At 40.5% G+C, this 576,716-nt stretch overlaps 1 protein-coding gene across 3 annotated transcripts; it reads right to left on the minus strand.

Moving 5' to 3' along the window:
• Nucleotides 1–99,162: 99,162 nt before the first annotated feature.
• Nucleotides 99,163–477,425, minus strand: CADM2 (cell adhesion molecule 2). Of its 3 annotated transcripts, XM_028726901.2 has the most exons (11): nucleotides 476,767–477,425; nucleotides 292,380–292,406; nucleotides 259,318–259,467; nucleotides 215,112–215,264; nucleotides 209,150–209,287; nucleotides 199,522–199,692; nucleotides 182,153–182,243; nucleotides 157,924–158,102; nucleotides 144,431–144,547; nucleotides 104,322–104,447; nucleotides 99,163–101,347 (listed from the first exon to the last, which is right to left on the minus strand). In XM_028726901.2, exons 1-11 carry the CDS (start codon nucleotides 476,825–476,827, stop codon nucleotides 101,229–101,231), a joined length of 1,332 nt encoding a protein of 443 aa, XP_028582734.2. In that variant the 5' UTR covers nucleotides 476,828–477,425; the 3' UTR covers nucleotides 99,163–101,228. The 3 variants fall into 3 exon arrangements, with proteins under 3 accessions (XP_028582734.2, XP_028582736.1, XP_028582735.2); XM_028726903.2 differs by lacking the exon at nucleotides 144,431–144,547; XM_028726902.2 differs by lacking the exon at nucleotides 292,380–292,406 and having other exon boundaries at nucleotides 476,767–477,424.
• Between the last annotated feature and the right edge of the window lie 99,291 nt (nucleotides 477,426–576,716).

Raw genomic sequence — 576,716 nt, forward strand, 5'->3', positions numbered from 1 at the left:
CCTGGTAACTCACTTGGTGCAAGGAGCAGAGTCTTAATAGGTCTCTGCTTAGCTCTATTAGGCATTGAAACGGACAAGCAAAATATCCCAACAAAATAGCAGTGCTTTTCTTATCAACATGCCACTGAAGCACTTTAATCATTGCAAAAAATACCTCTGACAGTTGTCTATTTAAACCATTTGGGGTTTGCTTAAAGCTGAAATCTGTTTTCTTACTGATTTGTTTTCTGCTAATGCATGTGCTGTTTTGTTACCAGAGAGCCCTTTCCCTGTGCTGGAAGGCATTGGAGCATTTGCTTTCACAAGAATAACAGCAATAATAATAAAAGAATTTATGGACTCCGCTAACGGATATTGAGAAGTCAGACAAGTAAATCTTTCACTGTCAAATATGCGGAAGCCTATCTCACTAGTTAAGAAGTGTGGGTATGTTTTTGTTTCTACAAGCAAACATTAACTCCCCACCCCCACCACTTTAGAAGGGATTGTGCTGGAATGTCTATTAGATGAAACAGAAAGCTGCACACATAGAGAAGCTGATAGGAAGGTACAGCAGAAAGTTTATATGGCAGCAGCAACATCTATCAATCTAATAATAATAATAATAATAATAATAATAATAATAATAATAATAATAATAATAATTTATTATTTATACCCCACCCATCTGGCTGAGTTTCCCCAGCCACTCTGGGCAGCTTCCAATAGAGTGTAAAAAACAATACAGCATTAAATATTAAAAACTTTCCTAAACAGGGCTGCCTTCAGATGTCTTTTAAACATAAGATAGCTGCTTATTTCCTTCACATCTGATGGGAGGGCGTTCCACAGGGCAGGCACTAATACTGAGAAGGCCCTCTGTCTGGTTCCCTGTAACCTCATTTCTCGCAATGAGGGAACCGCCAGAAAGCCCTCAGCGCTGGACCTCAGTGTCCGGGCTAAACGATGGAGGTGGAGACGCTCCTTCAGGTATACAGGACCGAGGCCGTTTAGGGCTTTAAAGGTCAGCACCAACACTTTGAATTGTGCTCAGAAACGTACTGGGAGCCAATGCAGATCTCTCAGGACCGGTGTTATGTGGTCCCGGTGGCCACTCCCAGTCACCAGTCTAGCTACTGCATTCTGGATTAATTGCAGTTTCCAGATCACCTTCAAAGGCTCCCAAACTTCACCCCACCCCACCCCATAGGCCACTTGAAAATTGCTGAGAGACTTGGCAGGCCACTTAATGATATTTCTGCCTCTTGTACCAATTATAATGTGCTGTGCTACATGCCGTATGATTTTTAATTGTACTTTTTTGGCTTCTTTTATTTCTCATATTATATTTTATTACAATTTGAGATACATGCTGACTCTGCTTCCCTTTTCTTAGTCTTTCTTGCTGCTAATCCTCTGCACTCATTTCAAATGTTTCCTACCTGCCCAACACCACTTCCAGTCTGTCCTGGTTACCTTCTGGGTAGACCACCAAGTTCACAGACACTGATTCCTGATCCTCCCAGACACTTGGCAGACAACCTATCTGAAGCTCATAGTTTCATTAAGACAATGCACTTCAGGCTTTTGATTAAAGACCTTTATAGAGTTCTTTGTTTGATCACACAACAGTCTGCTCTTCTGCCTGACTTCCTGTCCCATCCTTTCTGTTTCCTTTACAGGCCCTGAGTTTCTACACTTAGTTCTGTTGTTCATGAGACAGTGGTCCGTGGACCACATTTCGAGAACTCTAGATCTAAATCACATTATGCCATATACAAGATAAGCAAAAAGCAGTTCAGGCAGCAGTATACAAATCACCATTTTGGACAGTATGGGCTCATACCCTGTGAAGGCAATTGACCAGATTTTTAAAGTCTGCTGGACTAACTTGATCAGCTCCATATTTCTGAGACCTTTTCCATATACACCCTAGCCCCCAGAAACAGACTATTTGCTTGGAATGTATTGTGTACATGTGCACAAGAATCCAAAGTCTGTCACCCTCTAACAAGCACCCCTCTCTTCTTTCCCCCCTCTTTCCCCTTGTTTATCTTGTTAAGTAATGCTAATTTAGCTTGGAGTGCTTGACAGGAACTGCCTTCTTCCTGTGAGACCAGGTGTAAAGATTACCTGATTTCTCAGTGATTAAAGGATACCTAATTTCAGTCTGCAGTGGCATCGTAATTTCTTTTTTGACATCATTGACTACTACAAGTCTACCCTCCCAGGGAGAGGACTAGACCACATCCAGAAATGGGTTTGACCCTTTATAGTGTTGCCCCAGCAACTGGTGCACAAATCTGGTGAGAATCCTAGAGCACTGGAGACACCTTCTTTGGTAGGGATAGCATTCTTCAGAGTACAAGCTGAGGCCTCGGGAGGAAAGGTAACTTATATACAGGGCTGTCTTAAGCATATGCGGCGCCGGGGTGCAAAGATCCACCCGGCACACACACACCCCAGGTTGCCCAATCCCAGGCACGCAGGAGGATGGAGCCGGCTGCCCACCTCAGTGTCTCGCTGGCTTGGTTGCCCCCGAACTCACGGCGCCCGCAGCTGAAGAGCCCACTGCGGCATTCCGACCGATGGGTGGGCTCTTCCCCGGACTCAACTCTCGGGCCCTGGACTCTCAGCCTGGCATCCCTGAGAATCTGGCGTCCGGGTGCCCCACACCCCTAGCACCTATGGGTAAGACGGCCCTGCTTATATATATAAGGTTAAGAATGTATGGAATTTCATGATAACTGCTAGAAAGGTTGTGCAGGATATTTCATTGCTGTTGTTGAATTAAGAACCTGACTAGCTCGCAAAGGCTGGAATTTGGAGGAAGCATTGCTGTCAAGAAGCCAACTGTCCTGAGTTTCAGAATTATGTGTTATCGCATCATCCAAGTCAAAGGCACTTAGCATACCCTTAATTAAAAGCGTATGACACCCCTCTTTGTAAGCAACAAATTTGCTCTTGACTCTTGCTGGTGAACCTCTGGGTTCTAAGAAGATCCCACAAGCTTGAAGTCTGCTCACCCCTGCCACAGCGAACATTTTTGCTATTTAATTCACAACTTAGGCTTTCTTTATAAGCTTCACTTTTCCAAACATAGAAACCTAGGGGATTCCCCCCTCCCCCATCTACACTTATAGGAGAATCGGCTTACTGCTTCTGAGACTCCAGCCAATAACGGAACATTTGTACCAGCCCTCTTTAATTCTCATTGCCTGGTCAAATATTACTGCTTCTTCATTATCTCTTCTTCTGGGGGAAACCTAAGCACGCTCTCACAGGAATTAATTATGAAGCAGTTAAGCCTGGTTAAAGCCTCTATTTGCTGCATTTACAAAATTCATAATACTGCGGATCTCTCCCTCACAATGAAAAGGAAGTAAGTTGTAGGGCATCGTTCTATTCATTGTCAAAATGTCCATGTACCACCAGCTGACTCATTCTCCTCTTTATAGATTTACCACCTAGGTTTCTTTCTTCATGGAGGGCATTATTTTCAAAGCTGAGCTCAAATAGGGTTGCACTTTTCTGTAAAATTAAACATATGCACAGCTGGCCATGCGATTAGAGCCTAAACTTTGCTCACTGCTTAGTTATGCAGTAGACAGAACAGTATTCTATCTTCATTCAAAGATATTTATGGACCCTTTCTAGATGTAGTAGGATAAAAGATGGTGACAGCAAGATGTATCACATCCAGTTCTGGGTGCCACTTATACAGGAATGATAATGATGAAAAACCTCAGAAGGGATTCAGAAGGGAGTGGCTAATACAAGTCCTTTAAATGGATCATATGAATGCTGAATGAGCTGGGCCTATTTAGGTCAAATAAAAGAAGGTTGAGAGGGCATACAGAACATTTTTCAAATATTTCAAAGGATTTTCAAATGCCCCTATTCCTATTTGAAAAGGGAAGGACAAGGGAACAAGGAAGAAATAAGGATTGTTCAACATTTGAAGGACATGACAAAACGATTTTGTTCTTCATGAAGGTAGTTAGAGGTAAGCATTAGGGGAGAAACGTCTAAATCGTTTGTAAGTACTGTCTAAGGAAATTGTAGATGTTTTGTTCTTGGACATATGCAAACCAAGGTTTCATAGGCAGCTGTTGAAATGCTACTTTGAATATATTCGCCTTAGGGGTAAGATGTCCAATTCAATTACTTGCAACACTTGTGACTGTAAGGGCCGGTTCAAATTACAATTATATTCATGGGGTGATGGGATAAATAGAAAACCAGCGGAGGGACAAAAAAAAAAAAAAAGGCAACCAGTACAATTTGGAGTGTAGATAATGTAGCTTAAAGATGTGAGAAACCCCTCTTAAACTAACAAAAAATCTCTTTCAGTTCCCCTAGAAAATTGGCAGGGATTTTGCTCAAGAGGACCTTTCCAATTTGTCTCAAAGTGCCCTTTACAAAAAATATATTGAAGACTCAAGGTATTACCATCTTGAATTGCTACTGGGCATCTGATTCGGTGCAGCTGGGACCAGATTGCTCACATGGTCATGAGGGACCCCTAGGGAAGATGAATGAATGTGATTGCCTTTCCTTCCTGTCTGCCTGGAGTGTTTGTATATCAGCCTCCTCTTGGCCTCTGTGCCCCCGGCCCTGCCTGAGTGTCTCTTCTCCCCACCGTTGCAAAGTCTCTCCATCTGATATCTGTCCCACCACCCTGCTTTGCTTTGTGCTCCTCCAAATATCTTTTCAGTAGCTGCATCATGCCACATTCAGAATGGCAAAATGGGAGGAAAGACGTGATGCTCCCCTATTCTTCTTTGGAGCCCTCTCGATGTAGTAGATTCCACATTCAATTTGATCCTTAATGCACAGCCTACTTTCCCCCTGCCTTACATCCTCTCCAGCATGGTATAGTGGTTAAGAGCGGTGGACTCGTAATCTGGTGAACTGGGTTCGCTTCCCTGCTCCTCCACATGCAGCTGTTGGGTGACCTTGGGCTAGTCATACTTCTCTGAAGTCTCTCAGCCTCACTCACCTCACAGAGTGTTTGTTGTGGGGGAGGAAGGGAAAGGAGATTGTTAGCCGCTTTGAGACTCCTTAAGGGGAGTGAAAGGCGGGGTATCAAGTCCAAACTCCTTCTCTTCCTCCTCTTCTTCTTCCTTATGATACACTTTGCATTTGGACCTGATCCCTAGGGAAAGATGGAGAGGGTTAAATGCATTCTGAGAGGAGGTATAAATGCCTCTCTAGGCACCCAGACACTCTTTTTGTCCACCCACCTATTCCAATAGGTGGAACTAGGCTGGAATGTAAGGAGTCACCAAGCATGTGCTGTGGGTGCAACACACCTCTCTCCTCTTGCTCCCATGCTGTGTCGTTGTCAGGGCAGGATGCTGTTCTGCTACCTCTTGCCTCCCCTGCTCAGTCCACACATATCTGGAAGCAAAGGACTGTAGAGCTCTATTCACATGTTAATCAGGTGTGGGGAATTCCCATGTTGCGGTAGACCATAATTCATGGCGGTGATAATGTCAATTCACTTTGGATGGGCATCAGCATCAAAATATTCAACTTACTCTCCAACTGTGTTGATCTGAGGCAGGTTTCCTTAACATTCAGCCCCATTATTTGAAATTGGAAGAGTCAGATACAAAACTAGATGCAAAGAATGTGGTAGGAAGGACATCATTCAAGTCATTTTGTACCTGGCCATGGTTTTGCACATTTTTATTATTTCCTTTTTTCATTTCTTTTAATGAATTGTCAAACTGTGAGACTTTACTTTTCAATCCACTGCCAAGGACTTCCGAATAGAAGAGGACACCATGATTTATAGATATGTTATCCAATTCCTGAACAAAGCTGCATTCTGTGAGGAACTTAAAATGGTATGGGAAGTTGTCTTAGCACTTTTGATGCTTGCAGAGTTCAGCTGTGAGCCAATTTCAATATATTTCTTTTTTCTGGGAGAAGGTTAGATAGAGCACATGAGTTTCCATCAATATATTTCTCCTGTAGCACTCATATTACAATTTGAAGTAGTATTTTCCTGTCCTTCTGCTCACAAACTATAAAAACATGAATCCTAGCGATGCAGCTCATAGAAAGAAGGTGGGAGTCAGAGTCACATAGGTGACCTCCTGACACTGTCTGCTACAGCTGGGTAGGGCTGGGGTGGAGTAGCAGTGAGGTCAGGGCTGAGTGGATACACTGGTGGAAGTACCTGATTGGTTCTGCCAGCGCCTCCACCCATCTTCAACATCTCTACCTCATTGCTCCACCCTAGCACCATCCAGATAAGCTGTAGTGATGCCCCTACTGGAAAGGAGGCTCCCCAGTTCTGCCACACCATCCTGGCCAACTGACTTCTGTTGCTTATTAACAGTATGGGGGCTGTGTGGTTTTTGGGTTTTGTATGTAGTTCTTAGTCTGCTTTTGTAACTGCCCTGCAAATAAAGTTTTCCTAAAAGAAAGGATGTGAATCCCTTAAATAAATGAAGGAATCTTTGTGCACTCATATGCATGAAACAGAAGAGGGACAGGCAGGAAAGGGGGATCTGTACTCTCCTACAAGTGTGGCTATACTCATAGTAGGATGGACTGTGTCTTTATAGTTTCTATTAAATATAATACTGTTTATTATTAAAATACGATTGCAATCATTTAGTCCATTATAAAGATGATGAAATTAGTTTTTTTAAAAGCACTTGAATACATGGAATATATTTATATTAAGTATGCTTCATGTAGATGAACCTGGGATATCACAACAGGCATTACAAATCATAAGAAATGTAGAGGAAACACAATATATGGAGCCACAATTTAATTAAGAGAGCTAAAGAAATTACCCTTCCACTCTGATGTATGTAACGTGTTTCTCACTTGCAATATTTAGCAATAAAATAACAAGGCAGCACAGATAAACTAAAGCAGAATGAAAGGGAGAGGAAAAAGGCAGCCACATACTTAGGTATTTTTCAAAAACCAATTAATGTCCAAAAAAAAAAATGCAAGCCAATAAAAAGCAAATAAGTCAACAAATTCAGTGCTCAATACCTGTTTCATAATATGAATGCTGTGAGGGAAGGACTTTGGGTTTGGTTTGGTTTTATAAATGATGATTTCAGGCTGATTAGCATGAAACTGATTTATGGCTATGAAATGAAGGATAAATAAAACAGATTGCTTCCACCATGAAAATAAGGAAGGCCTGAAAGGTTGTAATCTGTTGAAAACAATTCAGATAAGGTGGGGAGAACCCTTGAATGCTTGTATTTCATTGTAAACTGTGAAGCTTGGCTGTCAATTGAAATGGGAGAGAAAAGAAAATAACCAACTAGAAATATTTATTTTCCCTTAAACTGAGAATCAATGGAGCTTCATCAGACATCTTTTCTTCCATGCACACTTGGTTTTATAAACTACCACTGTAATATCTTTTAAAACTCTCTGCGCAAGAACCCCATTTTTAGACATGAAATATTTAGATGTGATGGTTAAAAACGTGGTTGCACTTGCTATGCTGATTAAATTCTCAGTTATAATTGGGATTCAAATATCTCTGCGGTGTTCCGTAGAACCTAAGTTCTGAAGGGCACCAGCACTCTATTCGTATCAAGGGTCAAAAAGTCACAGTTTTTTCAGGATGTGCATATAATACATACTCCTGCTGGCAGTGCTGCATATCCTGGGGCAGGAATGGAGCAGGGCCAGGCAATGTGGCTGGTGGTCTCCAGTCTGCAGGTCCCCTGAACTCATCACTACCTCATGCCAGTGAACAGAGGGCCACCACTAGGAGTGTGCCACTGTCACTTCACCCTCCCACATGCTGCTGCTGACACCCATGTTAGAGACATTGCGCCGGCAGCAGACTGAGATACGTTCAGTTCTCTTGGTACTCCCTCCTTAACACACTTACTGACAAAGCTTTACAATTCCTATTATGTGCTAGGAATATTCAAGCTATATTTTTTGAGGCTGTCTATTGCCAGCTGGCTGTTAAAATGTTTGCATCAGAGGTGTTCAGCAGTTGTTTTCACTGGAATGTTTAAAAAGAAAAATAAATTTCCCCACTACCTAGAAAGCAGCAGATCTCAAGAACAGAATTTCAGAGAAGAAGCCTCTTTTCCCTGCCATTTTCTTATCCCTTTCTGGACATTTTTACAAGTTTGGAGGTGGAATCAAAGAGTAAAAAGGTAAAAGGCAAAGAACCCCTGGACGGTTAAGTCCAGTCAAAGGTGACTCTGGGGTTGCGGCGCTCATCTCACTTTCAGGCCAAGGGAGCAGGCGTTTGTCCACAGACAGCTTTCCGGGTCATGTGGCCATCATGACTAAACCGCTTCTGGTGCAATCGGACACCGTGACAGAAAGTGTAGAGATGTAAGGAGCCAAAAACAATTTAAAAATTTCCCAGTTTTGGTTTCCTTTGGAGAGTTGAACAGAATGTCTGGCCAGCTTCTCTGCTTATTCAAACCAGCTCAGTCAGGATGCTTACAAACTGCCATCTGTGTTGATCCTCCTTGTAGTCAGCATACAGTTGCTGAATTGAACTGAATTGAATTTATTGAATTTATATCCCACATTTTTCTCCAAGGAGCTGGGGTTCCCAACCATATGTTTCTCTTGTAATATTATTGTACTCCCTGAGGACCATTTGTATACAGGAGAATCAAGAGAGACTTACTGCAACCCACCCCATGTTCTGGTTCTCTCCTAAAATATCATCAATAGTTGTTGTTTTTTCAACAAAGGATTTTGTTTTCCCAGCAATACTCTGAAACTGGAAGCGAGCCTGATGTGTGAAAAATTCCCTACAGAGGTATGTTCAGGAAAGCATTGGTGGTTGTTAAGCATCCTTGCCTCCCACCCATGCTTGAAACTACCTCTTTGTGCCCATCCTCTCTGTTGCCTTGGCAAAGGTAACATCTAGTTCTGACTTGGGAAAGAGGGATTTAGCCCACTAAGAAAACCACAGGTAGTAGTGATGTATGGAAGTGAAAGCTGGAGCATAAAGAAGACTGATCACCGAAGAATTGATGCTTTTGAATTATGGTGCTGGAGGAGACTCTTGAGAATCCCATGGACTGCAAGAAGATCAAACCTATCCATTCTTAAGGAAATCAGCCCTGAGTGCTCACTGGAAGGACAGATCCTGAAGCTGAGGCTCCAATAGTTTGGCCACCTCATGAGAAGAGAAGACTCCCTGGAAAAGACCCTGATGTTGGGAAAGATGGAAGGCACAAGGAGAAGGGGACGCCAGAGGACAAGATGGTTGGATAGTGTTCTCAAAGCTACCAGCATGAGTTTGACCAAACTGCGGGAGGCACTGGAAGCTAGAAGTGCCGGGCGTGCTCTGGTCCATGGGGTCACGAAGAGTCGGACACGACTAAACGACTAAACAACAACAACAATAGGTGGAGAGGCCAGATGCAGTACAGAACAAGGTACATGGACAGTTTAATAGAGAGTTTAGGCAGGTTCTCTCATTCCTGCAACATTAACAACTTGCACTCTCCAAAAGTCCCCTTTTTACACAGGTGTTAATTCTGGTCATCCAAGGCGCAATGTCCCTCTATTTATTATTTTCAATGTCACCTTCAAGGACTTCACCACATTGCCTGTGGTGTATTTTGCACTCATGTAAGGTGATACTTGGGTACAAAATGTAAAATGTGACTAAGGAGATTGAGTTTGTAGAGGAATACAAGGGACTTGGAGTGAAAACAGGGGCTATAAACAGCTTGCACTTGACAGTTGTGTCTATGAAGTCTTTCTCAGCTGGAATTGGAGAAGGAGAACAACATCCTTCCTCATCTAACGGCTTTGTGCTTGTCACTAAACAAATATTGGCCAAAGGATGTGGTATAAGATGCATCACCCAAAACTCCATGGATAGCATTTTCTATGTGGGATTGCCTTAATGAGAATTTGAGAGGGGATTCCATCTAGCTATGTCAGATATTGCAGCATCCATGATCCTTGCTCATGCCAGCAATTGCTGACTTCAGGAAATGACAAGCTGTTTGGTGATGTTTCTGCACACTTGTGATAACTGAAGCTCTTTTGCAATTCTACTATGGTAAGGAATCACATCTTATAAACTTCAGTTTTGAATAGCTGAGTGCAATTCAAGTGCAACAGCATTTGTTTCCCATTGTAATTGTTCAGACAATGTCATATAGTATTTGCTCACACCTTAGCAACCTCCACACTATTATTTTTAAAATGCAGATTTAATTCATGTGAGCATTTATTGCAATATAACTTCAATGAAATGTCTAGATGTCTTGAAAAAATGTACAGAAGCATTATATAGGGGGGAAAGAAAAAGAAAAAAACTTGCCAACATTATGGGCAATTTATTTGCAGTGATACAGGAAAATTCAGGCATGCCTAAAATATTCTGAACTCCTAGTTATCCAAGGTCAATTTGCATCCCTTGTTTAGTTTCCTGACATTACAGGGCTGACACAAGACATTTTTCAGCTTCAACTTTTCAGAAGCGGAAATCCATATGGCACCCACCCCCCTCATTACTGACAATTTGTTGCTCTTTAGTGACACCCAAATTTATTTTGCTTTAAGGTCTGGTGAGATCTGGAGCACTAATCAAATGAAAGACAGAATACTGCTGCCAATGCTACATATGGGGATTTATCTTCTACTCCAGTGGAAATCCCAAGAGGGGATGCCATCTCTTTTTGGGGGGGTCTGCTGGTTTTATCCCATCCACCACTGATTTGGGCATCTCAGTTTACAAGGAAAAATCATTTTTAAAATGAGAGCTGGAGAGGACATTAAAAGTGTATGCTTTAGGCTTCTAGCCAGAGGTCCAGGCCCTGGACTAGTAAGGTAGGGACAATAATCTAATCTCTCGAATACCAACCTTTATTTCAACAGCTCCTAAGAAGCAGCTCAATGAACCTGATCCTGAAAAATAATCCACAAAGTCTGCTCTGCTACACAAAAGGGGTAAAAGGCCAAAGTCTTTTGACTTCCAGCTGAAGCTCTGAATATGAATATTGGCTTGTTTGTCTGGATGATGCAAGTAGTGGCATTACATGATAGTTAGCCATTACACATTGCTACCTCCAAATTCTTACAATGTAGACAGCATATTTCTGCCAGAGAATGGTAATGGTATTGGTCTAGAGGACTTGAAGTTGGGTTTGTAGAACATCTGCTATTCCTTTGGTATGGTGACAGCCATGGGCTAGACACTGAGCTGCCTGCCTCCATGAGATTTGGTAGGCTTAATAAGTTGTGGCTTGTTGATTCATGCAGCTCTTTGTGTTTGCTTCCTATTTGTCTCCTACTTCCACTACAGGCGCAAAGCCCATCTCCTTCCTATTCATCTACACATAGGCCATTGGCAAGTGTTGCCCCCATCACCTACCGCTGGAATCCTGGATTCTACCCCAAAGGCTCCTGTATTCCATTGCCCCTTGATCACTGCATTCATATTTTAATATAGCTAGTGTTTGTTACATCTTGCAATTTAAATGTCAGGAACATAGTTTAGCATAGTTCCAGTAGGTGGAGTAATGCTAAAGCAAATACTAATTCAAATGCTTAATTTCGCTTTCTTTTTCTCTACTGTTAATATTTTATGATAAAAAACTTCTTGAATTCACTACTCTTAATAAGTAAAGTTCAAAGAGAAGATGTCACAGCTTACCATTAGGGTGCAGCCTCAGAAAATGAATTCTCATTGACAAACCTATGTACACTTACTTGAGAGTAAGCTTCACTGAAGTATTTATTTCTAAGTAAGCATCCTTCAGACTGCACTGTGAAGCACACACACACTTTAAACTTGTTACATTTGCTTTTTTTAACCTCAGCACTAATCTGGTGAAAAAGTAATCAAGGTTCACCTTTTATCAAAGTAATTCATTTAAGTTTTTTTTAAAGTATAGATTTTGGATATATTTTTTAAAATCTTTACTATATCAAAATACAGTGCTTTTTTCTGGGGGGGGCATGGGGGTACACATACCCCTAAACATTTTGTGAATTTAAGTTTGGCCTCATTGAGGGGCAGTAGTTCAATATGAGCAGGAAAATGAGAGTACCCCTAAAAAAAGCACTGTCAAAATCTCAGTAATTTCCTCCACACCCAGTGAATTCTTACTGTGTTGAAGATCTGGGGAGGGGGGTATGTATATTAGTAAAATATGCATAAGGATAATATGAATATTACACAACAACAAACTACTGAAACAGTATTACTGTTACTACTACTACTACAGTGGTACCTCGGGTTACAAACACCTTGGGTTACAAACACTTTGGTTACAGACTCCGCTAACCCGAAAGTAGTACCTCGGGTTAAGAACTTTACCTCAGGATGAGAATAGAAATTGTGGGCTGGCGGTGCGGCAGCAGCAGGAGGCCCCATTAGCTAAAGTGGTACCTCAGGTTAAGAACATTTGCAGGTTAAGAACGGACCTCCGGAACGAATTAAGTACGTAACCAGAAGTACCACTGTACTACTACTACACCTTTAATCAGAAGATCACAGGGTGGTTTATAATACAAAAACACAAAAATGCATACAATAGTAACGAACAGAATCAATACCCCAGTTTAACAGGTCGCAGATTGTTTAATTAGCCCAAGGCCTGGGTGAAGAGGAATGTTTTTGTATGCTGCCTAAAGATATGTAATAAAAAGGCACCAAGCGAGCCTCCCTGGGGAGAGCATTCCACAAATGGGACACATATTACTCTTCACACTTGTTTTAGAAACCCAGACTGCATATTATTAACAAATATTATTTATCCCCTTCCTTGCAACCATGACCTCAATCCACATGCAGAAACAGGATTTTCCGTGTGACAAAGAATGCTGCAAAAGGGAGAAGCTTCTATCCAGCCCATAGTGCTCCACCCATTCAAGACCACCAACAAACAGATGGTTAGTACCTGCAAGGAGAGGAAGTAGCAGCAATATGTGGCAGCCACTAGCACTACTGAGTATCTGCTAAGGGGTGGTGATGCCAGCTTTAACAGCAGGCTTGGTTACCCCAAGACAACTCTTTCTGGTCATTCAGCAACTACATGCATGTACTGTGTAGCCTCAGCCTCCTCTGCTATGAAGTGACACCCACTTGCCTGCTTAGATCCAGGCATGGCCAAACTTGGCCCTCCAGCTGTTTTGGGACTACAATTCCCATCATCCCTGACCACTGGTCCTGTTAGCTAGGGATGATGGGAGTTGTAGTCCCTAAACAGCTGGAGGGCCAAGTTTGGCCATGCCTGGAACTGGAGTCAGTCACATTCTTCAGTGACCCCACCACCCCTCAATACCATCACTGTGATCAGCAAAGGGAATGTTTTCATAACAAGTATGTAGCCCACAGTTGAACACAAACTGCAAAATTATTGGTGCAATGTGCGGCAAAATTATTTCCACATCATTATTTATCCATAGCAGGAAAATGGAAGATGGCTATGGTCATGGGTAAATAAGAGGCAAGAAAGATAGTACTTGAAAGTGTTGTTTTTAACGTACGTTTTCTCTGTTTCCCAAACCACATAAACTGATCTATAGAAGTTCTTCATTATGGCACCTGTAGTGTGATCCTCTACAGGTTTACTCAGAAGTAAATCCCATTTAGCTTTGCTGGACTTACTCCCATATAAGCACGTATAAGATTGTGGCCTAGTTGTATAAATATTTAAAATTTTGTTTTAAAGCAGAAGTGATTACTTATACCTTCGGGATTTTATTTTGGCTTTAATCCTCTTTACATGTTTCATTGAAAATTATGATATGCAAAGACCCATGTGCACTTCCTTTCCAATAAATTTACATATTGCTGGATGATGATTATTACTGGCGTGCTGAATGCTCTATCTTCTGTAGGGAAAATGGTACATAGAGACCAAAGTATATTTAAGAAACCATAAATGACCATCAAACCTGCAATCGGAGAAAGTCCAGACCAATTTTTACTTCACTGAAAAATCCAAACCAAATCTAAGCCTATGAGGAAAAATAAAGGAATGAAAGTGAATTTGAAATGTACCACAATCATTCTATAAAAGAGAAGATGTAAGATTAATGGAGTCAAGGATTGGAATGATCTCCAGAGACCAAGCTCATAATCTTTGACATGTTTTGACACATGTATAGCAGAGGAAAATGAATTTTAAGGATGAGTAAGAAAGGAACACTTTTCAGAGCTGGTGCTTAATTAGTCCCTCATCCTGGAAGTTGCTCAACACCTCTTGATATATACATAGTAATCTGAAATTGAATGAATTTCAGTGGGAGTTTGATGGTGTATTCATTAGCATGGAAGAAGCACTCAGCACCCGACAGAATCCAACCATTTGGTAATTAAAGTAATGGTACAGTCAGAGTTAGAGAAAGGCTGCATGGGATGCTATAAAATAGATTGCAGTTCCCACAACAGATATGAGATGTACTCTCTGTCCTTCTTCACAGCATCCCATTAACTTCCAAAGGACATTCAGTCCAGTGAGGACAGAGGGACGGTTAAAGACATCACAATTGTGACGATGACTTGTTTGTGACAAGCAGAAAAAAGAACAGGCTGAGGGGTGGCTGCAAGAGGCTGCCAGTAAGGAATGAGAGTTGACTATCATCTTGTCAAGCTAAGCAGCCTGAGGCTTTCTGGGAGCTAGGCTGTCACCTGGTCCTTGTGTCATGAGATCCCTCTTGAAAATAGTAGGCCTCCTTGTTTTCAAGTAGAATTATCAGCAATTTAGCCTTGCTTCAATCCACTCCACTGTGACAGGTCACTGTTCTTTCCTCTCTCTGGTTTCTGAATGGACTTCTCCTTCCAGTTAACAAATCTGCGTACACCACTCCTTGAGGTTACTCACTGGGGATGTTCATATGTTACACTCAAAGAGGGTACAATCTATGCTTCTGTGTATACAAAAGGTTGAGCTGCACACTCATAAAGTTATTTCCATGTAATGTTCTATGAGTCAATAGTCTACATATCTGAGTACAGTGGTACCTCGGGTTACATACGCTTCAGGTTACATATGCTTCAGGTTACAGACTCTGCTAACCCAGAAATAGTACCTCGGGTTAAGAACTTTACCTCAGGATGAGAACAGAAATTGTGCTCTGGCGGCGCGGCGGCAGCAGGAGGCCCCATTAGCTAAAGTGGTGCTTCAGGTTAAGAACAGTTTCAGGTTAAGAACAGACCTCCGGAACGAATTAAGTACTTAACCCGAGGTACCACTGTACACAATAGTTGAGCTGTAGGCATTAAGTGTACCCTCTTTCGCACAAACATTGTACATGTAATGATACAGCTAATGCCTGTGTTTAGTATAATGTGTGAACAAGTCCGCTGTGTTCCTCCTTCACAAAACTTCCCCACTCATTTAGCTCTGCTAAACCCCCTAGCCATTTCTCTCTGCTCACTTGCCAAGCCTGTCTGAAGCAGCTGGTTTCTCCAATGTATCCCTCTGTCAGCATCTTCCTCATGCCTCAATAAAACATCCTCAAGTTTTTAAATGTCCTTTGAATAATCCTCTCTCCAGCAGTACAGGGAGTCATTTAATCTGATCTCCAGCCTCGTCCCAATCATTTCCAAATGTTAGGATGCCACCTACAGCATGCTTTTACATTAAGTGCCATGCACAGAACATCTAGCTTAATAAAACGTTCAGTGCTAAACCACCATGACATGTAAAAAATTATGTGCTTCCTGACTTGCACATATTTTGCTGTTGCCAGCTTTTTCAGAGACACCTGCTGTCACTTGGTGGTTTCGGGGAGTGGGGGGAGTTCAGTACAGATGGTTGATTGTTTATAACAATAACTTTCAAGATTTCTAAATTGTGCTGCCAAGATTTTTACCATGGCTCAGCTGCTTCTATAGCTGTGGTGCCAAACATGTTTTTTTCGAGTCTCAGAAGAAGCAAGAACACCAGTTCCTAGCTACAGCCCAGCAAACAAAGTGGTAGGTGGCTTCTGAGACTCCCAGAGGAAGTCAAGAAAACTCCTTTCAATGTTTCTTTGAAGTTATTTAAAGGAGCTGGTCATGTTTGATGGCCACCTAACACAGAGACGGGGAACCTGTGGCCCTTCAGATGTTGAACAACAGCTCCCATCATCCCCAACCATTGGCTATGGTTTCTATCACTGATGGGATACAAAAAAGTCTTGAGGACTACAGGTTCCTCCATCCTTGCCATGGTGGGGAAAGTTTGTCCTTTGAGAACTATGTTGGCACGCTCTTCTTCAACAAATGCTTTTTTTTCTTCTTGCTCATTTTGCACTTTAATTTCATTTATTCAGCAGGATTTACTGTATATAAAGGTAAAGGAATCCCTGACCATTAGGTCCAGTCGTGGCCGACTCTGGGGTTGCGACGCTCATCTCGCTTTATTGGCCGAGGGAGCTGGCGTACAGCTTCCGGGTCATGTGGCCATCATGACTAAGCCGCTTCAGGTGAACCAGAGCAGTGCACGGAAACGCTGTTTACATTCCCGCCGGAGCGGTACCTATTTATCTACTTGCACTTTGACGTGCTTTTGAACTGCTAGGTTGGCAGGAGCAGGGACCGAGCAACGGGAGTTCACCCCATCGCGGGGATTCAAACCACCAACCTTCTGATTGGCAAGTCCTAGGCTGTGTGGTTTAGACCACAGCGCCACCCGCATCCCTTACTGTATATACCTCTTACTAAAAAGCACACCTAAGTGGTTGACATAAAGTACAATAAAAATATTCCTAAGGAATTATCAATAGGATCAGCTGACTTTAAAAATAAGTAGAGACAACAAAATTATCAAAATACAGGTGAGATTAACAGTTTCAAAAACATATATATATAATAGTCACATTTCTAGGTAGGGGTCCTGAAACAAAGGGTTGTAGCCAATATAGTGCTAAGTTAAAGGCATTTTGTGGTACAGGCGACTCCCCACATGTGGGGGTTATGTTCTGGGCCCTGCATGCATAAGTGAAATGTGCCTAAGTGGGAACTTGCTTTCCATTTCTCCCATCCTCCACTTTCATTTGGAAGGGTAGGAGCAGAACAAGGGTGATCTAAGGGATGGCGGAGACCGCCTTCCTCCTCCCTTGCCCTCAAACTTGCCAGGAAGGGCAAGGAAGCTGAGGCCACTGCAAGGAACGGATTCCCACCCACCAGCTGTTGAGTGCGGTAGCTTTTTTTCAAGCCAGCGTCAGGCCCTGCAAGGCTTTTAAAACTTCCCTTCACTTCTTCAGCCTCAAAAGCAAGAGGAGTGTGCTACCCCAGAAAGGGAGGCCATAATCCTTGGCGTGACCCTGTCAAAATTTTCAGCTCTCTGGCAGGAAACTGGAACAGATATAAACCCAATACCTGAGCCAAAATTCACCTACATCTGGAATCAATAAAAGTTGCGGCCATTTCTAAGGCAGATCAATGTCTGCCTGAGTTTGTTCATTACACCTTAGATATAATCACTGCATGGGGAGGTGGCTCTGCGACTGGGACTGCAAGGCATAAGCAGGCTGCCGTCAACTTTTTTTTTTGCAGCAGTGAGTTTCTGCTAGCACAACTGTTACATTGGATACCTGTGTTTCACAACATTAGAACTTGCACAAGAGCCCCTGCCCTAATGCACAGAGAATGTTAGATGCAGCCCAAAGTCCCCCCTAAACACAGCCCCAATAAGCACCATGCAGAAGCAGGCAAAGCCCAATATTAGGATATAGATTAATTTAATGTGCAGCACTTAAAATATATAGCTGACAAAACAAGATGTTCCTACGTTATCTGCTTTGTGATAAAAATAGAGTTGAAAGCCATATTCACTGAAAAGGATCAGCCTACAGAATTCTAGCGCCCGTGTTCATGTTATTCATATTCGAAAGCAATGCTCTTATCACCAGGTCTGTGACTAAACAAAAGACTGGAGGTCAACTTTCTAGAATACCGGCACTTGAATAGCAAAAATCTTTCAGGCGCATTAGCTATTCTTTAAAATATCACTTCTAAGTGCAAATCATATGACTGCTAATAATCTGCATTGTTTCAGATCCATTTTTATCATCACAGAGTGGATCATAGACTAATGCTAAGTACTATTTAGCACACAGCAGAGGAGCCACATTAAAGCTTTCAGCAGTGTGAAGATCAAAAAGAAAATCTAAAGAAAGGAGTGGGAGGAAAAAGCAAACTCTTCCCAAACCTGTCTGTAGAAGTACATAGCAAGGTATACCAAGAAATAAAAATAGGATCCCTACAGAGTTATGTAAATTGCTGTTCTATAAATATGTTCTTGGTATCAAAGGATTTGCTCATTATTAAACTTGTCTTATGTTTACTTGCCTATTGCTAGACTGAGGAGCTGTTAATTGCAGTATGTGTCCTTATCCTTGACCTTCCTGTTAACCACATTTTTAATAGAATGGATTAAGGGGATTGTGCTTTCTATTTTTCCATGAATTAGATTATTGTTAATTCATAATGGGTTTGCATCATCTACAGATTCTACAGGGTGCCTTCATCCACCTCCCTCAGTGTGGGTTAAAACTAAGCTCAAGTAGCTCCTGCAAAACCATCAGGATTTTTTATTTATTTTTTACATAGTCATCAAATGACTGCAAGGAATTGTGAGATATTTGGAATGCAGTGAAATAATCCTCTGCATAATCCATTTTATCTGCTTTTGTTCTCGTCTAGCGATTGATTAAAGTCTTGATCCAATACTCATGTCCAAAAAAGACCCACAGGTATTCAGGGTTTGTTCCCCCCTCCCATCTGTTGAAGGCCAATTCATAGGTTCTCTAATAGCACATTCCTATGTATGTTCCCCATTATACAGAGAGATGATCATGTAAAGCTTTCTTTGTAACAATAAAGCTCCCCAACATTTTCAGGAGAAGGCATACTACTGTAAATCACTGCTTTGTGTGGACGAGGGAGGTATGCACGAAGAATGCCCCACGGTCAGTCCATGTTACTTTCATATAGGATTGGGATTGTTAACTGTCTGGAATCTGAATTCTTGGAAAGCCACTGCCAGTAAGTTTAGATAAAATTGGCCAAAATCAGGGGTGTAGAACTTCTGATCTACAAGCTCAGTCAGGTCAAGCAAGGGCCACAATGTATCTCATGAGGCAATTTCCCACACCCATCTGGCCCAGTCATGTGTGATGTCTGGTGTGGGGCAGAGAGAGACATCATTGGATTGACTGTGTGACAAAGTTCTCCATAGCGAATTTGATTGCCTAGCTGCAGAAAGCAGGCTTGGAAATCACTGCCTATCAATGAGCTGTAATTTCTAAACTCATCTGACCAGCAGTGTTTCAAAGCACCACTCAGGGCTCTTTGCAAGCCCTCTGTCAGGGATGCAGGTGGTTGCTCACGAGTAAACAGCCAGGACTCCGACCTGCCTTTTACAGGTTTTATTAAGTGCACAACTATGTACAGTGCAGGAACCCAAAGTTCATGTCTGTCTCAGTCACTTGCAGATTCCGGGAGTGGGTTCTTCTGGTCCCCCCCCCCCAGCATAAGAACTTAGACGCCCCAAGTCTCTGCCTCCTATCTTTACATTTGACCCCCTTGCGAAAACTAGGCGACAGAAGCTGCATGTCTGTTTCCCTATCAGCCTGGCTGGGAGCGGTGCTAGGGCTCACCGTAACCTCTGTGAGCTTTTGCCTCACTTCGCCGCTCCTTTCCCCCTCCGTTTCGCCGGAAGCGTCACTGACGAAGTGTTACTGCTGAGCAACATTGGAGGCTCCCTGTAGGCTTCTGTCCCCCTCCCCCCTTTCAATGGCAGTACCCTGACACCCTGCATGGTGTTTTGAAGTCCTGACCATCATCGCTTGACGTCTTTGTTGCACCTGTCAAATTTGATCTGTGAGGGCTAGGGAAGAATAAAGATCTGGGCCGCTAGTCAGGCTCCACTCCTCAGGCCTACAGGGATCAATTCTCATGCAAAGGTGGCTTTGTAATCCTTCCAAGGACATCTAATTTGATCATAACTAAATCCTCCCAACACGTAGAAATCTGGAACGGGGTAATACGAGTTCTTCCTTTTTCCTATAATGTGCAAGTATTTCTCATAGTATCCTTCTACAGTCCCATGAATGCCACAGAACAACGTATCCTTTTAATTGATTATTTTTATTACAAGGTAACATTCTCTCAATGGTAAGTCTTGGTCTGATGTCTCATCCATTGTGTGATTTTTTTGCAATGTATTACAACTAATATTCCTTCTGAGGGGGTAAATATTCAGACCCTGTTATCCCAGAATCATTTAAAATCCTTTGTATACTCCATTGCATGGATAACGACGCAAGGACATAAGAAAAGCCCTGATGGATTGGGCAGTGGCCCACCTAGTCTCACAGTGGCCAACCATATGTTCATGAGAACCTTCAGACCTTCAGGCAGCAGCACCCCTTCAGTCTCCAGCAACCATTATTCAGAAGCATTTTGCTTCCAGTTGTGGAGGCCATGTATAGCCATCCTAGCTAGCAGTCCTTGATAGCTTTGTTCTCTATTAATTTGTCTAATCCTTTTTAAAAAGCCATTTGAGTTGATGGTCACCTCAGCTTCTTGTAGGAGTGAAATCCATACTTTAACTATGTGCTGTGTGAATATATACTTTTTAATCTGTCCTCAGTCTTCCAACATTCAGCTTCACGAGTTCAGCCCACGAGTTTGTGTTCTGAGAGGAGAAAAGCTTTACTTGTGGGTGACCTTTGGCCAGTAACTGCCTCTCAGCCTAACCTGCCTCACAGGATAGTTGTGATAATAAAACAGGGAGGCAGAGAACCATGTAAGCCATTGTGCGCTCCTTGGGGAAAGGTGGGGTATAAAAGTTTCTAATAAACAAAACATAATCTCTGTGCATTGGCAAGGTTCCTGGTCAGGTGTAGAAAGCCTATGCGCATAGAAGTTGTCCACACATAGGCTATATTCAACCTGTGGAACCTGAGGGGCAGAATATCCATTCCACCTCGATATTTTTGAGGCTATGTGATTTTTGAAGGTGAAAGCAAGTTTAAACCATTGTGACCTAGTCCTTCCCCTAGGTCTGCACATCTCATTTCCAGACATTTTAAGGGATCATCAAATTGACAGCTGCAGGCCTTATTAATGGGTTAAGAAACACATAATAAAAATGAAATTACATCTTCCCTCTGCACTGCTACTTATCTCATACAATTTTAAGCTCAAACAGGGTCTCTCAAGATTCAAAACAAAACAAATGTTCTTTTAAAACCAGATAAGCTAAATTATTATATATGATGTGGTTCAGCTCTAAATCACTAATAACTCTCAGAGTAGGAGATTAAAGGACAAAAATATAACCTAATTATGAAGGATTTGCAGTGGGGAGCTGAATTATTCCTGTGCTGAAGGCCAGAGAGCCTTGAATAGTTCCTTACACTTAGATGTATTGACCAGCATAATGACCAGAAATGTTAATTAGGACTTACATGTAATCATGTCCCATTTTGGCTGCTGACTGGAAATAAATTGAGTAACACAGACTTTTTAATTGCATGTATTTTGTATGCGAGTAACAGAGAATGGATAATTATGAGTAGGGAAACTTGCGGTTCAAGTCAAAACCTAAATTCTGCAAGGGGGAAAGGCCAAATTCATTGCAAGCAAATTGAATTGTGCAATTATAGCTCTGTTGAGACAATGAACCATGCTCAATAAAAACATGGAGGGGAGGGAACAGGTTCACACTTATTGGCCCACCCCTAACCACCTCATGTTCAGCCAAACTGCTGAACAAAACCTCTGTGTACACAACTTGTAGACTCTGCTCAGAGATTTGGGTGACATGTGGTGGCTATGGGCAGGGCCACTAAGTACAATTCTGCCACAATCCTCCTGAACGTGGTTTATTATCTGATGTGGGGGCCACAATAATGACCCCCACATGATTTCAGATGTAATAATGTTGGTTGAGTTATTCTGGCTGATAAATAGCTAACTGGCTTGTAGAGAAGTCTCAATATTTAGTCCTCTCCCAAGAAGAAGTAGAATAGACCCAACCTAAAATGCATCACAACAACTTAGAGCAGCAGTAGGGAACCTCTGTAAGCCAAAATTGGGCCCATCAGGCTACCCCATTTGGTCCATGATAGTTTTACATTGAATATGCTAAAAGCATTTACTCACCAAAAAGGTTGTAAGTAATAATGAAGCATAAAAACAAATAATCAGAGATAAAGCTCACATGTAAAGTACCTAGGAAAATGAAAAGGGCCTCACCTGTTGCCAAAATGCTACCACTTTTGGTGCTATGCAAACCTCCCTGGAAATATAATTATATAAACTGGGCAGCACCACCAATAAGGGCCCTTTGCCCAATTGCAACCTACTACAGTAAATGATTTGTCCAATAGACACAGTCATGGACAATTTAAAGAAGCCTCCCTGGGATAGCTATTCTATGCTTATTGGTCCTAAATTAATTCTGACTTGGTATTGTGGTTTGACAAGAAGCTGTCAGATGGGGATATGCATCCATTTAGCCCAGTATTTGCTATAGCAGAAGCATCTCTCCAAGGTCTCAGGCAACAAAGGGTTTTTTGCATCAAATGCTGCCTTGCAATGGACATGCATTGTATAGAAACTGGGGTATTCTGTCTGGAACTGGAATAGTCTGTCTGCTCTACCGTTAGGTTATGTTGCCTCTCCTAACAGGGCTTATTGGGGTGTTGGTTGTATGTGACACAGAAGCTCAGCCAAGCTGTTAAGCTCACCACAGAAAACGGCAATTTAGCAGAGTTGTTTTACTCGGCTAACACCAACATACACCACTATGCATACACACACCCTTTACAGATATTACACATAATCTTCTCTCTCTGAACCCAGAGAGGGTTTTTTGCTTCAAAGTCCTTGTGTTAAAGTCCACAGTCAAGTGCTAAGCAGGGCTGTCCGGTGCTGTGGTGCAAAGCTCCCTCCGGCGCACACCCCCCCCCCCCCCGTTTCCCAGAGCTCTCAACCTTTTTTTAGGGAGGACGGCGCTGCCAGCCGGGCTGGAGGAGGCGGGCAGCAACTGGAGGGCATCTCCTCTGGCACCAGGGAAAAGGCTGAGGCTGGACACAGCGCCTTCCGGCTCAGCTGGCCGCTTAGTGTCGCGGTGGCCAAGGCCGATGAAGTCGGGCGAGGGCGGTGAGCTGATGCCGGGAGGCGCTGCATCCAGCCTCTGCCTCTATGGGTAAGACACCCCTATGCTAAGTTCAGTTGCTTCAAAGTCATGCAACTGATAGAGTTCTCTGAGTTCTGAAGTCTGGTAATTTTCCAACTACTTCCTCCAATGATCTCTTCAAAATGTCTTCACTCAAATCCACAGTTCCAACAGACTGAAGGAATTGTTGAATGTTATCTCCTACCACAACCCACACAGTATGCTGTAACCTGAGCCCTTTTACACACAGTTGCTGCTCAGTAACATAGATAAGAGCTATTAGCGGGTGGCGCTGTGGGTAAAAGCCTCAGCGCCTAGGGCTTGCCGATCGAAAGGTCAGCGGTTCGAATCCCCGCGGCGGGGTGCGCTCCCGTTGTTCGGTCCCAGCGCCTGCCAACCTAGCAGTTCGAAAGCACCCCCGGGTGCAAGTAGATAAATAGGGACCGCTTTCTAGCGGGAAGGTAAACGGTGTTTCCTCGCCAGAGCAGCGATGTCACGCTGGCCACGTGACCCGGAAGTGTCTCCGGACAGCGCTGGCCCCCGGCCTATAGAGTGAGATGGGCGCACAACCCCAGAGTCTGGCAAGACTGGCCCGTACGGGCAGGGGTACCTTTACCTTTAACATAGATAAGAGAGTCACAATATGCCTGCAGGTGCATTGTGGGGAGTAAGTCATCAATGCTGACTCAAGGAGAATTAACCTATTAACAGCATCCCTTAATATGGTAGACTAGTATTGATTGTCTTCACAAATTTTTTACAGAATCTATTACAATAGCAAGTGACAAAAACTTTTTTTTAATGCACATGGAATGCAAATGTGCACATTTATTCTGCATACCCTACAAAGAGAATTTTGGATATCATAGGATATCCAAATTATCATAGGAGCTGATATCATAGGAGCTGAAAATGCAAAGAAAAATGTACAAATACAGGTATGTGCAGATTAATTTATGCCTACTACCTGACCACCAGAAGCCATGACGAATCCCCTAATTTGTTCATAGCCAAAAGACATTCAGTCCAAGAAAATAAAATGCACTTTAGTCCCATTTGAACCTAAGCTTCATCACCACTAACTTTAAACCAATGTAAACTTTGCCTTTTTATTATAATTTTTTATTTACAACTTTGTCAGTCACAGATATGCTTCTGCAGTGGGGGTAAGAAAACAGTCTTGATCTTGGAAATGTTAAGACCCATGAAAGAATCCTTGTCGGCAACTTTTGCTCTACCCTTTCCCACACACCAGTTGCTGTCTCTGCAATGTGCATAGCTGCTGCACTTGCAACCATGCCGATATCAAGCTTGCCTGACTTTGAGGTTTCACATAAGGTTTTTCGTACATCCACAGTATGCAAAAATAAAAAAATTGAGAGAATTTCAATTGCTTTTATGAACTGCAACATGTATATTTATAAGCAAGCTTTAAGTTACACTTGTGAAAGGAATACTGAAATAAACTAAGTATGCTACTTGAGTTTGCTGATTTCTTAGCCATCAGCACGGAAGCTGTAAAATGTATCTAGTTGAACTAAGTCCTCAAGGGCAAATTGCACTTTCAAGCTACAGAGATGTAATACCATTGATTTGCACCAGCATAAGAGAGGGTGACATTTGTCCCCAAGAAGCGTTCTCCCCCAAGAAGCTGTTAGTGCTGTAACCTTGCAAAGTGGCTTGTTTTCTCCATAATAAGCATGCCTTTGAAAAGTAAAAATGGAACTCAGGTGAGTAAACAGAGCAAGCTGACTTTGCTCAGCTTCATCAATGAAAGGTAAACCAGAAGTGACTTCATTACATCTACAGAGAATCTGTCACAAAGCAAATGGGCCCATAATTAACTCCTGATTGGCAAGATGCAAAGACCAATGCCTTGCTTATCATGGTGGCAGGTAGTTGTGCTATTTCAGATTCTATGAGTAGGGCTGGCTCTTAGATATGTCCACAGTTCAAATTTGAAAACTATGTTACAAACATTTGCAGAGCAATTCTATGTATGTCTGCTAAGGAAATAGCCCCACTGATGTCACTGGGGCTTACTTCCAGCCCCACTGATGTCACTGGGGCTTACTTCCAGGTAAGTGTGTATAGCAAGAATGGGGGGGCCTTTTTCAGCCCAAAGGTGACATTCCCGTCTGTAAAATCTTCTGAGGGCCACATGTCTGTGATGGGCAGGGGCACAGGCAAAAGGGGACAGAGCAATGAATGTTAGTTTGACCTTTGTATGGTAGACTAGTTTCTACACACTCTCAGACACCCTCTGTGTCCTCCATCTGTGCAATGAAACATTATCAGAGTTCAAAGACCCATTCTATCCAGGCAAAAAAACTCAAGGAAGGTGAAAAGCAGGGCCTGTGAGCTATGTGGCCTGAGGAAAGGAGGTGTGGCTGGGGAGGGGGCAGCCTGGGGAAAGTCCTGAGGGCTCTGATACAGAGGCCTGGGGGGCACATTTGGCCCACAAACCTTAGGTTTCCAATTCCTGGTTGATAAGCTTGTAGCGTTGTTTCTTATTTTCAAAATTGCATCACCCTGCTGCTGACTGAGCCATTCTATACATTCCCATTTTCAGTGGAAGAAGAATAGATACCAAAAGATAAAATAACAGTCTCCTTGCCTCAGGCAAAGAACTATTTCTACATTTTTGACTCACCAGAGCTCTTTTTCTTCCTTGGAGGTCAGGAAAAGGCGAGGAATGAACCAGAGCATTAAGACACTCCAGTCTGTTGTAACTGTTGTGTGAGGGAGACCTGTTGGATTCTCAGTTGTAGATGCTGCTTTTTTTTCATGGGGGTAACTATAGCCAATATCTCATTTTTGCCTAGGATCAAGTCTATAAGTGCCTTGTAAATACCTTAGCACCAAATCCAGACACAAATTAGAGGTTAGGATACAGATTACTTGAAATAACGGTGGGAGCTGTTTGGAAATTGATGTACAGTGATCTTTAGGAACCTACAATTGCTAAATAAAGTGGCTTCAGGTCAGATTTGGCTTTTCCTGTTGAACATCCTAAGAATCATTGAGTTTAGGGCTGACGTCATAGACACGGAGTGTGCTTTTTAAAAAACAAAACAAAAGCAAGAGAACACAAAAACACATATGCTTAAAATTTGGAACTTGTTGGTAAAGGCTTAGGGATTTAATAAGGTCATGTTCTTATTCTAGATCTCCTCCACATGTCAAGGACAGTTTTTGTTTCAGACTTGTGGTAAAAGCAAAATGTATTTTAATGGATTCAAAACAAATCTCTAGTGCCCAAAGAGAATTGAAGAAACATCAATTTGTCTTTTCAGTCTCTTCACAATATTCCCATTTAGGAGACGTGTCATCTGTGAAGAGACCATCTTAGTCCCCAGTTAGTCACTTCAGAAACATTAAAGTGTCTTTCCATTTTCACTCATTACATTTCCTATTGTGTTTTCCAGAGCCTGTGCAATGGATAGCCATTATGGAAATATTGTTTTAGCATCACATCCATTAGGTAACTGTCTCATGTTCTCACAATGGCAAAAGATGAAGGTCTCTTCTATATGTGAAACAAATATTCAGAGTAGATTGGGGATTTCTGATATATATATTTAAAGTCTTGACATATTTGCCTTGGGATACCAGCTTGGGCTTTTGCTAAGAAATACTTGCTCAATGTTTTCCATAGAATGGAACAGAAGTTAGAAATTACCTTGGAATACAGCTGGATACCATTCTGCAGTGAACACTTTGAATACTTGACAGATGGAGAATCAGAAGTCCTCTTTATTTCTCTCGTCTCTCTCTTTTTATTTTTTATGATCTTTAGTTCTTGTGTTTTCTTTTTCTTCTTCTATCCACTTATTTTTGCTAATGTTTGGCTTTATTTTTGAGGTCTTCTGCCCTGGGTTAAGGAGGGTATGCACAGGAAGGTGATGCATGGAAGGTGAAAGACAAGGTGTGAGAGGCAGGAAAGGGAAGATCTCCCAGGGCAGGAGGCTAGGAGAGGAAAGGAAAGTTCCCAGGTGAGAGCTGGGAAGGTCAACCCACTTTTATATGAGACAAGGGTAAAGATCTACCTTTGATAGAGGACTTTGTGTCTCCTCCTCCTCCTCCTTATCCTCCTCCTCTTCCTCTTCCTTCTCTTCCTCCTCCTCCTTCCTCTTTTCTTTTTTTAAAATTTCTTTAATTATTATTATTTTACTAGCATCTTAGTTTGAGAAGAGCCCATCTGGCCATGACTCAGGGATCCCATTTTGTGCAAGAATGAGAACTCCATACCTATTTTGACAGGTGATAGTAAAATTGACAAGGCCACTCCTAGCGTGTTTCAAAAGGATTTTTTTTGTCAAAATTCTGATTGAATATGAATCATAGAATCATAGAGTTGGAAGAGACCACAAGGGCCATCGAGTCCAACCCCCTGCCAAGCAGGAAACACCATCAGAGCACTCCTGACATATGGTTGTCAAGCCTCTGCTTAAAGACCTCCAAAGAAGGAGACTCCACCACACTCCTTGGCAGCAAATTCCACTGTCGAACAGTTCTTACTGTCAGGAAGTTCTTCCTAATGTTTAGGTGGAATCTTCTTTCTTGTAGTTTGGATCCATTGCTCTGTGTCCGCTTCTCTGGAGCAGCAGAAAACAACCTTTCTCCCTCCTCTATATGACATCCTTTTATATATTTGAACATGGCTATCATATCACCCCTTAACCTCCTCTTCTCCAGGCTAAACATGCCCAGCTCCCTTAGCCGTTCCTCATAAGGCATCGTTTCCAGGCTTTTGACCATTTTGGTTGCCCTCTTCTGGACACGTTCCAGTTTGTCAGTGTCCTTCTTGAACTGTGGTGCCCAGAACTGGACACAGTACTCCAGGTGAGGTCTGACCAGAGCAGAATACAGTGGCACTATTACTTCCCTTGATCTAGATGCTATACTCCTATTGATGCAGCCCAGAATTGCATTGGCTTTTTTAGCTGCCGCGTCACACTGTTGGCTCATGTCAAGTTTGTGGTCAACCAAGACTCCTAGATCCTTTTCACATGTACTGCTCTCAAGCCAGGTGTCCCCCATCTTGTATTTGTGCCTCTCATTTTTTTTGCCCAAGTGCAATACTTTACATTTCTCCTTGTTAAAGTTCATCTTGTTTGTTTTGGCCCAGTTCTCTAATCTGTCAAGGTCATTTTGAAGTGTGATCCTGTCCTCTGGGGTGTTAGCCACCCCTCCCAGTTTGGTGTCATCTGCAAATTTGATCAGGATGCCCTTGAGTCCATCATCCAAGTCGTTGATAAAGATGTTGAATAAGACCGGGCCCAAGACAGAACCCTGTGGCACCCCACTAGTCACTCTTCTCCAGGATGAAGAGGAACCATTGATGAGCACCCTTTGGGTTCGGTCAGTCAGCCAGTTACAAATCCACTGAGTGGTAGCATAGTCAAGTCCGCATTTTACCAGCTTCTTTACAAGAATATCATGGGGCACCTTGTCAAATGCCTTGCTGAAATCAAGGTAGGCTACACCCACTGCGTTCCCTTCATCTACCAGGGTTGTAATTCTGTCAAAAAACGAGATCAGGTTAGTCTGACATGACATATTTTTCAGAAATCCATGCTGACTATTGGTGATCACAGCATTCCTTTCTATGGTTGAAGATTGGGTTGCAGTATTACAACCACTATGAATTGCCCTAAAATAATTCTTGGGCCACCTTATGTTATGAACCTCCCTTCCGTTTTGAACCACCTTGAGATCTATGGGTATAGGGCAGTTTAAATAATTAATAATGAAATAACTTAAAGAATCATTAAATACAGGGCCATTAAAAAAAACACCTTGGCTCCAGCTCAGCAATATATTGTGGCAAATTACCAGAGTCACTGCCCCATAAAGAATCTTAGGGTGCATTGGGCACTGGAGGATAAGGATAAAGCTGATATAACTGAATACTCTATTAGACGTGAATGAATTTATTTGTTGTTACAACCATCATGGTCATTTTGACCATCTATTTTAAAGGGCTTCATTGAGTATATTAGACCAGAAATAATATGAATTGATAAAGCGTAGAAACTTTTTGCATGATTGGGCAAGGTGGTGATGTTGGCGGCAGGCAAGTTACTTGCTTCCTTGGACAGAATTTGGGTCTTCCTAAATTTCTCATCCAAAAGTCACAGTCTGTATAATTTATTTATTTCTTCAGCATACTCACATCCTTTCTTTCTTCTACCACAGAACTCAAGGCAGTGTGCATAGAATTCCCAGATAGTCTCCATCCAGGTACTGACCAGACCCAGAATTGTATAGTTCCAGGAAAGTGTCTGCATCTAATGCATCAAACCATGACCTGGTACTGTTGAAACCACTTGGAAAGTAATTTGCTCCAGAGTGGGAACACACAGTCATTTTCTGTCCCAGTCTAGCTCAGCATATGCTAAGCATAAGAGAGTTCTGCAAGTGTCGTTTGCTTGACCAGAAATTGCAGGTGTGAGTTTAATGCACATAAAAATGCAGGTGGATGCTTTGGAAGGGAGAACAGTGTTATGTACTGAAGTTCTCACCCTGGGCCAGCAGGGGGATACTGTAGATAGTTATGCAAATAAAGGATCGAAAGTGACGTTCAGTGATTGGATAGTTTTAGAAAGTTGTTACAGTTGCACTGTACTGGAGCTCTATATAAGCAGGCTGACTGAACCCTTCAGTTCAGTTCTGTCCTGGCCTGTGAATAAACAACAGCTGTTTGAAGAATCACTGTGTCGTCTGATATGTTCACCCACAACTTAACGCTAGCGACGAAGGTGGGATTCGAACCCACACGTGCATAGCACAATGGATTACAGACACACATTTAATAACTAAATAAATCTACATTTGCAGATTGCTTTCACTAGGATACACATTTGAATGTATATTCAAATATTCAACCCCATCTCCACTCTTTCAGAAATAGTTCTGTGTAAATAGCCAAAAAACATGACTAGAGTTGAATCATGGCATTCACCTGAAGCTTCATGGAGATAACTGATGACAACACTAGCTTTCCATCCCCTTATGTATCCAGCACAAACTGCTGCTTCTTCTTAAAGGTCTCCGTAGCCTCATTTCTCAGCTATCCTATTCCAATGATATATTTTGTCTGTAACCTCAGTTCCTCTGACTGCAGCTGCTCAAAGGCCTTCTGGTGTCTTAAATTACTCTGCCTGCCCTCCATTACTACCACTTATGCCTGGAACTCCTTCCCAAAAGATTGTTGTGATACCACTTCTCTCTTCTCTAGCTTTAATGGCTTCATTCCCTCCCCCAACTGAAATGGTGCCTAATCACGCCTAATTTCACCTTTTTATCTGCTACTCTTGCTTTTCTTCCCTTCTGTTGCCTACGACCACATCCCTTGTTTGTAGGAATGCATTCTATATGCTATCCCACTGTAATCAGTGGACTTAATTCTGAGTGAAAAAATTGTTAGGCATCATTAGCCACAAAAGGCAGTTGTGATACAAGTGCTTTCATGACTACTCCACCCACAATGCCTTGTTCTGGGGATCCCCTTGGTCCTTCCTAGTGCAAAGCAAAAGGGGGTGAAGGACCACACTGGTGGTGACACCACTACAGAGTTTGTTGTTGTTTTATTTTTTAAAAAAACAAAGCCAGGAGGGGAAGGGGTGCTGATACCATCATCATCATGAAGAGAAGGAGGGGTGGCAGAAGGGAGAGATGAAGAGGAGTCTTGAGAGCCAGTGTAGTGTAGTGGTTAAGAGCGGTAGACTCGTAATCTGGTGAACCGGGTTCGCGTCTCCACTCCTCCACATGCAACTGCTGGGTGACTTTGGGCTAGTCACACTTCTTTGAAGTCTCTCAGCCCCACTCACCTCACAGAGTGTTTGTTGTGGGGGAGGAATGGAAAGGAGAATGTTAGCCGCTTTGAGACTCCTTCGGGTAGTGATAAAAAAAGTAAAGGCCAGACTCTGGGGTTGTGTGCCCATCTCACTCAAGAGGCCGGGGGCCAGCGCTGTCCGGAGACACTTCCGGATCACATGGCCAGCGTGACATCGCTGCTCTGGCGAGCCAGAGCCGCACACGGAAACGCCGTTTACCTTCCCACTAGAAAGTGGTCCCTATTTATCTACTTGCACCCGGGGGTGCTTTCAAACTGATAGGTTGGCAGGCGCTGGGACCGAACAACGGGAGCGCACCCCGCCGCGGGGATTCGAACCGCGACCTTTCGATCGGCAAGCCCTAGGCGCTGAGGCTTTTACCCACAGCGCCACCCGCGGATAGTGATAAAGTGGGATATCAAATCCAAACTACTACTACTACTACTACTACTACTACTACTACTACTCTTCTTCTTCTTCTTCTTCTTCTTCTTCTTCTTCTTCTTCTTCTTCTTCTTCTTCTTCCTCCTCCTCCTCCTCCTCCTCTTCCTCCTCCTCCTCTTCCTCTTCTTCTTGCTTGGATGGTGGCAGGGGGGCTCAGTCTCTTCCACCAGCCCTGGAAGAAAATAAAAAGAATGTAATTACAGGTCTTCTGGATTAGACCCCAAAGGTCCATCTAGCATTGCACTCTAGTTCCCACCATGGCCAAACAGATGCCTCTGGGAATCTCACATGCAGACATAAAGACAATAGTATTTTCCCACAGTTGCTCCCCAACAACCAGTAACCTGAGGTATGTTGTCTATTATCCTTCAGACAGAACACATTCATCATAGCTTGTAGTCATTCAAAGAAGTCTAACTCTTTTTAAATTTATCAGAACCTATGGACATCACCTCATCTTATGATTGCAATTTTTTTTTTAAAAAAAAAAATGAGATGTGGCAGTGGATGTGCTACACTAGTGTCTCGCTTCAGTAATAGACTGGGTGAAAGCCAATAAACTGAAGCTCAATCCAGATAAGACTGGCGCACTGTAAGTGGGTGGATGGAAGGTGGTCTGCTATTGATGGGGTTGCAATCCCTCTGACGCAGCAGGTACGCATCTTGCAGATACTTCTGGATCCATTGCTGCTACTTGAGGTGTAGGTGGCCTCAGTGGCAGAGAGTGCCTTCCATCAGCTTCAGCTAGTGTCCAAGCTGCACCCTTATTTGGACAGGAATGGCCTACTTTCCGTCGTCTATGCTCTGGGAACCTCTAGGTTAGATTACTGCAATGCGTTATGTGTGGGACTGCCTCTGAAGATCGTTCAGAAACTTCAGCTGGTGTAGAATTCAGTGGCTAGGTTGCACACCAGGGAAAGACAGTTTGATCATATAACTAGCTGCCAATCAGTTTAGTTTGCTACTGTGGTATATATTTTTGTGGTTTTTATTTTGCAAACTGTCCTTGGATGAATGGTAGGATAGCAAGTAAGTATTTCCTTTTGCCTGTCTAGAATTTCCTGCCTCTTGATGATTCAGAGTATTGGTATTATGGGAGCGCGGGGGGAGAAAACCCTCTTTCTATCCACTGTCTCAACACCATGCATAGATCTCCATCACAGGAATAATCAATGTGGTGCTCTCCAGGTGTTCGTGGACTACAATTTCCATCATCCCTGACCATTTGCCATATTGGCTGGGACTGATGAGTGTTCCACATTGACTGGAGGACACCACATTCAACAATATTTGGAGAGCACAACCTCGATCTTTGATACACCTTTAAAAAATGAAGACACCTCAAACATTTCCTCGATGACTTGATCCTAGGGAATGTGGATTTTATAAATTCCACCTGAATAACCTTTAAGGTAAAATAAAAGGGAGATTTATCACAGGAAACAGGTATAAAATTAAAACTTAAAATAGCCATAAGGCACATCAGAGAGGAAAGGCACTGATACTAAATGCAAAGCAGAGAGATGGGGTACAAGGTTACACATCCTTCTTCTTTCCCCCCCTGTGAGGTTTCAGGAAAGTTAGGTTGATAACCTTAAATTGTTTCTCTTTGAAAATGTCAAATTTGAATTGGCTTCCCTGGGATTTGGAGATTTTTCCTGAGATTGTTATTTTTATACTTCAAACATAAATCAGTAATTACATATTCTATGGTAATCAAGCATAAGACGTATCACTTCGGCAACTGTGCAATGACAGCTGACATATGTAAGGTGAAATGACATCATTTTGAGGCAGACAGTTTCACCTTAAAAAAATTGTTATAATATTTAAAGGAATCCATATATTATATTTTTGCCTCTAAGGTTTTAATCTAGCTTCAAGCAAAAAGCTAAAACAAAGCCATGTATCATATCAGTTCAATGATTATTTATTATCTGTCTTATTAATTATTGTTACTATTCTTATTGCTATTCTTATAACATTTAATCCCTCCAAGCAGTTTAAGGTGCATACATAGTTCTCCCCTCCCAGCATTATATCCTCACAACAATCTTTTGAGAAATGCTGAAAAACAGTGAAAGACCCTTGATCACATGGTGAATTTTATGACTGTGTGTGCATTAGTCTCCCAAGTTCAACATTCTAACCACTACACCACATTGTCTCATGAAATGCTTATTGTACACACACACACACACACACACACACACACACATATTTGTAGGCAATACATTTTCATCTTCGGTCCCTCATCACCATAGGTAAATGAAAATAATATTATTTTCTTCAAGAAAAAGCCTGAAGTGAAAACTAAGTTGAAGATATGTTCGCAAGTTTCCTTCCATTGTGTTAATTTCTCAGGTTTGCTTCACTTGTAATAGAAAGAATGCAGTACAGTGCACTCATTTTATATGGCACTCTGCATAGGTAATTCTGATGGGGGAAATGAGTACAAAATATTTGGAAACTAGTTTAAAAGCATGTGGGCATAGACCGATTTATTAGATGTGGATGATCTTTCCCCAGCTAGATTGGAGACTGCTTCAGCTCACATTAAAATAGGTAAAGGACTCCTGACAGTTAAGTCCCGTCATGGACGACTCTGGGGTTGCGGCTCTCATCTCGCTTTACTGGCCGAGGGAGCCAGTGTTTGTCCGCAAACAGTTTTTCCGGGTCATGTGGCCAGCATGACTAAGCCGCTTCTGGTGAAACCGGGCAGCCTGCAGAAACGCCGTTTACTTTCCTGCTGGAGCGGTACCTATTTATCTACTTGCACTTTTTGGTGTGCTTTCAAACTGCTAGGTTGACAGGATCTGGGACCAAGCAACGAGAGCTCACCCCGTTGCGGGGATTACCACTCACATTATCTTTGTTCAAAATAAATAAAGTATAAAATTGTCTTGTCCCGGGCTCCTTTTGAAGTTAGGGTTTTGACATGTTTGCAGTAATGTTGGCTCACTGTGAAGGTCTTCATTAGGTCCTAGATCAGGGTTGGCTAAACTAGTTTGATTCAAGCACCTCACTGATGCTCAGCTACCAAGTGTCACATAACAGAGGTAGATGTGGCCAAAGCATATGCCGCACACCACTTCCGCACATTACAAATTCAGGTCACACAGACAAGCATGAATACAGCATTCTCCTCCCCTCTCCCACATATATTCGCTGAAAACTTATGCAAAAGCATGCGCACACATGGCATTTCCAGGTCTGTCTACTTCAGTGTGGATTGAAGCACAATGCACTGGTCATTCTGGGCAAAGAAAAAGGCAGCATGTCTCACTCTCCAGCAGCAGCCTACAGGGCAGTGTTTCATGGTTGCTTCTCAGTGTTGCCACTTGCTGAGAGGGGGAGAGATGAGATGCAGGGAGCTTAGTCAGGGCTGATCCAATACGTTATGGCACTTGACAGTTTTGCCAGGGAAGAAGGGGGAAGTGAAGATTGACATCAGGAACAGAGGAGGAATAAAGGTCTACATCTGGATCTGCTGCCCATGTGGGGGTCCCAGGTCCTTAGGAACCACAATATGTTCAGGATCATACACATTACAATATAAGACTGCATTACAATGAACATTACAATATAAGTTTGCTGCTACAGAATTAGAAGAAGGTCATGAGGGATCTTTGGCCAATCAAAACTGACAGGCAGGTGTCTGAGGTATTCCTCATTGAGAAAGGTGAAATTGTTTCCTAGGAAATACAGATTTAAATTGATCCAATCATTGAAATAAGATAGTTGCTGGCGGAAGACTTTTTGTTTTCTTCCCAGAGTTAATTAGGAAATGAATAGAGATCCAGGGGTGTATGTTTTCATTTGACAGAAGAAAGTTTCTGGGGACTAATTAGTCTTGCATTTATGTTGTGGTCCAAAAAAAGATTGCTTCTATATGCAGCAACTACTAGGGGGGAGACCCTGTAATCCAAAGGTGCTTTTTCTTATTCCTTTGCAACAGCACCATGCTTATTGCTTAGAGTAAAGCCAAAGTAATAATAAAAAAGTTCTTGAATAGGTGCAGAGTTCCAACTGAAATGAGCTTTTCAGCAAGAATTGGTCATCTCTTGATTATTATAAGCACAGCAAAGAAGGGATCAGCCCATCCCTCCACCATCAGAGCAGGATTTTAAGCTTATGAACTGAGCCAAAATATTAAGTAATAAAGTGATAATTATTGAATGATGTACATACATGTGTGAACCAGTCTTTGAATTTCAAATTCTACTTATGCAAATTTTAGCATTTCTAAGGAAATGTTCTAATTTTCAATGGAAGATCAACAAACTGGCAGTGTTTCTGTGTATATAGGTGATTGAGTAATCATATTTATTTCACTGGGGTTATTATAAAATGAATAGTTTGAGCATTGCAGCATTCAGCATTTGATATACCAAAGCCATTGGGGTCATTTCCTTTGTGACATTTAAAGAATATTTTATTTCACCAGGACATCCAATGTTGCTTAGCTCTGGTTGAAAATGCTGGCTGTAAGTAGAATCTTGGTAAGAAATTTCATATCAATAATATAAGGGCTACCACCATTCCTAGGTGGAGACAAGGGTGCCAAATCTCATTTATATAATATAAGGAATTTGCACAGATATATGTAAATGTTAAGTCCGCAATTGCTGAGCTTTGGGGGGGGGGGGACACCCACAATCTGATAAAAAGGAAAGTGCATCACTACCAAAGATTTCTTTTAGATGCGATGGGGATGGGAGGATGATAGCGGCAAAGGGATCTAATGGGAAAACTGAATTCTGTCAATTTTGTAATAAATACAATTTAACAATGCCTGCCCCCCCCCCCCACATGCACACCCCATATTTGTATTTAATCATAGTGTTGGCCAGCAATACTGGCAAACCAGGCAGCCAGCTGAGATGACAACATTTCAGAGGTGCCTTCCTCAATTTGCAGAGAGCAGCGCTGCCTACTCTTCTGGAAAAGATGCACAGAGGAAGCTTAGCAACTGTTTGGTTGGACTGGTATCTACGTATATCCATGGGAACACTGGAGAAAATTTTGAGCATTTAGCCACCCGGGGCCATAGATATTGTAAAGGAGAAAAGGTAAAAAGAACAGCAGTTATTAAAAATAATAATATAGTATCCCTGCTTACTCTTGATCTATGCTCACTCTGGCTAGTGAGGGCAGCCATCTCCCTGCCCCCCCACCCCACAATTTACCTGGGGATTTCGCTGGTATTGCATCATGATGTAGCATTCTTCTCACTGAACAGTTTCTAAAGAGAAATGTTTCCAGGCTGCCGGGCTGCAACTCTGCTATGCCCTGAAGTAGCTGCAAAAAGTTCTAGTTAAAGAAAAATTAGGACAGAAACTAACAAATCTTCTGCCCCCTCCTGTCATGGCAGTAATTCCCTCAGCCAGCCGGCCAGCCCCCAATGATTAGATTATATGCTTCCACCAAAAGAAATGCCATTTTCAGTTTTCATTTTTATTCCCACCACCACCACCCTGCCAATATTGCTGAAAATGTGATGGCCAAATACTTTGATCCAATGCTAGCTTCCTTTCTTCTTATTTCCACTCCAGCTGGAGACTTTGTAATTCCATCAAATCCTGCATGGATTATATAGTACTCTTGAAAATAACCATTTAGCAGTGACAAGAGTGAGTTGAGAAAGGTAGTCACTCAGTGGAAGAGCATCTGCTGTGCATGCAGAAGGTCCCCGGTATGATCTCTAGCATCCCTAGGTAGGCCAAACTTCTGGAGGGCAATTTCAGCACCATTTTTATCACCAGATGTGAGCCAGTTCATATGGGTACCCAATTACCTGCACATTCTGCAAGTCTGTCTATAGTCATACAGAGTGTAGAATGTACATATTGTGGTGCACAGTAGCTAAGCTGCATTTCTTATAGTGAAATATATGTTCGAAACCATGGCAAAACAGGGTTGCCTCAGAAAAACAATGTTCACTTTTAAGAATAATGCAGACACTTGTCTAAAAATATTTGTTTGCCCACCAGCTCCAGAAAATATTGGTTAATAGATTGTTCTGCAAGCCTTTTTTTTGCTAGTTCTTACTCAGTTTACATGCTTGAATTACAGTTGTGAAAAATTATCGACATCCATAAAAGGCAAATGGCAACTTGCTTTAGTAAAACAGAGAAGGTTGATATGTAAATAAGCTTGTGAAATATTTAAACTATTTTAGAACACCATATTTCTACCACTTATTAATAAGAAATATTCCAAAAATGCATTGCAGAGTGGAACTGAACGTCTCCATGGTAACCACCAATGAAGATTATGGACACTGACATCATGTAATTCAAAGGGAATTGGTAAAAAACACAAGCAACCAGAATTCTAAAAGGATAATAAGTAAAAATAATATGTCGAAACAACATGTATAACCCTGTGAATGTTGGTAATCAGGAAAGAAATGCAGAGATGCAGCCAAAATAATTCTGGATCCAACCAAAGATAAACCCATATAAGTCACGCTGATTCTGATGGGAAAGGGTTAAATCACTGTTTAAATCAATGGTATTTAAAACATGGCTGAATCATGAGAACATTAGAATAGCCTGTTGCATCAGGCTAGTGGCATCCATATGCCAACCAGATGCCTGTGGGAAACTAGCAAGCAGAACATGAGCACAAGAACACTATCCCCTCCTGTGGTTTCCAGCAACTGGTACACAGAAGCATTGCTGCCTCCAGCTGTGGATGTATAACAACAGCCATAGTGGCTAGTAATAATAATAAAAAAAAATAATTTTATTATTTATATCCCACCGATCTAGCAGGGTTTCCCCAGCCACTCTGGGTGGCTTACAACATATATAAAGACATGAGAAAACATCAAACATTAAAAAAAACAGAATATCTTATAGAGACTACAGTGGTACCCCGCAAGACGAATGCCTCACAAGACGGAAAACCCGCAAGACGAAAGGGTTTTCTGTTTTGGAGGCGCTTCGCAAGACGAATTTCCCTATGGGCTTGCATCGCAAGACGAAAGCCCATAGGGAAATGCTGGCGGTCGGGAGCAAAGACTTTCGCCCACAGCCGGCCTTCAGAAGAGGACCTCTTCTGAAGGCCGGCGGGGGGCAAAAGTCTTTGCTCCCCCCCGCCTGCCTTCCCCCCGCCTGCCCCGGGCGATCTTAAAATGCTGGGGGTCGGGAGCGAAGCGTTCGCTGCCGACCCCAGCATTTTAAAATCTCCAAGGGACAGCAGAGAAGTCTCTGTCCCGAGGAGATTTTAAAATGCTGGGGGTCGGGAGGGAAGCGCTGCAGACCCCCAGCATTTTAAAATCTCCCCGTGTCCCGGGAAGGTTTTAAAATGCTGGGGGTCGGGAGCGAAGCGCTGCCGACCCCCAGCATTTTTAAATCTCCCAGGGACACGGGGAGATTTTAAAATGCTGGGGTCGGCAGCGCTTCGCTCCCGACCCCCAGCATTTTAAAACGCTGTTCCGAGGGGGGGGGGCGGGATCACCTGCCCCAGCCTCCCCACTTCGGAACGCTGTTCCGAAGCGGGGAGGGGGGGCGGGAAGACCTGCCCCAGCCGCCCCACTTCGGAACGCTGTTCCGAAGCGGGGAGGGGGGGCGGGATCACCTGCCCCAGCCGCCCCACTTCGGAACGCTGTTCCGAAGCGGGGAGGGGGGGCGGGATCACCTGCCCCAGCCGCCCCACTTCGGAACGCTGTTCCGAAGCGGGGAGGGGGGGCGGGAAGACCTGCCCCAGCCGCCCCACTTCGGAACGCTGTTCCGAAGCGGGGAGGGGGGGCGGGATCACCTGCCCCAGCCGCCCCCCCTCCCCGCTTTTCCGAAGCGGGGAGGGGGGGCGGGAAGACCTGCCCCAGCCGCCCCACTTCGGAACGCTGTTCCGAAGCGGGGAGGGGGGGCGGGGACACCTGCCCCAGCCGCCCCACTTCGGAACGCTGTTCCGAAGCGGGGAGGGGGGGCGGGATCACCTGCCCCAGCCGCCCCACTTCGGAACGCTGTTCCGAAGCGGGGAGGGGGGGCGGGGACACCTGCCCCAGCCGCCCCACTTCGGAACGCTGTTCCGAAGCGGGGAGGGGGGGCGGGAAGACCTGCCCCAGCCGCCCCACTTCGGAACGCTGTTCCGAAGCGGGGAGGGGGGGCGGGAAGACCTGCCCCAGCCGCCCCACTTCGGAACGCTGTTCCGAAGCGGGGCGGGGGGCGGGAACACCTTCTGAAGGCGGGCAGGGGGCGAAAGTCTTTGTCCCCCCTGCCTGCCTTCCCAGGGGCTTTTAAATCGCCCCGGACAGCGGAGAAGTCCTCTGCTGTCCCGGGGCGATTTTAAAATGCCGCCCGCCAGCATTTTAAGATCGCCCGGACAGCGGAGAAGTCCTCCGCTGTCCCAGGGTTTTTTAAAATGCTGGGGGTGGGAAGAAAAGCCCTTGCCCCCCCCCCCCCAGCCTTCAGAAGAGGTCCGGGGACAGACTGTCCCCGGACCTGGTCTGAAGGCGGTTTCCCTAGGAACGCATTAATTGATTTTCAATGCATTCCTATGGGAAACCGTGCATCGCAAGACGAAAAAACCGCAAGACGAAGAGACTTGCGGAACGAATTAATTTCGTCTTGCGAGGCACCACTGTATAAATAAACCAATAAACCAATAGAAAATGAATAAATAAATAAATAAACAATGTTTACAGTTATACCCAAATTAAAATAACCAACAACCCGAACTGAACATTTAACCAACCCCAACCCAACAAAAACAAAAGGGAAGAACCAAAATTAAAAGCATTTAAAGTATTTTAGCCAGTTGCTCCAACCCAAGAGTTGTCCCGGCATTGACAGCCTTCTCCCTGTGAATTTGCCCAGTCCTCTTTTAAAGCCATCCATGTTGTTGGCCATCACTGTCTCCTGGGGGAGTGAGTTCCATTGTTTGACTTTGCACTGCAGATAATGTAGCATCTGTACATGCAGTGCTTTTTTAAAAAGAAAAAAATGCGCCGGTGCTCATCATGAAGTGGTTTAAAGTAGAACTGCAATGATTATGCACTGATACATCATCCATATCTGGAATGCTCTTTTGCATGATTCTAGCTATTCAATTCAATTCACTTCCCTGTTTGCTCCCCCCATTCCTTTTCCCCAAACAGGTAGCATTCCATGGGCCACTGAGAAAACTCAGTTCTCACTTGGCTGTTTTGGGGGATTCCTAAAGTTTTTATACTTCTGTTAACCTTGAGGATCACACAAGCCTGCTGATACCTTCCTCTTGTTGTAGATGGTATCATTTTGTCTACTTAATCAATAACACCCAGAGCCTGAACACTGTAAATATGTGGAATGTTAAATCAATATGTTTACTTGGCCCACAGATTACCTATCTTGAATATGGACTTTTTGCTTTCTCTATTTTTAATTCAAATACAAATTTTCCAACCTATAGGACTTTGGGCAAAAAAATAATCACAATATGTTCCCCTTCTTTTTTTTTATAAATTTTTTTATTAAAGTTTCAAAAGTTTTTTATAACAACAAAACAGAACAAAACAATACAATAAAACTGACAAACAAAAAATATAAAAAACAAGTATAATTTCAACCCTTATTTTCTTATAATTTACTTCCCCGACTTCCTCATACCTCCCCTTTCTGCATTCCAATTTCTAATTTATTATTTAGCAAATCCTTCCCTTATTTTTCACTTAATTTTGACCTTTCTTTTCTTTTTAACTTATCCATTACCGCTAATAACCACATATTTTCTAATCCAGCGTCATTCTAACATTCATTAATCTTACAATATTTCTTTAGATAGTCCTTAAATTTTTTCCAGTCTTCTTCTGCTGTTTCTCTTCCCTGGTTTCGGATTCTGCTCGTCATCTCTGCCAATCCCATGTAGTCTATCACCTTCATCTGCCATTCTTCCAGGGTGGGTAGATCTTGTGTCTTCCAATACTTTGCGATGAGTATTCTTGCTGCTGTTGTGGCGTACATAAAAAATGTTCTGTCCTTCTTTGGCACCATTTGGCCGACAATACCCAAGAGAAAGGCCTCTGGTTTCTTCAGAAAGGTATATTTAAATACCTTTTTCAATTCATTATAAATAATTTCCCAGAACGCCTTAATCTTTGGGCACGTCCACCAAAGGTGAAAGAATGTACCTTCACTCACAATATGTTCCCCTTCATGGATCACTGCCTTGTCGGGGCGAAGGAGCTTGAATAACTCAGAGAAGCTATGAGCTATGCCGTGCAGGGCCACCCAAGTTGGACAGGTTATAGTGGAGAGCTTTGACTAAACGTGATCCACCTGGAGCAGGAACTGGCAAGCCACTCCAGTATCCCTGCCAAGAAAACTCCATGGACAAAAACAACAGGTAATTGATGTTGTTGTTGTTGTTTAGTCGTTTAGTTGTGTCCAACTCTTCATGATCCCATGGACCAGAGCACGCCAGGCCCTCCTGTCTTCCACTGCCTCCCGCACTTTGGTCAAACTCATGCTGGTAGCTTCGAGAACACTGTTCAACCATCTTGTCCTCTGTCGGTAATTGATGTTAGATGTTTTTAATCGTAATTGTTTTTAGAATCTTTTAATCTGTTGTAAAATGTTCATCACCTGGGCTCCTTGGGACATAAACTCAATAACATACAAACAAATAACAATAGTACAGACAACATATTCATGAGGATTTGTTCCTAAAACCTGCGGCACTGTATAGGTCACTACCCTGTACCCTTCAGTTAGAAAACTAATTCTGTGGATCTTTGGCTACTTGAAACTAAATACATGCTGACACCAGAGGTATAAGGAGATTTGGCTTACAAATGAGAGAACAAACCTCTCTGCAACTTGAAAGCCACATAATAAAGTATTCATTAAAATCCAATTTTCCACATGCACACGGCTTTATTACAAATAAATCTAATAGCAATTAGAAGAGAATTGAGATAAATTCTAAGTATTGTGTATTGAGTGCTGGTGCTAAGGTGTGCGTCCCCCCCCCCCCCCATGTTTAGCTACATTTAAAAATCTCTGAGTAAACGGCTACAGTGGATGCACATGCACTTTTTCAGAATTCAAGTTTGCAAATTCAGATTCAACCCGCCCCCCCCCCCATCTTTCATCTAACTTTGTTTTGCTAATCTGTGAGTGTTTACTTAGGTAGAATGTTGTCTCCTCTACAGAATACAAAAGTCCTTGTGGAAAACAAAAATGGCTGCTAATTGTTTCCTTCACTAACCAAACAAGAGACTGTCTCCTATAACTGATTATAAAACTCCACTCTCCAGATAGCTTCTTCCCTTTGCATCTTAAATGAAAATAAATATTTGGAGGGGGGAGAGGGAAGAGTAGAAAACCAACAATGGCAAACAAACTGTTCATACATTTTTCTTGCCTAGATAACATGTAGTGAAAAAGCAGCAGCAGAATAGATACGAAAACAGTAAAATAAAATCTGCAAAGTGTTGAAGGGGGGTTGCTCTCAGGAGCTCCTATTTCCACTTGTGGTGGCAATGTCCACTTTTAGCTATGCTACTTGATGATGTGACTGCTGAAATGTGTTTAATTACTTGCTGCCCAGTAACAAAGGAACTAAGATTATGCTGGCTGTCTAGATTTTTCTGCGTGAAAACACAAAAACACCCTCCAAGGCTCTGACGAAGGTAATACTGTGGTGGCACAATTTGCTCAATAATAGAAAAATGCTACTGGACTGAACATCCCAAACTGATATGACAAAATATGAGTCTTGGCAATGATGGAAAAACTGACATGTCATCTTTGGTAGTGAGAGGCCCCCACCCAGGGGCAGAGGAAGGGGGGCGGGCCACCCCGGGTGTCACCACTGAGGGGGGTGACAAAATGCCGGGTGGCACTCACTGCAGGGCCTGCAGTGCGCCCAAGCCATGTGTCTCTCCTGGGAGAGACGCGGTGGCTTGGGCGCGCACAGGCTCCGGGCTGCCCAAATGGTCCGCCTGCTGCCTCTCCCTCAGCTGTAAAGCAGAAAGGAAACCTGGAAATAGGAAAGAAATTTAAGACACAATTAGCAGTGGCAACCCTCTCCCCATCTATGCCTGCTGTCTTACTTAATTCTTCTCTGTGCATGGCTACAATGTTCAGAAAGTCGATGTTGTATGATTTCCTTTGGTTGTGATTTATATACCACCCGTCATCAAAAGATCTCAGGACGGTTCACAAGATAAAAACATGGGATAAATGCATAAAAAGTTAGAAACAACAAAGCAATAACCCCCTCCCAAAAATGAATTGAAAAGGCTGCAGAATATTAATTAGCCAAAGAACTGGTTGAAGAGGAACATTTTTGCCTGGTGCCTAAAGACAGATAAGGAAGGTGCCAATAGATATTCTCTGCTTTGATATAAAAGATGAAAATTGAGGGGAAAGTACATTGGAGGAATGGACAAATGGGATGCAGACATTGCCAGTTTAACTGACCACAATATAATGCTCCTGACAAACATTTATGAGCAATTAAAGTGTTGGTGCCTGAAAGTTCAACTGATATTGATACGTGTCCCCAAGTCCCCAAGTCATTGAAAATCAGACTGGGCTACACAGCACTGCTAGGAAGGCTCATTGAAGGCATCCTGTTTGGGGCTCCCTCAGTACCTGGAGCTGGCCTTGAAAGGAACGTGAGGCATCACAACTGACATGGCTTAGAGATCCATATGAACAAAGTGGTAGATTTTACAGTTGTCACATTTGTGTATATCACTACCAGGAAGCGACACCTGTAGGCATGGCTGTGCTATCTCAAGATCCCTGCATTGTTGAGATCCCTGCATTGCAGGGGGCTGGACTAGATGGCCCCTGGGGCCAAATCTACAACTCTATGATTCTAAATATCATTCCCCCCCATGCATTCATAGGCATGACTGTTCCAGAGGATTTTCTAGCATCTGAACCAGACCATGCCTCAGAATATATTCAGTTTTCTTTAAAAAAAAACCTCTCCCATCCTCATCTGTCTCTCTCTCACACACATAAATCAATCACCCTTTCTCCTTGGAGAACCAGAAGGAAGAAACATACAGGTATCCTCACAGAATAACCTGCCTTTTATTAACAGCCATGACTCCTCTGAGACACAGCAAAGAAATACTAATTTTACAAGTCCTGTTCTCGCAGCATATGAGGGAATGCATTTCAATCAATCAAGATGTACTGCACAGTCACAGATCTGTTAAGGAAATGAATTTTCCCACCTCTGTCCACTCAAAGCTGTGAAGTGAACTACACATGTGCTAGTTTGGATGCCAACAACATTGTGTGGGTGCTGCATAAGTGGCCTTTCCCTCTAAAATCTTTAAAAACAAGATACACACACCCAAACCTCCCAACCCAAATGCTATCTGCAAATGATAGTTCAGGCTTGCTCCAAACTATTTTACTCTTTGGCTGTCTTTTGCAAGGTCAGTGGTTTTGCTGCCTGTCATGGAAAACTGTTGCTTCTGATGTACTCTTCTTTTGTGTCTGAAACTAAAATAAACCTTACAATACAGTGTAAGTATCTGGCGCTATCTGTCATCTTATGCCGTTTTAGTGCTACCCCCAAATTTCCATCAATCTAAGAAGTGGAAGGATGCAGTACATACAGTATGAAATACTATACCATTACCGTAAAATGCTATTTCATTATTACATTAAAATGTTCTTGCCAGCACTGCAGATCAGGATTATAGCTGAAAATTATGCATATATGTTTTTAATCAGACATTATGAACTAAAATTAAAGTGCTGGAGGCTGATCCACTGCCCCACCAACCTCATTTTACCACTAGCTAATCCTCACCTGCCTGTCTTCATACTTACAACCAATTCAAGGGGTGGCACTGCCTGATAGCTTCTTCCTCCTTGGTCACAGTGTTGCCCTTGTACAACTCAGCAAGGAGAAAACTTGAATATTATATGCTTTGGTTTACTTAGTACTTACCAGTATGATTCCATATCTCTGACATCCAAAGCACTAAGTGGGCTTACACCTTTTACACGTTTCATGGATCTTATATATACCTTTTTCGTTTATGTTTGAGTTTTGCAAATGTTGCTGCTTTATTATTAGATATCCCACTCCTTTCAGTATGATAGATGCTATTATTGCCTTTTCCGTTGTGCAGCAATACATTTTCATCTCTACTGAGGTGTTATAGCTTCAGATTCTATTGCCATACGTGTATCCTTAGTCCAAGTCACAACAACCCTGAAACAATTGGACACTCATCTTGAAAACTGAGAAAGAACTGTCATCACTGCGACTGGTGAAGACAGAAGAGGCCAACACATATCATTCCATTTCTTGAGAGAGAATTATTGGACTTTCCGGAATGATCCTCATTTTATTCTGATGTCCCCAAAGGTCTTCTTAGTTCCACTTTTAATATTAGATTTTTTGCAGTATTCTTGACCAGTGTGCTCCATTACTTCATCAAAATCACAAAGGGAGTCAAGAGGGGAAAAAACATTTCTTAAAAAGATGTCTCTTCCATATAAGATAGAAAATTATTGCTCCTTTCCTTACAACCAACCCGACTTTACAGAGGATTACTGTACTGGACTGTGTAGGTATGACAGGAATAAATAAAAAAGAGGTGGGTGTAGAAAATAAATAAAGTGTCACACAAGCATTATTATGAGCATTCCACAAATCTTATTGGAACTGGAGTAGTTCGTCAGAAGCATTTTCATACATTACCCTGCCTATATACATATTGTTTTATGCCGCTGTACAACTCATTTGTAAATGTTTGCTCATTTTATCAGTTTAATCACTCCAGCAATGAGGATTAGGAAATTAATGGGAATGAAGAGATGAAAGACACTCAGTGGCATGAGTGGGAAAGCCTGCTTCTTCAGGGAGGAGCCTTCTAAATCCCCACCCACTATGTAAAACTGTTGCCCATCATTGCTGTGATTAGCTCTGAGATTTCTCACATACTCATGAAAATAGATCTTAAGTTTCTTATAACAAGACAGTAGGTTTATTAACTGCTGAAAAGGCAAGCATACGGTATGTAAGTCATAGGAAGCAGCTGTACATTGAGAGATCATTTGCTATAAGGCGCTTTGAATTGCTTTGGTAGAAAGCAGAAAATTGGTGAATTATTTAATTAATAAACCCATCTAGTTCAGCAAATAGTCCCCAAGGTCTTAGGCAGAGATATCGCTCAGCTCTGCAACCTGAAAACCTGGATGCTTGGGACTGAACAAGATCTTCCGCCTACAGTGAATGTGCTCAACTACTGATCTATGTATCCTCAAAGGAAGTGAGACTGATAAGCGAGATTGATTGATTGATTGATTGAGTTTATGTATATGCCATCTTAACACAGTGAGCTGTGCCCAAAACACCTGACAACGAACACCCGCTTCTTACCAGATGCAAAACGCAGGGGGTAGAGAAAACAGTTTGCACAACATATCAATGAATTTAAAGACAAAACTCAACAATTTAGCAAACATAGAATACATTCAATATTTTTTTAAAAGAAAGAATCCAGAATTAAACGCAAAAGTTCAAAGCGGAAAAAAGTTAACAGATACAGTGGTACCTCTGGTTAAGTGCTTAATTCGTTCCGGAGGTCTGTACTTAACCTGAAACTGTTCTTAACCTGAAGCACCACTTTAGCTAATGGGGCCTCCTGCTGCCGCCGCACCGCCGGAGCACAATTTCTGTTCTCATCCTGAAGCAAAGTTCTTAACCTGAAGCACTATTTCTGGGTTAGCAGAGTCTGTAACCTGAAGCGTATGTAACCTGAAGTGTATGTAACCTGAGGTACCACTGTAGTTCCAACTGCTGGTGCAGGTCTTGTGCTCAAAGGAGTCTCAGCAGCCAGGCTCAGATACAGTTCAGAGGCGGAATGGTCTTCTCACCTGGTTAGATGAGTTACTGCTGGCTCTGTCACCTTTCATATATAGGAGACTAATAGCAGCAGAAGGAAAATGTTGGGGAGGGCTATGATGGTGAGTCCTCTTCTCCAGCCTCCTGGAAGTTCCAGCCACTGGCGCAGGTCTTATCACTCTTCAACCCTAATTGTGTTTATTCAGATGTGAATTCCACAGAATTCAGTGTGTCTTCTTACTATCTGCTTAGTACGCTCAGGGTTGCAACACTAAGCATAATCTCCATTTTAAGAGCTGTAGCAGTTGCAAGGGACTCGTAGGAGCAGCAAAGAAAATACAAACCGTAAATGCATTGCTGAGGTTAAAAATCACTCTCTTTCTCCTCTGAAGAAATATGAAATTTATAAACTTCAAGGACAAGCAGTAATTACTTGTGCATGCCTACTGCAGTCTCATACTCAACAAACCTCTGAGACTCAGAGGTTATAGATTCAGATGCAATCTGAAATTCTGCAAGATGAATGAATATCAACTAATCTTGCAGCAGCTAGCATTGCTGCTTCAAGAGCAACGTTAATATGCTTGTTCATGAATGACTAAACAGAACATTCTGCATCTCACCATGTGCACTTGGGTGCCCTTAACTTTTGTACTTAAATATATATCCGTATATTCAAACTTTGCACTTTGTTTCCCCAAACGTGGTCACCGATGACATGAAAGGGTCAAAAGTGTCGAATATTTGCCTTCTTAGAATAAAAACAACATGCTGAAGTTTGACAACCAACACTGAAATTGATGTTTTCAATCCCCCACATAAATATGGAAAGCAGGATGCGCTAAGTGAGGAAGACCTACTTTTCCCTGTTCTTCTCCATTGGAGCTGAAGGCAGACCTGCTGGCTGTACTGTTCTGAACTAACTTTTTCTAATCAGTGACTTGCAAAAACACCCAAAGATACATTGCCCCTAGACACACTATAATTGGCTTTATAAAGCACACATATTTACAGGTACAGAGGACAAACTCTGCCAAATAAATATACTATTATACTAATGCACAATAATACAAAAATGTAAAGCTTAAAGGAACTTCCCAGAGGCCCAAATAAACAAGGAGGATGCAGTAATTTCCTCCTAGAGGTTGTCCTGCTGGCATTATTTCTGCATATTCTAACAGGGGGAAACTTCTGAACCTCCATGATAATAATTAAATTTAAAGGGGGTGGAGTTTGAAGGCTGGTTATAGAGCCTGTGGCACTGATTTTTTAAAAATCCTCGAAGTATTATCTTAACTGGTTAGCAATTTTCTAATTTTCAAGAGCCAGTTGCAAGATTTTCAAGAATGTAGCATGAACTATCTGGCAAAAAAACAAAACAAGCAAGTAGCTGTCACATTGTGCTTCCAGTCAAACATCTTATTAAGCTGAAGCATTTGCATTTAATATAATACTTAGCCAGTACATAGAATCTGCTGGAACAAAACTATATTCTTCAGACACCTTTTTGCCTACAACAGTCATGTCTGCACAGGATCTCTTGTCCCCAATATGCCATTCCACTGATAAAATGACAGTGAAGGGGATTACCACAGTTCTGTCCCATAAATAACCTTACCTCATTTTATAGATGGTCATGTCTGCAGAAACAGTTCCTGAGGTTGTTTGCATGCACATCTTCTTTGCCACTTCTCACAATCTTTACATCACTGTGGAAGAGTTAGTGCTGCTCTGCCAAAAGCTGTCCTCTAGTTCTCGAAACTTTTCTTCCCTTGCAAAAGAGGCTTTCTTTATAGCTTACTTTATAGCTGCAAGTTGGGTGGTGTGCATTTCCCATTATATATCTCTCCATCATTCTCCAGCTTCCATGTCTGCCTATGCTTTCAGATATGGAAAAAAAAAACCTCATGGGAGATGTTATCTCATGATGCCTGACCCTGAACTTTAATTCAAGCATGGGAAGCTGGGGAGGTTAGGTATAGAGCACCTGAAATGGGTGCACTGATTTTTTAAAAGTAAAAATACTACAATGTGTTTTTTAAGAACAGCTGTCAGACACGTAGAAGACAGTGTTTCCACTTTTCTGTGCTTATAAGGAAGCCCAGCTGAAGATGTTCTGGGGTTTTCAAGAAAGTTAGTTCACAATAAAGGCTGTTGAGAGCAGACTACCAGAAAGATGATTTGTAGAATGAAATAAAGGGAACTCCCCAAAAACCCTTGGACATCTTGAAAGTAAGATAACCACACACAAAACCCCTGCACCCCACTTATGATAATTTCACCATAATTCTTCTATCCGCTTTAATAATTTTCAAATGCAGTTTCTTTTCCCATTAATCAATGAAGAATGGCCAAAATATATAGCATAACACATACAAATGTTATTGAGATTGATAAGGGAGAGCTGGGGAAGAGGAATAACAATGGGATTTTGGAGATTAGCATATAATGCTAGGGTGTAAACTGAGGCGTTGGGAACCTCCAGCCTCCAGGGCTAAATAGTCCCAGAATTGATCCTAATATGGCCCACAAGGCTGTTTTACCCAAACTACAGAAACACGACATGGCTGCCAATGAACAATTTGTGTGTTCCCAATTGTTCACTGGCAATGGAGCCTTGCTGTTACCACTGATCAGCTGAGGAACTAGGAAGCACAGAGAACCCCTGGCAAAAGCAAGGCTTGAAGTCAGCAATAATCAGCTGACTGGAGGTAACTTTAACCTCCTTCTCTGGGCTTGGATGTTCATTTGTAGCACAGCCTGCAAATGGAAAATGCCGCCTGGTGTCCTAGTGATGCCAAGTGACTGACAGGTGGACAGGGCCCTACCCACCTGACAAACTGGCTGCACGGGTGTGGAGAAACTCAGGATCCAGACCTCTGACCAGATCCAATTCACCTCCTCTGTAATCAATGCATACTGGTCAGGTATGAATGGCCCACAGTGATACTTCCAATAAAAAAATTAGGTGCTGATATTTTATTGTTTAGGAGAGAATAGAATTAGTGACCACTCTTTTAAGAAATTTATCTGACTTACCTAAAGAAGCAATGTTTTATTGTTCATTTATTACTAATATTAAATAGAATCTTTCATTGAAATATAGTAGTATATAGGATTATAGTGCTGAAATTAAGGATTTTCATGCATTTAAATTAAGCAAGTAGATAAACACTGTTCTTTGCTATTAAATACCATTTTCACATTTTGTTTTCTTGTTTTTTCACACTTTCTCGCACTGGCTTTACAAAATTTCACCAGCTCTCACTAGTCAATCTGCAATCTATCTGAGTCTGAAGAACAGATAGAATTAATAGTAGTTAGGAAAAGTCACATTAAGATTTTCATCTCTATAAAGTCAATATTTACTTGTAGGTCCAACTAAATATAAACTAAAATATGATTTCAGAATCTGAAAAAATCAACATTAATTTATTTTCTGCTTTAGTTTTGGTGTGTATATGCAGCAGAGCTATGTTAGTACACTCTGGGGCAAAGTTTCATTTATAAAACATTCTTTAAAATTTACTGCTTCATATATTGCTTTTGAATGTTTAATGTCAGTCCTGTTTTTTTGCAGTAAAAATATTGTGTCTGCATATCTTCTTTGATAGCCTCAGTGTACATTATCTGTCATCTCAAGAGATTCAGATCCAGAATCAAATGACAATTTATGAGTCCATGGTCAAAAAAACTACACTCTGCAAATATGTGATTCACCATCAGCATTGATTTCAGTGCCTCATGTATGCCTAACTCTGTGCTGAATTGTGGTCATAATGTAAAGTGACCAACAGTGCAACTCAGAAGGGGATTGATTCCAAAGGCTGAGCAGTACAACAAAAAAGGCACGGCCTCTGGCTGCTTTAAGATGGATTTTTGCAGGCTGCATAACAACCAGGTGGGCCTGATCAAAAAACCTCACTGAAAGGGCTGGTCTAAATAACTTGGTCCTAAGGCATAAATAACTTGGTCCTAAGGCATAAGGGACGCGGGTGGCGCTGTGGGTAAAAGCCTCAGCGCCTAGGGCTTGCTGATCGAAAGGTCGGCGGTTCGAATCCCCGCGGCGGGGTGCGCTCCCGTTGTTCGGTCCCAGCGCCTGCCAACCTAGCAGTTCAAAAGCACCCCCGGGTGCAAGTAGATAAATAGGGACCGCTTACTAGCAGGAAGGTAAACGGCGTTTCCGTGTGCAGCTCTGGCTCGCCAGAGCAGCTTCTCACGCTGGCCACGTGACCCGGAAGTGTCTCCGGACAGCGCTGGCCCCCGGCCTCTTGAGTGAGATGGGCGCACAACCCTAGAGTCTGTCAAGACTGGCCCGTACGGGCAGGGGTCCCTTTACCTTTTAAGGCATTTATAGCTTTAAATCTTGGGGTTATCAAAGCATTTGCCATTGCAGCACAACATTTAACCAATAAACCCATATTTAAGCTTCAACACCCCCCCCCCACGCGCTCTAGAAAACAATAATGAGAAGGTACTTCATTTACTGTAAATAGATCACTAGCATAGCTTTCAAGCAGTCAAGCAGCTGTAATGTATTTAAAGTAAAGACTTCAGTGTTGTGTGTGTTCTTGGAGGACTCTGGGACTCCTCAGGAGCTGATCAAAAGTTCCTTAGTGAAAAGATCAATTATCCTGAAGAAGGACTTGCTCACTTCCAGTTTTCTCCTACAGTGCCCAAACATCAGTGGAGAGTTTGGTATGTTCTTTTAGGGTGAGCTCTCAGCTCACATCGGTTAGCACACAGCATAAGCCGAGTGTAAGGTTTAACCCACTTCCCAGAATCCCCTGCAACAGGTGTGCAAGGGGGGGTAAGCATACAGTTTGAGGCGGAAAAGCTTTCCTGAAACTAACACTTTTGGAAACCACAGTTGCAGTTCATCTCATGGTGGTCTGGCAGAGCACCCAAATGCTGTGCTTAGTCTAAGGCACAACTCTCATTGGAATGGTAAACCTGTATCGCTTCAGGTGGTGGATTGAATGTTCTTCCATAACCGTCCCTCAAAATTGCCTGAGGGAATTAGTTGGGTAGGGAGAGAGATTCCAGCCTAAACCTCTGTATGATGTTCTACTCTTCTGGGTACAGGGATGTGTTTTGTATGGAAAAGCATTCATTCATGAGAGCTCTCACCTGCAGTCTGAAGGGATACTACCCAACAACTTTAGACACCTCTGGTAAGAACCAGGATAAGAAAATCATGGAAATGAAGGGCCTTGCGCCTGAGAGAGAATGAGGACTAAGAAACATAAACAAAAGGAAGGTTTCAAGCTCGAATTGTGCCAATGATAAAGGAGATTTGCTTCATTAACCTCCAGATGACAGAAACCATGGGTGACAGCAGAAAAAGTAAGTTGAAACAGCTCAAGGAAAGATGACAACATGTCAGAAGCAAGATGAGATGTGACAGGAAAGAACTGAGGAAAATGGGGAGAGGGGGAGGAAACATGGAAGACAGAAGATGCAAATAAGAACTGACAGCAAAAAACTGCTTGGGATTGTAAATGAGCACAGTGGAAAGAGAAGAGGAACACTCATTGAGCTGGAACCACTGAATTATGGAATTAAGCCCCCAGAACTCTTAGCATAGCAATACTGTCTCCCAGTCAATAGATCAGGCCTCAATTTATTACACTGCATACATCTCTCTGCCTTTCTCAGCCTGTCCTTGTAGGATCCTTGTCGTTGACGCTGACTAGAAAATTAACCAACCCCTTTCTCTCCTTGTCTCTTCCTCTCTTTGTTAAATTAGTGAGAAAATGTAAATGTTATTTTCTCTCTCCCTGTCATCTCCTCACTGACTTGGTGAGACACTGGATGCTAATAGTGAGAAGATTTAATTCTTTCATTTTCTGCTCTTGCCTTGGAGGCTGGTGGCCCTTTGCAGGTGCTAATGGACTCTTTCATGCACACAAGTTATCAAGCACCAGTGCAATTACTTTCAGCAGTTTCCTGCCTAGCTTGTGCGAAGTATACGGAGAAATACTACAGTTGAAAGGTTGGTTCGATCTCACAGATAACTGTTGCTTGCTGTCTAAGTTCACTTAGGAAGCTATACTCAACTCATTCCCATTTTGAAGCACTGACAGAACTGAGAATATGCGGGAGAGAGTTCAGTCTCTGGGGTGCACCATAGAAATTAAAAAGGTATGTGCATAAAGGCTTTCTTTAAACCATTATCTGAAAATGTCCCTTCCCTATTATGGACCACATGGACACATACTAACAGAACTTTTGCTAAGCCACTGTAGGTCTCAGTTGATTTCAAGTCACTGACCAATAAAGTAAAATAAATTGTTTTATAGACTATAATTATTTCAAGATATAACCTTATATTTCTTAAAAACAACAACCCAACAATTTATTATACTGCTGACAATCACAGATGAGTCATTGTCCTAGAAAAATCACCAACTTTAACCTGCCAGCTGCCTTTAACAACCCCTTCCTCCAAGGTCCTGCACTCTTTCTGTGCCATGTTAATGATAGTTAATTCTTCCTTACCCCAGTGTCATACGTGTCTCAGGTAGAGAATGAGGATGCTCTTCGGGTTTTTTATTTGCCATGGGGGAGGGAATGCATGGGTTGCATTTGCCCAGACACTGAATACCATAAAACCATCCCACCTTCTTCGTTTGCTAGTACTAAGGAAAAGTGTCTCCTGTTTCATAGTGTCATGAATAAGCTCTTTCTGTGACTTCCTCACCTGAGTAAAATCAAACCTTTCTGTTCCTTTTCTGAGGGAAAGGCGGAGGCATCAGTGTATTCTTCTTACTTTTATAGCTCTGCACAATTTTTTTTAAAAAAACCTGTTTACTCAGAACCTCAGTCCCACTTAGTTCAATTGGACTTGCTCTGCGATGGGATCCCTCTTCACTCACTCTGTTGCCCAGCAAGAGTATCTGCTCAGTAACTCAGAAAAGGCTAAATTATATTTGTACTATACGGTGGTACCTCTGGTTACGTACTTAATTCATTCTGGAGGTCTGTTCTTAACCTGAAACTGTTCTTAACCTGAGGTACCACTTTAGCTAATGGGCCTCCTGCTGCCACCGCACGATTTCTGTTCTCATCCTGAAGCAAAGTTCTTAACCCAAGGTACTATTTCTGGGTTAGCGGAGTTTGTAACCTGAAGCGTATGTAACCCGAGGTACCACTGTATTTCTTTCCCCTTCCAAGCGGCTGGCTGGAATTTCTTCATCAAATCATTTCTTCCCCAATTCTCTTGGTGATTATCTGCTGGTGAGTGAAACCAGGATTTCTTTTTTTCTTATCAGGTAGGAAGAAGCTTTTATTCATTCGTTCATTTATTTATTACTATTATTTTGCATTGCTGGTTGCTGTTCCAGGTTATGGCAGTAATGAGTGAGTCGGCACAAATCAAGCAGTTTCTATCCCCTCTGCCATTTAAGCCTTTATTTTTAATTTTACTTTTTTCAAACCAGGTGTAGTTAGTATTGAGGTAATATGGGCACTCTGCATATGCTCCCAAGTATTCTCTTTAATTCCTGTATGCTTTCAGTCTTAACTCTTTTTCCCCCTCTAGCAGCTATTCCCTTTCATCACCCCGCATCATTTATTATTTACATGGTCACTATAAAAGCAGCATACAAAAATTAAAAGAGAAACAGATGCCCCTGCAGGCTTAACAAACAGGAAGCAGAGGAAATTGGGAGAGGAGGAGGTAGAATCAGGCTGCAGTTCGCCAGCTGGATCTAATGGTGATCAGGGTGGAGTAGAGATTTGAAGAAATGCAGCTGATGGGACTCAGGTAGGAAAATGGGAAAAAGAGAAAATCCACTTTATTAGTTGAGAAAAATAATAAGGATAAGAAGAACTATGGTTAAATGCCTTTCTTTCAAGCTCAAAACTTAGTAATGATTTGAAAAGTTTTGAGGGAAGGATGTTCTAGAGAACTATCGTGCACATTTTGCTTCGTAGTTGTGTCAGGGCTAGTTGCTGCTTTGGAAATAAGGAACAAACAGTGTAAAAGCAGAAACAGAATGGCCCCTTGGTAAATATAAACAATAACAAAAATTGAACTGTAGCTTGAAGTTGACGTTCCAGATGGGTTGTGGCTGTGAAGGAGTTCATGAAATACTAGAAGTTTCAGTTCTAAAATACTGTTCTCAAGTGGCTGTAGCACAGTTCACTGTTCATGGCATTAAATTGTTAAAGGGACCCATCTGACACGTTCTGGATTTTGTACAGTCCTTAAGAGGGAAGATGCTTTTGCTGACATTAGACCCGCTTCCCTATGATAGGTGATTTGGCTTACTGGACAGAACGATCTGGCCTGCTTAATATATTATTTGATTTATCCAAAACCAACCTTGTATAAGGTGGTTTTTGGTTTGGTCATGTTTATGCTTTCATAGGTGAAATGTTGGAGAGCCAGTGTGGTGTAGTGGTTAAGAGCGGTAGTCTCGTTATCTGGGGAACCGGGTTCGTGTCTCCGCTCCTCGACATGCAGCTGCTGGGTGACCTTGGGCCAGTCACACTTCTTTGAAGTCTCTCAGCCCCACTCACCTCACAGAGTGTTTGTTGTGGGGAAGGAAGGGAAAGGAGAATGTTAGCCGCTTTGAGACTCCTTAAAGGGAGTGAAAGGTGGGATATCAAATCCAAACTCTTCTTTTTCTTCTAGTTTTGAAATGGTGCAATCATTGATTGCAGCTTGTGGTTAGCCTAGAGAAATGTTAACCATGACTTGCTAAGCCAAGGCTTGGCTTTGCCAAGTGTGAGCTCACGCTTGAGCTAAGCCAAAGTTTGGTTTAGTGTGACCTGTGGATCAGGCCCTTAATATCTAAAACAGGTGGAGGAAAGGTCATCTTTCGGCTCACCCATGTCACATTTTAAATAACGCCTCCACTCATCCTGCTTTACAGTAAACCAGCTTGTAAAATAGTAATGTATGGTTTGGTTCTGTTCTCTTTATCTTACATTCTATTTGATATAAAAAAGGACATAAAGACAACAATGCTGTCTTTGGCTTAGGATGGTGTTCTAACCTTCTGTCTCAGACTACTGAATTATTTTCTTTTGTGTATTGTAATTGCTTCTTTACTAATACCCCTTTCCCCATTTTCTTAATGAGCATCTGGAGATACTAGTTTCATAGAATCATAGAGTGGGAAGAGACCACAAGGGCCATCAAGTCCAACCCCCTGCCAAGCAGGAAACACCATCAGAGCACTCCTGACATATGGTTGTCAAGCCTCTGCTTAAAGACCTCCAAAGAAGGAGACTCCACCACACTCCTTGGCAGCAAATTCCACTGTCGAACAGCTCTTACTGTCAGGAAGTTCTTCCTAATGTTTAGGTGGAATCTTCTTTCTTGTAGTTTGGATCCATTGCTCCGTGTCCGCTTCTCTGGAGCAGCAGAAAACAACCTTTCTCCCTCCTCTATGTGACATCCTTTTATATATTTGAACATGGCTATCATATCACCCCTTAACCTCCTCTTCTCCAGGCTAAACATGCCCAGCTCCCTTAGCCGTTCCTCATAAGGCATCATTTCCAGGCCTTTGACCATTTTGGTTGCCCTCCTCTGGACACGTTCCAGTTTGTCAGTGTCCTTCTTGAACTGTGGTGCCCAGAACTGGACACAGTACTCCAGGTGAGGTCTGACCAGAGCAGAATACAGTGGCACTATTACTTCCCTTGATCTAGATGCTATACTCCTATTGATGAGGCCCAGAATTGCATTGGCTTTTTTAGCTGCCGCGTCACACTGTTGGCTCATGTCAAGTTTGTGGTCAACCAAGACTCCTAGATCCTTTTCACATGTACTGCTCTCAAGCCAGGTGTCACCCATCTTGTATTTGTGCCTCTCATTTTTTTTGCCCAAGTGCAATACTTTACATTTCTCCCTGTTAAAATTCATCTTGTTTGTTTTGGCCCAGTTCTCTATTCTGTCAAGGTCGTTTTGAAGTGTGATCCTGTCCTCTGGGGTGTTAGCCACCCCTCCCAGTTTGGTGTCATCTGCAAATTTGATCAGGATGCCCTTGAGTCCATCATCCAAGTCGTTGATAAAGATGTTGAATAAGACCGGGCCCAAGACAGAACCCTGTGGCACCCCACTAGTCACTCTTCTCCAGGATGAAGAGGAACCATTGATGAGCACCCTTTGGGTTCGGTCAGTCAGCCAGTTACAAATCCACTGAGTGGTAGCATAGTCAAGACCGCATTTTACCAGCTTCTTTACAAGAATATCATGGGGCACCTTGTCAAATGCCTTGCTGAAATCAAGGTAGACTACATCCACTGCGTTCCCTTCATCTACCAGGCTTGTAATTCTGTCAAAAAACGAGATCAGGTTAGTCTGACATGACTTATTTTTCAGAAATCCATGCTGACTATTGGTGATCACAGCATTCCTTTCTAGGTGCTCACAGACTGTTTGCTTAATGATCTGCTCCAGAATCTTCCCTGGTATTGATGTCAGACTGACTGGGCGGTAATTATTTGGGTCCTCTCTTTTCCCCTTTTTGAAAATAGGGACAACATTTGCCCTCCTCCAGTCTGCCGGGACTTCGCCTGTTCTCCAGGAATTCTCAAAGATGACTGCCAGTGGTTCTGAAATCACATCTGCCAGTTCTTTTAATACTCTTGGATGCAGTTCATCTGGCCCTGGAGACTTGAATACATCTAGACTAGCCAAGTATTCTTGTACTATCTCCTTAGTTATTCTGGGCTGTGTTTCCTCTGCTGAATCATTTGCTCCAAATTCTTCAGGTCGGGCATTGTTTTCTTTATCAGAGAAGACTGAGGCAAAGAAGGCATTGAGGAGTTCAGCCCTTTCTGTGTCCCCTGTTTGCATTTCACCATCTTCTCCTCTGAGTGACCCCACGGTTTCTTTGTTCTTCCTTTTGCTACGAACATACCCATAAAAGCCTTTTTTGTTGCTTTTAACCTCTCTAGCAAGCCTGAGTTCATTTTGTGCTTTAGCTTTTCTGACTTTGTGTCTACACGTGCTGGCTATTTGTTTGAATTCCTCTTTGGTGGTTTCCCCCCTTTTCCACTTTTTGTACACATCCTTTTTTAATCTTAACTCAGTTAAAAGTTCTTTAGATAGCCACCCTGGCTTCTTTAGGCACCTTCCATGTTTCCGTCTCATTGGTATTGCCTGAAGTTGTGCTTTTACTATCTCCCTCTTAACAAACTCCCAGCCATCTTGAACTCCCTTTCCTTTTAGTATTACTGTCCATGGGATCTCACCCAGCACTTCCCTAAGCTTTATGAAGTCGGCTTTCTTAAAGTCGAGAAATTGAGTCCTAGTATGCTTGGCTGCTCCTTTCCGCTGTATAGTAAACTTCAGAAGAGCATGATCACTCGCGCCTAATGATCCTTCCACTTCTACCCCACTAACCAGGTCATCAACATTGGTTAGGACCAGATCTAAAATGGCTGTTCCTCTTGTTGCTTCTCCCACTTTCTGGACAATGAAGTTGTCTGCAAGGGCAGTGAGGAATCTGTTTGACCTTATGCTCTTGGCTGAGTTTGACATCCAACAAATATCCGGGTAATTGAAGTCCCCCATTACTACTATCTCCCTTCCTTTTGCATGCTTGGCCATCTGTTCCAGGAAAGCATCATCTATGTCCTCCGTTTGGCTTGGGGATCTATAGCAAACTCCCACAATGAGGTCACTGTTATTCTTCTCTCCCTTAATTTTGACCCAAATGCTCTCACTTTGGCTTTGAGGTTCTAAATCTTGGATCTCTTCACAGGTATACACATCCCTGACATATAACGCCACTCCTCCTCCTTTCTTGTCTGGTCTGTTTCTTTGAAATAGATTGTATCCCTCCATTATTACATTCCAATCGTGGGATTTATCCCACCAGGTTTCAGTGATTCCTATTATGTCATATTTAGTTTGCTGTACCAGGAGCTCAAGCTCATCTTGTTTATTTCCCATGCTTTGCGCATTAGTGTACAGACATTGAAGTCCATTAATCATTCCCCCGTGTCTCTTATTTAAGGATTTTCTCCTCCCACCACTAGGTCTGCATGCTCTTTGCTCCATTCGGTCTATGACATTTGGATGATCATCTTCATCAATTGATAGACTCCTAGCTTCAGGAGCACTGTCTCCCTCCCCCACATTAGTCAGTTTAAAGCCCTCCTGATGAGGTTTCTGAGATTTTTTGCAAAAACATTCCTCCCAACCGTTGTGAGGTGCAGCCCATCGCTTGCCAGAAGTCCATCTTCAAGAAACTGCATTCCGTGATCTAAGAATCCAAACCGTTCCTGTTTGCACCATTTGCGAAGCCAGTTGTTCACTTCCACTATTTTTCCCTCTCTCCCTGGGCCACGTCGTTCAACTGGGAGGACAGATAAGTGATAAGATACCATGCTAGAAATGCTTTTTTTGGGGGGGGGGTTCTTTTTTAAAAAAGGTAACTTTGGTAGGTTAAATAAAAGCAACAGCCTGGATATTTTAGAGAAATAATAGGCTAAGATAATGAGGTTTCAGAGGCAGCTCATGTGTGTATGATAATGACTTTTTCATGGGGATTTTTTTTTAGTATGCAGTGTCATATTGCGCTACTGCTGCCTGGTATTTTTTAACTATGAAAGCCTTCATTGAGATGACAGATAGTAGGATTCTTTCATGAGACTTGCCCTTGGATTAGAGGTCTCTTATTTGTTCACATTGATGTGATAAATGATAATGGTTCTTGAGGAACTGATACTGTTTATTGTGTTCACTGAGAGTCTTTCCTTTGCAATCACTTTTAAAAGAAAGGCAAACACAAACAGGTATTAAATCACTGCTGTGAAAGTTTCACTTAAAATTTTAAAAGCAGAATGATCTAAAACTCTTCCTTGGTTCTCGGTTCTTGCTTCCCATACATACTTGCTCCCTCTCTTTTTAATCTTTTTCTTAACGACCTCGCTTCTTTACTAAAACAGGTGGGTGCCCACAGCCCAAAACTCAACGCATCAAGCATTCCCATCCTTCTATACACTGATGATATGATCTTGCTTTCACGGACAAGAATTGGCCTAAAACGTTTGTTAAATTCCTGCATTGACTATCTGTCCAGAATGAAATTGTGCATCAACTTTGATAAAAGCAAAATAATGGTTTTTGGGAATTCACGCAAAAGCTATATTTGGGTATTTGGTGGAAAACACATCCACAGGTATTCAAATTCAACTACCTGGGGATCACATTCCATCATAGGCTTCTATGGTCCTCACACCGTGCAATGGCGGTGAATGCCAGTAAGATGTCTATGCAGGCCATAATGTGTTTCTTTATAATAAGAGGTAATTCGCATATCCCCTCTGCCCTCAAGGTCTTCAACGCCAAAGTTATAGCTCAATTGCTCTACGGAATTCCAGTCTGGCTACCAGGGTTTACCTAGCTGGTAGAACAAGTGCAGGCAACTTTCCTTTTTAAGATTTTTGCTGTCCCACGCTGTGTACCCTATGCAGCCTTGTGTCTAGAGGGAGGTCAACACAAGGTAGAGACCACAGTCTGGGTGATATTTCTTACATGCTGGTTAAACATCTGCCTCGCAACAGATAAAGATCCTCTCCTTAGTGAAGTTTTGCTAGATCCCTTTCCTTCCCCAGGGCTACAACGGTTTAACATAAAGGTACAGCAACTTGGGCTGTCAGTGGAATATTTGCGATCACTGTCCCCACCATCTGCCAAAGCTATAATAAAAACTAGGTTGTGGGACATTGAACGCCAGGAACTAACAGCAGCAGCAGCAGCAGAGAAAACATGCTCCCCTCTTAACTTTCAGCTTTCTTGGGCACATGAAATTAACCACAATTATCTTGAATTTTTGCTTAATCCTCAAGAAAGGAGGGCATTTTCACTGGCCAGGTTTAATTCAAATTCTTCAAACCTCCTATGGGGAAGGTTCTCAGGAATGGGGGATGAGAAAGAATTTGCCCATGTGAAGACCATCAGGTGGAAACTCTTACACATATGGTTCTTAGATGTAAACTATATGTTGATCTCCACCAGCAGTTCCTAGATCAACTCTGCATCCCCAAATGGAAACCAGAGTTAGAGGTCATACATTTTCTGGTATTGGGGAATAATCAGGAGCTCACCAAGTTAGTGGCTAAATATCTTTATCTGGTTTTTTTGTCGTTGAAACACTTTGCAGACGTCTGATCTCCCTGGAGACCTAGAGATGTAATGTTAGACTGCTTTGCCTCTTTCATTTGACAAATGTTTGGGTCACTGGGAAGGTGGTAATTCTGTATTGATTTGCTCTGGATGTTTGTAAAAAGGTAAAGGTAAAGGTACCCCAGCCCATACGGGCCAGCCGTGTCCGACTCTAGGGTTGTGCGCCCATCTCACTTAAGAGGCCGGGGGCCAGCGCTGTCCGGAGACACTTCCGGGTCACATGGCCAGCGTGACGAAGCTGCTCTGGATGTTTGTATGTGATGCCAATAAAAGGCTTGATGATGATACCTAGTTTTTGCCTCCTTGGTGACCTCAGAGTCTGCCTGAGGGGCTGACTCTAGATCTGTGATGATACCATTAAAACTGTTAATTATCATGTGTTGTACCTAGTTTGAATCTAATACCTGTGTCCTATCCCTTAGTCTTTATCTTCATTCATGAGATACACACTTTTAGAACAGCAGCACAATGATCATGCACAAGTCCAAAATAATCCAATGGAATACATGACTCACGTCCAGTGCCCTTCTAATAATATGAGCTTTGAGGTTGAGACCATTGTTAAGAATGTTAAGAGTCATTGTTAAGTTGAGAATGAAAGAGAACTGATTTTTGTTGGCATATAGTAACTGTCTTTGTATCGTGGCATTGCAATTTAGCAAATAATATATAATTTGGGAAGGTTTTCTCTTGGTTCTTCTCACCCTGTAGGTGTTACAATTAATTACAGCAGTGTTTTCTGCTTTGCAAGTACTATTATCGTTAATGATGATTGGTGTAGATAATTTTGCTAAGACTCCCAGATCCTAGCTTAGGGCTATCACTTTGATTTTAAAGTGTTGATTATTTCTTATCTAACTTTGAAAATGAGATTAGATACATTTAAACCGATGTTTCTTCTATTGTCTAAGTATGTAGATTTATATGGTAATTTAAAATCTGATAAGCTAGGAGTGGCATAATAAAGCAATCACAGTAGCTGACACATTCCAGAGAATCCAATTCAGTCTTGATTCAAATTGGGTGGGGGGTGGGGAATTACTACTGAATGCTAAAGAACCATGTATCATAGAAAACACTTTAAACTGATGTTATCCCTTGCAAGATACCAAATAGTCAGTTTTGGGTTTTCTGAAAGGTGCAGCTATGCATTTTATATGTCACTGGGCTCATAGCAACTGATAACACATTATAAACCAGGGTTGGCCTTCTAGAACTCTCATCAACCCTCCCTGTTGGCCATGCTGGCTAGGACTGATGCGAGCTATAGGCCCAACAACATCTTAAGGACCACAGGTTCCCAATCCTTATTATAAACCAAATATTATTGTTATGATTTATTATCCCCATTAAATAGAGAGTTCTTAAATAAGAAGAAACCAATGTATACTCATGGAGATAAATAAGTCTCTTCTTTTCAGTCTACCACATTGCAGTTACTGCAAAAATGAACAGCATGCAAGGCACTGGGCAGAGTGTAGAAATGATACCATCCCTGTCTGTAGGGCTTAAAATTGCTATCAAATAGCGCAGGTAGCCATATTGGTCCAAACTATGAGAAATCCAAAAGGATAATGCCTTTCGGCTCCTACAAACAAGTTTGTTGAGCATTCATTCATAGTTTGCCCAAAGCTTTCAAAGAAGTTACCGGTACATGGTGTCCATTTGTTCTGATTTGATTATAGGGAAGTTATAAATTTTCCTGTCAATCAGTTGTTATCCTATACTTTTTTTAAGTACATTTCCTATAACTTTGCAGACTGTAAAAAAGTATTTCTTTTTTAAAGTTAGTTTGTTGTACCAAACTGCTTTAAACCACCAAGCTAAATTTCTGGTATGCCAATGAAACCTTCTCACAAAATAGTGACAGTTATTAGGAGGTGACCTTTATTAGGATCAACCAAAACGTCAGAAAATAGAGATCCCACTTTTGAGTTCTCAATTACTCTTTAGGGCTGCATGTTTAGCAAAATGGTGTGGGGTGAATTGGGCGTGATGTTAAATCCCCAAGTCTGCAATTTGTAGCAAGAAAAGGTATAGGAAGTGTCCAACAGACAATTAGGTGCAAACAGATCTCAAGCTTGCTGGGATAAAGAAACAATGTATTTAGCCTATTATTTAAAAATATAAACTTTAGCGGTTAGTAAGTGGCATTGTTGCTAAATGGCACAAAAGCAGCCAATTATCATACTAAAGGTAAAGGTAAAGGTACCTCTGCCCGTACGGGCCAGTCTTACCAGACTCTAGGGTTGTGTGCTCATCTCACTCTATAGGCCGGGAGCCAGCGCTGTCCGCAGACACTTCCGGGTCACGTGGCCAGCGTGACGAAGCTGCATCTGGCGAGCCAGCGCAGCACACGGAACGCCGTTTACCTTCCCGCTGGTAAGCGGTCCCTATTTATCTACTTGCACCCGGAGGTGCTTGGTCCCAGCGCCTGCCAACCCAGCAGTTCGAAAGCACCCCCGGGTGCAAGTAGATAAATAGGGACCGCTTACCAGCGGGAAGGTAAACGGCGTTCCGTGTGCTGCGCTGGCTCGCCAGATGCAGCTTGTCACGCTGGCCACGTGACCCGGAAGTGTCTCCGGACAGCGCTGGCCCCCGGCCTCTTGAGTGAGATGGGCGCACAACCCCAGAGTCTGTCAAGACTGGCCCGTACGGGCAGGGGTACCTTTACCTTTTACCTTTACCCGGAGGTGCTTTCGAACTGCTAGGTTGGCAGGCGCTGGGACCGAATGACGGGAGCGCACCCCGCCGCGGGGATTTGAACTGCCGACCATGCGATTGGCAAGTCCTAGGCGCTGAGGTTTTACCCACAGCGCCACCCGTAAATAATAATAATAATAATAATAATAATAATAATAATAATAATAATAATTTATTATTTGTACCCCGCCCATCTGGCTGGGTTTCCCCAGCCACTCTGGACGGCTTCCATAGAAACCAAAAAACACTAAAATCACACATTAAAAATTTCCCTGAACAGGGCTGCCTTAAGATGTCTTCTGAATGTCAGGTAGTTGTTTATTTCTTTGACATCTGATGGGAGGGCGTTCCACAGGGCAGGTTATCATACTAACATTACATAAAACGGTGCCTATGACTGGAGGGTGACTCCAAGTAGGTATAGTAAGAATCGTTTTCCCATTTGCACTGCACTGCTCTTCATGCTTGATATTTAAGGACTGCTCATTATTGCAAAGAGTGCATGGGCCAAGTTGTTTGTATCCTTTGGCTTGCCATTCTACAGCACCAAGCTAGTGCTGACTTGGTTGGGAACTCCAGTTCCAGCAGATTGTGAAGCTTGCACATTGTGAGTTGCACCGTGAACTACCTTTATTGAGTTTGTCCATGCAAAGAACTATTTGTCCCTCTCCCTTCTTCCTATGTCATTTCCTTGGTCCCCTCCTTGTCTCCCCCCCCCCCTTTTTCCCACGAGAAGCAATGGCGGTTGATGCATAATAGCTTTTGCTACATATTGCCACAACATAATATTACTAAGATTGAAAAAATTAAAAAAGAATTGGTTTTCTATGCTCTTCTACCTACCAGCATGCCTAGTTTTGCCAGAAAGGAGTGAAGACAAACATGAATAGAGCTTGCACATGGCGAGCCTTATGCCTTTCAACAGCCTCCTCTCTTTTCTCCCGCATATCAGAGATCTCTGTGATTCACTTAGTTATGTAATCCATATTTTATAACTGAATTGTGATCAAACAATATTGTAACCATTGTTCTTGCTGCTTTTACATCTTCACAGCAGACCCTGCAATAACTTTAGACAGCTGAGTTAGATTGTTTTTCTTAAATCTCTTTTCAGGCTGTACATGCTGATTAGTTAAGATAAAGATAAAGAGGTTACAGTCTTGGAAGAAAGCCCCATTTCTCTGTTTGGGCGGAGAGCATGAATTAATAAGACTTCATTCCTCTTAGTTAATGCCTGGTAACTGCTGTAGGAAGGGGAAATTTGGCATGAAGAAAGTTTTTTTTAAAAAAAAAGTGTGTGTGGCTTCCTGAAAACTGTTTTAATTGCTTCAGAAGCAGATCATCCAAAGGCATTCACTCCCCCGCCACAATATATATATACACACACCCTCCTCCTTGCAGTTTTAAAGCATTCCACAGACACAGAAAAATAGTCTTTTAAAGATGGACATAAGATTTGAAATGTCAGTCGGAACATATCCAAGGCTGTCAGCTCCAAACCTGAAAGATAAGTTCTCTTGTTGAAGATAAGAACTAAGGATTGTTGTTTTTTATTCTTCCAAAAAGAACGTTTTGAATTGGGACAAAAATACAGGATACTTACATGGGTGTTCTTGAACAAAGTTCCAGGCTGGAGCCATTAATAATTTTATATTAGTGGATGCTGTTAGAGTTAGTCACATGGTTCAAATGTGTTGCCAAATAATACTACTTAGAAAAGCTGCAGGTGCTCTGAAGTCCAGGACTAAATGTTCTGAAGCAGATTTGCCAACTGCAGGGCTGAATATCCCTCGTTGAATAAGTGCCTGTTACAGATTGTAAAGCTCAGATGTTGTGTTAAAAGAGAAATAGGTTGCACATTAAGGCTGTGCTGAATTCTTGGGGTGGGCTTTTTTCTTTTTTCAAATGTTTGGCCTCCCACAAAACAAGCATTCTCCCCCCCTTTTTTTTGTGGGGCACAAGAGACATTCGCAGAAACATTTGTAAGACCTGGTAGGGTGGATGAAGCTACCTTTTTTTACATTAACAAACTCTTCGCAGCCAGCTTCTAGCCAGACAATTCTTCTTCCTGGAATCATCATGTGACCATGCAGTGTCATGTGGCCCACCTAATCATTCCAGGAAGAGCTCCACGCTGGAAGCTGATTGCAAATTAAGTGTGAGGCTTTCTGTACTGTAAAGAGTAGTTTCTTGCTGCATCCAATTAAGCTACTCCAGTTCTTTTGGCCAGAAGATTGAGAAGACCTATAGCTGAGTCTGTCCTTGATGCCACTGTTGGTAATATATTTTTCATAATTATGAGTATGGGCTAACCGTGCTTTTAGAGTTGAATAATTCGTTTCTTCTTTATACTTTGTGAAACGCATAGGGTGTACCCTCTACTCTGGAGCTATTAGTGCCACCCTTATCGCATTGTTAGCAAAAACCCATTTCAAATTTGACAGCATTCCTCGTATATCTTCAGCAGAAAGATGTTCCCTCAGTATACATTAGCATTTTTTGTACATCTTCATAAACAAAACACTCATTCAGTGTTCCTCTGCTTTCTCCATATGGCCTGAGCAGAGAAAGTTTTGCTTGGCAATTATCTTGTTTTCCGAGTATTTTTCATAAGCGTTTGCCTTGGCATCCATCAGTTTTATGTGTATCTTCTTAGAAAGTAAGATGTCTGCTCAGCATTCATTGACATACAGAACACAGTCTCATTACAGGACAAAGGATGAGCTATGCATAAAGTCAAATATCAAATTAGCATTACAGGAAGTTTTTGCTGTGCTCTGAATATATCATTAGTATAAGTAGTTAACAAAAAGTTCCTCACACAACCAGCAATTGTGATAGGTAATTAAGACTCTTATATTCTGCAGTCACGCACTGAGCTCCATTAATGCACTGTATCCTAGATATGCCCTATTCCAGCATATGAGATATGAAGCTGCCTTATACTGAGTCACTCCATTGGTCATCTCACTCAGTATTATTTGATCTCATTGGCGGCAACTCTCCAGGGGCTCATACAGGGATTGAAATGAAAGGGGTTTTGCAGTTTTGAAAATTGGTAATTAATCACTGAAATTTTAAGAGACCCAGTGTGGTGTAGTGGTTAAGAGTGGTAGACTCGTAATCTGGTGAACCGGGTTCGCGTCTCCACTCCTCCACATGCAGTTGCTGGGTGACCTTGGGCTAGTCACACTTCTCTGAAGTCTCTCAGCCCCACTCACCTCACAGAGTGTTTGTTGTGGGGGAGGAAGGGAAAGGAGATTGTTAGCCGCTTTGAGACTCCTTAGGGTAGTGATAAAGCGGGATATCAAATCCAAACTCTTCTTCTTCTTCTTCTTCTTAAGCGGTTCAATCCATCTTGATTCAAAATGGTGTCCAGTTGTATCCAAACATATATGGAAACCTGCTCAGGAACAGTCAGGCAAATTTTGGTTAGAATATCTTAAGAGGTGTCCAAATGCATTATGAACAAATAACTTTCCAAAATACATGATAGATTATACTGTATCTGGCTTATTTGTAATGAGTAAATCAAACCTCAGTTGTCAAACATAATCCATTCCGGAAGCCCGTTTGGCTTCTGAAACGTTCGACAACCGAGACAAGGCTTCTGATTGGTTGCAAGAGCTTCCTGCACTCAAGCGGAAGCCTCATCGGACATTCAGCTTCCTAAAAACATTTGAAAACCGGAGCATTTACTTCCAGGTTTTTGGAGTTCAGGAGCTGAAACATTCGAAAACAGAGCCGTTCGGGAGCCGAGGTTTGACTGTATATGTTTTTAATGTTTATTATTTAGCAACTTTTTGATTAGTGTGGTTATCTTGGAAGACAATTGTTTTAAAAGGCAGCTTAGAAATATTTGAAATAAAACAAACAGAACAAGCACCTGCCAAGTTTCAAATGGCAGCATATTTACAGCAGCACTATAAATTATCTTCTGATATATGGAATGGTGTTACTGTCTTGGGGGCGAGGGAGAAATTAGAATACACTGCAGTCAGTTCTAGCAGTATGGAATATCCTGTTATCTTTGGATTTAGGACAAGCCCTCCACAAATGACAATATGATCCAACTTTACCATAATGTTTCTTATAGAACTTTGGACTGTTTACAAATATAATGTAACCCTATTATGTGTCAAATACCAATGCCCGAAACCCTTAAAAGGTAATCCTTTGATGTTAACCTAGGACAATTGGAAGATGAAATTGCAGGCTACATTTCTGGGTCAAGATTAGAACCAATATAGGCTGTCTTTTTAATATAAATTGGATCTTTGGCCCAGACATAGGAGCCCCATAACTTAGCGTAGAAACACTAAAAAATATAGTACATCTGCTTGCAATAAGATTTTCAGAGTTATAGCTATAATCTCTATATATATCAATATATCTATAATCTAGTTATAATGAAGTAAATGTTGTATTTGGAAGGATCAGGGGTTTTTACACTTACCAGGTTTAAATTATAGTTTCTGTTACAAAAAAACAAACCAAAAATGGAATCTTGTCAAATTTTCGTGGCTGAGATCTGTTTACCGATACATAATTTAGAGACATAATTTAGAGTTTACGAATTTAATCCGTTCCAGAAGTCCATTCTTAAACCAAAACCATTCTTAAACCGAGGCGTGCTTTCCCTAATGAGGCCTCTTACTGCTGGTGTCCTTCCACCATTCGGATTCTGTTCTTAGACTGAGATAAAGTTTGCAAACTGGGACACAACCTCCGGTTTTGCGGAGTCATAAACTGAATTGTTCATAAACAATACTGTTCTTAAACCGAGGTACCGCTGTATAGTGTCTTGCTAAATGCCACATAATCTGGCAGTATTTAACCCAGATTCCAAATCCACAAATGCCAAAATATCAGTTGGTTTTCACTGATTATTTTAGGGGCTGTTTCTTCTGTATTACACTTGACTCCCACACCTCTGGAGGTCGCATGGCTTCCTCTGATGACGCTCTCATAATGTAGAAACACTGAGAGGAATCAGATGTGGGGAGATATCTAGTGGTAGTCATACTCAGAGTAGACCTACAAAATTAATAACTCTTCTACTGCTTTCAGTGGGTCTACTCTGAGAACGATTTAGTTATACATTAACCCATAGGTACTTCCCACACTACCTTGAAACCTTGCAGTTGGTGACACTCATGTAGCTGCAAAACTGATTCCTCTCAAGTGACCTTGGAATTCTTAAAATACCAGAACACCATGGGATGCAGACCTGCTACAGCATCTCTCACATTGCGGACTTAATGTACAAATGGGCTCTTCATTGTCTTATGTTTCTGCTCCATATAACAAGAACTAAGGGATAAGTATCACTTTGTGGACTTTCAACTTTGGTACGTAGCTTAATATCCTTATTCTCAATTAGGCTTGTTCTAATTGAGAAAATAGAAATTTTCAGATCAAATTATAAATGCGGTATATTCATTAATACATACATACAGGACAAATGTTTGGCAAACTAAACATTTATCCTGTATGTATGTATTAATGAATATAACACGTTTATAATTTGATCTGAACATTTTTGCTTGTTGAGCAGAGATTTTAACATAATTCTCTGGTTTATCTTATGCCAAATTTGATTACATCCCTTGAACATTAGTTTCAGAAGGCTCACTGGTCCAGGAGACGGCTAATTAAATACGTTTGACACTTGTTCAGATAAAATGTGAATTTCATGTTCCGTTTTTTGTATTTTAGGAGCATCCTATGCCCTTTTGTTTATATTTTTGTATACAGCAAGAAGTTCATTTTGTAACATGAACTCAGCACAAGTTTGGGGGGAGAGGAAGGAAGACAACCTTTGCATTATTATTAAGCACCGTTTGGTTTTCTAAGATTAGCACCCTGATCCAAGCAATGCCGACAAACCCTTATACCATTCAGCTGCTTAGAAAGGGCCCTCTGCAATGACACTGTCTGTTATAGCCTCACAGCACAAACACATCTTGTTGGCCAATATTTCTCCCTCAGTTAATGTGAACAACTGCCTCTGAAAAGATCACAGTCATAATAGATGCTCACTAGTAAGTCGGAAGGCATGTTCAGCTATGAATATGCAAACAGAAAACAGCAGGGGACTGCACACAAATATAGCGACTCAGAGGAGAAACTGTGAAATTCAGGATCTGGCAGAGTATCTGATAAACAATGTGACATAAATTTACACTGTAAGAAAGTAGAAAAACTGGAATTTTAATGAATTATACTTTCCCAATCCACTTACACTTACACATTGTCTGGTATTGTGCAGTAATATGCATGGAATATTTTTTACCATGCTGACTATCTAGGTGGCTTCAGATATGTTTTTCTTCTTGAAATTTACCTCTGGCCCATGTCATATTACTGTATTACTGAAATCATTTTCTACAGGACTTCAAGCAATTTGCACGTATGTGTGGTTGTATATGTGATATATAGATATGTATGTGTATGTATTCACCATTATTTATTCAATTAATATTGAAAATAAGTTGCAGTGGCAATGAAAAGCTGTGTTAACTTTTAATTAGCATGTATATGGTGCTTTAGAAAGTCTCAGGAATTTATAGCCCTGTGAAGTAGGGCTACAGATATAAGGTTGAAGTTGACAGGTTGTGAAGAGCTATCCCTAGTAGGTTCATATCTGAAGCAGAATTTGAACTGGTAGCTTCCATGCTTACTTCTCAGTTCTTTGAGGAAACTGAATGCAACAGTTGTTTTCTCATGTGGGTCCCAGGTATCTCAATGGTATTCTAGTAGGACAGAGTCAAGACGTGTAGTTGGGTTTTGTTTCTGAATTATGACACATTTTGGGGGGGGGGGGGACTGAAAGACTAAGAGAACGTATGAGTCAAATATAAGGGTACAGAATATTGAATTGCCCACAACCTCTGGCAACCTTTTGTTTTCTAGGTTAGAGATAGCTCTGCTCAAGTATATGGGCCATCTGTCCATCTATGTATAACATAAGATGCAGATTTTTGTAAGCGACTGCTGTTCCAGAGATTCCATTTCCACAAATGGGAGGGAGTGTTTAGTGGTTCCACTCAACAAAGATGATAAAAATCAGTTTCAAACTGATTCCTAATTTTGATTTAATAATGTGTGCCATAATTTGCAACATTAATTCTGATTGTTCACTCCAGTGTTTTTTAAGTTTAGAAGGGCCATTAGACACTTCCCTTCATTTGTTAGAAATCTCTCATTAAAGCAAGGCATGGTGTCATTATTACTGCCTCTGCAGCCTGCAGTAAGTGTTACAAAGTGCCCTCCACATTTAAAATGTGATGAATTACACCTATCAGGTCAGGTAACATGCTATAACTGCTCTAATTCACTTTGCAGCCTACAAGTCCAATGCCAGTTCAGAATTTCTGCAGAACCCAGTAAATCAAGCAGAAATCTCTGCACAAGATAAAACACTCTAGGGATATAAATCTGGTGAAATGTGTGTCTAAAAAGTGACTTCGTAAAAAAATAACCCCTTCATTCTCAATTTTTGAAATTAAATATATTTTATTTTCAAACAGAATTTATACCTGTTTGGATCAGTGGCGTAGCGTGGGGGGTGCAGGGGGGGCCGGCCACACCGGGCGCAACATCTGGGGTTAGGGCAAATCCACAGGTTAGGGGGCGCAAATCCACGGGTTAGGGGGCGCAAATTACTTGCCTTGCCCCGGGTGCTGACAACCCACGCTACGCCACTGGTTTGGATTCGGGGCTGTAATATGCAATGCAGCTTAATACTCATAACTTTGTAACTAACTGTAACTTAGGGCAATGCCTACTAGTTGCCATTTTGGGGAAGGTGATAAGTTACTAGAGCTATGTGTTCTCACACTTGTAGTCATCAAAGGGAATGATTCTTCCTGGGTTTAATTCAGAAAATATAAGTTACTGTCTTATCTTTACCAATAGATCTAGAAAGAGGCAGTCTGGAAAAGTGAAGCTTTGTGTGTTCCTGCCTTTAGGATTTGAAAGCATTTCAATTTGCCATATTAGGTTTCAGTATTGACGACTGATCTGATGGTTCTAATGTTGACTTTAGAGCCATTCAGGGATGTGAGACCAGGTAGCTTGGTAATTTTAACAGACACTTTCTAAGGACTGTTGGCTGCAGAATGGAATATGGTCCCTGTATACTTAGTGGGCCTTTGGATCCAGTTTTGTTGGATTCCAGCCCATGAGGAAATTCAAGGTAATGAGATAGCAGATCAGGCCATCAAGGATACTTTGGGCCATAAATAAATTGATATTAAATTGCCTTGGTCTTCCCACTGTTGGGATAATCAGGGCCAAAGATGTTTGAAAATGGGTGTCAGGAGCAGGGGTGTGTATTCCTTTTGTCCAAATTTTGGAGAATTTTTGTTTTTTTAATCAGCCGATGGAGGTGAGATAAGTTGGCCTGTTGTGGTTTTGACAGTGCATCTGTGCTCTTTGGAGTACCGTAATTTGTCTAACATATATTGGGAGAACTGATTCTGGCCTTAGTGAACTATGTTCAGTGGAGTAAACTGCTATTACAGGGATGAGGGAATTTCTCCTTTGCACAATGAATGAGTTGGGTGTTGTGATTTCATCAGCAGATAATGCCTTTTAGGATTAAAAAAAAAACCTTTGGGGTTCAGTGCTGGCAGTTTTGTGGACCTTCTTGCAGGTTAACAGAATTTATGACAGACTTTAACTGAGAAGCATAGAAACGGGGAGGAATGGCTGCTGTTACCTAAATGGCTGAACCAGTGAGTACATGCCCTAGGCTCCTGTGAGGTGTCATGAGGCATCTCCAACTGGGAAACTAGTGAATGGCACTGCTGGTGTCTGCTTCTTCTAGTACCTTAGGAACATAAGAGAAGCCCTGTTGGTTCAGGTGAAAGGCCAGTCTAGTCCATCATTGTGTTCATATGGTGACAACAAATATGCCTAAGTAGGAAGTCCACAATTAGGGCATGAATGCAACAGTGCTCTCCCAGCTTGTGATTTCTAGCAACTGGCATTCAGAAGCAGAGGGCCCTCTTGGTAGTAGCGCCTGCCCTGTGGAACGCCCTCCCATCAGATGTCAAAGAAATAAACAACTATCTGACTTTTAGAAGACATCTGAAGGCAGCCCTGTTTAGGGAAATTTTTAACGTCTGATGTGCTACAATATTTATATGTGCTGTAAGCTGCACAGAATGGCTGGGGAAACCCAGCCAGACGGGCGGGGTATAAATAATAAAATTATTATTATTACTGCCTCAGACTGTGGAGGTGAAACATAGCTTTTGTGGCCAGTAGCATTTAATACCTTTGCAAATGAGAACACAGGAGCATCATAAGTTCTTTCACACACTTTCTGGAGTCAAGCCATGCCTATTGCAGTGGAAGAAAGTATTTGCATCAAGGCAGGGAATTCTTTTACATACAGAAATTTCTGTGAAAGTGGTGCAAGAATAAAGGTAACTAATTTGCCTAATCTACTTCCATCCTTTTAAGGCATGGTTCCTCAACCTTGACCCGCCAGATGTTTTTGGCCTACAACGCCCATGAACCCTAGCTAGCAGGACCAGTGGTCAGGGATGATGGGAACTGTAGTCTCAAAACATCTGAAGGGCCAAGGTTGAGGAAGCCTGTTTTAAGGCATATGTATGGGTAAAATTTCAGTGACAACATCAAAGAGCCTACATATTTTATGAGCTAACATTTTTATCTTAAAGTTCAGAAATTTCATAAAGATGCTATTTTTGGCCTGTGCTAACTATTAAAATATTCAAATTTTGTGCACAGTTTGCAACCTTGTACAGCTGAAGCTGTATGGGAGTAAATGAAGGGTGCAGATGCGCTTCATAACAGAGAGATGGTATGAATAATCAGCAGTACACAAAACGCATAGTAGATTTACAGGGTGGGGAGGGTGGGGGGGGGAGTGGGAGAAAGACATTGAATAAAAATGACAACTCCTAATTTTGATGTTTAATGCAATAAAAAAGGTACTTCATTTCTCCCCCAAAAGATGCTTTCTTAAGGGGGAAAAGTTCCTTTGTTGCTAATTATAAATTTAAAGGAACTTTTTCCTGTCAAAAATTGAACCATAATTCTCTGCAGGAGTTCCTAACTATTTAGCATAAATGTCACTCCAGGCTCTTTCTGAATTATTGGTATACTTATTCCCTTGAAAGATTTTTGAAATGACATCTTTTTAAATTCCTTAAATGGTGCCTTTTTTTAAAAAAAGAACTTGCTATTTAAAAATATTTTAATGGAATAAACGTTCCGATAGTTTGAATCTGTTTTCAGTTGAAAACCACAAGTTTGAAAACTATAAATAAACAAAATATTCTATCCTGGCTCCTACCTGGTGACGAATGCAAACTCAGGTGATGATTTTTCCGGAAAGCTTTAATGCTGAGATTAGTGCAATACATATGCAAAAACACTAATTAAACACACAGCAGGCAATACATATATCTGCTCAAAAGCACACTTATGCTAAGGCACAACAAGTTATATGGCTACTCAAGCAATGGTATTGATCTAAGATGTGCTTGCATTTCTCTTATAAAGAAATTGGGTGGGCACAACTTAGCTCAGCAAGCAGTTTTGTTCCTTTGCAAGCCATCTAGCATTCTGCCTTGAAGGCTGGACCTTCTCTACCTCTTCACGTCTCTGCTGGTATCTCCAGGACCTAGGTGAAGAGGAGGTATGGCCATCTGTCATGGATGCTTTAGTTGAGATTCCTGCATTGCAGGGAGCTGGACTAGATGACCCATTGTGTCCCTTCCAACCATGGGCATAGTCAAGAGGGGGCAGCTGCCACCCCTAAATCAATAAAAATAAATAAAAATACATAGCTAACTTAGGTTCTCTCCCCCCGCCCCAAAAAAATCCTGGCTATGCCCATGCTTTCAACTCTATACTTTTATGGGTCTATGATTCTAAGCTGTTACTAAAGTAATGGCCCCTTCTCTATACTTGCTCTGGTTTATTTTTCACATCTACAGTCTGTCTCACTCTTTCTGTTAGAGATTCAGGTGACATAAAGAAGGACTCTCCAGGTTAGCTTGAGGAGGTGTAAGTAGCTCAGGTGAGGTTCTTGGCAAGCAGGGGTTCAGACCCAAATCTCCTATCTACAAGTCACAGGCTGTAACCACTGTGCAAGGCTTTGCCAAGCTGGTGCTCTCTAGATGTTTGGGATGGCAAGTCCCATCAGACCCGACTGATCCCAAACATTTGGAGGGCATCAGGTTGCTGTAGGAAGCTGTACGCTATTCTGTTATCAGTTGCTTTGTAGTTCCGTGAGTCAGATTTAAGTTTGACTTTGCTGATATGGCAAAGGCCTTATTTCCATGCAGTTCCCTTAAACATAGCATCAGGAGGAAGCCTTTCATGTAGGAGAAGCCAGTTTTACAAACCAAGCCAGGAACAGGTGTTTTGCAAAAAAATAAAATAAAACTAAAACCTACTTCAACTTTTTCAATATGTTTGAGAATCATGATCCTGTGAAACATTTTTAATAGAAATACTGTAGGGGAGAGAAACGGCACAGCAGAAAGGCACAAGTTAATCAAAACTCTCAGATGAAAAGTTACTGATCCTAAAAAAAAAAAGTCTAGTAACTTCTAGTTTTTCTCTGATCCATGTGTGACTTTTCTATTTAATTTGCTTAAGCTTGGCAAAGGTGGACAAGGAAGAAAGGTTTTATGAGAGAGATTATTTTACGGCGACACAACCAGATTGAGTCATTTGGAAAGCTTTAGCTTTACACTGTGGAAGTATTTCTGCATTAGATTCAGCTGCAGAGAAGGCAGCTATGTAACTTTTTTTGTCGTCTTTTAATAGAAACGGAACCATTTAGCACAATCTAGAAGACAAGGCACAAGCTGCGCCATCAGCTGTTCCTTGTTCTATGCAGTCCAAAATTCTGTTCTCGCAGTGGCCAGCCAGATACCTATAGAGAAGCCTGCATGCAGGAGAATGAGCGCAGTAGCACTCTCCCGCTTGTGGTCTCCAGCAACTGGTATTCAGAGACACAAAGACACTGATATGGCAGGCAGTACATGGCCATTGTGGCTAGTAGTCACTAATATCCTCCATGAATTGGTCTAATTGGTCTAATCCCCTTTTAAAGCCGTCCACTACCATCTTGTGGTGGGGAATTCCATAGTTTAGTAATGCAGTATGCATTGGTCTGTTCTGAGTGAGCAAATTTTCTACCCACTTGTTTCACACCGTAATTGTATACACTTCTGTCATGCCCCCCCCAACCCCCCCCACCAATAAATCTATAAACATTTCCTAATAGGAGAATTGCTTTAGCCACATGATCATTAAAGGTAAAGGTAAAGTACCCCTGCCCGTACGGGCCAGTCTTGACAGACTCTAGGGTTGTGCGCCCATCTCACTCAAGAGGCCGGGGGCCAGCGCTGTCTGGAGACACTTCCGGGTCACGTGGCCAGCGTGACATCGCTGCTCTGGCAAGCCAGAGCCGCACACGGAAACGCCGTTTACCTTCCCGCTAGTAAGCGGTCCCTATTTATCTATTTGCACCCGGGGGTGCTTTCGAACTGCTAGGTTGGCAGGCGCTGGGACCGAGCGACAGGAGCGCACCCCGCCGCGGGGATTCGAACTGCCGACCTTTCAATCGGCAAGCTCTAGGCGCTGAGGCTTTTACCTACAGTGCCACCCACGTCCCTACATGATCATTAGGGGAATAATTAATGTATTACACTTCTGGGAGTGGAATGAGGAGGCAAATTGTAGAGGTAACTAGCCAAGGGCCACTTTTTCCAATTAAAACAGAAAAATAATTCTCAAGTGATGTTCCAGAGCATACTTGTAGTTCTTGTGAAAAAACCTACCACTAAGTCACATGAGAAATAAAGCAGTTAACACTGAGTGCTTCTCTGCCATCCCACAGAGGAACCAACCCTTCCTGGGTTATTTTTCAACTCAGCTTCTCTGTACAGATGCTCATCATTCTTCGGTGCAGCTCAAATCAGGTGTACAGTGGTACCTCGGGTTACAGACGCTTCGGGTTACAGACACTTCAGGTTACAGACTCGGCTAACCCAGAAATAGTACTTCGGGTTAAGAACTTTGCTTCAGGATGAGAACAGAAATCGCGCAGCAGTGACTTGGTGGCAGCGGGAGGCCCCATTAGCTAAAGTGGTACCTCAGGTTAAGAACAGTTTCAGGTTAAGAACGGACCTCCGGAACGAATTAAGTTCTTAACCTGAGGTACCACTGTACTTGAATTGTTCAATCACTCATGCTGCAGAGGCATTACCTGCTTTCAAAGCAGAAGTGACATGTATGGTGGGGAGGAGCCACTACATTACATTCCTGGCAGGCAGGTTGCTTACTGAAAGGGGGAGGGGATGTCTGTGGGGAGGAAGTGTGCTTTGGGGACCAATCTGCTGGTGTATTTTCACCACTCTGACCTCACTGCCACCTCATCCCTTCCCCTCGCACCCCCAGTAAGCAACAGCAACCTATCTGCTGGGAAGCTATGTTGAACTACTGTCTCATCCGGTGAACTACTTCTGCTTCAAAGGAATCACATCCTCCCTAGCAGTGTTGATTGGTCATTTTGTTCTCTGGCATGAAGCCAGAATTGCACCCCCCCCTCCTGCTACAGCCAATATTTTTTATAGTTTACTCCACCATTCAGATAGTGTATCCACTTTTTCTCCATGTGTTTAGCTTATGTATCAGCATCAGGTGAATTAATTGGATCGAGTTGTAAAACATTTCTTGGACTATAGTACTGCAGACTGTGTTGTATGTGTGCTGCACATTTAACTATCCCTCTCTTATTAAATATAATGCTTCTAGTACCTCTTCTTCTTCCTCCTCCTTCTTCTCCTCCACCTTATTATTGTTATTTCTGCCTCCTTCCTTCTGAAGGAGCCCAGGGCAGCAATTTACAAAATAATGAAACAATTAAAAATGAAAAAAACCAACAACAACAACCCCTGAATGTGGGGTTTTTTAACCAATGGAATGAATTAATTTTGTCTTCTTAAAGTTCAGATAACGCTACTTTGTTACATCTGCAATTTTTCATATTTTATTCGTTGCCTGATAAAATTTAATTAGGTTTTATTACCTTGTGTAGTGATCAAATGCTTCTTTAGGCTTGCATGTTACTGATTAGAAATACAGTGTAAATGAGCCGTTAACTGACGCTAAAGAACTGCTGTGATGAATTTGACCAGAGCTGCACTTACTTTTATTTATTATTATTTATTGAATTTATATACCACCCTGTACCTGAAGGTCTCAGGGCGGTTCACAGAATAAAATCAAAATACAAAACTACAAAATTAATAATCAAAATAAAAACAACCCAATAACCCGCCCCCAAATAAAAAACAACCTCACATTTTAAAGGGCATAGGATGTCAATCAAATCATCTAAAGGCCTGGTTAAAAAGGAACATTTTTGCCTGGCGCCTAAAGGTGTATAATGAAGGCGCCAGGAGAACTTCCCTGGGGAGAGCATTCCACTTACTTGTTTCTCTTTCTTGCCACCTTTTGCTCTTTGTTACTTTGTGCTGGCTTATTATTCCAGTCTAAAGTAAACCAAGAGTCTTGCTTAATATTGTTAAAAATAGTAGACTACTCTTCATTTAGACCTAATGGTGATGGTGATGGTGATGTTGTTGTTGTTGTTTAGTCGTTTAGTCGTGTCCGACTCTTCATGACCCCATGGACCAGAGCACGCCAGGCACTTCTGTCTTCCACTGCCTCCCGCAGTTTGGTCAAACTCATGCTGGTAGCTTCGAGAACACTATCCAACCATCTCTGTCATCTCCTTCTCTTTGTGCCCTCCATCTTTCCCAACATCAGGGTCTTTTCCAGGGAGTCTTCTCTTCTCATGAGGTGGCCAAAGTATTGGAGCCTCAGCTTCAGGATCTGTCCTTCCAGTGAGCACTCAGAGCTGATTTCCTTCAGAATGGATAGGTTTGATCTTCTTGCAGTCCACGGGACTCTCAAGAGTCTCCTCCAGCACCATAATTCAAAAGCATCAATTCTTCAGCGATCAGCCTTCTTTATGGTCCAGCTCTCACTTCCATAGATCACTACTGGGAAAACCATACGGACCTTTGTTGGCAAGGTGATGTCTCTGCTTTTAAAGATGCTGTCTAGGTTTGTCATTGTTTTTCTCCCAAGAAGCAGGCGTCTTTTAATTTCGTGACTGCTGTCACCATCTGCAGTGATCATGGAGCCCAAGAAAGTAAAATCTCTCACTGCCTCCATTTCTTCCCCTTCTATTTGCCAGGAGGTGATGGGCCCAGTGGTCATCACATCTCCATAGCAAGGCAGTGATCCATGAAGGGGGCCAATGGTGATAGCTGGTGCCCATTGGCATTGGTGGGGCAGAAGTCAGGGCGACCTACACTAGGTGGAACCGGAGGCAGTGACAAGCAGAGCAAACTAATGATAATGTAGTCCCCATCATCCTCCCTTCTGAGTTCTACCTGGGCAACCCTGGGACTAAGGATAAGGAAGTTGCCACAGGCATTAAGAAAACTGACTGGTTGTAAGTATGAAGGCAGACAGGGAGAAAAAGACTGAGGTTCCCACAGTGCCCATTGTGAACCAACCTCTGCTTGTAGGCAGCTGGGTTGGCATGTCATGAAAGGACAGCAAATAGTTATTTGATAGATTATTGTTATTTTTACTTGGGGACAGAGGTGCTTGTGGGATTTTCTGCCTCAGGTGCCAAAATAACTTGTGTGCTGTGCCCTTTGACTGGCAAGAGAAGGATCTCAGTTTGCTGCTCTGCCTCAGGCAGTAAAATGGCTAGGGCTGGCCCTGGCAGAGTCAGCGGCCAGTTACTTTGGAAAGGATCAAACAGTTTTAAGCTGGCGGAGGCACACTTTAGAAATCTCTGTATTTTAATCAAAGCATCTGTATGTTTCGAAAGCCCGACCACAGCCATACTCTACTGTCCCCTTAGATAACCGGCTAGCAGTTGAACAGCCATGTGCTGCTACAGTCGACTTACTTTCCCAGTGACCCATGATATCAGCTGCTCCTGCCTGCAGCCCTTACTTCTGCTTTGTTAGACAGCCTGATGAGACTGCCTATTGAAATTCTTCCTTTTCAACATCAAAGAGACGAGCTGTGCTCTCCAGCTTTTTAATAGATTCCGTTATAGTGGAGATCACTGATTCATTTTCACCAGAGATAGCCAGTCATTGTAAAGAGCAATTACATATAATGGGAACCTTGTGGTTCTTAGACACTCTTTTAACAAACACACTGTGCTTACCCAGACAAGGGAATGAGCTAATATATTGGTAGTAGAGCATGGTGCCTTTCTAGATGGCTTTGCTAACTATTTATTAAATTTATAGGAAGTTAATCAGCATGTTAGAAAAGGGTGTACCGGTATATGAGACTCTACTATGTGATGTTTTTTAGAGAATGGCTTTGAATATTTTGTGTCTGTAGGCCCCAAACCTCCTGATGCAGCATCTGTGAAGTCTCATTCTGATTTTGCTACACGAGCTCACTGTCTTACCCTTGTTAAACCCCTTGTCCTTTCTGCCTTTGTTTCTTTGGAATTAAGATGATAATAATAGTAAAATCTATACTACACATGTTAAGAGATATTTCTGAAATTTCCTCTCTCCAAATTGCCCCCTGGAACCTGGGTTTCTATATTACATTTTCCTGATTGTCAAACAGCAGCAGTACATTTGTTTATCTGCCCTTCTTTTGGCACAGATTTTTGGATCTTGAAATCATTGCTGGCTGTGTAGATTTTGCAACTGCTGCAGCTTTCCATAACTTTCATCTTTTGCTTTGACCCCCCCCCTCCCCTGCACCTCCATAAAAATAATGCACACAAGCAATTGTGTGCATTGGAACACTGGGCAATTTTTTTCTAGCATGTGAACATGGGCACAATTGCATCAACAACCTTTTAGCTAATGGAAAGCACTGGTGCACATGAGCTATAGGAAAGTGCCCTCATTTAACCCTGAACGGATTGCTGGTGCTCATCTGTTTTCCCATTTTAAAAAGCTTTCTCGGACTTGCTAGTGCCCATCTATCCGAGGGATCCCTATCCTTAGCCCTCTTTTGATACCTTTGCCTCCTCCGACCCTCCATAGTCATATTTCATAGCTTTTCAACCCATACAGCCAGAGGTGTAAATACTGAAAAAGTTGTCAAGGAAGAGCCAGCATTTCTATTATCCTAGGGGTTCCTTGTATGGCTGAAGGACTGTGAAAAACCTGGGGTTTATGAAGGCTTATTAATGCAACCATATAGCATCCACAGACCTTGAGGACTGCAATATAATGGACCGCATTCCCATATGGTTTTTAAAGAGTAATAGGTATGGAAGAATCCTGATTGGGAACGCAATAGGGACAGAGGGTTAAGACCTCCTTACAAGCCCCAGGCTTGTTCTGGTCTGGATCCAGGTCTCCCCCATGCTTGCTATGGTGTGACACACTAGAGCCACAGTTTGTTTGTCTCCTTGAACATGATGCTTTTCCTGCACTAGGCTCCCATATTCAGTGGCAAGTCATGTAGAGATAAATCGCCATGTTGAGGCACTGAATGATGTGTCTAAAAGCCCTTTCAGCCTCAAAATGGATTAGGGTACTTTCAGCATAAGGAGAAGGAAAAATGGAATCTGTCAGTGTAGTGTTCATCCCATCACTTTTCTGCACCAAGCACATAAGAGAAAGCTTAAACATTAGCTCACAGTCCAGAGAATGAGAATGAGATCCTGCTACACTCTGTGTTGGCAATTCTGCTCCGTTCCAAGCAAAACCCCTTGAGAGACTGAAGCTGCAATCCTAAGCGTCCTTGCTTGGATGCTCTGCTCTAGTTTGACTTAGCTAGGGATGGATAAATCCTTCAGTTTTACTTAAAGCTATTTGTCTACAACAGGATGAGGAACGAACAAGCACAGATGGTCGTTGGATTAGGATCTGGGTTTGCATGTTTTAAATCTTATCTTGTTTGCCTTGACAACTAATTCCAGGGTCCTCACAGATCAGGGCATAAGGACTTTGCACTTCTTTATGAACAGTGAGTTTTCAGATTAGTTGTGCTAAAAGTGCATCATTTTGCCTCTTAATATTGTTGGCTAGTATTTTCTTGCCTAGTAGGTGACAGATGTATGGATTGTTGGTTTCAGTGTTCGTGATCCGCCATTGAGCAGCAGACATTTCCCATCATTATTCTTGTTTGTGCAGCTTCTGAGACATATTTGGATATTGAAGTCCTTGATTTATCTACAGGCTGGAAACCAGATACATATCAAGGACAGCAGGAGGTTTAGAATTTTTTTCCTCAAAGGCTACTTCGTCCCTGTGAAACAAAGAATAACAGTGCCCACATCTAGCACTTTGGTTTCCATAGGAAAAACATCTTCTGCTCTCTTCTGTTGTGCTTAATATTTACTCATTACTTACTATAATTACAAGTGATTACTTGCACCAATACATTTGGATGGTTTTTTTTTAATAACTAGTTCCAATCCATGAAAAAATGATTATACCAGAAAACTGGAAATCTATTGCCATTTTATAGGAATGCCCGCCCACCCAACACTCTCCAGCTAAGCAGATTGATTAGTGTTGATCACTACTTAGATAAAAGTGTGTTTAGGAAAGGGCAATTGGGCTGAATATGACACTTGCTTCGCTTTCCCCTTGGTTTAAGGAATGTCTAGTGATGATTATTTCTTAACTGTGCCAAAGATAGCAGATTCAACTTTCTCTTGTTTTGCCTCCCTTTGCTGCACAACAGCAAAAGAGAAAGTTCACACGTGGAAACTTGCTTTTGCTCATTTATCACTCCTAGATCAAGTCAGATATGGAGCTTCCTGGCCTTTGCCTTTGCACCACTCATTCACCAACAACCTCCCTATCCCTAAATACTGAGTGACCTGCCCAACCAACCATCTCCTTCCCTTATTACATTACATAGTCCATTGATTCTAAGCATTCTGTGACTCATCACTTTTCTTTCGTGGTTGCAATATTTGTGAATGCTCCATAATTCATAAGCCTCAGGGAAGTGCAGTCTTTCCTCAACAAAACTGCTTGAGCCAAGAGCTTTTCTAGTTATGCCCCTTACATCTCTTCCGAGCTAGGTAAGATTGTGCTACTTCATAATTAAAAGCCTGACCCCAGGCCTTCCTGCAAAGAAATTGAGCATCTGATATGGCCACCCATTTAGCCATATACTTTACAAATTAATCCACATGATCTTTAAAATGCAAGCTCCAACCACCATCTTAAGTACTGTCTTTATATTACTTGGCTACATGAATCTAGCATCTACTTGCTCTTGTCCCAAAATGTTATTTCAGGGTTGGAATTCATCTGGAGATTTTTTTAGGGCAAGAAGGATGGGCTTCATGGAGAAATAGCAGACTTAAAGCCATTTCAAATAGGTCATAACTTCTTGGCCTGGCCTACAAAAAGGATAACACCATCAAACACTTCAAGACCATGTTTTAGATAAATATAAGAATAGTGTCTTTGAGAAGGAAACAAGAAAGAAACATTTTCCTAATTCTTTTCTCAAGTGCTTTTCTGATTACATTAGCATAAAGGTTTTAGTTAACAGCTGATGGTGAAGCCAAAGAGAAGGAACATGGTTTACTGATGGTTCATATTGCGCTAATGCTGTTGTTGATGCTTCATTTATCACCTGCCAGGGAGCATAAAAAACCTTGGGGAGAATTATTAGGGGACATCCGTGTCATCAGAAGTGACAGGGCCCTTTCAGTGGTGGCATTACATCTCTGGAATTCTTCCCAGAGATGGGGAGGCCGCTCCTATTGTTCCCTTTGTTTTCTTTTCAGTGATGGCTAAAGACTTTTTTTTTTTACCAGGCCTTTTAGATACCCCAATTTCATTGAAATTTTAACACTGGCTACATATGTATGTTTTGCCTTTCTTTGTTTAATTTTATTTTTTGGATGGGTGTGCAAAACATAAATCCCCCAGAACTTCCCCCCCCCTTTTTCTTTTTGCTAAAGAGCGGTGATCTTAATTAAATTACGTTATTAGTTAGTGAGTTTTACAGATGATTCAGGCCCAGTTTTAAATCATACATTAAATCATACATTTAAATCATACAGTCTATAGGGCAAAAATATATGTTAACATTGTTGTTATTTGATCTTCCTTTTTAATAACACATTGAGAATGAACTTTTCTCTCCTTGTATGTTTATATTGTTCACTATTTGAAATATTCATATATCTTTGATATAATAAAATGCTTTAAAAATCACACATTACATTGCTTTGCATGCTCAAGAATTAAGTCATGGTACTACAAAATAGTGTGAAAATAAAGTCAGCTCCCTTGGATTTAAATGAACAAAGTACTTTATATGAGCTTTGCATCCTGTGACTTCAAGCCTTGCTGGAAATAGATATTGTGATTGACATGCTACCTTAACACTAATTTTTTTAAGTTAAAGTGTCTAATGAAATTAATCATTGTAGCCTGAAGGAGACAGTTCAGAACTTGCTAAGAATCACATTTGTCTGAGCGGATTTTAGAACTTGCTTGGACTAATTTGCAACTGGCAAATATATCACTGTCAGCCAGTTCTGTAAAGTTTGGATTTGTAATCTTTTGAACCATCAATACAACCCAAGCATCACAGTGAAAGACTTGGGGAATAATGGAAACATTGATGCAAAGCATCTAACACCTCAGCAGTGATTCCCTTAATAAGGATGTATTGCTGTGTCTCTCTTTTATCTAATTGTACTTATTTGGAGTCCACCTCAGGAAGTCGGGGAGAAGTAGAGAGTACTACATTAGACCAAAACAAGAATTCTCCAAGGTGAGAAATTGGCAAGAGCTCAAACACCATACATTATTTCTTTTAACAGTTTGAATGCATATTTTCCCCCACTTAACATCTTGAGGGGGTGTAACAAGCGCTTAGGGTCAACTGCTCAAGAAATCCCACCGACTTTAGGAGTCTCCGCCACAGCTTCCCTTTTTTGAAGCAAAGTAAATCTCTAGCCCTTGTTGTCCGAGCTGCCCTTATTCAAGTCTCAAACCCAAAGGTTTCTGTGGGCTAGGAGTAAGGCTTCTGTAGCCTGGCTGCAAATAACACAATCAGAAGCTGCTTAAAGAACCACAAGCACTTGAATAAGCCCCCAGCAACCTGCCTGTTAAAATTTTTCCTTTAAGACTAGCATTTGTATGAAAACATTGTTTTGCAATTCTGCATGTTGCTTTGTTACTAGCTTCTTTCTTTAGTATATTAATTTTGCTTTTATTAGATGCTGCATTGTCAGCTGCCTTGAGCAAAGTTTCTAATTTTAAATTAAATTAAATCAAATTAAGCATTTTAAAATGCAGCACTGTCAGAATGCCTAAATTAACACAGGAGAGTGGAGAAGGGTGTTATTAAGGAAGATAAAACCTGTTTGATGATACTTGTCACACACACCCTTTTTCTGTGTTTTTCTCCCTTCTGTAAAGGGAGGTTTCTATTTACTCTCCCAACTTCTCAGACCACTATATGGAGGGGCAATGTTGTTTCCAAGTAATCCCCTGCACTGAAATTTAAGATATATACAATGTAAAATATACCTAGATTTTTCAGCTGTTGAAAGGCACGACTGGATGTTTGACTTGTTTGTATGTAATTGTGACATTTGGGAGATGTGTTGGGTTGCTGGATATTCTGACAGCTCTCCGCCATGTAGGAGAGGTGCACTACCTACACACTTGGAGGACAATACAATAATGTCCATGCATATAATATCACCCATGCAAAAAACCCAACATTGTGAGCTGGAATAAAATTATTGGAAAGCAAGTGGTTTTTCCTCCCACATGCTTGCTGAAACAGCTTGGAATAAACCCTGAACTAATCACTACACGGATAAATCTGTTCTGAGTATAATTGGACTGGAATTGAAGCTGGACTGGTAAGTAGGTCTTATATAAGCTCCCCAGCCCCCATATTTATACTCTCCTTCCACATTACCCATCAAATTTCACATGCCATATTCAGAGCCTTGCAACTTTCCCAAGACTATTTATATAGAGCTCCCTGCTCAATATTTACTAGAGAAACCCTACTTTGAATCACAGTGTTTTTGTATCTGCAGTCCCATCCCAAGATCTTGATCCTCCATGGTAATAATAGAGGTATCTATTTTTCTAAAGCTGGCATGCAGTTAAAGAACAAGACACATATTTCCTCATGAGCCATTAAGTGTCATGAGCAGTTTGACCCTCATAAATTACAGCAGAATATGCTTTCCAATGCCCCAGAAATCTAGGCAAGAGACTTCTTTTTCCTTACCCTTCTGCAGCTTCTCAGTCCCACCTGCTTTTTGACTCCAGGGCTTGAAACTCCAGGGCCATTGCAAATGTTCTTAGAATACCTGTATGGCTTTTAGAAGAATAGTCTAGGCCCTAAGATCAGTCTGTTGCTGGCAATTGTATGCTTTGGAGCATTTGGTCAACATACTAAAAATGAATGTGCATTTGCAGGCACAGGGCATATATTTAAATTACAACTGCCATAGGTACTATGATTGATTTTTACATAGAAACTTACATGCACTGCTGCCTGGGATTCCTTGTACCCATGTGGTGGTCTTTAGCTATATAAAAGCTAGTTGCATACTTCAGCTGCTGGTTATGTTCAGTTATGACCTAAATGTCACAGAGGCATATCTTCTGGGCTATCTGGTTTTCTGGGCAGGAGATTTTCCTTGTTTGGGTAATTCAGCAGTTCCTTTCGTCTTCTTCCTCTGCCCAATCAATCATTGTTGGGCTAATGAGAACTGACATTTGGTCTAATTAATCTAAACGACTGTTGTTTAGTGGTCATTGGGGATAACAAGTGTCAGGGCCTACGTTCTTATGGGAATTAAAACATTGCACCATAACATTATTTTTAGGGCGAGGGAATTAACTGCTAAATCAATGAAAGAGTAGAACAAGCAGTAGGGGCTAACTATTCTTCTATAGATGGCACAGGCAAAATTGCACAAACAAACTAACACACTATATATACTTCTGAGAGAGAAGGAAACCTCTAATTTGATGGCTTTCTGCTTTCTTGTTTTTTCTTGCTGAGCTTTGCTTAGGAACAACCCTTTTGGGCTACTCTGTTCCTCGTTGTTGCTTCTCATTTTCCTAATCATTGTCATTTCTACAGGCAGGGTCAGCCACTCCTGAGCATTTGGGGTAGTCAATAGTAATGTTTGAGCTCCCAACAAACTGATCGCCGCTTCTCAGTTTGGGCTGCTGCAATTGAAAGAAAGAAAGAAAAAGATGCTGTGTTGGGAACAGGTGGCTCTAAGAGTGCAGTCACCCTTGTCTGGAAACAGCAGCTGTGGTTGCATAGCTGGCAAAAGGGACTAGTGGATCACTATCTGCCTGGGTTTCCCCATGCATGCTTGGTCATCGGACTGGGAAAGGTGGTGAATAGATAAGGTGTTCTATGGGTCAGGGCTCAATAGGCACAGTCTGTCATTATGCATGTGGAAGGCTTGGCTGCCCCTCCCTGTGCCACTGTGTTTGCAATTGCAAGGCTGTGATAATCAGATGACAGGCTGACAGGTGGCATTGTCATCACACAGGCCAACTGGTGAGCATGTGAGGCCCGTAGATATGATCACATGCTTTTCTCATCCACTCTCCATTGAAGGGTGTTTCCCACATCATGAACTCCATAGCTGATGAAGAAGAATGCAGGCTGTCTTCCAAAAGATTAACTCATAGCTTTCATAGGAGGAGTAGAGAGGGACACCTCTGTTTCATCCAGCCATCCTCCAGCCCCTTCTTTCTGGGCTCATTCCTGATGCAGGGCAAGGAGGCAGAGGTGCTGCCATGCCATTTCCCACCACCTCCACCTTAAACACAAACACACACACACCAAACCTGACAGTCCCTACTCACTATGGATTTTCCTAGATTGCCAACTCACTGTGGCAGCCCAGAGCAAAACTGGCAATACTCCTGACTGGAGAGAGAGGACAACTTTGGGCCTGATTCAATCTATGAGGTGAAGATGATCAGAGTCTAACAGAGAAGAATGAGAACTTTCAGGAAGGATTATCCTTGCCCTCTCTCAGCAGAAGTTATTTTGCCCCAAGGACTTAATGAGACCATGAAGACCTTGGAACTGGACCCCCTATCTTGGTGGCAGCCACATCACAAGGCTCTACCAATTGGAGTGGGGGGAACCTCAAGGATCTTCCTATGTAACAGACCTCCTTATTTCATTGTGCCATACGCACAGCTTCTCACTGATATTCTCCACCTCTGGAAAGACCCAGAGAGACCAAGAGTCACTGTACGTGTTAGCTAATAAACTCATGGATTCTCTCAAAAAATCCTTTTCAGTGTTGTCATGAGGCCTCTTTCTTTTTTAATAGTCAGCACTCCAAACATTGTCATGGTTCTTGCCTCTCTTCTGTGAACTCATGCCCCTTTACCAGAGGTGCATTCAGGTTTTGAGCATCTCTCTGAGAGAAGCAGAAAACTGGACTGGGCAGTATAATTCATGGTAGAATGCTGCCAGGGTAATGGCATCTGTGGAGTTGGGGTTGGTCTACAATGGGTAAAGTTCCAATTCTGGTCAAAATAGCACCTCAGAAGGATGCAAATAACAAGTGGGTATTGCAGTCGTTTTGTTCCAAGGGTCCCGCCCCCTGCAATTCCTCACCAGCCTGATTGACCATTCTGAGGCCTCTTGTCCTCCAGCCAACACCTGTCATGCCTAAACTCATGCTGCCACAACTGGGGCTAGATTACCTCAGACAGATGAGTTCTGGACACTGTATATCATAGTTGCAGCCTCAACTTCAAGTCTGTCTCCCAAAACAGATACTTTCCACTCCTGGTATCTTTAGAATGGAGACACAAAAATCAGCCCTGGAGACCAAGGGAGTTTTGTGGCCTTGGTTTTGTTCATGGAAGATTATCTTCAAGTCTTGATTTACCTGTGCCACAGAAGCTTCCTGAGGTCTGAGGAGAGATGGTTTCAATACTGATTTGGGCTCTACACATCTCTGAACCCAAGGAATACATCTACCCCCCTTCCTTTGGATGGCCTTTTAGTGAGATCCCTGCTCAAAGGCAGAAGTGAATGTGAGCACCCCCCTACCTGCTTAGAGAACCATGGCTTTGTGATAGTTTTCTCTACCTGAAACAGAGAATACAGAGTTTAGGCATCACTTCTGTTACAGGAAGAGGTGAGCAATCTCCTTTGGAAGTCAGCGAGCACTTTCAGTGAAATCTCCAACAGTCTTGAGTCTTGTCCAACTACAAGTTTACATTATAGGAGCCATCAGCATGGTATCTTGAACATGGTTCCTTGACAGGCCTTTGCAGCGGCTCCTTCAGCACCTGTAGCAGATTGTCTGCAGCACCCACATGCAGATCAACATTTCTCATGTTACATCATTCTCTCTTCAGTGGTGGCTGAAGCCCTTGTATCTTGGCAGAGGGATGTGGCGAACCTGTGGACCCTGCTGGTTAGCTTCCTGGGCTGATGCTACTACCTTTGTACAGCACTATAATATAGATAAGTTCATCTCAGCTAGATGAGAAGGTTCTTAAGCAGCTATGATGAAGTTTCTAGAGCTACACTTATTGGACATCCTTTACTGTTTGCTCCACTTGACTGTTATCTGAAAAAAGACAGCTGGAGTGAAGTGCTCTTTTGGTCATCAGTAGGGAGAACAGATGGTCATGCCTGCTTGGAGTTGGACCTGAAATTGTGATGTGGGTGCAGCATATCACATTTGTGTGTTAACCCTCCACACTTTAGTTAAGAACTCTTTTTGAACTCTACTTTCCTATTCCTCCATAGGCCTCTTCTCCTTTTATACTCTTGCACCCTTAAACACACATGCACACAATAAATAAAGAATAAATAAATAAATAAATAAATAAATAATAAAATAATGTCCCACACTTAAATCAAGATCTGTGTCTGAGATAATCCACCCTCCCCTGGAAGGAAATGGTTTTGTTCTGAAAAATTGGGCCTGCTTTAACCATTTGCTTCCTGCTCCACTTCTTGCTGAATTTCATCATAAATCCAACTTACCATTTACATAATTTTACTTTATTTATTTATTTATTTATTTTAAAGAAAAAATCTTTAAGTGCAGAATTATAAATGCATCAAATAAAAATGATAACTTCTCTCCTGCAGAATATGAGGAACTAGTTTTCCATGTGAAATTACTCCTCCTCTTCATTATGCAATCATCACTGGAGATAGGATTATTATTATATGATTATTGTTATTGTTATTATAATTGCAGCATAGTGAGATTATACCTTAATGTCAGCATTGACAGCACAGAATACTTGCCAATATCAGTAATCATCCCTAAATCTTCATCTATATACCATGAAGATTTTTATCAGGAGCTATTGGGGCTAAAACCTGGAACCTGCAGATCTAACTGGTGGTGAGCCCCAGGCTGTAGACTGGTGTTTCATCCAGCCAGAGGAACACATTTCAAGGAAGTATATTATTGTCCCTGAGCTGGTAGGGCCATAAAAGCTTCTGGCTAAATCTTGGATTTTGCCTGTGCAACGATCTGCTTGGATATGACTGCCTGATATTCTTGGCTCTCCTTTGCATGCTTCCCTGTGCTGAATTGATCTCAGCCCCATTCCCATATACTTGTGCCTCCTTCTCCCCAATATATGCCCATGTCCCAGTATTATGACCATGTAGCTTGATAATGACTTGGAAACTGTATAAAGGTGTAAAGGTCGCTAGTCGTGTTCCCAAACAAAAACAACTTCACACACTCCTAGGGATGCATTCACTTCATGCTTTGTCATGTCCATCTGATCTCCTCCAGCTGTTTTTGACTACAACTCCCTTAAGCCCCAACTAGCATGAGATGATGGGAGTTGTAGTCCAAAAAGTCTGCAGGAGATCAGATTGGCAAGGGATGGTACAAGGCAGCAAGCCCTCTCAGCGGGGATTGTGTCATCTCCTTTATGTGCTATCTCAAGTCATAGGCTAGCGGTTGATTCGGAGTATGTAGGGATACTAAACTGCAAATTGGCCAAGAGAGGTCTGCAAGGGGGCTCTTGAATTGTTTAGTATGTAAATGCTCAATTCAGAGAGGTTCTGTATCTGTCCTGTTTACTATGCAAACCTGGTGCTCCTATAACTGACCCTTAACATTGGAATGTATAGTTTAAGGAATGAGAAGGCACATTTATAGCCTCCCAGCGTTAGGACTACAAGAGAGGGAGGCAGCAGGGCTGAGTATGCTAGCTCCATCCCCCAGCACGATTTCTGACACCTTCCAGCTCCTGGTGGGCTATTTTTGGTCATATTAGAATGCTGGAAAATGCGCTCCAAACCATGTGGAGAGCTTCCATGAGTGCAGGAGGTTCCCTGCTTCACTAGATCACCCCTCCTGAATGGGAAGTTGACGGGAACAGGAGACCCGAGACAGAGCTAACATGTTTATCCCTCTTGCCTCCCTGACAAAGCTTTATCTTGGTTAACTTCATTTCTTCCAACAGGGGTGCTGTTGGAGCCTGCCCAAGGGTGAATAACAGATCATATGTGCAAGATTTCTTATCAGGGTATTGCCTCCTCTGTTACTTCTGACACCCAACCTGAAACTTGTAATTTAACTGCACATATTAAAAGCAGCTGGAAGTTCAGCCAAGGGAGATCCTGAGAGGGAGTGACATGGATGATACCTGGTATGTACACATAAATCACCACCTTTGATTACATCAGCAACATGTTTGTTTGACTGCTTTATATGGTATACAATAAATCCTTACTATATAAACAAAGATTTACAAAATTTTAGTAGTTACACAAAAGAAGGGGATCCTTATATGCCACATCATAAGGGCCGCATCAGTAGTGGTGTATCACATGCAGTTTATCCAAAATAGTTCTTCAGTATGGAACGCACAGGGAAACACAGCAGTTTTCAGCTGGGAGCAGATCATCCATATATTTGCCAATACAACTTCATCACAAAATTCATGAATTTTTTTTAAAAAAAATGTATTGAATGAATAGACACTTCAGTAATGTCCAACCGATAACTAAAATTGAAATTTTATTTTTTTTCCTTTAATAATACTCAGACATTTCTCTGACAAGACTTTAATGAAAGATGAAGTGCAAATGGGAACCCTGTAGAATGTTTATAAAAATTGTACATGACATTTTTTTTAAGCGCCACTAAGTACACATTGAATACTCTGTAAGTATATAGGCATAGCAACATGCAAGTGTCATGTACCTAATGTTACAATATGCATTTTGTTCACTTAAAATTATGAAAAAGGAGTAAACAAAAAACAAAAGAAAACTGTGCTTCCATTATCAGTGCAACATGCTTAGTTCTCCTGGGACTGGAGTAAGTGTTGAAACGTCAGAAACATTGCCATGATTTCAGGTGTTGGTGTCAATCACACCAAGGTTCTCAGCCCATTTTAGCCACCTTGCAGTTAAGCTACTCACCTGGGGCTAGGCACAATTGTGGCTTTTGGTGAGTTTTTTACCAGATCCTTTTATTCAGGCAGCCCTGGAAGACACAGAGACACAAAACACATTGTGGGCTCATAATTTTTGCATTTGTATCCTTAAGTCTGTGTTCGAATGGTCAAGTCTGCAATCCTAAAATGATAAAATTCGGATCAACCAAATAGGAAATCTGTGAGACTACTTCAGTGAAACAGTTGGAAAATTGGAAGAATATAATATTTTCCTGAATGCACTCATATTTACGCAAGCAAATCCTTTCCTGTGTAAAAAATGAGTATAAAGAAGGAAGAAACAATTATAGGAGTCTTTGAACATCCTCGTTTTTGGTGAAATTATAAAGTGCATTTTGGATTTAAAAGGCTGGAAAGTAATATAGTGCATAGGTCGACTTCTTTGTTTAAAATGAATGTTGCTTTCTTACTGTCTTCCCTAGGGAATGTATAACCACTAACAGAACGTGGGAACCCACTGAATTTGTACCTATACTGTTTCAAGATAAAGCAAACCTTTGGCATGACTATATATATATATATATATATATATATATATATGCATGCATGAAAGTGTGCAATGTACAGAAAATATAATTGTAATATGTATTTACATATTATTGCCAAAAGCTCAGGTACTGGTGGAAAATATATTTTCATATAATATGGTTGGAATATCAACATTTCTAGGCAGGATCAGTATTTGTAAAAATAATGCACCAATTAATATGAAACACAAACACTTTTAATTTAAACCACACTTAATTTTTTTTTTGGGGGGGAAGCCTGCGTTAATGCAAAGTACCAACATAAATATTGTGCTGAGGTAAAAGGACAAGACCTTATGTAAGAGAGATTTCTCTTAGTCCTGAATCCATGTGAAGATGCCTCTTAGTTGGTGTTTGCTAGTCTACTTTTTTCTGCACATGAAATCTTCATCAGAAAAGTTTGCTTCTTTGCTTTATGGCAAATTTAAAGGATCATGAAAAATACATTCTTTATTTGCCTTGGAACCAGAACAATGTGTAGCGTAGGGATTTTTATGCTTTCTGCATCTGCCGTGTAAGAGAACTCTATGTGAAAACTTGTTTCACTGTGTAGATTACTTTACACTGCACTGGAATATCAGTGTTTATTGTTTACTGTACTTTTTCCTTCCTTTCTGTGTTCTATGGATTTTGTTTTGGGAACAGGGCTGACATTTGGTAAGAATAAGCAGGCGTTTTCTTGTCTGTCTCAAGATTTTAAAAAAGTGCCATGCCTGTCAGAGAAAAATAATTAATTATAAGCTCTGTGATAGTGCTTTATCATTTCAATTACTTATAAATGAACTTCACCAATTCTTGCTGTCTAAACAGCCTGCCTGGCAATCCTTGCTTCATGAGTAGATAATCACCTATGGTCTTGTAAAAATATTAAGATGAACGAATATTAGTTGAATCGGCTAGAACCAAAATGCTTTCATCCACTCTGTTTGGCTCCTGCTGTAGCCTCTCACCTAGAAAGCCACTGGAGTTTTTACCTCTGAATAAGAGCTTACCTATGTTAACTTAAGTGCTTAAAACATTATTGGATATTTGTTCATTTACATTTCTTCTTTCTCCAGAAAAGCAAAGAAGGATTTTGAAAGGGGTTTAAGAGAAAGGAACTGAACTAAGCTACTAGCTCATGCTGTCAGATGGATATATAATGAAACTATTTTGGCGTTTTAGAACAATTATATTGGGGCAGGGGACTCAAACTGAAATCAAATGTATTGCTGACAGGTAAGTGATAAATTAATTGTCTGAAGTCCAGTTTAAGAATGACTTCAAGAGACTTGAAAGGAAGAAATTTATATACCATAATCAGGGAAGAGACATGAAAATGAAGCAAATACTGATCTTTTAAGTCAATAAATGAAACTTAAATACCTCTACTGTTAAAAAGTGTTTGAGCCCCTTTTAAGTTAGATGTAACTAGCAAAGCTGATGAGTTTAAGGGTATAAATAAATCCAGCATAGATAAAATTTCAGGAAGCTCCTCACATCATCTTGGTTTATCCTCCTTCTTTGTGACAAGAGCAAAGAGATCATTTGGACAAGACTTTTTAAATAAAAATTAGTTCCTTAAAGACCCTGAGAAAATGTTTGTAATGTTTTTGCTTATTACAGCTATCAGTACTTGCTTTTTTTCTGTTTTGTTTTATATCTTTTGTTATGTAAATACTGTTATTATATTTTAAGGTGTGTGTGTGTGTGTGTATGTATATATATATGTATATATATATATATATACGAAAGCATGTATATATATATGTATATATATATGGAAAGACTTCATTCTCAAGTAATCTGATAATTTATTTCTATACCATACTTGTCAGGGCTCACATAAAGTACAGGTTATGTTCATTATCAAGCAGAATGTGAAAACGTCTCTGGAAGATGCAACTAGCAGCAAAGGAACATAGTTTTGACAAGAAGAGACTCCCATAAATGTCAGTGTCAATGGTTGTGGTGTAGATTCACACTAGAGGTGTGCGGATTGTCCCCCATGTTTTTATATATCCATTGGGAAATCCATTGAGTGTCATGGATTTTTTTAAAAAAACTTTTCAAACAGATGCACATTATATCAGTGCGTGTGCATTTATTAGCTGTGGGTGAGAGTGTACATTTCAGCTCAAATAGAAATGCACATCCTATTGAGAGTAACTGATGTGATCTCCAATGAATATTTGCACAATCTGATGTACCTTCATCATCTCTGTTTTGTTCTCTGCCTAGTTTGCCCAAGTGTTTGAGCATCAAACTGCTAATTATATTTTTGTCTGATGGAAAATTTAATTTTAAAAAGAAAAAAAAATCACCAATATCTGTACTGAAAATTGAATCTGGTGGTTTAACACAACATTGTCAATCTGTGCTAAATATCGACATTAATAGACAGCAAGTCATGTAATGAAGACCATTGTGAAATCATTAGACTAGTCAAAAGCAATACCTATGTGTATATGCAACGATGTGTAAGACTTTACCTTGCTCATGTGTAGATGTGGAGTCAAGGTTTAAAAGGGCAGAAAACTCTGGATGATTAGAGCAGCTCAAGGACATGATAGAAGGGGCAGTTTTTTTAACCCCCAAAACAAAACAGGTTCATTAGCTGGAGGGCAGAATCTAAACAACAAAAGGGGTCCATGTAAGTACATTTATTATGGGAACTAGTTAAAATTGCACAACTGAAAGCGGAATGAATGGCTTGGCCAATAATGATAGTGCTTCGCAGAGAAGGAAAGCTATAGTTGGAGAGGCTCAGGAGCTTTGCAGTGTTCAATTTAACAATATTTCTTGTGTCTGTGATTGTTCTGTGTTATCTCACTACTTTCAATGCATTGCTTTTGGAAGGGTATGATGGAAAAAATGACGAGATGAAAAGGATCAATGATATAAAATTTCATGTTTGGAAAAAAGTTAACTTTATCATTAAAGGCATCCTTCGTGGTTTGATGGAAGCATTTTGTACTCACAATGTAAGATTACCTGACGTTATTGGGAAATAAATAGCAGAAATTCCAGGTGAGGTGCTTCAGTGAAATAGGGGTCAGGAGAATGCAGTTCTCTCTGTGGCTCTCTTTCCATTGCTCAAGCTAAAAATACCAGGGCAAATGGCAATACTTTTCAACATCTTAGCATGCAAGGCTCCCTCAAGGAAGATAAAAAGAGCAACCTTGTACTGTTGGGCTAGAAATAGATTACTGAGCAATGTTCCCAGACAGAGTGCTGGCAGCAGAGCTATTAGCAGAATTGAAGTCTTTGCCCCAAAGGTGTTTGGAAGGAGCCCCATGGGACCCATAGAAGAAGACAAGAGACAAAATAGAGTGGTAGTTGGGTTTCAAGGAAAATACGGCTTACAATAAATTAAATATTATTTGGAAGTGGCTGGGAATATACACATATTTAAAGACAAATGGTCACTATGTGTTTTTATAGACCATTCTTGAATCTGCAAACCCATCTCCTTCCTTGTAAAATAATCAAAATGCATATCATAAATACATGGTTTTCCAATATCCATACAGAGAAAGTACAAGATACTTACATGTGAGTACACTGTAGTCACCTATATTTTTGCATAGTTTTTAGTGTGTACTTTGTGCCACTTAACCCAAAGTATTACTCGGGTTATTTCTGTTTAAAACAGCTTGTTTACAGAACATTTGAGTAGCTGTTTTGTTTTGTTTTTTGTATTTGGTATGTTCATTTAAAAAAAATACCAGTTCTAATGAATGAGAAGCTAACATCCTTGGAGGAATCAAGGAAGGTTTTGAAGAACATTGTAGTGCGCCCATGACAATTCTTTTAACTCCATATTTTTAAGTTTATCAGAATTACCTTAGCTCAACAGAGAGGTAAAGTTAAGAGTTATGTTATCCTTTTGGTAACACTTTATAATAAGTGGCACTAAATTACACTATAACTGATGTTACATGGAAGCACATGTAACCACAAGGTCAAGATCAAAATACCTAATGTACATTTGCGTACATGGTAACTCCAGTGCTTTTACAATCATAAATTAAATTACCTCCTGTCCTTTCTTCTCACTGAGAGATGCTTATAGGTAGGTAGATAATCCTACATCATGAAGAACATATTCAAAAAGTCCACTTTGCTGGTTTATATAGGGGGAAAAACCAACTGTTTTCCTCCTGTATCTTTTATAGGAGGAATCTCAGCACAAGATGATCTGCCTTCCATAAATGTGAACAAAATGGTAGGTGTTCCCGGTTCATTTCTGAGCCTCATATTGTATATATTTCTTAAACCGCTTCTTGGATTTGCTAATAACATCTAAGAATGAAAGAAGATGCACCCATATACTGTGAGATGCCACATTCTATTATTTAAAAATAATAATGATGATAATGATAGCAAAATAAAATAACTAATATTAAAGAGAAAATTGGCAATAACTTGATAACCTTTGACTGATGATGAGAACTGTCATGTTCCACATTTTCCTTAGTTGTTCCCATGGGGCTTTCATCATTCATGCCTGTCAATTACTGTAAATTAAGCAATCATTTCTATTGACCTTTGGTGTCTTGCTCCCAGTGTATTCATCTAAACCAGGGGTTCTCAAACTAAGATCAAATGTATACGAACAGAAAAACCTTATCAGATAATATGACTAGAAATCGGGCATATCTGTAAATCCTATGAATGTGTGTTGCTCTTGTGGCCTTATTCACCAATACTGGATGCCCGACTTATGGAAAAGGTAATCTTCTACCCCTTTATATAGCTGACAACTTATGGTATATAGCAAGCTGGAGGTCAGCCAAGAAGAAAAAATGATACCATGAAACCAGTCGCCTCCCAGCCATTTATACCAAACTAAGACCACCTTGAGAGCAATGATTCTCCCCCCAGCTCTTTGCTCTGATTGGCTTCTCCTTGCTTTTCTCCAATCTCTATTGGTCAAAAAGGCACTGAATAGGGAGCAGAATTAATTGGGATCTGCTCAGGTGCTAGTGCAAAATCCACACAGATCCATGGATACTGGTGCAAAGAATCTTTGTGGCAGCACTGCCAGAATTATAGCTCAGTGTATAAGAGATTTTATATTGGATTGTTGAACCCCGTTGAGTTAAAAACTGTGTAATAAAATTATATTAAGAAAATGTATCGGTATCTGTATTAGTACACTCTGGTACAATATTGCTAGTACTTGTGCTAAAGTCAAAGACAGGGCTAGGACTTTATATTAAAACTATGTTTAGCTTATGGAATGTTTATTTTGTTAGAGAATAGATGGTCACTATTCTGTTTCAAAAGTCCCCCTTTTCTCTCAAAGAAAAAGTTTGAGAACCTCTGATTTAACTGGATGAATGCAGATGATTGAAAGTGATGGCAGGCCCGAATTATCCTCTTATTGTATTAATACTGCATGATGTACTTCCATGTTCCTTTTTGGCCTGTTGTAAAATACATCTCAAGGTGCAAGGTAGAATATATACTCTAAAAATTGACTGCAACAGAGTGCACAAGAAAAAGTTAACAGTCCAATTCCTATCTACTATTGCAAAGTTCCACTGCTTTCCTTTTGCTACACTGACAAGACACTTTGGGATGGTTACATCTAAAGATGCCCCAATGCTTGAAAACTTTCACTTCACAGTGACGAAGAGGTGGGTCATGGAAGCAGCATTTCTATATCATTGAAGCAAAATGGAATTTATAAAGAATGTAAAAATGTGCAAATACAGCACTAATTGACATGTGACTTTAGTAAACATAATCCTAATGCAGCAAGGCTTTTAAGCACAGTTAAGTTCTTTGCTGGCCTTGACATTAGTTCCATAAATCAGTTTCTGAAGTTACAGCTAACTGCTGTGAAAAACACCTTTTCTTCCCAGTAGTAGCAAGCTTAATTCCTTTTGCCAGTTTTGTTTTAAAAAATGTACTCTTTGAACAACTTGACTATGTTGTAAACCTATACTAGTATCAATGTGTCTAGTAGCTCCTACCTGATTCTCTCAAACTACCATACTAGATTAGCATATTATTGCATTTTTTCCCCACAGATGATCTGGAGTGAACGGTAAAAACAAGCATGCAATCACATCAATGCAGACGTATTTCTTTAAAATGTCATACTGTATATGATTTATTATGTTAACACTCAACCACATCATATTATTTATGTTCTGTATACTTTGAAAAAGTGCTGCTTGATTGATGGTCTCTCTTTTTCTCTCTCATAGAAATTAACAAGGTAAATGTTCTTTTTCCAACAAAAACAATTTAAAAACTACTATTGTCCTTAAAAGGTGTATACTCTTCTGATAAATAATCTGACACAACACCTTTGATTTCCATTTACTGTGACACATGATGTCATATTCAAATGCTACCCTCCCTCCTCCCCTCTCCCCCCACGCAAAAAATAAATCCCAGGAGATAATCCTTTACAATAGGCCATTATGCTTTTAGACTTCACCAGTAATAGCATCCATATAGAAATCTTATTTATTTTATTTTAAGGTGCAGCACTTAGGAGATGAACAGCAATCGCTACTGATTTGAATCTTCTGACATGGGACCAGTAAGCGCATCTGGTGATGTTTCACGTTTTTTCTGGAAGAGGAATCGAGCCAATCAGCTTATTTTATGGTAGATTTAGAATTTGTGACTATCTTTTAAAGATGTCATTTTGCCCCACATTTTGAGAACAATCTCAAAAAGAGGTCTTTACTGTGGAGCTAAAAGCATGGCAGATATTCTCTATCATTCACCGTGACATAAGTTTGTACCTCACAAAATGCATAGACAGGAATTTAATATAAAGAATTAGTCCATTTACCGTATACACAAAACATAGAGCTTTTTGTTGTAACACTTTGTTGTTTGTGTTTTGGCAAATCCAACATTGATAAGCAGCTCTGGAACTGCCAAATTATATATTGAAAATTTTAGCAACTTAATCATTAATCATTAATGTGGTTGGAATTTAAAACCTGAGGCTGTGCACTGGTTGTTAGCTTAAAACTACCTTTCCATATAACATTGTGCTTCCATTGTATAACAAAGAAAAAAAAAACCTGGAACTAGAAAAGTTTGCTGCTGAACAGTGCTAGGACATACAGACAAAAGTACTAATACATGTTATCTACTCAGAATATTAATTTAAGTCATATCTAAAGGGATATAATGGACATTAGAAAATGCTTACTTGTGACTGACTTACCTACAGCCCCAAAAGTTAAATATGTATCAAATAATGTTTAATTGGATTTATTATATGCACTATATACAGATACTAAAATGCCTTGCAATTGTGCCCCATGAACATGTCCAATTTGAGAAGGCAGGTGAGCCCACATGAATCAAATAAATTAAATTAAAACCAGAAATTACAGAAATAGATAACGGAAGTCTTTATGATCCTAACTGCAGTAAAAGAGCGGGACAAACATTTTCAAAATGGAGCTACATCATCCATCTCTGTGGATTCTGTATAGACAAACGGCATGATGTGGTTACCACCCAGACGTTGCTTTAGTACCAATGTGCCATTAAAATAAAAGGTCTGTTCATACCCCTTTGCTATCATTTGCAAACACACAAGAAATTATACTAGAATGCTTTCAGTTGGTGTTTCCTAGGGCATAATGTTTCAAAACTAGGCTGCTTTTTGAATTATAGACATATATAAAACATTCTTTGTAAACCTCTAATCTTACTTGTAATGTTTTATGTAAGTACATTGAGGTCCTCACCTTCAGAACAATTGCTATGAAAATGGCCTGGTGCAATACCGGTAAGGACCATGATAAAATAAAACCAAAAAGAAATGCTATATAACATTTTGCTTTTAAAAAATGTAGAAAAACTGAACAGATGATGATTAAAGTTGTTAAGGCTGTATATTCAAGCACTGTATGTTAAGAGAGCAATGGATATGATGATTAGGCAATAAGAAATGTCCTGCATTATGAATGGTACCATAATTAAAGGAAAAGAAATGCTGTCCATGGCTGATTGTTGATATAAACTGGCTACTGAAAGCATTTGTGTACATTAATAAAGGTAGCAAAACATGATGGGGGGAAATTAATTCTGAAAGATGAGAGCCAATTTTCTCCAGCAGTCAGCCTGGTGAGTAATACTCAGAGAACCTAAGTCTGCATCTATATGAAATATTCCTTCTTCTCTTCTGCATTGACTTGGCTGCCTTCTGCATTGATAATGGCTGTATCCGCATCAGGTGCATCTTCGGCTCCTTTAGCTTCATTTGTTAAATATGTTCCTGCGGGAAACAATGTGATTAAAAGAAAAATGTTAGGGGCTTTGATACTTTCCCAATGCGGTTCTCTAATGGATTCTGGTGAGGTTCAGGATGTATGTCATTGCACTACTGTAGAATGAACTTTTACAGCACACATGATATTCCATTTGGGGAAAGAAGCGATTGTGACCCATGGCCTTTCTTTGATGATAAGTACATACAAACAGTAAAAAGAGCATGTTGCACTAAGACCTGTCAAGGACACATTAACAATAAGCTTTGGGGGGGAATTGTCTCAAAATGATTATTTTGCTCCTTTGTTATATAGAAGTTATAATTCAGCCAAGTAGTATACGCTGCAATTTCAAAATTAGCACATCAAAATCTGATTGACTTTTAGTTGGACAATGTTAATTGTGCATAACTTTTTGATTGAAATAAAGAGTTTAAAGACAATCAACACAAAATGCACTGTGCCCTTCAATAGCTACGCTAGGCTTGCCCACTTACTTCATTGCCCACTTACATTGGGAAGAGTAAACCTGAGACGCTATTCCTAATTTTCTGTGCCAATATAAAATGCCTGCATAGCTGCTCCTACCTCCTGCTTTGTTCCTTTAACACTGACGCAATAGAATGCTATTGTAAGGATGTATTTGCTAGTACAGCAAATCTTGGATCTGTGCAGCAACATTCAGTGATGTCTGAAAAGCCAATTTTTACTGAATGGAAAAAGCTTGGTTATTTCAGAGCTGGGATATGCGTGTGGCCCTCCTGTATTAGTTGAACACAGGTGTCATGTTTTCCAGTAGACTGATCAAATGACATACCTTATACATGGTATAAAAATTAAAAGGAAACATTCTTGATTAGCTTGTATGAATTAGCTAAGGAAATGGTCTTGGCCTAGATAGCAAGCAGCTTTATCTCACACAATATTCTGATTATCAGGTGAACAAGGGAACACACTTCAATAGGTGCTTATTGCAAATTACATGAACAGTTCTAATAATGCAGGTTATGATTAAAAGACAGTGGGAAGATGTTGCAGAAAAATGAGAATATAGCAATGACCATATTGTATTTTTTGCACTTTTTTAAAATAAAAAAAAAACCATAATCAAAAAACCAATGTGTGCTAGGACTGGATATATGTGGATAAGATAGGGCAGCCATATGTATATATGCCCAGCCTATTCATATATTTCTGCGTTACTTTTAAATACTTATTTACTGAAAAACATTTCTAAACCATTTAATATTTAAAAATCTCTAAGCAGTAAAGAAATATAGATATAAAACCAACAGCGGTATCATAAAGAAAAACCTGATACCCAACTTAAAATCAACAGTGAAATGGCATTATAAAAAAACAGAAGAAAGGAAGGAACTAAGTAATAGCAGTGTTCCATTTTATGGGTTAGGGGAAGCCTGGACAAAAGGTATATCTTTATAGCATGTCTGAAGGAACGGATGCATAACACTTCACATATGGCAGAGGGAAGGACATTCTACAATTCAGGGACAAGGGTGGAAAATACCCTTTTTCATGTTACCACTCTGTGATATTGTGTAGCGTGCAATGGCAGCTTGAGTAGAATGTCCCCAGATTATCTAAGGGATTTTGCAGGTATATACGGGGGCAAGTGATCTTTCAGATGGCCTGGTCCCACATAGTTCAAGGCTTTATATATTAGTAACAAGACCCAGAACATGGACTAGTAAATGACTGACAAGCAGGGCAGTTTCCTCAGCACAGGTGTAATATCTGCTCACCCAGGGGCTCCACTTACAACCTGGCTGCATTGTTCTACACCAACTGTGGCTTCCATTCCAGTCTCAAGGGAAGTCCCATGTCGAGCTAATTTCAGTAGTCAATTAGGAGGTGGCCAACACATGAATCATAGTGGTCAGACTATCCAATAAAAGGACATAGATGGCATCCCAGCCTAAGTTGATAACTGGTGCTTGTTTCACACAGAGGCATACCTGATCCTTCAGAGGGAGTGCTACTCCCTTTAGAACTGAGAAAGTCCCCAACGCCTGGGAACTGTTCAGCCATAGAGTCTCTGTCTTACTGGGATTCAATTTCAGTTTGTTGGCCCTCATCCAAGCATTGGTTCAAAACAGTCAGCCTTTCCCAATTCAGATGTTAACATGCCCCACCTCTCATAATGGCGTGACATGAGGCAAAGGAGGACATGGGGGAAAGACGCGTAGCCTTCCTCCCTTGCCTTGCCATATCGCGCAGTGCTCAGTTCTTTGAAGCACTTTTGAAGAAAAGAAAGGCAACAGATTCCATTAAGGAAAGAGGATGGGGAAAGGGAGAGGGCTTATTCCAATCACCTGCTTGCTTTTCTTGTAATAAATAGGCCCAACCTGCCCTGCTTTGATGCATAACTAGATGGTGGCTGCCTCGTTGTACCTATTTCCGCCCTAAAACATCCAGGGAGAAAAATCCCCAAAATGCAGATGCCCATTTTGCACCACACTCCCCCGCCCCCAGGCTTAAAAATGACTGGTAGGATGTCAGAATTTAATGGTCAGTATCTTTCCTGTCTTGAGGGTTGAAAAAAAAATGCATTTTTGAGACCCAGCAGTTCACAACTGTCTATCTTATCTGCTTGTCTGCCTATTTATATAGAATTTTTATCTTACAAACTCATTAAATTAAGGTACAGTGGGGGTCTATTGCATGACACAGAATCCCAACTGCCTGATTCCGAGTCAGACAGACACCCTGTGTGACCTTGGGCAGATTGCTAGATGTTATTTTGCCACAGTTAATCCAGCTGTAAAATTGGGTAAAAATCAGGACCTCACTAAAAACACACACACACACACACACAAAAACTTGATGCTGTAACATCAGAGCTGAGTTTTCCTGGGGTCTAGAAGAGTTTCTTAAATAAAAAAAAAAGTGTTGCAGGGTAAAACTAATCACTAGGAAATATTGCTACAAAAGGTGACTGCACTGTGATTAAATCTAGCCTACCTTTATGTCTTGCCAGATATCGACCAAGCAGAATTATAGAACATAGTGTGACAAAAACAACTACAGCAACTATCCCTCCTATAACAGCGTGGTCCGTTGCGTCCTTTTCAGCCATAGCATTGGGGTCTAGGGGAAAAAAATGACAGTATAACATATTATTCTGATATGCTGAAAAATGAAAATATCCAGATGATAAGGTATAAAACAATTGTCTTCCCCCACCCACAAAAAAGTCATTTTAGAAATATTTACAAGAGTTATTTCAGTCCATTCCCTACTAGCTTATCAGTGATACAGCACTGCTTGGATTCCCAGAGACTTAAAGCCCTGAGGACGTCACAGTATGAAAGGGAGAGGGAATCTTAAGCAGACAGTACTAATAGGAAAGATTTCTGGTTTTGTCCTCATCACTTTTCAACTGAAAATCTGGCCATAGCTATTTATAGACGGAAAAACAAGGAATCAAGAATTGGGGAACAGATAGAATCAGCAGAATGGTGTCTGCATAATACATAATTTATAGAGCTGAATCTCAGTGGGAATCCCTTATATATTCTCCTTTTGTCATCCGTATCCTTTTGCAGTAGAGAAAGAGGGAGGGAGGGAGAAAGTGTGGCTGAGCAAGTTCTGCAGGCGAAGCTGAGTCTGCATGAATTTGGTCAGATAAACGTAAATGCATCTTTGAGGAACTTCGTTCATTCTCAAGTGTTAGTTCGTGAATTCAAAGCAGCTATCTGATTAATGCTGAAGTGAGTAAATTCAAATTGTTTTTAACTTTATATATATATATATTAGCCCCTATTGTGTTAAGGTACCGTGTTCCAAACATTAGGAACACCAAAGGATTTAAACTTGTCATTTAGTACACTGCTCATTTATTTTTAGGGGTCTCATCAGAAAGGCAGCCAGGGAAAAAAGCATCACCTAGGGGAGTAATTCCTCAGAAGTTCTGATCGATTAAGTGGTACAGTAACCTCCCGGGTATCGGTTAAAGTAAGTGAAAGAAGGAGATATAGAAAATGATTTGGTCTTAAAGATGAGGCTAGAATAATTTAATTTTACATTAAGATGCCTCAGCTACCAATGAACAGCAGCTCTGCCAAGATCACTATTAGTATGCTCACAATGTATTAAGAGGTTCACATGCAGTGATATATGGACAGTTCCCTTTCAGGAGGTATCTTTTGCAATTCGTTTGAAAATGTACAGTGAGAAAAAAGGGGGAGGGAGCAGCTTTTGAAAAATAACTCTTGTGATTTTGGGGGGAGTGGGGGTGGAGGGTAGAAAGCCCAAACTAAAGGTGGGGGAAATACCATCTCTGAAATGGTGCTCTCCTAAAGTTGTGCATCACAAACAGGCATGTCCATTGCAGATAAGGTGTCAGACCTTCAATCCTAATAGCAGTAGTTGCACAGCTGCTTACCAAGTAAGAAATTTATCAAGTAATAATTTGGCAATCTCTGTAATGCATACATTCATCTTTCCTATTTTATCTTTCCACTTGCATCACGTTGCCACCATGCCTTCAAACCATCTAGGACTATCCGTTTTACACAAAGGATCTATGAAATATTGACCCATTTAACTGCAATCCCAAGCATGCTTCAAAAAGGGCCCACTATGTTCAGTGGGATATGCTCCCATGTAAAGTATGCATAGATTTGTAATGAGAGTATATATATATGCACACTGCAAATGAACACTGAAATGCTTCATACGACAAGGCTGTGAAACATATTTAATTGTTAAGTATCCCATGAATTGATTTGAGCTTGTGAGCTGGCACGCCTTAATAAATTAAATCTTTTGAACTTTGCTTCCTTTGAAAATCTAGGGCACAGTATTAAAGTCTTTGGGAGGATTTCTCAGGGGCCACGGGATTTTGCAAGCAGAGAGGGAGGCCCAAGGCCTGAGAAGGAGGTCGGTCCATGCACCAACTGTTGTAGCCTCATGGTAGCTAATGTCAGACAGGGCTAAAAAGATTCCACGGTAGATCAGGAAAGGCACTGAATCTATTGGAACCAAAAGCCTCCCATATTCCTGGAACTGAGAAGCAATGGGAATAAGAAATGTTTTTAAAAGATGAATAAGGGTCTTTCTCTCCAGCTCTCTTAGGATTGTTCTATAAAGGATTGTTTTTACTGTTATTGTTAAGTTGTGGGCGAACATATCAGACGACACAGTGATTCTTCCAAAGCAGCTCTTTATTTGTTAGCTGGAACAGAACTGAACTGAGGAGCTCAGTCAGCCTGCTTATATAGAGCTCCACTAGAATGCAACAGTAACCATTTTTTGTAACTAGCCAATCACTGAACGTCAGATATCAGATCCTTATAAGAGATTCTTTATATAAGAAGTTAGATATAATAGTAAACTATATCCAATAATAATAATAATAATAATAATAATAATAATAATAATAATAATAATAATAATTTATTACTTATCCCCCACCCATCTGGCTGGGCAGAATATCCCAGCAGAATATTAAAAACATGATCAAACATTAAAAACTTCCCTAAACAGGGCTGCCTTCAGAAGCAATTATGGCAGTTTCTTGATTTGGGTACCATGAGAAACAGGAAGTTAACAGCTTAAAAGCACAGAAATACAAAACTGTAGAGGTGGAAGGGACTCCAAGTGTCCTCTAGCATAACCCCCTGCAACACAGGAACCACGGCTAAAGAACCCTTGACAGATGGCTATCCAAGCTCTGTTTAAAAACCTCCAGTGGAGGAAAGTCCACCACCTCCTGAGGAAATCCATTCCACAGTCAAACAGCTCTTACCATCAGAAAGTTCTTAATCTAAGTCATTTATAAATATGATGAACAACACCAGGCCAACACCAGGACAGAATCCTACAACATCCCACTTGTCGCTTCTTTCTAGGATAACGAGTAACCATTGGAAAGAACTCTTTGGCTTTGGTCAGTCAACCAGATCTACCTAACAGTAACATCATCTTGCCAGCTCCTCCACAAGAAAATCTTGGGGGACTTTGTTGAAAGTCTTACTGAAGTCAGTTCCACGAGGAAAGGAGGCAAAGGAAAGGAAAAAAGGGAGTGTGGCCACACAGCTTGTTCACAGTCTTGTTTATCAGACCATTTTAAAAATCTGAATCAGAGCAACAAATGTATCAGATTCAGTCCCCCTAATCCACTTGAGTTATAGGTAGGGATTTACCTGGAATCACTTTGAATTTTAGTTAAAAAGTTGACACAATACTGCTCAAAAGATGACCATAGATATGTAAAGAAGGGAAGGAAGAGGTGGACACCTGACCTTTGCAGTTCTTCTTTCAACAACAGATCTTTCACAACTTTCTGTCAGATCTCACACTAGGGTATTGAGGGAGTGGAAGGAGCCTTCTCTATAGCACACAGACCCAATTCCCTCATTTCCATCACGTGTTGCTTTGAATTCCAGGTGTTAAAAACAATTACCGTATTTTTCGCTCTATAAGACGCACCAGACCATAAGCCGCACCTAGTTTTTGGAGGAAGAAAACAAGAAAAAAATATTCTGAATCTCAGAAGTCAGAACAACAAGAGGGATTGCTGCGCAGCGAAAGCAGCGATCCCTCTTGCTGTTCTGGCTTCTGGGATAGCTGTGCAGCCTGCATTCGCTCCATAAGATGCACACACATTTCCCCTTACTTTTTAGGAAGGAAAAGTGAGTCGTTTAGAGCAAATAATATGTATCTTTATTCCCTTCAAAAGCCACAGTAAAGTAAAAGAGGGAGATAATAATAATAATAAAAATAATATATATATATATTTTATTTATACCTGCCCTCCCCAGTCAGAACCAGACTCAGGGCAGCTAACACCAATAAAATTACAATAAAATGTAATAAAGAAAGAAAGAACAGTTAATTAAAATACGGGTTAAAATACAATTTAAAATGCAGCCTCATTTTAGTAGTAGCCCATAAATCAAAACCATAAGGGGAGGGAAACATGAAGGTCAGACTGAATCCAAACCAAAGGCCAGGTGGAACCGCTCCGTCTTGCAGGCCCTGCGGAAAGATGTCAAATGCCGCAGGGCCCTGGTCTCTTGTGACAGAGCGTTCCACCAAGTTGGGGCCAGTAGTGAAAAGGCCCTGGCCCTAGTTGAGACCAATCTAACCTCCTTGCGGCTCGGGACCTACAAAGTGTTGTTATTTGTGGACCTCAAGGTCCTCTGTGTGGCATACCAGGGGAGGCGGTCCCGTAGGTACGAGGGTCCTAGGCTGCATAGGGCTTTTAAAGGTCAAAACCAGCACCTTAAACCTGACCCTGTCCTCCACCGGGAGCCAGTGCAGCTGGTAAAGCACTGGATGAATGTGGTCACAAGGCAAGGACCCCGTAAGGAGTCTCGCGGCAGCATTCTACACCTGCTGGAGTTTCTGGGTGAGCTTCAAGGGCAGCCCCGCGTAGAGCGAGTTACAATAATCAAGCCTGGAGGTGACTGTCGCATGGATCACTGTGGCCAGATCAGGGCCATAAAGATAGCACTGACTGTTAACATATAACAGATAGCACTGACTTTCATGCACTCTGAAGAGTCTCCATTTGTTTGTTTTGGCTTGACTGGTGCCTTTCTTACTCTTCTGTTCTCCTTTACTCAGTCCCCAATCCACATCAACAGATCATCAGCAAGAGTAGCAGAAGTGAGATTCTGTTTTCCCACACAAAGATACCTAAGTGAGGTATCACCATATCTGAACCATGTGCCTGAGAACCAAGCACAGAGCTCCAGGAAACAATTGCAAGTGCTACCAACTGCTCCCCCGTCCACCCTGGCCAATAGGGTAGGGAGCAGGCAATGGAGAGTAATTTCCTGTTTACTTCTCAGAAGCAGCACGGTTCCTGCTTCTCCTTGCACACCAGGGAAAGAATTAGCAGATAGGCTTTCCTGTTGAAAAGTAACCCAGCAAAGCTCTCTCTCTCACTGTCTATCTCTCCAGACACAAACCTGCCCCTTAGGCAGTTTGTTCTTTTCACCCCTGACAAACATGAGATGTTCAAGGGTAGAGATACCAGAAATTCAACATGACCAAAATACACAAGTACACGTTTGTATTTTGGATACATGATAAAACAAAATGCAGAGCTTAAAAATTCGAGATTCCAACTGTACAGCTATTTAGGACGTTTTCATTAAGACAAATAACCTATCAGAAATGTGCACCAGTGATCGGGTTTATTAAGGTTTCGCCATCTCAAGGTGAAAACCATATTTACATAAAATACGACAAAACAGGAAGCTATGCCTAGTGTGAAAATATTAACAGAAAAGAAAATAATATATATGTAGAGCTATGCACTATCTTGCAGCACTTACTAACACACACATAATCCCTTGAGTGAACTACAGTGCTGAATTTACTTCCTCTATTATCTTACATAATTACCATTTCTGGCTAAATGCTTCAGGGAAAGTTGCTAAAAATGAAGAGTTTCTCCTCTCAAAACTAGATTACTACCTGGTGGGGGGAAATGGGTGCACATAGCAAGAAAGAATGTGTATTGAGCTAAAAACAAAAATAAAGACTAGCATTTGGGGAGAACTCAAAAGGGAGTAGAAATGTTTGCCCACTTAAAGGAGGCATGGACAGAAAAAAGACTGCACCCCCACTGCCAAGGCACTGAGGACATGATCCCACTCCACCTCAGACTGGTCACAATCAGCACTGCATTGCAAGGGACTCTTTTTCGAACTGTTTGTTCTGTGCATTCATGTGCATATGCGCAACAGCAAATTGTTTTTAAAAATAATGCCCTTTCTAATGCAGCATTCATTTCTTTCACACTAAATTGTGGGGCTGAAATGGCAGTGTCTTCATTGCCTTGGCAACAGGAATATGTTCCCTCTTTTCTCCCATTCCCATTCAAAGTGAGGGCAACAAGAGGCCTTCACTTATCCTTAGTGCTGTCAGCCCAGTTTGTTTGGACAACGTCATGTTCTTATGAAAAAGAATCCCTCTACTGCTTATTTATTGGTTATGGATGGATGTCTCACAGGTTAGGTTCCCCCTATACCCTGATATTACTTATTGTTTATTTTTCCTAATCTTTTGTTATTGAGGCCACCACATGTCTCAGTACAATTTGTATTCTACCTTAGTTTATCCACCAGAAGCTCTGGAGAAGCACAGGACAAAACAGCATGGAGACTAATATATTAAGTAATAATGGCCCATCTAGTGCAGCATCCTGTTCTCACAGCAGCCAACCAATTGCCTATGGGAAGTCCATGAGCAGAGCAAGTGCAAGAGCCCTCTCCCCTCCTGTGGTCTACAGCAACAGTCATGCAGAAGCATTGCTGCCTCTAGCCATGGAAGTAGACCATACTCAACATGTCTATGAGCCATTGATAATGAGAAAGGTAAAAAATAAGAGTAAATTATAATTTATTTAAAATAGTTACTAATCAGACAATGGTGTTTGTATGTATAGTAACTTAATAAACTAGATGGTTAACTTCATTTTGTTATAATTGCTTTATATAAGAATTATCTCACCTTATCATTGAATTATTTAGCAAATACAGTGTAGAGTTTCTGTCACCTTAAGAGGAGAGTTATGCAAGCTTCAGTTCTGTTCATAATCAGACCTGAAGCTGATTCCCTATCCCACTCCTCCTTAGTTAACACTCATCAACTAGGCACTGAGGACTGTACAGTGGTACCTCAGATTAAGAACAGTACTGTTTACGAACAATTCAGTTTACGAACTCCGCAAAACCGGAAGTAGTTTCTCGGTTTGTGAACTTTACCTCAGTCTAAGAACGGAATCCAAATGGTGGAAGGGCGGTGGGAGGCCTCATTAGGGAAAATGTGCCTTGGTTTAAGAATGGTTTTGGTTTAAGAATGGACTTCTGGAACGGATTAAGTTCGTAAACCGAGGTAACACTGTACTTGTCGTCTTCAACCAAGTCCACACTTAATGAAGTGTTTCTGCTACAGTCTTCACCCTGATCCAGCAACCTCTGTTCTTAGCTTTCCCACAAACTCTTCTCTGCAAACCTTGCCAGTTGTATCCAGTGATTTTAGCAAGGGCTCCCTTAGAGAATCATTTCAATTTGGGTGCAGTTTTATAACAACAATCCAGTAGGATAATGCAGAAGTGCCTGATCAATTAGAACTCACCAGTTTTTGATCCATTTTGTATGTATATGAAACTACTTTCTCAGATTTATCCTTAGTTTGATACATGGTAAACTACAGCCAAACTGTCACTCAGGTCCCCTGCTGCCCCCTTCCTGAAACACTATCTCCACAGCTCCCAGTCACAATGGCTTGCAGACAGTTAATTCAGCTATATTCAAATCCCAGTATACATTAAAAAACAAAACAAAACTGCAGGGCTGAGGGGGAAATATTCATTGCCTTGGCAACAGGGATATTTTCTCTCTCTCTTGCCTCCCTTTCAGAGTGAGGGCAGTAAGAGGCCTCCGTTTGCCCTTATTGATGTTGCCCAGTAAATTCTGAATGGAAAAAAGGAACGGATGTGGCACCAGAATATACCTATATGATACACTACTGGGAGGGAGAACTCTCAGGGTGGGCAAAGAGATGTTCCTTCTAATACCATAAAACTGAATGCTAAATCATGGCCCATGGCGGTTATGTGAAATGGTTCAAAACAGCAACATGCTGCAGGTAGTCCAAAGAAAGAGACATGACTTGTGTTTGTGTGTGTGTGTGTGTGTGTGTGTGTGTGTGTGTGTGTGTGTGTGTACACACACACTTGTGTGCATGTACCTTATGACCTGGACACACCATTAACAGGACTCAAAAAAGTATGGGGGGAAAGTGTGAAAACTGAATCTGATTAGAATGATCTCAGATTGTTTAAAACATGTACTGGAAACATCTGAATGCCACCAGAACAGTGAATTCCCTTTGATTTCAAAATATGTTATCTTCGTCTTAGTCTCCTTGAAATGTTAATGGTTTGGGTTCTAGTGAGTTAAAATGGAAGGCTGGGTAATGGAAAAATCTGGCTTCTCTCTTGAAAATGCTTTAAGGCTTTTCCTGGGAAAGCAGTAATGTAAAGGACTTTGGGAAGGGCCCTGAAAGACTAGACTGTATTCTTAATTAAGCTTCTGACTATCCCTGATTTTTATATACTTTAAAGAATATACCAGTGGGGATGGGTGAGTAAAGCAACTTAGAGGCTAATCCTTCCTGTGTAATAGAAACAAGAACAGAATGCTAAAGGTCATTCTCAAGCACATTTAAATATATATTCTCTTCTGCCTGCCTTATCTATTGCTGAATAATTTCTCTTATTAAAAAGGTTGTTGATACACAGTGCCATTGTTCTTTGATTCATGCATAGAAGAAAATGGAAAATTCCCCATGATAATTTAAATATCAGAACACAGTCTTCATCACCTTTCTATCAAGCTGTGGATAAATGCTGTATATTGACTGCCCGTTTATGTTTTGAGCATTGTGGGGGGTTTTGTGTGTGACCTCTGTTGCTTATAGTTCAACAGTCAGCAGTTCAAGGCTTTGTGCTATAACTATTTTGCAGGCTGGTTTAGCAGTAGCTGCTTGGTGACAGGCTATGAAGAGTAGAAGAGATCCCATTGGTGTGTTTTTGTTAAAAAAAAATTTGAATCATTATTATATCCATAGCTTTAAGAGAGAAAACGAGAGACCTGGTGGAGGGAGTTATACAAATTACTATTCTAAGTCCTTTGCTCTACCTATTCCTTTCCCTCACTTCCAGTGTCACAGAAATACATTTTGAAAGAGTCTCTAAAACTTCAACTATCTCATGATCCTCCCCGCACCCAATTACCTCCAAATCTGAGCACAGACTACAGCATTTCTATGTTACGATGCAAGCTGTGATTATCAAGATACAATTTCAGATACTAACAAATCTATTTTAATATTTTAATGTGGTCAACTAATTGCCAGAGATTATTTAAATGAAAAAAAGTTTCTGTAAACTAAAAAAAAATATTTCATTCTATTGATTATGACACTAATTCTAAGTGCAATATTACATTCTGCGTTATTTTTCATAATCCTCAGTGCACTTGTGCACTCACAAATCATAATGACGACCTTCTGATTCTTATTGTGAGCTGCAATACCAATTAATCATGAAAGTTATGATGCCTTTCTGATATGGGGAGGTACATAAAGAAGGGTATCATGATACCTGTAGCAGAGTGATGACATAAGCTGAAGCAAATAGAAAAAAAGCAAACTGATCCTGGAGGTGTGAACTATGCAGTAAAATTTCGTTTCCTCTGGTGACAGAGAGAACCCGAGAGGCCATAAAACACTGGACCTCACTGTGGGCAGAGAGAGAGGTCTATGTTTGGAGGCCTATATGTGTGACAGCAGAAAGTGCCACTGTAGACCCGCTGGTGGCTCTCTCTGGTGGGATAATGAATGAGCATTCAGGGGGTGTTGTTGTTGGAAGCCTTTGGTCCACAGGATCTGAAGATGGCTCATTCCCAGTCACACTTACCAATGTGCTGAAAAATTATACCAGCCCTGGGGCTGACATATCTCCCCTCCCTTCAGATTGAAGTCAATGGGGAGGAAAAAATAAAACTGGTATGGGTGGGGTGCAATTAACATGTGCTAATAGGGTTGTAGGGATGTGGGTGGCGCTGAGAGTTAAACCACAGAGCCTAGGACTTGCCGATCAGAAGGTCGGCGGTTCGAAGCCCTGCCACGGGGTGAGCTCCTGTTGCGCGGTCCCTGCTCCTGCCAACCTAGCAGTTCAAAAGCACGGCAAAGTGCAAGTAGATAAATAGGTACCGCTCCGACGGGAAGGTAAACGGCGTTTCCGTGCACTGCTCTGGTTCGCCAGAAGTAGCTTAGTCATGCTGGCCGCATGACCCGGAAGCTGTATGCCGGCTCCCTCGGCCAGTAAAGAGAGATGAGCGCCGCAACCCCAGAGTCGGCCATGACTGGACCTAATGGTCAGGGGTCCCTTTACCTTAATAGGGTTGTGGATGGCGTGGTGCTTACAATTGCAGATTTCCCCTGCCCAGGAAGGTAAAATTAATCTGCTGGCTTCAATCATTTACTCATTTGCCTGGGATTAAGCTCCATTTAACTCCAAAAACAGTATGGGGAAAAGAATGGAAATTACAGTTGCCATTTTTCATGCCTATCAGAATTAATAGGAATATTTCAAGCTGGTACAGGGCACCTGTAACTTTCAGTGGGGCAAAAAATCCCAAATGGAGAGGAAAAGATAAATTATTTGACACAGCACTTACTTTATACAGTGGTACCTCGGGTTACAGACGCTTCAGGTTTCAGACTCCGCTAACCCAGAAATAGTACCTCAGGTTAAGAACTTTGCTTCAGGATGAGAACAGAAATCGTGCTCCGGCGGTGCGGCGGCAGCAGGAGGCCCCATTAGCTAAAGTGGTGCTTCAGGTTAAGAACAGTTTCAGGTTAAGAACGGACCTCTGGAACGAATTAAGTTCTTAACCCAAGGTACTACTGTATATCTAAAGTGAAAACAACCAGTAGTCTCATCATTTAATTAAAGCATATTTGAAAGTATTTTATGTTTTTAACGAAATTCCCTTCTGGGAACCATAAAGCCTTGTTTTCTTCTTTCTCATTCTTTCTAATTGCCTAAAAGTAAAATACTACTCAATATGCGCTCTTAATCGTTTTTCTTGGGGTTATATGAGCCTGCCAAGTTTGAGGCTATTCTTTGGTTTTCTAAAAGCTGTTAATATGTCTAATAAAAAGCTGGACAGTTGTCGGTTCATGGCTTTTCGTATCCCTTACTGCTTTTCTTTCCAACAAGACTGATAATCCCTGTGTCAACAGACTACTGGGGAACGATATGCACATCAGAATTCTGCCTTACCAGGTTGCATCTATACCACAATGACAGACTCATTCCCCCGTTTCTCTGGAGACAGCAATGAGGGCTCAAATCAAAAGGTCCACTGTAATTACTATGTATATTTCAGATTAAATAAATGTGATAAAAGCTTCCATCTGGCCGTTGATCAAACGTGCAAAGGGAAGCTGATTTCCAATGACATATTACAATATGTCGCTTGTAGCAGCTTCTAATGTCGTCCTGTAAATTACTTACATTTGGGATTACTTGACAAAGGCAGACAGACCTATTACTCACTTCTTAAATGCTGCCCACTGGGGGAAAGTGAGATGTGGTCTAATCTTAGAGCTGTTAGGTGAGCATTACCAAACAATGGCAGTATTTCATTTTACTAAATGACAATTGCTCTGAAATATGTTTACTCAGTTGTGTACCACGCTGTACTTTGAATGATAAAATGTTGCTGTTCATGTTAAAACTAAGACTGACCACTCCCCTAAATCTCATTATTTAGAAACACATTTCTACAAGGTATGAAATGGATAGGTGATGTATGCAAAAATATTCCCAATAATATTAAAGTGTAATGAAATACTATTTAACAAGAAAGGTGCCTTGAATGCAGGTCTTAAATCACGAAACCAAGTGCTCACTGGAGAAGCATCCACCGGAAACATCTGAAGGGTGTTCTCAGGAGGCCAAGGACCACCCAGAGTTGCAAGACATATTTGGCTGATGGGTGGGTTAGAAGTAGGAGGTCAGAGAGTGTTGTGTGGTAGGTATGTACAGTATTTGTTTTGTTGTTTGTCTCATTGAATGTTTCATTTACAGTTGTACCTTGGAAGTCAAACAGCTTAGTTCTCGAACGTTTTGGCTCCCGAACACCTCAAACCCAGAAGTGACTGTTCCGGTTTGCGAACTATTTTTGGAAGCTGAACGTCCGACGGGGCTTCTGTGGCTTCCGATTGGCTGCAGGAGCCTCCTGCAGCCAATCAGAAGCCACACTTTGGTTTCTGAACATTTTGGAAGTCGAACGGACTTCCGGAACCGGTTCCATTCGACTTCCAAGGTACAACTGTACTTGCAAGCTTGGTGAACTATCACTCCAGTGGAGGAGTCGATCAGAGATTCTGTTGAGGCATTTCCTTTCTCAAGCAACAGGAGGAACATATTATTACCTCAACATACTTTCAGCACATCCTAAATACATTTCTATTTCCCCAGGCATTTGCTGGTTATTAATACCAAGTCCTTTAGTAGTGTTGGCTGGTTTTACTGTGATTGTTGTATATGTTGCAATGTGTTGTTTTTATGAACAATGTGTTTATATTACAGTGCACTGCCCTGATACTACCAAGGAAGGGCGGCATAGAAATGTTCAAAATAAATCTGATTCAATGCAGCATTTAAAATCCTATTCTGTATCTGTGGCAGATGCAGCAATGGCTTTCTTTTCCAGCATTGCCCCTGTGAAGTCTCAGTGGACCCTTTTTCAGTTCTACGGAAGGAAGTGCAGTATAGAAATGAAACGAAAAATCAATCAGTAACAACTCCAGCACTTCAGAAAAGCTTACAGATTACCAACTGTGGACAAAAATATTTGGAATATGGTTACTCTTGACTGACACACTAGTTCAAAAAGCCAAGGGAAGTGAGAAGGGTGCAAATGCCTTGCAGTGGACTTTTATATTTAAACCTATGACTTGCCTTTGGTACCATAGGCCATGGTATTTTTAACTGGTTTAATACCTTTCATGGCTTTGCTTGTACACTTGGGCTGCCCAGGTTGTCAGCTATCTAATGTGTGTTTGAGGCATTTTGTGATGCAGAATAACATTCTCACATGCATCTTTCACGTGTCACACTGAAAAAATGCTACTTGTCCTATTCCTACTAAGGTCCATTGAGTTGTATGAGACGTACTTCTGAGCAGACAGGCATACGATTTAACTGTTTCACTTGGCAAGATGAGACTAAGCTAATGCTGCCTCCTGCTGTGATCTGTAACAATGGATTCAAGTTACAAGAAAGGAGATTCTGACTAAACAACAGGAAGAACTTCCTGACATTAAGGTGGTGGACTCTCCTTCACTGGAGACTTTTAAGCAGAGGTTGGATGGCCATCTGTCATGTATGATCTAGTTGAGTTTCCTGCATTGTGGGGGTTAGACTAGATGACCCCAGGGGTCCCTTCCAATGCTGTGATTTTATGCCCCTGCATTGGAAGCCTGTAGGTTATAATGGACTTCATTCAAAAATAGGGGGCCTTTTTGGATATGAGAGAAGAGTCTAGATCCCCCCCAAATTACAATCTTTCTTACAATCGCATTTATATCTTCACCTTGGTAGCATGCTGTGCACTTTTTTTGTAAATAACATGACCTTTACTTAGAAAATGGAAATGTAGTAACCAGGGAAGGACAGTTCAGTAGCAACATAAGAAACCTTAACTGCAAGTGGAATTCCTGTGAAAACTGAGAAACACAATTTCCTACCAGGAGCATGGGATTTGCAGTTTCCTCTATCTCCCAGATTGATTTTTGAAGCACAGAAAACAGTGCAACCTCTGCTTCCTGCTTGTCAGCTCAGTAGCATCTTTTCCAGGTAAGGAGAACCTGGCAGTGCCTCTCATGTTCCCAGTGAACATACTTCACCACTGCTTACGATCTCATTAAAAAGAAAAGAGAAGCTTTCTTTAAGAAATGATAAAATATTTTCCATCAGAGAATGGATTCCAAGGCAAGCCAGGGCAAGAGGAAAGCTCACAAGCGACTATTTAGGACAATTACTAGAAATAATTTGGGATCTATGACTGGTGGACAATACGGCTGTTCAGCCTCCGAGGGATCCAATATGAGACGTAGCTCAGGCAGTTCAAAAAACTGGTCCCAATTGCCAATAGAGAAAGAAATGGTGACTGGGAGTTAGGCTTGCTGACAGCCTGCTTTGGAGAGAATAGAAGATAGGCCAGTGCTCATTACTAAACTCCCTCAAAGTTTTTTATAGAACTAGGTGTTGACCAGTGCTCAGAATGGAAACCTGGTATAATGAACTGAATTTTATTTTTGTACTATAGCTGCATATTTTCAGCTGCTTTATAAATTATAAAAAAACCATAAAGCTGTTTATATTTGCACCATTTTGGTTCTTTAATTATCATATGCATGCATCAAGAAGTCTTTGTATATTGAGCTCAGTTTGGAAATGAAAGTATTAAACAAAAAACTAAGCTACCTAATCAAAATTTAACACTGCAATTGTTAGCAATCAGCAAAGATAATAGCATACAAAATGATCACTTAAAAATAAATATATCTTTATATAGTATTAACTATATAATTGAGCCTGTAAAAAGTACTTTGTTAAATGTCCTTTGTGACCTTCCTAATAACACTACATTAATATAAAACGTGGTGAACAAGATTTTTTTCCCATATCTGTACAGCCAACAGAGCACATCTTTCTTTACTGGGGGAGAAGTAACATCAGTGTGAAATAACCAGCTGTGCATGCAAAATAGAATATCCTTCCAGACACATCCAATAAAGTCTGAAGATGTAAAAGAGCTGATAATTATAATAGTGTGAAAAGTAATGAGCTCTGAGTGTGTGTTTGTGTGATGATGAGCAGAACTGTTGCTGTAAATCAAAAAACCAAACACCATTTTCAACAGAGAGCGCTATTTAGCGTAACATTTTTATAGCAGCATCTACACCTAAATAGTACAGAACCGCCTTCATCCTCATGACACCCTCCAAACAAGCTGCCTCATTTCAGTACTTTTACACCTATGAAAATACTTGAAATCAATTATAGTGAAGTTGATGCTGAGTTGATAGTGGTACTGTTAAATAAAGCCAACCTTTCCCATTGCTGATATTCACAATTTGAAAATGATTCTTGAGAATGTAAAAAAAAAAAATTCAAGGTAATTGTGTCTACATTTATTGAAAGCATAAGTAAATACAGAGAGTTCCCCGCTTTTCACGTAACAGACCTTTGCGTATAAACAGAAAAATAATGTCCATGTTCATAGAATTTCGATGTTTACTGCATTAAAGGCCCAGATTGTTTAGAATAAACTGTGTTAAGTATTTTGTTCTGTTTTGTTCTGTTTTGCTTTATTTTGGGAAAAATAGGTCACAGTCAGAGGAGGAGATTAAAGATATATAAAAGTACTTGCATACCTGGCCTCTGCCTTGAAGCACTTATAATTCAGGTAGGCCAAGAGGTTAGAAGTGGCATGTGAAAGGAGATGAGTGAAAATTGTTTAAGAGTTGGGGGAGGGGAGAGAGAGAATTTTTCTCAATTGCACAGTGGGATTTCTGATGGATAGCTTGTGAAGGCACAGGAGAGCCTTCGAAAAAAAGGCGAGGAAGGAGATTTAGGGGGCTTGGGTATACTTCTTGGCTGCATTTCCTCTGTTATAACATCTAAGCCAATTGACCTCATTTCCTTATTTCTAACCTTACTTCACTTAACAAATTAGTCACTTTACAAGCATAAGAAAAGTTGCATGTAAATTCCTGCCCTTCTAAATGGTGTGTAATTTCTTATTAATGAGGATATATCTTCCTTCCTTCCTTCCTTCCTTCCTTCCTTCCTTCCTTCCTTCCAGTAGTTGAACCTTTCTCTAACATAGAAAGGTTTCCAGAATGGTTAGTATACACTCAGTTAAAATGAGACAGCCCCTGCCTTCAGGCTTGCCTAAAAACACAACACAGCAAGGAGAAATGGAGAAGGGAAGAAGAGGGACGGAAAGCAAAATAAGACAAGAATTCCTAATGGTAAATAGTTGTTCTTACAATATTGCAGAATCAGTTCGTGCCGTTGGATACTTAGTTAAAAATATTGCCTTTTAAGTAATTAGGTAAAGAAATATATATATAAGGACTGTGGACAATTACACATACTTTATATAAGAAGTATTTCTATTTCTAAACTCTCATTGTCATCCTGATCTCCAGCCTGACATCACTGCCGGTGGGGAACTAAAACCCCTAGGAAGGGGCTATATTGCTTGGAGAGGAACAAACGGTATGACAAGGAAGGAGAAATGAAACAGCAGTGTCATTGTGTAGGCAATTGAGTTTTCATGGGTCATCTTGATTCATACTCATGAGGTTTCATGCCATAGGGCTAAAGCAAAGTCACAAGTGTATCTCTGCCAGTCAACTCTTATTTAAATAAGGTGATCTTGTCCTTGAAGGGATGAGCTTGAATCTTTCGGGAAATGCCAAAAGGGTACTTATTTTATTTGAGGCAGCATATGCTTACTGAATGGAAGCCGTTCACTTGCAAGGGATGATTGGTGGCAGATTAAAGGTGCATATACAGTGGTACCTCTAGTTGTGGACATGATTCATTCCAGGGTGCCATTCGCACCCCGGAAAGTCCACAACTAGAGTGGTGCTTCTGCGCATATGCAAAGCGCGCAGAAGGCTTCTGCGCACGCAGCGAAACCCGGAAGTATACACAAGTGTTCGCAAGCCAAAAAGACGTAACATGAACCTAACGCAACATGAGGTATGACTGTATTAGATATGGCACAGAGCTCTATGGGAGTCAGTTAGCTACCTATATGCAACCAATTCCCACTTGGCTGGCGCACAGTAGGGTCAATGCTGGCTGCAGAAAAAATGGGTCTCTTTCTTGGTTTACCACAATGACTCACTCGCTGCTCCTTGCTGTCTTTGGGCACATGCAGACTTTCTGCAGAAATGAGCTACTCAGTGATATGTGTAGAGAGCCCCTTTCATACATTTAACTCAGTATGATGTCAGGGAGCACACCAGAGCGGCACACAATGACAAGGGCGGCATGACTGCCCAGTGTGGTCTCATTGCTCCCACACACTTAACACATAAGGAACATTCTTTGAAAAGGGCTGCTACAGCCTAAAAACATGCACCTTAATACATGTATAGATTTCTTTACTGCACCTTTTTTCTGGAAAGATTTGACATTTTGTGACACTGACAGTCTCAGAGTGTTTTTTCTCATCTTTTATTTCTATTCAGTTCATCAGAATGAACAGCTAGTCAGGCCTGTAATAAAAGCTGCTCGTGCTGATACCTCCAGGAATGTCCAGAAGCTGTGTGTTTGTAGCCATTTCTAGAACAAGACTCATTCATTGGGGGGAAGTAAACTCGCAGTCTAACACTCCAGCAGTTCCAAAGTCGAAGGGCTGTTTCAAATTGTCATTGTTCTTGAACCTGCCCTTCACACCTTGCGGGGCTTACACTGCACACACTGATGATTAAAGGGCATAAAATGTGAATCAACCCTTAATGCAAGGAAGTAACTGGGAACTGGTAGAACCTAGATACAGTGGACCTAAGACATCACATGGGTCCCCATCCTCATTCCTTGTGAGTAGTTTTGTTGTTATGCTAAGTCAGCCACTGGAGCTCGTTTCCCTGCTCCATGAAGGGAGGGGCCCAATGCAACTTGCTCTCATTTAAGTGGACAGAGGTTTGCAGGCAGCATGCATCGTTCACCAAAATAAAACCATAGCAATTGTCCTAATGTCTCATAGTGAGCTTCATGGCAGACTAAAGATTTGAATTCAGGTAAGATAAAAGGTAAAAGGTAAAGGACCCCTGGATGGTTAAGTTCAGTCAAAGGCGACTATGGGGTGCAGCACTCATCTCACTTTTCAGGCCTGCCATTTATCCCCCCCCCCCATCAATACATACGTAAGTAAAGGGTAAAGGGGCCCCTGACCATTAGGTCCAGTCATGACTGACTCTGGGGTTGCGACGCTCATCTCGCTTTATTAGCCGAGGGAGCCGGCGTTTGTCCGCAGACAGCTTCTGGGTCATGTGGCCAGCATGACTAAGCCACTTCTGGCAAACCAGAGCAGCGCATGGAAACGCCGTTTACCTTCCCACTGGAGCGGTACCTATTTATCTACTTGCACTTTGACGTGCTTTCGAACTGCTAGGTTGGCAGGAGCAGGGACTGAGCAACGGGAGCTCATCCCGTCGGGGGGATTCGAACTGCCGACCTTCTGATTGGCAAGTCCTAGGCTCTGTGGTTTAACCCACAGCGCCACCCGCGTCCATACATACAGAATACATACGTACTCTGGCATAAATGGGTGATATTAAATGCTAGTTCTATTCAGAGTAAGCCCTTGAAGTTAATAGGCATGATTCACTTAGGTTTATTACTTTCAATGGGTTTTCTCTTATAAGGCTTAGCCTAGGCAGGGCCAAACTTGGCCCTACAGATGTTTTGGGACTACAATTCCCATCATCCCCAACCACTGGTCCTGTTAGCTAGCGATGATGGGAGTTGTAGTCCCAAAACATCTGGAGCGCCAAGTTTGGCCATGCCTGGCTTAGCTGAACAGAAAGTTAAAACACATAAACAAAAATCTTTGGGGTAAAAATGCAAAGAAGAGAAGAAGAGTTTGGATTTGATATCCCGCTTTATCACTACCCGAAGGAGTCTCAAAGTGGCTAACATTCTCCTTTCCCTTCCTCCCCCACAACAAACACTCTGTGAGGTGAGTGGGGCTGAGATACTTCAGAGAAGTGTGACTAGCCCAAGGTCACCCAGCAGCTGCATGTGGAGGAGTGGAGACACGAACCCGGTTCCCCAGATTACGAACCTACCACTCTTAACCACTACACCACACTGGCTATAAGGAAGTGCTATAGGATAGCTTGCAATTTCAACAGAAGCCCTCAACAGTATTCCATTTTCCCCATCAGAAAAACAGGTTCCCAATGCAAGCAAAGGCCCATCGTTTGCACAGCAATGCCCCAGGCCCTGTAGTTCCCTTATATAATAAACACACAGCGACACAGATAATTTAGGTTAATGGGCAAAAATAGGCCACAACTTTATTGGTTACAGATGTGAGAGGTTTGGCTTAGACATTGGGTGAAACCAGACTATATCCTGACCCCTTCCATCACAAAGGCATACCCAATGCCTAACTGCCACACAAGCCCAATGGCTCGTCGCCAACACCCTCACACCTGCAACCAATCTCAAATGCCCTCCATGATATCAAATGGCCAAATATCATTTCCCATATCAAAAAGGTGAACACCACCATTGTGAAACAAGGCCTCCTGGTCAAAAGTAATGAGGCGAAAGGAAGCCACCCCCCAGCCACACTGCAGTTTAAACATCCTGCCGCCACGCCCCCCCCCCAGATTGGTCAGCCGGGGGTGTGATGCAGCCGGAGTCTTGGTGACATGGGCGGCATCATTCAGCCCCAATCCAGGTCCCGGGGGTCCCGGATGCCAGTCTGCAACACCGCCCCTCAGGGAAAGGAAGTGGATTTCTCACAAGCATTTTTGGCAAAGCAGGACAAGTAAACAGCTTGGGGCTATGCAAGAACAGCCCCGCTCAATTCCACACTCAGGCTTTAGGGAGATAAAGTATTGTTTAAATCTGCCCCCAGGCATGGCTTCTGACAGAGAGAGAGAGAGAGAGAGAGAGAGAGAGAGAGAGAGAGAGAGAGAACGAACCCAGGAGAAGAGATAGGAATCCTCCTGCCCTGACTCCCTCACTCTTTCTATGCTTGGGTGGGGTTTTTTTAACTGTTTCCTCTCCTTAGAGATAGAGAAGGGACCTACTGTTAGTGATTTTTATGACTTTGGAGGGGATTTTTTGGAGGAGGGAATGTTGGCAGGGCTACACCCCACTTGGCCCATGAGGAGCCTCCCCTGAAGGAAGTATAATGCATATTGGGATGCTATAAGCAATGGCACGGGACCAATCAAAATCAAAACCCAAGTATTGTGCTGTAATATATCTTTTTTTTTGCCACAAAATCCAGTATTGATAAAAACAAACCAATAAACAATAAAATAGACACGGTCAGAAGATGTCATTTTAGGGCTTCAGTTAATCAATATTCAAGCTTACCAATGAACTATCCAGCTCATTTCCACTCATTATGAATCATTACTTGAGAAACGGAAAAAAAATATAAAAACTACTAATGATGAAGATTGCTATTATGCAGATTTGTATAGGCAACAACTCCTTTTCAGCTTGCTGGAATAAAGCCAGCCTTCCAATCTCTGCCTGAAGCAAGCAGGAGCTGCTGTTGAAAGGGGATGGAGCATAATATTGCTACTGAAAATTAAATGTGCCTTGTGCTACTATTTATTTCCCTTCTCCCATTTGCTGAAAATGTATTTACCACTCTCACCTTCATTACATAACAGAAGGGTCTTCCAGCAACCTTACATTGAGTGTTGGCTGCCCATTCCCCAATAAACTCTATTTATTAAAAATTGATTTAAATAAAGCGGCGGGGTGAGCTCCCGTCTTTCGGTCCCAGCTCCTGCCCACCTAGCAGTTTGAAAGCACCCTTAAAAGTGCAAGTAGATAAATAGTGGGAAGGTAAACGGCGTTCCGTGTGCTGCGCTGGTGCAGGCTAGCCAGAGCAGCGATGTCACACTGGCCACGTGACCCAGAAGTGTCTGCGGATGGCGCCGGCTCCCGGCCTCTAGAGTGAGATAAGCGCACAACCCTAGAGTCTGTCAAGACTGGCCCGTACAGGCAGGGGTACCTTTACCTTTACCTTTTAGTAAATAATAGGTTTTATCTCATGGTTGTATGAAGGGGAGGCAAATCTCTCTATTTCCCTCTGCTGCCCAGCACTCCCAAAAATGCTTCTCCGAAGAATGAATTGTGTTGCAAGGTTCCCTACATGATTTCAGGTAGTTCCCCCTCTCACCCTGCAGTCTTGTACAATATAACAAGGCTCCCACTCACCTGCCATGAGCCTCAAATAAACTCTGCATAGACCTGGGAGTTAAGATAACCATGACTGACTTAAATTCCAATAATTTCAGTAGGATTAACCACTCAATTCTAAATTTATCTACTCAGAAGTAAGTCCTTTTAAATTCAAGGAGGCTTAGTTTTAGGTAAGTGGGTTTAGGATTGCAGCCTAAATCTCAGTCCTCCCAATATATTTGTCAAATGTTATAAATTAAGAAAACTTTGTTAAGAGTACAACTAACTGAGTATATTGACCTTGATTTTTCAAAGTGATGAACAAATTATTGTTTTGAACTATAGGAGAGAGGCAGATCTTTATTCCACAGAGATGGGTGAATGGGCATTTGCAGGGCAGAGCAAATGTCTTCCCAGGCTGCTGCTTTTTCTCCCAATTACTATCATAAGAAAACAGTTTTGTTTTAAATATGATCAAGTGTAATTGATACAGAAATACCTGTTAGAAATACCTTCCCCAAATATAGAAGAAATAGCTTTGAGAAATGTGACATTATATATTTGTGTGATGGAGACCCACAAAAGTTCACTGAAATGGTGAAATTAATTTGCATAGCTTATTTACAATGTAGCCAAGCTATTAAGAACAAGATGGGTGATGTAGGGAAAGCTCAGCGCAGAAAGCTTCAAGCAATATTTGCAACCAGCAAATTCTGAACTGCTCTGGCAAGGATCCCACATGCGATTTATAGAAGTCTTAAGAGCTTTAAGATGTCTGCAGCCTCTGGGGTCCATTAAAGCAGCTAGAGAACATTCAGGGTGTGGAAATTCCTTGGGCACATCACTTATCTGTCAATGTAAGAGCCTGTACTGGAATTATGACAGTTATGTGCCAGAAGGTAGAGAAATTCTGAGGTACCAACTGTAATGATTTAAATGGCCAGAAGTATTGACAAATAAACTAGATACAACTTCTCAGTGATGGCATCTGAAATATTTTTTTTTTCAATTTACAAACAAATTTTACAGATAGTTTAACTGTTATAGTATTGGGTGCATTTTCAATGGCTTGCTAATTCAAACACTTCTCCCTGTCAAGATAATCAATAGTGAGAAGACGTTTCCTAGACTGGATCACAAACAGTTTCCGTTCTAGACAATCTCTCTCCTCTAAGAGTGCTGGAGAGCTGGAACACACACTAGCCAAAGAAAATTGGTTGTGTGTCTGTGTCTGTTTTTAATAAAAGTTATTATTGAAAAGGCAATGCACTGCTGTGGAGGAGTATCTCACATGAGAAGCCACTCGTAAACCACTTGGAGCTACTTCAAGAGAAGTTCCACTTCCTTGAGAGGAAGGAAGCTCTTTGAAGCTATTGGTCAGCTCCACAAACATTTAAGAGAATTGATATAGTTTAGACACCCTGGAAAACGAAGGCTTTTGTGATCTTCATCTATGTAGGCACTATTTCCAGTGTCACAGAGCTTGTCTACTGCTAGTTATACACCATTTTGCTCTCAATTGTTGAAAGAATGGGAAAATACACACAAGTACTGGTCTGCATCAGCGAGTGCCTGACAGGTAATCCATCAGCAGATTGCTTTGCACCTATATCCATGTTTATTTTTAAAACAAAAGATCCTGCTGCTGTAGGTCAGCAATATTAAAAAACAAACTAACTAAAAACGACAAAATAGTTTCTATTTGCAACTATTTGACAAAATAGTTTCTGTTTGTATTACCTATTTGACTATTTGGTAATACAGTGGGATCAGCAATGCCCACTACAGTATCTTCTTTCAAAAGAGATGGATTATAACTGTTCCAGTTGATAAAAGAACATTGCATTTTGATCACATAGCGCACACAGCAGTAAACAGAATTTCTCTGCTTATTTCTGTTTCTCTCTTTCATGTTGACAATATGCTGAAAGCTAAAGTCCAATTTTCACAATAGTTTCAAAGAACTTAGCATCAGAAACCATTGGGCCATTCTGAAAGGTCAGTGCCCTAATGTGCCCGGAAGTAAAGAAGTACATGCCTCAGTCACACTCAAACAATTAGCAAATTGGTTCCCTAAGACTTTGCTGCCAGCAACCCCAACAATCACGCTGTGCTTCAAGGGATGTATTATACAACCAAAAGTCCCAAAGGCATTGCGAGTCTATAACAACTCTTGGAAAGTATTTGGCAGAGTGTCAGGCAATGGAGAATAGCCAAAGCCAATGGCTATGAAAGACTCATTTCTTTTCATCACTCCAAGCCCGGAAATATTGGGAACAGATGCTTTAAAGCAAAATCAGGAGCTACAGGATCCAAAAATTTCATAGACTTTGGTAACTTGGAGGTCTGTGAAATGGATTGGCAATGCACGAGCATGCTGCTGCGCTCTGAGAAACAAACTACTGGTTTTCAATTGCCCAGAAGGCAGTCACGCATAGAGAGTTCAGATACACTGTCCACTCTTTGGTTGCTTATTCTATAAAGCGCTGGAATATAGATCAAGAAACCAGATCAGGCTCGTAAGACCAATGCAGCCTTCCCAAAGATGTTAAAACTATTGCAAATTGTGGTTAGAAAATGTATGTCTGATGCAAGGAAAGGTAGTTGGCATGGTAAGATTAATAAAGGAACTGAATTAACCTAGTTTTCTTTTATATTATTATTAACTTGCTTCTCATTTTGGTGCGCTAACTTATTGGTTTAAAAGGCACCACTCAAACTGTGCCTTGAATTAAAGTTGAACAATTCAATATGAATAACACATTTAAACTTGATTCTCCAGAATAAAAAAGGAGAGAGCTAAATAATTGAAAACAATCAAATAACTTCTATGTTATTTGAAATAACCCAATAACTTCTTTTTTATTTGAAACACAGAATGCAATGAAACAAATTAATTAATGAGAGTTTTATCCAGGTTAAGTCTGGCAGGTGGCGGGAAGAGCAGACATTCAGGAAGCATTGGCAGAAACCATAAAAGAGTTTCAACACAAAATAGTAGTAGTGAAGTGGTACAGATGCAGATTACCCTCTTAAAACAAAACGTCTTTATAACAGAATCCAGTTACAAAGTGTGTTCTCATGGAGAGCACGAGTTGCGATTGGGGCTGACAAGACACCTTACTGTTGCTAGGCAAATGGTTTGGCCATCCTGTAAGCAGGGGTGGGCTGTTACTGGGGAAATCTAGATGTTGCCATTTGTTGATTGACAGCCCTATTTGTTAAATACAAAGCTCGCAGCGATGAACTTCCTCTTTTCGCTGCTTACTTCAGATCACCCGCCCTCTCTTCCCTAATTTTAGGCTGTTTGCTTGACCTTGCTATGCCTGTCATGGGGTCGTCTGCTTTGGGGCAGGGGCCTGGTAGGAATTTTGTCCATTTGGCTGATTAGTGTGTGCCACTTGGTTTTTGCCTACTGCGTAGCAAATTGTCACAACTTGTAAGGTTTGCGGTTAGGCATTGGTCTTGGAATTGGTTGGTGGAGGGGTATGGATTTGGCTGTGCCCGCCCCTCCAAAATGCTGCTGCTGAAGGGTTTTACCGTTAAAGGAACCCAGGGGCTCCCCATCCTTTTGTCCAAACCCCCCTGTCAAGGGGCTAGGGCCACGCAAGCCCCTGGGAGCATGCTGGGGAGAGGTGAGGCATGGTTCCCAGTCCCGTCTCTCTTCCCAGGTGACTTACCCTTGCTGACTTCGCGGGGGGTGCGAATGTCAGAGCTGTCCCTATGCGGGGTCAGTTAGTGCTTCCAATGCCTAAGCAACCACTCACATTGCTGTAATTTGAATAAAGTTGTGGCCAAAATTATGCCAAAAACCTTAAACACAAATTAAGTGTCAATTGTGTTTTTCTTTGGGGGGGGGGTGTGTCTTGGGGACCTCGACGCACAAAAAGAATAAATGAGTGATAGTGTAGATAACCCCCTTGCTGAGGTTGGTCAGGCTGAGAAACACTGACCTAAGGTCACCCACTAAGCTTTAAACCCAGGTTGTTCTAGTCTTAATCCAACTCTCAAGCTTCTACACCACATTAACAGTTCTATCTTGTACAGGTTTACTCCCATGGGACTCACTCCCTACAAAGTCTTTTTCCGATTGTAGCCTGCAATTAAAGAGTTTAACAAGCCTGCAGTTCAGCCTACGAAAGTCTACAAGTTAGGTTAGGAAGGCCCACGTCAGTAAAACACAAAGAATAAGAACCAGACTGGAAAAGACCACGACAAGAATTAATTAAAATAAATTAAGAGTCCCAAAGAACAATGTTTCTAAGAAATTATAATTATATATGGGAAGGGGAGACACAAGGTGGTAATTATTTAGAGAAGATGAGTCAGAGAGGCTTTAAAAAATTGCAGAAACTTTGACAGAAGTATGAAAAAGACTTAAAACATGTCTAGGGAAGGGAGGGAAGAAAGAGAAGTTTTTACAGGGATGTAAATGAGGGGAGGTTCCTTGATTAAAGGAACAATTAATTCTACACACACCTCCAGATTGATGCTATCCAATTCACAGCAGGGTACGATTACTTGTAATCAAATTTGCAAAAGTTTCATAAATTCCACAAGCTTTTTTTCAGGTGGTAAATTCCACACATGGTGGCTTTGCCTATCACATAGGGGGATCTGCTTGTGTTACATGCAAACAGTAAAAAACGCAACCTCATGAAAAACAGGGAGGCGTGGCTCTCAGCTGGAATACAGTGGTACCTTGGGTTAAGTACTTAATTCGTTCCGGAGGTCTGTTCTTAACCTGAAACTGTTCTTAACCTGAAGCACCACTTTATCTAATGGGGCCTCCTGCTGCTGACGCGCCGCAGGAGTACAATTTCTGTTCTCATCCTGAAGCAAAGTTCTTAACCCAAGGTGCTATTTCTGGGTTAGTGTAGCCTGTAACCTGAAGCATATGTAACCCGAGGTACCACTGTACTCAGAATAAATTATTTGAATAGGAAAATAGCCCAATGACAGAACACATGCTTTATATCAGGGGTCACCAACATGTTTGGACTAGCTAGCACCAGTCACCAAATGTCTGCCCTGGTGAGGGGAGGACATGGCATGGCACAGCTCAACTTGGCTGCTGCGTATATAGTTAGGCTTACCATGGGAAGTTAGTTCTTGATTGTGTAGAACATACAATCTCTCTCTCTCTCTCTCTCTCTCTCTCTCTCTCTCACACACACACACACACACACACACACACACACACTGTTGCTGTGAAAGATAAGGGAGCCTTCAACAGTACAGTACCAGGAAAAATACACAAAGTAACCACACCAAATGCACACACTATGACCAAAACAGAATCGGTAGTTATTCTTAACTATGGTTGGTTAAATTGAGCCAGTTTCACATCACAAGCTGCGCTGATCACTACCCAGTGACTGGGCAACCCAGTTAGATGGATAGCATATAAATAATAAAAAATATTAATTTCAATTAGTCTAAAATGGAAACAAAAACTTCATAACTCCTTCTGCCAGATTCCCCCCCCCCCCCCAACTTCTGTTAACTTCAGGAAACTCATTTAAGGTGTGGACTAGATTTTAAAAAACTGACTTTTAGCTGTAATTTAGTTTTACAATCACATGCAGTGCGACTCAGTCTACCATTGTAGACACACTTACTGGCAAGTAAGTCTTGCTGAACGTAGTTTCTCATTTAGCCCAGGGCTGTCGTCTGTGAACTGGTGGCACTTACTTGGGAGTAAGGATGCATAGGATAGGTCTTCAAGTAAGGCATTTTTAGCCTGTGCGAATGTAATCTGTAGATGTGGCTATTACGATATACTGCATTAAAGTCAACCAACCATGTCCTGGTCTTCCTTTCAGTACTGTACTAATGTTGGTTAACTCTTTTTGTTTTAACTGATTTTCATATTGTATAAACTGGGACCTTGTGGTGAAGGGTGGATAAGAAATCTAAGTATGTAAATTATAACATTTAAAAAGGGAAAATACATGAAGGCAAAAATATTCTCCTTTTAAACTTTAAGTATATGTTCTGGCTGCCAAATTTAGTGAGAATACTGCTGCGTATCACTCTATATTTGGTCTGTTTTGGCAAGTCTGCTGCAAAACTTCCCCTTTTAAAAAGCTGAAATGAAAAAGCATATTTCTGAAGCAGTTTATTAGTATTAGATGAGCATGAGGCTGCTTCATGTGAAGATTATTGTAGGAAGGATGGGCTACTAGAAATCAGCACCAAATACCGTGGAATTGAATAAAGCTGCTAAATCAACAAACACAGAAATACATTGTTTGCTATAATTGACTTTGCTTGTAAACAAGATATTCAAGGTCATACTGTGTCAATGCTGCCACCATCTTTTTGTTCTAAGGGATATTGCAACCAAGATTGTATCAAGGTCATCTTTCACCCAAAAACATAGTGTAATTAGTATTAATGCAGTATTTCATCAAGCTCACCCTGAAAGTTATCAACAGTGTTTCAAGTGGAGTGGCAGCACAGAAAAGGGCAGACCCAGTAATCTTTCTAGCTTCAAAGGCATAACTGATAACTCAAGCTATATTTATGTCTCTCTCTCTCTCTCTCTCTCTCTATATATATATATATATATATATATAGCATAGACTTCCTCTTTTTAACTAACTTCTTTCCTCACGAAATAACTGGAAACATATAATGAACATATAACAAAAATTGTCATATCCTATAACTGTGACAAAAACGAATTACAATTTGGCTTTCCCCCCATGAGCACCCTATTTCACCTGCCACAAACGTGAGCCCACAAATGTGAAAAACAAGGGCTGTGTAAACATTACCATTTACTGTGGCTCCAGTGCACTCCCACTACTGATTTTTGAATCTGTGTACACACAACATTATCCAGGATGCAGAGTTACATGTGAAATAGTATATTCTGACCGATTTCCCCCAAAGCCAGCTTTGATTGGACTTGAAAACTGTAGTAGGAAACCAACCGGGCAATTTGCAAGGGGGAAGATTTCCCTACTTCTTCTGTGCCCACTAGAGTGGACTGACAGCATGCAATGTGGAAACACATCAAAGTGTACTGATGTTTACAGCAAGATGCAACCGCAGCCTGAAGCACATCTTACAAAACAACCTCACTGTGTTTTGATCCATAAATGTGTGCATAGCCAAAACACAATAGAAATAAATGTTAAAATACTAGGGGACTGCCCTAATAGTGTTCCATGCGCCAGAGGCGAGGAGGAGAAAAGAGAAAGAAGAAGAAAAAAATACCTCCCCCCAATCCAGGAACAGCAGAAAAGTGAGGAGGAGGAAGTTCTTTTCTATCTAGCTGAAGGCTGAACTTCAAGGACTCATCTAACTCTTTTATTCTGTTCTATAGGTAGAATTAAAACCCAAGCTAGAGTGATAATATTCAAGGAATATTACTCATATGGAAGGTAAGCAGTTTGAACTACCATAATCAATATTCTGAGCCTGAAATTAATGTTTTGTAACATTTCTCATTTTCTGGGGATAAATCCTGCAGAACTCTATTGGACTTCCTTCTGAGTAATTGTGCACAGAACCTGGGAAACATGTGCTAGACCTAGAGGAATGAATTGATCCAGCCTTTATTTCTTTTATTTTGTGTGAAGTAAAGGTTCACCTAAACCAGAAAAGTTAAGGAAATGCTATTTATCGCCTACATTCCTTGCTCCTTTTCTTCCAGGCTCCACTGAAGCACCTCTCACACCTTCCATCGGCATGTAATGTGTGGAACGGGGACCAGCACTGCACCTGTCTGTGCTCAGTGGAAAGTTTGACAGGGGCCTCTACTTTTGTAGGCTCTTCTATGCAATCAGGGTGAAGAGTCTGACTAAACATCTGGAAGAACTTTCTGACAATAAGAGCTGTTGATAGTGGGACGGACTCCCTTGGGATGTGGTGGGAGGTTTTTAAGCACATGGCCATCTGTCATGGATGCTTTCGCTGAGATTCCTGCATTGCAGGGGGTTGGATTAGGAAGATACCACATGCAGGGAGCCTATACCAGCTGTTTGGGGGCTTGATGATTAGAGAGTGGGATGTCAAAAATAATGGAGAATATCTGCTTGGAGAAGAATTTGGGAACTAGTAAAATTCGTATCTGCTGATGCAAGCATTTCTGGCCTCTGAACAGGGGACGAAAGAAGGCTAACCGACACCCATGGCAGGGCAAACCGCCGGCTGCACACGTGTTGCACTGCTACGTACGACGCATGTGTAGTGTCGCTACATATGACACATGCGTGGCATCGCTACATAGAGTGCATGTGCAGTGCCGCACATGTGCGCGACACCATGCATGCATTGTACATAGTAGTTTGCCGCCAGTGCTGCACGAGCACCGTACAGACGGTGGCGGGATCCTCTCCTCGCGGCTGCAGTGGCGGCAGAGGGATGCTCTGCTTGCAGCTGTAGCGGCGATGGAGGGATTCCATTACCGTCTGTACGGCGCTTGGGCGGCACCGGTGGCAAACCACTATGTACAGCGCATGTGTGGTGTTGCTATGTACAGTGGATGTGTGTGACACCGCGAATGCGTTGTACATAGCGGTTTGCCACTGGCACCGCTCGAACGCCGTACGGACGGTGGCAGAATCCTCTGCTTGCGGCTGCAGCTCTGAATGGAGAATCCTCCACATGCAGCTGCGGTGGCGCGATGGCTGCTTGCACCGCCGCACCCGGGGGCAGCAGGGCGAGCACACCGCAGAATGCCTTCTTGTCACCCCCCCAACATAGCACCCGGGGCACACCGCCCCTCTGCTCCCCTTGCGATGCCACTGCCTCTGAAGATTCTTTCCTTCACCCAGGCTGATGAACTTTACTACTAAAATGGGTTTCTAATTTCCTTTCCATTTTCTTTTTCTTGTGTGGGCAGGTTGAGGGGGGCAAGTGGAACCTCAAAAATCTGCTGGGGTAGATGGGGTGGCCTTGGTAGTTGCTCCTTCCAGCTTCTGCTTAGTTCTTGGTTTGTTTGGACCCTGTTAAGACTCTGATAGATATAGCAAATCCTTCTATCACTGATTCTCGGTTCTATTAGTGGGGAGACAAGGGGAAAACACTTTTAAAAAGATGGACCTAGATGAATAAGGAAAAAGCCAAAGAGCAAAGCTTTAAACAAGCTTAGAAAAATATTAATGCCGCAGGAAATGAGAAATGCAGTATCTCCCATGGAGGTCAAAGCAAGACGCCATATCAGTTTAATTAATTAGCTAACAATGATACAGTTATGAAGTATGCTATAAAATAGCTAGCTGTTTAACATGCTGCTGAACACAACTGATTTAAAGGTTAGACACTGATCACTCTCTTTATTATCGGTTGTACATGTGAGGAACCCTATAACAGCTATCTTAAAGATAACTCCTTCCTTATCTCAGACACCATTCAACAGAACTGGCCTCTCTTCTTTGTGTATGACTTTATACTATTGCTTTGTGCTCTCTTTCTCTCAGTATCTCAGAAGGACTAAGGTACTTTAATAAGATCAGGAAGAATAAAAATTGGAGTCACAAGCAAGATCTGGTGTTGTGGAAAACATTTTAATATCAAAGGGGCCCAGGTAATTCTTTCGATTTAACTTCCTCTAATGAAAGGTACACCCTAGTTAGCTTTTACATATAGTTAAAAACAGATTAAATGATCAGATTCAACTAAACAGTTGCGGGAGTCAGTACAAGTCCTCCCCGCTTCTCCCCCCTGCCCCCCAGTGGCTCAGTGGGTGAGCGTGTATAATGAACCCCTGTAACAGTGTGCAAGGGGATGAGAAGGAGAACATATTGTCTTATGGAAATACTTGCACTTAACTATAATTCTTCCCTAATGCTGTAATCTTATAGCCACCTACCTGAATATAAGCCCCCTTGAACTCAATGGGGCTTACTTCTGAGTAGACATGTATAAGATAGTAGTGCAAAAGGGAAAAATAGATTTACACAATTTCATATTATGGATTGTTGGGATTCTGTATGAGAAATAAAAATATTAACTTCATGTAAACTAAGCTATATTGATAAGATGTTAAACACATCTGCTAATTTACTCTAAATAAAGTTTATATTGAGCTCTTCAAATTATGGTTTACAATTTAAAATATTTTTACAAAAGCCCGGTGCCTGCCCCCCGCCCCCAGCAGTGGCCAGAGTGCATGGGGTCAGAGGCAGCTAAGGTGGTTTTTCCCTGGCAAAAGTCCACCTGCTCAGGGCCTGGTAACGCAGATTGGGACATCTACTGGGTAAGCTTTCCCAGAAGATGTTTAGCATATAGCTTACCTACTCTGTAGGACCACTGGACTCCAGAATGATAGAGTTGAAGGGGACTTTGTAGGCCATGTAGTTAAATCCCATTCTAAATGCAGGAAATCCAGAACTAAAGCATTTCCTATAGATGGGTATCTAGCCTCTGCCTGAAGGCCTCGATTACCCCTCTAGGTAACTGGTTCTGTTGTCAAAGTGTTCTTAACTGTCAAGAAGCTTCTACTAATGATCAAACAAAATCAACTCTCCTGTAACTTAAGTCCATTATATCCTGCAATATCTAGGTATGTTAGGGGTTTCCCAGGTAAAGGTAAGAAAAGGCAAAGGACCCCGGATGGTTAAGTCCAGTCAAAGGTGACTATGGGTGCGGCACTCATCTCGCTTTTCAGGCCAAGGGAGCTGGCGTTTGTCCACAGACAGCTTTCCAGGTCATGTGGCCAGCATGACTAAACCACTTCTGGCGCAACGGAACACTGTGACAGAAACTAGAGCACACGGAAATGCCGTTTACCTTCCCACCATAGTGGTACCTATTTATCTACTTGCACTGGTATGCTTTCGAACTACAGTGGTGCCTCGCAAGACGAAATTAATTCGTTCCGCAAGTTTTTTCTTCTTGCGAGTTTTTCGTCTTGCGAAGCACGGTTTCCCATAGGAATGCATTGAAAATCAATTAATGCGTTCCTAGGGAAACCGCCTTCAGACCAGGTCCGGGGACAGTCTGTCCCCCGACCTCTTCTGAAGGCTGGGGGGGGAACAAGGGCTTCTGAAGGCTGGGGGGGGGCTGGGGGGGAACAAGGGCTTCGCTGCCGACCCCCAGCATTTTAAAATCTCACCGGGACATGGGGAGATTTTAAAATGCTGGGGGTCAGCAGCGAACGCTTCGCTGATCCCGGGACGGCAGGCAGATCTGCACCGCCATCCAGAGCGGGGCGGGACTTAGCCCCGCTCGGGATGGCAGTCCCGGGACGGCAGACAGCTCTGCGCCGGCATCCAGAGCGGGGCGGGACTTAGTGCCCCGCTCGGGATGGCGGCACACATCTGCCTGCAGTCCCGGGATGGCAGACAGCTCTGCGCCGGCATCCAGAGCGGGGCGGGACTTAGCGCCCCGCTCGGGATGGCGGCACAGATCTGCCTGCAGTCCCGGGACGGCAGACAGCTCTGCGCTGGCATCCAGAGCGGGGCGGGACTTAGCGCCCTGCTCGGGATGGTGGCGCAGATCTGCCTGCAGTCCCGGGACTGCAGGCAGCTTTGCGCGGCCATCTGTAGCGGGGCGGGCTTCGCCCCCGGCTCCCGATGGCCGCGCAGAGCTGCGCTGATCCCGGCACGGCAGACAGCTCTGCGCCGCCATCCCGAGCGGGGCGGGACTTCTCTGCTGTCCCGGGGAGATTTTAAAATGCTGGGGGTCGGCAGCGAACGCTTCGCTCCCGCCCGCCAGCATTTTAAGATCGCCCGGGGCAGCGGAGAAGTCTCCGCTGTCCCGGGAAGGCAGGCGGGGGGGGGAGCAAAGACTTTTGCCCCCCGCCGGCCTTCAGAAGAGGTCCAGGACCTCTTCTGAAGGCCGGCTGTGGACGAAAGTCTTTGCTCCCGACCGCCAGCAATTTAAAACAGGTCCCCGGAGATTTCCCTATGGGCTTTCGTCTTGCGAAGCAAGCCCATAGGGAAATTCGTCTTGCGAAGCGCCTCCGAAACAGAAAACCCTTTCGTCTTGCGGGTTTTCCGTCTTGCGAGGCATTCGTCTTGCGGGGTACCACTGTACTAGGTTGGCAGGAGCTGGGACTGAGCAACGGGAGCTCACCCTGTCACGCGGATTCAAACTGCCAACCTTCCGATCAGCAAGCACAAGAGGCTCAGTGGTTTAGACCACAGTGTCACCCGCTCCCTGTAGTTTCCCAGGGTCTACACTAAAAATGGAAGGAGGCTGTACGAACAGCCCATTGTAGCCTGCCACTGTCAAATGTATGCAATTTAAAGAACTGGTATATGTTTAAGGCTGTCTTAGTTGAAGGCACTGGAAATTTGAAAAAGTGCCTCTGTAGCATTCCATTACAATAAAGGTCCATTACTGCGAGCCATTATCAACTCCCATATGAAAACTAGAAAGGAAATCCACAGCAAAAGCCTCTTGAGGCACTCATGTTTCCCTGTCTTTTGGTTCTTCAGTTTTCTTCTGTCTACGCATTTTGGTCCCCGAAATACTTTTGCTGATATGTTTGTTGATCCCTACCCCCACCCCAGGCATAGAAGACAAAATATTTTAAAAGTCTATTTGAAGTTAATGGGTAATATAGAAGCACAAAAGGATATCATGTACAAGGACTGAACATAAGAGCAAATGCACATCTGACCAAGTGAGTAAAAAGCTAGTCTAAGGAAGTATTTCATGAAATACCATTGTTAATGACCCAAGTAGATTTAGTAACTTTTCAAGGTTGCTTTCTGATCGTTATGCAAATGAAAGCATGCCTGGATTGCAAATCTTTAGAGTCAGCTGTAAATTTTACTTTCCTGTGGAATATAGCATGGGCTGTAAGGAACCACTTCAGTGTGAAATGAGTTAATAGTTAAAATGGGAGCTCTAAAGCACAGTAGCTGTCTATTGTGCAAAATATTCATATTGAAATAGTACCTTTTGTGACTATATATGGAATTCTAGAAAGACAAATTTCATGGCTCTTGAAATACAGGGATTGTGATTAATGATAAATTATGACTTAATGCAAATTTAGAGACCTTATATGAAAATGAAAAGAATTCATGAATTTGTATCTTGCTAGAAGTGGTCACACATCTTACACAACTTTTGGGGTGAGGAGAGTTAGATGATGTATTTCCAAGAGTGCTATTCAGTGCTATTAGTTCTACACTGTGACATTCTTTAAGAATTTTTTTTGGGGGGAAAGAAGCCAAACTGGAAATAAAAATTATAGTAGAAAATGCTATGTTTCAAAGGGGGGGGGGATAGCTCCGTGTGTAGATACCATATTGGATCATAAGCATAAAAAGTAAAAATGGTGGTATAACCATAAAGTCCCAGGAAATGTAGGCATAATGTATCGCATATTGGCCATATTCATCATTCCAAGCAATCAGATTTGGAATTATGCAACCCTGTACTGTGATACTTCCTTTAGTTGCGTGAAGTGTGATAAGCCATAAATTGATGATTAGGTACAGATTGCAACCCAACTGTTTTAACTAATGTTTGGAACATGTTTTAATAATGAGTTTCACACACAAAAAGGCATTGCGTGCAGTCTGTTGAGACAGCTGAATTAACTTCCTTTCATTTTCTTTGGGAATTGTTATTTCTTATAGTAGCAAGATCACCACCAGATGGCAAGGAATGCATATGGAAAATTGGCCATAGATACAATGTCAATGTTGTCAAGCAAGAAACAATCATTCGCCTGAACTAAAATCAATTGCATCCACTGGTCTTTATATAGGATTTGTTCTAATAAAAGGCAACAAACACTTTCTAAGATGCTGATAGGCTTAATTCAGGTGAATCTCATAGGCAATGTACAAGCCACAATATTGCCCTGCCAAGGAGAATGACAAGAAAAAAATGTAGATGTTCACAAAAACTAGAACATCACAATCCTTCCAGTCTCATATACCCGTTAGCCTTCCATTTTACATCATCAGCATTGCTCAGCCAAGTCCAATCAAATTCCTGTCCATCCCAACTGTCTCCAGTTAGAAGAACCAATTTTTATTATTATTAAAAAAGCATTTTATGTGTGTTTGCACAAGCAGTTTCCCACCCACTCCTGTTGTCACGAGAGCAGGACACAGGAGCTAACATACAGCTACAGCACACAGATAGTCCTTGTATGACATTAAATGTTTTAATAGGTACCTATATTTATAATATAACAAATATTAAGGAAATATATTTTCCTGAATGAGGGGACAGGGAAAATAAATGGTGGTTGGCTTGTGCATGTTTTGCAACCAACTCTGTATTAAAAGCTACAGCAGCTGATAGGTGAGACAGGGCATGCTGATCTGAGCCATATGGAATTCCAGAGTAATTTTCAAAATACCGTATTTTTCACTCTATAACACGCACCTGACCATAACACGCACATCGTTTTTAGAAGGAAAACAAGGGAAAAAACATTCTGAATGAAACAGTGGATGTATCATTTTTGTGCTTCATGCTGTGGCCACAGACATGTGATCTGATGGTGAATTTGGGGTGACCCAATGCAAAAATCCTGAGAATCCCTGTGGATCCATGCTTTGTAACCACGTTTTTGCACCATTGCAGCCCCAGGCAACAGTGGGTGTGTGCTTTTTTTGGGTGCAGGCTGTAGCCATGGACATGCTATGTGATCTGATGGTGAATTTGGGGTGACCCAATGCAAAGATCCTGAGAATCCCTGTGGATCCATGCTTTGTAACCACATTTTTGCACCAATGCAGCCCCAGGCAACAGTGGGTGTGTGCTTTTTTTGGTGCAGGCTGTAGCCATGGACATGCTATGTGATCTGATGGTGAATTTGGGGTGACCCAATGCAAAGATCCTGAGGATCCATGTGGATCCATGCTTTTTAACCACGTTTTTGCACCATTGCAGCCCCAGGCAACAGTGGGTGCGTGATTTTTTTGGTGCAGGCTGTAGCCATGGACATGCTATGTGATCTGATGGTGAATTTGGGGTGACCCAATGCAAAGATCCTGAGGATCCATGTGGATCCATGCTTTTTAACCACGTTTTTGCACCATTGCAGCCCCAGGCAACAGTGGGTGCGTGATTTTTTTGGTGCAGGCTGTAGCCATGGACATGCTATGTGATCTGATGGTGAATTTGGGGTGACCCAATGCAAAGATCCTGAGGATCCATGTTGATCTATGCTTTGTAACCACATTTTAAGTGGGGAGCGAAGGAAAAACAAAGAAGGGACATGAGAGGGGTGTGCAGAGAAGCAGCTGGCTAAGAATGCTGGAGAGGGATTTAACGGGGGGGGGAGGAAAGAAAGGCAAAAGTTCCCCCCCAAGCCAGCCATCTCTCTCTCTCTCTCTCTCTCTCTCTCTCTCTCTCTCTCTCTCTCCCTCCCTCCCTCCCCCCTCTCTCTCCCTCCCCCCTCCCTCTCCCTCCCCCACTCTCTCTCCCTCTCCCTCCCCCACTCTCTCTCCCTCTCCCCCAGCAGCACCGGAGCACAGAGAGGAATTAGAAAGAACGACACTCTGCTTGCCTGGAGGGGAGGGGCTTTCCCTGCTCTTTGTTCCGTTTCAGCAATCACAGCAACGAAACAGAGAAGGGTGGGCAGTAAGACCCTGAGGCAGAATGCAGGAAAGCTGCCACTTCCTCTTTTCAGGTTTCCCTTCTCCGTGACTTGCGATTTGACTTTTGCTTGATTTTTTGGCTCCAGGGACCACACATTCGCTCTATAACACGCACAGACATTTCCCCTTCCTTTTTAGGAGAAAAAATCTGCGTGTTATAGAGGAGAAAATACGGTACTTTCAAAAGAAGAGGTGGGTGTGCATGGTGGTTTGTCCTCAGCATACAATGAATACTATATAATGAAGGTAATTAGATGCACCACTGAGAGGAGGGGAATTCCACAGCTCAGAAGCTGCCACAGTGAGTGTGTAGCCACTGAGGGCTGTACAAGATAGTCTGTAGGGAAGAAGGCAGTTTTTCAGGAATTTCATGTCTGGGTTGTTTAGGGTTTAAGCACTGTAGTAGATTGTCTTAGGAAAGACAGAAGAAACCCGGGAACTAAACAAACTACAAAAATACTGTTATAGATAGGGGGCGGAGGCTAAACCCTAGAAATTAACAAATGGTAGGATTTTGATTATTTGGAGCATGAAGGGAGAAATACAAGCTGCAGAGGAATTCCTGAGCTAGCCTATGCAAAATGGCCTGGCCAAGCTAGGGCTATTAAGAAACAATACAGGGCCATTGAGAGCCATTGGCAATGCAAGAGAACTGTCCTCCCCCCTGGCCCTGAGGTGTGAAGAGAGATGGGTTTGGAAGGTTGCCATGGTAACTGGGTGTGAGGTGACAGGAAAAGAGGGTGTTCTGGGAAGAAGGAAGAGAAAAAGACTAGGATACATCTTGGGAAGGCTGGCTGAAGGCTGGCAGGAAGAGATGCTTTGAACTCCATGGCTGCATTGCTGTGGGGGATAAGCCCCTTTTGAAATGACCATGCTGTAAGATCTGGCTTCCCTCCATGCAGTCAGAAGGTGTAAATAGGTACCATATTTCTTAAAGTTATTACAGTCTCCACCGTGTCTCAATTCTCTAAAGGAACACAGACCCTGAGTGACTGCCTGGAACCCCCCTGGGATCTTGCTATCGCTCGACAGTGAGTGAGGGTGGCACCCAACTTTTGTGACAATATATAGAAAGGATTTCCAAAGATACTGAAGTAAAAACAGTGTGCTTACGTTTGTGCATTAAAGCAGCACAATGTCTAATCCAACACTAGTTAAACACCATATTTTGTCTCCACAGATTGCTCAGCCATCTGGTATACAAGTGGGAGAATTATCCACTGGGTCTCCCTGGGTGATCTTGCATACTATTTTTTATGTTCCTCAAATACTTCGAGTAACTGCTCAGTGCTAAAATTATGAGTATATCTACTTGCTAGAAGCAAAGATGGTACTTTCCCATCCATCTGATGAAAACAAACTGTTCCGCCTAGTAACTGATAGTCTTTCCTTTTATAGTTCTAGGTACTTAGTTGTCTCTGCATAGGAATAGATTTTTTTTTCCCCAAGTGAATTTTTATTGTTTTCCTTACATATTCTTTTCCAACATATTGTAATAGCACCATACATTCCCTTTGACTCTGCCGAGTCGTGACCCCCCTCCCTCCCCACAACTGGTATATTTATCCTCTTTCCATCACGCACATCATTCTCATATTAGTACTATTATACATTGGAGGTATTATGTCAATCCTGCTAGTGTCTTGACCTCTTTACAATTCTTCTTTAAATATTCAATAAATTTACTCCAGTTATTTTAGTATCTTTGATCTCCCTGGTCCCGGATCCTCCCTGACAGTTTGGCAAGTTCTGCATATTCTGTCAACTTCGCCTGCCACTCCTGAATCGTTGGTATATCTTGGAATAGATAAACTAAGAAAAGAAGAGGCAGCACATGTAGGAAACAATCCTATGCCTGCGTAAAGTTGCCCTCCATTCAACAGCAGGCCTGCTGTTCTGCCTAAGCCTGGAAGACGGAAAACAAGCCTTTAAAAAAGTGAGCCAGGCTGCTAGGTCATGTGGCTGAGTTGAATAGGCTTGGGACACAGCCTCTATGGTCCACCCCCAGCACACCTTGGAATACACATTTTTGAGGATGCATGCCAGCCTCAGTTAAGTCAGTTTCGGCTCAGCTACCTGAGCTGGGATAAGCAAGTTATGCTGGTGTCTCTTTGGCTGAGCTGGGGCTGGGATTTAACAACAGCTGAGCCTGGCTGAGCTAGGAAACAGCCAGCTGAGACAGAGATCCACTGCATCCTAAACTTCTCATCCCAGGAGATCTGGCCATAAAAATTCCCCCCTTAAGTGTTAAATCTTTATTTCTCTGAATTTCCCCGAAGAAGGACCAGAAAGGCCCAAAATGTGTTGGAAGAGTCAGTATCTCTTTTGTCTATCCCATTGCGCATACTTGGTTTAATAAAATAACCTTTAAGGTTATTGTTTAATAAAAATTCTAGGTTTGTGATTTATTTCCAGCTAATATTCCTAATTCAAGGCAGCTTGATACATATAATAAACAATTATCTATGTACTGTGTACCATTTTCAATAAATAATCATATCCTGCTGAGATAGCTCAGTCAGTAGAGCACGTGTCTCTTAATCTCAAGTTTGTGGGATTGAGCCCCACAATGGGCAAATGATTCCTGCACTGCAAAAGATTGGACCAGATGACCCTCGTAGTCTATTCCAACTCTCTAGTTGTATGATTCTATGAAGTGGCAAGAGTATCAGACTGTGACTGGAGAGACCCAGATTCAAGTCTGCCATCAGCCATACAGCTTAGGGGTCAGCCAGAGTTTCACAGGCCAAATGAAAGCATGGCTGTGAGGAAAAAAGTGACAGGGGAGGGTATGCATGTATGTTGCCCTGAGTTCATTGGAAGAGGAATGGGAGATAAATATATGTAAAACAATATATAAATATACACACACCTATACATGTGTGAGTGTATGTATATTTGTAATATATGTTCCATTCTTACCTATGCAAGTAAATTTTCCCTGGTTGCTTATATTTTTATTAGATTTATATAACAACCTTCACAAGATCTCAGGGTGGTTCACAAGATAAGGGTATTAGGTAAAAGCACAAATAAATAGTTAAAACAAAAATTTAGTTGCAAATTAACGTACAGTATATTAGTGGTTATAGTGACCTATCAGTATGTGCGATTACTTAGGAAATATGAAATGCAAATGGGAAATTTGCTTCAAGTTTATGCATTTAAAGTCAACCACTTTTCTTGGTTGTTTAACTGTGTAATCCTTTAATGTCAGCTCAAAAGTAAGGACCACTGAGTTCAAGGAGGCTTACTCCCATTCAGCAGCCTTGTCAAGTACAACATCCGCACAGCCAAAAAGGTAAGGGATTATTGTGTGGATGAGTTACTAATCTCCACTGGCATCACTAGTCCAGCCATATCATTTTGCACTTCCAATGGAAATGGATGTGCAGAGTGTGTGGGGAAGTGACTGCTATTTCACACCACCACCAGCAGTAGGAAACAGTAATTTCCTAATAAAAGAAACATTACTTTCAAAAGGTTATCTGGATTATCCATTGCAGGAACAGCTACAGATTTCTAGAGCAATAAATCTATGGTCTGGGAAGGCCTTTTACACAGCCACAGAAGGGAACAGAATTATTGCAAAATTAAACTATAAACATGAATGAAATAGTTCTAAATAAATATAAGGTTAAATCCAAACCACTTACACGTTCACAGCATATTAGCAACAGAAAGCAAACTTATCGTTTTAAGAGACAATGTTAATTCAAAATTAAGTATGTTTCCTTCCAACAAAAGTTTAATATGATAATCTTAAATGAAGCAATTACTTATAACAGCAGTTAAAACACCCATCAACATTCATAAATATCATTAGACAAAGATGCACAATGTGCTGTTAAATCATTCACAACTATGTTAATTGCTGACAATTAAACTGGATGTCCCCATGTATATTAAACTGAACATAAATTTGCAATATTCACAATCTCTCTTTATCATCTTGATTATACTTAGTGCGCATATACCTGTGGTTGCCTATTTATATTGTGATTTGCAGGCCAAAACAAAGAAACATACTGTACCTCGTGTGTTGATGGCTGTTGCCGATGGGACTGTGCTTGTTAAGGCTACAGTGGTTGTGACTGTTGCAGTGGTAAGGGAGGGGATGACAGTGGTGGGAAGCAAAATGTTGGAAACATCTGGTGAGTGGAAAAAAATATAAAATAAAATCATATCATGCAAACAGAGAAGCAGCATAACAATGATTCAATTTGTAAATACACATGTGTAGAAAATGTTCAAATTAAAACATGCTTAGCACAGACCAACAAAGGTACGGTAGTGCACTTTGAAATTCTTGACATTAGATCACACTCTCTCTTATTCTATTCAAACAGCAACAGACAGAATTTTAAACAACCAAAAAGGACTTGTTCAAATGATTCATGTTTCCACAAAGTGGGAGAGTGTATCTGTGACAAGAATCCTTCTCTTCACTAAGCCATTTTTAAATGCCTCATACAGTAACAAAGCAAATATAGATGCAACAACATGCTGTGTCAGCGTGGGAAGATGAAAACACAACACTGTCATGCTAAAATAAACACACATGTTAACAAGAGATGGCTGTATGTTAAAACACCTACTTTCAGACAGACTCAATGAAAGAAAACGGGGGTGAATGGCTACTAACTCTAAAAGCTGCTTTATTTGATTTGCTTCTCTTCTTCCACATTTTGTTATAGGAAACAGTCTGCCAAGATCCAGAGCAAAGAACACATCAAAATCTTTACCAACAGCCACTGTGAATAAGGGTTACTCAACATAAAGCAATATTTTAGTCAACTTAATTGCATCATTTGAGGACCAACTGTAGAAACTATTCATAGTAATGTTACCATATGTATGATCCATAAAGGAACCTCACCAATAGAAAAACCGAACAAACATTATCAGTTCTTAGGTTATTTTCCAAATTGAGTAAGTGCACATCTACCCACAAAGCTTAAAGGCCCTGTTGCTAAGTCACATCATAAATTCCCTGTAGCAAAACCTTTTGTGATTTTAATATATAGAGGACAATAAAGAGAGAAGTAGGAGGGAGAGAGAAAAAACACCTCTAAAATCTGCACTGCCTAGAGCACTGAAGATCAATGTTCCTTTGTCTAGGAAGACACTGAAAATAAGAAAGAAAAGGCACAGTGGAAAACAACTTCAAATACTGTGAAGCTCAGTTAAACATCTAGGATGCTACATGACTGAAACCAAGCTTCAGAGGAATATGGTTGCACTCACACAGATACAAACACCATCACTACAGAAGCAGCTAATGGTGGTATCTGTGCAACAAGGGTTTACAAAAAATGGTAATGCAAATCAGAACCACAGCTTTTCAAGTTTCAAGTTCAGGAACAACTTGTATTAGGCAATAGTATGAATAAAATAATACAGAACATATATCCATAGTACAAAAATCCATAATATAAAAAAGACTATGCCAAGGTCCTGATCATTAAAACACAGTTTCCCTTGTGCATCTCTGACAGCTCCAATTTAAATATTATTTTGATTTTCTTAAAATCCAATTTGCCAACATCAATGATGTAAGAGAAAGTTATCTGAGACACTAACTCAAATCCAGCTTAATTTCAGATTAAACCTCTGAATCATTACAACAACTTATAGCAATTTTATCTAACTCCTTTTTCCTGATTTATTTATTTTTTTGCAGCCAGTGCATACAGGGCCACTATGTATGTTATGAAGCTCTTATGAAGGAAACTGAACTATTGTTTGCTTGCACAAAGAAAGGTTTCAGAAAGTGATCCATTGGCTCTCTATATAAGGGGCAGGTTAACAGACAATGAGTGATGTATTCCATCTGAGGTTGACTACAAATAAAAATCTGTCTGCGTATTGCACCTTGTTGTAGCAGCCATCCAAAAGCATAGAAGCATTTCTTAAGGAAACTGTTAAGACTTTGGTTAGATAACTAGCTCTAAAATGCTCTGTTCTCAAGAGTGGATACCATTGGGAGGGGGGCAGAATGGGGGTTTCTAATTAGTTGCCGATTCTATCGAGAAGAACCAATCCCTTAGTTGACGCTTATTTAAGGTCATTGCAAAGCTCAGTTCTGGAAAATAATAGTAGTCAAAAACATATTGACAAGCTGCTTTCCAGAGTTGGTTATCACCCAATTCCACATAGCGCAGAGCAAGAAAACACTCAATAGGCATAGTAGCAATATTATAAAATATTATTTAACTCAGCACAGTTAAGGCTATTGCTTAATTGTTGGCCACTCGGATTCTGTACAAAGAAGAGTAGCTGATATCCCTGATAGTAGGGAGTATAGCTTTCCCCCCAAAAAAATATTCTGCAGAGTTTTCAAAACTTTAATGGGGTTCAAATCAGAGCCCCAGATTTCAATGCCACAGAGCACTTGAGTAAGCACTTTGCTACCAAATATCTTTAGGGCAGATTCAATCAGCTGCTGTCCCTTATTGTAATAGAATTTCATAATACACAATAGAATTACATGTCTGGACAGACTTGCTGAAATTTATTTTTTTTAGCAGCCATCGATAACAGTACAGCAAGGGGGGACTGCCTGATGTTACGTATACCTTTTAGTTTGCCAATCAACCAATCTTACAATGAGAAATGGACCATGTACATTTGTCTTAAGGACCTCATATATGACCACATAAGGGGACATGTGCTGCTCTGCCCCTTCCCAACTACAACTTTACACCAGTGTAACTTCTCTCCAACCACAGTCATGCCAGAAGCAATGCTGAGTCTGGTTTCTTGGCCTGCAGTTGTTCAGTCACGGCCATATGTTACCTTGAAGTGGGGCTTAATATTACCAAGTTACACTACTTTAATAGGCCTATAAAAGAATGATGGATAATTTCCAGTGCTCTCCTCCATTTCAATGTTTATTGGGCATGAACTAGGTGATATAGTAGTCCTTAGTGGTCCTTAGCAAATCAACCCAATTTTAATATGCTCAGAGTGTTAACAAGGTATTGTCGCAGTTTCTGTCTCGGGCATGTAAAACATAACAATGTCGTGCTTATTGATGAAGTCCACTGATATTACGAGTAAAAACAACTACTCCTGTTTTATAGATCCCAGAGTTGCAGGAATATTTCTGGTCTTTTGACACATACTGGTTTCTTATGAGAAGAAGTAATGACTCTAGCCAGGATTTCTAAATTAATGCCTGTTTCGAAATGTAAAGTATGTTAGCTATATAACCTATAAACTAGGCACCTGAGCACCATTTGTTAAGCTTCTTTGCTTCCAGCCTTCACCTAGTTACACTTATTTATATCCTACTGCATTTAATCAGTAGGATTACTGCATGATCCTAAACATGTTTACTTGAAGCAAATCCCACTGAGTTTAGCAATACTTGCTTGGTGGCAGGTAGGCTAAATATTGTAGCCTTGTGCATACATAGCTAAGGCATAGTATTTCAGCCTTTGTCCCAAAGAGTATGATACAACTAGCATGACATTTTGAAAAGGTTCTCATTCAAAATGTAGCTTTTGGTATAATCATGTGGAAAATGGGAAGAGTCCATGAATAGTTACCATGAATTTCTGCAGACAGAGCCATCAGCAACTCCCTACAAATACAGGCCACTTCCCTAGTTTCAGGTGGGATTCAGTCATATTTCAGAAAATTCAGGTTGCACAATTAAAGTTGACCGGGAGGTCTTGAGCAACAAATGCACTTCCTCAAAACAACTGACTTTTTGGTATAAGGAAAGTGATGGCAAAATGCACTAGAAAGCGTGGGATAAAAATTGCTTGATGCAACATCATATAACCTGGCCACAATAAGATCAGAATGAGTGTAAAATAAGAGGCATAGCCTGTAAGAAAGAGTGTTGCTCACCACTATGCATTTTGTATATGATGGGTGTGTGGGTGCCATATAATCTTACGAGAAACATATCTCATACTTTCCATGTATTGTCTCATTGATAATAAACAGAACTCACAACATAAAATACATTTAACTGCTCATACACAATACCAAAAGAATAAGCAACCCGACCATTTAATCATAATCACTATTATGTCAATAGGTTGCTTTATGAAATATCAACCACAGAGAGGATGATTGTTTTAGTCTGATACATGATTTTCTTTAGAAGTATAATATTGCTACAAATATATTGATGTATGGTGATATTGATCATTAAGAGACTTGATCCTAAGTACTGTGAGCAGAGCTGTGGACCCATTTCCTTCCCACTGCAGCCACCCCTTGCCTTCAGCTATTCTTGAAGGTTGGGGACCCTCTTCTTCAGAATATCATTCAGTACAGTGGAGGCGAGAAAGGGAGAACTGGCAGAACTCAAGAGTGTGCCCCTTGCATCAACTTAAGTCTCTTCCTCTTTAGCTAGAGCATTACTGGCGAGAACTCTATTTTATATATCTTGGTGGACTTCCAATACTAGGGTTCTTACTATCAAAAGATAAAATCCAATTATTCAAATTTATGGCTGTTCTTCTATTTGCTCACCCACCCCTCATTCAATTTCTCTGTATATAAAAATGTAAACAGAAGCTGCAGCTGCCTGCCAAAGCAATTCTGCACTTGTGGCATTTCTTTTTTAAAAATCTACCAGCAAAGGAGCGCATGAGTTGGACAATAGCAACTCTAAGCAATATGCAGGGCCTGACCTCACTCAGAATTGAAATGAATCAATTTCCAGATGCTCTTCCCACACATTTTCGATACTGTGTAGCTCATTGACCCATAACACCCAAATATCCTTTGGTGAAAGGAGGCAGTGGTTCACCCAGAGGGCAGTAGCCTACCTGGCCACCATATAAAATACTTGAGGAATATCCCTCCCCCAGATATTCGTCCCCCCCCCCAATTTTACTGAACAAGTGAGGAAATGATTCCTGAACGTTCAAAGCAAAAGAGGCACAGTGACAATATGTAGCTATATGCTTTCTAAAAATGTGAACAACATCAGTAAACTTAAAACAGTAATAGCTTTGTTTCAAATTACATAATCATTTGTCCCTGGATTTAATGTACACAATTGAATAAGGCATTCGTGGCTCCACTTTTAAAATGAATATAATACTAATCAGCTAAAGAAGTTATTGGAAATAAAACCAATTTTTCAAAAGGAGGATGGGACAGAGGGCATTCCTCTCCTTTTACCTCCCCTCCATCCTACTAGTTTCCTGGGTTGGTAGACCTGACTTTAGACAAAGCTCTGTTCAACCTTGGGAGATTTCAGGAAGAGTGAAGGGGCTGCAGGAGGCTTCTTGGACATGACCCTGTCAGCTCTGTCATTACTTTTCTGAAGAATGGGGTTCCACACCAGAGTTTAATGTGGATTTGAAACCTGAGACCCATTGTGGGCATGTGCACAAGTATTTGTTACCAGACCAGCAATAATTGAAGTACAAAGTGTGTGTGTGTGGGTTGATAGATAGATAGATGATAGAGGTAGTGTTTCTCTTTCACTCCTCCACTTCTTTTGTCACTAAGCCATTACTGAGGAACATGTCAGGCTCAGGAGATGAATAGATTCACTCCTTGAGCAAAAGGAACTCCAACTTCCTCAAGGACTTCTTGATCAAATGGGAAGGGCAAGCTCGATCCCATCCATTTTGATCCCTATAGTTGAGTTTGGACTAAGCTAATGGAGAGCAAGCAGCAGGACATGTGCTTAATACCCTCAATTTGTGGAGCTTGAGAAAGGATGCCTGCATGGTCTCTCTGGTGCCAGATCAGCACCCAATGCATAAATTGTTCATCTTCAACACATTAATTCCAATGGGATGCACATTTATATGAATGTGCATTCTGGTGTGATAAATTATTAGTCCACTTGTGCCAGCAACAGGGAACTTTCATTTCAGCCCCCTCACCACCTCAGACTACTAAACATGAATTTCTCAACAAGGGGAGGTAAAGAAGGAGGAGGAGGAGGAGGAGGAGGAGGAGGAGGAGGAATGGGATTTTAAAAAAATGAACATTGTAGTCCTCACCCCACCTCCAAATACCAAATTCGCATTGAAAATCAGATCTCATATTAGTCATAACAGATTTCTGTGGGAGCTACTTTACAACCTGCTCTATATACACACGGCATACATAACTTGATATACGTAAGATTTAGTACTTATATGGAGCCAAAATAGATTATGCATTCTTAAAATAGATTATGAATTGTTTTTGGCAGAGTTCTGTTAAAGTATAAATGCATTTTTTGTGGTAAAAAAATCCCCAAACCATTAAAGCAAGGAGCTGAACATCTGGATTTTCTCGTTTGCCCTTTGCGACATTTTAACCTTTTTTTCACAAAGTTGTCAGCCATAAAATAATATAAACCCAGTACTAATAAAATACAGGTTGTGAATGACTAAAACAGATGAGATTCTTAATACTTAGATGTTTTACCCTTTCCCCAAACTATTATCTCAAATATGTATATTCTCCAATATCAAGCAAATGAGCTAAGCCAGCTCCTCCTCTCCTATTCAGTGCTATGAAGCGGACATCTCCCCACTCTCTTACCTTCTCTAACTCTAAAAAAGACATAGATTCTGGCATTATTTATAGGATGAGAACTGATAATCTCTAGTAAAGCAGAACCTCAACATCTGGAATGGTGAAATCTATCAATATTAGAAAACTGAGGCAACAGTGCATGTCAAAGATGGAAATATTACACATGCAATGCTCCAGTGGTCCAAACGAGAGAGCTTCTAAAAAATGCAATAATCTCAATATTAATTTATGTTTTAGTTAGTTGGAAATAATTTGTGTCTGAAATGCAATGAAAATTTCACTGTTGTGATTTAGCCAATTGTTAAGCAGATATTGGAGGCTTACTCAACAGGGTGCAGGAATGTTGAAATTAAGGCCTCATTTTATTGTCTATCATTAAATTATTCTAATCCAGCAAAATTAGCTTTTTTAATTTGAGATTTAACTCAGTCACTAATTAAATCAATGGGAGAGCTAAAAAGCTGATTTCTCCACACACTGACAATATGTTTACAAGTATAATCAATTGGATACCATAGGCCTGCACTGAGTACTAGTGTGCTTCTAAGCCCAACTCAAGGTGTTTCCCTGTAATACAAAGCCCTAAACAACTCCGGCCTCATATATTTGCAGGGGGTTCCATCCTATATAGACTGGTCAGGTGTTGGATCTGCAGAGGAGGCTCTGCTGGGATTTCCGTCGCCATGTGAAATTTGTCTGGCAGTGATGTAAGAGAGCAGTTTCTGTTTAACATCAGGCCAAGGTGCACAAAAGGGTGCATCTTCCACCAAAAAAGGTGGAAATTGTTTAATTGTACTGAGCTATATGCAACCTCTCCTGGGGCTGCATGGTGGAAGGTGAGCTGTAAATGCCTGTGAATGAAAAAATAGGGAATGCATGATTCCTTGTGTTACAGCCAGGCAATGCATGGCTCCTCACGAAAACACCACTTTTGGTGGCATTGCTCTAGCACACATACTGCTTTAGTTCATACAGAATGATGTTGGTTCAGCAAGTCATGGTTTAGAAGCCTGGGCAATGGTCCTATTCTAAGCATGTGTGGTGCACTTGTTTGGGAGTTGGTGCAGTAAATGGGCATTTTTCTTGTCTCGTCCCTTCTGCCCTGAGTGGCATGAGTGCTGTGGAGTGGCTGTGCCACTCCATCAAGACCTGCCACATACCAGGTCTTACATACACTTTAAAAAAGGGATAAAGGGAACCATCTGTTAACTAAAATTCACACAAGACCAAGTTTGTCTTCATATTAGCAGATATTTACTAATAAAGGAACCCTAACTCCCCAATTCACTGGCTTGGTGGGGCATTAAGATTGAGGTGAGGTATATGTTGGCAGAGAAGAGCTTCACTGATGGAGGGGCACATCTACTACAGAGGTGTCGGCTATACCTGTGGTTGTTTCACTGGTTGTTGACAGAATTAGGCTCGGGGGGGGGGGGGGGAGAGGCCCCAGCTGTGAGATATGGGTGGTCTGGGATGCAAAGTCCCTTCATTCATTGGGTAGGTTCCAGGACTGGACTCCCTTGCTTCACCAGCCAAGAATTGGTGGAACTAGGGTTGCCATATTTCAAAAGGTGAAAATCCAGACACAAAAGTTGTTGAGGTTTTTCCCCAGTACCATATCTATGTACCTGGGAGAAAACACTATTGAATTTAGTTAGGTTGAATAGAGCTGTATTGGCTGCATGCTAAAAGATTTAGCTTGCTATTCATCTGCTGATAGATGTATTGATTTGAGCTACTATAAGAGAATATGAGACAGAATTATTCCATAGTCAGATACTGTGAGAGAAAGTGATTTCCCTATAACTTTATTTTTAGACTGTCCCAATTAAAGCATCACAGTGTTCATGTTGTTTGTATAATTAATATGAATAAACACTATGCTTACTCTTAATCTCTAATTATGATAAACTACACATTTTCATTTAAGTCAAGCCTCTGCTTGCACTAAAGCTGTCTAAATCTCTCCTGAGTTTTGAAGATAACTTTGGAAATTGAGGGAATTAGCAGATAGGGTCCCACTGAGAGAACTGTTCACAGGAAAGGGAATAAAAGACGGATAGGTGACTCTAAAGTACTCGATAATGAAAGCTGGGAGGAAGAAAAACTGCTGTGATTGAAAATAAGTAAGATCATTTTGTGGAAATTGTGTGCAAACATTAAAGCACAAATTAAAGAACAAAATGTAGGACAGATCCTGTTCAACAACGGAGGGCTCTTGTTCCATATTCTGAGATTCACACTGGGGAAAAGTTGCAGAAACTACATTAATTTCACACATGTGTATGACGAATAAATACAATTTCCTCTTTAGTTCTAAAGCGTTTTACTTCTTCCACTCTACCTCAGAAAATACCAGCACATAAGACCAATGAAACTTATGACAATCAACTGATTGTGACAACCACATTTAGATAAGCAACAGAGCCAATACAGAGAGGGATAGGCTTTCCTTTGGATGTGCCAGCTGCTTGTCTTTGACAAAGGATATATAACTGTTCACATTTTAAGTTATTCAGATATTATAATTTGGGTCCTAATAATCTCAATTATTATTAGTTCAAAATAAGTTCTAAATTGTTTAAAGTTTATTTTTGTTGAGGAAACTATACAATGCCATAGTATTTCTCAGTTTTATTACCTACAGCCAGTAGGGTTAACTGGAATACTTAAACCGAAGCACTCGAAGTTGAAGAGATAATGTAGGAAACAGTTTAGCCAGAGGGCTGACACTTGCTAGAAATCTACAGCTGAAACTACCCTATACAGTTTCTGTGAAGAAGGGTCGGTAAGAAGAAGACGACTGTATAGTGGACCTAAATTCAGTAAACATATTTATCGATAGATTTTCATGTTTAGAGAATCCTCCCACAGTATTCCCTCCTTTTACTCTTTGCACCATCTTTACTCAGAGAAATTAAGCAGAAACTTTGTAGCTCCACTTCCCAATTCTCAAGCAAAATTGTGAGCCAAGGAAATAGTGCTTATCAAACTCTGATCAATTTCCCTACTACTTTCACCACTTAGGTGAAACTCTCTCCCACCCATTCACACTTTATAAGATTAGTCAGGCACAACTGATAATCTGTGCAAACTCTGCTTCCCAAATGCAATGTCACGTGACCAACTGGAAAATGATAAGATGTATAGCACCAATTCTGCTTAACCCCAATAGAGGTTCTTGGCAATTTCTTTCCAAAATAGTTTCATTCTGTTGTGCTTGGTCCTCTTAAATTGAACTCACAAAGGGGAAAAGACCATCATAAATTCCCTTACCCAACCATGGCAGTTATTAACTCTGCACTGGAAGAATATATTAAATGCTAGAGACAATTTTTGTGCAAAATGAAGATAAGGAAATATATGCCCTCTATTAAATGGCATAACCCTTTCTTCAATTTTCAAACTGCAAAGTAAGAAAAAAGGGAGGAAGAGTTCTGTCCCACTTGGTGCATCCAATAAAGCTATGCATCTAATCTCAATGCTGAAAAAATAAGAACAGGAAATTGTCTAAGATTATCATTATAATCAAACTATACTGAAGAATCGTTTGATATCAAACACTACTAAACACTGAAACTTTTAAAACTTGGAACATTTGACATTATCTTATTTTAGAAGGCTTACAGTGCTAATAAACTCAAATATATACTTCTGCAATTACCCTCTGTAGTTCCAAATCTATATTTGCAGAAATTTAATTAGGAAGAAACTCCAGTATCCATTTTTACAATAATAAAAATGTCAGCAAGGCCAACTTTCAGCTAGATAATATGAAAGATGTGCAGGCACAGACTACTAAGTAATCAAACTTAACAACAGAATCCTGATAACGATTAATATGCCTGACTCACTTTGAGCTGGATAATCAGATGAACAGGGTGCAAGCAACTGAGCAGTGACCAAATATGGGGGAGCTCATGGGCATTCAGACATCTATATTTCTAAAGCAACTACTAAATGAAAAAGTACGACTTGAAGTAGTTTCAGTTAGCAAAATGTGTGATTTCTGAAAATGCCAACAGCTTTATCATCAAATGCTTATTCACAAGTTGCCTCATTGCTTTTTATTGTTTTAATTAACAAGAATGGTTGGGGACTGCAGGCAGGTTAAGACTTGTATGCTTCAAAGAAACATGGGGTGTAATACATACTGTATCTATGCTCTGCGCTCATAGACTGCATTCAAACATCATAGTAAACCTGGAGTAGCCAACTTGATGTCCTCCACATGTTGTTGGACTATAATTAAGATCATCCTTGACCATTAGCTATACTGATTGAGGTTAATGGGAGTTGAGTCCAACAACACCTGGAGGGAGCCATCTTCGCTATCCCTGAAGTAAACTATAGCTTATGCAAACAAGTCACCAAAAATGCCAGCTTTGTACACATCCCAGTCCCTTCCACTACATTTTCAAATTGGCTTGTTTGTTTTGTTTTGTTCTTTAAAAAACAGTTTACTTCAACCATAGTTTGTTGGTTTGGACAACATGACAAACTGTGGTCAAGCAAAAAAAGTATCTTCTTGTGGCTGCATTGGAATAAGAGGAAAATGAGAGTCTAACTTGTCAGACTGAACTGGGGTTTAGCAAGTCATATGAGGCTGTTGCATCATCACATGGAATCCCTGTCAATATGTGTTGGACATCCTGTGTGGCTGGTACAGGTCATGTCTTGGACTCAATATAAAAGCTTCCCCAAGGGCACTGGCTTAATTTCCTTCTGAAGATGTTTTATATATAGTCACTATCTCTCTGGACTGTCAGGGGCTGCATATCAGTAGTGGATGGGGCCTGGAATAAACAGTTCTTCTGCTTTTTCACCTTTGTTATCTCAGTGTAAAATTCCCTACAGGATTTGAATGATTTTCTCTCAAATTAAGTATACAGAGGATTAATTAAAAACAAAAAGTCAGAAAAATAAGGAAGAAATGAACAGGAGGAAGAATTTCTAATGGGATGGAATAATAGAGAAGTTCAGTAGCAGCTGGAGGACCCATAAAATTAGATCAGAGCCACATGCAGATCCTGGGTTGCAGGTTGCTCACCTATAACTTATATAGAAGAAAGTTAAAGGGAGGTTTAATTTGCTCCTTTATACTGGTCTCCCCAGTGTGGTGAAATGCAGGGAACTGGCAAATATATCTGGTATTTTTCTAACTCCTATGTTGATTGTTGCTGTTTTATGGGGGTTTTTAAACTCCATTTTAATTATTCAGTGTATTTGTGGGGGCTTAATGTTGTGACCACTTTGTGCATCTTTCTTTTTAATTGGAAATAATTATAGAAAATTTACAGTTAAATTAAAAAATGTTCTAAAGGCACAGATTAACATCTCACCCACATAAAGCCAAAATATGATAGCAGACTGCTTCCAAAGTATTAAGAGTTGGTAATGGGGGTGGGGTGGAGGTGAACTAATATTTGTGTTTTATTTATTGAAGTTTTTAAAATTTAAACCTGAGTAATAAGTTACTGAAATTTTAATGAGCCTGTCATTACCTATGGCACTAATCCTACGTAAACTAATGATAAATTTCAAAGCACTTATCTAGCAGCATGAGCAGCATTAATCCATGGGGTGATTTTGATAAAGTACAGTTCAACAACAGAGGAAAAAATGGCTAATTAAAAAGTTGTTTAGAGAAGTACTTATTGCAAATGTGAGCAAACTGCATAATAGTAACATGGATGCCTAGTGAACTCTGCTGCTAGCGGCCTTGAATCGCCAAATGAAAATCTCCAAATGAAATACAAGCATTATTAAATTAACTTAATATTTCAGAACTGTTTGGTTTTTACATGGAGCCACCTTCTTTTTAAATACAACAATTATTATTTTTTGGGGTGGGGATGCATGATTCCAGATCAAGAAAATTAGGAAGTTGTTTCAATGGGTCTACTCTTAATATGCCTAACTGGAGGCATGGTAACTGAATTTCAGGAATTTACATTTCTGCATTTATGATTCCCAGTTGTGTGAAAGCATTGCCTCTTATCTCCTACACTGATGCTTTCTAAATGGAGGGGAGGGTCACGTGTTTCTGGATTCCACCTCATACCTGAAAGTTCATGAGATTTAGGATAAAGCCCCTATCTAATGAGAATTATAGATTTTCAGCTCTGAATCACCACAATAATTTTAAGAGGGCTGCTGTCTTGGCAAAGCTCACCCACCTGCCTTAGCAGGTATAGCCACAGTGATCCCTTCGATTAGAGGAAGTCTAAAGCACAATTTGCAGCCAGCATTGACCAATCTATAAAATACATTTTTGTCATATTTGGCATTTCCCATCTGCAATATTCCTTTCAATTTCTTTCATGGTAGGAGTGCAGTAACATGGAAAATACTTTCAACCTATTGTCAAAAAACAACTACTACATTTTGAGAACTTACAAATTAGAAATATTCCCTGTCACTCATTCACTAGAAAGTAACTTCCATCAAGCACGTATTTCTGGATATTTGGCCTCTGCCAGCTGCCTGACACTTAATGAAATACTGGCTGAGTTAACATTTTTGTGATGAGCCAGGGTCGCTGGTATATTGTGGTTTACCATGAATAAGCAACATGTTTACACATGCATCCTGATGACTTCTGTTTTGTTCTTCCCTTCACAGGGACAAGAGAAACGTATCAGGAAACCACAACGTATGACTTCTGAAACCAGGGTCCTAATTTGCTGCTCCAAAACGTCAGGATTTGTAAACCACAAAAACTCATAGTTTAGAGCTTGCTTAGGGGGAAACAAACCAGGCTTCTAGGGCTTTAGATATTCAAGCAAGCCATGCTTAAGTGCAGCTTCATGATTTGTTTCTCCCACTTACTCCAGGGGAGAAGCAAAGCAGAAGCAACCTGAGCTGCTGTTCATCAAGGTAAGCCACGATTAGTCAGCCAACTTTGTTTTGGGGGAGAAAGACAGGGTAAAATTAATGCTAAATAAAACCAAACAAATTAATCAAAGCACATGTCAATGCACGCCATCATTTAAATGACAGAGAAGGAAGTACTCACCATGTATAATCAGAACATACTCTGCGCTGTTTAGGCCAATAGAGTTTGCTGCTTCGCATCGATATGTACCATTGTCCGTTCTATTTAGGGAATTAATGTTTAGCTCCCTACCATTGACAACCATCCTTTCTGGATCTGGTAAATCTCCACCATCCTTTGTCCATAATACTGGATCTGGCCTATTAAAAACAAAGAGATGAAACCATTATTTTCCAATTCATTTTAAAATAAATGTGCATCACAACAAACCAACCCAATATGGGTTTCTCATGCAGCAAACTTTAAGAACCATAAAAATAATTAAGTAATTAATACAGACAGAGCTGAACAACACCATTCACAATTAAATATTATCTTTAAATTAGATAAAATATTGGTTGGTGGTAAGGTCAATTATTTATAATTGGCTTTGCAAATGCCTTAGAACTATAGAAATATTCATGATTTAATTTTCCTACAAAATGTTGTCTCTTTTAAACTATATCTCAGGATACTTTCCTATTGATAAATTCTGCCTAGTGACATTTACTTGATTTGTTCCTGTCCGTTATATGAGTTACAGGCTATTCTTTCAGAATTAAGCCTACAGTATATATTCAGAGACCAACATTCAAGTGCCTCCTGTGGCAAAAGCTTTTTTAGTGGGGGCTCCCTTCTTATGGAACACGCAGACTCAGCAATGGCACCCCCATTGCCTCCTTCTCAGTACCAAGCTTTTGAATGTTCTTTAGCATTTTTATTGCTATTGCTCTTGGTATCTTGTTAGTCAGATTAATTTTAATGGTGATTGTGTTTATGGCACTATGGTTATTGTTTTTAATTGATTCAGCTGTTTGTGTTGTGGTATTTTATATTTTTTATATTTAACTGATTGTTATAGAAGTGTAAAGGTTGCTTTTATTGCCACCTTAAGGTTTTGGTGTAAGGTGATGAATAAGGAAGAAATAATAACAATGATCATATCTACCAACTTTGGGACTAAGTGAAATCTTAATAGCAACTAGTCTCATATTAAGCATGCATACACAGCCACAATATCATGCATAAAATGTGGTATTGCACCAGTATGGAACAGTACCTAAACCCGTCATGTCAGCATGATGGGAACAAAGTTATATAGGCGCACATAACAGTTGCACTACTTTAGGCTGAAAACAATAAGCCTTTACAAGGCAACACTTCAAGGCTCTAATTCATTAGTGGAGTGTGTAGGAAGATCATCACAGGCTGCTAAAAGGCACAGATAAAGCAAAACTACAGAAAAGGTTAGTACTAGGTTTTTTATAATAGCCATTAAGGAAAATAAAAAATACGTGGGTATAGCAATGGATGTGCAATAAAATCAGAGGAACTGGGACAGACAGGTAGAATTGTGGAAGAGAATTAATCTATAAAGGCTTGGTAACAATAAAGGTATTCTGTAATGGGAACTATGGAGAAGCAAAAAGTCTATAAAGAAGAATCTGAGAGGACTACGAGAAAATATTTTTCACACATAGTTATAAATTATGTTGTAGCCTATAAATTATGAAAAATTATAGTGTTTCTATTTTATGTCACTCTGTCCAAATCCCCAGGGTAAAAGAAAATATAAATATAGTATATATATTTCCTAATAAATAATAGAAAGTCTAGCGATAATATACAATATTGTAATGCTACCATTAAATTTAACGCAGCAAGCAGAAACCCAAATGTTAACCCACAAATCTGTATACATACATTCTGATTCTGGTTTTTCTATGTATGAAACTCTAGCAATGGCATATATGTTTTAGTGGGGCAGGTTACAATACAAAAAAATGAAGAAAGCTTACATTTTAGCAAGGAAAAAACAGTGGCACCTCCAGCTATACATTAGCATGGGACCTCTATACACCTGCCCCCAACCACCCAGTTTTAGTCTAACCAGTTCTCACGGTAAACCTAAGGATTGGCTTATTACCATATTTATTCGAGTTAAATGCACCGTCAAATCTAACGCACACCTCAGTTTTCAGAACCTTGAAACAAAAAACAAACAAAAAAAGGATTTGTCTGGCAAGTGCAAATGTGCCATCGAATCTAATGTGCACCTTAATTTTCGCAATGTAATTTGGCCAGAAAGGTGAGCATTAGATTCGAGTAAATATGGTAGATCCCTGAGGAAGAAAGAACTGGACACATAGTACTAAACACATTGTAAAATACCAAGAGAAAGCCAGCCACTTACTACCACCCGCTTTTGTGTATTAATGAAGTGTCTTCAAGGACCAGCCCTTTGGTATACATCTTCAAGCCTCTGACCACGCAAGTCTCTAACTGCCTTCACATGCCACCACTCTCCAAAGTTTGGCACTTTGACATAGGAATTTCTGGCATTTCTTATAGAAATTTATAGTACAAACCTAACATGCCTATTCAGAACTGATCACTGTTTGGTTCAGCGATACTTATTCATACATAAGGGTGTTTAGGATCACAGTCTTAAGAAAGAAATATGGACATAAAGGCAACAATTTTCCATTAGCCCTTCCAAAAATTTAACACCTCTCTTTTTTGCTTGTTCATAATTCCTTCCTGCTATTTTAATGGTAGAGTTTTAATGTTTTCGTGATTTTTTTTAATGTGCCATTCGTGGGCTGTTTTGGGTTCAGAAATAGACCAGAATTCGTAAATAAATAATCTCTCACACTGAGCAGTACTTCCATATCATATGATATTATGCAATAATGTAACATGCTTAAAAGTTGCAATTTACAGAGTCAGCACCTTTAATTTATTGATAATATATCCGAATACTGACCCTAGTGACAGTTCCTAAAAATAGAAGCTATGTGGGAAAGGTATATTTAATATCACCTGACTGAGATAATCCGTGTTTAAATAATATATTTTTGATTCAAAAAAATATGCAATTACTTTCACTTGGATTATACACAACAACAGAGAAAGAAGATGAAATATTTGTTGAAAAATAAACATAGATTTGACATAGTAATAAATGCATTCCAAATACAACATAGTGTTTCTAGTTGCAAAAACAGTATTTCCTCGGTAAAAATAAATGTTTGTTATTTAACTTTATTAACTATGTGCTGAGTCCGACTATTTAGTCCTCTGACTTACATCTGATACCAAAGCTAGAAGCTAAAGAGAATCCCTTATGCAGCAAACAGATGAGCTTGGAAGCCAGTTTTGCACATGTAATCTAGCAGAAAACATTTGTCCATGTTGTTTATGTTAAAATGCTGACAGAGCTAATTTCTCTTTAAGGGGTAGAATGAGGCAGCTTGCTGAAAAGAGGTATTCTTTTAAAACTAAGGTATTCTTAGATTTATAATTTCTCTCCCTCTTGTTCCTCACAAATGCATAAGGCATGCATCACTCAGTTGATCTACTCATGTTTCTCACAAGCTTTTAAGAATCAAATACTTCTGGAAAAAGATAGGCTAAGTTATTGAATACTGTATGTATTATATTACATGTTTTGTAAGCAATGTTGGATATTGGAAAATCAGATTATCTTAAAGTATTATTAAGCAATTTCTTGTAATATTTTAATCTCTCTGTTTCTATACCTGCAAAGGTGCAGGGAGCGTGGCACCAGCGCAATGAAGCAGATTGTGGCAATTCAGGATAGTGCAGCTACACCAGAGCATCTCCCGCATGCAAGCCATGTACAAGGCAAATAATGGTGGAAAGGGAATGCTGAGAAGACAGGACAGATACCTAGTGACCTGTAAGCATCATCCCTCTTTGTTTGGGAGGCAGGAGGGTGAGCAGCAGAGAATGAGTGGGTGGTGTTAGGACAGAATTTGGGATGAAGTAAAAAATAGAGTGGGACAAGATCAAGGCATAAATTGGTTGTAAGCACTGCAACTACCTCTTCACCCCAAACCACCGATGTCAGACATGATTGGAATTGAACACACTAATAATGGTCAGAATCCAACAAATCATGCAGCTAGTTCTGTGTGCTCATTGTGCTTTCAATACATTCTCTGAATAGTAGCTCTCCCCCATCTTCAACGAGTTGAATGGCAAACCCTTTTGAAACTAAGGTTGATCTCAACAGCCGTTTGTTTCATGGTATTGAGGGGTCTTTTGTTGAAAGAGCAGCTTGTTGGATAACGATAATAATAGTGATAATAAAATGAGACAGCATGGGGGGAAAACCAAAAAACAATTAAATACATGCTTAAATAAAATAAGACCATGCCTTCAGGATTCCCGGAGGAAAGAACATGAAATTAAAAGAGAGAGAAAAAGATCTAAAGCTGTATTTTACCACTGCAATTTAAAAGGGAAGGCAAGATATCATTATAAAACCATCATTATAAAACCTTCCAAGAGATTTTATTGTCTGCCTTTGGGAGAATAGAAGGAAAAGTGAAGCAGAAAGCTTTCTGTTTCCTCTCCTATCTCCACTTACTATCTTCGGAAGAAAGACAAGCGGATTTCTCTTCTGTGACTCATAGAATAAATGTAGTTATAGATGCTGCACACTATGTTGTCAAGCATAAAGCTGAACATCATCTGCACAAATATAGGAATATGTAGAACTATTCTGATTTGCAGTAACAATCTGGGTTTCATTATTATTACTATTTTAGAATGGTGTGTATATAATAAGGAGAATGTAAGTTGAGAAGTTAATGTGCTTAACAAGCAGCCATTGTGCACATTCACCAGGCCTCATGGAGGAGCATGTGCACACAATCCTTCCAGGAAGAGGAAATTGTGCACATTTCCCAGTCCATATACATAAACAGGCCTTGGATAAATCCACATTCCCTAAAACTCAATAGTGCATGTGTAACAACAAAACCGCTCCCATTTTGGTTTTTACAGCCACAGCAGGCACTGTAACTCTCCAACGGTTTGACTTTACCCCAGATGCTGCACTTTTCCATTGTCTCTCAATACAAATTGATGTCAACTAATCAGGATCATCTTACGTTTGCGCTTGTGTTGCTGCTTCTAGAATAGATGGGTAAGGCTGCAGACCTATCCACTCTTAAATAAAAGTAACCCTTGTTGAAAATAGCTAGACTTACTTCTGAGTAAGCATGCATACAATAACAAGGCAGCTGCTGTTCTAAACTGCCATCAGTTGCTGAATATAATATAATATAAACTTTATGTCAGTACTTTAAAAATAGATGCTTTGATAAATTTGCATGCTAAGGTCAAATGGAACCTGGCATCAGGAACAAAACAATACTTTAAAAACTGAACTGTGCATACCTCTGTCGCTACAGTATATGTGGTTGCAAAATTTAAATGATGCTGATAGCTTATAAATAATGTAACCAGGATTGGGGTGCATAAAAAGGAGAAATAACGTAGTTGTAAATCCTTTAAACTAAGTTTTAAATCCCCTATAAAAGTTTAAATCCTATTTCACCCTAGGGAATGCATGCCATGCAAGAATGGGTTAAGTAGGGTTGCCATTATAAATTAGCTCAAGGAAAAAGCACTAAATATACAGTATAGGGGACAATTTTATCCAAGCGCAGAAGCTGAGGAAAGGTAGATAAGATTGCTATAGGCCAAGGCATTCTTTCCTATTCTTCAACAATTCTCTTTCACACGGCTTTGCTACTAACCATAAATGCTAACTAAGTGCCTATTAAGGGAGCAGATTGCTTTAGCCATTTGGATGGCCATTTCACAGCCTGCTCCAAAGGATGTGGTGGCCATGAAACTGGTTTGCCTATTCCAAGGGTGGGCTGTGGGCCCACTGGCTCAAAAGAAGCAGCCTGCAGTTTGGCCAGGAGGGGGGGAAAGGCAATTTCATTTAAAAAGGCTGAATGGATCAGACCACGGTCCATTTAGCCCAGCCTCTCATTCCCATAGTGGCCAACCAGATGACTTGTAAAGTTCATAAGCAGAGCTCAAATGCAATAGCCCTCCCCAAACTAGGGGAGGCCAAATACAATTTCAAATACAATCCCTAGCATTTCCCATTAAAATGGTGTCTGGTAAGAAGACTGGGATAGATCTCTGCTCAGGAATGTAAAGTGGGTAGCAGTGTTTAAGCAGGACTGATTGACTCAGCATAAGACACCTTTAGATGTCTAATATATATTCAGTATGTGCTGCTGCTTTCAGAGGGCAGGGGCCAAAGCTCAGTGCTTTAGTTCAATTCCTGGAATCTCCCGTTAAGAGAGTTAAAATAAGGGGTGAAGGCAAATACATCTGCTTGAGACCTTGGAGAGCAGACAATACTCAAGAGGGTGGCCATTCATCTGACCTTGAATAAGGTAGCTTCCTATGTACTTATGGGATGGATGTTCATGTGAATCTGGTAGTGTGCTGTTTGCTTATTTCTGATCCCCTACCATATTTGCTCAACTGTCATACCTGCACAGCTCAGGCAGCGGGGGGGGGGGGGGGAGGCGGGAACTGCAGGAGCAGCTGAAAGTGGCAGAATCATCTAATTGGTGGTGAAGCGAGAATCCAAGGATTTAATGAAAGAATGTATTTAGAACAAAAGTGTGCAAACTGTACAACTCCTCTCTTACATCCCCAACTGCATTTCATTAGCATTAACATGGCTCTCAATTAATCTCAGTAATTTGTAACAGCTATTCTGATGCACCCACTTGAGTACTGTATTATCTTGATACTGCTGACATTTGCATGTCTTGGGGGGGTGGGGAGGGAGAGATATTTATCGTCCTTCAAATCTGCTGAGCCTTTCCCATTCTTTGTTTTCCCTGTTTTAAGAAGAAACAATTTCTCACAGTTTTCTTACTACAGCTGTTTCTGAATAAAGAAGGAAACAAAGGCCTTGATCCAGAAATGGGACTTATGGGCTTCTGTGTTCACAACAGGACTGCTGTCTTTCATCTGACCTATGCCTACCCCCTCCTTTTCTTGACTACATTGCAAATGACTTTTGAAATGTGAGAATAATTAAAAGACACCCCTGTGCTATTTTGAATGAGGGGTGGCTACAGTTCAGATAAGGCAACAAGCCATGACATGGTGGCAAACAACCTCTTATCGCCAGCTGCACCCCAAAACACTCTACATGCTTTAAATTGAATTATTTCCTCACTCTTACTTCTTCATGTTTAAAGCCCATGTTTTTGAAGCCTGTATTTTCCTTACATAGGAATGATTCATTTATCAATATTCATTAACAAAAAGCTTCACTAATCCTCAAAGATAAATGCTAAAAACCTAAGAATAGCAGAAAAACAGCACACCAGTTGAGTCAGGAATGAGATCAAGCTGGGCTGAGTGTCAGATCAAAAGGATAAATCAGTAACATGCTGAGTTCAGGCAAGGTGGTCAACTGCTAGGAGATCTGGAAATTAGCCAGCAGTCAAGGAACCAGAGGAGCAGTACAGCCAGGAACAGCGTCCAAAGTTTAAAAAGCAACATGAAAGCCAGAACAGAGCAAGATGAGAGAAAAACAAGTAGCCAGAAGCTTGCGAAGTCTGGGGCAGCAACAGTCAAGGAAGATACTTTCCTACTTTGCATCTCTGTTGTTGATTACTAGGTGTCTGCTTACTCAAGACCAAAAAAGAATTGCATCCCCCAAAAGAGGAAAGAATACACTGATTTGCTTACTTTATATGTACAGATGAACATTTAAATAAGGATAATTTAAATATGACTACAAAGCTAAAGACAAAGGCTCTCATAACCAAAGAATTGAGGTAGGCCAACACATAAACAATTGCCACAAACTGGGTTTACAATACTTCCCCTCCCCCAGCCACCAGTGTTTGTTCACTTGAGTTCATTTCTTTCTCCCTACCTCCCATACAAACACATACACAACATCCATCCATCCATCCCTCTGTCTGTTTCTCTCTCTCTCTCTCTCTCTCTCCCCCCCCCCCAAGCTCATGTTCTTGTTGCCTGAATGGTGGACAAGATGTTGGAAGATGGAAGAGGGAGGACTTCCTCTGGCAAGAAGTATTAACCATTTTTCTGCCTCCAAATTATTTTCTTCCTTTCCTTGATCTGGAAACTGTTGGAAGTTCCTTGCAGTACTTGTTACATTTGTAGTTTAGAAAGGAAAAGGTAAAATAGAGGAAGAAAACACTCTAGCATCCAGACTGGAATCTGGACAGAACCTTAAAATGATGGACCATCTGGGACTAAAGAGGACTCCTAGCCAACTTATGGAGTGGTGCTGCCCTTTTCTGTGAACGCAAAAACACACTAGCTAAAAAGGGTATTGGGGGGGGGGGTAGCAGAAAAGCTAACACATGGGGAAAAGGCATGGGGGCTCAACCTTCTTCTGGGACCCGGATGCGACAGTCAAGAAATAACCAGAAATCCATAGTCTGCAGTACTTCTAAGAGGTTTTGCTATGCATCGCCTAAAGAAAATTGTTTACCTCATACAAAACATAAAGGGAACAGATAAGCTTACAGGAAGTTTCTTTTTTTGTGGGGCAGAGGGAGACAGAGACTTTACATATCAAGAGAACGCCAAAAAATGCCTAGACAAATAACTGTTTGAATCACCCTCACTAAGTTGATCTTGACTGCTAGTAGAAGATACAAATCTGAATCATTCTGCCTCCCCACATTTCACCATTTTTTAAAAAACTGAAAACTTTGATATTCCTACCATCTCATATATATTATGGTGCAATACAATCACTATATGTTGAAGCAATGTTACCTGTTAAACAGCTATCAGAGTCATGGTGCCTCTGCAATAAACAAATATTCTGTTTGTACCTCCAATAAATTATTTGATGCTGTAGACTGAGAACTAGAAGTACAATAAAACCAGCTCAGAACCCTTCAGCCACAACTTTATTTTTGTAGGTCTCTGTTCCAAAACCTTCCATTTTGCTTATTTCTTACTTTTTCTTCTTCTTTTTGCAGCTACCTCTACTCAGATATCATTCTGAGTATACATTTAAATATTTCTTTAAGAGTCTTGCACCCTTTCCAGAACTGAAAGGCTGTAATTATTTTTCATCATTGGAATTAAATTGTGGGAGATTTCAGAAACAAAGAATAATGATAAAGTTATTAGGAGCTAAAAGCAATTGGTTTAATGGCTTTTAGCTCTTAATAAGCTTGTTACATTTAACACATTTTCATGCTAATAGTTGCTGTTCAGTTACCACAGCTGTTTCCTACGTGTTGTCATGATTTTTCTTGCCTACTCATGTCATGAGATTCTGTCGTCTTCTTTGCCCATTCCCAAAGAAAGCTTTGCTGAGAACCGAGTAGCTGCGAAGAGTAGCATCTGGCATGACTAACAGAAACAGGAGGTATTTCAATAAGCAGGGCTGCTAGTAAATGAAAATTAACAGACATCTCAACTCATATATAATTTCAGGATTTTATTTTGCTCTGTTTAACAAAAATAAAATTCCACAATGTAAAGCCACTAGAGGCAACAGATCCCAAGCCATGTAAAGAGGCAACAGAAAAGAATTTAATCCCACTTGAGAAGGGGGGGGGGGACCAATTAGCGTTTTAACAGTGCAATCCTAACTACCGGTATATCTATTCAGAAGTCAGTTCTAATGAATTCAGTGAGTGAGTGGGGACTGAAGTCTTACTCTGTTGTTCCATGGAACTCGATGAGATTACAACACTGGAAACAGAAACTGAATAGTTGTATACGTTATAAAGCTCCTCAGAATGGAATTGGGTTTTATAAAGAACTGCAGTTAACTTTAATTGTTTATTAAAAATCTGTGTTTAAAGTTTTCAACTTTAGACTACAATCACTAATTTGTTCCTTATCCCAATACTCTTACATGCTAAAGATTAAACTTGAATGTGAGAACTCTCTTATGCATAGTTTTTGAGGATAAAATTATTATTTGAAGGCCTGATTTAAAAAGGGCAAAATATTCTCCTAGGAAGATATAGTATAGAAAATGGAGGGCCTCGTTCAATTGCTTTATTGTTGTTATTAAGTATTACTGTCACTCAAATTACTAAACACACACAAAGTAATAATACATTCATTCAAATAAAAAACTAGAAAAAAACAAAAATAATTCCTGAAACCCATTCCAGGTGTACATCAGCAGTACCGCACTTAATAAAGAGAAGTATAGATCTTTAACCTGACCCCAAGTTATCTGTTATTGCAGACAAATTTCACTTCTGCATTCTACACATGCCCCACTAAATTCAGTAGGGCTTGCTGCTAGATAAGGGTGTACAGTGGTACCTCGGGTTAAGAACTTAATTTGTTCTGGAGGTCCGTTCTTAACCTGAAACTGTTCTTAACCTGAGGTACCACTTTAGCTAATGGGGCCTCCTGCTCCTGCCACGCCACCACCATGCGATTTCTGTTCTCATCCTGAAGCAAAGTTCTTAACCTGAGGTAATATTTCTGGGTTAGCGGAATATGTAACTTGAAGCATCTGTAACCTGAAGCGTCTGTAACGTGAGGTACCACTGTATATGATTGTAGCCTTGAGAATGGAACCTTGTCAGTAATGTAGAAAGAAGTATTTGGAGGGGACCAACTTTAACAGCAAAAGTGTCATGTGGATCCCTACTCTCTTCTCCTGTGTTTTTTACCCAGCCACGATCACTTCCAGTTATTGGAGTATAGAGACTTTGGCTTTGAATCTTCAGCTTCTGAGTATAGATGCCTTGGCCCATGGAACTGCCATGTGTTTGGACAGTATTTTGATAGATCCTTGGCTCAGACTGTCTGGCATAACTTTTGGCTTTCTTTTTACTGTTGCTAATTTGGGTCATGGGTCAAAGGTTCTGTATCGCTGTCCTAGAAAATGATCTAATTTAGCATGTTTATTGTATTTGTAATTAGTAAACAAAGCTAAAAAGCTAAATATTGCCTAATATTGTATTTAGAATTGACATAATCAGTTCATCGTAACTAATAAACTTCTGAATCATCAACTTTTCAACAGAAAAATAAAACGCTGAAATTTATTGGGGGGCCCACATCATTGTCTACAACAGCTAGGAATTTTTTTTTAAAATGAAATCTGGAAATCTGGGGATTATGGCTCATTGGGGAAAGCAACTGTTCCTCTTGCTTCTCCCCTATGAACACCTATCACTGTCACCTTGGGCCAACTGTTGCCAGTCAAAAGTACTGCAACTTCATGTATACCACCCCAGTGGCGTAGCGTGGGGGGTGCAGGGGGGGCGGCTGCACCGGGCGCAACATCTGGGGTTAGGGCAAATCCATGGGTTAGGGGGCGCAAATCCACAGGTTAGGGGGCGCAAATTACTTGCCTTGCCCCGGGTGCTGACAACCCACGCTACGCCACTGTACCACCCTGAGTTCCTTGGAGCAGTGGTTCTCAACCTGTGGGTCCCCAGATGTTCAACAACATCTGGGGACCCACAGGTTGAGAAAGGCTGCCTTGGAGAAAGGGCACGACATAGAAACAAAAGATACATAAAAGTGGCGCAATCTCTAACAAGCAGCTGAGTAATACCTCCTTACTACATGAATAGCTGTTGCTTGTTCGATGCCAATGATAGCATTTTGAAGGGAGGATATGATAATACCAAATGCAAGCCATGGGAAAAGGATATGACAAATGTGCTCATTTTGTTTCCCTCTTCTGAAAGGTTGAATGCTTAAAAGATCTTTGATTATATTTTCATGGTTTCTAAGTTCTAGGGTTAAACGGTGCACAGATGACATTGCCTTATAGTCTTTGTTAGTTCTAAGATACAGACTTTTAAAACCATATTTTTGTCTTCCATAATTTCAAGGGAAAGAAAAAAAATGCATTTCAATGATGTATACATGTTAGTACTTAAGAGGCTGCATTTAGATTTTTCTTCCTTCACACTGTATTTTTTTCTGCACCATTTTTTGGAGCAAACATTGCAGGAAAAGCAGTCGAGTCTTAAGAAAGCTCTTTACTGAACAGAGCCCATTAAGCCATCTGATCACTTTACAGACAACTCGAAGAGAAGTTCTTAGGTACTATAGTGAGAGTTTTACTGTGAAGTGTAATTTATAAATGGGCTCTAATGCTTCTCCCTGTTTCTTTCCATGACACTTTTTATGACACCAATTTTGCTGCTTTGTAGGGAAAAAGGGATTCCCAAACGGAAAATGAAAATCTAGTTGCATGACAGCAAATCTATTAACTGCAACTTGAATTGAATACATTATTATAGTATGTGTTTACACCTTAGCAGAAATGATGCATTTTTATAAGTATAACTCTCTGTATAATGCTACATTACCAATTCCAAGCCTTAAATGTATTGTAATATTTGTGAATAGGGATACTAAACTAACATTTATACTGTCCTTCAAAATAATTGGCTTTTTGTTACAAGGCACCTATCTGAGAAGGTTTTCCAAGTATATTCCCTCAATGGAGTCATATTCATTCTCAGGTGTGACTTTTGTAGGACTTCAGAATGTGTAATTGAACATACACCATATTGCTGATGCACAATTAGTAAAGTCAGCATTGACTACAATGGGACAAGTAGTCTCTTCAAAGCTATCTAGCTTCAAAGGAAATTTTACACAGTAGGCAGCTGGAAAGATTTAAAAAAAATTATGGTAGCAGTCAACAAAAAATCAGATGTTAAAACTATCTAAAATTAAAATTGAGTACAATAATATATAGAAAACTTGTCATATTTTATTTTGTCAAATTTCTGGGCATATATCCCAGTCTACTTCATTTATTTGCATACTGCAGTACTTAAATTGAACCATGTCAGCTTTGATAGAAATCTTAGCTCAAATAGCAATTATAGTCTTTGTTTTGCATGTAATTCGGACAGCTATGGAGAATGAGTAAAAAAAAAAAAGCTCTTTACATTGTTCCTATTTACTCAGCTATGTTTCAGAAAGACATATAGAAAAATAAACTGAAAGTTCTATTTGTTAATACTTTGTTGATAGTCCAAGTAATTGAGCCAGAGTCTTTAACGCAAATGATTCTTTGTAGCTTTTTAGTCTGTTTGTTCCAACCAATGTACAGTTTGTATGCATTATATGAATCTGATGCCATCAATACAAACAAATTTTACCCACAAGTTTTACCTCAAACCTTTGCCTGATGGTCTTGGGTATAGATGCTTGGCAAGTATTTTTGTTTTAAAGTTTACTGGAATCTGTCAATCATCTGTCAATTATATCAAGAAATAAGCTTCTTCTGTTTATATTATGTCTACTAATATCTCCTACAGTTATATGAAAATGGTAAATGTTTACCCTGATAAATAGTGTAATGGGAGCATGTGACCTACATATTAGCCTTTGATTCACATATTCATTCAAACCTCATGGAGAAACTAAAGTTTCACTCTGCTCCCAACTTTTGGAACCTCTGCCTCTGAGCACAATCCTGTGTCATGTTCACTCCAAATCAAGTCGTATTGTGTCCAGTAGGCATACTTCCAGGTAAGTGTGCTTAGGGCTGTAGCCTTAAGAGTCCTGCATTCTTCTCTGAAATATAATCCAAATTCTTGAAGAGAGGGAGCTTACATATTCTTTAAACCTGTTACAGATAGTTAGCCGTGTTGGTCTGCCATAGTCAAAACAAAAAAAATTCCTTCCAGTAGCACCTTAAAGACCAACTAAGTTAGTTCTTGGTATGAGCTTTCGTGTGTATCTGAAGAAGTGTGCATGCACACGAAAGCTCATACACGTATGAAAGCTCATACCAAGAACTAACTTAGTTGGTCTTTAAGGTGCTACTGGAAGGAAATTTTTATATATATATATTCTTTAAACCCCAATTCTGACTCTTATGTTTTGAAAATGAATATCAAAAGGCTTTATCTGAATTACTTTTCCAGATATTACTACCCATCCTTTCCAAGCAGAAGTTAGCAGTGACTTCCTGGAGTCTTTCAGGATAGACATTAAGATCTTTAGATATCTGATCTTAAGTTTATGTGCCTCATTCATATTTCACACTGATAGAGCAAGGAAACCAAGTGCCTTGCCTTGGCAAAGAGTACTAAGGCTCACAGCATCCAATTCATTTCTTTCTCCACAAAGAAACTGGAGTAGCTTACCTGTAACTGGTCTGGGAGATGGTCCACAGTGTCACACATATGGATGACTAGGAAGTGCTTCCTGCAAGGAGGGAGGGCAGGAGCACATGCTAAGTTGCCAGCCATGCAACCCAGGAAATACTTATCAGTCATCATAGGTTCTCACCTGACTCAACCTAATGTATCATAGAAACCATCCTAGTTAATCTCTAAAATCCTAACATTATGCTAGGGGGAACACTTTCTGAATGTCTGTGTAATCAGGACACAGATACACTGAGACAAATTTATGCCTTGCTTGCAACTGTATTTGTTCTACAAGTTTTCATTTTATGTTACAGAGTTGATCACAGAACTACCTTGAGAAGGCACTTCAGTGACTAGAACACACAAAAGAGGGAGCAGCTGATAGCCAAAGACAATAGGCCTTTTTGCTAGTAGTCATGTATTATGAAGAAAAGAGAAGGTCAAATGTTAACCACTCTCTCTTTATGCAGGCTGATTTCTCCTTCCACCACGCCATCTACATTTGATAACATCTCTACCCACAGCAGATTCATTTCTTACACTTTATAATCTATTCCAGGGTTAGTTATTTGATCCTTAAAAATCACCTCACTAAAGGTGTTGTATCCAATGTTAGTCATACTCATCACAGACCCACTGAAGTTAATGGACATGATTAACATAGGGCCATAAATTTCACTAGGTCTACTCTGTGTAGAACTTTACTGGATTCAAACATACACATTGTGGTTACTTGTTAAGGGCACATAATTTTATTCTACTTCTATATTTTGGTTTAATTTTAAAAGTGTATAAACCACTCCATGTCAAAAATGAATTTCTGGGTAGTATCCAGATAAATTTAAAATTACAAAATAAATCAACAATATGTTTCAACCAGCAAAAAATACCATAATCTAAAATACCCTGACAAAACAAAAGGTTTTAACCTAGTGCTAAAAATAAGCAGTGCCAGTGCCAGGCATGCCTCCCTCAAGTGCTTATTCTACAATAGGTGAACCAGCAAAGTGAAGGCTGTCTCTTCTGTACATACATAGTTTGCTTTTCCTAAAGATGGAGCATAGAGAAATTGACTCTTCCAATTACCATAGCAGAATTTATACAGGAGAAATATAGGCAAATAGTATAAAAATCAGAGGAGGCCTCCCTTGCTTTGAAATGGAGAAATTAGGATTTACACAATGGCAAGGCCTTCACACATAAAGTATATATTTGTACTTAAGCACAAAATTTAGCATGAAAAATGGTCCAAGTTCTTCAGATGCTTTGGTTTAAATGATGCTCTATAAAGATAGAAGGAATATGTTGTGAAAAGGGTTGTTGAGTTTTTGGAGTCAATTGCCTGAAGTGTCTATTCAAATAGACAGACATATAAACATTGTTTTCTAGTTCTAGTTTCTTCAAAATATGGGATTTTGCAAGATTACATTATTCATACACCCAAGCCACATGGACATTCGATTTGAAGACAGTAGCTGATAAGCTACTTTTCTCACGCTGAAATCCTTCAAGTCCACAACTCTGCTTGTCTCAAGATATTTAAAATTAAGCTAAGATATTGTGAATGTGTCCATCTCAAAATAGATAAATTTCACCTTATATTTTGTTTGCATATTCCGTAGAAGTTAACTAGAGCAAATATTATCTTTCCTTAAAGTAGCATATCTTCTATATTAACAAAATCAATGACAGAAAGATTTCCATACCTTGTATGCTGAGCGCATTTTTTATAAATGATATGTTGTGTGAAAATAGCTAAAAAAGCAGAATTTCCACACTCGGAGGATTGTTCAGCTTCCAGTATTATTTTAGTATGCTGAATACTTTAGAATGCACTATTCAGTGTGGATTGCAAAGTGTGGTACTGATCCTAAAAATTCCAGAAAGTTTTTGTAATGCATCCTTTTGTTTGTGTTGAAATGTCTTTTGGATGAGTCACCATAAGGAAAAGCACCCACTACAGTGTCATGGCTGTGGTGCTCATGTAATGCTACACGTGAAATTTTTGTTTTACCTGTCATATTTTTTCCCAGTTACTTATTGATACAACAACATCATTCACTATGTATTTTAGAGAGTGGTTTATCAGTCTGTTTGTCCATTTGTTCTCTATAAGTTTAGATGCCTCTTGAGATATTGTTGCCAAACTCAGCCACCATTTTGAATCAAAGTGCAGGACTGAATTGTCAACTTTTTTTTGCATAGGTTTGGCTGCCTCTCAAGATATTATTGCCAAGCTCAGCACAAGCACTCCCAAGGTGGGGGTGGCAGATGCTGTTACAGTTTAGACACCAGGCAACCTTTTGAATCAAGATGGTAGACCAAAATGTCAATTTCACATGACTTCACCTATTTTTTGGCATGCATTTGATGGCAAACTTGGCATGAGGGTTTCTGAGGTGAGGATGGCAGTCTTCACTGATGTTTGGATGTGACTTTGGCATGATTTCACCTGATTTTTGGTGTGACGGGTCCAAACACAAATTGCACTATCCATTTAAAATAAAAATATATCTTTGGTTTCTAAAAATTCCTGGACAGGCTTGGACACTCCCTGCTAGTATAATATATATAGCATAATTTGTTTAGAAATGTGTGTTGCCTCTGGGAAGGTTAATAAATATTGTGGTACATATATATTTGGCCCTGTAGCTACTATTCTTGTAAGATTTCATATTCTGTTCATCAAGCTGATTACATTTCTAGATATGTGCTGAATCTGTTTCTGAGCATTAGCTAGGAAAGGTAGAGGGTTCTTTAAAAGTCACAAAGGGATTAGATTGAAACACATATTCCAAATCATTTAAATCAAGCAGAATCCAAGAAGACAAGACTTTCTGAGTTACTTTGTATTACTTGACACAAATAATAAAACTTGAGCTTTAAAAAGACAAAGAAGAGAAAAGCCACCTATCTGATGTCAAGTAACCATTAGTCAGCCCAAGCACTGCTTCTGAATAAGACACATAGACAAAGGAAAATCTTAACTCTTGTCTGACACCTGTCAAATATACGGTCTGTCTGGCTATGAGTTCTGTGCACAGTGGCAGGAAAATTATTTTTTAAAAGTGTGGCATCTGCTACAGAGGAAGAGGACTGAAAGAAGGAAGCAACAGACTTTTTCTCTTCCTGGCAGGGTATTTTTACAGGCCCCTTTACCACTTCTACACCATGTGCATCATTATTTTCCATTGAAATGTTACAGGTGTTAATTGATAAGGACTATGCATAGCGCATTTCGAGATCAAAATGTATTGCTTCAAACAGCCTGCTCTTGCATACTTTCAGTTACAGAACTACCATTTGCTTATCTGCCAAGCATCATTGCTTAGAAGCAGTGAAAAGAGGAAAAATATTTCACACTTAAAAGGGTGCAGAAATTCTAATATGCACAATATCATGACAAGCATCATAACCATAAAAACATCATATCCACGTTTAATCAGCACATCAATTTATCCTAAGTCAGACATGCCCTGACCACAGACTTTGTAGGTCCTGACAGGGAAATTGGCATAAAAATGGAGCCAGTGTGGGTTGCGCTTTCAAAATGACCCAAGGTGTGATGAGCATAATTTTATTCCAGGTAGCATTCTCTCAGCCTCCTAATTTTGTGCTAAATTCCTGAAGAATCAAAAAAGTCTATATATTCAAAAGGGGATTGTAAAGCCCACTGATTGTTCCAGCCTGCATAGGTTTTTGCATTGCAGGGGGTTGGCTCTCAAGGTCCCTTCCCACTCTACCAGTCTCTGATTCTATGATGCTGCCTTCACATTCCACCAGTTCACAGAAGCATCCAGGAGGATATGTTTCCACCAAGCTTATGTGGTGGTACTATTTGTGCGAAAAGATGCCTCTGTATGGGAACTGTATGCAGAGCCACATTTTCAATGTAAATTGTGAAAGTAAAAAGGTAAAGGTACCCCTGCCCGTACGGGCAGACTCTAGGGTTGTGCGCTCATCTCACTCTATAGGCCGGGAGCCAGCGCTGTCCGCAGACACTTCCGGGTCACGTGGCCAGCGTGACAAGCTGCATCTGGCGAGCCAGCGCAGCACACGGAACGCCGTTTACCTTCCCGCTGGTAAGCGGTCCCTATTTATCTACTTGCACCCGGGGGTGCTTTCGAACTGCTAGGTTGGCAGGCGCTGGGACCGAACGACGGGAGCGCACCCTGCCACGGGGATTCGAACCGCCGACCATGCGATCGGCAAGTCCTAGGCACTGAGGTTTTACTCACAGCGCCACCCGCGTCCCAAATTGTGAAAATGTAGTTACAATTTTTTTTTATCTATGTGTAGTCAAAAAAAAATGTAACTAAATTGTGAAAATGTAGTTACAATTTTTTTGACTACACATAGATTGCACACAGGCTCTGCACAACAAGGCTTCCCTCCCCATCCTCTCCATTGCAACACCTGAAAAATCTTTCGGGGGAGTTGGGATCCTTGGAAAAGGCCTGGAATATGCCACAGAGAGGATGAAGTGGGAGGAAACACTGTGTGGGGACGCGGAGACAGGAAGCATGAGAGACAGACAGACAAAGAGGCGGAAAGAGAGAGCTGTGTCTGCTGAATTTCAGATTCAATATCATTAATTTCACATTAGTTTCACATTGTGGTCCAGTTCACATTGTCAATTTTGCCATCGTGCTGTGGTCCTGTATTTGTGTGAAGCAGATTCATGGTGACAGATTTGGGAGCTACTTACACAAGAATAGTTCCCAGAATGTGCAAGTGCTCAAATTAACATGATAGGACACACCACACACCAACAGGTTGGAGATTGGGTATGCATTAACACTGGTGCTAGAAGTGGGATTCTGCTTCCTAAAAGGAGGACTGTGTGTCAAGGAGTGCCTGAGGTAAAATAGAAGGAAGAATGGTAAGATTCCTGGAGCAGATGAAGTTGATGTTCTAGCAGCAAACCTAAAAGCTAGCAGAATGTTACCAGCAGCAACACCAGTGGCTCTCTTAAGAACTGTGAAATTCACTGTGATGGTCTCCCACATGGAGCTGAAGAAGAGTTTGGAGTCTCTAAGGTCCCATCTGCACTATACATTTAAAGAAATATCATGCCACTTTAAGTAAGCATGGCTTCCCTCAAAGAATCCTGGGCACTAGAGTTTGTTAAGGGTGCTGGCAGTTGTTAGGAGTTGTTAGGAGACTCATATTCCCCTTAAAGAGCTACAATTCCCAGACTGCCTTGGGAAGAGGGGCTGATTGTTAAACTACTCTGGGAATTGTAGCTCTTTAAGGGGAATATGAGTCTCCTAACAACTGCCAGCACCCTTAACAAATTAAAGTTCCAAAAGTTCTATGACTGCTTAAAGTGGATTGATACTGCTTTAAACATACAGTGGTACCTCGAGTTAAAATCTTCAGGTTACAGATGCTTCAGGTTACAGACTCCGCTAACCCAGAAATAGTACCTCGGGTTAAGAACTTTGCTTCAGGATGAGAACAGAAATCGCGTGGCGGCGGCATGGTGGCAGCGGGAGGCCCCATTAGCTAAAGTGGTACCTCAGGTTAAGAACAGTTTCAGGTTAAGAACGGACCTCCAAAATGAATTAAGTTCTTAACCCGAGGTACCACTGTACAGTGCAAAAGAGGCCTAAGTGAGTAGATGAGAGCCTTATCTCAACAGCCATTACCCAGTAGCCCAGCTACAAAGCACCAAGACCAGAGTGGCCAAGAAGATACAGGGAGCAGATGGACAGCTGAAGTTCTTGGACCATGAAGAACTGCAGTGAGTAACAGAAAATTAAGACGCTTTGTCCAGAAGCCTGCCTGAGTGGAGAGGAGACCAGAAACCCAGGAAAGAAGCCTCAAGCTAGGAAAAACAAAGGCAGTGTCAGATAAGAGAGAGCTATAGGCTTGAAGAAATGAGATACTGCTGATTTGCACACTGCTTATGCACTAGCTGTGGAAGAAAAAGAGCAGCAGGAGGAGAAGAAGCTGGACACACATGTGTCAGAAACAGCCAGCTAGCACTTGAAGAATTGGTGTCACCTCTAACAGACAAATCCTCTTCATGGATCACTGCCTTGCCGTGGCGAAGGGGCTTGAATAACTCAGAGAAGCTATGAGCTATGCCGTGCAGGGCCACCCAAGATGGACAGGTCATAGTGGAGAGTTTTGACCAAATGTGATCCACCTGGAGCAGGAACCGGCAAGCCACTCCAGTATCCCTGCCAAGAAAACTCCATGGACAAAGACAACAGGCATATAAAAGTTATGACGCTGGAAGATGAGCCCCTCAGGTCGGAAGGTGTCCAACATGCTACTGAGGAAGAGCGGAGGACAAGTACAAGTAGATCCAGAGCTGATGAAGCGGCTGGGCCAAAGCCGAAAGGACGCTCAGTTGCGGATATGCATGGAAGCGAAAGGAAAGTCCAATGCTGTAAAGAAAAATATTGCATAGGAACCTGGAATGTAAGAACCATGAACCTGGGTAAGTTGGATGTGGTAAAAAATGAGATGGCAAGAATAAATATTGACATCTTGGGCATCAGTGAACTAAAATGGACGGGAATGGGCGAATTCAGTTCGGATGACTATCATATCTACTACTGTGGACAAGAAACCCGTAAAAGAAATGGAGTGGCCCTCATAGTCAACAAAAGAGTGGCGAAAGCTGTACTGGGATGCAATCTCAAAAATGATAGAATGATCTCGATACGAATCCAAGGCAGACCTTTTAACATCACAGTAATCCAAGTTTATGCACCAACTACTGGTGCTGAAGAAACTGAAATTGACCAATTCTATGAAGACTTACAAGACCTTATAGAAGTGACACCAAAGAAGGATGTTCTGCTCATAATAGGGGATTGGAATGCTAAAGTAGGGAGTCAAGAGATAAAAGGAACCACTGGCAAGTTTGGCCTTGGAGTTCAAAACGAAGCAGGGCAAAGGCTAATAGAGTTCTGTCAAGAGAACAAGCTGGTCATCACAAACACTCTTTTCCAACAACACAAGAGACGACTCTACACATGGACATCACCAGATGGGCAGCATCGAAATCAGATTGATTATATTCTCTGCAGCCAAAGATGGAGAAGCTCTATACAGTCAGCAAAAACAAGACCTGGAGCTGACTGTGGCTCAGATCATCAGCTTCTTATAGCAAAATTCAAGCTTAAACTGAAGAAAGTAGGAAAAACCACTGGGCCGGTAAGATACAATCTAAGTCAAATCCCTTATGAATACACTGTGGAAGTGAGGAACAGGTTTAAGGATTTAGATTTGGTGGACAGAGTGCCTGAAGAACTATGGATGGAGGCTCGTAACATTATACAAGAGACAGCAACTAAAACCATCCCAATGAAAAGGAAATGCAAGAAAGCAAAATGGCTGTCCAACGAGGCCTTACAAATAGTGGGGGAGAGAAGGCAAGCAAAATGCGAGGGAGATAGTGAAAGATACAGGAAATTGAATGCAGATTTCCAAAAAATAGCAAGGAGAGACAAGAAGGCCTTCTTAAACGAGCAATGCAAAGAAATAGAGGAAAACAATAGAATGGGAAGAACCAGAGATTTGTTTAAGAAATTTGAGATATGAAAGGAACATTTTGTACAAAGATTTCCATAATAAAAGACAAAAGTGGAAAGGACCTAACAGAAGCAGAAGACATCAAGAAGAGGTGGCAAGAATACACAGAGGAACTATACCAGAAAGAAATTGATGTCTCGTATACCCCAGATAGTGTGGTTGCTGACCTTGAGCCAGACATCCTGGAAAGTGAAGTCAAATGGGCCTTAGAAAGCATCGCTAATAACAAGGCCAGTGGAAGTGATGATATTCCAGCTGAACTATTTAAAATTTTAAAAGATGATGCTGTTAAGGTGCTACACTCAATATGCCAGCAAATTTGGAAAACTCAGCAGTGGCCAGAAGATTGGAGAAGATCAGTCTACATCCCAATCCCAAAGAAGGGCAGTGCCAAAGAATGCTCCAACTACCGCACAATTGCACTGATTTCACACGCTAGCAAGGTTATGCTTAAAATTCTACAAGGCAGGCTTAAGCAGTATGTGGACCGAGAACTCCCAGAAGTGCAAGCTGGATTTAGAAGAGGCAGAGGAACCAGAGACCAAATTGCAAACATGCGCTGGATTATGGAGAAAGCTAGAGAGTTCCAGAAAGACATCTACTTCTGCTTCATTGACTATGCAAAAGCCTTTGACTGTGTCGACCACAGCAAACTATGGCAAATTCTTAAAGAAATGGGAGTGCCTTATCACCTCATCTGTCTCCTGAGAAATCTCTATGTGGGACAAGAAGCTACAGTTAGAACTGGATATGGAACAACTGATTGGTTCAAAATTGGGAAAGGAGTACGACAAGGCTGTATATTGTCCCCCTGCTTATTTAACTTATATGCAGAATTCATCATGCGAAAGGCTGGGCTGGATGAATCCCAAGCCGGAATTAAGATCGCCGGAAGAAATATCAACAACCTCAGATATGCAGATGACACAACCTTGATGGCAGAAAGTGAGGAGGAATTAAAGAACCTTTTAATGAGGGTGAAAGAGGAGAGCGCAAAATATGGTCTGAAGCTCAACATCAAAAAAACGAAGATCATGGCCACTGGTCCCATCACCTCCTGGCAAATAGAAGGGGAAGAAATGGAGGCAGTGAAGGAGAAGGGGACGACAGAGGATGAGATGGTTGGATAGTGTTCTTGAAGCTACCAACATGAGCCTGACCAAACTGCGGGAGGCGGTGGAAGACAGGAGTGCCTGGCGTGCTCTGGTCCATGGGGTCACGAAGAGTCGGACACGACTAAACGACTAAACAACAACAACAACAACTAACAGACAAATAACAGGCTAAACTCCAGTAGACTAGAGACAAAGCAACAGCAGAGACAGAGATTACATAGAAAAACAGCTAAATTCCCCTAATATCATTTGTGTTCTAGAAGGGCTTCCTCTCCTAAAAAGAGTGAAGGGTTTTTTTTGTTGGCATCTGTCTGTCTTGAGAGTCAATGGAGTGCAACCCTGGGGGTGAAGTGAAACCGCTGGAGAATCACAGTGCCTGCTTTGGCTCCAGAGACCAAGAGCTCATAACCATGTTGTTTTTGCTGCATTAGCAGCCCGGAAGAGACTTCTCTGGGGTGCTAGCTTGAGCAGTGTGTATGGAGGTCCTATGCTGCCTAAACAACAAGACCCCACACTCGGCCTGGCTGAAGTGGTCCAAAGAAAAGCAGAGCAGTATGTTTGGTACCAGCCTGACTGGAGGAATTGCCAGAAGGAGGCATACAAGAGGCCATCCAACCATCTTAGAGACTCCACTCTGGATTTGTGTGGCGTTTACCCCATAGCCTTTTCTTTTCTCAAAGATATCCTGAAAGGCAGTGGTTATAGTTTATTCCTTTAGGTTTACTCCTGAAGCCTTTCTTATGAATATGAGGCTGTTAGAGCCAAGTCCCTTTCACAAATGGGAAAAAAGTTTTTCCATTTGTGAAATGGATTAAGCCTGTAATTTGTATTTTATTGTGATCTGCCCTGGGGGCCATTCAGCTGCAAGGCAGTATATAAATACACTAAATAAAAATAAATATGGAGGTTATGCCTGGGAAGCATGTAATGCAATAGTGGGGTTATTTTTATTTTCTCCTCAAGTGGCAGATGCTGTCTAGTAGTAGTAGTAGTAGTAGTAGTAGTAGTAGTAGTAGTAGTAGTAATAAGAATAATAAGAGTTTGGGAGTGGGTTTAAGGTTTGTGAAGAAAAAAGTAATTTCAGCTGAAACTCAAACATATACAGCTTCACTCTCTTAATGCTATTTTTAAAAGTGAGATAGTTGAAAAGACAATTTGCATATATCATTAAATTTCCAATTACCATGTAAATGACAACCAAAGCAGGCAAAGAGTTCAACACTTTGCTTGGATAAAAAAAATGTGTTGATTTTAGAAGTTTTTTCATCAGATGTGAGGCTTTGAGAGTATGTACCTATCATCAGTCTGACGATGTGAACAGCAAATAAGCCTGCAATCCTTTCAGGTTGAAATAGCTTACTTTAAAAAAATGCACAGCAGGAATCCTTTCCCAAAACTAAAATAAATGACAAAGTAAAAGACCAGTCTTCCATAGGCACTTAATGAAGACATGCTTCAAGGGGTTTTCAGTACCAGAGATCACTTTACACCCCAGGACAAGAGAAAAACAGTAGAGTTTTGCAGTCAGAGGCTGCAATCAAAGGAGAATAAAGAATATAACAAAAATATATTGCTTGTTAAATCACTTACAGTGGTTTTCCTTTGGATTCACAAATCAAAGTTATAGATTGTCCTTCTTCTGGCCATAACGTGGAAGGGATTATTTTAACTGACGGAAGATCTGGAAAAAGATAATATTTGATGAATTAAAACTGGACACCCATTGTATTATGCAAAGCATTTAAACAGTGTGAGATTTCACTTATATATCCATGGACTTTAAGATTCTAAATTGTCCTTTGCCAACTGTGAGACCAGGTGGTAGTATGAGATTGTGCCATGGCTTGTTGGTGAACTATAGTTTCTGCCACTGAGCACCACTGAATACGGATGGGGGCCTAATGCCCTTACAAGAGGGTGCTGTACTGTAACAAAAAAGCTGCCAGGACAGTTTCTGGAACAACAAGCCATGCTTGGTAAAGGTGATGCCATCAGTGGCTAGTATCAGGAATTCACTCTGTAGCCATGTACCTTTACTCAGCTGAATTAGCTTGCTACCTTCACTGCCACACAGAAACACTCTCCAGAAAGGGTGCTGGACCTCTTCCCCGCCCCAATTCTGTAGCCCTGAGTGCTGCATGCTGTAGTCTACCAATAAATCACTGAACAAGCAACAGCTGAGTTCTAGAGGAAAATAAAGACACCCCTACATCATTGCGGGCATTCCTTGGAGAGCATGGTTATAAACAGATTTGCAATTGAAATAGAAAATAGAAAATAGAAAAATGAATTTACTGAAAATGAATAACAAGCACTCCACACAACCTTTGCTTTGTAGATGGATGTGAATAGTATTACAAAAAAGACTGCATTAAAAGTATAATCAAATGAACATATTTATTGGCATAGTAATCTGAATTCATAATAGAAAGTCTTCCATTAGCTCTTATAAATTTCTTTTTTAAAAAACCTTGCATTACTGAGGATATGCTTTCAGGAATGCAACAGTATTTCCCTCCTTTGTGAATATCCCTTGTAGTCTGATTTTTTAAAAAACCCTCAAACCATTTTTATGGGGACATCAGATAAGAATACCACACTGTTGTATATAATCCATGCTAAACTTTAAAATATTATTTCTGTTTTATGCAATCAACTTTCAACAGAAAAGTCAGTCCTTGTCACTAGAGTGTGCAAAAAGAAAAGAATCACAGATGAAACTTGCAGATGAAATAACATTTGAATAAGGTCTGGCTAGGCCCACACTGGATCCAGCTGAATTATACCAAACAATGTAAATTGGCAATAATCCAAAACACAGTTGAAAAGGAAGCTGGTTCATGCTTAAAATACTGGTACATCCCCCACTTTATCTGTTGTCTCCAGTGCTTTTTTTCTCCCACATAATCTGGCATTCACTTCTATCAGGAAAAATAAAAGAGACAGCATGGTGTAATGGTTACCATGCAGGACTAAGGCTGCATTCCGACCTGGGTTTTATTGTATTAGATTTATCGATTATAATTCTAGTGCTGGGATAAGGCCCCCAACTTTGTCACATGAAATTACAGTGTAAAACTCCTACAATTTTCCAAGTTAACAGGGTTGCAAATGGTTGTTGTTGTTTTTTTCTGGGGGAAAATAACATGAAATTGAGTGCTAAACTTCCACTAGTGGTTTTTATGCTGTGTGGAACATCAACCACATAAATTAACAAAGAAGAAAATGTTGGAAAGATGGGGGGAAGTGTCGTCTGAATGCAGCCTAAGAGTGAGGAAACCCAAGTTCAAATCCCTATTCAGCCACAGAGCCCACTGGATGACCTTGAAATAGTAGCTCTCTCAAAGCCTGACCTACCTTACAAGGCTATTTTGAAGATAAACTATGTGGTGAGAATTATGTATGCCACTTAGAGTTCATTGGAGGAAAGATGGAATATAAATGTAGTAAATAAAACAAAAAACAAAACATTCCTTGAGGACAACTGCTGGCTCCTATTCTACTAGCACCACCCACTCACTATGAGAAATATATATTGTTATAAGTTGTTTTTTTTTGGGGGGGGGAGACCTCCCTAAAACCCAAGAAATTAATGAATGACAGGATCTAGCTAATATTTGGAGTATTGAAAGGAAGATTCCAGACCAGTGGAAAAATACAAGCTAAGCTTCATTTCCAAGCCAGGGTCTCACCTGCTATAGAGGTGTTAAAGTGACAAAAGGTACTGATGGCCCATGTTAAGGAGGAATCTTTAGGCCTGGGCAGACAGCGGTTGCCAAGTCTGCTCTCCTTCCGGGGAGGGGGGAGTGTTGCGGGAGGGTATCCGGGACTTCCTAGTGACCTGGCCGTGGGGACTCCCACCCGCATCACCCCTCCCGGCTGGCCAATGAGGTAAGTGGGAGGGCTGGCTGCCTTGTACCCGGACTCTACTTTAATCTGGTTCCAGCTTTTGGAGAGGCATTGTCGGCATGATTGCCCCCACCCTGTGGCAATCAACATAGCCAACAAAATTGCTAATTTTGCGGTGGCACGGAAGGTGCAACTATTGAATGGTCGGGTGACACGGTTCCCTGCCACTACTTTTGACCAGGAGGCCTTGTTTCACAATGATGGTGTTCACCTTTCTGATATGGTAAATATTTGGCTGTCGAGATCGCTAAGGGCATTAGAGATTGGTTGCAGGTGTGAGGGTGTTGGCGGTGAGCCTTTGGGGCTTGAGTGGTTGTTAGGCATTGGGTAAGCCTTGTTTATGGGAGGGGAGGCTGTTGCCTCCGCCTGCCCCTCTACATTAAGAGTATCCCGTTAAAGGGATCCGGGGGTATGGATCCTGTCTGAAACCTGGGCGTGGGCTAGGGCCATGCCACGACCCCATTGGGGACCCTGGGGGTGCTATTAATTGATGTATATCATAGGGTTCCCCCTACAGGTGGTTTACCCTTAGGAGACTCCCTGAAGAGAGGCAGGAAGAAGAAGAGTTTGGATTTGATATCCCACTTTATCACTACCCGAAGGAGTCTCAAAGCGGCTAACATTCTCATAGAATCATAGAATCATAGAGTTGGAAGAGACCACAAGGGCCATCGAGTCCAACCCCCTGCCAAGCAGGAAACACCACCAGAGCACTCCTGACATATGGTTGTCAAGCCTCTGCTTAAAGACCTCCAAAGACGGAGACTCCACCACACTCCTTGGCAGCAAATTCCACTGTCGAACAGCTCTTACTGTCAGGAAGTTCTTCCTAATGTTTAGGTGGAATCTTCTTTCTTGTAGTTTGGATCCATTGCTCCGTGTCCGCTTCTCTGGAGCAGCAGAAAACAACCTTTCTCCCTCCTCTATGTGACATCCTTTTATATATTCGAACATGGCTATCATATCACCCCTTAACCTCCTCTTCTCCAGGCTAAACATGCCCAGCTCCCTTAGCCGTTCCTCATAAGGCATCGTTTCCAGGCCTTTGACCATTTTGGTTGCCCTCTCCTTTCCCTTCCTCCCCCACAACAAACACTCTGTGAGGTGAGTGGGGCTGAGAGACTTCAGTGTGACTAGCCCAAGGTCACCCAGCAGCTGCATGTGGAGGAGCGGAGACATGAACCCAGTTCACCAGATTACGAGTCTACCACTCTTAACCACCCAATGCCAAACCAAACCGCTCACATCTGTAACGAATAAAGTTGTGGCCTATTTTATCCCATTAATATAAACATTCGTGTCCGTGTGTTTATTAAGAATTCAGTGTGTTTATTAAGAATTCAGCCAGTTATAAAAACAGTTAGAATTTGGCTAGAGAGTGCTTTCAGTCAGCTCCAGGATTGTTTTGAAAGTACTGATTGGAGCGTGTTTGAACATCAAGATCTGCACAGATACACAGATGCTGTACTTTCCTATATTAAAGTGTGCACCGATAATGTAACAACGGAGAGGTGTATTAGAGTCTATGGGCACAGCAAACCCTGGATGACTGCTGAAGTAAGGTCACTCCTGAAAGCTTGGGATACTGCCTTCAAGGCAGGGGACATAGATATATATAGAGGGGCTAGAACAAAGCTCAGGAAAGGCATTCAGATGGCAAAACAACAATATAAGCTCAAGGTGGAGAACTGGCTAGCCGATAACAACACGAAACAAGTGTGGCAGGGGCTGCAGCATCTAACCAATCATAGGCCTCCTGATAGGTTTCTGTCATGCCAAAAGGTTTTCTTGACCTCTCAAGGCCTTCAAAATGTGTCCCTCAATAAATAATAATAGAAAAAAATGATTATGCTCACGTTCCACTCACCAGTCACTCCCAGTTAGGCCCTGGAGGATTGATCAGGGGTCACTGTGGCTCTCAGCCTGAAGAAGGCTAGCCATCTCTGTTTTATTCTTATTCTTAGGTTGAAAGACTCTTAATTACTACACAGAACATCTACTTTCAAAATACCAAACAGTAAAGTGACCGCATTACTTATATGGATTTCAACTATCTAGCTTGGGTAGCATTTGCTTGCACATCTTTATTTTTTTTGCAAACAAATCTGGTGCCCGCAGTTCTTCTTCTCTTGGTATTTTGCATTTGATATTCATTTTTAATTAGAAGTACTTCTATTCTTTCACGGCTTGTTAACACTTTCATTTGGGAAGCTCAGCTTTCATTAGCCATGTGAATAATCACTATTCATTGCAGTAAAGTCCATTTCTTGCAATAACCTTGCTCTGACCTGATTACCCGTTAAACTACAAAAAACAGTGTCTAATTAGCCCATCAGTTCATGTTCAAATTCACATGACCTAGCTTCATTAGAAAAGGTCTGTAACATAAATGTCTACGGTCTCCCCTGACTACGTCTAAGGAAAACATTTCTTAGCCCTGATATGCCTGCTGGATCATACTAGGAACAATTGTAGCACTGCAGCCATCCCTTCACTTCCCTATCAGATTCCACCTGGAAAAGTGTTTCCAATGGCTTTGTTTAGTTATAACTGCCACCACTGTGGATAAATATAAGAAACATATATAATGATGGGTTCTGAAGAAAAGAAATGGTTTCCTTCATTCTTTTCTTTTTGGTTTCCTGGAGTGAACAAGTTGTTTCTTTCATTCTTTTCTTGTGGGCTTCCTGGAGGCAACTGGCTTTCCTTTGATTCAAAACTACCTGATTTACAATGAGGATGTGTAACCGAGTGATCACTTAAGAGACTCTCTAGCAGGCAATCCAAATCCTGAACACAATCACTTGGGGGTAGTTACCAGAAGTGTTGGGAGCTTGCCATATGACTGAGCCCCAACAGGAAAAAAGGCAGGGGTATAAGTAAATAAAAATATAAGAAGATGTGATGATGATGATGATTATCTTGATTTAAAGAGGATAAAAGGTCAGCAAGTGATACAGGGTACACAAATATTACAGAAATAAAAACCATATTGAAAGATATGGGGGGGGGGGACACAACATAAATTCTACATTTCAGAAATGTGCTTGTTTTCCTTCATTCCACTCTTTTCTACAAAAAATATCTCTTATTATTACACGGCATGAATACTTATTAGAAAAGCTTTATTTAGTTCTTAGAAATAATATGAATTGCTGAATTCAATTAGGTACTTTCAAGAAAGCTAATATCCTTAATCCCTTTGTGTTCAGCTCTTTAAATGGTTGATTGAAAGTTCTGAGAATGCTTAAATATACACCTGCTGTCTCTCCTTCTGAGACCTTGAGTGTCAAAGCTTGATTCTACAGACTGTTTTTTCATACCTCGCTTTAATACTTGACACAGTTGGAGATGATAGGTCTTTTTTTCTCTCTCCAAACTTCCCAAACTTGGGGAAAATGTCTGCATTGAGTAAGCAAATCCAGGTTAAGCATTGCTAAGGAAACAGAGTACTGTAATGGGGTGGGAAGCAGTAGTTGTGTGTTACACTTCAGGGAGGCTTTTCAATGAGACCTTTTCTTAGCTCTTTGACAAATAATAAAGCCAGTTCACTCTGAGAATGTTCCTAGAAGGGACCATGTTGTACAACTCACAAGCTAAGGCTGTGTATATTTAAAGCAAATTTTAAGTATGCACTCACAGATCCTGGGAACTATAGTTTTAATAGGGTGCTGGGAATTGTAAAGGGTGCTGGGAATTGTAGCTCTCAGAGTGGTAGTTCCCAGGATTCTTAGGGGAAGAAAAGGTGCTTTAAATGTATGGTGTGCACACAGTCAGAATCTGTTTAAAGCACCTTTTCTTCCCCCCAAAATCCTGGGAACTTATACTCCTAGGTAATAACAAAACTAAACCAATTAAACCAGTGACCTAACAATAGGTTGTCTTATCGCTAGTATGTATGGAAGTGTGCAATGTTGCATTGCTCTTTTATATCTGACCTTTTGCTGTTCAGTTCTCTCTCCATTTTGGGAGTCAAGATGTTCAGGTGTCCACATGTCCTGTAAACATTACGCATGGTGTAGACATATCATTTAACCCTGGTCTACATTTAAATATTCTGACTCGTCTTCCTTCTTCATAATGTTTTGAGTTAGTGGGGGAACAGGGATCCCTCAGATCCCTGGGTGCCAGATTTCTGTCTCTAGATTCTTGGGTGCTGGGGTTTAATCAGAGCTGACAGGCTGCAGCTTGTTTTAGTGCCAGACAGAGGGCAGAGGGAGATGATTGCCCTGACATTAAGCCATCTACAATACAAAAAAACCCCTACAGGTAACTGAGGAGGAAGTTGCCAGGGTAACGTGGGTGTGGTGTAACAAAGGAAAATTATCACATTTTAAAACTAAGGTTAGAATAGCAGGGAGAAAGGGAGGAGTTGCTAGGCAAGGGGTTTTCTGGAAGGAGAAGCAGGAAAGAGGGAGAACTTGTGGGGGCTGAAGTTAAGAGCCACCTGAAAGTAGGTCAGAGGTATGGAAATGTATTGGATTCTGATGCTGCACTGCTGTGGGGAACAAGCCCCGCTCGAGAGGTAATGCTGTGAACTCTTTTCCTCCACCAAGACCCAGGTATATAAAATAAACCGTATCTCTTAAAACACTGCAGTCTCTGCCGTGCCTGAATTCTCAATGGGGAAAAACAACCTTGGGTGAATGCCTGGAACCCCCTGGAATCTTGCTATTGCTCGGCAGAGATTGGGGGTGGCACACAAACTATGTAACGATATGAAGAGAAGAAGACCTGCTGGATAAGAGTATGGAACAATTTAGTACAGTACAGAGTCCCATTTCTAACAACAGTCAGCCAGATGCTTCTGGGAAGGCAGCAAGCATGGCATGAAGACTCCCCCCCCCCAAAAAAAAAAATAAAAAAATATCGTCTGAGAGGATATCCCCATTTGTTTCTGAACAGCTAGTATTTCATTTCTTGTGGCAGAGAACTCCACATGCTAATCATACAGTGTATCAAGTAGTATGACCTTTCTGTTACCCCTAAGCTTATTGCCAGTTAATTTCCACTAGTCCCCATTTATTTTCAGAGACTGGGGTTTTTTCTGGAATATCGCTGGAATATCACTCTCACACAATGAAGTAGAAAGGGAAATTTGTTTCTACGTTATCTCAGGTAGCACTATATCAGTGTCTCAACCTTTCAAAGAGGTTCAGCGCTGCTGAGCTGGAATGGAACAACTCCTTAATAAGTTTACTCCATTCTGCTTAATGGTACTTATACCTGAGGAAGTGGAGTGAGAATTGTACCCTTTAAACCACATAGCTCCCCATCTCTCTCTGTAACATTGTTAAAATTGCTCTTTAAGCAATTCCCAAAACACTTTTCTCCCACTGGACACCCCCTATCCCTTGAATGATTCAGGTCCTCCCTAACTATACCAATTCCTCTGTCTTTTTATTTGTGCCCTTTAGCCACTGTATATCAATCACTAGAAATAATTAAAGTACCCCTCATACAAATTTCCATTTTTGTTTTGTTAATTAGTGGCAAATGTCCTAGCAATGACTTACTTTTCAACACTCTTTCCCGAAACTAAATTTCCAGGCTTTGCTAATAAGGAAAGGCTCTATAGGAGGAGGGAAGGGAGAGGGACTGATCATTCTGCGTTTTCATGAGATCGTTTTTTTATTATTACAATGGGTGTTTGGAAGGCTAGGTCTGAACATTATCCACAAACAAAAGTGCTGAAGGCAAGGAAGTTGAGGAAGAAGTGATACAATGGGGCATAAGAACCCACAAACTCAAATATTTGAAAGAATCCACTAGCAGCTTCTCAAAAGAAACTGCAAATTGGAGAGAGTGAAGAAAGATAAAGCTTGGGGTGGGGAGCAGTTTCCCACTCTCACCTCGCCGTATTTAATTTAATAACATTCAAGACCGAGCCACATAAAAACCCAACTCTCCAGAGTGAACCTGAATAGCTATTCAAGGAGGTTTATAATTGTTGTGGAGTTTTGGTGACCGGTTGCAGTCTGTGATAAGTCATAGAATCCTAAGAATTGGAAGGGACCCTGAGAATTATCTAGTGAAACCCCCTGCAATGCAGGAATATGCAGCTGGATGGAACCTGTAACCTTGGCATTAGCATCACCATGCTCTAACCAACTCAACTATCCTTGCTTCTTGTCTTTAGGATCTAGTGTCATTTCTTCTTTAAACCAGAGACCAGAGACCTAATACTCAACTATAAATGGTAAAAGCAGTGTTGATTCACAGTGCATGATCGACAATTTAGATTCATTTCCCCCCATTATGATAATAAGCCTGCCATCTAGGCTGGGTTACTCGGATTTCCCTAGGTTCTGGAGACATACCTGTTCCACTCCAACACAGCTGTGTTTGGGAGCTGCACAAGCTTCAGAGGTTAATGCATTTATGCTTCTAAAAGTATTTATTTATTCCTTCTGAGGATTTAGCATACTGAGATATGCAACAGGGCCTTCTCTGTGGCAGCACCTCTACTAAATTCTCCATCTGTGATCAACGAATGCCCACAATAGGTCTTCTGTTCTTGAAGACAGTTTCTCAGAGAAGACCATATTTTTTTTAATTGCCACATCAGGATATTTAATGTGATGAATTTCCTTTGAAAACAAAATGCAAACCATTTATCTTTTATCTAACCATAGTTCTGCTTTCTGATGCATTGCAATCCCTTTGACAGTGGCTCAACCACACACCTTCACACTGGATGAAAAGATAAGTGAGCAAGCCCTATTCTGGAACAGAGCCATAGACTGTTTGGAGCTGTGCTGAGAACTTCAATAGAGCTCTGAGAAAGATAACTGATACGTGCACAAATATGTGATGGTGCATCCTTCCCACTTGAGTTTTGAGGGGCTTCATCTGATGGAGGGGAGATAAAAGCTGTGGCTATGTTTGAGTGTTTGGGAGAAGTTATTTAGGGAAACATCATGGACATGTCTATTCTTACCTGTCTATTCACAATGTCTATATCAATGGAGGAGGAGCTTCTTCCAGAGGCAATGAGATGGATGTAAATATGATTGTTGGTGCATAGGTACTCACTAACCAGAGTTAGTGTAAATTACAGTTAGCAAGTCTACTTCAATCCATGAGTGGTATCCAACAAAGTCATTCCATTAATTGAAGGATTCTGCTTCCGCAACAGAACTTCCCCACCCTCTCCCCTCTCCCTGCACCCTTGTGCCCTCCCTAAATCTGTTCCAGAGGGTTGGGGGAACCACCAGAACAGACTGAGGTGCTACAGGGGGCAAACCCAGAGAGGAGAGGGAGGGCAAGTGCCTTTTTACAGCCAGAAGTCCCTGCACTCATGGAACTACTTCACTGGATACCTTCCCCACATTTTTAATTTTGCTTTGTGACACTCTATTCTGGCTAATCAGATGTAACAACTAACTATCGTTGAAGTTCCTTAATAATATGAGAGTTCAGCTTTTATTTGCACTGAATGGTAAAAAAAAACAGTGAAAGGAAAAGGTGTGGACTTTCCAGCAATTGGAAATCACTTGGGTGTGGGTCTTTAAAAAATATAACCATGCCACACTTAACAACATCTGCAGCCAGCCTTAGAGAACAAGTGCTCCAGACTCAAGCATACTAATGTAGTGATTGCGTGTGGGTGAAGTTTTAAAGATCTTTTTAATAGCATTTCATATCCTAGAGTGCACCTGCTCTCTAATCTTGCCTTGTTGAACTCATTTTACACTATATTTATATTCCTATTTAATTTTTGTGCAGTCTATCAGCAGTTCCTTCTCTGTGTGTCACAGAGCAAATTAGTATGATTTAATCCACCATGTATCCAGTTTGGCTTCCACCACTTTATTTGAAATAGTGAACTAAAACTAATGTTATATCTCGATGACTTTATGACTTAATGACTCCTGAATATTTAAAGCTTTAATATATTTCTCTAGTGTTTTTATTATTGTTATGCCGCTGAACCACAACAATTCAAGAAGTATTCTGAAAGATTATGGGAAAAAGACTACCTGGTACTAGCTAAACCCCTACTCAGTCAGAGCTTTTATACCATTTCCTGCATAACTAATTCATTTATTGTCTTTTGATTTAAAAAACATAAAATGATATTTTAGTATTTTAGTATATTCATATTCTACGTGTTTATAGCACCTGTCTTCCAGATTTCTATTGATTTCTTTCCTAGCTTGGTGCATCTACAAATCACAGCCACATTTCCAAAACATCTAAATATATAGCTGTGGAAAAGTGGTGATATAGTATTCCAGGAAGACACACTGCACTCATAATTACATGGGCAAATCCAACTTGCTGGTTTTGCTCCATAAAAAAGGACACATTTGTATAAATGTACCCAGCAATTTCAAACAAGTTACTTAAAAGCACTAATCACTGCAGTCTTTTTACTTGTACATAAATATTCTCAAATCGTTACAACGTCTGCAAATATAAATATAAGGCAATCACATAGGAAATTGTTTTGTTTTTTTTATAACTCTGACATTTCTTTAATTATTCCAGGAAACTTTTTTTTTCATTTCTTTTAATTGCAAGCTGAATGAAGCATTTGGTATTTTGTGCCTAATAAATTATAACAAATTTAAATGTTAGGCCTATATATGTTTTTAGGGAAACAACAACAAATGGATCTACTACACCTTACAGATGATTTTCTGTAGATCATAAGGGAAAAAAGATTATGGGCACGATTAAGCCAAAGTATACTAAAATCCTATTGATATCAAATATCAATAGAATTAGCTTCATTCTCCCAAATAATTTGTATATGCATAGATTTGAATGACAAATAAAGAATAAAACTTAAGAACAAGCTACTGTATTCAAATGAATAAAAAAAGAACTAGTGAGTTCACATACTGCATTACAATGCTCATGAGATAACAACAGTCAATACTAGAAAGTGCTTTCCTTAATTCCTTACTAATAAGTTACTGTTGAACATATAACAATGTGATTTATGTTAAAAACAACAACATGACTGCAATTAGGCCTAAGCATAGATAGATGAGGACCATCAGCATACAGCCTTATTTTCCTTCCACTTTAGCTTGCTACTAACAATGGATGAATAGGGAATTCTGTCAGCTTGAATGAGATATTAGTCAGCCATTGTGAGCAGCATAAAAGAACACTACGAAAAGGTAAATTTACCCACCTATCATCAAGCTGTAATTATTGTGCATCTACAACACATTTCCAGGAATGAATGCCCATTCTTGCAGTACCACTTGGAGAATTTTGTGCATGTGTGGGAGAAGGCAATGCTTTGCCTAGGCAAAGATTTTTATATTTTTAAATAAAGCAGGTCACTAAATTTGCATTTTTATAAAATATAATTATTCTCCCATGGGTATTAATTGGAAATCACCTGTACGTTTTTTAAAAGAGCTGATTGATTTGTCTGAATCTAGTTAAAATTAGTGCCTGGGGTTAATCTGGACTCTGCCAGACCTGCAGAACTATCAACTATAGGAAATTTCAAGCTCACAGTAGAGAAGCCATGAAGGATCAAAATGAATGAAACACAGAACTCCCTGTCATTTCGGCTTGGAACTTTCTGCTGAATTTAACTGAGTGCTATGTGAGACCTTGGCATCCTGGATAATAAGATTAGAAGGAAGCATCATGCTGTCAGCATAATGAGAAGCTACCAACATGTAGACAACTGTCATGGTACCAAAATAAATGTGAGACTATAACATGTTTTGGAAAGGCAGTTCTGGAGTGCACCCAAGTGCTCTGTGCAAAGAACTGCTGATAAACAAGAGTCCAGATCGATTATGGTAATTCATAGTCTATGTTTTATGTGACTTAACCCACTTAAGTAATGCAAGCAAAAGGTGGAAGTCCTTTCTCCAGTCTAGTTTCTGATCAATGTAAAAAGTGCAAGGAGCATCATTTCTTCTCCCACCTCCACCAATGCCTGATGTTTATCCAACTCTTGTTTCAACTAGCTGAAAACAACAAGATCTGGCCTACTATGAACTTTATTCCAAAATGCTTAGGTGTCAGAGAACTTCGAACTTCTGTATTTCAACCAGCTGAACTTCAGGAAGTTAGAAGGAGACTCTGTCAACCTACGTCGCTTCCTCTGATTTATCACTTTATCAATACCATGATTAGTATATGACATTATTAAAACAAACATATATTCTATTATGTTTCTAAAAGCATAGAAATTAATATGCTTTTAAAGTGGCTTTATTCTCTGCCAATTTCTGATATCATGATCTTGCATGAATGAAGCATTGTGTCTTAAATGAAGCACTGTGCAGGGGAGTTCTGCTGCCAGCCCTGCCAGTGGGTGCCCCAGGGCACCCACCCAAAAAGCAGGCGGGTGGAAACTACTGCTGACAGTATCCCTGAAGACACCTTTGATATGTGGCAATTGGGGTGTAGGGAATGAGCCTGCACTGGAACTGTTGACTATGCCTGCTCCCAGGAATAGTATTTTTTAAAAAATCTTCTTTGTAAACCGCTTTGAGGTTTTTTCTACAATCAAGTGGTATGAAAATAGCATGTAAAACACTTATTGTTTTACTTGGCATTATTAGGTACATATATGAGATATGCCCTGTACCCTACCATTATTTGTATTCAGCTGGCAGCCCATTTCTGAAAGATTTATGGTGCTTGTGTAGGATACCAGGAGACAGATGATAGATAGATAGATAGATAGATAGATAGATAGATAGATAGATAGATAGATAGGTGATAGACAGACAGATAGATATATCATTACGTATTTCATTATCAATATATATTATCATTATCAATATATATTTCATTATCAGCAAGCTGTATTTGAGGATAGCCCTTCAGATAATCAATCATACGATTTCACATTAACCCTTTGAACCCAAAAGCCTCTCAGAGGATAAAAGTTTAGTAGTAAATGAACCTGCATGGTTTTGAATTATTTTACATTTAAAATATGGAATTATTATTTTCATCCATCATTAACCTAATTGAACTCATTTAAACATGCAGATTGTGGCACTGAACTTTCATGTTTGCAGACACTCTTTACTGCTTACTGTATCTTCTAAGTTTCTTTGTTTTGAGCATTCATTAGTTTGAAAGGTTGAAATAAGATAAATTTGATTATAGTGTTTACATTATAATTCAGACAGATAATTATAATTATTTCTGAATTTGAATATTTAAAGGGAAATAGGAGAGTTGTTGTTCTTGGATACTTTTCCTTTACTTTTGAAAACACTGATTTCTTTGGTCTACCACATTAAAAAATTGTAACCAGAAAAGTAAACTTCACAGGGAGTCATAATACAAAGCTCAGTATTATTGATTTTGTTTCAGTTTTCCTATTGATGCCATCTTAAGCATTGGCCCCATAAGAGATATTTATACAATTTTGAATAATTGCATTGCTTAACTTTCCTATAGCACCATGAAATCAAAGTGCTACTAGAGCTCACATGGCTATAAATGTACACTGGTTGTGATTAGATTATTGACAGTTTTATAGCACAGATGCTCTTTAATCACAATTAAGAGTTCACTTTAAGGGGCCAAGGAGCATGTAGAACTTGAATAATTCATTTTTATGTATGCTGATCTTTCAGCTTTGCAATGACCATTCCTCCACTCAAGGCAAACTGTTTTTAGTAGATTAAGCTTGTGCTGTAGCCAGTCAATTGACATGGTTCCAGCTGTTGCTAACTGAGCTTATCCAGGCTTTTTTTGTAACCACCAAATGGTTTGTGAAATTATCACATCCTACTTTAAAATGTTCCTAGCTACTAAACAGTATGTTGTTTTTTCTACTTTGTGGGCTTTTCTACCTTTATTAGCTGAAACCAGAGCACTATATGAATAGGTACCAAACTGAGACAGCACAACTGCAAAATAGTTTTCAAAAAAGATCAGAACTATTGATTTATGCTGAACACACTCCCTTGCATTTTGGAAGTTGCAGCTGATAAGCAGCTCTGTCTCACACCTAGGCTATGCTCTGCATATCACTGTGCCAACTGGCCAAGCAAGAGTCTGCAGAAGCACAATAAAGGAAGCAGATCAACACATACACTAGCTGTTTTTTGTAATAGGATTTAAATCTGCTCTCACTGTCTACTACAGGATCATGGAGATAAGCAAATGCCTTTCTTTCCACAAGACCCCTTTCCGCACAACCACCCTAAGTATTTGAAGTTAGTCACTCCTTAGGTATGTTGAAAACAAAAGCACTACGTCAATCAACAGCTATTTGCACACAGCACTCCTTTTGTGCTCAGTACTTTTGCAATGGCAGTGGTAGTCAAGATCAACCTGAAAGCACCAACTTCCACTTTTCATTCTGCCCCAATGGCTGGGAAGCATGAGCTTCTCCATAAGAAGTGTTTGGTTTCATAGTCACAAGATTGGAGGAATGTTATATTAAACTGTGTAATATATAGGACCAGAGGAGCCATGGGGGCTTCAGTTCCCACAATAAAATCTTTAAAGGGGCTGGGCATTCCCATTCAAATGGTGTGTGCGTGCACTGTGTTATGTGTTGACACGGGTGGCACTATGGTCTAAACAAGTCGGCGGTTCAAATCCATGTAATGGGATGAGCTCCCGTTGCTCTGTCCCAGCTTCTGTCAACATAGCATTTTGAAATAGGTACTGCTGCGACACGGGAGGCGCTGTGGGTAAAACCTCAGTGCCTAGGACTTGCCAATCGTATGGTCGGCGGTTCGAATCCCCGCGGCGGGGTGAGCTGCCATCGTTCGGTCCCAGCTCCTGCCCACCTAGCAGTTCGAAAGCACTCTTAAGTGCAAGTAGATAAATAGGTACCGCTTTATAGCGGGAAGGTAAACGGCGTTTCCGTGTGCTGCGCTGGTGCTGGCTCGCCAGCTGCAGCTTCGTCAAGCTGGCCACGTGACCTGGAAGTGTCCTCGGACGGCGCCGGCTCACGGCCTCTAGAGCAAGATGAGCACGCAACCCTAGAGTCGGACACGACTGGCCTGTACGGGCAGGGGTACCTTTACCTTACCGCTGCGACGGGAAGGTAAACGGTGTTTCCGTGCACTCTGGTTTCCATGACGGTGTTCTGTTGCACCAGAAGCGGTTTAGTTATGCTGTCCACATGACCCAGAAAGCTGTCTGTGGACAAACATTGGCTCCCTCGGCCTGAAGCAAGATGAGTGCTACAACCCCCTAGTCACCTTTGACTGGACTTTACCATCCAGGGGTCCTTTACCCTTTCTCCCTCTTTTATGTGTTTGATTATGTGGGGCAGGGCTTACCTGGGCACCCACAATATTTTATTCAAGTTGGCACTACTACATAGGATGGTCCAAGTAAAATGGTCCTCATTTGCCAAGTGGCAGGGTGAATCAAGTGCATTTGTATGTTAATATGGTCTCCTGTATACCAAGTCATTTCCCTTCTTTGGGATGGATATATAGGTGGCAGAAACAATAGGCATCAATTACAGCCATGGATATAAGCTGCATTTCAAAAAAGGCATTTGATACTGTGTGGATTTTTTTTTTTTTTTTGTATCTTAGGCACTTTTCAACAATTTCCCAAGACATTAGCATTAATGTAAAAGCAAATTTAGAGCAGGCTTCCAAACTTGCTGTGACAAGGCTTACTTTCTTCTGCTAAATATCCCTGAACCAGTGAACAGTCATTTGTGGAGCAAACAATGAGAATTCTGGCATTTGTTAATGCAATGGAATTGGTGATGTTATAGATCAATATTATTCTTTGAGACATTGTTTTAAATATATTGACCATGTCTGGTGTCCTTTACTTCTGTATCCACGATATCCTTTACTTCTGCACCTACAATATCATGTCAAATTGCTTTGTGACTAAACAGAGGTGAAGAGAGGTCTACAAATGCTGGCAAAATAGGAAGTTGTCTTTAGTATTATACTAGTAGCTCCCAAAAGAACTATCTAATAGTGGTGCTATTTTGACAAAAGTAGCTCACTGAAGTTCTTCAGTGATTTTTATTTAAATGTGAAATAATACAATGACTACTAGTTCTGAGAAGAAATGTCCCAATAATTTAAACTGTGCTGGCCAATGTGGTGCCCTCCATATATTGTTGGATCCCAATTCCTCTCAGCCTCAACCAGGAGGGTCAATGGTCAGGGATGGTGGCAGTTCTGGCCCAATAATAGTAGTTTTAACAATAGGATTTACAAGAACATGAGCCAAACGTTTATACAAACTTTTGAGTGAACAGGGTGATTGCTTATATTTCCACAGTGCCTGACAATCGGTCATGCTAGTTGGGACTGATGTGAGTCTCAGTCTAACAACATGTAGAGGGTCACAGGTTAACCAGCCTTGATTTACAGCATTAGGCAAGTATTACAGCTTGTAGGATTAATGTAATGATGTGCATCTCTCTGTGTGTACACATACACATTTATACAAACACACACCACAAGGTGCTTGAAATATGAGAAGAAAATACTAATAAAAATGACAAAGTTTTCTCTCTTAGGCACCGTTCTTTTCTGATCAATACTGTAGCAAGGTATTTTGGGCTACAGAATCTTGCAAACAAATCAGTATACCCCCAAAATATTATTTTTAAATTTCTAATAAATAGTAACAAATAAGCTGCTTTTCTAAACTATAGGCATGATGTTGAAAACCAATCATAATAACTAGCTGTCCTATTCAACTTGTTATGAAAAACCACCATTTCATAGCCCATACTAGGAAGTCTCCAGTAAACATTCTGAACAATATTCTATATTCAGTGTTCATATGGGAAAGATATTCAGTGTTCATATGGGAAAGATATACATGTTGAACCTGAATATGTATTGTAGACATGGTCTCAGTATTAATGCCATCAAGAAACCCTATTTTGGCATAGATTATTGCCAAAATTCAATTCAGGGATTAAGAATCCTGCTGGATACCAATCCAGGCCTACTAATCTGCAACAATGTTAGGTTTCTTAAAAATGGGAAGAATTTACTAATAAAAAATTCACATAATTAATCAAACCTCCCTTTGGAACAGAAGCAATATTCATTTTATGCATACACTACAAACATCAAAGGCATAAATATTTTACTTACAATGTATTTCTAGAACTTGCATTGCTATCTGGGGTGTAGAGTTCAAGGATTCGTGATCTACTCTGCAACTTACGACTGCGCCATCGTCACTGCGATCTGCTTTGAAATTCATTGTGCTGCTGACAGTAAACGTTTTCCGATTTGCATCCTCTTCTTTTAAATATTTAACATCTGCAAAAATAAAGTTTGCTCTAGTTTAGCACCATGGTTTGGTATAATAAAGGGGGAAAGAAGACTACAATACATGAAACCATTTTAAATAGCAAATGATAAATGCACCTTTCATCATGTTTGCTCACTCTTTGAAAGCAAACAAAGTTCTATTTCCAGACATTCCATTATTTGTCTTACAAAACTACCAATGCTGTCATTCCCAAATGTACACAGACACAGATGGGAAAAGCAATTTCAATATCAACCAAAAGGCAGAACTGTCAGAATAGGATTCTACTCCTCATTATCTCTGATATAACTAGATTACAATCCAAATAGTCTTCCCCTGAAGCCCATTAAAGAAACATAATATCTCTTCCCCCACCTTTATATCACCTGATTAGGCTTTTTTATTCATTCTTTTCTGAAAGCTTAGTCCAAAAAACAATACTTTAAAGAGAAATCAAAGGTAAGGGTCTAAAACATGTTTCTAAAATATAAGTTTGCTAAACAAAATGCTGACAATTATTTGCTTCATCTTTGTTACTAAAAGGTTTTGCAAAACAGATGGTAAAGTGGGGAATAATTAATATTCATTTTTCTCTTCAGTTCAGTTTTGTTTAGTGTTGACATAACCGCCCTCCATGCAACCCCCCCCAAACCCTTCCATAACATGCTTTGCAGGCCATGAAAGAAGGGAGTAGGGATGAATTTTGAGGGCAAGTGCATAAAACTCTGGCAAATAAATAGAGCAACCAATTGTCCAGCAGGCTGGGCAGATCACCAATTGAAGCCTCAAAAATTGATAGGCCTCCACAGTATGAAAAAGAAGAGGTCTCCAGTATCTACAGGCATCCTGTCTTCATGTTGATAAATCAAGAAAAAAATGTGCTTAACTTTTCTAAAGGGATAGATCACCTCACAGTTTAAACTAGCCCACCAAAATCAGAAGTGAGCTTTTAAGACTATGAACTTGGAGTATGAAGTAAACCATGTCCTTCCTGCTTCTTCAAGAGTGCAGGTGGATTCTCATTTCCCCTCTTGCAATATGAAGCTGGAGGCCAGGGTGCCTTGAAACACAGCCGTTCCACAGCTGGTCAGCACAGAACACTTTAATAATATCTTATAAGTGACTAAATTAAATGTGAGCATTACTACAACACAGGTGGGAATGGCAAAGGAACAAAAAGCCATTTTCACATATTTAGCTCATTATAGCACATGTATCAGTCCCTGCGCTGCACTGTGCCAGTTTAGCACCGCGCCAGTTTAGCACCGCGCGTGAGCGGGCACCTCAGTTCAGGGGCGGCTCGTGGGCTGGTCAAACGACCTTCGCAGAACGCTTCTGGCCCATGGGCCTTAGGTTACTGAGCCCTGACTTAGAATAAGTTCCATATAAGGCCAAACCAGATGTGATGCTAAATTTATGAATTCAGTTAGCATGCACATTTTTAAAAATGTAAATGGCAGCAACAGGGGAGCCAGAGTAGCAATAGGATTGCAGGATATGGGTAGATAGAGTTTAACCCTTCCCCCTTTAATAAACCCTCTCCCATTTGCACCAATGGGCAGCCTATTCAGTATGTGAATAGCAGCTGGTGGGGGGGGGGGATTTTCACTGAGACAACAGCAGATGGCTGCTGCTTGATATCCTTTGTTCTTTTTTTGTTTTGTTTCTTAAGAAAAAGTGTGTTTTAAATTCATTCATGCAATTAATGTAGCATCATTCCCACAGGGCAATTCTCTGCGAATTTAGGAAGTAATATCACTATGCTTTTGGCTTCTTCTTTTTTTAAAAAAAAAAAAAAAAGACAAGAAAAAGAAAACACCTGTCATCATGTAAACCTTCCAGTTATTGAATTTCAACTAACTCAGCTTCTTAAAAGCAACTGAAAATGCCTATACATATTTTGGGGGACCAATAAAACATTAACTGTTATTCTGTACTACAGCTTCAGGCACACACTTCAGCACAAATGCTTAGTACTGGATATTAGAAACTTCTTTTAAGTGTGGGACTTGGAACTCTTCCTCATGTATTTCACTGAAATTAAGTCAGAAGTGCATGAGACGTACCCCCTAACTCAGGGGTAGGCAAACTAAGGCCCGGGGGGCCGGATCCGGCCCAATCACCTTCTAAATCCGGCCTGTGGACGGTCCGGGAATCAGCCTGTTTTTACATTAGTAGAATGTGCCCTTTTATTTAAAATGCATCTCTGGGTTATTTGTGGGGCCTGCCTGGTGTTTTTACATGAGTAGAATGTGTCCTTTTATTTAAAATGCATCTCTGGGTTATTTGTGGGGCATAGGAATTTGTTCATCCCCCCCTCCCCCCAAAAATATAGTCCGGCCCCCCACAAGGTCTGAGGGACAGTGGACCGGCCCTCTGCTGAAAAAGTTTGCTGACCCCTGCCCTAACCTCTCATAATCTCTCTCTCTCTCTCTCTCTCTCTCTCTCTCTCTCTCCTCTCTCTCTTCTCTCTCTCTCTCTCACACACACATGACCTATTTATGTGGTGCTGACACAACCCGTGCGCTTACACTAGGCAATATAATGAAAGAACATCCCTCTCTCTCTTTCCTCTCTTTTCCCCCATTGTATTTTTCTCCACTTATTTGTCTTTGTAACACAAGAAAATATTTAATAGAAACTAAATAAAAAAGTACAGTGGTACCTCTGGTTAAGTACTTAATTCATTCCAGAGGTCCGTTCTTAACCTGAAATTGTACTTAACCTGAAGCACCACTTCAGCTAATGGGGCCTCCTGCTGCTGCCGCACCGCTGGAGCCCAATTTCTGTTCTTATCCTGAAGCAAAGTTCTTAACCTGAAGCACTATTTCTGGGTTAGCAGAGTCTGTAACCTCAAGCGTATGTAACCTCAAGCGTATGTAACCCGAGGTACCACTGTACATGGGATGTGAAGATGTACAAACGTTTTACATTTGAAGATACGTTGGACAAGTTTTCATCAATTAATTACAATCTACAATATGCCTATACTGACCAAACAGAAGATCAAAGTGAAAAATGCTTTTAGTCATTATTATTTTTTACCTCTCTCTTGCCCAAACGTATATTTGGTTCTATGGCAAAACAATACAGATGGCAGGATGCTAATCTTTCCCTGCAGAGGCAGATACAGCAATGTCATTGGCATTAGCACACCAAAAGCCTGTAAAAATATATTATGTAGAACTCCTGAGTGACAAGCATATCATAAACCAAGAGGGAGCCCCACTGCAAAAGGCAGCTGCAATGCACTCCACTTATCAAACAATATGCTGGGAAATTGGCTGTGACCTATCTGTACTGTACATTGACAAGTGTTGTGAACCTATCTTCTGCAAGGTATCTGCATAGGTGGAAAATGTGTAGTATTCTGAGAGGAAAGTGATCCCTGGGAAGCAGAAGGAATGACTTATTGAGTTAATGTTCTGTAAGATGACAACACCCTGGGAACAGAGCTGTAGTCTACAATATCTTATAAATGACTAAATTAAATGTGAGCATTACTACAACACAGGTGGGAATGGCAAAGGAACAAAAAGCCATTTTCACATATTTAGCTCATTATAGCACATGTATCAGAGATGTAACTCCTGTGGCATAAGTCATATAACCTGTTAAAATGAATTAACAAGTACGGTCTGTGGTCAACAGCAGTGTGGGCTCAGTCTTTCCATTCTAAGCACCATTTACTAGCTTACTCCTTTCTTACAGCACATTATCTTTTTTTTCTGCTTATAAGAAACAATGCAAGGAAATGAAATGAAAAGGTGGAAATTTTAACATAAGGCCATGACAAAAAAGTAAATTATATTGCATTTTATGTTATCGTTTTATGATGTAAAGCAATCCCTACAGAATATCCATGAAAGAGGAAGTGACGGTGTTGTCTTCTAGAAGTTAAAGGGCAGAGCAGTTCAAACCATAGGAAGCCACTGTAAATTATGCTGGGATAAACTATGTTGGTGTAATTTACCCTTATTCCAAATTCTGTTCAGGAGCAGGGCTATGGTTGGCTAAGCTGGCCAGAGCCTGGCAGAGGGAAAACAAGCCTTTAAAACAGAATTTAGCTTACACAACCCTTTTTGCCAGCATAACTTTTACTGGGTTGCTAGCTGAAAGGGGTTTGGAATAAGGGCAAATTTTATTTATTAATCTCATCCTCCCTAGTCCCATCAATTCTATGAGGATAGAGGTTCTAAGGAAGAAGAGTTGATGAACAAACAAAAAATCCCCATGATGTGATCTATGTCTTTCCAACGTACAATCTGTAACATGTCCCATGGTATAAACTGTAAGATTGGCAAACTATTGATTCTGGATGGAGCTGTACACCTTCTGAAGGTGCAGGTGCTTGGAAGTACTCCTAGATACATCTTTGCCACTTGAGGCTCAAGTCTCCTCTGTGGTATCTTTTACCAGCTTTGTTTGGTTTACCAGGTACAGCTGTTGCTGGACAGGGATAGCCTGACCACCATACTCCGTGCATTGGTAACTTTGTAGCTGGATTACTGAAACATGCTCTGTGTGCCCTTGGGCCTGGTTTGTGCCAGGTGGTGCAGAATGCAGTGGACAGACTGCTGGTGTGGGTAGATTGCAATAGCATGTGACACCACAGTTAAAACACCAGCTTTGGCTGCCCATCTACTACTTAGCTAGATTCAAGCCCTTAAAATTTTAGGACTAATTGAGGGTTTGACTAAACACTTATATCCCAGCTCAATCACTGAGATAATCTACAGGCATGTCATCAGTTGTCCCTTGAATTGGCAAAGCTCACTTGATAGCAACACAGAATAGAACCTTTTGTGTCATTGACCCAGTCCTATGAAATGGTCTGCTAATAGAGACTCAGAAAACTTTTCTGCACCACCAGGCTGTCATCTGGCCCTTATTATATTACCATGCCATCCACTACTGGTCAATGAAAGTCTAATCTGAATTAATATCCAACATGTGATCCCAGTGGGCAATATTCAAAGTAAAAATGGAAGGGAAACCATTGTGAAAGTCAGGTGGATAGAAAACAATGCATACCAAGAGATGGCATATCCATCCCTACATTGAAAGAGAAATTTGTGATGGTCTCTAATGTGTAGGGGCTGGACATATTAGGAATGAGATGGCATTATTTAGCCATCTTTGCATGAAGAGACACTGGTGGCCACAAGAAAATAGTGCCATAGTGATATAGCTGGTTTCCTATGATTTGAGAATTGAGATTCTGCCCTCTTGTAGATCATTTTTACTACAGAAAGGCTCCAGTAGAAAGGTAAAATTTTGGTTGCGGAGCCAAATTCTCTCTGCCCTGATTGAGTGGACTAGAGCATGTGTAGACATCATTTAGCTCAATATCAACATTGTGGCACTTTCTGATGGCTGATACTTTGTGAGTGATAAACTATCCTGTCTGACCAGATTACAGGGATGTAATAGCAGAGAAGAAGGAAAGTTTTTACTTATCCAAATTATCTCATCAGTATCTAGAAATGTGAAACACAAGACTAAAGTAAACAAACATATCAGACTGTTAATTATATATCCATTTATCTGGAAGTAAGCCCTGTTGAACTAACTTGTATAGAACTGCACTGTCAGGGTTCCCAGCATGAAGTGACCAGCCATTTTAAAGAATTAGACAGTAGTAAAAATAGAATTGAGTGTCCTGTCTAAGTTATATTAATGAGCTAGCAGCTAGATGTTTTCAAATGAGCCTACATTTGTATCAAGGCAGTGGGAGGTCCAAGAGAAAGAGTTCATTGAAGATTGCTATTCTTCCTTCTAAAGTGATTGTTTTCTTGTGTCTGCAAGACTCCCCTGAATTTTTTTGCAGCTAAGTAGACATTGATAGAGTAGTATTTTCTGAATTGTTCTCATGTTTGTTAGCGTGCTAATTCAGAGCCCAGCATGATTGTTGCTCATTTGGAAAAAGCTCAACTGAGTATTGTTTCTGCTATAAGAGGGAGCAAGTAGCTTTGAGCTTTGCTTTCTTGCCTTAAAAATGAGCTCTCTTACCACTGCGCTAGGCCAGGGTATTTCTTACCATACTTTCTAATTCAAAATGCTGGCCAGGTTTCTGGACGTCATATTTAGTTGCTTGTTCAAAGTACTAACTGACTTACTACTCCCACGGTGCCAGGCTATTGCAAATCCTTCCACATCTTTGCAACAGGCTTAAGCATGCAATACCTGAAACAGTAAAGGCATAACTCACCCCCCTTCCCTCTGATCTATTATTATATTCAGAACACTTATCTGCAGCTGGGAATATATGATTTTTTTCACCCAACAGCTAGAATTAGGGAAATTGCTTGCATCTCCACCCTTGTATGAACTATGGTGTGAAAGCTAATGTTCAGTTCGACCTGGTTTATTAACTAAGAATGGCAAGAATTGCTTGGAACGTCCCCCAGCTATGATGCAGGATAATGCGCATTTTCTGTATGCATATTATGGCCATGGGAATTCAGATACATTTTAATTCTGACAAAATTAATATTTCTCTATCCATTACTTTCTTCTGATTTTGATTTAGAAATATTGCATGGCACGAAATGTTACAGAGGTGGGGAGAATGAGGAAATTTTCTTGAGCAGTAGCCATAGTCTTTCCCCCCTCTTTCTAAATATGCTAGTATTTGTTGTATTATACATTACTCAGTGTTGGTGGATATTAAATAAAGATTAATGGTTTAGCTGATTACTTCTGCAATGTTGCTTGGAGAAGCTTCGTGGACAACTAATGCCATACAGTTTTGACACTCACAGATTCTAATGGAATATTTTAAGGAAAGAGCTAGATTGAGACATTATTGCAAAAGAGGTGTTAAAAATTATAGCAGCAATGTAACATGATCACTTGTGTTTCTGGAATTGACACAAAGAGAAAGAAATTGCAAAGCAGAGAGAAAATCAAGATTGCATTTAAAACACTTTATATGGTTGTTGTTTCTCAGAAGAAATGTTAACAGTGTAACCATTTTAAACGGTAGTTTGTAAAAATGTTGAGTATTCAACATATTTTGTCTTGCAACATGTGCCTCAATCACTCATTCATATCCTTCAATAGGTTAATATATTGGGAATGTAATGTATATAATAAGATCTGTCCATGGTGCCTGTTAAAATATCAGCACTCTTCTAACAGGCAATGCATTATTATACATATATATTATTATATACCCAATTATCTTATCCTGATATTGTAGTTTTGAACTCTCATTCAGGAATGCTAACAATTTGATAAGCTCTCAAGGCAGATACATCAACAAGAGAGCCATGATAAATCTCATCCAACCTTTCTTCTGAAGCCTTTGTATACTCGTGGCTTCTGCTTTCCATGTTAGTTTTCCAGGTGTTTGTTTTAACAAATAAGCACAAAAAGTACAGCAGTGAGGTCTGCTTTCTGAAAATGCTAACTGTGAAATGGCCTTTATGTGCGAGAAGACACACAATAAGCTTTGTGTGGGAAATGGGCCTTTCTGTGATGATGTCCAGACTACGGAACTCCCTTATTCCAGAGGTTGATTTGACCTTGACCTTCATTTAATGAAGACATTTTTACTGTTAGGAGATTTCTTTGTTTTTGGTTTACCATACTGAGGTGTTTTAATGCTATTCTAATGAACTGATCAAGAAGTTTTTGTCTGCTAAATTTGCCGCTGCATGAATGCTGTTTTGCTTTCCTATTTTATTGCTTTTATGACTTTCTTTTGTAGTTTTTTTTTAAATGAAGAATCCTCACAGACACCGACTCACTTACTAAGTGCCCAGACAGCAGACAATGTGATCCAGTGTGCACTGGGAACAGAAAACAACCAGAGAATAGGCAAGAGGTGGCAGAAGGGATTGCTTTGTGATTTTTCAGTGTGTATAAAGTAGCAGCAATTTTCCTTATCATCTCCCATGCCCATTTTTCTTTCTTTTGTTTATTCTGTCTCCTCTTTCTCCCTTTTTTCCCTCCTTCCCTTTCCTGTTTACTTCACGTCTTTCCCCTTTCCTACCTTTATTTTTTTCTCTGGCCCCTAGGTAGCTAGAGTGAGGTTACAGAGTAGGAAGGGATGTATGTGTATGTAAAAGAGGTGTGGATGGGATTTGAACTCTTAGCCTCACCATTTTGCTCTCTGTGAAAGGGTTTTTGTGAATTGCTTTGATAACATGCATGGATTCTGCTTCTTGGGTTAATGGACTCCGAGCGTCACTATTCTGCTTTTGGTGAAATTGACTTTTAAAGCTTGCTTTACAGTGGTGCCCCGCAAGACAAATGCCTTGCAAGACAAAAAACTCGCTAGACAAAAGGGTTTTCCGTTTTTTGAGTCGTTCCGCAAGACGAATTTCCCTATGGGCTTGCTTCGCAAGACGAAACGTCTTGCGAGTTCTTGCGAGTTTGTTTCCTTTTTCTTAAAGCCGCTAAGCCGCTAAGCCGTTAATAGCTGCTAAGCCGCTAAACCGCTAAGCCATTAATAGCCGCTAAGCCGCTAATAGCCGTGCTTCGCAAGACGAAAAAACCGCAAGACGAAGAGACTCGCGGAACGGATTAATTTCGTCTTGCGAGGCACCACTGTAGTGGCAGAGTTAATGACTAGTCATTTCTATGCCTGGTGCAGGTTCCAAAATATTGTGGCTTCTCCGTACTTGAGAAAACTACTGAATATCTGCTCAGTAATTCTATTGCATTCTGTAAGTATGTTTTGTACCTTTACAAGGCAGGAGCATGGGAACAAAAAAAGGGAGCTGGTTCCCCCTACCGTTTGGCAGTTGCCCTATCCTGCACTCCACTAACCCCAATGGGCACCAGCTAATTCTAATGGGAAGATATGTGATTTAATCTGCCAGGAAGAAATGAAAAGGGATGTAGTGATTGCTCCACCCAGCCAGAGTAAAGAAGCAGCTACATAGGCCAAGGACATAAAACTGTGGTGGTGGAAAAACAGAGACATATATGGAGTGAAGGAGTGACCCGACACATTTCTATCCAACCTGTGTACTTGGTATTTGTGAATGTTGGCTATCAGGTACATGCATTATTTTCATCACTGTGTGGAATTACTGTGGGAGAATTGTGCTGCAACCCCTAGGCAGGTGTGGGAAAGAAGACACTGATACATAGAGCCTTGGCTCTTTTCACCAACAAAGGAATCAGAAGGTGGTTAACTCATCTTCATCAGAGAGTTTTCAGCAAAAGCTAGATGGTCACCCATCAGGGGTAGTGCAGTAGTAGGTTTCTTCCTCTGCAGGAATGAACTAGATGAACTTTGAGATGCCTTCTGTCTTAATGATTTTATGAACCGGGTTACCCACTCATAGCAGCATGAGAAATACTTAGCATTTGCTTAGAAAATTCATTTGATTACTCTTTGATTATCTACCAGGAATGGAACAGTAACAGTTTTGCAAATCAAATCCACTTCTTTGCATGTTTAATTAACAATTGTTTCTTATAAATGAAATATGCAATTCTGAACAATACCTTTCACCTCTTTGTCATTCTTGAACCATCTGATATCTGCAGCTGGCTTGCTACCAGACGTTTTGCATGTAAGCTCCATCCTGTCACCTTCCATAACCGGTGAAATAAATCCACTAATTTGAGGAACCTCTGGAACACCTAGCAAAAAGCATAAAGATGATTTATAATGTTGATACCATACGAGTTGTTTTAAATGCTTTTAACAGTGCAGAGAGGTAAAATGGCATTACTGATTAGTACAATTTCTACCGGTACAGACATTTATTTCAGCAATATCACGTTTAGTGACACTAATCTATAATCTATCATTTTTAAAATCCAAGGCACTACATATCCAACATAAGAGTTGCATAAATTTCTCCCCAAATAAACAAGCATTCTGAATCTTTGAACAATTTTCCAGACTTCCTTTTTCAGTTTCAAAACAAGCATATCATGTTGAGAAGTAAAAGCCAAGAACCCCAGAGTCGTCCACGACTAGCCCTAACGGTCAGGGGTCCCTTTACCCTTTATCTATAGTATGAACTAAGCTAATATCGGAAAGCTTTACAGTATGATTTGAGCTAGCAATACAGAAAGAAAAGAGGCCATACAAAAGTTATACTTATTCCAGTCTAATTAGTTAATAAGAAGTTAAAATTCACTGATATCCTTTCTGTAAATCATAGTGTGGTTTTGATCAAACCATACGATCATAATTTATATCCTGTATAAATTATGATTTCATGGACTACACAGAAACAGTGAATTTCCATGCAGACCGTGAAATTGGACTCAGTGTGCAGCTGGAGCTCAGAGACTTTTGTGCACTGTGGAAAGACAGCCAAGCAATTGAAGCAAATCTGGATCCACCAACAGGTTCAGAAGCCTGTGTATCTGTAAGGTGATGAGGTGTGGGCCTCAGGGCAGGCAAGAGCATGTCAAGCTGAGCCCAGCACTTTCCATTTTCATTGCTTTGTCAGCAACTAGAGCCTTTCTATTAACTATTTGCCAGTGTGGCTTGTCTCTGCATTCTATGTTATTGTCCTAACTCCACATTTCTTGCTTTTTCGCCTCTATCCTCACTCCACTAGAAATTATTACAAATAATTCCTATGTTCTCCCCCAAAGCACAATAATTTTATTAGGGGGTACTGAGATGGGGAAGAGGAGAAAACAGGGATAGAACATGAAGAAGCAGACATAGCAGTAGATGGTTTACCATTGATCAATAGTAACTATGTATTTTAGAAGGCTGGTTTGTTTATTTGCTATGCATTTGGGTGCCTCTTAATATATTGTCACCAAATTTTGCATGATGGTTCCTGAAATCAAGGAACAGGGATTTTTCTATGGTTAGCTGTGGTTGAATGTCATTTTGAATCAAGATGGTGGACTGAATCTGTGGGAGCCATACTCATTTTAATGACTGATTTCAAAATTGAACTGATTGCTTGTCTTTCTTAGAAGTCCCAAGCAATGCTGGGCAAGAGGCTGCTAGCGACTTATAATCAGGGATAGACCAATCTATTTCTGGTCTGTCTAACTCTTGTAGATGTTTCATCTCCCTTCTCCATTAATATGCATTTTTAGAAAAATCCACACAAAAATAGACAGCTATATTCTGATTTGCAGTTTAGTTCTAGAGATGTGGATCAAGTCAGCTTGTACGAGAATTGTCAGAAACCGAATTCCTCCAGCATCCCTGTTCATAATGTGGTGCCATCAGTTGTGATAGAAATGAAAGATGGAAGGGAGCCTTGAGTGAAGCAAAAATGGAAAGATGGTCCCAGAGATTTTGAAGTAAGGAGACAATGAAGTAATACAGATAAGTAACAAAGAAAATAATAGAGTAGAAGGAAATGGCAAGGTGGAGAGATTTAGAGTGCACAAGACAGTCCTGATCTATACTTTTCTTCCAGAGGTGCTAAATAATTCTTAGTTATCTTCTCCAAATAAGTGGATATTTTGATACACTCCCCACAAAAGGTGGTTATTTCTACATTCTGGAACAGTAGCATCTTAGGTGCAGATAAATTTTCATAGATATCCAATTGTTAGTATTGCTCATCTATCTCTACTGAAAGGAACAACCAGTTATTTTCCTGTTGGAGAATTCCTCATACATCCCCCAAACTGTCTCAGCTAGATATTCTGTTAGACCACTGATCATCAGTTATTTGTTCAAACCCCAGACAAGTCTTACTATTGTGAATTATGCTTTTCAGCTCCCCAGGTAAGCATTCTGAACCATACCATGCTATTGCACACCAGTTCCTTATTCCAAGTACAGAGCAGACTAGGTATTATGCAGTGTATGGAAATTAATGCTGGACTCTTAAATTCAATGGTTCTTCAACTAAAGGAGAGATTCTGCTAGTCGTTGTGCTGAGTTATTTCCTTCTAGCAGATCCTACCACAGTGTTGCAAGCCCATTGTTTGTTAAAAATAGCTAAGGCAGAAGATGAATGATGACAGATCAATGGCATCAGGAGACAGACAGGGACGTAAAGGCGTTTACGTGGTAAACATAGAAGAGTAGAAAAAGCATGTGACATGATAAGCAAAAATAGGTTACAGCAAAAAGGAGGACAGTCTTGGTAAGAAATAGAAAAACAAAAACAAGATGCACCAATAATGACAGGGGAGACCAGAGAGCAGCAGAGGGTAAGGTAAGGTAAGTTATAAGGCACAAGAAGTCACACAGTGCACGCTGGGCAGAGAGGCCAGACCTTGGTGCCAAATAACACCTTCACTATCACTTAGCCCTCTGTGTCTAAAATTAACCCAGACTGCAGATGCCTCTTTCAGAAGCAACACACAGTCCAGTGCAGCCTTACACAACAGAAAAAAAATACAAGCATGAAACACATCCCACCAAATGTCCACGTAAATGGAAGGGGAAATTTAAAAACAAATGTAAAGATGCTGAGGTTATACAGTGGTACCTCGGGTTACATACACTTCAGGTTACATACGCTTCAGGTTACAGACTCCGCCAACCAGAAATAGTGCTTCAGGTTAAGAACTTTGCTTCAGGATGAGAACAGAAATTGTGCTCCAGCGTTGCGGCAGCAGCAGGAGGCCCCATTAGCTAAAGTGGTGCTTCAGGTTGAGAACCGTTTCAGGTTAAGAACGGACCTCCAGAACGAATTAAGTACTTAACCCGAGGTACCACTGCAATCCTAAGAATGCTTACTAGGAAGTTGGCCTCACTGAACAGAATGGGAATTATTTCTGTGCAAATATATCAATAGTATTGCTTCACAAATTAGCTAAGAAGGGTTAGGATGAGGAATACATCCTTCCATCGCCTTTTTTATCCATTCTTATCACACACAGTGATAAGGGCAACACTATTTTAAGAATGATGTTTATGTAATTCATTGACTATCACTGGACAGAAGTCATATATAATTTACAATGCACCTCACTTTATCGTTCAGCTTTTTTAAAACAACAACAGCAACAAAACTTCTATCTAAATTCATAGGTAGCTGATTATGCTTGAGCAGTAGTCAACACATGAAAGAAACAGCAGAGTTTTTTCAATGCATTAATTCTCCCCAAGATGTGTGATATGTTATCCTTAATAATACCCCTAACATTAAAATCTAATAATTCAAAAGACTGAAAAGGGAACTGATATATACAGAAATTTCCTATCATTATAAAGATGGCACGAACGAATTACAGGAAAAGAGATTTTTTTAAACTGATTTGATAATTGCCCTTACATTACGAAAAAAGGGAGAGAAAAACTACAGCTTGACAAATGCCTTTTTAACATTGCTTTCCCTAGAACCAAAAAGATAGTGGGGGTATATTACACACTGAGTTTAAACGGCCACCTGTTTATTATTATTATTATTATCTTAAGATATGCTTCTTTAGATTGAAAACTGACCTGCGTTTGTCTTTATCCTGGAATACTCTGTTCTGAGTTGGTTCCCCCTCCCCTTTAACGTCAAACAGGTAAAATAGTCTCAGTGGAACTAGCAGAGGCACATATTTCATATCCTAGGCACAAAAGCAATTCCCTGGCTGGATTAAGTTTAATATTACTGGCACACAGAACATTTTACATCAGCCTTATTAAATTCAACTCTCACCTTACTATATACAAAGAGTCAAAAGCAGAGAAAAAACTGAAAAAGGGACGAGTAAGAAAAGGTAAGGAGAACATGTCAAACTCAGGGGGCAACTCCTAGATCCAGAGACCCCCATGCACAACAGCAGCCTATATATAAATTGCTATATGCAAAGTTCTCTCCTTGTCCCTGAGCAGATGGTCAGCACTGGCAACTCTGACAGTGCTAGTATATTGTAGGTGGGGAGGTACCTGCAATTATCATCCTCATTCTCCATAGATGCCATCAGTCCAATGGTATACATGCAGTGCAGGATTAACACACACACAGCTTGCTTTCAAGCACATAGTGTTGCATCCATAAGGCAGTTCATTGACAGACATCTTATATCATAGGCAGAATAGCCTTGCTGGATTAGCGTGCCAATTTTTTTATAACATATTAGTAGCATATAGAGAGGTGTGTGTGTGTGGACACAAACATTCATAGATTCTTATGAATCTTGATGCCTCAACTATTTTCTGGGTCACTTCCCAAGTCTTTTGCTTTATAGCTTTTCTTTAAGTGTTAAAAACGGTGGAATATTTAGAAGTTAAAGAAGCTGGCCATCCCTGTGGAAATGTGCACTTCCGTTAAAGTTGAAAGGGAGCAAGGAATAAAATAGATGGTCTTAGTGCCTTTTCATTAGACACGTTGACTTCTTCCCCTGTCCACTATATAGTCTTGTAGTGAGAAAAGGAGCACATATAACAAATAAATAAACAAACTCCTTGGTCCTTGGACTGTACAGTGTACTGTGGTTTCTGTATCAACCCAGGTTACAAGATACTGCAACAAAACTGCAGTTCTACAGATTCTGAAAGGCAGTGAAAGATGAATGCATGAGTCACTTGCATTTCTTTTCATGTTTCTGAGCAATGTGCATTAACTTAGGACACACCCTTATACCACGTCAGACTATTTGTCCATTTAGCCTAACATGGTATAGTCTTGACTTTCAGCAATTATTGAGAATCTTTCATTTCATCATCTAATCATGCTGTATCTTCATATCACCTGATCCTTTTAACTAAAGGCATTAGGGACTGAAGTTAGAATCTTTGCATGCAGAGCTTGTGTTCTGCTGTTAGGCTATGGTCCCTACCTATCTTTCAAATGAAAAGATAAATGGGTTTCTAATGCTATTCCATTTGTTATCCAACAATGTTAGTCCAGATGTTTTGGAGTACAGCTTCCACCAGCCCCAGCAAGCATGGCCAATTATGAGGAATGATGGGGGTTTAAGTCTACAGCATCAGGAGGAGCCCACATTGGCTACACCAGTTTAAGAGATTCACTAATTTGTCATTTGCCCAGAAGCATACAGTAGTCAAAATATAAATTTCACTACAGATAATCTCAGTATAAAGCAATAATAGCCACTGTGTCTACTCAATATAGACTGGTTCAGATGTAACACTAAAATATAGTTTAGCATTATGAGAATGAGCCTAGCCTATCTCCAAGCTAGTGTACTTCATTTTTCCACCTAGTGCAGCTACAAAGAAGAGTTTAGGAGCTACCTCACCTGAAGTTGGACAAAGTAAGTATGATTAGTAGAAGTTAACTCAAGGCATAGTTTATCAAGTTGGCTTGTTCTCACTAAATTTAGTTAAAATAAACCACAGTTTTTGATTCAGATGACTTGCTGTGGTTAGCTTCCAAACTCCTCCTTACAACCATGTCTGAAAGTGGGTAAATGTGTGCTTGAGGGGAGACCAGGCTCATTTTTGTAGCAATATACCATGGTTCAGCACAACATATTCTGCAGAATCCTCTAAAGTTCATAAGAAGCTATATAAGTTATCTTGTCAACAGTTTTCTCTTTGGTATTCTCAACCTGTTATGCTTACCCAAAACGGTGAGGAAAGCCTTGGAAGTCTTGACAGGCATAGTAAATAAAGAACAGGTGTATTGCCCTTCATCTGACAGTGACACATCAGTGACTCTGATGGTTAGTTCATGCCACGAAGCTCGAAGCAGCTCAATCCTATTGTCCCTCAAAGCTGTAAAGCAAAAATAAAACATATATTCAACATATTTCATAAATGAACATTGTAATACCATCTTCAATGTAGCAGGTTTAATGTGAAGTTGTAGAAGTATGTTAGGTATAGAGTTTTTTAAAAAGTAATTTCACACCATTTATATCACAGAGTTTTACAAAGGCTCAGTTTGGCAAATATCAGACAAGGCAAATGAAATATTGCTTTAAAATCAAAATACAAAACAAGAAGAAATCAAAAGCTAGAATTTTGCAAAATAGTCTTCTTGTAGGTAACCTGAATGGATTATTACCACAGAACAAATCACCACATGCTTTGCATTGAGTGATACACAACAGCAACGGCTGGTGTTCATCTCACTTGCATTGTCTAGAATTTTTATGTGTCTGGGAGAGTTTGTTTTCCCAAATCAGTTCAGTTTAAAAACACACAACCCAAACCTATAGTTTAGCTAGTTTTGCACTCTGGGTCCACTATATTCAATTGTTTTCCCCTGAAAGCAGATCATGGGACTGTATGCTTGGCTCAAGCATTGGTACAAGATAACATCATATATCTTGAAACAACAACAACATTGCTTTTCCTTATTTATTAGTGTGTGTATAAATATATATGTGTGTGTCACTTGCCAACTCACTTGTTAATAATCCAGAATGGTTAACTAAAAGAAACAAATTGCTAGAGAATAGTTTTTTGAGCCCTTGAGACCACTCTTTAGTGTTTTTAGGCCTCAGGAATTGGGGGGTGGTGGTGATGGTAGGGATACACTTTTCTAGGATCCAGAGGTCATAAGGCATCCCCGCCACATTTATAGGCTCATTACCATAAGAAAAAAAATCAGCCTAAATTATAAACCCATGCTTGAAGATTATTAAAATATATTTCCTCATGTCTATGAGTACTAGACATTATATGCCATTAGGAACATAGTTATAGATTGGATTGCACATTTCTTTGAATTTTCTGAACCACATTCAAGGAGAAGATAAGTAGGAGCAGGAAGATAGGACAAGCAGAGATAGCTGAATGTGCACTGAGGTACATGGTTATTCCCACTGACATATTGAATAGATGGAGGATGGTTCTTCTTGAAAGTATATACTGAGTTGCTTTTATTGTATATTGTGTTTTAAATTGTTGTGACCCAGCCTTGTGACTCAGGTATGATGAGGGGCAGGATATAAATATTAAAGAAACACACACACACACACTTACCGGTAAATAATAAATACTTGCATAGACTTACCCCCTACTCTTTAACCCAAATCTCACTCTAATCCTACTAGCCCCCCACCCACCACACCCTAGGTCAGCGCAACCCCACTGGTTCTTTAAACAACACGAAGAGAGAGACACAAGACAACCCGAACGGGTTGGCATGGAATCACCCCACATAATAGATAAACAAAATGGCTAACCTAAAAGCAATTACATTAAACGTGAGGGGGCTGGGAAACCCCATCAAAAGAAAACGCATCACCTCATACATAAACACCATGAAACCACACATCACCTTCCTACAAGAAATACACAATCCACCCAAAGGCAGCAAACTCCTGAGCGACCCCCGCTTTAGTCAACAGTGGGTCGCACAAGGCTCAGGGAAAGCCCGTGGTGTAGCCATAATACTCAGTAGGGACCTGAACTTCACTGCCACAACAGTCCTCAAGGACAAAAAAGGCAGATTCATTTTCGCTAAAGGGACACTAGATGGCAAAATCAAACTGACAATCGGCTCCATATATGCCCCAAACACGAAACAACTAGAATTCTTCCAGAAAACACTAAACAAATTCCTCTCCTTCTCTGAAGGGGAAGCAATCCTAGGAGGGGACCTCAATCTAAATATGAAAGGTATATCCCTGAAAGATATCCACCCCACAACCCCATGGGCAACCTTCCTCCGAAGGAAACCCCCAACAACCAGGAACTCTTACAAGTTACTAAAAATGCTAAAAAACAGGGGTCTCTATGACATTTGGGGTGAGCAAAACCCGGGAGACATCAGCCATACATTCCAATCGGGACGCCATGATACAGTGTCCAGACTGGACAGCATTCTACTCACACAGGGTCTGATTCCCTCAGTAGAATCAACAAACATAGGTAACATTAAAATCACAGATCACGCCCCAGTAGAAGTCACTGTTAAAATAGGAGAAGGAACACAAACCACCCCATCCTGGTCCTTCAGTCCCATCCTAACTACAAACAAACAAATTAGAGAGAGTCTCACAAAAACCCTCCAAAACTACTTCAAAGAAAACGATGTAAACAATACAACAACCCCCCTCCTATGGGACGCAATGAAAGCGGTCACCAGAGGAGCTTGCATAAAAGAGAAAACATTCCTTAAAAAACAAACCTCCTCAAAAATTAGCAAAATAGAACAAGACATCACAGCCCTCTCATCACGCTACAAACAAACAGGATCTAAAAAACTCCTCAAACTTATAGAACAGAAAAGGAGAGAACTAGACTCCTTAGAAATCAACAAAACAATGATCAACATTCTATACTCTAAACAACGTTTCTATGAATATGGAGGGAAAAACTCCAGATTACTAGCAAATAGATGTAGGAAAAAAGCACTCAAAACAAGAATACACTGCATCACCAAAAAAGACGGCAACATAACATTCTCCCCCAAAGAAATAATTTCAGAATTTGCAGAATTTTACTCCAACCTATACACCTCCCATAACCCACCAGAGAGGGAAATCAAAAAATTTCTAGCAGGACTGACCATGCCTACCCTAACTGATGAGGAACAGGAATTCATGGATAGCCCTATCACCCCAGAGGAAATAGATGCGGTCCTCAAAAACTTGAAACCACACAAAGCCCCAGGCCCAGACGGCTTCACAGCAGAATTCTATAAGAAATTCAAAGAACCCTTGATGCCCTACATGACCCGCCTATTCAACGACATCATAAAAGGAGGCCCCATCCCCAAAACCTGGACCCACTCCAAAATAGTCTCCATCCCAAAACCACTAAAAGACAGCCTCAAAGTAGAATCATACCGCCCAATCTCATTAATAAACCAAGACTACAAGATATTCACATCAATCTTGGCCAACCGCCTAAAAATCTTCCTACACAAGTTAATAGCCCCAGACCAGACTGGCTTTGTCCCTGGCCGCAATATAACAGACCCCATCAGGAAACTACTGAACCTGATCGAACACAGCAAGGCAACCAAACTCCCATTGACAATTATGTCCCTAGACATACTCAAAGCCTTTGATTGCTTGGAGTGGAAATACATATTAGCAGTACTAACTAACATGAAATTTGGCCCCAACTTCCTACAAATCCTCAAACAAATATACTCCCAAGCCTCAGCAAAATGCAGAACTAACAATATGGATTCTAACACTATAGCTATCCAAAGAGGCACGAAACAAGGATGCCCACTGTCTCCCTTCTTATTTATCCTGGCTCTGGAACCCCTAGCAATCCGCATCCGAGCAGCCACAGACATCAAGGGAGTGGAAATAAAAGGCAGGACCTATAAATTAGGGCTCTTTGCAGATGACCTAATGGTCACAACACCAGACCCCATAAGCACAGCAACCTCCCTAATCAGAGAACTCAACGCATTTGCAATGGTGTCGGGCCTACAGGTAAATTTCACAAAGTCAGAAGCTATGTGCTTCAACACCCCTCCTCACACCCAAAAAGAACTCACGAAGGTCACCAAAATAAAACTTTGCCACACCAAGTTCAGATACCTAGGGGTACAAATAACCAGAAACCTCAATAAATTATACCTCCACAACTACAAGCCCCTGTGGCGACAAATTAACAAAGACCTAAAGAGATGGAATAACATGAACCTCACTCTCTCAGACAAAATAGCCATGATCAAAATGATCACACTCCCAAAACTAACCTACCTATTCCAAACCCTCCCAATCTGGATCCCCTCAACCCAACTTCACAGTTGGCAGAGAAAACTACACTCTTTCATCTTCTCACATAAAAAACCAAGAATAAGCCCCAAATACCTGCACCTCCCCACCTCAGAAGGAGGATGGGGAATCCCCAACATAGAAGCATATTACAACGCCAACCAAATACGCCATATAATCCCATATATACTAGAAGATGAGACAAAACAATATGTACACCTAGAGAAGGACACAATTGAAAACACCTGCACCACAACATACCCACTCCTCCCAAACAAACTAAAGAAAATTCCCACAACACTTAACAGGTACACACAGACCATGCTCAAAGCATGGAAAACACAAATAGGCAAACTATCCCCAACCCCATCCCCACTAATCCCCCTGGCATACCACCCATTATTCCACCATGCAGCACAAAACCTCAAGATAAAAACCTGGCGAACCAAAGGCTTGTATCGCCTAATAGACTTTTATAAAAATAACAAACCCTTGTCAACACAAGAAATACAAGACAAACTAGAAGACACCCAAATGCCCTGGTTAACACAACACCAACTACATGCCCTCTTAAACAACCCAACAGTAAAATCAGCAGCAACTAGGCCCCTGACAACCTTCGAAAACCTCCTCCTAACAACAAAGGGAAACGGTAAAGGGATGGTATCCGCAATATACAAAATACTACTCCAAAATCTCGCAAATCCCCTAGACGCAATCAAAAATCAATGGGAGAATGACATAGGCTATGAGATAAACCCCACTCAATGGACCAGAATGTGGTCTAAACCCCCCTTTAAATCCATATCAACGAAAAGAAAAGAACTCACACTGAAACTCACCTACAGGTGGTACCTAACACCAAGGAAACTAGCGCTAATACACCCAGGAACCTCACCAAAATGCTGGAGAGGGTGCACCTCCACAGGCACATACTTCCACATGTGGTGGGAGTGTCCCAAAATCCAACTATTCTGGACAACAGCCATACAAGAAATTTGTAAAATAACTAAGCAAGTAATAGACACCACCCCAGAATTGGCCCTACTAAACATCTTCTAAGACAACAATGCCCATTTACACCACAAAGAACTCATAACCCACCTGCTCTCAGCAGCCAGAAACACCATAACCAGACACTGGAGAGACCTGTCAGGAGTAAGCATGGACCAATGGTATCAAATAGTATGGGAAACAGCCCTACTAGAAAAATTAACTAATAAACTGAAACTGACACGGGGACAAACAGAAGAAGATGCCTTCACCCCGGTATGGCTCCCCTTTATCACACACACAGCCCAACAGGACAATGACAATAATCCACCAACAGCATACAAATCAATATGGCTAACCTGATCCAAAACACCCACCCACCTCACTCACACACGAAAACAAAGATCACCACAGCCAATCACAAGCAAACAATCACACCCTAGGCCAACCCCAACCTCTCTCACCACCAAAGGAACACAAGTGAACAACACAAGCACGCTGACACCAAACTCTACATACATTAAACATAATAGAAACACCGCCACCCAATCCCACCCTTATCCATCTTCCCTCTCTCCACCCCCCTTTCTCTTTTCTCTCCTTTTTTTATTTTTATTTTCTTCTCCCCCTAATGCCTCAACAAATGAAACGGATTTGTAAAAATGTTACATGGGGAAAAATATATATGAGGCACTACACTTCTGTAAAACAAGAAAATCCTTAATAAAATATTAAAAAAATAAATAAAAAAATAAATACTTGCATAGGTTTCTTTGAGTCAGCAATCTCACCAATGCATGGATATTGAGGGTAGTACCATGTCCTTGGGAGTATGGGGTAGGGAATAGTGTGCTTCCCCCTTTCACACAAGTAATATGTGAAGGGGGGTGGGTACAGTCAGGGAGCAAAATGTGAGCTGACTGGTAGATTGTATGTGCAAATCTTCAGGGAATTTGCTTGCTGCCTGGTAGGAGTGTCTGCTGTTTACATCCACGCATGATCTACTTGTATATTTGAAAATAAAGCAAATGCTACAACCATGTTTTCAGTCTTCAGGGCTCTCATTGAAATGAACTGAAGTTTAATGAGCTCTACCCTTGGATGTTTTCTTCACTTAGGGAAGTGGGGAGTGTACAACTGTATCTGTGTTGTCTATACATGAAGTGTAAACCATCTTATGTGAATCAATAATATCAAGCAGCTCCTGGTCAACCTCTAGTGGTAGGAGTTTCACATTTTCATACTTTCAACACACCTGTATAAATGGTGGTGCTTCTGAGATTTCCCTACACCTGTCGACTGTAGTGCCACAAAACCTGCTAGAAATGCAGTCCCACCCTCAGAATGCAGTTGTTGGCCATCTACCACTGTCAAAGAGGGACTGCTGCCGCATGTGTTCTCCCAGGGTAGCAGGGCATTGCCCACCTCACAGTAAGTTCTGCCTTGCATATAAACCACTGGGAACCTGATGCACACATTACTCCTCCTACACACTAAATATTGTTTTAATAAGATGCATAAATCACTTCCTCAAGAATTCCCCAGGCAAATGCAGATTACTGGAAGAAGACAAGTCATCAGAAAAATGAGATGGGACAGGGAAGAGGTATTTTTTATAGAGAATCTCTTAAAAATATCGAAATGATACATTTCTGTTTTGGTAAGGAAAGAAATTAAGAGAAAATAAGAGAAAATATTAAATGAATATTTGGAAGTACTAGAGTTGCAGAACTGCACAAAATGTTAATAAATTCTCCACTCTGGAGATGTTGTAAGTAGTATTTCCCCAGCTATATACAAAGCCTTGCAATCTTTCCTTCCATTCTATTGGGGAGGGGAGGCAACTGAATCAATCTCTCAGACAGTTCTACTAATAAAATTGCAGCCAAGATACATAGCATGAGAGAGCATATAGAAAATAAATTATTTTAGTGCTCTCAACACATTTTGGATTCACACAGTTCAATTTATTCATGTGATCAATCTTGATCATTTCCACTTCTGTGCTGAGATAGACAATTTCATGAATGAATCGGGTAATCAAAAACATAAGCACCCACCCCCCTAATATGAAACAGTGCTAAATAGAGCAATATAGAAAGGGAATTGTTGTTGATTAGCCCCGAAGGAATAAGTTTAGCAGCTGTAGAAGCCACATAAAAAAGTGACTGCAACAATGACCATGCAGCTGAAAAGCTTTTACTACCTCAGGCTGTTAGCATTTCTCTGTTATCAACAATGAAAAGAAGCAAGCTAATATGAATGGACATAATATATAATGAGATTCTTAAAAGTGAGGTCTGCTACAAAAAACAACAATTTCTGACATTCTAGTTTATTATTTGCTGTTATTATAGTAGTTGTGCCTCCTAATTGGGTTGCCCAGATATCATAAAACAAAAATAAATGTTAATTTTGCAGTTACTTAAGTCTCTTTCCCTTCATTTTACTTAAGCTTGTTGCTAGCTGGTTGCAGGGTTACACCCATCATTTCTATCCAATGAAAAAAGCTGCATCATCTTGGTTTCCCTCCTCTGCAGACATTCCAGGTTGTCAACATCCTTCTTAAACTGTGGAGCCCAGAACTGGACACAGTATTCCATGTATGGTCTGACTGAGGCAGCATAGAGTAGTACTAGAAAAGGCTGTGGTGTGTGCTTGCATGTGTGTGAGTGTGTAGTGCCCATGACAGTTTCTGCAGTTTGCAAATGTGCCCTTGGGCCCAAAAAGTTAGCTGACCTTTGCTCAAAATGAATCTCCAGAAATTTCCATGCTAGTTACCTATGCTGAAAAAGACTGTAGCTGCTGCTTCTAAAATGTTTTCCACAAAGACTGTAGCTATATTAATAAATGTATTTATGGCCACTAATAGAAAGAAGACAAATAGTTCCTGGCGAATATTTCCAGTTTATTGGGGGAAATTGATTCCTGGAGTATCAACAGCATACAATCCATAATAGATGTGAGGATCCGTTTTTTGGGGGGAAATTAAGGAAAACAATCTTTAAAGATAAACAGCAGCCTAAACCAGACCTGACAGACTTGACTGATGACATAATACCCTCTTCCTCTTGTGGTGGTGACACAAAAATGCCAAAGGACACAAAACTGTCAGTCTTCTTGTTTATTTTCTATCTTAGACTAATAAAAGGATGTGTGTGATTGACAGAAGACAGAGATGGGCATGGACCCAGGCATCCAGTGTGCACTTTTGTTTGAAAAATGTATTGATGTTTTGAGGGTTGTGGTATTTATTATTGCCTTTTTCTACCCCAACTTTGCTTTCCCTTTAACAACAATTTTTCAGATGCTATCTTAGTGATTATTAAATCCTCATTGTTAATAATAACTGGTGCTACTTTATTAACAATTTGGACAACTGTGGGGTGCTAGAACTATATGGCAAATAAAAATATTGAAATAAGGATCATTACCCTTTAAGCTTCCTCAAACTATAAATTACCTTTTGATCAAAAGGTAAGTAATTATCTTGACAAACAAAGTTTTGCAATATCAGCACCTCACCAAAAGAAGGTAGGAAGAAAGAAAGAAAGAAAGAAAGAAAGAAAGAAAGAAAGAAAGAAAGAAAGAAAGAAGGGCAATGTTTATTTTTGTTCTAGAAAAAAATAGTGGCATATAATTCAATATTTAGGGGTTCTTAACAATGCAGTGAAAAATATAATTGTTCTACAAAATGCAGAAAGGCTGCAATCCTATGCACATTTACCTGGAAATAAGCTCTACTAAACCAAAATAGTCTTACTTCCAAGAAAAAATGCACAGGATTGCTCTGCAAAGCAACACTAAGTACCACGACAAATTACTGTGCAAGCTGTTTTGTAAAATAATAGTTTATACTGTAAAGCATTACACATTTTGACTGTGAAGCTGGAATGGCAAAACCCAAATAATAAGACTATGTATTGTGGAAAAGCACACATTAATTTATTTTAGTCTATGAACCTTCAGCATGATCTTGCAATTTAGAATACAATTGGGCTAGTGATGATTAGGATTTGCAGCCAGCCAGACTTACTGTCTTTGATGCTGGTGATTGGGCTACCATTGGGCATGCACAGTGGCGTAGTGTGGGTTGTCAGCACCCGGGGCAAGGCAAGTAATTTGCACCCCCTAACCCGTGGATTTTAGCAGGGGGCAGAGAGCTGCGAGTGCGAGCGCCCCCCCCAGATGTTGCGCCCGGTGCGGCCGGCCCCCCCTGCACCCCCCACGCTACGCCACTGGGCATGCATTTGCACTAAGGTCACACGAAGATGTTAGTTAAGTGCTAACTGATAGTTACAAGGGTCATATGACTTCTGTTTCTTATTTCAGCAGAAATTGCAAATGATATTGAAAGTTAATATAAGGCTTGAGTAATAAAAAATGAGTAATAAAAAATAAAAAATGCGTCTTATGTGTATCAGCATGGATAGCTCAGTGATTTAAATTATTTTTGTTCTTCTGTAAATCTTAGGTGGTTACTCTGGGTATGTTGATACTCACCTCTTTCTGAGTGACTCCATTTTTGGAAAAATCACATTGGCACGGGGCACTATTAGTGAGGGGGGGGTACATTGTCAAATCCGTTTTAACTTTGACTTGTGATGTCATCACATTTACTAATGCCCACCCTGAAGACCTGTGAATTCAGCATGTAACAGCAATCATATTGAACATATAATTTAAAAGGCACAGATGCCAAGATGTCCAAATTACCAAAATCATATGCCTATTTTGTGTATGCAGACTCTCAACTACCTCCAGGCAAAGTCCATTTAATGGACAGTTGTGTGAGTGTAGGTTGGTGGAAACAAGCGAGAGACATAGATTACAAGTTCTGTTTGAAATATGAATCCTGGGAAACTGCTTATCCTCACTAAGGCAAATTCCCAGTCTGTGTAATGAGAATATTTACTTTGTGCCTAGGGGTATCACAGGATTTAATTGACTAATGCTTGCTTGCAAAGGTCACAGTAAGTGCTGAATCTGTGAAAGAAGTAGGAATACAACTAAAAAATATGAAGCGCTTAGGGACACAAGGCTTCGGGAAGATGCAGAAGTAACCAAATGTAAGTGGCATTCATTCTGAACACTGAATTGTACTCACTAGTACGCCACATTCAGCTATGTTTGTTGCATGAACTTGCACTTTGTTCAGGTGTTAAAACCTATAAAAAGTTGCCCATGTGTCTATCTGGATGTCCCCCCGCCTTGCTTTTAGCATTTCATGGCACATGTAACAAGCACATTTCACAAGTGCACTCGATTTTCACCTAGTGTGTCTTCTGCTTTAACTTCTTGGAAAACCGATCAAAAGGATGTGCCCATGTCCATACACATATGCCTCTTCAACAACAGATATTTCTTACTTCTGTCATATGAAAGCTAATGCAATGATTTTCTATTATTTTTCTGTTAAGAGGATGAACAATAGCATTTGATGAACTGCCACATCCCTGACCTTCCCCTGCTGTTAATTCTGATCATGTTCACCCACATCGCAACTAGTTTGGCCCTGTGCTTCTGCTGCAGCCCAGGCTTGGCCAGAGAGGCTCTGGGATTGCATAGGTCCTTTGCTCAGAATCTTGGAGTTCTGGATTTTGATTTATTTTTTTGTGCACTGTCTTCTAGTGTTCAGCACTATATGAAGTTTTGAATGGATCCTCTAAAGCACACCCAAAATGTAGGTGTGTTTTTATTTTTTTACATTGTAGTCGTCGTCTTCGGAGACAATAGAAGAGTGTGCTTTTTGGGCGGTGAAATCAAACAGTTGCAGAGTCTGCTGTAGCTGAGTAGATTGATATGGGAGAGATGTCTTCTGTTGCTGCTGGGGCAGATGAAGGTGTCCAGTTGTGCTGCCACAGATACACCATGCTGTTTCTTCTTTCTGCGCTCATCCCAATGGTCATTCTCGGCCACTGCTGTGGGAGAGCACATCTTTGTATGAGACTCTGTCCTGCCATGTGATGCCCAAAATCTTCCTGACGCACTGCATGTGGAAGGCGTTGCTCCTGGCTGTAATTTGCCCATGACTCACTTCCATGAAGCAGCATGCTCAACACACAAGCTTGGCAGACCTTAATCTTGGTATTGGTTGTTAGTATCACATTCTCCCATACCCTTTTGGATCCACGAGCCATTGCCAAAGCTGCCTTGCCCATACGTTTGTCCAGTTCAGCACTGACGGAGAGATTGCTGGTTATGGTGTAACCCAGGTAATAAAACAAATATGGAATACAATGTTAGCTTGACTCTAGAATAAAGGAAGTTATGAGGTGAGGACAAAGTTATTCACATCACTACCACCATCTTAGGCAGATGATACTAGTAAGGGGTAAATCACAAAAAAGGCATGCCCTCAACAACAGAGAAGCATAAACAAAGTAGGTTTATGCTGTAGATGAGAAAAGAAAAATAGGATGTGGGGAAAATGTAAGCTGGGGCCACGGATTCAAACCGTCCCCCCGCTTGCATGCAGCAGTGGGCTGAAAAGGGTTCTACAACACTAAATTAATATGTTGATCATACAAATGGTGTGAATTGTTACATAGAGCTGAACCTGTATACTGTTAGATTGTATTTTAAGTAGTTGTCATTAGATTTTAAATGTATTTTCGTACGATGAAAACACAGCAATGAATCAATCCATTTATAGTTTAAGAATGTAAATGTAAATATATTTATGCTCCTCTGATTTTAGGGTGCTTTTCTGCTTCTTCTTGTACTCAGGGTCACCAGAAACCCTCTTTTGTTGCATCTGAAGAGAAGAATCAGAGCAGTTATCCATCCCATGTGAGTTCTGGGTCACAGATACTACCTAAGCAGTTGGGGATAAACCCATAGAGAATTGACAAACATGAATAGTTGCATTTTTAATTTTAAAAAAGAAAAGAAAAACAGCAGTTGCGTAGCTTTAAGTGTCCTATAAGTAAGCCTCTATAGATGCAGGGGTTTATACTGCAATTATGTAGAAGTAAGACTACAAATAACACAGGAAATATAGAGTTGCTAGCAGCAACTATCATTATTTTAAATTTTGCACCAGTTTTCTGTGTTAGTTGCCTTTTATTTGCCTCCTCATGAATTCTGATATGTCACGTTTATATAATAATTTTCTTGTAATGTACAGGCACAGCATCATCAACTTGACAAATTAGCAATTCCGTTTTCTGACTATGTTTTAATAGCATTAAGATATTTAATAGTGAAGCACTGCATTGCTGTTAGTGCATCATTTCAGTGGCTGAAATTATTTGTTCCTTGGCAACGTGACACAGTAAACAAGTTGAACTAAGCTTCAGTAACGTACACCCTACCATGCCTTATTGCTTAAGTAATATACAAAAGCTGTCTAGCCAGTGAACACAACAGCAGGTTAAAAAAAATAACATTCAACTCACATATTTCAGATAATAACACAGTATTTTATTATAATTTCAGGTGCAAGAGCCTGCCAACATTTCAGCCATCTGGCCTTTCTGAGGGCACTATACAAGTAAAATATGTGAATGAAAGATGTGACCTGAATACATTCACTTTTTTATTTGCTGTACTCAGCTTTCGCTAAGCTAAAGGCTCTTTACTAGAGGGTATCACACACACACACACACACACAGTGACTTTTATTTAGTTAAACTACAGCTTTCTAAATATGGGTGTATACCAATGTAGAATCTATTTTAAGATTATTTTAGTTGCAAAATTTTAATCCATAAACATAGCCTCACACTGTAGGAATGGGATCTCTCTCTATCCATCCTTTTCTATCTCTAATCAAAATTAATTTAGATCAGTAGCTTTCAACCAGTGTACCGTGGCACCCTGGGGTGCTTTGAATGATGGTCAGGGGTGTGGCAGGCAACACTGGCCTCTGTCCCTCTTTCCTTCCCTCCCTCCTCTGATGCCCTTTCCTGTCTCTGCTGCTGCTGCCGCCACAGCTGCCTCCAAAGGTAAGATGCTGGCCTCACTTTCACCTTTGGCCAGTCTAACAGACTAAGGCTGGGGGCATCATTGAAAGTTTCTATTTTTAGATCATTGAAAGTTTCCATGTTGTATCTATTCTTTTTAAGTGCAACAGCTGCAAATGCCTTCTAGAGAATCTTCTCGTTTGTTTATTCCCTCTCTGATATATATAAATTTAGCCAATTCTATTGTCTCTAAAATTTCCCTTAAGTTGCGTGTGTAGGTCCCCAGGCCACCCCACAAAATAATTTCACACATCACATGTAATTTTAGTTTTGGTTTTTGGGCACTATTTTGGCCACAACTTTATTAAAATACAAAATCTGTGAGTGGTTGTTTAGACATTGGTTATGACTATCTGTCCCCCCGCCTGGGACAGAACTGACATTCCGAGCTCCGATCAGAAGCCAGTTGAAGGGAAAGTCAATGTTGGGAATCAGGTGAGCTGAGCATCAGTCCCATGCCACTCACCCAACCAGCTCCCCAAGGCTTGCCAGCCCTGGTCCCATTTCAGGGATTAGACGAAATCATGGCAAGCCCCAGGATTCCTTTAACGGAATTCCCTTCAGCACAATAGGAGGAGCAGGCCCAGCCTATCCTGACCCCTCCACCACCAGCTTTTTATAACCAATGCCTAACCGCAACCTTACAAGTTGTGACGAATTGCTAAGTAGTAGGCAAAAACCAAATGGCACCAGCCAATCAGCCAAATGGCAAAATTCCTACTAGGCCCCTGCACCAAGGCAGACGACCCCATGACAGGCAAAGCAAGGTCAACCGGAAAACAGGGCAGGCGGGCGGGTGATCCGATGCACTCTGCAAAAGAGAAAGGAAAACCAGAGAACCCCAATATTTAAAGGCTATGATCCCACCCACCAATTTGCTACATGCAATTTGCCCCAGCAACCCGGTCATCCAATCAATGCACCAGGCAATAGCCATTAACCTGCCTGGCAACACAGAGCTGGCCTGGTGGCCCACACCGCAACACACACTCTCATTTAATTGGAGAATGCGCTTTAACAAACCATTCCTTTAGGAAGGCACAGAGCACTATGCCCTTTCTGCCACCAATACACAGGAAGCTATCTTATACCAAGTGACTAGTCCTCAAACAACAATTTGAGCATAATTCAGATGTAACGTTAAGCAAAAACATGGCTGGGTTTTTTTGGCAGGGGATAAGCAAAGTTCTTGTCATTTCAGCAGAATGTACCAACACTGCATGTTCACATTTAAACCATAGTTTAATTTAACTATGGTTTAAATAGTGAACTGAAGGCTACAGAATCTTCTTCCACAAAAGGAATCTATACTCAGCTTTTCCATTGTTTTAAAAGTCCTAACAAAATAGCATTCAAGTAAAGCATGAATGATATAGTATGGACTTTGCCTGGTGCCTAATGAAGTCACAGTGATCTTTAGTAAAACAGTTCCATAGTTTCAGAACCACCATAGAAAAGACTGTGTTTAATCACTGTTACTCTTTGTTTCCCAGATGTACAATATAGGGTAATGAGACAAATAAATGCAATTATTAACATAGATGTGTTCCTATGTTCCTATACACCCATAAAGGGAAATTGTAATATACACAAACACCACTGATTAACTTAGAACTGGGGAATTATGGAGTAAAACACCCAATATCTAGTTTATATTTGCACACTAAATTTAACTTTTGGGGAACTGTTTTCATATAAGAGCTGAACAAAACCCCATCTTGATGTGAACTGCATGACCAAAAGGACCTAAACCCGTTCCCCTTCTCCCCCCCCCCCCCCCCCGCCCCAGAACATTTTTACATTCCGGCAACCAGCAGTGAAACCTGAACCACTCATGCACTTCACAATACAACAACTATCTATACCTTTCTTATATGCATCAGATACTATTTTAAAGGGGGGGGGGGAGAAGAGAAGGATATACTATATAACAGCCAGGATCTGGTGGTGGGGTGCAGTGAGCTGGGCATGCATAGAAGACCTTGAACTTATGTACTTTTACAGGATTTTTATCTTCCTGTAGCTGCATAATATCACCCAGCTGGAACCGACCTTTGTCCATTCTTAGAATTATTTATGTCAAAATCAAACGTGGGACAATGACTTTCGTTTAATGCATTTCCATAACAAAGCAATGCTTAAAAATAACTGCTGGGGAATTTCAAATCCTGTTCTGTCCACAGAATAGTGGCTTGAATTTAAAGGCATGCTGATAGCTAGGAAAAGAATGAGCACTTTTGTATTTTGCTCTTGTAATGAATATGGAGTATCGTACATTTTAAAGCAATCTGTAACCCTGCAGATATTGTACTGTGCCATTAATAGCTTTGATTACAGCCACTCCATTAGTCCAGCTGAAGTAGAATGAGTGGATGAGAGCCAATAGGCCTCACAGCAAGGATTTACAGGGCCACTGATTGCCTAAATATTTGATCTTTGTCTTCATCGTACATCAAATACAGTATTTACTTGATAGCTAAGTGGTCACCCCTCTGTTATAAAGAGTTCATTATCTCTGCAAGTCATTTTGGGAGTTGTAGTTCTTGGAACAAATTGTTTTCTTCTACATGAAATAAAAGCTGGTTATTGACTCGATTAGCGGTAATAGAAAATAGAAATGATTTTCATTAGTAATACAGATAATGTTTGCACTAATCTCACAGAAAACCAGACCACCATGAAATGCTAATGGGTTGGCGTTGGGAGTATATCTCACAGATAACTGATTTTTCTCCTACTAAAAATAAATGAGTTTACATGAAATAATAGGCAGAACTTACAATAATAGCAGAAGGACTTATTGTGTACTTTTGACCTCCTCAGAAATGCCAAATAATGGCATCAAGAAAGATAACACTGATTATGGGGTAACTATAGGCATACACTTGGGACTGATCCATGACTCAGATTAAGCAGAATTCCCACAGGGGGACTGACAGTTCACTTCCTTAGGGGAGCAGCCACATCTTCCACATTTAAAAGAAGCCTCCCCATTCTGGACATTTGCAGGGCCTCCACGAACACATTTGCCAAACACTGTAAGATAGATTCATGGGCCTCACTCAACACAGTCTTTGGGAGAAAAGTATTTCAGCAGGTAGTCAGTCTATAGCCCTACTCCTCTTCCACCCATAGATACTACAACTCTCTTACACCCCATACCAGGACTGCCCTCCAGGAACCTCTGGGGGGAAACGGAAATTCTTACCATGAATTTCTATTCCTGTGGCTCCTGGAGGGCAGGGGCCACTTCTCATCAGAGGCCAGGTCATGGAACATAACAGTAACAACAGGGCCATAAGACACCAGGGTAGGCTGTTTTTATCCTGCATCTGTTTCTCATGTCTGTCATGCTCCAGAGCACCACAGACAGAGACAATAAGTAGCAACAACACCAAGTAGGCACCTTGAAACAGCACCAAGGAACTCTATGGGGAGTCTGCAATGGGGTTGAGGGGTCTGTCTTGCTCTGACAGCCAGTCTGGAGAGGGTAGGATTGCCCCTCACCTAGGAGGGTTCAAATTGGACCCTATGAACCTGCAAGAGAGGAGATATGTTTTTCAAACATTAAGTCTTGTTTGTGATGTCCTGTGTCCTGTGGAGGTTTCATGGAAGAAGGTGGTCAGGCTCCATTGAGAAGTAGAGGGAGCTTGGAAAATTAGATCTAGGGGACCATGAGATGTTGGATCCTGGTGAGTGTTCCAGCTTGCCCTTCAGGGGTGGCAGTCAACAGAAAATATGATGCCAAACCAGCACTCACCCAACATCCATCTCCTACGACATGGAGATGTCAGCAGGCACAAACCTAACCTAGCCACTGCCAGCTCACTAGAAGGAGTGCACGCTTGCCTGCCCTGTCTTAGAACTCTAGCTGCCAGCCACACTTAATGTTGTGGCCACCCCACCCTTTGAAAGGAAGGTGCAGGGGACCTGTTGCTTGTTGGTGCCTTTGATCTCTCATATCACAGCTGATCCTTGCAACCTGTGACTTGCCTTGTGTACCACTCTAATCTGAAAACAAAAGCCTTTGGCAAAACCAAAGTTGCAAGTTCCAGTTCTTCATCAGACATGGAGACCTTTGACAATAGTGTTCCTTCTTGTTGGGTGAAGCGTTGCAGATTAGAGCTAGAAACGTAGTTCGGAATCATTTCTGAACTGAGTTATTGCAAGAATATATGTACACTGCAGTTGCTCGTACATTGTTTAGATATGCAATATATGTAAATCTGTATTAATGCTATCTGGCTAGTAATCATATCAGTTTCATTCATTCATCCCATTCATCCCATTCATTCATTCATTCATTCATTCATTCTTATCCCATGCTTCAGCCAGAAAGGCACCAGAGTGGGCAATCAGATCACTAAAAAGAGGAGGTGATGGACTCTCCTTCCTTGGAGGTTTTTAAGCAGAGGTTGGATGGCCATCTGTCTTGGATGCTTTAGTTGTGGTTCCTGCATTGCAGGGGGTTGGACAAGATGGCCTTTGGGGACCCTTCCAAGTCTATGATTCTCTGAAAAGAAAAAGACAACCTCAAAGCACATATAGCTGTTGTTTTCTGATAAACTGTTCTCATTTAACATTATTGTGACAACATTTGATGGTTGGAATAAGACCGTCAATTAAAATTTAGCAAAGAATTTTAGGGCTTATTTGAATGCTCTTTCAGATACATCCAATTTGTAATTCGTTTGTGAAAACTCAATGCTAATTTAAAGGAACATGCTATAAAAATACCAGTTGCTAAAGAAAAATTAAATATGAACTTGGCAGTAGCTGTAATTTCTTACAACGTGTGGCATTTTAAACTGCTTTTAACTTGGACTGCATATAATTTGGAATGGTAATAAAAGTCATAGGTGGTGTCAAAAGCCGTATTTTCAAATTGCTCTTTTACAACAACAACAAAGAGAGAGAGGGATACTCTCCTTTTGGCTAAGCTTTTAATGAGCTCTTGAGTAGTAATTAAAGCCTGAAGTGGTGTTTTTTTTCTTCATGCCTTGGGAATAAGTACATATTTTTGTCTATTTATAATTTTTAAAAGATCAGTTCAAATTAAGGGAAGAGGGGCTTTCCCAAACACTGACATTTATTTTGGCTACAAATATTTTTTTAAAACCCTGAAGATTTTTAAAACAAAAATGTAAATCAGTCTTGTTTTCTGTTACAACGACGCAGCTGTGGAATTCACTTCCACTGGAGACTTGCCAAACTCTGAACCAGAGCATTTTCCAAAAGTATAGAAAGACCTTCTATTTGCTTTGTATACTTAATATCGAAGGTTAACTGGGAAGAGTAATTTCAATATGACTTGGTATTATATGTTTTGACATATATTGCTGCTATTTTAGTATTGTTTATTTGATGTTAAACTACCCCTTCAATGAATTGGACAGCTAGAAATTAAGATTTCATTAGTGTTCAGTTTTCATTTCTAGGTTCATATACCAAGAAATACTAAAAAATGAAATAACATTTTGTTTAGTGGAAAGTGAGAATTTGGACCAAACTAAGCATGATTACAGTTATGCATGAAAGCATCTCCAACTTTTAAAAAAATTATCCAAATGCTACCAGGTGCTCAGTGGGGTGTGCCTGTGTGATTATGTTTCCCTTGCTTGGATTTCCTACTGTTTGAACTGTTAGGAAAATCATATTTGAACATGTTATGTTTTAAGTAATGGGGATAAACAGAATTTTTAGGAGGGCAATTTTCACCAGGAAAATGAGGGAAATGGAACTAACTGCAGAGGCTAAAAGAGCTGCTGTATGCAAAATAAATTAGAAAGGCAGATTCATTATTACATCTCTGTATTCTAGTTTGACTTTGAGACATTCAGACAGCTTCAACAGATAAGGGCAATAAAGTTTCAAAAATATTTATGCTTCCATATCCTGTAGAGGTGAGTTCCATAGAGCAATTGTGCAATTTTATTATTATTATTTAACTATTACATTGCGCACAACCCTAGAGTCTGTCAAGACTGGCCCGTTCGGGCAGGGGTACCTTTACCTTTTTTATTACATTTGCATCCAACTCTTCACTGAAGGAATTCTGAGAAGCATTTAGCCTCACAATTGTATATCGGAGACTGGGAAATTAATTCCCCAGTAACCACCAATCAGGTATTTTGAAGCTGAACAGAGGTTTGAATGTCAGTTTCCCACACTCAAATTTGGCAGTCTAAAGTACCCCACACAAATACATCTCATTGCTGAACAGACAAGTCTTAGTGAATTGATCTTTAAAGAGACATATCATAGCTTTGCACTGTTTTTTAAAAGATGGTATTATGCAAATACATATTGTATTGAAGAGTTAGAAATACTGCATTTTGATTTTTTTCCCCTCTGCAATGACCATTCCGTTTTAGCATCAGTGAGAAAAAGGCCTGCATAACGGTGGTGGTGTGATTGTTCCTGTGCTACATTTCCCATGCGTTCATTCACACAGAAAAATAAAGTGTTTGTAAATTGGCCCTATAAATAGAGAAGAATTACAATGTGCAGTTTTAATGTGTAGTATTAGAGACTCTCCCATTGGTTGCTGTACTCATGTACTGCTTCTGGGCTTCCCATAAGCATTCATTTGGCCTCTGTGAAAACAGGATGCTAGGATAGATGTACCTTTGATCTGATCCAATATGGATGTTCTTATGAACATACAGAGGGCCACAGGTTCCCCATTTCTGGGAGAGAATTTCTCTTCTCCTGGTCTCTTTCCCTCTGCCCCATATATTATGGTGCTCCTCTAAGATAACCACCAGTGCTTCTTTTCTCAAATTCTAGATGTTAGGGCTCTAGCCTTTCAGGGAAAATATTTCTACCAAACTGCAAGCCATTATATCTAAACTCAGCTTATGAGGTTATGTCTGACTAAAGCCTACCATGATCAAATGTGAAGGACCATAAAACACAGCGGCAATAATGACTAACTCCTGGGAAGATGGAAATGCTTTCCACATCTCCTTTCTGAAGAGAACAACACAGACCTCAAGAGTAAGCTTATTATAGCAGAAAATTCTATATTGGATACCACTGGGAGCACTTAAAGTTGTGAAGTCATGGAAGAGTTACAAACAAGCTATGAAACTGAAACTAAATAGCCTCCTGACAGGAGATACTGTATGTAGACCCCTGCCTCAAAAATCTCAGTTACAAATGGTAACTACAGTGGTATCTCTGGTTATGAACACTTCTGGTTATGCATGCTTTGGATTACGAACTCCGCTAACCCGGAAGTAGTTGCTCCTGGCTGCGAACTTTGCCCTGGGATGTGAGCGGGAGGCGCACGCACAGTGGGAGGCGCCATTAGCGAAAGCGTGCCTCAGGATAAGAACAGTTTCAACTTAAGAATGGACCTCCGGAATGAATTAAGTTCATAACCAGAGGTACCACTGTATTTATGCAATGGAAACACCTTATAGGCTCTCCTGTTCTGCCCAAAGGACTAGCATTGTAACAACAGCAACAACACTAAGCCCCAATATCCTCCCTGATACTCACACACAAAAGGTAAGTGTTCAGATTGCACATTTCTTATGCGCAGCACCGCCAGAGACATGGATATTTTCATTAAACTCCTGCCACATCACAACACATGAGTGGATGTGCACATCACACAAAGCTGCTGCCCAAATGTTTAACAGGATTAAGATAAGACATGTTTTATACAGAAGATGCTCTGTGGGAAACATGCTGACAGAAGAAAACATTCACCCTTGCAACACAGAATAGGTTTATGGAATTCTCTTCCACAAGGTGAGGAAGCTGAAAAATTCACTGAGGACTGGTCTACCAACTGCTATTAGTCATGGCGAATGGAACCTGCAGCAAAACATTGTAGTGTAGGACGCTCCTGTTCACTGTTCAAGTTAGTCCATCATGCTCGCCTTCCGCCTGCCCCATTCAAACAGAAAACAGATAATTGGCATAATATGCTCACTGAGCATGCTCAGGCCACATTTGGCTGCACCTGCTCCCTTTCTAGTTCTGTTCATCCTAAACATTTTTTGTTGCTCTGCAAACCTTGTAGTCTTACAAGACTGATGGTATCTCCCACTTATGAATAGGTGGTGCTGTTGTTGCTACATAAAGAATGGCACCAACTCCTGAACATCAGAAATAGAGGGAACAAATGGGCCAGTGCAACAAAATGTTACAGTGTGATGTGCTTTTGAGTGTACCAGTCATTCCATTCCTCCTTCCCCTAGTTTTGCTTCTTTGTCCAACAGCCAGCATTCCATGTTTACCAAGTATGTTCTGTCCTCACTAACATGCTTTTGGGGAAGTACATGTCCAACCTGCATTAAAATCTTTTATTTTTGTCCCATTTACTAAGAATGCTCGTCTGCCATTGGTGTATCTTAATCTACAAAACAAAGAGATGAAAACATTACCACTGTATTTAGTATTCATACACAAGATGTAAAACACTAGCCGTTTCTCTTTGAAACAGCACTTTTAAAAATCCTAATTCAAACATGAGAACTCTATTTTAATCTTGTGCAGGATTTGATTACCATGAATATGGGAAAGAGAAAACATTTTAGAAGGCTGTAGAAAGACCTAAAAAAAAAAAAATCATTCAATTCAAAGTTTTGAAGTTATAAGCCGAAACACAGAGAGAAGGGGGGCGGGGTTGAGACTTATCACCCAATCCTAAGTATGTTTACTTTGGAGTAGCTCACACTGGGGTCAACACTATTTAATTCCTTGTAATTCTGTTTAGGATTGTATCTTTAACCATAGACTTATTATTCAGTTAAACTATGTTGACAAGAAGGTTTGCCTTTGGAAATCGAGCAATTATTGCACATTTTATCAAGAACAGGTGGATTACATTCACAGGTGCTAAAGTTATTTGTCAATCTGAATTCCAGTGAGCATTTATTAGTAACCACATGAGGATCACTACCAGCCTCCCTTTATTGTTCAGCAACCATCAACTAAAAATTATAAATATAGATCAAAATATCAAAATCAACACAGGAAGGGCATCATGGAACACCATACAGAGGTTCCAATAATATATACCACATAAAATGAATATAAACATGTAGTTTGATTCATATATGAACATTTTGTGTGTGTGTGTGTGTGTGTGTGTGTGTGAGAGAGAGAGAGAGAGAGAAAGAAAGAATCTTAAATAAACAAACCACCTAGTAAGTCTGCTTCGAAACTTTAGAGAACAATCCTACTGCAGCTGGGATGGCATCCCAGAGCAACAGGATACGTAGGATTGTTCTCCAACCAAGTTCCAATGTTGGAGATCATCAGGTGTCAATTTGAGTGGCCCAACCAACACCGGAGCGTCAACAGCTGTGGGGTTGGAAAGGGAGAGTTTCAAGGGACGACCAGAAAATGGTTTGGATACAAAGCCCATCCTGGTGTCCCAGCATACCCCCTAAACCAGAAAGAGATTTAAATTCACCCGTATTCTTTTTCCACATAGTTTTAAATTTAAATCTTCAAAACACAAAGGTATTTTTCTCTTGAAAAAACATTGGCATTCAAGAGGAGGTAAGGATTAAATATACTTTTTATCTCTGTAGAGTTGATGCTGTTGCTATTCTTTCCTAGTTAGAAATAATAATACCCACTTTACAGGGTGATGATTGGGTTAGGATTAAAAGAATGCTAAATAATAATAATAGTATCAGAAATGCAGGGGACAGAGAAGCCCTTAACAACATGGATGAGAAAGAGGGGAATCAGAGGGAAATTTACTTGGAGTGACAGGAGCAAACTGGAACTCAGATACTCTAGGCTAACCAGCATCTTCCAAAAAATAGGAGAAAATTAGGGGGAGTAGTAGCAGTGGTCAAATATGGAAGGAGGGAATTGGAAGATGATAGGTCATGAAGTAGAAAAGTTAACAGTCTAGAAAATAAACAAATTGAGGAAGTTGAAAGCTTTTATCACTTGGGCATGAAAGCCTACTTTCCCCCATATATGCAAAGCCATAAGTCTTCCATCTTCTGTCATTCTGAAATTGCTTCTGAATAGAGAACAAAAGCCTTCAGGCCTCCATGTTTTCCATTTTCTTTCCATAGAATATATTACCTGTTATTCAAAAGCCCCACATTCTTTTACTAGAGAAGAAACATTCTTCAGTGTAGCTGCATGAACTCATGCAAATCTGCTACAACTTCAGTCTTGGCAAGAAAAAATACAAAATTTATAAATGATGGTGATGATGATGATGATGATGATGATAATAATAATAATAATTTTTATTTATATCCCACCCTCCCCAGCTGAAGCCGGGCTCAGGGCGGCTAACAACAATCAAATAATCAAACAGTCAAATAATCACACATTCTAAAAATTACCGTAATTTTCGCTCCAAAACACGCACTTTTTTGCTCCTAGAAAGTAAGGGAAAATGCCTGTGCGTGTTAAGGAGCGAATGCACTCGACTGGATCCATGGCTGCCGTCAGTCAAGCAAAGCAAGCTTTGCTTGCTTTACAGCCAGGAGGAGGGGGAGGAGCCGAGGAGGGAGGGAGGGAAGGAGAGCCATGGCAGCAAAGCGGGCAGCAGCCGCTTACACGCGAGGAGGAACAGACGGGAGCCATAGGGAGCCGGAAAAGCGCCGCGTAGCCAGCAACAGCTGCTGCAGCCTCAGCTAGCAACGCTCTCTAAACGGAGCAATGAGGCTGCAGAGGGACGGCAGGGCACAGGAGGGCTCTGAGCCACGAGCACAGTGAAAACCAGTAAAAAAGTTTTTAAAAAGGCTGCTGGGGACAGGAGGGCACGGGATGAGGGAGAGAGGGAAATTACGATTCTCCCAGCGTCTCAGCTGATCCGCTGAGCAGGACTTGGGTTGCAGGGGATTCGCCATTAGCTGCGTAAAGCAGCAAAGAGGGAGAGAAGGAGCAAAGTGGGAGAGGAAAGGAGCTGCTTACACTGCTGTAAGTGGCTGCTGTCTGGTTGGCTCCTTTAAAGCAACAGTGCTCTTTCCCTCCCCCCTCCCCTCTCAGCTCGCCGAAAAGCTCCTTTTCCACACACCCCACTCGAGCTCCTTCTCCCCTTAAATCCCTCTCCTGCATCATTAGCCACATCCTTCTCTACACACCCCACGCGTGTTCCTTCTCCCATTTAACCGCTTGCCTGCATCATTAGCCACATCCTTCTCTACACACCCCACGCATGCTCCTTGTCCCTTGAATGCTTTTCCTTCCCTCCCTACTTAAAACGTGGTTACAAAGCACGGATCCACATGGATCCTCAGGATTTTTGCACTGGGTCACCCCAGGTTCACCATCAGATCACATAAAATGTCCATGGCTACAGCCTGCACCAAAAAAATCACGCACCCACTGTTTCATGGGGCTGCAATGGCGCAAAAACGTGGTTACAAAGCATGGATCCACATGGATCCACAGGATTTTTGCATTGGGCTACCCCAAACTCACCGTCAGATCACGTTTGTGGCCACAGCATGAACCACAAAAATCATACATCCACTGTTTTGTTTAGAATATTTTTTTCTTGCTTTCCTCCTCTAAAAACTACGTGCGTGTTATGGTCAGGTGCGTGTTATAGAGCGAAAAATACGGTAATTAAAATCAAATTGATGGCAACCGATTAGGCAAAATTCTGTGCAGGTTGCCAGAGGAGGGAGTCAGGCTGTGCCCTGACCAAAGGCCTGGTGGAACAACTCTGTCTTGCAGGCCCTGCGGAAAGATGTCAGGTCCCGCAGGGCCCTAGTCTCTTGTGACAGAGCATTCCACCAAATTGGAGCCGCAGCCGAGAAGGCCCTGGCTCTAATTGAGGCCAGCCTAACCTCTCTGAGGCCTGGGACCTTGAGGATGTTATTATTTGCAGACCGTAGGTTTCTCTGTGGGGCATACCAGGAGAGGCGGTCCCGTAGGTACGAGGGTCCTAGGCCGTATAGGGCTTTAAAGGTTAAAACCAGCACCTTAAACCTGATCCTGTACTCCACCGGGAGCCAGTGCAGCTGGTATAGTACCGGTAAGCTTGTTGATGAATTCTTGGTTGCTGTCATTGGTATTACAGGCAGCTTTGTCAACAACCATGCCTCAGCAGAGAAGACTCATCACTGCCCAACAAGATAAAGACCAAGATCTTCAGCTACCTCCCACCACTCAAATTTTACCGACACATTATTTCTCCCTTTTAATAGTTACTTATTTCATAGATCACGGGAGGTCTGTGGACATAGTATGTCTTGATTTCAGCAAGCATTCAACAAGTCTTTCCTTGGATTCGTGGCAAAATGTGAGGTAGACATAAGGCTTCAAAGCCAACTCCTCCCCACATGCTGGGCTATGTGGTGTTTGGATTGCTTCTGTCAGCTCTCCTTGTCTATTACCAGCTGTCACCACAGCTGACACTTGCATCACTGGCACAGAGCTTCCCTTCTGTCTGTGAAACACACAGGTGAGTGTAAGGCCCACCAGGTAACAGTGGTGGAGCTGAGCTGGTCCAGGAACTATCCATCCAGCTCAGTCAGTTAGAGGATCTTCTATATCCCAAACTATTCTAATAGCTGGCACTGGTTGTCATAGGGACTGATCTGGACTTGATTGTTGCATCAGCCTTAAGTTGGTGCAGGGATGTGTCCCAGTCTGTGTCTCCCACTTCCCACTGCCAGGCTCTGGATATGGTGGTAGCTCTGCCACACTACAGAACCTAAGTGGTGACAGCACCAGATTTGGATAGTGGTACAATATGGTTAATTCGATCCAGGTGTGATTGAACCACCATACCCAATAAATACTCATTAATGGCTCTCATTAATTTGTTAGACTGGAGGAAGGTTTCAAGTGGATTGCCATGGGGCCAACATTTTTATAAATAATTTGAATGAGGGTAAAGAGGGGGCGCTCCTCAAATTCAGAGATTACCCAGATCCAGATAGCAAGACGATATAGCTTGGCTGTATTCTATCCTGATTAGGCAACATCTGGAGTACTGTGTCCAGTTCTGAGTGCCACATTGACAAACTGAAGCAGGTCCAAAAAAGGAAGACTAGAATGGTGAGGGGTTTGGAGGAAAGCTTGAAAGTGCTGGGCATGTGTAGTCTGGAGACATGGCAGCTGTCTGCAAATTCTTACAGTCTAGTGTGCAGAAGATCGAGCACTTGTTCTCTTGTTACTCCAGAGGGCAGGACTAAAACTAGTTGATAGAATTTCAGCTATCAGATATCAGCTAAATATTAAGAGAAACATCCTGATGGCAAGAGTTGTGGAACAGTGAAACTGACTTAGGCTCTCCTTTACTAAACATATTTAAGCGGAGACTGGATAGCCATCTGTAAGAAGCAAAGCAGTTGAATCCTGCATTGCAGATGACCCCCAATATCCTTTCAATTTCTATTATCCTGTCATAAAAATGTTTATTTACAATGATTCAAAATTTGTTCTTTGTACTTACAATTTCAATTTCAGCTGTAAAACTGCTATAGGCTTTTGGATGATCTTTGCATCAGTAATTCCTTGTGGATGTATCTGTACTACATCCACAAATATTTCACTTAGCATTTACAAAATTTGTATTATGATGGTCTCAGAGTTTGGCCTTGTGATGCAATAAACAACCTTCTGCTATCTGTTGTATAGAAAGTTTGTGGACAAATTAGCATGCTTAAGACTGCAACATTTAGCTAAAATTATTTTTAAAAACCCACTCAATAGTATAGTCACAGCCTGTTTTGAAATACTGAGTACCCTTAATTTTACTTCACATCTGCAGACCTGTGCATTGCAGCATTTGGCCTTGGGCTGGAGAGAGATTACTAGCAAGTCTGACATACTTAAAGGCTGTCAAAGCTGAATTAAAGGAATACCTAAATAAGAACAAAGAAAACAAATAATGTATACAGAGATTATGAAACTAAACATACTGCTTGTACTGCAGCAAGCCACACATTTAAAATACAGCCTGAAGCATAAACAAGAGATATATTACCATATGTTTTAAGGTAATCAAAGGTTAGTGCCAAAGCATTTAAGGATGCTGTAAACTGTGAAAAGGGAAATGATAATCTTCCAAATGTTTAGAACAAAAATGCCACTTTTTTGAGTCATTTTAAAAGGAAAAAAACCCCAAAGTTTAAGGTGAGGAAGGAGACTGCAGCCTGAAGAATACACATCTAATTTTTTTTGAAAATAAAATATAACTCTTTTACGTTCTAGTTACAAATATGAGGTGCAGACGAATATGGCTGGAACCCTCAGTAACAGGCCATTGCTTATGTTTAATATACGGAAAGGAACACATTCACTAGGCCCCTTTCTCATAGAGATGAAATGAAAGGCGCTGCGGCTTTTTCCTGAAGAGAAGCCAGAATGTATTTAGCTTGTAGTTGTTAAATGAGGCAGAGAAACTTTCATGGGCATTGCAAATCAGTCTCACCTTGTGTCTTGCTATGGAGGTGGCCTTGAAGTTGGATGTGCTATCAAAGCTGAGAATGTGTTTATATTATGCAATAAAATGGACAATTTGGCATTTACAAGACACAGTAAAAGGAATGACATAGATGCTGTGTACAGGTCTTGCCTAGGCTTTGTGAACTGAGGAACAATTGCCTATTCAGCTATGGAATCAGTGGATGGACTTGGGGTAGATATTATCTTTCTTGCTTTCCTATGTACACAGTCAAACCTAGAAGCCGCTTAGTACCAATGCTATACCTCACATCTAGCAAAAGCTCCAGATCAAGGTGTGTCCCCAAACTATGGATGGACATAATATTTCAAGGCAAGTGCAGCCCATGCAAGACAGGCTGAACACCCCAACTTGAATCAGGCAGCCCAACCCCATCTGGTGCCTCCAAATGTTTTGGACTGCAACTCCTACCATCCCCAGCCAATGTAGCCAATGGTCAGGGCTGATGGGAGTTGTAGTCTAAAACATCTAGAGGGCACCAGGTTGGAGGAGGCTGGTACCATAATATTCAATGGGACTTACTTCTGAGTAGACATGTATACTATTGCACTATAAGTAGTACTTTTAGTATGGAATTTTGAACTAGATACAATATTGTTTATGTTCCGCTCGAATCATTTGTGTCTTTCAAGTGACTAACATTTTCATTCTACTATATTATTTGTATACTTAACTACTAGCATTTATATACCACTGAAAGGTAAAGGTAAAGGGACCCCTGACCGTTAGGTCCAGTCGCGGATGACTCTGGGGTTGTGGAGCTCATCTCGCTTTACTGGCAGAGGGAGCCGGTGTACCGCTTCGAACCGCCGACCTTCTGATCAGCAAGCCCTAGGCTCTGTGGTTTAACCCACAGCTCCACCCACGTCCCACTTATATACCACTTATCTACTAGCATTATAATCAGCATTGCATTCCTTAATACATCATAACATTAAACCTATTTACATACTAGATGGCCAGTAGCCTAGAAGAATTATAATGCAAGGCATCCCAACCACCCTCAGTTCCTCACTTATGGAATGAAAATGCTAGTGCCAGCAATGATTCTGTCAGTTTTCACTACTATAACTCTGGCTGAATTTGAGCCTGAAGCACCTGGGCATCCCAAGCATAACAAACAATAGATGACAGTCACTACTTCATCGTTATTTGCATAGTGACATTCATATATAATGGTAGTGGTGATTAAAGGAAAATGCTGAGGTTTTCAATACATTTTTTCTCTCTCTACAAAAAATGCCTTCTGATTCTGTGGATAACAGAGTAGGGAAAATTAGGGAACTGACAGTGTTGCATAGTGGTTTGAGTGCTGGACTAGGACTTGGGAGACCAGGGTTCAAGTGCCCACTTGTCAAATGATGTTCACCTTGGGCCAGTCACTCACTCTCAGCCTAATTTACCCCACAGGTTTTATTGTGAAGATAAAAATGGGGAAGCATAGAATCTTGTATGCCACCTTGAGCTCCTTGAAGGAAAGGTACGATATAAATCATAGAATTGTAATTTCGAAAGGATCCAGAGGGTCGTCTAGTTCAACCCCCTGCAATGCAGGAATCTCAACTAGATCATGCATGACAGATGACCACCCAGCCTCTGCTTAAAAACCTCCAAGGAAGGAGAATCCACCACCATCCATGGGAGTCTGTCCCACTGTTGAACAACTCTTACAGTCAGAAAGTTCTTCCTAAAGGTTAGTCACAATCTCCTCTCTTGTAACTTAATCCATTGGTCTAGGTCCTAGTCTCCAGAGAAGGAGAAAGAAAGCTTGCTCCATCTGCCATATAACAACCTTTTAGATATCTGAAGATGACTCTCATACATCTTCTCAGTCTTCTCTTTACCAGGCTAAACATACCCAGTTCCTTCAACCTTTTCTCGTAAGGCTTGGTTTCAAGACCCTTGATCATATTGGTTGCACTTTGCTGCACATATTCTAGCTGTGTTTGGACCGAGGCAGAATAGAGTGGTACTATTACTTCCCTTGATCTGAACATTATATTTCTGTGTGATTTACATAGCCTGGAAAAGCATTAATGTTTTGGTTTGTTTATTTTTGTTTTTGCTACTGCATCCCATTCATGTTAACTTATGTTAAGCTTGTTTTCTACTAAGACCCCTAGATCTTTTTCATATTTACTACAGGCAAGCCAAACATTCCCATATTTTATTGATGCAGCTGGTTCTTCCTGTAGGACCTGGCATTTGCCCCTACTGAAATTCTTTTTTTTTTTTTTAGTTTGGGCCTAGTTCTCCAATCAGTTAAGGTCAACTTGAATTCTGATTCTGCCTTCTGAGGCATTGATTACCCCTCTCAGTTTGGTACCATCTGCAGATTTGTTGAACATCTCCTCAATACCTTAATCCAAGTTGTTTATAAATATGCAATAAATAAATGTAACTAGATAACAACATCAAAGGAAGAAATCAGCCACTCTAACATCAGATACTTTGTTGCAGAGAAAGGAAGAAAAAAGACTCTGTCCTTAACTGCAAAAAGTTTTACCCAGGACTAAAAAACTGCAGATACATTGTTGTCCAAGTGCCTAGATTGGTAGTGTGATCACTTTAAAAATTGGAGTATTTACTGAATGCCGAGGAAGATGGCAGCTAAAACATAAGTTGCCATCTTTTATTTTATAGAGCCGTCTATATCCCAATTATATAGGGATTTGGTTGATCTGACTTACATCCTATGCCTTTTTAAAATGTGCTTTTTTTGAGGGGGCAATTGGCTTGTTGTTTTTATTTTAATTATGTATTTTGTGGTTTTATATCTTGATTTTATTCTGTGAACTTGCCTGGGACCGCCAGGTATAGGGCAGTATATAAATTCAATAAATAGACAAAAATAAATTACATTTGTGCTGTCATTAGAGAAGGACTCAAGTAGCTCTATTCATCACTGACACCATATATATCATCATGGAAATATATAAGGAATAAGATGCTGGGAAAGGAAGGGGGGGGATATGTTCCTTCAAAGAGACCAAATAAAATCAAGTAAGCAATGCACAAAACTAATTAAAGTTGATGCAACAAAAACTAAAGCATTTTTGATGCAATTTATTAAACAGAAAGGCTGTGAAATTAACAGCAATCAAAAACTAATTAAAGCTGATGCAATAGAAGCAGCCAAAGAATGCCTGATAACATTTATTGAGCCAAAGAAACATGGCTGTCAAGTTAAACGAAATCAACCACATTCTGTTTTTGAATAGTAACGCAAAGATAATTATGCACTGGGTGACACTCTCTGAATAAGATTCAAGTCATTACCTCAGAAGACAAAAGGATTGACATGCAGTACTAAAGTGCTTCCACAGAAAGAAGGCCTTAATGTTTAAACCTTTGAAGAGATTCCTACTCCTAGAGTATGACTCATCAATTAAATATAACATGTCATTGTTATGTTATGATAACCATTAATTAATAACTGACATTTGGGATACTTGTGTTGCCTAACAGGGCATTTCAAGCTAGGAACAGAGCTCCAACTACTTCCCAGTCTTTCCGATGTGATACCTAAGAAATCACATTAACTGACATTTCAAGTCAAAGTGCCCAGGGGCAAAACCGACCCTTTATCCTCCTATAATGCTTGGCAACCTTTCATCTCTTACATGTGGTGCAATGACCAAATGAGACAACCACCCCAGACTCAAGGAAACCATTCCAAGAGCTTACTGGATTAGGGACTTTGGATAGCCTTGTTAAAAATTTGTTATATAACAGGATATATATTTCTTATATATCCTAAACTGCTTTGTATGTTCTTTAAAATTAAAAAGAACAAGCTGTCATTGTTGTCTTTTAAAGTTTTTATTATGCTTGAAAATAAAAAAGTATAGCACCTATGTTTTCAAAAGCACCTGTCTTTCCATTTTGCCCTAAATATTCCAGAGCCAGTCCATGGCCAGACAATGGCCAATTTCACATGTTCAAATCTCATTTTAGCAGAATGAGATATGCATGATTTTCACCTGCCAGAATAAAACCCCATTGCTCATCCCTTCATGCATGGAAGCAAGTAAGTCAAGAAGTCTCAGTTAACCATATCTTCCTGTTTGATTCAAATCAGATACTATTGGTTAATGGCTTGCATCTAAGCTTCCAGGGTATGGAAGCTAAATTGTTTTATTGTGTATTTTAATTATGTGCAGGCATATTTTATAAAGCGTGTTCTCTTTCATAGAGAGCATGTGTTGCAGTGGGGTCTGATAGGCCACCCCTCTGTTGCTGGGCAGGTTAGTATGGATGACCATCCGCAGTGATTGGGCGGTTGGGTTACTGGGCAAATTTTGGTGTTGCCATTTAGGGGGATGGACCAAAGGTTATAAAATCAAGTCATGCAGCACTGACTGGGCTCTTTTGCTGCATGCATCGGATCACCCACCCACCCTCCCTAATCTAGGGCTATTGCGATGACCTTGCTATGCCTGTCATGAGGTCGTCTGCTTTTGGGGTAGGAATTTTGTCCATTTGGCTGATTGGCTGCTGCCATTTGGTTTTTGCCTACCGCGTAGCAAATCGTCACAACTTGTAAGGTTGCGGTTAGGCATTGGTTAAAAAATTGGTTGGTGGAGGGGTAAGGATTGGCGGTGCCTGCCCCTCCAATGCTGCTGCTGCTGCTGCAAGGGAATTCCATTAAAGGAATCCAGGGGCTTCCCATTCTTTCGTCCGTACCCCTGAATGGGGCTTCGGGCCATGCAAGCCCCCAGGAGCATGCAGGGGGGGGGTGAGGGTCTGGTGCCCGGCTCCATGCTCTCCCCAATATTGTTTTCCCTTACTGGCTTTTGCTGGAATCTGGAAGTCAGGTCTGACCCTGGGCATGGGAACAGATAATCATAACCAATGCCTAAGCAACCACTCACATTTATGTATTTTAATGAAGTTGTGGCCAAAATTATGCCAAAAACCTTAAACAAAAATTATGTGTGAATTGTGAGTTATTTTAGGGGTGGCTTGGGGGACCTCGACACACAACTAGCTTTTCTACTTATAAACTACTTAGATGCTATTTGGCAAGTAAGGAGTATATTAATCAAATGATCAAACATTTTATTTGTATGCCACTTTTCCATAGTTAAAACCATGCTCAAGGTAGTTTACAATATGTAAAAAAGAAAAGTACACTAACTGCAAACATAACAAAAGTAGTCATAAACAATAAAGACATACCCTTCCAATTGTCCCTATTTTCCAGGGACAGTCCCAGAATTACAGCAGTTATCCTGGCTTCTGATTTGATCCCAGAACGTCGCTATTTCCTCTGCTAGTGCTGCCACTGCAGAGCTCAAGAAAAAAGATGAGTCAGTTGCCATAGCCCTGTCCAAGTCATGTTGCCAAGCAAGCTGCTGTTGCTGCTTGTGTGAGTGTTGGGAAGACTGCTCCCTCCTTTGCCAACTCCATCCGGCCTAGGGGGCAGGACCTGCACTCACTGCCAGGGCCTCCATCAAGACCTCCGGGACACGGCTGCTGTTGCTGCTTGCGTGAGTGTTGGGAGGACCGCTCCCTTTTCTGCCAACTCCATCTGGCCTAGGGGCGGGGCCTGCACTCACTGCCACAGCATAAGAGGCCTGAGAGAGGCCCCCGGGACACGGCTGCTGTTGCTGCTTGTGTGAGTGTTGGGAAGACTGCTCCCTCCTTTGCCAACTCCATCCGGCCTAGGGGGCAGGACCTGCACTCACTGCCAGGGCCTCCATCAAGACCTCCGGGACACGGCTGCTGTTGTTGCTTGTGTGAGTGTTGGGAGGACCGCTCCCTTTTCTGCCAACTCCATCTGGCCTAGGGGCGGGGCCTGCACTCACTGCCACAGCATAAGAGGCCTGAGAGAGGCCCCCGGGACACGGCTGCTGTTGCTGCTTGTGTGAGTGTTGGGAAGACTGCTCCCTCCTTTGCCAACTCCATCCGGCCTAGGGGGCAGGACCTGCACTCACTGCCAGGGCCTCCATCAAGACCTCCGGGACACGGCTGCTGTTGCTGCTTGCGTGAGTGTTGGGAGGACCGCTCCCTTTTCTGCCAACTCCATCTGGCCTAGGGGCGGGGCCTGCACTCACCGCCACAGCATAAGAGGCCTGAACAGCTACCGGCAGCAATGGACAAAATGGTTTTAAATGTTTTAATTGTTTTTAATTTGCAGCACTTTAAATGGTGGTTGTTGTTTTTTATAATATTATATGATTTTATTATTTTATTTTTGCTTGGGGAGGGATAAGCATTTAGTCAGCGCTATTGTTTCTTGCTTTGTTTTGTTCTGTTTTGTTTTATTATTATCATTATTATTCTGTTAAATTATTATATAGTTTGTATTTTGCTTTTTAAGGGGTGGGGTCAGGGCTGCCTGGGAGTGGGTCCCAGCAAACAAAATGGCTGGGGCATGTTCCACAGGGGGGGATGCACTGGGACAACCGATCTCAGTGATCATGGGTAGGAGGAGGAGTTACGCTAAGACCAGACCATGTCATTACAGAGGAGGCAGGTTTAGTCGTTGTCTGAGGACTATCCCTGCCTCCAGGTCTGGTCCTGACCGGAAGGATACTGGAATCAGCAAGGGAAACCCACATGACCTGAAAGTGTTGCTGTGCAATGCCAGGTCAATGATGAATAAAACCACTGCCATCCACGACCTGATTGTGGATGGAGGATTTGACCTGGCATGTGTGACAGAGACCTGGTTGGATGAAGCAGATGGGCCTGTCCTTGCCGCTGCTTGCCCACCAGGTTTCTCTTACGCACAGCAACCCAGGTCATGTGGGCGGGGAGGGGGGGTTGCAGTGATTTTTAGGAAGTCATTAGTCTGCACCAGGCGTCCTATTGGGAAGACCCAGTTCTCTGAGTGCATGTTCTGGAAGTTGGGCAATAGGGGCAGTACAGGATTCCTACTGGTGTACCGACCTCCCCGCTGCACCAAGGATTCCCTGCCCGAGCTGCTTCAGGTCGTGGCGGATATGCTCCTGGAGACACCTAGCTTGGTTGTCCTGGGGGATTTTAACATCCATGCCGACACGACCTTACAAGGGGCCGCTCGGGACTTCGTGGAAAGCATGGCCTCCATGGGGCTGTCCCTGAATAAGTTTGGCCCAACTCATAGCCATGGACATGCCTTAGACTTGGTGTTCACCTCTATGGATGCTGGTGATCTGACACTAACTAAAAGCGAAACAAAAGAAGTGCCATGGTCAGATCACTTCCTGGTGCAACTGGACTTCTCCGCAACCCTTCCCCTCTGCAGGGAGGTGGGACCAATTCAGATGGTCCGCCCCCGCCACTTAATGGATCCAATTGGCTTCCAGAGAGTGGTAGGGGATGCTTTATCCCAAGTTGATGGCCTTTCAGCTGATTCCCTGGTGGCACGCTGGAATGCGGAGTTAACCAGGGCTATTGACTGTCTGGCTCCGAAGCGCCCTCTCCGATTGCATGGAGCCCGGACAGCCCCGTGGTTTTCCCCGGAGCTGAGGGTGATGAAACAATCGTTGAGACGGCTAGAGCGCCGGTGGCGGAAAACTCATTCTGAATCAGACCGGACACGGGCTAGAGCTCAACGTCGAGCCTACCAAGTGGCAATGGCGACAGCGAAGAGGGCCTTCTTCGCTGCCTCCATAGCATCTGCAGAAAACAGCAGCAGGAGACTTTTTCAGGTGGTTCGCAATCTATCGGAACCACCTGTACCACCGGGGCCTGGTAGGGACCCCAAGATCTCCTGCAATGCTTTTGCAAAGTTTTTTGCAGATAAAATCGCTCAGATTCAGAAGGAGGTAGACTCCACCGTGGGAGCAGGGCCAGGGCGGGAGAGTGCTAGAGTTCTGTCTGGTCCTGTTACATGGGATCAATTCCAGTCTGTTACCTCCGAGGATGTGGACAGGCTGCTTGGAAAAGGGAAACCGACCACCTGTCTCCTTGATCCTTGCCCATCCTGGCTGATAAAAGCGAGCCGGGAAGGGCTGGGCGATGGGCTCTGCGGGGTGGTGAATGCTTCCCTCTGTGAGGGAGCCTTCCCAGACCCGCTGAAAGAGGCGGTCATTAAACCGCTTCTTAAAAAAACATCTTTAGACCCGGCCAATTTGGCCAACTATCGCCCAGTCTCAAATCTACCATTCTTGGGCAAGGTGATTGAGCGGGTGGTTGCTGAACAACTCCAAGCACGCCTGGAGGAAACGGACCATTTGGATCCCTTCCAGTCGGGATTCAGGTCTCACCATGGGACTGAAACTGCCTTGGTCGCGCTGGTTGATGATCTCCGGCGGGCTAGGGACAAAGGTGAGAGCTGTTTCCTAGTTCTGCTGGATCTCTCAGCGGCCTTTGACACCATCGACCATAACATCCTTCTGGACCGTCTAGAGGGGCTGGGAGCTGGGGGCACTGTCATACAGTGGTTCCGCTCCTTCCTCCTGGGTCGTGTCCAGAAAGTGGTGGTGGGGGATGAGTGCTCAGACCCCTGGGCTCTCACTTGTGGGGTGCCTCAGGGTTCTGTCCTCTCCCCCATGCTTTTTAATATCTATATGAAGCCGCTGGGAGAGATCATCAGGGGGTTTGGACTGGGTGTTCATCAGTACGCAGATGACACCCAGCTCTACCTCTCCTTTAAATCAGAACCAGTGAGGGCGGTGAAGGTCCTGTGTGAGTGCCTGGAGGCGGTTGGAGGATGGATGGCGGCTAACAGACTGAGGTTGAATCCTGACAAGACAGAAGTACTGTTTTTGGGGGACAGGGAGCGGGTTGGTGTGGGGGATTCCCTGGTCTTGAATGGGGTAACTGTGCCCCTAAAGGACCAGGTGCGTAGCCTGGGAGTCATTTTGGACTCACAGCTGTCCATGGAGGCGCAGGTTAACTCTGTGTCCAGGGCAGCTGTCTACCAGCTCCACCTGGTACGCAGGCTAAGACCCTACCTGCCCGCGAACTGTCTCGCCAGAGTGGTGCATGCTCTAGTTATCTCACGCTTGGACTACTGCAACGCGCTCTACGTGGGGCTACCTTTGAAGGTGACCCGGAAACTGCAATTAATCCAGAATGCGGCAGCTAGACTGGTGACTGGGAGTGGCCGCCGGGACCATATAACACCGGTTCTGAGAGACCTGCATTGGCTCCCAGTACGTTTCCGAGCACGATTCAAAGTGTTGGTGCTGACCTTTAAAGCCCTAAACGGCCTCGGTCCTGTATACCTGAAGGAGCGTCTCCACCCCCATCATTCAGCCCGGACACTGAGATCCAGCGCCGAGGGCCTTCTGGCGGTTCCCTCATTGCGAGAAGTGAGGCTACAGGGAACCAGACAGAGGGCCTTCTCGGTAGTGGCGCCCGCCCTGTGGAACGCCCTCCCATTAGATGTCAAAGAGACAAATAATTACCTGATATTCAGAAGACATCTTAAGGCAGCCCTGTTCAGGGAAGTTTTTAATATGTAATGCTGTACTGTTTTTAACACTGATTGGGAGCCGCCCAGAGTGGCTGGGGAAACTCAGCCAGATGGGCGGGGTATAAATAATAAATTATTATTATTATTATTAGGTATCTCTAGGTAACACTTGTTTGAGAACAGAATCTACATATGAAGTCAGTCTAGTGGTCAGGGAATCCAGATGTTCACAAAGCCAAGAGTCCAGACGGAGGGCAGGAACCAGCAAGGTAGAGTTAGGAACCACAGACATTGTTTCCAGCATCTGACTACTGCTGAGAGCTCTGTTTAAGAAGTTTGGAGCCAGCTGGTTCTCATCAGTGCATTCTGCTCTTTGTCTCTGATAGATGATCAGCTGCAGGTGGGCTCACTCCTCCTTTTCCCTCTTCAGACTGGTGTTCAACAGGTGAAGTTCACTCCTCAACCATTATACTGATGCTTGTTCCGACTGGCTGTGAGGTATAATCCTGTTGCCTCTCCATGGCTGCTACTGCCAGTCTCCTCCCTTGGGCACCTCATAGTGGCTGCTGGAGAGTTGGTGAGTAATAAGAGAGCCTGCTGCCACCAAGGCCCAGCCTCGCATGATGTGTCAGCTCTGAGGGGCAGACAGAGGGCAGGGCTACCCTGGGCAGAAAGAAAGGGGGAGTGGAGCAGAGCGCAAGGTTTGTTTGTTTTTTAAATGCTTTGTGTGTCTGTGTTTAATCTTGCCCTTATCTAAAATTTATTTATTGATGTGTGCTTTTCTTTTGTAAATCTACCAAAGAAGACAGGAGTGCCTGGCGTGCTCTGGTCCATGGGGTCACAAAGAGTCGGACACGACTAAACAACAACAACCAAAGAATAGAATAAAATCAGCATTAAGAGGTTTTCTCTGGATGGTGGAGGGTGTGTGTGCTGTGTCCCATTGGTGTAGTGGTGGTGGACACGGCCCAGGACCGACCGGCTGGCAGCCTGAAGGGCCCTGCCCTGCTTCTCTCCACCTGGCTTGGGGCGGGGCCTGACAGGTTCCATAAAAGAATGCTTCTGCTGCTGCTGGGCAGAGAGAGCTCCGTGTTTGTTTGTTTTTTTTAAAAAAAAAGCTTTTATTTTTTTATCAATGTGATTTTAAATTGTGATTGATATTAATGCTGTAATCTTAGTTTTAGATTTTATGATTTATGTGGAAATTGTTTTCCATTTGGTTGTGTACTTTTTGATGTGTTTTATTTATTGTTTATGACTTTTGTTATGTTGGTATTTATGTAAATTTTGTCATTCTGTAAGCTGCCTTGAGCATTGTTCTAACTATGGAAAGGCAATTTACAAGTAAGATGATGATGAAGAAGATGATGATGAAATTCTTGGTGGGGGGGAGGGCTATAAAATGGGGGGTTGAGGAGGGTCAGTTATGCGGAGTGAGAAATGCGCCTATCTTCATCTGAGCAATGTTGGAGGGTATGTAAACAAAGCATCAAAAAGTGCACAAATAAATTGGAAAAATTTCCACATAAAACAATAAATCTAAAGTAAAGATATAAAACATTAAATTCAGCAGCAACCCCCCACCCACCTAAACATTAACCCCGCCCAACAACCAACAGCAACTTAAATTACAGCTGTGGTATTTCTCTGTTCTTAAATTAATCAGTGTATAGGATTGCTCTGCCTATCTTTCTCATGGGGAAATCAGTATTCATGGCTGCTGAAAGTGTGTACATGTGCAAACCTTACTCCCCAGTCTCTGTCCCACTCCAAGATACAAAACATGCTTTACGTCCCATACAGGAAAATGAAAGGGCTATATTATTTACATTGTTTAAGTAGGCCAACCAGAAATCATAACAGGTGACATATACAGAAACACAGAACACAGCTTCCACTATTTAAGCTAATAAGTTAACCACTGTTTCCTGTAGATCCTTAATGAATTTTAAATTATTATTTTTTGAAATTACTGGAAGCAGTTAAGAAAGGGGGGGGGGTGAATGTAACAGCATTACATGCATATTGTCTCTTATTATTAATTTTTAAACTACAATATTTATGTTTTCATTTTTCCCATCCTGCACCTGTTTTTATCTACTTTTTGCTTTTCCAGCACAGATACAATGTGTGGCATTAGAGCGGTTGTATACATGTTTTTCATAGATAGTGAAAATAGTGGCTATATTATGTTAATAAAATCAATTTACTTTTGACTGAATATTCTCTCATTATTCAGTAAGACTGGAGGGATACTGTGTGGTCCTCTCAACACCCTTCATTACAACCTGACAACATGGTGATCTGATTTTTAATCTCACAGTCAAGGTTTTCCTTTTCTTAAGTTATCAGAATGAAAGCAAAAACTGCTACTTTGGTAGGAATTTTAAAAACCCCATCAAATAAATAAAAAGGGGGATATGTTGTCTGTTAGGAGCATATTAATCTACAGTAAGACCCTAGATGTTCCCATGATTATAAATATAGGAAATATCCACAGCTAACCGGAGCCACATTCCTATATATTACCTAAAAGTCATCAGTACAGGAAAATGCAGAGAAGTAAAATGAAGACATAAAATAGAATCCATTTGAAAGACGTTCATACCAAACCGGGGGGGGGGGGGGATATATCATTTGGGCTAGTTTAATAGTCTCTCTCATTAGGAGAAACGAACACACACTGAGAACATATCTCTGCCTTCTGATTAAGCAATGAGCCAATACAGCTGTAAATCTTCCAGAAATTCCCCACGGTTCAACTCAAAACAGCAGTGTTTTACTCTTTTCACCTCCTATCCTTCATTTTCAGACCATCATTGTGTTAAGTACATAGGAAAACTCTTCATCATGCTGTTAAAAGAAACAGGGTTTTTTCCTGCTATCCTGAGCAGCTTTGATACTGTACGTTCTTCTTATTTTTAGAGTGATAAAAAGAACCATAGAAAGGTAATTAGTCTATTGACTTCATAGCAGAGGAATGATAAATATTTAGGCCACAATTATTCACCTTAAAAATTATATGCACAATAAAGCCCAATTTCTTTCTCCATCTACCCTGTAGGGCAGATCTCTTTGTCTGAACTAATTTGCACAGGAAGGGAGTCTGAGGAACAGAGGCATACAGTGATAAGAAGAAACTTAATCTCTAGGCCTTGTTGATAAATTTAAAATTGACAAATCATTGGATGCATATGGCAACCACATGAAAGTATTATCAGGCTAACTCTGGCTAATAGTCACAATGGCTGTGCAGCACTTGAATACCAGTACCTGGGGAGAACAAGTGGAGCAGAATGAACTTGCGCTCCAGTCCTCCTTGTGGACTTCCCATAGACATCTGGTTGGCTGTTATGAGAACAGGAATTCTGTTAATTTAGTCCAAAATCCATATTGGAACAATATATTTATTAGACCAAACAAGTAGCAGAAAATAGTTCTGGAGAACATAAAAAACAGTGGTACCTGGGGTTACATATGCTTCAGGTTACATACGCTTCAGGTTACAGACTCCGCTAACCCAGAAATAGTACCTCGGGTTAAGAACTTTGCTTCAGGATGAGAACAGAAATCGTGCAGCGGCGGCACAGCAGCAGCGGAAGGGCCCATTAGCTAAAGTGGTGCTTCAGGTTAAGAACAGTTTCAGGTTAAGAACGGACCTCCAGAACGAATTAAGTACGTAACCAGAGGTACCACTGTATACTATTTAGTGACATTTTGGTTGGTAATAAAGATAATGTCTTATTGTGGATTTCGGTATTATTCTCATTGGCCAATGAGATTGGAATGCTTTATTGCAATCCAAATGCATATTTTAATTCATCATTGTATATAATTTTATGTGTGTGCTTACTTAAATTAATATTCTTTCTTGAATTGCACTTTGGCAATATGTTTTTCTCACTGATCTAATATATAAAAGCTGATATATTTTTGAAGAGTACCATTATGATCAATGACCAGAATTGTGAATTGACATAATAAACTCTCTCTATAGGACAACAGCTAATGAGTTGCAAAACTTTTTTTTAAAATGACATTTAAATATAGTATATTAAATAAGATATACAAGTTAAAGAAGGTATATAAGTGCCCATGATTCTTGACATACATCACATGATTGGATGAAAAGTCAAATTTTCCATGAGATAAATCATATTAGAAAGTGCTGCAAAATTAAATCTGTTAAGAACAAATGCAAAGAATGAGGTGTTTGGGCAGAAGGAGATGAAAATATATTTGAACATGGCCCTTTCCTTTTCCAAATTCATTTGTTAACTACCACACCATCTTTCCTATCTAAAAATAACATTCAAATGCTACAAAATGCTGAGTTTTCATATTAGATTTTTGCTGGCTTTACTTTATTTTGCACTGTAACACATGGCATGTAGCTAACTGAGCAATTTGATTAGGGTATTTCAATTTCATGCCATGATACTGAAGGTCATGAATTTAATCTTCCTCTATTCAATGTCACCATTTCTGCTGCTGCCCATAAATTAAGTAAAGCAACACTTTTGCTGAATAACCGGCCATCTACTCTAGAAACACCCTCCAACAGCCCTTCAAACAAAACAAGCCAGTGTTCGTATTCTAGGTCTCTGCCTAATGGGGGCGAATCCTATTTGTGCCTCCACACTGTCTGTGTGGGGAATGAGGACATTCAGAATGAGAGGATGGTTTGTGACTTCAGAAGAAGAAAGGGCTGCGTCTAGCCTTAAACGCAGGCCATCAGCAGTGCCAGTGCTGACTTCATCCTAAGGAAAACATCAATGATTGGGAGCGGAGAAGTTTTTTATTTTTCTCAATAAGGGCAACAGAAACATATCTTCCCTGCTTGTAAACTTCACATTGTATCTTGATACTGAGTGGAGCTTATGTTACCTTTGTGCAATCCTCAGGATATTCATTGAGTGTAATCCTATTGCATGCTTACCTGGGAGTAAGTCCTATTCAACTCAGTGGGACTTCTGAATAGATCAACATAGGATTGAGCTGCTAAAATATTCCTTTCATCATCTTTCTATTGTTTCATCCAATACAGTAATCTGTTCCTGTTCCAGAGAAAAAGCCTCTGGGCGAGTGGCTGTGGAATTACCTTTCTTTTTTGATATTTTATGTTTTCTAGATTTCTAATGAATCTTACTGCCATTTGAAAGCACGGACACACACACCAAGTATAAGCATTATTGTGTCTCAGACTAAAAACTTGTAAGTATATTAATGCTTTAATATTAACTGCATTTTTGCACTGTAATTCTATCTGATATTTTCATTGAAGAATAAGGTGTTTCTGTATGGAATTTATTGACCAGGTTTAAGGCAGAGCCCTATAAAACTAACCTCCATGCTTTAAAACTGACCTCTCAGCATCTTGGAGGAATCTGCCATATTCCACACCTGCATGTCATGTCTCCTAGCCATTTGCCAACCCTGTATTTGTTTGTGGCTGTCACTTCACAGTAAAAGAATATGGTGGGGTCCTTCCATAGTCTTGGCAAATAGCCACACCTAAGCACTTGCTTTCTTTCCCCTTCCAGCTGAAGGCTCAGAACTGTTGCTTCATTTTAGCATTCAAGTCAAAAAGAGTGCCAAACAATACACACACACACACACACACACACACACACACACACACATATATGCTCCAGACTTAAAGTTGTTATTCACAGCATTCACCAGAATTCACTATTAACAGTGGATTATTCAGATATAAAACTTCTGTGCAGAATTCATCAGTATTTTGCATATGTCTATAACATGTGAAGTAGCTGTTTTAGTACTCAAATGGAGAACTGAGTTGCCAAATTTAAGGTAAACAGAAAAGTAATTAAATAAGTATTGACCAGGAGGAAGACCCCACAGAAACATTTGCTTACAATCCCTACCCCGCAAGTAATGCCATCTAAACATGGTATCAGGATGCCACAGATACAATAAAGCCAGACTACAATCAGAAAACAGGAAACAACCTACATTTAAAGCACATAATACTAGAAAGGTAGTCCAGGCTACAGACCACAGGTCAAGTCACACAAACTTTATGCAGTCAAGGAATTAAGGAATCTAGAAACCATTTTTGTATGGGGAATAATGAGCTGCAAGTCTAACCCCAAGTGAACAGATGAGAAAGGAAAACTAAAAACACACATAGAGCAGATAGGTAATAGACGGGAGACCAAATATAAACTAATTAAATGTATAATAATATATAATAAAAGTATTCAATAGCTTCCCATACTTTATCATATGGCAATCCTCATAACAATCAAAAAAGTAGATCAACATCATTATTTCCATATTGTGGACTACAGCTCAAGTCACACATACATATTATTTGATCAAGGAAATAAGTACATAGGCAACACAAAAATATGTTCTCTTGCACTATGGGTGAGCACACACATACAACCAACAGCAATAGGATCAAGATCTGGACCATGGTCCTACCCGGTCATGGGCTATGGCTGCTTCAACTATTCTCTCAACCCTGAGTAGGTAGTGGGAAGCCAAATAAACAGCACAATCAGGTGGGTGCTGGGTGCCATACTTTTAGAGGGACAGTCACTATATTGAAGCAGTCAGCCAGTATGGCTCCTTCGCACTTCTTCTTCTCTCTCATTCTCCCCAACGCTGGCCATCACACTATAAGGGCAGCTGTCTGCCGCTATCATGAGGCATAAACACACCATCACTGTTTTGAGTAAGCTTGGGTCCTCCATGCTACTGCTCAGTGATTGAGGAACAGCCTCTAGAACCAAGGGGTGGTGATAATTTCAAATATCTGATGTACATGCCCACATGCCTGCTAGAAAAGTGTTTTGAAAAATAAAAGGTGACAGGAAAAGTAGACTGTCACGGAAAACTGGGGACCCAGATTCCCCAGCCCATACCCCCCAAAAAAAACCAACAGCGGAGCAAAAACAAGTCAGTTAGCAATCAGAACCAAGAGGCATTAACATAGTCCAAACATCAACATCTTTACATTTTTCTGATTTCACTCCCAATGTTTGTCAGATTCACAGCATTCAGCCGAACATTTTTTGAGCAACCACCACCATCAGTTTTAGCATTACTTATTTGTCTGCATGCCTCAGTCAGGGCCATAGCTACTGAGGGGAGCTATCCAGGTATTTTGCTCCATTGAAGCCTCCAGAGAGGTGTCATTGAGGCTCTGGAGGGGGATTCCAAACTGAATCTTTGACCCGGGTAAAATAAAGCCTAGTTTTGGCCCTGCCTCAGTTTCACTCCATTGGACAGACTCCTGGATTTGACCATGGTGCGCAAGCGAGCAATTCTTGGCAAATAAATAAAAAACTGTAGGACATTATTAAAGCAGTTTATACTTTTTTAAATCAATAAATTATTTATTACTTAAGTAAGTTAGAAATCAAAGCATATTCACCTTTCTTGTCATCGAAGTACAGAGTCTGTTGAGCTGGATTTGACCACTGGAGGGAGGTGTTATCATTTTGATCAACCCTACAGGTCAACGTTGCTGTTTCGCCCTCGATAACTGTAACATTCTGTGTGAGCGGAAACTGCCCTTGGCTACCTGCAGGGAGGATATATAAGAAAAAGAATGCAGGTTAGGTTACTGCAACACATTATAGGTAGGGATAGAAACATTAGTATTGTCCTATAATGCTTGTCCGTCCTTGTCATAAAGATAAGCAATTCAGGGAAAACAACCTCAATATCTGAACTATTTACCATATCTGTGGATGATGAAGAATCACAATATTAATGTGATTGTGGTAAGCTCCACCCATGCCCCTTAAGCTGTCATCCTTATAGAGTAGTGCAGGAGGGGCCACTGGAGATAAATTAGAGAAGCAACCAACAGCTACTGTGTCACAAGGAGGGGACTTTTGGTGGTGGAACTCAACACAGAGAAGGTGGAGCCAGGGCTCCATGCAAAAAGATAATGACCTGTGCTGGAGCAAGTATCGATTCAGAAATCATGCATTTGCATCATGCTGGCAGCAAACGCTCCATTGCTAAAGGGAAGAAAACTTATGGAAAGTATTATTTCACTGGGTCTACACTTTGTAAAGATTTATTTATTTATTTTATTTTTATGCTACCCTTCATCCAAAGATCACAGGGAAATTGATAAAATACAATATGCTCCAAGTATGAATAACATTGAATATCACCTGTGACATATTAAAAACAAAATGCATCATATACTGCATTATTTATTTAATCCAAAAGAAGCACAGGGCACAGGGCGGCATGCAGTAAAACAATGCCTCTAAATAAAACACTTTCAAATAACTGAGACATAATGAAATATTAAATATAATTAAATCCATGAACCTGAATTAAAAATTTAAAACTGAAAACACATATAAAACACATTTTTCCTTCTCCATATTTTCCACTCATTCTTCCAGCATTTAAAAAAAATGGTCCTTGCTTCTCAGCGTCTGTTGATGCAATATGGTGTATATAAAACCTAACTATGAAAGCAGTCATAACTTTGTGTTTGATATGAGTATGAAAGCAGTTTATGGATAGAGGCACCGAAGGAGTACAATAATGGTCATTTTTTTGTCTGGATCCACTAGTAACCAGGCAAACAAAAGTCAAATGGTTGATGGGGGATTATGCACAGAAAAAAATGAAACGCATTTAAAGCACATTCTAAATGCTTGCTTGGATTTCTCTGCCTTTTTAATAAATCAGGGAACGAGCCCCCCCTCCCCAAAATGCACTGTTATGGAGTTACAGGTTGTGTAGCATTTAGAGTGTTAATCTAGGATTTAGGAGACCAGGGTTCAAGTCCCCACTTAGCCACGAAACTCACTGGGTGACCTTAGGCCACACACTGCCTCTTAGCCTCAACTACCTCACAGGGTGGGAGAACAATGCATGACCCCTTGATTTTATTGGAGAAACTGTTGAGATACAAAAGCATTAAATACATAAAATACACCATATAAGAACTAGAAGAAGCTAGTTATAATTTGTATGTTGATGTGTAGAACTGCTTTTTCCTGGTCAGATCTCACTGTTAACAACAACAACAATAGTAAATAAATTATAACTTCTTTTTCTTTCCTTTGCTTCTCTACTGGTGAAAAACTCACTTATTCACCTTGCTAAATATGGATCATGCTGTTTCAAAGGAGAATTATAATTTGATGTCCCTCACAAATCTACCCAGTTTCCCCTTCTGTCTTCTAGTCTCGCCTAGATACTTCTCATTAGCTGGAAATGTGATGACTTTGCTTTGCCATATGTGGCTCCAGCATGTGCAGAAACGTAACAGCTATCTTGTTACCAATTATTTGAAGGAGTAAAAAGAACATGTATTTATTCTACCACCTACATCCACATCCATGAAGAGAATTGAATTAGTAATCCACACCGAGGGACAAAAGCATAAATTCCTCTGAATCACGATGCACATGAACTGGAACCATATATATTGTGAAACATTTAGAGGTTGATTAAACAAAATAGTGGTCTTCTGGCAGCATTTTCCAAATTGTGGCTCTAGTTAACCGTATAGAATGCGTAAAGAAATATATACGAAGGGGGGGAAAGCCAAACGAAAATACCCTGCACTGAGAGCAACAATAAGGATTATAATAATAATAACAAAAACATCCTGGTAATAATTACTGAGTTTGGAATAAGCTTAGCAGGATGTTGAAAAGCAAGCACCAGCACCATAGTATATGAACATATCTACACAGGTGAAATATGATCCTAAACCAATGATGCTAAAATGTAGCTCAAAGTACATGGAGAACGTTAAGTTGGGTTGCCACTTGAGGTCAAATCCACAAAGTTTCGAGCTGACTTTATTTTCTTGTAACACGAAGAACACTTAAAAGACTAAAAAGTCAAGAAAAAAAAAGGTTGTCCAGGGGGTTGTTGTGTTGATCGGCTGCGGCAGACTAACAAAACAACCAGGAGTTATTTATTTTCAAAGACTAACAACTTTATTATGGCACAAGCTTTCGTGGACTACAGCCCACTGCAACAGATGTATGGCATGAATCTGTCTGCCTATCTACACACACACGGTGTGGAGTGGGGATGTAATAAGTGGGGTCAAAAGGAAAGGAAATGCAGAAATCCAGAGACAGTGAAAATTAAATAGTTAACTGTGGCTTCGTTCTTGCAGCAAAACAAAGTTTCATGCTGTACTTAATATGATGTATATGCTTGTTTTACACTGGCATCATCTCTATAAGGGGGAAGGGGGGTGTCATCTCTGAAGCAGTGCTGAGAAGACAAACATGCATGTTTCATTTCTGGCAAAATATTAATGAGAAGAAATGGAACAAATGCCCATGTCTGTCAAGCTGTATCCTGAGTAATTCAGAATATCTCACAAAGAAAATAATTCTGCTGCTTGAAGGCAAGCAAAACACCCAGTGGCTAATAAGATATGTTTTCTGCTTTTGATCATTTATGCATTCTTCATTATTAACAATTTCACCCATCATGTCAATATTTACTTTCTTTGATGTTCATGGTTTAGCAATGCTGAGCTAGATTTACAGGAACGCTGCTTATTCTGCTTATGCATAGGCAGCCTGCAAGTGCAATCACCAATATAAATTATGATAGAACTTCTTATATTTTGGAGATTTACACATATAAAACAGTATGAATGAGTTACGCTCTGAACTAGGACCTGTAATTCACATTTATATGTACCTCTCAATCACACATTTGAGGTGTTTTATTATTTGAAAACTGCACTGCACTGAGAAGTAATATTTTGTGGCACCATGGTACCTTTCGGTGGCGGAAAAATGGAAACTTCACTGACATTATCCAGTTTTTAAGGGCTATGAAAATGCAAATTTAAAAATGTGTCACATTTTTATACATTGCATAAAGTAGAAGCAAAGGGGAAATTAAACAGCATTCACTGCCTTTACTTCTGATGAGTAAATTAAAAACTATGAAAAATTGCCAAGGTTTCTGCTCACTTCACCACAGGGGATTCCAGCTGACTTTCTTTCCATTTCTATTAGCTGACTTCTTTCCATCTGTATGTCATGAAATTGCCTCTTAAAATGTTGTCCTTCTGTATTATATATGCTTAGAACTACCAATGCAATCTGTTTGGATTGCATATATGGTTCATCACAGATATTTAGTATCATTTAGATGCCATTCTATGTAGCAAAACACTTAAAACATGGCAATTTTGAATACTGAAATACATGATTTTGTTGGACTTGTTGGTGTGCCCCTTTGGCCCACAAAATAACTACCAATATGGCAATGCTGATCGGCTGAGAGTCTCCCTGATGAATTAGTTCAGCAAGCTGCTCATGAAGCTAGCAGATGTTTACGGTGTCTAGGCCTGTAGAAACCTTATGGACCCTTTTCCTTCTCCTCCTCCCAAGAGCAAATGTCAGCACAACAGAGATCTGGAAGCATGCCATACAGCAGCACAGACAGAAAAAGCTGTCATGGAATACAGGCATGGTGCTGGGTACTAATTTTATTGGGTAGTTTAGTTTTACTAAGATCATTTCAAAATGCGCTGCTTACAGTGCTAATTATCCATTTATGTTTTACGATGTTTCTTTCGCAGTGCTAATTCTGATGTTACACAGTTCCAAAGGACAGAGAAGCAGAAAGCAAAATTAGGTGGCAGACCTGTGAGCCGATCATAACCTTAAAAAAAAAAAAAAAGTTTTGGGGAAAGTTCTGCATGAAACATACAGCTGTATTGTAAACAATATTAGGTATAAGGAAAAAGATATAACGGGGAGAATTCTAAAGCAAAACAAGGGTGTAACTGAAATAAATCCCCTAGTTCTCTATTAATGCCCGGTAATTTCTGTTCATTGCAACAAATGAGCTATTTATTGGTAATCAACGTAAGTGGCCAGAAGAATTGCTTCTATAATTGTAAAGGGAGGAGGGTGCAGATGACTTTGATTCAAAACAAACTGTTTTGCTAATGTCAAATATTGAATGCTATTTAAGGACATAGGAATGAGTGGTGCTGAACAGTCTTGTGACAAATGTTTTCTAAGCCATAATTATGACAATTATCAAAAGTAATTTTGTTGGAAATGAGACTGACCTTAATTAGACAGACATTATTATTATTATTATTGCCTTTGCTACAATGAACATAAGAGCACAACAAGATCCCTGCTGGATCAGCCCAAAGGTCTTTCTTGTGTCCAGCTTATTTTCCACAATGTCCAACCAGATGCTTCTGGGTACTCCTTAACAATGGTTTATTCCTCTTAAATGTGGAAATTTTATATAAGCAAAAAAAAAAGTTAAAATGTCCAGCTCTGTGCTAATTCACAAGTAGATTATTTGGAGCAGATTACATTGGGGTCACCTTCTGTGATGTAAGGTCACCCACTCAATTACTTGCAGGGTCACAACTTCACTGGAAAACCAGATGAGCTGGAGTTTAACCAAAATAAATAAATAAATAAATAAATAAATAAATAAATAAATCTATTTATCGGATTGTAGATCTAGATCGGATTGTAGATCTACATTATGGGACATGGGTGGCGCTGTGGGTTAAAGCCTCAGCGCCTAGGACTTGCCGATCGAAAGGTCGGCGGTTCGAATCCCCGCGGCAGGGTGCGCTCCCGTCACTCGGTCCCAGCGCCTGCCAACCTAGCAGTTTGAAAGCACCCCCGGGTGCAAGTAGATAAATAGGGACCGCTTACCAGCGGGAAGGTAAATGGCGTTTCCGTGTACGGTTCTGGCTCGCCAGAGCAGCGATGTCACGCTGGCCACGTGACCCGGAAGTGTCTGCGGACAGCGCTGGCTCCCGGCCTATAGAGTGAGATGAGCGCACAACCCTAGAGTCTGCCAAGACTGGCCCGTACGGGCAGGGGTACCTTTACCTTTACCTTTAGATCTAGATTCCAAAGAGCACACAAGTGATCCCAGGTGGGTAGTGTATAATAAGATATGATGAGACAAGTCCATACAGCTATAGATAACAAATATTTCACCCATCAGTACAGTACTACCATCTAAGCCAGGGGTTATCAACCTGGTCCTACCGCCCACTAGTGGGCATTTTAGGATTCTAGGTGGGCAGTAGGGGGTTCTACAACACAAGTTGAATCCTCCTTCCATTGAGCACTGGTGGGCAGTAAGGAAATTTTACCATCAAGAAAGATGCATTAGTGGGTGGTAGGTATAAAAAGATTGACTATCCCTGATCTAAGCAATCACATCTGATGTAACCTTCTGAACAGACAGTTAACTTTTATCTTTAACATTGATTTATGTATTATGGGATTCATGTTCTATATTTCACTTCAGAAATGAATCTCTCAAGGTGGTTAATATAATAATTTGAAAACATACAAATATAATGAGTTTTATTTGATGTCTCTCTGCACATCTGATATGCACAGGTGACAATGGTTCTCCACCCAATACTATGAAGGTAGCAATCGATGCCTACAGAAGCAGCTAATGCATCATTTCCCCCTCTTTGAAGCTGCCATGATAATATTTTTAATAAACAGTGTTGCCTGTTATAAATTCTCGCTTACAAATGTGTACACTTGGCAAGATAATAGCAGGCCACCCTCAAGCAACAATAACAAGCAAAGGAACATGACCTGGATCATAGGTGAGTGACAGAGCACATGCTTTGCATTTGAAAGGTCCTAGATTAAATAATTAGTATTAAACAATTAGCATCACTGTTAAAATTATCTGAGGAAGCAGGTGATAGAAAGGACCTTCAACTGAGTTCCTGACAGTAGAAAATACTGGCTATAGATCAATGGTTTGCAAATATTAAATGCACTTGATCCAACTCTATGAGATAGCACTGTAGTGAAATTCATATACTTTCATTTCTTCATTTCATCAGAAATACTAATTTCATGCATATGCAAATTCAACTACGATTCTAATTATTAACCAATCAAGACTTTCTTCATCAATGTATATGAACGTAAAGAACATAAGAAGAAGGAATATAGGATAGAAGTTTTAAAAATCATTGCCTTATGACAAATCTATTAAATTTTATTGTCCCAGCAAACTGAAAAGGATCAAAGCTAGCCTATTATCAAGAATAAAACAACTTCTGCTATCAGCTATAAATTATGAATGGAGTAGACATTTTTTTCTTTGTCAGCTAGCACTACAGAACATCCTGAATGAACATTGACTGCTAAAGCTCTCATGTTCATTTATGATGAATTATGCAGATCATCCAATACCAGAACAATATTAAGGTGCTGGAGTTCGTATTCCTAAACATACGTTATGAATTCCAATGCACCAGAGACTTTCTTTCCTATTCACACAGGGCCAATAATAGGGAGATAATATTTGATATCAGCTATCAACTGATAAAGTGAAGGCTACTTCTCACACAATATTCTGTTTCATTGGGACTCCCATCTGGCTCAATGCAGTGGCTTGCAATCCCCTAGTCCTAGTAACGTAGTAAAGTCAGCACAATTAAAACGAGATTCGAAAATCCTGCTCTGAACAAAAGCAATCTCTATAGCTCTGGAGTCATGGACACTGTGGGATTGGCAATGGTAAGCAATGGCCAGGTTTATCATGCTGCACTACTGCATCATACATTATAACATTTATAATAACTTTCCTTCCATAAATAGAAATGTGTTCACTGAACAGGGCTTACCCCATCTCCAAATATCTGCTTCTATGAGTTGATGGACTTTTGGGAATGATTTATAGTGTGAGGGGCTTCAGATGGGTGGAGAAATTGAAGATAAAAAATGCACCCTTTTTATGTGAAGAGAGGAACAACCTAAGCTACTGTTTTATTAATATACAAGTTTTCAAAATTGAAGTGATTCTGCATTCAAATTAAGAGGAAAGGTAAATATGACACTGAAAAGAAAAGAAGTTTCATTGGAGTGTAGAAAACTGTCTCCAAGTTTCTAATGATCCTGAATTAATATGAAGTATATTGAGGAAATTAATAGTGACAGATGAAATACTGTAAGTCCACAGCTACGTAATTTATGAGAAGATAAAGAAAAATTATTTGGAGCTTTCCAAACTGTTCATGTTGGTGACACACTTTTTAGACATGCTTCTTTTCGTGACATATTAATTGTGTTTTACTAGTAAACCGGTGGGCTGCCTACTCCAATTCCAGCCCTGGGAGGAGCGCAGGGAGCATTCGCATGACACATCTACACACTGCAGCCGACACACTAACATGTCGCAACACATAGTTTGGAAAGCTCTGCATTAGCTCCTAACTTTTCTTTGGCAAACTCCCTTGCAGCATCCTTTGCTCTTTTACACCCAACCAGCCAGTTATCTCTAATCACAGAATCATAGAATAGGATTATCTAGTTCAACCCACTGCAGAACAGAAATCTCAGCTAGATCATACATGACAGGTGGCCATGCTATCTCTGCTTTAATAACCCCAAGAAAGGAGAGTCAACCACTTCTCATAGGAGTCTTTTCCACTGTCAAACAGCTCTTACTGTCAGAAAGTTCTTCCTGATATTTAGTCCTGCTTCTCCTTTCTTGTAACTTGAATCCACTGGTTCAGGTCCTAGCCTTTGGAACAGGAGGAAATAAGTTTATGCCATCCATTCATATATAACCTTATGCTAGGTCTTCCTTCCTTCCTTCCTTCCACTATTATCCTCTTGGCAGCTTGGTTGGGGCTGACATTGCTAGTTTCTTATGAGCTGGTCCTATCCAAGGCAGAGTCTATAGCATTCTCTCTAGAGGATGAAACCCTATACAGTGGTACCTCAGGTTACATACGCTGCAGGTTACAGACTCCGCTAACCCAGAAATAGTGCTTCAGGTTAAGAACTTTGCTTCAGGATGAGAACAGAAATCGTGCTCTAGCGGAGCGGCAGCAGCAGGAGGCCCCATTAGCTAAAGTGGTGCTTCAGGTTAAGAACAGTTTCAGGTTAAGAACTGACCTCCGGAACAAATTAAGTACTTAAACCGAGGTACTACTGTATCTGAAGCATTAACTATGCCTAGGGGCCAAAACTCTCTCATATCTAATAAAGTCAGCCTCATTATTTATTTATTTCACTTACATTATACTTCATAATATATCCAACCTTTCTTCCATCATCGAAAAGCATCATGATCTCCTTTAAGCAAAGCATATATGTGGTTCCCAAGAGTTCTCTCATCCAGGGACTGACCAAGCCCTCACTTGCCTACCTGCAGCAAATAAATGCCTTCATGCACCTTTGGCTATAGCATGAGGGCCCAAAGTGGGGAGCCATAGATCTATTGCAGTAGGTATCCTTTGCTGAATCTTCCTAGAAGTATTGATAAAAGATGTCCTGTGATATTTCCCATGTGCCCCAACATTTTGTGTTTCTTTTACCTTGCCCCTGGAGTACACCACAATCCTCATATGGGAAAATGTCACTAAAGGTAAAGGTAAAGGTACCCCTGCCCGTACGGGCCAGTCTTGACAGACTCTAGGGTTGTGCGCCCATCTCACTCTATAGGCCGGGAGCCAGCGCTGTCCGGAGACACTTCCGGGTCACGTGGCCAGCGTGACAAGCTGCATCTGGCGAGCCAGCGCAGCACACGGAACGCCGTTTACCTTCCCGCTAGTAAGCGGTCCCTATTTATCTACTTGCACCCGAGGGTCTTTCGAACTGCTAGGTTGGCAGGCGCTGGGACCGAGCGACGGGAGCGCACCCCGCCGCGGGGATTCGAACCGCTGACCTTTCGATCGGCAAGTCCTAGGCGCTGAGGCTTTAACCCACAGCACCACCCGCGTCCCCCAAAAATGTCACTAGAACCATCCAAAAGCCACAAAAAAGACACAGTTTTTTTCCTAGCTGTTTGCCAAGTACAACACTATAAATGAAAAGATTTTGGGGTATCACTTGCCATTTTGTGGAGCTGTAGCAATGAACAGTAGGTCTAGCATAAAGACCATTCATATGACAACAACAAATACTGGTGTACAGTCTCCAAAGAATTCCTTTCCTACTTCACAGCCTATTTCCTGACTTCTCTAATAAAAACTTTTTAAAAAAATCCTCTCCAACTTTGAACAGATTTCTGCATTGCATGTATACTACTGGTATCTAGGCAAATCCACATTCAATTTTTTAAAGAGCTTCATAAAATAAACATTTTGTGATGAAGTTCGTAGAGAAACAGCTGTTAGGTTTAAAGTTATTTTAAGATTAAGAAAGAGAGATTTATGTGTAGCGCTGTCTTATCTATTAAAATTTGTTTAAGGTGAATTCAATTTGTATCTCAACTGTGGTAACTACAAGGCACACATTCTAGAGTACAGTCAGTACAGTAATTCAGTTACTGTAATGATTTTGGGATAATGACATATTTAATTTTAACTCAGTATAGTCTACAAAAATATTTAAGAATAGATATTTTGAAATAATGTCCAACTCAATCATCACAATGTGACTCAGAGAATAATTGTATTCCGTCATTTACCACTGTCCACTCTTTTTGAATTAACAGAATGTATGTATGAAAGATAAGGTAGATATTCCACGTCTTCCTTCCTTATTTTTTTGATTATTTGTGCAGTCACAAAATAAATATTCAGTACAGTGTGTCACAATCTTAAGTTCCAGAAGGGTTTATCTCAGAAAATAACAGAAAATAAAAGTAAATCCCTCTCCCTCCAAACGAATTCTATTATATTACCCAAGTTACCCAGTTTCCCCTCGCCCCATAATCTAGTGTGTGTAAACAGGGTAGGAAAAAATACACACTAATATGCATGAGAATGCAGTAGATTACAGGAATAAGATACTCCTACCTGCATGACTAGCACCACAGAATAAAATTGGGGGGCTTCATGTCTACCTCTTGACAGCTGAGTTGTGGGGTGCAGTGCTGCAAGTCAATATTCTCTCCAGTTTATCTATCTGAAACCGTTGGCAGAAATCATTGGACTGTCTGCTAAGCCGTGTCATCAGTATGCTGATGACACTCAGCTCTACTTTACTTTCAAATCTGAATCAGGAGAGTGCAATAAGCTGTTGTTAGATGGCATGGCTGACCATACTGCCACATTCTGCACTAGCAGCAGCTACCAAACCAAACATTCAGACAGCTCCTCAAAGAACACATTAAGTCATCCAACGGTGAGATTATCAATGCATGAGCCACTGTAGCCAAGCTATCCTGTTCAAGAATTGATACAGCTGGCACACCAGCTGAAGCTAGTAAAAAGAGGCCGCTTGAGCATCCAGTGACAAGGATGAATAAAGGAGTACTCCCAAACAGGTAGCTGACCTGAACAATAGAGCCACTATGTCAGGAACACCACAAAGGGTCTCCATCTTTTAAGAATTCTGGCTCAAATTACTGGACACTGGCCCTGGGCTTGCACATGGCTCACATGTCAAACAAAAAATTCCGTTTTTAATTTATTTGCTTCAAATGTCCTCCCACCTCCCCAGCAGATTTGTGGAAGTTCAGTCACCAAATTTCTTGACTTTGGGAGGGTTTCTGAAACAAAAATCTGGACTCCCCTAGGTTAAAGGCATAAGATGATAATTAGCATCTCTTGAGGAAATGATGTGATGGAATGATACAGGAAAGGTCGCTGTAAGGAGGACAAATGTAGGCAGAAACCTTACAACAAAAGCCAGAATTGAAAGCTTAACTCGCAGTAAAAGATACTGACAAATTGGGCTACTTTCTATTTTAATATCAAGTTTCTCTCTTTTAAATTCAGTCTCAGAAAACCCAAGGAGAAGAAAAAGGTAATGGCTGTGTGTCCTTTGATTTCCGCCCCAACCCTGTGAAAGCTAGCACTCATGACAGTATCTTTACTCTTCTGCTTTAAGATTTAATAGTAAAAATACTGTGACATATTTGAGAAAGAAATTATTTAAAATATTAAAACAGTCATTAAAATCAGCCCAGCTTAGGATCCTTGTTAAGGAATGGAAATTATGAATTCAATGAGCATTTCACTAAGGGAAATTTATTACTCAGCATCAGCCTTTACCAAAACCTATCAAAAGCAGAAATATTTAGGACAAGTAAAAACCAAGAAAGTCTACAGAAGCCTTACATTTTAAATCAGACTCTTGTAGAATATAACACTTTCCGGTGCTTTTTTCCTCTAAAAGAAATGTTTAGGGGTTCTCTCATTTTCCTTCTCATATTGAAATACTGCCTCTTAATGAGGCCAAACTTAGATTTACAAAATGTTTAGGGGTATGTGTACCCCTGCGTCCCCCCCAGGAAAAAAGCACTGGCACTTTCTCAGGTGAGTTAAGTTTTACATAACCAGTTAAGGTGTTGACTGTTAATAGCGCTACTTCGGAGTAAATTTAAGAACCATGGTTCAAGCATTTATGTCACTGAGATAAAATGAAAAGAAAAGCAGAAAAGGGCAGTAACAGTCAATTAATAAACTACTAAATTAAAAGGTACAGAGGTGATTATATCCTATTTATTTCTTTTGAGATTCCAAAGTGTCACCCCAGAACCTCATTTGATTTGTGCGCTGAAGATTTTAATATGTCACTGAGAAAGAGGCAGGCATATCGCCACTAGACTCTCTCTGTTAACTATTTCCCCATTTCCCAGGCATTTCTCTAGTTAGATAATTTTAGGCTCTGAACTTGATAGTCTTAAGAAAGACCTCTTTTTGGAAATGTGTGTTTATTCACCTATATCAATATGGAATAAGTCAGTTCGGAAACTTCAGCTGGTGCAAAATTCGGCAGCCAGGTTGCTCACCAGAGCAAAATAGTTTGAGCATATTACACTGATCCTGGTCCGACGGCACTGGCTGCCAATTAGTTTCCAGGCCCAATTCTAAGTGCTGGTTGTGGCCTATGAAGCCTTAGACAGCTCAGGATCTCAATACCTCTGTCCATATGAACTTACCCAGATCCTGAAATCATTCTTTGAGGCCCTTCTTCATGTGCTTCCCCCACAAAATGTCCAGAGAGTGGCAACATGAGGACGGGCCTTTTCTGCAGTGGCTCCCCATTTGTGGAATGCTCTCCCCAGGCAGGTTCACCTGACACCTTCATTCTACATCTTTAGGCACCAGGCAAAATGTTCCTCTTCAAACCGGCATTTGGCTGATTACATCCGCTACCCTTTTAAATGTTTTGGGGGAGGGGAGGGAGTTTATTGGTTTGTTTTGCTCTTGTTTTTATTACGTATTTTTGTGACTTTTTTACCTTGTATTTTTGTGTTATGTACTGCCCTGAGATCTACAGATGGAGGGCAGTATACAAATTTAATTTTAATAATAATAATAGCCTGCCTTTATATCTGGAATTTTGCATAACCCCACTATTATAAAGCACAGCTAGAAACATAACTCTTTTTCAAGCCTTGTAGGAAGAAAATACACATAGCACAGCAGGTGAGCAGCACTTTTCTTGACCCTTTGCTACCTGAGGTTTTATACTTATTGATAATGCCTACCTTTGAATTATTAGCCACATCCACTAAGAACAGGTAGAGCTCTATAATTTACGCACAAGCATATAGGCAGGTTCCCATTCCCCTCCTTTTAGAAGCTATTCTTAATATTGTCAGTGTGCTTACCGCTGAGAGCACAAACCATGCAGACTCCAAGCTAGATAGGTTGCTGAGCTTCATAATTGCACCCCTATACCCCAGGACAGGAAACTTAGTGACTTGTAATGCTCACATCCAAGACAAGACAACCACTATGCTACCAGCTCATGTGGGTTCTTCAATTACAAATCCAAGCAGGTGATACAATCTGATTTGTCTTATATTAAGTCAAGCAGCTTCCTGGGTTTTCTTTGGGAGGGGAAGGGGGAGATAGCTAGGTTTTTTTATAAGCCAATGAGGAAAGGGCTACAGCTCAGTGGTAGAGAATCTGCCTTGCATACAGAGGGTAGAGCTGGAAGAGACTCTGAAACCTTGGACAGCAACTTCAAGTTAGTACAGACAATACTGAGACTGATAAACCAGTGGGTCTGATTCAGTGTAAGGCAGCGTCCTATATTCCTATTACTATTTCCCCCCCTTTATTGGGGGGTATCTTTTTTTTTAATCATATACCAAACTGTTTGTACGAACCAACTGTGCCCCCACCTCAAAGTTTCAGGAACAGCATAACCATACCAGCAAACCAATGTGAAAAAAGAACAATACACTTTGTTTTGGGCTCATAATTGTGCTGCACATTGCAGAGAAATCTGTCATGTGGTATCCAAGGAAGCAGACTCTAAACCAGGGGTGGGAAACCTGTGGCCTGCCAGATGTTGTTAGAGAGGATGGGAATTGTAGTCTAAGTTTTGACCATGTTAGGCTAGCTGGATATGATGGGAGTTGGTGCCCAAGAACATTGGGACTTTCACCATTTGTCTAAAACAGTGGTCTGTTCCTATTGTAATACAGTTACATAATGTTTTTAAAAGAAAAGAATTGGAATTCAGCCATGCATTAAATACCTTAAAAGTTTGAAAAGACTGTGCTTTTGGTTGATTTTCAAAAGAATTTTCCACCTTCTGAACCCACACTTTAAATACCAAAGGACATATTTTATGTCCTTTTGTTCCTGCACATTCAGCTAAAATGAATCTTCCAACCAATGAAGCTAAGCCATGGTACTTGTTCCATAGAAATACCCTTTTCTTTAAACTCTGTCTTTCATGTTAACACACGTGCCACAATGCAGGGCGGGGGAATCCATTTTGCCAAGATGCTTAGAGTGACAGCTAGATCTATAGACTCAGTAGTTTATGGCTAATTATTGCTCCTTTCAAGCTTCTTTTTATATTCCAGCTCTTCCCATACACCCACACACTTGTAATCTAGCAACAATATGCCTTTCATTTATTCCTTTTCTGCTGAAGAGCCTGTATATTCCTGACATCTTGGCTGCATGTGCTTTTCCAGTTACAAACAACTTTCTTTCTTTAATCTCATCATTTGTAATTTTCTACACTTCTTAGTCCCTTGCCATTCAATTCTTTTTTCAATAGGGGATCAAATATGAAAAAATAAGGTTCATTCAAACACAGAGGCATGGCTGTCTCAAAAGGCAGCAACAGTTTCAATGCCAACACAGGAGACAAATAATTTAAAAATGTTCAATTCTCTTTCCAATAACAAGGAGATTAAGAAGTAGTAGAGACACTATAAAATATTTTGATTATTTTAAGAAGAAAGAAGACTCGTTAATCAATTTCTAGAGCCTAAATAAGTACAAAATGTAGACTAGATTACTGCAATGCTCTCAGTGTAGTGCTGCCTTTAAAGACAGGGTGGAAACTTCAGCTGCTGCAATGATCAGCCACCCAAATCCATCTGGGGCCCCACTTAATTGATTACCTACTCATTTCTTAGCTCAATTCAAATTGCTAGTCCTGATTGGTCAGATACACCAGGGGTCTCCAACGTGATGCCTGTGAGCGCAGTGGCGCCCTTGAGGTCTTCTGTAGGCACTTGCCAAGCATCTGAGGCCCACCACCACAGTCCTACATGACTCTATGATTATTGTTTTCTCCCTTGGAAAGTTACAGAGCAGAAGGAGGAAGAGTAGCAGTGTAATTCCATAGTGGCCAATATAACATTTGTATGCTTTTAAACATATTTTGTGCTTTAGCTAAAAGCATTTAAATCCAATTAACATCAAGCTGTTTGTTTGTTAGCTGCTTGATCTTCTCTACAAAAAGAATGCAGAAGCATGCTGCAGGTAGTTTCAATGCTTTCTTTTTATTGTGTTTTAATATGTAACAGTTTTGCAACCTCAGGACTTTATCTGTAACTTAGATAACTTCTTTTTCCTTAAAAATTGTTTTCATTTGTGGCAATGTACATAAAGAGCAAATGCTTCATGGGCAAGTGTCAAACTTACAGTAATGCTTAGTGGAAACTGTGGAGAAAATATTTTTTGGCAAATGACCGGTGACCAAGGTAACACATGGAAGCTCATTGACTTCTACAAATAAATCCCTCCAGAATAGGTCTCTGTACAGGTGACACTTCACTATGCATTCACAAGCTGAATCAAGGCAGGCAACACCTTAGTACAGGCATAGGCAAACTCCAGCCCTCCAGATGTTTGGGACTACAATTCCCATCACCCTGACCACTGGTCCTGTTAGCTAGGGATGGTGGGAATTGTAGTCCCAAACATCTGGAGGGCTGGAGTTTGCCTATGCTTGCCTTAATGATTTGTTTCTTTTCAATCCAACATTTATCATTTGCAGGGAATGCAAATGTCACAGAAGTCCCCCCCTTTTAAAAGGGTTTCATGCTAATTAGCATCATATTGCATCATCTGTCTAATGAATTTTATTTTCAGTTTCCCAGTCTCGAACTCAACAATAACAAAGTTGCTAGCTGGCACCAGGACTTCAGCGGCTATTCTGTTTCTGCACTTTATTTCAGCATTATCTCATCTCCCATAGGAAATTTTTCTGTGTTTGTGGTATTTATCTTAAACTATGTTAAAATTCATGTACACTTTGTGTTCAAGACTGCCTTTGATATTTTTCATGATTGTTCTGCTCCCTGAGGCAAGGCAAGAGACTTACAACTCCTTGGGTAAATTTTTGCATCTCTAGATCAAGGGTGGGGGCCTCCGGCTTGTGGGCCAATCTTGGTCCACAATATTTCTCCATTTGGCCCATGAGACCATTTTGGCTAAGGGACAGCTACCCACCCGACAACTGATGTCACACAGATAAAGGTGTGGCCTGACCAAAGGGTGGGTTTGCCCTAAACTGCTTTGTGCAGTTCCCAAAGTTCATACCAACAGGGCTGGATTTAGATGAAGAGAGGCCCTAGGCTACTCCATTTGTGAGGCTCCTTCCCATCCCCCACCCTCACAACTAGAAGAAAATGAAAGAGTGTTATAAACAAAATTGAGTGAAGCCAAGGATGATGATGGGTATTTAAAATTCTGCAATTCACAATTTCTTCTCTAAAGGATATAATATGTCATTGTTAAATACCATGGTGATTTTTAAAAATGCATAAAATTAACACTGAAAAACTTTTGCAATAGCTGAACTTTGTAAACCTTTTGTGGAATAAGTATTATTATTTTTTTGGAAAATGAAGTTGTAATGTTATTCTTTAAAAAACTGCAGACAAAGGCCTGGCCAGGGCAAAGGCTTCTTATATCCCTGCTGGGATTGACAAGGCATCTGACGCTCACCTGAATCTCACAACTCTCCTGAGAGGTGATTTGGTCTGCAGCCACAATGTGGAAATAAAGAATGAGATTGCCCACCAGATACCAGGCACTCTACTCTTCAAATTAGGCCCCAGTGTTTTTGTTACAATCTCCTTCTCAATTAAGTAATAGATTTTAATCTAGAATTTAAATTCTCAAGACTTTCTTATTTGCTAATTCGAGAAAGTAAACTACTGCTCTCACTTCATTACAAACAGTATTTCTACTTGCAACACACTTGAGCAAACCTGCTCCTCTTCCTTTCACATATATTTTGTTTCCATTCCAACTGTAGCTGCCTCTGGTTAGTTATCATTTAACTCTTTGGGGAAATAATTAGCATCACACGGCATGTACATGGAAGTTGCCAAGCCAATTAACCAACTAGAAGGATTACTGTCAATAGCACCAGTTTTCCTATAACTTGATATTGCTGGATAGTTTTGATGAACTGCAAAAGCATTTTTTAGTTTGCTTTCTGTTGACTCCCTGGAACTTTTATTTATTATTGCCACATTGTTTTGTACGTTTCCTTGCAAATGAAGGAAAACAACTTTTTTGCTTGTATATGTTGACAATATAATTTTGGTTACTGACAACAAACAAGATTGTACAAAAACAAGATTGGGCACAGGTCTGGCCAGGACATAGGCGTCCTGACTATGACAAAGGTGACCTGTGTGCTTGCTTGCTTGCTTGCTTGATTATCAGCTGTTGGGAACCTCAAGGTCCCTGCTCTCCCTTCTTATGGTCTTTGTACTAGACCTGGAAACTGCAAAAGAGAGCATTCCATGTCAAGAAAGAGGGCAAGTGGGCACCCTATCAAATGACAGGGCAGGAGCTACACAGAGCAGGGCCTTTTCACCGGTGGTACCCATTGTATGCCTTGCTCTTCCCAGACCTGTTCTCTTTTGCCCTGCATTTTGGAACTTTATAATTTAGGAAGACTTTGGAAGAACTGGTTGACAAGTCTTATCAGTTGCTGACATATGAACGGATTTTATTTGCTGCTGTTCTGGGCTTCTGGTGCACCAGGGTTTACACCAGCATAATAGAGTTGGCCAGGATGCCAGAAGGGATACAATTTATGAGCTTTCTCCATTATCTGCACAGCAGGGGGTGTTCAGTGAACAGTGCAAAGGCTGAGCTGAAGTGTTCTCTGCTGGTTACCTGCTTTCAGCAATAGGGTCGCCATTTGGTAGTACCCAATTGGTTAGCTGTCAGATTTTAGAGCTCCCTATGGGTGGCTCTTAGGTAATTCAAAAATACAGAGTCCATTCATAAAACACAGAGTTCATTCACAAAGCAGTAACATAAATCTCCATTGCTACATATTGGGTGTATATTTCAGCGGTTGAACATACAGGTTTATGGCCATGCTGTAGTGTAGTGCTTATGTGACCGTGAATAAAAGGTGGCTGGGCTCATTGTCTCAGGGTTTGGGGTGGGGAGGTGACAAAACTGATTTCCAATAAGTGCCCTCCCTTTCTTTCCATAACAAGTCTTTGAGTCTGTACTCTGAATAGTGACACCAGGGACCTAAAAGGTGCAGGGCTAGTCAGTCCAACCCCTGCACGGTCTCATCAAGGCTGACCTTAAGGTGATTGTAGCAATTTGGCCAAACTGGGCCCCGCGTGCCGCTCCTAAGGGGACCCCCACACCAGGGCAATCTAGATGGATTTTATTTCTAAGATTTTGCAGACTTTGGCTGTGAACTGGGGCCCTACCAAAAAATAATAATCAAGTTGCGCCCCACTGCTTCAAATTGGGCCCCACTGGCTAGCCCAGAGTCTCATAGTTGCTGGACCTGAGTTGCCCTGCCCTTGCATGAAGTCTTGGGTTTGCAATTTTGGGAGAGGGGAGACTGCCCGCTGGGGAGTGGATGGGCTGGCATGGCCCCCTAGATTTAGAAGCCCTAGGCTTCAGCCTACTTAGCCTATACATAAATCCGGCACTGCACGTCAACCATCTGGATGTCAGGAGCCTTTGAAGCGGTTCACAAAGCAGTGACCCAGTGCTAAGCAGGATCACTCTCCCTTCACATCAGCAACAAAACGTCAGATCCTGCTGAGTTCAGGCACTCCAGAATCTGAGTTTGGGTGTGTCCAAACACAGCACTAAGCAGGATTGCTCCTCCTAACCAATTAGGAGGGGGTGATCCTTCTTGGTATTGGGCTCAGGAAAGCAATCAGGTGCACCAGCGAGCTTGCTTCAGGGAGCTCTTGAATGCTATTCAAGTAAAAGTAAGAGGCAGGGAATCTTTTCCCTTCCATTTTAAGCCTGATCTTACTGTGATGATAGATATGATAAATAGATTGATAGATGATAGATAGATATATGATAGATAGATAGATAGATAGATGATAGATAGATGATAGATAGATAGATAGATAGATGATAGATAGATAGATAGATAGATAGATAGAGATAGATAGAGATAGATAGATAGATAGATGATAGATAGATAGATGATAGATAGATGATAGATAGATAGATGATAGATACAAAAGTTTATTTTATTTTTCATACAATGCCTTATGAGGGCTTGATCTAAAATGTGGAGTAGAATAACTAAATAACCTGTAATTTATCAATTTCCTAATCTTTGAGTGTGCATGGAAAGTGACAACATGAGGGCACAGGTGGCAAGGAAAGAGAGACACTAATGGTATCACATACAAGACCTATATTTTCCATTCTTAGCAGGCTTGCTCATGTTTCTATTTACATTTATAGTCACGGAAGTGCAGCTTCGGGGAACTTTAATTAGAAGACAGTTGCTCACCAATTTATTTATTTATTTCATAAAATTTATGCATAACTTGAAAGGAGTTTACAAAATGTTAAAACAATAAAATCAAAGGTGGGGGGGGGGAATACAACCATACTTTAAAACATACAGAAGTTAAAATACTAAAGTAGATCAAAAATTCCTCAACATTCTGAGCATATGGGTAGGCTTGTCTAAACAATAATATTTTTAGCAAGTGCTGAAAAGAGTCTAGTTAAGGTGTCTGCTTGATATCAATAGGCAGGGATATTTGTGTTGATATTATGTTACTATCAAATTATAACTGTCTGTATTGTATAGCCTTGCTTACTTGGGGTTGTGGAGTGTGTGTTTGTGTGAAAGACGATCACCAAGGTCTTTCTGTGACTTTGGCTGGATAGGAAACTATTTTGGAAAAATCTTAGTGGGGAGGGGGTTTATGGAGAAGATTACAAGAGCCGAGTGGCATGCATACTTGCTTTTAACTTTAGTCTTCTGCATCTCTCAGGTTCTGCACATTACTGAAATGCTATAACATGATTTTTGCTCCCTGTACTTCAAGGGTAGCCAATGTGCTGCCCTCCAGATGTCAGCATGGCCAATGGTCAGGGAAGATGGAAGTTATACCCTGACGACATCTGGAAGGCTACCTCTGCTATGGACATTCCAGCAATCATGCTGTTGGCAAAGTCCAGAAAGCAACTTATTTGTCTCTTATATTGTTCCTATACCAGAATAATTTTTATAGCATATATGGCCTACCTCGTCATGGAGACCCAATCAGAAGTAACTGAATCAGTTGCAAAGTTTGTATTAGTGTTATGTCCAAAAAACCTGCTACATTTTTCTCAACCAACATGCATAAATTAAAGAGGAAAAATGCATTAAAATTATCAAATGAAGAAAATATCAGTGAAATTCACATTTGTGGGGTGCAAAAAATGCACTTGCCTTAGTTTCAAGGTGGTTTCTTTTATTTCATTCTCATTTATTTCATGTATTTCCTTTATTTCATTCCATAAATAATCTATCAGGTGTTCTGTAGTCTGCTGCCTTCCTGGGTGCTCAGGTTTCCTGAAAGTCCCATGGCAATTTGAACTAGGTTTTCATGTAGGTATGGGAAAGCTGCCTAATAAGTGCCTGGCAGCTGCAATATCTTTATTTTATTAAAGGAATCATTGCACAGGAGCTCTGTAGCCAGTCTCTTTGCTTCCTGTGCTTCAACTAAAGCTCAGTAGAATACCTCCTGTGAAGCGTTTTCAGATCAGGAAGCACAGGCAATCAGGGAGGTTGCAGAACACGGGAGAAACATTTAATGGGAAGGAAGAGAAACACACAGCACCCCATGGCCTGCTCACAGTGTTCAAGTAAGCTCAACATCGTACCCACCAAAGTTCTCAATAAATTCTAAAGTTCCCGGAGAATGAGACAAACAAACTGATGCTTTTTCACAGAGGAGAACAACTTTAGAGAATTTGGATGACTGATTTCAGCACTGCACTAGTTTGTATTCCAAGCTGCAAAGCAACCATAAAGCTATAAGCAACTATGTATTGATTTTTTGTCTAATGGGCTTTCCTATATATTTTTTTAGTTTCTTTCCCCCTCATATATGTGTATGGACTCAAATATTTGTTTTCAGAATGTGGAGGTCTGTGGACTATTAATAAATTTGAAGGTAATACCGTGTGAAGTCTAAAACTGCACCGCTCATGCATAATAAAAAGGTACCAAAAGACTTCAGGTAACCCTACAGTATGCAGAACTACAAAACAATGTGGGTGTGGGGGATTAAGATGGGGACCCCAGAATATCCCCATGCACGCAAGTTGACAACTTGTTGGGAGGGGAGAATAGAATGGACTGTCCTGAATAGGACAGATCCAAAGAATTGTTTGGATGTGTTCCTTTCCTGATTAACACTGCAGAAGAGCTGGCCAGAGAGATCAATGAAGAAACCAAAAAGTTTAATGCACTGGACAAAGAAGTTCCATGGGGGCAGAGGGAGAGACAGAGACATGAAGGAAAAAGAAATGAGGGGGGAAAGCCCATTGGCTAGTGAAGATCACACATGGACAGAGAATGAAGGCTGAACTGTTGCCAAAGGAGAACTGTGTATGTGTGCAGAAATGAAACTAAGTAGCCAGAATGTTAACAGAAACCCTTTTACATTTCAGATTCATTGCAAGGCTTCATTTGGCTCCACTATTTCTTAGGGATTAGTAAGGGACTAGTAAAATTAAATTCAGGACGTTGGTTTGCAAGGGATGTACGGAAAAACTTGTGGATGCAGTTTTTGTAGATTTAGGAGCCATGCATATTTGTGACAAGGATTTTATCTAGAAATATTTGAATTATCTAGAAATATTTGAATACTTTGAGTTTTTGGCCTTCTCTTTAGAGTATAATTTGGCTATTTGCTAGAATTTGCTGGAACTACTTTCTCTGCAGGCATCTTGTTCCTGTTTTCAACCAAAAAAATCATGAATGAAAATGTACGGTCTTAACTTCCACTCATACACTTAAACCTAATAGCATTTTCCTGAATGTAATGCCTTCCGCTGTAGTTACAAAGTGTAATTTATCATCTCTTAGTTTTCTTTATCTAAGCCAAACAGGGCAAAATGTTTTGGTCTCTGCTTGTAAACCTTATTCTGAATTCCTAAAACAATTTTAGTTTTTATTGTGAAGAAGGGTGTGTGAATCTGAACTTTTGACATGGTTTATCTCTGTGGATCATGGCATGAGTATAAGATTGCCACAACTGTAATATGGTAGGAGACACTCCATGATATACCACATTTTCCCATCTATAAGACGCCCCCATGTATAAGACACCACCTATTTTGGGGGACTCAGATTTAAGAAAATGGGGGGAGATGGCCCAGAGTATAAGATGCCCCCTAATTTTTGACATTATTTTTTAGGAAAGAAACTTAGTCTTATACATGGAAAAATACGGTACTTTGGTGAGCCTGGAATTTCCAGCCTCCTGAAAGGTAGTCAGGCATGTTCTGAGTTCACTTACATGTAATCTAAAGATTAACACACGGAAATTTAGTTGCCAAGTACAGGATACTCAACTCCAATGGGATTCACCCACACAATTGGCAAGGTGATTTGTAGGCAGATAGGAGACAGAGATGACCAGGTTCTGATAACAGCCCATTATCAAAGCCTTTCACCCTTTTGTTAAAACAAAAAAAATTCCTTCCAGTAGCACCTTAAAGACCAACTAAGTTAGTTCTTGGTATGAGCTTTCGTGTGCATGCACACTTCTTCAGATACACTGAAACAGAAGTTGCCAGATCCTTCTATATAGTGAGAAGGTGGGGAGGGGTATTACTCAGAGGAGGGTGGGGATGGGTGATTGGCAGATAGCTGTGATGAGCCTGTTGACGACTATTAACGACTGCAGTAGGTCTTACAGGAAAAAGCAAGGGGTGAGAAGGTGAAAAATGGCTTTGTCATGTATAGTGAGATAAGAATCCAATGTCTTTATTCAGGCCAGGTGTCTCCATGGTTTTAAGTTTGGTAATGATTTGCAATTCAGCAGCTTCTCTTTCCAGTCTATTTCTGAAATTCCTTTGTAGTAAAACAGCTACTTTGAGATCTTGTATAGAATGTCCTGGGAGATTGAAGTGTTCTCCTACTGGTTTCTCTGTCTTGTGATTCTTGATGTCAGATTTATGTCCGTTTATTCTTTGGCGTAAGGTTTGGCCTGTTTGTCCAATATAGAGAGCTGAAGGACACTGTTGGCATTTGATGGCATACACAATGTTAGACGATGAGCAATTAAATAGTCCAGAGATGGTGTGTGTGATGTTGTTGGGGCCAGTAATGGTGTTGTCCGGGTGTATGTGGCAGCAAAGTTGGCATCTGGGTTTATTGCAGGCTCTGGTGCCAGTGTCCGTGTTAAGTCTGGTTGTAGTATTATTGTGGGTTAGGAGTTGTTTAAGATTGGGTGGCTGTCTGTAGGCAATGAAAGGTCTTCCTCCCAGAGCTTGAGAAAGAGAACTGTCATTGTCCAGGAGAGGTTGTAGATCTCTGATGATGCGTTGTACTGTTTTAACTTGGGAGCTGTATGTGATGACTAGAGGAGTTCTGTTATTTTCTTTTTTGGGTCTGTCTTGCAGCAAGTTCTCTCTGGGTATCAGTCTGGCTCTGTTGATCTGTTGTCTAACTTCATCTGCTGGGTATTTTAGTTCTAAAAAGGTTTGCTGTAGATCTCTTAGGTGAGAGTCTCTGTCTGTAGAATTGGAACAGATACGGCTGTAACGTAGTGCCTGGCTATAAACAATGGACTGTTTGGTATGTTTGGGATGGTGGCTAGAGGCATGTAGATATGTTTGTCGGTCAGTTGGTTTACGGTATAAGGTGGTGTCTATGCGCCCATCCTGTATTTTTATAGTAGTGTCCAAAAAATGTATTTCTTGCATAGATTGATTCATTGTTAGGTTGATTGTGGGGTGAAAATCATTGAATTTCTGGTGGAAGGTGTTCAGGGTCTGTTGACCATGTGTCCAGATGATAAAAATATCATCAATGTATCGCAGGGTCTGTTGACCATGTGTCCAGATGATAAAAATATCATCAATGTATACACCTTATACCGTAAACCAACTGACCGACAAACATATCTACATGCCTCTAGCCACCATCCCAAACATACCAAACAGTCCATTGTTTATAGCCAGGCACTACGTTACAGCCGTATCTGTTCCAATTCTACAGACAGAGACTCTCACCTAAGAGATCTACAGCAAACCTTTTTAGAACTAAAATACCCAGCAGATGAAGTTAGACAACAGATCAACAGAGCCAGACTGATACCCAGAGAGAACTTGCTGCAAGACAGACCCAAAAAAGAAAATAACAGAACTCCTCTAGTCATCACATACAGCTCCCAAGTTAAAACAGTACAACGCATCATCAGAGATCTACAACCTCTCCTGGACAATGACAGTTCTCTTTCTCAAGCTCTGGGAGGAAGACCTTTCATTGCCTACAGACAGCCACCCAATCTTAAACAACTCCTAACCCACAATAATACTACAACCAGACTTAACACGGACACTGGCACCAGAGCCTGCAATAAACCCAGATGCCAACTTTGCTGCCACATACACCCGGACAACACCATTACTGGCCCCAACAACATCACACACACCATCTCTGGACTATTTAATTGCTCATCGTCTAACATTGTGTATGCCATCAAATGCCAACAGTGTCCTTCAGCTCTCTATATTGGACAAACAGGCCAAACCTTACGCCAAAGAATAAACGGACATAAATCTGACATCAAGAATCACAAGACAGAGAAACCAGTAGGAGAACACTTCAATCTCCCAGGACATTCTATACAAGATCTCAAAGTAGCTGTTTTACTACAAAGGAATTTCAGAAATAGACTGGAAAGAGAAGCTGCTGAATTGCAAATCATTACCAAACTTAAAACCATGGAGACACCTGGCCTGAATAAAGACATTGGATTCTTATCTCACTATACATGACATAGCCATTTTTCACCTTCTCACCCCTTGCTTTTTCCTGTAAGACCTACTGCAGTCGTTAATAGTCGTCAACAGGCTCATCACAGCTATCTGCCAATCACCCATCCCCACCCTCCTCTGAGTAATACCCCTCCCCACCTTCTCACTATATAGAAGGATCTGGCAACTTCTGTTTCAGTGTATCTGAAGAAGTGTGCATGCACACGAAAGCTCATACCAAGAACTAACTTAGTTGGTCTTTAAGGTGCTACTGGAAGGAATTTTTTTTGTTTTGACTATGGCAGACCAACACGGCTACCCATCTGTAACCCTTTTGTTAAGCAAACAGGATGGCCATTTTTCAGTCCTTTCCCCTCTAGAATGGGCAAGATGAGAAATGGGCAGGAACTCTGGGGGAAAGACAAGAATTGCTTATCTCAAGGCCCCTCCCTTCCCTACTATAAGGCTAAAACATTATTAAAACCCCAGGTTTTCCAGTAGCTTTCAGCTCCAACAGGATAGCACTTACCCCAGTGCTCCACAAGACTCAGTACACTTCTGCTTTGCTTTAAGGATAGGTATATTTTCCTCTTGCCCCCACCCCCACTATCCACTTCTAGTGTAGGTTTATGGCAAAACAGCCATGCCTATATTTCTGTCGGCCTTTTAGGATAGTTTGAGAATATTTTTAATCAAGCTATGTACATATTGTAGAATTTGCTACCTGCTTAGATTGTAACTTTGCTGTCTGAAGCAGCATTTATATGTACTTTGTCTCTCCTAGGGTGTATATAAATATACCAAGCTTTCTTTATTCCTCAGTGCGGGAGCTTCTTGTGGGCATTAGGCTAAGGGTTAACACACATCCATAACAAGTGCACATCACAGCTCCAGCAAAAGATCCTAAACCTCTCAGCAGTGTGTATACCTTCAGGAGTGCTGGCTGTGCACATGTGAGTCCAAGTAACATTATAAAGTAGTACAGCTTATGGCAACCAAAACTAGATACAATCTTCCAGAAGTGAGATTGTTAGTGCTTGGAACTAAAGGGTGGCTGTTTCAATATCCTATTACAAATTACTCAAGTAATACAGTACATTGAAATTATATTGCCATTGCCTCAGCTCAGAATGCTGCATGTCTTCTCAATCTTTCTTTGACTTTGCTATGGCTTTTAGCCTGGTGTCTTAGTGAGTTTCATTAACAAAATCATATTCCTGTCATGGACTGGCTGGATGCAGAGGAATGATGTGGGGAACCAGCTAGGGAACCACCAAGGGAAGAAGGCTCAGAGCCCAGCTATTGGTGGTGGGGCAACAATGAGTGGTCAGAGGGAGAAGACTGGGAAGAGGAGGTGTCAGAAGCTGAAGGGCTTAGTGAGCTGGGAGAGTCTGTGGCAAACAAGCTCCCTTCCCCCTGGTCTGCCCAAACCAGAAGAGACATGAAGCGGGAGAAGCGGGAGAAGACAGACACACAGGCACAGTCTCCACTTGCTTGGGGGGAAACCCTGGAGAGGAGGAGACATAGACAGCTGTGGGGAGTTGAGAAGCTTTAGTCTAGGCAACTGATCCATGGGGCAAGATCTATCAGGGATAGGTTCCTGTACTCATTAGACCTGACACTCCACCAAGTCTGTGCAGATGCTGTTCTTGCTAATAAAGAGCAAAGTAGCTAATAAAGAGCAAAGAGTGCACAGTGTGATTTACAGCTGGTTCGCTCCTGTCACTTCCCTTCTCTAAAACTCTGAATGAAATATGGAATAATATTGGTCTCCCAAGACTGATTCCTAAGGAACTCTAGCAGACTGAAAGGTAGTTATCATGACCCATGACCTGGGGACCTTGCAGTATGTGGTGGCAGTTTGATGAAGTTCTGACAACTCACTTAGGGTACGAGGTAGTGGGAGGGAATAATAACTAAAGTCTTCTTAGGAGCACTTCCATGTGATGTGGAATGACTGAAGGGGACCATCAGGTTTAGCATTTCTATGAGAATATTTTGTTCAACTTTGTATTTATTTTTTTAAAGATTTTAATAGTTTATTACCTTTATTCAGAAAAGCTAATATTGCACAATTATCAGGAAATGCTGAGCCAGCCTGCCAACCCTGAACCAAACAAAAGTAAGGCATAATATTGCTTACATTGGCAGTGTGGCGTGCCAATCTGACAAATTTTAATAATTAATTTTTAAGTTGGAGGGGGTGAGAGAACCAGATGAAAAGGGACCCAGTAGGCTAAGACTGCCAGTGTGATGTGCATAAAAAGCACAGCAGTTGAAAGAAGCTTTTCAAGTTTGAAAGAGGTCAGTGGGGTACCACTGGGAACAAAGATGAGGTGCCCATGGCTTTATTATTATTATTTATAAAAGCCAGCTGGATGGTGGCACTAAAAGCAAAGTTTCTATCTTTACAAAAATTGATAGGCACAGTTGAAAGGAAAGACATCTAAATTGAAAATGAGTAAAATCACTCAGTGTACCGTCTGATATACAATCTGTTAAATGGTGAATGGATACACGTAGAAATAATCATGATTATTAGACGAGACACATGAAGAGCAAGGATATTTGCCAAATGAAAAGGTGTTAAACTTATAATATTCCCAGCGGCAGTACAAGAAACACAATATAAGCCAATGGGAGGCTGTATAGATAAATAGATATAGCATATGGACAGCAATAAGAAATTATGGAGTATATTTACCATCAATCACTCAGTCACTGTGAGTAAATGGGATTGTGCCAGGAAGATTTTCTCACATAGAGACAGGGAAATATTAACACCAGCCTAAGAACTGTATCCAAGAATTAGCTTCCCACTGATCTTAGCTTAGTTACAAGAAGCTTCACATCATTCTAGTACTTCAGCTGAAAAACTGAATTTATAATACTTCTACCTCACCATTCCTCCAAGAAGCTTTGTGTGGCATAGTGTTTCCTACCCCAACTTGCATTTTTATCTCCACAGTAACCTTGTTAGGCAGGCTAGGCTGATAGATAGATAAATGTCCAAAGCTACCTAGTAGGTTTGGGGCCTCAATACATATTTGAATGCAGCTTTCCCCAGCTCTAATCAAACATTCTAAAGACAATACAACACACTGGCCCTGTTATTTAAGATTTCCATTCTTCTGTTGCATGAGCTAAACTTTTATCAGACCTGCTCTACTGAAATATGGGTGCATGTTTTGGTGTGTCTATCACAAGCCCCTATTGTATTCTATTCATCTAAGTTACACCTTTCCTCCCTTTCCCCATGTCTACAGCACTTATCCCCAATAATTTCTCAAGATTTTTAATGCACTGTATGGAAGAATGAGTGCACAATCACACATTAATAGCGCATCAAGGGTGGTGGCACTAAGGAACAAGGTTCCACATAAATGATTGCATTTGCTATAGCAACACTATAACAATAAATACCTAACTAGAGTGTACATTTTACTCCATACTTTTATTAACTGGAACATTTAAGATTCGGAATGTTTCTCTTACTTATCATCATTGCAAACAGCTACTACAAAGTACTTGAAAAGAATGAAGAGCAGTGAGGAGTGTTACTTAGGATTCATACAAGCATTATGACAAATCCATTTTCTACCTCTGACACAGAGGGAGCTGCTAAAGCAAAGCATTTCAAAAGTTTTCTGAAAACTGTAGAGTTCAAGAGATGTCTAAGATTTTCCTCAGATTTAATAGCATTTATTGATTCAGAGCTATGAACTTGGGTCTAAGCAAGATTTTTTTTTATGTGGTTGTTTTTTTACAGGTTATGTTATTGCAATTGTAACCACAGTCTTCTTGTATCCTGCTATGACCTTTTGTTTCATTCTAATACTGTATGCTTTTGGTAAACATGGAGTAGGTCTTCCACCTTGTTGTTCCCCCTGCCCCCCTCCAAAAAAAATAAGCGGGTGGGAGAGTTTGGCGGTGAATTGGGGAGTTTATAAGCACACAACTTGCAGTGGTGTTAATACAATTCTTTAAGAGTTCTGTAACTTTACTGTAAAGTTCTGGAACTTACTAAATTTAAAGGCACTTTCTATCGCCTCAGGGACATAGCTGTGAGATCTCCAAATGTATCTCACACAGGGAAGCTCAAGGAAGCCTCCAACCAATGCCAGAGTTCTCTCCAAAAGTGCTGAACATTGGGAAGTTTAGAGGAAGGGTTGCAGCTTAGTAGTAGAGCATATTATTTGCATAGGTTTAAGGTTCAATCTCCAGGTAGGTCTGGGAAAGAACTTTGTCTGAAATTCCGGAGAGCCTTTAGCTCCACAATATTGAGCTAGATGGATAAGCTAGATGGTTAAGATGTAGAAAGGCATCTTTCTATGCTGTTTCTATGCTACTTCAGGTGTAAGCTTTCTTCAGTTCCCAATCACAACAGACCAGCTCAAAGAAGCTTGATGAAGCTTACCTAGACAGTGAGTACCTTTAGGGCTGTTTTAAGCATATGCGGCGCCAGGGTGCAAAGATCCACCTGGCACACCCCCACCCCCAGGTTGGCCAGTCCCAGGCACACAGGAGGGCGGAGCCGGCCGGCCGCCTCAGCATCTCGCTGGCTTGGTTGTCTCCAAACTCGTGGCACAGAGCCACCTGCAGCAGAAGAGCCCGCTGCGGCGCTCCGACCGACGGGTGGTCTCTTCCCCGGACTCAACTCTCGGGCCCCGGACTCTCTGTCTGGCGCCCCTGAGAGCCCAACACCCGAGTGTCCCGCACCCCTAGTGCCTATGGGTAAGACGGCTCTGAGTACCTTACTCAGACAGCAAGCTGTTTGTGCATTTACCACTGGGTAAATGAAGCTTCCTAAACCAGTCTCTTTGAGGATGGTCTCACAAATTACAAGTCCCTCATGCGCAAGGCGGGGAAATTTCCCTGAGATTTCATGTGTATGCTAGGCTCAACTCCCCAGGTTTTGAATGTACATAATCTCCCAGGTTGGATAGTGTTCTTGAAGCTACCAGCATGAGTTTGACCAAACTGCGGGAGGTAGTGGAGGACAGAGGTGCCTGGCGTGCTCTGGTCCATGGGGTCACGAAGAGTCGGACACAACTAAACGACTAAACAACAACAACAAATCTCCCAGGGCTATTCAGACTTCCCCAAAAAGGTGTTAATGAATAAGCGTGTGTCAATCTGAACTTTTTCTATGGTTTCTATTACTGTAGATCGTGCATAAATACTATGACACGAGATCAAGGTGTATGTGTAGTTGCTGCCTGCTTAATTTATATACTGTATTCTGTCACTTTCATTTCATGTAATAAACCAATATTTCTTTATTTCTTTTGTATAAGAACTACTTGTGGCTATAAAGGGTAAACACATGTTCATAAGGAATGCATGCCATAACTCTAGCAAAAGATCCTAAACCTCTTGGAAGTGTGTGTATGGAGACAATGAATACACTGGACACACATGTGGGTTCAGACACATATATTTTAACATGCTCTCTAGATGGATTACAGCTCTCATCAAACCCAGCCAATATGGCCAGTGACAATGAAAGTTTTTGATTCATTAGGGATGGGCAAAAAGTATCCATCCCATCCAGCCCAGGAAGAATTTGTTCAGAATAAGTTTGGTTAGGATCATCATGTAAGCAGCTCCTGGAGACTGAAGACCCTGCTGCAATCTTTATGCAGTTAACAGGACCATACTAGCCTATCCAGTACCACAGTTTGCTCAAGCATTCTAAGGCATACTTTCACTATTGACAGTGGGAGAAGGAAAACCATATGGCTAAAGACAGAAAAAAATCCTGAGGTGCACATCTCCTGTCAGAAAACAGGTACACATGTAGAATTAAGCAAGCAATTTGTAAAGAAACAGCTACTTTTTGTCCAACAGTGGCTTAAACCAGCCGTGATGCTATAAAAACAATGTGTTTGATGGGTATGAGTGCCTGGAATATTTCTTATTTGCAAACTCAGTGTTTTGTTTTGTTTTTTTAAAAAATGCAGATCAAGATAGAAACTGGATGGAACCCACTTATGAATAAACATGCAAAACTGACATGGTCTAAAAATAGAGAGATCCATCCAACTCTAAAAGCAAGTAACAATTAAATAGACTATTGTGTACTAGGTTGCCACAACAGAAATAAAAAATAACATTCAGTTCTGTATGGCCCTTCCACTAGGTTTCTTGTAACACAGTTACTGCTCCCTATCACAATCATTCCCAAGCATACCATCTGATAATTTCTAGAAAGGGAAAATACCGTATTTTTTTCCCTATAGGACACACTTTTCCCCCTCCAGAAATGAAGGGGAAATGTGTGTGCATCCTATGGGGCGAATGCAGGCTTTCGCTGAAGCCTGGAGAGCGAGAGGGGCTTCAGGAAGCTATCCGCAAGCCGTGGGAGCCCACGGGAGTTCGCGTCGGGCTCTCACGGCTTGCGCAGAGCTGCCTGCATCCCGAAGCCCGGGCGCGCTGAGCAGTCGCGCCGGGGCTTCAGGTAGCTCTGCGCCAGCCGCGGGAGGGCTCCCCCGGCTTGCGCAGAGCTGCCTCTTATCCCGAGGCCCCGGCGTGCTGAGCAGTCGTGCCGGGGCTTCGGGTAGCTCTGCGCCAGCCGCGGGAGGGCTCCCCCGGCTTGAGCAGAGCTGCCTCTTATCCCGAAGCCCCGCCGCACTGAGCAGTCGTGCCGGGGCTTCGGGTAGCTCTGCGCAAGCCGCAGGAGGGCTCCCACGGCTTGCGGAGAGCAGCCTGTTCTGGGGGCTGGGTTATTTCCCCCCAAAAAAACTAGATGCGCCTTATGGGCCGGTGCGCCCTATGGGGTGAAAAATATGGTAACTATGTTGCTGAAATCATCAATACTGTAAGAAGCCCTGGTTTATTTCTCCATTCAGAATTATCTAATGAAGTATAAGCAGTCCAAGTGGGGAATGTTAGCAATAATGTACGTTGAGAAGTGCAGGTACCTATATTAAATCTTTTCACCTGCATTAGTCAATTAGTGAGGTTCACAGTTTGCTGCTGGATCTTAATTAACAAGCCATCTAATACTCTATTGATTTCACTGAATCTACATTAACAGCACAATACTATACATGTCTACTTAGAAGTAAGTGGGTACAAGATTAAAGTCTTAATTTCTTGAATAAAAACTCTGCAAAGTTAGGAAACATAATATTTTCCCCCAAGCTTGTTTGCCAGTTTCCTGCAGAGCTATGAGCAAAACCTCATAATTCCACCCCCAATCTGAGGCTTGTATGCAGGGAGGGCCTGTCCCCATCTGATGTCACTGAATATCTGGATGTAGTGCAAGAATACCATTTTAGCCACATAAATGGGCTGCTGTCATGTCTGATCGAGGGAGAATCCCCGTTATTACAAAAAACACACATCTCTCCCTCACTCCTTTATAGAGACTTTCTCCCTTTTCTCCCTCCCCACCCCTATCAGGATGATAGAAGCTTTGTTTATGGAAAATTCTCACTACCACAAGTGAATTATATTATAAGATTATTTCATATTATTCCTGGAAATAATTGTGCTTGCCATAGTTTTTGTGTTAGGTTCACGCTTTTCAATCCTTTCTACAATTTTACTGGCTTTCATTTCCCCCCATTATTATCCACAGTGTCATTTTTATGCAGATGATATCCAGATTTATTTATTTGATTTTTTTTTTTTTAAATAAGCCTTTGACAAACAGAGCAGTCCTGTCTGATTGATGTTAAAAACTGAACAGCTCAGAAACTGCGTGATAATACAAATAAGATAGATACCATGAACTGGGGCTCTTTTTGCAATCTAATTATTCTAACTTGGCAGCAATCTCTTACAAACAGAAGAAGTTTTATATTTTGAGATAGGATTTGTCGTTCAGAAATTCACAAGAACTTTGAATTATTTTCAGATAAAGACACAGTGAATAATTATATAGCTCAATTTCAAAATGATGAAAAATAACCCATCTTCAGTTTTGCAAGCAAAGCATGCAAATTCAATAAATATATGCAGATCTATCTAATCTGCATAATTAATTGCAATCACAGTGGGATGTGTACTGCAAAGCCATGCAGCGTAAATCAAGAATGAAAGTGAAAACTCACCTTTAGCTTTGCTCTTTGAAGCAGCCACTGGGACCAAGGAAAAGATTGCAAGAGGAGAAGAGAACAGATAGGTTAGTCAGAAGCTCTGACTGAGAAGACAAAGAAAGTTTCACTATTGAGTCGAGCGTAACAAAACCCAGATTCAAATATCTGGTCTACTTATTTAGATCAGCCGGTATTATTTTTCCTGACCTATACCCTGCTAAGACAAACAAATTCAGTATTTTGAAATGCTTGTCGACGCCAGTTGTTTGAAAATAGATAATGGCAGAGGCATTTACTATTAGCCACAAATTATACTGTGAAAACAATTTGTAAAACAAAAAATAAAAAAAAATCTAAGGATGCAAAGATATGTAGTACATCAATCAAACTTTTATACACTACTGATCAGAATCAAATGGTTCCTTTAACATATGTTTTCTTCCTTTCATTTAATTATTAAGAAATAATAATAATAAAGTGTGCATATTATAGTAAGGTTTCAAACATGATAGAACTCCAGGCAATTTGTTAGGAATTGGCCCAATGGTCCAAGTTCCAGGTTATTTGAACTGGGCCCTAGATTTTCTTCTCCTCCATATTTTTTAAAAGGGTATTAATAAAAGAAGAAATCCTTTGCTCCTGGGTGCCTGGGCTCATTACAAAATGCAGTGCTGGGAAAACTTTAGCCACCCACTATCTTAATTTTCCAAATTCTGTAATAGGCCTGTCCCCCTAGTCCTTTAAGTACCTAGTAATACTCCTGTAGAACAGTATTTGAGTAGGATTTATGAGACCACCTGCTGACATCCATAAAATATACCTTTCATTCTTCAAATCACAGTTATTCAAGTCTTTTAGTTTACAAAGGGTTGAGAAAGAACATAGACACTTTCAGCTATATTGCTTCCCCCTAGTTGAATTTGATCAGCCATGTTTGTCATATGATCTGGTGCACAGGCAAGCACAATCCATGTCAGAGGACAAGAAACCTTAAAACCCATCCATATTGTAAATAAGATTATTTTTGGTGGTGATTTAAGTCATAGATTGTTTTTATTTAGGAGTTAGCTATTGGTAAGTTTGACTAATGAGCTTTTTCTGGAAAGGTGGGCCACACAAGTCATATACGCAGACACATTATGTGGAAAGGGCAATAAAATAAAATAAAATAAAATACTCAGTACAGTGGTACCTCGGATTAAGAACTTAATTCGTTCTGGAGGTCCATTCTTAACCTGAAACTGTTCTTAACCTGAGGTATTACTTTAGCTAATGGGGCCTCCCGCTGCCACCGCAGTGCAGCCACGCGATTTCTGTTCTCATCCTGAAGCAAAGTTCTTAACCCAAGGTACTATTTCTGGGTTAGTGGAGTCTGTAACCTGAAGCGTATGTAACCTGAAGCATCTGTAACCCGAGGTACCACTGTAGGTCTTTTAAATTCTCTAAAACAACTCTCTCACATGCACCCAGTGGTGGAGCTTCATGTTCCGGAACTGGAGGGCAGAGAGCAGGCGTGGGCGGGGCTGGCGTGCATCCCGGGGGTGTGGTGTGCCACCTGCGGGGGTGTGGCATCCAGCGGGGGGGGGGAGCTGTGATAGCACCCCACCAGGAACGTGCTGCTGGGGGCGATGTGCTTCCCCTGCACTCCTCTTCCTCTGTCAGTGCATGCACCAATGGGGCTGAATACTGCACCCAACTTATGGCTTATCACTTTGGTCAAGGAATTGCATTTAGTATAATGAGTAACATAGTATTCACTAGAAGAAGTGCTTATAGTATCTGTGGTGTGGTCATAACTTATGTCAGCAATGTATGAAGCTCTCATTACATAGAACTGAATGATCAGTAGGGACCTAACAGACTTCTGTATCTTGTATCCCAGCATCAGTGACAGGTGGAGTATAAGGCACCATTGAAATTTGAGACCCCAAGGTCCGCCACTGCATGCATTCAACCTATTGTTACAAGCATGCTCTTTTCTGTAGTCCCAGGTGATGTTTTGAGGAACAATTTTGCTAAATTCTACCAGCTTGTATGTGGACTGCACTGCACAAAATGAAATAAATAAATCTAGTTTAGGAGTTTCAACTAGGGCAGTGCTTATCAAACTATCTTACGTGCTGGATAGCAATTCCCACCCCACAATGTGTTAGGGACTGGTATCATTTTTGGTCCCTGAAGCATCCCACCTAACCTGGCAGGTAGTAGAGTCACCACAGACTTGCAGCCAATGGTTTGTGGACTGGCACCAGTCCATGGACCACCAATTTGAGTAGCACTGAATGAGGGCAGTTACGTGTTAATGGCAGATGTTGTGCTAAATCTGTCCTCTACTATCTCAAATGTTTTATTTCTCTGCAAAAGAGGCTTCCATTTTTCTGCTCCGTTATTAGGGCATGAAATGTCATTAGAAATTAGGCAGATTTGGGGTTTTGAGCTAATCTTATTGTTGTGGGGAGGCCAAGTATGATGTATGCGTTTTCTTTCTAGTAAGCATTTCTGTAGCACTCTGCAGCTTTCCTGGCTGCCTACTGTTCTTGATCTGAAAAAGTCCCTTGGGAGGTTTTATCTCATTATGGGTTGTATTCAACATAGCACTGAGGTGATCACTCCATCAACTGCAAGTATTTCTCCTTACAATTGAAGGTTCTGCCCTTCTCCTTTCTCCACACATCCTCTAAATCTGTTCTGGTGCTTCCCTCAACTCTCCAAAGCAGATTATGGGATGGTGTGGTGCACAGGTGCAGAAAAATCCCCCTGTGCTAGCACTAATCCCTGAGCTTGCCTAAGAATTCCATTGAACACCACCTTATTTATTCCCTGGAGCTTTGACTGAAATGCTCATACCTGGAAAGAGTGAAGATTGTGCACCATTGGTGAGACTATATAGAATGAAAGGACATTCACCAACATCACTCAGCCAACACAAAAGTAAGGCTATTACATAAAAACAAACAAACTTGTACCCCACTCATGAGATTTCTTGGGTGGAATTTTATTTTTACTTTTTTAATTCTCTTTGATAATTTTCAACTGCTATTTCTACTTTCATTAATGGATGGACAGTGTTTAAAAATGCAGGATTTTTTTGTCACAGTATTAGTGGTTCTACAGGAAAATCAGGATTACAAGTCGCTTGCTTTCAAAGCGCAGCTATGCATTCCTGTAACACAGAGGAAACAGAAGTACTACTGTATATTTAAACTGTGTTTTAGTATTGAAATACTACTAAAGTATGGACACTGCAGCAACAGAAGACCCTTTCAGAGCTATTTGATTGCAAACCTTTCATACCATAATCCTTTACTCAGAAGTTAGCTCCACTGAGTTCAATGAGACTTACTTCCAGATGAAGGAGCATGGGATTGCAGCTTCACTATACATCTTGCTTCTAGGCTAACCCTTCCATATAATTGCAAGTGCAAGGGTGGTGCTTTAGTACAATCTTCTGTTTGTGAAACCTGAATGCACGTTCAGCATAGGATTCTGCCATTTTATGATAATGTCAACATAATGTCATGCTTGGTGAATTGTGTCATGACATGCAGAGTATTTGTTTGTGTCCAAAAAGAGGATAAAATATAAAGCTTTGGAAACGCTTGACCTGAATGTCGGACATTATCAATGAATAAAGGGAACACAAAAGAAAGATTGCAAATATAACTGGAATTAGGCCAGGTAACAAGGCTTGTTAGCCCAATTATAATTCTCTGCATATTCAGTCTAAATGAACATTACTGTCATCTCTGCCATATAAATGTCATGTTCAATACTTGCAAATGTTTCAATTGATGGGCTGGTCAAACTGCAATTCAACTGTCAAAATTCACAGAGCAATCTAATTAGCTAGAAATGGTAATTAAAAATGTTTTTGGGTTTTTTTGCTGCAGAAATTGCTGATTTACATCAGGCCTCCACCCATACGATGTGTAAACAAGGAGACATTTTCACTGTAAACATTTAGAAACCTTTTTTCCACTGTTAAAAAAGAAAGAAAAAATATGTTTCCCATTAGCCTTCTTAGAATCCTGTTTGTGCAATGAACTTTTTCTGCTGTGTGCAGATGTTATGGTATCCATTGCAGTTTTGTAAATATGAAATCATGAAATTGTCAGGTTGATGTCATAGGTGTACAGGTATATTTGAATGGTTGACATATTTCAATGCAATTTCACTTTCATTTTATGAATCACTGTGTTACTGAAATTACTGCAGATTACTAATATATTAATTAGATGGGAGGCAGAAGAAATTTCTTGCTGTATAACACATGTGATGACTGGAGGATGCTAAATTTTGAATACTCTTCAAATATATCTTCAACCTTATGTCTTCCAATGTATATATAAACTAGAATTACACTATATTTGTGTAGAAAACTGCCATACCTGTGAGGATGACAAAAGAACAGGAGTCTCAAAATGGGAGTTTATTTTCCTTCTTTTCACTCTTGAAGCTCGTATTCTCATCCATATTTATTTACCATGTTGTGCTCTTATAGCCATTGCAATGTGCAAGCTTTTACTGTGGTGTAGTGGTTAGAATGGCGGACTACGACCTGTGAGACGAGGGTTCAAATCCCCATTCAGCCATGAAGCTCGTTGGGTGATCTTGGGTGAGTCGCTATCTCTCAACCTAATTACCTCACAGGGGAGGTAGCATGTGTGCCACCTTAAAATCCTTGGAGAAAAGTTGACATATCCATGCTAGCATGAATTGGATGTCTTGGATGGCCATCTGTCATGGATGCTTTAGTTGAGATTTCTGCATTGCAGGGAGTTGGAATAGATGATCCTTGGAGCACCTTCCAACTCTAAGATTCTATGACTTATTTAAAGGAGACTATCTGAATTTGTTGGACTACCCAAGAGAGAATGAGAACTTTAAGTGGCTAGATAGCAATGCAAATCAGAGGAAACATATACCTTTCATAAACAGGTTCTTGGTATTCTTAAACTGTTTAGAATTAATTTCTTTATTTGAAACATTTAGATATCATTCTTCATTTGATTCAGATTTTAGGGCAGCACACAACCCATTTATCTTACTCATCATAACAAATATAATGATAAAATGCTTGAAACACATTTAAATGTTATAAATGGGAAATGTCTGTAAATAAGAAATCTTTTTTTCTTTCAGTGATGGACCTCAGGTCCATCACTAAAAAAATATTGCAATCTCAGTGTCAGGTAATCCCTTTAAGGCTGCAAACATACAACACATTATTCAGATTTGCATATGGTCTGATGTATATATAAGAATAAGCAGAATTACTTTGTTCTGTCCTGACAAATTGCATTCAACAGTGGAATTATTCTACTCATATCTCCCAGAATTACCTGGAAGCAAGCCTCACTGAACTCAGCTGAGCTTATTTTTGAGTAGAAATGTACATAATTATGCTATTTTCCTGATTTAGTTATCCAGTCAAACATTATCCAGTCAAACATGGCAGCAATTCCATCACCACCAGTGTCACAAACTTTTAACTTTGAATTTTAACATTTTGCAATAGTGTACAGGGACTGTTTAACAGTACTGTTTTAAGACATTGCTTTCATTAGTATATCACTCATATACTATGACACCAGACACTCACACAGGACCTTCACCGCCCTCACTGGTTCTGATTTGAAGAAGAGGTTGAGCTGAGTATCGTCTGCAAACTGATGAAGACCCAGTCCAAACCCCCTGATTATCTTTCCCAGTGGCTTCATGTTCAAAAGCATGGGGGAGAGGACAGAGCCTCAAGGCACCCCACAAGTGAGAGCCCAGGGGTCCGAACACTCATCCCCCAACACCACTTTCTGGACACGGCCCAGGGGGAAGGAGCAGGACCACTGTATAACAGTGCCCCCAGCTCCCAACTCCTCTAGACAGTCCAGAAGGATGTTATGGTTGATGGTATCAGAGGCCTCTGAGAGATGCTGCAGAACTAGGAAACAGCTTTCACCTTTGTCTCTAGTATGCTGGAGATCATCGACCAGCGCAACCAAGGCAGTTTCAGTCCCGTGATGAGGCCTGAATCCCGCTTGGGAGGGATCCAAATGGTCTGCATCCTCCAGGCGTACTTGGAGTTGTTCATGGACCACCCACTCAATCACCTTGCCCAAGAATGGAAGATTTGAGACTGGGCAATCGTTGGCCATATTGGCCGGGTCCAAAGATGGTTTTTTTAAGAAGCAGTTTAATAACCACCTATTTCAGTGGGTCTGGGAAGGCTCCCTTACAGAGAGAAGCATTCACCACCCCATGGAGCCCATCTTGCTTTTATGAGCCAGGAAGGGCAAGGATCAAGGAAACAGGTGCTTGGTTTAACTCGTCCAAACAGCCTTTCTACATCCTCGAAGCTGCTATCTGATTCCCATTTACCTGGAGTGCAAGCCTGTTAAATGCCATTGGATGTACTACTGAGTAGGCATGCATGGATGTTTGCAGACCATTTTAAAGTGTATTTTATTTTATGCAACACAATGCTTTCACTTTACATTTCCCTCCAACCTTCCTCTGAATTTTCATAGATCCTTATTGTAATTTATCAGATCACCCCCCCGCAAACCAATTAGAATTGTATTCCACAATCTTTTTGTCAGTTTTTGATTTACTTTAAGTTGGTCTCACTGCCAAGTTCACTAGTTCTATTTGCAATGTTTTGCCATTTATCTTTAGAATACAAAAGCAGGCCTTGGTTCACTTTCTAATTCACTAGACTGTTGTTGTTTTTAACTCACTTGACTGCTTTCCTTTTCTTTTTCCCCAAAGAAAGTTGCACGTGATTTGAAATAATTGAGTTATACAGAGTTGACTGTGTAGTGAATATGGAAGTCCTTCAATGCACACAAAGTCTGTGTATGTCGGAGGTTGCATGACTGTAAAGGGAGTCATGTTTTGGGAAATATATATATATTTAATTGAAATCCATCTTTTATAGTAGTAGTGATTTCATTTTAAAAAGCTAAATCATTTCTAGTTATAAAGCAAAACATTCAATGTGTAGTCAAAACCTTCATAATATCTTAAACTCCCTGTGTAAGTGTTATTTTCTCTTTTCCTCTATGGCATTCACAATAGAGGACTGAATCAACTCTCCCACAGCACAACAGCAGCTATTCATTCATTTAAGGGTGGAGAGAAACGCTGAAGACTTGCTTAAAAATGCAGATGAATGAATTACTGTTGACAGCTCTAACTTGTTTCTTGGCAACTCTGACAGGATGTGGCATTTCCCCATTCTTCTAACCATGAAAATGATTTGAAGTAAACTAAACCACACAGAAACATCAAACTCCATTACAAAAGAACACACAATGGAAATATTAATAGGTGCTATTTAACTTAGCTCATTATTTTAGACAGAAGTATCATTCTAAAATGCCATCCTGTTGCTTGTATATCAGACACAGAATGTGATTTGAAAATAATAATAATATATAAAGGGCAAAATTCAAGGAGAAACGTGAATGTGGGAGTGAGGCCAAAACACAGCTATTTGCAGCAATCTGCAGCTGTGAACATATGCTCTGTGGTATTTAACCAGATGCAATTGTTGCTATCTTGGGGTAGTACATTAAATTATACCAACATGCTCGCCATACCCATGTTTTGCATTGGGAGTGTATATAAATATGCGGTTCTGTTCCTTTTTGTAGGAAGCAAGCCAAAAACTGGGGGAAAGGGAGGGACACTGAACAAGCAAGTCCCTTTTTATTAAATGCATGTATGTTTAACAGAAGCCCTTAGAGAAGAGACAAGTCTTCATAGGCAGACGTGGCCTAAATAGTGTTAGGCAACACTAATATGAAAGTACAACGTAATTTTCATCCTCAAAACCTCCTCATCCACTCTTTCAAATGGATGCTTATGCAATGCTAACTAAATAATTCATGAGACTGCAGATGCCAATCCAAGTAGCCTATTCCCTTTGAAAGCCTTAGTGTGCAGACTGAAAGCCACCGTAAGTCATAAACGTAGCTCTTTTTTATGTCAATTTGCTTATTCAAATGAGTTACATAATTTTCCAGTCAGGCTCAACTGAAAAGATATCTTAAAATTCAGTCAAATTAAAGGCTGAATAAAAGTAAAAGACTGGTTCTCATACAGTATTCTGAAGTGAAGTACAAATAAAACAAAATAAAATCTGACAATAGACTTGGCATTGTATGTTACCAAGTAATCTAGTGAAGTACTTGAGAAGAATGCACGGGGAAAGGCCTAGTATATTATTCAACAGCAGCAGCAGCAACAACAACACAATCCACAAATGTAATATAATATACTGTATCATTCCAAAACTTTTTTTTTTAATACACCAGCTATTCAAAGCTATTCCAAATAAAGTAAGAATGTTGTAGTGAATAGTGTTTCAGACTTGGAACAAGAAGACTTGGGTTCCAATTAACATTTTGGCAAAGAACTATACTTTGTCACTTTGGGCTAATCACTACCTTTCTGCCTAACCTACCTTAAATCACAACTGTGATGATAAAATGGGGGGAACCATGTGCCATCATGGCTTTCACCCTGTCCAATGCCATCTAAGCAAGCTGTAGTGATGCTAGTGTCAGAAGGGTAGCTCTGTCCCACAACACTGGCTGCTACTGACTGCTGCCATGAAATGGGACCCCTGACCATTAGGTCCAGTCATGACCGACTCTGGGGTTGCGGCGCTCATCTCGTTTTATTGGCCGAGGGAGCCGGCATACAGCTTCTGGGTCATGTGGCCAGCATGACTAAGCTGCTTCTGGCAAACCAGAGCAGCGCACGGAAACGCTGTTTACCTTCCCGCCGGAGCGGTACCTATTTATCAACTTGCACTTTTGTGCTTTTGAACTGCTAGGTTGGCAGGAGCAGGGACCGAGCAACGGGAGCTCACCCCATCGCAGGGATTCAAACCACCGACCTTCTGATCGGCAAGCCCTAGGTGCTGTGGTTTAACCCACAGTGCCACCCGTGCCCCTCCATGAAATAGTTACTCCTGACTAAACAATGAATAGGTAGCATTTTAAAAAGTTCAAAGCAAAGCATAAGTTAAGGTGATAGTAAAGTATATAATGGATGACAGCACAGACATTTTAAAGATCCACTGGTATCCTTCACTGGGGCAGAATGCAAGCCAACAGGGTAATCCTTATTAGATTTTTCTGCCCAACCTGTGATAAATGGATTGGGGGAGAAAATGACTCTTGAATTGAAGACCTGAAATATCATTTGAATAAACTCTGTGTTGCATGGTGCCAAATACTTTGTGTACTTGTTGTTAAGTTAGCAAAGATTCATTTAAAATTTCAGAGTATATTTAGCTTTGTTATGGACACATTCTTATGCAAATGATAATTGTAAACAAGTCATGAAGGTGAAAATTGTTACTGTGTGCCGGAGAAATTAAGACAAATTGAAAGCAAATGTGCACACTGTATAAGAATCCAGCGGGGGATAACCCATGGAAGAGGAAGATAACACATGACTGAGAATTTGAATGTTAATGAAATAAGTCAAGGGAAAAAGGATGTGTAGCATCTATAGCAGAAGACACTGATTAGGGCAGATGTTGAAAAATGATTATCAACTTTAGACCCCAAGAGCAACATAAATGAAATCACATCCTTGTGTTCTGGGAAATAAAAGAGACAACTTGGATAGACATAAAGAGAGGCTTTAATTATCTAAAAGTACATTGGGAGCAACCCATGATAATTCGGAAGTGGAGTTATTAAAGGAACACAATGTAGAAGTAATTCAGAAATATGTTTATTCAAAAACATCAACAGCTGGGTTTAATAATAGGCACAATGAATCAGAAATGAATGAAGCCCAGAGACAGAAGATTATTGAACAATTCTAATCATATTATTAGGTTTGCCACACAAAAATGACGAACAATATATAAAGCACAATTTATGCACTTTAAAGAAAACAATTTTCAGTAACAGAATCCCAAGCAAATCTAAGGTGCTGCTGATACAGTACAACCATTGGCCATAACTTATGGCCAATGACAATGACTTGTGGTTGGCCAATGACTTATGAAAAGTCATTAATTTCTGCTGGAAAGGACTTTCTTCACAAGAGCTAAATATGACAGATGTTAACTAAAAGTAAAATCTAATTAAATAGCATTATGTATATGTTTCTCTCTTGTAAATGGAAAATGGTCAAACACTTCATGCAGGCCCTTCTCCATGCGACTGGGAAAACAATGTTGATGGACATTCAGTTTCTTCTTACACAAAACAAGCACCCAAGCCCCAACCCACTTATACTTTCACACAGCCATTTGTAACTATGTTACTGTAATGTACTCAGTACATAACAGTAAGTAAATAATAGGTATCAAAGTTCTTCCTCTGTTTAGAAATCTTGGCCCTGAGAGTGAGTAGTGGTAACTTCATCTTTTTTAAAAAATTTCCCTTCAATTAATGGTGTGCACAGACAATAAGACCCCAATTTTTATGCTTCATAAAACAACCTAATTCAGCTTAGAAGAATCTGGAGGCTGCAGAATTTTGCACATGTATCCAAGTCTTTGTTTTATCCTACCTCTATTCTCTATTGGGAAATTAAAGTCAGGCGTAAGTGGATTAAATTTACAGACAGACTAGCTCCTCCAAAGTGGAGAAAGCCTGGCAATTTGCAGAATAAGAGGTCCAGGGGTTTTTTTGCTGGTCACTTCTAAAAATTGGGGGCAGAATTGGAGGAATTTTGCAGGTAAGCTTGTTCCTTTTGATAAGGAAAATCCTACCAAATTTCAGAAAAATAGTTGCAATGATTTTCCTTCAAGGGCAGCTGTTACAGTTTCGGGTTGAGTGAAAATGGACACACTCAAGTATTTTGTGGGCAAATAATCTGAACTAAAATATATTTGCTTTCCAAATAAAAACAATTCCTTCTGATTCTAAACCCATCAGTATCCCCACTCTCTTATCCATCCTGGTTTCATCTCTTAAACTTCCCTGAATTGAAGACCCAAAATATTCTGTTCATGTTCATGTTCATGTTCAGCTTTAGGTTTCCAACAGTCATCTGGTTGTTCACTGTGAGAACAGGAAGCTGGACAAGGTGAGCATTTGGTCTGAACTACCAGGACTTTATGTTTGCTCTTGCAAAGCTGCTCTGTCCCCAAAAACACTGATTACAAGCTAGACAGGTGCATCACAATGAAGCTTTACCTCCATGACCCCTACCTGTTCTGGTGTTTGTTCTACCTTATCCATCATCTCACACTAGGGTTATGAAATACAGTAAACATAGAGACATTACTTTTGCTTTCAGCAGATGTGTCTCCAGTATTATTTTGATACGTGGCTTGCTGAGGTGTCAGAAAGCTTTTCCGGGGCCCCTGCTCCAACTTATGCTGTCTTGCATAATTCCCACCACCTCTGACAAATCCAAAATGCCTTTGAGCCATCCCATTTTGCCTCAAGATTCATCTAAATCCAATTCACACCCCTGCTTTCTATAGGACTGCACTTTTAGTGTACTGTTCAAAGCAAGTAGTTGGTTCTTTAATTTGAATCTGAGACTATGTGACTTGTATGAAGCACAAAGTGCTGTTTTCGTCAACATGAAGTTAATTCCAGTCTCCGCACCAGGATTCTGTTACAGATTATGCTTTCTACAAAATTCTACTAAGAATATTTTGGGCAAGAATGGAACAAATGTGGTATTGCAGAATTTGACGGTCCATCAAAAGAGCTGATGGTACATTTTATAATAATTCACTCTGGATTTCATTTTATTATTTTCACCGGCATACATATGCACATTTACACATGCAATTAAGAGTCTAAAATGAAAATATATTCTCTAATTATCATTTCAACAAATTACAGCTTTGATTATTCTTTAAGGGAAAAAGGAACAGACTATGAAGACAGAGATTTGCGCATCAATGAGTGCTGACAACCAACTGTTGTAAACTATCATTTCTAATTAGATTTCCTCACATTCCTGAAAGGAAGGAAATAGTCCTTCTGATAATTAAAAGACAGGGTAGGTTGAAGGAAAAGAGGAAATAAAGATGATGAAAGTATTGCTTAAGGGAAAACCCTGTCATCAAATAATGGGGATTTCAGTAGATGAAATTGCTTAAGTAAAGACCTGCAGGTTTACCTATCATCATTTCTTATAAGCCCTTTAATTAAACATCGAAAAGCACAGAAGATTATCTTTGAACAAGGCAAAACTGTTTTCTGTCTCACTGTGCCATACTAAAACACACATATGTACTACAAACTCAACTTCAGAGAGTTATATTCTTTCCTGCCATGGGCCAGTTTTTAAAATTTAATCAACAGGAGAGGAAAATGTGACTGAGTTTGTTAAGATGGAGAAAAATATTCTATTTCAACAAAATAAAACAAAACTGTAGCACTCTAAAAAGACCTCCAGCTCATGTTTAGTTGGATTGATCACAAGCATGCCCCATATATATATATATATGTGTGTGTGTGTGGAATGAGACACAGCAGAGACGAGTGTCTATGAAATATGACTTATTTTACACATAACTGAAACCTGTTTTGAATGGAATGCAAAACATCACACCACAATAGTGTTTCTCGTTGCTCCCCTCATAGCTTCAGCAAACTTTGGTCCAAAGCAGTTATGGCCCTCTGGTCTTGGTGCAGCTTCTCCTAGCCAGCATGCATGGAGTTCCGGCCTCTGCTTTCTCAAAACCCTTGCTCAAAAAACCCCCTCAGTTTAAAAGGACTCATTTCTTCCTGTGGTGACATCACACCCTGGTATCCTGGTACCTACAACTCTGTTTTTGTGTTTTGCTAACTAGCACACAGCTGGAGGAGAAACTCCATCTCCCTTCTATGTCTGAGGCTGAATGTGTTACTTTTTGTCAGGGTAATGACAGGGTTATCAGCTGTCTTTGTTTTCTGATGGCACTTCTCTAAACCAATCTGGTTTGCCTTTTTTTTTTTTTAAGGCTTTGCTAAATCCATTGATCAAACTCTACATTTATTAATTTGATAAGATATGGGAAAATCTACATATGTAGGGTGGTATATAATTCTTTAAAAATTAATAATAATAGTAACTTGGCACCTGGGATCCTTGCCCCTGCAAACTCAAACTCACTGTAAAAAGCAATGTACTGGGTGACTTAGTGCCCAATGCTGTGTTATTCACCTTCTGCACAACAAAATGTGGGAACAAGCTCTAAAGACCGTGGTCAATAAATTAATCTTGTGTTCATGCACCATAAAGCCCACCAATTCCCCCTTCTCACGCACGCATATGTGCGCGTGCGGGGACACACACACACACACACACACAGTTCCTGGTTTGAGCAAACCATAGTTTATTGTGGTGTCCAAACTCAGTGAAGTATACTTTGCCTCCAAACGATAACTTGAAACCTAGTCCTAAGCTCAGGATGCACTGAAGGCAAAAACCTGTCAGACTAGTTTGTGATGGGTTGTATCTCATTTCCATGAAGGTTTCTAAGCACAAACCCATATATATCCTTTAAAAACCACACAAGAAAATTCAAAATTAAGAAAAATAAACAAACATTTACAAAGGGTTTTGTGTTACGAGTGCTTATGAAGTGCCAGTTCATCCTTTTAGAAAGTAATTTCTGCCTCCTAAGACGGGTGATTTACTGTGCAGAGATCCTGGCACTGCATACATTTAAAGCACATAGCAAATGCCACTGAGAATGATGGACCTTGATGATGTGCTATGACTCTCAGGGGGAGTTTATATACGTTTTTTGTGTGTTTTATATATAGTTTAAATATTTTACATTCATTTTTCCATTGGAGTTTTAAGATACAATCCTAACTCCACTTACCAGGAGTAAACTCCATTGGATTAAATAGGTCTTACTTCTGAGTAGACATGTTGTTTAGTCATTTAGTCGTGTCCGACTCTTCGTGACCCCATGGACCAGAGCACGCCAGGCACTCCTGTCTTCCACTGCCTCCCGCAGTTTGGTCAGACTCATGTTTGTAGCTTCGAGAACACTTTCCAGCCATCTCGTCCTCTGTCGTCCCCTTCTCCTTGTGCCCTCAATCTTTCCCAACATCAGGGTCTTTTCCAGGGAGTCTTCTCTTCTCATGAGGTGGCCAAAGTATTGGAGCCTCAGCTTCACGATCTGTCCTTCCAGTGAGCACTCAGGGCTAATTTCCTTAAGAATGGATGTGTTTGATCTTCTTGCAGTCCATGGGACTCTCAAGAGTCTCCTCCAGCACCATAATTCAAAAGCAGCAATTCTTCGGCGATCAGCCTTCTTTATGGTCCAGCTCTCGCTTCCGAGGAAACCATGGCTTTAACTATATGGATCTTTGTTGGCAAGGTGATGTCTCTGCTTTTTAAGATGCTGTCTAGAGTAGACATGGTTATGATTTAAATGTTAGGTCTCAGCTAGACTGGTAAAGATTTTTATGTGTTGTATATGCGAAATAACATTGTGCCACTAGATGGCGATGTGGAGTCCCATTTTTCTCTACCTGTTTTCCCTGTTTACATTTACAACACTTTAAACTGAAACATTTATTTGATGTGCCTAGATCCAGCCTGAGTCTTAGGTAAAGCTAAAGGGACCCCTGACCATTAGGTCCAGTCATGGCCGACTCTGGGGTTGCAGCGCTCATCTCGCTTTATTTGCCAAGGGAGCCGGCGTTCAGCTTCCGGGTCATGTGGCCAGCATGACTAAGCCGCTTCTGGTGAACCAGAGCAGAGCATGGAAACGCCGTTTACCTTCCCGCCGGCGTGGTACCTATTTATCTACTTGCACTTTGACGTGTTTTTGAACTGCTAGGTTGGCAGGAGCAGTTACCGAGCCATGGGAGCTCACCCCGTGGCGAGGACTCGAACCGCTGACCTTCTGATCGGCAAGCCCTAGGCTCTGTGGTTTAACCCACAGCGCCACCCGCGTCCCTGCCTGAGTCTTACTATATCAATATCTATACTAGAATCAGTCACTGACTATTCTCATATGCATTTCTTCCGATATTCTGATAGCTTCTGCATTTTTAGGTTGTTGGGCAACTTATTGCCAAAACAAACAACACACCACATACTGCTAAACTTTCACAGTTTTCTCAGATTATGCTAACTCCTGAAATCAGAGCATCATCAGTATAAGTAGACCAGTGATGGTCTACAAGCATGCTTAATTTACCCCAAAGTTCAATCTATAAATCAGAAAACTGAACTGAAACATTCTATTTTTAAAATAATCACCGCAGGATGCTAAGTATTTGAAAGAATGTAGGTTCAATAAATGATGATGTCTTTAGTGTTGCATTGATGCTGTTGACATAATCCCTGTCTGTTGCTTCTGTTCTCTGATAGAATAACTTAAGCATTTTCAAGGTCATAGCTGCAAAAAAAATCTGTATAGTGGTGATATTGGCACTTTGTGTACAGTCCAATGCAAACCTGTTTTGTATTCAAGGCACATGGTGTTTTGTATTATATGCAATACAGACAACTCAAGGTTTTATATTATTTTCTTATGGCTTTGGTGTCAGTCCATTTGCTATAAGTAGGCAACCTACTTTATTTCTTATGGCAAACTGTCACTTACCAATGTGTACAGTATCTAATATTTCATGAGTTGTTTTCACCTTTGCCTGGGATTATACTCTTTTGCTATGCTGATCATTCATGTTCAGGTTCCCTAATAAATAATATCACAGTTGCCGACCTTCAGGGTTCAAAACTATACATTGTTCTTCGTGTCATATCTTGGACACCAGATTTAGGGCTTATGTTTTTATTTTCCATGCACCAGCAAAAAATGGAGAAACAAAGCAAAACAAAATGAAAGTTATAATCTTAGAGGAATTTATGAAAGCAGGCACAACAGAACCAATAGTTTAAATTTCAGGTTATTAAATTTCAACAAAAGATCCTGTTAATGAAAATATGCACAGAGGTATTTTCTACATTTTTAACATGTTAAGAACACAGTGCCTTGGATTAAGATGTCGGGGGGGGGGAGGGGAGAGAAATACCCTGATCATGGAGAAGTTTGCACTGATACTCCCTAGCGTGAGTGGATATCATTCTGAGCATGCAACAACTTAGTTGATTCCCATCCACTGAAATGAAATTAATATACCTAATTCAATATGACTAAATTAGGTATATGAATTTCAGTAGGTCTATTCTGAGCAAAGCAGAGTTGAATGCAACCTTTCTTGTTTCTCTCTCTTATGCCTGCCTTTACTGTATTTTACTGATCTAGTAGTTTTATTTTAGATTTTAGATTTAATTTATTAAAGTCCCAATGAGTGATGTTTAAATATCAAACTGGCAGGCTATTTTTTTAAAAAAGTAATCATATATCTATCCACACCACAAATTAAAAGAAATGAGTATATTATGGGAAAAGATTCAAGCTAGCCTCCTCTCCAAAACTCCTTTTGTGTGTGCACATATATATTTTTCTATGTGATAGAAGGCAATATTAGAAGGTTATAACACCAGTTTGCAATCTAAAGTGATACAATCATGTAAGCAATTGATTAAAAGGCTGGTTAGAAAGCATTCTCAATTAAGTAATGACTTAATGCAGATAAAATTTTGTAAATTAATATTCTGGAGCTATTGTGGTTCCTGTGCACTTTGGCATCCGTTCTGACCAGTGTTTAAGACCCACTTTGGGGGCTAAACTATATATGGCGTTGAATGTGTCTGCATCCAATGTGCAGTTTGTAAATCTCAACAGCAGATAATTAATGGGATCAGATTAGGCACGTAACCTTTCCTCCTGTGCTGCAGTCTTGAGAAAGTACTCTTCTGAAGCTAGCATCTGATTTGGATAAAATTACCTCCATTGCTGCCCCATGACAAGGGAACATGAGAAGGTCTGAATTTCTTGTTGACTGGTGGCTGTTTAGCAAATTAAAGTCATCATCATTATAATCATCAAACTGCTATAATAGCAATAGTGTATTGAACTGAACTGTGTACAATGTACTTACAACACACATACACATATGCACACAGGACTAAGTACTAATAAAGGCAGACACAGAAAAAACACAGCTATAAATAAACCTTACCTAAAAACTAGAGCCAAAATATGGGGAAACATTCTAAGATACATTTTTTAAAGGATGGGACTGGGATTGACTAGGAGAGTGTTGGGTGGGGTGAGATCATTCTAGCCCTCCTTCATCTCCCCATCTACACCTGTCCCCACCCTGGTATCTGCTGTCATAATTAATAATTGCAACAGTTTGTAGACTGACTGGCTTTCTGAGACACTATTTTGAGTCACAAATTGGCACAAATAGCTACAAATCAATTCAGGACAACCCAATCTGCTTTGTGGTGATTTGTAACTGGTCCAAGTAGATTCAGATAGGCCACAAATAAGTTTGATTCGATTTGGGATTAGACCAAATCGAGTGCATTGCCCTACTGTTAATATTGGTGTGGATCTAGAGAACAATACAACCCTTTATTTGTGACCAAGGAAGGTTTGGAGCTGTGCTTCTCCAAGAGTGACATCTCCCCTTCTGGCTTCAGTCCTATGTGGCAAACATCTGTTGAAATGGAGAGGAGTTTCATAAGTAGTTGTGATGAAGCAATAACAGTGGGTGGGGAGAAACTCACCATTCAGTTGGAAAATGAAAACGATGTCACTGGGCATGCCAATAAAAGGACCTAAAGTATTGTCCTGCATGTATTTGAGGTGGCTCTTTGAAGCTCTCATATTGTCACCCGCAATACATTTAATGAATACCGTATTTTTTGCCCTATAAGACGCACTTTTCCCCTCCTAAAAAGTAAGAGGAAATGTGTGTGCATCTTATGGAGCGAATGCAGGCTCCCTGGCTTCAGTGAAAGCAACACGAAGCCTCCAGCGCTCCCGCTGCGCTCCGGAGGCTTCGCTTCGCTGGAGAGGCACTGCGCAGCTTTCCCTCTCTGTGCAGCGCCCCTTCAGCGAAGTGGGAGGAGAAACGGAAGGGGCTCCATTTCTCCTGCCACTTTGCTGAAGGGGCGCTGGGCAGAGAGGGAGAGAATATTTTTTTTTCTTGTTCTCCTCTAAAACTAGGTGCGTCTTATGGTCGGTGCATCTTATAGAGCGAAAAATACGTATGTATTGCTAACATGAGCAACTAAAGGTGGAGTAAACAAATGAACAAACTTTTAGCACCTGAGATGTAGGACCTCAGCTACAATATACACATCTCTCAGAAACACAAGTCCACTTCCACACCTGGTTCAGTTCAATTTGTCTTCTTGGTGAATGCATGCAATTATTTTTTAAATTGCAGTTTTCAATAATGGATTCATGCCTCTACATACTGGGGTGACATCTCAGCACACATCTTAAGGGCAAACTGCCACTGGCTGTTATGGGAACAAAAAAAAATGTGCACCTCAGGTAAATCAGATCATTACATTATATTAAGCTCCATCAGTAGTGACACACATTAGTCAAGTTCTGAAGTACATTTGTCCACTTCATTAACTTGCCTTTAATGAATTTTATGCACTTGTGTTTTTCATTTAATTAATCCAGACCACTCCATCATCTGTCTGAAGAACAGCAAGAAAGAGATAATCGCTAAAGGAGATAAACGAATCATAATTTAGCCATATCGCATAAACTATGATACAGGTGAGACCAAATACAGCTTTAAATATGCCTATTTTAAAGAGATTACTAAAAAAAAAATTATGTGTTGCGAAATTAGAGGCTGGGATAGCTCAATGGTAGAATATGAGACTCTTAAACACAGGGCTGTGGGTACAAACCCCACTTGGGTAAAAATTCCTGCTTGCAGGGGGTTGGACTAGATGACCCTTCCATGGTCCCTTCCAATTCTGCAATTCTATGATTCCACGAAATAATGGAATACCATACTTTATTTTTAGGAAATTATTTCATACACAAATTTATGTGGATATGCCCTTTCAAACAGCTTAGAGGAAATAGGCTTGTGCCTGTTTTTATTTTAAAAAATGTCTGGAAGCACCTAACAACTTTAGCTTACTTAAGCTCTTCCCATTTCTTCAAGATTATACTCCAGTGAAATTTAGGTAAGGGGGGTTCATCTGTTGCATCTTCCTCTGCATGTTGTTTGTTCACAACAACAGTGATACATGAAAACAGGTTGCTTCACATAGGACATAGGTTATTTGAATCATGTGACTGTTTCCCATCTCAGCATTAGACCACCATTACAGCTGGGAGGTGGTGATATACTTTTGGCACATGGTAGAAAACATATTGTTCCAGCCATGAGAGGCTTTTGAAAACAACAGAGTTTTGTGGCATCTTAAAGACATGCAATGTTGTACTCTGTACTCAAGTGGACAGAGCTGGCTCAGCCTTGTGGCATATCTGTGGGAGAAGAAAATGCAAAGGAGCAAACCCTACACAAATCCGAAGTGGAGTTCCTAAGGCGGTTGGGTGGCTCCTTCTTTGGGCAGCTCCTGCAGTCAAGCCATTGCCAAATGTATTGCTCTGCTTTCCCTTGGACCACATCACCCAGGCTGGGGGGGGGGGGGGTCTTGTTGTCTGGGCAGTCCAGGATCTCCAAACACCCTTGCTCGGCTTGCACCCTAGGGAGGTCGCTTTGGTGCTGCTAACACAGCAGTTTCACTTCATCCCCAGAAGCACATTCTATTGTCTTTCAAGACAGATGGATGCCAACAACAAATGGCAATCCAGTGGTCTCCCGATTTATATTTGTGCAGTTGCTGCTTCTTGACTAAGTGTAGAACCTTACATTTGTCCCTATTGAAATTGAAATTTTTGTCAGTTTTCACACAGTGCTCCAATCTGTTAAGATCATCCTAAATCCTGATTCTGTCTTCTGTGGCATTAGCTACCCCTCCCTGGCACTCCTGAGCAGGGCTTTTTTGTTCTAATAAAGAGTTAACTTCACTTACCGTATTTTTTGCTCTATAGGACACACTTTTTCCCCTCCAAAAATTAAGGGGAAATGTGTGTGCGTCCTATGGAGCGAATGCAGGCTCCTTGGCTTCAGCAATAGCAAGGCGAAGCCTCCGAAGTGCAGAGGGAGTGCTCCCTCCGCGCTCCGGAGGTTTTGCATTGCTTTCGCTGAAGCCTGGAGAGCAAGAAGGGTCAGTGCACACCGACCCCTCTCGCTCTCCAGGCTTCAGGGATAGCCGCCTGAAGCCTTCGGAGCGCAGTGCGAGTTCCCGCTGTGTTCCGGAGGCTTCAGGTTCCTTTCACTGAAGCCAGGAGAGTCTGGTCTTTGAGGATGGTGGTGGGGGAAAGCAGCGCTTTCCCCCACTGCCAGCCCCACAAGCTCGGGGGGCAGCAGGAATGCAGTGTGCCGCCTTTGCACTGCTCCCCGACCTGGTCTTTGAGGCTTTTCTACAAGGAGGGAGAAGGGACTGACTGGCCGTGTCTGAAAACTAGGTGCACCCTATGGTCAGGTGTGCCCTATGGAGCGAAAAATATGGTATTTCATGTGATTTATTGCTGGTTGGCTCCCTGACAACCCACATAAAGGGGGGAAATTCAAACATTGCTATTGAAGAATTTATTTTTCAAATATTGAAAAGCAGGCTGATGGTAACAGAGCTCTGCTTTTTCACAACTAATAATCCTGTTAAACACACATAAACAAACATGAACAAATCTGTGAGAAAAACAACTAAACAGAAGGATTACCTTGATGTTTATAACAATCCCTATTTACTAAAAAGCAGTAAGGTAACATTTTGTTTTATTTTATTTTATTTTTAAAAAGTACATAGTTGAAATGCAGTATCTAGTTACAGGGGTGGAGAACTTCCACCTTGAGGGTCTAATTAGGCCTGCCAAGTCATTTTGGCCACTTGCCTGCCACCTAATCTACAGTTGTTGAAAGAGACTGTAGTTGTTAAGAATTCATATTATCAGGACATATGGACAACAGGGTTTCCTGATCATGCTTAAATGCCTACATTAGGGTTGAGGGGACTATTAACTATTAGCAGAGCTGAAACCCTCGCTCCAAAGTAATCACATTAACACCCTACATATGAGTAATCCATCAACAGGACTACAGACTGCTGCCCAAGAATTCCTGCACTGCATCAAAGAGATGTGTGGAGTGCTGTGAAAAGCATATTCAATGCCTCTGTAATTTACCTCAACTTATTTAGCTCAATTTAACTAGACAATTATCTAGTTAATGCAGTGAAAATTGCATGATAATCTTCTACTCAGATAATCCAAACTCACTTTATAAAAGAAGGTAAACATGATTACTTACATGAGGATGCACTTCCAATTGCCAATGAGTGATTGTGAGGCTCAATATATCAAATAATCAAATCAAGTATCATTAACTGTCATCAACTACTGATATCAAATACTCAGGGAATAGTCAAGCATTGAAACTGCATCAAATAATATTTGATACAGTATTAGCATTCACAATGAAGAATTTTGAGCAGTTTAGGAACCAAGGTCATTTTCAACCATACTATTAATCATGTAAAACAATACAAAGAAGGGAATGATGTTCAAATTCAGAAACAAATAGTTCAAACTTGGAAAGAAATGGCCAGACTTCTCACAGTAATTTGAAAAGACTGTGCCCACTGCCATGCAAAAGTTCAGGCAGAGCAATGGATCCAAGACCACTGAAGAGCTAGACATGGGAGCGACCAGAGCAACTGGAATAATATCCAAGGATTTCAATCATTCTTATTTGAAATTTATCTGGGTTCAGCTTTCAACCAACGCCCCTGCATTTGTAACCCCAACCACAAACATATTCCAAGTCCGAAAGTGGGATCTTAAGCCTATAAGATATAGAGCTAGGCATTATCAGGATACTGAATACACAATCTCTTAGAATCCAATAGCCCCTTCTTTGTTTTTTATTTAAATTTTTACTTTAACAAGCAGATCACTGTTTCTTTCTGGAACTTATCTTCACAACCCTCAACAGACACATACACCCGTTAACTTTTTAGCAGCAGACTAAAACATAACATAAATAATTATGTTTGCCCTTTGGCAAAAAGTGTAATTTTGTATACACTTCATATAGCTGCCATAGAAACTCAGCTTAAAAAGCCATTGAGTAGATATGAACAGCTTCAATGGTATTAGTTTGAACTCAATTATTTAAGAAAGAAACTTTGTATGACATGAATACTAAAGGACAACAACAACATTCTAATATTACTAGTGGGAAGATGCATGGAGAAAAAAAGCAATTTAGCTTATTGAAAGTAATAATTTCATTTAATGAGTCTGATAGGAAGGAATTACTCACAAGCACATTTCACTGAGTCAATACTTTTAAAAAAGGAGTGTGGAATTAATCCATAAATGGAAGACTGTACAGGCTGATTCACTTATCTGTAAAACCTGGATTAATTCCTTCAAATATTACCAAATACACCTAATTGTTATAGTCCAGGGTGTAATTAGAAAGATAATACAAATCAAAAGTATAAAAATAGTATACTTCCTGTGTTTATCCTCAAGCAGTTAAGATCTAAACATATTAGAAGGGAATGCAATTTGTCTTATTGCTGTTGTGTTCCAGCCAATATTAGACACGCAGCTCTATTCTCAAAGAAGGAAAAACATTCAAGCAATGCTTTATTTATTCACTAGACTAAATCATAAGGACAGTGTCATAGTATTAAGCTGAAAATGCTGTTCTGCAAGCTGCAGGAGCTGGACAGTGTTTTTGCTCAGTTCTTAGGGACAAGTAAAATTCTAAGTAACAATCAGCTCAAGTGGTCAGATAAGTGGTGGTGGCAGGAGCAGTGGAGTTCCTTGAGAGTTTTTTTTTCAAGTGGTGATGTAGCTGTAATTGGAAGCTGATGGGCCACTCCTTTGCAATACCTCCATTTGAATTTTGCTACATCAGAAAATATCATAATTTCAGGGGCACTTTCGGGAGGAGAGAGTTCAGGATGGAGTGAGCCTCTTTCTTCTGTCAGTTTTCAACAATACAGTGTTTGTTTGTTTGTTTGTTTGTTTGTTTGTCTGTTTGTTTTAGAAAAATGACTGCCATTGCTTGGTGCAGCAAGTGTCCTTGGTACAGAAAGTTTTAGATTTTCTGCCACTGCAAGAAAATGTGTTGTTGTTTTTCTCTGTTTCTCCTTGTCACAACCATTTTTTGGTTGAAGCAGAGCTAAACATTTCAGCTCAGTTTTAATTAGATATTTCTAGCCTATTGTGATCGCCGAAGAATTGATGCTTTTGAATTATGGTGCTGGAGGAGACTCTTGAGAGTCCCATGGACTGCAAGAAGAGCAAACCTCTCCATTCTTAAGGAAATCAGCCCTGAGTGCTCACTGGAAGGACAGATCGTGAAGCTGAGGCTCCAATACTTTGGCCACCTCATGAGAAGAGAAGACTCCCTGGAAAAGACCCTGATGTTGGGAAAGATGGAGGGCACAAGGAGAAGGGGACGACAGAGGACGAGATGGTTGGACAGTGTTCTCGAAGCTACAAACATGAGTCTGACCAAACTGCGGGAGGCAGTGGAAGCCAGGAGTGCCTGGCATGCTCTGGTCCATGGGGTCATGAAGAGTCAGACACGACTAAACAACAACAGCCTATTGTGTAACATACAAATTTCTATTTCTGCCAAGGAAGTGACCCTAAAGACTTTAAAGAATAACATGGCTCTCCCTATTAATATCTACAAATATTTGACAATCTAAGATGGAAAAAATCAATTCGTGAAAGCAATTACAAATTACTTGTGTTTCTAAATCCATAGAAAATAAAATATTTTTGTTGCCAACTTCAGGAAGTAACCAGGACCCTGGAACATAGGAGGATAAGCAGACACCTAGTTCAGGGTGTGAGCAGCAGAGGGGTTAGACTAAGATTATATCTCAACACTAAGCCCTGTTCTGTCAACTGGGAGTCCCTCTAGTCAGAAACCCTCAAACTGGGATCCACAGAGACAGTATCCCTTGAACTTGAGTAACCCCTTCCACCAGGGATGTAATAATTACAGTGACTGTTCACCAGCATGAGGTGGGAACAGACAAAAAAAGAGAACTATGTACTAGATTCCAGGCCAAGGCCATTTAAGGTTCTTCAGTCTTCAAGAAGTAGGCAATGTCTCAGATGGATAGCTTAGCACAGTGGTTCTGCAGACCCTCTGCTTTTCAAAAACCAAGACCTGGACCCCCTACTTTTGAAATTTTTGGTATCTCTATGGTAGTTTTAGGTATATGAATGGTGCCATGGACCCTCTGGGTGGGTCATGCAGACCACCTGTTGAGAGCCACTGGTCTAGGACAAGAGAGGTAGAAGGTCTTAGCTGAGCTATAGACAGTGTCCAAATAAGTTGCCAACTTGGAGCTACCCTGACTAACTAGATCCCTAACGGGTCTTTCTGTTTTGCTTCTTATAAACTGGAGAAAATAGGCAAAAGTATTGGCCAATCTTTTCTCTTATCAGGTGTCAATCATTATCCATTTGTGCCTTTATTTTTAAAAAACTTAGGTGATGGAAGAAAGTGATTGATCTTAAATGGTCTCAAATCATTTCTGCTTCCTACTTTGCCTGTTCGAAAGCCCCAGAGAGCAACCTGCCTCCTGCTGATGCACTCCATAGTATGAAAACACTAATCAAACAAGATAGTAGCATGATCAAAGCATTGCAGTCTGCTTCCTGTATTCACTGTATGATACTCTGTGAAGTGAATGAGAATAAGAAATTTCAAATAGGGAGTGAAAGTGCTGCTTTTAAGCACATCTTTCTAGCTTAATATTTGTCTATGAGCTTTAGAAGACTAAGAAGCTAAACACCTAATGAATCCTTTTGATCTGGACTAGGGATTTTCTTACTGCGCAGCACATGTTGTCTTTCAAGTCATAAAGCCACAAATTGCATCATAACCTTTACACAAAGAAAATACAACTTTTAAATAGCAACTCTATAATGCTTCAACATGCTGGCGAATATAAGGAGTAGAAGATAATGCACATATGATTTCAAATGTGTTCTTTTTTACTATAAAGTTAACTATATCTAATTTTACTATGAAATAATACCCCTGATTTACATTCACTAGGCAAGGACAGGATCACTCCTTGGTTCTTAAGACATTAGGCCAGACAAACCCAAAGATATCCAAGATAGCTACTGTGCTGCCAATAGGAAACTTTCTACCATTGAAAGGTGAACAAAAATGGGCAAGATGGTTTATGGTCCATTGTCAGGCAGAGAGGGCATTATTGTCCCATAAGAGGGAATTACAACTGAACAAGAAGTACTTTGAAGGATGTCTCTGGGATGAAGGATATGCTTGCTCTGCCCTGGTGGCCTCAGGGTCTAGAACACATGGAAGAGATGGAATCCACTCAACTGAGTCATAGTCAATGGTAGCCCTTGAGAATAAAGGCTGTCCTTAGCTCTATAGTTAAATCCTAGTTTTCATTTCTAAAGTATGGGAGAACCTTGGAAAATGGCTTTTATATCATTTATTTATTTCATATATTTATTCTGCCTTCCTAACAAAGTAATCAATATTTTTTTTTTTAGAAAGCAGCAACCCAATAACATAAAATCCCATAAACCCCTGCTCAAACAATAAAATAATGCAATCTAAGAATGCAATCTAAAATCAGCAATACTTTTGATGGTTCTATATAAATAATAAATAGAAAACTAGATAAAACTACAACCTTATTCCCCAATAGCTCACATAAATAATATATAGATATAAAAGAAAATGAACATTGATCATGAAAGCAATCACCTACAAATCTAACAATCTCCAAAGCTAACAGTTACTTTAAGAGCTGAGCTCAGGATGCTGTGCTGCACTGATGAAGAGAACAGGTACTAGTGTTTTCAGGCTTGAGTTATATGATTTCTCCATTGTAGTCATACCCTGCATGCATTCTGATCAGAATGACAATGAGAGAGAGAGAGAGAGAGAGAGAGAGAGAGAGAGAGAGAGAGAGAGAGAGATGTTCAGAAGACTCTGGAAACCTCTCTAAAGTATAAACAGCAAGACTTGACTCTATAACCTATATCATAATATAACTTGGTGGTAATCACCCCCAAAAGTATCTGGTTATAATAAGACCAAATTTTTATTGTTGAACACATTTCTAGTGAACTGCAATATAACAAACAAGAAAGCCAGGAACAAACATCAAAACTTTGATTTCACTTTTCTTTGGCACCCCCCACAAAAAATGAGGCAATAGATATAATTAACAGAGTCACAACACTATTAATACAGATTATCTTTAATGGGAATAAATGCCCCTTACAATGTGGGTACTTCTTCAGGATGGCCAGATCCTGTCCTTATTAGGAGAGGCCACCCTGGAACCTAGCCGAAGATCAGCTGCTGTCCATTTACTGCTCCACACAGATAACCCTTTCAATGAGCTGAGGAAATTTCAACTACAGTAGTACCTCTGGATGCAAACGGGATCCGTTCTGGAGCCCCGTTCGCATCCTGAAGCGAACGTAAGACGTGACTGCGCTTCTGCGTGTGCACGGGTCATGTTTCGCCGCTCCCGTGCATGCGTGTGATGTCATTTTGAGTATCTGCGCATGCGCGAGCGGCAAAACCCGGAAGTAGCACACTCGGTTACTTCTGGGTTGCCGCGGAGCGCAAACTGAAAATATTCATCCCAAAGCTACTTCAGCCCGAGGTATGACTGTAATTCAACTTTAGAGAGATCCCTGTTCTGGTTTCGTCATGCCAACTTTGAATATTGGTGTAGGTGTTCCTCTCTACACCATAATACCACCTTTTATAGGCTTTGTACAGTACCCAGCACCAGTGCTTTTTTTTAGGGGTACTCAAGGGTATGCAATACCAGCACCTTCCCCCCCCCCAAAAAAAAATGACAAAAGTGTGGCAATCACTGTAACAACTTCAAGGTGAGTATAGGCACTTTTTTTCTAAAGAAAAAAAAGCACTGCCTAGCAAACTTCTGAATACCAAGCCAAGAACAGAATATTATAGCCTTTCTCCTGATTCTAAAGCATTTAGCCCTGGATCCCCAACTAGTTACATCTTCATTAACAAAAAGAAAAAAGAAACAGAAATGCAACATACTATTCATTCCATCATCTTCCTACACTGCTTACAGAGCTAGGGCTCATGGTTTCATCAGTAGCTAAACCTAAAAAGTCTTGATAGGAACCAGAATAAAAAAGGTATTCAGCAAAAATGGCTGGGGGGATTAGATTGCAAATTTGAAGATTAACGGTGCTAAATAAATATTAATTAGTGATAATCCATGCTCTTACTTCATCAGTGATTGATTGATTAATGTATTGTACCACGCAGTACCTTTGAAGCTTCTCGGGATCACATAGTCATAGCACAGCAGCAACCTCCAGCTCAACTGATGCGATGGAGCAAGAATTCGGTAGAGGGGTTCCTCCATCAGGCTCTGCCATCACAGAGGCCTCTGTTTCACCCTGAGAGCACGGGGAGTGGAGAAGCCACTGCCAGCAGTGCTCCTACCAAAGGTAGTTCACACAGGGCCCCCCAAAGGGATTTAACAAGGTGAGAGATGGAACAGAGCTGCTCATGGATCTTCTGGATACAAAGCTACTCCATCCTTCTTAGAGGCTGCAGCCTAGAGTTGGCAATTCAATTTCTGCGCTGGCTGGCAGCAGCCAGCAGGGTTAAGATATGGCCCAATCCTTTGTTAGAACTGCTTGCGCATTAATAAAAGGGTTGTTAGACTACTAACTGGGAAAGTGCCCAAAAGGTCAGTAAAACTAGTAAAACATAGTTCAGAACTTCAGTTTCTAAAGGAATGCCTGTTCTCACATCAACTTGCTGATGTACTGAGGTCACCAACAGAGGATCCCCTCCAGGTGTCCTCATCATCTGATGTAAGATGGGAAACAAGCAGGGACAGGGCATTTTCAGTGGTGGCACCTGCTTGTTGTACTCCCAGAGAACGCTCTCCTTGTGCTCACTTAGTTATCTTTGGTGCCAGGTGTATGCACAAGTTTTCACAACCTTAGCTTTTAAGATGTATTATTTTCTGCTCATAACTGCTTATCTTTATTGTGACTTTACTTTACTTGATGTAGTACAATTGTTTTGCTGTTATCTGTGCCTTATTTTGAACTTGCTTGAGAAATTTTGGCTGAATTTGTATACATAATAGCCAAATACATAGCAATAACAGTGATCATAGCTGTACAGTGGTGCCTCGCAAGACGAAATTAATTCGTTCCACGAGTTTTGTCGGCTTGCGAAGCACGGTGTCGGAAAAGTTTTGGAAAAGCTTCAAAAATCACCAAAGTCTTCAAAAACCTCAAAAAATGCTACCACACCGCGTGCTATGAGTTGCTCCTCGAAGTCAAGTCGCAACTGTATTAACGGTTTTAAGAAAAAGGAAACAAACTTGCAAGACGTTTCCGTCTTGCGAAGCAAGCCCATAGGGAAAATCGTCTTGCGAAGCAACTCAAAAAACCAAAAACCCTTTCGTCTTGCGAGTTTTCCGTCTTGCGAGGCATTCTTCTTGCGAGGTCCCACTGTATAATTTCTAAGTTTTATACAGATGTTATACAGATAAGAATTTCACCTCAAAACCAAATATAAAGAGTTGCACAATGGATGTTTTAATCTCTGTGTCATGCTGAGGCTTCTCTAAGCAAACCACATGTGTACAGTTCAGTTTCAGGAAACATATTCTCTATTACATACAGCACAAGTCATACATACAGAGTACATGATTAATATAGAGCCTTCATTCTGTACACACAAAGAATGTAGCACAAACAGTAACATTTAATGAAAGTGTGCAATAAAAGGCTGACATATAAATCTCTAGAGAGAGTACTAACCTGAGGCTGCCTTCTATTCCTGCTACGACTTGCTGAATGACCTTTTATTTGACCTACAAGCCTCAGTACCACAGAAGAATAGCAATGAGAAGAACTAGTAGACAACATTTCATTATATACCTTCCCTGGACAATATCTGGCAGGCAAAGCTGTCCTTCAAGAACAAAACTTTATTGAGCTTCCTGAAGAACTGAAGCCATTCTAGATAGAAACTGAAAAATCCCCCCCCCCCCACACACACACCTCATGCAGGAAGATTTAGAAATAAATAAATAACTGGGATTGCTGACACTGGAATAAGAATAGCAGGCAATACGGATAGCCTTGGCTGTCTGATTACTGTGAAATTACTTCATGGAAGGGGGGAAACCATTTTAATTACCATGCAGTATCTTTTATGCATTTAGATCAGCTACTAGTCCTTGCAGGTTTGCTGATTCTAGGAGCAGCATATGCCCCTGCCAGGCAAAACAATAATAATAACTCTCTACTTAAACCACGTTGTGTTAGAAAAATGAAAAAAAGAAGAATAACAGCTTTTATTAATTCAGCTAAGGCCAAGTTAATATCCCATGACACAAATGATTAGTTTGCAGGAGTGTTAAATGCATCATTTCCCTAATAAACCCCATGAATGCATAAAAGTGTTTGACCGGCAGTCAGAGATTTGCAGCTCATGGGTGTGGCAGGAATGATACACACTAGACCACAGTGTTGGGTGAAATTAGGTCCCAACTTGTTTATACATCTGGTAAGAGGGGTTGGCCTGGCAATAGGGCAAAGATAGGTTCATCATAGTGATGGAAATGAATACTTTTAAAAGTATATAGTTATTTTGCATCTTATATATGCCATATATTCTTCAAAAGGGTGTGAAAGAATGAGACTGGGGCAAAGCAGGCTGCAGTAACATGGCTATGGAACAGAAGTTGTAAGGTGAGAGACCAAGAGTCATGCAACCATAAATCATTATTACTGTTCTTCCTCAGTCAATTTTTTCCTTGTCTATCTTCAGAGACTTCAACAGGCACTATTCTTGCTTTTGAGCTTTTATTTTCAGTTACAATGCCAGCAAACGTGTTTAAAAAAAATAAATACCCCACGCCGAAAACACTAATAGCAGAATTCCAAATCCCACTGTTTGTTTGTTTGCTCTGCTGCTTTCATTTGTTCACTGATGTTTATTCTTAATGGTAATAAAATAGAACAGTAACAAATAACAACAGTAATAATTATGTTGATGCACACAACAACATGAAAAGGTTAATCTCTTAGTGACCAAGATTGCTGTGTTTGAATGTCATCATGTTGTGAAAGGTGGTGTAGCTTACAAAACATGGTGGAACAGCATATTGATCCCCACCAGGGTTTAAGAAAATGAAACAGAAACTTCAGTGTCAAGTTTCAGCTTTTCCAGCTAGATGAAAAGGTCTCTGCCTTAGGTGTTCATTTTATATCGGGGTTTGTTTTTTGTTTTTGTTTTTTTAATCTATCCTCAGTTGTTGTTGTTTTGTGTTTTAGCTCTTTTTAGTATCTGGCTATAAATCACTTTGAAGTATATATGTAAACGGAGATTCATAGATGCATTAATAATTAATAAATAGTAAGTAATATATGAAACCAATACTCTCAAAGCCAAAAGACATATTTACAAAGAAGAAGACAATTTCTCTCTCAACAGAATAAATAGTGCTATATGCCAACGCTCTAGTTTTGTTATGTTAAGTGTATCATAAAATTATTCTATGCTACTTTTAAGCCAAAAAGCCACACACAAGATTTAAAATGTAAAACAAAACATTCAAATTACAAGCACATTTTATCAAGAAGTGGTATTTACTGATGACAAGCTGGTAGCGGGGCAAAGCGAAGAAGCAGAAACACAAAATCAGATGGCAGGAGGAATATTTAGTTGCCATCAAATATCTGACAGTAAAGGATGGTCTTCACCACCTCTGGGAAGGATGGAAGAGAAGAAGCCAAATGTGCTTCACAGGAGAGAAAGTTCCAGTGCCTGTGCACTACCACAGAGACAGCTCAGGCAATGGTGGGACATGAGCAGAGTCCCTCTGAAGATGTCATTAAGCAGGCAGTATCATATGGAAGCAAATTTTTTTTCAGATCCCCAACTTGGATCCAAGCCATTCACAGATGTCGGGTGAAAGGCAGGACTTTGAACTGAGTTTCTAAGTGGACGATGACCCAATGAAGTTCAAAAGGTATAGGACTAGTATGCTCCAAGTAACCACCCCAGTACAAACTGGCAGCAGCACTCTGAACCAGCTGCTGTTTCCAAACACTCTTCACAGGTAGCCTCACATAGTGCCTTGCATTATTAGAACCTGGATGTAACCCAAAGATGCATGACAACATCCAAGGTGAATGCAGAGAAGCCATTTTTACTGTCCTGTCCTTCAAGTAAAGGCTAAGCATTTCAAAGTTATCAAAGTCCATAAGCAAATCTCTTATTCGACTGAATAAACTAGGGTATATGTGAAGTTCAGACATATCCCGTCCCCCATCATTTAAACGATATAAACTATAATTTTAGCAAATGAAGCAAAGAGCTAATCAAGTTTTGATTTGGTAATTACTTCTCAATTTGATTAGAGCTGGCAGCTAATCATCTCTAGAAATGTAAAGTCAATCTCTCACATTTGCAAATCAGAACCTTAGTGTAAAGAAATAGGAATGCACCATATATTCTCCAGCACGTTCCCTTTAAGTATTTCAGTGGTTTAACAATACCGACCATTTTCACATTTTCATGAGACTGAAAAATGACGAAATATAGTTCTATAAAACAGCCATCAGAAATAATTTCTGAAGCACATAGTGTTAGTGTTAAAAGGGTGCACATGCTACATTAAGCAAATACAGTATAATTCAGAAATACAGCTCAGTTCATATGGAGAATGGTAATGGAAAGACAGGGCAGGGCATATGTGAACACTGAAAGGCTCATTAATAGTTCAATTGTTTGTTCAATTCCATGGCACACTTTAGAACACTTCAGATCTCATAGAAATCAACATGTAACACACATCAAGAACAAAAAAGAGATTGACTGATTTAATTACACACACAAAAATGTTAAAAAACCAAAGCTATTAAAATAATAAAATAACAAACAACAATAAGTAACAATAAACCAATAACAGTAAAGCCAACCAAAAGCCATCTCTTCATTTCCAGGGAGCAGGGATGAACCAAACATAATGGTGCCCGAGGCAAATGATAATATGGAGCCCTCCCTCCCATTTCAGGAAGAAAAGCAAATGGGACTGGTAGTTGACAATGATGCTACCTCAACATTGCTACTTGCACATCAGGCTTCACCACTTAAAAGCAGGAGGCTAGCTTAGGGGGTACAGGGTAGGCTGTATGGAATACGCCACTCTGTCTTCCAACACGTTGCCACAACTCCTCAGCCTTCATCAACTGCCATGTAAGGCATTGGCCTAAATATAGGCTCATCCCTATTGGGAGTACATAACTTTATGACCACTGCTCCATAGCAATTGTTGTTATACAATTCCATTCACCACATAGATGGGTTTATGAAGCATTTCTGTATCCTTCTGCTGTGCTGAAGAAGAATTCCACGAAACAGTGGGCATATCTGGAATCACTGTTCACTACGTCTGTTTGCGGACCACTTCAGCAGCGTTGGACATCATAAAACAAAGTTTCATGGCTTGTTTTCCCCTGATAAGAATCTGACTCATTGCTTCTTTCAGAGACTTGAACAGTCTACAAAGACTTTCAGAGACCTATAAGACTTATGTTCATTTGGTTCTATGTTTTCAATTTCATACTGTTCTATGTTCTGTATAGATTATATAAAGAGTTTATATTGACATCACATTGTTGTACAGTACTTGGTCATTGTGTTGCCTTGGATATTACTGATAATTGTTTGCAACACAGGGGTTTAATTGTTTGGTTACTCAGACCTATTGAGGACACTGTTACACCAATGGTGGTCATCATGGAGAACATCCTGTCTCTGGTACTTACTAATCTGATAGTTATCACTGGCAGACTGTTATTTTAATATGCTGCTGAGCTGGTAGCTTTTCTCTTTGGGAAAACAAGCACAAACTGTTCTCTCCAGGGTTTACTTCAAAAGTTTGGAAATATACAGAGACTCATGTTAGCCACATCTGAATATTCCTCTTGGTTTCAAGGATTAGCCATAAAATGAGTGAGGTTGTACACAAACCCCTTCATATACAATATGAGAAATGTGAATACACACAGTTAATAGGCTTGTAGGTGTTCCTTGTATTGTTTGTACTGAAATGAAGATGACTCTGTTCCTATCTTAAATCAGTAAGAACTAATAAAGAATACTAAAATTCAGTCATTAGTTTAAAAACTAGAAGTAAACCAGAAATGATAGGGACTTTTTGAGCTATTTTCTTTTAAATGCTAATTTGGTACTTAAATCAGCTACAACTCCCTCTCACCTCATGTGTACACACCTCATTTTACTGAAGAAGCAGTATTATACAGTTATAGGTGCTCTTGAAAGTGACAAGCATTTCTCAGTTAGGGATCCACTTCTCCATTCATTATGATTCAATATCATTTGAGCAGCGATGAAGGTAAAATGTTCCTCAGCAGGATACTGAAAGTTAATCATTCTACAGCTTTTATTACCACTGATTTATACAGCATGTCCCATAACTCAAGAAGATAGGGCATCACCCAACACATATACGATTGAAATATTGAATCAAGGAAAGGATAGCTAAACAATGCAAGATACAACTAAATAGTTCTGGAATAGTTATGCAGTTGGAGAAAGTGAGTTCTATGGGTATTATGTATTCTTTTTGCTGAATGTAGATGTTGATATTGGGCTACTCAGAACTTTTTATACAGGTAATGACCAATTAATGGGTGTCTGAAAGATGTGTGATTGTGTAAATGTGCACTCTCCTCCACTCCAGTGTGCCACCCACTCCCACAGAAATCTGCATTTCAGATCCATTGATTACATCTGACTCCACTGACAGATCTGTAAAAAATTATGCTTTCCAGAGCTGCCATGGTGCAAAATCAAGGATCCTAGGCACAAATTCTTATGGATACTCATTTTTTTATTTTATAAATGATAACCACCATAAAACCGTAGGTCATCTCTGTGTCTCTATATATATTGTTCTGTGATTTGTTACTGTTTCTGTTATTATCCAGCGTAAAAGATGATGAAGATCCATGTCTTAGACAAATATTTTTGTGGTGCTTGCAAGCATCAGATTTGATTTTTTACTACTGTAAATTTTAATTTGATGGTGGCTTTGTGTGGCCGCCATCTAAAATCAGGCAAATTCAAGAGGATCAATTTTAATGCTCTGATATTTACCCAGGTACTTTGTAAAACTAAAGTGTGTGAGCATGCAATTTCTATCTCTTTGGGTGTGGGGGGTACAGAGTGACTTAGGGAAGACAACAAGCAGAATGTGCTTTCAAATTTTCTAATATTCCCACAAGGGTTGGAAACCGCTGAAATAAGCCATACATTTTGTCAATAATCTGGAAAGGCTCTTCAATAGGTCAATTTTGGCAGTTTCAATGTTTGTACAATTATTAAACAGTATTGGTATCTGCTAATAAGCTTCAATTTTATAACTATGAGTAAGGTCCACATATTTAGGTGAAACTATTATGTTTCCTAGAATATTATAAAGGTAAAGGTACCCCTGCCCGTCAGGGCCAGTCTTGACAGACTCTGGGGTTGTGCGCCCATCTCACTCAAGAGGCCGGGGGCCAGCGCTGTCCAGAGACACTTCCGGGTCACGTGGCCAGCGTGACAAGCTGCATCTGGCGAGCCAGAGCCGCACACGGAAACGCCGTTTACCTTCCCGCTAGTAAGCGGTCCCTATTTATCTACTTGCACCCGGGGGTGCTTTCGAACTGCTAGGTTGGCAGGCGCTGGGACTGAACAACAGGAGCGCACCCCGCCGCGGGGATTCGAACCACCGACCTTTCAATCGGCAAGCCCTAGGCGCTGAGGCTTTTACCCACAGCGCCACCCGCGTCCCCTAGAATATTATAGCTAGCCTTAATAGCTACATTTTTTCAGTCCAAAATTGGGCATTTTCTTTGAACTGTCTGTGCCCCCAAGTTTTCAAAATGTAACCAACTATAGGAATATTTATTCCGTATCATATGCAGATGTGGCATCTGTTGGTTCATAAGTGTGAAGCTTGTTCCTGAATTTCTATTTCTTGAGAAAGAGAAAGATAATTACCCTTCATGGGTGAGATATTTGATTTATTCTACAGAGATTCATTTCATTTCACTGTAAATTAAACTGTTTAATTCAAGATTTTCAATACCTTCTATCTGTAGAGAAACTGGGGAAGGCCATGTGACAACTGTCAAAAGAGAGAGTTAGAACTTTAAGTGAACTGCACACATTAAATACTGTTTGTAATTATTTTCAGAGGATAAATTGTCACTTTTGTATAATCTGTTCCTTTTTTTCTTTTTCTTTTTTTTTGCATCTGACCTCTTCTTTATAATAACAGGCATGCAATGCCCATGGAAAATTTTTGCAGGAAACTTTACACCAGATCTAAATATGTCATTTCACATCCAAAAGTTGGCTGCCATCCAGGAAGGGCTGTTTAACACCTTGTGGAGAAATACAGCTCAAAAAAAGTGAAATCTAAGAATGAAACTAAATCTAAAAGAGCTAAAACATGTTCAAACAGAGGCAAGAGATTAGTTTGTAACAGCAGTCTTTGAGAATTCTTCATCAACTCTTTGTGAACCACTAATTTCTCTCTTACAAAGGGAAGACAGTGAGGCGGCCTCATGTTTACTACTGCCTGTTGCTGATTCTCCAAGCCATGGTAGACAGAGTATCATTCAAATGCAACTTCTATCACTAAATCTCAGTGTTTGTTCTGAACTTCAAGTGCTCACATTTATCGGAACAAATATAAAGTTCTGTAAAAAGCTGCTATAAATATTTCCTTTTGTATTTTGGGACAAAAGAAAATAAATATCACAGCTGACAATTTTCACTGTTATTTTTATAAGTCAATGCCAAAACCTAAATTGCATGTGATTGCTGGTGAAGGTGCATGACAGCTGAGTTACATAAAAACAAAATACAATGGAATTAAATGTCACTTCATATTAGTTCTGATGTAACTGATTATTAGATTTCTATCTATTGATAATTTGTTCACAAAGGAGCATGATATTGCATGGTAAAGGTATTTAAGTTTATATGCCCTAAATCCGTTTCTCAATGTTGTCTGCGCCACCTAGACTTACTGAGACCACATCCATATACTGTAAGTATGAATGCACTGGTAGGCTCACAGTGAAATATACACAACCTGTTCCTCTGAACAAGGATCTGTGCATTAAGAACAAAAGGGCAGTCCTTCTGAATGTCAAAAGCCCATCCAGTTCAGCATCTTGTTCTTACAGTGGCCAGCCAGATGCCTATGGAAAGCAGAACCTACAGAGAAATTTCCCCAGCTTCACTGAAATATCAAGAAAGGAGACCATATGGAAGAAACCACAGGGAGGCTACTACTAGGACTGGGCAAAATAGAAAGAAATTTCTTCATTGTTTCCCTATTCCTTGACTTTTCCACCTAGGAACTAGTAATTTTTCCTGTTTGTCTTGGCATTCATCCAATCCTCTACGGTCCCTTACAGTTCTGCCCAGTCTCCTTAGCCTCTTCACTTTTATTTCAACTATTCTTCCTTCTTTCCCTAACGCAGGGATAGGGAGCCTATGGACCTCCAGACTACATCTTCCATCAGTTTGACCACTGGCCTGATAGGGCTGGTGGGAGTTGGAGTCCAATATTATTTGGAGGCCTGGAAGATCCTCATCCCTGTCCTAGTGTCTCCTGCCCTGATCCTCCCATAAGAAAAAGATGCATTGTATTCTCTTATAGCCACATAAGGGAATCTGTGAATGACAGTTGAATTTATTTTCACGTTGGCATTGCTGCTACACACTTTGCTTGCATTGGACATTTTATGGATAACAACATGTAAACATATTCTTATTAAATATGTAAACAGTACCAGAACCCATTTTAGTGTTTTCTCCAAGCTGTAGGGGACAGGACTAAGAAAATAAAGTATGTGGACCTTATGTTGTAAGCAAGTACACTGTGAGATTGTGCATCATCTTCACTATTTACATGGCGTAACATTAAAACAGGAGCCTTAGCTTAAAATTTCCATGTGTTTTGGAGCATGAGAGTCATAACTAGGTTTTTAATATCCATGGAGAGAAGGGAAAAAACTCATCCCATAAGCTGTTTCAAAAAGATAAGCGATTGTAAAAATTAAAATGATTCCCATTAAAGGTCCACCCCCCCCATAATTCTATTGTTCTTGCAATAATTTTTATACTACAGGTGCATGTGCTTGTAAATGTGCTTACTCCTTGTGGAGGGGGGGACAATATTTAAACAGAAAGTAGTTACTAAGTTGTCACTCCCTTAAATTATGGACAGTCATCCCCAGAATGACAAATTTTTAATGGACTACAGCAGCCGTCCTCACTGGTCATATAGTAGCTTTGAGCTTAACATCCCTCAAGGAATTTGATTTACACAGATAATGGATCTGGCAGCCAATCTTCCTGTTGGCAGCACATTGACATTTTAAAATCAGACAAGCTAAACATACTTCTATAATAAGAATGAAATACCCCTCCAGGAATAAACTCAATTTTGTATTATGCTATTCAAGAAAAGTATTATCACAGACAAAGTTAATTACACAAAGAGTAATGTTCTAATGAGATTTTCAGTATGGAAATCTGTATGGCAGAGTGTCAGGATGCCCAATCATCCTTGGAGTTGTTATATTTGTAGTAGAGTTCAGGTCATTTGTGGCACCTTTTAAAGAGTGGACTTGCTAGAATGGAGCTTAACCTTTATCACAATTTCTCAGAGGTATTCAGCCAGAAGGATAAACTACTTTATCTTTGTCATTAGCAGAAGCAACCTATCTACATTGGTTCACTAATCCACCATCAGCCTAAGACTTGTATTGTTTTCTTCCTTAGTCAGCTAGTCTTTTTACATAATAGTTTGTTGGTTAGCATACCCTTTAAGTTGTTTCTGCTGAATTCAGGCCTGCACTAAACAACACAGAGCCAAAAGCCCAGGACAGCACCTATCATTATGAAAAACTCACATAACACATAGCAGGAAATTATGTGTGCGTGAAGGGGGTTGGACTAAATGACCCTTGGGGTCCCTTCCAATTCAACAGTTGTATACTTCTATATTTCTGTGATTCTGTTATTCTATCCTAGCTATATTAAATATGGCTTTGCATATTGCTCTCAGCAGTGGCGTAGGAAATGGGGGTGGGGCGCCCTGGGTGCCACTCTGGGAGGGATGACAAGATGGCCTCTGCCTCCCCCTAGCTGCAGAGCTGCCGAGGGTGCCCACAGTCCATATGGGCACCACTCGCGCAGCGTCTGTACGGGCTGCTGCTCTCTCACTGTATGCCACACATGCACAGTCCGTACGGGCCGTGCTGCCCTGGGTGCCAGAGAGGGTTTCTCTGCCACTTGGCTCTCAGTAAGATTTAAACAAGCTGTAACAGGAAGAGGTATGAATCTGTGCTCCATGGGGCCCCAAGTCCTTATTGTATTTCCTCAGATAGCCCTTTAAAATGACAATAATAAGGCAACTGGGAGGCTGGCCTTTTGCAGTGATATAGGAGTCAGAGCTTGCCTGTTGTCATCCACACAATTATTGTATGTGTGAAGCATTTGGGGAAAAGCCTATGGCTATAGATGGGACGCAGGTGGCGCTGTGGGTTAAACCACAGAGCCTAGGACTTGCCAGTCAGAAGATCGGCAGTTTGAATCCCTGCAACAGGGTGAGCTCCCATTGCTCAGTCCCTGTTCCTGCCAACCTAGCAGTTCGAAAGCACGTCAAAGTGCAAGTAGATAAATAAGTACCGCTCCGGCGGGAAGGTAAACGGCGTTTCCATGCGCTGCTCTGGTCTGCCAGAAGCGGCTTAGTCATGCTGGCCACATGACCTGGAAGCTGTACGCCGGCTCCCTTGGCCAATAAAGCGAGGTGAGCGCCGCAACCCCAGAGTCGGCCATGACTGGACCTAATGGTCAGGGGTCCCTTTACCTATGACTGTAGAGGTGGGTGGAATACATTAGGCCAACTGACAGTTGTTACAAACCCTAGCCCTAGCTCCTCCAAAGGGTAGGGAAGGAAGAATGATCAGTGGTACAGAACTTTTTTCAGACCAACGGCTGCATTCCCTCATAGACAACTTTCCATGGGCCACATTTCAGATCTGATGTTCCCCTCAGCTCTACATCATTTTGATGTATAGGAGTTTGGAGCCTCAAGCATTCTGCTCACAGTGCCTCCTTGGTAGTAGATACCCAGTATGAAGAATGTGCCCTTCATATTCTAGCTTTGCAATATTGATCAGCATGTCAGCATGAGGTAAGTGATGTAATAGGGCAAGGAAACTCTTCATTCACAATGAAATCTGGGAGCTTCCAAGAGATCTACTGGAAATTGGATATATATTTGGGAATAAAAAGGGCATGATCTCAATAATAGTTGGATATTCTTGTATAATTTTATAATATGCATGTTTTATTATATTTTATATATCAATTTCAGCTTGACTTCTTAAATCCAGGGTAACTTATCTAATATTTATGAGAAGACCACAGTGATCAATTGGGTTTTTGTTTTTTTTTTAAAAAAGATCTAATTACATACTCAAAAGTTGTAAGGCAAAATCTGCACTAATCTTATGAAATCCCAAGGCACTGTGTTTCAGTTTGTCCCTAGAGCATGTATGCAATTTCATTTTGCATGGCCATTAAACCTAACCTTAGAGAAAAACCTTCATACACAAAACAACATCTGTCACAACTGTTGCTTTGCTGCAAAAATTTAAAAGCTTGTGACTATATGTCACATAGCCGTGTTAAATGTTTATTTTTAAATGGAATACTTGCTAAAAAGCTCATTGCAGCATACACATTAAACTTCAAAATTACCCTAATATTATTTACAAATGTAATATTGCACTGTTAAAGTGCTAATAGAACTATTTAGTTCATGAATGCTAAACTTACTAACATTTTTGTTGTTGAACATAATTGGAGAACACAGTATTTTCCTACCCTCAACATACAACAAAAATACTCAGCTGCTATGCACAAGAGTCTAGTGCTTTAGTAATTATGTTGAATCTACATTTATGCTCATGTAAATTGGATACTTCCTATTAATAATTTTAGATTTAAGCTCTGAAATCAATTTAGCACCAGTGTTAGTTGTGAAGTCTGTAATTGGAAGGGTTATCACAAGCCAAAGCCAAATCCATTCGAAAGTGTGGACCCAGTTTATAATGAACACACTTAGCACTGATCCTCCTCCTGCTAGTCCTCCCCCTTTTTTTTTTTTACACACCTGGGAGAGAGGAGTAGCAGTTGGGAGTGCTGGTGGCTATGACTATTCAAATACAGTAGTCATATTTGTATGACTATTTAAATTGCATATGTTGTAATTAGTGCATTATCTGGAAATGTTGTGTTTTATTGTGTACATTTCCCTGATTCTGTGAGTTGCTTTGTATATGGTTTACCATGGAAACAGAGCATACAAATAAACTATGATCCTTTAAAGTAGGCAAGCATTATTATTCCTATACTACAAATGGGGGTAGGGAGGCTGAGTCTAGGGAAGGAAAGAGACTTGCCTAAGGCCACTAGTGAGTTCATAGTTGCCTTGAGATTTCAGCTGGGGATGTCCCAGCTCAGAGCTAATTTTCTGCTACATTACATTACACCAGCTCTACTATATATATGTGTGTGTGTATTTTTAGAAGCAGTTTGAGTATGAAATCTATTCCCTAGACACATTCATATACTTGAAATTATCATTTTAAGGCTGATTAAATAAGGATTAGTGCCAATGTTTTACTTATTAGTCTGTGCTTTCAGCTGGAACTGATGATGTAGTATGCGTCAATAACTAGTTCACAGCCTTTACATTTTACAAACTAAAATCTCTGCAGCAGAGTCCGTCTGCTTCAATATTTTGAGGCAACTCCCATGTATAAGAAAACCATCCATTATATAATGATACAAGCTTAAAGTGGCATGTATCACAGCTGTTTGATTACTGCTGGGAAGATGACTTGCATTCCCCCTTATAGCCTTCTATCAGGATCCAGCAGTGATGGATTGGATTTCCCTTGCTTTAGCAAGATGATGGATTGCCTTAGCACGATGGATAAGAATGGTAGAGTGTGGGCTGAAATTAATTAACATCACCAGTAAAAGATGCAGGAGTTGATCTATAGCATGATTTAAGATTGATGACTGCCAGCAAAATACGTCTAAAACTGTAATGCAAATAAAGGGGGCTTTAATCTGGGTGAATAGCATAATTACATTATCCATACAATCCTCACAAGGAAAAAAGCCTCAATTATAAACGGAGATTCAATGTCCATCTAGCCTCCCTGAATGCTCAAAATACAAAAATATCAAACTAAGTGAAGGATTCCAAGATCAAAGTTACTAGTCTCAGAATAATTTTGGCATTAAGATTCTGGATACATCTGAAAGTGCAATTGTAAATGAATGTTAAGACAATTCAGTTATTAAAAAAAAAAAGTAGCTCTCTACAACAGGGGTGGGGAATCTCAAGCCTTCCTCTTGGACTACGTACACAACATACTTTTAAAGCACATGCCTGCCCCCAAATAAGCCTGGGAACTGCAGATTGTTAAGGGTCCTGGGAAATGTAGCTCTGCGAGAGATACACTACAGTTTCCAGGATTTACTTTAAAGGTCTATGGCCCCTGGAACTCTTCACAGATCATGCTCCTCACTGGTCCTCCTTGAGTTATTTTGTGTTGCTGGAATGTGTCCTTGAACTGTGCTAATGCTGTGTGTGTGTGTGTGTGTGTAAAAATGTTTGACTGGACTCTCATGGCTGGACTGCAGCCTACTCTACGAAGGTAAGGCACACATTGTTCCATCCTGTTTTGCCTTTTGTTCCAGCTACCACTGTCATACAACCCCTGGAAATTGCCCATGGGGGAATGCAGCCCTCAGGCTAAAAAATATATTCCCACCCCTGTTCTACAACACTGGCTGAATTTAGACGTAATGGTAAACAATAGCTATGAAGCTGAGCCTGAACCAATCCCAGTCTCCTGTGCTCCTTTCTCTCTTCCCACACATCATGGCTGCAAATATAAGACTGGAAGTGTTTCCATCTGTTTCCAACTTTGTTCAGTTACCTACTACGCCTGATACTGTGGCCAGTATTAACTATGTTTTAGTGAAACAAGTCAGGTCAAGCACTATTTGAAGCTTGTTTCCCTAAAACACAGTTAACAGTAACCACTGTTTCTATTTGGACTTAATGAGTAACCACAGTTAGTAGAAAATAGAAGGTAAACTTTCTGAACTGCTCCTTATAGCTATGCCAGAGAAGGAGACGAAAGGGAGGAGTGCAGAAGCCTGGCAAGCTTGTGCATGTAATGCTAAACTATATTTCAGCATTGTGTACAAATCAGGCAACTGCAGGTTCTGTGGAACTTTAAGGTTGTTTGGTCTAAGCCAGAATATGAAACAATCTGGAAAGCTTCCTTTCAAATGCTGGCTAGCATTAAGGAAGGTTAATCTTCTTAGATGCTTTCAGATATGTAATTTTATTTGTATTCTATTGTTTTAAGGTTGGTGTGTTTGCTGCCCTAGGCTTCTTTGGGAGAAAGGATGGGATATAAACTTAATTCGTTCATTCATTAATCAAAGCTAACAAACCCTGACACTGACAGCCCACATATGGTTAGCAGGGCAGTCTGGGAGGAATATGTTAAGGAATGCAAAGGCTGGAGACAGAATGAACAATCTGAATGTACAAACTCAAATGGAAATTTCAGAAAAACCTGGATCACAATTCAGTGGCCATCAGTATTTATGTAACCCAATATTGACTGCACAAGCAAGCACACAATGTACTGGATTATAGATTCATTCTACACATTTAGCCACCTTTGATCCCCACCTTGCACCTGTGGCTCCTAGAAGCTGTCAACATGCAACAGCAGCCACACTCTGGGAAATGGCTTTGACTGGCTGGTAAACCAGGTGAGGTTAGCTAATGGGTCTTGAAACGTCAGTGTTTTGTGGAAAACTGGGTAATTTATAGAAATCTGTTACAGGAGGAAGGTGGAGAGTTTAAATTAAAAGTGTTTAAAGACTTATCAGGACTGTTAACATGGTTACAATATAATCAACTAAATGAAGTATATGTAAAGAATAAAAAAACAGGTTTGGGGAACAGACATCACAACAAGAGAGACTTATTTGTCTGCAATGTTAAAGTGATGTCTAAAATGTATAAGATGTTTAATTAGAGTGGGAGACAAAAGATGAACAAGTGAAAGTGTAATCTACGGACTCTCTTCCCGTAATGGAAAACAGCACATCCTTCTCAGCCTCCTGTTTATTCCCCTCTAGGACATTCTGGCTTCACTTAGAAAGGAAAAAGATGAGGAAGGAAACTAGCACTTGGAAATTCTTCAGTTTAAAAGAATAATATGGATATAAAAACTAAAGATCAATATTTCAACATCACACCCCAAGAATAGGTCAGGAAATGATAATGTTGATAACGTCAACAAAAGGCCAATATAAAAAATGCCACATGGCTAAGCTGTTGCCAGTAACGGTTGGCAAATCCAGGCTATTTCTATATTGAAGTATGAGTCATCTCCACCCGCTATGATTAGTTTGTCACCTGCTTCACAGACAAAATTGTTCATATACACATCAACTTGAGAACCAACAGTTTGAATACAGATTTAGATTTGAAGCCTGCATACCCCTGATAATTCATTCATTTCACCCTATTTTACTTTTCCCCTTTTTTGACATTTTTTTTTGACATGGTGTAATACAAAAGATTTACAAGCAATGTGAAAACCATTTGTTTCAGACAAAAGGTACTCCATGAGCCACCTTCTATAGGATTTTTGTTTAAGTAATTGTATCATTATTTCTACTTTTTTGGTACTCTTTTGTGATTATTCCCAGTTGTGTAATGGGCTAGCTTATTCCATGCAGTTTAGTTATGTCACTCATGTAATTCCCCCAGTTCCAATTCTTTGTCTCTAGAAGGAACATTATCTCCCTGTTAATTGCTTTAATTTATAAATCACTCAAGCATTGTATACTGAGAATACATTCCCTCAGCTGGTATGGTATAGCGAGTAAATGAGAACACTAGGTGTCACTTGACCATTATAGCTAGAAGCAAAACTTTTACTTAGAGGAAACAAGGGCTTTAGAATCCAAATGTCAAAATCTTTTAATTGAACTTAGCAAAGAAAGAAGCATACCAAAATCTGTTTCTTTCTTTTCTCCTCATATGCAGTGCACGTGATCAGACTTTCAAGTTGGTTAGGATACCAAAGTGATTTGATATGCCTAAACTCACTGCAGACCAAAAACCTCTCTGAATATCATATATCAAAGAAGAGATATACCTGCCCATCGCCCCTGAAGTACAGAATTAGAGAACAACCAAAAGTAACATACAACAAACTTAACACGGTGTTAAACATTGCCACCTATTTCCTTCTGCATCTACCCATGTGTATGTCCAATAAACACAGACCCTGTAAGTGGATAGCTGTACAGTTGTGCTGTGAATTCCTGTTTCATCACATCTGCATCTATTACTACTTAATGACACTCATATTAGGACTTGTCACAGCCAGACATAGGTAGAAATGAAAGAAAAGCTGAATGCTCAGTTTACTGTATTTTTTGTTTTCATCTGTTCAGATTCCATAGGCATTAAATGTTTAGTATAAAAAAGTAATGGTTTTATCAGAAAGTATGATGCATATCCAAAATTGGCACTTATTCTTTATTGTTTAAAGATAAGCAGATCCTCTTTTATTAATGATTGCACTATGCATAATAAAATATTCACTAGTCCATTCATCACAGACTAAAATCCACCCTTGACTGATAACTGGAACATTACTCGATTTGCTTAGCTTTTTACTGTCAAAAAACAAACATTTGCTAAATGGCTTTCAATATTTTTGCACTGCAATTTGAAGAGTAATAAAACAAAATACCTGATACATAAAACTAGAATGAGTTTGAGACAAGGCAATTGAATTGCTCTCTTACTTATTACGGAGGCAGTTATGTATATTAGGGATAGCTAAATGCTCATTGTATATTTTAGGTTATGTGTATTCTGTGGAATCAGAAAGTATGACATTTGTCACAGATCCTGGCATAGGATTATCTAGGCTTTCATTGAAAATTTGTTTATATCTTTAGTCTTTCAGGTCAAAGCTTTGAAAGCTGTGGGAAGTGTCTTTGGAAGCTGATAAAAAGAAATGGATCCAGGCAGGGCTGTTATTATGTGGGAGTCCATGTTTGCATGTTAAGAGGTGAATGATTCTGGAAGTTTCTGTTTCTGTTTGTAGTTAACCAAAGTTTGCCAGAGTGGTTGTTAACCCTGGCCCTGTTCCTGTGTTCATAATAACTTGTCATAAGAGCTCGCAGAGGGGGAATGGGTATGTGCACACCTGTCCACCCCATGTACTCCAGTTGTGCACACATTATCCTTCACCTTCCTGTGTTCAATAGAAACATCTGAAGGGGGCATGCCACCTCAATCTTTGAGTGGTGCAAAATTCCAGGAGTTTTAGGCGCTTACCCAGGCTTTGTGTTTCTTTTGGAAATGAGGCCCAACAGAGACTGTGTTGGTTTTATAATATATGCTTGATTTACATATATACACAACCTGAGCCTATGCTGGAGGGACTCCCAGCATTACACTATGAGAGAGTCTTGCTTCTCCCATAGCTGTAGCCTTGGACCCAAACAGACCACTGCAATGGCTCTATCTGCGGCTTGCTGTGTTTAACTGACTGGTACTATTTTCCTACAGCCTACACCTACAGCATCCTCAGCTGGCATCCTAAACTCAACTCTGCTTTGTCTCTGCTAACTAGCTAAGAGCTCAGGGCAGGGCTCCACCCATTTTCTGGCTAGGACACAGTCTAGTTTCTGAGCACAATTCAAAGTGTTGGTGCTGACCTTTAAAGCCCTAAACGGCCTCAGCCCACTATATCTGAAGGAGAGCATCCACCCCCATCGTTCTGCCCAGACACTGAGGTCCAGCTCCGAGGGCCTTCTGGCAGTTTCCTCGCTGTGAGAAGCCAAGTTACAGGGAACCAGGCAGAGCACCTTCTCGGTAGTGGCACCTGCCCTATGGAACGCCCTCCCACCAGATGTCAAAGAGAAAAACAACTACCAGACTTTTAGAAGACATCTGAAGGCAGCGCTGTTTAGGGAAGCTTTTAATGTTTAATAGACTATTGTATTTTAATATTCTGTTGGAAGCTGCCCAGAGTGGCTGGAGAAACCCAGCCAGATGGGTGGGGTATAAATAATATTTTTTCTTCATTATTATTATTATTATTATTATTATTATTATTGCTGTTGTCCCATCTCGCTCTCTTTGTTCTCTGTTAATGGCTCGTGTCTCAGGCGAGGAAGCTAAATCCAGCAATTAAAAGATTGACTTCCAGTTTAACTCTCCAAGCATTGATTAAATTCTAGCACTTAATAAATCCAGGAATTTAGGGAAATCTGGCACACACAAACCCTGGCACCCACAGTATGTTTGACTGAACAAGCTTACAAACCTGCTCACACTCGAGTACCCATACAAGGCAGATTTCCCAGTCATGGAGAACCTTGCAAATGCATTCAGCCAAAGGCATTTACAAGCCCTTTCAGACATTCCTGCATAATACTTTGGTATGGAGCAAGCATGACCAGTATGTATGTGCCCACTCTCCAGTTTAATATTTCACACATTCGCTTGAACACAAGAGTATGGCTGCTAAGTATGGTTAGTTTCAACAAGCCAGTTTCATAACCCATGGTCCAGCTGGGTTCAATGGGAGAGAGGTGGAATGTGTTTAATTTTTCCTGGATCGTGCCCTTACTTTTTACAATGGCACAGTGGCATGAAAACAAAGTGTCCAAAAAATCCAAAACAACAGTCCCAGTCCCCCCTGCTTCACATCTAAAGGTAAAGGTAAAGAACCCCTGACATTTAAGTCCAGTCGCGAATGACTCTGGGGCTGCGGCGCTAATCTTGCTTTACTGGCTGAGGGAGCCAACGTTTGTCTGCAGACAGTTTTTCCGGGTCATGTGGCCAGCATCACTAAGCCGCTTCTGGAGCACGGAAACGTTGTTTACCTTCCTACCGGAGCGGTACCTATTTATCTACTTGCACTTTGATGTGTTTTTGAACTGTTAGGTTGGCAGGAGCTGGGACCAAGCAACAGGAGCTCACCCTGTTGCGGGGATTTGAACCACTGATCTTCCGATCAGCAAGCCCTAGGCTCAGTGGTTTAGACCACAGCACCACCCACGAGCCTCATCTATCTAGAAAACAAGAATAGTAGTTCTGATTATGCAGTATTTAATGTTAAAATTGACTATTAAATGATAAAAGTAATCAAAACAATTTTCGATTATCTGCATGTGTACCATTCATCTGCTACACCGATCTGTATATGCTAAGCTGCGAGTAGTCACTTGGCATTAAAATAATAAAAGGCAATGATTTCAGCTGTATAGTTCATGGGTTTTGCTTGAAAATGCTGCCAATTTACTCATGAATAAAGAGCCACTCTTTATTGGACTAAATATATTGTCAAAACCTGGGTAATTTATTCACACTGACAGAGAAAATTATTTTCTAAGTTTCGTCATTTTAATGCCTGTCTTGATTTGTAAATCAGCAGATAATTCTCTCCAGCTTTTTGAGGCTAGATAAAATTCAAGGGCACAATGTAGTCTTTTACAAATGTAACTACCAGCAAATTATTTCAAGCACTATTATTCTTGGTGGGAAAATGAAATAATTGCAATTTATTAAAACAAGTCTGACATTTCCCCTCCAGCTTTAGTCGCAACAAGGAATGACCCAAGAGCACACAAGGCCACCACCTTACTGAACCTACGCAGGTCTGAGTTTGGTCCATACCAGGATGGGGAACTGCCTGCAAACCACATATATGACACCTTGGTTTTCCAGGGAGGAAGTAAGCTGGGGTCTAAATGAAGATAATAAATAAATAATGGAATAAGTGTATGGCATAGGAGGTTGAGCATATGAATAATATAAAGTTCGAAAGGGGAAAAAAACAAGTTAGGTTTCCTGCTTTTTGGTGGGGTGGAGTGTTACTTTTTAGTATGCCGGCTGCTCTGTGGTCATTTCTGACCTAGTTCTATTAACTTCATTGCATTAAATAGAGTAGATAAATCATCAGCTGTTCTGCCTTTTAACTTAAAAGGTTCATGAAGTGGCTAATATCAGAAGTCAGAAGAAAGTTAATAGGTGAACAAAACAAGAAAGTTCAACCTTTTCCATCAAGGAGAGATGCTAGGATTCGAAGTCCCAGCCTCCCTGGCTGCAACATGATACTGTACTATCTGAGTCAGTTTCGAGTGGACAGGTTCACTCAATTAAGGGCCACATTCCCACGAGGGGCACTGGGATTTGGAACCATGGCCTCCCTCCTCAGTGGGAAACAGGGCTCCATCGAAGAGCCTGAGTTCACCCACTGCTGCCACCTCCAACTTTTCAGGTCTCATGTAAGTGTTGGCCAGTGAGAGATGGAAGAAACTGCAGAGTAAGGCTCTGAGTCCTCCTGAGCATTTTGCATGTGCTCACTTGGAGGATCAGGGCCCTTGCGGCAAGCAGAGGAATGTTTGCGCATCCCTATTAGCAGTATGTTTGTTTAAAATAAATTATTTACGCATTAAAAATAATGCAATTCTAAACTGCACTACTCCAAATCATTTTTAAAAAAATGCAAATAAAATTAAAATGTTGGCATTTAAAACAGCACACACTGAATCCAATTTGGTTGTTGTGTTAAGATACAAGTTAACACTGGCCCTGGAATGACCTCACATTTGTTTCAGACAGGAAGGGAAATCTTTGGCTAATTCCTCCACAAACGGGAGCTCTTAGGCTGTCTCTTCCCCACTGAGATTTCTCAATAATTAATTGTGCTACAGACATCTCCAGTGAATTTCTTCATACCTGCTGGCTGGTTTGTCCTAAGGAAAAGCTATGGGCCAAACCAATTTCACTTTAACTAAATATTTCAAAGTGAAACAACATTTCTGAGGTCAAAATATTAGGTATCTCAAACCTGCTAAAAAACTGTGAAATCACTGACAGCTTGGTAAATGCAGGGAATAGGAGTTCCAACCTAGCTGTCAGTAAACATGGATTTACATTGCCTAGGATACAGCCAGACAGCACATTTATTTTAATAACACTACACAGGTGTTCTGAAGGACACTGAACGCAACAAAAAACAATTTAACAAATTGTAACCGAGATGCAAATATGTTCGTTAAAAATATAAACTTTGCCAAAACAATTCCACCATGAATTTATTTGAACTGAGGAGACATGATAAAATAATTCTTTAAAGACGCAGTTAAATCTCTACCATCCTATACTGCACGGGTTTGCTACAGCAATCAATTTGCAGCTTCTGTCATAGACATGCTCTTATGATGACAGTGCATATATACCATTCTTATTTCCCATTCACAATTTTCCTGCAGCAGTGTTGTACTATTCACAGAATAACTGAAAGTCAGTGCATTATGTTGCTAGCAAAGTGTGACCACCACCAGCATGCACATTTGAAAGCGTTGAAGAGACAACACAAGGAAGGTCAGTTTATCTTTGCATATCAGTTTTGTGGAATGTCAAAGGTATCATTTTTCAGGATGCCAGATCTTTAAAAAGCTAATTACAGCATTTATTCAGGAACGGAACAAACCTCTATTATATATACCTTTGTTCTCTAAGTCAAAGATAAGCTGTTCTGCATGGAATAAATTTGCTGACTGTATACTAATGACAGAAATGTGCTTGTACCTGCCTTAGGTGTTCTATGTAGCTTGAGTGTGTGTGGATTAATACAGAGAGGTAAAGAACTAGATTTAGGAAACAATAATAAAAATGATAGATCATTAATATATGGCATTGTTATTTGTAGCCAAATCTTATTACGATATTGAAAAATCAATCATTGAAGGCTTCCCACTGATTGAATACTTGGTATAGCACTTTATTTTAAAATATTATGTATCACAAGTGAAGACATGTAATGATACTTCAATGGCTTAAAAAAAAAAAGTCAGGAAAAACAATCCAGTAGGAGCAAATGGGAATAATCAGAATGCTTAAAGCAGCAATTTTTGGAGGGGAGGAGGGACATGTAAAAAGCCTATTTTGGTGGTCCATTTTGAATGTAAAAAATGAAAAGTTTGGTCCTTAATTAGTATGCTAAAATTCAGGGATAAAGAGCACAATTGAAATCTCCACCTGCTGCTAGAACACTTGCTCATTTGGAAACATACAAGAAAGTATATTCATTCAGCTACTTTCTGTGTGCATGCTGACTCATTCATATACAAAACTAGCACGCAGATTGTGACATTGAGGTTTTATTTTGTTTTTAAAAGAAGTCAACAGTAAATTTACCTTACTGTGCTTTGATGTATTTTGAGTATGTATTCAGTGCCTTATGGGATGAAAAAGGGCACACTAGCAAACAAAATGTTTAATCAAAGCAGTCATCTCCTGTTAACATCTCACAATACCAGTGGGTCAGCTGTACTTGATATCAGCCACCTAGGGAGCACCTTCTGTTCAAACCACATATAGCCTCCTTAGTTTGTTAATGGTCCAATTTTTAGACTTAAATTTGGGACATTTTTTCACTCGATGCACAGAGTTTACATGTGAAGAGAAACACATACAGAGATATGCAACTGAGTTTTTAAGAGATCGTTTCAGTAATACATAGGTACATATTTGAATTAGCATATGACAGGAACGGATTGGTTTGGGGTGATTTGATTAGATTGTTTGAGTTGTTTAGCATGAGTGAATGTGGAGTTTTTCCACTAGATAAGACAAAGGAAACACATGGATGTCACTTCTTAGAAATCTATGCTTTACTGCACGAAGGGATTTTGTGATGGCCAAGATTGTGGCAGGCTAAACTTCTAACTCCAATTAGATGCATTGCTGTGATGCCTTAGTGTACTTGTAAACATCTACGGTCTACAGAATTAAAAAAAACCGAGGAAGTGACAAAGCAGATTAGGAGGAAGCAAAGCTAGCAAGCAAGGAACCTAGATGCAGGAATCTCATTAACACAGAATCACAGAACTGTAGAATTGGAAGGGATCCTGAGGGTCATCTAGTCCAACCCTCTGCAATGCAAGAATCTCAACTAAAGTTCATGTGTTGTTTCTTCAAGACTGGATTACTGCAACATGCTTTTTGTAAGGCTTCCGTCGCACCTTATCCAGAAGCTACAGCTAAGTGCAGAATGCCACTGCACGACCGCAGACAGGAACAAGGCCTTGTCAACATATAAAACCTGTGTTCAGAGACCCACAATGGTTGCCTATCTTCCACCAGGCCAAGGTCAATGTCCTACTATTAGCATATAAATCTGTCAACAACTTGGAACCAGTTTGCCTACAAGATTACCTTACCCCACTTATGCTCATGGTTGTGCATCTCACGTAGAAAGCAGCTGTAGGGTCATACTCATGGATGCACCTTTCAGACTGGGCAGACTTTTAATAGAAGAAAGGGTTGCCATATCCTCACCCCACATCCCAATATTCAACAGAAACCTCTCTTAAGCAACTGCGTGTTCCATGTACTGGAACAGTCAAAAACTGGAACAACAGGAGGATTCCAGCATTTCTCCCCCCATGCTCACATTTTCAAAAAGATTTCTCAAGCAGCTGCTTTCTAACTTCTACATGGCCACAGGCAGCAAAACAAATCAGACAGAGCACCAAACGGGTGGATCCAAGTCCTGAAAATAAGGCAGAAGAAGGAAAAATGCAATAAAGGGATGGAGGAAGAAGCAGCTCTTTGGGAGTCGAGTGGCATGGTATCCAAACAGTTCACTTTTAAATCACGAGTCTCAATTCACTCATCGGCTAAAACACTCCCAATTTATACCTTTATCAGAAACTGACATGCCTAAAATATCCAAGTATCCCGCATGTTTGTTACTCCACCCCGCAAAAGGGAAAGAGCATTGTTAACATCAGCGCTTGATTGGGAAGTCAGCAGACCCATGAGAAAATGAAAAGTCTCTTCATACAAAGGGGCTTCCCAGAAGCTGAAATTAGAAATCTCTATTTGAATGCAAGAGAGTATTGCAATGATATAGGAAAGATTAGACAAACATACTCTGGGTAAGAAATGTGATCCTAAAGTAGAGAGGGTCATGCAGTTACACCAAGCAGAATAATAGAGTTTGTTGCTTCCTTTGTTATATATAGGCAAGAATAGAAGATTCCCCGTGGAGAAAATGGTATAGCACAAAATAATTTGTCTATAAAAGCAATCAACTAAATATGTGCATTATATCAAAATTCATATTTGGAAAGGCATATGTATCCCACCACTTCAATGCTATGGGTGGGATACATATGGGGGGGGGGAGTATTTTAGGTTTTTTAAATGACAAGCACTCTTATTTTGGCAGCAGCTGGAATTAGGGTGAAGAGGCTATGCTCTTAGAAACAGGGAAAAAACCCTCTATGGTTATAACATAACCCTTTTTATTACAACATAAATGTTTAGTTATTGCAGTTTTCAATTTTGTTATTTCAATACTCCGTTCTGTACACTGTATATGATGAACCTTGTGCCATTTGTACCCTGTATTTTGTACTTTTTGGAAATAGCTAAAGCCTATAACTAATACAAATAATAATGTATCATATTGTTATATGAAAAGCAATTCCAGATATGCATGTTTCCATTCAGCAGGACGCTTTCTGATTTTTAGAGCATGTGGATAACCAGCAAAAACCAGTCCATAAATAAATTCAACAAACTAAGAGCAACCCCTTCACCCACCTTCTTGAATATTTAACCACCTTCCCTAGACACTGAATAATGTCCTGTTCTGGCCTGGCTGTAAGCCTGAGGAATGCTGACAAAAGCCTGGAGGAATCTGACCTTCAGTGGGAATCATCTAGCACCTGGGAGCAGTTCGCATTTCTGCAGTATTTGGGAAAGCTTCAGCAGGTGTGGAATTAATAAAATTAAGAGGCAGGCATGAATGCAAAGGATTGAAGAGATCATAACCATTTTGGTTTAACATGCATCCTTTAAGAGCAATGTGGAGGGGATAATTCTAATTTCTTCAGTCAAGATGCAGCACCCCATGCCCATGGACAGTCATTCAAATTATCACCCCAAAGCACACCTCATCTTAACTAGGAACTGCATTATTTGCTGGTAAGCAAGTATAGTTTGAGTAAGGTAAAGGTAAAGGTACCCCTGACCATCAGGTCCAGTCGTGACCGACTCTGGGGTTGCACGCTTATCTCGCTCTATAGGCCGGGAGCTGGCGCTTGTCCGCAGACAGCTTCCAGGTCACGTGGCCAGCGTGACTAAGCCGCTTCTGGCGGACCAGAGCAGCACACAGAAACGCCGTTTACTTTCCCGCCGGAGAGCGGTCCCTATTTATCTACTTGCACTTTGAGGTGCTTTCGAACTGCTAGGTTGACAGGAGCAGGGACCGAACAACGGGAGCTCACCCCGTCGCGGGGATTCGAACCGCCCACCTTCTGATCGGCAAGTCCTAGGCTCTGTGGTTTAACCCACAGCGCCACCCACAGCCAGTAGTTTGAGTACTGGCTGCTAATTACCATCCAGGATAGACCAAAATGTTCAGTCTCTGTCCCTTAGCTCAGTCCCCCACTACTGAAGACGTTTTTAATAGCTTATAGGTTGACTCCCTGGTCTGATAGTGCTGCTGCTTAATGTCAGATCAGTCTGGAACAAGACCATGCTGATCCGGTATTTGATTGTGAATGAAAGAGTTGACCTGGCATGTATTACTGAGTGGAACTGACCTAAATCGCACATCCCTGTCCAAGTACTCAGTACAGCACCAGGCCAGACTGTGGGGTGGGTGGCCAAAAGGGTTGTTGCCTTTGTCCAAGTCCCACCTCCTTTACCAGAAAAGCTCTTGATCTTGGGCTTAGAAGGTTGCATTTGATTTTAGGCCAAAGAGATGGATTGGGGGTGCTGCTGGAGTATGGCCCACCCTGGTGGCCAGATTAGAGCAGAAGAGGCACAAGTCTACAGGACTACAGCCTAAGGACTTCAAGAAAATCTTGTTACCTAAATAATAGTTTAGACAACAGAAGATTGGAATAGAAAAAACAACAGTTTGTATCGTGAACAAAGAAAAGCAAATATTCCAAAAGTATTTGTATAACAATGTAACAAACTGTTTATTGCTTGATAATTCAAAATTGTCTGAAAAGACTAACCTTTTTTCACTGATGTGGCAGAAATAAATGTTTCTGTTCAAAATTGCTACAACCTAATGTCAATACAATACAATGAATGCAGGCATGTTTTTGTTCCTCTGTTAAAGAAGTAATAAAACAATGTTTTTCAATTTCTTATAATGAATCAAGGATGCCATACATAAGAGCTCTTGATGGTGAGAAAACAGACAGGTCAATGAGAAGTGTGTGCTTTGGTGGAAGTTCATGAAGCACATTCAAGAAGTGTGCATGCACACGAAAGCTCATACCAAGAACTAACTTAGTTGGTCTTTAGGTGCTACTGGAAGGAATTTTTTATGCTTTCCATAAGTTCATTACACTTTGAATAAGAAGTCATTTCTTTGGTGAAGCTATTACCAGTGATTTTCCTTTAGGTGAACCAATCACCACTGAATTTCTTTGGATGGACCTGAAGCTAGTTTTTAGTGAGAGAAAAGTATTTTTTCCTCTACTAATTATTTCCAAGCCATGATTGTAACCCTCTGTGGCTCAATACTATTTCCATCTATCATGTGACAGTGCTCTCAGCATGGCAGAAGCTTGTTTCTCTTACTTAGAAATATATATGTACTGCAATGTATTGTTATTTAAGAAAATAAGAAGAACATGCTGGATCACGCCAGTAGCTCTTCTAGTCCAGCATCCTGCTCTCATAGTGGCCAACTAGATGCCCATGAGAAGCCTACAATTAGGATCTGAGCACAACTCTCCCCTTCTGTGGTTTCTAGCAGCTGGCATTCCAAAGTGTGCTGTCTCTGGAGTTAACAAAAACTCCAGAGGTGTCGCATGCATCCAGGTTCTGTTTCCTTGGAATGAGGTCAGTTTGGGCTTGTGGAATTTGTGGTATATGGTTTTATTAACAAATGTATACATGTGGATAAAGGTACAGACAAAATTTAACACCAAGGGATGTTCCAAAGTCCATTGCTTCTCTTCATATTTCCAAGGGAGTACAGCCAGCCCCTTCCTCCCCCCTCCAAAAAAATCTGTTAGCTTCCAGAGTCTCTAATGGAACCTGTCCTTCACTCTCTGTAAATCCCAAAACTGCTGATATATTGTTCTCTTTTTACATACACATTGACTATGTCACCTCCAGCTAGGGGTGGAGGAGAAACTGCCTGTCAACTGCCATAGTGTCTCGTCAACTTCCTGAAGAGTCTCCAGCTGCTTCTGCAACAACATATTGCCTTGGCTTACATAACAAAGTAGATACTTAATGGGCCTGGCCAGGGCTACTCAACAAAAGAAAGGTTTGACTGTTTAACAGTCCTTGTCTTTCCCAGATCCCAGTCTTACAACTACAGAATCACATGGTTTGGAGGGAGCTGTGAGAGTCAATCGATTCCAGCCACAGTCTTGTAACAATATTCTCTGTCTCTCCTGTTTTCCAGTATACGGTATTTATAAAATATTGAGAATATTTATGAAATTGATTAAGTAACAGGTAGACATAATGTTTTACATGTAACATCTTATGTGGATTGATAATATATACACATTTCAACTGCACAGTAAAACACCCATGTTTTAGTACATTTTTTTACTATTCCAATTCTACACTGTCTGGTTTTGTTTTGTTTTTTAAATCCCCCAACTACCATCACTATCTTTGACAGCAACCTCTCCCAAAGGATCTTTCATTTTTCCTATTAAACCTCTAATAATTTGAGAGTGACCAGTTTTTCTAGTAGTATAATATACAGAGCACATGGACAATACAGCTGTTCCTCAAATCCACAGACATATGACTGCAGTTTAAATAAAAAGCCTTTTATTCAAAAATCATATTTGAATTTGAATACATGAGAGAGACAGTTTTATAAAGTTTTATACATCTTTAGTATAGCCTTCTAAGGTTAGAAGTCCGAAACACCATGCTTAAAGGTCTAGAAGCCACTCCTTCCACATGCCGTTACATAAAATTGAAGTTATAGGAATTTACCCCATAACTCCGTTTACAGAATGCTAACCAAAATGTTCACATAAATCTATACAATGATCAAAACCTGCCCTGTTCTGCCCTGTAGTTGGGAGGGAGCGGGGAAGGCTTGGAGGAAGGATGGATTAAGCCCCTTCTGGCATAGGCCATTGGCCAGTCCACATACCATAAGACCTTGGAAGCAGAAAGAGGCAGCACCATTGAAAAACCTATCAAGAAAACCACACTGTCTGCAAAATCATCGAGTTTTGCCATTTTAAAATAGAAGTCAGTATTATCAAATGATCAGACCTTAGGAATTGTTTCAGATATAGCTCACATTTTTCACAATAGGCATCAAAAGAAGACAAATCAAATCTTATTGCTGATAAAGCTGAGGCAAGACCACTGATTTTAATTATTCTGATGTGCTATTTGTAAATTTAATCACAGATGAAGTTTGGTAAATGTTATATTATATAACTACAAGGAAGAATTCTATTTATAAACATCACTTTAATGTTATATCATAGTCAATACACATTGCAAATAAACCTATGAACCTAGCTAGACAGATATGTCATGTTTTATTAGGCATTTTTGTTGTTTGTAAATTCCCAAAATTTGCAAACACCAAAGCCAATACTTTCTTCTTTTCTGTACAACGTCATTACAAATTAAGTCATTACAAAAAGATGGCTTAATTCCATGCTGCTAACAAGCATATAAGGAAAGAATCCCTCAAATACTAATGCAACTATTGTTCTTTAAAGTTAAAATTATTTTTAAGAGCATTGTGTCCTTGCTTTTGTTTTGCAGTCTAAAATGTAGACAGTGATATAAGAGGAGCTCCAAGCATGTAATGTTTGCTTTTGGGAAATTTAAGCTGCTGAAAGTCTCTAGCACTGTCTGCCTGGATGCATCCTCATGCTCAACATTTATATTTCGAAATAAGCAGTATTACAGAAATGCCATGAGCCTCTAGTGTTTTCAGCTCACACATAAACTAACCCATAAAGGGTTGTCCATGAAATTTCCTACTGCTCTAGGACATATGAAACAAAATTCATATCCTGCCTTTTCATAGAAAACTGCAAGATGGATAACAGAAAAAGTATAAAAGAGAATTGGTCTCAGCAGGTCTTAGCAGAGACTAGATTTTTATTTGTCTCCCTCTATCAAATGGAGGGTAGGCTGGTCATTGAAGGACCCTGGGCTAGAAAAAGAATGGCCAGCAGACTAAGTTAATATGCCAAGTCTAAAAAGAGAAGAAGGAGTTGCTAACAGTCTTTAAGTGTGTTTTCCAAATATGCCGAGGGGAGATAAAGATGAAAGTTGCTGAGAAGAAAAATGGCAGGAATGAAGGAATGAAAGTGAAGGTGATGGCAAAGAGGGATCGTTTTAAGTCTGTTACCCAATTACAACAATAAAAATGCATAAGGTACAAAACATTGAAAAGACACTTAAAAGGCAAGAACGGCAGAGATCATAGATATAAAATGACCTTCACAAATAATATTTAGCAGGTAAGCCTTATAGAATGAAAAATGTCTGTAGCAGATGGTGAAAGACAACCAGAATAGTCATTTAGTCATCATGCAGCAAGGTATTTCACAGCATTGATGCAGTCCTTGGAAACGCCCAGCTCTATCAAATGACTCCCACCATTGGAGGGCAATAGAGAAGTGCTCCTCAATGTGATCTTAGGAATTGGATGGGATAGCATGGGAAGAAGTGATTTAAGACTTTTAGAGTAATCACTAACACGTTGAATTGTGCCTAGAAAGAATCTTAAGAGCATCTAAGGTTTCCAAAAAAAAGGAAGATAATCTACAATTAGACTAATATGTGACATCTTGATTAAAAATCGTCTAGGCGAACAGATCTATGACAGAGGAATAAATATTTACTACCTATTTTTGTACCTTTGATTTTCAGCATATTCATCACACACACCAATGTTTACGTTTATTGAGTGAAACCTGTCATGTCTACTTCTACTCTTTGTTATGTTCATTGTTTTGTTATCATTAGTGTGGAGATTGAATGGCAGGTGACATTTTATAAATGTAACTAAAGTAAGACATTAATCAAATTAAAGTATCACAAGTCATTTGCATTTTAAGTATAACTGAATATGTAACTACGAAAAGAAACTTCAAATTAGAGGGCATCATAAGCTGCATTACCAACTTACTCTAATGAATAAATTGCATAGATAGTTTTTGAATTCTAATATTCAAGATAAGTATGTTATTCAAAAATACTGTAAAATCTCCAAAATAATTATTCTATGTTAGCTGAAAATGAGACAAGGCAACAGAAACCTGTGTTGGGTCTGTCTTTAAACTGTGACAAAGAGCAGCTGTATGGCATGGGGAGTCCATCCAGATCACAACTATATCATGCCTTCCTGCCCAATGCCTTTCACATCCCAAGACTGAAGAAGATGTTATTCTACCACAGAGAAAGCTTGCATCTACAAAGACTGTACTCATAAGTCTTTCCTAATAGGCAAATAGTATTGGAAGGAAGTTTTCATTTAGAAAATAATAGGGAGCATTTTTTGTGTCCTATTGGGTTCCACTCTCTCCTGCTATTGGTTTGGTCCATGAGCCACTCTTCATTCCTTGTGGCTAACTCCTGCCGGCTGATTTTGGAGCTCTAGATTATTTGTTTTGGTTTTTTAAGTGATATATTCCACAAGGCTGAAGCCTGATGTAGGCTGTGGTTCACAAAGCTTATGCCACAATGGTTTTAGTATTTCAGGTGCTATAAGATCCTTTGTTCAATGTGTCAAACTTGTTTTGATCTCAAATTGGTTATAAATAACAAATGAGCTTTTTTCTTCCAGCTATTGTGAACTTCTTAAAGAGCTATGCTAATTTATAGTAAGTGACACTGATTTCCCTATTGTGCCTTAAATTTGTACATCATTTTTGGAAAAGATCTAGCATAAATATAATCTTATTGAATATTCTTGTGGTTAGTACACACACTAGGCAATTTAAATTTTGATTATTTCTTAAAAATGGAGTACTTCAGTCTTGCAAAGGTAACAATGTACCATAATTAAATATGTTCATTAACTAGCCAATTCAATTACAAACACATTTAAATTAAAAAAGGATTATTGATGTTTCATTCAGGACACCAGGGGCAATATGTATGCTGATGGGTTTGAGTGTGTCTAAAAGAGTAAATTCATATTAATTTTTAATAAAAGTTGGATCCGGGCTTAGTCATGCTTGGAGTTATATTGTTATGACTTGTAGGTGCCAGGGTTTGGGGTTGCCAGATTCCCTATAATTCCTGATAGCTGTTAGAATTTAATCAAGTCCCCTGGATCCAGCAGCAAATCAATTGCTGGATTAATCTGGCCAGCCTAATAATGGTAGCTAAGTATGAGTCATTAACTTAAAGGCAAAATGATCAGCCATAAGAAAGTGGGAGCTCTATGCCAGACACAAATGGGTGGAACCAAAACCTGAATTCTGAGTCTGTTAAATGCAGCAAGCTGGAGTAGAGGAACAGAGGTCCATGGCTGATTTCTGCTGCCTTCCAAGACTGTGGCCATGGGAGAAGCAATTGGTGTGTAATGCTGAGAGATCATCCATCATAGTCTTGGGTTGCATTTACGTGTAAATAAACCAATATTATAAAGACCCTATAGTCCCCACTGTGCCTCATTTGCAAAGGAAATACGAACACTAGGTAAGCACCTGAACCCCTGGAATCTTGTACCACTCCAAGATTGAGGTGTCCTGTAACAATACTTACTGTATTAAAATGTATGAGATTTAAGTTAGCATGCTCAATGACTATGGGATGTTCTCTCTCTCTCTCTCTCTCTCTCTCTCGTGTGTGTGTGTGTGTGTGTGTGTGTGTGTGTGTGATGTCCTGGAAAAAGTAACGGATAGCTGTCTGGAGTCCTGGCAACGTGATATATGTTTTCCAACCCGCAAAAGGTGAAGTCTGCCTTTGCAGGAGAAATGCTGCCTCAGGAGAGACCATACCTGTACTTTGCATCGAGTTCTGGCAGAAAATAAATGAAGTTAGAAACTTTCTTCTTCTAATTTTTTTTTTTTAATTTGGTGGAAAAAGTTGGGGCCAGCTACAGCCCTCCATGCCTTTGTATCTGGCCTCCCGGACTTTCTGCAGGCCACACCCCAATCTTAGCTGCATCCTTCACCAGCCATACTTTGTGCCCTCCTTGAAAGTTCTTGCTTCACTGAGATGTGTCTGATAATGTGTTTTCACCAGAGGAGGATAGACAAGGGTATGTAGGACTAGTCTGATATACTAAGGCAAACTTTGAATTCCCCCCTTTGTTCACTTTTGCGTCTGGCCACACAAACCACTGATATATGGTGAAAGCTGCCCAGATGGGAATGCAGCCCTCAGTATATTAAAGGTTCCCCACTCCTGATTAGTGACCACTGGTGGAGGAAGAGGAGTGAAGGGGGAGCGCACAGCCACTGGCAGCGTGATCCCAGTGGGGTGCTATCATGGCTGCCCCTCCGCCCACACTGGGTGCGATGCTCCTGGAGGCAGCGCACCATACTCCAGGACATGCACCACGCCCCTGCAGGTGGTGCACCACACCCCCAGGACGCACACCCCTACGGGCAGCGCGCTACGCCTGGTGCCAGAGCATGAAGCTTTGCCACTGTTTGTGATTCCTTGCAAACAAAATATCTGGATGGATCTGACCGAAATTTGTCAGGCTTAATCTGATTTTGAGGGGCTCATTTCCTTGCAAATATAATCCACTTACTATGAAAAGGAATAAAGGTTATAACCATTTCTAGATTTCCATTATAGCCAATGGTGGTGAAACAGCTTTGGATTTAGCAGACAGTAGTGGAATACATGGGGGGGGGGGGAAATGCCATTCACCTGATCTCCAATTAGTCACATCATCAGTGCTTCAGTTGGGATTCCTGCATTGCAGGAGGTTGGACTAGATGACTCTTGGGATCCCTTCCAGCTTCAATTCTATCATTCTATGATTCTATAACTAGGAAATTGAGGGAGGTGAGGCAAGCCTGAGGCAAGATGGATGAAGCTAATCTGGTTCTCCTGGTGGTGTGTTTATCCCACCTGGTAAGCAGCAAGGATGCAACTGGCCAGAGGTCAAGTAAGCAGTGGCACCCCACCACACAGTCCACTACAGTTAACAGATCAGATGTGCACCTGAATAACAAATCAAATTAAAATGATGCAGAACAGTTCTAAACAGACTGGGCTGCTTTCAAATGCTACCGATACAAAGTGAATAATGTGCCCACTGAACAGCCATAGCAAGTACAACAGAGAATGACAAATCACACTCAAAAGGAAACTATTTTGATTCTGTAAACATTTAGAGAGTGTGCTGGGTTCCCGGGGGGGGGGTCATATTCACTTTCGAAACATCTGACTGATAAAAATATTTCAACTCTAAAGAATTAGTGCTTTTATTTTCATCTGGATAATTTCATGATGATGGTGATGGGGAAATCTGCAAGTGTTTATAATATACAAATATGTGGCAAACAGAAAAAAAACTATTGTTCCTTATTTACAGAAGCTTTGACCTTCCAAATAGGAGTTTCATCAAAATTTATCTTTAAAACATGTGATGAGCATGAATATAAAAATATGCAGTTTGCTATCCATGGTGCTGAAATTCCCTTCTGAATTCTTAAATATGATAGCATGATATTCTGTATTTGCAAATCAGAAAAAAGCTTTTAAAAATGAAAACAAGTTGAACACATTCATCATTAACTAAATGAAAGAAAATTAGGTATTGTTCAATGACACTGGAAAAGAATACACTGTAATTACCAATTTGGAAAGATTGATTCTCTTTAGGTCATAGGAGCTAAAAGAGAAAAAAAAGAACTAAAGGTATACATTTCTCAACCAGAACATTCCTGATAGTTTCACCCACAATTTTTCACATGCAATGTCAATTTGGCATTAAATATCTACTTTAATTCTTTTCATAGCTCATAATTTTATTTTTGAAGTCTGGATTACCAGTTAGCCTCTCCAATGCTTGGTGAGGAAACAGTAATTTTCCAGAAAATTTTGCAGCTTTATGTATTCATTACAATACAAAGCTCCACAGCTACTCATCAAAAGTTAAATAGCTGGGTTCCTAACATCCATTCTTTCCATACAACAGTATTCTATTAAATAAGCTAGCTTTCCCACATCCCTCTACAGTCCTCTGTAATCTTCATAAATTTATTTCTGAGCAGTGAGGGCTCTCTGCAGCAGTGTGGCATGTGGTGCAGGGCAAGGCTGCAGTATCATCCAATGTTGTGCAGAAATGACATCTTTTGATGCAAGCCATTATGTAGTTCAACTTGAGCTTTTTTCACTCTTAAGATGCATCAGTACATCAAATCAAGGTATAAAAAAGAAACCAGTGAACGCAAATGACAAAGCAGCTGTCTATTCTGGACAAAGATGCTTTTGAATTTAATTCCAAACCAGAATACTTTGAGATTGTACGGGAATTTGACACCCAGAAGTCATAAAATAATTATGATAATCTGCATGGGTAGACTAGGCTACAGAAGAATCAAAGACTAACACAAAACAAGGATTTCACATAATTAAACTAAGCACATGTCCCTTTCTGTATCTGGTTTAGCACTATAGATTCAGCTACAGAGTGATCTGTCATATGGATGCAACCAAAATGCTATCAAACAACACAGAGAATGTCCAGCGTAGAAATATTCTGAATATGGCAAAAGCAGTAGTGCTTATTTATTTATTTAACCATAAAATTCATGCGTAAACAGAAAATTCTTGAAATGTATAGTGAAAGTCAATAAGGAGGGAGTCAGATGTACCTGACCAGGGAAGGCATTCCACAGACTGGGAACTGTCACTAAAAAGGCCATGTCAGAGGGGGAGGGTTCAACATTCATTGAATTTCACAGAAATTCACAATTTTAACACAGAATTTAAATTTTAACACCATTTTTATTAAATGGTAATAACTATTCTCTTCCCACTACTTTGGCAGTTTTATTTATTGCTGATTGTATTGTTCAGCCTGTCAGCTTAGGGTCAACTCAAACATACATGTTTATAATTGAATGATAACAACAGCAAACAATAAATGGAATGTGTGAAGCAGCCATCCCAAATCAAGTGCCACATAGAAAGCTTTCACATCATTTTATCTACAGAATGTTTTAATGGAAGCAATTCACATGTTCTACACAATCAATCAGGTATCGGGTAATCAAATGAGACTGTGACTGACATGTTTGCATGTGTGTATTAACCCTAAACTTCAGATTACACCACTTGAATAAGTAGAAATGCAGAAAGTAGAGAATGTTATAATACTGCTATAACTCACTTTTTCAGTCTTATTTTTATGCAGCCAACATAATCTCCCAAACAGGTGGCAAAATATAATCATCAACATCAGAAACAACATCAAATTGATTTCTTAAAACAGGAAAAAGCATCAGTTTATAAATTAAGTGATTCAATAATTATTCCAACTGTCATCTTTATAAACATGACAAACACTGCTTTGATGACAAAATGCATAACCTGACCCCAGTTAACCAAATAAATGAGGATGACTTTTATCAATCACGGCAATAAATGCTGAGAAAAACACAAATTCAAAATAAAAAGAAAACTAGAGAAAATCTGGTTTAGACAATGATGTAATTGTTTTTTAAAAACAATATTCTGCACAGACTAGAGTATTCAGAGTCACATTACTGAATGTAGCCAGTAACTTACAAAAATATTTATTCCCAATATTTAAAAGAAAATGTTTAAATTTGGCTAGACCGCCTCCACCATCAGGGACTGCTGAATGAAACCAAACAATATCAAGTTATTGTTTTCTTATTATATTATGTATTTCCACTACAATTCAGTTAAAACAATGCTTGTGTATGAGAAAATAAATTTCATAGTTTGACATTTCCAGAATGATTTAAGAACAATAGTTTGAAATTCACATTTCAAACTGGTTTACAGACACATGATATTGTCACTCCATTATTCACTCTCAGAATCTTCCCATCAATAGATTCTTGCCCCCCCCCCCAAAAAAAATACATTTCCAGTTTGTGTTTTCAGTATCTGGTATGCATTGGTAGAGCACATCCATCCAAATTCTGGTACCCATCTGCACTGTTGAGTCTTTGTACCATGTCCTCTGAACTTATTTTGAATGGCTGCATGGTACTCTAATTTTCTATTAATTCTACATTACTTTCTTTTGCTTGGTATTTTGCTAATTGTACTAACTGTCAAAAGCTCATGACACATCTTTGCAAATAAATTGATTACTACTAACTTCATGCCACTGGATTCAACAATATTTTGAACCATTTCCCTCATTGTTTTGGTAGTACTAATGCTCAACAACCTGTGTAATTCAGTTTTTCTTTCTAGTATTTACATTTCTGTCATGCACAATAACATTAAATAGACAATATACCTGAAATCGGTTTACCTTGTTTGAGTCTGATTATATAGAAGAATCTTTTATTAGCTTACCTAAAAAAAAACAGAGAAAGGGGTTTTGTTAAATTCAGTAGGTTACATGGCACTTTTAAAAGGAAAAAAAAAATGGTCTGGATGCAAGCAGTTTTTTTTAAAAAAGCTAGAAATAATTAATCCAAGCACTAAAGGATTTTTGCCTATTCTCTGTTATTTGCTGCTGATACACATTCCTCAACCCATGGTAGTCAGTAGGGAAGGCATCAGAACTCCAGTAGATATTTCTTGGTCCAAGAAAGGTCTAAGAAGTATGGCATCTCTAAACATGAAACCTGTCATTTCTACTATTTGTAGCCACTGACAGAGCTATCCTCCATGTGGTAGTTTCCCTTTTAAAAAATGCCTTTATTCTGGAAGTCATGGGGTTGAATTAAGCATTCTGTTATTTGAAAGGAAAGAGCTTCCACTCATGGAAGAATTCATGAGCTACTCAGTTTACAAAACAGAACGTTTGAATTCAATCACATTCCATCTCGCCAGTCATTTAATTGTATATGTCAGTTTTCCGTTGTACACATTGTCCTTGTATACTCTTTTCTTACTCATATATGGCTTTGTATTTTGTCACAATCATCAACCACTTTACAAAAATGTTAGTGAAGAATAAGCACACGTGGCACATAGAAATTAGTTTCAGGAACTGGGTGTAAAGGTATCCGACCCAGCACACACACTGGAGCTGGGAGAGGAATGCGGGCAAGAACACTGAGTGGGGTGAGGATGCTGAGAGCACCCCAGCAGCAGATTAAAGGGCAGAAACAGAGAGCATTCTTTCCTAGTCCAAGCAGCAGGAGGAAGGAGACACCAGCAAAGGAACACAGAGGAGACAAGGGAAAAGTGAGAGTGAAGAAAGAGAGATCAGGGAAGATGAAGGAGAAGGTAGAGGGCAATAGGGCAGACTATGAATGGAACCAGGGCTGCTCCAAAAATAGCATTGGGGGTGGGGGTAGGAAGGGACCTTGGGAAGGTCATAATCCAAGTGGCAAATCAGTGTGAGATAAAGGGTAGGACAGATAGATGCAGACACTGTGTGGAGAGAAAGGAAAGTGAGAGATTGAAATGACCAGAAACACTAAATTAAACAAACAAAAGGAGTGGTGTACACTGATGAAAAGGGGTAACAAGACTCTTGTAGTAAGGAGTTCTGAGGATTCCTGGGACATTATAAGGTAGGAGCTGACACAGGGGGTTAACTGGGATGGATAGGAATGGTAGGATATTATTGGGGTTCTGTCACTGTTGCAGCAAGTGAAATAAATACTGATATTGTTTATTTGTTGTCACATTCATACCCCACTTTCTTCCAAGGAACTCCATGACGTGTATATGGTTCTCCTTCTACTCCTGTTATAATCACAACAACCCTTTGAGGTAGACAAGGCTGAGAGGCACTACCTTGCCCAAAAGCAACCCCGAGAGCTTCATGGATGAGTGAGGATTTGGACCCTGGCTCCCTCCTTATCTAGTTCAATGGATCATTAGTATAACCCTGTATAACCCTTTAGTTTTAATGGACTATAATTTCATTTCAAAACCATAAAATTCACCCTTCGCCACCACCAAGTATATAATAAAGTTATAGCTTGTGAAAGACCCACATGTATTCCAAAACAAAACTAAGCAGTGGTGCTACTGCCACCTCTTTCAAACTCCATGTTAGGCTCCATTTCCTAACATTTAACACATTTTTAGAATAGCCAGGTCAAAATATTGTCTTTTTTTTAAGCTACAAGATAAATGAAAGTGTTGCCACTACGGTTTACCAGTTTTATAGACAGCACCAACATACAACTGGATTAATTAGAGACCTTTCCAATATGTAGTGTAGACAAAATTGCATGTATTAATTATTACTGAAGAACACACAAACACACACACGCACACTCCTTCAAATAAGAAACAAGGTCAACTAACAGTATGCTTAGATAAATTAAGAATATGTCTTCATGTGTTTGGCTGATTTGTCTGCATCCTTTTCCCTCTGCCAGGAGATTTTCTAAAGGAGTATCAAGTACAAGAAAGCTACAAAGTACTATTTATGCATAATAGAAATTCAATGCATGCTCCTTGTTTTATTTCAAAGCCGATTACTGAAGAGCTCACACTATGCTGAATTGTCTCTTCTGTAAATGGAAGCACTGAATCACATGCTTTTCCTGTATTACTCATTCATGGTTGGTCAACTTAAAAATCATACAAATCATTCAGTATCAATATTCAATATCACATTAATTAAAATAAATATCCTTAAATATCATTGCTAGGATCTCTCTCTCTCTCTCTCTCTCTCTCTCTCTCTCTCTCTCTCTCTCTCTCTCTCTCTCACACACACACACACACACACACAGAGAGAGAGAGAGGGGGGGGGGGAGAGAGAGAGAGATTGAGAGAGAGTGCCAGCAGATTTGGAGTATTACTGTTTTTTGAGTTGCAGTAATGATGATTACACCTATTCCAATATTCAGTTTTCCTATAAGCAAACTATATACCATTCTGTTTGAGAGAGGTCTGCAGGGGTTTGTTTTGTATTTCCATGTTATTCATTACTAGCATCCTGATATGTATAATGAAATCCTAGATGTGTTCTGTGGTGTACTTTACATCATTTAAAAGAAAAAGAAAGAGAAAGAAAGAAAAGTATAGGATAGGCTGCAATTTGCTTACTTCAAATAATTCTAAATGAGTACAGTTGGACTTACTTTGCAGTGGTAGCTTCTCAAAAAAGCACTTGAAAGACAAATAAGTCTGTGACAGCAGCAAAGACCTATTCTCCCAACTCATTTAAGACTCAGTGCCAATTTATCCAACCATCTTCTTGGTAGAAAGGATGGCTGCCAATTCAAGGCTACAACAGGAGGTCTCAGACTCACAATTAGTGCTTGGCCTTTGCTTCTCATCAGATTCAAGTGGCTCTCTGTAACTTCTTTGTAGCACAGACAGGATCAATATAATTTTTATTATGCATCAATATTGCATGTTTTATTAAGATAAAAAATAATGCAATATAATAATAAATAGGAGATCTGTAGAATTTGACGGGAACCCGAGGGACCTCTAGTCCAACTATCTACAAATTCAGGGATCGCAGTTCATCCCTGGTCATCCAACCTCTGTTAAAAAACCTCCAACAAAAGAGAGTCCACTAACCTCCAGGGTAGTCCATTCCACTGCTGAACAACTCTTACCATCAGAAAGTTCTTCCTTATATTTAGTCAGAATCTGCTTTCCCGTAATTTAAATTCATTAGTTTCAATCCCACCCTTTGGAGCAGCAGAAAACAAGCTTGCTCCATCTTCCATATGACAGCCCTTTAGATAGTTGAAGTTGGGTATCATATCACCTATCATCAATTAGTCTTCTCTTTTCCAGGCTAAACATACTCAACTCCTTCAACTGTTCTTCGTAAGGCTTGGTTTCCAGACCCTTTATCAACATGTTCTAGTTTGTAAATATTCTTCTTAAATTGGTATTCTTCTTAAACTGGTTTCTAACTAAGCTTTCAGAATTCTGCATCTCAGCTATTATAAGTATTGTCAATTATCACCCAATTCCAGCACCTTCTTGCCTGCTTGCTGTGTCTGAAGCCCTGGAACAAATGGAAGGAACTAGTGTTTCATGCAGCAGAAATGTCAAATTTGGTCACATCACTTGAACTGGTCAGACCTGTTTGCGTGACATGAATCTTCTTTCTGTGAGCATGACTTAGAGTCGACTTTGAAGTTTATAAATGGAACAGCCACTAAATTAAGCAGAACAAAGAAGCAACTGATAGCTGAAGTACTGGACCCAAATGTACTCATTAGCTTGTTCAGATTTGCTCGCACTTTTCTTTTAGGGCTATATACTTCTTTAGTTTTCTGAATTTAATAAGCATATGAAGGAACTTTTTCAAGAAAAGAATAGGAAAGGAAAATTATTTACACTTCCATCACTCCAGCATGCAATGCCACCTATTACATTCAGCTGACAAACTTCTATACACATTTGATATCTCTTTATCATCATAGGTAACTGATCAGATTAAATATCCAAGATGAAAGCATAAATACAATGCAATTTAAAGAAACTTTCTCCACAACTGAAGATTGATTATAATATTTTTAAGATTGATTATAATATTTTCTTTAAACATGACCAACTGTTTAAGCTTGATGTTTTAACCATGTGATAAAACGGTCCACTGGACATCAATTGTATGGGCAGTGCATTTTCATTGTTACTCTATTCCATTTGCCCAGAAAGGCTAAACAGTGAAAGCCATCGATCAACCAATGTTCACCTGCTGTTCAGTGACCAGTCACTCGGAACAACCCCTACCAGCTTTTCGCCCAATTACCCAGCATAGCTTGAACCCTGGAGAATCCAAAATATATTGTTGCTGCCTGGCCCAACTGGAAAACAAGCATTTCATTTCTCATTTAGCAAGGTTAAAAATAATGCTTTTCATTATATTGTTTTTCTTTCTAAAATAAACCTTCAGAAAAAATTCATCCCTGTTGCCTTAGATTAAATTACTATTTCTGCAAATTTTCTGACCAAAGTTTCTGGCATGCTATTAATATAAATGGTCCTCTTTTCAACCTGCTTTCAAAAGCTTTGCCTTTGAAAAGCTTTGCCTTATGGTGGGTGCCAGGCATGTAGAAGCCCAGTTATTGATACCTTATGACCTCTCTGGGCAAAATTCTATTCTTGATGACATTCACAAGGCTTCACTGTAATTTACCGATATAACTGTTTACAACTATCCTTTCTTGTAGCAGTTGCCATGAGGGCAAGGGAACACTTACATTTCTATAATTTCTTCTAAAGAGTAATGACTGTTAACTGTACCATGTCTTTTTTGCATTATGTCACCAAGTAGGCTTCAACTGTTAAAAAAAATTGTGATGGAAAGAACATAAAAATCAAATTAAATGCTCACAAGCATTTTGCAGTACGTGTACACAAGTGCTTTGCTTTTGACACCACAATTGGTTAGGTTCCAAATGCTATGTCTGTAGAAGTGTTGATCTATTACCCTGATTAGTAGTTAACTTTCATTTCTTTTCTAGCTTTGCCCCTGGATAAGCTCAAGTATTCCCAAGAAGAAGCCCTGATCAAGTACATTTGTCATGCGAACAACTATAATAAGGTAATTTATCATACTCTGTCAAGAGTTTTATTCCAGAAAGACTGCTGCATTTTTATCCTTACCAAAAATTTTGCTGTCACTCTTACTGAAAAATTTGGTAGACATTTTGGACATGTTTAATAGCCATTCCAAACTGATAGTGGCAGATAATTCAGTTATCTGCTATCAAAATATCTTTTGTTCTGTAAAATGCTTATGATGAAATGAACCCTCAGGGTGACTTAATATGGCCTGTTCACAGAGTGTAATTGTTTGTACCTTTCACTTTTCTCCATCTAAGTCAATAACCAGTGTAGAAGCCTTTTTTAATTTTCCTTGTTGGTCTCCAATCTGTTGCATCAATGGAGACTTTTCATTTGTTAAAACAACTATCAATAACTTCAGGTGGGAGCAGACTCTAGGTTACTGGATGATGACAATAATCACAGTGACATATACAAATCCTTAATTGACCCATATTTGAAAAGTAGTGCATAGTAGCAATTTTTCCATAGTTTTCATCTGAGACTCTTTCAACTTGTTTGGGAATGAACAAGGATCACCACCCCACATCTGTAGCATGAATTTAAGGGGGGTGGAGTTTAACAAGTTAATTGACATTGTAAAGCTCAATCTTCCTTGTACTGCAGTTTTAAAGTCATATGAATTCTGGTGTTCCTAATGTAGCTACTCTAGAGCAGGCTCTATATTGTCATTCCTTGCCTTTCCCAGTTTTTAATGTAATAACCCTTTTAACCATGTTATTTTAATGGCTAATTAGCTATAATAGATCAAAAGTCTGCCTTGCCCCTGCCCTATCATTAAATTAAATGAAAAAAGAATACTATGCCTTTCAACCTTTCCTCTGAACGTGCTTCCTCTCTCTAGAACTCATGTTCTAATCCAACATAGCAAGTGCTCATATTATTCCTTAGATAGCAGTATAGGATTTGGTAGTGTATCCTGCTGAACGAGCCCAACCTCTATAATAGAGCTGGTGCCTCTTAGTAAAAAAGGGATTCACCATTACGGCACCACTGAATGCATGCATTCATACACACCCCAAAAACCAAGGAAGAACTTTATCTATCCTATGTTTGTGTTTGTGTGTGTGTTGTGTTAATGCATGCAAAAACATTTACAAATGAAGTTAAAACTTTTATAAGGAAAGCGCCTTAAATTTAGTTAGAATACAACTCCCATCATCCCTAGCTAACAGGACCAGTGGTCAGGGATGATGGGAATCGTAGTCCCAAAACAGCTGGAAGACCAAGTCTGGCCATGCCTGGATTAGCTTAAATGGTTTGGTTTTGTGGGCTGCTTGCAGCTCACTTGCTGACCGTTAGCCATTCCTATTTTAGGTTGAACTAGTCCTACCCATCTCTCAATTTAAAAACAGATTTGAGTTTTATTAGTAGATCTTCCTTTCAAAGCAACAGAAGTAATCCAGTACACTTCAGCATGTTCAGTCAGAGCCTTAGGCATGACTAAAGGCACTATTTTGAATAATTTGCATCTTATTGTCAGAGTAACTTACTGTACAGCCCTATGTATGTCTATTCAGAAGTAAGTCCCATTGAGTTAAATGGGAATTACTACTAAATAAACATGTACAGGATTTCAGCCTCAGAGACTATTGTACGAACGGAAGTTCAGTATGATGGATTTTTAAATGGTCACAATATTTTATCAGCAAAACCACTGTATGCAGGCAACTATAAGAGGCTTCCCAGTGAGAAGCTAAGCACTTGACCTCTTCACCAGAAACCAATAAATCAGGGTGCTAAACCAGCACAGCCCTGTCAAACTGCCTGTTCAGAATTTAAGTCAAAAGCACTTAGTTCTCAGTCTCCAGGTACAGTTTTCTGTACTAGGTTTGTAGAATTCTTACTGCTTTTTACACTATAATTCTCTTTAATTATGCCTGACATTTTGTCTATCACATAACTCAATAGAGAGAAATAACATGATCTCAGAGGAAAAGAGGAAAAAAGATCTAATATAATAGGATACCAAAAATAATTACACCACATGGTCTTATGAACTTTAAACTCCAATCAGCAGCGTACTATTAAAACTCCTACAATTACTAGTTGGAATACAAAAATAGTTTAATTAGCCTATAAAAACTAACTAATGCAATCATAAATGTGAAGCTTTGATTTCAATACCTTATACTCATCGCAGAATTAATGTCTCTTGCAAATATAATCATTAGGCACTTAGATTTGTTATGAAAACGGAAACTGAGGGTTGCCTCTGATGCTTATCCATGATTAATCATTATATAACTTCTTTACGGGGAGTGAGGGAGAAAAAAAAAGTTTATCTAAAAGAAGCTTAGCAGCATGAAAATTGTATGTTAAATACTTCAAAAGTTACATAGCTTTACACACCAATCCCTTCAGTGCAACTGCTTTAAAATGCTAATGAGTGTATCCGTTTCTCTGTTATTGGAGAAAACTGTCTAAGATCTATAAATGGGGGATGGGGGTGGGTGGAACTCTCCATTTTTTTTTACAACTGCAAATTAAAAAGGTAAAGGTACCCCTGCCCGTACGGGCCAGTCTTGCCAGACTCTAGGGTTGTGCGCTCATCTCACTCTATAGGCCGGGAGCCAGTGCTGTCCGCAGACACTTCCGGGTCACGTGGCCAGCGTGACATCGCTGCTCTGGCGAGCCAGCACAGCACACGGAAACACCGTTTACCTTCCCGCTAGTAAGCGGTCCCTATTTATCTACTTGCACACGGGAGTGCTTTCGAACTGCTAGGTTGGCAGGCGCTGGGACCGAACGACAGAAGCGCACCCCGCCACAGGGATTCGAACCGCCGACCTTTCGATCGGCAAGTCCTAGGTGCTGAGGCTTTAACCCACAGCGCCACCTGCGTCCCTCTACAACTGCAAATTAGACCTGAGCTAAAATGGAACCCAACCTTTTTCTGATTTGGGTGCTGTGGAAGAGGACCTGCCTTTCTAAGATTGGATGAAGTCTTCAGCCATCCTCCTCGTGACTGAGTGCAGGTAGAAATCACTTGCCCCAGCTATATGAAGTTATTACAAAGCCAGTTCAGAATGTAGACTGGCATTCTCTTGGACGCCATGCAATGGGAACAAAAAAATTGGCTTTGAAACAAGGCAGTTCAAATAAGAAGTAAAGGGAAAAGAAAGTAAGCATAGTCTTCATGAAAGCTGTCACACCCATGTCCTTCTGCCATGCTTCATGTCCATCTGAAAGTAGCCAGTATAGTCCTACTATTTATTAAGAATAATAACAAAACAAATGGTTATATTTATTTATAGCATTGCTTCTCATTTTCACACTTTTGAAGTGAAAAGTTGAATTTCAAGAAGTGGGGAAAAGATTAGTAATCAGTTTCCCATGTGTATGTGCTCATTCATGCACAGACACACACAACTACACACACACACGACACCCCCCCCCCCTTTTTGCATCTCTAATTGATTATATACCAGCTTTGGGATTCTTTCTTTTTAACTGTGTGATTACAGCCAATCAAGGATTGAATATAATGCTATCATTTTACTATTTAACTGATTACCTTTGGCTATTTTTTCTTACTTGACAACATTTGTGAGCGCTAATAAAGACTTCAAAATGCATCTCTCATGCAGTTCTAGTACATATGCAGCCTGGGATAAAGACTCACAAACACAGCTCATCACAACTCAGAGTTGGCTTATTTTTGCAACAAGGAAACCACCAGAATGGAGGAATGGCGACTCAGAGCAGGCTGCTGTGACTTTATGCTAATTGTACATAAATATATTTATTAAAAGAAACTTCAATGGATTGTGGATGGATAATGGATAACTCCTGAAGCCCTGCACTTATCCATGTAAATTTCTGTAGGAATCTTACTCAATAATACCTCCTAATTTCGTACAAAAAAACGTAGTTCAAAAAACTAGGTGGCAAGGCACTGAAAACTTTTTTAAGTGTTCCAACTTTAAATATGCATAGCACATACATATACCTAGCACCAGTGCTTTTCTTCTGGGGGGTACGAAGGGGTACGCGTACCCCTAAACATTTTGTGAATCTAAGTTTGGCTTCATAGAGGGGTAGTATTTCAATATGAGTAGGAAAATGACAGTACCCATAGACATTTTTTAAGAAAAAAACACACTGCCTAACACACACAGAGGGAGGTAGGGAGGTAGGGAGAAATTTGTTTGAAATATGGCAGGCATATTTCAATGTCTGTGTCCATTTTCACAAATTCTATTATTATTTCTTTTAAAAAATGTCTAAGTTTCCAATCTCTTCCAACATAGTTTGGACAATGGGCAATAGTCTTTAGAATTTTTGTTTAGAAAAAATTTGCTCTTACTGCTTACTTGCTACCTACAAACTTCTTCAGAGCTCTTGCAATATGTGTTTCAGTAGAATAGCACCAGAAAATTACTTTATTCCCCAGTGGGATCCAATTACCCTCTATATCATGAATTGGTTATTATACCACCACTCTGTTGCTGCTGAGCTTATTTTAATTAAAGGCTATAGGAGCATACATTTGGTACAATTATTTTTAAGGAAGAATTAAAAGTAATTCAGTGTGTAAACTAGAGTTAACAATGTAGACAACTACTGAAGCTGCAATCCTATACCCTGCTTCCTTAAAGTACACATTGAACTCTATGGGGCTTGATTTTTTAGTAGAGATGTGTAGGATTGCTCTTTTACTTGATCACATTGTTTAAACTGCCTGTACCATTTGCTATCTTTAGTCATTTATTCATTATTTTAAAAGTTTTCTGATTTGAAGGGTAATAAAGTAAGAAGCTCCATTACGTAACATACATGTATTATATAGCAGTGGATGAAGTCACTTTTGATGACTAGAAAACTTATGGTACATGTTCATAGAAGTCATGCACAGAGACTCTCTCTATATAACATATTCATCATGTCAGTAAGCACACCTTATAAACATATTGTTATCAAGTAAATGTGCATGAAATTGTGGCTAAAATGTTTGGTTCTAAATTCTCACATCCTAATTGCTAAGGATATGAACAAGAGTTGATCTGGAATCCATGACTACTTATACCTTAAATGGGTAGAATATTTAATCTATTATAACTGGAAGGTGGGATAGTTGTTGTTTTCATAGGAAAAGTACCATGAGTGGAAATATGAATCAGAATCAGGGACAACTAGTATGAACTAATATGAGATAATTGTGATTTCCATGACTTAATATTGTGATAAAGTATATTTAGGTTGTAGGAAAAACAGAATAACTATCATTTAGCATCTCATCTTATTTGCTCTGCTTACCTATTACTAAGGTAAAGAACCATCTTAAGATTTACTACCATCTTATTACCACCTTAAGATGCATCCCTTTCTCTGACTGACCCTCCTTTCCCCATTCAAGTCCACTTTTTAATAAATCCTATCTTTATCCCGACTATAAACCTGCAGACAAAGTATCTTAAAAAGTACAGTGTGCAGCTATTATTAGCGCTTTATAAACAATAAACACTATAAATAAATATATTAATTTAAAAAATGTCCAGTAGCACCTTAGAGACCAACAAAGTTTGTTCTGGATATAAGCTTTCAAGAATTTGGAGGAGGTACTCAGGATAAAGGCAACCTGGTCCCTAGTCCTTTAAGCCTATGTAAAAAAAGAAAGAAAGAAAGAAAAAGGAAACAGTCATCTCATTGTGCTTGGTAACAGGACAAGGAAGTGCTGAAAGCAAGAATTCTCACCGGTGGCTCCCATACAAACATGCACAAGTCACTGTAGGAGGCAGAAGCATCGACCCTGACACCACATCTGCACGAAGCCCCATAAACCCTTTGGGCGGCCCTGCAGAGCTAGTCATGCGGGGAAGGTGTGCTGAAGGCACCCCTTGCCCAGAGATCTGTTTATCCTAGGGCCATATGTACTTGGGAGTAAGTTTCATGGGATTGTGTTGTTATTTGCTGATACAGTAAGCCTTAGCATCTGACCACTATACCTCTTTGTTTAAGGTGGATTCATTAGTATTCTCACTTGTAAAGCTATTGCCACATTTTAATGCTTTTGAATAATTTCCCAATACTGTTGAATGTAATATTTATGTAAATAAAATCAGGATACATTTGAATTTATATGAGTAATCTGCAAAAACATTTCCATAACCTGCTATTTTTACATTTATTTGCCTCCTAACAACTCTTCAGGTTACAAAAAACTAATACTTTATTTGTGCAAATAACAGACACATGGCTATAAATAATAATTATGGCATCATTTCTTCTTTCTAATTCTTATGTGTCACGGTATATTGCTTTTGGCAAAAATATTTTCAAAATAAAAACTTGCAGTGCTGTATATATATATACACAATTCCTAAGATATATTGAGTTTTTAACACATATTTATGCTACATATTAGTTAGAAAATGACATCTTGTGAGCATCCATACCTCTAACTAACTTGATTATAAGCTCTCTGTAGTGATACAGTTTGGTTCAAAATTGGGAAAGGAGTACGACAAGGCTGTATATTGTCCCCCTGCTTATTTAACTTATATGCAGAATTCATCATGCGAAAGGCTGGGCTGGATGAATCCCAAGCTGGAATTAAGATCGCCGGAAGAAATATCAACAACCTCAGATATGCAGATGACACAACCTTGATGGCAGAAAGTGAGGATGAATTAAAGAACCTTTTAATGAGGGTGAAAGAGGAGAGCGCAAAATATGGTCTGAAGCTCAACATCAAAAAAACGAAGATCATGGCCACTGGTCCCATCACCTCCTGGCAAATAGAAGGGGAAGAAATGGAGGCAGTGAGAGATTTTATTTTCTTGGGCTCCATGATCACTGCAGATGGTGACAGCAGCCACGAAATTAAAAGACGCCTGCTCCTTGGGAGAAAGGCGATGGCAAATCTAGACAACATCTTAAAAAGTAGAGACATCACCTTACCAACAAAGGTCCGTATAGTTAAAGCCATGGTTTTCCCAGTAGTGATGTATGGAAGTGAGAGCTGGACCATAAAGAAGGCTGATCGCCGAAGAATTGATGCTTTTGAATTATGGTGCTGGAGGAGACTCTTGAGAGTCCCATGGACTGCAAGAAGATCAAACGCATCCATTCTTAAGGAAATCAGACCTGAGTGCTCACTGGAAGGACAGATCGTGAAGTTGAGGCTCCAATACTTTGGCCACCTCATGAGAAGAGAAGTCTCCCTGGAAAAGACCCTGATGTTGGGAAAGATGGAGGGCACAAGGAGAAGGGGACGACAGAGGATGAGATGGTTGGATAGTGTTCTCGAAGCTACAAACATGAGTCTGACCAAACTGCGGGAGGCGGTGGAAGACAGGAGTGCCTGGCGTGCTCTGGTCCATGGGGTCACGAAGAGTCGGACACGACTAAACGACTAAACAACAAAGTGATACAGTATAGTAAATTCAGCTCGAGAGTTTGACCATTTTATAGCGTTCAAAGAAGCAGCATTATTTTTTAAACTTATTTTAAATTTAATTATACTTTGTCCTAGGAGATTTCACTTTCTGAAGTAAAATTAAAAGCAGATAGAAAGCTGTTCAGCTGTTATCGTGATACACATAAATACAGACAGAAAGCACTTCTATGGCACTTAATTCTTCTTTCCAATTTTTTTTTTCCTAAATAAGACATGTTAAGTTATTACAATGAAAAGCAAATGCAGGTGTTTAAGATTTCTTATATTCATCAGCAAATCTTTGACTTTTATGGAGAAAATGGAATTATGCTCCTAATGGTGTAAAAGGTAAAGGTACCCCTGACCGTTAGGTCCAGTCGCGGATGACTCTGGGGTTGCGGCGCTCATCTCGCTTTACTGGCCAAGGGAGCTGGCATTTGTCCGCAGACAGCTTCCGGGTCATGTGGCCAGCATGACTAAACCACTTCTGGAAAACCAGAGCAGCACACGGAAACGCCGTTTACCTTCCCTCCGGAGCGGTACCTGTTTATCTACTTGTACTTTGACGTCCTTTCGAACTGCTAGGTTGGCAGGAGCAGGGACCAAGCAACGGGAGCTCACCCTGTCACAAGGATTCAAACTGTCGACCTTCTGATCGGTAAGCCCTAGTCTCTGTGGTTTAGACCACAGCGCGACATGTGTCCCACCCTAATGGTGTAGGGGTATTAATTCAAATGGAAATATTAATAGTGCAATCCTATACGTGTATTGGAGTAGGAACCGGCAAGCCACTCCAGTATCCCTGCCAAGAAAACTCCATGGACAAAGACAACAGGCATGAGTGCCTGGCGTGCTCTAGTCCATGGGGTCACGAAGAGTCGGACACGACTAAACAACAACAACAACATTCATTTATATTCCCAAAGTTAGTCCCACTGGCTTACTTCCAGATAAGTGTGTATACATGTTCAGCCTACCTCTTGTAAAATGAAATGCTAAACATATATTTAATAAACACAAAGAACACTTCTACTTGATGTCTCCCTTCAACTCTGTCCTTTGGAAAGTACAAACTGGTCACCATCAACAGTTGTTTTACTTCCTGGATTTTCCCTGGAAAGAGTACCGTAAATGTGAATTTAATGAGGAGAATATATGGTTTGGCATTTTGATGCCAAAGATGTCATGTGGACACTGCAAAAAACAACACCACCATTGCATGAGAAGAATTGATCACACAATCAACACCCATACAGAAGCACCCTAGATCCCATACTCTGAAGCAGCCTTGCTATATAATACTAATGACATAGAGAGGAAAATGCATTAAATGATTTTTTTAAAAAGCAACAACAACAACAACAGAGGAATCAAACTATATTTTCTTTCATTGTCTGCACTGAATAAAAAGAATCAGGTACCTTTTAGATATCACAATAATGGTAAGAGAACTGTTCTTCTATGGGATCATCTCAGAATATTGCTATAGCATTTAAGGGCATGCTACCATACCAGTGAGGCCAAGCTCATAAATCCTTAGTATTTAATTGGATCTATCCTGGTTGTGGAAAAGCCATAGAAAAGCAGCTACATAACAATCACCTAACTTAACACCTTGATTTGAAAGATGCTGAATGTGTGCAGAGTAGGTTATACTCAATGTAGCATTATGTAGATTTCTCCTTGCCCAACAGAACAATGTCCCCTACCCCACAGGGCTTTTGCATCACTTCTGCCAAGAGACCAACTGCTTTTGGCCTGTCATCAAATGGCAGCCATTCCGTTAGGATACCTGAACTGTTCCAACCCAGATGGCCATCATTGAAAATGGTAATGGTAATTAAGAGTTTTGGAGCATGGTGCTATCAGTACACTGATGACACACAGCTCTTTTTTCTCCATAACATCATGAGAGGGTGTGTAAGCCCTGGACCAGTGCCTTCAGGCAATGGTGGTTTGGATGACGGACAATAAACTGAGCTTGGATCCTATGAATATAGAGGCTCTGTGGGTAGGTGCTTCCTATGTATAGAAGCTAGCCATTTGCCCAAGTGAAATCTGGTGCCTGTTACCACATGATGCATAAACAGACTTCTCTAGGCTTTGTTGATGTTTTTACTGAAAAACAATGTTGGATCCTATGATTGGAAGGAGAGAAAGAGGTGTTGCTTCATCCTATTTTAATCCTCTTGCTGCCATTTTACAGCTCAAAATCAACCACTTTCTCATCCCATCAGGTAGAATATACAGGTTCTTTCACTTTGTAGGCAGAAAAGCAGCTTGCAGAGGGCAATTTTGAACGGACATATGACACCATGGCAGGGGTGAGCAACCTTCCAGGAGCCAAATGCCAGTAGCGGGTGGAGCCTGAGGCAATTCATGGGCAGATCCAAAGGCAAAAAGTGGGTAAAACAATGGGTGTCGCTCTTACCTGTGTACAGTAGGCAATATTCCATGCAGTAGTCATAGGTCTCTACATACAAACAAACATACTTCTCTCCATCCAGGCAAGAAAGAGATATTATCACAGTTGAGGAAGACATACCAGACAGGCAAAAGTGCTTAGAATCATAGAATCATAGAGTTGGAAGAGACCACAAGGGCCATCGAGTCCAACCCCCTGCCAAGCTTGAAGAGAGGGTAAAGAAGGACAGTGAGTGGGGTGACCTGAGGAGAGTCCCACTGACCAGAAAGAGTGTGTCAGGGGCCACATTCAGTTTCTGGGGCTAAGATTCCCCATCCCTCTACTAGCGAATATGGATAAGCAGTTTCTTCTCTTCACCAAATTGGCAGTCTCCAATGGTGCTTCCCAGCTTCTGCTTCTTTTTTAAAAAATAATTTCAGGAGAGCATTTCCCCATCTCCCATGAACCATCTAATTTGACCCTGAGATTAGCTTGCCTGGAGCTGACTTTAAGAACTATTTTTAATAAGTGAAGTAGATAAAGGTACTTCCAGACTTAAATAAGGAATACAATTAGACATAAGAATTTGGGCTGTGATCCAAGAGACCTTGTTCCCACAGGGCCCTATTTCACATCTCTTGAAAATTTAATGAGACACAGAGTAGCTGGGGAAGAGAAGGATTGGCAAATGCAAATATTCAGAAATCTGGGCAAGAGAAAAAGCAGGTCAGGCTATGCTAGGTGGCAAGTTCATTAGCATTTCAAAGACACAGAAACACAAAATTTATTAGTTTGAGGCAAATTTCAGTCAGTGATATAGTCAGGTGCAGAGGTGTCAGCTTGGGAGTATAATCTTCTTAAACTATATTTATTTTTGACTACTTTCACCTTAGTCATATTATACAATCTTTCCTCTGGCCAAAGGGGAAAGAAAGAGAGAGGTAGAAGTCAAAGCAGTGATATGATGTATGCTTCTTTCCCTTCCTTTTCTTGCCAGAGACAGCTTGCATTAAATGCCTGAAACAGCCTATTAGGTGGTGGTGGTGGTGGTGGTGGTGGTTGTTATTATTATTATTATTATGTTGTTGTTGTTCTAAAAGATTCGGATAAGGGCAACCAAAATGAGCAAGGTGTGGAGCGACTCCTCCATGAAGAGAGATGCAGAGTTTGGGACTTTTTAGTTTAGAGAAAAGGTGAGTAAGAGGTAACATGATAAAGTTTATAAAATAATTGTGGCACAGTGAAAATGCATAAAGAAAAGTTTTTCTCCCTCTCTCATAATACTAAAACTCATGGGCATCCAATGAAGCTGAATGTTGAAAGATTTAGGATAGATACTTCAGGTACAGTACTTCTCCATGCAGTGCACAGTCAAACTATGGAACTCAACTCCTGCAGGAGGTATTAAGAGCCACCAGCAAGGATGGCTTTAAAAGAGGATTAGACAAATTCATGGAGGAGTGGGCTACCAATAGCTACTAGCCATGATGGCTGTGCTCTACATCCACAGCTGGGGGAAGCAATGCTTACAAATACCAGTTGCTGGAAACCGCAGGAGGAGACAGTGCTCTTGGGTCCTTCTTGAGGGTTTCCCACAGGCATCTGGTTGGCCACTGTGAGAACAGGATGCTGGACAAGATGGGCCATTGGCCTGATCCAGGAGTCTATTCTTATGTTCTTATTACATATAATATTATTATTATTATTTTAGATATTGCCTAACAGAAACATGATAGGGACGCGGGTGGCGCTGTGGGTAAAACCTCAGTGCCTAGGACTTGCCGATCGCATGGTCGGAGGTTCGAATCCCCGTGTCGGGGTGCAGCTTGTCACGCTGGCCACGTGACCCGGAAGTGTCTGCGGACAGCGCTGGCTCCCGGCCTATAGAGTGAGATGAGCGCACAACCCTAGAGTCTGGCAAGACTGGCCCGTATGGGCAGGGGTACCTTTACCTTTACCTAACAGAAACATAACCCGTTTTCCCCCTTAAATGCAAAACACAAAAGGTTGGATACAGCTCAGAATGCAAGAGTTCTAACCTGGTGTCAGATGGTTGCATGAACCAGTCATATTTTCCCCCCTCCAGATAGGTAGATAGGAAGAAGATAGAATACACACACAAACACACACATTTCCCCACCAAAAAAACACACCAAACAAATCCTGATCTCCCTCTTTATTCTACCTCTAGTTAGGACCACAGATTAGCTGGCAATTACTGGAGGTGATGTGGGAGGAAAATCTAAGATCTTACTCCACTTTCACACACAACCCACCTTCCAGTTGCTAGTAGTTATTAAAAGGTTGGATTCTTTGGCACTCCTGTCTTATAAGGGATTCCCTCCCAGAAGCATGCTTGAACACAAGAGTTGGAAACCTGTAGCCCTCCAGGGTTTAGGATTCCAAAGGAAATAAAATAAACAGGGCTTTGGGGACTAGCTTTCTTAAAAGAAAACTAGCAATTTTTAGAGCCATATTCAAGTGGGAATTCTATGCTTTATTATACACATTTCCAAGAATCTCAAGTTGTTCCATATTGTCTAGCATGCCTCCTATTTCTTTTTCTCTTTCTGCGAAGCACAGCATTTGTACATTAAATGACTGTTGTAAAGTAAGTTTAAGGTCAGACACCATTTGGTTGTAAATCTTCCATATGTTTCCAGAATACATTAAACACATAAATTCCAAAGCTCAGCTATTCTTAGCAGCTTCACAAACCTATTTTTAACACCTAACACATACCTTATAATCATTATGCAGAAGATTTTATTGCCTCGCGAAATGCTATGAAGACTAGGGCTGGAAGCTAAAAGGATACAATAGCTAAAAGGACACAAAGGGCATAATTTGTAGGTAAATGTGTTAAGTAAGGATATTCTGAGGGACGCGGGTGGCACTGTGGGTAAAACCTCAGGGCCTAGGACTTGCCGATCGCATGGTCGGCGGTTCAAATCCCCGCGGCGGGGTGAGCTCCCGTTGTTCGGTCCCAGCTCCTGCCCACCTAGCAGTTCGAAAGCACCCCCGGGTGCAAGTAGATAAATAGGTACCACTTTATAGCGGGAAGGTAACGGCATTTCCGTGCGCTGCGCTGGTGCAGGCTCACCAGAGCAGCGATGTCACACTGGCCACGTGACCCGGAAGTGTCTTCGGACAGCGCTGGCTTCTGGCCTCTTAAGCGAGATGAGCACGCAACCCCAGAGTCGGACACGACTGGCCCTGTCGGGTAGGGGTACCTTTACCTTTAAGGATATTCTATATAATAAATGTTTCATTCATATAATGATAAATATTCACAGTATGAGGGTTGCAACATCTGTGTTCTACTCCCCCCGCTTCCAAGTCAGATGGTGGAGAAACTGAAGATCTATGCCTGGCTCTTTATATGAAACCATACAACATTGGAAGCCTTGACCATTGGAAGCAGCAGAATATGGTAGAACAGACAGGAAAACCCTGCTCAACCCAAACCACCTTCCTCAGCCATATCAGCTGCTCCTCCAGACCCAGTTGCAGATTAAGAGAAGCCCTGCCAAATCAGACAAAGGGGCCATCTAAAAAAGAATTATTTTTGCAACAGTTGCAAGTTCCAAGGCCCTGGGAAGTTTACAAGCAAAGTGTGAAAACATTATCCTTTCCTGTTTATCACTAGCATATCTGAGGTGCAATGCCTCTAGATCCGTAATGACTAATGTATGGTGAAAATGCTGTCAACTCTGAATTAGCTTCAATCTTTCTAAAGCCACTTTAGACAGATTTTTAAGAAATACCACCATTGCCCACCCAATTGCATCATCCACCCAAAAGAGGAGCACCATTACCTCCTTGGCACTGCATTTTAAAATATATCTGCTTCAGAAACTGACACAAACTTTTTCAAGCAACACTAGTCACCAGGGATAAAATGTGCAACAAAAGTCTTGCAGGTCCTACTGTATTCAGAATACAGTAATGCTGAGCCAAAAATGCTCTTTCACAGTTTTTGCAGGCTAAATAGAAGTGGTTTTTAAAGCATTCTTCACAGGAGTGGGGGGGAGCAGGGGGCTGGAAACTGATCAATTTCAGGGTTGGGTAGGGTACTTATTATAAGACACAGCAGAAGGTTCTATGTTTCATATATATATGGCTTGACCACTGCTTCAAATGCAGAGCTGCAATCACCACTCTAGTAGCATTTCTCTTTGTCACAAAATGGCCCAATGGGAACAGCACTACAATTTTTATGTAGCGTTGTGCCTAGTAGCAGCTGGTAGGAGGAGGAAATGAGAAAGAGGAAAAGGAAATAGTCTTGACTATTCAGCTGCATATCTGACCTTCGGCAGGAGTGAAATTTTCTGTATTGGCCAGCATTTTTTCATTCTTTTCCACCCTGCGCTCTAAGTAACTTCACACCTAGTATCTAGGGTTTTCATATATTGAGGCTAATCACTGAGAAAACCTGGAACCAAATATGGCCACCTCATATTATTTCTTTTTGCTAGTTTTAGCATCACCTTGGCATCACCAGGACCATGCTTTCCATGGTGGTTCCTTGTTTGTGGAATGCCCTCCTAGCCATGTCAGCCTTGAAATTAGTGACTGTGAGGGTATGTGGTTGCTTTTAGATGCTTTTTATTGCTTGTTTTAAACATGTTTTTATTTCATTTTTAAAAATTGCATGATCTTAATGTAGACCCTGGGCTACCTTGAGAAGAATGGCAGGATATAAATGTAATGCATACCAATAGGTAAAGGGTAAAAAGGGACGCAGGTGGCGCTGTGGTCTAAACCACTGAGTCTCAGGTTGGCGGTTCGAATCTGTGCGATGGGGTCAGCTCCCATTGCTCTGTCCCAGTTCCTGCTAACCTAGCAGTTCGAAAGCACACCAGTGCAAGTAGATAAATAGGTATCGCTGTGGCAGGAAGGTAAACAACATTTCCATGCACTCTGGCTTCCATCATTGTGTTCCATTGTGCCAGTAGCAGTTTAGTCATGCTGGCCACAAGACCCAGAAAGCTGTCTGTGGATAAACGCCAGCTCCCTCGGCCTGAAGCAAGATGAGTGCCACACCCCATAATCGCCTTTGACTGGACTTAACCCTCCATGGATCCTTTACCTTTTTTACCTTTACACACCAATACAAATGATATTGCTGCCTCCCCTTTTTCCTGTAAGCTTAGTATACCCTTGGAAAGGCAACAGAAGAGCAGTGAATGCAACAGGTCCTTGTGTTTTGTAAATGATCTTTTAGACTGCATCCAAGACATCATTCCTTTGTGTTCTGCTTACTTGGAGCATGGAGAAAGGATTAGAGCCTTTTGGGGGCAAGGACAGAGATGTTCATGCATCCCTAATATTCACTACAAATATCTAACACTGCTGGTGGTGGGGAGGTCAGTGACAAATCAGCACTGGCAGGGAAGTTGCCTGAAACACAGCTTGTCCCTCATCATCCATCTACTCTTGCTATGTACAGCCATAAATAGATTTGGACATGCTCTGGTAAGTGCAGTGTGCCAATAAAAAAAATTGTTTCATTTGAAACAGAAACTAAGTAAACAAATTAGAAGTAAAAAAAAAGAAAAGCTAGGCTTGAGTGGCACTTAGAAAAGGTGAAAGGGATGTGAACACTGGAGCTTTCTTAGCAATATATTCAAATTATTTTTATTCTGGTCTTCATTTTGAAGGACAAAGTACTAGAAGTCTAGGCAAGAGGAAGCAGTTTGTAATAATGACAAGATGCACTTAGGCAATCAGATGATTACCTACTGCATCCTTTAACCGAAACCATCAGCAGGAAGTTAGATGTTGTGTGGTAGATGACTGCTGAGAAGCACCCCCATGAAAAGTCCCTTCCCCTAGTACTGTATACTGAAGAATGTAAACATTATTTCTAGTGTGTATGTATCAACACAGTTTGCAGATTTGTACAAAAGCAATTTAAAGGGAATTCCTTGCATGGTACTGGATTTCCAATAGTGTCCTTTGCTTTAAAATGCTCCCATGCCTAATCCCCAAACAGTTTTTTGAATTTAGATAATTTTATGGAGCAGCCTGGAGACTTGGTGGGGATGAGTTCTGAACAGAAAAAAATGTGGGTGAATACCCTACGGGTTATATTTTGAATCATGTACAATATGTAGATTTCTTGTTTGCATTATCAGAGTTCCAGTGTTAGATTTTACACAATGCTAACACAACTCTGTATAAACCTATGCAAAAAACAAACAAACCATGCAATGTGTAATGTCCATTTTACACTTAGGAGTAATCATTGCTCTGGAACACTGTGCCTATTAAAATACGGTAAGCACTAGGCACCTTCTTTGCACTATTTCAACACCTACGGTACTTTTCATTTGTTTTATCATGTACTTTTATCATGTATGCATGTTTTCAAATTCTACCCAGCTCTATTTTTGATAACTCAGTTGTCTATTTAACTTTTTAAAATAAATACTATTTTATCTGATTTTTGTAAACCACTCTATCATCTATCTATCTATCATCTATCTATCTATCTATCATCTATCTATCTATCTATCTATCTATCTATCTATCTATCTATCTATCTATCATCTATCTATCTATCATCTATCTATACTGTATATATGTTTATGAAGCAGTCTATACATTATGTTAAATAAATATATGGCTACAATAATCAAATTACAATTGTTATTACAATCCCCAATGGGTTCTCAGTTTTGTCTGTGCTCTGCAATTATTATGTGCATTGCATGAGAATGAATTCCAGGGACTTCAAATTCATCTGAGAATATTGCCATATCCTCCAACATTGGACAGCTGACAAGAGAAATGATTTACTGCAACAGTGACAACCCTTTTCTCACACTAAGTACCCTATTTTCATACCTTCCATTTCTTCTTCTTCCTTGCTTCTTGTGCATTATATTCATTATATTATATTCTGTAATAATCTGTCCTCTACTGAGATCTAAAATAGAATGTGTGAGTAAACTGAAACCCATGTTACGTTGTCTTATGAAATGAAAAGAATGCTCAAATATTATATTATTAATAATAATAATAAATTACATCCTGCCCTTCCTCCCCAAAGGAGCCCAGAGTGACAAACTGTCAAGGCAGGAGTCGGGAGCAGGTCAGCAATAATTTACAGGGTGTCAATGAAGTTAACTCTTTATTCAAAGAAACAAAACAGCTCATGCCTAGTTGAGCACAGTAACTCTTCAGAGTTTCCCAGAAGCTCTTGTCCCAATGAGGCAGTTGTGAGGACTGAAGTTCCCCACCTTCCCACAGCTGTCTAAGTCTCTTCTTCCCCCAGGTCCCTCCCAAGCAACCTAAGATTTTCTCACCTTGTCTGTCTTTGTTCCACCCTCTTAATACCTCTTTGTGTTCTGGGAGACAAGTGGGGGGGGGGGGTGAGCTGGTCACAGCAGGAGTGGGAGACTCCCTGGCTTCTTCAGCAGCCAGCCTCATCTATGCTTCCTGGCTCCCCTCCACTTCAGCCTCTGATTCTGATTCTCAAGTGCTCTCTGCCACATGTTCTCCCTGCTCGCTGAACCCTGTTCCTCTTTTGCTTTTCACACCTGCTCCTCCCTATTCTTCCTTTGACCACTCATCATGGTTCCACCATCAGTCCCCTGGCCCTGAGCCTTCTTCCCTTGGGCCTTCCCCAGATAGTGCCTCCCACCACTCCTCTGTATCCAGCCAGAGCATGACACAAACACACACACACATGAGAAAACAAAACATCTGAAAACTATCTAAAAGCAACCCAAGTAAAGCCCTAGATAGTCTTATTACACAATAGCTGCAAATCAAGTTCCGCAACATTTACTATTTCAACAGGATGTTAGTAGGGGGGACTCAAGGGGGGACTCTGGTAATATGGCGCTCTCCCCGCCCCCCCTTCTATGCAAGCTCTCCAGTGCACTATGTCATAGTTGCAGCAACTCAATCACCTGTGTGTCTGGAACCTAACTTTGAGTAGGTACATGTATAAACATTGTTGTTGTTGTTTATGCTCCCTTGGCACTGCACCCAGTGTAGGGGAACTGCTTGCACTGCCCTAAATACGGCACCGGTGGCATAGATGGAAGGGAGGAAATGCTTCTGGAGGCAATATCTTCCATCTTAAATACGTTCCACATATTTTATATCACAAATTGCTTGATCCTGAACCTCTTAAAGCACAAGCATGCCCATATGGACAAAGGTGTGCCCAATATTAACAGAGGTAGAGCAAAGGAAAGTCTGCTAAGTAATGGTGCTCACTATCAATCTACTTTTGGAATCAGACAGAGTAAATAAAATGGGAAAGAGTCTTATAGCTTGTGACTGACATTTAGTCTCAGCCAAGCACTGAATGAACACAGTAGGATAATATAACAATGCTATATTGCCTGAGTGGATGCAGTGACATGGTTCCTTTGTGATCGAGGCAGGGCAGCCTCTGCTGAGAAAAGGGAGTACACAGGGATGAAAATATTGTCTCACCGCAGCATGCCACAAGCAAAATAGATTGGGGACTACACTCACAAAGAATGTAGAATGGACAGCATGTCCTGGTTGCTGACTTGTTAGTCATTCAAGATATACACAGTCCAAAAAGGACTCACCTGGTAGTTTCCTCTGGCTATTACTGTGATCTTGACCTGAACTAAGCAGGAAATCAGTGGAACTGCTGTTGATGAAATGCCACAGAATAGATAGCCAATAAAGAGGGGGGAAACAATATCATGTCCTCCCATATTTCATTCCTTTGCAATTTTTACTGTTCTGAAAATAATTAGCCCCACTACAAAAGGACCCAAAGAGTGGTTATTCCAAAGACCCTCCAACCCTCCAGCCAAGAATAGGCTAGTTTTTGTCTGAAGGAGGGAGTACCAACATACCTACAATGCAAATACTTCAAGAAATTAAATGCAAATACATTAGGCAATCTAAGAGATAGGCAGGAGAAAGGAAGGAGAAGGCAATCCCTAAGTCATATTATGTTGAAATCTGATTGGGGAAGCAGAGTATGTAAATCTAAGGATTGCCACATTATGGTTTGATGTTATATGTGAATCAACCCATAGCTTGTAGCTAGAATTCTTTTCTCACAGTGCCTTTGTCAGCATTGAGCTTCATCAAAACAATTAAAATATCTTCTGACTCGGGCTATTCCTTCCCCCATTTACACCTTCATTCAAAAAACCAGAATTCTACAGTAACATAAGAAGAAGAGTTTGGATTTGATATCCCGCCTTTCACTCCCTTTAAGGAGTCTCAAAGCGGCTAACATTTTCCTTTCCCTTCCTCCCCCACAACAAACACTCTGTGAGGTGAGTGGGGCTGAGAGACTTCAAAGAAGTGTGACTGGCCCAAGGTCACCCAGCAGCTGCATGTGGAGGAGTGGAGACACGAACCCGGTTCCCCAGATTATGAGACTACCGCTCTTATTAGGGCAGGGCAGAAGTCCAAATATCTGAGGACCCCAAAAATAATATTACCATACAAGTGATACATGGCACACATTGCAAAAAATGAATACAAACAACAACAAAAAGCGACAAGACAAGCAGACATTGGGAGACTATGAGGCAATTTCTTTTTAATGAATCATAGTACTCAATCTCAAAGCCACTCAATCTCAAAGCCTGATCCATGCTGCTAGTTGGGATAAAGCAGAGGTGACCTCCTGCCTCTATGGAGGTCAGCCCCTGTGCCCAGTGTGGTGGGAAGGTACCAGTACTGGTAGCCTTTTGGAAAACTCCAGAGACCCCCTAAGGCAGGCATAGGCAAACTTGGCCCTCCAGCTGTTTTGGGACTACAACTCCCATCATCCCTGACCACTGGTCTTGTTAGCCAGGGATCATGGGAGTTGTAGTCCCAAAACATCTGGAGGGCCAAGTTTGCCTATGCCTGCTCTAAGGGGTCTACTGTAATACTCAGCTTCCTCTAGAGTTGCTGCAGCAGAACAAAAAATGCCCATCCACCTTCCACCCTGGCTGGTGCAAGAAACAGGGGACTTTGGGTCCACTGGGTTCCATAGTGGAACCAGTATGGCCTTCTGCTCTCTAGAAAGGGCTTATGGTTGTTTTGTTATCTTTTAAAAATATGTACAGGTATGTACGTAACAGCAAAACCAACCAACAAAACTTTAAAATGGTAGTGGAGTATATAAATGCCCATCACATTTCAATGTAAGAATTCCATTTGGTGGATTATTCTAGTAGATGAATAGTAGAGGTGTATCCATCATGAAACAGGTGGAATATCTTGATGTGTATATTCAGGTGGATAAACAGATTCTTCCTGTTTGACTGGGATGTAAATATATAGCAAGAAGATGTAAAGGAGAGGATTAAATCTAAATGCAACAATTATGTTTTATAATCTGTAAGGATTAAAAAATTGTTCATGTATCCATTTCAAGTTACATTTCCCTTTAAACTTCTTGTTAAGGCTGCTTTATTCAACATTTGCTACATTTAGGTGACTTGCTGAAAGAGTCTGATAAATGAAGCACAATTAGGAGGAACTCATTCAAACCTTTTGCCCATGTTAGCTATGACCTGCAGAAAGTGACATTAATAATCACTAAAAAGATTGTGATTCTTTCAAGATGCATTTTGAGGTCAATAATACATTAAAGCACTGATGTGAAATGGGTGGGGAAAGCATCATAGAGATAATAAGGTAGGAATAAAATTACTAAATCAATAAAGAATATCTAGAATGTCTAAGGAGATAAATTGCACTGCATCCAGTATGTGTACCAGTATATTGTCAGTCTCTATCTTTAGACCAGATACAGCTCTTGCAAAATATTAATGATCCTGAAAATATTCCTCCTAGCAAATCATTATATTATTCAGAACATTTTTCAAAATGGATGTATTTTACATGCCAAATTCTTTTCCTCACCCCAGACAAAAATATCAGTTTGGATTCATTTTGCTACTCTTTTGCTAAGGGGGAAAACAATCCCCCCCCTTCACAAAGTTCATGTCCTAAGGGATTGAGATTGATTGCTTCACACAATACACAGTGACAAAAAGATTTACCGTTTTTGATCAGAGCTGCTGGTACAGGCACAGGCGTCCTGTGGTATTACTTCAAAGCCAGTGCACATTTTAAGATGAATTGGTCCTGAGGAAGACCTCTGGTGAGCTACCAAGCTCAAACTGTAAAGTCACAATTTGTTCTGACATTTTATTTCATTGCCTCAGCCTGTCTTTCCATTTCATACATTTAATAACAAGCTGATAGATATTTTTTTACATTAGACACGTCAGGATTTTATTGAGAAAAAGTATTATAGTGTAGCCCACAAATAAACAGACACTGAATAATACCTAGCATGATATGTAAATGAATGCATAAATTAAAAACCCAAAATAATAGCAGTTGCTTTCTTAGAGCTGTATGTGAATGAATAATAAACCTAAAATGAGCTTCACAAGTTATGAAATATCTAGAAAGTATTTACAGGAGGAAAAATATTTTGTACAGGACATGTGTTATTTCTTTAGAAATATATTTCATTGTTTTATTTGTGTCTATTAAATACATTGTGTTTTTGTTTTGTTTTTTGCATGTCCATTTGATTTAAAACATTTTATCTAGCCAAAGTTTTTTGATATTTAAGATGCAACAATTCTACAAGAAATGTGTACCATGGGACAAATAAGAGTAGCTCTCCTATATGATCACATGCTGGAGAGAAGAATGAGGTCACACACCCCTCCCCCAAAATGCTTACTGATCAGAGGTGGTGGTGGTGCAAGGAGAGGATGTTGGAAAAAATCCTACACTGCAGCTCTGCATTATATACTATCATTTGTTGTGCATATTACTGATGTATCATAGTCCTAATGGAACGTTAAATATTATTCCTCCTCCTAACAAAAACTGATTTCTACATTATTAAAACAATAAGGAGCCTTGTGCCACATTAAACACTAAACTGATTATAGCATAAACTATTGTGGACTATGATCCACTGAATCAGATGCATGAAGTATTATCTTGAGTTGTTTGTGTGTGTGAGAGAGAGAGAGAAAGAAAGAGGTGGGTTATATAAGGACATCTCTAGAAAGTTTATTAAAAACAAGCAAACAACCCTGATACACAAATGACTCAAATATACAAGAAAACCATCACACCAAAACTACCAAAAATTAACATGAAATTCAACTAAAAATACTGCATCATAGGATACCAAGGAATAAGGTTCCGTTTTAATGATGAGAAAACACCTGAGCAAAAAGAGATATCTTCAAGATGTCTAACACAAATGGCAGGTGTTACTTGTAATATGATGCATGTATGAACAGAGTTGGGGTGTGGGTGGGTGTGCAATCATAAATAGTGAAGCCAGAGAAAGAGAGAAAATAGAGAAGGTTAAGACACTGATAATTACACTATTAGCAGTGGCCAGTGGCGGAGTAAGAGGAGTGGGGGGGGAGCGCACCGCCCCCGGCAGTGCAATCCTGGTTGGGTGCCATTGCAGTTGGCCCCCACCTGCACTGGGCGCCACGCCCCTGTGGGTGGCCCACTACACCCCAGGTGGCGCACCATGCCCCCAGGACGCCCACCACGCCCGCCTGCACTCCGCCTCCCAGTGCCAGAGCATGAAGCTCCACCACTGGCAGTGGCTATTCACAAAAGAGTTGAAGTTGATAACAGAGACATCCTGGCATTTGTAAGCTGATCAACACATTGGTGTGATTAAAAAAAACCAAACCCACACAACTTTGCCAGTTGAAACCCCATGTGATACAATTGAACCTTTTGATGAATTGTAATTCCTCAATTTCACATTTCACTCTCCCTTTGTTCAAACATGCCCACCTGAAGGTCAGTTAGACTTTTCACCTACTGCTATTTGTGATGTGAGATGTACATCCAATTATTATTATTATTATTATTATTATTATTATTAATGCATAGAGACTGGGCGGCTTGTCCTATGTGGGATGCAGAATGGCACTGCTGGCAGGTGATATACCACATTAAAACATGGGCAAGCAAATGAAGCCCTGACGTTGCAGATGACTGTAAAAGAGCTGCCAGAGTTGATATGGTGACAGAGTTGGCATCTGCACCTGCAAACAGGACCTGGTATCTGTTGTATGGCTTGTTGCTACTAATAAATAGCTGTTTCAGGTTGGCAGGCTGTCTGTAAACGAATAATAGAATAGTAGAGTTGCAAGGGAAGCCTGAGGATGATCTAGCCCAAACCTCTGGAATGGAGGAATCTCAGCTAAAGTATCCATGACAGATGGCCACCCATCTGCTTAAAAACCGACAATGAAAGAAAGTCCACCACCCTCTGAAGGAATCCAGTCTACTGTTGAACAGCTCTTACCATCAGAAAGTTCTTCCTGATGTATAGGTGGATGTATAGCAATTGGTTTGAGTCCTACCCTCCAGAGCAGGAGATAACAAGTTTGTTCCATCCTCCATGTGACATCCCTTTAGATATTTGAAATTCACTCTTCTGATGCTGCAGATGAGATTGCTGTACAGTGGTACCTCAGGTTAAGTACTTAATTCGTTCTGGAGGTCCATACTTAACCTAAAACTGTTCTTAACCTGAAGCACCACTTTAGCTAATGGGGCCTCTCACTGCCGCTGCGCCACCAGAGCACTATTTCTGTTCTCATCCTGAAGCAAAGTTCATAACCTGAAGCACTATTTCTGGGTTAGCGGCGTCTGTAACCTGAAGCGTATGTAACCTGAAGCGTATGTAACCTGAAGTGTATGTAACCCGAGGTACCACTGTAAATCACATGCCTGTCTGGGACGAGTCTGGAAAAGGAAGAGAGTCTTATCTCTTCCGCTGTGGGTACTATTACACTGTACTTTTGCTTTTATTTCATTCTGTTTGTTCTCTCGGAGCTGGAGAGAATGGACACCATTATGCTTTTGTCTGTACATAGTGTGTAAATGAATAGTAGATTAGTTCTACGATGTCTCACTCTTCTTGCTGTGTTACGCCAGAAGATTAGTGTGCATATACCAGCTGGTATATGTTGCTAGGATGTGCACTGGAAGAGAAGGGAGATGCCTTTTCCAGAGCTGCGTGTATCAGAGGACGCTCAGAGTTTCGGGGGCTTGCAGGCAGCCCCAGGGCGTTTTTCCAACAATCTCCTCTCATTCTCCTTTTTACCAGGCTAAACATACAACCTCAAACATTCCTCATAAGGCTTGGTTTCCAGACCCTTGATCATCGTGGTCACTCTTCTTTGCACATGTTCCAACTTGTCAATATCCTTCTTAAGTTATGGTGCTCAGATCTGGACACAGTACTCCAGGTGCAGTCTGACCAAGGCAGAAAAGAGCAGTACTTTTACTTTCCTTGATCTGGACACTATACTTCTCTTGATGCAGCCTAGAATAGCACTAGCTTTTTTTCTTTTTCTTTTTGCTGCTTAAAATACAAGGAAACAATGGCAGCGTCCTTGCCCATGATGGTTACTGATGATATGTGTGATTGGTTTCAGCTGGAAACTGTGACAACAAGTGGTCTTCTGCAATTTTTGTTTTCAAGATTTGTTCTGTAGAAGATTACTCCTCACTATCAGCCCGGTCTAGTTGATTCGGTTTTTAACTTCATTGAGTGGGTATGCTAGTCTAAGCCATGCCTGAGGTATTATTATTTTTTGTCCAATATGTAAACAGATGCAACTGTATCATAGATCTTGGCTGTAGATAATGGATTTGTGTTCTACTTGGAAGCTAGAAGCATGTAAGTATGTGTATTGCCAGTCAGATGCCTATATGCCCATTGTTCAGTGATGAAGCTTTTACTTGGGCTGGTCTCAGAATGATGGTCTATTACACCAAATGATAAAAGATGAGAGGGGCTTTGGGGGACAGATGATAAAGGATTGTTCTAAGTCAGAGTATTCTAGAATACTGTGGCATACTGTGAAGCTATGTGAGTGCCCATGGCAGTGCCCTTGATCTGAAGAGACATTTGTTTGCTTATTTAATGCATTTTTACCCTGCTCTTCAGCCAAAAAATGATTCACAGAGCAGCTCACTCCCTGAAAATGGAAAATAGGTTCAGACGTTTGTTAGGAACAACTGTCTCCAAGAAAAGCATGGCAACACACTTTATACACTTTCAGGGAGTGGTTCTGTATGCATATTTTATTTAGTTATACAGAAATTTCTATCATGCCCTTCTTGCATCTATGGATTTCTCAGGGTCACAATTTCAATTCACAGTCTTATGTAAAACATAACAATACATTTTAACATTACAGGAATAACAACACCAAGTAAAGACCAGAGATAAAGTAACGTCTTTAAATAAAACAGCAGAAAAAGTGCACCAGAATAAAAATCTATTTACCAAATGGCAAAAAGCCAGAGAGAGGAAAACCCACACTTCACAAAACAAGATGTCCCAAAATATTGTTGTAGCTATTAAGGTGGCTCTATCTCTTGCCGCCATCAGCCATTCCCCACTCTAGGTAGGACACAGAGAGGAATATATCTTTCTTGCCTTAGGAAGATAGCATAAAAGCATGGATGGAGGTGAACTCTAAAGCATCCTACACCCAAACTGTTCAAGACTTTAAAGGTAATTTGCAATTACAGGCTTATGGGATGACTTACAGAGGACTCCATCTAAAACATAAACAAAATATGGAGGCAACAACTGAAAGAACACAAGCAGACATTTTGAGAATAGGAAAAGCAAAAACCAAACACAGAAGAATATAATGGATCAGTTCCATCATATATTACGCATATATATTAAAGCTTCCATTAGCAAAACCAAATGAGAATAACCACTGAGGCTGGCAAAGGTAACATGAACAATAGACAGATATTTACCAAACACCAATGGATTGTGATCATGTATATTAATATTTTTCTATTAGTAACACAATGGGTTTAAAACAACAACAACAATCAAACACTTCCTACATTTCTGAGGTTTTGCTAGGAGAAGAAGCTTTCTTCTACTGGGAAATGCTGTAGCCATATGTTTCAGGACTCTTTAATCTCACATCTTTCCTGATATCCTGTCATCTGTTCCGACTGTCATTTTACTGTGTAGATGTTACAGATGCATGCATTTTCATGTATACCAGATGTCTTAACAATTCTCAGTGCTACAAAGCAAATCTCTGTATTTGAGTGTATTTCTGTCTCACTTTTATTATATAAAAATCTACTTGCATTTTTATGCAATTATTGATATTGTCTATTATGCATCATGATTTGCCTTTTTCAGATAGGATTCTCATACAGTACCTTTAATTTGGTTTCTACACGGCTAGAAAATCTATAATTCATACATTTATTAATTTATAACTGCATTTCCTATAATATTTTATTTTCTAAGTTATTTTCTATTTTTGCTGTATAGTATATTATAATGAATGCGTATCACTAGCTTATGAATTACATGAGCACCCCTTTTAACTTAACTTTCAAAGGTATTACCAGTCTGATGCAAATATTTTCTTAAGACAGAATTGTGAAATAGAAGTTTATGAAAAAGATCTGAAGATATTCCTAGATTTTTTTTTTTTTTGAGAAGTAGGTTTCTAGCAGTAATTTGCTTATTTATTCAGTTCAGCTGAGCACCCTACTAGAAGATGCCTGGCATAGACAGGGCATTTCATAGTTTGAGCTATCAGTGACAGTAGACAGTTCAAGAACCAGCTGGGGCAAATCCCAGTTCAAGCTATATCTAATAAACCTCAGCTTTCAGATTTGACAGCCTGAAGAGCAGGGATACAAAACATAGCTTCATAAGCTAAGACACAAGTGCCCTTTAGTTGACAATCATCTTGTTTAAACAAATTTCTTTTCTTTTCTTTTTATACTGTCAGAGAGATTATGAGGCTAGTATGTTCTGATGAACAGAAAACAGAGCTAGACCAGGGTTGGGCTACATAAAAAGTGGTCTACAAGACAACAAAAATTATGCCCTGTTCATTTATCATCATCAGAAATAATACAAACAGGGTGAGGGGATTCCCCTATGAAGAAATGTTATAATTTTAGGGGCTTCTTATTTCAGAAAAGCATGAGTAAGGGAGGAAATGATACAGGTATATAAAAGCATGCATTGAGTGGAGACAGTGGGTTCAGAGAAGGTTTTCTTGTTCTCTTTTAATAGTAGAACCCAGGGCCATCCAATCATACTGAATGGTAGGATTTTCCAGATGAGACGAAAGGAAGTACTTCTTCACATAGCACATAGTTAATCTTTAAATTTGCCTCCACAACATATGATACCCACCAAAATCATTGTGTGAATTAATGGAGGAAAAGGCTATCAATGGTTGCCAGTCATAGCGCCCATGTATCTGCTCCAGCATCAGTGTGTTACCTAAAGGAACAGGGGCAGTAGGGTGCTGAACACAAGCTTCAGGGGCAAACAGCAGGAAAAGACTATTGCCCACATGTTCTGCTTGTGGGCTTCCCATAGGTATCTGATTGGCCACTGTGGGAAACAGAATGCTGGATTAGATGGGCCTTTCAACTCATATAGCAAGATTCTTACATTTTCATGACACTAAACAATGAGACAGTTTAACACCAATAAGCAACTATGTATATAGGACAAACATACATAGGATAAAATGTCTAGGCCTGCTCACTTTTGGAAACATTGGATGACTTTTTCACTGGCCTCTACAACTCAAGGTTAAGTTTTTTTGGGGGGATTAATAGGAGTTTTAGGAACTCTTCCTTTGTTTTGCTAAGTTTACCTCAACCCTACACAGCATGGAAAAATTATTTTATAAATTTTATCTGTCAGTTATGTGCATATTTCAGAAGAGTCTCCTTCAAATACCTAAACTTAAAAACAAATAAAAAACAACTCTTATTTAAATACCACATGCAGTCTTGAGCTATGTTCTGTTTACAACAAATCCTAATAAGTACATTTTCAAGCCACTGAAAAAAAATATAAGAACAAGCTAAACTGTGAAACTTAAAAGACAGAAAGAAGACATTGATCCCTGATTGATGAGGCCACTAAGCTGCTGATACATCATCACTCACTGCCCATGGTTAAATTGCCATATCTCTGCAGTGTACACAACTGACACTAAAGCAGCCACTGGCAGTAACTTGTCGAACCTAGGTTTGCTTACATCCAGATTTCTAAATCTTGCTGACTGTTTCAGAAGCAGCTGGTGACGCAATTAAAATTCTTCCTGCTAATTTGCATGCATAGATTTCATTGGTAAGAAGTATTCTGTACAAAACCTATATAACACAAGTCTCTACTGAAGAACATCCTGAAGGAAATGCTCATATAAAGTCTACTGATAAAAATAAAATTCCTCTGTTGCCTTTCCCACAACACAACAATAGTTCAATTAATTTCATTTAACTAGATCAGTTTACCTGAGTACGTTTCTATGTGAAACCAATATAAATGTTCTGGTATTACCCATGAATTTAAATCAGAGCTCATCAACTTCTGTCGGCAAGGTGAAATATAAAAGTTACATAAAGGTCCTTTCCAGTCTCTGTCGCTAATGATAAACAGCATTAACTGCTTATGCAGACACTAATGCTGCTATCTAGGGAACACAGGCAGTCACCACAAGAACTTTACAGCTGCACTAATCATACTCTTGTTTGTCATAGAACATCAAACAAAATCTGAACAAGAAAAACAATAAATATTAACATTTATTACCAAAGGAAGGTCATACAAACATGTAGATCTGAAAATACAAGATGCTTTCTTCCTTAAACAAATACCTTGCTCATTAGTAGGAGCAACTTGGGATACTGTAGGTTTCGCATACTGCTGCTGCTGCCGTTTTGTGTTTGCAGAACAAATTTATTTTCTAAAAAGCTGAAGCTTGACTAGACACTATCAACTTTAAAAGAATGCAAATATCCAAGATATCTGCCTAGCCAAACTATTACAGGCATTTTAGTACACTGAGACATAATTCAAGTTTTTAAGGACACAATCTTGTAAAAGTCAATGCAAAAACTATAGAGTTGATCAATTTCTTATGCCCATATTGGATAGTATTCTCATACTGTATTAAAAACTGAGGGTATGTGCACTCTGGTATAGCTACCAGAGATTTAGTTTCTGCCATGTGGGCTGCTCCGTATTAGTGTGACTTCATATAATGTTATGGTATATAACACAAGATGATAACAGAGATGCTTGAGATGCTGTTTCTTCTTCTTCTTCTTCTTCTTCTTCTTCTTCTTCTTCTTCTTCTTCTTCTTCTTCTCCTCCTCCTCCTCCTCCTCCTCCTCCTCCTCCTCCTCCTCCTTTTAGTGCACACACATTATTCAGTTACATTTATGTAGGAACATTTAGAAACAAAACAATGAAATGCAACTCTGTATTTCCACAAGAACTGCCATCAACAAGAAACTTAACTCTTTTTCTTTTCTTAACATGAATAGCAAAAAATGGGTCCCTATAGCCATACCTATTAACCATACTTAAGATTTGTAAACTGGATTAAAATTAACAAATGGCTTGAAAACATTATATTTATTTTAATTCTTCCCAGTAAACAAGGATTGTGGGACATCTGGCTTCAGTATACTAACCTAACTGCCAAGTGAAGTCAGTTTCATCATTTTATGCTTCAGGGTTAACTGGCTGAGAGAAATCTGCTGAGGTCAGCACATTTATTTGACATATCCTGTACACAATTAAGAGTAGTTTTGCCACATATGGTGTACCTACCCAGACACCATTTTGCAAGCGGGTAGCACAACCTGCTCTGCATCATATCATCTTGCACCGTTTAGAGCTCTACTTGTTTTTACACACAATATTTTATTTTATGAATTAAATGCAACACTTCCTGCCATTGGTTTGAATCAATGTTGTGTTCTGTTTCTAAGCCATTATCTTTATTGTTTGGATTTTTCAGTTCAACAACTTGTGCAGGCATAATAAGAAACAAATACCTCACCCCAAGTCCAATGAGACTTACTACTAAGTAATTGTGCATAGGATTGCAGTTTTATTGCATTTTATGAATCCAGGAGCCCATTGAACATAGTTAATAGTTTGTGCTAGCAGTAATTTATTTTAGAGAAATCCACCCAACTACTTCAGATTTCCAAGCTGCGACTCCTTCGTGACTCTTTCTCCATGTGTCCATGAACTTTACATATAGGCCTGGTTCACAAACTGGTTTTATGAGATTGTTCAAATGTGTGGTTTCTCCAAGACAGAACTACTTTGCTTCTCCCCAGTCCTTTTTACTGCCACACTGTACTGAGCTAAACCACCAAGAACAAGTTGTTGCCAATCTCATAGTGTGAAGAGAGGATAAACATGACTCCCACTTCAGACAACACACCAGGCCCAACCTTTGCATAGTTCAGTGTGACAGTACCATAAAAGGGAAAGGGAAGTAGTTGTGAGTTCTTCTCCAAGAGACAGCACATTCACACAGTCTCATTAAACCAAGGGAAGCTTTGTCTATCATGGGAATCACATCATGTTCTTGCCAAAACTATGCATATGTAATTGAATTGTCTTAGAATGCAATATGTTAAGTATGTTCTTTTTTTCTTCTTCTTTTTAAAAAGGCAGCACTCTTTTAATAAACAGTACAGTGGACCCTCTGGATACGAATGTAATTCATTCCAGGAGTCCAGGAGTCTGTATGTACCCCGAAAAATCAGCAAGTAGAGGCACCACTTCTGCACATGCGCATGGCGTGATAGAGTGCTTCTGCGCATGCGCATGGCAAACCCCGGAAGAGTATACTTCCAGGTTTGCCGTGTTCGCAACCCAAAAGTTACATTACCTTCAGGTCCACTGTATTCTTTATATAGCTATCCATGGTATATGGAAGATTTCATTTTTTAAGTGGTATGCATGGCAACCTCCTGAATATCTGCTTTATAAGAAGTTGGCCTCATTGAATCTGTGTTCATGAAAGGACAGGGATGATCTTCCTAAATGCCAGGTTAAGGTGAGCTAATAATGAGGTCTGCAAGCACATATCCTTATCCAACATTGAGAAAGGCAAGGAGAAAAATAGGCGTGTTAACTAAGCCAGCATTCAGAAATCAAAACTAGTAGGAGTATTCTCAGCACTCCTAAAGCCACTTTATTGTCCATGTACTATGACAGATTTCATTTGCAAAACATTGCCTTTCCCCTCCATCTCAACTGGTAAATTAAAATCGCAAAATTAAAATTATTACTTCGTTATTTGTGAGGCACTGTTTAAAATTTTAAATCTCTTCCCCTAAATGTTATATGTAATAAATTATAACAAATTGCTACCCTAACAAACACTCTAAACTGTATTGTCATATTTATTACATAAAACATGCAGTTCACTGCATTTTTGGCATTTTGTACAAGTGATACTGACAGTGATTAACATGGTTTGAGCTTCCGATTCTGTACCCAAGAGAAATAAAACACCAAAATCTCAGCAGGTGTGTAATGGGCCAGAGATTCACAATCTGTTCTGCAAAGTCAGACTTCAAAGACTTCAGAAACAAAAATACTAAACTTGGCACTGCTGCTGCAAATACTCTTATTTCTCATTTATCATATTTCAAGGAATTTTAGTTTCAATATTTCCCTCAACCATTTTATCCTCAACCAGTACAGATACAAGATACTAACAATTGTATTTGAAAAGTTGTTTTCTCAGACATACGTTCCAAAAAAGAGAGAAGCAATCTTTGTATTTGCCTCATGACACATGTACTAAACTTTCCAGAGACCTTTTGCTTGAAACACATTGAAAAATTGACCTGGATCAAAAAAGAAGATAAAAGAGTTGCTGTAATCTCAAACCAGCACTTAACATCAGTCATAGTCAAGTGTTCATTATGAAATAGCAAAAAGCCCATCGTTATGATGAACTACAGAAAGTGTGTCTGAAAAGCAGAAACTATCGCAAGAGAATTACTATGTACTGTATTGCTTACCTCTCTGTGTACTCAATGCATGTGCATTTCACACACATATAATAAGGCCTGTGCAGAAACTAAGCCATCTGCTGTTTGGCTATAGTGCACGTTTTGCTACCACTGGAAGCCATTTTGAGGAACCATTTACTTCTTCGATAGACCATAAACTATAAATGCCAAATTATGAAAAGTTTTCAGTATAAATTATTTAGAAATAAAATTATGTGTCTGCAGGCAGGCAACAAGATGGTCAGTAGACATATGGGGAAAATAAATCCAAGCCCTGCCCTCTTCCTGCTGACCTCAAGGAAGAGGCAGAACATGGGAGGGGCGATCTGGCTCTGGGAGCACAAAAGCCTTCACTTCACTCTTAACACTTCATTAGATTGAGGCTCTCACTTGGAGCTGTCCTTGGTATTGACTACTGGCCTGCCTTCTCCTATCCTGCCTCAACAACAGCTAGGAGAGTCAGTAGCAATCAAAAAGCAGCAGTAGAAGAAAGTAGACTTTGAGGTGAGGCAGTACAAAATCTCAGAGGGGAAATAAATATAAATGTTTCCCTCCCCCCAGCTGAGACAGTCCTGGTGCTCACAGGCAGAGCATTGGGGCTCCTTTAACTGCTCACTGCGGGGAGCAGCAATTTTGCTCCCCTCAGCTGAGCAGTTTCACAGAGCCCCCACCCTGCCGCTGGCTTGCAGGAGCCAGCACCAGGCCAGGGGAACCTTCAGCTGAGGCAAGGGCAGCTGCACACTCCTCAGTTGAGCAGTTTAAAGATGCAGAGGGAGGAACAAGATGTATAGGCACCTCACTGATACAGCTTGTTTCTCCCTCTGCATTCATATGAGGGCAGAGTGGGATGGCGGTTTTACTCAGCAATATATTGCTGGTGAAACCACCACTGCTCCTGAGTTCCCTCTACTAGCAGCACCCGCTGGAGGAAGGAACTCTTGACTCCCTCCAGTGGATGCTGCTAGCAGAGGGACTCAGGAACAGTGGTGGTTTCACCAGCAATATACCACTGAGTGAAACTGACATCGCAGTCTGCTGCTCATACCACTCCTGGGCAATATATTGATATATTGCCCAGGCCTACTTCAGGGGTGGCTTGTACACCTTTGGTCTCCACCTTGCACTCTTCTCACTTGTGGCTCCTAGAAGCTGACAGTGGCCACAGCCCAGGGAAATGGCTTCAACTGGCTGGCTAAACCAGGTGAGGGTAGCTGATGGGTCTCAAACGCTTGGTCAGTCAGGTGACTTAAGGACTTATCTATACCCTGCATGTGTAGACAGGCTCTGGAGGATTGAGCAGATAAGACCAATAGCAGGTTCTACATCAATAACATGTGCATGTGCTGTTGAGGGAAATGATCACCATAACTGGGGTATATTTGTTTATTTTTGTTTGTTTGGTTTACTGAATTGCTTCTGCACTGAATTTTTGTACTGAATGTTGTATTGCATGCTGCTTTGGCATTATTTTAAAAAATGGAGTATCTACATATCTTAAATAAATAAATATGTATTAACTCTTCCACAAACCTGTGCTTAAGTATTACTTAAATGCAGGCTGGGGCTTAATATTGTAAATGGATTGTTCAGATATCACAAAAGGGTTACTGGCAACACATTTCTAAAAATTTACTGGATTACCTCCAGAAAGAAAAATCTGAAAAATCTGAATGCAAAATGCCTACTAATCCCTCAGTAAACACTCATGGGGAAGCACTCATAATATACATAATTTGTAATAAATAAAATCACTATGATCACTATGGAAACAGGATACCTCTGATAGTGCTGCACATTTCATTGTTTATATACTAGGTATTTAAAACAAGAAATTAAATCAATAAAGTGAAAATGTCATACTGTTTTCCCTCAAACTTCAGAAATATTACCAAAAATAATATTGCAAGCAAGTGACAAACACACAACCCAACTCTCAATGTGCATATGAATGATAGTGTCAAATTTTTGCAACCTCTCTTGAAACACATTGTATGCTAATTGCAGAAATGTGTACATTCATTGTGCATTGTTTAATTTTGTGTAAACATCCCACTTTTTTTTAGATAAAACAGATTAGAATTCAAGCTGCACATTCAGCCTTGTTTTCCCCAAGAGAATGATGTCAATAACAATGCCTTGATTCTGATTAAAACCTACAAGGACATCACTCGTTTGTGAATCATTTTGATCTCCTTCACATAAGCTTCACATTTTCTTTTACAATCTACTGAAAGTACAGGAATCTTGAATTTATAATCTGCCTATAAAAGCTATTTTAGAAAAATTAAGAGATTACAGTTTTACAGTTTAATAAAGATAAAAAGATAAAAAGGGACCGCTTACTGGCGGGAAGGTAAACGGCGTTTCCGTGTGCTGCGCTGGCTCGCCAGATGCAGCTTTGTCACGCTGGCCACGTGACCCGGGAGTGTCTCCGGACAGCGCTGGCCCCTGGCCTCTTAAGTGAGATGGGCTCACAACCCCAGAGTCTGTCAAGACTGGCCCGAACGGGCAGGGGTACCTTTACCTTTACCTTTTAAAGATAAAAATGGAAAATATATCAACGGCCACATCTTCCCAACCTGGACCCTGGATTCCTGTGGTGTAGTGGGACAGTGAACCTGGCTGTTAATTGGAAGGTTGGTAGTTCGAGCCCACCAGCTATGGGCAGGATTCCTGCACTGCAGAGGTTTGGACCAGATGACCCCTGGGGTCCTTTCCAAGTCTATGATTCTATTATTATCATCTGAGACATTTCTTTGTATGCTTCGCCCACGAGAGATTTGGAAGCTGCAACACAAGAACGGGCCTTTTCTTTGGAGGCTCCGTTTGTGGAACGCTCTCCTCAGGGAGGCTCACCTGGCGCCTTCGTTACATATCTTTAGGCACCAGGCCAAAGCATATCTCTGCTCTCAAGCCTTGTATAGCCTTTTAAACTGTGAGGGGGTGCGTGGCGTTTGCCCATTCTTTGGGGATATGTTTGTATTGGGGGAGAGAAAGGGTTAACAGGTTGACCAATAAGAAAGCCCAGTGGTGGAGCCTACCTGATTTTGAGGCTCCACCCAGAGGTTTTGACAGTTAGTTCAATTGGTTTTTTTGTGGGGGAGATAGAGGAGTCAGAGTGCGTTAGAGACAGGACAAGACTGAGAGGGAATAGAGGGACAGTGTTTCAAATATATTTTAAAACTTGTTTGTGTTTGAAATAAACTTTAATCTTCATTGTTAACTCTACCTGACTGAGACTCAACACTTCACAGGGGAACCCTGGGGTTTTTCCACAAAATTGGTGGCAACGGAAGAATAAGTAGTGGCGTACAGGTTAATAGTCCGTGAAACAACCAGGGGCACTGTTTGAACGCCACAAGGGTGTAGGTTTTGTTTGTTCCATGTTATGTATTTTTGTATTTTTATATTGTAAACCACTGTAAAACCCTCAGATGAAGGGTGGTATATTAAATAAATAAATAAATAAATAAATAAATAAATAAATAAATAAATAAATAAATGTTAGTGTCCACCCAATGATTACATTTGCCACAATGTCGGGGTGAAAAGCCCTGGTACATTCAGCAGAATACTTTGTCATAGACCTAGGACTTTATTGTGTCAGGTTACAGTCGCAGGATTGCATCTTTGAAGGTTTCCCCTTGTAGATATTTGTAGAAAACCAGTACTTTGGAAATAGGACAGGATGGAATCCCTGTCCCCTCCCCACCACCCATGAACCAATTTTCAAATTTCAGTGATTTCCTATACTCTACTTGGGGCTGGAATTGGGGGTTTACACTGTCAGGCATTTGTCAAAGCCAATTCACTAGTAGAGCAGACATCACCAATGCACTGAATTCTACTGTTGCTCATCCTCATTAGTGGTACCAGTTCATTTTTTATAAGTGAGGAAATACAGAACAAAGAAGAGCAATAACTCTCACATATCTTGTCATCTCTGGTGATAATTAGGCTCAGAGACTGTGGCAATTGGTGACGAAGTAGTGTATGCCTCTTAGGAAAGGACCCCAGCAGCCAGAAGTGCTCCTCAAATCCTGGAATTGGTACTGCCCCAACCCTCAGTCTGAAGTGGTGCAATCAAAGAAATACGTTGTCATGTTATTTTGATAAATGTGTAGCTTAGCTCTCATGCAAAGAGTTTTGCTAAGGATCAAAAGATATTCTAGTGATTCATATCAAAGATCTATCTAGCTCAGTATAATTTAACATGCATAGCATTGCAGTAAGCCTTAAACCGAACTCTCCAGGTTCTTTCATTCAGATATTGCTCTCAAACCTCATAAGATCCCTTACAAGAGATTAGTAAATTACAAATTTGTCTTGGAGCTAAATTTTTGGTCCAAGTCTCTTATAACTCCATACAGCTTGAACTAAATGTCTGCAAGGCTGCTTGGCTACCACAAGGAATAAGGAAATAAATCATACCTATTTGCATTACAAAATGCAGTCTTTGGAGGACCTGCGCGCGGGGGGGGGGGGGGAGCGTAAGGAGGAATGACTACCTTGGTCTCTTTCGCCTGTTGTTTGGTTGTCTTAACTGTATCTTGTTTTGAAATTGTTTTGTGTCTATATATATTTGAATTGCAAAATAATTTGAAGTTTGAAAACATACTAAACTGTGAGTTTGGCATATGTCTGTGTATAAGCTTAAAAAGAACATTTTTATTATTTAAAATAATAATAGCCCACCTTTGCTTTAAAAGCTGAAGGTGACAAACAAAAAGTTTAAAAAAGACAACATTGTGATATTACTAAAAGCAACAGAAACCAAAAGAAACAAGAAATCATTAAAGCAATGAGACACCCTCAAGCAATGAAAGCAATTCAGTGCAACATAAACAGCGCATTCCTTCTGCCTAAAAAAATCTCAACAACTTTGACCTGAACCCCCTAAAAATGGGGTTTTTCTTCACCAGAAAAGATCAACAGCCTTGACCTGAACTACCCCCCCCCCCAAAAAAACCAGGGGTAGATCACTGCAAGTTTTTAATTTTGTGAGTAGACTACAGTCTCTTGGGAGTTGGCCACCCCTGACTATATAGTTTGGAAAAACATCTGCGCAATAACCATAAGCAGTGTATGATACAAAAACAATATAATATGTATGGGGATGACAAGGTGGAGGGCACATTTGCTTTTGGAAGAAAACTTCCAGCCTTTTTATGCTAGGATCTCTGAGGTGCATATGCCTGGGGAACGATGCTCACAACAATTATCCACAACCATGAGAACAAATCAGCCATTCCAAACCTGAAACTATTACAGAAATGACTGTCATGGGCTGCATCATCAGCATTACTGGTGTACCATGAAGGAGAGAAATGAAGCACAAATATTAGAAATGAAAGGAAAGTAACCAAGAAACATGTTAGCCTAGTGCAGCAGATATCCCATTGCCACTTTCTACAATTATGCAGTTATTCACATTTATTGATGTTAGCAATTAAAACTGCTGTATAATGCAGTATCAATTGCATTACATCAATACATATTATTATGTATCAATAATAAATGAATAAATTAAGTGTAGTGCTCCTCATAATGTCTACAATGCATGAAGGACAGTATGGCTAAACAAGCAGTGGCTGATGGTCAGGATCCATACTGCCCCTCCCACCACAAGCCTGATGGGCATGGTCACTCACCCATCAATCATATGATATCACAATGCTGTCCTGTGACCCATCCCCCCCCTTGATTGTTGGGGCATACAAAGCTCCACACATCGAGCTATTCAAGCTACAACAATCAGCTGATTGCTCCAACCACAGACTGACAATCACTTGGTTGTCAATGCTTGCAAAGTGCTTTGCACAGGAGAAATTTAAAAAGAATGGGAAAGGAAAGGTGGTGTGGCAATGTCTAACTTCCATAAGCCTTTGGTTGGGTTTTTTTTAACATTTATCACTCAGATCCTTTCTCCATTATCATTTTTTAGTGTAATGAATTCATATGGGTGGGATTCAATAGCCAAGTCAGTGATTAGATCAAGCAGCATGAATGATGGAAGATGACCTAATCTTCTTAAGTAAATACAGTGGTGCCTCGCAAGACGAAATTAATCCGTTCCGCGAGTCTCTTCGTCTTGCGGTTTTTTCATCTGGCGAAGCACGGCTATTAGCGGCTTAGCGGCTATTAACGGCTTAACGGCTTAGCGGCTTAGCAGCTATTAACGGCTTAGCGGCTTTAAGAAAAAGGAAACAAACTCGCAAGAACTCGCAAGACGTTTCGTCTTGCGAAGCAAGCCCATAGGGAAATTCGTCTTGCGGAACGACTCAAAAAACGGAAAACCCTTTCGTCTAGCGAGCTTTTCGTCTTGCGAGGCATTCGTCTTGCGGGGCACCACTGTACTACTTTGAAGCCCAAATGCATATAGAGATTCTTTGTTACATAACAGAGAAACACATGTAAGCAATAATACAATATCAGTAAAGTGCTTTAATCCCATAGATTTTCTGGCTGCTAAAGCAGTGTTTAGACATGAATGATATGGATATTTGGCATTTGTAACTGTCCCAAAATTGTCTGCCTAGAATCAAAACTCAAATTGTTATAATAATGTTCAGCAGTTTTAGATAATAGCCAAACAAATGAGGCATGTAATCACCATTGTCTAAAGCACTTAGTATTGTTATTAAATAAATATTCAATAGTATTTGCAAGTAATGTAATGAAGTTTTGCTTGGTACACTGCCTCTTCAACAAGCTTAACATTCCCCTGCGAAAGGTAAAAAAGGTAAAGGTAAAGGACCCCTGACAGTTAAGTCCAGTCGCGAACGACTCTGGAGTTGCAGCGCTCATCTTGCTTTACTGGCTGAGGGAGCCGATGTTTGACCCCAGACAGTTTTTCCAAGTCATGTGGCCAGCATGACTAGCCACTTCTGGTGAAACCAGAGCAGTGCACGGAAATGCCGTTTACCTTCCAGCCAGAGCGGTACCTATTTATCTACTTGCACTTTGATGTGCTTTCGAACTGCTAGGTTGGCAGAGCAATGGGAGCTCATGGGAGCAATGGGAGCTCACCCGTCACGGGGATTCAAACTGCCGACCTTCGATTGGCAAGCCCTAGGCTCACTGGTTTAGATCACAGCAGTCAATAAAAACAGCACAATGCAACCATACCTAGGTGATCTCTTTGCTATATTTTTATCAATACCAGCAGTATATTTATAGGACCAAATAATATAAACTACCACATCTGAGTCTATTACACCTAAATTTCAAGTATGCTACGTAGAGAACTTGCTAAGACATTTAAAGGCAAAGTTAGCTAAACAGGAGCACATTTCAGAAAAAAAGCCAATCTTACAAAACAGAAATAAAGAAATGGTGCCACTAATCACTTTAAGTTTTCTTTAAATTTGGGAATGACCTCAACAGGTATTCATACAAATAGCTAATTGTATAATAAAGTGCCCAACTGATGGGCCATGTGTCCATCAATTCCCCCAATTATAAATCTTGTGTGAACTGTTTATCATTACATAATTTGTAACATAGGTTGCTATCCCTTTACAAATGAGGATTTTTGAGAGTAAACATTTTTCGTCATTACAACCTTGGCTTCTTGCTTTCACAGCTGCAAAAGTTTTGCATATGAAGAAAGAGACTGTAACCTATGAAAGCTTATGATTATAGGTTAGTTAATAAATGACCCTATATGAGTCATACAAGCTGCACAAATACAGTCACTTTCCCTGAACCTCTGCAACCAGAAAAGTTTATTAGAAGAAAAAAGTTGCAGCCAAAATTCTACTATCATCTGCTTTAAATAGATAGTGCTGGTACTGGGGGGGGGGGGGGGAGAGATTTTCAATATTTATGAAAATATAGGAAAAAATGTATAGTATTTATTGTATTTTTACCTACTAGGAGTCTGTAACCTTTATTCATTATTTGTTTAAAGGGATAGCATCCTAAAAACTCTAGTTTTTCTATATCATTTGATAAATGTTTTTAGTGAAGATTATTTATTACCTTTGTTTCCTCTATTGACTGCACTTTATCACACCAATATTTGGATTTTTAATTAGTCCATACTTTAAACGTATTATTGTAGCAATCTGTTATGCAGGAATGGTATACTGAAGAATGCTACTCTTACTAAAAACAGAACTAATGTCCAGCATGCATCACTGATCATTATCTGAATCATCATCAGGCAGAGAAGTCCTGATAATGAATAGCTATTATTTAGCAGGGTACACACACAATCAATAGACCAGCTAGTGCCAATTGGAGAAAAGTAATAAGGGCAGAAGAAGCTAAGTGCAATAGTGCTTCAAGAAGTTCCCTATTAATTTCAGTTTCACATTATGTTTATAATGGTTTATTGTAAGTGCAACTGAATTAATTGATCTCCAAGGAATTGTAACCTGCCTGGGATGCAATATAGGGAGAAAATGTGTGGGAGGTGGTGGAAATCCATAAAGAAAGTAATTCTGATTGTAGGTAAATGTGTGCATCACTATTATAAAGATGATACTTTGGGGGGGGGGGAGTTTGTAGCTGATGTAACAAATACTAAAGAATCAATGCAAATCCCTAAAGAGTTGCCCTGTTAGAAGCTGCCTGCAAAGGTTGCAAGTGAACACAAGACTCACCCTAAATGCTTTCAGACTTAAAGAAAAAAACTATGGCACCTTGTTAAGCTAAAAAGGTGAATGAAACACTTCCCCACCCCACCAGGTCTTAATTTACACCACCTCCAGTCTTTTCAAAGCAATATCTGCTTCCTTCCAGCACTCCCTTGAATGGTTGGGGGGGGGGGGGAATGTTATGAAAAAATTCAGCAAAGTAGTAGAAATCTGACTAAGGAAGAACTGGCAGATAAAGCTAAAGTATAAGTTAACGTATTACAGGAGACTGGGAACTGAGAACCTCCCCACCCATCCTCCATATTATTAGAATCATAGAATTGTAGGGTTTGAATGGATCCAGAGGATCATCTAGTTCAGACATGTACAACACGTCAGCCGTGATTGACCAGTAGATCCTGGCATGAATTCTGGTTGATCTCCACCTGCCTTCCACTGGAGACGTGCCTGAGGAGCCGCTGCCTCCCCCTGAGCTCCTCTCACGGGAGGGGCTGTTTTGACACTGCGTGCACACCCACCCTGCCCCCACTGCAGCCCTGTCAGGTGAAGCAGCCAGCGTCGGGGAAGCAGCCAGCGCGCGTGCACCCATCCCTGGGTGGTAGATCACTGCCAGTTTTTATAACGGATTGTGGATCACAGTCAACTTCAAGTTGGACATGGCTGATCTAGTTCAACTCCCTGCAATGCAGAGATATGCTACCGTCCCATACAACACCTTGGTAGTATCAGCACCTGCTCTAACAAACTGAGCTATCCAGGTTATGCAGGATTGGCCTTTAATACTTTTCAAAAACTTTAATTCAGAATACATAAGAAAGAAAGTTAAATTCTGCTGATATATTTAAATTGTGGTAAGAGAGAATGAAACCTTTGTTCCACCTCTCAGTGTTTATTCTCATGCTCAATTCCATGCTCAGTGTTTTGAGAGGGGGAATGGGGATTTTTTCTTATTTTTCAAGGATTCATGAATTCAGCCAGCACAGACTTCCTCTTCTAAATGTATGGTTTTATATGAAACATATGCAGTAACATAGCATCATTAGGAGAAAGCTTCGTCTGAAGCTGCCTTTCAATTATGCCATGATATAAGTAGGAAACTACTGACTGTGTAATCCCTGTAGGAAGTTATTTCTGAGCTTTGCATTGTAGTTTATTGCAAAGCCAAGTTCACAAAAAGCAGGATTTCATAGAGCTGACACACACAGGCACACACAGGCACACACACACACATTATCTTGGCTAGTCCCATGTAAGTGCTAATTTAAACAGTCATTTAGTTGCCTATTTGTTTCCCTGGCCAAGAAGCAAATAATGTTCCTTACTTATACTGTAGAATAAAACATTGCATTCTGCTGTTATACAAGGTGACAAATTCAAGTGAACAGAGAAAGGGTGGAAAACACACAGAAAGATATCTATCAATAAATTATAACAGCTCTTATTCCACTGAAACAGCATTTAGTTATAATGTGCTGTGATATGAAATAAAAGCAATCTTTAAGAAACAAAATATGCTCTAATATGTGCTGACTCTCTTACTTTAAAAGTCCAGGAGTTAAACACAGACATACATATGCTATTCACTAGAGAATTTTATTAGAAAGTTTCAAACCCACAGAAAGAAAGAAAGAAAATTTTATTCTTAAGGCCTTGAGATAATTAAAATTGTATTCATCTGCTGCTCTTAATGCCCTCCAGATGAAGAGTGTTTTAGCTCTGAGCACGTCAAAATCCAAACTTTTCTGTTAAAAAGATACCCGATACCCACTTTGGGACCACTCTTCTGGTTTATTTGATTGTAATGTGCAGAAATGTCATCATTGTGATATAGAAGCAAAAATGTATTCGCTATATTTGAAATTATCAGGACACAGTGTAGGCAGCCAATGTATATTTTTAACTATAGTGTAAGCCAGTTCAACCAATTTCAGAGCAATCCATACTGGGGTCAGGGAAGATTGGAGAAAGAGAGCCCTTGCCACATCCTAACCCCTGTTGGTATCTGCTGTTCAGGGTGCAAGGCAGAGAGGGGCATCTTTGCCTGCTTGTTTCCTTGCTAGCTTGTTTTTACCATTTTTGTTGTACCTTCTCCAGGGCCTGATGAAATTTCACCATTTATCCTGTATCTTTAGTGCAAATGTTTAGTGTCCATATTTTTTAAAAAAACAACAACAGTTGCTTGAATTATGATGTTTCCCATCCCCACAACCTGACACCAAAATAACATTATTGGGGGGGGGGGGATTATATAGTCTGGGTGGTGCCCATTTCCCTCTTACTTCCTATCTTACCAAAGTGGTTTCCAAGGGAAAAAAGGTTATTTTTTCTCATTAAAGTATTGCAGCATTTAAAGATATTTCATTCCTGATTTCCATAGCTTAGCTCAGCATCTATTCTTAGCTCTCTTTTCTACATCCCCATCTAATCATTTTACAGGGTTGGCTGAGCAGAAAGTTCATTCATCTGCCTTTATTGCTCAGCTTACCCCTCTCCCTGCTCCTTCCATGTATTTTGTGACAGAGCAGAAAGTCAACTTCAGATACATTCCAGTCAGCAAAACCATTTCCCCAGTATTCAGTGCTCTCTTGGATTTCATTTCATTTCATTTTTAGGGTGGGGTGGTGAGTCAGAAATATTTTTTAAAGAAGATGGTTCCTCCATGACTTAGGGGTCTTTCTGACTTTTGGGACCTACTTCTGGCCTCACACTCCTGCTGTTTTTTCCAACCTATCAATACAGAATTTATATTCTATCATTCTAAAATGATATTAGCATATTGTTTTTAAATAGCACATATAACCACATCCTTCACATAGAAGCACAGAATTCTAAAGTTGGAAGGAACCACGAGGGTCATCTAATCCAAGCCCCTGCAAAGCAGGAATCTTTTGCCAAATGTGGGGCATGAACCCATGAGTCTGATGCTTAATTTGTTCCCCCACTCTTGTTACTCCTCTAGCCCACTGAACGGCATCCAATGACAGAAAGGCAAGAGACTCCAAGTTGAAAAGAAGACCCCATAACTTTAGTGTAAAGGAGAAAGCTTCCAAAAACAAATTCTACTCAGAAAATACTAAACTACAAGGAGAAGAGGAGAAGCCTACACAACAGGTAGCTCAGATTTATTAGTTGTTAACGCTGTCCTCATTATCACTGTTGGTGAAGTTCAAGAGTCCATAGTTAGAAGAGTAAGAACAGGGATAACTGGAAACCTCATCAACACAGGGTAGGCAAGTCAGTTGTTGATAGATCTAAAACAGGGGTCAGCAAACTATTTCAGTAGGGGGCCTTTCCACTGTCCCTCAGACATTGAGGGGGGCTGGACTATATATTGGGGGGGGGGGGGAATGAACGAATTCCTATGCCCCACAAATAACCCAGAGATGCATTTTAAATAAAAGGACACATTCTACTCATATAAAAACACGCTGATTCCCGGACAGTCCGAGGGCCGGATTTAGAAGGTGATTGGGCCAGATCCGGCCCCCAGGCCTTAGTTTGCCTACCCCTGATCTAAAAAGAGCAGGCTCCAAAATTCTCTTCACCTGCCTACCTCTCTCTCCTAGAGCGCCCCCCTCTTTTAGGATTGCCGCTTTAGTGCTATACTACATGATATCATATAGTTCAACTCCTTGCTTGTATAGTTACATGACATTGGAATTGCTGTGTATTTGTGTCCTTGGAAATAATAATAAAAAAGTTTATCTACATTATGTTTTATTTAACATTTCTCAGCCTGGTAGTTTTCTGCCCTAGGCTTCATTTCCCTTATTCCTGAAAGACACATCATTCCTTATTCATGCACTGCCTGATCAAAGGCTTATATTTAGCACAACTTATATTAGAAAACTGATTTTTGGATGGATTTCTTTCAACGAAGAGAGAATGCAGCCCATCTCATGGAATATGTATGAGGTCATGTTGTTTTCATAATCTGTACACTAATTTATTTAGTAAAACCTACAAGAAATGCAAATGAAACAAAAAGGGTTATGAAACACACAAAGGGGCTTATAAAAGATGGGTGATATTTGCCAATAAAAAATAAATTGTGACATTCATAAATAATAGCCTAATGCTAGATTTCAGATAACTTTATACCAATGTGTACCAAAGTTATTGGACATGAGAAGGAAATAACATTAACTTCCAACTGCAGGTATCTACTGTAGAAAATATTATTGGATACATACAAAAGCATCACTATTACATGGGCAGCAGTCCATATTTGATCAAAATCCTGTGCTTTTCAAACCAAGATTGCAAGATATCCATATACACAAATGAGCAGAGCAGCTTTAAATCATTCTCAAATTCACAGCACGTTCACACTTAACAGGTAACTTCAAACAACTTCACTGAAAAGGTGAAATTGACAAGGAATTTCCAAACTCCTTGTTAATTTTACCTCTAATGGGAAGGGATTCCCTCCCAGTGGTGAAAAATCTTGCCAGATTCAGTATGCTCTTTTTAGCCTTTTCACAGGCACTAGATAACAGTCATAACAACATCAGAATTGTTCAGGGCTGTACACATTTTATATGCAAGCTATTGCACAACCAGGCATGGCAAAGGGGAAACTGGAAAACAACTTTTTCAAATGAAAGAATGCACACACACATCATGGAGTCTGTTATGTTATGAAGTAGAACAGCAGGGGGGAAACTGTGGTCAGAAAACTGCAAGTTTTTTCTTCCTTAAATGAGAAATCCTTTTGTATACATATGTGTTATAAATGGCCTATGGATTCTTTGCCCCCAGTTTCTCCACTATCCTCTCTTCTTATTTTTTTTGGAACAAACATTGCCACACATTTTAGAATCATATGCAAATTTTATTAGCATGATGCTAATTTCCCTTTCCAAATCATTAATAAAGATGTTAAACAAAAGTGGCTGTAACAGCAATCCCTGTGCTATCCCTCTAGACACCCTCTGTTTATGTTCCTTTAGCCAGATTGTAATCCATGTAACAATGTTCCCATCCAAGTCAATTTGAGTTAATTTTTGATGACTAGGAAAGGAATAGCAAACGTTTTGTTACACACCAAATATATCTACCACTTTCCCACCCTAATGCTTCATTTTAAGTGACCATGTTTTATTCTTATTTATATTTATATATGGCTGATATTTATTGGTGCCAAAACAGAAATTGATACTTTTTATCTAGTTTCATTGAGCTCTCAACTTGATGGACTATCAGTCTTCCTCAGTAAAAGGCAGCTTCTTATATTTCTTCCAAAATCATAAAATAAAAATCCATTTCAAAGTATCTCTCACCCCCACAGTTGCACCTGCACAGCTGGAGTGATAGCATTAATCTTCAGTTTCCCATGCACAAGAAGGAGACAGGCATAAAACATTTAGTAAACACTCCCCTCCAAAAAAATCCATAAAAGAGAGAGGCTAAAACACAACTAGGCTCGTCCTGGTCCATAGGGGGCGGGGAGGGGGGACATCCACTAAAAGAAGGGCATAACTGTAGAAGCTCCTAGCTTAGAGTGCTAAAATAAGGAATCAGAAGGTGGAAGGGAATGAGGGTTTGTGGGAAGGAAAGAGATGCAAAGAGATGTGAAATAGAGAGGCAGAATGAGCTTAGGAGAGGAGAGGGAAAGGGCAACAGAGGCTAAAACAAGAAGAGACTGCAGGGGGAAAGAGGTAAACAATAAAACCAGCAAGTACAGGATGGGAAAGGAGATGCCAAGTGATGAAAATTTCACAAAAACTGACAGAGCAGAGAGTAGGTAGGGAAATGAGAGGTGTGAAATGGGAAACAAATCCCTAACGAGATAAATCATCTACAAAATCAGATCACAAATTTTCCTTTTAAAGTGAAACAGTTCAAAAATTTACTCTGCAGTGATGGGTACAGTGGTACCTCGGGTTACATACGCTTCAGGTTACATACGCTTCAGGTTACACACTCTGCTAACCCAGAAATAGTGCTTCAGGTTAAGAACTTTGCTTCAGGATAAGAACAGAAATCGGGCTCCGGCAGCGCAGTGGCAGCAGGAGGCCCCATTAGCTAAAATGGTGCTTCAGGTTAAGAAAAGTTTCAGGTTAAGAACAGACCTCTGGAATGAATTAAGTACTTAACCCGAGGTACCACTGTATTACCTGTAAGTTGTTAAGAAAAATATAATTAATTATATTTATATAAAAATCATATGAACACTAGCTGCTAGCTCAAAAATCTAGCGTAGCAGGAAACCTCAAGAATTTCACTAAGTGTCCCAAAAGTCAAGTAGCAATGCTTTGCTACCTATGCTGCCAGGGGTGCTGGCTGGATGCAATACAGTGGTACCTCAGGTTACAAACACTTTGGGTTACAGACTCCACTACCACGGGAGTAGTACCTCGGGTTAAGAACTTTACCTCAGGATGAGAACAGAAATTGTGCGGTAGTTGCGCGGTGGGCCCTACTAGCTAAAGTGGTACCTCAGGTTAAGAATGATTTCAGGTTAAGAATGGACCTCCGGAACGAATTAAGTTCGTAACCAGAGGTACCACTGTATAAAACAGTGTATGGATGCAACATACCACATTTCACTGACCTGACTGCAATGGAAAAGAAGGCTGGAAAAGATTGATTCATACACTTGCCCTTATCTCTTATATTATCTCTTATATATACATAAACTCTGCTCTCCCCCCCCCCCAAAAAAAAAATGTTTAGGGTTACTCTCATTTTCCTACTCATATTGAAATAGTGCCCCTCAATGTGGCCAAACGTAGATTCACAAAATGTTTAGGGGTATGCATATGCATCCCCCTGCATCCCCCCAGAAAAAAACTCTGTATTAACTGTCTCACATTCTCACATTTACTATCCGGGTGTAACTGAAATATTCTTGGGGGGAATTCCGTGCACATTTTCTTCAGATAGAATATATCCCATTACACTAACTGGCATTTCTTTAGGTGCAACCATGCACAGAACCCAGATGAAAGGTTCTTAAAAAGTGAAATATTCCCCTACTGTGATGATTTTAAACAGCCACTGAACCACACTTGCTTTTTATTTCAGATGAATGCACCAGGTTAAAAAATGTTGCTAAGAGTTCAGGCAACATTTTTAGTTAAAGTATAAATTCTATACTAAATACATTTACAGTACTGGATCTTAAAATTAACAAGCAGTTTCTGTATGTACATGTTTCTTAAAGTGCCCTTTGGGTGGGAGCAGCCATTTCAATTTTTTCAGTTCTGCTGATTACCGTGGCGTAGGAAGGGGTGGCGGAAGGGGCAGTCTGCCCCGGGTGCCACTCTGAGAAGGGTGACAAGATGGCCCCTGCCTCCCCCCAGCTGTAGAGCGGTTGAGGGTCACCGCACATGCGCAGTCTGTACAGGATGCGGTTTGCATGGCAGCCCTTACGGACTGCACATGTGCCGCATTCCGTACAGAGTGTGCACGTGCGGGATGTTGCACATGTGCAGTCTGTACGGGATGCCGCACATGTGAAGTCCATACAGGCTACACAGTCCATACGGGCTGTGCCATCCCAGGTGCCGGAGAGGGTTCCTTCACCACTGGCTGATTATCCTCTTGTGCCCCTTGTAAAAGTCATGATGCAGTTCTGTTAGACAGTACCTGCTTTGTACAGTGCGTGTGAGAAAGAGTTCATTTCACTTTTTACACACAAAAGATTCATTATCAGTCTCCACACATACATTACAGCTACCTCAGCTCAAGGCAGTTTTTAGCATGTAAGTCCAATGCTATAGCAAACAATAGTCAATTAAAAACCAAAATTATCATAAAATATAAGTTATCTAGACAAACATTATCTTATATATGGTTCCCTATTCTACACTGCAAGGGCACCATAGAACAAGAAAAGATGTATTTAAGGTCAGGAAATCTAAAGTGACATGCTTATTTACTTGCACAAAAGAATTATAGTAATGAATACTAACATCTATAAATGCCCTGTTTAAATAAAATACTGTGAGGGCAGCAAAACAACAACAACAACAACAACAACAACAACAACAACAACAACAACAACAACAACAACAACAACAAGAGATACCACTAGTCGTGGTATCACTGGTGATGTATGGGGTTGTTGGTTATGGGGTTTTGCTTTGTTTTGTAATATTTGGGCTTGCTTGTTTTTTGTTAATTTAAGCAGAGACAACCAGCTTAAGCTGCAGACTGCAAATTGTTCCCTTGAGTCAAATTCCAAGGAAGAGAAGGGCTTTTAAGTGATTTCAAGGCCTGGAGTGGAGGGGGAGCTGGATAAGTTTACATGTGGGGCTTTCCCTCCCTTTTCCTCCTGGCTGCCCATTGTTCTCTGCAAGGATGTGAAGCACTGGGTGGGGTGGGGAGGACCTTACCCCCATAACCCCCATAAACACCTGCCCAGACTTTAGCTGATTTGGTTGCATTGGTTGAATCTGACTAGTTAATTGGTGTAGCAGATCAAGTTGTTATATTTAACAAATATAACCTATTTATCCACATTTGGTTGTCTTGACTCTTCCTGGTGTGCTGGCAAACCCTCTTTTCATAATCACTCATCTCTAAGGAGCATAAACCAGCCATTAAAATTAAATTGTCTGGCAAAGGCAAGGCAATTCATGGCAATCCTCTTGCCCCTGAAGAATGTTTGATTCTGACACAGACTGTATCTATAAAAGAAATGAGTGCATATGTCACAACCTGTGTTTATCTCATCGTTTAGTACCAACAGGAAAGAAGGGAACAGGTCTTTTAATAGTTTTTACACATGGTCCCTGAATACACAGCTACCTTGGCTAGCATTACATAAAAGCATCTGTTGTGAAAGGTGTGGGGGATATGACCTCAAGTGGCAACTGTGCTGCTCTCACCTTATATAAAGTGGGGGGCGGGGAGGAGTTTGGCTTCCAACCTCTTAAATATTTTGTTTATTTAACTTATATGCCAGCTTTCCTCCCAAAGGGGCCCAGGACAGCAAGGAAATGAGCTTTTTCCCCCCCATGTCAAAATCCAAGGTTGGGGAAAGGAAGCATTTCTGAGGCAAGAGCACTGCTTTCTGGTAAGTTACAAGCCCACTCTGCAAATAAAGGGAGACCTATGAGCAGAATAGGGACTCGGGTGGCGCTGTGGGTTAAACACACAGAGCCTAGGACTTGTCGATCGGAAGGTTGGCGGTTCGAATCCCCGTGATGGGGTGAGCTCCTGTTGTTTGGTCCCTGCTCCTGCCAACCTAGCAGCTCGAAAGCACGTCAAAGTGCAAGTAGATAAATAGGTACCGCTCGGGCGGGAAGGTAAATGGTGTTTCCGTGCACTGCTCTGGTTCGCCAGAAGCGGCTTAGTCATGCTGGCCACATGACCCGGAAGCTGTACGCCAGCTCCCTCGGCCAATAAAGTGAGATGAGCGCCGCAACCCCAGAGTCGGTCACAACTGGACCTAATGGTCAGGGGTCCCTTTACCTTTACCTATGAGCAGAATGGGGCAGGGCATTTTGGCACCTGCTTTTTGCCATGCAGGCATTTGGAATGAGGTGTCCATAAGACTATGAAATACATCCACTGAGTGGTATTTCTATCTACTATAGCAGCCATGGAGATTGTCGCTTAAACAACTCCACTTCCCAATCCATTCCCAATTTTTGGTACTGTGCTATGAGTTCCATTTAGTTTATAATAAAAACTTCAGAATGTAATTGGTTATTCTGTCCATATAATTGTATGCACTTTGCTTTAGGAATTTGTTAAAGTGCAAATCTTTTAATCTAAAGTACCAAGAAGAACAAAACTGATGTAAATTGGTGTTTTATCAATCCATCCTTCTGTTGCAAACAAAACATGATATTTCCCCTTTGTGTCTTGGCAGTATCTTCCTATCTGCTTCAGTCCAACTTCACTGCTTCCCATTAAATACCACCTTATTTCAGCAGTCTTATACTTCATTTCCTTCCCTTTGCTGATCATCTTGCATTTAGAAGGGGAAGCGATGAGTTTTGTTATGCAAGGGAGTCTGTAAACCTTTCCATGGAGATTTATAAGGTGTTATGAATTATTGCTGAGATTCTGATGCCATCACAGATATGCATTTCTGCCTTGGTAAATAGCCTTCGAATCCTTTTCATCAAACCTCATTTCATTACCACTGTTTCTCATTTGAGAAAAGTCCAGGGTCACACACTTGTTATTAGATATTTCAATTTTTAAAATATGTAAAAGTAACATGCAGCAAAATCAAATGAACGGAGTTGCTTTGAATGTGCTTTTTTTTTATCCTGTTGCAACTCTTTGCTTTACCAGTACCTAACACACTGGCAGGATATGCTAATCAACACTGAAGATATGCACACCTTTTTATATTCCTTTATGCTCTTATCATCCCAATCAAATGGATGGCATATGGAGCAGACAGAGCTACTCCCACAGAGCCATTTTAAAAGCTAAGAAACTGATTGGGTGTTTGGTTGTCAAAACCTTCATATTCCTTCCCCACCAATCACTTGGATTTTAATTTGCTTGCAGCCCCAACTGTTGAACTGAAGAGAACCATGCAGGCAGTGATAAATCATCCCACAAAATACCTTAACTGTCAAACTCAAGAGTAAAGAAGTGCATCTTTATAGGAAACCCAGCCAAATGGGTGGGGTATACAGTTATTATTATTATGATGATGATGCTGGATGCAACTCTAAATCACGCAAATTCAAGATTTTTTTTATTACCCAGACCCATTAGAAAAGCTGCCTGTCTGTAGTGTGTAGTGTGTGTTTGCAGAATACACTCTCTGTTTGTCTCTCTGGGAGAAGACAATGACCTGGAGGATGAAAGGAAAAAGTAACCAAACAGCACGGAGCCTATGAAACTCTCAAAATTTAAAATGTGCCTACAGTCCTCCACAAAACCAGCAACTCCTGGTCTACAGTCATGCAGTACCATGAACCCATATCTGTTCCAGCTAGTGCTGTGTCAACCCCTCCCCCTTATATTTTTGTTCCCTACAAAAATTGCTTCCCTATCTCTTTTACAGAGAGGATGAGAAGTCTGTGAGTATTATCAGGGTGAATGGGGTAGTTCAATTTGGTTCTTGCCTTATGCACTAAAGGGATTGGATACATACTCTCACAGTGGCACAGAGCTCTTTATCTGCACAGTCTCTCTTCACAGAACTTCCAACATTCCTACAACATAGCAATGTTACATAGATACAGTAGTACCTTGGGTTACAGACGCTTCAGGATACAGACACTTCAGGTTACAGACTCAGCAAACCCAGAAATAGTACCTCGGGTTAAGAACTTTGCTTCAGGATGAGAATAAAATCACACGGCAGCGGCGCGGTGGCAGTGGGAAGCTCCATTAGGTAAAGTGGTACCTCAGGTTAAGAACAGTTTCAGGTTAAGAACAGACCTCCAGAACGAATTAAGTTCTTAACCGGAGGTAAGTACCACTGTAGTTTAAGATGTGCTACCAGACTGCAAACTTGTATGTGTAGTACAGTTTTGCAAGGCTTCCTTTTTAATTGTACAGTTGAAGAAAGCAAGTGAAATTTAACACAATGTTGCATTGGTCACATGGGAACTGTAGGGACTGCTGCGAGGAGAAAGACTGAATTTGTAAATATCTCTGTGCAGTTGAGAATACCTGGAGCATTTTAAACATGTCCCTTTTAAAACATGTCTCAGACCACCCAAGACACTTGCTCATCTGAATGGATTTATCCAACACAAACTGAAGTTCATAAATATGTTTGCCTAACACAAAGACACTATGAGCAGGTTTATGTTATTTGAAGAAGCACCTACTTAGATTTTCAGTACTGCACAAATAATAATCAAGAATATGCTGGAGTTATTCTACTACAGCCCATCCAAACTCCATTTTAACTACATTAAAATCCTGCTAAGGAAAAATGAAATAGATAATAAAATAAATGCACATTTCTGGATAACCACAACACATTAAAATCAGACAAACCAGAAAGGACAAATTGTAAGACAAAAACCAAACAGCAGAAGTTTTCTGAAATAAAGTATTCAGCCCACATCTGAACATCTGAACAAACATAATGAACTGGTAGATCTCTACAAGGGAGACCATAAACTATGTACCATCACTGAAAAGAAAGAAGTACACCAATCATAGGCCTCAAATGTCCATGTAGATAGTTTTTTTCCTCAGCGAAAACAAGCTGAAAGGTATCCATTACAGCACAACCAGATGGTGCCATAGTAGTTCACTTCTAGTGTGGAAGCTGAGATGGAGAGTCAAAGATGGAATGAATCTGAGTGATTTTCTCTGCAAAATATTTCACAAATTGATCACAGTGGGCTACTTGTTCCACCAGCTTTTTCTGATGGCCAGAATAAAATAGATCTCACTCTAACAGAAATCGCTCTGCAGGTCAACAATTTGTAAATACAGTGGTAGAGAAGAATGAAGATTTCTTCACCACTACAGAGCAGGCTCTAAGATGGACTCTGGACTATGTTTAGTCAGATTCATCTCAAGTCTTTGCCACCTGTGCTCTAGCTATTACCCCAACTGTTTCATTGCCCCAAGCTCCTCAGAAAGCCAAAAAAACCTAGTTAGGCTTTGTGATTTAGAAAAGGGCCCTTAAAAATCGTGTTTACAGCCCCGGCTATTTACCCATTCTAAAGGTCAAACAGAGCATCACAAGAGTACTGGATGTATCAGCATGAAAGTGTCAAGAAATATCTGGAAACTATTTTGATCCTTTTGAGTTCAGGGACAGATGATCCCTAACATTATTCTCATGTCATTTTCTTATTATCACGGCTATTCTTATTATGTTTTATTAATATTCTGCAATTTTAACACTTTTAGAATGGCTGTTTTATTTGTGCTCTGGCCAAGGGTGGAGGAAGGGAGGTGCGGTAGGAGTGGGCCGTCCCGGGTGTCATCACTGAGGGGGGTGACACAATGCTGGGTGGCACTTACCGTGGGGCCTGCGGTGCGCCCGAGCCACGCGTCTCTCCTGGGAGTGACGTGGTGGCTTGGGTGCCCGCAGGCTCTCCACTGCCCCAAATGGTCCACCTGCTACCTTCCCCCCATCTGTAGGGTGGCTGAGTGGGAGGAGGCAGGCAGACTCCTCGGAGGCCCCGCGGAGCATTCTGCCCCGGCTCTCCCTGCCCCATGGGCAACTGGCCCCGCCCCTGGGTGCAGGGCACGCGGGCCACCCCAGGTGCCTGATCAGCTTGCTCCGCAGCTGGCTCTGGCTTCTGCCACAGTGTTCCGTTGCACCAGAAGTGGTTTAGTCATATTGGTCACATGACCCTGAAAGCTTCTGTGGGCAAATGCCAGCTCCCTCGGCCTGAAGCAAGATGAGTGTCGCACCCCATAGTTGCCTTTGACTGGACTTAACTGTCCAGGAGTCCTTTACCTTTTACTTCTTATCTGCACTGGAGGAGGAAGATTATATGCCACTGATAGTGCTCTTTCCATGACATCAGAGCAATTACAGATGCATACAGATGTATCACCCTCTACCTACCCCAGCTAAAACTCGAAGATGCCCTGCAGAATATGTTAGATCAGATTTCAGCTAGAATAGTTCCATGGTCATCATGGAGCACGAATCATTTGGATGCACCGGACAAGCTAGCCTGTTTGTGAATTGAAAATCCTCAGGACAGTATAGCATGAGACCACCACTGTCAACTCATGCAAGGAGAGTGTTAGACTAAACGCAGGTTAGCACTGTTTTCTGAAGACCTACTTAGAGTAATGTACACTGAGCTTCCAATACACAAATTCATGGGGGAGAATACTGCTGTAACACAAAGGTATAATTTATATAAGGAAAAGTCACATTTGTTTGCAACACAAAGATTGGTGTACATGCAGCAAACACATTTGCCACATGAGGCAGCCCCTAGATATAGAATCCGTATTTGTACTGGTAGCATCATGATGAATATTTTAGTGACTACTTTGCGTACCAAGTGCTAACATTTTATTATTTGACCTCCTCTATTCAGTATAAATTCTGATCTAAGCCTCAAGCACAAAGGCAATCAATGCTGATAAATGACTAAAATATTATGTTTTATTCCAGTTCTCACCAAATAGGAAGTTTCCATTATTTCATTCCATATCTTCACTCTATCAATTTGACAGGGGCATGTGGTTCTACACTTCACTGCCTTCACTACGGAACGATGTGGCTTATCTGTCTGTTGATAATATGAATGACAAAATGATGGAGTCAGGAATAAACTTCGTTTTAACACAAAAATTTCATCCTTCATTTTGTTAACTCATTTGCATTTGTTCTGTATTACCTTCAGCATATGTATCATACCCACAATATTAGGCCCAAGAGAGCTCCTATAGCGTCTGTAGGAAAAGTATTCCATATTTTCACTTTCACTTGACCAATGCACAGCTTTGGTCAAGTGAAAGTAAGATCCCTTTCAGATCAAGTCTGAATAGCAGAAAAGACTGTGAAAGGTGAACTGTGGACAGGACAGCTCAGCCTGCTGTCCAGGTGTGAAGCGTCAGTGGACAATTTAAGGGCTCCTGCTTTCATTTTTATGAATCTTTATCTTTAAACCAGACTTTGAGCAGACAGTCCTTTAAATATAGTATTCCTTCACATCCGAGAGCCCTATGATATATGGAGAAGACAGTCTCTACCACATAGTTTTTCATATAGTTTCATTGTCCCTATGATAAACCATAATGATTATGAGTCAAATGTAAAGTTGAAATATGATTCAATGTTTTTAAGCAACACAAATACTATATTACTTTCAGGAAATTATAGAAAATAAATATGCTTTTAATGAAAACATAGTGATTACAGTTCCTATCCTTTGAATCAATATTTTGAAGAATAGCTTTACAGCAATGAAGCAAGTCTGTTCCAAACTATTTTGTTTTTCTTTCAGATAACAACATTTTGAAACAAGCCAACCCCTCGAACATATTTCATCCAACTGTTCAGAAACTTGATTTTTTTTTATGTTGTAGGTTCTTAGTTTCCTTGAAAATATATGTTATTACTGCAACAATCACGGTGTACTGAGCTCTCTCCTCCTTCCTCTATCATGCCTTGCCCATCCTCAGAAAAGGAGTGAAGCTTGATCTTACCATATAAAAAAAAATCTATAATATTGACCTATGCTAGGAATTATATTTCCAAAGCAACAAAACAGTGGAAATAAGGTGAGATAACTTCTAAGAAGAGTCAAGTTTGAGAATTTTGAGAGTCTCTTTGATGAAATATGTTTTGCTGTTGTAGAAAGGAAGAAAGAGGGCTTTGTAAAAGTTTTAACAAAAGCTTGCTTTTGTGCAAGCGTAATTCTGCCCTGCAAGTTACCATATCATAAGAACAGAAGTCATTAACACCAGGAGGAATCTTTCAACACCTTACACGTATATCTATTATAACACATCATTCTTCCCAAAGTCTTTAAAAATCTGCCTGGGGATGGGGCGGGGGGGGGGGCGCACAAAAACTTTTTGTCATGCTTCTTCAGATCCTGAAGATCAGGAAGTTTGCCTTGTCTCTACTGAAATGAGGAATTTATTCCTCCCCTTCTTTTCTTCCACTTGTCAGCTACAGGAAGTCCTAGACAATCTGTTAGAAAAGTGCAGGGGGCGGTGGCGGAACAACACAGAAAGCAAATGTTGCTAACTGGACACTGCAGGGGAAACTAAAGCTTCTGGAGTGTAACAGCAGAGAGATGGAAGGCATCTAACTGGGAAGTTCAAACCGAAAATCTCAGCTAAATTAGCAAATAATTTCAGGAGGGACTATACTTGCCTTTGGAACTAGGTGTTGTGCATGCCTTAGAATTACTACTTGCATCATCCCCATCATCAGTATTTCTTCACCATCCTATTCCCAAAGAAGCTCAGGGCAGTTTACAGTATAATGCAACCAGTCATATTACTATTAAAACTTACGTAAAAACATCACAATGCAGCAGGTGAATAATATGAACTATTGAACTCTGCATCACATTTATGTTCAAAATTAAGTTCTATGCAAATACATATAGCTGCCAAACCTCTATGGGTATAAACAAGACACAGTTATAACACATCATGTGCAATTGCATTTAACTTGCACAATATGGCCAGTTATGTCATTTTAATAAAACTCTGCAGAAGCAAGGGGGGGGGAGTGCTGCAATTAAATGTAATGTTGTGTGACATTTAACATGAAGTTCCAAAGATTCGCAGAATCACCAACAACTTTCCCAAATAAAGCTTCAAAAGTCAGAAGGAACTAAAAAGTACTAAAGTATGTTAAGACTGAAAAATCTGGAAAAATAAAAGTATATTCAGCTGATGCTAAAAAGATCACAACACTGGTACCAGGTGACCCCCTCTGAATATATAAATAATATACAGCAACACTAAAAAAATGCATCCATCATATTCAAAATCAAGGAGATAGAATTTTATATAATATAAGCTCTTTTGAAAGTAATATTACCCCCGTTCCATGCCCTATTTGCCCAGCGATGCTGTGGCCCATAGATTGCAGCAAAATACTGAGCATGGGGATCACGGGGAAAAACTGTCCCATGAACCTTGCTTCAAAAGGGAGGGGGAATCCTATATAAGGCTGCTTCCCCTGGAGCTTAGAGCCATTTTCCTTTCAGAGCTTGCCAACCACCCATGCTCGGATTAGAGCCTTCACTGAGCAATTTGGGGTCACTGGTCCATTAAGGCAAATTTGAAAGGAATGTTTCCCTACAATTTCAAAGCCACATTTCAAACCCCCTGTCCCATTCATACTCATATCCTTCTGTATGAATTAAGAGATATTTAATGAGACCTTGCTTGATGGTTCAACACTGACTGACACCCATGGAACCTGATGATGCCATCTTCACAATGTCATCTACACAAACCATTATGATAGCTCAATACATTAGAGATCTCCCTGGGTGACTTAAACAACTTCAGTCTCCAGACATTTGAGGAATAAGCTCTTCATTAATATAGAACCTGTGCACAGATAGGCTGCTTAAATCCCACTGTCAGCAATGAGACTTAAGGAACCAATGTGTGAGATTGCAGCCTGAGTCAATATAATATAAAAACTGCCTATTCTATTTGTAGACTCTGAAGGATTAAGTGATAGCTCAACTAAATTGTTAAACGTCCTGAACTGTAAATCATGAATATCTTCTCCCTGCATTCAAAATAATGCTCTCTTATTTCTTTTATATATATTGTAGCAATTTAGGCAGCAGGGATTAGGAAAAGCTGTATTCAATAAAACGATACAGTACTAATAAATCACATTAATAATAGATAATTTCATTTTGTGGCAATATTGAATTTTATCTTGGCTTAGATGGGTTTACTACAAGTTGACAATGAAATTAGATCACCAAAACAAATAATTAACAGACATTAATAGTAAATACGATGGTGATGATGATGATGATGATTAAACCCCACCCATCTGGCTGGGTTGTATATAAAAAGGTAAAGGGACCTCTGACCGTTAGGTCCAGTCGCAGACGACTCTGGGGTTGCGGCACTCATCTTGCTTTACTGGCTGAGGGAGCCGGTGTACAGCTTTCAGGTCATGGGGCCAGCATGACTAAGCCACTTCTGGAGAACCAGAGCAGCGCACGGAAATGCCATTTACCTTCCCGCCAGAGTGGTACCTATTTATCTACTTGCACTTTGATGTGCTTTCAAACTGCTAGGTTGGCAGGAGCAGGTTGTATATATATGAGGTCAAACATACCCCAACATTATTGAGATATTTATTATTATTATTATTAGTAGTAGTAGTAGTAGTAGTGGTATTAGTATTAGTATTTGCATCAGTCTTCTGCAACTCTACATACTAGGCCATCCACAACCATGAAAAAGTGCGAAAGCCATGTGTTGTTTCATAGTTTCTCAATGTAGTAAAAAAAATTGCTGGTTTTATAGCATTGGTGATCAATTTAGTGCTATCAAAATGACCAAGAAAACATGCACACAATAAAAGGCATGATCAAGATTCACCGTCCCCACCTTGCAAATGGTGTCATGCCTGATAACTGCTATTAGGTATTTTATTTTTCTGCATTTCTTGGGGTACCATTGACCCCAGTGGAAAAGTGAAATGGTCAATTGTTCTACCAATGGAAGATTATGTTCCATAAGCTTATACCTGAATTGGGGATAGGGAAAGAGAATGAGGTTTTTATGTACTATGTATTGGATATACTGGGCCACTTCTAGCAACCTGAGTGTCATTTTAGTAATTTTCTGGAGATTATTCTCCTCTCTTCTTTTCAGTCATAATGAAGTAAGGACTCGTCTGTGGTCATCTATGTCACCACGCTCCATTTAACCGTATCCATTTCTCTGGCTCAGAATTCAGCTTCCCACTGTCTCCTATAGATCCTACTTATATTGCCATTGGCAGGTCATGGTTTCAAGAAGAACTTGGTTAAAGTATAAATAATGTTTTCATGGCTATCACAAGATTCTCTGATGGATTTATATAAGCTGTCATTTTCATTGCTTATTCAACTCAGCACTTAGTGTTACTATTCTTTTAAGCCTTTCTTTAACACAGAAATAATGTATCTAGTATAAATGAAAAATACATTTTCAAAGTGTCAAATAAAAGAAACTCTCAAGACACTTTTGTTTCATGTTCACTAATAACTGATAGCATTAGAACCAATGTTAGTTATAATCACCCTGGACCCATTGATATCAATGGACTTAAGTAGCACCCAACAACTTATTAAAACTTTTAATAGTAGATCCAAAACATATATACTCAGAAGTAAGCCCCATTCATTTCAATTCAGCTTGTTCCCAGGTATGTAGGTATAGGACTACATCATTCCACTCCAAATGTTCTTTAAAACATAGCTTGTAACTGACTAAAATTCTGAGGAACACTTGGGCCTTGCATTCTCCAAATGATTAATTTTCACCTTGATGAGTATAGTTTAAAAAACTCAGCTAATAGGGTGAGCAATTAAGTACAGTTCTTTAACTTATTGCCTCTTGGAGCAGACTATGAATAAGAAATCATAGCTAGATGGCAACAACCCAGCTAGACTTATTTGCTTACAATTTTCTATTTATAACTTGCGTAGTACATGAAAATATGAACCTAGCTAACAAATTGAGATGTATTGATAGTATGCTTTTGAAAGATTAATATGTGCACATAATATTTAAAGCCGGTCCTCCTTTCAGCGAGTCAGCGAGCCTCTCGTTCATCCTTAAAAATCAAAATATATTATTTATTTAAAGGAGTAAAAACATGTCAGCATTTCCATTAGAAACTCACAATACAATTATCTTACATCTTCCAACTTCCTCTCTAAAATAAGACTCTTTAATGCCTTATGTCAAACACATAAGCAATCCAATTAACGCCCCTGTCGTCTCCTGCCCCATTGGCAGTCTTGCTATTACTTTAAGGCATGTCTTTTAGCTTTGGTGAGAATATGTTGTTTCTTTAATCATACTTGATCAAGGCATCCATTGTACTCTTGTGTGCTACAAGAAACAAATTTCTACTTTGGGCATCAATTTTTATATGACAAACACAACTTATACAACACAGGAGACGTGCAGCCAATGTTTGGGATGACTAAGTCATCAAGGGGTGAAAGTTACTTTCTCAAAATTATTTGGAGTACAGCAGTCTCCAAGCTTTCCTGCTGCCCCAAGTTTTTTTCACATTGCATTTCATATCAAACTGCCTTCCTTCACATAAATAGCATGCGCTTTCTGTTGCTGAAAGCTTCATTTTAAACTGAGTAATACTGACATTCAGCCACCCAAAACTGAGCAATAACAGGCCTGTGATGCCCTTACAACAGCCTGCGGCTGCTCATGATCCACAATTTATTTATATCATTGTTTATTATTATTACCACAGTTATCATTACCACCCACCCTTCACCAGAAAGTTCAGAATTAAAAATAGTTAAAAGGACTAGGGTAGGTCCTGAAAGCACACATATCAAAGGCCAGGGTAAAGAGACGTGCCTCTGAGTACCAGTAGCTGGGAACTGCAAGCTGTTGCACTAAGGTCCTGCTTGTAGGCTTCCCATAGGTATCTGTTTGGCTACTGTGAGAACAGACTCAGGGCCAAACCAGATGCATGTGTGTAATTCCTAAATATGTGTGACCTGGTTTCATTATAAAGTGGAGGGTTGATAGTTATTTGTATAACTAAAGTGCAGGGGTGGAAGTAAAATCTGCCCCATCCTTTCTAATTTTCCTGGGCTGCGATCTGCTGCTTTAATACCACCCCTTAGGGGCTGGATCTGATATCAGAAATGAACAGGCGGTGGGAGAAATCTCTAAGCTGTGCAATGAAAATAAGAAGGGAGTGGGGTTTGCTGCTGTCTCTTGCTTGACAGTCAAACAGGTGAAGTTGAGCTCTGAGACTGTACATCTGACTTTGCATTGCATTCCCAGGAAAATACACACAAGTATTTAAAGACTATGGTGGAAAGTCAACTTCACCTTGGAGCTTTAAGAATGTATCTTTTCCTATATCCAATCACTGCATAGACAATTTTGAAATTTGTAAGACAGCAAATATTAGTTGCTTTAGGTCACATTTTTGGGAGGAGAGGTGAGAAGAAGAAGAAGAAGAAGAGGAGGAGGAGGAGGAGGGATTTGCATGGCAGACCTGAAAAAATGTATATCATGCCATGGAGTAATAAAAAGAGACAAATTATTAGGAATCCAATTTGCTACGTATTTTAAAAACCACCTTATATAACTAGGAATTAAAATGTGAACTGCCAAAACTGCCAAAAGAACTGCCAAAACTGGAGTGGAGAGATTCTTGCCTGCAATACAGAAATACAACAAGAATTTTAAAAAACCTACAAACCCTAGGCACCATAGATCAAGCATATAAGAACACACTTGTATGTCATTCAAGTAAAAGGGGGAAACCCTCAATACACAATTAATACAGCACATGTGGGTTATGACAACAACAGTGTCACAAAACAAATTTCTAGATTCCAGGAGTCAATTACAAACCTATAGTACAAGCAGAAAGGGGGGGGGGGGGCTTTTAAAGTATATTTTGGATAGCTTACAAACTCCAGTTTTTCAGATGATCCCAAAACATCTCATAGAATTGTAGAGTTGAAAAAGACACCGAAGGTCATCTACTTCAAACCCACACAATGCAGGAATCTCAGCTAAAGCATCCAGGACAGAGGGCCATCCAACCTCTGCTTTAAAACCTCCAATGAAGGAGAGTCCACTACCATCTGGAAAGTCCCTTTTCACAGTTGAACAGCTTTTACAGACAGAAAGTTCTTCCTGGTGTTTAGTCAAAATCTCCTTTCTTGTACCTTGAATCTATTGGTTCAGGTCCTACCCTCCAGAGCTGGAAATGGGGGGGGGGGGGTTGCTCTTTCTATATCTTCCATGTGACAACCCTTATCTCACCCATCGGAGTGCAGATGGAGCTACAGTGAGCCTATAACCAGCTTGTTGAATATTCTTAGCCCTCCACTGCATCACAGTGATTGTTGACCCACCAAACTTTTTATTTTAGCAAATGTAGTCCATGCCATCATAGTGGCTGTTGTAAACAACAACGTTAAGGCACGAAGCTAGAGGTGCTGAGAGATAAAGCTGTACTGATTCCAGAAAATAAATACATGCTTATACAAAGAAGCTGTACCTTATTATATTACTTTACAATGCAATCCTAAACATGTATAATCAGGAGCAGGCCCCAATGTTTCCAAAGGGACTTACTTCCAGGGAATAGTTGCATGCTGACTTTCATTGCATAAAAAGTTCCATGTATTTCTAGTGAATCTCAGATCCTTTTAAGTACAAATCTTACCCTCCCAAGGTTTCTGCATGACCAAAACAAACAAACAAATATCTAGTTATCAAGTCTAGTACCCTTTATTATTATTATTTTGAACTGAATTAAATAACAGGCTCACTGATGGCTTTCTAATAGTAGAGAAATCTATCTTTTTGAACAAAAAAGTTTGTGTTGTTCAAGATACCCATACTTCATCAAACTTATTAAAAACAGAAACAAGTCTTTCTAACAGAAAGGAGTATTATTGCACAAATGTTACAAAACTATAAATGTTATACTCTATGTAGCCATCACGATCAAGAGGCTACAGATGGCACAGAACACAGTGGCTAAATTGTTTGTGGAGGCAAACTACTTGGAAATATAATATCTTGCTTTCAAGGGCTGCAAGTCTGCTACTGGGTCAAGTTCAAGGTGTTGGTTGTGACACAGGGTCAATTATTTGAGAGACTGCATTATACCTCATGTCTCTAGTAAATCACTGCAGTTTGAAAGATTCTCCTGCAAGTTCCAGAGATCTCCGAATCCAGCTCCATAATAGCTTAGAGCAGCACTTTCAATATTGTTGCCACTGTTCTGTGGAATAGTATTCCAACATCAGGATAGATAAGCATTTATTCCCCCCCCCCCAAAAAAAAAAGAATTCCAGATGGATAAATTGGTCTTTCCCATGAGTGCCTATTTCGTATTGTTTTGAATGTATCTGCATTTGTCTAAATTTTCAACCCCTTTTTCCTGTTTTACTGTAATTGCCATGAGAAGATTGTGTGGAAGGTATTATTATTATTAGAAAGGGTTTTTTGCCTTGCAACAATAAACACAATACTGACAGTGGATAGAACTGGTTTTGACAGCAAAGCAGCAGACGCCTTTATTCAATCCATTTTGCTGGCAGAAAGCAAAGGTATGCATGGTCCTAGCAATATATACCTAAGGATACACCTAAGGCAGGCTATGATACAAAAGCTGAGTTTTCCCTAGAGAAGGAATTCCTTCATCTCCTGAGGATACATCTCAAAGGGCATTCAACCTGCCTATCTGCTCAACTTTTAGAAATAACAGATAATTGCTTTTGGGAAGAAGAATTATAACTCCTTTTATGCATACTTAGAAGCAAGTTCAATTAAACACACTGGGTCTGACTATGAAGTAAACATACACAGCACCAGGATGTGTTAATTATTCGTTTTTAAATAGTCTATAGTACACCATATTTTTCTTCCACACAACGCATAATTCAGTTATGGAAGTCACTGCTGCAAAATGTGATGATATCCATTGGCATGCATTACAGCAGATATTTAGGCATAACATACATCCAAGTTCTGAATATTTGGTGCACACAAGAGGAGAGTATTTTCATTATGTAATTCTGAGCTTCTGTGGAAATTTGTATAGAATTTGTAGAAGACAGATTGCAAGAACGAAGATGGATCTTTCTTGACTCAGCAAGGCAAGTCTTATGTCACACCCAGACAAGCATAAGCACATTGAAATGTTAGAAACTGGAAATTTTAAAGGAGCTAAATATTACTGCTGAATTGTTGGCCATGTTGTACCTTGACAACATCAAATATTAGCAAAACGTCAATTATAGCATCAACAATTTGGATCCAAATAATTTCATTTGCGCATTTCTGGCAGGACTTTGTAAAACCTCTTTCTTTGAACAGTAGGCACACAACATTGGTAAATTAATACAATGGTTTAAATGTTACTCAAATAGTATGTGAAAATTTCAAGCTATCATTAAAACAGGTCAAATGATTGAGCTCTTTTGAACAGATAATAAATGGGCCACATATCAGTACGCGCAATGCACACAACATTGCAGTTCATGGTATCATGAGACAAAGGTTCTTGAGACCAGAAGCAGTAAGGCCTACAAGGCCTACACAATCATTCAAGATGGTAACTGGTAACTGTTAACAGCAAACTGCTAAGTCACTGTGACTTGTGACTCATCTTGAGTCATGACTCATTCTCACTATAAAAGTAGCCAGCCAGTGTGTGTCTCAGCCAGTGTGTTGTTGCAGACAGGGTGGCTGACTGTGGCTCTGTGACGAGTCAGATAGCTGCTATGAGCACTCTGTGTATGCTCTTTAACTATGCTGTTGCTGAACAAGTTTATTTTCTTCAGTAAAGTTTTATGTTGTTTATGAAGAAGACTCTGCATGATTAATTAACCGCTGTGCGACACATTGCATATGCCCCTATGTATCATGACTCTACTGTTTCTACTCTACCCAATTGGTCAATGGAACAAGAGGTGCATAATGGGAGCTAATTTCCCCCATTATGCTAACCATTATCAACCTGTATTGACCATGGAGGTATAAGTTAGTTGTGTAACCACTTCACAAGGGATCCAGATCCTGTCAATCATCTGAATATTTACTCAGAAGTAATTCCCATTACTCCCTGTTAAGTGCATACAGAATTGCAGCCTTAAAGTTACAGTGTAAATGTAAAAATAACTACAGATAATAAATGGCTCATTTTAAAAACATGTACAACTAGCTATATTTCAGAACAACAGTCTTTCCTTAGTATATTTTATAACTGCTGTAACTCGCTGTAGGACATTATGATGAAGGGCAGGTAAGAAATCAAATAAATAGTTAAGTATTTGTTCTAAAATAAGTAGGGTTTTTAAAATAGAAAACATGTAGTAGTTTTTCTTTTTCTTTTTACTTACCAACCACTGACTACAGGATACCATAAAGCACATCGACAAATCTGATTTTAATGTTCAGTTACTCACCTAAGGAAACAAAAAGAAAAATATTACTATTAGTACTTTCCTCTAAGGTATCCAAACATTTTGGTTTATATGGCAAAACATGGATCTATAGTTTTACACAGAACTAGCAGCTAGACATACAGAGTAAGGAACAAGTTTAATAACCTTCAAGTGGATAAAAGATCCAAGTTTTTATTACCAAGATTAGAACAGCTCAAAGGGCACTGAGCAATAACAAGAACAGCCACTTATGTGTCCTTATGTATCAACATACAATCAAAAGTGTACAATACTTAATGTATTTTTATTCAGGTTTCAAGGTGCAACTGAAAAACAGTTTATTGTGTCAACTCTGAAGAAAATCCTACCAAGTTCAGGGGGAATAAATCCCAAGTACCCCTGTATAGGATTGCAGCCTAAACGTTTAGTTATAAAAACCTAGACATCCTCTAAATTATGAAAAATGCTATCTTTGGGCATTGTAAGTCCCAGACTGTCATCTTTTACCAAGCAGAAAGAGCAATTAAGAGAACTTTATGGCTTTGGTCTCTATGGAAACAAGATATTTTCATCAGGCATGTTTGCAAGAGGGCTACATTAATGGAAATATTGAATCATAATGTCTGAGATACAAAGTAAACATTTCAGAAGCTTACATGTAATGAAATGTAAAACATCATAACCTGTCCCTGATAACTGCAGTCATCCTTTGGTGACACAAATGACTAGAATCAGTTTAGCAAGAATCACAGCTCCCCTTCAAAACAAACAATTGCCTTTGAGTGGGAGTCAATGAGACACAAGCCTATTGCTGGGTGACTATCCCAATGGATATAAGAATTTATCTTCACCCTTGTTTCCCATTATGATCAGATACACAGCCTAAACCTTCATTTTTACTACTGAATATGAGACCACAATTAGACAGAAATCTATTAAATATTTCTCAACAAAAAGACTGCTGAAAAGTATGATCAAACTTCTCTTCAAAATTTTCTAGAGCATAAGACAAACTCTGCATATACTGTACAGGTAGATGAGCAGAAGAAAGAGTTTAGGCACAAGACTACTTGTCACACCTGGTAGCCCATGTGTCAATACTGAGTATTTTTCACTGAACACAATAAATAACTTACAAACCAATTATGAGTATTTTTATATTTTGATTTTCCAGAAAGGTTATTCTGTTGTGAAATTTCTTTTTTTCAAACACAATGAATTCACTAGAAGCAATCTATAACTACTCAGAAAACAAATAGCATAAATTTAAGTACTGAATAAAGTATCAAGAACATAATGTACCACATTTCGGTATACAGTTGTACCTCGGGTTAAGAACTTAATTTGTTCCGGAGGTCCGTTCTTAACCTGAAACTGTTCTTAACCTGAGACACCACTTTAGCTAATGGGGCCTCCCGCTGCCGCCGTGCCGCCAGAGCACAATTTCTGTTCTCATCCTGAAGCAAAGTTCTTAGCCTGAGGTACTATTTCTGGGTTAGCGGAGTCTGTAACCTGAAGCGTCTGTAACCTGAGGTACCACTGTACAAACAAACATCAGTGTAAACTCAGTGGAAGAACATGTGCATTGTTGTTCAAAGGTCCCAGACACAAAACCTGGGACTCTTCAGTTAAAGCAGTGGCTCTTAATCTTGTTTGGATCATAGACCTCTTTGAGAATCTGATGAAAGCTATGGACCCCCACCAGAAAAATGGATATAAATCAGGCATAGGCAACCTCAGGCCTCCAGATGTTTTGGGACTACAACTCCCATGATCCCTAGCTAACAGGACCAGTGGTCAGGGATGATGGGAATTGCAGTCCCAAAACATCTGGAGGGCTGAGGTTGCCTATGCCTGATATAAATGGATACACACAAAATTTATTTTACTGCATGGGGGGGGGGGTGGAATCCTTTTTTGCACCTATTTAGTGGATCCCTTCAAGACTCTCCATGAACTACCAGGGATCTATATACCACCAGGTAAGAACCCTGAAATTATAATATTTCAGTTGCTGGGAAAGCCCTCTGCCTGAAACCATGAAGACCTACTGTCAGGGGTTCAGGAGCAGAGGGACAGGAAAGGGAGGAATTAGAGACCGAGGGAGAGGAATCCGAGGGAGAGGTCAGCGATGATAGCCATCCGAGGTCTCTAAGTCTCTCCAGCGAATCAGAGGATTCACAGAAAGGGGCTCCCGTGGTCAGAGCTAGGGGGGTGCCAGAGGGAACACCCCAGGAAGGAGGGGCCAGAGGGGACTCAGAGAGCAGCAGCTGGAAATCGGGACCAGCTTCCCCACCGGAGAGCAGTAAGGGGGAGGAGTCCCAAACATCGGCAGCAGGCAGCTTTCCGTCAGCGGAAGGACATGAGTCAGGGTTAGCCACGCCTGCATCAGAGAGCGAGGAAACGGTCAAAAGGAAGGTCAGGGGCAGCGCGCGCGCGCCAAGTTCAAATGTACAAGAGGGGGGAGCAATGAGCAGCCCGGAGAGGGAGCCGGGTCCCAAAGCCCGCCGAAGAGAGGGGGAGGAGTCCGAAGGGTCCGCTTCCGAGGCGTCCAGGAAGGAAGGCACCCAGGGGGGGTAGTAGGACCCAGAGGCGGAAGGAGAAACGTAGAAGGTGGAGTAAGGCTAGAGTCTTAAACTGGTGTACAGGGGGCGGAGACTCAGACGAGGCTTCGCTGGTCTAGGGTCTAGACGTAGAGACGCACGCTAGGGTTTGAAAATGGGAACTAAACTTCAATAAAGACTTTGTACAGTTCTGCTGGCTAGCGTTGGTCTTCTGTGAGCTGGGACCTGGAGGCAGTCTCTGACACCTACCATCAAGGTAAATGATGCTGATATGGGTAGTCTTGCTTAGTATAAGGCAGCTTGTAAGATTTTTATGCATGTAGGGATGTGAAATTTTAACAATGCTACACCTATTAGCGGAATCAATTAAACATAATATGAAGGATTGTAGTTCAGTGGGAAGCTGAAGCTGAGGCTCCAATACTTTGGCCACCTCATGAGAAGAGAAGACTCCCTGGAAAAGATGTTGGGAAAGATGGAGGGCACAAGGAGAAGGGGACGACAGAGGATGAGATGGTTGGATGGTGTTCTTGAAGCTACCAGCATGAGTTTGATCAAACTGCGGGAGGCAGTGGAGGACAGAAGTGCCTGGCGTGCTCTGGTCCATGGGGTCCATGGGGTCACGAAGAGTCGGACACGACTAAACGACAACAACAGTTCAGTGGGAAAGCAGCAGAATGGAATGAACAGAACAAATGAGAAAAACAACAAAGGACTACAGTGGTGAGTATCTTCACAATCCTAGCAGGAAGACTTTTGTAAACATGCAGATGTTACATAGGTAGCGTTATGGGTTCAGACTTCCCAACTCCCCACAAATGGAAAAAATATTATTCTTTTCTATACTCATAAGTGATAATTTGACATATTGAACTCTGTGTGTGCGTGTGTGTGCGTGTGTGTGTGTGCATGCGTGCGTGCGTGCATGCACACACACTGAAAATTTAGGAACTCATACATATATTATATACTCAAAACTATTTCCTTTCAGAAGTTCTAACATCTTTGAAGTGAACATTTGTGGACTCTGAATTAAATCAAGCAGCAGAAGGTGGCATTTGTTTCCAACTGGGATTAACAGCATTCCTTTTGTAGAATGACACAAACAGACGCAGATGTAGGATATTCTTAAATGCTGGGGATATTGATGTTACTGCTTTTTTTAGCACCTGGGAAAATCTGCAGCTGAAGAGACCGAACAATTTAAAAATAACCGATTTGCATCTTATTTGTATTATAATCACCTGTATTTAATATTAGCCATATTTAGACAAACTGTCTGTTTCACTTTCCAGTCACTCCTTCCCCTTGTCATTTCACAGGCTGACATATTTCACTTCTCAGGATGCAGATTTCTTCCAACCCTGGCTGACTTGTCATTAAATCTGTCACAAACTGTAATTATTTAAGTATACCCATTTATTAAACTGGCAAAATAGTTACCCCCCACTAGCAATATCTTTACTCTGTCAATGTCAGTACAACTGGGTTGTTGTTGTTTTTTATTCTCTGTTGATTTGCTACTCCTTTGTGTAAACCAAATCACTCTTTCTTTTCTACTCTATTATAACTAAGCAGGCCCGGACATGTGAAATGTTCCCCTTTGAATTAAGGAGAAATGCCTTAGAAATCTATGTCCATTAAAACCAAGCCAAAAATGTAACGGCTTGCATCATTTAAGTCCCCGTAACTCATTGCTGCAAATTAATGCTTTGAGCAATAAGCCCTCAATAAAGTCCATGAAATGGAGACAGTCACATATTTTTCTGTTTTAATCACCTATTTATGAATAGTTCAAACCCCACCATCCCTAGATGGTGCATGCACTTGCTAGAACAAACTTGGTAAATTTTGAGTTTAATATTTCCTACAGTTGCAGAGATGTAAATAAATTTTAATATCTTGTTCCCCTTGACCAGCTGAGTTACCCAAGTATATTATGGGGTTGCCATATTTTGAAGAGCAAAAAAGAGGTCACATTACACTTCACAATGATGACTCTCATTTTAGATACCCATGAAAAAGAGAACGTGTCCTGGAAAAAGAGGACATATGGCAACACCATGCTTAGTTAGGTGAAACTGGGTTTGGAGGTACTTTAGATGCAAGGGTAGCCCTTCCTAACAGGAAGCTGTCACCCTGCCCTGCCCTGCCTCCATAGCCTCACAGCAGCAGCTTCCAGTGAAATATTTTGGAGCTCTTGCAAGAGTTACATGAGGTCTCACTGAACATGCCACCATGCAACCCCAGGGACAGGGCACCTGTGGGGGTGCTGCTCTGTGGGATTTTGCTGTTGGACAAAGGCCAATCAAGGGTTATTTGGAGTTTGTTTAACTTGACCAAATGATTTCAAAATTCCTCTTGTCATACTAAATAAATAATTAAATCTTGCCATTTTTAAGTAGAAACTTGCTTATTTTCAGTCGTATGTTTAACAACATAAATAAAATCTGTGACACCATGTTCATGCATAGGAATTTCAGATTTTCCGTTTACCTGATCTTTTTTCTCACGTTAATTTATTATGATTAGATACAACCATTTCTTCATGTTCTTGAACATCCTAAATGTCTGATAGGAGTGTCTTTCCAAGGAATTAGACAATCTTGACCAAGGGTAGGCGACCTAAGGCCTGGGAGCCGGATGCAGCCCATTTGCCTTCTCAATCAGGCCCACAGACGGTCCGGGAATCAGCGTGTTTTTACATGAGTAGAATGTGTCCTTTTATTTAAAACGCATCTCTGGGTTATTTGTGGAGCATAGGAATTCGTTTGTGGGTTTGTTTGTTTTTTCAAAATATAGTCCGGCCTACCACATGGTCTGAGGGACGGTGGACCGGCCCACAGCTGAAAAAGGTTGCTGACCCCTGATCATGACTGTGAGTCCAGGAAGACCAGCTCACTGCCTTGCAGGCCTGGGAGGGTAGATGGGTCCCTGATTTGACTCCAACTACAAAAATAAAAATAAAAAATGAGCTTCTGAAGAGGCCAGAGACCATATTGGCTGTCTTTTAGTGTAGATCCAGGTCATTGAACATGAGCTTCCACAGCCACCACTGTGGCAGCAACAGCAGCAGATATATTACATTACATTAGGGTCATCAAGGGTTTAGTAGACAGATAGCTAAGAAATCTCGTTGCTGAAGCCTTGGATGTTGCCTTCTCTCTTCCCCAAAGCCATGCATTTTCTCAGAAAACCTAGCCAATCAACTGGGTGATTAATGATAATTTAAGTACAGTTCAAAGAGAAACTATCATTATGAGATTAACTGCATAAATTCTACATAATCCACCGGAGCCTAAGAAATTAAGTTTCTCATTTTGTGTGTAGTTTTTCTTCCTTTTTCTCTCTCAAAAGCCCTTCCACATAGCCATTTCCTGGTGGTGCTAATACATTTTTATGTTAGTTGCTGTCCTTCCACCAAAGGAACACACATAAAATGGAGCAATATGGAATCATTTAGAACTTCTGTTGATTAGATATTTCAGTAGTTAAGGGGAAAACAGAATATCAGGTGACTATTGAAATCAAATGAACACACTCTGACACATGATCTATAATTCAAGCACAGTTTGGTTGTTCCCACATTGTCCCATTTTCTGAAGTGACATGCTCCTGTGAGTCTAAGGAGCAACATGATCTCCACAAAAAAAAAAAAAAAAAAAATGCGGCTTAATGGTCTTCTGCTTATATAGGACTTAGGTTAATCAGAAGTTTGAAAGGATTGTGTTGTGAAAGACACTGCAGAAGATAACATTGAGATACAGTTCAAACTGTGGTGGGAGGAAGTCGGATTAAGGTATCAATACCCTTTAATGCTTTTTTGTGTGTGTAGTTATTTACGTTATATGTATTTTGTTGTTTTGTAATGTTTGTGGATTAGTTTTTTTTTTAACACTTGCTGGAAAATAATAAAAATTATTTTAAAAAAGAAAGAAAGAAAGGATTGTGTTGTGCACCTGTGTTTTTTCTCATCTAAATTCTTTTATCTCTTCCCTCAATTTGATGTGGTTATTGAAACACATGCTTGTCTTTGATAATGCTAGATGGATTTGCAGTGTTTTCTGTTAAGTTAAATAGCATATGGACATTTATTTCAGAGTTCCACATAAACGAAATAAAGCGAAACATAAGCCTCCGTAATAATGCAAAAGTAGTATCAGAAAGATGTGCCTCAGTAGAAAATTCATAGTGAAGTACCCATGCAAGAATATTGCCAAGTTACAGGTCCCCAAAAAACAAAAACAAAACACATACCAAAATAAGACCAGAAGTTATAATAAGAATAGTGCTTCTTTTATGAATCACTTAATAAAAAAATTGTCTGGATGACGAACAAAGTAAAAAAGGCCAAATTAAAACATAAAATTCAATTTAAAAATAACAAATGGCTGCTTATATGGGCCTTATAAATAATATGACTTTGTACAGCAGCTAAAATATGCACAGTAGCTTTTGGAGAAGACAGAGGGTTTGGAGCTCTGCTGACCCTGATCACGGTGGGTCAAATTAAACTGAATAGGACTACCCAGAGAATAGTAGTAATTGGCATGTTTGACAGTGATGCAAAGAATAGGGCAGTAAGGGCTGTCAGGAAAGCTTTATTTGGTCTGCATAAGGTGTCCTGGGACCAGATAGACTGGGAAGGAATGAGCCTAGTGCTCTGTCAAGGATGTGCATAAACTTTACTTGGTTTTTAATTTAAGAAGCACTGGATGTCTGCCACCCTTCACTATGCTGTAAGCAGATTATCTCTTGCTAGGTATTGCAACACATTGGTTTTCTTAAAGCATAATTTATTTACAATTTATTTTTCATATCAAATTGAAAATTTGAGCCTTTTTCTTTCAATAAGCTTTTTCTTTCAATAAGGCAGAAAAGGACTTGCCAGCTCTAGGCCCAAAGCCTAAGCATATAGCTTTAAATCCACATACATACATACATTTTGAAAAATGGCTTTCTAAATAAACTTTACTTCAAAGCTGCAGCACTGTTGGTAAATTTGAGCCTTTATCTCTTTATCTACAACTTAATGATGAACATCTGTGTTAATATTGTGAAACTGGCTCAGAAAAAAAAACATATTCTATTATTATTTTTAATAAATCAAAGGTTAATCATAGGCATTTTAGTAGTTCGTGAATATTAAGAACTTGCTACACAAGTCATCAGAGCATCTGATATTATTCTAAGATCTGCATAAAAATAAGTTCTGTGTTGTGTTAACAGGGAGGTGTGATGATAGGGTTTAGGTTAAAAAGGTAAAGGTACCCCTGCCCGTACGGGCCAGTCTTGCCAGACTCTAGGGTTGTGCGCTCTTCCGGGTCACATGGCCAGCGTGACAAGCTGCATCTGGCGAGCCAGCGCAGCACACGGAACGCCGCTTACCTTCCCGCTGGTAAGCGGTCCCTATTTATCTACTTGCACCCGGAGGTGCTTTCGAACTGCTAGGTTGGCAGGCGCTGGAACCGAGTGACGGGAGCGCACCCCGCCGCGGGGATTCGAACCGCCGACCATGCGAACGGCAAGTCCTAGGTGCTGAGGTTTTACCCACAGTGCCACCAGGGTTTAGGTTACCATGCATTTAATAATAAATTGTCTATTTCAATGGCATATAAATATCAACTCCAAAGTTAATTGTTCTCTCAGGAAAAGCCTGTCAAACGAAGTTGTGCTGCTGCTTTGATACAGTTAGACATTTTGGAAACATACTTTTTCTGCACCTCTACACAATGTGCTCATGAAATCTTACAACTAGGTTAGGAAATGGTTAAAGTTCAGGATGATTAGATTTTGGGGAGTATTTATTTATTTCATTTCAAAAATGTAGATGCTACCTTTCAGGACAAAGTTCTTCCAAGGCACCTTACATTGAAACCCTCATATTCAAGACAGTTTTTCTAACACTTTATTCTAACCTTTCTAATCATCATCATCAAGGCAGCTTACAAATTAAGCAATAAGACAATTAAATAACTTTAAAACAAAGCTTATTATGATGCTTAAAAACATCAGCGGTCACAACCTCATCAGAAATGATATTCTTTAAAAAAAATATTAAAAATTTTCTTGGTTTACAAAACTACATGTCTTGTCTCTTTTTTCAGGTTGTACAGTCTTTCTTACAAATCAGTTACTTTTGTTGTAGAAAGGTTGATTAGATAATTAGAAAGGTTAGACATTAGTTTTGAGTACAGTATAAGGTGGGGGGGAGGGGTGGGGGTTGAGGCTTATATTCTTTTATATAGTGTACGTGTAGGGATTTGTGTCAGCATCAACTGGATAGGTTCTCTTTTTATTTGTTTATTACATTTCCTTGGTAGTGAGAGGTATTGGGGGGGCAGGGTGTGGTTGGCTGTCTGTAGTTGGCTACTATGGGGTTTGTTTGCATTTGTGAGGGAGGGAGAGGGCTTATTGCATCAGGTAAAGCAGATAGATTTGTATGCTCTCGGTGGATTCTTGTCTTGTTCGGCTGGGTATGTGATAAAGGGGAGCCATACTGGGGTGAAGGCATCCTCTTCTATTTGTCCCTGTGTCAGTTTCAGTTTATTAGTTAGCTTTTCTAGTAAGGCCATTTCCCATTCAATTTGATACCACTGGTCCATGTTTACTCCTGACAGGTCCCTCCAATGTCTGGCTATGAGGCTTCTGGCTGCTGAGAGTAGGTGGGAGTTTGGTCGTTTTGCTGTGTTTTATCTGATTCGGTAGTTTCCTAATGGGGTCTGTTATGTTGCGACCAGGGACAAAGCCTGCCTGGTCCAGGGCGATTAGTTTGTGTAGGAAGATTTTTAGGCGGTTAGCCAGGATTGATGTGAATATCTTGTAGTCTTGGTTTATCAATAAGATTGGGTGGTATGATTCTATTTAAGGCTATCTTTGAGTGGTTTTGGGATAGAGACTATTTTGGAAGAGGTACAGGTTTTTGGGAGGTACAGGTTTTTATGATGTCGTTAAATAGGTGGGTCATGTAAGGCATCAGGGGTCCTTTGAATTTCTTGTAGAATTCTCCTGTAAAGTCACCCAGTCCTGGGGCCTTGTGTGGTTTCAGGTTTTTGAGCACCGTCTCTATTTCCTCTGCAGTCATAGGGCTGTCCCTGAATTCTTGTTCCTCCTCAGTTAAGATTGGCATGGTCAGCCCTGTTAGGAATCTTCTGATTTCCTGTTTTGGTGGATTGTGGGAGGTGTACAGTATAGATTGGCATAAAATCCAGCAAATTCTGAGGTTATTTCTTTGGTGGAGGATGTTAAGTTACCATCTTTTTTTTAGTGACACAGTGTATTCTTGTTCTGAGTGATTTTTTTTACTGCATCTGCTTGCTAATAGTCTGGAGTTCTTCCCTCAATATTCGTAAAAGCATTGTTTAGAGTTGTCAGGGAACTGCCATCGGCTCAGGGGTGAGAGGGGAAAGGCCGGATGGATTACAGAGAGCCCCCAAAGATTGTGGGAAGCAGCACTTCCTCAGCAGAGGAAGGAAGCCACGCCTCTAGTGGAGAGGAGATGGAGGGCTCGGAGGAGGCAAGGCGATGCCAGGACACCTTGCCTGAGCAAAGCGGGGAGGAAGGAGGTCCTTCTTTACCCAAGCCGTCCGTGCGCAGTAGGCTTCCACACAGAGAGGGGGAGCGCAGACTGGGGGTCAAGAAACTACTTTGCTGGGGAAGATTTAAGCACTGCCCACTCTCAGATTCTGCCAGTGAATGAGCAAGTCACGGAATAGAGGCACTCTGCATTCTAAAGGTTTTTACCACAAATAAGAAAGCTTTAGAACAGACTATTGAGGCATATTGCCCTGATTGCTCTCGAGCAACCAACCGATACATCTAACATAGGAATCAGGAAATATATTTTGAAAAAGCTAAATGAAATCTTCACCATTTGCCTAAAAGCAATTATAGTGCCAAGTCTTGTGGCCTACTATTCCAAATCCTGGGGGGCACAACAATTATATTGTTATTCTGTTTGTGGATGGAAACAGCATAGGGGGATATACATTGTTCAATATTCAATACATGTTACATTGGAACTACCTTGCCATATGGATTTGCCTAGTCACGAGGAAAGTCTACACCAGAAACCACATGTTCCTAAAGGTCAGTGGCTTTGGAATAGAATCAAGCAAACCCAGTTTATCTGTAATAGAAACAAATTTCCTATTTCCCAGACTTTGCATAGAGCTGATTCCATGAAAAACAATGTTGTTTGTCGGGATCACAATATCTCATTTGGCCCAAGCATCCTCTTGGACATTAAAAAAGAAACATACCCAGACTGCACACAGCAATCCAAAAGACACCAATCTGAAGAATCATGAACGAACCTTCAGCTCACACGAAAATGTTTGTATGCCACATAAATACTCTTAAAAAGGTATAATTCCTTTATATATGAAAATGTTAGCTACCAAATAAAGAACAGCTGCTGAACTGATGTACAAGCTTAAAAAAAAATCTTTTGAAAATTCTCATATTTCTGGTTCTGTTAAAAAATTAAGTCAATTTAATACATCATAGAATCCACAGTATGTAGACAAAATGTATTTAAAAATGAAAATGTGTTTTACGGCAGCAATCATCTCCATTCATCTTTAATATCCAACAATTTAAATACGCTCATGAATGAATTAAGAGAGCATAAATTTGAAAATGTCCATTAAATACTGTCCAATTCAGACTTTTCACAAGATAGGGTTTTTTAAGTAAATAAAAAAATCATGGGCCTGTCAACAAAGCAAGCTTTATTCCAACTAAAGAGTTAATGGAAGCTGCAGTTTAAGAAATGCAGATCAGCAGTGTAGAGAAAACCAGCTGTGCTTCATAACATCTGCTAATCATAGAAATAGGGCAATTATGTCTTCAACATTTCAAATACTCTCCTTATGAGACTACTTATTTTATATGGCAAATAAAAATTCACATTCACAAGTTTGGTTTTTCTTTTTTTTTTAAAGAAAGATTGCTCATTAAGGCAAAAGGTTCATCATTTTCACCCGTTTCGGAAAGGGCACACCCATATGACCATTTGTATTTATAAAATCTAAGTCAATAGCAAAGTTACTAATTTTAAAAAACCCTACTTAAAATCATTTATGAACTCCTATTTCTGGAATACAAGAGATGACAAGCTTCATGAAGACCATTTACTAATGAGAGCATTATAATAAGCAGTTTTCCTGGACTATTACTGATCAGCAGTTGCTTGAATATCTACGGAAGCACCTTTCTTGAACTGGAAGAATTTAAAGTAATACCTTGAGGACAATAAGGGTGTGGAAGCTATGGAATACGAAGCTGCAAGACCAGCTGGATGTTACGTAGTTCATCAGTGTCACAAAAACTGGTAGGCCAACCATGCCACTCATTAGGGAGGATCTACTGTACCTTACAGTCATTCTATCTGAGCAAATGCCAGGGTAAAATAATGAAATGTAGCTTCTGCATTGCCTATAAAGCTTCTTCTATGTTCTCCTGTCTCTTTCACTTGATTAGTCCTGAGAAAAATGAATTTCAGTTAGTTAGCTAAAATTCAAAGCACTACTTTTGACCTATAAAGCCTTAAATGGCTGAGGACTGCTATACCTCAAGGACCACCTGTCTCCATATGAACCTACCCGGACCTGAGATAATCTGCCATGGCCCTTATTCATGTGACATCTCCACAAGATGTCTGATGGGTGGCAGTGGCTCCCCATTTGTGGAGTGCTCTCCCCAGTGAGGTTTGGCTGGCACCTTCATTACATATCTTTAGGCACCAGATGAAAATGTTCCTCTTCTCACAGGCCTTTAGGTGACTGACATCCAATGCCCTTTTAAATGTTTTGTGGGGGAAAGGATAACTGGTTTGTTTTTCATTCTTATTTTTATTATGCATTTTGTGATATTTGTGTGTGTATAGTTAGCTGCCCTGAGATCTACAGATGTAGGGTTGTATACAAATTTACTATAGAATCATAAAATCATTGTGAAGTCAGATGAGTTTTTGACCAATTTCCCATTCATCTGCAGAAAGCTAAACGGTGTCACATTGCTCAATGAATAGGTGATCGTTTTGTAGTTTTGCCATACTGCAACCATCACCTACTTGACATTTCCTGTGGAGACTTCAGTACCTTGGTGATCCATTCAGTTTGGGTGATGGGCTGAAGAGGTTCACAGAGTAGCTGACAGAAGTGCTTTTTACCAAAGCCAGGCAGATAAAATTATAGGGAGTTTTGAAAGAGATGCTTATCCAGCTGTAATATGTTCTTAAAGTAGTGCCAGGATGATCGTTAAGAACATTCTTCAGAACAATGACTTTTCAAAAAATGCCACCAATTTTAACCAGCTTCTCACTTTTGGTCTCCACTCAAGTACCATTGCACCACATTAACTACATTAATCTGTTCCATATATTGTGACAATATAGCATGATTTGGAGGAAATTTTTCATGACCTTTAGAAAGCAGTAAAAGTGCTGAAGGCATGAAGAAAAGTCCAAACCTGTAAGTGGAACAGTGCAGTCATCCAATTATGCAGATGCCACATGGACAAACCTACAGCACCATTCTTAAAAACATTGGTACTTGTAAAAAAAACCAGTATTTTATGAAGCATGTTAAATATACTCATTTAATTTATACCAAAGTACCCTGTATTGCCTGTTTCTTAGGAGCCAAAAAACATTAAATATGATTTGAACTCCTTTTGATCACACTTTTCAAAGAGATGAATTCAAACCAGAAAAAAAGTATTTGAAGACTGCTGACACAGGAAAACCATCTTCACCAGTTTACATGCTTTGCAAGCTAACAACACAGAACTCACCTAAAGCAACTTCAAGAAGAACTGCAACCTATGCAAAATCCTAGATCAGCACAAAATACCAGATAATGTCAAAGGCAGGAGTACGCAGAAGGCCACAGATTTTTTTAAAGGGATAAAATGTGTGAAAAGGGGGGGTTCATAAAAGTGGTTTGTTTAATAACTCCAATGTCAATATAAAAAGTTGACCCAAAATTACAATCACTGCCATCTCTATTTGCTTAGGACCACTAATCTTACTTGGCTTTTTAAACCTTCTGCTACTGATTCAAATTGCCATTATCTTACCTATGGGCTAAAATATTTTGCTAAATTCCAAAATAATGCTTCAGCTCAAAAACATGAAGTCCCACAAACAGAGACCTATGGTAACATCAGTCTACTCGAGAGTGTTGGGAACCAATAACCAGAGGAGCTGCTGTCATCCGGGGAGAGAGGGAGCATTGTTCAAAACAGGTAAAAATCAAATACCAGGGATAGCACATCAAGGTCTGCGGGCACAAAACTATAGGTATAATCAGAAGAAAATTGTGCTTTGATTAGGATCTGACACAGAGGTTCACAGCCTCTGACTAGCCTTTGTAGTCAAGCAGTACAATACTACAATAATATTATATTGTATTATTTGCATTTTAAGAAGAGATAGCCTATGCATATTTAAAGTAAGATTCACTCTGACTGAAGCTATTCATTTGTAATTCAGGTGATATAGATATAGATAAACGGTATAGATATAGATACAGATATAATTAGAGTTTAATTTTATAGCTTTTGGCTGTTTGTTTTGAAACCGAGGCTGATATTTTTTCTGCCTTTTGCATATATTTATTAAACGCTCCATGATTATACATATTTATATTTGCTGGTAGACCCAAAAGGTGGGGGATGTCTGGGCTTGAGCCATTTAGATGCTTATTTGGAAATGAAAGGCTCACCTTACCAGCCAATTTCCATACTTCCCTTTTTGAGTTTACTGCAAAAGTGATTGGGCTTTTGAGAAGCAGGAATCCTGCAGCACCTTCAACTAATAACATTTGTAGCATGAATCTTCATAAGCAAGACCTATTTCTCAAACACAGGGATTTGGAATTTATTTTTTATTTGGGATTCATGGTGGAACGAGAGTTTTAGCCTCAATGACCCATCATTTATTGCTCTCAGAATTTATTTTTTTAAAGATTATATAAAAGAGAAGGGAGAAAATATACCAGCTGTTCCACAAACCAAGACTGCAATCTTATTCATGGACATAACTTTCACTGGAACTTACTTCTGAGTAAGCATACATCAGATCACCTACCTGGTTGCCCTTGAGCTCATCACAGCCAAGACTATTTATTTTTCAGCAGGATTTTAAAGATACTGTTATGTAGAGTATATTTCAGATACTGTGTTAGGAATTTAATCATTAACTTAAGGCGGGTTCAGAAATCGACCATAACACATAAACATCCATAGGGTGGACAAGGGCAGGGGCAAACATGCTAACCCCACCACCCACATCCTCACATGTGTCTCATCCTCCCAATCCCCAATCATCCATGTGTTGAGTGGCAATGGGTCTGCAGCAGGTGTCTACTAATGCTCATTTGACTAGGTCATAATTGGGTCAGATGTCAGCCATGCTCTCAAAGTGCCTGCTTCTCTAATGGGAAGGCTGCAGATCTCAGGACACTCTCCTTGCTGGAAAAGGGGCACCAGAAAGCTCTTGCAAATATGTATCAAAGCAGCATTCTACTACAGAAGGGGGAGCCCTGAAGACAGCCTAATAGCATTGAAGTTAGCACTGAATTAATCATGGGTCTGCAGGCATGTGGGGTGTGTGTGTGTGTGTGTGAGAGAGTGTGTGTGTGTGAGAGAGAGAGAGAGAGAGAGAGAGAGAGAGAGAGAGAGCGCGCAAGAAGGGGAAAGGCTAATCCCATTCCACTCCCTACTGCAGGAGCCTAAAGCTTACCCCTACTCAGATTGGGTCTCACACCCATATTAACCACTGTATGTCTTCGTGATCTCTGATAACACAAGCAACTGGCCCAGCACAACCCCAAAACATTATTTGGTCCCTTTGATTTGCCTCGTAGCCTGAAATTGTTGGTGCTAATATAACTGCCAGCATCATCAATCCTGGTCTTCAAATTTGTACTCCTGAAGTAGCTTGGTGTTTTGCAGCCTGAGATAAAAGGCCTCAGCAACTCCATTAGCACCAGTTTTTCTGAATTCCAACCTGTCCTGCCATGAGTTCTTCCTGGAGTTTGTTCCTAGTGTCTCTTTTCCCACTATTATGGAGTCTTCCATTACTCCTAGCATTCCTGGCTCCCCAACTTGTTCTCTGACAGAACCCAAATGGAAGAACTGCTTCTTTCCTTTTCTTTAAAAAAATGTTCACCCTTTTTTAAAGTCATGCTGCAAATTTACTATCCTCTGAAGCCATGAGCTGCAGCCACTCAGTGTGATATTCAGGACACTCCTCCTCCCTCCCTCCCTCTTTTTCTCAGAAGCCTCTGTTTAAGTATTTAATTCCTAACTAGTTATATATTTTTTCTCAATAAAAATTCCATTTCTGAAAAGCTCTGACTTGCTCCCCAAGTACCTTATGAGGGCACTTCTATACCCATAATAAATTATCTTAACAGGACACAGTGCACAAGCAAACACAGCTTCAGTATATTCAACAAAAGTCATGCCACACGAATCTCATTTCCCTTATGATAGATTTACAGCCTTGGTGGATCAGAAGAATGCAGTAGGCATAGTGTATCTGGATTTTAGTAAGGCCTTTGACAAAGTCACCCATGATATTCTTGTGGAAAAGCTGGTAAAATGTGGGGTGGATGAGGTAACTGTTAGGTGGATATGTAGCTGGTTGATTGACTGAACCCACAGACCGTTCACTAATGGTTCCTGGTCATCCTGGGGAAAAGTGGCAAGTGGGGTCTCATTGTTGTTCAACATCTTTATAAATGATTCGGATGAAGGAATTGAAGGGATTGAGAGGCGATATGATAGCCATCTTCAAATATCTAAAGAGCTAAATATTTTTCCATCTATGGACACACCGTTAAGACCATATTCATGGAAGACAATCTTACTCGGCTACACATGATTGCCAAAGAGAGAAGAGAAAGACATCTAAAGGGCTGTCACATGGAAGATGGAGCAAGTGTGTTTTCTCCTGCTCTGGAGGGTAGGACCCATATCAATGGATTCAACTTACAAGAAAGGACATTCCATATAAACACCAGGAAGAAAATTTTCTGACAGTAAAAGCTGTTTGACAGTGGAACAGATTTCCAAGGGAGGTAGTGGGTTCTCCTTCCTTGGAGGTTTTGAAGCAGAAGTTGGGTGGCCCTCTGTCATGGATGCATTGCAGGGAATTGGACTAGATGACCCTTGGGGTCAACATTAAGCCCCATTAAGATTTACTTCTCATAAACATGCATAAGATTCTACTTCACTGTTATCTTAAGGAAGAAACAACCTGTATTGGAGGGTTATAGCCAACACAGTTAAGTGTGCTTAAGCTGATTTAAGTAAGTGGATTTGAGTGCATCTAATTCTATCTGGATTGTGTAGTATTATGCCTTCACTTGGACTTATTTTCCTCTTTAAATTTTTTTCTGGGACATCTATCTGAAAGAAGAAAGCTGTGCATTTTTGTGTCCTATATACAGTGGTACCTCAGATTACAAATGCTTCGGGTTACATGTCTTCAGGTTGCAGACCATGGGAAACCCAGAAGTACCGGAAAGGGTTACTTCCAGGTTTCGCCGATCGTGCATGCACAGAAGTGCTAAATCACGCTTTGTTAATGCACAGAAGTGCCAAATCACGTCACATGTGTGCACAGATGCGGTGCTGCAGGTTACGAACACTGCAAGTTGCAGACGTGCCTCCATCACGGATTATGTCTGCAACCCAAGGTTCCACTGTACTGCACCATTCTCTCTATTTCTGTTGTTCAGGGGTGAGTGTGTTTGCTTATGTAGCCAAAGAAACACCATCCATTCAAAAGAGAAAGGTATCAGGAGGCTTGGTTAAAACTCAAGCTTTACAGAAGTGTCAAGAGAAATCATGTAAAAAGCTTAAGAGGAACCTCCAAACAGCTGAATGAGGACTGAGAATGTTCAGCGGCCATGGGATGCTGAGTGATTATTCGGGCAAAAATTTAAAAAGTAGACAGTAGGGAGAATGGAATGAAGTATCATGGAGGAGGGCATGGCTGGCTGGTTGGCTGGCTGGCTGGCAGTAGAGGCTGGTTCAGTATGATTACTGGGCACACCCCTACTAAATGAAATTTCAAGATTATTATTTTTTTTTAAAAAAATCCATAATATCTCAAATCCATACACTTTTACACCACCACCCCACACTCATATCCTGCTATTTGAACTTAAAATCTTCCTGGAGATATTTCTGTCCATCTCCCATTCTCCATCAATCTGCTGTCTGCCTCACACAGCCAATCCTAATCTTAAAGAGCTGTTATGGTCAGGAGGACCCTGCCATCTCTCTGCAGGTGTTTTTAAAAATAACGTAAGAAATCTGCAGGCTCCTTTAAGACTAATGAATTCATGCCAAAATCTTGTACATACTTATAAGTGAGCAGTCACCATGGAATTAGGGCTTACTTCTGAGTAATTAACTCACACTAGAATTTGAGACAGCAATTCTGAATCAAGGTAAAACACTTAGGCACTTAGTATTTATACAACGGCAGCATTTAAGTGTCCACTGTTTCTTTGCAAATGAGGGTAGGCAGAAAACTAGAAAAAAGGGTGCCCCACAACCTTTCTCGCAGCAGAGAAGCAAGTGTAACAGCAGTGACCACTTCTGAACCAGAAACACTTTTCTGTTTAGTTAGGTGCTAAGTGTTTGTACAAATGCAATGCTAAAGTCTCCAGAGTAGCTTTGCAAAGAAGGAACATGGGGAGAAAGCCAGAACAATGAGGCCATGCCTCCATGACCTTCTATCAACCCTGCCAGGTCCACTGACCACCAGCTGCCACTGCTGGCTGGCACACTGAGCAGAAGCACTGCACATTACAATGTTTTGCTGCAGGCCCCACTTGTGGATAATTTATCTCAGTTAAGGTATTATTTCATTGTCCTTTTAGATTCTTTTGTAATAAACCAACCCACTTGCTACCTGGATTTAATCTTCACTCCTATCTTTGCGGGCACTGTTAGTGAAGGATAATTGTTAAAGAGCTTGAATGATGAGTTAGGAAGTGGACTGAGACTGCTGGCTTATTTCATGTAGGCAATGGAACAGATGGTCACAACCTTCAATCATTACCAGTCTCCTGCAGACTCAGACTTGTGATCAAGAGGTAAAAAGCCTTGTATCTCATTAGCAATCCCCTGAGCCATCTGGCATTCCTAAATTCATGTACTGCAAGGACAACTCTAAGCACTTTCAATATTTTCTTAAAATTGGGAAAAACCAGAATTGACCACTTCTCTAATCGCTTACTAATCTATTTGTCCAATGACCTTTCTGCACTTTACCAACTCAGTTGGCATTTGTTGCTGCAACAAACACTGAACATAAAATCCTGATTTATATGACATGAAGAAAAAATCACAATACAAAGGAACAATTCATTTACAGAAAAATTCTGATTAAATGTTGATGAAGCTTTCCTACACTACATAAATGTACAGTTTGGAGATACAACGTCCCTTCAGAAAGTCAATTTCAAATTGTCAGAATTACACTGTAATCTGAGGCATATTTACTCAGAAGTATCACCATGACAATGTGGCTTACTCTCAGGAAAGCATCCATAAAAATTCAGCCTTGCAGATCAGTCCTGTGAATGTCTACTCAGAAGTCAAATCCCACTGAATTCAATAGGGTCTGTTCTGAGAGAAATCTATAAAATTGTTCTGTAAATGAACCTGGTAGTAACATGGGGATAATATATTGGGGGGAAAGCCTCTGAAGTATCCATATGCCTAAGGATGAGCTAGAATTCAAATCAATTAACTGGACTGAGCTTCAGTTTATTGGATCTCATCCAATAAGCAGTCCAAACTATCCACTGCCACACCTGTAGATGTAAGGGCGAAATAGAGCTGTGTGTCATCAGCATATTGCTTGCAAACTTATTCCAAAACTCCAGATGACCTCACTCAGCAGTTTCATGTAGATGTTAAACAGTGTAGGGGATAGAATCAAACTCTGAGGAACCCCACATGGAAGGCTCCACAGGGCCGGAGAGCTCTCCCTAAGGATCACCCTCTGGAAACATCCATCCAAGTAGAACAGGAACCAACTCAAAGCAGTGCCACCCACCCCTAACTTGGACAGTCACTCCAGAAGGATACCATGGTCAATGGTACCAAAAACCACTAAGAGATCAAGGAGAAATAATAGGGATGCGTTTCTCGTGTCTCTTTCCAACAGGGGTCATCATATAGGGTGACTAAAGATGTTTTTGTGCAAAACTGGGCCTAAACCCTGATTGAAATTGATCTAGAAAATCAGTTGATTTGTGTCTGTCCATAGCCCTTAACTCACAAATTACACAATCCACTTACAAATCACAATTATTTTTAGGTTCCTCCAAATTGATATTAAAGTTCTAATGATGCTGACTGATTTGCAATGACAAGCATAATTGGTATAAAGAATGAAACAGCTACTGCTCATTTAATAGACAATTTAAAGAGGAAATTCCAGCATTTCTGGAACACCTTTCTTTCCCCTTCATGAGAAACTGTACCTTCTCTACCTAACCACTAAAAGGTGCAGGTATCAGTTTTACTGTAATTTAAACTTTTGATAAGCAATCCTGGGAATCTTTTGAATTGTGTGATATGATTCCAATTTAAAAAATAAATAAAAGTGCTTTTAAAGAAAAGTCAATATGCAGACAGTTACTAAATTATTGCTGAAGTACCTGCTGGATTATGGCTTAAATAAGTGCTCTCATGTTCTCAAACATTCACTGTTTTGGGTTTGATTTATTCTTTGAACCAAACAGACTTATTAAAAAAAATGTGAGTAGGAAGAAAGCTATTACTAGTGCTTGGGTTGAAACAAGACTGTTATTTAAAATATAACATTTCAAGAGATTATATTTTCCATCTTTTATCTCTTTCATCATTAATTTTGATCAACAATAGAGGAATTGCCATACAGTGTTATTCCTAGAACTGAAGAATAAAATGTGAGATGACAGTGACTGGGGACAAAAAAGTGTGGTGTTTAAGATAAAAATGGCTTTTCTTTCAAAAGTTTCAATGTTTAAATTTGTAAGATGAAAAAAGCAAAAATGTTTGGTTTAGAAAATAGTAACCACAAAAGTGTTATTTGAATTCTGCTTCATGCTGGTAACTGAATGCTAGTCAGTGAATGCTAACAATTGCTATAAATTATCTTGAGGCAGCACATACCCAGGCAAAAAGGTTGAATGCATGTGGAAGAAAAACAAATGAGCAGAAATATATATCTTGTTCCAGCATCTTATTTCTTTGAACAGCAAGAGGTTTAGAAAAAGGTGTAATTTTAACTAACAAGAGCTATTTAGAACCGAACGGACCTCAAGGAGCGATTCACTGGCCACTGCCATTATCATAATCTTACTCACTGCAAATATACGAGAGTTCTAGTATGATCATTATGTAATTAAGTAGCAAGAAGTCCACCCAATTCCAGGCTTGTTTATGGATACAACTGAGTGGGCAGTGAAGAATCAGATCAAGCTCACTTTCATATTTTCTCTTTGCCCCTGCTTACTTTAGTTTATTAGACCTCCTGCATCTTCCACTGTGTTGTGGAATGAAAGTAAATAGCTGGTAGATTTGCATCCATTGAAAACTCTTTGCTATTGACTTCTTCCTGTTGATTTATCCAACAGCAACAGCAACAGCAACAACGTATCTGATTGCCAGCTATGATTCTATATGATTCTCTGCTAAATTAACATACCAATTATTTTTATGACAATTTTGATCTATTTATCCTTGGCAGTTTAGGTTGCAATCCTAACTTCTGGCTGGGAGCAGAAAGAGGTTTGGAAACACTGACACATCTAAAGCCTTTCAACTGGCCAGGACAGGTGGTGGTCAGCGAAAGTTCCTGCATCAGCCCCAAGTTCAGGGTAGTGTTGCAGAGAGGCCCAGATCAGCTCCATTATCAGTAGCTGGCCCAACTTAGGACACAGTGAATCCTTTGCTAGTCGAGCTCTGTTCCTGCCTCAGAAACACCCCACTTCAAAGTTCCAGCCACTACCAGTTCTAACTTCCACCAACCATGCTTGTGGTACACCCAGAGGAGATCTCCACAGTGGCAGAGACCACCCACTGACACAGCCCAGGAGAACTGAATGGAGCCAACTGGATGGAAACCTCCACTGCATCCTATTCCTTCTAGTACAGTTGATTTCTCAACAGTACTGCAGTTTCCCAACAGTCTTCAAAGCAGCCAAGCATACACACAATGCACTGCAGCAATCCAGTAATTATGCCTGGGTGATGCCTAACCCTAAACTTCATCCCAGCTAACTCCCCTAGAATGACACAAAGGAAAAGATGGACTTCTCCCTCAGATTATTAGAATGACTCAGGATAGAGCAGTCGATCAAGAACATATAGCTGGAGATAGTTTAGAAACTGATACTCTTTTTCTGGTAGACTTGTTTCTAGTCAGGAATTTGAGTACCAGAAGGCAGCCAATAAAATACCACAGTGACCTCCTCTGAAACCTTCCTGTTTCCTGATGCCAACTGCCTAGTTACGTGACTGTGGCTAAAAGGTATCCTGAGAAACTGTCTCCAAAGTCTCTTTCCTTGCTGGCTCTCACAGCTTCTGCAATCTCAGTTTGGCTTCTCAATCTTAGTCTCTTCTTTTGCTGATTTGAACCACCAAACCATGCTTCACTCCTCCCTTAAACAATGTTATAATACAGTTTCAGTCAGTACCCTCTGATTAATGACCTACAGTCACACCAACTTCTGTTAATACCATGTGATGATTTTCAGGTCCCACATCCCTCAGAACTAGGAAGGTTTCTCCTTGTTTCCCTCGGGAGAACCAACTACATACAAGAACATATAAAGAATTCACTGGATCAGGCCAAAGGGTATCTAGCCCTGCATCTTGTTCTCACAGCAGCCAACAGATGCCTGTGGGAAGCACACAAGCAAGACCTGAGTGCAACACCATTCTCCCCTCCTGCAGTTTCCGGCAACTGGTATTCAGAACACATACTGTGGGAGCAAATTCCATAAGACACACTTCCTTCTCTGTCTTCCTATCAGACAATTGGATCAATGACACCCAACAGAATGTTCATAAATGGCCTATCAAAACCTAGCCTTTTGAATCCTCCTGTCCAATAAATAAACTGACTGGCTAGACTGTAAACTTATAACAGCTTATAACAGCTCTCTTACAGCAAATAGCAGCTGTAGCCCATCTGCAGCAAATTTAGTATACAGAGTATCAGTTAGGCTTCAGGTAAAGCTGAACTTTTCACCTGTAACTGTTAGTGTTGCATTATCTTTCAAAACACACTGTTACTTTTATATTAGCAATATATTTTAACCACATTTTACCTCGGACTGTAATTTTCCACAGAAGCATTTATGACTTCCTGGACTCATCCATCAGCCAATTCGTGCTTAATGTTATGAGGAAGAAAAAGCAAGGCTGACGCAAGCAAGTGGTAGGCTGCACTCCTCCAAACACCCTGTTCGTGTCCTCAAACCACAATAGCATACTTGACCAAACCATCAATTCTGGCTATCAAATCTGGAAGATAAAATTTTGATACCTGGAAATAGTACGAGTTCAAAGCCCACATAAAGGAGTACGGATATTGCCGATCTGTGATGTATTCTATATGTTTTGTGGGATGCAATTCTATTGCTGTCCACTGCCATATTTTTCCTGCTGCTCTTATTTCCTGCTCTGAAAGCTGGAGCAGGCAGGTGGGCACTCTGAGGTTCCTGCACTGGTCGTCAGAGGGCTCAGGAAAGAGAGAGACCAATTAGCAGAGCAGGACTTTTCTTGGTAGTTGGGCAGACTACAGTGTCTTGTCACTGATTTGAGAAAACTATCCTGTAATTGTAACTTTTCACCATCCTCACTGCCTATCCCCTTTTGCCACTACCACGACAACCCAAAACAGACTCCTCCTCATTGGCGTTTGAGTCCAGGCCAGGCCAAATACTTTGTACAGGCTGCAGGAATGGCAAGTCAAATTTCTTTCAGTTCCACATGCATACATTTTTTAATTACATTTATTTATTTAGCAGATTTGCACCACGTTTCAATGATTCAATTTAAAAGTATCCCAGTTCAGAAGTATCCAATTTCTAAACTCTGGTAAATGGAATGTCTTGCACTACATGTGGACCAAATGTCAGCAGAGATACATTAAATTTTGCTAACCTTATCAGTGACTGTTCAAGTGATCACATATTGACTTAATAAGCCAAGATTCAGGTAGGTAGCCGTGTTGGTCTGACGCAGTAGAAATATATATATAAAAAATAGTTGGTATATTGGACTATTGGACATATATATATATATATATATATATATATATATATACACACACACACACACACACACACACACACACACACACACACACACCAAGATATGGAAAACCTTTTGAGCCTACATGCAATATCTCTGGTTCAAGCCACTGACCTAGGCAGTTTCTCACTAATCATGGTTTCCCATTTCATCAGAACCCAGAAACTATGTTTAGCAACACACACACACACCCAAAAGGCCGGATATTAAACCATTGTTTGAAGTTGGTTTAATAGCCTACCCAGTTCTGAAAAACGGTAACTTTAACTTTGGGCTACATCACACAAAAATTGCACAAGATATTTCACATTCACAAGATCTCACACAATTTCAGCTGATACTGGTGCCATTTCTGCACCAGCAACAGAAATGATGGGGCACCCATGGGGCTCCTGCCGCCTGAGGCAGCTGCCTCAATGTGCCTAATGGCAGAGTCGGCTCTGTAATCATGTATATTTAGAAGTCAAATCAAAGCACAGTGGACTACCAGAGAAGAATGCCTAGGATGGTAGCCACATAAAACAAAGCTATCACAAGCAGTTGCACAATCAAAGAATCTAGCTAACAGATATTTCTATGGGTGATTATCAAACAACTTTTTCAAGGAAACATTTCAATCCTAAAAAAGTATTAATAATTCTAATTAAGTTTCTAGATACATTTATAACCTGATTTACCTAGTGAACCTAATTTTGCACTTCGACATAAATTGTTGTTGTTGTTGACTATTAGTTACAAAAAAACCATGCAAATTGGGGACATGTGTGTTTGTGTGGACATTTGAAGCTGTAAGGTTGTATGGCATTCCACTATAGGAGCAGGGGTATGTGTTTTAATTTTACAGTATAAATTTAACATTTCTTTTTACCCTATGAATTGAACAGTAAAAACTTCAATGAAGGGACCAAACGAAAGGATTCATTTTGTCATTTGCTAGTGGGTAGGAAGTTTTCTTCCCCTGGACATACAATTTGCCATTCTTTTCAAGATAACGGAGGGTGGAAAATAATAGATTTTCAATACTTACTGCAGATTCATCTTTTTATTACATAATGCTTGAAATTATAAGCTATGACATAGGCAGTGAAGAAGCATACATCTTCTCAGGAAATCTGGTTGCATGTCAAGTCACAGCTGGTAAAACATACAATCTACAAAGAGATCACTCTCTGGAGATATTCTCTCCAAACTGTATACTAAATTTCCTGTTACCCATAAAAGGTTGCATTGCATGAGCTCCTGCCACACAGAATCCTGTTCCTTGGTATTATTTGAAGACCTAGGTTGTTGGGATATTCCCTCATTTCTACATCTTCTTAGAACCATAGAATTTTAAGAGTTGGAAAGGACCCTGGGGATCATCTAGTCCAGTGATGGCCAAACTTGGACCTCCAGCTGTTTTGGGACTACAGTTCCCATCATCCCTGGCCACTGGTCCTGTTAGCTAGGGATAATGGGAGTTGTAGTCTCAAAACAGCTGCAGGGCCATGTTTGGCCATCACTGATCTAGTCCAACAGCCTGCAATGCAGGAAAATGCAGCTGTCCCATACGGGGATCAAGCCTGCAGACTTGGCGCTATCAGCACCATGTTTTAACTAATGGAGTGGTCCAGATGTTGCAATTTTGCTGGCATTAGGATTGTCTTGCAAGCATTTATTATTTTCTTTTATTGACTGTATTTACCTATATCCCACCTTATTCTCCAAGGAGTGAAGGGTGGTGCCCATGGTTCTCTCCTTCCACATTTAACGCCCACAACAATTATGTGAGGTAGGTTAGACCGAGAGGCACTGACTGGCCCTTAGTGAATGGATGAATGGGGGATTTGAACCGTGGTCTCCCAGTTGCTAGTCTAACCAAATCTTGACACAGCTGGTTGTCAGCATTGGGAATCATAGAATTGTAAAGTTGGAAGGGACCCAAGGGCTATCTAGTCCAACCCCCCGCAGTGCAGGAATCCTGCCCACAGCTGTCCTTGGGCAGGATTGAACCACAAACCTTCTGATTAGCTGCCAGGTGCACTGACCCACTGCACCACAGGAGGCATAAATATCTGGGCTGAAATTTAGCTGGACTAAGAAAGAGTTTGAGATGAAATTGAGAAATGCCCAGTACTTATGCAAAAAGCTTTCTTCTAATATTAAGGCAGTTATTTGATTATTTTGATTAAATAGTATTTTTATGTTGAAACATACCTGGGGATTAAATAAAAAACAAAATATTCCCATTCAACAATTGCATAGTCAGCAATATGTTATTTTGGTTACTATTGGGCCTACTTTTGCTTCACCAGTCTTGGATTTTCATTTATTTTTAACAAAATACATTTGACTTTTGTTTCTGTTAAAAAGAAAATAAAGGTGCTCATGAAATCATTGCATATATGCTCAAGTTCATATTTTCCACTTATGTGCATTCTTCCTTCAGTATGAAAACAGACCTTCACAATAGTTTGGCACTATCACAAACCTCAATCTCATTTATTAATAAATAAAGCTTCAGTATAAGGCTCCTCTCAAAATTTACCACTTCAGCAAACCCATGATTAATCATAGGTTTGCTGTCAATAAATAAAGGACTCAACTTAATATTCAGCATTTTTGTTCCTTTATATTAAGTAGTCTGGGTTCACTGCTAAATCTGTTTGTCCTTTTCTTTTTCAGGCAGAGTTGAGAAAAACTGCTTATGCTATTCAGTACATCTGAAAACAAGCAGGAAAATTTTTCACCATTTATAATGCAGCACAAATTCATTTTTCATGTCTGGAAAAATGTAATTATATGGTTTTGTAATATAAAAGACATTACTGAATACACTTAACATACATTTTGCAAGTTCAACCTAATTAAAACATGTGTTAAGTAGTGAAATGGTGACATTACATAAATTAAATGTTCAAGAACAAGGCAATTTTTATCTTTCCTTATTTTATCACTTTTGTTTGTAAACAGTTTCTACTCTGTCAGACACTCTTCAGATTATCAGAACAAAACGTAACAGACTCAAAAGAATGCACTATGAAATAATGTGTTACAATGAATTATCCCAATACAATTAAGCACACAGCATGTGATTAAGCAAATACTCAAGCATTATTTGCAAGTTGCATCCATTGGACTGTCAGGGAGAGAGAACAGGGCTAAAATTCCTGTTTGCACAATTGCATCCCTGTTCATCCTCTGTCCAAACTTTGCATCTCTAAAGGATAGGGTCTGCTGCATGAGTTTGGATGCCCCCTGAGACTGGGAACACTAATCATGCATCACTCCCCATTATACAGCAAGCTCTCCTTTACAAATCACTCACAGACACACTGTATGGATGAAAGGGGCAAGGGCAGTACTACCCTCTCCCACCTTCATGTCTGTGTAGGGAATGCTGCACAGAAACTAAGATTTCAAAATCTGATATTCAAGGCAATTTTACAGCAGCAGTTGCTTCAAACTTCCTTCCATGCTTCTGTGTGATGAATGCATGCCAAAGCCTGATGGTTATTTATCTGACTTATTTATCTGCTGCATTTGCATACATTGCTTTCAAAAGCTTCAGATGATCATTATACAATTACTAAGGGCAAACACTGCATTTGTGGGGATGAAACAGTCGACAGTGTTCCTATTATCATAACTTAAAAAGGGTTAATTGCATTACTGCACAGGAGTGAAAGTGGCAGCTCCCAGCCTAATTTTATGTTGGCTCTGTCTAATTTCCAAAGTCCTGCAAGTGTGCAGCTCAGATCTCTGACAATGGCAATCTGTCCTCCTCCCAGAAGTCTGCAGAGTGAGAAGGGAGAAGAAAAAGGAGAGAGAGAAGCAAGTCCATATGTAGCCCCAGAAATAAAAATAGGAACAACAACAAAGCACAAACCAATACCTCTCTCCTGCCACCCCCCCCCCCTACAAAACATTGATCACTGTATAGGGTGTTAATCAGCCAAGGGCCTGGTTGAAGAGGAACATTTCTGCCTGGTGCCTAAAGGTACCTAATGAAGGCACCAGCCTAATACTCCTGGGGTATTCCACAAATGGGGAGCCTCTACAAAAAAGGACCATTCTTGTGTTGTCACACTTCAGATTCCTTGTGGAGAAGGCACAAGAAGAAGGTTCTTAGATTGTGATTGCAGAGTCTGGGTTGGTTCATATGGACACAGACAGACAGTCTTTTTTTTAAAAAAAAATATTTTTTATTGAGTTTCTTTTCTTAAAGTCATAGACACAAAATTAAAGTAAGAAAATACAAGAAACAAATACAAAACCGAAATAATAAAAAGGTCAATACAATCCAATTTTCAGTCGCTTTTTCAGTATTCCAAATGGACTTCCCCACATCCTCCCGACTCTGCGTTCTTTGTAGTAAAAGTTTCAGCAATTTGTTACCCTGTTTCTTAACTTACTGTATCTTTCAGTTATTATGTTTCTAAGTTCACAATATTATATCCCAACTTTGTACATTTAAAATTAACATAATAAAATTGTTTCATATTACCACCTCTTTTTTCGTGTCTTAATTTTCAGTTTACCTAATCAAGTTGCTAAAGCGAAAAATTCCCTAATCGTGCGTATTTCTTAACATTCATACAACTTATAGTGTTTTTGCAAATAGTCCTTAAATTTTTTCCAGTCCTCTTCCATTGTTTCCTCGCCCAAATCTCGGATTCTGCCAGTCATCTCAGCCAGTTCCATGTAGTCCATCAACTGCGTCTGCCACTCCTCCAGCGTGGGTAAATTCTGAGTCTTCCAGTGCTTTGCAATAAGGATTCTTGCTGCTGTAGTAGCGTACATAAACAAAGTTCTGTCCTTCTTTAACACCTTCTGGTCCACCATGCCCAATAGGAAGGCCTCTGGTTTCTTGGGAAAGGTATACCTAAATACCTTTTTTAACTCGTTGTAAATCATTTCCCAGAAGGCCTTCACTTTTGGGCAGGTCCACCAAAGATGAAAGAATGTCCCTTCTGCCTCTTTACATTTCCAACATTTATTATCAGACAAGTGGTATATCTTAGCTAACTTGACTGGGGTCATGTACCACCGGTATATCATTTTCATAATGTTTTCTTTCAAGGCATTACATGCCGTAAACTATATACCGGTGTTCCATAACCTTTCCCAGTCTTCAAACATAATGTTGTGTCCAATATCCTGTGCCCATTTTATCATGGCAGATTTAACTGTCTCATCCTGTGTATTCCATTTAAGCAGCAAGTTATACATTTTCGAAAGTGTCTTAGTTTTTGATTCTAACAATTCCGTCTCTAATTTCGATTTTTCCACCTGGAAACCAACTTTTTTGTCCATTTTAAAAACCTCTTGGATTTGAGCTTAATGTAGCCAATCCCGCACCTTATTTTTTAGTTTGTCTTGGCTCTGCAACCTCCATTTGTCTCCAACTTTTTCAATTATTTCCCAATATTTTGGCCAATAGGCCTCCATGTTGGGTCTTTTCCTAGCCTTGGCCTCCATCGGTGAAAGCCATCTCGGGGTCTTGCCCTCCAATAAGTCTTTATATTTCGACCAAACCGCAAAGATTGCTCTTCTGACAATATGGTTTTTAAATAATTTATGAACTTTGACCTTGTCGTACCACAGGTAAGCATGCCAACCAAAAGCATTGTCAAACCCTTCCAGATCCAGGACATCAGTGTTCTCCAACAAAAACCAATCCTTCAGCCAGCAAAAGGCTGCAGCTTCATAATACAACCTCAGGTCCGGCAGGGCAAACCCCCCTCTTTCTTTCGAATCAGTTAAAATTTTAAACTTTATTCGGGGCTTTTTGCCCTGCCAGACAAACTTAGATATATCCTTCTGCCACTTTCCAAAACATTCCACTCTGTCCACGATCTGTAGGGTTTGAAACAAAAATAACATTTTCGGCAATACATTCATCTTTATAGCTGCAATTCTGCCCAACAAGGAAAGTTTCAACTTTGACCAAGTTTCCAAATCCTTCTTAATTTCCGACCAACATTTTTCATAATTGTCTTTAAATAAATTCAAATTTTTTACAGTCAAATGAACCCCTAGGTATTTCACTTTTTTAACAACACTTAGTTCTGTTTCTTTCTGAAACCCCTCTGTTTCTGTAGGTGTCAAGTTTTTAGCCAGAACCTTGGTCTTTTGCTTGTTCAGCTTGAATCCCGCCACCCGACCAAATTCATGAATCAGTTCTAAAACTCTTTTTGTACTAGATACTGGATCCTGTAATGTTAAGACTAGATCATCTGCAAAAGCTTTCAAGACACAGACAGTCAGTCTTTGAGGTATTGCAATCCTGAGCTGTTTAAGGCTTTATAGGTCAAACCCACCACTTTGAAATGCTCCTGAAAACTAATAAGCAGCCAGTGCCGTTGGGCCAAGATTGGTGTAATATGCCCAAATCATCTTGCCCCAGTGAGCAATCTGGCCTCCAATTCCGCACCATCTGAAGTTTCCAAACTGTCTTCAAAGGCAGAGTTATGTATAACACGTTTAGCCTAGCGGTTACCAGAGCATAGCAGTAGTTAGGCTATCCCTATCCAGACAGGGATGCAGCTGAGTCACCAGCCAAAGCTGATGGAAGGGACTCCACGTTATTGAGGCCACCTGAATTATATGGTTAAAATTTACAAATAAATGTGACAGTTACTGGACAGTTTAAAGGAAAATGTATTTCCTCTTATGTTCCAGGTCAGACATAACAGTTTAGGACATTATGGTTTATTAGACTGAGACTGAGCTTTGTGTCTAAACACGTCCTCTTCTGCTTCTCTTCCCTTACACACTGTAATGCAAAACATTTTGGTGTTCGTTAAACCACAGTCTCCCCATTACTTCCAAGCTGTGAAACTGTGGTGAGGACTATCCAGGATATAAAGCCATGATTAGATTTAATAGGCAAAGCTGGTTATAACTGAATGTAGCAGTATCTGTTGCCAAGGTACTGTGGATGACTTGCCATACCACTCATCGCAGTACCGTTTTATAATTTAAACACTTGGATCATCTGTTGCTCAGAAAGCACCACTAATTAACTCAAGGAAAGGGTGGTCGCCAATTCATCAATAAAGATAGAAATGTTATGAAATATTATTTCATGTTCTCTTTCAGAGTCAAAGGAGGACCAAGATTGGCCATATCAGCAGCTGCTACTATAATTAATTGTAGCAGCCTTACTCCATGGTATAATTTTTGTATTTTTATCTTTTGTTAGAATAAATCATTGTCCTAATAATAACCATATAAACCTGAATACAGACATTCTGCCACTGTGTAAAATATGCAATACTGATGCCTATTTCTGTCATTTGTCAAAAGATGGCAACTGCTCTCAAGAGAATAAAACCCACTCTAGGGATAAAAGCTATAGCGCTATCAATCCCTCCCCCCTTAAAACTCCTCAGAGACTGAATGCCAATTATGCATGAAATGCTACTGTACTTCTTCAGCAAGGACTGAATATATTTCCTTGTGAAGGAAAACAAACGTTGGCACACAGAATCTAAAGGAATCACATCTCAACAACACAGGACAAAATAATATCCCTACAGAGAAAAAAGAAAAACTTTCACCAACTTCTGCAGCTAGGTTTAAATACAGAAACCACTGTGACCAATGGACCTTTCAGTTGTAACAAACAGGAATTCAAGCTACTCCAATGGCCATAGTAAATCATTGTAAGGGCCTTGCTACGGGTATGTCCTATATGGAGAAATTTATACAAATCAGGAAAATCAAGAAGTAAAACCTATCCTGGTCTGTACCATTTCAAGATGGAGAAGAAGAGCTGTATACAATTTTCTATTGCACAAAAAATAATAATAATGTGAAATGGAAAATAGGTGTCTAGGACAAAAAATCTAAACACTTATAAGCAGCAGCAGCAGCAGCACCTACCACCACTACTGTCATAAGACCACCCTCAAATGACAGCCTGAAGTCAGAGTTCAAGAAAAAGATTTACTATTCAATTCTGATGACTATGCTATAAAAAATGATTCCTGTGCTCTTTGGCACTAATGTACGCTACTGAACACAGCTGGATATTTTACATTCTACAGGTGACAGTTCTTGTATTACTTTTGCCATTTAAGTACAAAACTATGTACTGTATACAAATCCATGCAAAACCTTTTCCATCTCACTATTTTGGTCCTGATGTACATGACAGAAAGCTGGTCTTTACCTCAACTTTCCTATCAGATTATTTGGAGAGAGAGAGAAAAATCTCAATAAATTATTTAGCTACACATTTTGTGTTGTTATAATAAAAATATGATTCTGTGCACTAGAAAGTATCATGAAGGTCTGTTGGGGGAGAGGTAGAAATTCAAAAAGTATTATACACACAGAGAGAGAGAGCAGAAAAAACACAAGTTTTAAAAACAGTTTCTGAAATCAGTAATACAATTTCAAAATATAGACATTTATGATTAAGAAAATTCCTGGATGATTTTTTAAAGTTTATAAACACAAAACAGCCATACATTCATTACTGATCCCATATAAGCTACTCACATACTTCCCCCCCCCCCATCACAGTAGTTTAGGTTTTGAACCATTATTCCTCCTGCCACTGTAACAGCCATCTTTTTAAAGCACTGCACACATATTACCAATAACAATCCTGCAAGGTAGGCCAGCATGATTCCTACATTATGATCGAGGGTTGAAGAGAGGGGTTTGTTGCCACACCGCAATAAATGTGACTTCCTAATAAACATCCTGTAGGTAGCACCGTGCTGTATATTTCCTGTACTGCAGAATGTTGTGTTTACACCCTTTAGCATCAGAGGCAGCATAAGTCTAAATGCAAGTTGCTGGGGCATCACAAACACATACACTCATGTCCTGGTTGTGGCTTTCCCACAGGCATTTGTTTGACCACTGTAAAAACAGAATCCTGGACAATATGAGCGTTTGGTCATAAGAAGCTGCCCCACACCAAGACTGACCATTGCACTGGCAGCAGTTCTCTGAGGCTTCTCTGGGGCAGCTCTACCTGATGCCAGGGAGTGAAGCTGGGACCTTTGGCATGCAAAGTGGATGCTATACCATGGAGCTACTGCCCTTCACCTGATCCAGCAGGACTCTACTTATGTTCTGGAACAGCTATTTTTTTGTTTGTTTTTTCTGGTCTGTTATAGCCCACTTAGCTCACTTATCAAGTTCTACTAGTATTTAGTTTAATCTTCCACTTGCCTTTGTTAGATATAATGTCTATTTTTGCAAATACTAACATAAAATCATTATGGTCATAGAAGCAAATGATATTGTAAAAAAAATAAATTAAATTTCCCTATGCATGGGAAATTAAAAAAAAAAGATGAAAGGAACTGATTTATATACAGAACATCAAAGGCTGCTGGAAAATAAAACATTGTTTAGTGTTTTATCTATTGAATTACTGAAAATATAACAATGGGGAAATACCCAGAGACACACAAAAATCAATACAACCGAAAGAAGTGTTGAAATACGGCATTGCATTAAACCTGAAAAGCCAACAATGAAACTCAGCTAAAGAGAAGAAGTAAGCAACAATAATCTAACTTTTCCACAGTTTCAGACAGGATTCCTTCACAGCTCTAGCTGGAGGGATTGAAATAGCAACTTCTTCTTCTTTGCAAAGGATGTGCTCTGCCACTGAGCTATGGCTCTTATAAGTCCAAGTGAATATGTGATTTACTTATTCAGTAGTCAGATCCAACCATTATGGTAAAAATCAAAACCACTTGTTGGGAATATGCAATGCCAAACCCTCCATGTGTCCCTATTTTCCAGGGACAGGCCCAGAATTTTGAAAGCCATCCTGGCTCCTATGTCCCCTGCCAGTGTCACCACCAAGCCTGCTTCTGAACAGTTTTAAATATTCCTAATTTAAAACCAGATTTAAAATCTTAAACTTATTGCTTTCCCCCAAATAATGCAAAGGAAAACTTCAGTGGAAATTAGGAAGGGTCAGATAAGTGGGAGCTACAACAAAATGTGTCAGTGTGGAATACTCAACTTTGGTACATGCAATTACCTCAGTGAACAAATTTATAAACGACTATAGTAAACTGCTATGAGTCTAAGCATATTCTGTAATGTAGTTCACATTTCATGATACTGGAAGATTTTTCTACAAACTGGCACCTGTTTCATCACTTTTTCTCAGTAGATAAATATCAGAGGGGAGTATAGAGATAGCCATCACCCTAACTAACCCCTGAAGCCACTTGTAACATTTGCAGGTTTGGAAATTCCACAACTTTTGCACTACATTCAAACAGCCAAATCTTCTGTTTCTTATGAAGTAAAGATCCTAGCATGCACCCTTGGACTATTACCAAAAGGATACCACAGTTTCAGTAGGCAGCTGAATGAAATCCATAGACTGAACTCCAAGTGTTTTAAAAGATGAGTAAAAATTGCAGTTTTGGGTACAAATGTGACAGCACAACTTGAGAACTACTTTTAAAAAGCAATAACAACTAGTCGGGGCTGTACGTCTGCATTGCCTGGGCTTCTGTGTGCAAACATAACCAGCAGACATCATGATTGTGTCCCTTTCCTCCTTAAGATCTTTATTGTAAAGAATGCATGGCAGGGGAGATGTGAGGAAGTCCGGTTGGTTATGTAAAAATGTTTTTGAAAATTGGATTTTTTCTTTTTTCTTTCTTTGTCTCTTTTATTTTATTTCTATGGCTTTTATATCTTTGTTTGTGTATTTGAAAATGTAATAAAATATTTTTTTAAAAAAAGATCTTTTATTAGTTAAGACACTTATAGAAGTGTCACACAGATATTTCTAGAGCACAATCAATGAACGTGAAACTCACTTTTAAAGTAAGAAATACTGCTTGTTGCCACCACTAGTTTAGAATCATAAACTCAGTGAATTGTAGAATTGGAAGAGACCCTGTCGCTCATCGTGTCCAACGCACTGCAGTGCAAAGTAAAAAAAGGAAAAGGACCCCTGACAGTTAAGTCCAGTTGCGAACGACTCTGGGGTTGTGGCGCTCATCTCACTTTACTGGCCAAGGGAGCCCACCTTTGTCCACAGATAGTTTTTCTGGGTCATGTGGCCAGCGAAACCAGAGCAGCACATAGAAATGCCGTTTACCTTCCCGCCGGAGCAGTACCTATTTATCTACTTGCACTTGACGTGCTTTCGAACTGGTAGGTTGGCAGGAGATGGGACCGAACAACAGGAGCTCACCCCATCGCAGGGATTTGAACTGCCGACCTTCCGATCGCCAAGCCCAAAAGTCAGTGGTTTACACCACAGTGCCACCCACGTCCCCTCTTGCAGTGCAAAAATCTCACATAATTATCCATGGAAGATGGCCATCCAACCTCTACTGAAAAAGGGCTTCTTTTCAGCCAGAACTCACCAGAACTCAGTTCCAGCACCTCTCAGGTGGGTTCCAGCACCTCTCCATTACAATTTTAAGAGAAAGGGGGAGGTGTTCATGGTGCATTCCAGCACCTCTTTTTCTAGAAAAATAGCACTAGTCCATTCCACTGTCAAACAGCTGTTACCATAAGTAAGTTCTTCTGATATTTAGTCAGAATCCCCTTTATTCTAACCTAAAGCAATTGGTTCAGGTCTGACCCTCTGGAACAGGAGAAACAAGCTTGCTACATCTTCTGTGTGACAGCCTTTTATATATTTGAAGATGGTAAACATATCTCCTCTTAGTTTCCTCTTTTCCAGACTAAACATCAATCGTTTCTCAAGTCAAGGACTGGCAGGGCTCTGAAGAAAGTATGGTGGAGGCAGGGGCCAGGAATATGGCCCAGGAGAGCAGGCCAGCAATTTATGGGGCTTGGTACCAGAAGCACCAGTTGGATTAAAAAGGAATCATGTTTCACTTCTTCCAACAGCAATAGGGACAGATGCATAGGAAAGGAGCTTTGACAGGACAGTAAGGAATGAGGCTGTTATGGCCATGAGAAGGGGCTTCAATCAAATAAATCTATGCCTCTTGCCACATTCCTACATGAGGAAAGTAGACTGTAAACTATTGATCCTTAGCTGATCAAGATGGTGCCACAGAACATGAACAGAAAAATCAATTTACACCTGCAAATCCTTGTCTCTGCTATTTTCCATGATCCCAGTTGAAATCTTAAGCCAGGGTAACTCTGTTGTGTCTTGTTGTTAATAAACTATGTTTACTTATTTTTTAATGTTAATCAATCTTGGATTAATGAATATGTAAATTTAATTGATTAACAGTGCAATCTCATACATGTCTACTCAGAAGCCCTGCTGAGTTTAATGTGTCTTACTCCCAGGTAAATGTATACAGGATCGTAGAACATTTCAGTGAAGTGACATCCCTAGTAATTATACAACTAAGCATAACTAATTTCAAGGTGTAAAATACACAGTGTTCTTTCTAACTTCAACTGCATTCCCCCTCACCATGCCAGCTGTTATTTACATGTAGTGTATGTAAAAGGCAGAAAGCTGAAAGAAAACTATTGTTAAAAGATACCAATTACTTATGCCAAACAACAACAAAAAAGACAATGTAGCCAAATTCTTTGTTGGAAAAGAAAGTGATGTTCAGAAATAAGCCAGAAGAATTCAGCTAAGATACAAAGATGAAAGAACAGCACCACCTAGTTCCCTACCTAAAAGTTTCCAAATATATTACAGTGACAGGCTTTTACTTCTGCAAACTCGTTTCAAGAGCCTAGATATTATTGCTTGTTTTATGTCTAAATAATATACTGTAACATCCAATAGCAAGGTTGCCACTCTTTAGCAAATAGTGTATATAAAACAGATCCAGAAAATACTGTTAAAATGAAATGAGGCACAACCTTTAGCTACAAATTCATCTTTGTGTGTGCATAAGGCAGGGTTACTATATTTCCCTTTTTCTGTAAATTAGGCTTTCAATATGCATGTTTAAAAGTGGGAAATGCTTCTTTAAAAACCTATACTGTACCTTATAAAACCAATGCTTTCTCCAATGCAGACATTTTGAAAACAAGCAGATGCAAAATAGCTTTGCAGAGCCTCACAAATCTTCTAAGAATACTGAAAATAACCAAAGTATATAAAGAAGAATATGATTGTTTTATGCATTTTTGAAATGTACTTAGGTATGCCCTTTGACTTGGAGCACAAATTTGCACTATCATGATGTTGTGCCCTTATAATTAAAACTTATTCCAGAGTGAAAGTCTTCAGCTTGTACAGATTTTTGTGGAGTCGTCCCCTTATGCTCACATAGGTCCCAAATAAAACAATGTGTGTGCACCTATATATTTTCTTGTGAGAGATGGACTGTGGCAAAGACATATGAATTCCTGAATCCTGTAGCATTTTGTACTCATACAGAGGATCTAGTACTGAAGTTGACAAACTTTTTAGGCCAATGGGAACATCTACTGGTAGTCACAAAATATCTGTCACGGGGGGGTGACATTCTGGGGGGCAGTGTATGAGAGGCCTAGCCAGTGCAAGCAGCTCTCATGGATTGTGGATCTTTGAGGGGATATTTATTGTTGTGGATATGGTGGGGGGATTAACAACAACAACAAAATGTTCCTGGCTGTGGTGGGTGGGGGTTTAAAAAAATATGTTCCTGGCAGACTGGGAATATACTCTAACCCACCCAAGTTTAGGATGTAACTAAGTTTTAATAATAAAGAAAACTGTAACAAAATAACTTAATGAGAGAAACTAAATACAGTAACATGAGGCAAGTCTGAGGCAAAAAGAGGCAGTTGGTCCCTCTTAACTGACATTCTTAACTAAACACACACACTGAAGGAGAGGCAGGTTCCGGAGCAAAACACACAAGCCCCTCCCACCAGATACCAAGCACTCTACTATTCAAATTAGGCCCCAGTGTTTTTCTTACATTACTGAGACCTGTTTCATGTGCAATAAATAGGAGGTAGTAGTGGACACAATGGTGCCTGGAGCTACTGCACTGGCAAACCCTGCAGTCTGTTCATTCATTCAAATATGAATAATTCAGTTTTCACCCTCTATTGAACTCTCAATAGAGCACACAATAAGATTCCCCATCAAATATAAATCATTAGAATCCAAAACAGTAGACTCAAAATCATTCAAACAGCAATAATACCACCACAACAGAATAATTAGCTCTCTCTCTTCCACTGATCACTGAAAGCCATTTAAAAACAGCAGGATTTTTAACTTAAATATAGGTCAGGGGAAAAAAAACATTTTAGTTTTCAGAGAGCATATCAGTGACATGGTGTTCCACAACTAAAGCAAACCTACATCTTACTGCCATTGTCTGGACAATCCAAATTGATGGTCCATGTGTATGTTTGTCCCTCAGCAGATTTAAGAATCCCCCTCCCGGGAGGGAATAATGGAGCAATATATCAGACTATATCTTAGGCAGCCATTTCTAGCACTTTCTCACATTCCAACCAGAAAAGTATAGTTTCCATTAAATTGAGCAACTGTCCTGTTAATTCCACTACTGCTTTTATTTCACAATAATTGCTTAGAACACATAACATTTTTCTCACTCACAAGGCTAAAGTTTATTTCCCCTTCAATGTTGCCTTAACAACTTCATAATTCACAGAAGCTGTTCCATTTTCCAGCAATATTTTGGTCACCGTTTTGTTTTTGGTATTAGTTTAATAATTTCTCAGTTATACTACTAATATATAGTTATGTTTTCATAGTCATTAGTGCCATTACATACAACTGTTAACTTTGCACATAAGAATATAAACTGTTGTTCCTTAAGCAGCAAATAAAGAATGCCATGCAATGCCTTTAGTCTTCTATTTTTATTTTTTTTAGTGAAATTCAGCTGTAGTACCATTAAAAGTAATCTCACATTTATGTTGTTACTAGTATGTATTCGTTTTTCTTGAGTCTAGTAAATATAACCAAAGTATGTGGTATTAAAAATGGGAAGAACAACATGGTTTTTATGACGGCTTTGAGATTTGTTTCATCGTAAAGAGGAAAACAAATTTGAACTATTATTACACTACAGTAGTACAATAGCTAGCAATACAACACACCACAAATATAAATGCATGATATGGTCATTTTCACCTGAAACTATGCAAAGTTCCACAGGATTTCACTTAAGCAGTACATTAAAAACAACAAGTGCAAATAGCTCTCAGGTGTTTCTATTCAGCTTTACAGTGCATATAGCAGGTGCGGACAACCTGTGTTCCAAGAGCTGCATCTAGTCCTAACTGCATGTGACCCTTTGACAAATTTCAAAAGCTCTCTGCCTGTGATCAGTTTAGACCTCTGATAAGGGGCAGCTGAGCTGTTCCATTTTCAATGGGGGGAAGAGGGAAAGAGAGAAAATTAGCACTCCCGCCTACTTCTTACTATGGACACTGCTGCCTTTAGTCCCACTCACAGCCTCCCTTTTCAAGCTCACATATAATGGAGTAGACTGAAAGCACAAGGACCATTCACCACACCCCAAGGCCATCAGAGAATCCCAGGTATAAATCACTCATGGACCATGCTATTTTGAGCAAATCAAGACCAGGCTAACATTAAATGAGTGAGGCTTGGGATGCTGCAATGTGGGGAAGAGCAACTGCACAACTTCCCCGTAAAAGGGCCAGCTGCACTGAGGGAAAAGAGAGTGGTGATGATTCATTGAAACTTACAGGGATTAAGGCCAGGCTGACAGGCTTTAATCTCTTCTGCTCTTCGCTGTTGTTGCCACAGAGAGTCCTGGAATGTAGGATGCCCAGCTGCAACCAATCAAGATTCCCTGGCAGTCCTCTGCATTCTGGATGATACTAATCCTTCCATTTAGTATAAGTGGGATCTGCAATAAAATTTTGCTGTGTATACTTCTGTCCTAGCATCCAAGCTCATGTTCAGGGTTCTAGCCAGACATTCCCTGTTGTCCCTGCTTCATTTTCCATTTTACTTTTTCAGCCGACACAACATTCCCTGGCTAGTGAACAGCTACTGTTCTTACTGCTCTGGGTTCTTTCTTTGTCGGGGGTGGGGTGGGGAGGAGTATTTTTCTTATTTATTTTTTATTTATTTCTGTAAACTGTAGGATTCCCTTGAGCATACTGATACCTTCCTCTTGTGTTTCAGTAGCCTTGTTTTGGTTACAATGCTATGAGCAGTCACCAACTCAATTTGTTATTAGAGGGAATGATTACCATTTTTAAAGTGCCCCCCCCCCCGTTAGACTGACTTTACTCCCACAGCTTGTAATAACTGGATCACAATGGCTATTACAAAAGAAGAAAACTTATTGGTTAGACTTTCAGCTGTCATAAAATAACAAAAACTTAATACCATGAACAAAAAGGTTTTTGGTGCAGCAGATGAATATTCAGATGAATTACATCTAATTCAGAAACTCATTTCTTATGTTCCCAACTAATTAGTCTGGTCTTTTCCTAGTTAGGAAATAATCACAGCAGTCTCTTGCCATATTGTGTGGCAGGAATAGAAACAGGTCCACTAACACACTGATAATCCAGCAGATGTAGGTCAGTTTGGTATTTTCCATTTGTTCAGATATTTATCCCTAAGCATCTACTGCAACTGACACTGCAAGGTAATTTGTCCTTAAAAATTCTCAGAGCTGTCAGACATTTTTAAGCTCTGGGACACAGAGCTTTGCCAAGTAGAAGTAGACTTCAGGCTCACAAAATATTGTTTTATAAAACAATGTATTATTTGGATAAATCATGGCCTGAAAGCATATAGAAAGAACTATATTAAAATGGTAAAAGGTAAAGGTACCCCTGCCCATACGGGCCAGTCTTGACAGACTCTAGGGTTGTGCGCCCATCTCACTCTATAGGCCGGGGGGCCAGCGCTGTCCGCAGACACTTCCGGGTCACGTGGCCAGCGTGACAAGCTGCATCTGGCGAGCCAGCGCAGCACACGGAATGCCGTTTACCTTCCCGCCAGTAAGCGGTCCCTATTTATCTACTTGCAGCCGGGGGTGCTTTCGAACTGCTAGGTTGGCAGGCGCTGGGACCGAGCAACGGGAGCGCACCCCGCTGCGGGGATTCGAACCGCCGACCTTTCGATCGGCAAGTCCTAGGCACTGAGGCTTTAACCCACAGCGCCACCCGCGTCCGGATTAAAATGGTATGGGGTAATAAAAAAATCATTAAAACTATTAATGAATGGGAGCATCAAATATACCACCTTTATGTTTGAATTAGAAGTTACAGAAACTTTTCTATGCACAGTATATAAACTATGGCACTCCAATGTACTCAAGGATATTTTGGTTTTCCATTTGGGAAAACAGGAGGAAATATAAAGTTTTTAAATATAAAGGTTTTAAATACAAACTAGCCACATTAAGGAAATACTTATTATCTGCTCTTTGAATTTTTTGTAGATCTTGGTGCTATCATATAGTAACAGAATATATTATTTTTGGCATACTAACTTAGAATTATTGATTCCTGTAACGCAATTAAATTATGGTAATAAGTTCAGATAATTATATATATAGATATATGTATTATATTATTCAATGTCATTCATTCATTCTACCCAACAAATATTTTACAGGGCAATGCTATACATGTCTACTAAAAATCATTCCCATTGAATTCAATACAATTTACTAGATAAATATGTATAAGATAGCAACCTTAGTAACTATAGACAAATGTATCATCTGTCTCGATTTTATTTATATCCTTGCTCTATTCCAGTAAATATATCATTGAAAATAATACCATAATTCAAGGTAATTTTCTAAATCCATGTTGGCAAGAACTATAGCTTCATACTCATGAACTTTCACTTTGGGTTTCATGCACTTCAAAAAACTGAAGGTTTACATCAATTGAAAGAAGTTTCAGCCCCTTTTACTTCCTTGTTTCTTGATTTCCTCTGCATGTATTTTCAAAGTCAGTTCCTTTCCCTTGATGCAGAAGACACAGAAATATGAGGCAAATAAGCAGCAAAGGGATTTAAATGTTATGTTGCAAAAAGGTCTTCCTACCATGATACAGAACACACTTGGCAGATACCCAGGTTTGATCAAATACCTCAAGATTTTCTGGCGTATGTAATATTTTAAAATACTTTTTTTCAATATTAAATCCTAACATTTATGGTTGATTAGTAATCCAAAAACAGTAGTGATGCTATCATAACTAATACTGCTGCGTTAGACTCTTATAATATTCACAGCTATTATTTCAGAAGCAAGTCAAAACAATCTTCTTAGTTTAAGGTCAGGTTTTTTTAACAAAAAAAAAAATTCAATAAACTTATTTTGTTTTCTTTCATCTGTGCACACAAAAAATCTATTTCTCACCTATGTCCTAAAAATAGAAGTCTACAAAAGACCACTGAAGATTGGTTTTAAAGCACCATGGGGACAGTTTAATGCATGAAATCAGGCTAAAGTGAATTTAAGGAGGCTCATTTATTTGATATTTTGATTTATAGGGTACTTTTTTCTGCCCAAAGCCCCTTCCTCACCCTCAGAGTGGCTTAAAATCCAATGGCATATGGACACAGATGGCTTCCCAATGTCCCCTAGGAATTTTCTGGCCGATATGATAAGAGGTGTACTCACCAGTTTCTGCTAACTGAAACATGTACAGTGGTATCTTGGGTTAATAACTTAATTCATTCTGGAGGTCCATTCATAACCTGAAACTGTTCTTAACCTAAAGCACCACTTTAGCTAATGGGGCCTCCTGCTTCCGCTGCGCCGCCGCTGCACAATTTCTGTTCTCAACCTAAAGCAAAGTTCTTAACCCAAGGAAATATTTCTCGGTTAGCGGAGTCTGTAACCTGAAGGGTATGTAACCTGAAGCGTATGTAACCCGAGGTACCACTGTAGGTGGTTTGATATACTTTCTGTATGACTACATAGATGGCTGAGGGCAGGACTACCATAGGGTGGTTTCCAGTTATTCAAGGTGAAGTGCAAGCTCTCATGTGAAACTTCCATGAAGTTGCCATATAATCTAAGGGGTTGTCTAGCAACCTTGGTCTTACAGCTCAAAAGTGCCTCTGAACGTTGGCTAGGTTCTCTGAAGTCGGAAAAAGAAATCAGTTGAGGAAGCTTTTTGTATATCTCTGCATAAACCTTTTCCATTCAGATGCATACATATAAAAAGAAAGTAGCATGTACTGTAAAATATACTTGTCCCCTTACAGTTGATTCACAGCTCCTATTAATTTAGGCCAGGGGTGGGGAATCTTTGGTCTCCAGATGCTGCTGAACTACAACTCTCGTCAGCCCAGAAAACATGGCTAGGATGATGGGAGCTGTAGTTCAGCAATATCTGGAGGGCCAAAGTTTCCTGATCCTGATTAAGGCCAACGATGCTTTTGTATAGTATCTCCATTCTGTAGTGACCAGAGAATCCCTGAAATATCATTTGGTTCAACAATGTTTTCCAAGAAAGATGAAGGCACCAAACACAAATAGTACCTTCATTTTACCCTATCTAAATCACTGCTCTGTTCTGTCTCACGTCCAAGTGCTGCTCATAGAGAGAGGGTACCAAAGAGGTGACACTTTGAATGTGGACGAATAAGCAGAACTCAGTGTGTGTCATTTATGAACAAGAATAATACAGTACAGAGACTATATATGTACAAGAAGGAGTTATTTTGGGGGTAATGCACTTGGTAGTTTAATACAGGAACACCTCAGTGCTCTATATAATAGAGACATGGTCCTCTCCTTCAGCTTACCCCATGGAAACCAACCAAAAATTGACACTTCTGCCCCAGCCAAAATGATAATGAGCAACTCAGCTCTTATCATGGCAAAGACAGCATCTGCATGTCCTCAAAGGGATGCAACATTATAAAAACCTAAAAGTAAACCTACAATTGTTGCCTTCACTGGCTACAATCTCATTTACTAAAAGTCTTTATGGATATTTCAGGGAGCTAATAGTCAAAGAGGCAGAAGTTGAATCAACTTCCTTTCACACTTTACTTCCTTCAGGGAGGAAAGTAACAGATAGCCTAGATTCTGACATTAGCTGAGACCAAATTTTCAACTTGCAAATGAAAATAAAGAAAAAGCATAGTGCCCGAGGTATGACCATAGTACAGCCATAACCTTTAGAAGTCAACATTGTAACCAGTAGCCCAGAAGTCCTTGGGGGATACATTTGGAAAGCCATGAACTATGTTGTTCTTAATGCTCCCTTTTCAAAAAGAAGTTATCATTGCAAATGAGGCAAACTCTAGATATCTCAACAGGATAACCGATCTCTTCCAGCATGCCAACTAATTCTAAGAATTCATCCCTCATATTATAGCAATGGGATATAAAAAGGAGGTGGTCATAAGAACGAAAGTTAACATGCAAACAAGAAACATTTCTCACATTTTTCTGACAAACTACTTCAGGATTTAATAACAACACAAATGTATTTAGAGTATAATTTTCACAGTGTTCAACGTTAGTGATTCAGAACTTATTCTGTTGCATTTACCATCAAAAGGACAACATACTTAGGAACTTTTTATTCTACAAAAACTTCAACAACATAAGTTGTGCAGCAAAATTCCAAGTTATCATTATACTATTCAAATCAATGTGATAATAAATGCTTTTTCTTTTTTCTAAATTACTTGCTAAAATTTTCAAAAGGAATGAGATTATTGCTGGGATGTTTTGCATTTGAGAGATGAAAAGTAACTCCAAACCCAGAGCTGGTAATGGTTATGTGTAGACGCGATAACGATAAGAGTCACATTTCAACAAGGAGATACAGCTTTAGTGAACTGAATGGAACTTACTTTGGCCAATAAAATTTCACCTGAAAGGTCAGGGTTGAAAAAAAGGGTAAGCAAAGCAGGAGTTCAAAAATATAAACTGCAAACACTATGAAAAGAAACAACAACTGAAAAAAAATACCCAAAAGAGACATATTTAATGGCTAGTTATATTAGTTCTAACAAATCTGTAAAAGAAAATAAGTTTTTTTGCTTATGACATGAGAGTGTACTCTTGCTAATTTACGTCACTGGTAGTGCTGTAATGATTGTTCTCTGTACATATATTTTATTCTAATAAATATTCTTCAAGTTAATAATTGTTCTCTTGTATGTCTGCACACTACCTTAAATATATCCTCTTACTTGGAAGTACCCCTTGAAATCTGAGCTAACTTTAAAGTAAACATGCAATACTGTATAAGACGTTCCTTCCATTTTTTCAAAAAAATTACAAATCCAGAGTTGTTGCTTTAAATTTCAAATACTTTTATTTTTCATTGATATTAAATGCATGCATTGGATAACAGGTAAAACTGTACCTTTTCCATATATAGAATACAAAAAAAGGATTTTGTTTGTTTGTTTATGGAATATAAAAACCAACAAATGTAACACATACAATTAATGCTGTAAGGACAACTGATGTTATTTTACACCTTCTATTTAGAAAGAAACAAAATGGAATTCATGCAGGGAGGGGGATGTTTAGCTCTAACATCACATTAAAATATGCTGCCATATATTTGGCAAATTTTGCTTCATACAAAAGTACTAGAAACAGATCAAATAAGTTTAAATATTGCCTACTTCAGGATATTGTGAAGACCACAACACAGTTATTTTAAGGCACAATATTGTGTATAGAGTGCATTAAAGCCAATTCATTGTTCCTGCTTATTTTTAAGCAGAAGAAAAAATATGTTTCTGATTTTACAGACTCATCAGCAAGATGTTTTGAAAAGACATATCACGATCAACCTCAAACACGATTATTAGCTAGTCATCTACTGACAATCATTCAGTGAAAATTTCACTTCAATCACACATTTTCTCAAGGAACTGTAGGAATTGCTCTGAAATATTTACTCAGTGCCAGTGAAGTATTGAGTGTAACAGCTTCTGCATCTAATACAGTGCTATCCAGTTCTCACAAAAGCACAGCACATTAAAGCATTAGATGCCATTTGCATTATCACACAGCAGGGGGCTACAGCAGCTACAATTCTAGCACTTCTGTACATATGAAGTACAGTAAAATATATTTACTGCTGCAATTTCATAGTATATATTATGCAATACACAGCTTATGGAAATATGCTACTTACCTAACGACTGGTTTTAGTTTATGCAAGTGAGCTTATGGTTGATTTTATAGAGTTGGTAAAATATCTAGCAATTCCAATGATTTTGCTTTGCAAATTTATAAAACCAAAATAATATATGCTAAGCTTAAGTGTCACCATGGGGAAAATAAAACTTAGGCTGTAGAATGGTTAGGTTGAGATATGTGGGTGGGGCTACACTCACATAATCATGAATATTCACTGCAATTATGGGGGAAGAAACTATCTACACATTCATATTAAAATCTAGGAAAGAAAGAATGCTTTCCCTAGCTTCACCAACAAAAACCCTACTGTCATATATTTTTTATCCATACCAATATCATTAACTGATGTGATGAAGTTATTTAAGTACGTATTTTATACTTTCTACAAATGCTACCTGTCACTTTAAAGGCTTTGTCAGTCTTTCCAGAAGCTGAGCACCCATTATCTCCTCATAGTGTTGACTGATTGTCATAGCTGGCCTCATGGTTAAGAGAGGTGGTTCTAATAAAACCAGATTTCCACATTGACCACCTTGATTTTGCAGATTATACCAGTACACTACACATTTCTAAAAGTATAATAATAATAATAATACAGATTTACCGTACATTTCCAAAGATTTGGATTTCAGGTGGGGGGTGTGTGAACTGTTTTAGTAGGCATCTACTAGCAAAATTAGATTTGGGGTAGATTTGAGTTGTTTCACTCTTTATATAGAAAACACATCCTCCAGAACAGCTACTATAGTGGGGTGGCAAAACGCACGAAGGAAAGGCCAATGGAACTTTCAACTGATAAAATGGAAAGTTTAGAAAGCAAATTAATCTGGCAGAATTAGCTGCATTTTCTATACAATAATAATAGCGTCCACAGTACATTAGCACAACCTGATGTTAATGTCAAACTAGTTGTGAGGGAGGCAGACTATGGAGTCATCAGCATAATAGGAAGTGTCTAAAAATGCACCTACTGGATGTACTATACTGTCCTTATCAATGTGCATTTATTTCCTGTGCCATCATTGTTTGACTTCAATCCTACAAAGGAGGGCTCAAAACAGGGCACACTACTCAGTCCCTTACATATGCAGAAATATTCAGTTGCATAAAGAGGAAGGCCAGGCAAAGTGTTTTTAAAAGCAGCCTTCTCAGCTACAGTTTGTAAGACTGAATGTTTGAGCTGCTGTTCTTCTTGCCAGCTGTTGCTGAAAATAAAAAAGGGAAGGTTTACCCAAAAATGAGAACACCCCACATTTTTTAAATATAGGGAAAGTACCATGTAGGTGATGTAACAAGAAATATGACATTCTCTATCCTATATGAAAAGGCCCAGCTTGGTTACCTTCATGCACACAACCAAAAATGCATGGCATTTTTCTGTTACCTGATGCTGCCTGCAGTGGTGCAATCTTTTTCCTGGCACAACCACTGAACTGCTCTGTTATTTTAAAAAATGGACAAATCTAGGCAGAAAAATAAGATTTTACACTGACTGTTTATTATTAAACACATGGCGCACTGAATGCAGCAGACAGCATCCTAAAAATATCAAGTTTTCCTTCAACAGTAGCAACCATAATCATACTGATAAGAAAAATCAATAAAGGGAGCTTCCCCGTTTTGCAGCAAAGAGAACCAACAATTCACATGGAAATTTAACAGTAAGAGAGGCAACCCTCTACATGTGCCACCTGCCAGATTCCCCAATAAATAATCCCACACAGTAGCACCACAGCAGCTCCTTGTGCTATGCCAGTCCCAGCAGCTCACACAGATCGGTAAGGAAAGCAAATAGCCAACCGTATAAAATCATTGCAGCCACCAAATGAAATCATTCCACCTCCTTTCAGCACTGCTTTTTAAAAATCCTGCTTGCTCAGAAGATGAAGCAGGGGTTGCAGGCTTCAAAATACAACAGTCACAGACTCACTTAAAAGGTTACCTCTCCTTTCGGAGGTGGGGTGGGTAGGAAGAAAAAGCTTCCCCTGCCTGTTCTGAGACCTCATCTCATGCTACTGCAAGTGCACGGAGGCATGAAATACAATAAACTTTATAACACTGCTACTGAAGAAGACGGTGGGGGTAATGCCACAAGGTCACACTTGGCTCTTTCTGAATTCCCTATACACAGAACGATTGAGACAATTCTTTGCCCCCGGCCATCCTGATGGGGTGGGGAAGCCAACCATCCTGAGAAAAACATGGGGAAGTTGCTGGTGCTTGCTGACCTCATTTACAGCCTCCAAAAGCTGTCTAGATGATTCTTAAGATTCTGGAGTCCTTCGTCCTGACACATTTGGGTATCTAGCTACCCCATCCTCCCCTGCCCGTGGGAAAGGGAAGGGGGTAGCAATAGCATCTCTCCCCCCACCCTCCAATACTCAAACACTGCAGCCATAAAGGCACACATACACACTCACACACACACACACACACACACAGGCACGCACATCCATTACCCTCATTGCACATTCCAGCACCATGACCACATTCTCTTAACAGCATCAGGAACAACGGAATCTCTAGGCTGGCTCCCTAACACACATTGCTGATTTAATTTGATTTTCAAGGTGGTGGGTGGTGAGGGAGATGGTGATGGGAGCTGGAAATAAACCACCACCTACTTTACATCCCCATATTTCCACAACCATCCATTTGCATAACGACAGTCGCTTGTACATCTCTCCCCCCCCCCCTTCGCGCGCCACTACAATTGTTACATTTCACTTGTGAGGCATAGGATTAGAGCCATTGGTGCAGACATAAGGAACAAGGGGACAAATATAATCCAGCCTCAAAGGGGACTGTTGAGGATGCATTCCATATTGGAGGTTATGCCGAGGTGGGGTGCGCGCGGGGGGTGGGGGTGGGCAGAGATAAAGAATAAGGGTTTATGAGACCTAGCTCTGCACATCTTTAAGTCTCCCGTAAGCCACGCATGTATAGCCTTCTTCGAGCCTCCTCTTTACCAGCGCTCAGCTTTCAAGCATTTTACTCTCTCTTCCTCCCCCCCCCCCCCACGGGATGGTGTTGCAGTGCCCACGTTGTTCCTCTCGCTGCATCGCCCTTCTCACTTTTATAGACATAGGCGATGGGGTGAAAAAGAGTGGCTGGAGGGAAAGGGTACGAGGAGTTGAAACCGAGGTGGAGGGGGGGTGCTGCTGCAAGACTCTCAGGGGACGGGAGGGAAGGACTTTCAGGAGCGGGCAGGGAAGGATTAATGTTTGTGCAGCACTTTAAGGATGGCAGGCTCTGTACAAGTGGCGGGGCTGGAGGCTAGGAGGTGCTGGTGGAAGAGGAGGAGGAGGAGGAGGAGGAGAGAGAGAGAGAGAGAGAGAGAGAGCGCCGAAGGGTGATGGATAGACGAAAGACGGCGGGGGAGGGGGGCGCACGGGAGAGGAGGGATGGGAAGCCAGGAGGAAGCAAAGGGAAGAGATAAAGGGGGAAGGAAGCCCAGGATTAGAGAACCCAGACGGGAGGGAAAGGAGCTTGCGGGCGGGCGGGCAAGGGGGGGGGGAGGGGGGGAGGGGGAGCCGAGAGATGCGAAGACAAATGAGGGGCAGGCTGGGGGCAAGTCTCCAGGGAGTGGGGGGGGGGAGGAGAGGAGGCGACAGGAGGAGGGAATGAGGTCGAGCGAGGAGTCTTTCCAAGGCGACGAGGAAAGAGCACAGGGTGCCCCTCCGGCCCCACGACGACCCCACCTCAGCCTTGGCACGCACGTCGCAGCCAGAAGTTGGGCGCGAGCGGGGGGCCGAGAGGCGGCGGCGGCGAAGTGGGCACGGGCGGGGGTGGTACCTTGTATGAGGATCCCGCAGAGGCTGTATAAGCGCAAGACGACGCTCGGTTTCAGCCGCATCCTGGGGGTTTCCCTCGGGCTGGTTGGGCGCGAGGCAGAGAATCCCGCAGCAGCTGCTGCTGCTGCGACCGCTGTTCCCTCTCTCTTCTTCCTCTTCTTCCTCTTCTTCTCTTCCTCCTCCTCCTCTCGCCGGGCTCGTCCTCCCCCCAGCAGGAGCCGCCTCCGCCGCCGCCTCCGCCGCCGCAGTGTCTCCCTCAGCCTATCCAGCGGGGTGAAGAGGAGGACCAGGGTCGCGCGGGGGTGCAATGGGGGCGAGCGGCGGCGGCGGCTGGCTTCGCCCTCCTCCTCAGTTCGCCCCCCAAGCCCGTCCTTCCCTCGGTGGGGAGCACGCGGCTGCACACTTCCTCCCTCGCTTCTTCCTCGCCAGGAGTCGGCTGCCCCTTTCTGGAAACACCGGCCAAAGCTCCCTTCTTCGGCCGCCCCTTCTCCGGCCGGTCCGGGTGCTGAGGAGAGACGGGCGGGCAGCTGCGGCGCTCGCCTTCCTGCTGCTTCGCACGCTGCCTCTCACCTCAGCTCGCAGGGAGACTGCTCCGCTACACCAGCCGCTTTCCCAGCTCTAGACACAAGGGCAATCTCAGCGCGCGCACCTCCTCCTCCTCCCTCCCCCCGCCACAATGACCCCTCCTTTCTCCTACAGGACTCCGCCCCCTTCCCCGGCACGTTTCCCTCTCTCTGAATAGCCGCGCCTCTAACTTGCCGGGCCACGCCCCCTCGCTGGGCTTTGGACCTACCCCCCGGCACATTTTTTTATTTTTTTGCACAGCCACGCTCTCTTTAGCGTCCTCCCCCTTTCGCAGCCAGAGCCTGACAGGCAGCTGCGGCTCTCCAATAGGAGAGGGTCTATCCTGCGCGGCTAACCTGTCAGCGGGCAGCACCGATGCAAGAGGAAAGCTGATGAGTGAGTTCTGGGGACGGCGGGGGGGGGGAGGGGGGTGTCCGCGTGTGAAGGGGACTTATTGCTTTGCAGTGCCCGCCCTCTTTGTCTCAACTTTGGACTGGCATTTGCCTGAGCCTATGAGGAATGCAAGCGGGGTGTTTCCTTGCCAGCCAATGAGCGGTTTAGGGAAAAGAATAAAAAGGTGTGGGGAGGTGGAAAGAGGGAAGTCGCTGTCCAAAGGTAGTTCTGAAAGTGGCCGCTTCTCTCGACTTGCGAGCACCCGGCGGGCTGAAGACGGCGCCCGCTTGAAAGCAGCGGCGGCGGCGAGAGCGTGCGTGCGGGAGAGCGCTTGGGAAAATGGGTCACAACTCAGGCAGCCAGCAGCGGCAGCAGCAGCCGATTCTTACAAGGATAATTCCTATGTGCGTAGCTAAAGAGAGGGACGGGCAGAAGACTACGGGCACTGCTGAACGGCAGACGGGATCCAATCAGCTCTGGGGAGGTGCGGGGCGGGGCAGTGGATGACAGATTGCCAAACAAGTAAGAGGCACGTGTGGAAGAACCAGAGAGCAGCAGAAATGCCAGGAGCGGAAAATGAACTGCGAAGGGACGGACCCCGGAAGAAAGCACAGCACCTGCACTCCGCCGATCTTCTCCTTCTCACGCCGCGCTGCGGATCCTTTCCTCGCGTGCTAACTTCGCCTGTATCCCCCATCCCGCTTCTCACGCCCATGTAGGTATGAAGGCGTGGACTTGCTGCCAACTTAAAGTTACATTTCTGCGATGCTCTTGCTACTCCTCCGGAACTTCACCGTGGAGTCATAATTTGGATTTACACTGGCGTGAAGGATTTAAAGAGGTGCAGTCTGGTCCACTGGGACAAATGGAGGACGCCCCCCCCCCCCAACGTCAGGTTGGCCTCTGTCTGCTCCCACCTGCCTGCCTTCTGATTTACACGCAGCTCAGGAGGGGGCCCTGGATTTCAGCTCCTCCTTCGTCTCACGTTTGCTCTTGTATAACTCAGCAGGCCAGGGACAAAACTAGGCTCCACTGTCATGCTTTGCTGTTGCCTATTATTGAATCTGGCTCCAGCTACAGTGGGCTTCACTATCTTCTTCCAGTATCACTGGGCACTGGGCACTGTTGATTTCATAGAAATCCTTTTGTATCCATTTTTTTTCTTCATTCTGCTTAATCAGAAGGATCTCTAAATACTGCATAAATTTATTAAATTTGTATCTTGGTGTTCAAGACAACTGACAGTAAACTAAAAATAGCAATCCAAATGTAAAAATAGGTGCCTAATTCACCAATAAAATAAACATTCGCCAACAAACACAAAAAAGCAACAACTGTGGAATGTGTTGTCCATCCCTCAAGTGGATATATGAAGCCAATTGCACATATTATACTGACATTTAGGGAATGTTCCCACACACAAAATAATTGTTTTGAAGCTTATGCCTTCTTCTCAACATTATTCTTCCTCATGATCATAGTTGCTGTGAGATTTCTTGGGACACTGAAAACGGTATTGGTACAGTAGTGTGGGGATCCTATTGTCTGCTACTGCACTTTCCTGCCATTTTAATGCTCAGAGATGAACATCAATGATATTGGAATCCCAGTATAACAGATAGCTATGGCTGTCCATAATGGAATGGCAGAGTGCAAATTAACAGGATGTATCTGAAGTGCATACAGAATAGTTTGACAGTAGAAACACAAGCAACACAATCTGCACAAGAGATATGCACCTATAAGCACATTTTCATTGTCACTGTGGGTGCATGTCTGGATGCACAGTGTCAGGAAGATTTTGAGCAACACATGGCATAACAGAGTCTCAAACAAAGATGTTCTCACCCAAGCCAACATCTCTCTCCTGTCTCAGTGATGTCTATGCTGGCTTCGTCATGCCCACAGAATGGAAGATGGCAAAATTCGCAAGGACATGCTCTGCCAGAAACATTGCCTGGAGACAGTCAGGTGCATCCAAAGCTGTGACAAGAGTAGCAATGACCACCGGGAGGAGCACAGAGTGAAGGAATACCGTAGTGCACCAGCAGCACAACTGGATGCCTTCATCTGCCCCAGCTGCCACAAAACATGTCTTCCTGTATCAGTTTCTACAGACCCAGCAGGCACTGTAATCTCCAACAGCTTGACCTCACCCAAAGGTGCACTCCTTCATTGTCTTGGGATAAATGGATGCCAATGATATTTGAGTACAAACTAACATGAGAACCAGCCCAAAGTTGTAGCATATCTCAAAACATATGAACACAATAAATTATAGCAAGGGTTTTCAAGCTTTTTGAGTCCATGGCACCCTTAACACCTCTCATTCCAATGTTCTCCCTGCAAGCCCAATGTAAGGGGGATCTCTCTGTAAATAATACTCTGCCTATGCTGCTGACAAGAGAATTCCATTCTATAACATTAGAATCCTCCATATATTTCTTTGTTCTTATTTTAGTAATGGCACCTAGTATATCCTGTTCTACTTTTTCTATGTAGCAATATGGACAGAGGTCAAAGATGTTTAATAACATGGTGACTTTTCCACACCTACTGTTCAGCTTGAATAACATCCTTTCCAGGTGCTTTGCCGTTTGCAAAGCAGTCTTTGGTGCATCACTGTTCAGGATGCTCCATACTGAACAAATTTATTGTATGCAAATCTAGCAGTTCATTGACTGCTTTCTGAGAGTCTCAAAAATATACAACTCACTGTATCATTCTGCTCACAACATGAACCACTTTAATTTTTTTTGTTTTATACTATTGGATTCTCTGTGTAAGATGCAGTTTGGCTTGCTCATTATCTACGTAGTTGCCTTCTGAATGGCATGCTTTGTTGATTTAAGTTCTACAACCATTTCTGGAGTTGGATTAATGTAGCTTTTTAAATAGACTTCATTCTTTGTCTCACTAGCATAATTTCATTTTAGTAAGCCTCAGGCCAGTAATTCTTGAAAGTCATCTTCTTGCTAAAGTTAGTTGTGGATCCTCACAGATGATTCTTTTCAAAATGCCCATACATTCCCTGGCAGGCTTATTTTTAATATTCTCTGTTCAATAATCTCAGCATATTGTAGCTATATTGTAGCTTGATTTTTTATGGTCTAAGTCCTGATATGTGGCAGACTTCTTTTCTACTTTACTGAAATAGTGTAGCAACCAGCACTAAGTAGTAGGTGTGAGGTACATTGGATAGGTCACATCTTCTGTTAATTATTCATGCCAGTGTATGTATCTTGGACATTGACAAGTGTTTGCCTTCAAATAATCACCTGATAATACAAGACTCCTCCTGTGTGTACAATAGAGGTAAACCATTGTTATTGGCCTTGTCCTTGTCTGATCCATTCTACATTGCCCATGACTTTTGAATTTATTTAGTTCATGCATTAAGGGCACCAAAGACTTTTGTTTTGATGAAACCTTACTCTCCCCCTGCTTTCTCACATGCATGCACACAAACAATTGAAGTCATGCATTAAAGTGCATCTTAAGGTAAAGGTAAAGGTACCCCTGCCCGTACGGGCCAGTCTTGACAGACTCTAGGGTTGTGCACCCATCTCACTCAAGAGGCCGGGGACCAGCGCTGTCCGGAGACACTTTCGGGTCACGTGGCCAGCGTGACATCGCTGCTTTGGTGAGCCAGAGCCGCACACGGAAACGCCGTTTACCTTCCTGCTAGTAAGCGGTCCCTATTTATCTACTTGCACCCGGGGGTGCTTTCGAACTGCTAGGTTGGCAGGCGCTGGGACCGAACAACGGGAGCGCACCCCGCTGCGGGGATTCAAACCGCCGACCTTTCGATCGGCAAGCCCTAGGCGCTGAGGCTTTTACCCACAGCGCCACCTGCATCCCAAAGTGCATCTTATAAAGTGCTTAATCAATAGGCTGTGAACCTGTCATACAGTAAAATCCATGTAAAATCCATGGGCTTCACAAAATGAAGTAACACCACTATTGTGTGGTAAAGAGATGTCTAATGATTAAATTGTGTTACTATTTGGCTTCTGCAGAATCCCCCTTGCCCCCCCAAAATCTAGATTTCTTTTAAAAACAGATTACTAGGAAGATAAGGAATGGGATAAAAGATCAGAAATTGATAAGGATAGGGAATAAGAACAAGAAATAGTAAGGAGGGGATGAATGCATATTATTATTATTATTATTATTATTATTATTATTATTATTATCAACTTCATTTTTACTTCAGTCTTCCAAACCTTCCCAGGATCTTCTTAATCTTTGCCATCTTGCGCAAAGGGCCAAACTACACTTGATGCTAAGTAAGTGAATGTTTTTCTAACTGTTAATAGTCACTGTGTGTGTGCCAAGGTGGTGGTGGTTCTCCAAAACCACGGCATGTGGGGAAGAGAAACCAGCTGCCTCCTCCCACTTGAACCCTCATGTTTCTGATAAATATTGCATCCTCAAGCTTGCTGTTTATCCTGGAAATGAAGCATCTATTGGTAACAATGGTAGATTCACCCTGAATAAGAATAACAGCCTCAGAAGCATTTATGTGTCAGATCCAGGGTAGGGGAGAACAGTGTTAGCCATGTGGTCCATGGTCCCAGGGAAATGGAGCAGGGTGCCATGGCTATTTATAGTTGTAGAAGGTGCACATCACTTGGTGTGATGCATTTGGCATCATTATATTGAGAGAATAGGAGAATCTCTTTCGTTTATGTATCTGGGACCAAGAATACAGTAAGTTTCTCTCTCTCTCTCTCTCTCTCTCTCTCTGGTCATTCCTTGCTTCCCATGTGAGTGACATCCATATCATGTCCCCTTGACTTTTCTTTTGCTGCTTGGTAAACATGCACTCATCCCAGTGATCCATTAAAAATAAATTTTAACTTGACTACAGGAAGAAAACTGTCATTTATCCTTGGCCCAGTGACCAATGTGTTCACCTGCCACAGCTCTGGAATGTAAATAGAATCAGGAAAAGTAGCTTTGTATGAAAAGTTTGGCATAAGAGCTGAGAAGGAGTAAGGTGCACTTCCTCAAGTTCAAGGTTAATGGAGACCAACAACTCTCTTGTAGGTAGACAGAATCAGTTATTATGGCAGCAATCCTTGGCATCTTTACCTATAAGTGAGCCCTGAGTAAAATCAGTGGGACCTCTGTAGGTAAACGTGCATAGGATTAGGGTACAGGGCTGTTGCATGGTAAAATGGTGTAAATAGTAATGATATCACACATGCAGCAAAGCACACAGGTTATATTGTTGGGGAAACAACTCAGGGCACCACAAATGCATCAGTGCAACTACACTGGTTTAGCCTCACCAAACATTGCTAATATGTTTCAATAGCAGTAAATGCTATATTCTGCACTTAGACAGGAATCACCGCCTGCACAAATAGAAGATGGAGGCACATGGCTTTCCAGTAGTACATGTGAAAAGGATCTAGTGGTCTTAATATACCAGAATATTAACATGAGTCAATGGTGTGATGCTGCAGCAAAAGAAAAGCTAATTTGATTATATTCTGCCTTGGTCAGACCACACTGGAAATACCTTGGTCAGACCACACCCGGGCACCACAATTTAAGAAGGACAAGAAATTGACACACTGAAACATGTGCAGAGGAGGGTGACTAAGATGATGAAGGGTCTGGAAACCAAACCGCATGAGGAACAGTTGAGGGAGTTGGGTATGTGTTGGCTGGATAAGAGGAAACTGAAAGAAGGTATGATAGCCATCTTCAAATATCTAAAGAAAAGTCATATGGAAGATAAAACAACTTGTTTTTTCCTGCTCCAGAGGCTAGGACCAAAACCAATGGCTTTAAATATCAAGAAAGGAGATTCTGACTAAACATCAGGAATAACTTTATAATGGTAAAAGCTGTTCAAAAGTGCAACAGACTCCCTCAGAAGGTGGTGGACTTTCCTTCCTTGGAGGTTTTTAAGCAGAGGTCGAATGGCTATCTGTCATGAGTGCTTTAGTTGAGATTCCTGCATTTCAGGGGGTTAGGCTAGATATACCCTCAGGGTCTCTTCCAATTCTACAATTCTATGATTCAAATATAAATTTGCATGTGTGTCACAGAGTCAGGGCAATGCAGTCCATACCTACTCAATTTCTGTAGGAGTAGAGCAGTCCTTCTCATATTAATAATAGGATTGTGAACCCTTCCATTGGACACAACTTTGCACCTGCAAAATGTGAACATAAACAGGCTACATGCAAACACAGACCATTAATATGGGTATACAAACAAACAAACAAACAAACAAACAAACACAAGTACACAAATACAAACACTGTGACATGCTGACTAGCAGTAGGACGCCAACCAGTCTACATCCACCCAGCAGTGTTCTCACAAGGTTGGTTGCCAGCTATGACAGTTTCAGCTCTTATTTTGATGTGTGTAGTGTTTAAAGAAAGGTTATCTGACAATCAATGTACAGGACCAGCTAATTACCTGTTTGTGTGGGGAGAATCACATCTCATGGAAGCTATCTTTCCAGTGATGGCTCAATAGAGGTCATCCATCAGGCTGACCAAGAGAGCTTCAGTTCCAAACCTGGGTCCAAAATCAGATTAAAATGGGTCTAGATACTCAGTTTCCTCCAGAAATCCTGCAGCTGTATCTCCACAACTCTGTCTATTACCTTGCCCCAAAAGGCAGTAGTGGAGTTAGGGGCGTGGATGCCCAGAGCAGCGGCCATGCCATGCACCCAGGGGGGGAGGCCATGAAGCGATCTGCCGCGCATGGGGTCGGTGGAGCAAGCCCCCTGCAGTGTGCCTTTTTGTCACCCCCCCTCATGGATGACACCCAGGGCAGACCACCCTCCACCCTCCCTTCCTACGCCCCTGCCAAAAGGGGATGTTTCCAACATCATGTCTAATGCCCCCCCCCCCCAAGTGGCTGTACAATTGCCTCTGGATAGAAAAGCTTTAAATAATAAAAAGGAGCAGGGCCTTGGGCATGATCCTGGCCTGAACCCTCTGCACATTCATTCTCCCACAGTGGTGGTTTATATCTTTTTCAGATTTATTTGTCATATGTATATTGCTTATTACATTAGCATATTATTAATCATCATGGCAATACCTTCTGTGGGTATAATTTCTCTTCTTCCTCCTATGCCAAGAAGTGGAAGAAACTCTTTCTCTTGCTTTTAATAAAACCGTACTTTATATTTATTTAGAAGGTGACAGAAATCCTTCCTGCTACTTCTGTAACAAAGAAAGCTGCTTTTAAGCAGCAGCATTAAAATAACAACTGCCATCCTTGTGAAATAAACAAGCAACAAGTTTGTGCTTATCCTATGCCTAAGATACTTGACGCTGATGGAAACAAACACACTAAATTCTCATTAAATTCATTTCACCAATTAATAGTGCTATTTTGAATGAACTATAAATTAAGTAATCGGGAAACCAGGATAGGTCAGCCTAGATGGTGTTCTCCTCCCCTTCCCAAACATTCCTCTACCCAAACACTAGTTGCAAGGCACAATCCTAATAATAATTACTTATTTACAATGTAAAACACAAGAATGTATGGAATCTTAATCTACAGTAATTTTGTTCAGTGCCTGCTGGTTTGTAATACATAACCTCTAATCTTGAAAAGCGAGTGTTAGGGTTTGCATTCGGATCTCACAAAGCTTTAATGCAGAAGGCTTCCAGCCAGCCACGAGAAAGCTGACAGTGACTCTTTTGATCATTAGCCAGCCTTTTCTTTCTGAAATCCTTTTATTTATGGTACAATTCAGATTGTGTTCAGAGACTGTGTTTCTGGCCTGTCCCTCCCCCCAGTTGTGATAAGGACAAAAAAAACAAACAATGATAGCAAGCCTACATGCCCTTTTGTAGTTATATGTAAGAAACATAAGTCAGTATATCGTATACATGGCTGCTTGTCGCCATAAGTAGTGCTTTCTCAATCTTGTTTCCTGTCCTGGCCAAGTCTGATCTGCCTCATGAAGTAATAGTTATCGCATTTCAAAGAGAGTGAAGTAGGTTAATTAAATAATTATAAATCTTCACAATAGCTGTTTATTAAGAGAAAGGTAATTTGAGTAGAACAAAGACATTGGAATATCTTCTTTTACTCAGCCTCACACAAGTTCAGCTGGTACGTAATGTGGATAACTTGTCAATAATACATGCTTTGCAATGGAATTCTGAGCTCTGTACTTCTATGTGTCTCAGACGGCATTGAAATACACAAAGCGGTGTCCAGTAGCATTGTGATGCTAAAGAATGCCAGACCTATTTTCCTTTAAGATTTCTACATTATAATCAGCCATGCTATTCTATCACCACTTGTATTTATTTATTTTTCAGTTGTGCCATTTGAACAAGAAAAGGACTCTCATAAATTAACAATCCCAGCACATAGTAAAAGAAGAAGGAGAAAGCACCACACCAAAAGAAAAGCAAAAAAAGCAAGAGCTCATTATTAGGTAACATAAATCAATAAAAGTGGAGCATTCCTTCAAAGATCCTTTGAAAAAGCTATACTACCCAAGCATCAACAGAGAGGGTATGGAAATAACTTCTCCAGGGATAGAGTCTCCCAGTTTGGGCAGAAACTGTGATCCATTTAAGAAAGCACTGCTACTGCCGTGCTATTGTATTCATCAGCTGTTAGGCGGGGAGGCTGAGCAGCCTAAACAAAGTCTGCTGTCTCTTCAGGGCTTCCTCCACCCTCACTGATGTCCTCTTTGGGCTCCAGGGAGGGTCTCCTTGCAAGCCACAAGGACTCTCCAGCTCTCTCCCACCATTTCCTGATTCGAATCAGTTTACTTATTTATTTCCTGGTGCCATGCATATACCTGACCACATGTGGGTCAATTGCGCATAAGTGGGGGGGGGGACGACGCCTGGACATGTGTCTATAGAGCCCTCTGACTTTTGTTTGGCTGAAATGTAACCTGCACAAAGCTGAGTTACACCAGTGCTCTACCCATGTTTCCCTCTGGCCATAGCCACCACTGGAATGCAGTCCCCAGATGGGTTGTGTACAAAGTAATGACGCCCTCTGGCCTCTTGCTGTAGGGTAGGCGTGGGAAACCTTTGGCAATCCAGATTACCCACAGCAAGCATTGTCAATAGCCAGGGATGATGGATACTGTAGTTCATCACCATTTGAAGGACCAAATGTTTCCCACACCTGTTGTAAGATATTACCATTTTAGTCCATGTTGATAACTTTGCTGGACAGTGAACTGCTTATAATTGTCATTAGATTACTTCTGGTGGTAGGTGGGGTTAGACCCTAGGAATCTAGTATTCAATATGCTATTAATAAATAGATAAGTTACTTGCAATTATTTCCAAGCGTCAGTCCCGCTGTTAGCCTTGAAAAAAGGGACAATGGAACTTCTCAACTGTTTATTGGATCAACAGTAATAAATAATTAGATAATTAAAGTAGTTTAAGAGTAGTTTGAAAAGTTTTGTACATCTTAAACTACATCTTAGTTTGCCCCAATATATAATCTCACTGATAATATATCTTTATAGAAATTACTGTGAAACTAACACAGTGAGAGCTAATGTCAAATAATTTCGAAGAGTGGGATGTAAGAATGCAGGAAGTGTAAATTAGATGTAAAATGCTTAGATGAATAAATTAGATGGCATTGTTTGAAATCAATATTCTTCTGCAAGTATCACTTCATTCTTATATAAAAGTATTTAAAACAAAGATTGGAGTTATTGTTCTGTATAACTTTGATGAAAGTTTATGATATTTTTGGTACCATGGCAGCTATAGTTTCAAATCTCAAATTCTGTCGTTTCATTATACTTTCACTGGCCTTGCATCTTCTCTTCATACTCCCCAAATCAGCTAAATTCTACCCCTGTACTGATTTTTATACTTCACTAGCAGTTATGGGTGCCCTTGTACCTCAAATCCCTGTTAGTTACCCCAGATCTGTAACAGTATTTAGATGTAGCTAGATAGCTAGATAAAGGTAAAGGTAAAGGTAAAGGGACCCCTGACCATTAGGTCCAGTCATGGCTGACTCTGGGGTTGTGGTACTCATCTTGCTTTATTGGCCAAGGGAGCCAGGGTACAGCTTCCTGGTCATGTGGCCAGCATGACTAAGCTGCTTCTGGCAAACCAGAGCAGTGCACGGAAACACTGTTTACCATCCCGCCAGAGTGGTACCTATTTATCTATTTGTACTTTGACGTGTTTTCAAACTGCTAGGTTGGCAGGAAGATAGCTAGATAGACAGTCATAAATTAAATTAAAAGCCTACAATACCCAATGAAACAATAGAATCACAGAAGAAGAAGAAGAAGAAGAAGAAGAAGAAGAAGAAGAAGAAGAAGAAGAAGAAGAAAACATAGTAGCATACTTCAGAGTCAGGTATATGACTCAGAAGCCTAAGATACTGCTCATTTATATTCCACCTTTCCACTAAGCAACTTGAAGAGGCATACATTTTAGTGTCCTAAAAACACAGTAAGGTATGTTATGCTAAGATAGTGACTTGCATTATAGCCAGCAACAATTTGTCCTGGGGATTCCAAAGTCAACTTCAACACTGTTGGACAAGGATGGGAAACGTGACCCTCCAGATGTTGTTGGACTCCAACTCCCATAATTCTTGATAGTTTGCCATGCTGACTGGGACTGATGGGAGTTTGCATTCAGCAACATCTACGGAGACAGATTCCCCACCTTTGCACCACATTAATGTGGTTCTGGTAGTAGTCAAAGGTCTGATGAATTTTTAAAAAAACCTTTTTGCTATGAGCGAACAGTTTCCCACTAATTCAAGGAGAGAATGTAACAATTAAATAAACCTAAGATGATGGAAAGGATAAAAGTGTAGTTTACTACTTGGTGAAAAGGGAACAAGCAAAATACTGTATTAATGGCAATTTGCGTGGAACCACAGCAATGTTGTTTCTTCAGGGCAAGCTGGACTTCTTCCTTCAAAGGATTACTTTCACTCTAATGAAAAACTTTTTAAGAACAAAAGCATCTGCATTCAGTACGCAACTTTGTCAATGAGCCCAGCTTCCCTCCACTGCTGTTAGCTATTTTGAGTGCAAAAAATGCCTTGTTTTTAAACTCTTGCCACCCTACTCTGCTGAATGCTAATAAGGAAACAAAAACACATGCTTTTATATGGTGTACTTAACTCAAAATTGTCAATGGAATCAGCAATGTTGGGAGTGAGCGTTCTCTGTAAAGACCATGGTCTTGTTGTATTTGTTGCATCTATTGGATCTTCATGTGGTTAGGAATGTGGTGATATGCTTAGCATACAAAGTCAACTACAACTCAACATCAACTCTGATGATAGTTAATGTTGCTAAATGCTTCCTATTCACAGCCTGCTGATTGTAATGCTGCCTTCTTTAACCACAAAATTTGAATTGTCTACTGCCTTAGCTAGGTTTTGTCAGGCTGAAGTTTTTATCATTAAAATATCCACCTATCACTGTAAACTGGGCTTGAGGACAATGTGATGTCCATAATCAGTGTTTGAAACTCCCATTGTTCTAGGCACATTTTGTGACAGGGAATTTCATTACAGAGAGCAGTTTCTGAGCTCTGGCGCAGTACTGCGCCTAAGATTTCAGATTAAAACTGCAGAGTGGAAGGAAAGGAGGACCTTTTTCGGCCTCCCCACTTCTAGCTACTCTCTGGAGAAGAGACCATCTTAAAACTATTAGGCAGGTGGGCAGGGGAAAGATTAGACCCTGTGAAAAATGAACATAATATTTTAGCCACAGTTGATTCATTTTCACCTTTGTATTATTGTTATAAGGGACGCGGGTGGTGCTGTGGGTTAAACTACAGAGCCTAGGAATTGCTGATCAGAAGGTTGGTGGTTCGGATCCCTGCAATGGGGTGAGCTCCCATTGCTCAGTCCCCGCTCCTGCCAACATAGCAGTTCAAAAGCACCTCGAAGTGCAAGTAGATAAATAGGTACTGCTCCTGAGGGAAGGGAAATGGCATTTCCGTGCGCTGCTCTGGTTCGCCAGAAGTGGCTTAGTCATGCTGGCCACATGACCCGGAAGCTGTACACCGGCTACCTCGGCCAATAAAGTGATATGAGCGCCGCAACCCGAGTCGTTCGCGACTGGATTTAACTGTCAGGGGTCCCTTTACCTTTACTTTATTCTTGTTATAAAAAAACGCGCCTAGACTTTCCGTTGTTGTGTCCATAACCTAGTTTTAAGGTGGCATTTAGCTCCTATCTTTCATATCTCAATTTCTAACACTGCCCACAATATAAACCAAATGCAGCCCTACTGCTTATTGCAAACTAATTATTGTTATTCCTAAGAAGGCTCATTCACATTAATTTCAGAGGCTTCTGATTTACAGCTATGGTTGGATTGTTAGAAAAAGCTCAGCATCAATGTTTTCAAAAGATGTCAGGATACTAGACGCACATAAACAGGAAGAATGAATGAAATTTATGTTCCCTATGCATTTTCTTTGATAATAAGGAATTTTAAGATTAGAAGAGATCCAAAGATAAACAAAACTGATATCCCTCCCCTCAATATGAAAAATAATTTTTCCAGTTCATATACCTGTGAAAATAACTGCACGTTATTTTTAAAGTAATATTTCTTTCTAATCCTAGGCCCCAGTTAATGCTACTTTCCTCTTCTATAGGCCCCAACTTACTAAATCTGAATTTCCACAACAGAAAAGCTTCATTGACAATATTGTATTAGTGTTGTTTCACTGGGATACAGGCACTAGTAACCTGTGTTCTGTGGGAGGAAAGACATTGTGTGATAAAATCCACATTTCCAATATAAATGAAGCTCTATGGAGGAACAGAAAAGGTTAAAGAAAGTTTGTTTTAATGAGTTGCAATTTTTAGATATTTGGTGGGAGTTTATATGCTGTGTAAATCATCTAGAGTTAATTTTACAAGTAGGAAGGTTGATTGTTCACTGCCTCACTCCTACTAAGATCCTTTGTACTTCTCTAATGTGGTTGCAAAATCCTACTGTTCTGATTAGATAACACTTTTCATCCAGTTTGCACACACTTAGCGATGGAGTAATTGAGGAAAATAGGGACAAGCCACTGGTGAGCTGAGTCCAAAGCATTTTAGGATTAGTGAATTGATTTCTTTAAAGTGAATATGTTTATTTCGTACCTGTAAGTCTTCTCTATGCTTTTTACATTGGTATGGATAGACACAAACACCCAGAAATAGCCTAATTAACATATGAATGAAGTACGAATCAAATTTGACAGATCAGCCCTATAGAGGAGAAATAGTGCTTCAGAGCATCAAGGAGCTTTGTATGAATAAATTAGCTATTTGATAAAGCTAATTATGATATCCCACACTGCCTGATGATCCAAGTAAGTTTTGGAACTGTATAAATGTATCAGATATAGAGTGATGATTGCAGTGAGTGTCTCAGAAAATGTTTTGTGTGTGAAATACACACCAAATCATTCAGGAATCCACCCCCACCTCCTGTACTAATGACAATCTGAATCACAATCCATCTCTTCCATTTAATTCTAGAAACCATAAAAAAACCATGCAATTATGTTATGGGAGAAATGTTAATATCGTTTTACTGCCTCTTGGCTAACAAGTGTCATGCTGTTACTCCCTCACATGATAACAATGGTGTTTCCAATTGTGGTTTTGTGCTAGCAGGGAGTCCTTCTGTTCACACAAAGCATGTCATTCACTTTGCACTAATCTACACCTTCGATACTTGATGTCAAATCCCATGCTGTTCAATATTGTCTCCCAGTCCTCAGAACAGCTTTGGGGAGGCACAAAGGGGTCACACTGTACAAGGTTATCAGCAAAAATTGGGGCGCCCTGCCTTTTCCCTAGTGCAAGTCACCATTGACCATTGGATACTAAATTATAATTATAATTATAATTATTATTATTATGCCATCAGTATGCATTGTGCTTTACAGTATATAAGAAAACAGGCCTTAGGCCTCCTTTAGGAGAAAGGGTGAGATATAAATTGAATAAATAATATTTTGTTTGATTAATAGAATCATTGAGTTGGGAGGAACAATGAGGGTCATGTAGTCCAACCCCTTACAATGTAGGAATCTTTTGCCCAACGTGGGGCTCAAGCTCATGACCTTGAGATTAAGAGTCTTAGGCTTTACCAACTTGAGCTATCCAAGCCTTGGTTACAGTCTTGCTTACCATAGGGCATAGGAACCAGGGTGTTGAGCCAAAGGCTTCCTGGATGAGGTAGGTTTTGAAGAAGGAACTGAAAAAGTAAGAGAGGTATTCCAGAAGGCAAGTTCCAAAGTACATGTGGCAACTTACCAGAGTAGTGTGGGAAAGAACTATGAGAACTGCAATGATGAGACTTTCATAAGTCAGAAACCCCATGTTATATAACATTTCTGTGAGGAATGGACTATTCGTAGTATGGCGAAAAATAGGATTGGGAGACTGAAGTGGATGAAGATAAACTGGAAATCTCATTGTGTAAGTAGATCCCCACAGCACAAGTGAGTGGACATTGTTGTGCATTACTCACTTTCAATTAGGTAATACGTGAGCATTACATGGAGTTCAGTAGTTGAATGTATCCCCTTCCACATAAAAGTTATGCCCTGTGTAAAAGTCCTAGTAAATTTTGGTGTGGGGTGTAATTTTCATGCGGATTGGCTTTTGAACAAGAAGACCCCCAAACACACATGGAAATTGAGATGTTATAGCTGTGTGAGTGATAATCATATCAGCAAAATGACTGAATGTTTCAATCAACTCACAGAGTTCCTGAGGCAACTTATAGGACATGTGCATACATCACAAGAATATGCTGAAACAGTTTCTGCTATATAAATTGACCAATAGCTATGTGGAGAGTTCATAGATTACCAGAACTCCCGAATTATTCACCACAATCTATTACCCTTCAACCATCCAGTTCCTGAAGGAAATGAATGCATTAAAACTGGTGTTTTCATCCAGGTTCCATTCTTTTCATATGTGGGAAATCATTGACTCTCCCTATTATGGTGATTAATTCTTGAATCCTAATTCACATTTTTCTCAGTGTAACAAGCTGCTCAGTATAGTTTACTAAACCTGCACACAATGTTACAAACATACACTCTCCATTTCAGTTCAGAACTGCAGTGGAGTTTTCTACTGCTTTATATGTGATACATTCGTTGATGCACTCCAGAACTTGGTGTACATTCCCATTTCTCAAGACTTGTATTCTGAAAGGTTTTAAAAATGTATACACTGTTGCCCGGGAACCTTCTTTTGATTAGTGCTTTGGAACACATTACTGTTGAGGGTACAATATATTCCCCTTTCATATTTCCATTATTTATTTAGTTATTGTCACTGAGCTTATTACCTTACATTCTCAGCACCAAATTGCATAAACTGGTTACCTGCCCTTGCTCATACACTTTCCAAGGCTTTCTAAATTGTATTGTATCCTCTTTTTATGTTGACTGACCCTTCCCATACCCCATTTTGTATATTGTGCCATCAGCAAATTTCATCAGCGTCCCTCTCGATACTATATCAATTGGACAAAATTGGCTGTAGTACCCTCGTGGCATGCCTGTAGTCACCTCTCTTCAATCCAAACAGCTCCCTCAATATATATTCATTCAAATTCTGCACACCTCCAACAATACAATCTCCTGAAGCAAAACAAAGTCTGAGATATATTCTGCATTCAGGAGTGGGGGTGGGGGTGGGGGTGGGGGAGGTATTGCTTGAACTGTATCAGAAAAAAGCACTCTGTCATTTCCTTCCAAATTGCTTCTACTAGTAAGCAGTGTAGGTTGAAGTTGTGATCCACAGATCACTTAAGCTGGCATGTTTGTATTTAACCTAGCACAGTCCTGCTACCTCCATTGCACAAAGCTAGCACAGGAAGAACCAGTGAGGAGTTTTGAGTTAATTTTTTATTTTTCAGTTCATATGTAATGAAATAATTGTTTCTCAAAGTTACTCAGGCCCTGTTGTCCTAATAGCACTGGCAGTTACTATGTTCCTTTGGGAGATTCTTCTAAGAGATACTTGGAGAATTTGTACACTCCAGATGTTATAACCTCCCAGAGTGTCTGGGGAAACCCAGCCAGATGGGCGTGATATAAATAAAATATATTATTATTATTATTATTATTATTATTATTATTACCCCTGAAGATTAGCCATGCTGGCTGGTGCCAAGGGATTCTGATACTTATAGAGGCCAGATTAAGTGCAACTTCAAAAAGTTTAGGCGTCTCAAGCTTGGACTTGCATTTTCAGCCAGTTTTGTTTTGCCATTATGGAATTCCAAAATTTTGATGATGCTAATGCTGCCTGTTGCTTCTTTCGTCTTCGGAGAAATGTTCTTTTCTAAGCTAAACATTTCCTCCTCACTCATACCATTCACAAATTATTCATTTTACACTGAGGCCATAAAATACCTAAGGAAATATTGTGGAAATGTAAACGAATTTTATAAAGATTGGGCAAGGATATGAAAAGTAAGCCAGCTGTACTCATGAAGGCCTTCCACGTGATTGAGAGCCCTGTGAGATTAGGCTACCAACTACACGAAGAAGTCTGCATGAATTAGGGCTGCCATAAGTCTGGAATTTTCAAGACATAGCCAGGATTTTTCTGTCAAAAATGGCATCCAGGCAGAATTTTCGGAAATCATCTGAAATGTCTAGATTTCACTTTTTGAAATATGGAAACCCTAGCATGGATACAACTGGTTTCTTCTCCAGACCATTGTAGAATGTATGAAACTCAAGGGGACAGAGCCAGGCTGGTGTGATGTTAGGAGTGGGGCCAGTGGCAAGACCCACTGTGCCTTGCTAATGATTTTCATAGCCAACGTGAAACAGGACTAGACCCGAGTCCCTTTAAAAAAACCACGCATACAGTGGTACCTCGTGTTGCATAACCTCCAGGTTACGGAATCTTCAGGTTAAGGCCACAGCAAACCTGGAAGTTTTGTGCCGCTTGTGCATGTGCAGAAGTGCTCTGCGCGCCGTGCGCATGTGCAGAAGCAGCGCCTCTAGTTATGGATTTTTCAGGGTGCGCACGGCACCCCAAAATGAACTAAATCCATAACTAGAGGTACCACTGTACTTGCAAAATCCCCTCTAGGTAGTAACCATGAAAGTAGTCAAAGTCACAAAACAGATTATTAAGTATGATCACAAGTGTGGCACACTGCTATTACTTTTTTTACTGCAATAACTTTTTCATCTCATATTTTCAAAATAAAAACAAAATTACTGCCAGGAAACAGCAAGTTGTCCTAATACCTATGTACAATTTCCCTTTTAAGAGATAATATGGCATTAGGTAAAGATTTTTTTTCTTTTTCTTGTTTAAAGGAAATGATCTGCTTAATTCCACTCTCTCTGTGGAACAAATGGGCAGAAAATCAGTGGGCACAATAAGATACCACCATTAAGCAAATTAGGTCAATTGCGTAATTATAACATCATATTCATCATTTGTAAAGAACCTAAAGGTTTCTAGGCACTATACAGAGGTTAAAAATAAACACAATTTGCTAGGCTTATGGTCTAATAGCAAAAGGACTGGAGGACAGAATAGCAAAAGAAGCACACCCAAGCACCTGTTCTTCATAGTTACATGAATATTTAGTGATCAGATGGAATGGCCACTGAGGGAGAAAGTTCTGGGAGACGAAGAAGCAAATGGCAGTAGGTCCCAGCTGAGTTGAAGAGTGGTCTATGCTGTCTCCTCTTTCCCTCTGCTGTGGCCAAGTTGCCAGCTAATTTTAAGTTTAGAAATATGTGATGTGGAATGCTGTGGAGTGACGGAAGGGAAATTGAAAGATCTAACGTCCTGGAGTAGCAGAGACATGCTACTGCATGGATATGCGTACATCTGTTAAAAAACAACAACAGCCCACCACCCCAGTGTGGTTTCTCAGTTTAGCATGAACGATTATGATGCCACAAACACACACTGAAGTGATCCAGTCTGATTACACCTGGGGCTTCTGGTAGTTTTCTTCACCGGCAGCTCCCAGCTGGCTTACTTATATTTTGTCTGCTTTTCATCCTGTGAATATGAGACAGCTGAGAGCTGCTACCAGGACACGTGTGTGTGTGTGTTGCATGAAAGTGCTGCAGAAAACCTAGAGTGCACGTGCGGTTCTTTTCCACATGTTCCCCAGGATGATTTGCCTTTAGGTTCAAGATTTTACTTTATTTGATGGTGTACTGTTAATGAAATAAATATATAGGGAAACAGTCTCTTGTGTAAAGAAGCGTCTAGACAAATGCCATAAGAATATTAAGCAATATTTGCTGTGGTAGCATTTAGTGTACATCCACATTAGATTGATCCTTTCCACCATTATCAGCGGTCTTCTTGAAGTCTCAGGAAGTATGGCAGTACTACAGGTATGTGCTGAGTGGTGAGTACTTTAAATATTAATGTGTTAGGCTCTTTACAGCAAATATTCCAGCATTAATGGGAACATATCACAGACCCATTTTAGTTTCAATGGAGGCTCCAGCTAGCCTATACACTATTTGCTGCCAATGTACAGGATGCTTGTACATAGAATCCTGCATAAATATTTTACTTGCTCATCACTCAGCAAACACCTAGCATTTAGGGAACAAGCTGCATCAATGGTAAAAGAAAAAGGGTGCTGGAGGTGAGGACTTTAACTTTTCCTGAAAGTTACTGGATAGCAGTAGGTGAAGAAAATATATAATAAACAAAATAGAAAGCAAAACAGATTGATTCACAATAGTGTTTCGGAAGACCAATGGATGAAAACTGAGTGAGGGAAGATCCACTTGTCGAAGGGGCACACTGGTGATGAGAGATGTATGGATCTGATATACCTGATGTATCCCTTCCCCCAGACCTGTCACAGTTTCTGCTAGACTTCAGACAAGGATGAGGTCTCTATTGTCCTCCAAGGCAACAAGTTTCCCACCATTCTAGGAAGACATTGTTGATATCTCACACAGATAGTAAAGATGGGAAAATGCCTGATTCTTTAGAAAGAAGTATCTTTGAGAGGAGACAGATGAAAACAGTAGCAATGAGATTTAAAAATTCAAAACTTTAGAAACAGAGCTAGCTATCTCAGTGCTGTTCATTCATCCTGCAAAAGAATAAGAATTTCAATGCAACAGGACTTTCTGAATTTTGATCAGCTTCTTGATAGAATGTCAGCAAGTGAAGGAAATCAGTTTCCATCTCCTTGAAAAATCAGTTTGCAAGACCTGCCTTGAGCATGCGTTTTCCAGAATGAACCAGACAAACTGACATGGGAAACCACTGCCTTATCAACTTCCTAGAGTTCAAACTATGAGGGATGGATCAGTTAATTTTAGATTCAAGCCAAGTTTACCCATATTTCCCATCCCATTTTCTGATTTTTTCAAAAGCTGCACAAAGGTTCGCATTTAAATTATATAGATTTCCTCCAAAATATGCATTTTTGTACGCAGTTCCCTCTAAAATGCACTTTTTGTACAGATTGCCCCCTAAAATGTGGATTTTTGAGCTGAGAATTGCATTGCAATTTTAAAAAACACCTGTGCAATATGAAGAGAAACTGTTTTCAAATCTTGAATTGCAAATTGCTTTAAAATGTGGACTGAACAAAATTCTGAGGCCAGCCCTCAATGTAAAATGGGAGCTCTATGCTATTACAGTGGTACCTCGGGTTAAGTACTTTATTCGTTCCGGAGGTCCGTACTTAACCTGAAACTGTTCTTAACCTGAAGCACCACTTTAGCTAATGGGGCCTCCTGCTGCTGCCGCACCGCCAGAGCACAATTTCTGTTCTCATCCTGAAGCAAAGTTCTTAACCCAAGGTAATATTTCTGGGTTAGCAGAGTCTGTAACCTGAAGCGTATGTAACCTGAAGCATTTGTAACCCGAGGTACCACTGTACTCAACTTCAGATATCTTTTTTTTTTACTTTATTATATTGGTATGAAGTTGCGCCCCATCTCCACTCCAACCACTGATAAGCTGTGCATGAGAACCCCAGTGGTTCCAGGCACTCACCCAGGGTTGTGTTTCCATTGAGAATCAAGACATGGCAAAGGCTGTAGTGTCTTTAAGAAATATGGTTTAATTACACATCTTTACACCTGAGTTTAGATGAAGGGGGTGCAGATATTATACCACTGTCATCTCAAGAGCAGCTTGTTCTTCATAGCAGCCCAGCACTGCAGAAAGAGTCATCCTAAACACCATCCATTTGTTCCTGCTTCCCAGACAGCTCTAATGACTGCTGCATGGTGTTCTCTCTCTCTCTCTTCGCCTTCTCCTTCCCACAACACCTAACCAACACAAGACCTCTCCTTCAGTCTGCTGGCCCCCACTTTTCTAAGCCTTGAGTAAAAAGGGCAAATTTTCCTGCATGGCAGCAGGTCCCTCTCCATCACTTTGGCAATCCCTGTTTCACACAGACCCAAACACCTTCTTTGATGTGTAGATAGATACCTGGCCAATGTTTCATGATGGCTTACATTCGATCAGCCCAGCCAGGCTTGTTTGCATAGGCCAGGAGTTTCCCAGTTCAGTTCCAGAAACCCAGGAATTTCCGTCCAGTAGCACCTTAAAGACCAACTAAGTTAGTTCTTGGTATGAGCTTTCGTGTGCATGCACACTTCTTCAGATACACTGGTGCTACTGGAAGGAATTTTGTTTTGTTTTGACTATGGCAGACCAACACGGCTACCTATCTGTAACAGGAATTTCCGTGTTTGGCACAGTTCAGGGGAACTGCTGCAGCCTGTCTCTTCCCTTCAATATCCCAAATATTATCTAAATCCTACCACTTATTAATTAATAAGATTGACGAACAGACTATACCAAGATGAATATAGGTGCAGGGGAGGTAGGTTAGATTGTGGCATCAAGATTGGCTGTTAGCCTTTTTCTCCACCCTGTTTGATATCAACTGATATTCTGCGGTTTCTTTCGCTGGGGAAAAAAGAAGGAGAAGACAGTTACTTGCATTTGCTGCACTGCAGGGCTAATAGAAACTTTTAGAGGGGTGTGCAGGTCCATTAGAAGAATGGTGTCAGGTAAAGTTATGAATATTATTATTTATTTATGAAACAATTTGTGTGCAACTTTCAGCCCTACATGGGGCCCAAGGTGACTCACAACTACAAATTAAAAGCACAGTGTAATCTAACAACAGCAAGAGCCCTCCCTATTACTGCTGCCCTGATCTAATCTCCTTTTCCTACTGCTCCTTTTATGTAAAGAATGAGACACATAGTGCATACATGCCTCTCCTCAAAACTAAACCCCAATGAATTAATTGTGGATAGGATTTGGCAATGGAAAGACTGGATCAAAGACCTCCTGTATTACCTACAGGCTACAGTTCCACACACCCTTGAGAGTAAGTCCCACAGAACTCCATGAACTTTACTTCTGGCAAGAGATGCTTGCAACTGTAGGGTACATAATTTAAGATGCAAAGAACGCTACCTTTTAAGCAGTTCTGCAATTATGTGTGGACAACTCCAGCATCAAAATGCTAATTTAAAATTAAGATTTAAGAAATTAATTTTATTTATTTCAGCAACTTGAATACTGCTTAACACTCTAGTGGTTTTTTTTATCTAAAAAAATTCAAAGATTTAAAGAATCTCCTACTAAACACAACGGTGCAACAAGTCTATAATTGCTCATGAGCAAAAGAACAAAACAAAACAGACCCTACTCAGGGGGCTTGATGGCAACCAGCTCCTTTCAGAGTTGCCAACTTATTAAGAAAACAAAAGAAACCGGTGTGGCCGCTTAATTGCCCTTCATCAAAAGATTTTAGAGTAGTGGACAAAAGTGTGAATAAAAACTAATTCACACAAAGCATAGAAATTATAAATTCAATTTAGAAACCAACAATATAACAAAGGACAAACGGATGAAAGAAAATCCACCCCCTTCAAAAAACAAAAAAACAAAAACTTAAAAAGCAGAGTAGAGCAAACAAATTTTTTTTACAAGCTAAAAGGCTTGTGGAAAGACCCTTCTACAAACTTAAAGGCTTGTGGAAGAGCATAGGCTTCACCTGGCACTGAAAATCACATGCTGGCACCAGGCGCATCTGCTTGGGAAAGACATTCCAAAATTGGGATCTCACTGCAGAAAAGGCCACCACCTTAGTAGTAACATAGTGTACCTCTACTAAAGTTTATAGTTGAAGCAGCAGCTCTGCTAAGCATTTTAGACAAGATCCAATGGCATGATCCAATAGAAATGGGCTGACTTTGGATCCAGGGGATCCATTGCTGGTGCTGCTTTGCCCCTGCACTGCCCTCCCCCCAATTTTGTTTCCGGGCCTTACAACTATTCCCAGTGAGTGTGTCTTATGGAGGGCTACTAATGCAGAATAATTACACTCTGCAGAAGCATGGATCAGGTGGTTAGTATGGGCCAATAATTTCCTATCCATTGTGCCAAATGAAAGGTTCTCTGAAATTTTAAAGTTTGCATAAACGTCTATAATCCCATAATGTTCCAATACTCTCTCTCTCTCTCTCTCTCTTATTTTGTAGCAATTCAGTTGTTCTGAATGACTTCTTGCCAATTAAGAATTATTCGAACAAAAATCCCAACAAATTATAGGGAAAAGTTACAAATGAAGAGGAATCACTTATCAGGCTAAAATCTTAGAAAAAAGTAATGATAACTCAGGGAAAGCAAGCATCAGATGCTCACCATTTTACAGCTGTAGATTTCCTCACAGCTGTTAATTGAAAGGCCATTCCTGTATACAATGGGAATTTTAGGAAATGCTAATAGTAACAATGGAAGTTGTATAAAATATTGAAAAGTCAGGACATTCTGCTCCAAAATAGGGTATGTTTTCAAGCATAACCTGCAGATGTGAAGGGAGAAAGGCAAGTTGGCTTTCTTTTTTTCTGGGAGATTTTTCTCTTCCAATTTTTTCCTTCATTAAAATTTAGTAAGTAGATTTTAGCTTCCACCTGAGATTTTCACTGCTAGTGTAGCTGAAATAAAGAGTCATGCTGCTTGACAGGCTGACCCATACAGCAGTGTCACAACATGAACCAGAGCAGAGAGCAATAAAGGTTCTAAATAGCTAACACATATTCTGGTGAATAAATATACCTGTGGTGACATTTATAAGTAGACTACATTCAGTGTGAACAACTTCCAACTAAGTTAATAATAAGGCTAGCAAAACTTTTTCAAAGTTTAAAGCATACATATAAATATTATATGCATTAATTTCCTAAGACCTAAGTCATTCAGGGTCCCCCCCCTCATCCTGTAGCCTATTATTAGAAATACTGTAATTACTGTTACACACAAATGGTTTCCTTTTTTACTGTGTATATGTCACCACAGCATATTTGTTACTAGATAACAAAAGCCCAATACTAACATTCATCAACAGATCATTTATTTTCTCATTCATTACATTGAATAACTAAGATTTATGTCACAATGAGGGAGAATACAATAATTTATATCTCTTTAATTGTGTACAGTAACATCATCTAATTTAAGAGCAACATTCAGGGTTTCAATACTCATGGCTATCAAACTGGTATAGGGGCCATATAAAATGTACAGACTAGATCCACCCTTTAGATATCAACAATAATACCATCTTAGTCCCAGCCAATGGCTAATTGTTATCAGTATGACTCACACAACTGTGAATATATGCGTTTAAGGTTCCTCTATGGCAATGGAACAATGGTCAACCAAACGCCAGTAGGGCTAATAGTCTTCCTGCATCTTGTGTAGGACAAAAATGAAGACAAAAATCTACAAATCTTAGCCTACCTTTTAGTGGTTTCTGTTTTTTACCTCGAAATAACGGGTTGTGTGTCAATTATTTCCCAAGTGTCATGCAAATGACAAAAAAATGGTATTCCTGAGGTTCAAGAGCAGGTGATTCAGAGCTTCCAAGAAATGTCATATGATGATGATTTCAGACAAAATAAATGGGGGAAAGTATCCTTATTGACAAAACCCTCACAAAATAAAACCTGCATAAAGCCTGACATTCAGAACTAGCATCTAGCGCAAATTGAGTATGCTCTCAGCTTCCAATGGGAAACAAATGATATGGGACAAGAAAGTAAGGTAAAGGTAAAGGACCCCTGGATGATTAAGTCCAGTCAAAGGCGACTATGGGGTGCGGCGTTCATCTCACTTTCAGGCTGAGGGCGCCAATGTTTGTTCACAGACAGCTTTCCAGGTCATGTGGCCAGCATGACTAAACAGCTTCTGGCACAATGGAACACCATTATGGAAACCAGAGCGCATGGAAACGTCGTTTACATTCCCACTGCAGCGGTACCTATTTGTCTACTTGCACTGGTGTGCCTTCGAACTGCTAGGTTGGTTGGAGCTGGGACAGAGCAAGGGGGAGCTCACCCCGTCGCACGGATTCGAACCACTGACCTTCCAATCAGCAAGCCCAACAGGCTCAGTGGTTTAGACCACAGTGCCACTGCATCCCTACAAGAAAGCAACTGCAGTCTCACACATGTTCAAAGAGAAAGAAATGGTGAAGAGAAACATGCACATATTCTTGAGAGGGGGAATAGGTTTCCCAACATAAGTGAGTGTGGGTGTGTAAGATAAATTTTGTTTTGTATCTATCTGTGCTTGTGTTAATGGGTGTGTGATAGGCAGTATGAGTGAATATTTGTGAGTCACAACTGTGAAATACGGGTATAAATGTCCATACATTAGTGGAAAGGCAGAAGTTCAAAAAGCCCTTAAGATATTATTTCAAACAACTTTTTTATTAATTAATGCGTCTTTTTAAGACCTGCAGTGTGAAATTTGATTTTATTTTGTATGGTTTTTTATGTCCACTGCATAGCCATTTTGTATATCCACTTGAGAGGGCAATTGCCCTGAAAGGTAGCTTGTTAGTTTCAAAACAAATAAAAATCCCATAATAAACTAATAAATAGCTTCGCTGCATATTGAGTGATACTTGTGTTCCTAAATCATTTAGGCCCTCTTTACTGAAGGGTCTTACATTGCTTATATGTGCTACTGATGGCACAGTTCCAAGAAGCCTGTTTCTGTTTGTGGCTTGTTTTTTTTAAGAAAGCAAAGTAATTAATAGTTAGTGTTTGTGCAGCATTATGAACACATGACTCATTAGCTGCATTCTAAGGGTGAAATCCCATTCCCATTAAAATCAATGAAAGCTGGTCATTTACTTCCCTAGAGCCAAGACTGCATCCAAAGTATTTTTTATTAAGATGATAATGATGCAATGGGCATGTGCCATGCCTGGGAACTACTTGGCTGTATTTTTTCATCCAATAATCTTTGGATCTTTTCTGAGGCAAAGAATGCTGAATTGTTGAGCCGTTTTCTTTGTTTTCTTTTGTTCTATCTTGATACAAATGCCCAATTTGATCTAGCCCTAATTGATTTCCCTCCCCCCCCCTCTGAATTAATCTTCGCGTGGTACTTACAGCATCTTTCCTAATCATATTTTTGTCATGCTGTTTTTTTATAGCACTATAAATTGGAATATCTTCAGTTATGACACCCACTCTGTGCAAGCCTTCTAGCTCCTCATGTGCTTTCTTTGGAAAAACTCTTGTGCAAATGAGATCCCAAAAGGCATTTGCAAGAACCACCATCTGCCAAATGACATGCTGAAAGCTGGCAAGTTGTTCCCTTCCACATCCAGTTTCATTTGCCAGTGTCTCAACTGGGCATCCACACAGCACGAATGAATACAGAACCAGATACTCCTATGTACAGTATATAATCCACTGTGCTGACTGCATTTTTTTCTACTTGCCACCTTGTTAAGTCTTAAAAAGGTAAAGGTACCCATGCCCGTACGGGCCAGTCTTGCCAGACTCTGGGGTTGTGCGCCCATCTCACTCAAGAGGCCGGGGGCCAGCGCTGTCCGGAGACACTTCCGGGTCACGTGGCCAGCGTGACAAAGCTGCTCTGGCGAGCCAGAGCCGCACACGGAAACGCCGTTTGCCTTCCCGCTGGTAAGCAGTCCCTATTTATCTACTTGCACCCGGGGGTGCTTTCGAACTGCTAGGTTGGCAGGCGCTGGGACCGAACAACGGGAGCGCACCCCGCCGCAGGGATTCGAACTGCCGACCTTTCGATTGGCAAGCCCTAGGTGCTGAGGCTTTTACCCACAGCGCCACCTGCGTCCCTGTTAAGTCTTAGAGCTATACAAATTAAGGATACAATCTTTTTTCAAAAAAAATTCTGATTGTAAGTCACTTTGAGTCAGTTCTTAGGAAAGCAACTAATAAATACTGATAATAATAGTAATAATGGCAGTAATAACAATGCTTAAATCAATAGGACACAAATTTTTATCAATTTTGACTGGATTTTTTAAAAAACAACCACCAACAACCATAGTTTTATTGCTCGCAGCTCAGCTTGTGCTACTCACTGATGCTTAAACTTTGTAAATAGATCTTGGATGGTAATATCATTCAATGATCATTTTTAAGAAATGCTGTATGGCGCATCCATTTTGACTTAATTAAAACCCATTCTTTGTGGGCTACAAAGACAGTCAATATAATAATCATTAAAATGGTCATCACAATAAAAGTTTTTGTTGCTATAACCCTATTTTGCTTGTTATACTGTGCAACAATCTGGGGGTAGCTCTAGCAGAGATGAACAGGATATAATATAAAATAAGTTTTGATTTGCACTACTTGGAGTCCTACATATTATATCTTGTGCAGTACTTAACTGAAGAAGGTCTTCCTTCTTTAAAAGCACTGTGTTTTAAGACCTGCAGAATAGTGAAAGCTGTGTGCAGTTTTGTAACTGCTTGATGTCCAGTTTTCAGTTCCCCTTGTAATGTCATATCAAGACATTTCATATTGTAAGATCCATGATGTGATTTTAAATATAAGCTCTGAATATATGAAAAATACTTAGTCTTCGGTTTTGGAGAGGACTGATTATCTGGGGGAATTACTCCCACCCATCCCTGTTGACATGAATTTACATTACTAAAATTTCAAAGTATGTCCAATGAATATTTTTCTGGAAAATTCTTTAGCAGGCCATCTTTGCATATGCTGGCTTTCCAGATTTTCTAAAGGATCAATCAGGTTGTTTCAAAATTAGATAGCTGCTGGCTGATGTAAGTGAGTTGATTATCTAACCTAAAGGTAAAGGTAAAGGTACCCCTGCCCATACGGGCCAGTCTTGACAGACTCTAGGGTTGTGCGCCCATCTCACTCTATAGGCCGGGGGCCAGCGCTGTCCGCAGACACTTCCGGGTCACGTGGCCAGCGTGACAAGCTGCATCTGGCAAGCCAGCGCAGCACACGGAACGCCGTTTACCTTCCCGCTAGTAAGCGGTCCCTATTTATCTACTTGCACCTGGGGGTGCTTTCGAACTGCTAGGTTGGCAGGCGCTGGGACCGAGCAACGGGAGCGCACCCCGCCGCGGGGATTCGAACCGCCGACCTTTCGATCAGCAAGTCCTAGGCGCTGAGGCTTTAACCCACAGCGCCACCCGCATCCCTATCTAACCTAACAGTAGCTTTATTGTCATGAAGTGACAGGACAATGGGGAGGAGGAAGAGGATCCCAGTGAGGGGTCTATCTGGGATTGGGATACACTGGGACAGGTTGGGGATGGGGAAGGAGAGGTTGGTGTAGGAAGTACTCACTGGGTGACAGAGGATGACGAGGGGATGGGGGGGTCAGTGCCAGGAACCAGAGCAGCAGGGCCCATTGCCAGAGCCAGAGGGACCCCTGTCTCCATGAACATGGCAGGCTCTGAGGCATAGGGAGAAGCTGGTGGGGAGCTCCAGGAGGCTGAGGCAGGCAAGGGCTGACAGCCCAGCCCACTAGCTGGCCAGGTGGGGCTCGCTAGCTCTGGGGAATGTGTGTGATTCCTCAGCTGTAGTAGGCTAGGCACTAGTAAGGGTTACATGCCCCATCAAGCCCAGATGCTGCAAACAGCATGCAAAGTATAAAAGGGCAGCAGAGCTAAGATGTTGTATCTGCTCAACTGCCCATGTTGATGGAACTCAGCTTGGATGCTCCAGGATTTCTATGGGACTGTCCTTCAGTTTGGACTTTGGACATGTGAAATGGCCCTAGGCTGGGGACTTGACTTGTTGCCAGCTAGGCCAGGGATTTAGGACACCTATATATGCTAGCAGTAAGAAAGTTACAGGCTAATTTTGTGGACCCCATACATGCTGACTCTCAATGGGATTTTAAAATTTTAAATTATTTGGTGAACTTGCCATTTCAAATTTTGACAACGTGCGTTTCTTTTTAAAAAATGCATGCTTGGCTAACTTATGGCTTGTCTTAATTATGGTATGTGTGCTTCTAGTTATATCATAATGGTAATCAGCTACAAGCAATAAAAATCTGACTAATACCTTTTTTGTTAGAGATTGTATTGTTTTCCCTCTGTAAATTAAACAATGGATGAGATTGGTAGCACAATAAATATGAATAACTTGCCATTTTGAATTTGCATGTAAATTATCCAAATGGCCCAATGTTTTAATAGAGTTCACTTTGGGTTTGGTTAAGCCAAAACTTTACTCCTCTTGACAAAACTCAAAGAAAGGGCATTAATTCCTTCTTTGTGGGTGTGTTTGTATGTGTTTACCTGTAAATTTCTGAATGGTCCAGGCTACACTCCCTCCTCAACCACACACTCTGCCTAGGTCATACCTCTCACTGACCTTCCTAATCTTTTAGTGTTTTTGCCTGGCAGCTGTGTCTTTGAGGTCTGACCATTATTCTTGCTTGCCTGGATGAAAGACAGAGAGGTGTGTTCCAGTTACAGATGGGTAGCCGTGTTGGTCTGCCATAGTCAAAACAAAAAAAATTCCTTGCAGTAGCACCTTAAAGACCAACTAAGTTAGTTCTTGGTATGAGCTTTCGTGTGCATGCACATGAAGAAGTGTGCATGCACACGAAAGCTCATACCAAGAACTAACTTAGTTGGTCTTTAAGGTGCTACTGCAAGGAATTTTTTTTGTTTTGAGAGAGGTGTGTGTGAGCCTACAGGACAAAGGCAAAATTTACATTCATTGCTTAGACCATTTTTGCCTCTCCCCCCCCCCCCCCGATCCATCACTGGGTTGTGCCCCTGGATGGCTGTCCAAGAGGGAAGGCATCATTTGAGCTGTATAAGGTCTCTACCCCACCCCCACCCCCACCAGTTAATGTTATATAGGATAACAGCTATTGTGAAAGCAGCAGTAGTGGACATCATGGTGGGATGCCACTCATTTGAGCTCCTTCCTTCCAAGTCACCACTGCATACTGGGATGGAGAGAGGGAAGGTTGAGACAACAGGAGCAGCAGATTGGCTCTGCCTGTGTTGCACCAACGTCACCTCTTCCATATTAGTAAGCAGAGGTGGGGATTCTTACAAAAGAAACTAGGCAGATATAGCTTAATGTGTCCATATTGGGGATTTACTTCTAAAAATACTATTTGGAATATTGTTGTTTTCCTTTGGTGCACAGTTGCACTCCCTTCCCAAAATGTGTCGCCCTCTCGGCAGTGCTCTGCCTTAATCCTTCTTTTCCTTTCATCCTGGCCCCATTTTCTCTTTGGCTGAACTGGGGCTGAACTGAGTGTATTGCCAGCTGCTGCCAAGTATTCGCTTTTGTTTCTTGAACATTTTGTCTGCGTAAATTGTTTTGTGTTAAAAATATGAGCTTTTCTGGCACTTTCCGAAGTTAACTGTCTAATGAATTCTGCAGTGTCCTGGTGTCTATAATTATAGAGTCGTGGGAGTGGCTTTCCCATTAAGGCATGAAACATTCTCTGTTATAAAACCATGGCAATTCCACCCTTTATGGGAAATAAGTTATGATGAGTCCCTTCACTATAAAATGTTGTAGGGTAGCTCTCATTAGGGAATGTGCACAAGCTGTCCATACATTAGAAAAATCATATGAAGAATGAGTGAGATGTAGGGTGGTGGGTGGGGTTTTTTTGTTTTGTTTTATTGTTTAGGGAGAAGGGTCCCCCACAGCCCCTTTTCACCCCTTTGTTGAAAGGAAGCATGCAGTTTAAGTCAATGCTGAGCCATCGGTCATTTTCAGTAATTCTGAAGGAGGGAACAACAACTCTATGAAAGTGTTTGTGATAGAGGTGGGCTTACCAATTGCTGCAGGGAATCAGTTTGTTTTCTTAAAATACTTTATTTTTTAAAGTTTAAGAACACATGCAAAGTGCTTTTCCTTGAAGCTGCCATCCCTCCCCCATAAATGCCCCCGAGGCAAAGGTGGTCTCTGTGTGTGTAGAGCGCAGTTTTTCTGGCATTACTTATTTCTCCCAGAATTTCCCTGAATGACAGAGGATCCAGAAAGAACTCTTCATCAACATTCTTAAAAGAAAAATAACTAAAAATAAGTCCTGCAACTGTCCTGCTGCTGCACCAGAAGCAATAGTAAGCCAATCTGTACAAACACTTTAATAACCCCCCTCCAAAAATATAGTAATGCTCTGTGTTTCAGACTCCAGTATTGCTTTCCTCTCCCAAATCTGAGTCAAAAGTTCTTTCTCAGCTCAGCACTAATAGAAAGGTATATATTTCTACAGCAGTGCTCCCCACGCCCAGAAAAATAGGTGCCAGTATTCATCATGAAGTTGTTACAGTAAGTGTCACACTTTTTAACAACAAAAGAAAAGAGGTGCTGGTACTGCGTACCCTTGAGTACCTCCTTTAAAAACCCCCACTGCTCTACAGTGTTGATGTTTTCAAAACATGCCCCATTTAGTTTAGGTTCTTTAAATCCAATGTATTTAACACACTGAGTCTGCAATTCTATACCTATTTATCTGTACACCCCACTGAACTCGGTGGGTCATACTTCTGTGGAAATATTGACAGCAGGGTCAGATTTAGGTTTGATGAGGCCCTAAGATACTGAAGATAATGGGGCCCTTTATATGTGATATTTTAGGGAGCAGGCTAGCAGGCAGGGCCAATTACTTACATCATAGGAGCTTACACACAAAACACTGTTGCTGTATGTAGGTTTTATTTTATTTGTTTTTTATCTTATATTTTGGAAATGTACATTTTTTTTCTTTATTTTTTTTGGGCCCCCCCCAAGAGAGTGGGGCCCTAAGCTATAGCTTGTTTAGCTTATACGTAAATCCGGCACTGATTGACAGGATGCTCTTATATCCCCCAGTTTCTGTGTTATCCAGTGCTAGGAGATGGCAATGATCTTATCTCACGTACATTCATTGGCACTTTCCACAAGGTTACAAAGTGGGTGTAAGTCAATCAAATTTGACTGACAGATGAGAAGGGATCAGCTAAGTAGGGGTAGCTCATAGCACTTCACAACACATAAAAAAGCATTGCGCAACTGAACACCCAGACGGAAAACTATAAAAAGCCAGCATAATAATGAGATAAATTAAAGTCCACTTCAGGCATTATTCTCTCCCATATAGCTTTGCATGGAAGCGAAGAGCACAGGGAAGTGATGAGTAGCCTCGACCTGGAATCGTGAGCTCCCTCTGCACAGTGTGGGCATCTGTAAGGAGGCGGCCTTCACACACATAGTTGTAGACATGAAAGCCTCCATTAAATCAGAAACCCAGAATCAGCAGGATTTCAAATTCTGAAGCTTTTGCCTTTACAACGATACATGCAAGGGTCCACTTCCTACAGACATCCTTGCTGCATATTCGGACCCTGGGGAAAGGCTGCAGAGAAGCACATGACATCAGGGTCAAGGCTGCTTGGCATGGGCTCACTCATTGCTCCCGTCACCATCAGATCACATTTCTGCCACCTATATTCTTTTCCTTTCCACCCTCTTCTTCTTGTCCTTGTGTATTTTATTTTCTAATTTTTAGAAGCTGAGGGCTGCTTCCTACAAGAATGGATGAACTGTATGGAGAATATAATATGTATGTATAACCCTGTTCCATTTTAACATATAGTAACCACATTCATCCTCAGTTGATAGATGGATAGATCCACAGATATATCTATATGTGATATATCTATGGTTTCATACACACTAACCCATTTCTACCACAACAGTGTAGTTTTTTTCAGTCCAGAAACACTTGCGCTCAGCCTCAACATGCTGCTTTCAATCTAGATTTGATTCTGGATCCTGCTGTCCACAAGAGTGGGTGTAGTTAGTTGATGCACATTTGAAAATCCTCCCCTTGATTAGGTAATCCATACATTTCCTTCTCTGCACATGCCCCAGGGGAATGAAGAAGAAATGATGGTGATTTTGGTATACGCCCACCCACAAAGTCATTGGGCAGGTGTGGATATTCCCTCCATGTCTGGGACTACCATTCAAATGGACACACTGTGGGGTAACACAGAAGCAATCTGCAACGAGCTTTTATTTTTGGAATGAAACCTGTTTCTCAAGAAGCACTTTTCAAGGGCCAAAAATATACGCAACTAGATCTAGATTGTGTGTGGACTATGTGGGGGGGGGGGGAGTATTTATTCTCCATTGATTCTAGAATCAAATGTACATACTGAGCCCAGTTCTCTCTCTTTGTGTGTGTAGCTACTTATCATCACACCCCCGCACACCTTGACACCCACACACCACTCCATCTATTTTGTACTCAAATACTACTTATATCCAAGTCACCTTCCATTACTTTTTTTTAAAAAAAAATCTAGGATAAACCTGATTCACTCTGTGCTTTGTTCAAATTTTCATTGGGAATAATGCTAGGTACTACAGTAATCTCATTAACAGTGCTGTCCAATGCATTTTATTCATATGCAAATCTGTGTTCTATAGTTTACTTTCTCAGATAAATGTAGAGAGGATTGCAGCCCAAACAGCTCATCCCCCTTTCAGTTTCATTATTGTTGTTGGTGGTTGTTTTTTTTCTTCAGAGGCTGAGAAGAATGATGCCTTCTCTTGTGCTGGAGGCTTTTGGAATAGTGGATGTTCATCCAGATCTCTAGATTTCCCTCATTCTGCCAGGGCTGGGTGATTTACGTATATTGTTGTTTCTTCTTCTCATGCTCCTGCTGTCATCTTCTCCCTTAATAGTATGGTTATGAGGATGGATGCTATTATTAGTCTCACATGCTTAGATAGCAGGGAGCCATTATAATCTCAGTGGAAGAAAGGGAGCCGAATGGTTCAATTACAATGGGTTTTTTAGAGGAAGAAGCTTATGAGTCACGAACTTCTAAATTTCTTTTCTGTTTCTGTTTTTAATTTTTACCCTTTGTTTTAAGCTGTGTTTTTTTTTAAAAAAATTAATCTTCACTTTAAATGCTGCTTCCTAATAAAAGCTCTATTCCGCCTGCCTTCCCTATTGAATACTGTGATGCAAAGTGGCTGCTTGAATTCTATATTCCAAAGAATTGTTTTTATTTTAACTCCCCACCAAAAGCTTCCAAATTAGCAGAAATTCCTTTCCCCCACTCAATTAATTAATAAAAGTGTGCCCTTTTTGTCGGGTACATTGTTCAACAAGGACCCAGTCCAAGTTTGTTAACTCAATCTTACTTTTTTAGATACCAGGCACTTCAGGGAAAGTCAGACATGAACAGGATTAGGGAACCCTGCTTACTTTCAGGCCTGCACTGCCTTCCTCCTCCCACCCACCTCCGAAGGAAGGTTCCTCTTCAAGAACTGCCCCTTGACTCAGGAACTCGCATTGCTGCATCCCTTCGGTGAAACTCAAAGGGAATGGCAAAAAACACCTCCAGTTAGCAGCATTTCCAGTATAAATTTCTCTTTTTTTATGTTTGAAGTTCAATTTATTTCTCCCTTTGTTTCATTCTTTTGCAGCAGCCATCTCCCTTGTTTTTACACCTCAATATTGCTTTCTCTTGCTTTTTGTCTTTCAAAGTGTGGGTTTTAGGGCCTGACAGAGGGAGAGGCCACATGACAACACTCAACATGATACGCTGTGCAAGTAGCACCATACCGTACAAAAAAAACAGATTTCATAAACAGGGTTACAATCATGTACTCACCAAAGAGAAATAAGGTATGGGAGGATAAAGGTAAGCCAAGAGGGCCTTCCCCCTCCCTTTATCACCCTTTCCGTTCCTTAGTAGGCTAGCTGTGTGCCCTGATTTACAGTCAACGGGCCTCTATTTGAAGGGCTGTCTCATTCCAGGCTGGTTTGAAAACTAAGAACGATTTGAAGGCTGAACATGGGGCCTGGAAGTTTCCCATCAACAGTTAGTACCTGGATAGAAGGCTGAGCAGACCTCCTGGTCACTTTTGTTGTTGGGAAACTGCAGTGGGAGAGAACTTTTGTCATGTGTGGGGTTTCTATAGCATCTGGTTAGCCACCCTGGAAAATGGGATATGGACTGGATAGGACTTTGGGCTAATCCAAGAGGGCTCTTCTAATGTGTGCTAAATCTGTGTTTATCCATAGGATGTGGCTCTTGGGGCCCACCTTGTGGACTGTGCAGTTTTGAAATACCAAAAGCTCCATAATGTGATTTTATTGTGATTTAGTAATGATTCACCTTTTACATGTGCATCAAAGAGATTTAGAAACTTCTGAGCAGATAACATTGGTTTTTAAAACTATAAAAGCCAACTGAAAATATGTTCAAAAACAATAGAACATGAACAAGGCAGAGACATTTTCACCCAGCTGGAAAAGCTTGTTGAATCAAGTGTCTTCAGTTGCAGATAATGGGTTTTATTTCAGCAAGAATGCAGCTCCACAAAACAGGGGCAGCCACACTGAAAGCCCTGTTCTGAGATACTGTGGAGCAGGTTTCTGATATTTGGGAGACTTTAAGGAGAAACTCATGTCACAGCAATTTACTGGTATATAAGGGATAAGGTGGTCTCTCTAACCTGGTCCTGAGCTGTATAGGTCCTTATATGTTAATACCAAAACCTTGAATTTGGTCTGTTAGCATAAGGGCAAGCAAAATGGGCAAGAAATGTATATTCTGCTCTGCTGGAGATGGAGATTCTCTATGCTTTTCTTTATTTCCTTACTCATAGATTATTGCTAGCCAGGCATCCAAAATAAAGGTATGCCTTAATTCAATGTCTTGTTGCCATGATTTCCAATCTTGTCGCTGTTTCCAGTTAGCTCATGGGCTTGGTTCTTCCTGTGAATGTGCAGTTGTGGTTTTAAGTGTTCCATGGGCTATTGTCTCATTAGTGGGATCATCTTTAGAATGGTCCTGGCTGTGGGCTGGCCCCCAACCCGGTTTCTCCCCCTCCCCTGGCATGGGCTGAGTAACGCCTTCATGCCAGGGTGGCACCATGATCACCCCAGGCCTTTTGGCCAATCATTTTGAGCGGGGCGGGGTCGTGGGGGGTTTAAAAGCAGCAGCGCGACATGTGCTGAGCACCTGCTTCATGCTGCCAAACACCCGCCCTATATTTTTATGTGTTTTCTGGCCTTGCTTTGGACTTTGGTTGGTCGCCTGTCTTGGGACGGGTAGGAATTTTTCCATTTGGCAAATTGGCACCGGCCACTTGGTTTTCACCTACCTCTTAGAAATCGTCACAACTTTGTAAGGTTTGGCGGTTAGGCATTGGCACTTTGATTTGTGGGGAAGGGGAGGTCAGCCATCGCCTGCCCCTCCATTGACCAAGGGTATTACGTTAAAGGAATCCAGGGCCTGGATCCTGTCCGAAGTCCGCTTGAGGGGCTAGGGCTATGCCAGGTTTCTGGGGACACCGAGGAGAGCTGCAGGCGGGTTCCCCCGATGTGGCTTCCTCTTTGGGTGGTGTACCCTTATTGACTTCCTGCAAAGGGGGCAGGAGTCAGTTATAGTCTATGCCAATGCCTAAGCCAATACCGCTCACATTTCTGTATGTCAATAAAGTTGTGGCCTAAAATTTTGCCCAATAACCTTAAACTAAAAATTCTGTGTCCGTGTGAATTTATTTTAACAGGGGGCTGGTCTGGGGGCCTTGCCACACAACCGGTTCTCTAGGAGTGCTCTGATGGTGTTTCCTGCTTGGCAGGGGGTTGGACTCGATGGCCCTTGTGGTCTCTTCCAACTCTATGATTCTAGGTCACAACTACAGGTGACAGCTCAGTGTCTCCATGCACATTTCACCCCATACGAGTTGTGGAGCTAGCTCGGTAGTGATTTGCATAACTTTCTGTGTTTAAAGGATTTTCAGTTGTGTCTGTTTGTCCTTTAAGAGTATTTGAGTCCTTATCTGCAGTAGCTGGGCCTCTGCTGTCTGCCTTACATTGGTTCATGGCATGGAGCCTTTGGAAGATTTTATAAGTATAGTTGGGTAGGGGGACATTGCTAAGGAATTTCATTGTTGCTTGGCACAGACTGGTTTCTTCCATACCTGAGGGCATAACGGCATGCTTCACCATCACGGGAGTGTGTTGGTAGCACTGTCATGGGTGCTGTGGAGGTGTCTATCTATTTTTCTGTATTCTGCATCATTTCAAAGCAATACATTTTCAGCCATTCCAGCTGCAAGAAAGTTCTGCAAGTCGCACCCATTACACTCTAATGTATTGTTTAAAGTAGTTTCAGACTGTTTCTATTTTTGAATTGGATCCAATCATATACTTGCAAAATCAGTCTGAGAAATTAGATGTGATTGGGAGGTTCATGAGCAATAAACCTGCTTCCCACCCTTAAAAAAAATAATCAGATTTCTTTAAAGTAAAGAAAGTGAAGGGAAAATGTACTGGGAAGTGTGGAATAACACTTGCTTTGATGCAACATCATCTAACATTGTCACAAACTAATCAGAATAAATGTTCATTGAACAGCCAACATTGTCTAATCTCCCTTCAAACAAATCGGGATGAATGTTCAAAAAACAGGTGGTCTGGAAACCCCTTTGGTTTTAAACCAATTAGTGTTTCCTTTTCCCTCTCACCATTCCCCCTCCCCCGTCTCCTCCACATCCCTTTCTTCTTTTTTCTTTTTACAAGGTGTTATGCATTTTATATATTTGTATAAAAGCAAACAAGACTGGACATGGTGCAAATTTGACTTTATTATTTAAAATGGGTTTTACTAACTATGTCATTTGTGTAACAACTGACATGGAAAACAACTTTCATTATTCTCAGTAGTCCCGTAATATTATAATTGTGCTGCAGTGTTATATTGTAGCTGAAAACGTTATTTTCCCCCGTCTTCTTAAATTATAGTCCTGTCTGCCTCTAGGAGGAAAAACTGGAGTTTGCTCTTGCGGATGAAAGTATGCACATGCATTTATAAACTATATCTATATGCACATGCATTTATAAACTAAGTACGGTATAAACATGCATTTATGAACTAAGTACGGTAGATGATTTGCTGATTTTTAATAGGCACAAAATGTTCCGAGGACACCTGTGCTGTAAGCATTTGTCAGATGCCCAGCAAAGAGTTCAGTGTTGAGTGGGTGCGTCAAATGGAAAGATTATTATTTTTTGCACTTGACCCAGGATTCCAGCTGAGCAGAAAAACATTTTGCACAGGGACAGCCCATTGAAAATGAAAGGAATTACTCATGGCAACAACTTCATCTCTGGACCATGCTAAATTGTCCATCTTGCATGGCCAAGATCATTTGGAGCCGACTACTAAATTCTCAGCTGTTCCTGAGAGACAAGCTGATTTCCCTTTTAGAGAACAATCTGCCATAGTTTTTACAAATAAAGCCTAGGGTAAATAATCACTCATTGCTTCAATTGACCTCTTCAGTATATTTTGTTACTTATTTCTTGTTACTTGTTTCTTATCCAACCAGAGGTTTTGCCTTTAAAGCAGGACCTTATGTATTTTGTGGTCTTAGATGTTGCTTGTTGACCATGGTAGTTTTCTAACTACCATGACGCACATTCTTAAAAGCTCACACCATAGTGTGACTTACGACCTGAGCTACTGCACACACACTTGCATACAAGGATGCCTTGTTGGGCTGCCCCATACACTCAGTTACTCTCAGTGGAAGAACCCCATCTGAACTTGCAGTCTTCTGTATAGATCTGGTGCTTTCACTGAAAGGAACAGGAAATACCTTAGGAGGAAGGAAATGCAATGGGCATACTCCATACTTGGCCACTATGTGTGGTATGTGTAGTATGATTCTGTTGTTTGGAATTGTTGAAGGGAAGTAGATTTATATCCTACAGGGTGAGAGCCTACACTCGTTTGGGCCATCCCAGATGAGAGGTAAACTATTTCATAGTTCAGTGGATGTGGGGTATGAGGCCATTAGTGTTGTAGAGATGTTTGCTTCTGAGCAATCCCTTGCAAGAAGGGATAGTTATGTATTTACATTATGCAACTGAATTGTCCTCATAAATACTTCAGAATTTATAGAAAATAAGCAATATAGAAATGGACTGCATTAAAGACACTGCCCCTCCCCCAAAGAAAAGGTAATGAAGCACTTTTTCCATAGACACTGGCAATCTTTAGAGGATACATATCCATAATTTTGCGGAAGGAAGCTGAACTGCATTGCCAAAGTGTTTCCCTTCCCACTCCCATTGTCTTCTGAACACTTTATTCTTTATTGGCAGTGTACTCAGTATAATATACAGTATTTTTTTAATTGTGTTGATCAGATGTATCCAGTTCTCCAAATTGACCCTACAGTATTTTGGTGATATCCCTCAGGATTTAAACATGAGCAAGTCAACAATGTAACTTAAGGACCAGCAAAATTATTGGGCATATTACCAGGTTGCTGAACTAGGAGTCAGAACTCAAACCAAAAGGCAAAGGCTCGTGCTGCTCCACAAGCCTGCACTAGTTCACTCCTAAGAGAGGTGCTTTACCTTGTATCTCTCATGGCCTTATCCTCCTTCACGTGTATATACACACCAATGAATGGAAGTCTCATATCAGCTCATCAAACAGATCTTCCAAAGCACACTCATAATGGCAGGAGCTGACAACTTCTGCTACACTACCTTTGAGACCAGTTTTACCACATATTTTTGGTGTAGTTTGCTTTAACCTAGCTGTTGAGCAAACACCTAGAAGGTACACCCGATCATCTACATCCCATAGGAATTCATTAAGTTTTAATTCATAAATATATGATTAGCGTGGCTCACATCAGTAGCACCTATTGCATGGCTAAAAAACATGCAACTTAACAGGCTTAAGACAATCTCACCGAAGAGAAGATATAAAGGGAAAGCAAAGCTTTATCATTAAAGCCTATTGATTCTGCCTTTTCAAAGGTAACTTTTATTCTTACTGTATTGCTTACCAATTTCTTTCTAATTTTCAACACACAATATGCATTGAACACTGAATTTCCATGGAAATGGATTCTATTTGTATTTAATCCATGCAGTTTTTATAAATAAAAATTTTCTTCCAAATTAAGAAAGGGGTTGTTTAACTGTTGGTTTATATGCAAACTGAAATACCTTATCTGTAGGTTTATTATGTTGTTTGTGAGCTCTGGAGAGGCTAATGCTAATTCAATCTTTGTTATATTCCTGGATAAATCTGTTTTCTGGCTTTATGTATTGCTGCTGACATATATTTTTCAGAGGCTACTGCCCCTGTGAAGCCTATTGTTTAGTCTTTTACTATTATTAAAATATGTTATTAGTTATTCTTCTCAATCAGTTTTGAATCCTTGTCTATCATATTCTCTCATGGTTAAAAACAGGAAACATGGTTAAAAACAGTCACAACTTTTAGTGAACAAATTAATTAAGGATTTGCACCAAATGTAATTATAGTAGAAAAACATTTGTGAGCATTTCTAATTTGAGGAGAGCTAAGAGAAACATCCCCTCTACTTACAGGGGCAATGCCAAGCTGGACTGAAGCCCTATACCAGAAATAATTTCTGTTATGAGCCTTTCAGGTGATCCAAGTGGCATTCAGTGGTGTCAGGGGTTGCAGAAAGATGGAAAGAAACTAGGTTTGAATGCTCTGTGTTTGGAGAGGGCAGTTTGGGTGAGCTGTAAGGCAGGCTGTGTGGGGATGAGGGTTTGGCCAGGTTTAAAGGGAGAGGGGTTGGCAAGGGGTTGGTGGGTAGACACGGTTGGCAAGTGAAGTGCAGCTGCGAGTCTATTTAAATCTTAGTAAGATTTTATAACAAAAAATGTATTTATGAATATAAAATAGTATAAGTAGACTTTATGCCAATTGGGGTCACCTTTGTTGCCTTTTCTGCTGGCGTATTTGTTTTCTGGTGATGTGTATTTGTCCAAGCATTTGTCCTCTACTGCCAATGTGCAAATGTACCTTAGGAAGTGGGAGCATAGGCAAGGAAAAGGCAATGGCAGAGTTGTGATGCCCAGATCCCTCTGGGAAAATACATGCTTTGTATCAATTTTCTACCAAGGATCCTCAGATCCAGAATCGGTCTCTCCAAAAGTGTGAGAGAGAAATTGACCTGGGCACTGCCTCCTAATTTTGGACCATGAGATAGGTAAAGCAGCAGGTGGCAGCACATTTTGTGATCGAACTTAGAGCAGGACTTTGCTGTGCTTGCCTTTACCAAGTGCCCCTCTCTGCATGCTCGCAACAAGCCTAACTTCCAGTGTTAGACCAGGTGCAGTTTGAACAGACAAAGATTCACAGCCACCCACAGTGCAGGCTACCCAAGCTTTTTTGAAAAGTGACTGGAATTGCTTCCAGTATTTGTTATAGAACAACGAATAAAGGGTAAATCTAGTTCTGACAAACTCATGTGCAATGAGAGCAGAAATTAGTGCAAAAGATTTAGTTTCTTATTAAAGAAATGGATCAAGCAGACCCGACATCCTGCTCTGCAAAGGTTGCTTGGGGTTAAAAGCTGTAACTCAGTACCAGTAAAGTATGGCTCAGTGAAGCTCTCCATTTGGAGTGCCAAGTTTTCAGAAACAGAAGGCTGAATTGAGATTGTACACAATGCAGACACACACACACTTGCATCTGTGCATACAAATCTGGTATTTGCATATCAGATCACCCCATATGTACATGTATTATTTGTTTTTTAGGAACAAGTTGGCCTGCAGCTCTTATGTATATAAACCTTTCTTTTTTTTTATTTTGTAACTTCGTGCCATTTTTCATGCCTGACACTTTTAGACCTTGAGTTTTTAAAGTAACATTTTCAAGTTAAAGGATTCTTAACATTTTGATCGGGGGGGGGGGGGGAGGTCTGTTATGTGGTACTATTATTCAGATCTGTTGTTGTTGTTCTTTTTAAAAAAGTCACACCCACCCACCCCATGAAGGCATCATATTGGTGGTGGTTGTGACAACTTTGATTGTATTTAAAAGATGCAGATTTTAGTTTCTTGGTGTGCTCAAGCAAAAATCACTGGCAAACTTTATCACTCACTGCAGGTTTTTAAAAACGGGGCATGCTTCTTCCCCACACAAGTGGGGGCAATCACCATGCCCAGAGGGTTCTCTGCAGAGCACAACATGGTGAATGTCCCTCACCATTTTCATGCTAATATGTGTCACTAGAGCTCTTTTCCATTCAGCTTGGATTACAGTACTACAGAAATTAGTTATTTTCAAAAAACAACAACCCCCCTGATAATTTTCCAAATGAATCTGAGAGCTGACAAATGACCTCCCTCATCATTGCAAGCCCTCACAAGCCCAAGCTACATTTCCTGTCAGCCCCACAAAATTCCCTTTTATTTCTTAGCAAGTGATGAAGTATATCTGCTCCCTCTCCCCTCCCTCCCTCTTCCTTGCCCTCGTGCAGTAAAACAACAAAAGAGCTTTCATTGTTCAAAGGATCTGAAGACTTTGTGGCTATGATTTTACTTACTTATTTAGGAAAGTTGTATATCACTTAATCATTAAGATCTAAGACTGTTTGTGGTAAGATATAGTAATCCTCATATGCTCCCCTTGTCTCCAGGCTATGTTGCAGCATTCATGCTCTTTGTTATTTATCCCTTTCTTCTCTTCAAACTGTTGCAAGTTGCTGCCTGGCTACAAGGTGCAAGACAAATGTATCTTGATTCAGTTATCTACGAATGGGAAAAATTGCTTGCCATGGATGGCATAGTGGTATCCTTAAGCAAATGGGAACAGGATTTGATCCATGATCAAAATTGCTTGTTTTCTTCTTCTAGATTACTCTGGCATCCGTTTTGCAGCATTTGTGCCTTAAACAAAACTTTGTTTACTTTTCAGTAAGCTTTGGAGAAACCAACCAATGGTCACGCTTGCTGTTATGTGCCATTGAAAGTCTTTTGCTAGCATGTTAAATGCTTCTCTAAACCTGTCGTCTGCTTTTTAAATTGTTTATCCTTGAAAGTACTTGATCCAATTTTATGCCCGTAGCAGCAATTGCTGCCTTAGTCTCAACTCATCAGACTAAAGTATTTTTTTCTAAGGTTATAAAGTAGTTTAGCCCTGGCTGAAGCAAGCATTAGTGTTTGAAATATCAGCATTTTTATCTTCCATGACCAATCATCCAGTTTTCCCTGGAACCCAGTGTTCTACTAGAATAATCAGCATTTTTTTAAAAAAAAATCCTTGCAAGGATTATAATATGAGGTTCCAGCATTTAGCCCAAAAACGGTAGCAAAAGAGTTAGTTTAAAATGATTCTGTGTGGAAAGAAAGAGCTTGACATTCAGTCAAAACATGCCCCAGTGCTTCCCTGAGGGCTTACTTTTCTGATATCAACTGTTCAAGAGTCACTTTATTATCTGACACTGGAGACAAAAGGAGGCTTTTATTATAATAAGAGAAAGAACAATCATCAATCTTAATGAATGAAGATTCCAAATGTATTCACATACCCTTTCTGTCGAATTCTTATTTAATAAAAATAAAAATAATAAAACCTCGAGTGAGGTTGTGCCGGTTCCCTAGGGAAGAGTGAAAAAGGTCATCAAAGAGCAAACTTTACACAAAGAAGCTAAATATTACTTAGCCAAAATAAATGAAACTGAAATTTCAACCACACAGAGGATCCTGAAGATGCTCAGCAAAGTTAAACAGCCGATGCTTGATTGGTTTGGGGGGGAGGGGGTTGCTTGAGACTTACATTTAGATCCTGATTAAGGCAATGTTGAGGGATGACTCCCAATCAATTTTCATGGCTTCCAACCTTGATACCTGAGGGGTCACCTTTACCCATCTCCCCAAATCTGGTGATTGTCATCTGAGAGTGAGCCTGCCTAAGCAATGAGGTAGAGGACAGTCCTGTAGCCAGGTTGGTGAAAACAGTTTGATTGCCCTCTCACCCAATATACCCTTCACTCCCCCCCATGCCAATTTATTGAGGGAAATTGTCTTTTTAATTTGTGACCTTGCAGACAGTGGAAGTATCCATTTTTTAAAAAATGACAACTTGTTTTGAGAACAGGAGCAAACTTTAGAAAGGACCCTCTGAAAAATTCAATGAAAATAACAAGGCGAATTCACAACAAAAGCTTCATCTGGAAGAGCCTCCAAAAGTCTGACCGCTCAAGACTCTCCAGACCGAGGGTGGATTTTTCATCGTCACAATCGCCCTATAATTCTTTAAGTGAAGAACAGCCTGCATGGTAACATGGCCCTTGAGAAGTTATATATTAGAACTTTTGTATTATGGGCTGAAGTTTGACTCCACTTCTTGGATTATTGTTTGCTCCGCTTTTCAGCTTTACTTTCAAGCTGCTTCTCTACGTAGCCAGTAGTAAAGAAACATGTTTGTTTGTCTGAAGTAAGAGTTTGTTTATTCTGCAGTTATAATGATGAGTAGAGCAGGATCGGGTGCTTATTGCAAAAGAGTCAAGTAGAGAGAGAACTTAAAGTGATCTGGGGGGAAAATCTAACCTATATTACCCTTCACTCTTTTAAAGCACATGCTATAACTCAAAATCATAGTGGCTTTTCTTCTCTATCTTGAGTATTCAATGGCAAAGGATGAAAACAGCCCAAGAATAATAGAAAGACTGCAGTACACACTACTTTTATCTGGCGGGCTAGCCATCTAGGCTGTAACTCATGCCTAATTTCTGATTTTCCCAATGTGTGCAGCTCAGCATGAGGCCTTTTAAGAGTTTCTGGGCAAAAAATTCAACCCAGAAACCAGCAAAAAAAGAAAATAATAATCCAATTGCTTTCCACAATTAGTTTCCAATCACAAGCCCTTTATATATCAACCAGTTTAAAAGTTTTCCCTTGATTGTTCAATAGGAAAGAAAATCTAAAGGTTAGGAACAATACTAGAAGGAGGAAGGAGAGGTTAACAAACAAACCTAAAGTATTTATTTTCTCTCTGCCCTTCCTTGGGCATGTAGTATAGACAAGTTTGGTTTTTTGGGTAGAATCTAAAACTGAGATACCTAATCCAGCATCAAAACCAAGCTCAGGAGCACACTGTCATTACCAAAGTAGTTCCATCAGGAAGAATCAAATTAAAGGGACAGAGCACAGGTGAAAGAGGGCTGTAGCTATAGGGAAAGACAGGCTTTGGAGTCTGGTATTTTTGGAGGTCTCCCAAGAAAGGGTGAGATAATTCAACAGATACAGACTCATAACTGGAAATAAGAATACTTCCTGAAATATGAATGATTGGATTATTGCTGATCAGCTGATAAAGCTTTCTCCTATGCATGTCAAATTCTCCAGCTACATATAGCAGATTTCAAGGACTGGAATAAATCACTTGAAAAATCAGGAGGGTTTCAAAATCATGTTACATCTATGGTTCATATTTCAGCAGTGTTTATGTGGCACGAAAAAGAAAATTAGATTACTGAAACCCTTGTTCACTGCATCCTTAAAATAATTTTTTTCTTTGACATTTTTATGTCATTTAATTCCTAGTGTTCGTACTAACTTACGAACATAATAGAATAAGTTCTATTAACTTAACCTTTACACAGACCGCAACCTTTGAGTCAGCCCACACCACATGGAGAGGGAGTGAGAGGTAAGGTCAGTGGCTGAGTGCTGATAGGATTGCCGTACGTCTGGATTTTCCCAGACATATGTGGAATGCTGCAGCTGGAAGCAGTGTCCGGGCAGAAATCGCTAAAATGTCTGGAAACATCATGACGTATGGCAACCCATGTCAGCAGTGTTGTTTTTGGCGAATTTCCTTACAAATAGCTCAAAAACTCCCCCCCCATTGGGTCCCCCCAAAAAAGCTCCCTTCCACCCCTTGCTTGCTGATTGCTGTTCCCTCTTCTTCCTAATATTGATGTCTCTCCCCATCTGTATTCCATTTATTTAGTGGTGGTGGGGAGGAAGAACACAGAAAGGCGTCTCCTGCTTTTGCAGCTGGTGTTTCAATCCTCACCTGTGCCTTGTTCTTTCATGGCTGGGAACAGATGAGACTGATTTCAACAGGAGGAGCTGAGCAGGTCAGATGAGCAACAGAGTCCCACCAGACACCACGTCCTATTGTGGACAGGAACACATCTATAGATTTGGGAGGCATTGTCAATAGAAATGCTGATGTGTACACCATGGAATGCAAACTCACATACAGAAACAGCAAGCCACATTGGTATTAATGCCCTAGTGCAGACAAGCCCCATACAGTATGTTGAGTGAAATGCTTTTTTCTGTTTCAAAATGCCCCTCCAAATTTTCTATCCATGCTGTTCCAGATGTGCATTTATCTGCATATATCTGCATTTATTGTCCTCATTAAATGATCTCTGCTGTTGAGATGGGACCTGAGATTAATAATATGGCATTTGTTTCTGTGTCTGTGTCAATTGGCTGAGATGGTGTTCTGGGGCATAACAGTGTTGGACATGGAAGGGATATGTATTTCCAGAGGTATCAGCCCCTTCTCATGTTCAGTTCTGTCTCTGCAAGCTTCATGGTGATCATAGAATGATAAGTATGCTCATCATTGGACTGAGTGGTGGATACGCAGCCCACTGTGCTGTAGAACTTCCTATGGCCATTCTTTTGGACTTCAGAAGAATGAAACATTACAATTTCATGAACAGTAGGAGGGAGACCTCAAAGGGTCTTTGACCTAAAAGAACAAGCTAAAAGGAGGAGCATGAGTTCAGCAATACTGTGACCAAAAGCAGATATTGTCTGAGAGGAATAGACAATGCAGTGCAACTAACCAAAAAAAGACCCGACTAGGAAAAACCGAAGCCCTGTAGCGATGATGACATTTACCTTATTATTAGGTGTTCAAATCTTTGCTTTAAATAAAACATTAAATCAAAGAAATGCCTATTATAGGCATTCAATTGACTGGTTCTTGATGTCTTTTGTCCTTTTACTTTCTCTATCCTTCAGCTCCAGTTTGATCCTTCCATTCTTATAATCTTTAATATTGTTATGATACTCATCATATTCTCTCTCCTTGTTGCTAAATGTTTAATGAATCTCTTTAACAATAAATACGTTAGAGCTTCTGCATGTGGAAGCTATACTAAGTGGCTCATCACCCAGCCACCTGCCTCAGCAAGAAATCAACCACCCACGGATGGCTTTTCATTTGTTTGTCGTCTTTCACAGTTCCAGTCCATTCAGAAGTACTGAACAACCTGGGATCTTAAAAGCTCATTACATGATTTCTTTGGAACAGGCTACTTAGTAATGCTGATGAATCTGAATATTTAAGTTTGCTGCTGTGAATGCTCCACCATTGTTCTAGCTCAGAAACATTGTCTGCCCCCTCCAACTTCCTGTGTATGTAGCTTTTACACTAGCCTGGAGGGTTGTCATACCAGAAATGGTGACTGGGCCTCTGGAGCATTCAGTGGGATGTTGTGAGCAGTTGCAGCACTTTGAGGATAAAGGGGTGCTGCTCCATAGTGTTGTGGTTGCTGGAACCCAAGGTGTGCTGCATCTTCCCATACTCTTACGCATTTAGTTTAAGTGTATGCAACCTGATGATGCAACCAGCTTCTTGCCTTTGTCCATCCTTACTGTTGATAGTGAGCCCCGGGGGGGAGGGAGGGAGTCCAGGATGTGATGAATGCATCCCTACATGATGGAGTTGTGCCTGCTGCCCTTAAACAGGCAGTAGTGCATCTACATCTGAAGAAGCCCACCCTGGACCCTAGGGTTTATAACATCTACTGCCTGCCTGCCTGCCATTTTCTGGATGAAAATGGTGGAGAGAGTAGTGGCACAACAGTTGCTGGATCTATTTCAATCAAGATTCGGGGGTGCCATAGGCCACAATCTTCCTCCCCATGCTGATTAACCTCTATATCAGGCATGTCCAAACTTGGCCCTCCAGCTGTTTGGGGACTACAGTTCCCATCATCCCTGACCACTGGTCCTGTTAGCTAGGGATGATGGGAGTTGTAGTCCCAAAACATCTGGAGGGCCCAGTTTGGCCCTGCCTGATCCATATGGTCACTGGCAGTGATCACTGAGAACTTTGGGGCAATGTGTCATTATTATGCTGATGACATGCAGCTGTAATTCTCTAACATCTGGGCTGGGAATGGTTCTTCTTGATCTGGACTGTTGCCTGAGTGCTGTGGTGGACTGGGCAAAGGATTCATGAGTTTGAATCAGTAGCAGATGGTGCAGTCGTGAGCAGTGCTCACCTGACTTCCAGTACATAACATTGCTGTTGTTTCCTGTTTGGGGGGGGGGCAGTGAGGTTGGCACAGTGCTAATGCATTGATGGGAGCACTGAATTGCTTCTGCCAGTACGTTTGAGCTAGCTTCCTACTACATCCTCCTTCTACCTTTCAGTAAGCAGCATTATGGTCAGGTGAGTGCCACCTCTTCATCACTGATGAATGTCTCAGTATTCAAATTTAGTTTATTGTCCCATACACTCAGTCCATATCATCAGCTTCTCCTGTTCCTTGCTGGAGAAACAAAGACTTCATGACTGTTGTGTATTCTTTGGCCCTGATGTCTCGGTTCATTCGTAGTTTCTTACTCCTGGCTCACCTCTGGCAGCTACCTAAAACTCAGCGTTGGGTTTTTGTACTGTTGCATGCACATATTAAGGGTCCTTTCATATATCCCTTTTTACTGTGCATTCATCACGATTAGTGCTCATGATTTTATTGGGAAGGTTACATGCAACGCCATTTGCACCAGGAAAGATTTTTGAAGGCAGTCGTATGCACATGCCCTGTAGTTTACCACTAACATCCTGCAACTTTCTTTATCAATAATATTCAGGATTTAATTTTTTTGTCCTGCTTTTTTGCACTATAGCACAAGTGCGTCCTTCCAGACAGCTGGAATGTAGTAACATTGGAGAAGCATAATAACATCATAGAATCATTAGTACAGTGAGATGATGTGTGCATGCACCACTAATGCACTATTATTGTGTTCGTAACATGTATACCTTGAAAAAACAACAACATTCAGTCTGCTGGGGACCTCAGATGCCCCAAGATCCTTTGTCATTTAAAACCCCTATTTTAACTTTTCTTTTGTTGTGTTTATCTAATCCACCTACTCATCTGTTGTATGGATGAGCACTTTGTGTACGTATTTCTTTCACACTACCTGTTCCTGAGCAACATTTCTCAGCCATTGTAGAAGATAAACTTAGAAACTGCTCTAATTATCTGATTCTTTCTCTTGTAGAGGCTGTTATCCATACTTGCTGTCTTACACCGTTTTGGAAACGGTCTGTCTTAATTGCTTCCTGATCTTTACTTTCCTTTTTTCTACAGAACCAAACTTAATTTTATCCATAGCTCCTGCTGCTTATTTGTTGATAGAGCCCTGGATTGTTCTTCAGTTTACTATTCTAGCTGAAGGCAGCACTTGGCATTTTCAGCCTGCCAGGCAGTAATCACCCCTACTTTATGCTGCACTGCCTGAGTATTAGATGTATTTGCTAAACTGAAAAATGTTAAGCATATGGTCTAGTTTCTTTAGACAGTGGTTAAGGCAAATATAAATAAAACAGCAGCAAGCAGGTCTGTTTCTTCAGAGTAAATTTCTGTTGGCCATACTCTAAGTTACCATACTGTTCCCAACAGGCAGTTAGTTATGCAAGGTGAACAACAACAACAACAACAACAACAACAACAACAACAACAACAACAACAACAAAGCAGGTTACAAAGCAATCATGTGAATTGAGAATGAATTCTCAAGTGTGTGTGTTTAGAATGCTGTACAGAGCAATCCAAAGTCTCACCATGAAGCAGTGGAGCAAAGCAGAAAGACAGATCCAGCATCTTATCCAAAGCCCTGCTGCTTGTGCTGCAGGGCAGAAGATGGGGGACAGGTTTTTTTCCTGTGATTTCTTTTTTTCCTGTGGTCCCACAGCAGAGGCAAATGGGGATGTCTGCTACATACTAGCAACCCCTCCCCCAGGCGCACAGGTCAGGGATTAGGAATGCAGCCTTAGTTACTGGATTTCTGGGCATATGACAGAGCATAATGTTGGAGAGAGAAGTTTGGAAGGGAAATCTCTTACTCTCTCATAGCACAATGCCTATTGCCCCAAAGCACATTAAAAATTGGTTAGATTTGGATCTGCCCTCATCCACCTTTAAACAAGTGTTCTCCATGAAAATACTGCTAGAATAAATCACAGACACTTAGCTTTCCAAATAAGTGATGTTTTGTTTTTTTTTACTCAAAGTTCCCAGACATAACAGCAAACAAGTTTCCATCTTTGGGCAGTAAAATTAAGATGAAAAAAGGGTTCCAAATGACTTACCTTGGTTCCCTTACAAAAAGTATCATGCAATCTTTGCAGGCTTTAAAATCTCCTTTTGGAGAGATTCCATTCACTTGCCGCATCTGCTGAGTTAGGAGCCACAGCCACATGGCTCCTTTGCTTGTTCCAGCAAGTATGAAGAGAAAAGACTGAGAAGGGCAGGGGGAGAAGATGCTGCTGAGAGCCTTCTAAGCCACACCCACTCCACAACCTGAGCTCAGGTTAATCCTTTCATGCACGGAAGTGTAAGTAGTAATTTTATTTCAACAAATTTAACCCCAGCTCAGCCCCAGAATTTTTTATTAGTGCCTAAGCACAGCCTTTGACTATTATATCATGTATAGTAATAAAAAATAAGAAAAGTGCCTTGGAATGAATGTAGATAGCTGCTCTCTAAGCAACAGGTTCCCACATATGTGACATGTAAGGCAAGACCTCCTACAGCTTTGGATTCTTTCCACCCCCCTTTTTCTATCAGTGTACTTCTTAATGCCTTGTGCCATGTACCTCAGGTAAAATCGCATGCTGTCCGTGAAAGGTGAATGCTGTCATCTCTGTACTCGTGCTTCTTGTAAAATATCCCAGTTTATTTGACAGGACCATCACCACTTATTCTAAGAGAGATCCTCCAGATAGTCCTATGGAAAAATGGGGGGGGGGGAGGGTTTTGTAGCTCTTTAGTTTTCAACACTATTCTTTCACTTTTCCTTCCTATGCTGTGGAATATAAAAGTAATGTATAGAATTCCTGACTAAATGCTTTGGCAGCAAAGTGACACATAGTGCAGAAGTGACTAACCTGTCACCTCCTACCAGCATGGCCAGTGGTCAGGGATGATGGGAGTTGGAGTCTAACATAATCTGGAGGGTTATGAGTGCCCCTGCTCTAACTACTACACCATGCTGGGTCTCTTGACAAGTACTAGTAATTTAGATTACAGTGGTACTCCCGGTTACAAACTTAATTCATTCTGGAGGTCCGTTTGTAACCGGAAACCATTCTTATCCTGAGGCACGCTTTTGTTAATGGGGCCTCCTGCTGTGTGCGTGCCTCTTGCGCACGACTTTCACTCGCATCCTGGGGCAAAATTGGCTTCTGGGAGCAGCTACTTCCGGGTTAGCGGAGCTCATAACCCAAATTATTCACAAGGAGGACAGTACATAACCAGAGGTATTAATGTAATACAATTTCATGACTTAGAAGTGGTACTTTCCACAGCAATGTTCCATCCACTTTTTGTTTCATTGTTTCATTAGCACCTATTCTGTACAGTGAGATTATCTGGAAAAGAGGGAGACATAATTCAGCAAAAACACATAATGTAGCAAAGAAGGAAATGTAACAGGACCTGGAGATAAAGGCTGACTATAATGTTCAGCAGAAAAAGGCATAGCACACTTTCCCCCAAATTAATGCTTGCATAATATTTTGGAAAACAGCTCTAAGAAGTTTATTGACAGCCACAAAATACATAGAAAGAAGCTTATAGCATTAATGATCAAAGGGCTCACAGTGCAGGGACATGTTTCCACAGTATTTTTTACACAGTAAAACCACCACGAAGGGATTTACCTTGGTAAAATTAATGCAATGAATGTTTGGTTTGAATGCTTAATCACATGCCAGGCTGAAACTAAATTTCAGTGTTGGTGTTAATTGTTGGTGTTGATATTCATGACATGATAAACCAGAGAAGATGAAGGAAGGATAATTCCTCCAGCATTCAAACTGACTGCACTGGCAGGAGCTTAATTGGGAGCTGTAGTCCTAAACATCTTGAGGCCATCAGGTTTGGGGAGTCTGGTCAGATGACGTGCCTGGGCCCAAACCTCCCAGGTTAATAATTAAATACTGACTGATGAGCTTGACATTGATACCAAAAAAGGTCCTTGAAAAGATAATTAAACAGTTGTTCCTGTTCTAGGCACCACAATTTAAGAAGGATATTGACAAGCTGCAGTGTATGCAGAGGAGGACCACCAAGAGTCTGTAAACCAAGCCTTATGAGGAAAAGTTGAGGGAATTGGGTATGTTTAGCCTGGAAAAGAGGAGATATGCTAGCCATCTTTAAATATCTAAAGGGCTGTCACATGAAAACAAGCAAGCTTGTTTTCTCCTACTCTGGAGGGTAGGACTCGAACCAATGGCTTCAAGTTACAAGAAAGGAGATTCTGACACCAGGAAAAACTTTTTTTACAGTAAGAGCTGTTTGATAGTGGAACAGACTTCCAGAAGAAGTGGTTGACTCTCCTTCACTGAATGTTTTTAAGCAGAGGTTGAATGGTCATCTGTCATGGATGCTTTAGTTCAGATTCCTGCATTGCAGGGGGTTGGACTAGATGACCCTTGGAGTGCCTTCCAACTCCACAATTCTATGATTCCACAAAGCAAACTTTGAATATACATTTAGAAGTTCTTTGGCAACAGCAATAAAAATGCAATAACATAGACAGAGCCATGCTGGATGAGGCCAAAGGCCAATCTGGCCCAACATCCTGTTTTCCCAGTGACCAACCAGATTCCTATTCGAGACTCATAGCTTCTCAGCAAGATGCCTTCTTATGGAAAAGCCTTCAAAATAACTTTGGATAGGTAATGTAATCTATAATAAAGCAATGTTCAATTCTGCTGCATTTCACAGGAAACACTTCTGCTGGCAAGAAAGGTGAGACAGGTTTTGTAAGCAGTGTCACTACACAGACAGTAGTGTTATTGATTTATGTGCCAAACTTGAGTTAAGTGTAGCAAGGCTCAGTCTAATAAATGTTCTCTGTTCTGAGTATATAACTCTGATAGCATTTAACAATAGTAATAACCATTTATATGGGAAGGGACTTTCATTATTCTCGCTATTAACTGTCCAGTTGTTGCTCACTCCCAGAAGCATCTACTGAGAATTTCTCTAATCTTTTCCAGACATTTACCTGAAGCTTTACAGTCTCAAAAATCCCAGTTTGGCCCTGCTTTCCACAATAACACATTTTCAGTTTGACCACAGACTGCACCTGTTTCTATTCTGCCAAGCATTTGCTAAGCAGTGGCAACTGCTTGTGCTAGGCATGAATGGATTGACTGAGATGCGGGCTAAAAGAACACACACACAACCTATGAAACAAACCCACAGTAGTTTGTTACAGTATCAGGAAGTTCTCTACTTGTAACTTCTGGCTGCAGGCTACCGTTTCTGTATTTGGAATCAATGATGCTATCACAGCTATTATCCAAGATCATCTTTCCATCTGTGATTTCTTCACCTTGAATTCTCAAAGTGCAATTTCCCACAAGCAGTGTTATTTTATACCTAGTTTAAGATCCACAGGAATACTGTTTTTTGTATTGGCTAGTAACTCAGAATATCTACTGGAATGCCCAGGGCTCTGCTATTTTTGTCACTTCGCTATTTTCTGGATACTCAGTTTGATGATCTGCCACCAGGCAGCAGTTTATTCGCTTTTTAGAGGCGATTTTGTCCTGTGATGTAGGTCTCTGGCTTGCAACCATAGCTTAAGGTTTCCACTTTCCTAATTATTTTGTTCCTGATTTTCCTTCCCTTGTGACAGCTGTGGAAGCTATGGTTTCAAATTCATTTTTCACTGATGTTCTGTAAAATGCTGGGGCAGTGGTGTGGATTTGGCTCAGTTTCCCCAATGACACTTGTGTGGTTTTGGTTTTTTTAAATCATTACCTTCTGTTGGCTTATTGTTTGTACAAAGGATTGGACAGGAGTCTGTTTGCAACAGAAAGCAGCCTGACCTTTTACGTCGTGGTGGTGGGAGAGAGATAGCTGTGTGTTACAAACATTACTAGGGGTTGCTTTACCCATTTCCCCAGCAGATGTTTACAATAAAGGGACAAGAAAAATAATTCCAAGTAGCAGGGATCAATTTGTCTTTCAGATCAGAGCTTTCAAGGCATGCATCTCTTTCTCTGTGGTGGCACAGTCCCACCTGAAGTAATAATCCCATACTTTATAACCTGAAAAATCAAATCCTCTCCAGCTGCTCTGGGTGTGGAAGAGTAGAGGTTAGGGAAGTTGCAGTCTGACTTCTGACTCTAAAGTTAAGAATTTAACATTAGAGTGTAAAGGATTTTTTTAAACAACATGTTGGCCAGCACAATTCCTAAGCTGCTTTCAACAGTCCCCCTCAATTGCCTTTTTGCCTGGTCTTCTTACTCCTTTCTAAATAATTAGCCAGTGATTATTCTCTTCCTAATGACCCTCAAGAGACGCAAACATCCCAGTTCAGTTTTTGTTTTGTTTTGTTTTGTTTTGAAATCTGCTGCATTTCAATGCTGAACTGTAGTATCAAGAGCCTAGATTCTCATTAGAAAATAGTCCTCCTATTGCACCTTTTTTGTGCCCAATTCACCTTAGTGGATGCATTTTTGTACACATTGCTTGGCTGGAGGACAGCTTTGCAAAATCTGGAGAAGTATGAATGTTAAATGATGTCTGCATTTCACTTGACATATTGTTTTTTATGAGTGCAAATAAGATAGGTTCACCTATAAATGCAAACTGAATAGAATTTTTCCTCCATTCCTAGGTGGCATACACACATTTTGGGGCATAGTGGGAACAATAAAAATCATCAGGTTTCAGAGTAGACAGTGATTTGTGCTATTATTCATTCAGACCAACATGTTTAGCAATGGTCAATCAGGATGGTAAGAGGCAAATGAGGATGGGGCTACTATACCCTTAATAGCAGGATAGAAGCAGCATTGTGTGAAAAAAATTATTTACGCACCTATTTATAACCTACTTTTTAAGGCAAGCCTCCACAAGCCACCTGACAATAATGAGACAAGCACTAATATAAGTTAAAGCAACAACAATGAATGAAAACAACATTTTCATAAAAGCAATTTAGTTAAAATGATAAAAGCCAAGTTTAGCAGTTGATTTTTTTTTAAAAAATGAATTAAACTAAAAAAACCCACATACAGCAAAATCGTTTAATGTGAAACAGTAAAAGTCCACCACAGAACTTAAATTAGAAGTGTATTAAAATGGATTCATTTTCCAAATATAGATATCCCTTTGGAAGGAGTTCCAAAGGTGCAAGGCCCTCTTCATAGTGGTCAATAATTCAATAGTTCTTGATGGCAGACATGTGAACAGTACCCCAAGGCCAGTCTTAATGCTAGGGCAAATTTATATGAGTGTAGGTCATGGGTAGGCAAACTAAGGCCCAGGGGCCAGATCCGGCTCAATCGCCTTCTAAATCTGGCCCGCGGACGGTCCAGGAATCAGCATGTTTTTACATGAGTAGAATGTGTGCTTTTATTTAAAATGCATCTCTGGGTTATTTGTGGGGCTTGGGAATTCATTCATTGTTTTTTTCCAAAAAACCTGGCCCCCCACAAAATCTGAGGGACAGTGGACCAGCCCGCTGCTGAAAAAGTTTACTGACCCCTGGTGTAGGTGGTACTTAAACTGGTCCAAAATCATTAAGGGCAGGTGTGGCTAACCTGTAGTCCTCCAGGTGTTGTTGGACTCCCATAAGTGCCACCAGTATGGTCAATGATCATCGGTGGTGGTGGTTGTGATACAGCAACATCTGGAGGACCAAAGGTTAGTTACTCTAGTTTTAGGGCTTTAAAGGTCAAGATTGGCACTGTAAATTTTGTCCAAAAATGAATGGTCAGTTAATGAAACTGTTACAATATAGGTGTTACATGTTGTAAATTCCTCAACCTAGGGCATCTGTCTGTGTTCTGTAGCAGTTGACCTTTCCGAACCATTTTCAGAGGAAGACCCATGTAGAACATGTTGCAGTAATCTAGTCCGGATGTAATCAGGGTCTTGTAACTGAGGCAAGATCCCCTAATTCCGGAAGGTGTTACAGTTGGTAAACCAGCCTAAACTGGAAGAATCCATTCCTATCCACCAATGCAACCTTTTTTTTTTCATAGGTAGAGCTGAGTTCAGGAGGACTCCAAGCTGTCAACTTGGTATCTCAAACGGAGTGCAAGCACATATATAAGTGGTTGCAACCCCTATCTAAATCGGCTGGCTTTCTAATCCATAGTATCTCCATCTCATCTGGATTTTTTCAGATTATGTGCTGTCACCCCAGACTGTGCAACACAAACTCCCCTCTTTCCTTCCCCTCACCCACTCTTGGAAGCCAGATGTGCAGCAGTGCTCCTGTCTGCCAGCTATCCCCGCTGCTCCCTGGATTTTATGTACATTGCCACCACCTTTTCTTTTTCTATCCCTGGGTTTGGAACCCAGGTGGAAGGGAGTAGTTATCTGAGAGTAAGAGTCTAGATCCTCCTTGCCACCAGTCAAACCTCTGCTCTGTCTTTCCTAGGGCTTTTTTTCAGGCAGAACTCACTGGAACTCAGTTCTGGCACCTCTCAGGTGGACGCCAATGCCATCATAAATGAACAAGGCAGGCGTTCATGGTAAGTTCTGGCACCTCTTTTCTAGAAAAATTATTGCTATCTCCCTGACAACCTGATAACATCCTTCCAGATTTGTGGTAAGTGGTTTTGGGCTGCAGATCCACCAGTCAGAACAAGAGTCTAATTAAGCAATATATTATGGTGCATAAAGGAAAAGGTGAAAGGATCCAAGACAGAAAGTGTGAAAGAAAACAAAATGGTTTCTGCTAAGCTCGGCATATACTTGACAATCCAGGCAGGCTACAAAAACTTGTGCTCAAACAGATCCTACGTGAGAGAAAGCAACTTTGCATTCCAAAACAAAAGGTACCTTTCAGAGGGAAAAGTACTACAATTTCAAACTTAGTATAAAGACCAATAAGAAATTACAAAGTGATTCACTGGTGGTTTTAAAGCAGGGGTTGGATGGTCATCTGTCATGGATGCTTTAGTTCAGATTCCTGTATTGCAAGGGGTTAGACTGTGCCCCTTCTAACTCTTCAATTCTATGGTTCCATGACAGAATTCTAGCCCTATTTAAAAGGACCCAATGGGGCAAGATTTCTCATGGTCAGGTGATAGTCACAAAGGCTCCTTTTGAGGAGTGGCAGTGGTTCTTCTGCAAATTGGAGCAAGTGCTGGTTAAGTGGTGAAGACAGGTATCACCACCTCACTTAAGCCTTGGTTGCCCATGGTACATCTAACAGAGATAATCAAAATGAAAATGACCTGATTTGCCCATCAAAATTCTTTTTGACACAACTATTCAAGTCGCAGGAGATATCACTGTCTGCATCTCAAATCACAAGAGCACACTTGTGTCTCTGTGTGGAGGGATCCTACAGTCACTATTTTTAAATTCACACTTAAAAAGCAGTCAAATAATATGTGTCAGGAGGATATGCTGATTTTTAGTCATTGCAGCAAGTCTAAAAATGTATGAAATTAAAACTATTCCAGGAACAGAGAAAACAAGCCCACACAGAGAGAGGAAAAAAGGACCAGCAACCTGAATAATCACAAAGACAGGGGAAAATATTGTGTCACTGTTTGCATCTGTCTCGTGCAGCATTCTCTTTCAGTGGATAATAAAATAAAATGCGTAAGCTAGGCTTCTATTTAAATAGGTTTTTCCCCTTAGCGTGTTAAAATATTTTAACTCTCCTCTGGCAGTATACATGTTTAATTAAAATGCTCCTCTGCCCTGGTGGTGGCCCCATGTCCACCTGAGGCACTAGTTTGCAGCCTGCCAGAAGAGGTGAAGTGGCCTCAGATAGGCACAGATCCAAGCAGCTGTAAAACCAGTGCCGAGCCATTCATTTGAATTGGCAAATGTGCATAAACTAGCACTGTTCCTTTATGTAGATATTCACGCTTAGTTTGATAAATCAAGTTCAAAGTGGACACTTGGCATGATCTGGAGACCTGGAAACACAGGAGCTTTCTGATCTGGGCTGTGAGAGAAATATCCCATGCATGCAAGGGGAGAATTCTGCATGTGTGTGGGAGACAAGAGGAGAAAGGGGTATTTATTGGATTTGTCTCTGTATATGTGTGTTGGTCTTCTTGTGAATTAGTAATGCACTGCACAATTTGCAGGAAAGTATGCCTCAAAGAAGTATACCTAGACAAAGTGATGGAGATAGCAATTGTTGAGCAAGGAAATTGCTGGCAATAAGCTCTGTCAAAACCATTATCAACCACCTTTGTCATTAATTTGTGAACATTTCTGGCCACACCTTCAATAATACTGAGAAAATGGGCTTGAATTTTTCTCTCTGTGTTCAGGTATTACTACTCTTCCTCAGCAAAAATACATCTTTAAACACTTATGCATGGAAGAAGACATTCTGGAATACATGTGATTAGGTGAATTTAACTTGCACAATATGTTTCACACAATTCAAAGTGTTGGTCCTGACCTTTAAAGCCCTAAACGGCCTCGGTCCTGTATACCTGAAGGAGCGTCTCCACTCTCATCATTCTGCCTGGACACTGAGGTCCAGTGCCGAGGGCCTTCTGGCAGTTCCCTCACTGCGAGAAGCAAAGTTACAGGGAACCAGGCAGAGGACCTTCTTGGTAATGGCACCTGAACTGTGGAATGCCCTCCCATAAGCTATCAAACAGATAAACAACTATATGACTTTTAGAAAACTTCTGAAGGCAGCCCTGTACAGCAAAGTTTTGAATGTTTGGGGTTTTAGTGTGTTTTTATATTTTGCTGTAAGCTGCCTAGAGTGGCTGCAGCACCCCATGAGATGGGTGGCATATAAATAATAGAATTATTATTATTAATAACTCAGATGTTCCTGAAGAACCACTTCCCAATGAGACCCTGACTCCATTTTGCTGGAAGTAGGTACGGGGCAGAAACTTGAATTCCGAAATAATATCTGAACCGAAACACAGCCATCCTTCAAAATTTGCACTTCTCTGAATTTTGCAATGCAGTTCTCTAGCCACACCATGTGTATTAAAATGCATATACCAGAGTAGGGTGTGTATATAAATGCATATATTAATGAAAATAACATAGAAAAAATCATTGCAGGGGAAATGCTTTGCTAAAATGTGTATATTATGGAAAATTTCATACAAATGTGAAGTTTGGAAGAATTTCACACTAAAATACTTAAGATTTTTGTGATGACTTTAAAAAAATGCTAACTCAAAATTCTCACAATCCAAATGTGTCCACTGGCCCCAAAAAGCTGGCAAGCCCTGATCTAAGTAGTCATTGAGGTTCCTTCCAATGTAGAAGCTTATATCATGGCAGAATGTTGCTGAGCACTCTGAGATTTCTGGCTTCTCACATTTGATGCTCACACTATAACATTTTATGAGTTAAACAATAGTGAAACCCCATAAAGACATCTGTTTTCTGAAAATGCAATTATGCACTACAGTAATTATGTACTACAGTAGTGATAGCTATACTGCATAAATAGTGATCAAGCTCACTGGTGATAGAGAAAAGGCTCTGAACCACATTTGGATTTCTCCTAGACCACAGCATTGTTGTCAGTGGGGTAGTAGGCAGCAGCCATATAATCACAAAAGATGTGCTAGACACACATTTAATGAACAATCAATGATGTGAAATACTGGGGGAGGCTACTGGTGGGCAGAGACAGATGGCAAAAAAATATATTTGGGCCTAAGTGCCTAACGACAAGCGCTATCTTTGTCCCAGTGTGACCTATGCAGATGCTCCATGCCTTTCTTGGTAAGTCATGCTGCGTTGTCATGCTCCAAACAGCTGTTCTTCTTGTCCTAGTAAAGACTTTAAACTGATGCTGTTCAGCTTTTAGGCACTCAACAGTTCACAGAGTCATGGAATTATAAGCTTGATTTTTATGTTACCCAAGGTTTCATGGGAGCTGCTATGGCATGGCTAATCCCATGTCACCCTGTAATATCTGAAGGATACAGGCCTAGGTTCCAGGGACCGGTACTGGTGTACAAAGGTCTATGCTGTTTGGGAGCAGGATACTTAAAAGACTGTCTCACCCCTTATAAACCAAATCGATCACTACAAGGGAGGGCATCTTCCAGATATTGCATCAAGAGGTCTGTTCCTCATGATGGAGGAACCAGGCCTTTAATATAGTGGCACCTATCCTCTGAAACTCTCTCCTGCTGCATATATATATACATGAAATTGTTTTGTAGATGCTTTGCTGTGAATATTATTATTGTCCTTATTTTTTTCTATTGTGAAATCACTTAGAGATGCTTCATAGAAAGTGATTTACAACTTAGTTAATTAAATAATAAATGGCCATGGGTGCAGGGCCAGTGACATAAATTACACAAGCACCACCAGCTCCAGGACTCTTCCCCACCTGTTGTTTACTACTGACAAAACAGTAATGGTTGTCCTCCATGCCTCACTCTGAGGAATGGGTCTTTCTTCCGAACAAGGCACTGTGTAGGCAAGAGAGCCTGAGAGTGCCTGTGACATGTTTGCAACAACAGGAGCAAAGAACTGAACCTCAGAGCAAGGCATAGAGTGCCCAAACCTCTGTTGTTTTGGCAGCAGAAAGCAAGTGGGTGTGGGAGAGACCAGTGGTAGAGGCAATGGGTGGCCAGTCAGCTGGCCAGCCAGCTGTTATGGGTGGCCCTGCAGGCAGAGGATTAGGAGACACACAGTCTATTGCAGTTCCTAATCCACTGATGGAGACATGTGTCTCAGTATGGCCATCTCTGAAAAGCACTACAGTAGCAAGTTGAATAATACTGTCCCAACTTCAAAATTCATCTAGAGAAGCCAATGTGAAATCCTTCGAATAGTTTATAGGTCTAAATAAATGCTAAAAGTGTTATTGTATTGTCATGATTGTCATTGTTATGCTTATTATATTGTTTCTGTCTGTCATCCTCACTGGTCACAGAGCACCCTTGATTCCTGGGGAAAGTGATTGCAGGAAAAAGGGCATAGTGATTAGGAAAGGAGATTTCCTGCTGCTGCTGAGAAAAAGTGGTGTCTTTACTTCCTTTTGAGGAACTGCCTTTTGCTTTCCACTGCAATGTGGAACGATAGAATTTCTATAAAGCATTTCCTCTGCCTAAGTCACAAAGACTTGACTTACAGGAAGAATAAAAACACCTCAGAGGGATAACAGTCTTCATTTAAAAATCAGTTATTAATACCATTACATTATATTTAGAGTGAGATGGTAGACATCATCTGTAATGATATTGCCCTAACCAAATATTATATGCAGGTTTAATATCAGTGAAGCATTTGCCAAAAAAAGAAAGAAAAAAGAAATGTCAATATTCCCCTAGCTACATCATATCGATCATTCATTTGATTAAGCAGAAAGAAGACAAATATGTTAGTGAGGAAGAGGGGAGAGACAAATTATTTAGCATGCTTGGCCAAGCTCAAATGCATTTACAGAGGAGAAAAAGGAGATAATGCATCATTCTTATTCATTTATGTAAGATCAAATAGCTCTGATTATTCAATTTATTGCCCCTTCTCGAGATATATAGGATGTGGCTAATGGTATATATAAGAACATTGTACTGTTTCCTCAGGCATGTGCAGCTGGTTATTGCTACTTATGGCCATTGCAGGTACCACAACTGAGATGGTTGATCAAAAAGTATGGCATTGTGGAGTGGAGTGGAGATTCTCATTACAAGAGGTGGGGCTCAATTTTGTCCTTTTAATTATAAACAACAAAATCCTAGCCTGCTTGTTTCATTGTCCTCCTAACAAAAAAGACAAGTGAATTGAATCATACTGGCCCTGAATATGAACCAAATAATAATGAAGTTAACGAGACCTTCTTTTCCTGCTGTCATCTATTGCTGCTTAATTGTCAGTGCTACTATTGACATACTCTTGTCGCTTTCTTAAATGGAAAGACTTCCAATCTAGGGTTACCACCTTTTTCAAATGGGATGCTGTCGGACTGCAATTTCCATCATCCCTATTATTTAATTATTTTTAATTTCTGTTTATGAATTGCTTCCCATAAAATATCCTAAGTGAATTTAACAGTTAAGCACTTCAACCTTAGAACGACATATAAAGACAATTTCAAGTTCAGTAGAGATACCGGGCGGAAGTCTTCACTTAAAAGGCTTATAGTATTGAAAATGGAATTTTTTCAACAGGTGCAAAAAAGACAATAGAGATGGTGCCTGTCTAATATGTGATGGGAAGTAGTTCCAAAAGGTAAGTGCCATGGCTCGATTCCTTCACCCTACAGGATGGACCTCCTGATGAGATTCCCTCCCCTGCAAAGCACAGTGATTGGCTAGGTATATATAGTGTCAGGGTTGAGAAGGTATTCCGATCACAAGCTGCATATGTCTAGGTACTAAACCATAACATAAATCTGCTAGAAGTGAGTTGAACAGTGGTGCAGGAGAAACAACCGCGGAACCAAATGTTGAACTGCACCACATGTTGAACCCACATTCTTAACAAAGCAATGTGATTGGCTTGATCTGACCGCTTTTGGCTCTTTCTGTATATCATGAACATCACCTTGCCAACAAAGCTCCGTATAGTTAAAGCTAAGGTTTTCCCAGTAGTGATGTATGGAAGTGAGAGCTGGACCATAAAGAAGGCTGATCGTCGAAGAATTGATGCTTTTGAATTATGGTGCTGGAGGAGACTCTTGAGAGTCCCATGGACTGCAAGAAAATCAAACCTATCCATTCTGAAGGAAATCAGCCCTGTCTGGAAGTCCTGACAGGAAGGACAGATCGTGAAGCTGAGGCTCCAATACTTTGGCCACCTCATGAGAAGAGAAAACTCTCTGGAAAAGACCCTGATTCTGGGAAAGATGGAGGGCACAAGGAGAAGGGGACGACAGAGGACGAGATGGTTGGACAGTGTTCTCGAAGCTACCAGCATGTGTTTGACTAAACTGTGGGAGGCAGTGGAAGACAGAAGTGCCTGGCGTGCTCTGGTCCATGGGGTCACGAAGAGTCGGACATGACTAAATGACTAAACAACAACAAATATATCATGAACAAGCCTGTGGGTTGTTTGTTGAAGGCGTGGCCTGCTTCTTCTCATCTCCTGGTGTCCTGGAGCTTTGGTAGCAGTGCTACCACAGCCCTGGAAATATGTTAACTGCTGCATTATGCCTACTTGTGCCAATACAGTATTGCAGATAATTGTAAATCAGCCTAATAGGTATTACAGTTTCTTATCAATCAAGACGGGAGGCTGTAATCCACAAATCACTTAGTGCACAGAAGTTCTAATCCTCCTGTAATCTATAGGCTATTCCTTTCCTTCTCTGCAGCCACACAGTCTCATTTGTGAATAGCAGCAGAATGTGACAGAATTAAATTTGAAATGTTTTTGTGTGGTTTCTCTAAATCCTCTCTAAATACTCTCCTTATGTAAAAAAAACCAAGAGCCAAACAAAAACCAAGCTGACACTTCTCTTTCAAAAATATTAGCTCTTTAAAAAGAAAAATGTGAGTGAGCAGACATTTAATTATTTTCAGTGTTTAACCCAATCAAACATGGCCCCTTTCAGTTTTATTTCATACATCCCACATCCTCTTTAATGAGTTTATTAAATTTTATCTGATCTTTCTTCTCTTATGGGGTTATTATGATGTTTCATAGCAATATTGCATAAATTATGTACAATTAAACAGCACCCATGGGTTTAATACATGTTGGTAATTTCCCAGCTCTTGTTGACATCATCAACTCTAAGTTCTTTCTCAAGAAATTTTATCAACAGAATGTTTTAAGTCTATAATCCTTGCAGCAATTATTCTAGAGTTGTTGGCATTATCGGAAATACTAATAATTCTAAGTGTAAATATGTTGATATATGTTCGAGTTTAAGAGACACATTTCATGGAATGCTTACTTTGGTACATATTTATCAGTGAGCTTTCTTTTTTATGTAGATCCTTGTTTGTGGGTGATTTTCCCTCTTTTATGAATCTCATATCCGACATGTTTGTATATCAGTCACAGCTGTTGAAGGGAAATGTGTCTGGTTGACAGAGGATTAATGTGGGCAGGGTGTTCCAATGGTAGGATTGGCAGGGGGAAGTATGATGTGAGAGGTATGCTCACATTTATAGGAGGAGGAGTGACAGATGTTTACATTCAGTGAACAGGTCTTGTGTTGTTATGCCGACTTGCTTTCCCACTTTATGGTGCTGTTGGTAAATGACAGGTCAGAGCATAATAAAGCAGCTTTCACCAATGTCTTGATTGAAGATGATGAAGCTGATCTGGTGTTAAATACTTGAAATACTTGGGTGGGTGAGCATCGGATGGAAGGCTGTGGCATGTGGGAGAAGGCTTGCAGTGATCTTCTGGATTGCCTCCTCCAATACCAGCTATCTTGATTTATGATGAAGCATAATCATCATCATCATCAATTTATTTAAAATATTTTAGAACTGTTACATATTTTTATGCATAATAAAGTTAATGTGCAGGTTAATATGGTGTTATTTAGAATTGAGAATATATTATGTCCTGTAGAAAAATGGATTTCAATGAAGCAACACAGAAGAGAAAACCCGACATTTCTCATTAGGAGAATACTTGGTATTTTATTATTGTTGTCCATGCCATTTTCCATTAGAATCGCTCAGCAAGGATAATGTTTTTGGAGGAAGCATGGGAAAACAAGTTGGAAACATCTGTTAGTCTTTCATGTAACTCCATCAGAACATCATGGCTGTGTGTTTAGTCAAAGAATCCTTTTACACTTTTATTGCCAAGATGGCAAGATTGCTGCGGAACTCAGTGTCACAGCAAATTATAATACACAAACAAGGACTGAGCAGATGTTGTTGTTGCTTTGCTTGTTTCTCTTAAACCTTCAACCCTCGAGTTATCAAGCACATTAGCTCCTCTTCACAGGGTTAAATGCTTTTTATGATGGGCCTCTTCACTTCTATCAGTTGCTTTATGCTAATAATTCCTTGACTAGGGCATGATTAAATGGTGTGAAGAACCAAAACAAATTTGCGTTTAAGGTTGCCCTTTTGCCATTTCTCTGGTGCATATGTGCAGACATACAAATAGAGGGATGCTAGTTAAAACACACATGGAAATGCATATATCTACATATGGCCAAAGATGAAACTTCCTATACATAATTGTAGACTGAGGCATTCATATAGATTTATATTTGTACACAGAGCTCTTTTTCTGCCTCCTCCCGCTCCTCAAAGAATTAAAATAGAAAAGAATCAGTAGAACTCAACATGTTTTAAGTGATGGAAGTCCAAGTGTTAAACACAGTCAGGAGAAAGCCAAAGTCAGGCTTATGCAGCAGCATGTCCTAAAACAGCGATGGAAGTCGATAATAAATATGTGATTCATTAAGACTTCACTCCCAGTGGGTCACTTGCTACTCCTGAGTCTGGATGCACCCATACATTGCATATCCCTCTCCTGGAAAACATTTGAGAGCACTGAGAAGGAGAAATTATAGTGGGAATGAATCAAAAACTAGCACAAACGAGATTGATTTGTATGTTATTCCTGAGTTATGGCTTCCGATGCCCCATTTGACAAAAGGCATCTTTTCCCTACAGCAGTAATTCGGTCATAATATGCAAAACTGTCATGAGATGCAGTCAGTGAGTGACCACAAATGGCAGAAACTGAGATATTCAGTGCTCATTTCAAACCCGCTGAAAAGAAACTGCACAGCTAATGTGAAAGAGAAGATGTTTAAGCAGCTTCTCTGTCTGTGCACCTATTAAAATTTACTATGCTATTCCACTCTGCCTCAAAGATACAGCTGCATGGCTGATTTTATGTGGTGGCAATGTTATTGGTGGACACCAGTTATTTTACCCACCTGATGATGATCTTATTGCGCAGGACTCACCACAAAGAATACTGTTTCGAAAAGATGGGAGATGATCACCATGTGATAGAAGCTGAAGATTACTAGCCTGTAAAATGGTAGGTGCAGCCAGCTTGTAAATGAGATAGTTGTCTGAATCTGCCTATAGCTTAGGACAGCTCAAACGCAGGAATAAAAAAGACTGAACAAGTGTAAGAACAAAAATATACACAAAATCTGCAGAATGTAGTCTTCCATTCTAGCTTCGTTACCCCCTTTACCTTGCTCTACCTCATCCAGGTAGTTTTCCTAAAGTTTGCCATCCCTCCAGTATGAATTAGATAACGGAGTAATACCATTCCTTAAACCAGTGGTTCTCAAAGGTTGTGGTTTGCCATGTGTGGCAGGAGAGCATGGCAAGTGTGTCAGGAAGATTCAAGGACAATCAAACATTTAAACATTTCAGTATAGTGTAGCATAGTATCACATATATTTTTTAATTTGCAGTATATGGAGATATATCTTTTCAAAATGAGACCATGAGCATACTCTGTGGGAATAATGCATGTTCTTATGCAGCTACATTGTTTATGCTTTCTGTATGCCCCATGATCATATTATAAAGTAGTTGTGTTCTGTTATAAATCAAGCACTGCTAGGAATTGTTCCTTTTTGTTTTCCATCGTATTTCTTATCAATAAAAAATTCTGGCTGGAGCAAGCAATTTTTTATTCTTAAGGTGTGGCCCAGAGAAAAAAAAACTGAGAACCACTGCCTTTAACCGAAATGACCATAAGGAGATAGCATTTCTTGAGACAAGGGAGAATTGATGGATTGATTTATTCTTTGTTGTATGTCCCTTAAGCTAACCTTTTGTTTCATGTTCCCTTAAGCTAACATAACAAAATAAGAAGATGTGAAAAAAGAAGGATCTCTTCCACAATATGGAGGGATGATTATGGACAATAGAGAGGGTGTGTTTTTATTAGGGATGGGATCCAACCACAAGGTTCAGCTCAGACCATAATTTAGGCTTCCAAAAATAGCCTAACTTGGTCCAAGGCACTATATAGGCTGCTTTATTCTGCTGGGATGCCATCTGAGTCCAATTCATTTCCCCTTCACTATTTAGAATTTAAACATGAATATAAATCCCTGCCCCCATTTTGACAGACACACATGATATTTTAAGGCCCACTCTCTAGAGTGAATAAAGCCTGCCATTCTGCAAGAAAATCAATCCAATAGTTTTTAGGCCAGCTACCCTTAATGTTTATTTCTTTGTTTTTAAGTGAGATGTCTATAGCATTTTTAAAAACACACAGAATTGGTTGAAATTTAGAAATCACCCCTTGTGATGGCATGCATCCTTCTCTCTTTCCCAGAACTAGATGAACCTTTACAGGAACACTAGCTCCTCAAGAGTGGATAAAGCCTGCCAAATTTCAAAGCAAATAGGTTCGGGAACTTTTGTGTTAAGCACTTTTAAAGTTTTTTTCTTCAAAAAAAAATAAAAAATAAAAATAAAATGAACCTTTATATTTTGGCGCAGAAGTGTATGAAATGTGTAGGCATGGCCACCCCTTCTGAGGCATGAAGTCTGTTAACTTTCTAAAAGGTAGCTGCAGTGTTTTCCCCACAAGGACAGTTTGGGGGTAGGTGAAAAAAAAGAAATCACTTACATTTCCCTAGTATTTTATGGACAATGTGTTAAAAAATTTGCTTCCAATGCGACTTATCTGAGTAAGAAATAGGTTCAGAGGCTTTTTTGCCTCTAAAGTTGATGGCAGGATGTGTGTGCGAGGAGACTGAAAAGGGATTTACTTTCAAAATACAGAGGAGGTCCTCCTCTTCTCATTTCCCCACTCAGACGCTTCTTTCCCCTTCCTCCATCATTTCCATCTGGCTTTTTTATGTATATATTTTGCTTAGAGACATTTATTTTGCTTTTAGAAGACCCTTGCATCTCCAGCATTTTTTGATATCGGGATCGCTGAAGCACCACGAAGCGCTCCAGGATGTCCCTCTTCAAATTGTTCCACTTTGTACAAATCCCACTTGACCTCTGACAAGCCTCAAATCTGCCTGAGGCATTCCGAGGCTCAGGATTCATTTGAAGCTGATGCACAGTCCTATTTATTGTTAGGAATCTTCAGAATCCAGTGGCAACATGTATCATTTGTAAAACACTAAAGTAGCCAGCAAAACGTATAGGGAGCTAGTACATTTAATGGTAGTGTCCAAGTGACAATTCTGCCCCATCCAGCTGGTAATGTTAAGATGTTAAAGGGATGAAAAGCTGTATCTGTTGACATTTCCTCTTCTATACAACTAATAGAGGAACAGGATCTCTTTTCTCTCTTGCATCTGGTCACACAATAACTCCCCAGGGTGAACTCCCCAGGGCACTTTGAGCTTTAAAACCGTATTCAGTGAGAAAGTTGGAACAATATGAATTAGCTAGCACTGCTCTTAACTCACTTTGAGCTTGCTGCTTTCAGAAAGTTTGATCAGCCCTGAGAGAGGCTTGCTGATGCTCCAGGCAAAGTTATTTGCTGAGAAGCACTAGTTAATTTGGTCTGAAGCTTTTAATGCCAGTCTTTCTATTATAAATTTATCACAAATCTCAATGAGCTGTTGTTATTTTACGGTTATTCAGCATCCTACAGGAAGCAAATCAGATTGGGCTCATGGAAATTCTGAGCAGCACCATATGATTGTCATGAAACTCTCTTTATTTTGAATAGAGCATAAGGAAAGCAGAGCTGTAAAAAAAAAAGTGAAAAAGGCAATAAATTCCTGCCCCCATGGATTGCTGCCTGCACCTATTCTTTTTCACACAATTCTTAACTCTGTTTACATGTCTTCATCAGCCAGCATTAGACATTTCTTCACTATATGCTGCTTTTGACTTGCATATGCCATTTATCTCCTGTTACTGCCACTTGTCACCCTTTGTATTTATTAGAAGTTATTCTTTAAATAGCTAATGGTTTACATATGTGCATTTTTAGTTATCTTCAGTAAAAGATGGTTCTTAGATTCATGGAATCATAGAATTGTAGTGTTGGAAGAGACCATGAGGGTCATCTAGTCCAACTCCCTGCAATGCAGGAAACTTTTGCCTAATTTGGGGAACAAACCATGACCCTAAGATTAAGAGTCTCATGTTCTACCAACTGAGCTCTTCCTCTTTTTCCCCCTGCTGGTTTTGAATCTTTCCTCTGAAAAGAGCAGTCTTTTGCTAGGCATCATTTTAGTGCTTTTTTTCTACCTGCTTTCTGCTTTGGCTTATTTAGTTTGGAAAATGAGCATGTTGTTAGGAAAGATCTGTTAACTAGGGTGCTTTTGTAAAAGAGCACTAAGCCTCTCCTACCATGGCTTAAAGAGAAAGAAAAGCCCAATGTATGTTACAGGAAGTGCAGATGTCCTGCATAGATATGAGTCCATTCGAACATACACAACCAAACCAATGAAATAAAGATGGCAGTAATGGATTAATTAAGAATCCAATCTGATTCATATAATTTAGAAGGCTCCAGCAATGTGGAATGTGGATCTTGATGTAAGTGTGTATCCGCAGATGCACTGGATAATTTTTTTAAAAAAATAATACAGGAGCTTTGAGAGGGGTTTAATTTCAATTAGAGAAAGAACTTTGAAAGTATGAGTCTTGATGGCCTGAGCTTTGTCTTCTGTAGACTGAAAATTGGAAGACGCAGTTTTGTTCTGAGGATGAGAATCCTATCAGCTGTCTTGTTTATAAAACAGTTCAGGTGGCCATTTCAGGGCAAAATCCCAATCAAACTTTATTTTGCTTTAAACTATGAACCTATGATAAATTATTCAATCAAAAAAAATGTGAAGAATTGGTGTTTTAGAACTTTTGAGAACATCTTGAAATGAAGGAAACCGATATACCAGTAAAATAGCATTTGCATTTATTTGTTTCTCATGCTAAATGCCAAATATCTAGGATGTTTCATTGTTGGTGTAGGAGTATGCAATCTTTCAAAGCACAAAACAGTTTTGAGACTTCTGTTGGAAGATTACACTATGATTACTGGTGGTGTGGGCAAAGTGTAAAGAAATAAATACTAAAACAGTTGCAGATGATAAAATGGTGAAATAAGACAGACAATACTGAAAGTTTGACACTTTCAGTAAGTTGCACTTTTCATGGACACTGTTTACTTCTTGCATGTATATACTCATTGCAAAATGGAACAGCGCTTGTCAGTTTCTGAATGTGAATCTATACTTATGTTCTTCCTTAATTCCAAATTGTTGGAGCAGGTCGACTATAACTTCTGTTTACTTTCAAATCCCTTTCAGTCATGGTAAATTGGAAGTGATTGTAATAGACAGTAAACAAAGAGCCACAATTAGAATGGAAGTTCTATTCCATTTTAACCGAGCACCTGTTAAGCCCCCCTTCCCAGTATTTTTTATGGGCCAATCACTGTCCATCATCCACCAGAGACAGAATTTTAAAAGGATAAACAATTTAAAGTAAATTTTGTGTGCTGCTTGCTGAAGGTAGCTAGAGATTATAGTATCCATCAAATAGCAGCCTACATCAGCAGAGAATGGTGTGATCTTAAACTAGCAAAAACTGCAATAGCTTTGTTGATATCAGTATTCTTGGCAGCTTCATGGTCCAAGGCCAACAGCAGGTGATCACTTAAGCGTCCATCACACACAGTGATTCTTACAGTATATAATCCCTAACTCACTTCACCACAAAGAAGGATCTTTCATTTGATGCTGCAGAAACTGGTAAATTTAACACAATGTCTGTTATTGACAGTGCAGGATGATAAACTCCTAATATATTGTTTGGATCCTGCCTCTAAATGGCATTGATGTAAAGTGCAAATTTCTTGGCTTTCTCTTGACTTTTAACACACAGACATGGGAGTGAGCCCATTGAACTCTTACTTTTATATGTATAGGAATGTAGTGTAAATGTTTGAGGGCTTTGTTACTAAATATCTAAAATTAAATATTTCAGGAGCAACGGAGCTTCGTATATTAAGAAAATTTAAAAGAACCAACAATTTCAAATAAATGGTGCTACAAACTGAGGAAACTGGTATTTCAGATGGATATGAAACTGCAATTTATAAAGCATGCTTACAACCTCCCAAATCAATTTCCCCCAGTGGAATTTTATCCATGTAAGTGCCAACTTTACTATTCACTCACATCAGCATGTACATTTAGACAGTACATTTATACAAGGAGCTAAATATCTAATAGCTGATCCACATCCCATTTAAGTCAAAGTACTTGGCATTTAGCCGATTCATGTACTGCAACTTCAATGGAACTGAATCAGCTTAAATGTGAACACTTATCTGAGTTGGGTGGATTTGGCTGAAAGATGCAAGCAAAATATTTTGCACAAACCAGCAAACCCCTTTCCTTTTGTCTTAGATTGCAGCTTATCATTGTATTATCTCGGTGTCTTCGATATCTAACTGATTAGCCATGGGAAATTATATCATTGAATGTTGTGGAGTTTCTTGCTCTATTTCCTTTCCAGAGTAAAAGCAACAACCGTGTTAAACAATAATAGTAGGGCTGTGCACCAGATTTGGACAAGGCCCAAGCCAAAGTTGGCCTATTCAGAAAGATCTGGGTGTTGGTCAAGGTGAGTTGAGACAGTCAAACATCATTACAGGTCAAGTTGGATGGTCAGAGCAGTGATGGCCTGCGGACTCCAGGGGGTCCACATAACCCACCCAGGGGGCCCGTGGCACCATTCACATAACAAAAACTACAATAAAGATGCCAAAATTTTCAGAAGTAGGACACTCAATTGCTTGGCTTTTGAAAAACAGGGAGTCCACAATACTTAGCTAACTGGGAACTACTGGGCAGTGAATCAGGCAGGAAGGAGAGGCATGCATCACTCTGGAAAACCATTGAAAAGGCCAAGACCTACCTGACTGCCAGTTGCCTCTTCCCAGGAGAAGGAAGGAGCTGGACACCACCTGCCACGCCTTCCTGCCAGACACTCCTCTACACAGGATTGCTGCCTCTGCTCCGCTATGGAAAGGAAGCAGCTATTCTGCAAGGTGCAGAGTGCAACGTTCCCTGCAGGCAAGCCACTTGTGAAAGAGCAGCTTGCAGAATTGAACCTCCCTGTTCTTTGGAGAGGAGGTGGGGGAGAAGGGACACAACAATGCATTATATAATCCTCGCCACTGTTGTTGCTATGCTTTATATATACACTTCATTTAAAAGTTCAAAGAATCATTTGTCTGATTGGCCTCTAGTAGAAATCAGTGTTGCCGGTCCCATGCTATGGACCATTCTTCCAGCAAAGATTTAGCAGGCGTCATTACTTTTGACTTTCAGACATCTCCTGAAGACCTTTAAAAAAATAAAAAAATAAAATTATAGCAGACCTTTATAGCTGTTAATTTTTATTTTTGACTTGGGGCTCTTGCCCCTGCTCATTCCAGGTTGCTTACCAACCCTGCCTACCTCCTCCCAAAGCCACCACTTCATCTTACTCCTTGCCAAAGCCATGCCTCCTTCTCTCTTCCCCAAATATACCTCCCGTCTGCCCTCACCCCCTGCCAAAGCCACCCCTGCCCCCTAAAGCCTGCCAAGCCACCCTCCTCTTCCTCCATAAAACCCTCCTCTTCCTCCATAAAACCCTCCTCTCTTCCCCTTATACCTTGCCAAACTTGCCACTCCCTCTGCTTTGACCAGGAGTGGGGAACCTTTGATATAAGGATCTGTCCCCTCTTCATGGGGCCACCTTCCACAGATTACATATCTGTTTGCACATTCATGGGGCCACCTTCCACAGATTACATATCTGTTTGCACCTTCATGGGGCCACCTTCCACAGATTACATATCTGTTTGCACCTCAGCAAAAGTTTTACGCAGACATGACCCTAGGATCTCCCATATTTTTTTCCATACTAACACCCTTCCAATCTCATTTAGCTTCTACTGTGCCATCATCATGAAAACACTGACATGGGAAACTCTATATTTCATTACAGTTTCTCCGAGTGTTCCATAATCTAGTCTCAAAATATTTGTTCACAGTTTTCTACTTTCCTGCAGGCACGCTGTTAGTAAATCATATCTGTCTAAATAAAACGATAGCATTTCCCAGTGAGAAATTCCAGGTTAGATGAAATTTCATTTTGGGGTTAGGAAAGTATTTCTTGTGTGTTGCAATCACAAAAGTAGGGTCTTTCTCCCTCTTTTAAAAATGTGTATGGTTCTTGTAGCTAGGGAGAAAGATAATTCACACACCGCTCTCCACTCTTTTGCATTTAAAATGATAGAGATGGGAAATAATTTTTGGCTTGCAGGAAGTGAGTGCTCCTTTTGTAAATGACTGGGAAAGCCATTTCAAGCGAAGTGCTTTGCTTTGAATGAAGAAAGGAAAAGAGCTGCACCAGGAGGGAATGTTGATAACTAGGCATCTTTGAAAGTTAGTGGGTAGGAATCTGCAAAGGGATTATTATCCCCAGTGTAGGGGCAGTCCAAACTGTTCTTGACAGATTGGCAATGGTCTCTCTTAAGAACAGCATTCTGAACTGCAAATAAATATGTAATATATGCCATGCTGGGTCGACCCAATGATCCATCTAGCTTAACATCCTGTCTACAAAGAGTATGCAGACAACTGTATTGTGAAGCTTCATGAGCAGGAAATGATGGTGGTAGCCATCTCCTAGTTTTAATTCCCAGCACCTGTAATTAGAGGTCTACTGTCATTGAAGGTTTCACTTTTTGGCTGTCGTGCTTATCTGCTATTTATTGATCTAATCCATTTTTAGAAGTGTTGCATTTTAGCTTCTATGGCAAGGAGTTACAGAGTGTTGCTGGGGATTCCTGGGCAGCTAGCTTGGTAATTGTGCTCTCAATTTATTACTATTTATTTATGTCCTACCTTTCCTTCTGAAGGAGCCCAGAGCAGCCTTTGAGTTAGGGTTTGAACTAGGGTTACCCAACTGTACATCCTTGTTCTGAACCATCTTCGGGAACCAAAAGGATAAGGGATACAAACTGGCATTTGTAATCAGGGTGTAAAAGCAGCTTTTGGGTGGGTGAGGCCTGGCATAAAAACTTGACACATGACACTGGCCTTGCCTGGCCAATGGAGCAGTACTTGGGTCTGTGATGCCCATCATTCTGCTGTTTCCATTTTATCCACATTTCATATTTCTAGGTTCAGTGTGGATCATAGAACTGTAGAGTTTGAAGGGACCACGAAGATCATCTAGTCCAATGCCCTGTAATGCAGGAATATTTTGCCCAACATGGGGCTTGAACCCCAAACCCTGAGATTGTCTCATGCTGTACTGACTGAGCTATCAGGATGTCTGCAGCCCTCTTCAGATCTTAGCAGATGTTATGAATGGAAGAGCTACTTCCTTGTAGAAGGAAATAAGGCTCATTGTAACAGTGCATGTTCATTTATTTTCTGGAAGAATTTAATGTTTTGAATATCAGCCAGCAGCTTTCCTCCACCTCCTCTTGTGGCAAGGGGTTGTTTAAAGCATCTGCTTAAAGATCTGATGTGAATCAGAATATTGTAAGGTGCTTAAAGCAAAAAAGCCATGGAAGAAACAGGCTTATTTTGGCCCTATAGGTAGTGGTTAGAACAATGAGCCCGCCCCAAGCACACTTTTCTTGATATGCATTCAAATGATGGCACTGAAGCACTTCCAGAGATAATGCGATTCAACTGTAACTTGTGTGCTGCTTTGAAAGGGAGCCGCATCAGCACAGCAAGACCATTGTGCTCTATGAAGTCTATCAGACTCCACTAACTCGTCTTTCTCTTGGCCCTGTTCTTTCTCTGCTGTTTTGAAGACATTTGTAATTACAGCTGAGAAAAGATGTATAACTCCTTAGACAGGATAAATACTTCCTGCTCTCTGTGTGGCAAGCTGTGCATTAGACTGTGAGACGGACAGGGAACATACTATAAATGGTTGGTTCTTTTCTCTCCGCCTTATTCAAGCTAGCTCTCTGGATCAGAGTCCACTTAAGGCAAAAATGCCATAATTACACCCAGCAACCATATACAGTAGGCCTATAATTGAGATTAGGTTTCAATCACTACAATTTCTGAATCAAGATTATTGAAAGGGATTCAGTAGGCTTTCCAGGAAGAAATGATGCAGATGTGTTTCCCAGAATATTTCCTTTCTTGGAAGAAAACAAGATAAACATAATCGTTCTCTCTCTTTTTTCAGATGACAATAGACTAAAAGGAATATTACAATGGAAGAATATATATAGAGATGTACATACACTCTCTCTCTCTCTCTCTCTCTCTCTCTCTCTCTCTCTCTCACACACACACACACACACACACACACACACACACACTATATTAGGGATGGGCAAATCTGTTAGTTTCATTTTCTACAAGCTGGTAATTTCTCAAGTCTTAAATTCAAATGACCTCACTTCTGCCACGCTTTGATCCCCCCCCCCCCCCCCCGTCCACAAAATTTTTCTTTTCATGTCCACACATTTCCTGTAATATACAGGTTTGGGTACACAGTTTTCCAAATGCACATTTTTTGCATGCAGGTTTTCCCTGATACAATGCAATTTTTCTATACGAATTTCACAAATACATGTGCTTTTGTGTGCACTTTTCTCTAAGATACACATTTCTATAGACTTCTTTGGCTGTATAATTAATTGCAAAACTCCTAAGTGTAAATTGTGAAGGATGCTTAGGTTTCAGTTCACATACTGGTTTGAACTAAAATATAAACCAAATGAATTTATCTCCATCCCTACTATATAAGCATATTTTAATTAGCAGGAACAGATGGGAACCTCTTGTTTAAAACTTTGAACTCTTGTTCAAAAGTTTGAAAGAATATGCTATATGACATTTCTACAAACACACACACACACACACACACACACACTCACAAACAGAAAACAAGCAAACAAAAAGCCTTTATAATAAAAGTTGAACCATTAAGCAGAATGTATTCTACAACTGGAGTTCCCAAACTGTGGTCTGTGGACCACCAGTGGTTTGTGAACTTCATTCAGGAGGAACATCCACATTAAACATTCACATTGATATTTAATTGTATGTTCATTACTTCTACTATGTTTTATATTGTATTTGATTGCATTACAATTTGAATTCTATCGAATTTAAACTGTAATGCAAAAAATACAATATAAGCTATAAAGAAAGCAAAACAACAACATTTAAACATCATACAACACCTGGCACAGCACATTATAATTGCTGCAACTGGCAGAAAAAAAATTAGGTAAGTGTCCCACCCACCAAGGCAAGACCATCAGCAATTGTCAAGTGGTCGGGTAGGGGAAGTCTGGGAACCACTGTCCTTCAACTTTACTTCTAGAAACTTAATGCATTTTGCAAATGCATTGAGATTTCTAGCTAGGTTTACGGGTTCCTTTCATGCCGATAAAGCCACATGCATACATTCAAGTAGGTGTGAGATATAATTGGAAAAAACACTATTTCAATTATTAATCATTCATTTTAAGAAGGCATTGTTAACATATCCAGCAGTATTATTTTACTTTGTAAAATGCAATTACATTATCAAAGGTGCCATGATAAATATGGCATCTTGTAGATACATGATGGAAATGGTAACCTGAAGAGCATAGGTACCCTTCTGCAGCACAAACAAGGAAATATAATCAAGAGCAAAGAAAACATTGTTATTTAAAATTTAAATGTTGACCTTCACCCTACTATCGAAGACTAGACATTTGCAAAGCTAGTTAAAGCAACTCTGTTTTTTATTTCACAGAAAATCTCCGTAGAAATTCAGATTGCAGAGGGGACCCATTGCATATCACTCCCATTTTGTATGGGCTATTTCTTTGCCACCAGCCCCCCAGCTCACATTCCTAGAATGAAGACATGAGACAATAACTGGGGTGTAAAGGTTACAATTTTATTTAACTTACAAAAGGGCTGTAGAATGTTAGAAAAACCCTATTCCCTACCTACAGAAAGCTACAAATGCTAGAGTTCATTGGAAAGACAGATTGGTGGTTAAACCGCTCTGATAATTTTAGCTCTCTTAGGGGAAGAGGGGTCTTCTAACACCTCTCAGCACCTTTAACAGTTCCCAGTATTTTTTTTGGAGAATATATGACTGTTTACAGTGGTATGACCTTGCTTTACATGTACGGTACAGATGGAGACTTTGCTTGCACATCACAGTTGGGGAAGGGCTTCAGAATGGGCAGCAAGACATTGACAGTACCGGATTCTCATTATACAGTTTATAATTATATAGAATATAAGATAGCATTCCTTCCTATTTATTACAGATAATTTTTCTTCCAAGTGTTTACTGCCTAAAGCGTTTTGAAAAGCTTAATCACTTCCTTTAATATTTGAAAAATAGCAACTTAAAATTGGTTGGCTGATCCATATTTCAAACGCGCAGCTACAAAATGTTGACATTGGGATTTGAGGTTCATAAATCTTCAGTTTTACGCATTCTCAATAACAGCCAGTCTCTCCAGAGCAGATATTTAGTCTACTTCTTGAAAAATGCACTGTGACAAATTCTGGCATGTTCTGAGACCCCAAGTTTCCCCTTTGTCATTTTATATTCTCCTTAGTGAAGAAACGGTAGGATTCAAGCAAAAATTATAGCTTTAAACATTATCTGCCATTGAGCCCCAAAACTTTAGTTGCTTAATTAGACAAGTAGCATGCTTAAGCTAGCTTTATACAATTATATAATGTGACACCACATTAGACTGCCATGGCAGAGCAGGAAAAATATTTAGGAAATGCCTCCTAAAACATCAGACACCTGGTTGGAGGTACTGGAATTATTATATACTCACTTGACCTTTAACTCCTTCAGCCCCGTGATAATGGCTTACTTTTGTATCACACACAGCTCTCAGCCTCTGCCTCTATGTTTTAATTCACACAAGCAGCAATTGAGCTACAGTGACCCATGCTCCGCTAGCCTCCCAGTTGGCTTTCTGCAATGTGTTGTATGTGGGGCTGCCTTAGGTGATGACTCAGTTAACTGGAGTTCAGAATTCATCTGCTGGAATTATGCCTGGTTTAACTATGTGAGGTCATATTATAGCAATTTTGTGAGTATAACATTGGCTTCAAATTCATAAAGGTAAAGGGTAAAGGGACCCCTGACCATTAGGTCCAGTCGTGGCCGACTCTGGGGTTGTGGCACTCATCTCGCTTTATTGGCCACTTCTGGCGAACCAGAGCAGCGCACGGAAACGCCGTTTACCTTCCCGCTGAAGCGGTACCTATTTATCTACTTGCACTTTGATGTGCTTTCGAACTGCTAGGTTGGCAGGAGCAGGGACCGAGGAATGGGAGCTCACCCCATCGCCGGGATTCGAACCGCTGACCTTCTGATCGGCAAGCCCAAGAGGCTCAGTGGTTTAACCCACAATGCCACCCGCGTCCATTCAAATTCATATATTAGACTAATTAAAAGTCTTGATGCTTATTTTTAAATCCCTAAATGGTTTGTTTGGATGCATATGCCACAAGGAGCACTTCTGACCATACACTTCTGACCATACCTCATCTGTTTGTCCTTTAAGATCTTCAAATGAAGTTTTGCATACAATCATAGAATTGTATGGGACCACGAGTGGCATCTAGTCCAATCCCTTGTAATGCAGGAACCTTTTGCTCAATGTGAGGTTTGAAACCAAAACTCTGAGATTAAGAGTCACATGCTCTACCAATTGAGCTCCCCCATTTCTTCAAGAACTGTTAGTTGGGAGAGCTCCTTTTCTATCATGGTGCTTTGGAATATCTTAGCACACCAGGTTAATAGAGAACTAATACATGCAATAAATAAATAATAGACCAATTCTCAGTCTTTATCTAATAATTCTAGAATTTTCCAGTTGGCCATTATCTCCAAGCAATAATTGGTAAACTGGTTCAAGTGCAGTGTAGACAAAGCCTTTATCCCCTTTGCCTAGCTTTAAAAAAGATGTATATTTTTTCAGATATCCTTACATAATCTGACTATGCTATAATTATATAATTGGGGTGTGCACAAACCACAAGATTTGTATCTTTGTATCTGTAGTGTTTGGAAGCTGCTTGAACTGCTTCAGATCCACTCTGATGAATTCATTATTTGGATCCAAATCTGATCTATTAAATCCAAAGCCTTTGTTTCAACTCCATTGACTATAATGGGGAATCTAAAAATAGTTATAATGAATCACTCTTTTCTTAAGTGGATGAAATTTGGAGTCTACCAAGAGTAGACTAAGCCTGACAAAAAATTTTCTTGTGCAGGGAACCTTTCAAGTTTTATTTTTATAAGATGTGCTTTTTTTTAGCAAGAATTGGATGCAAATTGTAAGTATGATTGTCCCATCTGCCAAATTTCACAAAGGCAGGCACAAATGTTCCACCTTCATAAACAGGTCCAGGGGCTATTGTACAACCCCCCCCCCTTTGTTATTAACAAGTAGACAAGTGATTTTTTTCTCTCCCTCCCTTTTTTCTCTGGGAGTACACACTGTAAAAATAAGATAGAGTAGAAGAGCTGTGATTCTAAATTATTTGTTTGGAAAAAGAATAATTCAGAAATATTCAGACCACCATATAGTCTAACTCTGCTGCTTATACCATTCTCTCACAGCCAAAACTCATAGGTAAATGTCCCATGTGAAGAACAACTCATGTTTTTTAAAAAAACAAAACAAAACAAAACTTTCCAGTAGCACCTTAGAGACCAACTAAGTTTGTTATTGGTATGAGCTTTCGTGTGCATGCACACTTCTTCAAATTCACTGAAACAGAAGTCACCAGACCCTTATATATAGTGAGAGGTGAGGAGGGGTATTACTCAGAAAGGTGGTGGGAATGGGTGATTGGCTGCTAGGTGTGGTAAGCCTGTTGACGATTGTTAACAACTGCAATTGGTCTTACAGGAAAAAGCAAGGGGTGAGATGGCTAAAAATAGCTCTATCATGTATATGAGATAAGAATCCAATGTCTCTATTCAGACCAGGTCTCTCCATGGTTTTAAGTTTGGTAATAAGTTGCAAATCAGCAACTTCTCTTTCCAGTCTATTTCTGAAATTCTTTTGTAATAAGACAGCTAATTTGAGATCTTGTATAGAATGTTCTGGGAGACTGAAGTGTTCTCCTACTGGTTTCTCTGTCTTGTGATTCCTGATATCAGATTTATGTCCATTTATGCTTTGGCGTAGGGTTTGGCCTGTTTGTCCAATATAGAGGGCTGAAGGGCACTGTTGGCATTTGATGTCATACAGAATGTTAGAAGATGAGCAATTAAATAGTCCTGAGATGGTATGTTTGATGTTGTTGGGGCGTGTAATGGTGTTGTCCAGGTGTATGTGGCAGCAAAGTTGACATCTGGGTTTATTGCAGGCTCTGGTACCGGTGTCCATGTTAATTCTGGTTGTTGTATTATTGTGGGTGAGGAGTTCTTTAAGATTGGGTGGCTGTCTGTAGGCAATGAAAGGTCTTCCTCCCAGAGCTTGAGAAAGAGAACTGTCATTGTCTAGGAGAGATAGTAGATCTCTGATGATGCGTTGAACTGTTTTAACTTGGGAGCTGTATGTGATTACTAGTGGTGTTCTGTTATTTTCTTTTTTGGGTCTGTCTTGCAGCAAGTTCTCTCTGGGTATCAGTTTGGCTCTGTTGATCTGTTGTTTAACTTCATCAGGTGGATATTTTAGTTCTAAAAAGGTTTGTTGTAGATCTCTTAGGTGAGAGTATCTGTCTGTAGAGTTGGAACACATGCGGCTGTAACATAGGGCCTGGCTATATACAATGGATTGTTTGGTATGTTTGGAATGGTAGCTAGAAGCATGTAGATATGTTTGTCGGTCAGTTGGTTTACGATATAAGGTGGTGTCTATACGCCCGTCCTGTATTTTTATAGTAGTGTCCAAAAAATGTATTTCTTGCATAGATTGGTTCATTGTTAGGTTGATGGTGGGGTGAAAGTCATTGCATGTCTGGTGGAAAGTGTCCAGGGTCTGTTGACCATGTGTCCAGATAATAAAAATATCATCAATGTATCACAGGTACAAGAGAGGTTTGAGGGGGTAGGAGTTTAGGAAACGTTCTAAATCTGCCATGAAGATGTTGGCATACTGTGGGGCCATGCGGGTGCCCATGTTTATTTACTTCAACTCCCACCCCTGCAATCACTGTGATTGGATCACACTGGTAAAATAATTAAAAGTTAGACCTGTCCATCAAAATAAATGACAACCTCACCTCTTAGTCTGCTCCCCTCTTGTGCTCTAGGTGTCCGCTTACTATGTTTCTCCAATAAAGGGGGGTGCCTTAAGTTTAACTTTGGGCAACTGAGACTGCAGAGTTGCTAGGAAGTCTGGGGTCTCCCTCATCCACCTTGGCATGCCTTGTTAACAGCACAATCTGACTTGGGAAAATTTAAGTCTGCCCTAAACACAGCAGTTCATTTCTTCATTTTGGGCATACAGAGAACCAATGGACAGTCCTATTATATAACCTCCTTCTCACTACCTGACCATAGTATCACAAACAAGTATTCTCACAAACCACTTCTGTAATTGAAGTGGGTGACTTCTAGAGGCAACATGGGACAGAATCCTTATTTCTACTCATCAGTAAGATCTGTGACCTCTCTTAATTTGTTTAGGACATCACATTACCTTCACAGACTTCTTAAGAAGACTGTTCTATCTGTTATTGATTAGCTCAGCTAGACAGCTGATTGAGTAGTTTACAGAATGTGCTATTAGTGTTATTGCTGCTAATTAGTTTGTTTTAATGATCAACTCTTTCCATTAGGATCTTTACCTCTTCAGAAGCAAATTTTCACATCCAGATGATCTTCCTCTTTCATCTGCTCCAGACCTGTGTTGGCAATAGAATAAATTGTTCGATTTCAACCATGTTGAACCTTATGCTTGTCATTGAACTAGAACAGAATATTTCTTATCCTTCACACTGTGCTAATGAAATCCTGTGGAGCAGAGCTGTATTTATGGGAAAGTGGAAAAAATTATATTTGTGGCTGGTTAACTTTAACAAAATGTCAGCTGTTTCAAAGCTACCCACAATTTTGGTATGATGAAAGTAGACCTGACAGGTGGATTAGTGAATACAGTGAGGTGCTCAAAGATGCATGGTAAGTGTAATTTATCATGTGACATTTCCGTGTAAATCATGGCTCTAAAGTTTACCAATTATCCTCATGGAAATATTTTGAGGACCAGCTCTACCAAGAGGTAGTGAGGTGCCTGCCTCAGGCAGCAGTTAGTATGAGGCAGTGAATGGACAGAGGTGTGCAGTCATGTGCCATGCAGCCTTTTCTGTTGTTAGCCGCCCTGAGCCCGGCTTCGGCTGGGGAGGGCGGGATATAAATAAAATTTATTATTATTATTATTATTATTATTATTATTATTATTATTATTATTCTGTATGCTAGTCTTTTGCTTTCTGGTTTAGTGGGGGATGTTCAAGTAAGAGTCAACAGTGCATCTGATCAGCTTCTGTATGCGAAATGAGATGTACCATCTTGCCCTTTGCCCTAGGCAGCTAAATGTCTTTGGCCAACCCTGGTCACTTTATTTATGACATTTCCTAAGTCAGTGTATGGCAATGGAAAAAGAGGCTGTGTTGCTCTGTTTTCAGAAGACTAATATGGTGGTCTATAACTGCATTGGACTACAGTAAGAAGCCTGATACTTATTCAGAGTTCCGCACCTGGGTGCTTTAGGAATGGGCAGGCATAGTATCAGAAGGTAATGGAAGTCATGCAATCCAATGATAATGCAAAGACTGGATTATTCACAGATTTATCCTTTAGGGTCCAAGGATCTAAGCATAGGTCCAAGAGCAAAAGCCCAGATGAATAAGCAAAAGCAGTGCTGGAGTGGTCAGAGTTCAGGAGCTCGTGCATAGCTTTCCCTTGTAAAACACATTTTGCTCTAACAAAAGATGTTCAGCCACTTGGGAGATGATTTGTAGAGTGAAAGAATGAAACAAAGTTCTGTGAATTTCTATTCCCAGAGTCTCCTTGAGGAATAGGAGGATGACTCTTCCTTCACATTGGTCAGGCAAGGCCACATGTTTGAGAGCCTTGCTTGGGGGAGGAGTCATCCCTCACTCTCCAGTTTGGATAGACAAGCAGGAAAGAAAGCCCCTCCTCTCAAAACACTCTGTTGCAGGTGTAGTGGGCCGCAGTTGCTCCTTGGGAAAAACGATTTTAGAAGTGGTGTTTGATGTGCTAGGGCTGTCTGGTTCCTCTGCTTTCCCTCTGGGAGACCCTGGTCTTTCCCAGCTTTGGCTACCATGGGTGGGAAGTATTCAGTATTCAGCAGTTGCTCCTTAGGAAAAACAATTTTGGAACTGGTGTTTGATGTGCTAGGGCTATCTGGTTCCCCTGCTTTCCCTCTGGGAGACCCTGGTCTTTTCCAGCTTTGGCTACCATGGGTGGGAAGTATTCAGGAGAGAACAGCCTGCCCTTGGGAACAGGTTCTGCTGTAACCTCGTCTGATAGTTCTCCCTCTTCTCTTTCCTCTGCTGAGGATTGTGGTTCATCTGAGGATTCCATCTCCAGAAGTGACCTTGCATACTTCCTGTAACATCTGTTCTTCTCCCTGCTACCTTCCCAGCTTCCACTGCAACAGGTGTATTTGGAATAGCTGGGCCTGTGATCCCATCTCTGTGGCCCAGGGGAGGGTCTTCCAGGCAGAAGATGTCGGGGATCTTGGGGAGGACCATGAGCTGGAGTGCTGCACTCTTTGTTGTCTTCGTGATCTGGGTGGTTCTCTGGTACACTTTCTCCTCCTCTCAGGATCCTTTGTGGGGGCAGCACTGCTTTGGGGGGTGGGAGCTGCTGCTGGATGAGCTGGAGATGTGGTTGGTGATTGAGCTTGGTTGACTAGCTGCCCTGCCACCACGTACCTCTCATGTGTAACTATCCCTCTGATCCACGATATCAATCTAGGAACGTCCTCCCCTCTGGTGTGGTTGAAATCCAACCCCTCAGGCCCCCAAGGACTTACCCTGACCAGTGATGTAGAACACACTGCTGGGGGGCAAGCAAGGTGACTTGCCTCACCTTCTTGCCCCCTGCTCCTGCTGCCGCTTGGGTCTGAGCGCAACATGGACAAGCAGCCTAAGCCTCCGGCCTATGGATGGGGTGGGAGCAGTGCTGGCTAGTCCTGGTCCCACTTAGATGGTGGTAGCGTTTGCGGTGTGGCATGGTTCTCAATTGATGTTAAAACCACATGTGGGAACCTTAGTGCCTCAACACCAGAAGCCCAATGGTCTGACCTCTTGCTATGGGCATGACCAGACAAGGGGAAAGGACTTGAGGCATAGGTGGCATAGGCCTCCGATGTTGCTCTTGTCCACAGCCAATGCCTCCCTGACGATCTCCAAGAGAAAAAGATGAAGAAAAAATAATAACTCAAACAGAAACAAGCTGAAAAAGGTGCAGCGCACCAGAGACCCTCCTTTCCAGTCAGAAGGCAGTCCAAACTAGAGAGCAGGGGATGACTCCTCTCCCAATCAAGGATTTTGAACATGTCACTCTGTCTGACCAGTGTGAGGGAAGAGTCATCCCAGCAGTGTGGTTGTACTCAGAAGCCTCCGGACAAAGGGTACTCACAAATGCTCCTAGAAAATCAGTGCAATATAAACCCAGCAACCCACGAACATGAATTTCACCAAATGCTTCTAGCCGCTTGGTAATTTTCTAATACATCATAAAAATCCCATGACATCTTTGCCTGGAGTTCCATTATGGAAGATAGGCAGGATGCGAATGTACAAAGTAGATACGCAAACATGTTTTTTGGCACATGTTTTATAGCCAAGCTTTCTTGGACTCTTTTGTAATCTTAGATTTTGCACACTGCTCACTTTTCCAATTACAATTTTGTTCATCTCACTTTTCAGAAATTTTATTGTCCGTTGTTCCATTTTTATGCAAAGTGCTTAGAGATCTTGATTAGATTAGGTGGTTCTTTAAAAGAAATAAATGTGTGTGGGTGAAGTTAAAAGCGGTATTTGTAAATACTATGTTTGTCATCTTCTGCTAGAGGATTTGTATTGTTATGTGTTTCCTTTTCTAATGGATTCCCTCTCTGGATAAAGATAATTAGGCATCTTTAAGATGGGCTTTTGTTTCAGCCATGGCACTTACTCTCACATCCCCTGACTCTGAGTCATTGTTGAATCTCCCATCCCTCTCTTTGCTCAAATGGCAGATTGTTAAGGCTGGAATAAGAAAAGGCACAGGTGGCACCACCTACTGCAAGGCTTTCTTCAACAGCTGTTGGTCTTTTCACAGTTTGTTCATCAGAAGGAAAGGAAAAACTGCAGGACTCTTGATAGTATGCAACAATACTATCAGTTTCCTCAGATGCATCTCTGCAGTTTAATTGATGACATGTTGGTGAATAATTTAGCCCTGGTTTGCAAATTATATTTGTGTATACCTGTACCAGAACGGACATTCCATTTGTCTCAGCTTATTATTTTATTGCACAGGCAAGAAATTGCTTGTGTTCTATTTGCTGAAATATATCTGTGCTAAAAACATTTCAGCTGTGGCTGAGAGAGAGGAAATGTCAACAAAGCACAGAATGTGCACACAGCAAAAACAAGGCAAATAAAATGAAACACCCTGCACCCCCTACCCAAGCTGAAAACTGATAGCACTGACATTATTTTGGAGAAATGTTACCATAGCTGTTTGTTCATTATTTAATCTGTTTCTTGAATAGAATTTATTCCCTTCTTTTTTTTTACCATCACTCTACTAAAAAAGTGCCTCGTTGCTCCTCATGCTGCTGTCTGTAAGTTTACAGTGGTATCTTGGGTTAAGAACTTAATTAGTTCTGGAGGTCCATTCTTAACCTGAAACTGTTCTTAACCTGAGGTACCACTTTAGCTAATGGGGCCTCCCACTGCCGCCGGGTGATTTCTGTTCTCATTCTGAAGCAAAGTTCTTAACCCGAGGTACTGTTTCTGGGTTAGCAGAGTCTGTAACCTGAAGTGTCTTCAACCTGAAGCGTTTGTAACTCGAGGTACCACTGTATCTAGTCGTTAAAGTGACCCAGGATGGGATACCAGAATATATGCATAATCATACCTTTTAAAGAATATCTCTCCTATGCTTCAGGTTAGTAATTTATTTTACTTTGATGGTGCACCAGAGTCCCACCAACTGACCTCAATACAATGTCAAAAAACCCCCAATTGCCACTCCTACTGTACATTTGAAGACTGGTAGATGAATGTGTGAACTGACCCCACTGAAAAGCATGACTGTGTGATGATGTGAAAAAGTTGTTTTTGGAGCTATATTTTTGGATGGCCCAAAGGCCAGTTGAGGCACACTCAACTGCGAAAGCTTACACTGCCCAATGCAGAAAACAAGTGGAAGGTGCTGCAGTGCTATGACACTTGCTAAAAGTACACACCACCACCCCTTGCCGATTGGCTCAAATGGGCCTTGTGGTTTTCCCCCTCATCTCTCCCTTTGCGGGAGAAGTTTCTCACAACTCCCACCTTCATTGGGTGGGGTAAATTTATCTGACAGGGTGACAGCACAGGTGTTATCATTGTATAATAATATGTGATGCAACCCTTTAGTTGCAAATGATGAGTCTTTTTCAAGACTCTTTTTCAACAAAAGAACTATTGGAAAATTGGATACTGGAAACCAATGTTCCATGACACATATTGCTTTGGGGTTCAAGGACCCTTAAACTATATTGTACTTATAATAAATTTTATGTAACTTGCACAGCTTTCATGTAGGAAATTGTAGACATAAATCACAAAGGTTCTGGATGAATATGTGACCAAACACAAATAATGATATAAGAATACATTCAATGCATTACCATAGACTCTCATTACTACTCTAATGCATGGAATGTATTTGTGTACAAAAATGAAATTCTAGAATCATAGAATTGCAGGGGTACCACTGGCAAGCTAGGTAAATAATAGCACAGATAATATACTGTGCTATAATAAGAAAATTACTGTGCATAAGGACCCCAGAGAGCTGGAAATAAACTATATTATTGTTAAGCACACTCCAGTTCATCAAATGGGTATTCCGGGGGTGCTCATAAAATTTGCAGATGACATCAAACTAAGAGGGGGAACCAATGCTACTGAAGACGGAATCAGGATTCAAGAGGACCTGAACAGATTGGAGAACTGGGCCCAACTAAAAAAATCTATTTGAATGGGGACTAATGAAGGTTCTACACTTAGGCAGGAAGAACCAGCTGCAAAAATATAAGATGGCGGACACCTGTGAAAAGTATCTAGGGGTCTTAGTGGACCAAAAGCTTAACATAAGTCAACATTGTGAAGCAGCAGCAAAAAAGCTAATGCTATTCTAAATAATAAATAAATAAATAAATAAATTTGTATCCCGCTCTCCCCAGCCAAACCCAGGCTCAGAGCAGCTAACATCATATAAATAAGACAATATGCACAATACAATATACAATATGCAAATAAAATAACATTCAACATTCATTAAAACAATATAAAATAATATTAAATATCAGCATTTCAAAATTAAACAGAAATCCACTCGTTACAATAAGTAATTTCTAAACTCCAATCAATAAAACAACATCAAACCACAGTACACAACACAATACAATACAAAATGAGAAGCAGAGACTGGAGGGTGGAGTCTCTCCCCTCACAGTTCTTCCTCCAGGAACAGCTTCCTTATGAGGACTCCTAGGGCCAGGGGGGTGGGGCAAGGCTGGTGGAAGGAGGCCTTGCTTGGTGGAGTCTCTCCCCTCACAGTTCTTCCTCCAGGAACCACTTCCTTATGAGGAGACCCAGGGCTGGAGGGTGGGGCAAGGCAGGTGGAAGGAGGGCTTGCCTGATGGAGTCTCTCCCCTCACAGTTCTTCCTCCAGGAACCACTTCCTTATGAGGAGACCCAGGGCCGGAGGGTGGGGCAAGGCAGGTGGAAGGAGGCCGTGTCTGATGGAGTCTCTCTCCTCACAGTTCTTCCTCCAGGCATAGCTTCCTTATGAGGAGACCCAGGGCCAGGGGGTGGGGCAAGGCAGGTGGAAGGAGGCCTTGCCTGATGGAGTCTCTCCCCTCACAGTTCTTCCTGCAGGCACAGCTCCCTTATGAGAGGACCCAGGGCCGGAGGGTGGGGCAAGGCAGGTGGAAGGAGGCCTTGCCTGATGGAGTCTCTCCCCTCACAGTTCTTCCTCCAGGAACCGCTTCCTTATGAGGAGACCCAGGGCTGGAGGGTGGGGCAAGGCAGGTGGAAGGAGGGCTTGCCTGATGGAGTCTCTCCCCTCGCAGTTCTTCCTCCAGGAACCGCTTCCTTATGAGGAGACCCAGGGCCAGGGGGTGGGGCAAGGCAGGTGGAAGGAGGCCTTGCCTGATGGAGTCTCTCCCCTCACAGTTCTTCTCCTTCTAGACTGCATCAACAGAATTTCCAATTAAGGGAAGTAATAGTACCACTCTCTTCTGCCTTGAGTATTGTGTTCAGTTATAGGCACTACAATTTAAGAAGGTTATTTACAAGCTTGACCGTGTGCAAACGAGGGAGACCAAGATGATAAAGGGTCTGGAAACGAAGCTTTATAAGGAAAGGTTGAATGAATTTGGTATGTTTAGCCTGATAAAGAGGATCATGAGAGGAGCTGTGATAGCCATATTCAAAGAGGACTGAACTCAGTCCAAAAGCTGAAGGCTCCTCATTAGCAGCTTGATGACTTCATCCACCATAGAGAAGTGGAGCAAGAGGAAGAAAGACAGGGCTCCTTCCAAAAGGAATCTCTGCAACAGAGACCCATCAGGACCAATCTTTCCAATGAAAAGGAATTCACCAAACTAAGTTTGTCCAACCAGTTTGATCCACTCTATCAGTTTCTATTTACAATTAGAGTTCTGTACGTGTACCCACTTCTCATTACACTTCTCATTTGAAATACAGTCTACAATTTAAATAGTTCCTTTGATTTCACTCATCAGAATAATGTGCCTTTTTATGATGGTACGAATTCTCAAACCAATTCTATAATTTGTCAGTCCAGGTCACTGTATTAAAGACACTTTTTTAATGCTGAAATATAAGCATGACCAGATGAGAAGTTATTTTTCTTGTAGAAACTTTCAGAACATCAACTTTTGTTTATCCCATGTCACAAAAAATGTGAAACAGGTAGTTCATTAGGATTTCACACCTGAAACATAAAACACTACAAGATTGCACATTCACCAATGCCCTTAAATAAATAATCTCACTGTGTCCTTTCTATTGTGACTGCAGAAGCTGACCTCGCGTCCCCAGCCAATGCTATTGTACTTCATCAATTCTTTCTTATGATTGCAGCATGAAGACATGATACCTGTCTGAATTTTTAATGCCTGGCTTTTGCCCTGTTGACTCAAAATGTTAATGCTACTTACTGTAAACATGCTTTCTTTATTTATTTCTGCCATTGCACATAAACTCTCCTGGGGACTGTACAAACATTGTATCATTACGTGCGCATGGTAACAGGGTTCAGAAGTCACCTCCTAGATGTTCCGCAAACTGGGGTCAGCAATAGCTGGCATTCCCCCTCCCCCCCCCCCAAATAATGGGAGAGGCCTGCTTCTAGTTGGCTTCACAACATCTTGCTCAGTGATTATACCAGTGTGAAGCTCGTATGCTACATTTTCAAGTAATCCAATTTAATGGCAGGTTCTTATTCACAAGGGAGACATGGGTACTATTGTATATTTGCCATAGATAGAATGATATCATGAGTAGCTTCATAGCAATCAGAATTATTGTTTGGAATATGTTAGATGGATATTCCACCCTTGATAGGTTTTCTATAATGATGTGGATATGCAAATTTACTCATAAGTAAACCTTACCCACTTTAGTGAGTCTTAGCCTGCCCTTTCTGCGTGTGTCTCTCATGGCTGTTTCTGAATTGTTTCTGAACTTTTTTTCTGGAAAAACGGCACTGCCAACATGGGCTGTCATATGTCCAGAAATTTCCCAGACATTTTTACCGATTTCTGCCTGGGTGCTGCTGCCGATTGCAGTATTCCGATATGTCTGGGAAAATCTGGATGTATGGCAACCCTACATATGGCTTTCCGTATGTTTCTTCCTCTTCCTTCCTCTGAGTCTGCCAATTCAAGCCTGATCCTGACCATACCGATAATGGCATGTAGATGGTTGACTGTGACCAAAATGTAGCCCTTGAACTGAAAAAGGTTCTCTGATGTAGACAATATTAAGCTAGATGGGTCTACGGTCTGATTTAGTTTAAGGCAGCTTCCTGTGTTCCTAGCATCTGTGAAAGCTCCTTAATATCCATGGTTTTAATGGAACTGTGGCCTCAGAAACATGCAGTGGACAACTATCCATATTATAACTAGAGTCTGTTCCAGAAGGGTGTTATATTCTTATCCACACCTCAGAATATTCCATGGTATTAACAGAGAGAAGTTTGCATGTCTGCAATAATGCTTTGAACTTCTCCACAACCTCCATGTATCTGTTTGCCTTTATGAATTTGAGCTAAATATTTTGTCATTACATGGTTACTGCAATATTGTTCAATTGTTTGACCATAACGGTAGCAGTACATAGTACAAAAGCATAGAGTAATCACAACTTCAGTGGCGAAAATAGGCAGACACTTCAGATTGTAGCTGGGTATTGAATTGTTGAATGGCACCTCACATGAAAGAAATAAACACACTGGTCTAGAACTTTAGTCCATGCTGTGCTAGTTTTCTATGTAAAGGATCCCACACCCTGATGGCATAAAAGATCATCAATAAATGTGGTTTCCCCGCTTTACAACTGAATTGGTAAAGTCCATGAATGACTTTACAATCTGAATTAGCTGCATCTGTAGGTTGACTTAAAGACCTTGCAAAGCAGTGTGAAGTACTGTATATTAAGATGAGGGAGTGGAACACATACTGGTCATTCTTGCACATTCCCCTTTTTTTAGTGAAATTTCCCACTACTTTTCATAATTCCATCTTCACATTCCGTCTACCCCCCAAATGGCAATGAATATTGTGATTTCTCCTCCCTCAAAAGCTCTTTCCATTTATGAAAAGAAGAGTCACTTTAACTGTACTCCTTTTAATGCCTACTCATTCCATATTTTCTTGAATGCAGCTTTTAGATAACAATGGTAAAAATCAGTGTGAATACTAATAAAAAAAAGTTCAGAATACAATTTCTCACTTCTAAAATGTGTGAACCAGATGATAATGGAAACAGAAGTGCAGAAACCTTTTATAATCTATTTGTGGCATAAAGCAGACAAAATGTGCCACTTTATTGTAGCTGAATGTGGCTAATTATTAAGCAGAAGGGAACCAAAATTATTTTAAAAAATATATCAAGGTTGTTTCATTTTTAAAAAAACACACACAAAAACGTTATGGCAGGATATCAGATGAGCTCAGGAATTTGTGTTATTGCAAGAAAAGATGTACATCTTTTCAAAACTGTAGCCAATATTAGTGATGAACAATCATAAATTCACTGTCTCATTTTATAAAAGCTTTTTTAAGAAAGGCACTCATGCATATCTCTAGATTTTTTTACCAGAAGCATGGTTACTGAAAGCTAATGTGGTTGCATTTAGGGATGGGGAAGAAATGCAAATTAGTTCACATTTAAAGACAAACCTACCTAATTTGCAGTTTCCAAAGCAATAGGCAAGCTGAAAAACACCCATCCTTTGAAGTTTGCACTTCTCAGAATTCTGCAGTGCAGTTCTCCAGCCACGTAACATATGCAAAATGCAGAGGTAAATTGCGCATTTAAGTGGTTACATTAGTGAAAATAACATACCAAAAATGCATTATATTGGAGGAAATTGCTTTGAAAAATTGTGTATATTGGGCAAAATGACCAACAAAAATGTGTTTATTAGGAGATACCTTTTTTTAAAAAAATGAGGACTTTATAGAAAAAGTCAGAAACATGATGCAGAAATATGGAGCCCTGATTGTAAAACTGGAAAAATGAGGAACTGAAAAACTGAAATCAACCTATTTGCTCATCTCTAATCAGACCAAAATATTCTGCTGGTGGAGTTCCATTAAGGAAACTCCCACTCATAGAAAGAAAGGCATTGGATTTCAGTGATTTCCTCTCCCCCCCCCCCCTTCAAGCCCCTTCTGTCCCCTAGTCTGGAAGGCTAAATGGCCCTGAAGAACAGTGCGGGAACTAGTGCAGGAGGCTGCGATGGGGAGGTGAGAATTGGCAAAAAATATCATTCTCTTCCATAAGGTGTAGCCTCTCCTGGAGCATCTGATCTTCTGCAAATGAAAAAGGTCCCTGTGTTTGGAAAAGGAAGACAGTGGATCCAAGCCATAGTCATTTTCACTTACAGTAGCTTTTGCAACATTATAGGTATAGCATTCTTGTGTGTTTGCCACATCAATTATCCAAATGTTTAGGATGTTGCAGTATATATGTTCTATATGGCGGAGAGCAGGTACAATTGCTTCTCCCCCTTACAAACTATGTCAGGTTAAAGTAACAGGTAAAAGTAATTCAGCAATATGTCAGATCCATAGATCTTTTGCAGTGGCAATCTACTCTATCTGCCTGTATTTAGCAGCAGTGCTTAGAGTCCGATATCAGCCCCTTTCCTCAGCTCTGAAAGATTTAGGCACAGAGAAGGTGCTTTGTTATAGAGCTTGCTGAGCCTCCAGGGGTGAAGAGCAAGGCTTGTACCTCCACATTACTCTCTTGCCAGGTGGTACGGCAGCTTGTTGCAGCAGTTAAAAGACGCCGCCATATGCCCATTTTTCCATTGTAATTGCTACGGAGGAAAGGACATTTGGGAAAGAAAAAGAAAAATGTATGGCAAGAGGAATATTTTTTCTAGCCTGGAGAAGATAACAAAGATTGGCTCTGTGAAAAAAACCAAACAAGGGACAACAAAAAACAAATAAATGGCACTCTGATCTGGGAAAGCCTGTTGATTTTATCATAATCTGCAAGCCGTAACACGCCTGGAATCCTTTGAAAGCCATATACAGAAGCAGCCTGGTCCACAACCAAATTAAGACAAATACTTAAAGTTAAGCTGGTTTCCTCCTCCTAAATTCAATGGGAGTCAATCAGCTCAGAACCCAAATACTTCAGCTAAATTGGGTTGTGCATCTGGTAGTAAAGCTGGAGACATATAGACCGTCGTTTACATTTTCATTCTTCATTAAAGCCAAGGAATTTACGTTAGTGATGTGTTTATACTCCATTTTAATAAACAGCAGACTATTGACTCACACTGATGACCAGGCTGCACATAATGTTAGATGTGCAATGTGAAGCTATGTATTCAGATTTTCTTTAACTAATTACAGGTGAAGAGGATCCCTATTTTTATTTTAAATCAGGATTGTATTGTGCTTGGAAGGGAGGTTTCTCCAATTCCTTCCCTAGCTGCAACCTGGATTTTGAAAAGAAGTCCTCAATGACACCAACAGGACTTTTTAAAGCCCCATAGCCATGCAGGATGAGATAGGTTCTTTTTAGCACTGGCTAAAAACTGAAGATTTGACCACACAATTAGGCTGCATCTTTCTTCACTTTCTTGGGAGTTAGCCCCATTGAATTCAATAGGACTTAATTCCAAGTAGGCATAGTTAGGCTTGCCCAGCTAGTGTAATGTGCAGTTTGGCCCTGAGCATGTCAACGACATATCTAGTACTGTCTGCAGTTGTCCCAGTCCACACTCACTGGAGTGACTGCAAAGCCACAGTTCCATATATGCAACAGGTAATGCAGTGTAAAAGAAACATTGAAAACCAAGACAGAAGTCCTCAAATTATAGCCAGAAAAATGAACACAATCATCCCTACCACTGAATGCACCTTAAGTCCCATACTCAATGGGATTGTTCCCATTTATTCAGAAACATACTTCAACCATCATAATCTAATAGCAATTTAAGTTCTGAATGGTGGTCCTTCTGTTGCCAAAATGGCACTATATCCACACACCAGAAACTGGTATCAGCAGACTTCAAGATTAGCTTCAAGATTTACTGCAGTATACAAAAACTTCTGTGGAGAAATTTTATGTCATGCTATTACAAATGTCCTATCATAGAATCATAGAATCATAGAGTTGGAATAGACCACGAGGGCCATCGAGTCCAACCCCCTGCCAAGCAGGAAACACCATCAGAGCACTCCTGACATATGGTTGTCAAGCCTCTGCTTAAAGACCTCCAAAGAAGGAGACTCCACCACACTCCTTGGCAGCAAATTCCACTGTCGAACAGCTCTTACTGTCAGGAAGTTCTTCCTAATGTTTAGGTGGTATCTTCTTTCTTGTAGTTTGGCTCCATCAGTGCAAGCATTTCTCATTGACCTGATAGAACAGGGGTCAGCAACCTACAGCTCATGGGCCGGAAGCGGCCCGTGGAGGTAGTTTGGATGGCGCACGAGCTGCCCCTGAACCAAGCTGCCTGCTCTTGCGCTGCGCTAAACTGGCACAGTGTGGCATGGGGATTCGCTTCTACTGTGCCGAAAATCCCAGGCACGGGAGCAATCCGGCCCACGGAGGGATCTCTGTAGGACCAATCTGTCCCTGGCAAGATAAACCTTGCTCACCCCTGTGACAGAACAATCTGACCCTTCTTCGCACTGTTCTAAGAGTTCTCCCAATCTTCACTCCAAGCCAATTGGGCGATGCAGAGACCATCTTGGTTGTGAGTCCTTACAGGCCTTTTCTACCTGACCAGGGAGGATGGGGCTCTACAAAAGCTGAAGAGACTACAGTATTTGCCTGGGTTATTGATGGTGAGGTTGCTGCTGCTGTTATTGATATTAGTTTTTGGCATCCTTGCTCAAGATCTTATTTATGTGGAATTTTTTTCTATTTGGTTGTGTACATTCTCATGCTTTATTTGTTTGATTACATTTGTTGTGTTTGTAATTATGTGGTTTGTTTTTTCATGTTATAAGCTACATTGAGCCTGGTTTTAACTATGCAAACGGAGCATACAAATAAAATGATATAAGAGAATGTAGCACATCATCGCAATGACAAACCTAGACAGCATCTTAAAAAGCAGAGACATCACCTTGCCTACAAAGGTCCGTATAGTTAAAGCTATGGTTTTCGCAGTAGTGATGTATGGAAGTGAGAGCTGGACCATAAAGAAGGCTGATGGCCAAAGAATTGATGCTTTTGAATTATGGTGCTGGAGGAGACTCTTGAGAGTCCCATGGACTGCAAGAAGATCATTCTATCCATTCTTAAGGAAATCAGCCCTGAGTGCTCACTGGAAGGACAGATCGTGAAGCTGAGGCTCCAATACTTTGGCCACCTCATGAGAGGAGAAGACTCCCTGGAAAAGACCCTGATGTTGGGAAAGATGGAGGGCACAAGGAGACGGGGACGACAGAGGACGAGATAGTTGGACAGTGTTCTCGAAGCTACCAGCATGAGTTTGACCAAACTGCGGGAGGCAGTGGAAGACAGGAGTGCCTGGCATGCTCTGGTCCACGAAGATTTGGACATGACTAAATGCTTATTTATGTTTGCATGTATGGTAGGAGGTGAACCCACTTCTCCCGCATTTCAGATATGTGTCATGATTCAACCTTACACGAGTAGGCGTGCTAATTCTCCTTGTATTCTCTTTTAACCTTGATTTGAGAGCAAGCTGTTGGCAATTTAATGGTTTTAGTTTTAAATGGTTATCATTCAATAATTCAATTTTCCAAGTAGCTACAAACTCTCAAATGACCTGCCTTTCTTCCTTTTTGCCATCATGGGGGGGGGGGATAGAAGCAAATCTCAGAGCTGTAGTTTAGATATAACTAAAAATAAGTACATAAAGCTGCCAGCCCCTTCAGTATTTCTGCCTGATGAAAGGTCATTCGTTATCTTTTTTTAAAAAAAAGTTAATGGAATGCACTGTTATGATTAAACTGAAATCTGAATGTCTTCAGAAAGTTTCAAAACTAAATAATAGTATTCAAGATAACAGAGGAAAAATAATTTCCTCTGGAAAATGACCTTTCTTAAATGACATGTCCACCTCCCTTTAGTCGATGTCAGCTGTATACTGTATACAAACATACCCATCTTACTAGACACAGATATTCACTGTAAAATAAAACCAGAAAGAATTCTTGCTGTTATTGTTCAGTAACATTAATAAGCTTTTTAGAAATCCCCAAAAAGAGAAAAAGCATTTGTGTTCTGTGTTTTTGTTCTGCTGCCATATTATCAGCTGATTCTGATAACAAGATGCTACTTGTGGATTCTTTGGAAGGATAATAAAGGAGAAATATTCTGTTTAAGAGATCAAGACAGCTTGAGTCAGTTTCCTGCATATACCATCAAAACTGACCTCTTTTTATCATTTCCTTCAACATCTAAAAAAAAGAAAAGAAAGCATAATGGAAGATATGAGAAATGTCAAGACAAATACGATAATTGTACATACATTCTGCTTCCCATTTCCCAAAGAATATTATTTTGCTATTTTCTTAAAATATATCAATTAGGATTACAGTGGTACCTCTGGTTACGAACTTAATTCGTTCTGGAGGTCCGTTCTTAACCTAAAACTGTTCTTAACCTGAGGCACCACTTTAGCTAATGGGGCCCCCCGCTGCTGCCAAGCCACCGCCATGCGATTTCTGTTCTCATCCTGAAACAAAGTTCTTAACCCGAAGTACTATTTTAGGGTTAGCGGAGTCTGTAACCCGAAGTGTTTGTAACCCAAGGTGTTTGTAACCCAAGGTACCACTGTACATTAGAGGTTGGCAGGAAATTGCAGACAACTGAACAAGTTTACTGATTTGGATGATTAATCAGATGATTCTTGGTCATACCAGTACCAAGAATGAATTCAAAGGCTCATTAAGAACTAAGGCCAGCCATTAGCCTACTTTCATACAAACTGTAACCTAGCAGCTAATATAATCTACCAAAGTGTTCTGTAATTCAGACCTAAAAATATAAGTTATTGGATCCCATATTCAGACTGAATTTTGAACCTGTAGGGTTGCCATACACCCTCTTTTTCCAAGATACATCCTCTTTTTGATGGGTAGAGTCATCATAGCGATCCATAGTTAAAAGTAGAAGTTGGCAAATGTGTCCTCTTGTTTGCTCTTCAAAATATGGCAACCCTACATTAGGTTACTGTAATCCTGTTAGTGATAGAGTACAAATTTGATTCAGTTCATATTAAAACCGAGTTATTAAATTTGCATTTTCTGAAACAACATATGAAACACATGCGTGTCACACACACACATGGAAATGTGTATAAAAATGAAATTTGTCAAAATACCATACAAAATGCATTATATTGTGAGAAATTGCTTACATTATTGTATATTGTATACATCAGTCAAAATGGCACGTAATAGCCAACAGCCAAAATTGCCAAACACATTTTGTTAGGGAAATCACAGGCAAATAGTCCATATTATTCATATAATTTTACATTCTTTTTTCCTTCTACATCTAGGTTTTGCAAAATCAGTTTTTTCGCCAGGGAGTAAGAGAAAATGCTAAGACTCAGCACAATATCAAAAGGTCACAGACCTCTGTGGAATGATGATGACCTACTTAGTGTACACTAGAATACCCACCCATGAAGACTCAAATTAACCTCTAAAACATAGAAAACCCAAGATTTTTCAATTCCCTGATTTTTCAATTCCCTGTGTAATTGTACTGTAATTGCAAAATATTGTACTGTATTGTTTCCTCACTTCTCCAAATAGCAGAAAGTTTCAGTGCTGCCTTTGTTTTCGAGAAGAAAGTTCTCAAGGTATTTGGGGAACATTTGCTTATCTAATTATTTTTTTCAATTATCAATTTATATACTGCCCTTGGTTAGAAATAAAATCAGGGCAGTTTACGCATACTGTACTAAAATGATAAAACTGTAAAACACTACAAAACACAATATAAAAAATTAGAACAGTACTTAAATCCATACTAACCTAACAACAACAACAACACAGTCCCAAATGCAAATGGGAGCCACTCATCAATTGCCATCAGATGCCTTGGTGAGGAGGCACATTTTAAGCTGACATCATAACTCATACATCATCCATATTTCTGATTGCAGGAAGGTGCTATCAAAGAAAAGCCTCTATATTGATTCACTGCTTAATGTAGCACACTTACCAGTGGGAATTTCAGAAGGGCCTCTTCTCCAGATCTCAGGGCATGGATAAGACATAGGAAAAAGCACATTTCAAAAATCCGAGAGGTGTTATTTCCAGCATTTGGGGGTGGGGCCCTTCAGACTCTTCAGTGCATTGAGACTCCGTGATTTGAGTAACTTGTGAAGAGGGCTAATGTTATTAATTTTTGAGGCACCTGCTTCTGCTATGCTTGACCTGTGATATTCTCTACTTACACTGGCATCAGACATCTTTTTTTATAGCCACCCAGATGCTTGTGCACAGCTAATGCATTTCTGCGTAGGTGTATTACATTAATTACATGGTATGAGTGCCTCCCTATTTATATTTTATTATTTCAACCATTTTCAAGCACCTAATCCAAACCCTGAAGACTACTTGTCATAATATATGGCTTGCTGTGATACCAGTCTCAACCTCTACAGGGACAAAGGTACATCCTAATAATACTCTATAATTGGTCCCTTTGCACAATTAAGTAGTCAAAGCGTATCAATCAGATTGTTGTTTGCGTAGCAAGCACAGCTGATTTTCTGCAGACCAAAATAAAACAAAACAAAACTTTTGTGCCAAGAGAGAGAGCAAGAGAGAGCGAATACCCAAGCATTAAGATTGTTCCTTGTTGTTGTTGTTTAGTCGTTTAGTTGTGTCCGACTCTTTGTGACCCCATGGACCAGAGCACGCCAGGCACTTCTGTCTTCCACTGCCTCCCGCAGTTTCCTCAAACTCATGCTGGTAGCTTCCAGAACACTATCCAACCATCTCATCTGTCGTCCCCTTCTCCTTGTGCCCTCAATCTTTCCCAACATCAGGGTCTTTTCCAGGGAGTCTTCTCTTCTCATGAGGTGGCCAAAGTACTGGAGCCTCAGCTTCACGATCTGTCCTTCCAGTGAGCACTCAGGGCTGATTTCCTTAAGAATGGAGAGGTTTGATCTTCTTGCAGTCCATGGGACTCTCAAGAGTCTCCTCCAGCACCATAATTCAAAAGCATCCATTCTTCGGCAATCAGCCTTCTTTATGGTCCAGCTCTCACTTCCATACATCACTACTGGGAAAACCATAGCTTTAACTATACGGACCTTTGTCGGCAAGGTGATGTCTCTACTTTTAAGATTGCTCCTTAAGTCAAGGCAATGTTGCACAACCAAACCAAAAGGCTGCTGCTTCTGAAAAATGGCCAAGACAGATGTGAAATCCAGTTCCTTTCTGGCCCATGTTGGAAGATGGCTGAGGGAAAAACAATTCATATAGCATTGGACCGATTCTTCCCTCCCTCCCCAATCTGTAGGCAGATCTCTTCACAAGGAGAAAGGTGGCAGTTTGCTTCTTTGTTCACAGACCAGGCTGCCCACATCACTTCCCTGCAAGCAGATGTGAGCAGGTGAGACTAAAAAGTCTTCTGCACTAAGATTCTCGGAAAACAAATGAGTTGTTTTCCCATCTTGAATGCTTGATGTTAAAGTTCACGTTCACCAAGTCGGTTCCAGATCAAGTGGCAGGAAGTTTGCCTATCACAAATTTCTTATGTGGTAATAAGACCAGCAGA

This window comes from Podarcis muralis, chromosome 4, assembly GCF_964188315.1.
Source record: "Podarcis muralis chromosome 4, rPodMur119.hap1.1, whole genome shotgun sequence".
Lineage (NCBI taxonomy): Eukaryota > Metazoa > Chordata > Lepidosauria > Squamata > Lacertidae > Podarcis > Podarcis muralis.

Bases quoted from the DNA above. Each gene is read 5' to 3' on its own strand.
- CADM2 (XM_028726901.2), bottom strand. From the start codon at position 476,827: ATGCGGCTGAAACCGAGCGTCGTCTTGCGCTTATACAGCCTCTGCGGG. The intron at 209,288-215,111 runs GTAAGCATAACA...GCTTTTTGCTAG, and splicing joins GGCTTTCCTCACCGTTTTGG to GTGTTCCAGAGGTTCCTCAA. The intron at 158,103-182,152 runs GTAAGTGATTTA...TGTTTTTAATAG, and splicing joins GAATCCAAAGGAAAACCACT to GCCAGATCCAGTATTATGGA.